The following is a 559,386-nucleotide window of genomic DNA, read 5'->3' as shown; positions in this document are numbered from 1 at the left end:
GTTTGAGAGAAAGAAATTTCTTGATGTCAGAAATGAAAAGGACCTAAAAGGCACAGATTTTAGGCCCGTGGGATATCTAGTATCAATATAAGCCCTAGGAACTCGGGTTTTGGAATGCATATAGGAATAGAAGACATAGCTTTGGACCTTCTGGGTGTGAGTTCTAAGTAAGACCTCTTTATGAAGTGACAGTCTCAAGGAACTCTGCTCCATGAAATGATGAGACATAACTTCCCACCAAATCAGGGAAGCTACAGAGAAGATTGTCATTGGGCTGGTTATTCTCGATGAAGAAAGAAAAATCTATTATAGACAGATGGAGTTGTTCAGTGGAAAGTCTGCGGTAAGTTCCTGATTTAGAACAGGCTTTAGTGCACTTTAAAAGGAAAACAATGAACTATATAAAACTTTTAGAGGACACAGTGGTGCCAGATATTTGTTCGATTCCTGTGCTTTCCTTCTCCAAATAGTTACCAAAAGATACTCCTTTGGGAATTAGTATCGAAAGGATTGCATAGCATCTCAAAAGAATCTTACTCACTTTGGGAGGCCGAGGTGGGCAGATCATGATATCAGGAAATCGAGACCATCCTGGCTAACACTGTGAAAACCCATCTCTACTAAAAATACAAAAAATTAGCCAGGTGTGGTGGTGGGTGCCTGTAGTCCCAGCTACTCGGGAGGCTGAGGCATGAACCCGGGAGGCGGAGCTTGCAGTGAGCCGAGATCGCGCCACTGCACTCGAGCCTGGGTGACAGAGCGAGACTCCGTCTCAAAAAATAAATAAATAAATAAATAAAATAAAAATCTTACTCAGTAGTCTAATAAAATCCACTACAAGGAGAGAAGACTGTTGACTTGATTAGATAGACAGGATTAACAGATATTTCATTCTATCAGTTGTAACCAGTAATCCCATTGTTATACATGCTGGCCCTAAATATAGCTATTATTAACCAAATAATACATTTTTCTTGCTAAATGTTGATTAAATCAGAGTAGAAGCAAAATGTGATATTTATGATCGATTTTAGTTTGGATGTTCAATGTCAAGACCAAATACTCTTCACAGCTTCCAACTTCAATTTTGTGTGGAAAACAAATGGTGAAGAGTTTCAAACTTAAACCGACACTTGACATTTAACAGGATATGTAATTGCTCACACACAACCTTTAGGTTTTGTAATCCAGTTTTGTCTCATACAATATTAGAAACAGTACACATTGTAAATAGCTATTTTAAAAGTTAGCCATATTTTATAAAGTCACGTGTATTTATATCTTTTCTGAGTAATTGTTAATGCCTTATGATAGGTGCTTGTAACATGGAAACTAAACTTGGATCTTGGCATATTCAGTGTTCTATAGATAGACTGTGATATGCATAGCTTCTACTGTGACTTTCAGGCCTAATGTCTCCTCTTAGGTTGTTATTCTTTAACATCCTTTCTCATTCCTTTCAGAGGGCATTCCTTTTAGTTTGCATTGTCTACAGCATTTCGATAATACTGTTCTATTCTAATAATACTGATCTGTTCTAATAAACAGTTCTAAATACTGTTCTGTTCTAATTGGTACCAAAGTACTGTCTTGCCAACATTTCTAGATACTAATCCCTTGGGTGGTGGAGGTTAAAACATTGTTCTATCTTGGCCTACGACTAATCTTGGAGCTATAAAAAATACATTTAAAGCATTAGATCAGATTCTAAATATTGCTTCCTGCCGTGCTAAAAGATTCAATTTTTACTCTCATTATATATGGATGTGACTTAAGAAACAGTACATGGCCTACCATTTTTTAACTAATGTGATCACTAGCATTAAAACCTAAGATAATCCTTGCAAAAGAGACTTAATTTTCTCATTAACCTGGAAACCTATTCTTATTCTGTTATTAATTTTTTCTCAATTATATTAGCATATTTTCAGTCCTATAGAGTAGAATGATTTAGTATTCTCAGTCCTGCATTGCTCTGGAACTGGCTCCAGTAGCTTGAAAGAGCTGAATGTTCTCATCTCTTCTCAACTCCGTGGTCAGTGATCTCAGATTAGTAGCTTATAATCAACCACGTAAAGGGTATTTACACCATAGAAATAGGCAAATATTCCAAATCAGGCTCCTTTTAAAAAATTTTATTTATTTTTGAGAGTCAGTCAATAACATTTACTAGTGCATCATTGATTTAATCATCCTAGGGTCATTATATTTTCTGTAGATTATAAATTATGAAAGTAAAGGGAATGTTAAAGATTATTCAAATGTCATTGTTCAAAACAATAAGAAAAGTGAAAAGATTTTGCAAAGATCACATAGCTAGTAAAAGGCAGATTCAAAATTGCAATTCTGCTTTTCTGATTCCTTGCCTATTTTTCTGCTCATCATATACAGATAGAGAAAGTAAAGGACAACAATTTCAGTTCATTACGTATTTATTGCAGACCAACTTTGGGTCAGTCACTGTATTATATGATATGTGGGGTACAAAAATGAAGCACTGAAAATGTCAATTAAACTGACTACTGACACTTACTTGGAAACGCCACTTAATATCAGCCCTTAGAGGATGGCACTCTCACCTCCTCACCCTCTTTACACTTTCAAAAAAATAATGCATTTGAGCATTCTGCTCTGAGGGGAGAATCACTATTTTCAGGAACTCTTACTATGTGATACCTTTCACCTTCAAGACAACCTTCCTCAGAAATACATCCCTAGTAGAGAAACACATTGTCTCTGTCTACAGTACAGTCCTTGATATACAGGATCAAAGATGGCTTTTAACATTTGTTTTCTATGTCTTAGCCAGGGACCAGGCTTGAAGAATAAGAAAGGTCCTCTTATCAGTGTCCTAGTCATGTGTGGAAAGTCAAGGTGGGGGAGTTGGGGATAGCTAGTTTCTGAATCCATTAATCACAAAAGAGAAGAAATAGAGGTCATTTAAGTCATTTGCTAACTTTAAAATATAGTTTTATGCTCTGAGGGAAACTATCCTGATAATTTATTATTTGCCAGATAGCATATATTTTCTAAAATTATCTTTAAGACCATTAATAATTCCATATACCATGCATTCATAGCCACAGACTCCATATAAGGTCATTAAGGATTTGAAAGGCATGTGAGAAATAGAGCTAGTGGATTGAGGCCAGATGGCACAGACGGTAGTTTACAAAGTGATGTGCAACCAAAAAGGGAATCATATTATTGTTGAATAAGTAGGATTTACATAAATGAGGATTTTTTTAAATCTCTGGGCATATTATATTGTCATTAATTACATATGGCAGTATAAGATGACAGGATAAAACATCTGTCTAAATGTAATGCCTAGTGTGACCATTTTAACTCCCTACTCTCAACTTGTTTCCTATTTTCAAAAATCTCGGAATCAGCTCCCATCCCACACTGCCCTAGTATGACTGTGCTCTGGAGAGGCCTTCCTGAGATGCCTTCTGATGAAGACCTACCCTGAGCAACTGGCACAAATAGGCAGAAGCCATTTCCAGGGATTTATCCATTTACCTCTGTAGCAAAAAATATATGTATATCACAAATATTGACTCAGAGGTAAAAGGTTAGTTTGAATTGTTTCTCAAATTACTCAGATAGAGGTAATAGGTATTAAAATTTTTTTAACCCTACTTTGGGTTACGCCAACTCAATGACTATACAATCCTCTAAATAATGGTTTATCTATGTTTAGTTTGTAATAGGATTTTTTTTTATATTAACTACTGTCAGGTAGTCATTTTGATTTCTGCCACGATTTGGTACCTAAAAAGAAGCATGGGAAGAGTGTTTTCCTGGTAATGAAGAAACTTTAAAATATACCCCCCTTTTTAAAAAATTAACTAACATGAATCCAAACAGATTAAGTCTAACAGCATCCCAGGTAATAGAGAAGGACTAGACTAGTTCATATTTCAAAAGTAAATATACCTACAGAGGTTTATAATTATTTTTAAAAAACAAAAATAGATTGAAGCCTCTGTCATGACTGATGCTTTACTAATATTTTACAAAACACACTGGACAGGAAATGCGCTGATGAGCCATTTAAGCCCATATCCCAAAATACGTTTACTTGTAAGTCACATGTGTATGTACATTTAAGTGAAGGAAATAATAAAAAGGAGATGATTTTAATAGATAAAATCTTAACACTCATTTAAGTGACATGTTATTTTAACATGAATCCTATGCAGCAATATAACTATTTCAAATGTCAGTCAGTGGTAACTTACATAACTTACATAAAGGAAGATGTTACGTATTTGTAAAGAAACCATCCTATAAAATGATAATAGCTCAGGCAGAGGCTGACTATATTAATTGCCCTATAAATCACTAACTTCATGGCATTCTAAAATGAATTTTAAATTGCCCTGTTTGATTAAGTGAAGTAATATCAAAATTAATATTAAAGTTAATTATTGTCTGCCAAATTGTTAGTGCAAATAATAATAATAAGGAAATTAATTGTTGCAATTAAGTAATTGCAACCCTTTTAATTAGCTTGTCCTGCCCAGGACATTAACTGAACCACTTTTAAAAAGCTGTTAAGCATTTATTATGAAACCTGATTGAAATTTTATGTGAGCATATTATTGGATGTATACTTTATTACTTACCAGCTAAAACTAAATGATTTTTAGGATCTGAAAAAAATACTGAATTAAATATCTGATACAAATTAGTTGTATAAAAATAACCAAATGAAAACAGTAAATTGTGAAAGGGACCTACTGACAACTCCAAAGGTTGTCATCCCACACATGTACCTCTACCAGACACTTCTTCGTCCAGGTCATGATAACTGTATTGCTCTTTGAGAGCACATGAGTGCTTCAGCCATTTCAAGGGCAGGTGAAACCTCAGCTCCTCCAATGACAGCTTTCCCCTCAAATGGCATGCGTATTTTTTGTTTACCCAGATCCTGGAAGGCTCCTGGAAGGCTGGAATGAGGAAGAGCTGTGAGCTGAGGTTTCAGGTTGGCTGGCATTTGTTTAGTGTTCATGGTTAAACTTTCTCAAAGATCTTTCATTTCACAACACTAAGTTCCCTTAAGCACCCCCAGAATTATGGTAAATCCTACTTTATGCAGCGCTATTCAGGAAGCTCAAACCTCCTCTGTGGTCAAAGTAATGACTGTCTTCAAAGCAGGGTCTCCAAATTTTCAGTGTCAGCATTTAACCTCCAAACATCTTAAGAATAAGAAATATGTTCTAGGATCCCAACAGTATCATGTTAAGAGTACATTGAAAAAGACCACCCTGACAAAAACAACACATTTCAGGAAGAAGAGGGGGAAGGGAGGGTTCAAGTTTTCCTCTCCCCTAAACCTCAAATTACAGGGAGCCTGCAGGAAGAAAAGGAGACCAATTATCAGAGAACTTGGATTCTCTACTACTGGCCCCTCCACTGTTTTTTTCAGTGTCTCTCTGGGCAGTTCACATGGGTTCCCTCAGGCTCTGGTTCCTCATATATAAAAGAGGTAATAGTATTTATCCAGCCTGTCTCCTAGGTTTATGTTGAAGCTCATAGAAAAGTATTTTGTCAATGGAAAACATTATTCAAATATGTGTATAATTTTTTATAAAAGTCATAACTGTTCTGCAAAACCATCAAACCAAATCTTGATCTATTGTGTAGTTTTTAGAGAAAAAATATTGACACATCAAATAATTACTCTTACAATCCATATACCTTTCCTGTTATGCAACATAAACAAAATGGAAGACTTCACAAGCAGTATTAAAATTATACACTGCACACCTAATACTGTTTAATTCCATTTAAAGCAATTATTTCTGCTAAGTTTATAAATTTTATGCAAGACCCTTTCAGACTTCTCCTTGTTTTGTATACCACCCTTTCCAAACCCAGTTTTACCAGTTTAAAACACACTTTTTACAATAATCTAAATTCTCTCAATACAACCTGGCAGGTTCAGTTTTACCAATAACTATCTACACCTAGGTGGCAGAGATTAACTTTGTTTCAAATCCACCCTTCCCCTCAGTTTTATCTCCCTCTTCCCTTGCAGCTCTCTCCTGGACTTCAAAGCAGTTTTGTGGTTTGACTTGCAGAAAATCAATGGTTGGGAGATGAAAAGCAGCTCTTGTTTATCTCTGCCTGCTGAAGGTCATTCTACTCAGTAGCAACTGTGTGAGATCCACAGCCATTTCTCCTCATAGAGGGAAGAAGCAAATTGATTACATACACAAAAATCATTATAAAGAGAGAGTGGGATTCATTTTAAAGGGGTAGGATCACTTCAAAACACAAATATAGTAATAAGAATCAGGGTAGTAGCGAAGTACTTGTGTTTGGAGTATAAGTTTAAAGTGTTATTGAATGTGACCCTGATTTTTTAAAAAGCTATTATATGTCTGGACTTGTTACAGGGTACAAAACCACCTAGTTTATCACATTCTCTAACAGGTGCCCAAGAAGTTATTTGAATTTAATAGGCCTTGAGGACTATGACTATTAGGACATTAATAAATGAGTGCCATGGATGTTGAATTCTACATAGATAAGTCTTCCCATGGCAGATATGGCCAGAGTTATTGGCCTTGCTTAGCCAGATTGTCTATCAGTCTCTTTCTGAATGCTGACGACATGCGGTCACTCAACCCTATTACATGAATTGCTTAGCTCTCAGTGTTCTTTACATAACAAGTCCATTGTTTGAACCAGTATTGAGAAAAGAAACCTAAAAAGTACATATATTCACCCAATGCCCTCAAGTCAATAGTGAGCTTTCCTGGAGTCCTATAGCATGTGGATTGAGCCTTGATAACACTTTGTTCTGTCTCTGCGACGTAGCTACTGGGTTAGGTCAGGTAGTAAAGTTTTAGTGGTATTTTATGGCATTAAGGCCAGGGACCTCAAAATCCTTGCCAGTCATCCTCTTCTCCAAATTCCCAAGTGAAATTTACACATCAGGGATAATAGCAAGTGGAAAACAAAGTACCACTGGCTGGGCTAGTGACCACTTCTCCCCAGTTTAGAGCTTCCATAACCCTGGATTAAAACCCACAGATTATACTCAGGGCCTCCATAGCATTGTGTCTGCACCAAGCCAGATCTAAATATTAGATCTCATTTTCTAGTTTATCACATAGTATGAGAACTAAAACAAAAGCCCAGTAAGCTTTAAGTATGTGGATAAAAAGATAAGAACATCACAAAAAGATGACCAGGTAACTAAAGAGACCTTAGTTCAATTTACAAATTGTACCACATGCACTGGAAAAGAAGAAAGACAGAACCTCTTAAAAGTTAAGTAATAACCCTGCCCATCAGTAAGTGTGGCCAAACAAGTGTTCCGGAACCAGACCAATCAGATTATAGTTGCCTCTTTTTGTGGGGAGATGCAAGGAAGGGGAAGAGGAAAAGTGTGAGCAAGGTTCCTCTTCCCCATATACATGATGTTCCCCACTTTCTAGATTTCTTTGAGGGCAAGATGGGTAGAATCTTCATTTTACTATTTCCCATAGAAAGTACTACACTGTCAGCACAAAAGTGGGCTTTAATCAATGTTTATTGGATGAAGGAAGAGAAACACTGTTTACAATATAAAAAGCATCAATCAACAATGATTAAGTACCAGACATATGTCTGCACCCTAGGATATGCAATGGATGCTTAAAGAAATAGCACATTGTCCCTGTTATAAGGGTTAGCACATACAGGGAATTAGAAAACAGAACAATAACATAACTGTGTGACACAGGCTACAAATGTACTGTGTGCTTAGCAAAAGCTAAACCTGGAACCTCCTTGTGAACAAAGGCTGTCCTTAATGGAATATCCCTTCACAAGATATGGAACTTTCATGCTTTGGACCCAGACACTTTGCCGCTTACTGAATGTGTGACCTTGGGCAAGTTGTTGTCTCCTTCAGCCTGTTTTTGTTTTGTTTTATCTCTTTAATCTGTTAAATGAGCTCGATTAAAGCCTGCTTTGCAGACTTGGTATGAGGAGTAAAGAAGGAAATGGTTATAAGGCAAACAGTATGTAGCAACTAGAGCACATAAAAATGGAGGTAGCTATTTTTGTGCTTTTTATTATTAACCTACCAAAGGAGAACTTTTCACCTTAGTATTGGTTCACCCTACAAACACCGTTAATCTTGTAACTTTTCCATGCTTCAGGTCTTTTTCCACCCATTACATGGGAATTAACCAGTCAAACCACAAAAAGTGCTAAGGATTGCAGTAATCATGAGGAAGAACCAGAGAGGAAGGAAAGAGGGCCTTTCCTTTCAGAAGCTAATCCAAAAATGAGGGCTGGGAGTGCTAATGGCAATGAGCTGGGCACTGTGGAATTTAGTACAATTCTTTGCTGAATTTGGGGGAAATGGCACCTTTTTGCCAGGGTTATTTGCCAGACATCCTGAGAGCCATCAGGCATTTGCCTGATGGAAGAAAGACACTGCAGTAACCAGCTGCTACTGCTACCCCACTAAACCTTTACAAAAATAGTTTAAACTGTGAGGAGCTATGCAATTCTGTCGGGATAAGCTGCCAACTAGTCCTGACTTCTTTATGTTCAAATATCCTATTTGAGTCAATTGTATGGAGCCACAAGCTGAAATTCCCTTTTAGCTTCTGCCTGTTGCCAAATGTTCTCTTGCTCTGTCTAAAAATGACTTTTGTCCTTAACATGCGTCAATTTCCTAAAAGCACAGTGAGTTAATGCTGTTGCAGGTGGTGACGGCATGTCTTCCTAGGCATCTCAGCGGGGAATTTTATCTTGACACAGGATTAGTACATAATTCTGGCATCGCTGAGCACAAAAGTACCATGATAAATCTTTCCTCTGCTACTTAATTATTGATGTTAGCAATAAGTTAGGCATTTTAACTAACAATTCGTGGGCTCAAGTAAAAAAGATTTTTTACTTCACAACAGCATAGCACTGCTTGTGTTCTAGAAGTAACCTAATTGAATAATCTAAAAAAAGAAAAAGAAACAGTTTCTTGGAATAAGGTTTTTATTGGGACTTTTAATTTTTAAAACTACCTTAAGCATGTCTCTATTACACTCAGTCTAAATAAAATTTGAGTTCAAATTCAGTGGGTTAATTGTGTTTCCTTACCATATTCATTTTTTAAGAAAAAGCACTGACAACTTTTTGATCATATAGGAACATTGCTTCCCTAAGTATACTTTTTGATATATTTAAATCCATTTGTTATGGTTGGAAGAGGAGAGACTGCATATTTTGCCCCAATAAATTGTTCTAATCCCGTGCGCAGTAGAAGAGTGTGTGCTCTGGAGTAATTAGATGGGAACTTTGGCTTTTCCGTTCCTGCTTGTGTGACCTGGAGCATTTAATTTAACCTTGCTGAGCCTCAGTTTCCATATCTGTAAACTGGGTTTAATAATTATGTCTGCTTTACATAGTTATAATGAAGATAAATGTGATAATATTTGTAAAGCACTTAGCAAAGTGCCTGGCACAGAGGAAAGACTCAGTAAAAGGGGCAGCTAATATTTTTAATAAGACACCACATTCCTATGCTGAAGTGCTTCTAAATTCTCCTGCCATTGAAATGCAAGCCATGGTGAAACTGGCAAATGAGATGCATTTCTTGGCTAGTAGAGGTAACTTTCTTTATTCATGGTATCTACATGCCAGGAATGAGCTAGGAAAGGAAAATGGAGAAGATGCCAGCAATGTCTTTGAAGAACTCAAGAACAGCCACAGAAGGTGAGTCAAAGTGCAGCAAGAATGCAGAAAGCATGCCTGGGTCTGCTGGGGGTGGTTGGGGAGACCCTTTTGCTGAAACCTAATACGGAGTAGGAATTGGATTAAGATGGTGGGTAAGAGGCAGAACTAGCTTGCAGCTCCTGCTCAGATGGACAGAGCAGCATGTGGAGACTCACATCTTGAACTTTTGCTCCAGGAAGTACCACAGAACATACCAAGAAAGCTAAGAAAATTCACAGATCTTTTGAAGGAACTGGATCACTACTGCAGGCTCCCTGAAATGTCCAAAAACTGTGAGTCTGCTTGCTTTTTCAATGGGGAGACTCATGGTCTGGGGCAAGTTCTCAGCCCTGGTCACCAGCTGCCTGGAAATAGACTCAGTGCCGTTGCAGGGGCACTGTGGGAGTGAGTCTGGACTTTAGGACTGCGGGCTGCATAGGAGAGGGATAAGGCCTGGGACTGCTGGCTTTTCCCCTTCCCTGGTGACCTGGATGACTCAGCAGAGGCAGCCATAATCCCCCTGGGAATATAATTCCATTGGCCTTGGAACCACATCCCCATCCACCACAGCAGCTGCAGCAAGTTCTGCCCAAAGAGAACTCAGACACACCTATACCTGCCCCCACCTGGTGGTCTTTCTCTACCCACCCTAGTATCCAAAAACAATAGCCATAATCCATTGGGAGTTCTATGGCCCTGACCAATGTCTGAGAAACCTGAATACTTGACCAGGTATCTCTAGGGCAAGTTTGCATCCTCCCCATAGGACTGCAGCTGATGCGCTCTTGAAAGTGCCAACTCCTGACTGGAGGCCAATGAACACAAAACCAGTGCACTAAACAAAAACACAACTAAGGAACCTCACAGAGTCCACTCCCCTAAGACCTCCACCAGAGCAGGTGCTGGTATCCAAAGCTGCAAGACCTGAAGACGGATCACATCACAGGGCTCTTTGCAGACACTCTTCAAATACCAGCCCAGTGTCCGGTAGCTCCCCTGGGTGGCTAGATAGAAGAGTGAAACAATCACTACAGTTCAGCTCTCGGGAAGCCCCATTTTTAGGGGAAAGGGGAAAACATCACATCAAGAGAACACCTTGTGGGACAAAAGAATCTGAACAGCAGCCCTTGAATCCCAGATTTTCCCTCTGACATAGTCTACACAGATGAGAAGGAACCAGAAAAACAATTCCGGTAATATGACAAAACAAGTTTCTTTAACACCCTCAAATGATCATACCAGCTCAACAGCAATGGATCCACACCAAGATGAAATATCTGAATTGCCAGAAAAAGAATTCAGAAGGTCAATTATTAACCTAATCAAGGATCCACCAGAGAAAGGTGAAGTCCAACTTACAGAAATCAAAAACATACAGGATATAAGAAAGAAAATTCTTCAGTGAAATGGGTAGCGTAAATAATAAGCAATCACAACTTCTGGAAATCAAGGGCACACTTAGAGAAATTCAAAATGTACTGGAAAGTTTCAGCAATAGAATCAAACAAGCAGAAGAAAGAACTTCAGAGCTCAAAGACAAGGCTTTCTAATTAACTCAATCCATCAAAGACAAAGAAAAAAGAATTTTTAAAAATGAACAAAGCCTCCAAGAAGTTTGGGACTATGTTAAACATCCAAGCCTAAGAATAATTGGTGGTTTAAGAGGAAGAAGAGAAATCTAAAAGTTTGGAAAACATATTTAAGGGAAAAATTAAGGAAAGCTTCCCCAGCCTTGCTAGAGGTCTAGACATCCAAATACAAGACGCTCAAAGAAAACCTGGGAAATTCATCACAAAGAGATCATTGCCTAGGCACATAGTCAACAGGGTACCTAAGTCAAGATAAAGAAAAGAATCTTAAGATCTGTGAAGCAAAAGCATCAGGTAAAAAGGAAAACCTATCAGATTAACGGCAGATTTCTCAGCAGAAACCCTACAAGCTAGAAGAGATTGAGGTTTTATTTTTAGCCCCCTTAAACAAAACAATTATCAGCCAAGAATTTTGTATTCAGCGAAACTACGCTTCATAAATGAAGGAAAGATACATTTTTTTCCAGACCAAAACAATGCTGGGAGAATTTGCCACTACCAAGCCAGCATTATAAGAACTGCTAAAAGGAGCTGTAAATCTTGAAGTGAAACCTCAAAATACACCAAAATAAGGTAAAGGCATAGAAAAAGATATTCCATGCAAATGGACCCCAAAAATGAGAAGTAGCTATTCTCTTATCAGACAAAACAGACTTTAAAGGAACACAACAGTTTAAAAAGACAAAGAGGGACATTATATAATAATAAAAGGACTGATCTAACAAGAAAATATCACAATCCTAAATATATATGTACCTAACACTCGAGCTCCCAAATTTATAAAACTATTACTACTAGACTTAAGAAATGAGATAGATGGCAATGCAGTTATGGGGGGGAATTTAATACTCCATTGACAGGACTAGACACATCATAAAAAGAGAAAGTCAACAAAGAAGCAATGGACTTAAAGTATACCCTACAACAAATGGATTTAGCAGATATTTACAGAACATTCTACCCAACAACTGCAGAATATACATTCTTTTCATTAGCACATGGAACATTCTCAAAGATAGACCATACAATAAGTCACAAGACTCAATAAATTTAAGAAAATAGAAATTATATCAAGTACTATCTCAGACCATGATGGAATAAAATTCAAAATCAACTATAAAGTGAACCCTCAAAACCATTCAAATACATGGAAATTAAATAACCTGCTCTTGAATGATCATTGGGTCAACAATAAAATCAAGATGGAAATTAAAACATTATTTGAACTGAATAATAATGACACAACCTATCAAAACCTCTGGGATACGGCAAAAGTGGCACTAAGAGGAAAGTTCATAGCATTAAATGCCTACATTTGAGAAGTCTAAAAAAGCGTAGACCGACAATCTAACTGTCAGGCCTCTGAGCCCAAGCTAAGCCATCATAACCCCAGTGACCTGCACTTATACATCCAGATGGCCTGAAGCAACTGAAGACTCACAGAAGTGAAAATAGCTTAACTGATGACATTCCACCCTTGTGATTTGTTTCTACCCCACCCTAACTGATCAATGTTCCTTATAATCTCCACCACCCTTAAGAAGTTTCTTTGTAATTCTCCCCACCCTTGAGAATGTACTTTCTGAGATCCACCCCCTACCCCGAAAACATTGCTCTTAACTTCACCACCTATCCCAAAACCTGTAAGAACCAATGATAATCCCACCACCCTTGCTGACTCCTTTTTTGGACTCAGCCCACCTGCACTCAGGTGAAATAAACAGCCATGTTGCTCACACAAAGCCTGTTTGGGGGTCTCTTCACACGAACACGCGTGAAACATTTGGTGCCGAAGACCCAGGTCAATGGGACTCCTTCGGGAGACCAGTCCGCTGTCCTCATCCTCACTCCGTGAAGAGATCCACCTACAACCTTGGGTCCTCAGACCAACCAGCCCAAGGAATATCTCACCGATTTTAAATTGGGTAAGCGGCCTCTTTTTACCCTCTTCTTCAACCTCTCTCACTATTCCTCAACCACTTTCTCCTTTCGATCTTGGCGCCACCCTTCAATCTCTCCCTTCTCTTAATTTCAATTCCTTTCATTTTCCGGTAGAGACAAAGGAGGCACGTTTTATCCATAGACCCAAAACTCCAGCGCCGGTCATGGACTTGGGAAGGCAGCCTTCCCTTGGTGTTTAATCATTGCAGGGATGCCTCTCTGATTATTCACCCACGTTCCATTGGTGTCTGATCTCCACAGGGACACCTGCCTTGATCATTCACCCACATTCCCTTGGTGGCAATTCAACTGGGGGGATGCCTGCTTTGGCTGCTCACCCACGTTGCAGCCCAGGGCTGCTCCCTACCCCCTTCTCCGTGTCTCTACCCTTCTCTTTGAACTTGCCTCCTTCACTGTGGGCAACTTTCCACCCTCCATTCCTCCTTCTTCTCCCTTAGCCTGTGTTCTTAAGAACTTAAAACCTCTTCAACTTTCGCCTGACCTAAAATCTAAGCATCTTATTTTCTTCTGCCATACCGCTTGGCCCCAATACAAACTCGACAGTAGTTCCAAGTGGTCAGAAAATGGCACTTTCAATTTGTCTATCCTAGATCTAGATATTTTTTGTCAAAAAATGGGCAAATGGTCTGAGGTGCCTGACATCCAGGCATTCTTTTACACATTGGTCCCTCCCTAGTCTCTGCTCCCAGTGGGACTTGTCCCAAATCTTTCTTGTTTCTCTTCTATCTGTTCCTTCAGTTTCCATCCCAAGTTCTTAGTCCTTTGAATCCCTCTTTTCTACAAACTCATCTGACCTCTCCCCTTCTCCCCAGGCTGCTCCTTGCCAGGCCGAGCCAGGTCTCAATTCTTCCTCAGCCTCTGCTCCCCCACCCTAGAATCCTTCTATCACCTCCCCTCCTCACACCTGGTCTGGCTTACAGTTTTGTTCCACGACTAGCCTTCCCCAACCTTCCCAACAATTTCCTCTTAAAGAGGTGGCTGGAGCTAAAGGCATAGTCAAGGTTAATGCTCCTTTTTCTTTATTCGACCTCTCCCAAATGAGCTAGCATTTAGGCTCTTTTTCATCAAATGTAAAAACCCAGCCCAGTTCATGGCCTGTTTGGCAGCAACCCTTAGACACTTTACCGCCCCAGACCCAGAGGGGCCAGAAGGCTGTCTTATTCAGTATGCATTTTACTACCTAATCCCTTCCTGGCATTAGAGAAAGCTCCAAAAATTAGATTCCAGCCCTCAAACCCCACAACAGGAGTTAATTAACCTCACCTTCAAGGTGTACAATAATAGAGAAGAGTTGCAATTACTTGCCTCCGCTGTGAGAGAAACCCCAGCCATCTAACTACAGCACACAAAAACTTCAAAACGCCTAAGCCACAGTGGCCAGGCATTCCTTCAGGACCTCCTCCCCCAGAATCTTGCTTCAAGTGCTGGAAATCTGGCCACTGGGCCAAGGAATGCCCACAGTTCGGGATTCCTCCTAAGCCGTGTCCCATCTGTGTGGGAACCCACTGGAATTGGACTGTCCAACTGGTCCAAGGCTCTGACTGACTCCTTCCCAGATCTCGGCTTAGCAGCTGTAGACTGACACTGCCCAATCGCCTCAGAAGACTACAGGACCATCACAGACACTTTCGGTAACTCTTACAGTGGAGGGTAAGTCAGTCCCCTTCTTAATTAATACGGAGGCTACCAACTCCACATTACCTTCTTTCCAAGGTCCTGTTTCCCTTGCCTCCATAACTGTTGTGGGTATTGACGGCCAGGCTTCTAAACCTCTTAAAACTCCCCCACTCTGGTGCCAACTTAGACAACATTCTTTTGTGCCCTCTTTTTTAGTTATCCCCACTTGCCCAGTTCCCTTATTAGGTTGAGACATTTTAACTAAATTATCTGCTTCCCTGGCTATTCCTGGGCTACAGCCACACCTCATTGCTGCCATTTCCCCAGTTCAAAGCCTCCTTCACATCCTCCCCTTATATCTCCCCACCTTAAACCACAAGTACAGGACACCTCTACTCCCTCCTTGGCAACCGATCATGCACCCCTTACCATTCCATTAAAACCTAATCACCCTTACCCCACTCAATGCCAATATCCCATCCTGTAGCACGCTTTAAAAGGATTAAAGCCTGTTATCACTTGCCTGTTACAGCATGGCCTTTTAAAGTCTATAAACTCTCCTTACAATTCCCTCATTTTACCTGTCCAAAAACCAGACAAGCCTTACAGGTTAGTTCAGGATCTGCGCCTTATCAACCAAATTGTCTTGCCTATCCACCCCATGGTGCCAAAGCCATATACTCTCCTATCCTCAATACCTCCCTCCACAACCCCTCCATAACCCATTATTCTGTTCTGGATCTCAAACTTGCTTTCTTTACTATTCCTTGTACCCTTCATCCCAGCCTCTCTTCGCTTTCACTTGGACTGACCCTGATACCCATCAACCTCAGCAAATTACCTGGGCCGTACAGCTGCAAGGCTTCACAGACAGCCCCCATTACTTCAGTCAAGCCCAAATTTGTTCTTCATCTGTTACCTATCTCAGCGTAATTCTTCATGAAAACACACGTGCTCTGCCTACTGGTCATGTCCAGCTAATCTCCCAAACCCTAATCCCTTCTACAAAACAACTCCTTTCCTTCCTAGGCATGGTTAGGTACTTCCGCCTTTTGTTACCTGGTTTTGCCATCCTAACAAAACCATTATATAAACTCACAAAAGGAAATCTAGCTGACCCCATAGATTCTAAATCCGTTTGCCACTCCTTTCCATTCCTTAAAAAAACAGCCCTAGAAGCTGCCCCCATACTAGCTCTCCCTAACTCATCCCAACCCTTTTTCATTATATACAGCCAAAGTGCAGGGCTGTGTGGTCGTAGTTCTTACGCAAAAGTCAAGACCACGCCCTGTAGACTTTCTGTCCAAACAACTTGACCTTACTGTTTTAGGCTGGCCATCATGTCTCTGTGCAGCAGCTGCCACTGCCCTAATACTTTTAGAGGCCCTCAAAATCACAGAACTATGCTCAACTCACTCTCTACAACTCTCATAACTTCCAAAATCTATTTCCTTCCTCACACCTGGTGCATATACTTTCTGCTCCCCAGCTCCTTCAGCTATACTCACCGTTTGTTGAGTCTCCCACGATTACCATTGTTCCTGGCCCAGACTTCAATCCGGCCTCCCACATTATTCCTGATACCACACCTGACCCCCATAACTGTATCTCTCTGATCCACCTGACATTCACTCTATTTTCCCCGTATTTCCTTCTTTACTGTCCCTCACCCTGATCACATTTGGTTTATTGTTGGCAGTTCCACCAGGCCTAATCACCACACATCAGCAAAGGCAGGCTATGCAATAGTATCTTCCACATCTATCATTGAGGCTACTGCTCTGCTACCCTCCACTACCTCTCAGCAAGCCAAACTCATTGCCTGAATTCAGGCCTTCACTCTTGTAAAAGGACTATGCGTCAATATTTATACTGACTCTAAATATGCCTTCCATGTCCTGCACCACCATGCTGTTTTATGGACTGAAAGGTTTCCTCACTACACAAGGGTCCTCCATCATTAATGCCTCTTAATAAAAACTCTTCTCCAGGCCGCTTTACTTCCAAAGGAAGCTGGAGTCATACACTGCAAGGGCCATCAAAAGGCATCAGATCCCATTGCTCAGGGCAACACTTATGCTGATAAGGTAGATAAAAAAGCAGCTAGCTTCCAACTTCTATCCCTCATGGCAGTTTTTCTCCTTCTCATCTGGCCACTCCCAGCTACTCCCCTGCTGAAACTTCCACCTATCTCCTCCCACACAAGGCAAATGGTTCTTGGACCAAGGAAAATATCTCCTTCCAGCCTGACAGGCCCATTCTATTCTATTGTCATTTCATAACCTCTTCCATGTAGGTTACAAGCCGCTAGCCTGCCTCTTAGAACCTCTCATTTCCTTTCCATCGTGGAAATCTCAAGGAAATCACTTCTCAGTTTTCCATCTGCTATTCTACTACTCTTCAGGGATTATTCAGGCCTCCTCCCTTCCCTACACATCAAGCTCAGGGATTTGGCCCCACCCAGGACTGGCAAATTGACTTTACTCACATGCCTTGAGTCAGGAAACTAAAATACCTCTTGGTCTGGGTAGACATTTTCACTGGATGGGTAGAGGCCTTTCACACAGGGTCTGAGAAGGCCACCACGGTCATTTCTTCCCTTTTTGTCAGGCATATTTCCTTGGTTTAGCCTTCCCACCTCTATACAGTCCAATAATGGACCAGCCTTTATTAGTCAAATCACCCAAGCAATTTCTCAGGCCCTTGGTATTTAGTGGCTCCTTGTTTTGCCTCAAGTTGCCACCCTTAAGTCTCTCTAGAAGTGGATAGAAGATCTTCAGTGGCAAGGTACCCTCCAATACTTTCACCCTGATGAAGTCCTATTCTTTACTTTTATTCTTGTTCCTGTTCTTATGCCACCCTCTACCTCTCCCCAGCTATCTCCACCACACTATCAATCTCAGTCACTCTCTCCTAGCCATTTCTAATCCTTCTTTAACGAACAACTGCTGGCTTTACATTTCTCTTTCCTCCAAAATCATTGAGGCTTAGACTTACTGCTAATAAAAGAGGACTCTGTATATTTTTAAATGAAGAGTGTTGTTTTTACCTAAATCAGTCTGTCCTGGTATATGACAACATACCAAAAAAACCCTGAAGGATAGAGCCAAAAACTCACCAATCAATAAACAATAACATTGAACCCCCTTGGACACTCTCTAATTGGACATCCTGGGTACTCCCAATTCTTAGTCCTTTAATACCTATTTTTCTCCTTCTTTTATTCGGACCTTGTGTCTTTTGTTCAGTTTCTCAATTCATACAAAACTGCATCCAGGCCATCACCAATAATTCTATACGATAGATGCTCCTTCTAACAACCCCACAATATCACCCCTTACCCCAAAATCTTTCTTCAGTTGAATCTCTCCCACTCTAAGTTCCCACGCCACCCCTAATCCCACTCAAAGCAGCCCTGAGAAACATCGCCCATTATCTCTACATACCACCCCCAGAAATTTTCGCTGCCCCAACACTTTACCACTATTTTGTTTTATTTTTCTTATTAATATAAGAAGACAAGAATGTCAGGCCTCTGAGCCCAAGCTAAGCCATCATATCCCCAGTGACCTGCACATATACAACCAGATGGCCTGAAGCAACTGAAGATCCACAGAAGTGAAAATAGCTTAACTGATGACATTCCACCATTGTGATTTGTTTTTACCCCACCCTAACTGATCAATGTTCTTTATAATCTCCACCACCCTTAAGTTTCTTTGTAATTCTTCCCACCCTTGAGAATGTACTTTGTGAGATCCACCCCCTGCCCCCAAAACGTTGCTCTTAACTTCACCACCTATCCCAAAACCTATAAGAACCAATGATAATCCCACCACCCTTGCTGACTCCTTTTTCAGACTCAGCCCACCTGCACCCAGGTGAAATAAACAGCCATGTTGCTCACACAAAGCCTGTTTGGGGGTCTCTTCACATGGACACATGCAAAACACTAACATCACACCTCACAAAACTGGAGAAACAAGAACAATCCAAACCAAACCCAGCAGAAGAAAAAAAGTAACAAAGATAACAGCAGAACCAAATGAAATTGAAAGAAACGAAAATACAAAAGATAAATGAAACCAAAAACTGGTTCTTTGAAAAGATAAATAAAATTGATAGAACATTAGTGAGATTAACCAAGAAAAGAAGACAGAAGATCCAAATAAGCTCAATTAGAAACAAAATGAGAGATATTACAACCAATACCACAGAAATACAAAAGAGTATTCAAGGCAACTGTATTTGTTCTTTTTCATGCTGCTGATAAAGACATCCCAAAACAGGGCAATTTGCAAAAGAAAGAGGTTTAATGGACTTACACTTCCATGTGGCTGGGGAAGCCTCACAATCATGGTGGAAGACTAAAAGGAACAAGTCACATCTTACACGGAAGGCAGTAGGATAAGAGAGCGCTTGTGCTGGGAAGCTCTGTTTTAAAAAGCCATCAGATCACATGAGACTTATTCACTAACACGAGAACAGCAAGGGAAAGAACTGCCCTCATGATTCAATTACTTCCCACCAGGTCCCTCCTATAACATGAGAATTCAAGATGAGATTTGGGTGGGGATGCAGACAAACCATATTATTCCACCTCTGGCCCCTCCCAAATCTCATGTCTTCACATTTCAAAACCAACATGGCTTCCCAACAGTCCCCCAAAGTCTTAACTCATTTCAGCATTAACTCAAAAGTTCACAGTCCAAAGTCTCATCTGAGACAAGGCAAGCCTCTTCTGCCTATGAGTCTGTAAAACCAAAAGCAAGTTAGTTCCTAGATACAATGAGGGTACAGGAATTGGATAAATACACCCATTCCAACTGGGAGAAATTGGCCCAAACAAAGGGGATTTAGACCCCATGCAATTCCAAAATCCAGTAGGGCAGCCAAATCTTAAAGCTCCAAAATGATCACCTTTGACTTCATGTCTCACATCCAGGTCATGCTGATGCAAAAGGTGGGTTCCCATGGTCCTGGGCAGCTCCAGCCCTGTGGCTTTTCAGAGTATACCTTCCCTCCTGGCTGCTTTCACAGGTTGGCATTGGGTGCACGTGGCTTTTACAGGTGCACAGTGCAAGCTATTGGTGGACATACAATTCTGGGGTCTGGAGGACAGTGGCCCTCTTCTCATAGCTCTAGTAGGGGGTGCCCCTGTAGGGATTCTGTGTCAGGGCTCTGACACCACATTTGCCTTCTGCACTGCCCTAGCAGAGTTTCTCCATGAGGGCCCCACCCCTGCAGCAAACTTTTGCCTGGTCATATCGGCGTTTCCATACATCCTCTGAAATCTAGGCAGAGGTTCCCAAACCTCAATTCTTGACTTCTGTTCACCTGCAGGCTCAACACCACATAGAAGTTGCCAAGGCTTGGGGCTTTCACCTTCTGAAGCAAGAGGCTGAGCTGCACCTTGATCGCTTTTAGTCACAACTTGAGTAGCTGGGATTCAGGGCACCAAGTCCCTAGACTTCACACAGCAGAGGGACCCTGGGCCTGGGCCATGAAACCATTTTTTCCTCCTAAACCTCTGGGTCTGTGATTAGAGGGGATACTGCAAAGGTCTCTGACATGCCCTGGAGACATTTTCCCCATTGTCTTGGTGATTAACATTCAGCTCCTTGTTACTTATGCAAATTTCTGCAGCTGACTTGAATTTCTCCCAGAAAATGGGATTTTCATTTCTATCACACCTTTAGGCTGCAATTTTTCCAAACTTTTATGCTGTTTTCCTTTTAAAACTGAATCCCTTGAACAGCACCCAAGTCACCCCTTGAATGCTTTCCTGCTTAGAAATTTCTTCTACCAGATACCCTAAGTCGTCTCTCTCAAGTTCAAAGTTCCAGATCTCTAGGGCAGGAGCAAAATGCTGCTAGTCTCTTCACTAAAACATAACAAGAGTCACCTTTGCTCCAGTTCCCAAGTTCTCCATCTTTATCTGAGACCAACTCAGCCTGGATTTCACTGTCTGTATCTTTATCAGCATTTTGGTCAAAGCCATTCAACAAGTCTCTAGGGAGTTCCAAACTTTCCCACAGTTTTCTGTCTTTTTCTGAGCTCTCCAAACTGTTCCGATCTCTGCCTGTTACCCACTTTCAAAGTCATTTCTACATTTTCAGGTACCTTTTCAGCAGCACCCCACTCTACTGATAACAATTTACTGTATTCATTCATTTTAGCACTGCTGATAAAGACATACCCAAGGCTGGGTGAGGTGGCTCATGCCTGTAATCCCAGCACTTTGGTAGGCCAAGGCAGGTGGATCACCTGAGGTCAGGAGTTGGAGACCAGCCTGGCCAACATGGCAAAACCCCATCTCTATTAAAAATACAAAAATTAGCCAGACATGGTGGCGCACACCTGTAGCCCTGGCTACTTGGGAGGCTGAGGCTGGAGAATCACTTGAATCTGGGAGGCCAAGGTTGCAGTGAGCCAAATTCATGCCACTGCACTCCAGCCTGGGCGACAGAGTGAGACTCCATCTCAAAAAAGACATACCAAGACTGGGCAATTTACAAAAGAAAAAAGGTTTAATGGACTTATGGTTTCATGTGGCTGGAGAAGCCTCACAATCATGGTAGAAGGCAAGGAGGAGCAAGTCACATCTTACGTGGATGGCAACAGGAAAAGAGAGTGCCTGTGAAGGGAGACTCTGCCTCATAAAGCCTTCAGATCTCATGAGATTTATTCACTATCACTCGAACAGCACAGGAAAGACCTGCCCCCATGATTCAATTGCCTCCCACCAGGTACCTCTCACAACATGTGGGAATTCAAGAGATATTTGAGTGGGAACACAGTCAAACCATATCAACTACTATGAAAATCTTTACACACATACACAAGAAAACCTAGAGGAGATGGATAAATTCCTAGCAATATACAACCCTCCTAAATTAAACCAGGAAAATAAAGAATCTGAACAGACCAATAACAAGCAGGAAGATTGAAATGGTAATTTAAAATTTGCCAACAGAAAAAAAAAAAAAATACCAGGAACAGATGGTTTCACAGCTGTATTCTATTAAGAATGTAAAGAATTGGTACCAATCCTATTGAAACTATTCTAAAAGACAGAGAAAGAGGGAATCCTGCCTAAATCATCCTATGAAACCAGTCACACCCTAATAATACCAAAACCAGGAAAGGACATAACAAAAAAAAGAAAACTATGGACCAATATCCCTGATGAACATAGATGCAAAAATCCCGTACAAAACACTAGCAAACCAAATCCAATAGCATATCAAAAAGATAATCCACCATGATCAAGTGGGTTACATACCAGGATGCAGAGATGGTTTAACATACATAAGTCAATAAACGCGATACATCACATTAACAGAATTAAAAACAAAAATTAAATTATCATCTCAATAGATGCAGAAAAAAGCATTTTATAAAATCCAGCATCCCTTTATGATTAAAACTCTCAGCAAAAACAAATTTGAAGGGACATACCTTAAGGTAATGAAAGCCATCTACAACAAACCCACAGCCAATATTATACTGAACAGGGAAAAGTTGAAAGCACTTCCCCTGAGAATTGGAACAAGACAAGGATGGCCACTTTCACCAGTTCTATTCAACATGGTACTGAAAGTCCTAGCCAGAGCAGTCAGACAAGAGAAAGAAATAAAGGGCATTCAAATTGGTAAAGAGGAAGTCAAACTGTCACTGTTTGCTGATGACATGATCATATACCTAGAAAACCCTAAAGTCTCATCCAGAAAGTCCCTAGTACTGTTAAATGAATTCAGCAAAGTTTCTGGATACAAAATTATTGTACTCAAATCAGTCACTTTGCTATACACCAACAGCAACCAAGCTGAGAATAGAGTCAAGAACTCAACCCCTTTTACAATAGCTGCAATAACAACAACAACAATAACAACAACATACTTAGGACTATACCTAACAAAGGAGGTGGAAAACCTCTAAAAGGAACACTACAATACACTGCTGAAAGAAATCACAGATGACACAAACAAATGGAAAGGCATCCCGTGCTCATGGATGGGTAGAATGAATATTGTGAAAATGATCATAATGCCAAAACAATCTACAAATTCAATGCAATTTCTATCAAAGTACTGCCATAATTCTTCACAGAACTAGAAAAAACAATCCTAAAATTCATATAGAACCAAAAAATTAAGCTCACATACCCAAAGCTAGGCTAAGCAAAAAGAACAAATCTGGAGGCATCACATTACCTGACTTCACACTATACTATAAGGCCATAGTCACTAAAACAGCTTGGTACTGGTATAAAAATAGGCACATAGACCTATGAAACAGAATACTGAACTCAGATATAAAGCCAAATATTTACAGTCAACTAATCTTTGACAAAGCAAACAAAAAACATAAAGTGGGGATAGGACACCCTATTCAACAGATGGTACTGGGATAATTGTCTGGCCACATGTAGAAGAATGAAACTGGATCCTCATCTCTTACCTTATACAAAAATCTCCCAAGATGGATCAAAGACTTAAATCTAAGACCTGAACCATAAAGATTCTAGAAAATAACATCAGAAAAACCCTTCTAGACATTGGCTTAGGCAAAGACTTCATGACCAAGAATCCAAAAGCAAATGCAAGAGAAAGATAAATAGATGGGACCTAATTAAACTAAAAAGTTTCTGCACAGCAAAAGAAATAATCAGCAGAGTTAACAGACACCCCACAGAGTGGGAGAAAATCTTCACAATCTATATATCTGGCAAAAGACTAATATCCAGAATCTACAATGAACTCAAGAAAAAAACAATTCCATCAAAAAGTGGGCTAAGGACAAAACAGACAATTCTCAAAAGAAGATATACAAATAGGCAACAAGCATGTAGAAAAATGTTCAACATCACTAATGATTAGGGAAATGCAAATCAAAACCACAGTGCGATACCACTTTACTCCTTCAAGAATGGCCATAATAAAAAAAAAAAAAAAAAAAAAAGATGTTGGCAAGGATGAGGTAAAAAGGAACACTTTTACACTGTTGGTGGGGATGTAAGCTAGTACAACCACTATGGAAAACAGTGTGGAGATTCCTTAAAGAGTTAAAAGTAAATCTACCATTTGATCCAGCAATCCCACTACTGGGTATCTACCCAGAGGAAAATAAGTCATTACATGAAAAAGATACTTGCACATGCGTATGTATAGCAGCACAATTTGCAATGCAAAAATACAGAACCAGCCCAAAAGCCCATCAATCAAATGTGTATATATATATACAGCAACCTGAATGGAAGTAGCGACCATTATTCTAAGTGAAGCAACTCAGGAATGGAAAACCAAACATCGTATGTTCTCACTCATATGTAGGAGATAAGCTGTGAGGACACAAAGGCACAAGAGTGATACATTGGACTTTGGGGACTTGGGGAAAGAGTAGGGGATGGCAAGGGATAGACTACACATTGGGTACAGTGTATACTGCTTGGGTGATGAGGGCACCAAAATCTCAGAAACCACCACCAAAGAACTTATTCATGTAACCAAACTTTATCTGTTTTCCAAAAACTTATTGGATTTTTTTTTTTTTTTAAAGGAGTAGAAATTTTACTCTGATGGGTAAAAGAGGAGATCATTGCAGGTAGAGAGAAAAGAATGCGCAGAAGTAAGGAAATGAGGGAAAGTAAGCAAACTCACAGGAGGCAGAAATAGTGGGGAATGGATGAGGCAGCAAATTTCCTGTTCCTAATACTTCAGGGGGCTGTGCAAGAACACAGAGGCCTTTTCATACCATGCACACAGGGAGTCCTTAGGTTCAGGATACCTGAATTGGGGAGTGGTGGTGCAGGTTCAAGTTGTACACATCCCTCTGGTCCCAAGACGTGGCCAGGGGAGGACTAAAGGTGGATGGGGAAGGGAGGAACTAAAGCACCAAGCAGGACCCAGAGCAGAAGCCATTGGAGAATTCTGAACAGCAGCTTAATCTGATCAGTTTTAAATGTTTGACATGTTGCTCTGATAGTAGAAAAGAGGACTAATTGAAGGAGGAAGTACTTTGGGGGAAGGAGTGCAGTAAGGCTTTCATAAGTAGAGGAGGGAACAGTTCTGAACAGTGGGGATGGAAATGGAAGAATGGAGACAGGAAATCATAAGGATATAGAATCAAGAGGATCTTGTGATTTTAAAAAATTCCTATGTATGTGGGTGATGGTACAAAAAAAAAAAAGAGAAATCTAGGTTGGCTCCCTGGTTTTAGGCTTCATAAAGAAGCGTTGCTGACTGAGACTTGGATTAGTGGAAAGAGGTGGAGAGATTGGATTCAGCTCTGAACTTGTACTGCCTGGTGGAAACTCAACTGGAGTTGCTTGGAAGGAAGCTGGGCAAATGAACCAAGGGCTTGGGGTAGCAGTCTGGAGTGGACATACTGGTTTTGGGGGCATTAGCACTATGGATGTGGATGAATTTGACTTGGAAGAAGGAGAGTGAGACAAGAAGGCCAAAGGTGGAACCCTGAACAATACCTGATGGAGGATGGCCAGAAAGATAAGGGAAAGAGATAGATGGGTTGGAGACGTAGGAAGAGGACCAAGAGATTACCTTAGAATTTAGTTGAGGAAGGAAAGAATGGTTAGAAATGCAAATGCTGCTGAAAGTTCCAGCAATATGAAGAATCAAATAGTTATTGTATCAGCTTAAATGTCACTTCCATGACCATTATATACTAGTGAACTGGAATGAGAAAACAGAGAAAGAATGAGAAGACTGCAATCTGTAGAAACTTGACTGTGAAGGCTAAAAGAGAAAGAGCAAAAGGTATAGTGTGAAGATAAGGTAAAAGAGGACGTTTTTATTTTGCTAGTTTTTGGGACTGTAGAGATGAATCTGCTTATATTATGAAAGAGTGGGTCTCCTGGAGCAGAAGTTAAAGGCACATGAGAGGAAGGATAGGATCCAGAGTCTGGTAGCTGGATAGCAGAAAAGAGGGGATGGGCTGGTTCTGACCCTTGCTGTGAGCTGCAGTGGAGAAGAGGAGACAGTGTAGATCCACAGGAAAGAGGGGATGGGCTGGTTCTGGCCCTGCCATGAGCTGTGGTGGAGGAGAGGAGACGGTGTAGATCCAGGGAAGGGTGGGTATGGGAGAAAGAAGTTGGAAAATTTCACATCTAATGGCCTCCAACCTCCCCATAAAACAAGAAGTAGGCGTGGTGGCTTGAAGGGAAAAATGATTTGTAGCCTCTAGAGGAATAAAAGAAGGAGCTAGCTAGATGGTAAACTTCTTGAGCGCAGGGATTTTTTTCTGTCTTTTCACTCCTGAATCTTCAGCATCTGGAATAGTGCTTAGCAAATGGGTTCACGTGAATGAATAAACGAATGTTGTTTGGGTTATCAATTGCTGCAGAACAATTCCCCCCTACCTGTGGGGTGGTAGTGGAAGGGGAAGGGGGAACTTAGCGGCTTAAAAGAACAATGACCTATCATTTTTCACATTTCTGTGTATCCACCAGTCAGTTCTCTGGTGTCACACAGTGACAGCTTGGGTGCTGGAAGGTGCTGACCGAAATAGCCTCACTTGCCAGGCTGACTTGGGATGCAGCCACTGGCTGGGAGCTCAGCTGAGGCTATTGGCTGGGGCCCTTGGTTCCCTTCTTGTGGCCCTCTTCATGTGGCTGCTTTGCCTCCTCAGAATGGAGGCTGGCTTCCAAAAATGAGTGTCCAACATGGCCAAGACGTCCTAACAGCCATCTTGAGGATGGCAGAACAGAGACCTGGAAGGATGCAACCTCCCAACACAGGACAGCCTACCTCTTAACCTCTCATACATGCAACAGAAATAACCTGCTGTATTGTTGAAGTCACTCCTTTTTCTTGTCAACTGAAGAATTATTAGGTTACAAATTTGGAAAGGAGAGCTTTATTTCTCATAAAGCATTGCAGCCTGCAGGCAGCCATTCTGATAAGCTGGCAAATGTGTAACTTCCAGTCGGAAGCCAGAAATAGGCACTTTGAGAGTGGGAAGAATAAGACAGAGATATATGCTGAGCAGGGTAGCCAAATATATATATTTGACAATTATAGGAGGAGCTATGAATATTCACAAAGGGGAGGCATGGGCATGTGTAGAGGACTAACGTGAATACATGTGTCCCATGTTCACTTTGGAGACCTAACATTTAAATGTGTTACAATTAGGCCTTATACATCCAAGGGTGAAACAGAGCACACAAAGGCCCTCTGCACAGCATCCATAGATGGCCAGAACCACTTTATGGTTGGCAGTCTCTTATCAGGAAAGAATGCTGATCATTTGTTGTCTCAAAACCACGAAAGGGAGGTTGGTTGAATTTAGCAGTGGAACAAGTCTTTCCAAAGGGCTGGCTTTTGTTTAACGCTCAGGAAAGAAAGCCTAATAGTGGTTAGTGAGGGAGGGGGTATAACAAGGCATGTCCAACCTTCTGTATCATCATGGCCAGTTTTTAATATTTTTCTGGAGTCCCCTTGGCCAAGTGGGGAGGGATCCATTCAGTTGGTGTGGCATTTAGGATTTTAGTTTTATTTATCAATCTCATTTTGTTTTTCCATTAAATGTAGCCAAACCTAATTTGAATTAATATACTTAACGAAAAAGAAGAGAGCAGAACTCAGGATTTTACTATAGCCAAGAAAAACAATGTGGCTCAGCCAATACTTCTTATTTCTACCTAACAAGGGTTCATTTTTATTGTGAACATTTTGTAACACCTATTTTACTCTCCTTAAATGAAAATCACAGATGATATTGCCTACCGGTATAAATAATTGTAAATAATTGAACACACACAAACACATTGCCTTAACGATAGGAAAGAGGATAAATAAAAGGAAGGTCAGCATAAAATGACATATAAGTTAGCATGTAAATACTGGAGCATGAGCACCCCAGGAGATTTGAAGAAGCTGTCAGGCACTAGCACTTTCCTATAGTGAACAGACTTGTGTTTAAGAGAAGAAACTACATATAAGAATGTCAGGTAGGACACTCACAAAGCATGTGGGGTGGGAAACTGGACTGTCTCACACATTACAGGGCATATGGCATTTCTGTCCATTAAGCACCAGTAGAACCTCCCAATCATTGTCACAACAAAAATTGCCCCACAGATTTCCAGACTGAAGCTAGTAGCCAGTCCCACCTGAAGCCTCTCGTGTAAGTGGGCGAGAAACACCTGGGCTCTCTCCTTGGAACAGAGCCTTGAGGGTTGGCGCCTTCCTTCCTGAGGCCAAGGCCCACCTGTCTTAACAGCTCTTAGTTTTCTCTCTTTCTGTTCTAATCTCCACTTAGGAATGCCAGATTTAGCGACAAAATTCGAGGATTCCTGGTTAAATCTGAATTTCAGATAAACTATGAATAATTGTTTTAGTTTAAGTATGTCCCAAATCTTGCATGAGACCTATACTTAAAAAAAAAAAAGTGGGTTTAACTGAAATTTGAATTTAGCTGGAGCACCCTATATTTTACTTGACAACCTTACTCCCAGTACACACTGTTCCCCTCAGGACTTCAAGCAAACCTATCTTAAGGGGCCTCAATTCAGCCAGGAGACTTTAAGACCTATGGGAATAATGCAGCATTTCCCAAAATGGGTTCCATGGAGGACTTCCATGAAGTGCTCAGTAGGAAAAAAGAGGCTGCCTACCTTAACTCCTCTTAGAGATTCAAAATACTATACATATCTCCCAGTAAAGCTTAAGCGGGTCCTACCCTTACATTTAATACTTAACCCGGTATTTCCCAAACTCATTTCATCCAGCACCTGCTAACTGTCCCAAACACTGGTGGTCCAGGGAACATACTGTAGGAGTCAGTTTGCGGAAACTATTTCTAGAGCCTGAAACGAATCCCACGTGGCCATACTCCTGCTGTGGTTACTGTGACTTTCTGGGCCTCAGTTTCTCACCAGCAGAAGGATGGAGTCGAATGCAATTAGCCTGAAGGTTCCTGGAGTGTATGAAATCTTGAGATTCCACTTTCATACACTGCCTTTCCTCAGAGCTTTGCTCTATCCCATTATTGCCAAGAGCCACCTCAAGCCACACTCAAAAGTTGGAGCAAACCAAAGGTTCAAAGCTCACACAGTGCATGAACTGTCTCCAGGAGCCTGAATTCTCCATCCTATTTTTAGCTCTGATCCACCTCAGGCTCATCAGATGCCATAGTGATGATCACTGTAATTTCATGGGAAAGATACAGGAGACCCAACAATAACAGCAATAATTCAGCAGCCTAGCAGATGCCAGATCTCATTTGTGCTTCTCCCATAGCATGACTGATGATACACACTATCAGGGCAAAAGAATGTTCATCTGTGGCAAAAGACCTTTGGCACATTTCCTGTAACCTCCAATTTGCAGCAAGTTGTGTTCCGGTTGGTAAGTTAGCTTGTGTCTTCTCATAACACATTTCCTGCAGAAATGTTCGACATAGTCTAGACTTCCTGGAAGGCCCCTTCCTCAAGGCCCGTTTAATCCATGATGAAACTATAGTTCAAGGACTACTCCTCAAAGGCTCAACATGGGAAGGCATCCATTTTGTCCCCTTCTCTCCCGTTTTTTTCTCCATTGCTTTACAGAACCTCTTATCCTCCAGGCCTCCTACCCATCAGTTGCTTTACTAGTCCACCAAATATAATAATTTCTGCAGTAAGAGGGAGAAGACTGCACAAATGATCATTCTTCAGCATTTAAGGGACCCCCCACCTCTACACCCAGAATAGTGTTGGTCAGTAATTCATACATAAGCAACATGCAAGTGTGAAGTTCCAGAGTCAAAACCTACATTGCCTGAATGCAAGCGAGCAAACCTCTGCTTTAAATGCATAATGTGGGAGGGTCAATGTGTTTTCATCTATGATGGCAATGGAGGCACCAGCTTGAACATAAATGGGGCCCTCTGTGAAGATGCACGTGTCTGGGTGTGTCTCTGTTGAGGGGCAGGACCTCCCAGACAACTGGTGGATCAGAGGCCCTGGGGCAGCATAGTGCTTGTCCAGAACAGTGGTTCTCAAAACGTGGTCCCTAGAGCAGTAGTATCAGAATCATCTGAGAATTATTTTGAAATGTAAAATCTTAAACCCCACTCCAGAGTTACTAAACCAAAAAGCCTGGATAACACCCAGAAATCAGTGTTTTAATGAAACCTTCAGGTGACTCTAATGCATGCTGAAGTTTGAGAACCACTGGTGTAGAATGTGGATCCTCCTACCTGAATCTTTGTATCTGTACTGCATAGGAAGAAGGAGCTACAGGCAGAAGGTGGAGGATATGTTCTCACAGGGTTTTGCATGACCTGGCAGCATGATCATGGCTACCCAGGAGGCAAAGGTGACGGAGTGGGGAGACAGTGTTGCTTCAGCCTGGTGAGAACTCCAGAAAGTACAGCCGTTCCTTGGTACCCTGCAGGTTGCTGATGTGGCCACTAGAAGAAGGTGACCCCTCCATTCCTTGGCATGAACATTTAGACTCTCAAGAATACCACTGAAGCCATGCAGAGGTATGGTGAGGCACAGCCACCCTCAGATGGCATCTTGATCCCCAGCTATGAAACCCTGAACAGGAGAGCATAAAAGAACTGTTCCTGAGGGCACGTGAGATCCCACTAGTGAGTATCCAACACTGGGTGAGACTTTGATGGAGCTGGAGCTTCTGGGCCATGCATTGGTGGTAAGGGGTGGGGGCTGTGATATTTCGGCTATTCGCATTAATATAATCCTGTTAGATTGGGGAAGCTTGAGTTACAGGTGAAATAGAAATTCATCCTTAGTGTAGGGTTTAGCACACCAAAAACTTCACCTCTCTCTGCTGACTCTGGTTTATACACCAAGCAGATAAAAATTGGATTTAAAAGCAAAGAGAGATAGCCCATCTTCCTCCTCAGCTCGCTTGCGCGCTCTCTCTCTCTCTCTCTGTCACACACACACACACACCACGTATGCACACTCACATGCACGGGTCTGCATGGCACATTGCAGTAAGCAATTCCTAAGTGCTTCCTGGCTGACAATGAAAGCCTACTTGCCCAAACAGCAATCAGATCCACAGCCTACCCTGATAATTACCCCATCAACTTTAGCCCCAGTAAAATAAATGAGCCATTCAAAGATTTCTGGAAACTTCAGTCCCAGCAAGCCCTCTTCAGATACAGTGGTTTGGCAGTTTGGGGTCTCCTTGTGCTCTCACAGAAAGGATATCAAATTTCTGACCACTTTCCCTGTGGTTGAACTGTTTCTCCTCCTTTGAAGATCATAATTTCTGAAACACTGGCATCTCCCATTTCTTTCCTACTTGTTTATCCTCTTGTAACTTGAAGGCTCTGAAAGCCAAGTCATAGAAATTGTTAATTGCACTCTTGGATTTTGTTAAACAAAAGAACCGGTGATGGCTCTCGCTGGGGCTGCCAGAAAATACTGCTTATTTGGCTGGGCATGGCTGGAGCCCACACTAAATGTCAGCTCCTCTATGGAGCTATATCCTTCTCATGATGTCAGCTTAACCCTCATTACTTTTTAGGCTACTGAGTATCTGGACATTTCATTCTTCTGAAAGTTTTTCTGGAAAATTAACTTTTGTGGGGGAAATCATGTGCTATATTAATTCATCCCAGACACTATCAGTTTCAAAGTGAAAGCTCCAGGCATTAGTCAATACTGGCTCTTTGTAAGTGTTTCACATCTCCCAGGGCATCAAGAGATCAGACTCAGAGAGATAAGGTTGTAAAATTCTTGTCAGTGTTTCAGTGCCCACTGTTTCTTGTCTCCTGTGGCCTTGTGCCACTGGATCCTGTAATACATCCTTGTCTTGCCTGCTATCTTTCTTCACTGAATTTCCTATACCAGGTATCAGGTAAGTCAAAGAACACAAATATTTTCTAATGCTAGCACCTGCTTAGAGCCCTGTTCACAAGACCTGTTAGAGAACCCAAAGCAAAAAAAAATCTCCTTCCCATCATCTGCCTTTCAGTCATTTGATGAGGAGTCCTTAATGCTGGAAAAGTAACTCAATGAAATGGAGCCAGAGGGAGAGAGCAAGTGAGCCATGTTCACTGTAGAGCTCACAAACTTCAGGCGTGAACCTGAAGACCCCAGAGTTGTAGTAAGCAGCAAAGACCCCCTGAAGATGCAACCTGCACCATCTCTCAACTATGGGACTGGTAGGACATGTGTGCATTCCAGGTCCATTTACGTCAGGTCAGACTGCTTTAGTCCTGCCATAGCAATAAAGCCCTAAACTAGGATCAGGTGTATCCTGTCAAGACCAAAATACAAACTTAGTAACAATGGCTCCTTTGGTGTTCTGGAAAGGAAAGGCTGTTGGCACAGCTCACCCATCTCCTTTTGTGAGGGAAATTGCTCCATCTTTCCTGTTTCGCCTTCTTTCCTCCCCTTGTACTGCATGATACACAAACCAAGTGATACCTTCCATTTCACCTTGAATGAGCTCTCTTATCCCCACATATTGATATCACTGACATTTGATTCTGCAATAGGTGATAAACAGCTCTACCTTTTATAGAGGATCTAAAAAGAAAGGACAGTAAGAATAAGTAGACTCATTGTTGACAAGGTCTGCAGGCGCCTTCCGGCAAGGTGGCCTGTTCACCAGGATACTTTGCTTCCCTTACAAATGGCCTTGCCAATCTGGCATGGCACAGTGACAGAGGTGGGGGAGGTGGGGTTTTGATGTTTGAGAGACCGTAATTTAAACTTGGCTAACGTGGTGTTCCTGAATTGAAAGTTTTCTGGCCTGGTATCAATAGCAGTAAAGTTAAGTAATGACCTGGGTTCTCTTTCCAGGTTTCTCTTTATAATCAATATTAATTATATTTTGTTTATTCATGATCTTGTGTAACCAGATGGTAAGATATACAACATCCTTTGCTTTCAGCCCAATAATGGAAATAGTTCTCAAATAATGAATATTTACAATTATGACTTTCCTGGCCCCATTTTGTATAAAAAAAAAAAAAAAAAAAAAAAAAAAGTCTAGATCATTTCCTGTGACAGAAAGCTTAACTTCATAAGTAAAGAAGTGAGCCCTGAGCCCCAAATATGCCATGATTTCTACCCTTAAACTGTTTGGCAGGAAGGCCTTGTAGAGTCATAGGAAGGACCTGGAATTCAGAATTAGACAGATCTGTTGGATTCGAATCCCAGCTCTACAACTCACTGACTTTGTGAGTTGGGTGTATTGTTTGACCTCTTTAAAAGTCAGTTTCCCCATCCATAAAATGGGGGAAATAATACTCATCTTGTGGGAATTTAATTATCTAGTTTATGTTAAATTCCAGACATTCTCTCATCAACTATTGCACTTTCTGTACCTCAATTCTATTCTTTTCTCTGTTCTATATTTTAATTTGTTTTGTCAATAAACATTGAACAGGTAGGATGCCATATGCTTAGAAACATTTTCCATATAACCCCTTAGGTTAAAAAAGAAGAGGCTTGCAGATACCCAACCCTTCCTAAATTTAATAGGTTCCTAAACATAATAATTCTGTTCCCTTCCATTTGCTTTCAGCTGACTCTTGAATATATATGCCCAAACCAGACCTCTCCTCTACATGCCAGACTCAGTATATCCAATGATCTCTTTAACATCTCAATTGGATGTATAATTGGCACCTCACACTTAAATATTCAAAAAGAAATTTCTGCTCTTCCTTTTTAGACCTACTCCTCTCACAGTCTTCCCCATCTCAACTAATAGCATCTTCACCCCTCCACTGCTTAGGCCTAAAACATTAGATTTCTTCTGAATGCCTCTCTTTCTCTCATACCCCACGTGTATTCTACCAACAAGTCCTGTTGGCTCAACCTTCGGCAGAATCTAAAGCCATCTCACACTTTCACTGCCATCCTAATTTAAGCCACCATTATTCTGTCACTGAATTATTCTGTCCTAACAGATCTTGCTGCTTCCATACTCTGTTCCCAATCTCTTCCTAACACTACAGTCAAAGAAATCCTTTTAAAGCCTAAATCATATCATGGCTTTCCAAATGGCTTTCCATCTCACTCAAGTGAAAGCCAAAGTCATTACATATAGTTCTCAATGTCCTATTTGATCTGCACCCCCTGACATGCCCCCAGTGTGGCTCATTCTGCTCTAGCTGATGCTGGATTTCTAGCCAGTTTCTCCAAACTCACCAGATACATTCCCACCTCAGGGTTCTTGTACATACTGTTCCATCGACCTGAAACATCTTCATCAGATATATGCATGCCTCACTTTCTCACTTCATTTTAGATCTTTACCCAAATACTCTATTTCCAATTAGACCTTCCCTGCCCACTCTATTTAAAATTATAATCTGTTCACCATCCCTGGAGTCCATTTCATATCCCTTCCTTGCTTTATTTTTTTCCCATGGCCCTCACCACTATATGAAGATTATGTGTTCAACTTGTTTTATTATTAGTCTCCTCTCATTGGAATGTTAGCTCCATGAGGACAAGGGCATTTTTTTCCATATGTCCCCATCACATATTAGGGGTCCAGAAAACATTTTTAACAAATTGAACTGGTGAATGAAATCCTCAGGGTTTCTTCCTGGTTCACTTCATACAATTTTGCTTGATCCTTTATACTTCCCCCCAGACTTTTGCTTCTGGCCAAATAAGAATAACAGAGGACTTATTTATCCTTATATCTTATAATCATGATCAGCAAAGGTATCAAGTTATAATCCCTGAACTTGTAAATGAGAATTTGTTTGGGCAAGGGGTATTTGTAGATGTAATTAAGTTGAGGATTTTGAGATGAAGAGATTATCCTGGATTATCTGGGTGGACCCTTAATGGCATTATAAGTGTCCTTCCAGAATAGAGGCAAAGGGAGATCACACAAACACTCAGAGGAAAAGATGATGTGAAAACAGAGGCAGAGATTGAAGTGCTGTGGCCTCAAGTCCAAGAGTGCCAAAAAAGCCACCAGAAGCTGGAAGAGGGAAGTACTAGATTATCTGCCACTTCCTTTCGAGGAAATGTGGCTCTGCTAACATCTTGATATTAGATTTTTGGCCTCGATGACTGTGAAAAAAACATAGTTCTGTTGTTTTAAGCCACTCAGTTTGTATTAATCTGTTATAGCAGCACTAGAAAAGTTAGACTCTTTTTTTTTTTTAAAGGATAAGGAGTCTTACTCTGTCGCCCAGGCTGGAGTGCAGAGGCTCGATCTCGACTCACTGCAAGCTCCGCCTCCCAGGTTCACGCCATTCTCCTGCCTCAGCCTCCTGAGTAGCTGGGACTACAGGCACCTGCCACTACACCCGGCTAATTTTTGTATTTTTAGTAGAGGTGTGGTTTCACTATGTTAGCCAGGATGGTCTTGATCTCCTGACCTCATGATCCACCTACCTCGGACTCCCAAAGTGCTAGGATTACAGGCATGAGCCACCGCACCTGGCTGACTTAGACTCTTTTTAAGTAACTTAACAAGGCCCTAGAACAAAGTTCAAAAACATATAAAGAAATATGAAATATCCAGAACTCATAAAAAGGTAAAATCCACACTGCTTGACATCCAATCAAAAATTACAAGGCATTCAAAAAATCAGAATTAAGATGCATAATGAGGAGAAAAATCAGTGACTTGAAACTGGCCCAGAAGTTATATAGATGATAGAATTAGCACATGAGGAAATTAATTAAAATAGTTAATACTATATTTTATGTGTTCACAAAGTAAGGGAAAGCATGAGCACATGTAGGAGAGATATGAAAGATATTTAACTTTGGAAATGATGAATACAATATCCAATATGAAACATGTACCTTATAAAAGCAGACTAGACACTGTAGAGTAAAAGATTAATACACTTGAAAACAACAATAGAAACTATGTAAAACAAAACAAGGTAAGAAAAAAGACCAAACAAAATGAACAATAACAACAACCTCAAGAAACTTAATATACATGCAACTGGAGATGGCTCAAAAGGGTGCAAGGTTGGGGGGCAAGGGTGACAGAAAAAAATATTTGAGAAAAGAAACAAATTTAACAAAAAGCATAAACCCATAGATCCAAGACACTCAACAAACTGAAAACACAAAGAACATAAATAAAACTGCACTAAGGCACATTAGAATCAAATTGATTAATACTATTGGGAAAGAGAAAACTTTGGAAGCTGCCAAAGAAAAAAGACACATTATGTACAGATAGCCAGACAGAGGGATGACAGCAGATTTCTCTTTAAAAACAATGGAAGCTCAAAGGCACTGAAATATTTTCTTTAAAGACTGAAAGGAAAAAAAAAAATCCTTTCAAGTAGAATACTATATCCATTGACTAGATCTTCCAGAAACAGAGGGAAAATAAAGACTTTTTAAATTTATAAATCCTAAAAGAATTCATTAGCAGCAGATCTGCTCTACAGTAAATATCAGAGAGAGTCTTGCAGGCAAAAGGAAAATAATGCCATATGGAAATGTGGATCTATGTAACAGAATTAAGAGTACTAGATAATAAACTCATGGGTAAAATATAAAATACTTTTTCCTTATTTTAAAAATCTCTTGGCTGGGTGCAGTGGCTGACACCTTTAATCCCAGCACTTTGGGAGGCCAAAGTGGGCAGATCATGAGGTCAGGAGATGGAGACCATCCTGGCCAATATGGTGAAACTCTGTCTCTACTAAAAATACAAAAATTAGCTGGGTGTGGTGGCACATGCCTATAATCCCAGCTACTCAGGAGACTGAGGCAGGATAATTGCTTGAACCAGGGAATGGGAGGTCACAGTGAGCCAAGATCATGTCACAGCACTCCAGCCTGGCAACAGAGAGAGAGACTCTGTCTCAAAAAACAAACAAACAAGCAAACAAAAAATACACAAAAAAACACCTCTCTGAAAAGTTGGTTGACTATTTGACAGCATTTGAGAAAATCAGTGCACTAAACACAACTACGACCAAGGACCCTCACTGAGTCCACTTTACTGTGGACTGTAAAGCTGTCTCCATCAGAGCAAGTGCTGGTATCCATGACTGCAAGATTTGAAGATGGATTACATCCCAAGACTCTTTGCAGACACTCCCCAGTACCATCCTGGAGCACAGTAGCTCTGATGGGTGGCTAGATCCAGAAGAGCAATAACAATCACTGTAGTCTGGCTCTCAGGAAGCCCTATCCCTAGAGAAAGGGAAAGAGCAACACACCAACGGAGCACCCTGTGTGACAAAAGAATCTAAACAGCAGCCCTTGAGCCCTAATCTTTCCACTGACATAGTCTATCCAAATGAAAAGGAACCAGAAAAACAATTCTGGTAATATGACAAAACGAGGTTATTTAACACCCCCAAAGGATCACACTAAGAAATCTCTGAATTGCCAGAAAAAGAATTCAGAGGTCAATTATTAAGCTACTCAAAGAGGCAACAGAGAAAAGTAGAAACCAACTTAAAGATACTTTGTAAGAAGTACAGGATATGGACAAAAAATTCTCTAGAAAAATAGCATAAACAAAAAACAATCATAACTTCTGGAAATAAAAGACACACTTAGAGAAATGCAAAATACACTGGAAAGTTTCAACAACAGAATCAAACAAGTAGAAGGAAGAACTTCAGAATTCAAAGACAAGGCTTTCAAATTAACTGGACAAAGACAAAGAAAAAAGATTTTTTGAAAAAATGAACAAAACCTCCAAGAAGTATGGGATTATGTTAAACAACCAAACCTGAGAATAACTTATGTTCCCAAGGAAGAAGAGAAATTGAAAAGTTTAGAAAACATATTTAAGGGAATAATCAAGAAAAACTTCCCTGGGTTTGTTAAAGAGCTAATCATCCAAATACAAGAAGCTCAAAGAACACCTGGGAAATGCATCGCAAAAAGATTATCACCTAGGTACATAGTCATCAGGTTATCTAAAGTCAAGATGAAGGAAAGAATCCTAAGAGCTGTGAGGCAAAAGCATCAGGTAACCTATAAAGGAAAACCTATCAGATTAACAGTAGATTTCTCAGCGGAAACCCCACAGGCTAGAAGGGATTGGGGTTTTATTTTTACCCTCCTTAAACAAAACAATTATCAGTCAAGAATTTTGTATCCAGTGAAACTAAGCTTTATAAATGAAAAAAAGAAAGTCTTTTTCAGACAAAAAAAAAAAAAAAAAATGCTGAGAGAATTTGCCACTACCATGCCAGCACTACAGAAACTGCTAAAAGGAGTTGTAAAACTTGAAACAAAACCTTGAAATACACCAAAATAGGACCCCCTGAAAAGCATAAATCTAACAGGGCCTATAAGACAATAACACAATGAAAAAAAAAAAAAAGCACAAGATATTCAGGCAACAACTAGCTTGATGACTAGAATAGAACCGCACATCTCAATACTAATGTTGAATGTAAATGGCCTCAATGCAGGGTCAACAATGGAAGCAAGAGGCAAATTAGAAAATTATTTGAACTAAATGATAGTAGTGACACAACCTATCAAAACTTCTGGGATACAGCAAAAGCAGTGCTAAGAGGAAAGTCCATAGCATCAAACGCCTACATCAAAAAAGCCAAAGAGCACAAATAAACAATCTAAGGTCACACCTCAAGGAACTAGAGAAAGAAGAACAAACAAAACCCAAACTTAGCAGAAGAAAAGAAATAACAGCAATCAGAGTAGAACTAAATGAAATGGAAACAACAACAACAACAACAAATACAAAAGATAAGTGAAACAAAAAGCTGGTTTTTTGAAAAGATAAATAAAACGGATCCACCATTAGCGAGATTAACCAAGAAAAGAAGAGAGATCTAAATAAGCTCAATTAGAAATGAAACAGAAAATATTACAAACAATACCACAGAAATACAAAAGACCATTCAAGACTACTGTGAACACCTTTATACACACAAAATAGAAAACCTAGAGGAGATGGGTAAATTCTTGGAAATATACAACCCTCCTAGATTAAATCAGGAAGAAATAGAAACTCTGAACAGACCAATAACAATCAGCAAGATTGAAATGGTAATTCAAAAATTGCCAACAAAAGTCTCCAGGAACAGATGGATTCACACATGAAGTCTATCAGACATTCAAAGAAGGACTGGTACCAATTATATTGACACTATTGCAAAAGACAGAGAAGGAGGAAATCCTCCTTAAATCATTCTGTGAAGCCCTAATACCAAACCCAGGAAAGGACATAACAAAAAAGAAAACTACAGACCAATATCTCTGATGAACATAGATGCAAAAATTCTCAACACAATAGTAGCTAACTGAATCCAACAGCATATCAAAAAGATAATCCACCATGATCAAGTGGATTTCATACCAGGGAAGCAGGGATGGGTTAACATATGCAAGTCAATAAATGTGATACATTACATAAACAGAATTAAAAATAAGTACAATGTGATCATCTCGATAGATGCAGAAAAACCATTTTATAAAATCCAGCATCCCTTTGTGATTAAAACCCTCAGCAAAAACAAATTCGAAGAGACATACCTTAAGGTAATAAAAGTTATCTATAACAAACCCACAGCCAACATTATATGGAACAGAGGCAAGTTGAAAGCATTCCCCCTGACAGCTGGAACAAGACAAGGATACCCACTTTCACCACTTCTATTCAACATTGTACTGGAAGTCCTAGCCAGAGCAATCAGACAAGAGAAAGAAATAAAGGATATCCAAATCAGTAAAGAGAAAGTCAAACTGTCTCTATTTGCTGATGATATGATCATATACCTAGAAAACCCTAAAGACTTCTCTAAAAAGATCCTAGAACAGGTAAATGAATTCGGTAAAGTTTCAAGATACAAAATTAATGTACACAAATCAGTAGCCCTGCTATACACCAACCACAACCAAGCTGAGAATCAAATCAATAACTCAACGTCTCCTACAATAGCTACAAAAACCTTAAAATATTTAGGAATATACTTAACCAAGGAGGTAAAAGACATCTACAAGGAAAACTACAAAACACTGCTGAAAGAAATAATAGATGACACAAACAAATGAAAATATACCCTATGCTCATGGATGGATAGAATCAATATTGTGATAATAACCATAATGCCAAAAGCAATATACAAATTCAATGCAATTCCATCAAAATACCACCATAATTCTTCATAGAACTAAAAAAAAATCCTAAAATTGTATGAAACAAAAAGGAGCCTACATATCCAAAGCAAGACTAAACAAAAAGAACAAATCTGGAGGCATCACATTACCTGACTTCAAACTATATTGTAAGGCCATAGTCACCAAAACAGTATGGTACTGGTATAAAAATAGGCACATAGGCCAATGGAACAGAATACAGAACCTAGAAATAAAGCCAAATACTTACGGTCATCTGATCTTTGACAAAACAAACAAAATGTAAAGTGGGAAAAGGACACTTATTCAACCAATGGTGCTGGAATAATTGGCAAGCCACATGTAGAAGAATGAAACTGGATCCTCACGCCTTACCTTATACAAAAATCAACTCAAGATGGATCTAAGACCTGAAATCATAAAAGTTCTAGAAGATAACATCAGAACAATCCTTCTAGATATTGGCTTAAGCAGAGACTTCATGACTAATAACCCAAAAGCAAATGCAAGAAAAACAAAGATAAAGAGATGGGACTTAATTACACTAAAAATCTTCTGCACAGCAAAATAAATAATCAGCAGAGTTAACAGATACCCCATAGAGGGGGAGAAAATCTTCACAATCTGTATATCTGACAAAGGACAAATATCCAGAATCAACAAGGATCTCAAATTAATCAGCAAGAGAAAAGCAAACAATCCCATCAAAAAGTGGGCTAAGGGCATGAATAGATAATTCTCAAAAGAAGATATACAAATGGACAACAAACAAATGAAGAAATGCTCAACATCACTAATGATCAGAGAAATGCAAATCAAAACCACAGCTTGATACCACCTTACTCCTACAAGAATGGCCATAATAAAAAAAATTAAAAAATAATAGATGTTGGGATGGAACAGGGAACACTATTACACTGCTGGTGGGAATGTAAACTAGTACAACCATTATGGAAGAGTATGGACATTCCTTAAAGAACTAAAAGTAGATGTACCATTTGATTCAGCAATCCCACTACTGGCTATCGACGCTAAGGAAAAGAAATCATACAAAAAAAGACACTTGCACATCCATTTTTATAGCAGCACAATGTGCTACTGCAAAAATATGGAACCAGTCCAAATGCCCATCAATCAATGAGTGGATAAAGCAAATGTGGTGTGTATATACACATTCACACCATGGAATACTACTCAGCCATAAAAGGGAACAAAATAGTGGCCTTTGCAGCCACCTGAATGAAGCTGGAGACCATTATTCTAAGTGAAGTAACTCGGGAATGGAAAACCAAATGTCTTATGTTCTCACTTACAAGTGGGAGCTAAGCTATGAGGATGCAAAGGCATAAGAATGATACTAGGGACTTTGGGGACTCAGAGGGAATGGTGGGAGGGAGGTGAGGAGTAAAGTACTACTCATTGGATACAGTGTACACTGCTCCAGTGATGGGTGCACCAAAATCTCAAAAATCACCACTAGAGAACTTATCCATGTAAGAAAACACCACCTGTTCCCCCAAAACTCATTGAAATTAATTAAAAATAAATAAATATGCTGAATGCAGTGGCTCATGCCTGTAATCCCAGCACTTTGGGAGACCAAGGTGGGTAGATCACTTGAGACCAGGAGTTTGAGATCAGCCTGGCCCACATTGTGAAACCCCATCTCTATAAAAAATTAAAAAAAAAAAAAATGAACCAGGAGTGGTGGTGCTCACCTATAATCCCAGCTACCTGGGAGGCCGAGGCAGGAGAACAGAGTGAACCCAGGAGGCAGAGGTTGCAGTGAACCAAGACTGTGCCACTGCACTCCAACCTGAGCAACAGAGCAAGACTCCATCTCAAAAATAAATAAATAAATAAACAAATAAATAAATAAATATTGGTTGACTGTTTAAATGAAAGATAATAACAATGTATTGAGGGGTATATAACATGTAAACATTAAATTATAACAATAGCACAAAGGCAGAGAAAGGTAAATTATACATGAAGGAATATGTTACTTGAAGCTAGGTTATGATAAATTAAAGTTATATGGTATAAAACCTAAAACAAACATTAAAACAAAACCAACAACCAAAACCTATATGACAACAAAAACCAGAGAGCTAAGAAGCCACCAAATTAGATAAAATGGAATAATAAAAAAATGCAATCAATCTAAAAGAAGGGAGATAAGATAAGAGAAAGGGAAGCAAAGAACAAATGAGAAAAATAGAAAATAAATATAACAAAATGATAGATAGAAGTTCTACTATGTCAACAATCTCAATAAATTTAAATTGCCTGCACACCTTCATTAAGGCCTGAGGACATGTAAGTCATGTGCATTTGTAGCATTTGTGTCTTTAGAGCAGTTTCCAGATTTACCACCTTGACTTCTTTCATTCAGGTTTGGTAATAGGCTCTTTCAGGTTATGGGGAGCTGGGACACATTTGAGTATATTCTAAAGATATGAAGAGAAGTAAACGAGGCAGGAAATGCTCATAACTCCCACACTGGCTGCTTTAGGAAAACCTCAATACCTTTTAGAACAAAGTGGAAATTGTAAAATTGAAAGTCACAGAGAACACAATTACCATTCAGGAGAAAATACAGATCTGAACCTCTGGGGATCTTCTAATGCTATGCTATTCTCTGCCTCAGCATTTACTGCAATGCTAATTTTCTATCTCAGGTTCAGACTCAGGAGAGAGGTCCCAGCTGTACAACACAAGTGACTGTCTTCTGTGAGGTGGTATATCAGTTAGGCTTAGCGGGAACCACACAACCCATACCACATGGTGCAATATAGTATATCGAATGTGGGCAATTAATTATGGACCTGTGGGAAGACCCAAAAAAGCAAACAGCAAGGGACAATGAGGCAATCCAGAGAGCCAGTATCTCCCCTAGGGCTGAAGAGACTCAAAGGAAAAAGAGTTGCTACTAGAGCACAGAAGCCCAGGCTGTCTAGGAAGCTCAGAATACGTAGTTTGCAAAGGTCAGTCCCATGTTACTGAGAACAGAGAAAGAGAAAAGACACTAGATCTGAGAGTAAACACAAATAGGCAAATGACTAGCCTAGCTGCCTTACTAGGCAGAGTCTTAACACTAACCAGTTAAATGATTGTGGATACATGCCTATCACTGGCCTCTTGGTTTGGAAGGCTTTGAAAATCATGACTTTGACAACTGGAAATTTCCATATTCAAACTAATCTCAGATATGAAAATGGGTCTACATTTGGTTTAAAATCCTACCTTCTCTCTTTATGTAAGGAATTCTATTGGGATTTCTGGAAAGCAGTTTTTTGTTTTTGTTTTTGTTTTTGTTTTTTGTTTTTTAACAATTCTCAGCAATGCTCACTGCTAAATTTTATTTTCCATCCTATCCTGCCATGAGGCATATTATCAATTGCCCAATTACAGCTCAATAGCTTTCTCTTGGTTCTATACCTAAGGCAATACTTGTGGGTTTTGTTTTTGTGCCTCAGTATTTCAAAGACTGGGAGACTGATAGAATTCTGACTGTGACACTCTGCAGGATGTTACTATGGATCATGTAATATCTGACACACTCAGCTCCTTTTGTAGAGTGATTTTATGGTATGAAGGTCATGACTCTGAGTGCTTTGCCATGTAGCTAGGCATTTGTGTGCAAGGGCTAGATTGCTTCCCAATGTTGGTCTAACAAAACATTTTACATAATCACACTGAAAGAGCACCTTTTGTTTGTTTGTTTTTGCTTGGACAGTTCTTGGTTAAAAAGAAACCAACCCTTGATTTAGCCTTTTCATAGATTGTGAATCTCATTTAACTTAGATTTGTGTTTAATTTTGGCAATTTTTAAAAGGGAACACAAGGAATTTCCTTCTGTAGAATATGTTCCTGATTAACATGTTCATAAAGACTTTCATTGATTTGTTCCTTTAACTGAATGGAAAGAAGTTTAAAATCTCTAGTGTGAAATACTGCGGGCTTAGGGGTCACTAAAGTTTTCTCATCTGTGCTTTATTCTTCTCCACTAGAATATAAATTTCCTAAGAGCAGAAATACCATAGGCTGTGTGGCTTAAACAATAAAAATTAATTTTTTCACAGCTCGGGAAGCAGGAAGTCCAAAATCAAGGTGCTGGAAAATCAAAGTGCTGGGTGTCTAGGGAGGCCTTTCTTTCTGGCTGGCAACTGCAACCTTCTCACTCTGTCCTCTCATGGCCTTCCTTCTGTGGGGCAAAGCAGTGGGATGGGGAAGCTCTGGTTAGAGCTCCTCTTCTTATAAGGACACTAATCCTGTCAGATTAGGATCCCACTCTTATGACCTCATTTAACCTTAATTATCTCCATTCAGGCCCTATCTCCAAACACAGTCACATTTGGGGTTAGGGCTTCAATGTATACATTTTAAGGGGGCCCGAGTATAACATACAGATTTGTTTGTTTGTTTTCTTCCTAGAAAATGTCTAAACCAGTGTGAATCAAATCTATAGCACTTTGGAAAAAAGGAACATTTAACTGCTAAAATTATTTTCTCTAATTGCATGTTCTCTTTATTTAAGCATTGTAGAGAGTGAGGTTCAAGGGTTCTTCTCCCAAAGTTACAGCAGCCTCTGAGGTGGTGGAGGGTGGCAGCACGACAACGAGATGAGCGTCAGCCCCTGTCTCCCAGGGTGCTGCATGCTGCTCAGCTCCATGTGCACTAGGGGAACAGCCATTGTCTGTAGGCTGATTTGATCTAGAACCACAATTGAGTCTAGTTCTGGAATCTCGGACACGTGCAGAACTACACCTTGTCTCCAGCTGCTACAAGTCAAGTCTACCTGTGTGCAGACATCTACAACTGTCTTGTAAAATTAGAAAATGGAGATACAGGGACAACAGTATTATCTATATTTACTATAGATTAATTATTCATTTGCATTGATTCTTTGTCTTTTGGAATTATAAATATGAATTTTGTATATAAACCTGAGTGTGTTTTATAATATAAGATACAGATATATATATGTATATCTTTGAAAGATTATTCTCTCTGCTCTTTGGCGTAAATTTCTAAATGGAATCATCCTGTGTTACAGTAACCTGTGTCTGAAAATTTCTATCCACTTAGAGTAATGAAGGCACGGGGTCATAATGAGAGCAACAAAAAAGTTGCACTTTACACTGGGAAAGACACTCACCTTATTGTTCATTTACTTAAGTTTTTCAGAGTTTTTTTTTTTTTAAATATATTTTGAAATATTGAAGAGAATAAAAAACTCAAGGCACAGCTCATTTTATGTCTAATCTGTACAACTAAGAAGCAAAAACAGTCTGTCAGGAAGCCTTTCCCTGGGGATCTGGTTAATGTTTCCATGTTTCTCTAGAAATAAGTACCCTGATTTCAGAAACACACTGGCTTTCTAGTCTACACCAGATCGCACCAGTTAGCTCATTCTCAGGCAACAGGTTATCAAAGAGGAAAAATCTTCCCTCTAGCATTTCAACATTCTTTTTCAGGGAGTTAGAGCCAGATATCTGATGTATCTGGAAAGAAGCCTTTCCTGGTGATAGCAAAACCAATTGTGTCCAAAGGTCTTGAATTTAGAGATAAATTAGGCACCTAACAGAGACTCATGGGGAAAAGTTTTCTCACTGGAAGTCCATTAGAGAATAATCTTATTAATGATTGCTCTCCAGGCTACTGTTTGTTCAAAGGATCGCAGCATTTTTTTTTTATTTTGGTGAAATATAACGTGCAGAAGTGAATTAAATATAAATGTACAATTAACAAATAATTATAAAACAAACACCCATGTAACATCTCCCAGGTCAAGCAATAGAACATTGCCAAACCCCAGAAGTTTCCAGTATGTCTCTTACCAATTATAACATCCTCCCTTCCCACTATCCTGATTTTTATTATAAATACTTCCTTGCTTTTCATTACAGTTTTACCACCTATGCATGCATCCCTAAAAATCATAATTTAGTTTGAGTAAGTTTTGAACTCACATAAATGCAATCATACTTTATGTATTATTTTGAACTTGCTTCATATGTACATTATAGTTGTAAAATTCACATGTTTCCTATAATATGATGTATTTTTTCTCATTGCTATCCAGCGTTCTGTCGTATGAACATAGCACAATTTATTTATTCATTCTACTTTTGGTGGACAGTGGTTTGGTTCAGACATCGTGCAATTATGAACCATGCTGCTATAAACTTTCTTGTACATATTTTTCTGGGCACATGTGTGTTGGTTTACCTAGGGCATGAAATTCTCTAGAAGGGGAATTGCAGGGATGCACAGAGGGCATATATCATCACATATACCAGACAATTTACTTTCCAAAGTGGTGGTACCAGTTTACAATTCCACCAGCAATGCATGAAAATGCCATTGCTCTACATTCTCACCTATAGAGTTTTCTAAGACTTCTACATTTCAGATTTGATTTTTGTAAAAGTTTCCACCTTAACTTTTAATGAAATACAATTATGAAGCTTAGTATGATATCTTTACCATATGCCCTCTCCTCACAACCTAGCAGAGCAGACAACTCTGGTAACACTAGTGCCCACTTCTGCACAAGTGACCAAGTGGCCAGTAGGTTGGTTTCATTTAGCATGGATCCAAGCCTCTTCACAATCTGAGACCTTCTCCTGTGCACATACTTCACTTTTTCCACATCTCTCTTAACATGTGGTTTCCAAAACTGAATACTATCCTCCCCAAATGAGCTGGTGAGTGTGGAGAATAAGACTCACTGAGAAACTATTCTGAAGCACCATAAAGATTTGTAGGCTACTTGCCAAGAAAACAGAAGCAAGACAGGGCACCACAAGTCTTTGCAAGATGAAGGTGGTCTAAGTGCTTAACTATTAAGATATTTTAGGTTTTTCCTTCCTTACAGCTGAACTAAAAAGTAATGGGACTGCTGGAAAGGATCTATGAGTGTGTTTTGCAGGCTCAGTAAACAGCCAACCTTCGCTGACTCCACTTAGTAAAGCAGTGCCCTGCCCGCCATTTACCATTTGTAGAGAATGCAAGAATAGCATCCTCTGCTGCTCACAAATATAAGTTAGAACACAACTGTGGTTCTTTAGATGATCATATGTTAAATAATGCTGGTGAGACTCAGAAAACCACTTGGTAGTTAATGGAGAACATTCATTCTGAAGCTGGACGAGCAAATAGAAAAACACATGTATTTCAAATGTTCTAAAATAAGGGAATTACTGCTATTTATGGAGCACATATAAATTGTTGGACACTATATTAAGCAATTCCATACATTGTCGCATTTAACCTTCCCAACAGCCTGAGACCTGAAATGCTCTTCCCCTCCCCGTTTTTCCATGCCCATTGTAACCTAGCTCACTCCTGCTCAGGGCCTAGCACTCACCTTGAGGGTTTCTTCCTCCAGGGAGCCTCCTGTGACACAACCCAGGTTGAATTTAACTCCCAAGCATTCCCATGAAAGTCTGTGCCTCCTCTGTCTTAGAACATAACACACCACATTGTAATCTCCTTTTTCATCTCTGTTTCCCTATTAGATTGTAATTTTCAAGATAATAGAGACTTATCTGTTTATAGTTTTAACTCAGCATTATTTCAGCATATGGGCTAGAATGGAGGCAAAAAAATGTTGAATAAATGAATGATTGTCCTGATTTTAGAGACAAAGTAGGAAATTAAGGCAAGATTGGAATCCTGGTCAGCCTGAACTCCCAAGCCTGTGTTCCTAATTAGCACAGTAGCATGTTTCCCAGTAGCTGCCTTCTTTTAGTATCTGTAATAGGCGAGTCACCACTCTCATGCTTTATACACTGCATCTCTCTCAATCCACACACTAGGTCTGTGAGAAACGTCTCTCCTGCTACCCCTTTACAGATGAGGAAACCGAGGCTCAGGGGATTTAATACCTTGCCTTAGAGCTCCTATTAAGTCCAGAGCAAGGAGCTGAACCTCTTAGGCTGCTCCCCACTCATCTCCTGCTACCTGCGCCACCCCACAGCATTCCTCTTTGGACGAATTAGTTGCACAGAGTTTGGCTTTTGCAAAGGAAACCAGTGTCAATGGAGCAGAGAACATTCTTTGGAATTGTGGATAGAACTACCCTCAAATTCTTTCTTTTCATCTGCTAATAACTCATGGATAAAAAACATCAACTGAGCAATGGCACGTCTTGCCTAATATTAAATTAGGAAACAAATGGAATCACTGTGAGTATTAGATTGGGGCCCTGGAGTCAGATGGTCTATGTTCTGCATACACCATCCGGTATGGAGGAACAAATGCATACCTGTTCCTCCGGGGTTGTGTAACCTGGGCAAGTTTCTAAACCTCTGTAAGCTTTCGCTTCTTGTTTTCCTACCAGTATGATAATGATGTATGTCCTGGGGTTGGATGAGGATTGAATGAAGCAATACACATAAAGCCTTAACACAATGTCTGGCACACATGTGTGCTTATTAAATGCGGGTGGATCCCTTAGGATGCTTTTGTTGCCAGTAACAAAAAAAACCTTGACTAGTTTAAGCAACAGAAAGTACTACATCAAATAATAAGACCCAAACTTAGGTGACTCCATAGTTCAGGTTGATTCCCCAAGGGCTCAGTGGCTCCTACACACTCCAGCCTCCAACTTGACACTGTCCACTTCCTCACAGAGTTTAATTTCCCCCAGTATACTCTGAATACTTCCAGACCTGGATCGAGGATTTGAGTTCACCAGAAGACTAGAGAGATGTTTTCATGTACTCCAAACTTCATGAACACTGCAACTCTGAGCTCGGACCAATTGCTGAGCTTTCTGCAAGTCCCTGTGGATGTGTACTGCTTTTTACTCACTTTCCTAGAGCAGGCACTAAGTAACACCAGATTGTTATTCCTGCTTCCCTTTCCCATCTCCTTTTGCTTCCTCCTAAGATCCAGCACTTCTCAGACCCCACCTAGGAAGTTCTATTCTCCCTGGAGGGCAGCTCCTGCTTCGTGGTGCGAACCCGAATTTCCAGCAAGGCCCTGCTCTAGGCTCTTCTAGATCGGAGGCAGCTAGTCTGAGTTTCCAAGCCATGGGATGTAAGGGTAGCAATTCGTGGCACTCTCCCAGGAACTCTTGTCTGTTGAAATAGTTTTCATACATAAAGTGATAATGGTGGAAATTCCAGACGCTGAGACAAATAAGTGGAATGAGCATTTTAGCACAGGTAAACTCTTAACTTTTTCTGTAAGGTTTGTCTTTTTCTTGCTTGCTTTTTAATTTTTATTTGTAGTTCTTATTTCAAAAGCAAAATCTCAAACCAGAAAAATTTGAAGATCCAGAAAACAAAAATGTGTAAGCATAAAAACATTCACAATTCCACATTACTAGTAGTCCTTTCGTGTGTGTATGTATGTGTATACATGTGTATGTATATGCATATATTAATATACCTATTAGTGGTTTTTTGCTATGCAAATACTTTTTATTTTCAAACAGAGATTCATACCCTATATTCGGTTTGGTAACTGCTTTTCTAACTAAGCAATGTAACATGAATATCTTTTTATGTTAATAGATACGGTTCCTCAAAATAGATCTTAAGAGCTGCAGATTATTCCATTGTTTGAATGTACCATAATGTATTTCAGGAAGCCTCAGGGTGGGACAAAATGTTGTCATTACAAACAGCATCTTTGTACACAGTTAGGCTGGTGCATTCTTGGGTTTGTTCTTAAATCATTTTCTAAGTTGGTACTTACACTTCCAGCTGTGCAACTTTGAATAAGAAATTTCTTTTCTGACATCTGTTTTGTTCATGTTAAAATGGAAATGAGGTCTACCCCTCAGGGTCATAGAATTGATATCAGTGAAAGAATATAAAAAGCTATAAAGCTTTAGAAAGCTGGAATGGTTACTCCTGGGTACAGTTATCTTAAAATACAAATTGAAATGATGAGTCCTTGAGGACCTCTCTGTTTGCTTGTGTTAACTCTGAAAATGATTGTGGATGGCGTTTCATCCGCCTTATCAGCATGAGCGGGTTTGCTGTGTTTTGAAGGCATCGTATTCATGTGGTTTCTCCTCAGTCTTTCTAGTGCTTCAGGTCCAGGATAACTTATTTAAGTTATGTTCACAGACCAGGCTCATGGCAGACGCCCTTTTCCTCCAGAAATCCCAGGGTATGAGCTGACTTTGATAGGCACTCTTGACTAATTTTTAACCTTGCAGTACAAGCCATAAGTCATTGTCAGAGGCTGGATGGATTGATCTGGAATGTAAAGGTTTATTTATTTACCAGCTCCCTGATGTGCAGGGTTATGTTACCAGTGGTGATGGTGTTCTCTTGCCATGAAGGAAATGTGCACTCTCTTTGAAACCAAGGCTTAACAGGGGCATAATATTCTGACCCCAGTGAGTGGCGATTTTCCACAGCAGCAAAAACCTTTAAAGATACAGTAGTGGCAGGCAGGCTTACTGACCAGAAGCTAAAGCAGAACACAGCTTTGAACACTAGATTTTGCCTTCACTTCCTGAGCCTCTTTCCTCCCCACCACACACACACACACACACACACGTTCAGTTTCCAAATCCTTCTTTTAAGAACCATCTCAAGTCCTTTATCTTTCATACATCGTCAGTGATCTCTTTCCACCCTCTTAGATTATCTCTGTCCTCTAAATTCTTTCAGCACTGAACAGTCTATGCTACATACAATTGGCACTTAATTGCGAACTGCCATCTGTTCAAATACATTTGGTTTATCTCCCCAAGTCCACATCCACTTCTGTCTCCAGAAGCTTTAGTCAGGGGCCAGCACAGGGTTAGTGCTCAGCCACTTCTTTGGAAAGACTGATTCAAAACAGGACTGGCTCTTTTTCTTCTTGCTTAAATTTCATTCAACCAACATGTATCAAGGGCCCATGTGTTTCCAGGTCCAGACACAACACTTCACAGATGAGGGCAATTTCAGTCACTTCTGAGACCATCAAATAATGGAGAAAACACCACTGAATATACGACTTGCTAACTGTACAGTGCACATCTAAGTAATATTAAAACTGAGCTTTTTTTTTTTTCTTATCATTTGTCCCTCCCTCTGCTATATGCAGTGCTCTTCCACACAGAGGGAATCTGAGATAGCGATAGACGCATAATCTCCAAGGAATGCTGCTGGAGGACTCTAGCATGGATAGCCACAGTATTAATCCCAAGTGCAGGGAGTCAAAAAAGGAAACCAAGGGTCATTATCACGCTACAGGGCGATGGGAAATGGCTGACTTATCAGGTTACTCACGCATGCTTGTTAGGTGACCATCATGCACAGGCGCTGCCTGGCTGCTGACCCAGTGGCAGCCGAGACAGAAGGATCTACCTCCTTGGTGCTCAAAGGTGCTGTCACCCCATACACATTTCAAGTACTTATAAAATTGATGTCAATATTTCACAGCAGAGTTGGGTCTATATTTTATCACTTAGCCACTCCGTGTATAGGAAATGCATTTGTATAGCAAACCTAAATCTTTCCTGCCATGTCCTGCTCAGATATGAAGCCAGTGCCACAGAATTCTGGGCACATCGTAGGCACCTCAGTGAATATTTACCGAATGAATAAACAAAGAATAAAACCTTTTTAAAAAAACTTTCACTCTAGAGAACAAAAAGGTTGTTGAAGTCATAATCATTGTCTTCTTAATTCTAGAATCCTTTACTATAAATGCTACATAATAGGATTATCTAATTTTTAAATGAATAAATGAAGGAGTATACTTGCATCTTGAATCTCTGTAGTATTAGTGATTTATAATAATAACAACTAAGAGATTACTGAGACCAACTCTTCTCTTACCGAGGACGTTCCAGCCCAGAAGAGTTAAATGTCCTGTTCAAGGTGACACAGATATTTTTAAGGCATCAAAATTACAGCCCTTTGTGCGAAAAGCTATAAAAATCTTTTGTATTCCTCAGTGACAGACACTACAAAAAATGCATTGTTCAGTAAAATAGTTATATGTCAAGATCCCATCTTAGTAACAGACTCTAAGCACTTAATTCCTTTAGTTGTATGGAAAACTTTAAGAGTTTCTCGAGGAATTCTTTTTAGTAAGATAACTCCACATAAAGAATCTACCAAATAAATGAAAATTCACCTAAAGCTTTCTTGAGTTGGTCCCAAAGTGCTTGCTGTGAGAAACAATTCCCTGTTAGTGCAATACAATACAGCTCACAAATCTTACTTTAATTATGTGGTCTGTACCTGGAGCATTCAGTTGTGTATAGGAAAATGGTAAAAATTCTCAACTTCGTCCTGGCATGTTAGTATCACAAATCTAACCATGAAAAACATTTTGTGCATCAAGGAAAATTTTAAGAGTAATATCAACATAGCTGTTTTAACAGCTGTTGTTAGTTATGAATAATTAAATACTTTTTTTATTTTGCAAAGTCTGTTTGAGTTATTTATTTAGAACACATTAGCAGACATGGAGGAAGCACAGAGCAGTAAGACACAGAAGCTGTCCTCAAGGAAAAGGCTCTGGGTTACAGGGACAGAGCGCTGGCTTAGGCCTCCAGTACACTTTACTGCTCCATGTAACTAAAGTGCCAAGAAATTCCAGCTTCCACTGAAGCTTGATCCAGTGACTCACCCATATCTCTAAGGACTGAGGTTCTCTCTATAGCTCTCTGTTTTCCATGGGGTCAAATCTATCCTCAGGCTCCAAACTTCTCGTAAGAGCATCAGATGCTCTCCTGGTGGGGGCAGGTGCTGCCACCCTCACCTCACACCGTCAAGGAAAGGAAAGCCTCTGATAATTTTCCTAGCAGAAATTGGGGTCTACTTGGTTTTGACCAGCTCAGGAGGAGGGCCAACATTTGGACCAGTCACCAGAGCAAGGGGAGTGCTCCAAGGGGCTTGGGTCTGTGTCACCTGCTTGTGCCTCAACCACTAACTACAAATTAATCAGCATAAGCCAAGCAGGGCAGGCCCTAGGATGGAGACAGCTTCAGCTAAATCACTCTCAGGGAGTGGAGAGAGTTCCACTTAATTAACCACAGGCTTCTGTTGTCTACAGTAAGGTAAATGGAAAGTAGGGAAACAATCTATAAATGTCTGCCAACAAATGCCCAAAGGTAACCTCAGGGTAAGATAGAAGTGAAGATTCCCTCAACCAAGAGCTGCTTGTGCCCCTCAGGTGACACTTCACTGCTGCAGACAACCAGCCGTGCTGCAGGAGCCACCGTGCAGTATTCACGTGTGAGTGGGTGGCTTCAACTTTCACCTGGAGGACTCATTCTGCAGGAAGGCTGTTGTGCTACAAAATATGTGTTTCACTCTTACTGAAGTGACAGAGGCTAGGAACTCAAAAGCAAGCTGCAGTCAGAGCCATCTGAAAAAAGTCAGATCTGGGGGCTCCTGCTAGGACCAGAGCCCAATGAATCTATGTCCTACCGCACACACCTTGGCAGCAACTTCTTCAATACATAATAATCATATGAGTGTAATGTTGTCAGAGGTATATTAGAAAAAGGAGAGAGAACATCTCAGAGAGAGAAGCAGTATAATCACAGCGAAGAGCTTGGAAATGGAAAATGAAAGGCTCAGGTTCTAGTCCAGTCTATGGCAGTAATTCACTAGAGGCCGTGTTTGCACTGGGCTCTGGAGTCAGTCGGTTTCACAGGTCACTAACTGTGTAACCTTGGGCAACTTACTTAACCTCTCTGGCCTCAAACTTTCTCCTCTTATTATAAAATAATAATAAGAGGAATCCTTATTCTTAGTGCATCTTGCTACACTTCAGCTTGCTCGCATGTAAACAAGTGAGTGAATGTTTTAAATAGCAGTTATTAATTGCCTGGTGGATGGATATGAGAGGTAGTGTTATACCTGTGACATGGAAAAACATTGGGAGGTGAACAAAGTTGGCTGTAATCTGCACAACATAACAATTTGGAGATGAATCCAAACCTGCTCACTCCCCATGCACATGATCTGGTTGCTGTGCTGTTCCTGGGAGGACGGGCTCTATCCTGAGGACGTACGCTGGTTGGACGTGACCCAGGGCTGGCAGGAGTAAACCGATGGTATCTCTTTATAATCATTTCACCATTTCATGCTTCATTAATAACCACGTTTTCTACTCTGAGAGTGTGGAAGTCAGAAGAATCAGTCCCTGTTGAAGCAAAACCTTTCCTTAGGAAATTTTTCAGTTATCAGGAGAAATGCTCCCAGACTCTGGATCTTTCCATTACAGGAGGGTCTTGTCTTCACCTATGAAGACAACTACACATTCTAGACAAAGCCCTGCAATGTGGCCAGTCTTGTAGAACACATAGTTTGGGTTTGATTTCTGGTTACACCCTCCCTATGTGACTTTGGACAAGTTATTCAAACTCTCTGAGCATTAGTTCATTTCCTCATCTATAGAAGAGGTGTGGACAATAATACCTTGCAGGATGGTTGTGGAGATAAATTTGATGAAAAGTATTTCACTTGATTCCTGGCACATAGGATTCGTGAGTGGTGGCTTTATTTGTTGAAACCATCTTTTTTACTGGAATTTTGGAATTTGGGCAAAGAAAACTATATTTTAAATATAACAAGTAAATAAATTAATTGATAGTAAATAGTCTGTCAATTAAATTTGTATTTAAATGGAAAAGTATTTAGTGTTGTTGTTGCTTTAAAAGTGTCAGCTTGTCAGGGTGCCCAGGTATTGTTTTGAAATATAGATGATGGGTTGCTGGTCAACAAGACATAAATGCTCATAGAAAACATGGTTCAAGGAACGAATCACAGGATTTCTAAGAGGAGAGAATCCTAAGGAGTGCATTTGAATGTTCTGTCCATGTGACCCCACCTCCCGCCAGCCATTCTGATTACTGTGCTTTAAAATGGCACTGTCTGTATGCAGGCGCAGCTGCCTTTTGCAGTAATGGTGCTGATGTGACAATCGGCAAAGCAGCATGTGGGTTATATCAAGAAGAGTGTGAACTTCCGAGCCCACCTGCTGCTTATATAACTAGTATGTTAGTGACTCTGACCAAGCTGTTTAAACTCTCTAGGTCTGAGTTTTCTCATCTATAGAATGAGCATAATGATATTTCTCCATAAAATTGCTGTGAAACTTATATAAAACAATGTGTCCACTGCTTGGCCCATAGGGAGCAGTCAGTAAGCAGTTATTTGTGTTCTCGTGTGGTTTTCTAATTTTCCCTAGTTCTTGGCACGTATTGGATTCATTGGCTTTGTCCCTATATTACATTTTCTATATTCAAAGAATATGAAAAATGTCTAGCTTATTCCTAAAACTTTGTCTTGTCCTATTGGTTAATGAAAAATTTTAGTTTGGATGCCAGAGTTTTATGCTCTTCAGGCATCTGAGTCCTGTTGTCCCAGATGGGGTTTGAATTCCCCATGCCTTCTGACTCACAGGTATTCTAAGATTCTCTTGCTTCAAGGGTGAATGTTCATGGTCTTGTAACCACTAACCAGTGAGTTTCTTTGTCCTAGACCTGTTGCTTGAAGTGGATTCAAGAATGTGCCTCATGAGGCCATTTCCACTTACATGGCTTCTTTCATCCTGGAGAATCCCCAGTTCTTTCCTGGGCTGATCTGTGTATATCTAGTGAGATGACTGGACGTGCCCATTTGTTTTGTTCAAAATGACTACACTGTGAAAATCGAGTATAAAAACCCAAACACTGCTCTTTTCTCTCCAAACTAGCTGTAGGAATGAATTTTCATTGTATGTTGATCTTGTTGCTCTGAAAATAACAGGTATATTTTATACATAATATAGGTATGCTATGTGTCATAAAATAAGTGCTAGACATTCAAAGAGTTAGGTGTTTAGAGTCAGAAACTGGAGTGTATGTGTTGGAATATATACACATATGTGTGTATTACAAATATATGAACATTAGCCAACCTAAATAAGCCACAAGTAATAATAATAGTTATTACTATTAATAGTACATTATTACTATTTTTATTACAAATATTCCATTTATTATTAATCTTAATAATACTGCTAATAAGAATAATGGCTTCCTGTTTATTGAATGCCTCTCATGGCTCGGTACTATGTTAAGTGCTATACAAATGTTACACTCCTCAAATTGATCTGCACATAAATCCTGAGAGGAAGTATTGTATCTCTTATTTTAAGAAAAAGAAACTGAGAGTCAGAGAGGCTGACTAATTTGCCCAAGGTTACAGCTGGCAATTGGCAGAGCTGACCATTAATGGGTTGTGGGGACAAGCCTGTGATAATGTGGATAATGAGAGGCCTCTTGGGCCCATGAGCCAGGAGGACATGAAGAAGGATGGGGATGAGGTGCCATCAGGCAGAGTCGGTGCCAGTAGGGGCAGTGTCAGTCCCTGCAGCCGCTTCTCCCTCACTCTACCGAATGCACCCCAAGGCAAACACAGTTCTACAGAAGAATGAACTGGACCACAGAGACAGAGTTCAAACTGTAGGTTCTGCAGGAGTGCAGCTGCTGCTCGAGATGACACTGTCATGGCAACAGGGCCCAGCAATTCTACCGATGCTCTGGGAGCTTATAGTGGCCTCACAGAAGCCCTTAGACAGATATATATTTCCTTTGGGCCTGGGGCATCCTGTTCAATAAGCTTGCTCCCATCACCAAAAGGAAAATAACAGACTCACCTTTCCTTCTCTGCCTGCACATGAATATTACCTTTGCTGAGCTAAAACCAAGGCAAATGCTAACAGGAGTTTGGAGGGGAGTTCTCTTTTTGATGTGCACTTTGGGTGAAGGAGGATGTTTTAGATTCTGTGTAGATAATCAGTTCTCCACATCAGGCCACTGGCCATACCATTTTCCTAGTCATCTAGGTTCCTTTTCTGTCTTTTTAATGGAATCTTAGAGTTCCAATATACAAAATGGTCACCTTGGCCAGGTGTGGTGGCTCACGCCTGTAATTCGAGCACTTTGGGAGGCCGAGGCGGGCGGATCACGAGGTCAGGAGATTGAGAACATCTGGTTAACATGGTGAAACCCCATCTCTACTTAAAAAAAAAAAAAATACAAAAAATTAGCCAGGCATGGTGACGGGTACCTGTAGCTACTCAGGAGGCTGAGGCAGGAGAATGGCATGAACCCAGGAGGCGGAGGTTGCAGTAAACCGAGATTGTGCCACTGCTCTCCAGCCACAGAGCGAGACTCCATCTCAGAAAAGAAAAAAAAAAAAAAAAAAGAAAGAAAGAAAAAAGAAAATGATCACCTTACTGAAGTCTGAGTTGGTCAAAGTCATGACTCTTAATTTAGAGTATATGACAAGTTAGGGACACAGTTTTGCTCCTACCTCAAATACACTGGAGACCACAGCACTGAAGCTGAGTCAGCTCTGGCTCCCTCAAGGATCATGACCAGCTGTCCTTTTCTGTCAGCATGACTCACTGAGGATGTCCACCTTTTGATTCTCTCATGCTGTGCCCTGGACACTGACCAGGCCTGTTTTAGCAGGTTTCACAGGCCTGGCTTCCTGCCCAGAGTCTCCACCAGAGCTTTGGTCTACCTCCTGTGCTTGGCTGAAAGCAGGAAGAACTAAACTTGGCCTGGTGGCCCACATCCCAAGTGCCCTCATTTCACAGGACATCCGGCTCTTTGTCTGCCTTCCTGATCAGGCCCTATGAAGTTGCTCACAAGTTGTGCAGCCCACAAAAATCCCACTTGCTTCCCTCAGGTCTGCTTCCCTGTGAGGGAAAGGGGAGAACAGAACCAGGTTGACGCTCGTTATTGGCATTTGAGGACATTAATTCATAATACCCATCTCTCCTCTGGATAATGGATAAACTGAAAAAGACCCAGTCAGAGACCAAAATGCCAGTTGTATCACTGCTAAAGCAAGATTGTGAAGGGCTGGATCTTTACTCAAGATGGGTAAAGGCATCATATCATTTCCTTTGACCCTGGGGCATCCTGTTCAATGAGCTTGCTCTCATCCCACCCTTGACCCAAGATACGTTCTTAGCCAGAATAGCTGGATGATTACAGAACTTCACCACCCTCCCCCTTCCAGGGGCAAAGTCTTTTCTGAGGGTTTACAAGATGGAGGAAAACATGAGACTGGATGGGACTGAGAGAGCTGAAAGGAAGGCTCCATTAGCCTCACTCAGTTGGGACTCATAGACCAAGAGTGTGGCCTGACATCTGGACATCTCACCCAAGAGAGAAGAGCGAATGCAGCAACTTCCCTGATCCTTCAGGGAAGGTAGAAGTTCTGAAATTCATGAGCTGGTGGGAATCCAGGGAAAGGGGAAACAGCACTTACCACCCTACCCCATTCTGAACACCCATCACTATAAACATATAAGAGTTGTAAGAACAAGTAACCAATGGGAAAACTCTAGAGGCAAATGAGAATGGCAAGGAAGAGAAAACGGGCAGGTAGCTGAGGTGTAAGGTTAGAAGGAAACATTAGAATTATAAAATATATTGACAGGTAAGTTAGGGACCGAAGTATCCATTATCTTGTTGACATTTTTTTAAATGACTAAATATTATGCACTCTGACCAAAACACACGTAGGTTATAGAAGCAGTAAAAGAGAGGAATGGCTGGCATTCTCAAATCACAACTACTCACTCAGAAATATATGTTTTATGAGGTTTGTTGAGACTAGAATTTTTTAAAATGACTAATACTTGTTTATTGGAACAGTTAAGGGCTTCATTGGATGTAAACTAAGATCACATCTTCATTATTTGATTTTTTCAAGTTTTAAATTAACCAAAACAACTACATTAACCCAGATTTCAATAAGGCATTTTTTCATCTCCTTTGAAAATGCTGGGAGTTTAGAGGTGGCATTACCAGGTCAAAGGGAAATCTTACGCTTGGGACAAAATAGCCCGTGACCTCATATCAGGAGTTGCCAACCACTCCCTCTAATGGGAGGATTTCCTTCATGCCCGAGGAAATGACAGGTTTTCTATAGCAGAACAGGAGGGTGGGAATCAAGCCAGTATTTAACAGTGAGTCTTAAAAGGCCTTTCCAGGGGTGTTTTAATAAGGCCACACAAACTTCGGAGCAAAAAAGAACTTGTTTAGGACAGCTGGCTAATCTTCTTGGATTAATCAAGTTGGAACCAACTTGACAAGATACAGACTTGTTAAGAATACCAGTGCACACTTGATCAACCCCCCATTAATGCTATTTTTAAAAATACCTTGAGGCTTAACATTTTAATAAAAATAACTTAACATTTTAATAAAAATAACTTGGTATTCTTTGCATACAAGTGTGACTCATTTAAGGAGAAAATTTATGGCAGCCAGTTCTTCAGTGACATCATAAACATATGAATAGAGGGACATTTGCTTTTGAATATAGGGTAAAAGCTAGCACATCAAAGTGGAAACAGTATCTTGCAAAGTATTCCTCCCAGGATTATCATAGCCCTGTGAAAATGTGTCATATAAAGAGAAAGTTTCTCATGATCTTGAAGGACTTAGATGAAGGATTCTAAGTTCTTGACTCCCATTCAGATACTTCAAACACAGAACATATTTAAGAATATTTTAGGGTAGAACTGAAGATACGTTTTAATATGACAAATCAGATGTATTTAAATGGACCGTTGTATGACATGTACATGACTATATGCGTATGCCATGTATGATTTTAGAACCCATCTTGCCGGGGTCGTTTCTTTGCTAGCCCTGAGGAAGCAAGTGGTCCTATTGGGGAATCCCATGTGGCAAGGAACTGTGGGAGGCTTCAGGGAGTTGAGGGCAGCCTCCAGCCAGCAAGAAAATGAGTCACATGCAAAGAATTGAATTATGCCTACAATTGCCTGAACTTGGAAGTGGATCCTTCCACAGTTGAGTCTCGGATGAGACCACAGCCTTCCCTGATACCTTGATTACAGCCTTAGAAGACCCTGAAGCAGAGAATCTAGTGACACCATGCCCACCCAGACTCTTAACTCACAGAAACTATGAGATAATAAATGTGTGTTATTTTAAACTGCTATTTGTGGAAATATTGTTAGGTAGCAATAGAAAACTAATGTAATCCATCTCCTATAGTGGATTTCAAATATAGGGTATTCAGTCACTCATCTCAGAGGCTATCTATAAGGAAATCCATGAAGGAGTCAAATAAGTAGATGATGGTGTAAATATCTAAAGTTACAGTTAGAATAATGATCATGTAAAACTCAAACAAGTACCTATTCACCACATAGACTGTAGCAAGGTTGGGCATTTAGAAGGTCTTCATGGTCTTATAGAAAAGCGTACCTTGGAGATACAGAACTCTCTATTCCTTTAAAGGCCAGAACAATAGAGTCTCTACAGTATGTTCTCATCAAGCTATCAAATGATATTGGAAAAAGTCAATTTCCTACATACTTCTTATTAGACCAGAAAGATACCTTTAAAAATTAGCCATAATGCAAATGCAGAAACAGTAGGTACATCTTTCTTATTCCTTAAAATAAAGAACAGCCTTCTTAAAACCCAAGACTCAGAAATAAACCAGGGACAGAAAGATAAATATCACATTTTCTCGCTCATATGTGGGAGCTAAAAAACAAAACTGAGGCCATGAATAGTGAGAGTAGAATTGTGAGTATTAGAAGCTGGGCACTTTGGGAGGCTGAGGTGGGCAGGTCACAAGGTCAGGAGTTTGAGACCAGCCTGACCAACATGGTGAAACCCTGTCTCCACTAAAAATATAAAAAAATTAGCCAGGCATGGTGGTGCATGCCTCTAATCCCAACTACTCAGGAAGCTGAGGCAAGAGAATCACTTGAACCTGGGAGGTGGAGGTTGCAGTGAGCTGAGATTGCACCACTGCACTCCAGCCTGGGTGACAGAGCAAGACTCCATCTAAAAAAAAAAAAAAAAGAAGAAGCTGGGAAGTGTATGGAGGTAGAGGAAGGGAGGATAGCAGAGTTTGGTTAATACAAAATTACAGTTAGGTAGAAGGAGTGAGTCTGGTGTTCTGCAGTACTGGAGGGTAAATATGGTGAACTATAATTTGTTATATAGTCTCAAAAAGCTAGGAGAGAGAATTTTTGAATGCTCACAAGACAAAGTAATGATAAACGTTTCAGGTGATGGCTATGCTAATTACCCTGATTTGATCATTACACATTGTATATATGTATTGAAATACCATTCTGTATTTTATAAATATGTACAAGTGTCAACTAAAAAGAAAAAGAAAAAAATTATTTAAAAAACTCCAGAAGTTCAAAGGTTATTTTTTTCTTATTATTTGTTAGCAACTAAAGTGATGGGGGTGAAGAAGTTCAACAGAGAAGAAAAAACTGCTTAAGGTGCAAATGTTCTTTACCCTATTTTGTGTCTGCCTCTCAAGCATGACTTCTCTAGGTTAGTGTGCTGCCAGAGCAGGAGGTCCTTTGGAACAATCCAGTACAGCTGAGAACAGCTGTGAACAGTGCGGCCCATGGCAATGACAAAGAGATACAAGAGACCTGAATCCCTCATTCCTTTGTGGGAGAACAAATAGTCATATTATTTTCCTAACCTGAGAGTAGATATATTACAGAACTTGGTTGCATTCAATTTCCAAATGAAAACCAGGACCAGGTAGTTCCAAGATGGCCAAATAGGAACAGCTCCACAGCGATGCCAAAGACAGGTGATTTCTGCATTTCCAACTGAGGTACCAGGTTCATCCCACTGCGGCTTGTTGGACTGTGGGTGCAGCCCATGGAGTGTGAGCCAAAGCGGGGCAGGGCGTTGCCTCACCCAGGAAGTGCAAGGGGTCAGGGAATTCCCTTTCCCAGCGAAGGGAAGCTGTGACAGACGGTACCTGGAAAATCAGGACACTCCCAATCTAATACTGCACTTTCCCAACGGTCTTAGCAAATGGCACACCAGGAGATTATATTCTGCACCTGGCTCGGAGGGTCCCATGCCCAAGGAGTCTAGCTCGCTGCTAGCACAGCAGTCTGAGATCCAACTTCAAGGTGGCAGCAACGCTGGGGGAGGGGTGTCCACCATTGCTGAGACTTGAGTAGGTAAACAAAGCGGCCTGGAAGCTTGAACTGGGTGGAGCCCACCTCAGCTCAAGGAGACCTGCTTGCCTCTGTAGACTCCACCTCTAGGGGCAGGGTATAGCTGAACAAAAGACAACGGAAACTTCTGCAGACTTAAATGTCCCTGTCTGACAGTTCTGAAGAGAGTAGTGGTTCTCCCAGCACAGAGTTCGACATCTGAGAATGGACCGACTGCCCCCTCCAGTGGGTCCCTGACCCTTGAGTAGCCTAACTGGGAGACCTCCAAATAGGGGTCAGCTGACACCTCATATGACTGGGTGTCCCTCTGAGGTAAAGCTTCTAGAGGAAGGATCAGGCAGCAACATTTGATGTTCTGCAATATTTGCTGTTCTGCAGCCTCCACTGGTGATATCCAGGCAAACAGGGTCTGGGGTGGACCTCCAGCAAACTCCAACAGACCTGCAGCTGAGGCTCTTGACTGTTAGAAGGAAAACTAACAAACAGAAAGGAAATCCACACAAAAACCCCATCTGTACGTCACCATCATCAAAGATCAAAGGTAGATAAAACCACAAAGATGGGGAGAAACCAGAACAGAAAAGCTAAAAATTCTAAAAATCAGAGCACCTCTTCTCCTCCAAAGGAATACAGCTCCTCACCAGCAATGGAACAAAGCTGGATGGAGAATGACTTTGACGAGTTGACAGAAGTAGGCTTCAGATGATCGGTAATAACAAACTTCTCTGAACTAAAGAAGGATTTTCGAATCTGTCGCCAAGAAGCTAAAAACCTTGAAAAAAGATTAGACAAATGGCTACCCAGAATAAACAGCATAGAGAAGAACTGAAAACCATGGCACGAGAACTATGTGATGCATGCACAAGCTTCAGTAGCCAATTCAATCAGGTGGAAGAAAGGGTATCAGTAATTGAAGATCAAATGCATGAAATGAAGTGAGAAGAGAAGTTTAGAGAAAAAAGAGTAAAAATAAATGAACAAAGCCTCCAAGAAATATGGGACTATGTGAAAATACCAAATCTACATCTGATTGGTGTACCTGAAAGTGACAGGGAGAATGGAAACAAGTTGGAAAACACTCTTCAGGATATTATCCAGGAGAACTTCCCCAACCTAGCAAGGCAGGCCAACATTCAAATACAGGAAATAAAGAAAATGCCAGCAAGATACTCCTTGAGAAGAACAACTGCAAGACACATAATTATCAGAGTCAACAAGGTTGAAATGAAGGAAAAAATGTTAATGGCAGCCAGAGAGAAAGGTCGTGTTACCCACAAAGGTAAGCCCATCAGACTAACAGCAGATCTCTCAGCAGAAACTCTACAAGCCAGAGGAGTGGGGGGGGCCAATAGTCAACATTCTTAAAGAAAAGAATTTTTAACCCAGAATTTCATATCCAGCCAAACTAAACTTCATAAGTTAAGGAGAAATAAAATCCTTTACAGATAAGTAAATGCTGAGAGATTTTGTCACCACTAGGCCTGCCTTACAAGAGCTCCTGACGGAAGCACTAAACATGGAAAGGAACAACCAATACCAGCCACTGCAAAAACATGCCAAATTGTAAAGACCATCAATGCTAGCAAGAAATGGCATCAACTAACTAGCATAATAACCAGCTAACATCATAATGACAGGATCAAATTCACACATAACAATATTAACCTTAAATGTAAATGGACTAAATGTCTCAATTAAAAGACACAGACTGACAAATTAGATAAAGAGTCAAGACCCATCAGTGTGCTGTATTCAGGAGACCCATCTCACATGCAGAGACACACACAGACTCAAAATAAAGGGGTGGAGGAAGATCTACCAAGTAAATGCGGGGGGAAAAAAAAAGCAGGGGTTGCAATCCTAGTCTCTGATAAAACAGACTTTAAACCAACAAAGATCAGAAGAGACAAAGAAGGTCATTACATAATGGTGAAAGGATCAATTCAACAAGAGGAGCTAACTATCCTAAATATATGTGCACCCAATACAGGAGCACCCAGATTCATAAAACAAGTCCTTAGAGACCTACAAATTGACTTAGACTCCAACACAACAATAATGGGAGACTTTAACATCTCACTGTCAACATTAGACAGATCAATGAGACAGAAAGTTAACAAGGATATCCAGAAATTGAACTCAGCTCTGCATCAAGCCAATCTAATAGACATCTACAGAATTCTCCAGCTGAAATCAACAGAATATATATTCTTCTCAGCACCACATCACACTTAGTCCAAAATTGACCACATAGTTGGAAGTAAAGTACTCCTCAGCAAATGTAAAAGAGCAGAAATGATAACAAACTGTCAGACCACAGTGCAATCAAACTAAAACTCAGGATTAAGAAACTCACTGAAAACCACTCCACTACATGGAAACTGAACAACCTGCTCCTGAATGACTACTGGGTAAATAACGAAATGAAGGCAGAAATAAAGATGTTCTTTAAAAGCAATGAGAACAAAGACACAACATACTAGAATCTCTAGGACACATTTAAAGCAGTGTGGAGAGGGAAATTTATAGCACTAAATGCTCACAAGAGAAAGCAGGAAAGATCTAAAATTGACACCCTAACATCACAATTAAAACAACTAGAGAAGCAAGAACAAACACATTCAAAAGCTAGCAGAAGGCAAGAAATAACTAAGATCAGAGCAGAACTGAAGGAGACAGAGACACAAAAAACCCTTCAAAAAATCAATAAATCCAGGAGTTGGTTTTTTTGAAAAGATAAAAAAAAAATTGATAGATGCTAGCAAGACTAATAAAGAAGAAAAGAGAGAAGAATCAAATACATGCAATGAAAAATGATAAAGGGGATATCACCACCAACCCCACAGAAATACAAACTACCATCACAGAATACCATAAACACTTCTACACAAATAAACTAGAAAATCTAGAAGAAATGGATAAGTTCCTGGACACATACACCCTCCCAAGACTAAAGCAGGAAGAAGTTGAATTCCTGAATAGACCAATAACAGGCTCTGAAATTGAGGCAATAATTAATAGCCTACCAACCAAAAAAAGTCCAGGACCAGACAGATTTACAGCCAAATTCTACCAGAGGTACCAAGAGGAGCTGGCAAGATTCCTTCTGAAACTATTCCAATCAATAGAAAAAAAGGGAATCCTCCCTAACTCATTGTATAAGGCCAACATCATCCCAATATCAAAGCCTGGCAGAGACACAACAAAAAAAGGGAATTTTAGACCAATATCCCTGATGAACATCGATGCAAAAATTCTCAATAAAATATTGGCAAACCGAATCCAGCAACATATCAAAAAGCTTATCCACTACAATCAAGTTGGCTTCATCCCTGGGATGCAAGGTTGGTTCAACATATACAAATCAATAAACATAATCCATCATAAACAGAACCAAAGACAAAAACCTCATGATTATTTCAATAGTTGCAGAAAAGGCCTTCGCCAAAATTCAACAGCCATTCATGCTTAAAACTCTCAGTAAACTAGGTATTGATGGGACATATCTCAAAATAATAAGAGCTATTTATGACAAACCCACAGCCAATATCATACTGAATGGGCAAAAACTGGAAGCATTCCCTTTGAAAATTGGCACAAGACAGGGATGCCCTCTCTTGCCACTCCTGTTCAACATAGTGTTGGAAGTTCTGGTCAGGGCAATCAGGCAGGAGAAAGAAATAAAGGTATTCAATTAGGAAAAGAGGAAGTCAAACTGTCCCTGTTTGCGGAAGACATGATTGTATATTTAGAAAACCCCATCATCTCAGCCCAAAATCTCCTTAAGCTGATAAGCAACTTCAGCAAAGTCTCAGGATACAAAATCAGTCTACAAAAATCACAATCATTCCTATACACCAATAACAGACAAACAGAGACCCAAATCATGAGTGATCTCCCATTCACAATTGCTACAAAGAGAAAAAATACCTAAGAATCCAACTTACAAGGAATGTGAAGGACCTTTTCAAGGAGAACTACAAACCACTGCTCAACGAAATAAAAGAGGATACAAACAAATGGAAGAACATTCCATGCTCAGGGATAGGAAGAATCAATATTGTGAAAATGGCCATACTGCCCAAGGTAATTTATAGATTCAATGCCACCCACATTAAGCTACCAATGACTTTCTTCACAGAATTGGACAAAACTACTTTAGAGTTCATTTGGAACCAAAAAAGAGTCCACATTGCCAAACCAATCCTAAGCCAAAAGAACAAAGCTGGAGGCATCACACTATCTGACTTCAAAGTATACTACAAGACTACAGTAACCAAAACAGCATGGTACAACATGGCACATGTATACATATGTGTATACAAACCTGTATGTTGTGCACATGTACCCTAGAACTTAAAAAGTATAATAAAAAAAAATAAAAAGAAAACCAGGACCTTGGATTTGTAAAGAGGCATCTAATCTGCTTGAGGAAAATCAAACTATATAATATGAGGGAGAATGGAGTGAACTGACCAGGATCAGTTCTCTAAATCAAAATGAGTGCTAGAGGTTCGGACAAGAGGTTGGGATCCTTTAAAAGAGCCATATGACTATGTAGAGTGTTGTTGTGTATATCAAAGTATCAACTCCAGCTCTAGGATGGCTAATGGGTCTCAGTGTTCAATGCTAGCTCCAACTGATTAGGAAGGACTGCTTGGCAGGGTGGTGCAGTGCTCACACCCATAATCCCAACACTTTTGGGAGGCCGAGGTGGGCTGACCTCAGGAGTTTGAGACCAGCCTGGGCAACATGGCAAAACCCCATCTCTACAAGAAATACAAAAATTAGTTAGAATGTGGTGGCACACGCCTATAATCCTAAATAGTTGGGAGGCTGAGGTGGGAGGATTGCTTGAGCCCAGGAGGGTGAAGCTGCAGTGAGTCATAATCTACACTCCAGCCTGGGTGACAGCAGAAGACCCTGTCAAAAAAAGGAAAAAAAAAAAAAAAAGGAAGGCCTGCCTGCTAGGTATTGTCTAGGAGCACTTAAAACTGAATCAGTGGGAAAGAATCCTCACTGATGGAAGAGTTAGATCTCTAAGCTGAGTTCTCCACACAGGCCTGTAAACTTTGACACCAGCCAGCCATGTGTGCTGAGGAGAGCTGAAGGACACAAAGCCAGGAGGTGATATATGTCATGGACCGAGAATGTACAAGCAAAGCTCGCTATAGGAACCCCACAGGAAGGGGACAAATCCCCCTTCCGAACCACTTGAAACTGTTGAAAAATCCTTCTTTTGTCAGCTGAATACTGTCAAGGCTAAAACTCTACACATTTCCAAGCAGATTAAAGCAAGGGTTTTAGTTTTTGTTTTTTCTTATTTTGTTTTCACATATTACCCCAAAGCTCCTGGATCTAGTGACATTTTAATAAAGAATTCTTTTTCTTAGAAATTTCGAAAATCTCCAAATTGGAAGTTTTCTATCTCCAATTTGGCTAACAAGTATTCTGCCTTCTATGGTAAGCTTTCAGAATGAAGCTGAGTTATCCACAAAGGCATCTAAACTTTAAATTTAGCTTCAATGTTATAATGCTTTAATTACCAAAAACTTAGAAGAATGGCACAATGAGCTCAACTATGCTGCAAACTCAGCAACTTCCATGACTGCGCTTTGCCTCTTCCCCTTCATTGAGCAGCTGGGAGGAAGCAGGAAATTTTGTTGCCCTTTTTCTTTTGTTGTTTAAAAATGAAATGTTTTTGAATCTAGAAAGATTCCTATTGGAATGTTTCTTCCCTATTTCTATTTCTAAAGGCTGACCAAGTACTCAGGTCTGGCTTTTCTGGGAAGCTAACATCAGGCCCCCAGGGAATGCTTCCATGGTTCACTGGAGCGGGTGAGGAAAGGAAAGAGCCAGCTATTACAAATAGATTGTGAATCATTTCCTGCAGCATAATTAGGCTTCTGGAATCCCCTGGTTACAGAGGCAGTCTAAAGTCCCAGAGAAACAGTTTAATGTTTATGGTTAATCCTTTCAATAGAATACTATGCAGTCATTAAAATGAAGTAGTAGAAACAAGTTTGTATTAGTCTGCTCTCACGCTGCTAATAAAGGCATACCTGAGACTGGGTAATTTATAAAGAAAAAGAGGTTTAATGGACTCAGTTCCACATGGCTGAGGAGGCCTCACAATCATGGTGGAAGGCAAAGGAGGAACAAAGGCATGTCTTACATGGTGGCAGGCAAAAGGATGTGTGCGGGGGAACTGCCCTTTATAAAACCATCAGATCTCATGAGACATATTCACTATCACAAGCTATTCATGAAGCCTTGTTGGTTAGAAACCTTTACATGTAGGTTTGGATAGGTTTAAATAAAGGGAAAAAATCTGAGAGTATATATACCAAAGTGTCAGCAATGACTATTTCCAGATTGAGATATAACGGATTTTCTGTCCTCCCTTCCTCCGTCCTTTCTTCCTTCTTTAAAATTTTTCTCAATATTCTACAGTAAGTATTTATGACTTTTGTGCATTTGCAAAGATGTTCACTGAGTTCCCTGGGTGCAACCAGGTGATTGTTCAGACTTTGAAGGCTTTTTCTGTTCCTGACCTTACCCCACACTCCTGCAGAGCTCTTATGACTTGCCACTCTTATTCTGCATAGATTAGAAAAACTTTGAAATCACAACCCAGGTTGAATCCCAGCACTGGTACCTACTACCAAGTGACCTTTGGAAATTTGGTTAACTCAATGACTCATATGCCATACTCTATAAAATTAGGGACTTACTACCTACATGAAAGCACTACAGTCAAATGAGGAAATCATTTTCATCAAATGAGGTTAAATGAGATATTAAATGGTATTTAGAGGTATTAAATACTTTTTAATTTCTCCTTTATGTTAGTATTTGTCAACTGTAAAACAATCTGCATTTGGTAACTCTTATCACAATTTCTTTGCTGTTCACACAGGAATAGAAAAAAGTCAAAAGGACTCAAGCACAGTGTGGCAGGATCACTTCTTACAAGTGGGTTGGGGGCATGTAATCATTCATAATGCCCCAACACACTTTTAAATGGATTCATAATCATTCATTTTTGACAGAAATGCTATTATCTAAATTGAATTTCCCTAGTTGTTTCAATAATGGTCTTTCTACTTATTTTTTCCCAATCTGGCATTTAATCGAAAAGGCTTTAAGAAAACATGAGCTGTAGGCCGGGCGCGGTGGCTCAAGCCTGTAATTCCCAGCACTTTGGGAGGCCGAGACGGGCGGATCACGAGGTCAGGAGACCGAGACCATCCTGGCTAACACGGTGAAACCCCGTCTCTACTAAAAAATACAAAAAACTAGCTGGGCGAGGTGGCGTGCGCCTGTAGTCCCAGCTACTCGGGAGGCTGAGGCAGGAGAATGGCGTGAACCCGGGAGGCGGAACTTGCAGTGAGCTGAGATCCCACCACTGCACTCCAGCCTGGGGGACAGAGCGAGACTCCGTCTCAAAAAAAAAAAAGAAAAGAAAAGAAAAAAGAAAACAGGAGCTGTGAAACCTGAGGAAAGTGATGTATAAGTAGAAGGAACAGTTTACTGAGATGTAGCCCAGTGTGGCTACTGGTGACAGTGAGAATTACAGCACAAGGGTCAAAGCAACACATTAAAAGCCAGATTCTCAAAAAATCCCTAGAACTTCTCTGTGTGAGATTGGGCTTATGCCTGGGTTAAATAGAACACAATCATATTAATAAACATAGCAACAAAAAATTGCCCTTTTGACAGTGATTTACCCCAATGAAGAATATTAGCATCAACGGTAAGCTTCACTGCAAAAAGAAAGAAGTTGTAATTGCACTTTGCTTGTTACTCATTTGTCTGTCCACTGCTTTCTTTCAGTGCAGGCATAGATAAGTTCTTTCGTACTTAGAAGCTGTCTCACAGAAGGCCTGAAGACATACACAATAATAAGGAAGAAGTATACAGTCTAATCTAGTTGGGCAGATAAATGTTGAAAGCTTTGTGGATTTTACTTTTCAAAGAAAAGTTGCAGATATTGAGCAATGAAAACTCATAAATCTTGTACCTAGATTCACCATGTTAACATTTTGCCTCATTTGCTTTATCTCTTTCTCTCTATATGTACATATATTATTTTTGTTGTTACTGTTGAACCTTTAAAGAGAAAGTTGTGAATTTTCTTTTTCATGGGTTTTTCTTCATTAATCTGAATGTCTGAAATGTATTTTCCAAAAGGTAGAAAACATTTTGGAGTTTTCAGCTACATTTGAAACTTCTCTATTTAACTTTCAAACTGCTGTTAGATCTCTTAAAAATTGTGCTCTGTGGGTTCCAAAACTCGCCCTGGCCCTTAATAATACTATGGGCTTTCGTGAGTAACTTAATCCTTCTCAAATTCAGTTTCCTCATCTGCTGCAGGAGGTAATTATATCTATACCCTTGGATAGCAGTGAGGGTTAAATGAAATATTGTGGAAAGCACTTTGAAAGCCATATATTTTCTGTGCATATAAAAAACGTTATTCAGACTACCAATGAAATAACATCGACTCAAGTTTTCCTAATTATGCATTGGCCCTACAATCATGTTGAACCTCATACCTGCAGGTGCTGATGGTGGCTCCAGCAGTGCTGGTGTTGGTAGGTACTCAATAAACCATATGGAGGCAGGAGGCAGGGAGCTTCCGTACCTGTCTATGATCCAGCACTGCCGTCTCTAAGGCAGTGGTTCTTAGGCTTCAGTGTGCATCAGATTCACTGAATGGTGGTGAAAACCCAAACTGCTGGGCCTTACCTGCAGAGTTTGATTCCGTAGGTCTAAGATGGGCTTGAGAATCTGCATTTCTAACAAGTCCCCTAGTGGTGTTGAAGCTGCTGATTCTAGCATCAGACTTTGAGAACCCACCACTCTAAAGCATGGCTTACCATCTGCCTATCTACCTTGGTTGGGTAAATTTGTTTCATGGATGTTCCTATGTGGGAGAAAGCTAAGGTTAATAGAAAAAGTGTTACACAGTACTCTAAAGTGGTACTTTGCAAAACATAATGGGCCTACAACTTACCTAAGAATGTTGTTATAAGTGGATTTTACTTCATTAGGCCTAAGGTGGGCCCCTGATTCCCAGGTGGTGCTTGGACTACTGGTTCACTGACTACGCTCTGACTGATAAGGCTGAACAGTGCAGCTCATGGCTGTGCCTTCGCTTTCTTTAAAAAAGAAAATGGATATTTTTGAATTTATGACTAAATATGTCAAGTTTTCTGCTCTCTGCTACTTGTCTGCTCCTCAAAGTTGACAGTGAGTTCAACCCTATAATAACCAAATTTCTTTTAAAAATTATATTATTTAATAACAGATTTGAAGAAGTTTACAAAAATATATATGAAAATACATACATAACTTCTGCTCTACATCTATGGCAGGGCTGTCCAAGGCCACAGACATTTGGCTTCCCTGGGCCACATTGGAAGAAACTGTTTTAGGCCACACATAAAATACACTAACACTAATGATAGCTGATGAGCTAAAAAAAAAAAAAATCACAAAAAGACTCAATGTTTTAAGAAAGTTTATGAATTAGTATTGGCTGCATTCAAAGCCATCCTGGGCCACAGGCAGATTGACAAGCTTGCTCTATGACTTCTGGATGCAAAAGAAGACTACTTCATGAGAGGGAACGCAGCAGTACTATTTTTCCCCTGTTAATTTTAGGTGACACATAATAATTATACATATTATGCAGTAGAGGAGTGATATTCCGATACATGTATGCAGTGTGTAATGATCAAATCAGGATATTTAGGCTATCCATCATATCAAACATTTCTTATTTCTTTGTGTTGGGAACCTCTCCTCTAGCTGTTTGAACGTATACAATAAATTATTAACTATGGTCACCCTGCAGTGCTATAGGATGCTAGAACCCATTCTTCCTGTCTAGCTATAATTTTGTGTCTGTTAACCAACGTCTTCCTATTTTCCAGCTTCTAATATGAACAATTCTACTCTCTTTCCATGAGCTCATTTTTCTCATTAGTGAGAACATGTGGTATTTATCTTTCTGTACCTGTTTTAACATAAGTCCACCATGCTTATCCATGTTGCCATGAATGACAACATTTCATTCTTTTAAATAACTGAATAGTACTCTATTATGTGTGTGTGTACAGCAGTTTCCTTATCCATTCATCTGTTGATAATTTAGGTTGATTCCATATCTTGGCTGTGGTGAATAATACTGCAAGAAACATGCAGGAGAGCAGAGCTATTGACCAATCATTTAAAACACCTGGTGAATTAAATCATCAGGGAAAAATCCATTCTCTTTAAGATTTAAAAAATGTTCTCCTATATTTTTGCATTTTTGGTTGGGGGGCTGGGGGAAAACTATTTCAGAGGCAGAACTGTTAGAATTTGTCAACGATTTGAAGAAATAAAAATAAAACAGAAAACCAGTGACAAATTTCAAAGATTAATGAAATTGATGTTAGTGCATTTATTCAAAGGAAGGAAGGAATTAGTAAGGGCAAGCAGGCTTCGGGGAGAAAGAGGGGTAGATTAATAAGCTGTAATTAATATTGTTTGCAGCTCCTTTATGGCATCTCCTTGGACCTTTCCAGTAAACAGTTGGAAATGTGGGAACGTGGCTCAAGGAAGCCAAGGGTGAAGAGGATATCAAGGAATATCAGATGTGCTCATCACTGCCAAATGCTGCTTATGTAATGATACATGTGGATTAAACACTGGAACTTATACACAATTATACAAGTTAATAAGCAGCCCTCAAAACAGCAATTTTGGTAGAATAGTGATGTTAAAGTTCAGAGTTAGGGAATGAGATAGCAGTGGTAGCAAGGCACTGGAAAATTGGTCTCACTCTTTCTAGATAGATGATGAAAAACAGAAAACATTAATAAGGAAAGAATCTTAAACTAAAGCACATCAAAGTCACCTGGAGAACTTGTTATACACAGATTGTGGGGGCTCCACCTCAAGTTTCTGATGCTGTTGGATGGACATGGAGGCCAAGAATTTGCATTTGTAACATGTTTCCAGTACTGAGGCAGCTAGTTTGGGGACTACTCTTTGGAAATCATTGATTTCAATCACTGTATTTTCATTCAAGGCCAGATTATTCTTAATTGTGTGGAGTTTTCCTGTGCTTTATGAGATGTTTGAAAACGTATTTAAACACTAGATACCAATAGCACCCCTGTGTTGTGACAACCAAAAATGTTTCTATGCATTACCAAATGTCCCCTGAGGGTGAAAACTGCCTGCAGGTGAGAAAACTGCTTTGGATGACCCCAAAAATCACGAGTGTCTGCAAGCAGATCCCGAACACCAGAGTGGGGCTTGGTCTAGAAAATGAAGATACATGTGAAACAACAGAACAGAGCCTCCAGGGTCGGTCATCTATACTCCTCGAAATTACATGATCAGGTTATGAGTGAGGGCTCAGTTTTTAGCTTTTAATGAATTAATCCCAGAAAAATCAAATTAGAACTCACCTCTACTGGAATTTCAGATTGCTTTCAAGTTTCTGAGTCCTGGAGCCCTGAAAAGCAATGCTCTTCAATTCATGAATGTCCCTTTGTCTTTTAAAAGACATGCTTCCTGGATCACTGCCTCACTTATATTTAAGTGTCCTCAATTATAACTTCCTTATTCCGAAGGCCCTGCCATTTGTTTAACAAGCAATGTTCTGCACCAGGTGGGCAAGTTTAAATATTCCATGCTCAGAAAAGAAGTTTTTTGAAAGAAGAAAAATACACTGGGACTTTGTAAATTTTTACGAATCCAGATCTTGCAACTATGGGCCTTCAGACCTTTCAGCCGTGAATGTTAATGAAGATGAAGGCCCTAATCCCCCTCAGTACACTTACTATTAAGGCCTTGTCACTCAAATTGTGGAACCAGGACAAGCAGCATAGGCATCACCTGGGAACTGGTTAGAAATGCAGCATCTCAAGCCCCACTCCAGATCCATTAAATCAAAAGCTGCATTTTAACAAGATTCCAGGTGCTTCCCATGCACATTAAAATGAAAAGCAGTGGGTAAGAGTCTTGAAATCCAGCACGCTTCCAGAACCTTCAAAACACCACCTATTTATTCAGAACAGCAATTTTGTGTTTATATGACTTTGATAAATGTCCACCTCCCTCTTGAGATTGAAACACTAAAGGGAAAATCTCCCACTGTCGGACCCTAGAGGCCCCCTCTCCTCCCTTACACGTCAGTATTTGAAAATCTGCTGACTAAATCCATGAACTACACCCTGGAATCTCATCGTTACCTGCTCCTCCTAACCCACAACCTCAAATAGGTTTCAGAAGAGGTTTAACTTCTTAATTAACATACTAAGAAAACCTGAACTTTCTCAGATCTCTGAGGGATGATTATGAAGGATCTCCGAGATAAGTTATTCCTTACTTTTTGCTTGAATTATGTATTTATCCAAGATTTTGTCCCCAGCTAAGAGTTCTCTGCATATTGGAAAGAGAGAAACTATTGAGTATATTCTCTATAATTCTGCATGAGGACTAATTTTTATTCTTGTATAATTTTAAAAATTCTCTTTGTTGTAGTTGTTTTCTCAATCAGGAAAGGTTATTGGAGTACGAGTAAAGTGTTATAAATTAACAAAATTACTAGTAAAAAAAAGACTTCAAATTCACATATTTGTATATTTACTTATAGCTTAATCTGTCTTTCCATAATAGAATTGAAAGCACCTGGGCACAGTAGCGCACACCTGTAATCCCAAGCACCTTGGGAAGGTGAGGTGGGAGGATAGCTTGAAGCTGGGAGTTGAACACCAGCCTGGGCAACAGAACAAGACCCTGTCTCTACAAAAAAAAAAAATAAAAAAATTAAATATAAAAAATTAGCCAGGTGTGGTGGCATGTGCCTGTAGTCCCAGTTACTTGAGAGGCTGAGGTCAGAGGATTGCTTGAGCCCAGGAATTTGAGGCTGCAGTGAGCTATGTTCGCACCACTGCACTGCAACCTGGGAGACAGAATGAGACCTTGTTGCAAACAAACAAACAAAAAAGAATTTAAAGCAAACGTTTACAATGAAATGATAATGAAACATGACTAAAGCAATTCACTAAGGCATGGCATGGCATGGGTTTTAGTGATCTTCTGATATCTTTTCCTGTTCATACTGATTTAAAAAAGAAAAAAAAAGTGTCTCATGTTTTATAACCTAGAAAGTGTAATACCACAGGCAATGTCTTTGTTCCCACCATCCAAACAGTAAAACGGATTCTACTATGACTTTTGTGAAACATCATTTAACTACCTCAATGCTTTATTCCAAGTCAGTAAAAACAAAACTCAAAAAACAAGAATAGACAACTGGTATTACTAACAGTGTTTTTATTTACAAAGAATTGTTTTTATTTGGCCATTTGGAAAACCACTAACATTTTTTACTTTAGAAAACATTAAATAATAAACAAGATGTTATACAGTACTTTGGATAACTTCTTCCATCAGTTTAGTGCAATGCATCATTGGCACCAAAAAGTAAAATTTTCATTTATTTTCCCCTTTCACCTTCAGTTGTGCAGTTATATGACCATAAAGGAAATGAATCATTAAAAATGGATCTACAGCCATATATTCTGCCGTTACTCAAAGGCTTAATGATTTATTTTCCCCCCTCCAGCCCTGCCTTTACCAGGTTAAATGACAAAAGACCTTTTATTGTACCTATTGTTCAAAAAATATTACTGTTCTGTGGAACCTGGGAGAGTCCAATTAGTAAGGGAAACTGAATCATACTGATAAGGTGAAGGAAAGGTCTGCCGGTGTGGGGCAGGGCACTCTTTCTCAGCAGCCAAGTAACTTGTCACACATGAAGCAGAGAGAATGCACCAGATGAAAATCTCTCTGAACTGTGTTCCTTGAAGGATCTCTTAAAAAAAAAAAATCGGAAACATCATCCATTGAACAAATGAAAGGTTTACACCTTTACCATGAAGAAACATTTAAAACTACCACCACACTAGGACATTACTGAGATACTAAAATATCTGTCCATCATACTCTCATTTGGAATAAATAGTTTCCTTTTTTCTTCAATACTGCTAGGATTGCCATAAGGGAGAGACATTTCAGTGAGCTCAGCATTTGGTGGGCTCTTTGCCTTTCAATCCCTCTCCATCAGGAGGTCAAGGGGAAATGCCCAAATTAAGCCTTGTCCAGATTACTTAGTTCTAAAGATTTTCATTGTATACTACTAGTAGGATCAAAACATCTTTTGGGAAATTCTATAATTTGTTACTTTACCTTGGTGTAAGAACATCTTTAACCATCTTAAATAGATAAATTTTTATCTAATTTTTTAAAAGGAGAAAGAGAGATACTGAGATTTTCATGCTTCTTTTTTTTATGAAGTATTCTAATTTAACAATGGCCCCCAAGAAATGCTCCCTTATACTCTAGTCTAAGCCCGTTTCCTTTTGTTCTATTCTTAGTGCACATGGAGAACAGCTGGTCACCATCCTCTCTGTGCCAACCCTTCATATACTTGAAAACCATCAATGGTTTGCCCCTCAGTCTTCTCTTCTCCAGGCTGAATCATCCCAGTTCCTTTAATTTTTCATCATAGATCTTTTTTTCCAACCCTTTAATCATCTTTGTGATTCCTGGCAAAAACAGCAGAAAATATTTTGATTACTTAATAGGAAATTAAGAAAAACCTCAGGAATAATGCCTTTAAAAGGTACATTGTTTTTTAATATATAGGTAAAAATATGCAGGGAGGAAATACAGTTGGGGGTTCATGGATCTTAGAATTCCAACTTGCCCTGCTCCTCCAGTGTGTGTTAATCCCATTCCAACACATCCCATGCCTCTGAGCATGAGACTTGCTTCCTATCCTATCCTGACATAGCTACAAGCAACAGAAGTTATGAACTACAACTGCCTAAACTTTCATCTATTTCAAATGTTGTGTGAAAATCTGTTCCAATGGAGTTTTCCCAATGCTTCCTCTCACCCTGCTTTAATAAACAGGATCCTTTTTCTGAATCAACCAAAACTTTTATAAAGCTTCCTACATATTACCAGAGAGAGCCATGTTATGATGGTAAAAGCTGTAGTTTTAAAGTGTAACTTGGAACAGTGAGAGTTTTATGTATTAACTGCAGTTTCTTGTCTTCCTAAAGGTTTCCTATCCTTTGCAGAGATCAAACTCAAGGCCATTAAAAAAAAAAAATTTCATCACTCTGCTACCACAACCCAACACTTCTGCCAATTTCCTACTGCTGCCAATATAAGGTCATGGAACTGGATGACATTTCACCATGTATTTTTTAACTTGAGATCACAAGCTGCCCTTTACCTTGCAACTGGAGTCTGTAAATATTTGGAACACGTAAATACTTAATATCAATGGCACATTTACACAAAACACAATACTACTAATGAGGGATTATGTGTCCACTCTACATAATTGTCTTTAACAGAAAAAAAAAACAGATAAAAATAAATGTATCTTGATATATTACACACCCTTATTTTATAAAGTGAGTGGCAGTAAAAGTCAGAGTTCAGGTCAGGCCAGAACTAACTTAAGTGAAGAGGGTAAGTCAATTTCACAAGCACATTATACATCATATCTCAAGGGAAGTCAATACTACTCATGGTACAACACCGAACAGATAACATCATAGCCATTTGCAAAGATTTTGTTTAAAAACTGCTCCCATAACTCACTCCCATAATTTGCTACTAGGAGCACCTTGTAATCAGGATGGAGGATGGTATGGGTCACGCATGCTGAAGGCCTTCCTGAAAGAGACACAGGATGGAAGGCAACACCCACAGATGGCTTTGATGTGTCTATGATGCCCCTGTATTTCAAGGGGGGTGTCACTGTTCATTGGGATTGCACAAAAGCAGGCCAGCAAAACCTGGGTCACCAAATAGACTTCCTCCTGACCCACTGACCCACTCTTCTCCTAGGCCTGACAAAAGGGAGAAGAGGAGAGAAGATAGGAATTGGAAAAAGAGGATGGAGCAACATAGGAGTTCATTGCTGGTTCTGGAGTTGTTAGCGTTCTTCAGAGCAGGGGCCTTTTTTCAAGCTCACATCATCCAATCCAATCTCCCCAGTGTGACCACGCCTTTTTTCACCTTTGAAGATGACCTAGGGAGAGAACGCACACACCAGTCAAGCCTCCTCTGCCCCTTTCTAATGCCTCCTTATTAAGCAAAAATAAAGGCAAACCTTCCCCCAAACCAATTTTAAACTTATTTTACAGGAGGAAAAAAACAGAATATAGTTGCCAGTATCACTGAAGTTTTCAGTAGAAACGGAAATCATCAAACTGTTCATCAGACCACATTACTCAGAATCAATTACTCTTTAAAAAGCCATTCTAAGCCCTGTAATCCCAGCACTTTGGGAGGCCGAGGCGGGTGGATCACGAGGTCAGGAGATCGAGACCATCCTGGCTAACATGGTGAAACCCCGTCTCTACTAAAAATACAAAAAACTAGCCGGGCGTGGTGGCGGGCGCCTGTGGTCCCAGCTCCTCGGGAGGCTGAGGCAGGAGAATGGCGTGAACCCGGGAGGCGGAGCTTGCAGTGAGCTGAGATGGCGCCACTGCACTCCAGCCTGGGCGACAGAGCGAGACTCCGTCTCAAAAAAAAAAAAAAAAAAGCCATTCTAAGCTACACACCAATTTGATTTAGGATTGTTTATAAAGTGGACACTTGTCAAGGATTACCAAAGTTAGAAGAAGAGTGTGATGGAATATAAAGGAACAGATATTAGGAGCCAAAGATCTGAAAGATCATAATCACACAGCCTATCTTAGATGTTTCTTAGTTCTTTTTTGGTTAACATAGCTTTCTTGCTGAAAATGGAATAGAATCAAACACCATGATCCAATCACACTGTTGTTTTACCTATGTAAAACCTAAAAACTTTTATTGTTCTTACATTATATTTTCTATAGAGCATCCTTGCTCCTTATAAAACAAGAGAAAACCTGAGTGCTATGATTTAAAATGATTTATTATCTTGTTTTAGTTCTCTAAACAATAAAAATACTGAGAAAAGTTTTAAGAAAAAATATATAAGAATTAAACAAAATCCAAGTACTCTGGTAAAAACTGTATTAATGGAATCTATCTTTTCTTTCTAAAATAGTTTCTTATAAACTATACCTATATATAGGCATAGGTATCTCCCAACAGCAAGTTTCATAAGCACCAGCATAAAGATGACATTTTCCCAAATGCATTCATGATTTTGCTGGGATGCCGTAGACCATTTTCTTGCTACCTATGTCTTGATTACTTAAGATCAAATTTATATATTCCATCAAAGCACTTCCCACATCCTGTCCCGAATAGAGTAGTGCTTTCCAATTGTAGTTCTGAGTTCCCACCCTATGCTGCTTAACTGTGATCTCTGAAAAAAAGAAAAAAAGTTGAACTCGAAAGAAACATTTGAAAAACGAAAAAAGAACCATCTCCTGGGTAATTTATGGTAGTAAAAGTTTGAAATATAAGGAATTAAAAGGAAAGGGAAAACAGGAACAATTAAGCTCACCACGCCACTCTTGGAAGTTTCTGTTGATCAACTTAAAAAAACAAAAACAAAAACAGAAAAAAACATTTCTATTCCTAGATTTTTCTTTTCCATTCAAAAAAAAAAAAAAAAAAAAAAAATGGATCTTTACCAGGGTTATGGAGAGGTGGTGATCACAGGTTGCAATGAAGAAGGATGAAACAGCAGAAAGGGGTTTCAGAAAGAGACGCTGAATGGAGTCATCAGGCCCAGAAAAAAACCCAAACCTTTGTCTGAGCCTGAATTTACAGAGCAAGGCTTCTTCCAGTTCAGATTCCAGAGTTCTCCTATGAAAGGAAAACATCCCAGGTCCCGCCTCCTTTGTGGATCTACTTACGCTCTTGATGTCAGCCCCTCGCAAGGTGATCTGTGTCTGCCTCCAGCCATGGCCACCATTTCTTCCCCACAGGGCTGCTCCGTGGGCACTGTGTTTTCTCACAAACACCTGGAGTGTGCCAGAGTGCAACCCCGTCACCTTGTGCCTGAACGATAGGCACAGGTCCCCTGAATGCATGAGGCGGCCGAGAGGTAGCACCAAGCGTGCAGCTTTTCCCCCTGGGGCTTTGGCTGCCGACACTGTCAGATACTGTCCACCTGGAATGGGAAAAGCAGGGCTGTGTGTATGTGCCAATATCCCTTTCTAGAACAAGCAGCATGGACAGGAATTTTAGTTTTTTTGTTTTCTTTGCAAAGAATTCCAGATTTTTGAAGAAGAAAAATATGACTTATTTGTATGCCTGAAGTTCTATGGTATGTGTTTACAGAAAACATTCACTTACTTTGCTCATGGAAAGCAGAAGTAATGCCAGAGACACACAATAATTAGTAATCCAAACACTATGAATATTTCCAATTGAATATGATCAGACATATAGGCATACAACAACATATACACATTCACCACCTTCTGACCCTCACCAATTTATGATTATGTTGTCCAACACCCCTGCCTATCTGGCTTGGTGGTTTGGTAAAACTGACCCTAAATTTCCAGGGAGAATTTTCTGGTGGATGATTAACTCCAGACAGTAAAGCAGATGGTGATTTAAAGGGCCCTATATCTGCTTATTCTCTCCTCCTCCAACTTAAAAAAATTTCTAAATGTAAAAGTTCTTTAAAAAAAAAAAATCAGAGTTGGCAGTGCTTCTTACACTGGTGTAAACCTAACAGCAGGAAGATACAGAAGTATTCAGGAAACCCTCCATGTCTTCCTGGAGCATCAATTTTATTTGGAGGTAAGCCATTTAAAACATTTTTATAATAAAACAAATCTATATCGTATCTATTCTATAAATATGTCCTATTATATATACATGAACACAAATATTAGTAAAAACTTTCACTTTAGATAGACCACTTTGATGATGTTCTCAGATCCCTAGGACTACAGAGTTTTCTTCCCTCTGCTGTTAAGGAAACTGCATTTTAAAAAATGGTTAAGCAGCAGTGAAGTGGGGGGTGCTGCTTCTCCAGAGAGAGGAAGTTGCAAGTAGTATTTTGAAGCTTGATCCATGTACAAATGACATTCCCTCAGGCTGTTTTATCTCACTTAACTGAAAACACACTGTATGTTTCAACACTGGTTTTTCCATAGAAAAATGGTTGGAATGTTGAACACGTGTATCTATTTTGGTAGAAATCCCATTTAGTTTTCAGTTAACAGATAAACTATTATCTCTTTCTTATGCTTAATTTATACAAGACCTGATAAAATTTGGTATATCTTTTTATTCCAGTGTCTTCTTCTCTAACAAGTACCATCTGAGCTCTACAGGTCATAGGTGATTTCTCTGCACTGACTATGTGCCAGCCTCTGTGCTAACGGCTCCCCAGCAGGTTGTGAACAACAAGTCTGAACCAAAGTTTCCCCCAAACCTCTGTGTTACCCTGCTAGCAGGAAGCAGGTGTTTAAGGATGTTTGAATCAACGAATGATGTTCCAAGGATACAGCAAAAACTGCAAGGAAACAGATCCTTGACTGACATACTTGAATCACTAAAAATACATAATGTCTTAAGAATCCTTCTCCCACTTCCCTTGTCCCCTTCCTCCACAAACTAATCCAAACATACTTTGGGCCAAAATATTTACATGGATTTTAAAAGTCTCACTATAAGTCAGCTTTTGAATCATCACAGGTACTTTAGTTAAAACTAAGATATAAGGTTATTACAGTTAACCTGCAAGTTTTGAGAAAACAAGGATTAAGTCCCTGTGGAATGTACACTGATACTATTCTGCCAGATGCTACCTGCAAACAAGACAACCTAACACACCAAGGTATTCTTTGCATATGTATTTAAAACTCTAAAATTTACAACATGATAAGTGAGGTTACGATTGTTCTTCCTCTGTAGAGCTACTCTATGGGCACCAGGTTTTGCTTTTGCTTTTTTTTGCCATGAAGAATTCATTCCCTTTGTAACAAAGGAAATGATACAAGTTGGAACATTAACTAAGGGAAAAACTGATTCAGTGTCAAGCAAGTTACCTATTAAAATTTTCACTTCTGATTTCATAATTCTGGTGATAAATATATGATTATATTAAACATTCATTCAGTTTACAGTATCACAACATCTAAAGCATTTTGGGGAGGGAGGGTAAATAATAGATGCTGCAAAACTTGACCAGAAAGTTGGGTTATAAAATGGTAGTTTGTTTATTTTTAATTCTGTAGTGGTTGGTGCCTTTAAATTTTCAATTTACTAAATCTAGAGGTATTTGTGAAGGTTTTGACTTCTGAACTTTTCTTATGTAATACATTCACACAAATGCACATGAATATGAACTTTTTTTAAAAAAAGGAATACTATATTTGCAGTGTTGTAAGTTGCTTCTTGTATAACCATTTTTCTATGGTAGCAAATACACTTTGCATTGCTGCAAGTATGCCAATAACCATTTAGCCAATTTCTTACTGAAGAACATTTAAGTTTCCAAATTTGTATGTTAAGATAAAAAATACCATAAAATAGACAAACAAAAATGTTTTTAAATATTTGCAATACATTAAAAAAGGATAATTTTTGTATAGAAAATTTTCATATATCAATAAAAATATTAAAAATAAAGAACATCACAGAAAAAATGACAAATATATGAAAAAGTGATCAACTTTTCACAATAAAAGAAATGTAAAGTAAAATTAAAAGAGATCCCTTTTAACCTATAAGATTGGCAAAGATTTTGAAAATACTTTTATAATATATGTTGGGGATGGTTTTCAAATATTGTAGGCAGAAGTGTAAATTGCTGCAACCTTTATAAAGGGCAATTTAATAAAATCTATCAAAATTCAAAATACAAATTCTCTTTTGACATAGCAATTCCACATTTAGGAATTTATAGATACAGTCTAGCATGTATTAAATAATGAATGTACAGGGTTTTTCACTGCACTATTGTCTGAACTACCTAAAGTCTTGAAACAACTTATGTTCCTTTGTGGAGGGCTGGCTAAATACATTGTGGTACATCTGATGAGTAATGGAATAGCAGCCAGCCATAAATAAGAATGTCCTCTATGTGCTGATAGAGGACATGCTTCAACCACAATGGCTAATACTATTTTAGCGGTAACTCTGGACGAGGCACTGCTTGAAATGCCTTATATATGTTTAGTGGATAGTACTGATTATCCCTGTTTAAGTAACTTGCTCAAGGCCAAAGCTAGTATGTGGTGGTGCTGGGTTCCAGACCAGGTATTCTGGCTTCAAAGTCCATGTTGTTCCTGTTGACTCTTGAGATAATATCAGTAAGTGACAAAGGCAAGGCACGAAGAGAATGCCATTGCATCCAAAAATATCTCTCTGGGAACATAATCAAGAAACTGGCTCCATCTTGACAGGTGGTGAATGGGAGTCAAGGATGGTAGAAAGCTTTCACTGATATTGTTGATTTATTTTACATTTACGTATATTTTAAAATAATGTTTTAATGCTGAAACAGACATACTTGTATGTACATGCTGGCATACTTGATACATATGTAAGCAAATTCCTTGTAGCTATCAGTGGCAGACAGAGTGCTGAGTCAGTTGCCCTTAATCCTTGTTCTCCAGAGATCAAGGTTCCAGGAAAAGGGGCTTAGTTCTGGCTTTGACACACACAGGAGAAGGGTGTGTCCCCAGGGCCACAGCTACATACCTGCAGCATATCACCATGTCTGTCAACAGCACAATTTTCCATTTCTTAGAGGCATTGTTAATTTCACATCTCACTGTGACTGAATGTAATAAAACCTAATAGCACCATGAAAGGCAGCTAGCAAATTGCACTTATTTTGCAGCTGTTTCTAAAGGGTGTGAGTTTTGAGAGTTTTCTTGGAAATATTAACATATAAGAATATTTACAAATCTGGATCTTGGATTAGAACTGCACAGCATTAAAATCATCCATAATTGGATATCCAAACATATATTCTTTTATAAATGGTATAATCTAGATAGACACAGGTAAACAATTAGCTTGGTAATTAGAATAATACACAGAAATTATTTATTTATTTATTTATTTATTTATTTATTTATTTATTTATTTTGACGGAGTCTTGCTCTGTCGCCCAGGCTGGAGTACGGTGGTGTGATCTTGGCTCACTGCAACCTCTGCCTCCCAGGCTCAAGAGATTCTCCTGCCTCAGCCTACCGAGTAGCTGGGACTACAGGTACCCGCCACCACGCCTGGCTAATTTTTGTATTTTTAGTAGAGACGGGGTGTCACTATGTTGGTCAGGCTGGTCTCGAACTCCTGACCTCAGGTGATCCGCCCGCTTCAGCCTCCCAAAGTGCTGGGATTACAGGGGTGAGCCACCATGTCTAGCTGATTTTTTTATATTCTTCTCTGGCCTTCACATGTGATACACACACACGCGCACACACACACACTCCATCTGCCTGAATTTCCTAGAAGAAAAAGCCATTAAAAGGTGAGCTTTATTAGTATTTTCCCATCAGTGCTGGGTTATAATTCTCTCAACATATTCTAAAAGTATATTCTGCAATTCCATCTTCATATATGCAGTCCTATCTTCCAACTCTCTGCCATCTTTTGGTCTTCCCATCCTTCTTTCCAAGCTAGAACCCTGCTCACTGAATTTCTTGGGACTATTTCCACATTCCATATTGAATTAGGCTCTCAGAGATGGTTTAGAGGTTTTCTAATCCAACTCTTATTTGATGCTCAAACCTTTTAACAATATCTTGCCATATGTCACCCAGTCAAATGCTTCCACCAACAGATAACTCATTCCTTCCATGTCAGCCTGTTCTCTTTTTAGATGAGAGTGAGCCAAAATGAATCTTCCTGTATTTTTAACCCATCAATCCTATTCTCATCCCCTTTTGGTCACAGAGAACAACTCTAACCCTAGTCAATTATCCGAAACAGAACCCTGCTGCATCATTTCTTCTCTAGGCTAAACATCATGGTTCCTTTGTTTGTTTTTCACAAGCTTGGAGATACCTTTCCATGCGGGTCATCCTCTTCTAAGTGACCAACTCTATTCTTCTCATATTAGAAAAAAAAAATTCTCAAAAGTAGATTCACCACTTAACCAAAGTGGATTTTTCATTCTTGAAACATACCATATTTCTATAGAGATGGTCCATATTTCTGGCAGCAACATCACAAGGTTCGCTTAGATTGATTTCATTACACACTAAAACTCTAAAATCTTCTCCACTTAGTGATATGTCAGGTCTTTTCCCTCACTCAAGTGTGTGACTGGTTTCTAGACTATAAGCCATAACTTAGACTCAACCCCATTACATTTTACCTTCTTAATTGTGACCCATTAATCTAATCTTTCTAATGCTGGCTGTGTCAGCACACGTAGTCACTTTCCTCTCCAGATTTGAGTCAACTGTAGTTTGGTCAGTTTATCTTCAATATTTAAGTTCAATGTCCTATTTATCTAAGTTCTTGGTAAAAACTTGGACCAATTCTAGAAAAGCATCCTCCAGGGACCATAGCCAATCATCACGAGTTAGCCAATCACTCAAGCAGCCATCTCTTCCTTTCAATTTGTTCTGTACTAACACAGTCCAATAACCATTTCAAATTTCTTTGTCTACCATTCTAATTTCTAACCCACTTCTCATTTTTCCATCAGAGGAAAAGGGAGATTGGGTCACAACAAATTTAAACATTTACAAATATGATGAATAATTTAAAAATGTTGAAAAGGACTAAATTGGTTCTAAAATACAGTGTTTAAATTCTAAAAATCAAGATTTTACATAGATTGTTTACATAAAAGTGCAGTGAATTCTCCTGAGTTTAGCATGAATTACTCTCCCCAATGTATCTTACCTGAAGGAATCATTCATTATGACCATAAATATTATTCACCATTCTATCATACATGACTGCCAAAGATCCCTTCTTCTGTAGCAAACTACTCCAGGTCAGTGGTCAGTCAGTTTAAGGTCAATGGTCAGTCAGTCTAATCTACAGGTCTGTGATCTGCTAATCAGATTGTGCACACTACCACATGCACACCTACTGAGGCCAGCCTGTGGTACAGTCAAAAACACAATAATGCTGCAGATGTTCTGAGTATTGAACTGTCTAGGAGCCTGCATGAGTAGTACACAGTGGTTTGGACTTAATTCCACCACTCTCTAGCTCTGTGGCCTTAGGAAACATAACTTCTCTGGGTGTCAATATTTCCTTTGTGAAATAAAGACAATATTACTTGTTTACACACACACACACACACATGTAGATATGTTGGTTTCTCTCTTATTCACAGCATCTGTGACATTAATGATAATGCTGTCCTACTCAGAGTTAACTTTAAATGAGTAAGACAGTAATGCAAGGATGACTGAGAGTACTGTGTGTGAGGCACTAAATGATATTGTCTTTTACAACTAAAAGAAATGTATGAACCAATTTGAATTTATTGAATATTCCTATATTTAGGAAATTACTTCACATTTTAATTTTTAAGTATATCTCTATTTCAACCTTAGGGGATATAATGAATATATTTTTGGACTAATTTTTTAATACCTTGTTACTCAAAATGTACATTGAGGACCACCATAGAGATCTTCAGGGAGCCTGCTAGAAATGCATGAAAATCTGCATTTAATGAGGCCCTCAGCTGCTCTGCATTCACAGTGAAGTTTGAGAAGAGCTGGTTTAAGATATCATGAGTTCTCTGAAGTTAACTTTTGTGTGTTTGGTGCTCTTACCCGGTATGGTACTGAACAACTAGGCTTTTATTTGTTTATTTTGTGGGGGGAAATTGCTTAGAAAATACTGTGATTTTATTCATAGTATATACACCACAAAACAGACACTTTCCATTATTTTAATTAGTTCAAAATTTAAAATCTGCTTGTTTTTCAATTGATTTTTTCTTATTTATTTATTTATTTATTTATTTATTTTTATTTATTATACTTTAAGTTCTGGGGTACATGTGCACAATGTGCAGGTTTGTTACATATGTATACATGTACCATGTTGGTGTGCTGCACCCATTAACTCATCATTTACATTAGGTATATCTCCTAATGCTATCCCTCCCCCCTCCCCCAATCCCACGACAGGCCCCAGTGTGTGATGTTCCCCTTCCTGTGTCCAAGTGTTCTCATTGTTCAATTCCCACCTGGGAGTGAGAACATGCGGTGTGTGGTTTTCTGAAGAACTAGGCTTTTAAATAAATGAAATAACATGTTTTTCCTTCACATTTTGTATCTTTCTTCTTAAAATCTAGAATCAGGAGTATAAAAAGGAAAAAAAATGAAACCAAACTCCTCACCCTTCCATTAAGTAGGCCTTATCCATAAAAAATTTAACTACTGGCCGGACGTGTTGGCTCACACCTGTAATCCCAGCACTTTAGGAGGCCGAGGCGGGCGGATCACAAGGTGAGGAGATCGAGACCATCCTGGCTAACACGGTGAAACCCTGTCTCTACTAAAAATTACAAAAAATTAGCTGGGCATGGTGGCACATGCCTGTAGTCCCAGCTACTTGGGAGACTGAGGCAGAAGAATAGATTGAACCCAGGAGGCAGAGGTTGCAGTGAGTCGAGCTGAGATCGCACCACTGCACTCCAGCCTGGGCAACAGAGCAAGACTCCATCTCAAAAAAAAAAAAAAAAAAAAAAAAAAGATTTAACTACTGAGGGAGAAAAGCTATCTTGAATCCAGAAGAAAAGATGTCTTATGAGTACTAAAACTTTAGATTAATAGGAATCGTGTAATTTAAAACTCTGTTGATTTTGAAGGAAGTATGTCTAAATCTACCTTTTGTTATAAAATGAGTGGTGGTGATTTGTAACCATCTCCTTCAGCATCCAAGTTAGAGTGAAATTTTTTCAGAGGGATAATCGCAACTTTATAGAAATTTCCACTGTGTCCTTCTACTACCACTCAAATCTTAAAAAAAAAAAAAAAAAAAAAAAAAAAGAAAAGAAAAGAAAAAACAACTGGGGACTACCTATCACCATGGCTTATATACCACTATATTATTTTTATTCCTGGGAATGGGTGCTATAAATAACTTGAGAATTATTTTCAAGAATTAATCTAAATATTTTATTTATCAAGCTTTTTGAGAGAAATTAGCTGACCTTTTAATTAACTACTTGTCTCCCATAATATAGTGCTAGTTGATAGCTAACAAATTTAACTCTCTCAAAGAAATGGAGTATAAATGCTGGGCGTGGTCCATTTTGACCATCTTTATTAAATAAACACAGAGATGCATTACAGTAGACTTGATTAGCAGCAGTGGAGTCTTAAGATAGTATCACATTGAAATGTGTACCAGAAAATGTTAAATGAAATGGTTTTACCTGCTGGGTCCCTGATTGGTTCCCAGTGCAAATCATTGTCTTTCTCCCTGATCCATCCACAAAGTCCATGGTCAAAATTACAACTGTGTACCAGAACACCTACAAGAAAATGAAAAACGACAAATGAATCTATGAACTAGGGGTATCTAGACAACACATGTTCTCTCCTATCTATATAACCAGAGCTTCTTTCCACGAGACCAAAAGGAAAGTACATTAATCCCTTCTCAGCACAATAGTGCATCATCTGTAAAAATAGAACACACAAATGTTGCCAAATTATAACCATGTTACATCATCACTTATAAAATATGATTTCCTTTTTTACAATTTAAGTATTACTTTAATATATTTTTTAAAAAGAAAATGATGATTTAACTACAAAGGAAATCCGAGTTGTTAAAGAAAACAGGTATAATTTTCCCAAATGGTCCAAACAATCTACATTTAAAAGTTATTTTCATGGAGAGAAACAATAAAATGTCATTATGATGGCACTAAGAGTGTAAGTGTCACCTGGATCATCCTTTGCTTCATCGTCCGCACTGACTCCTCTTTCTATTTCAAATATTTCAAACAAGTCATTTGAAGGTTGCCGTGGAACTGCAAGAGAAAAGTTTTGAGTTTTTTTTTGTGTGTGCGTGTGTTTGAGGTATTGATAAAGAGGCATTACCTTTAACAAGGGCGGGAGGAAAAGACCTAGTCATTTTATTCATCTGGATGAATCCAAAATATTCAATTTTATCTCACATGAAGATTCACGAATTTTGTTCTGCAGCGATTTATACTGCAACATTGATCCGGGTATATTTTTTAAAAATGATTTTCAAAAGTTTCTAAAATTCAACAAAAATAACTTAAAAAGTCTTTATTTGGAAAATACATTTTAATAGAGCAACCAATTTCCGGCCAACTATTCATCTCTATGAAATTCTAAAGTTCATCTCTACGAAAGATACATTATTATGATCTTTAAATTAAGGTTGTTTTAACTGCAAATACCTATGATGGAAGTGAATGGTTTGGTTTCTAATCACAGCATCTACTCCCCACCCCCAATGAACTCTGCACATTGTTGCACTCTAATATACATTTCCTACCATGGCCTCCCTTCTTTAAACAGTTTCCCTGGCTCCTTTAAGATCAAATTCAAACTTCTTGGGGCAGAGTTTACAATCTACCCCACCAAAATACACAATGCTGTCCAAACATGCCATTCATTTTCACGTCTCAGACTCCATGCTCTCTTTCCTGCTAATTAACCTGCCAAAAATCTCTTCCTTCAAGGCCCAGCATAAATATCACTGCCTCTGCAGAAATTTTCATGCCCCAGGCAGAATCAAATTCTTCCCTCATGTACCTCAAGAGTTCATGCTTATAAGCCCCTATTACACACTTTCATAAAGAATTGCAGCTATTTACACATATGTGTCTGTCCCTCTGCTAGTCTCTGAGGTCCTGGAGGGCATCAATCATGTCTTATTTGGGTGGCATTTCCAGGGCTTGACCTGGTGGCAGGCACTCAATAACTGTTTACTAAATGAATACAAATATCCTGTTAGAAAGTCATGTAGTATTTCAACACTTTTACTCAAAGGACACAAGTGGGACAAAGCATAAGAATCTACTTTTAAAAAAAAATTGATTTCTTTAAATCATTATTTATTCAATCAGTGTATATTTGATGGCAAAGCAGATGCCAACCACTGTGGCGGGCACTAAGGAGACAGGGTGAATGGGATAGACAAGACTGAGGGTCTGGGTCTTATGTGGTTTGAATTCTAATGGGAGAAGCAGATTTTAAATATGGAGATAAATGAGTGCTGTAATTTGAGATTTTGATAAGGGTTAGGTAGGAAGACATCATGGAGAGTAACTGGTGGGGAAATGCGTGGGAATGTTCATGGTGGTGAGGGGAATTCTTGGTCAAAGGCCAAGGAATACTCCCTTCTCTTTGCCAGAACTTCAATTAATTAGCTTTATTTTTATAAGGCAGGGAGTAGGAGATGTAGAACACTATGAAGCCATCATCACTCAAAGGGGTTCTTTTTTTCAATGACGTTCCTATTGTTTTTAGCAAAAATTCTTAAAATTAAGTAATAATCCCATAATATTTGCACAAGTTGTTTTTAGCTTACTACTTCTGAGTTTTTTCTTTTTGTTTCAAACGTTAAAACAGTGAAGTCCCTTCCCTTCTTACAATCCATACTCGCAATATACCCAGCTGGGCAGCAAAGAAAGAAGAGAAGCTCTGGGGACACAGCTGACTGTGGGTGCCCAGGGGATGAGGCAACCCCACTCTCTCTTTTATAGCCCAGATAACTGACAGCAATGACATCCAATTACACTTTCCTTATTTGGTGCTCTGAGAGGGGGAGTGCCTCTTTTATTTACTAGAAATATTACAAAATTGTAGGCAAGCATGCTTTCTTTCTTGTGACAGAAAGTTGTAAAAACTCAATAGAACAATCATGTTTTTGTCTCCTTCTATTGTTGTAACTTATATAAATCATCTCCAAAATGGAATGGGCTCAACTCTTAAAGTATCATATTCCAGGGACGTTATGACAGTTTTTCAAGCTCCACCCCCCCTTTTTTTCCTTCCAGATGAAGGACTATCAAATGGCAAATCAAGTCTTGATGTAAAGGTTTCCTGGCTCCTGGAGCCTGTTTTATAAAAAGGGAGATCAAGAGATCCTCTCTGAGGAAGCACAATTTAAACTGAAAGGGAAGAATGAAACTTTCCAAGCAAAAAGCATAGCATTGGGGTTGGGGAAGAGGGAGGACAAAGTACAAAGTACAAAGAAAGTGCTTGGAAAATTTAGAGAAAGGAGTTCACAATGGCTGGAGGATGCTGAGAAATGAAGAAAGCAGCATGGGATGAGGTTGAAGAGAAAGGAAGATATTAGATCATATAGTTAGAAGATGGCAACACAAAGAATTAGTCATGTAACAACTTGTAAAATGTCAGATGGTTTATTAATATTATATGTACTTGGTTTCCAAGAACCATTTAATTTAGCAGCAGATAATCATGTATACCTTCGTTACAATCCACTGGGAAACATTCCAAGGAATTTAGAGACCAGAAGTGCTCAGAAGCTATTGGTTCTTACAATTTTGTGTGCTCTACTCTATAACCATACCAAATTATTTAACTAATTTTCCTTCCTTACACATACCAGTATGGGATTACTAAGAGCATCCCACTGAAGTGTCAAGAGAAGAAACACTACCCACTCCCTGATACACTTTAGAGTTTATGTGAAAAGATTAAGTGAAATAAGTAGCAGAACAAATCATTCAAGCAGTATTATGTTATTATCACAATCATGTACAAGAAAAACAAACCAAAAGAAAAGGACTAGAAGAAAGAGGGATAAATACACCAATATGCCAATATGCTAATAGTAGTAATCTAAGAATTAGAAATGAATTTTTTTTCATTTGTGTTGGTTCACCTTTTTTTGTAATTCTATGTTTTTAGGATTGTTTGTAAAAAGAAAAAATATAAATATGAATAAAAAACTTAAAAGAGAGTGCTGTTAAACAGCACCTTAAAAGAGGATGCTGTTAGATCACATATAAACAGCAATTATATGTCTGTTATTTGTATTTTGGCAATTCTAAGTATTCAAAGAGAACTCAGACTTAATAGTTGCTGAATGCAAGGCTATGAAATTGAAATATGTTTGTGAAATTCAAACATTTTCTTTGATTCAAGGGAGCTATTTTGATCAATGCAGAAAATGTTAATTAAAATGAATGACTAGCCTTGCCCAAAAATGAACTATAACCAGGATGGACACTGGTACGTGATTTTTCTAATTATTATTTCCCTGCTTCATACTTTGGCTAATATTCAACTTAAATACACAATATATGTGTTTTATAAAAACAAATGCATACCTACTATTCTCTGTAGTTGTACCATTAATTCTTAGAATGGTATAAATTTAGAAACTAAAAAAGAATCAGAGAAGTGCTAGCAATACAATTCCTCCACCATCTGTCCATGCATCCTGCCTCCTTCTATTCCATCCACTCAAGTATGCAAGCAACCAAGAAACTGAGCATCAGCTTTACAATGCATGGGCTAAGAGCGTGTTATAAAGCATTGGGCACACTCTTGCCTTCATGGGATATACATTCTAGAAGTGAAGGCAGATTTTTAACAATTTCCCCAGGTAATGTGTGTCTTAAAGAAGTAGAGAATGCTACGTGAGTATGGGCGTGGGGTGTGAGGGACTGGCTAAGCTAGGCTGGGGAGGATACACGTCGTGAAAATCTCTGAGAAGTGATGCTTTCTCTATGACATAAGAAGTACTATGAGCTATGGCTCTGGAGAATGAAAAGAGCAGGGATTGAAACACCAGAATCACTGTAGACCTTAGAGGGGGAGGGAGGCAGCGTGCAGGAAGAAGGGCATCAAATGGAATTGGAGATAGAGGCAGAGTGTGCAGGAGCTTTTACAGCCTTGTAAATATTTTTGACATTATCCTGGTGGAAACTGGCAGCCTCTGAAGGATTTTAACAGAGGAGTGCCAAGAACAAGTTTGCATGCTAAAATGACCATTCTGGTAGTAGTTTGGAGAATGAACAGGAAGAAGGTGAGAGTGGGTGTCATAGGGAAATTATGACTAAAATTAACATCAACTATGAATGTTCATATATTTTTAGAAAATGTCCCCAGAATCTTTCTACCATTGGTCCATGTTTTACCCACAAAAACATATGTCTTGCCTGTTGCTTCTTACAGCCTTCTGCATAAACTAAAAGAAAGGGAATGTACAGGTACTGAAGCAAGTGACAGCTGGATAAAGGCATGGTTGGACTGGGCTGAGGAGCAGAGTACTTTCTAATGGCTACTGGGCCCTGGAGTCAGCGATAAAATCAGCCACAAAAAGGAACAGGAAAGTTCTTGTAAGAAATGCTTGCGAGGCACTTTCTACTAAATATGTGTTTTCCCCAGGGATGTGATCATATATAACCTGTGTTCACAAATGAAGTTTCCCAAATAGTCAATTGTATATTTTTACACAGAAAACATTAAGAGTAAGCACAGAGAAGTAAATGTAAATATTATCATATACACCTCCCACTGCTCAACTTCTTGCCAAGAGTAACTATAGTGAAATGTAAGCATTATTCAGTAAAGGTAGGTTTGCAAATTCTCTTTCTGTTTCATAGGAAACAAGGTGGTTCCTATGGCATTACCCAGGCCAGTTCTGGCATTTGTTGCTGGACTAAATGATTAAAGATAACACTGTCTTAAATTACTTCTATGCTTAGGAGTTTAGTTCATTGAAGAGAATAGTACATATGTAATTATTCTAATATTCTGAAGGCTGTTTCCGGTGGCAAAACCTAGAGACTTTTGGAGACACAGATTGGAGGGTGGGGATGAATGACAAGGGTTTTATAAGATGGTCTCTCCTCCTCTCCCTGTCTCTCTTTCCCTCTATTCTCTCTCCAGATGCAGGACATATGCATCATAATTTAAGTGATCAGAGAGAAAAGCAAATAAAAGGGCTGGAAATCAGTTTCTGAAATTTCTTTAACCATGTTAGAGAAAAGTTTTAGCCATCTATTCATTATAAGCCAAAAGAAAAGGGTTGTTGGACTCACAGAAATAAGACCTTGTCAAAGCTTTCATCCCACAGGAAGAATCTACAAAGTTCCACAGACACCCTTGGGCTGAGAGTAAAGAGCAAAATTGGCAAAAAAAAAAATTAAATCTCTGGTAAAAGGTGGAACATAGACATAGCTAATCAACAAAAAATAAATCTCTGGTAAAAGGTGGAACATAGACATAGCTAATCAACAATGAGCCCAATTTTTGTGACACACCTATTTCTCCTTTATTTATTGTACAAACCTTTAATAAAGTTTTAGAAAGACACGGAGGCACTGCCTGGAGACAGGATAATTTTTTTTCTTTTGAGAGAGAGTCTTGCTCTGTCGTCCAGGCTGGAGTGCAGAGGGCACAATCTCGGCTCACTACAATCTCTCCCTCCCGGGTTCAAGCAATTCTCCTGTCTCAGCCTCCTGAGTAGCTGGGATTCTAGGTGTGCACCACCACGCCTGGCTAATTTTTGTATTTTTAGTAGAGACAGGGTTTCACCATGTTGGCCAGGCTGGTCTTGGACTCCTGACCTAGTGATCCACCTGCCTCGGCCTCCCCTTCTCCTCTCTTCTAAGCCAAAGGTTACCATGAAGGTTAGGCTCTGCCAGGAATGAGTCCTTTGCACCAGAATGCAAGTGGTAAGTAGACTCTTGGGTAAGGGCTGCTTGGACTGAGTGCAGCATGAACACCGTCTAGGGTGAGCAGAAGCCCACCAGCTGTTGGGGACAGGTGTAAATGCACTCAAGCCAAAAGAATCTATTTAAAGAAAAAATGGAAGTTTTTATCCCATAGAAAGTCTGAACTAAAAAAGGGTCTGAACTAAAATAACATAGAATGTTTATTTATGATGTAGATTTCTAAATCCTTATGGCACATTTACTAAATCGGACTTTCTGGGGAAGGAAACTACATTTTATTTTATTTTATTATTTTATTTATTTATTTATTTTTATTTTTATTTTTTGGAGACAGAGTCTCACTCTGCTACCCAGGCTGGATGCACTCATCAGATCCACCATGTAAATTTCCCATCTAGACAGATTCATCTCTGAAAAGGCTATTGTTATTATTTTCACAGTAAAGAAGTTGAGATGATGCAGTCTCTATTTTAAAATCACAACTGTCTAATGATACTATAAACACCTGAATAAAACACAGTATTCTAAGTATTTGGTAATAAGCCTAGAATAAAATAGCGAGTTTCTATTTTCATTTTCTCTGTGCACCTAACAGCTTACACTTGCAAACCAGTTTGTTTCAAAAGGATCTAGTTAGTTAAAAATAACATTAAAATTGTAATGAACCATAATAAAAAGCATGAGAAACGTATAAACTCCGAACTAGAAAACAGCATAGGCTGTCTTTTTATGAATTAAGTAGGAAATGTTATCATTACTATATAAATGAATTCAACATCAATAGTAGCAGTAATAGCTAATATGTATTAAGTTATTATTATGTGCCAAACGCTACAGTAAAAGATTTATAGGTACCCTTGCATCTAACTCTCACAACAGCCCAGTGAGGTAGATACTATTACTATCCCTGACTTGCAGATGAGAAAACAAATGCACAGGAAAATTTAGTGATATGCCCCAAATTGCAGACTGGCAATGAGCATAATACTTGTAATTATAACTCTATTGACAGATGTGCATGTAACTTAAAAAAAAAGGCCGGGCGCGGTGGCTCAAGCCTGTAATCCCAGCACTTTGGGAGGCCGAGACGGGCGGATCACGAGGTCAAGAGATCGAGACCATCCTGGTTAACACGGTGAAACCCCGTCTCTACTAAAAAATACAAAAAACTAGCCGGGCGAGGTGGCGGGCACCTGTAGTCCCAGCTACTCGGGAGGCTGAGGCCGGAGAATGGCGTGAACCCGGGAGGCGGAGCTTGCAGTGAGCTGAGATCCGGCCACTGCACTCCAGCCTGGGCGACAGAGCTACACTCCGCCTCAAAAAAAAAAAAAAAAAAAAAAAAAAAAAAAAAAAAAAAAATCTGATTTCTGACTTTGATCACAATCACTGCGGGCTCAATTTATACTTTTTGTAGAGAATGATATTTTCTTTACTAGCTACTATAGGATCTAATCAAAATATAAATAAAAAATCTTGCAAACTTTCAGAATTCACAGCACCAGATCCTAACCTGTGAGAAGTAACAATTCGCTCCTTCAAAACACTAGCAGAAATTTAATTTTCAAGGAGATATCAGGCATCCTCTCAGGGTCTCTGCAGGTCCTACTGTTTAGAAGAAAGCAAACTAGTTTGAAGACCTTTTCACCCCTCAGCAGAAACAATCTTTTTACTTATCACTATACAGAATCAGAAAGACCATAATATTTCCATGACCAAGAACAATGTGATTGAACTAGCCACAGACTCTGTAAAATCTGTAGAAGAGAGATGAAGGGAAAAACCTCAGGACAACATGCAGCAATCAGTAAAAGAAAACAATTTTCTTCTTACTGCTCGGTACTTGGAATTGCAGCACATTCTCATGTTGTGTAATAACCGCAACAATGAGGCTGGTTCTCTGATATGGCCACTCATAAGAGCACTTGATACATATTAATAACATTATGTTCTATAATCTGGCTTCTATTAACGCCTTTTCTCTTTATTTTACATGAGTCAGGTGGACACATACCTAGGCACAAATACTATATTTTAAACATCCTACATTTGGCTAGTTCTGATTCCATCCAGAATATGGTTCTGCTGGGTTGGAGCTGCCGTTATGCTTTAGGAAGAGCCCTGCTATCCAAAGTGGGGACTGCAGATCAGAAACATTACCTCTGTTTGTTAGAAATGCAGAGTCTCAGGTCCTGCTCCAGACACATTGGGTCAGTCTTCATTTTAACGAGATCCCCTTGTAATTTGTGTACACATTAAAGACTGAGAACAGCCAGGCGCAGTGCTTCATGCCGTAATCCCAGCACTTTGGGTGGCTGAGGCAGGCGGATCGCTTGAGGCCAGAAGTTCAAGACCAGCCTGGGCAACATGGTGAAACCCTGTCTCTATTAAAATAACCATGTGTTGCAGGGGGAGCAGGAAAGGAGGGGGCTCTTCCTGACAGGTGCAGGTTGTCAGGTGTTGGAACCCTGCTGGTTCTGTCATGTTCACACCCAGGTCATGGCTGGTTGAATTAAAAGTTGAGTGTTGGGGACCAAGTGTGTCTACTCAGATGTGAATCCCTGTCTCTATTAAAATTACTATATATATAGCTGGGTGTGGTGGCGCATGCCTGTAATCCCAGCTACTCAGGAGGCTGAGGCGAAATAATCACTTAGGTTGCAGTGAGCCAAGATCATGCCACTGCACTCCAGCCTGGGAGACAGAGCAAGCCTGTGTCTCAGAAAAATAAATAAATAAGTAATAAATAAATAAAGATAAAGACTGAGAGATACTTTCCTTAGTAAGTCTGATTTAGTAAATGTGTCATAAGGATTAGAAATCTACATCTTAAGATAAGCATCCTATGTTATTTAGTTATTTAGTTAATAAACATCCTATGTTATTTTAGTTAAAATGGGCTTCTGACAACACTGGGGAAAAAAAAAATCTGTTTCCTTGTCCAAGTTATGTTATATTCCCTCTAGTAATACAAATTTCCTAGCTAAAATTGGACATATCTATCACAATCAATTGTAAAGGAAAATCTGAAAGGTTAAAAATAGAAGTTAATAAAACATTCAATGAATTTTTAAAAATCAGTATGTCCAAAATAAAATAAACATGATTAAGAATCAGAATCCTCACTTTCCTGCTGAGAAGAGCAGGGTTCTATTCCTCTGCCCCCTCTCTGAAGGAATTATTGCTATAATGAATTACTGTCATCAATGATAATGCAGTTGGACAGTTTAAAAATTACTGCATAAAGTCAACAAAAAGACAATGAAAATCACCTGAAATATCATAAACTGGATATATTCATGGTTACTATTTTGGTCTTTTTTCTTCCAGACTTTTATATACATCCAGACATAGGCAGACATATATTTTATATCTAATTGGAGTCAAATGGCAAGTACAGTTTTGTACTTTTCAGGTAACATTTTTGTAACATGGGTGTTTTACAAAATTATTAAATGTTTTCCAAAAAATCATTATGGTTAATAGTTATAAAAGATTTCATTATATATTGCTAGACCAGAAAGCATGTCCCCCTAACTTCCTTTAGTTTGGGTTCTGCAGAAAATTTTTTCAAATTTCTTTGCTCTGGGATAGCTCCTACCCCTCTGAAACCAGAGTTTTGTCTTTGCAAAGTGGCTTTTTAACAATCCCCTGCAGCAAACCTATGGTGTCCATACAGGCATACCACCACTTACGGCTGCTTTCCAGGCTAAGTTTGTGCAGCACCTTTCCGCTCTCCCCAACCCTCATTCCTAAATCCAAGGTCAATCCATTAGTCTCAAAAAACAGGCAATGAGAGCCATAATTGGTGAGGGATACTGGGTTTTGTGGAGTGTGGTCTCCATACTTCCTAGTTTAGCCCAGACTGACCTAAAGTTGATTCCAGTAAACTCTAATCCCAAGACTCAAATAATCCCATGGTTAAAACAACTTGGGAAAAGATACATTATATGCCTCTCTCAGAGATTTACAATACTGTTAGCACATTAGAGTATTGAGAAGTCTTACAGTTAACAAACCTATTTAACTTAGCTAAACCTAGGATTTCTTAAATGTATTTGACCTTAGAAGTTTTTAATGCATACAATTGTGTAATATTTTAGAGAAATAATGCTCTATAAAACATACTTTGAGAAGCACAATTCTGTCTCATTAATTAAAGAACAAGAATTTTATGCTACATCAAATAACTTTGGTGTTGCTCAAATCATGCCTACCAGATTAGCCCTGTAAATATATCTTATTATATTTCTAGTCATATAACCCAAAAAAACCTAGGGTCCCTCAAGCTAAAATTGTTTTTAGGCTGGGTGCAGTGGTTCATGCTTAGAATCCTAGCACTTGGGGAGGCCAAGGTGTGAGGATTCTTTGAGCTCAGGAGTTGGAGACCAGCCTGGGCAACATAGTAAGACCTCATATCCACAAAAAATAAAAATAAATAGCCACCCAGCTACTTGAGAGGCTGAGGCAGGAGGATCCCTTGAGCCTGAGAGACTGAAGCTGCAGCAGCCTGGGTGACAGAGTGAGACCCTGTCTCAAAAAGAATTATTTTAAAAATGTGTTTAATATTTCATATCACACATAAAAAGTTGCAACCTTAATCACATATTAAGTTCTCCCCATCAAGGTTATTTACAGTGATAAACAAAACACAGTAATCTTTTACATTTCATATTAACTCAGATTTCACAAACACTAGATCCCTTATCTCTGATCTTTGAAGCTACTCTATGAGAAAGGGAAAGCTAGAAATATTCCCTCCATTTTACAGAGAAAAAATTGAGGTGGAAAGCACAGTAAGTCTTCCAAAGACACGTACCTCATAAATACTCATACTAGTCCAAAGTCACGTACCTCATAAATAGAGGTGAAAATCAAGACTAGGTTTTCTGATTCAGTATATTCTATCTTTAGTAGTAGTTAAAACCCCTCAATTCCAAATGTTTCAATGCTATTTTCATATTCCTTTTCTATGCTTTTTCACTATTTCTCAGTGTCATGCTTAAAATTTAGAAGTATATTAGACTTAGAATTTTCTAGAGATTGTTTATTTTCAATGGCTATATTAAGCTATAACAACATAAGAAAAAAACCATAATCTGAATTAACTTTGATTATTTGGGGAAGGAATATCAGAACCAACGAGTAAAATTTAGCTAGTTAAGCATATGAAGGATTACTTAGAATTAAAAAGATTAAATCCAATATAAAATTCCATTCCATTCCATTCAACAAATATTTTTGCGTGCCCACTATGTGACCATTTGAGGAAAAAAACATCTGGAGATTAAATAGCTGCCCATAAATCTCTACTTTGCAACAAAGAGAAATGATTTAGATTACAAACCATGTTAAAAGACACCCACCCTGTGATCAGTATTGGGTCAGATTTGACTATCATGTATCTTTGATGCCATCATTTGTGACAGATTTGGAAAATAATGTTCAAAGGACCAGCCAAAAAGATTGTTAGGTGGGTTGAAAAACAGCATTTCTAAGAAAAGATTAATAAAATATAAATTATTGGGCCCAGTGAAGAAAGAGTGAGTCATTTCCTGAAAGTGTCTTTGAGTACATGTAGTCTGGGAGCTGGGGACAGTGAACAACTGTGTCCATTAATCTTGAATATCTGACAATATTAAAAAGGCATAAACTGTAGTTTCATAAATTTAGGTTAAATATAAGGAAGACTGCTCCAATGGTGGGATGAGTTATTAGAAGGGACCTCAGTCACCTTTGGAGATGCTGGATATAATTGGGAGGATTTAACAAAGACCTCATAAGGATATCACACTTAGATAATTAATGTTGGTTTAGATGGAAATTTTTAGGCCCCATATTAAAATACCAAAAGTCCATTATAACTACCACATCTAACCAACTGCTTAAAGTTTAAATAACTTTTCTGTTTTGTACCCCTTTCTTCTGGAAGTAGCAAATGGACAAAACCTCCAGTGTCAATGGTACTTTGTTTATACTTACAGGAAACATTGTTTTAAGGTATAGGAAGATATAATAATATGCCACAGATCACAGACTGGCTATGAGCACAATACTTTTAATTGTAACTCTAGACAAATGTATACGTAACTTTATTTAAAAATCTGATTTCTGATTTTGGTCACATTTGCCAAGAGCTCAATTTATACTTTCTAGAGATAGCTACTTTTTTTCTTTAATAATCATCATAGAATCCAATTAAAATATAAATAAAAAATTTGCCTTAAATCTTGCTAACATTAAAAAATTTGTGCAAGCTAGTAAATATATGCTGTGAGACATCACCTCTGAGTTAATATCATTTTCCTTTCTTTAACATTGGTATGTTCACAGTAAAAACACTAGAGAAAAATCAGTATGTTTCACTACTTCAGTGTGTACTATATAGTATATGTACCTTATTGATTTTCTGAAATCTAAAAAATGCTGTATTCCACAAGTCATTTGGATAAAGGATTTTGGACCTGTACCCCAGGGGACAGATGACTTGGGCCAGGGTAGTAGCATTGGAGGTGGTGAGAAATGGTCATACTTAAATATAATTTGAAGGTAGAGCTAAAAGGATTTCCTTACATATTGGATGTATGTATGAAAAGAGTAATTAAGGATGAATCCACATTATCAGACCTTAGCAACAGGTGATGGAGGTCCCATTACCTGGGATAAGAAAGGCTGAGAGTAGAGCACGTTTAAGGGAAGAAGAGGAACAATTCTATACATGTTGAGTTTGAGATGTCTATTTTCATCCAACTGGATAAGTTAAGCAGTCAGCTGATATACAGGTCTAGAGTTTGGGGGAGAGGTCTGGGCTGAAGATGTGTTCTTCTTGTAATGTTTTTCTTCCTTGATTTTCTTTTAGAATATCTTTACAGTCTTTTATCAGGGCGACAACGCACATACATTATAAGGAAAAGCTCTCTTTCACAACCTCTTCCATTAAAAGGAATCTTTCATACCCCATAAATATATTATTATGTCAATTAAAAATTAGAATTTAAAAATATCTTTCAATGTAAAGAAAAACACAATTAAAGTAGAGGGTTATTTGAAGGAGACTGTCAAATAGTGGCCATAATTCACATCACCTAAAAATTTATGAGATGAAGTGAGCTAAATTCTGTTCCCAGACCTGTGGAGAATAAGGATGGTTTAAGAATTTATGCCAGAAGTGAAGAAAATGTTCAGTAAAGAAATGGTGTTGAACTGCAATAGTGCTAAGGTTCCTTTCTGTTTTCACAGTGAATAGACACTGGTTATTTGTCCTGAATTAAAAACTTAGTGCCCTTGCCTTTTTTAGAATATACGCTATAACCACGAGACAGCAAGTCAAAAAGCATCTAAAGCATTCTCACACATGCTAGACTTAATAAGCAGCTATTGCTGAAGATGAAATAAGAGTGGAATTTAATTTTTGGCAGGAGTTTCTAAAGGCAGCAATGCTATCTGTGGCATGCAACAGCCTTGGCATTTGATCAAGGCAATCCTTTCCCAGAGCATGTCTTTAAGATCACACTCTCTTATAATGAATGCTCCCAAACATCATTGGAACTCTGTATTTCCCCAATTTTATTGAACTAAATTTTACTGGTGAACTTCAACGTCATTTTTATATATTGGCATAGAGAGGAATACTGGAAATAAAGAGAAACATTTTAAAAAGAGAAAGCATTTTTTTAAATTCTCAGAAAGACGTATTCTTTCATCATAATGAAAAAAATATTTAGCAAATCATCTTACATTAAATAGTCAAGTTTCCCTGTTATCCTAAGGCAGCAAAATAATATAAATACCGTAATTACTTAAGCACTCATAAATAAAAATCCCATTGTATGATCACAATGAGATGAGAATTTAAAAAGAGAGTAATAGGGAGAAAAAGACAATATCTGAGATGCAGAGAGGGGGCGAGAAGAAAATTACAAAAATATAAATTTCAGAAAATAGTTATGCACATATAAAATGTATATTTTGAGAACTACCATCTAATTCCCCTAAAAATTATATTGATTATCCAAAACATACACGACTATATCAGAATTAGAGAATCTTGATCTTTCTTTAAATGGACAATTACCCAGAGGAGTAATTTAATTGAGATCACATACAAGCAAAATTCAGCTCTAATATCCCCTTATTTAGTATTTATTTATTCATTTTCTTGAGACGGCATCCCACTCTGTCACCCAAGCTGCAGTGCAGTGGCACGGTCACAGCTTACTGCAGCCTCAACCTCCCAGGCTTAAACAATCGGTCCGCCTCAGTCTCCCAAAGTGCCGGGATTATAGGTGTGCGCTGCCACGCCAGCTTAATTTTCCCCTTTAAATAATAATAAATGTCAGTATTTTATCACCTGATAAAAAGTTATAAAGGTATTAACATAAAAGGCACAAACTTTAGCTTCATCATGGAGGAATGAGAAAAGGAACAAAATAAACTGGTAATGTATAAAGGAGGAGACAGGCAGAGTGAATGCAAAGGTAACTAAGAATAAGCGAACTGACACAGGACAAACAGATAAATATGAGGAACAGATGAAAGTTATAAAATGCAAATTTTGGTCTGGTAATAAATTAACTTTTTTCCTCCTTCAAAACTCGCTTCTCTTCCTGAATCCTCTATCTCCATTGGTGGTGCTACCCTTTACCTAGTCACCTGCTAAGAATCTGGGAGTCTTTGATCTAATCCAGCCCCAGTGTAGGTCTAACCACTAGTTTACAGCAATCCAAGGGGTAGCTGTCCAGCTTCTCTCATCTGTCCCTGACATGACCCACCAATTTACTGGCAGTCTACTGCCTGTTACACTGCTTTCTACTTCTTTGCATTTGTTGGGCTGTCCCCGTTAACTATACTATCTCCCTTTCCTCATCCACTTCACCCCATTTCACTCGGGACGCCCTCCCTGAATATTGCCTACCCAAAGACTGATGAGGTATCCCTTCATTCTCCTCCCATAGTGTCCTACACAGATCTCTTTCACTAACATACTACCACTGGTATCTTCTGAGTAACCATCTTTCCCACCAGACTGTGACCTTTTCTGTTTTATCTTTACATAAACCCAATGGCTAATACAAGGCCTCCTTGACACTCTAAAGACATTCAAAAATGTTCACTGACTGAATGAATGAAGGGTTAGATTAAAAGTAACACAGCATGGAATACAGTTAAGTTCCCCACCTCTGAGAGTTTTCAAGTAAATCCAACTATGTCAGAATTCCCATACTGGCTAAGAGCTGTCATCTACTGTATGACTTTGTGATATTCTTTCCGTTGCTACATACATTTTTACTTGCCCAATTAGACTGACTCTTTTTGCAGCTCTTTATAATATTTGTCAATAGGGACATATGACTTTACATAGCTAGTTCTTCTTACAAGTTTCATTCTTATTCAAGGCATGGCCTGTGGTTGAAAAGTCATTATAAATGAGCCTATTGAAAATGTGCTAACATATTAGACTTACTGAACACATCTCCTCTGGGTTTCTGAGGATCTATCTGTACCCTGTTGTCAACTGTAATCCCTCCTGGAGGTGTACTGGCAGCTGGCGCTATAGTTGTCAGTCTGGTGGTTGGCCTTTCTGGGGTTGTAGCTGGTAGAGGTGTTCTGAGCTCTGTTGGCTGGGGTGGTGGTGGTGTAGGAAGTGGTGTTGGCTTTGGTGTAGGTCTTGTTGTCGGCTTAGAAGTAGGCCTGTTGGTAATGATAGGAGGAATATATGCTGTCTTCGGAGGCCACCAAGTACTTCCAACATCAGGAATCCTATTATTATGTCCTCCGTCACCTTTTAAAATGGTACCATTTCCCTTTGGTACATGAATTGGACCCGAAGGTTCAATCATAACTTTTGGGATATCTGAAAGAGTCAAAGACTTAAATTAGTATGTAACCATTCCTCCCTAAAAAGTGAAGCATTATACTGACAGACACATAAAAACATCTCATGACAACTAGTATCATTTTTGAAATTTAGAATATTACCTACCGTAAGTCATACTAGTTTCCAAATAACAAATGTGTGTGTGTGTGTGTGTGTGTATAAAACACATACATACGTATTCATATATATACATATATTCATCCTTTGCATGTACGTAACAAATATATTGGTGTGTTTCCATAAAGAATATGTATTATTTGCAACATAAAAACGTTTTAAATATTTGTGCAGTGGAAACAGACAACAACTAATGAAAATTTTTAAAATGCAGAGACATTCTAAGTTTTTTTAACATAAGAAATGCATAGTTAGAATCTATGCTGTATCCCTATGCTACATGTATATTATAAAAGTGTGTTTAGAATTGTCTAAAGACAAATACTTTTCTTATCCACACTTTATATAAATTCAATTTGCATAAATATAGTTTGAGTAAATGTTCTACATATTGTTTTATGGTTGGTTTTTCTTCCCCTTTACTGATAGATACAACTGCTTTTAAAAAGACATTTTCAGAGGTTGCAAAGATCATCTGTGGCATCTTTTTCCTGGATAATCTTCACCAAAAAGAATCAATATTTAATCTGCCTGGAATGATATACTCCAGACTGGGAATGACTACATGACTCTTTAAAAACCCTTTAATCCCCATGATTTTATGCACCATGGTTTTCAGTAAATATTTTACTCAGGAAATTTAAAAAATTATCTTCTGTCACATGAAATGTGTGTTAAATTATGACTTTTGGGCTTTTTCATGTTTATCTACTACATAACCACTACTCCAAATAAAACTTTTAAAACATTTAAAAGCAAAACAGTTCTGAATGTAGAGGAAATAAATAAGGGAATGACTTTTTTTTTTCTTTTGAGACAGGGTCTCGCTCTCTTGCCCAAGCTGGAGTGCAGTGGCACGGTCACAGCTCACTGGGCTCATGGCAGTCTTAAGATCCCAGGCTCAAGTGAGCCTATTACCTCAGCCTCCTGAGAAGCTGGGACTATAGGTACGTGCACTGCACCTGGCTAATTTTTAAATTTTTTTTTGTAGAGACGGGTCTCATTATGTTGCCTAGGCTGGTCTTGAACTCCTAGTCTCGAACAATCCTGCCACTATGGCCTCCGAAAGTGCTAGAATTATAGGCATGAGCCACCGTGCCTGGCTGGGAATGATTTTTTTAATAGTAGAGTTAGGAGGCATAAAACAGAGGGAAAAATGTAGAATATATCCAGATTATCCCACCATCAAAATCTAATGCTAATGGCAAACATATATTTCTGATTTTAACAAAAGCAAATTCTCAGGGAGGACTCTATAATTTCTTTTTAGCTTAAAAAAAATATTGAGAGATTTCAGTGAAGAGATTCAAATACTCTTAAGATTATGGTGTATTACTGAGTCCTTAGTTTTTACAAGTACCTGAGCAAGTGATTTTATTGTTTGTGGAAATCACAGACAAATATAACCAATTATGGCGATTATACTTCTTTGATAATCTTATTCCTTATCTTCCCTAGCAATGGCCTTTGTGTAATCCTGTATTTCCTGCTAGAATTTAAAGCTGAGAGATAAGTGCTACTCACACACACAAGTCAGTCCATCGCCCTGGTATCCTTCTTTACATTTGCACTTGTAGGACCCATGTATGTTATAACATCGAGCAAAGCTGCTGCACTGATACTGACCAAGTGAGCATTCATCTATGTCTGCATCAGAAAGTAGGAAAAGAAGAGGCTTATTTAGGAGATAAATATGATGACATGAAAAATACATACAGTTTCAAAAATGATTTTTTTGGGCAATGTGATGATCTACATAAAATTGGCAGATAAACATAAGAAATAAAGTATATGTAGACTGGGAACTACCAGCGGTTGAATTGGATGTCTGTTGATTTGTTCAACTTAATGCCAGTACTCTCCCCTGCCCCTGACATTCCAGCCATCACCACAATTACAAGATCTTTCAGCGCTCTAGGAAGAAACAACACAAAGCAATGGTTGGGTTTCATTACCATGACATTGGTATTTGCCTCCAATATACATGAGATCGAAGCCTTTATGACACTTGCAGATGTAGCTCCCAAAAGTGTTGACACATTGCCTAAACCTAGGGCAGGAGGATCTTCCTGTAGCACATTCATCAACATCTAGAAACATAAGTCAATAGCATTTTAGGAAGAGCAAGGGCATGTTAAGACAGAGTGGGTTTCAAAATAAATAACTGACTACAAACGGTTGCCTGGCATCTAGTAGCTCGTCATAAATGGTATCCAGCTGGTTGCCCCTATAGGCAACATAAATTCCACATATCCAGATTTCAACTCATCCTTCTAAGCCAAGTTATTATTTTCTTGCATCCCATATATTAGCACATACTGCACCTATATCTACCAACTTGCTTAAACTAGAAACTTGAGTCATTCTTGAACTAGAAACAACCCTCTTTCCTTTAACTCCCAAATCATTAAGTCCAGTTAATTCTACCTCTAAAAAAATTATTTGATTCTGTCTACTTTTCTCTTAATCCACCATCACTACCCTATTTGAAGCCACCATCTCCTGGGTTAGACCGTTACAAAAGCCTCAAAACTGCTTCTTTTGAGGGGGTAAGCCTCAAAACTTAACCCCTCCAAAGCATTTCCAACCCAACTGTCAAAATGATTCCATTAAAACATACAATCAGATCATTACTATGCTCAAAACCTTTTAACTATTTCTACTTGCACTTTGAATTAAATCCACATTCCTCCTCCATGTCCTTGAAGGCCCTGCAACAAATCACCCTCACCTACTTCACCCATTATATCTCAAGCCACCACTCCTCATACTCACACCCCGTAATTGAGCTACATGGGCCTTCTTTGAAAAACCTCACATAGGCCAACCTCTCTCTCACCGCAGTGCCCTGCAATCTCTTCAGCTGCTTGGCTGTTTCTTCACATGGCTAATGATACAGGTCTTACCTTAAGGCTAATAGACATGTTCTGTTTTTCTCTCAATACCTCATGTTAACACTTGGCATTGTCTGTAATTTTATGGGGTATTTATTTCTCTTCTGTCTCCCCTGTTAGCATGTCAGCTTTGTGGGGATCAAAATCTTGTCTGTTTAGTCCACTGCTATACATCCTAGCACTCAGCACAGTGTCTGGAGTATAGAAAGTACTCAGTAAATATCTCTAATCACCAAACACTTCCATTCATTCAAGGATTATTACACGCTAGGTATTGTGCTAAATTCTTTGCATCCACGATCTCATTCAATCTTCCTACCAGTTCCATGTGGTGTTATTTCCATTTTAAAGATAAGAAGACCCAAGCTCAAAGAAACAAAGTCTCTTGCCTAAGGTTACATATCTAGTATATGGAAGAGTCCAGACTCTCAATCCTACACTGTCTTCCTAATTCACCAGAAAAAAATCTGAGGCTGGAAGTACAACACATACAATCTAGCCCTGTCTACCTGTTCAGCTTCATCACTCATTGCTCACACTTGCCGCTTACATTCTAGGAATACTGTTTCCCTAACTATTGTGCTTCTCTGAACTGCAGTGCCTTTGCACATAGGGTTCCCTCTGCCTGAGGCCTCCTCCTATTTCTCATTTTAAAAACAATAAGGCTCCCATTATCCATTCACAGAGATGTCCTCTTCTGAGACATCTGACATCTTCTGAAAGATAGTTAATTACCTGACATAAGCAATTGCCTTTTTTTCCTTACTCCCATCACTTTTCACTTTCTCCCTTTATCCTATAGAGGCTGCTGACAGAGATGCTTGATTTTACAACTCACCTACACAGGTCCTCCCATCAGGAGCCAGCTGCAGGCCAGGGGAGGGGCACTGGCACCGTATTTGTCCTTTAACAACATCACAGCCATACTGACAGTTTGCCATGGAGCAGGTCAGGGCACCTGGAAAGAGAGTGACTGGCTGACTCAGACAGGTAGAAAACAAAATCTGTAAAGGAAATAGCTATATTTTTTCACTTGTCCTGAAATCAGTGACACTGAACAACAAGGAATACAAAGAGGCCTTAACTATCAAACATCCAAAGAAAGTAAAAGAGGAAAGGAAAGAAAGCATTAAAAGACAAATATAAAACTATTGTGCATAGATTATCTGGAAATTTTTCCAGTGGCCAAGGAAAGTGAAGAATTGAGGTATTTCTCCAGAGTACTCAAGCTAAGTGCTATTCTTAACTAAACATCCAAGTAACTGTCTCAACTGCCCATGAAATTTCTCTAGGGGAACAGCAGATTTCCCACTGAGTTGCACAATGTTAAACATGTATTCACCTCATTCCAAAAAGTTCCGTGCTACACTTACGCAATGTTAAATAAAATTAGCTAACTATTTTTATTCTATGCAACTCAGTTAAATGATAATTCAGTAAAAATAAAAATCAAGTCATTAATTGTTGGATATCATATGAATACCTCAATTCAATGATCATCCTGTAGAGAATTTTAGAGCATATTAGACATATTATGTATATTTCTTATTCAATGACATGGATTAATAGATAATTAAATTATGCTAATTGGGTACTTATGCTGGTGGTTCCACACAATAATATGTCTAGTTACAAAATTGTTTTCAAATCTAATGTATCCATCTTATACATCCAAATGGTAGAAAACACACATTTCTTCCTTACAAAGATATACATGAATTCTACTTTTCTGGTATCATATTCATTTATTTTTTATTTGAAATTGTTTTCTAGAAGTCTTAGACTATTATTAAAGTCTAAAATTCTATAAAAGCCTAAAGGCCTTTATAATGAAATATAAAAATTAAGTAAGAAAGTATTTATGAATGATTTAAAATCACAAAACAGACCTGATGGATTCTGTCTGAGCAGTCCCTAAATAGTCAGTAGTGTTCTTTTTTTTTTCTTTTTCTTTTTTTAACCTGGAATCATTCTTCTATGCCCAGATAGAAGACAGGGGTAAACATGTTTAAAAAAAAAAAATTAGAAAACATACTTAGTTTTGTAATTCTTGATCTAAATACCATTTCCTAACCAATTTAATATTGGCACCCATGATAGAAGAATATTATACATCAAAAATAGTGCCACTAATTTTGATTTTCAGTTCCTTAGGCACATATATAAACACATGCACACATCTTGTTTAGCAGAACCCTGGAGGCCACTTTCACAAAAGCAAGCTCCCAGAGCACAACAGAAACAAGCCCAAAGCACTTTTAAAACAGTTAAGATTCTTGACATACTTGAGCAGGAACCATCCGGCATGAGCATATATCCGTTGAGACAGTAGCACTTGTAGCTGCCATAAGTGTTCATGCACCTGTGCTTACAGGGCCGAGGCTTCAGGCCACACTCATTTAGATCTGAAAACAATGTGGGTCGAAGCAGAAAAATTACAAAACCTCAGCACTAATGTAAACCATTTAAAATTCTTTTCTATATTAAAAAATGAAAGAGAAAAATAGGTCAAGCTACAGTAACTATCATTTACATAAGAGATAGAGAATGTTCATACAATATTAATTTGAAGGTTGGTTACACTAGGGGCAACCAGGAGTCGCCATGACCTTTATGGATTTCTGTTTATAAAGGCCAGTTAGGAAAATTCTCAACAACAGGTGCCTACCTTATCATCCCTAGAAACAGCAGCATACTAACCTCCTCATGGGCAGAGGTGCTCTATCAGCTACCATCTGTTTGCCAACATTCTTAAAATATCTGGGTTCTATTGCTAGATTTAATCCTGACAATGTAACCCTATTCGTTCAATGTCTTCCTTTCTCTGTTTAAAGAACATATTACATGAGAATGTTTTACTTTATAGGAAGTATACAGATTTGAAAACATTTGACTGCTTTGACTTCCCAAGGGAAGGCTACATAGGCTATATTTTCAGAGGATAAGAAAGAAATAAATTAAGAGTGATCACTATTGTAGTTTTTCTTGTGCAATCTGGTAGATTTTATATGATTTCAGATTAAAGAAGAAACTTCAGTTTCCTGCTTTAGTAATGCATTCAAGTCACAAAATGAACTTTAAAACACCCACCAACATATTTTCACTTATTCCACAGTTAAGAAAGGCATATGGAAATACTAATGGACAAAACGTAATAGACTATCATGTATTTTAGGTTTATTGGTTTAAGTACCAATATGAAATGAATTAATAAATTTCACATTATAAAAAGGTTTTAACCTAAATTAAACACTGCCTCAAGTGAACATAAAACTCATAATGACAAATAAACATTGAAATAGTAATGCCTGAAATATGTTTCATTAAAAAGAAATGTGACCACATGTTTGTCTGGAACCACCAGCATAAGTACCCAATTAGCATAATTTAATTATCTATTAATCCATGTCATTGAATAAGAAATATAATTTATCTAGTTGCAAAATTGTTTTCAAATCTAATCTATTTCAATCTGATCTGCTCATTTATTTGAAATCTGTATATTTCACTTAACTAAATCACCAAGTTCCATTATGTTTTAAAACCACCAAATAATTATCACAGCTAAAAAAATTTTCATATCTTACTGATCTTCCAAGTAGGTCTTTTTTCTGCCCTGAATGCAACTGTAAGCAGACCCCCAGCTGGGCAAATCCTGGAAAGGTTAAATAAACCAAAAACTTTTGTCATCTCCTATGCTTTCTTCAAATTTCTACTTTATGTAGTCTCTTGACTAGTTAAGGGTTTTTAAAACAAAATCACATTCTAAAATATTTCAAAAAAATTTTCCTCATAGAAAGTGCCATGCAGATTACAGTATCAAAAATGTTTTCTCCCTCTGTTAATTGAAGCAAGAATCAAGGAAGAATGACTGAGAAATAAATTTTCTACCCTTCCCATATTCTTCTACTTTGCATTTCAGTATTTACTAAAAATGAGAGGGAATCTTTTCTCATCTTTTAAGAGGAATTAACGACTATTCCTAATATGTTCCTGCAGAGTCACACCTGTCTTTGATAAATCTTTTTGATATTATAGTAAATAGCATTTAAAATCAAATATGGCATTAGAGAAAGGCTTTGTGTTTCAAATATTTTTTCTGCACTAAACAAAAATAGAACAAAACTACAAAATAACACAGTAAAATCAAAACCTATATCTCAAGAAAAGGATATTGATGGATTTTTGTTTATGTGTCAGTTAAGAATCCCTATGTTTATTTTCAGAGCGTGACAGAAACTGTTGTGAGTTCCTGATGGGAATGGATTAGGTGTTTACAGTTCCAGGCAGCTCATAAACAAGGAATAATTACGCTGATGGAAATTTCTTCAGACACTATGTCCATGAACTAAACCTGAAGCCCAGTTGGGGCAGCTCTTCTACAATTTGGCTCCAGTCTGGGCCAATAAAGGGCCCCTTAGGATTGCTATGGTAGTATTCATAATCTGGACTGGAGCTGCTGGTGGTTTTAGAGAATGGCTTCAACCCTACTCTATCCTTCTGTTCCCATAGCAAAAGCACTTTGGGGTTAAGAATCACGAAACTGAAAGGAAAGCAAAGCCAATATGCTGTCATGAGTCTAAAAAAATCTGGACTGTATGAAATAATACGAGAAAGGAAGAATACATGTAACATTCAATGGTACATGTGGACATATATTGGCTATTTTACCTGTTATTAACGGGCATATGAGTATCCAAAACACGGAAAGCAATTGAGAAAGCTGTACTCCACCAGCTGTTGATGGTCTGGATGACATGCCCTGACAGCTGACTGTTGTGAATATCCCTAGTGACTGCCATCACTGCCCCATCTGCCACAGGCAGGTGTCTCCTAAAACTTCACAATGACCCTTATGAAAACCACTTCAGATACTGTAAGATTCCACAGTCATCCATGTTTATCAAAATTTGCCAAATATCAGACTTTTCCTAAAGTACAGAGCTTCAAAAGATTAAATGCATCTGGTGTCCTGGTAAGAAGCCTTTTTGTCCTCAGTTTTCTTAAGAGTTTATTGTCTTTAATTATGTTACCTTCTTTTCTCATTGAACTAGTGTCATATTAAGTAAGTTAATATGTGTTGCTTTCTATAAATGCTGTATTCATTATCACAATCTATTGGATATTCTTCAATTAAGCAAGAAATTAAAAAATACATTACTTCCAAATTATAGTAAATACTCCTACAATAATAAGCAGAACAAAATGAAGTCATTGATCATACTATCTCAAATAAATCTTAAAAGTTGATAAGAGAACCTGGAAATAAAACTTTGGTGTTTTTATTGTAAATTTACTTATGTTCCTTTTTCTCTAGAGGTTTACAATATATATAAGGAAAATCTATCAAATAGGAAAATTAAAAAATGTAATGAATTCTTTCATGTGCTTATCTTATACTAAAGGATAGAACTTTACAATAAGCCACTTACATTCATAGTGCTTCAATTATTATGTATACAAGTCTTAAAGTGCATCTATTATTGTCAGGAATACATTTCAGTAGGTTGGTGGATTCAGGAGTTTGGATGGGAGAAGGAGAAGGAGAAGGGAACTGGTCCAGAATGGAAATGCAAGCTGCATAGCATTATTATTAAACTTCAGGAAAAAAATCAGAAATTTTATTAGCATGCAGACACTGAAAAGTAGCTTGAAAACTTCGGAAGAGATCATTGAGTAAGATAACTAGCTCAATGGATTTTTTTTTTTTTACATAAACTTTCATTTAACACATTTGGACTTTCTCTCCACCTTGGTGCTAAAATCAGGCAGTCATAGGCAAACATGTCAATATGTCAACTACCATAACTTTATTTTTTTAATTACTAAGGACTGAAATTAATTCTTTTGCCCTAATTCCTTATGCAGAAAATACACAAGAGCATCAAATTTCCTCTCAGCAGAGACAATGATTAATAATTTCAACTATTTTATTCTAAGTTCTTAAACCTATGAATGGGTTACAGATAAAATATCCTAGAAGAGGAACTGTAAAATTATGCTACACATTATTTTCCTACAAGCTTTCCAGCATGATGAAGACATTAATATTTTCGGTGTTTCTATTCTTACACCAACTCCACAGGCAAATAGGGCAGGAATTACTGTCTCCCTGTTACTGATTTGTTAATGACTTGCTTATAATCAAATAGCAACTAAATGCCATCTTGGAATCAGAACTTAGGCTATCTGATGTTACACAATGTATACCAAAAGAAGGTCACTAATGTATACTTTGATTTTCAGGTAACCTAAAACTCTATACCTCGAGAATGGGGAAGAGGACTTGATTTCTAAAATCTACTTGGCAAAGGGCATCAAATCCCCAATTTCAGTTGCTTTGGAACTCCTCAGTTTGCCTTCATATGAAAAAAGTTGTTTTGCTATCTGATTTTTACAAAATATTTCAAAATTCAGAAAAGAAAAAGAAAAGCAATGATACTCGATGCATTAAAAGGACAGTAGAGCTCCATGCTTTTCAGAGCACAGAGAATCAGCACCAGATGGCAATTCCTGCTGCTTGCTGTACATGCTCAGGGCTGAAGGCTGGACACTCCTGGGCTAGTCTTCAGAACATTTGCAAGAAGTGACATAACTGCAGGAAGCCATGCAGGTGGGAAAAGCAGACCACCTGGGACAATACACGCTCACCCCTTGAAGGCAAACTTGTAGCTTGGTGATCCAGGGGTTGGAAAAGAGGCTGTTCACTGCCTTGGTCAAGAGGCGTTGGGATGTGCTCGTCTTCATACCAGGAAGAAGGTAATAAGAGTCAACTTTGAACTGATGTCAATTTTAGCCCTAAAAATCTTTACAAGTATATATTAAACAATTACATACAGTTGGTAGAGTTTAAAAAGAATGCATTAGATACTTTATAAACAATAGTTTGTTTTATGGTTCTTCTGGTTTCTCTTTTCCTTTATTTTAATTTTCTTAAAAATGCATCACTGTCATCTTGTTTCCCAAGGACAACACACACATTATAAATGAGCAATCCATTGTCATACAATTTTTTTAAGAACTCCAAACAAGAGATCATCATTTAAAAAAGTATTATTTAGTCATAAACGGAAGGAAGAAAACAAAGAACAAATAAAAATATTGATTATAATCCACCTACTCTATTTAAGGTCACTGAAGTCTTAAACGACCAACTTAAGATTTTTTTCCCTACATTATCACGTTGTACAATAGTAGTTTAAAATACTCCAAAATTATGAACAAATGTATGATTTGCATAAGGATTTTATTTACATAAGAGCATAATTGATCGTCAATATTATCATTTAAATGTAGGAAATTATGTTTCTAGAACATACATAAGAAGCTTTATGCAAAAAATAAAAAAAAAAGTTACCTGTTGCCATTATTCGTTTACCAAAGTATAAGATGGGTGAGACTCAAAGTAGAGAGTTGAGACTTAACAATCACGTCTCTTTCAACACCATTACGTTATTAACCGCCAGTTAAATGTCCAGATCAAATGAACATTGGTTTTGGGAGTTGAAACTATACATCTTCCATTTTTTTTGAGACGGAGTCTCACTCTGTCGCCCAGGCTGGAGTGCAGCGGCGAGATCTCAGCTCACTGCAAGCTCCGCCTCCCGGGTTCACGCCATTCTCCTGACTCAGCCTCTGGAGTAGCTGGGACTACAGGCGCCTGCCACACGCCTGGCTTTTTTTTTTTTTTTTTTTTTTTTTTTTTTGTATTTTTAGTAGAGATGGGGCTTCACCGTGTTAGCCAGGATGGTCTCAATCCCCTGACCTCGTGGTCCGCCCGCCTAGGCCTCCCAAAGTGCTGGCATTACAGGCATGAGCCACCGCGCCCGGCAGGAACCATACATCTTTCAAAAACTAAGGCTGTAGGTAACCACCTTAATATTAGGGTTAAAGCCCTTAGATTTTTGTGCTTAGCAAAGCAATCAACTTTCAGATGTAACTAGTCCACAAAATAAGTATCTGGTTCTGACCTACAAGACTCTAATTCTTTCCTTATGATAAAGAATTCAACATATGAAACATAAACCATACTAAAACATTAGGAATTGACATTTGTAAATATTTTCTTCTGAAATTATTACAAAGTAGACTGTAAATTCCTAAGAATGTCTTTCATTTCTGAGAATATGCAATGATATATTTACATACTAAAAATCACTCCCCAATGGAAAAGTTATAAAAAGATTATTACCTATAATAATATTTTTTTTTTCTGGCTGGGGGAAAAAGAGGTTTGTATTGGTACAGAAACTCAAGGAGGAGGGAAATATGCATAAATAAAAGTAAAAGTAAAGGAAGCAAATGATCGAAGAGAATCTTGCCAGAATTCGGGTTAGAACTTCATCTGCTTTGAAAAGTAACATGTGCCTTACAGAATATGTTAATGATCAGTCCAAGCCTGTAATTTCATAACAGTTCTAGGTGTAACAATTCCAGAAAATGACTTAGTGGGGAAGAGCAAGCCACCAAAAGCAGATCACATTAAGCCAGTGGCAAGGCTGCTAAATTAAACCCGTTCCAAAATGCACCTTGCCCTGGTATTCTGGCTATTTCCCAGGCAGCTCTAAAGGCACTGGTTAAGCACTTGTTTGTTCAAGCTGTTTATGCCATGATGCAAGTTTCCAGGGGGTTATTTCTTAAAGCACATAACTCGCTACAAAATTCTCAGTGAAAACTTGTCATATACCAAATGCTACTTTTAAACAAAAGCTAATTTTCAGTTCTGTCAAGTTATTTCAAATTTACTTCCTTTTGACATTTCTCTCCTCGAGAAAAAAGGAGCCTCTTTGATTTCCCTTATCTGTGAAGCATATTTTCTACTTTATTAAAATGCGTGGGCCTGAATGAAAACAGTCTAAGTTAATCTGCTATGTAGGCACTATCAACCACTTTCTCTAACAACTTTTATGGGAGTCTCTAGGCAGCTCTCACACTCAACCAGGCCACACACGGCAGCTTCCCTTATCCTGACAGGGACCTCAGTGTATGGATGCAGAGACTCTGTAAGATGCTGTACCAAGAACCTGTGGAACTCTTTCAAGTTTCCACGGTGTTCAGGACTAAGAACCATTAGATGAAACTGTCATTCATTTAACATATTTAGCATGCATTTACCATGTGCAAGTCACTTTAATAATAGTTTTCAGGAACCTAGAAATCAGAGAGACAACAAAAAGGGCTTCTACTCTCAAGGAGCATAAACCTCGCCATCAGGAACCTGTCACACTGCTTTTTTTGTGAGGAGGGCAAAATAAGAGATGATTACAACACCTAAGTTTATTTTAAGCTGTAGTTTTATTTTCAAAACTGGACTTGAAATTACATTTTCAGTGCCAGCACTATTTTTGCAGGTGTAAAATCCCATTTTGCTACTAATCAAATCCTCTTCTCTTTAAGGAATATGGTTTTGGAGAACAAGATTTTAACTTGATATATTTGATTTTTTCTTTAGAGAAATAGGTATGCGTTACAGAAAAAAAAGTACATGTTAAACTGGTTTTCTGAAAATAAGAGCTATCCAGTGATGAACCCTTGTTTCAATAATAGTTTTAGCATGTCTTTGAAGCATGTTAAAGTTGATGCAGCTCCTGCAAAGAAATGTAAATGAATTTCTCTGCAATCTCAAAAGTGACTTCTTTTAATCGTCTTCTTTATATTTTATATCCTCACGTTTGGACAACAACATTTTACAGTGCTGACATTAATGAAACATCTGAGGGCTTATGTTCACCACTTTAAAAAAAAGAAGTATACTGAGATTCTAAGATGAACATTGGCATTCAATAACCAGAACCTAACACACTGCTACCTGTAAACTTACGCTGGGGAAGAAAAATCAAGTGGAGTTTTTAAAAGAGCAAACTGAGATAATAAGAGCACCATTTATTTAAAAAGATTATGCAGGTATGTTTGGTAAATTTCAAGTTAAAAAGAGTATTATAAGAGAGAAAACAAGCATTGGGAAAATCAGTTCTAAATCAAATAGCAGATAATACAAGAACACACGTTAGAATAGCAGCTTCTACCATTGGGACATGTCATTTCTGCTAGTGTGGATTTCATCTGATGGTTCATGAATAATTCCATCTGATGGTTCATGAACCACCATTTTGAGTATGTTTTCAAAAATCAACGTTCTGGATGATTGCAAAAACTGTGTCTTAACACAGGAACAGAAAACCAAACACCACATGTTCTCACTCATAAGTGAGAGTTGAACAATGAGAACACATGGACACAGGGAGGGGAACTTCACAACTGTCTGTCGGGGCGGAGGGCAAAGGGAGGGACAGCATTAGGACAAATAAATGCATACAGGGCTCAAAACCTAGATGACAGGTTGATAGGTGCAGCAAATCACCATGGCACATGTATTCCTTTGTAACAAAGCTGCATGTTCTCTACATGTATCCCAGAACTTAAAGTAAAATTTAAAAAATAAAAATAAATAGTGAAAAAAAACTGTGTCTATAAATCACTAGTTTACATGACATACCTCAAGGAATATCTTGAAATAAGTATCAGACACTGAAGAACAGTAGTATTTCAGCAATATCATTTCTATATCAGATGAGGTCAAGTAAGTATGTAAGGGATAGTTAGACACCATATCATTATTTCACCTGACATTTGAGATGATAGGGAGTATAATTTAAGAAATAAGTAAAAACTGACTCATCTTTTTTATTTTTGACCCTTATCTGTTTAGTGAAATCTAACCATAATCTTTATTTCTAGTTTAATTCCTAATAATGAAATTTTTCTTTCCTTTTTTTGAGACAGAGTTTCGCTCTTGTTGCCCAGGCTGGAGTGCAATGGTACAATCTCAGTTCACCACAACCACCGCCCCCCGGGTTCAAGTGGTTCTCCTGCCTCAGCTTCTTGAGCAGCTGAGATTACAAGTGTGTGCCACCACACACAGCTAATTTTGTATTTTTAGTAGAGACAGGGTTTCTCCATGTTGGTCAGGCTGGTCTTGAACTCACAACCTCAGGTGATCTGCCTGTCTCGGCCTCCCAAAGTTCTGGGATTACAGACGTGAGCCACCACACCCGGCCAATAATGGAAATCTTTTACTGAATTTAATTAACATGACAAGCCTTGTCTGACTTGTTAGCATGAGTTTGAGGATCACATTTCCAAATATATTTTTTTTCATCCAAAACTAATATAGTAGAAAAAATATGGATTATATAGGCCATAGCTCTAAGTTGACATGCTAGCTCTTTTACTAACTCTGTGAACCTAAGCAAGACACTTAATATTTCTATCCTTCAGTCTCTCCAAATAAAAAATGGATTAACAATTAATAGATTATACCTTAATTATAATAAATAATGCTCTACTTCCTAATGTTGTTGTAACGATAAAAATGGATAATATATATAAAATACCTGCGGCACTATGAGTGTTGAATAAATATTTGCTTTTATAAACAACTGATGCTGAGTTTTTAAAAAAGTGCTTGCTAAATTAATCGTTTTTATTTATCATGGAAACATTCCAAACTGGTCAGTAGTTGAAGGGAGATTTAATCACAGAATCAAAGGGCTCAGAGTTAGGAGGAAACTCCAAATTTCAAATCAAACCCCCTACCTGACTTTGGCATTAAAGGGAAGCAGTACCTGGGGTCTGAGGTGGTTAATTATTTGGCCAAGGATTTCCAACTAGTTAGTGGAAGAACAAGGAGTACCAGAAGGCTTCTAAATTACTGATGCAGTGATTCTTTTCTTCAAAATACATTTGAATTAGTATCAGAGAATAAGAGGATACAATTTGTTTAATTGTCCTTTGATAAAAAAAATTTTACAACATTTATCATTAACACATTTTTATTTATCAGCAAAATGGCAGCTCACATATTTGTGGAAAAATAGCTAGGGAAAGTAGTTTGAGATAAGAATATTTTAAATTTGGGAGTAATAGAGGTGTATTTGATTGTGTATTTATGTCAGCCTGTTTTCCTACCTTGATTGCAGGTTTTTCCAGCATATCCAGGATGACACTTGCACTTGTTTGGCCCAATACAGTCACCATGTTTGCATCGTGGTTGGCACACAGCTGTGAAAAGAAGATGGCATGCGTTATTTATAGGTCAGCGAAACACCAATCATATAGCACTGATGTCGTGTATTAGTTTAATAATAAAAGAAAAAAAAGAGAATTTACAACAAAGTAGCCAAAATATACAAAATCAGTTTCCTATAAACATTCTGTAAGCTACACACACACACGTGTTATGTGTGTATATGTGTGGATGTGTGTATCAGTTGAGGCTGAATTTTAAATTCAAGGACAATACTCAAATAGTCAAATAAAAGAAAAACTAGGTAAAACTATGCATAAGCATAACTGATATTTGTTCATAGTTACAACTTTACAATGTCCTGCACCCACAATTTCAAACTCAATCTCTCAAATATACGTCAAATAGCAGTTCTTAGTCCACAAGTACTAAGTATGTATGAAATACAGATAAATTTCTAACTAAACATAAAATATTTATTTTACTAGAAATAGTATTCCTAAGTATGAAATGATTCAAAATGAAACAAAAACTAAAACAACACTGTTTTGGGACTTCAATTCAAGGATATTTCTGTATCTTGATCTTTCTTAATCCTAACATTCATTACAACTGCTTTTCAATCTATAATGGCCTTTCTATGCCCTAACATAGCAAATAGGATGTTCTCAGTTTGACATTTACTCTTTTCCATCAACTGAGTTCCACTTTCTCAAGACTTCAAAATACTGTAAACCATCACTCAAATATTTTCACTGCTTAATTGGAATTTATTCTGCTTATTCTCTATCAATAATTCTCAGTTGGGGGGTACTTTTTACCTCTGTGGAAATTTGGAAATGTCTGGAGACATTTTTGGTTCTCACACTAGGGAGAGGATACTACTGGTATCTAGTGGATAGGCACCAAGGATGCTGCTAAACATCCTAAAATGTTCAGACAACCCGCCACAACAACAAATTATCCAGCCCAAAATGTCATCGTGCCAGACTCGGAAACCCTATTCCGTACCAAATATGTGCATGTCCCTATGCCAGACACTATAATAGATGAAAAATAATTGTATAGCATGGGACTGGTCTCAAGGAGTCTACAATCTAGATAAAAAGACGAAACCACGTTTCTTATTCAAAACAATATTTATTCATCAGCAATATGAAATCTGTGAAGAAATCATCTCACAAGCAAATCCATATACATTCGTGCAGAAAGCCTCATAGAGGTGGCTTATGTTGAATCTTGAAGCATGAGTAGACAGAGAAGGGAGCAGACTACCCAAGGAGAAGAATATTTCACAGCCAAGTAAGCCACTGTTTAGTTAGGAGACACATAGGGGGCTCATTAAGCTAAAGACATAGGTAAATGGTGGAGGAAGAGTGAGAAACAAGCAGGTGAGTGGTATCAGGTGATTATGTTCCCTACATCTGAGAATGAGAAACATGCACTTTATCTCTAGGAAATGGGAAGTTTCCATACATTTATCATCATCAGGAGAACTGCCTGATAAAAATCAAAGCTCTGGGAATCTTATCAAAGCATTGGTGATGATATGTAGGAGGGACTGGAGAGAGTTTAGAGGCAGAGAGGACAGTTGCAAGGCCAGTGAAATAGTTTAGGTCTGACATGAAGAAGGTATGATTTGTGCTGGTGACAGGAAGAAATGAGCTTCAATAATCATTGAGTGAAGAGCAGATAGTCCTTGAAGACCAAGGGCAATGGACTCAACAATGACCCCGAATTCTGAAGCCCCTGACACGTGTTCCTACCCATTTTAACCCATGCTGTTCTCCATTCTGGGATATGCTCCCAGTTTCCTCTCTGATAATTATCAAACATTGTTTCCTTTAAGACTCTATACTGCTGCGAAACTGACGTGCATGTTATTTTTGTTTTCTGCATTTCCTTGCCCAACTCTCACTAACCCTTCCCTCACCTTCCATTCCACAGGGCTTCTTTGCTAATTTTAGTTTCAGGTCTTCCTTGCCTGTTTGTCATCCCAACTGGACCCTGTACCACCACAAATCCTTAGACAGTGCTGTGTAGGAGGTATTTAATATAAAAGACTGCAGAAAGAAAAGACGAGGAGAGTGTAAACGATAGGGAAATGCCCTTGGAAAATTCTTAAAATCTGATTTTAAACATGGCATTAAATTCAAAGGGAAACAATTGTGTTCATATCTGTGAAATGAAATAAACTGTCCAGGAGGGCCTTTCTAATATTACTCTTTAGCCAACTGTACACTTGGCGGATGGTTTATGTACAGTTTAAAACAAGTCCCAGAAGTAAGCCACTCTACGTAATTTCTAGGCTCTATCACCAAGAAATATCAGCTTAAAAAATTATTGTTAATCTAAAAAGATAATGTTCCATAAATCTACATATATATGTATATTCATGCAACCTGAATAACCATGTATCACTGAGGCACACAGAATGCCATATTGAAAAAAATGTAAATGTCTCAAAATCATTAAGTGCAAGTCCAGGAAATAACCCCTTAAAATAATTGGAATTTGGAAAACTCTCTCAAAGCATGAAAAAGTAGTTTTAAAAACACCACTTAAAAATACAAAAAAATTTATTTACTACACTTTATAAAACAATTAAATTTGAGGCTCCCAGGCTGTAGCCTTTGGACCCCCAACCAGCTTGATAACCATCAATTTGTAGTACTTTCAGGTGCTTTATAGGAACAAAGTTTTTATTGTTTCCTCTCCCCTTTTTGTTATTTGTTCTCAAGCAGAGTGCCCTAATCTTGGGCACATCAAATGCACACATTCCAACAGGCCAAGACTGTTAATGTTTCTTCCATGTTTAGGGAATCCTATTTCAAAACAAACTGTTGTTTGCAGTTCCATCTGATAGGCTATTCAGTGAAGTAACCAAGAACCCTTAGATTAGCCAATGGCTATTAAATGCGGTAGGATACTTCTAAAGTTGATATAGTCAATTTCTTTATTCTTAGAAAAAGAAAACCCTTTGGAAACTGTTGCACAAAAAGATTTTCTCCTTTATAGCACAAAGTTATCTTGCTGGCATTAGGTCTGGAATGGAATTCAATAAATATGCATCAATCATTTGTTATATATAATGTATTATAGTAGGCAAGTGTGGTGGGGGATTAGAGAGTCACAGAGGGTATGAAAAATTAGCTGTAGAACTAAAATATCTCAGCTAAACCACAACAAGGGCTTTGACAGAGAGGTGAAAGAACCAAGGAGGGTGTGTAATAACTACAACGGCAGGTCAGTGCGTTAGAGGCAGTGTGTTAGAGGTAAGAGCAGTAGAATAGGAGACAAAAGACTTTCAGAATATAAGCAAAGTGGGGGGGGGGCAGTAAAGGGGACTGCTTCTTAGTGAGTGCAAAGTGTTCTCGTGGGGCTACAGTGTAAAGTGCTTAAAACAGCAGATGAGATCAAAAGAAAGGCCGGGACAGATCATAAAAGGCCAGCTGCATTCTTACCAATATCTCTTTCCCTTCTGCTTTAATATAGAATGGCTTTTAACATTTTTATTTTTTTGAGTGGGGGATGAGTTAGTAATGGAAAACTATATTCTCTATTCTCCTTGGCAGATATGGACAGCCAAATGACTAAATTCTGGCTAAATGGGATGAAAGCAGAAGTGATGGGGTGGGGCTTTGGAATGCTGTGTAAAAAGAGGGCTGAAAAACATGGCTTGTTCTGTGCTCTCGCCTAGAATGTGCATGTCATGACTGAACCACAGTGGCCTCTTTATGACCATGAGACAATCTTGAGAATGGAAAGAGGGTAGAGCAAGAAGTCATAATATTAACCCTAAATCACCATCCTAGCAATTTAGGGTACTGTTCTTTGTGTCACATTACTCGTAGCTAAATATGATTCCTGACTTTTCCTTGATCACTAGGCTGTGGAATCTGGACTTCGTCTGTGTTTATTATCAAGCCAGCAAAGGCTTCCTTTTGATACAAATTTAGGATAGAAATGTTATGAGTAGATCCTAGTACAGAAATAAAACTTGTCAAATTTATTGTATACCTACAATACCATATACTCAGGGGAATGTAAAAAAAGAAACTTTATTTCTACATCTAAGTAAATAGTAAGTAAATTTCTATATCTAGATTAGAAAGTGCATAACCATTTCAAAACTAGAGAAAAGTAATTCCCAACCTCTGTATAAACTGGCCCACCTTCCAATAACACACTCCACTGTAATGTGAGCTCTCAGGGGTCAGCAAAAACCAACCTTTTCAGCAAACTGCATTACTCTGTGAATAGCAGGTCATCCCTTCCTTCTCAAAAAAATAAAAAAGGATAAATGATCCATTTTCAGTGGTCTTCAAAAGTATTTAAAAAAGAGTATATTCTTGCTTGGAGTACACAACGTGCCTGCTGGTGCTACCAGCTATCAGAAAAAGCAGCATTGCTTCTCTGACCTTCGTGTGGATCAGGAACAAGAAGTTTGGGCTGTATTTGATGGTCTACTATCACTAGCATCCAAATAGGGTTTAGCAACTTAATAAAGCTTAAATAAAGTCCAGGTAAAAATAACAGATAATCAACGAATGATAGACATTTTCCCGCAAAATCAGTTGCCAGAATTAAGTCCAAATGGGCAATCACACTCAAAATTTGCTCTCTTAACATTCCTGTAGCATAATCTCCAAAGTGTCCTCAAAATAACCTCTAAGTCATTGTTTTAACTAGAAAAAGAAACAAGTTTCAACTGGCAAAACAAACATAGCTATTTAATGTCACATGTCCAGGCCTCTTCTGTTTGATCGCAATCTAAAATTTTAGTCTTAAAAATCCATCCTAGGAGTTCGTGACCAGCCTGGCTAACATGGTGAAACCCTATCTCTACCAAAAAACTAGCTGGGTGTGGTGGTGGGCGCCTGTAATCCCAGCTACTCGGGAGGCTGAGGCAGGAGAATAATTTGAACCTGGGAGGTAGAGGTTGCAGTGAGCCGAGACTGTACCACTGCACTCCAGCTTGGGCAACAGAGTGAGACTTGGTCTCAAAAATAAAAAATAAAAATAAAAATAAATCCATCCTAACTGATGTAACTGGGTCTCTGAGAGTTGGACAGTAGTTTCTAACTCTAACATAAGCAGTGAATTATCAAATAAGTTATGAGAAAATTAAACTCCCACAACAATCCTATAATGTTTCTTAAGTAAAGTAATCGTGCCGGGAGTAAAGTGCCAACATTTGAAAACTAAGGATATGTTGAGATCCCCAAGGAGATGGGGGCTCTGAAAAGTAACAAGGGAAAAGCCAATCCAATCTCAGTGGTAGTTAGTAACTTGAGAAGGATTTTCTCAATATAAATAAGATTATCTTTAGAATTCCAAGTCATTCGTAATTTTTTCAATCTACATCATGTTATTATGCAGACATGGCACCACTAAAAGCAGAACGAAAAACCTTGTCCTCCAGTTATGTTCACAGAAAAAAAGGGGGCAGAGAAACATGCAAGGGCAGGGCAGAAGAATAAATAGATATGAAACTGGAAGACTTCACAAAGCTGTTATTACACCCAACAAGCTTCAGAGAATTCAGATATGGACAAATTCATTTGAGGAGAACAAGAAAATATGATAAGGAATTACTTTTTCAAATGGTAATTGGACTTGGAAGAGGGGAAGTTGCTGAAAGCAATATGAAACAACTCACTACTATACTAATAGGACCTGGGTGGAATGGAGGGAAATTTTACAGTGGTCCACTGAAAAGTGCCCTGAGCCATCACATAACATATATATAACAAAACTTAGATGAAAGAATCCTACTGTCCAAGATCCCCAGGGGAAAACATCTTTCCAGCTTTCCTAATACCCTGTACTATAGTGTCAATTATCTGATGGTCAAATCTAAATTCCTGCTGCAGTAAAAGCTGAATAACAATGCCTCTGATTGTTATCACTATAAGACATAGTAAATGCCCTCATGAATACAGAACTCTAAACCATTTTATATGCCTGACTGAATTTATCCTCATGATATCCATATAAGACAGGAGAGAGGAACACTATCTTCATTTTACAAGTAAACAAGTAAAAATGCAAAAGATTAAGTGACTTGACCAATTTCAGGAAAAAAATGTCTTATCCCAGTTCCATGCTCAATCCACTACGTCTTCTGGTGGTCAGAAAAAGACCAAAAAGTCCAGCATTTTCAGTGCATTTGATTATAACAAAATACTAAGCAGGAAAGGATGAGGGGGTAGAGAATGTTAATAATGATTAAAAACATAAAAGTAAGTAACATTTACATAACTTAAATACTTCTTAAAAGGAGGGGAAAGTTGCAGTTGAGACCACAATCTATAACTTAAGAAAACTAAAGTAATTCTGCCAGAATATTTGAAAAGAAAATAATTTCATTACCCTGTTGCTTGTTTTATGTAGATGCTGGATTCTGAACCATTGAGGCAGCATATTATTGTTATCTCTGTTGAAGTATTGCTATAATTTTTGTTGCTGTTTGCTCTGGGCTTCACATTTTATTCAACATCATTGCAATTAAGAACTTAACCACAAACCATAGTCAAATACCAATGTCAATTACTCAATGATAATTTAGAACATACAGTTAAATGAAGTGTCCAGTCTTTATAATGTTGTCTCCCAAGATCTGCCAATAACTCATTTTATTTTTGTGTCTGGGAACATCCAATTCAGACACATTTATCAAGTATCTATTTGATCTTTCACTATTTAAATTCCTGAAGTGTCCCTCCGAAAATAAGTGGCAGCATCTGCATATGTGCATCTCAAGCTAAGTTTTATTTGTCATAATTAAGCACTTTCTCTTTTCATTTAAAGAAATTCTCTGAGCACTATTGTTGTTTTCAGTTTACTAGAAATTTTAACTTTCTCTTTCTGTTTTCATTGTGCTAGAGTGGAATTTAGATTAATGCCAAATAAGACTTTAAGAACACATAAGAAAGTGTTACTATTTATTTGGAAATTTTTTTTTTTTTTAGTAGAGTAACAGTAGCAATGCCCACAGCTAGCACCTGGATCTTTGCTTCTAAATATTGCATTCCCTAATAATGAGGAATGAGGGCTAGGGGAGGGAGGCTAGAATACGTTTTCTGTTGCAAAAAGCAATTAAGTACTCAAAGAATGGTAGAGACATGTGAAAAGAATAGAAAATGGCTTGGAGGAGTTCCACTGACTAGATTTGGGATTGTTTGAGCATCAAGAAGAATAATAGTAGTTACTGATAACAATTGAATAAAAAAAGAATCTATGGTTCTGAAGTGATTCTAAAAAGGAAGACAACTGAGCTCCTCTTCAAAGAAGAATACCTACAAACATGTAGAAGGAATGGCAAAATTTAAAAAACAGAACTTTACAATCACCATTGAAATAATTAATTTGAGGAAAGATTATCCATAGATGTTAAAACTTTCACTAAGTGAAAGTTTGTTGGGGAACAGGATATCAAAACAGTGTGAATGTATTACCCCAAGGTTACTTACTAATTATGAAGAAAAAAAGGTGTCTTTCAGTAGAGAAATCTGATGGATACCACTTCATCAAGTGATCAAACTTAATATCACCAACAGTAGGAAAAACTGACATATGTGCAAAAGGAATATCGTAACATACCATCATCTATATAATATTCTTACACATAAATTTAGTTCTGATCTAATGATGCAGAAACAACAGACAAATTTAGATGATGGTGGATTCTACCAAGCAATTGATATGGACTCTTCAAAAATATCATTGTCAAGAAGCAAACAAACAAAAGCGGTAGAATTGTTTTAAAGAAATTAAAGGGGCATGTCAACTAAATGCAGTGTTTGATTCGTAATTGGATCTGGACCAAAAAGAAAAAATCCATAAAAACCATTATTGCGACAATTAGGGAAATCTAAATATGGATTGTTTATTACATAGTATTATATCAATACTAAATGTTTCAAGTGTGAAATGATATTGTGGTTTGTAAGTAAATGTCCTTGCTCTCTGGAGATGAACATTGAAGTGTTTAGGCATGAAGTGTCATTATGTCTGTAGGTTACTTAAAAATGGCTGAGGGAGAAAGAGAGAAGAGTCGGGTGGGGAAGGAAGAGAGAGAAAGAAAATGTGTAAAACATTAACAATAAGGATATATGGGTATTTACTGTTCCTATTGCTTCAACTCTTCTGTGGATTTAAAAATTTTTTAATACAAAACATGGAAGAAATGTATAAAAAGGAGTATAATAACATGAATGCACTGACAACTGTTATTTAACTTGTAAGTAGTTGTTGACTTTTCAATGTAATTTAGAGAAAGGTTTACAAGTATAGATGCTGGAGTTAGACTGCTGGGATCCCAGCTCTACCACTCGGGAAATGTGCGACCTCTACAGATTACCCAGCTTCTCTCTGCTCTCATTGTCATTTTTAATTTAAAAAACAGTAAATTCACAAGATTCATAGAGAGCTTACTCACAGGTTTATTGGGAGGATTAAATGAGAAAACCCAAATAAAGTACTTAGAACAGTACCCATCTCATTAATAAGAGCTCAATAAAATGCTAATTATGATAAGGATTATAAGTATGACAAGGAGGAAATGCCCCAGTATCTAAGACACTATATTAAAAATTGGGGATATAAAAATTAATAGGAGAGCAAGTTCTCAACCTTAAGCACATAAGTCCAGTAAGGAGAAACAGAAGTAAGCAAAGATGTCCTGATAACAGATGCATGTTAAGGACACAGAAGAGGCAGTGATTAATTACATAGGTTTAGGAAAGTCAAAAAGGTTTGAAAAAGACGTAGTGCTAAAAAAAATTCTTTCAAAAAGGAAATTTAATAGATATCTGAAAGATATATAAAAGGTATCTTTCATAATGTAAGAATTTACAGAATATAATGAAACACATTACAGTATTTCTTTTATTTGAAAATTATCATATTTTAAAGATCTGATACTGTAATTTTGAGCAGGTTTGCTAAGGAATCATCACAAAAGGCCAGAAAATTTTAATGTAACTATCATCACCTCTTTAAGCAACCAAAGTCTCTGTGTTTAAAAGAGTCACTGATACATGAGTTGAAGTATACATTAATTATTTTTAAAATTAAATCAATTTTGTTACTGGGTCTTGACTAATATGATGTCAGATTTGTCAGTTTGACCTTCAGTGTTTTTAATTTGCTTATTTGTTTTCTAAAGAAAATGATAATTATTCCAAATTTATCTGATGCAGAACCTTAAACAGAAATTTGAAAACAACTTAAATGTCCGTCAATAAGGGAGTGGTCATGGAAGTGATGGCACAACAGTCTTTCTGTGTCAAACATTGTGGACTTCAATTCAGGCCTGAACTGTTGTTAGAGGGACCTCCCTAACCCATGATTTTGGCATGCCATTCTGCTCCTTATACTCATTCACTGGCTCCTCGTCATGTTCATTTAGCTCTTTATACTATTTCAAACACTCAGCATGGCATTCAGTACCACATTTCATGATGTGACCCTTGCCTATCCCACTGGCCTAATTTCCAATCACATTCACAAATATAGCAGCTAACTGCAGTTCTTAGAATACACGAGAGTCCAGGAAATGGCATATTTGGGGACTTGCCAAAATTTATATTATTTGTAGGTGAAATCTAGTGGAGATAATCTCTTGGGCTTGTCTTCCTAGCTTCAGGACAGCAACAGAGGAATAAAAAAGTCCAATCTGAGACTCCTTATGAAAACATCCAGGGAGGCAACTTAAGAAGGCCTGTATAGAAATTTACACTCTTTCCGCGCTTATGTAAATAATCAGGTCAAAACTACTAAGACTGGTAGCCTTATTTTGTGACCAAATAAAAACATCGTTCTATGAAAAGAAAGAAAGAAAGAAAGAAATACACTCGAGTGCCTCCACACTTTCACATGGAATGCCATTTTCCCCCTTGTCTGCTACACTAATATCTAGACAGGCTTCATCTGTTAGTTTGACCATTATCACCCCCAAGATTTTCACCCCTCATGCTGAGTTCGTACCCTCTTCAGTGCTTTCATAAGCCTTTGTGCATGCTTCTATCATAAATTATATGTATATACAGGTTTACTTTTAAATATATATATCTTACACCATATTTTCAGAGTTGTTTTTCTTATCTAGCTCCCTCACTAGACTTTGAGCTCTTTAAAAGCACAGCACCTGCTCTGAAGTAGTGTACAGTCTCCTGACAAAGACAGACATGACAGGTGTACGAGGTGTTAAAAGAATAAAGAAGAAGAAATTTCTCTGCAGGGAGGCAGGAATAGGAAAGATACCAGGAAAAACTTTCAAGAGGAAATGTGAGCTGAATTTTAAAGGATAAGTAGAAATTCGCCACGGGAATGGATGAAGGACCTTTGACTCAGACTGAGCAGCATGAGAAAAGCCAACAGGCATGAAGCAGCAGAAGTCTGGAAATGCAAGGGCAGTCCACTGCGACTGGGCCCACAACAAGAAATAGTCCTCCACAGATAAGGCAATGTCAGTGTGAAAAGGCTTCTACTCAAATAATCAAGACTCTACCCATAGTTGTGAACAGCCGATGGTCTGTAAGCAGTAGATGGCACAATCAGATTACCTTTATATGTTTTCAAGCACATCAATTGATTTCTTTTTAGAACCTTAAGCAAGAGAGAAGATCTATGATATGTAATAAGGTCATAAGGTAGGGAGACAAATACATTCATTTTCTCATTAAACTGTTTCCTGAAAACCACAATATGTTTATTAAGATTACACCTTGTCCATCTTTTTTTAAAAATCCCTTTTATTAATAAATAGAAATGTCTAGTTCTTACACCTTCAAAAGTGTACTGAACTGAACTGGACGAGGCATTGCAGAAGCTGGTGTAAAGATGTATAAGACACAGTCCCCACCTTCATAAAACTAATAGTCTAGCAGAACAAATAATATAGATCCATAAATAACCACAATATAGGGCAATGTGAGATATGCTTCATGCAGGTGTTATATGTAGAGGAAGTACAGAAGATTTGCTGCTGTGAAAATCTGGAAAGCAGACTGGAGAAAAGTGGCATTTAGGCTAGGACTTGAGGCAGGGCTTATTTTTAATACATTGTATTAGGACAGAATAAAAACTTAAAAAATAAATGTGCTTGGCTGGGTACAGTGGCCCACGCCTATAATCTCAGTACTTCGGAAGGCCGAGGTGGGTGGATTGCTTGAGCTCAGGAGTTCAAGACCAGCCTGGGCAATATGGCAAAACCCTGTCTCTACTGAAAAAAAAAAAAAGCCCAAAAATTATATGGGCATGGTGGTGCATGCCTATAATCCCAGCCACTTGGGTGGCTGAGGCAGGAGAGTCCACTGAACCCGGCAGGCAGAGGCTGCAGTGAGCTGAGATCGCACCACTGCACTCCAGCCTAGGTGACAGAATGAGACTATGTCTCAAAAAAAAAAAAAAAAAAAAAAAAAAAAAGTACTCATTCACTATTAACAATGACTCACTTTTAGTCAAACATTTTCTTAGAGTTAGGAGTGGTGGTGAGGTAAACCAAAAAAAGGCAACCAAAAGAGGGGAAAAAAAGAAAATATGTTTGTAGAGGATGACTTTTTTTCAGCCCTTCATATAAACAAATGTTGAATTATTAGTTGCTTACAACTGCAGGCCAAAACGGTAAACTGGAAAGATTTTTTTCAAGAACTTAAAACTATTAGATAACATTTCAGCAGATGTGGATTTTTACCTATCCCACATTCTTCTTCTACGGTTTAAAACTGTTCCTCCATGGAGATACTTGTGGCAATAATCAATGTTGACTGAAGTTGATGAAGGAAAAGGAAGGAAGGTTTGAGTAGGAGAATAGTGGAAAGAAATAAAATCATAGCCTGTGTTCTGTTCAGATCTCACCCTGCAATCTATGCACATATCAAATCTCTCTACTTCAAAGTCTCACAAGCACTTCAAACTGAACACATCCAAAATTGAAATCATTATCTGCACCTTCTCCTGTGTTCTCTAGCTCACCAAATGATGTCCCAGAGATTTGGGAGTCATCTTGATAACATCTTCTTCACCTTTCACGACCAGCATTGCAGATACTGCAGCCACCATGTGACTGAATGTGAATGTGAATATAAGCCAGTTGCTGAATCAAATGCTTTGGGTTTCCTCATTTGATCCTCATAAAAAATCCTGAACTGTTATCTATATTTTATCAAAAAAGAAGCTGTAGCTCAGACTGTTAAGTTTCTCAAAATCACAATTTGTGGTGGCAGCAAGTCTGTCTGCCAAGCCCGTGTGCCCCACCGCTGCCCTAACACTGTGTGCCTGTCCATCCTTTTTTTTTTTTAAGTATCTTTCAATCCCTCTCCTTCTCTTTGTTCCCACCACCACTATTTAAAATGCAGCCTAATTTCTCACCAGGTTGACTTCCTACAGGTCCCAGGCATTTGCACTAAAGGAAGTGAGCCCCACAGGGAAATGAAGCACATGCTTCTTCCAAATGGGCCAGCTACTGAAGAGGCCCCAGCTGATAGACTCCTCACAGCAATGCAGACCTACTGATTTTTCAACCAACTCTTATATACACATGTCTCCTGTGAAACACTGACAACTACATGAATTTCAAAAAATGTTAAAACACTCCAAGCAAAATTAAATTCACCTGAGTGCTAGATCTGCTCCATTAGCACCAGGTATCCTCTGAAATATTATGTAATTTATCTGCTTAAAATCATTACAGTGTTCCTCTACAATTTTGTGATTAAGGCAAATGTGTTTAATATGATATCAAAAGCCTTCCAGGAGTCAGCCCTTTCCCACTTCTCCCACTGCATCTCTCATCAGATGCCCTTCATACATATATCCCACATATGCTGGGTTGAGATTCTTATAGTTCTCGGCATGTGCTCCTCCCTCTGGCTCCTGAGTTTTAAATGCATTTTTCTGTGTGCCCAGGATACTCTTCACTTGACTGATTTATCCCTTGGGATTCAGCTGGGCCATCACCACTCCATCACTGCTGGTCTGGGCTACTGCCCCCTAAGACATGTTCTCACAAAATCCTATACTAAAACATGGCTTTCCCAAAACATGCCTCTTATTCAGTATTGACTTCCTCTGTGGGCTTTCAATACTGATAGTGAGTGACGTGAATGCCTAGAGCTTCATTTTACTGGGATGATATCTGCAGTAGTTGGTCCTGGATCATGCAGGTAATAGCTGGCTCTCTCTCTCCATACTCTCTCTCTCTCTCTCTATAAGATATTATAATAATATATAATATATAAATAATATATTTATATATTTTTAAATACATTATATACTTACATTATATATTATATTAAATATTATATTTATTATAAATATAAATATAGTAATACATAATATATAAATATATATTATATATTACAATCTGTATTATATATACATAAGATAATTTATATATATATATATATAGAGAGAGAGAGAGAGAGAATGGAGAGAGCCAGCTATTACCTGCATGATCCAGGACCAACTACTGCAGAAATCATCCCAGTAAAATGACGCTCTAGGCATTCACATCACTCACTATCAGTATATACTGATACTATATATATAGATAGATACTGTATATAATATACAGATACTATATATATGGTATCAACTGAATACCATTGAGTTCATGAAGTCTTCCTTGATCCTCCTCAGCAGAAAATGATTCTTTCCCTGAACTCCCTCAAATCTTTATCCCTAACTTATTCCTATTTAAGAATCATAGAAGGAGTAAGAGCCAATCATCTTACTAAATTGAACTGCTTGAAAGTAAGGGTCCCTGTCGTATTCACCTTTGTATCTTCCCAGCACCTAACTTAGCTCTTTACCTCTAGTAATCTCTCGAATAATTACCAGATAAATCATAGGAACTCTAAATGCTAACGTTCCACAATTCAATTCCATCTCCCTTCAATTCATTTCCCAAGTGCAAACACTGTTAGATAACCACAACTGTTCCACTCGGAGGTTTATGGATGGATATTATTAGAGAAATGGGAAAAAACGGTTCAGAAGCACAGACAGCTATCCCATGAAAGTTTTTATTTTAGAAATGAATAACTGAATAATTTTTCTACTTCCAATTGATTATTTCCAAAACATGATTATGGTAAACAAAACCATTTGATAACATGCTATACTATCTGTCCTAAGATGGATCCTAGAAAAACTCGGCTCAGAATTCTCCATTTGTATTGTATATATTGAGCACACACTAATAATAGCAAATATCTGTCAAGAACTGTGGAAGGCACCCTCCTTATAACCAGTAAGAATCTTGCAAAGTTAGATTTAAAGATTACAACATTGCAGCTCAGAAAAGTTAAAATGTCTAGTTTCTCACAGGTGGTAAGTCATAGGAACAGTTCCTGAACCCAGATGTTGGTGACCAAGCATACATTCTACTGTTTCCTTGGCATTGCCTCCCTAACATCCATAGCTCTACTAGTCAATCTTATAATTGCTAGTAACTTTAGGATACATACGCTTTAAGTCTCCCTGAACAAAGAAATTTCTGAACTTTTATTTCTAGTACTATCAATTTTGTTCCCAAATACTTTCTTATTAAAATTCTGCCTTAAAAACATTTTTCATGACATGTGATAGTTTGTTCAATCAGTTTAAAGAACATTGTCAGGCCGGGTGCAGTGGTTCATGCCTGTAACCCCAGCACTTTGGGAGGCCAAGGCAGGCGGATCACCTGAGGTCAGGAGTTCAAGACCAGCCTGGCCAACATGGCAAAACCCCATCTCCACTAAAAATAAAAAATTAGCCAGGCATTGTGGTGGGCACCTGTAATCCCAGCTACTCAGGAGCCTGAGGCAGGAGAATCGCTTGAACCTAAGAGGCAGAGTTTGCAGTGAGCCAAGATGATGCCAGTGCACTCCAGCTTGGGCAACAGAGCAAGACGCTGTCTCAAACAAACAAACAAACAAACAAAAAGAACATTGTCTTCTTAGAACCAATTCCATTAAACATTACAATTCCACATATTTCACCAAAGTTTTTCACTAAAGTGTCATAGGGTGATAAGTGACATTATTTACTGCCAAAAATATCTTAAACAAGGAACCCTTTATGTACCTAAAACAAGAGCATAAATGTCCATAGGTGCTATTATAACTGTTTACATATGTCATACAATAAAAATATTTCTTACCTGAATTGTTCCATGGAGAATTAATGAATATGAAATGTAATTCCCTCAGGTTAATGATAGGCTGGTGTTAGTAATTTCATTTGGTGGACTTTGTTTTTATATTTGCTTCTTTAAGTATTAAAAACATAAACTGTCCTTTAGCTTAGAGTGGAGGTCAATTTATTAGATTCATAAAACAGAAGAAAGGAATTATCAACTGAAAGGGAAAAGTTTAATGTAATAATTGAATTAAAATTAACTTACTATAATTGTGTATGGAATAAACACATCTCTAAGAAATACAGTTCTCCTAAAGAGAAGCAACTCAAAAACACAACTAATGTTCTGTTTATAGTTTTGTAAAATTATTTAGAAGGTATGCCTTTCAAGACATAGGTTAGCCAAAATTATTTCAAGAAATATGTTCATCTAACCTTTGAGCTGGCACCTTATCCTGGCTATTCTCTGCCTTAAGACGTAGAAAGCTGCAAAACAAATGTCCAAAAAAAGAAATTCCAGATCTTTTCTCTGTAAGGAGGCTGGACTTGGGTATTTATCAACTTGTTACATTCCCGGAGACTTACACATATTCAACTTTCAGTGCTTTTCTGAAACAAAAAAAAAATCTAGGACATGTTTAAAATAGTAATATTTTAGTCACCATTTTGTTATTAAAAAAACATTTCATAACAAAAATATTAACCAATAATTGAAGTTATGCTATTCTTCTATAGTCTAAATTCTAAATTAAAATATTTCAGACCTTTTATGATGCTGTACTTTCAAATCCAATTTTTCATTTCCAGAATATTAATTTCTGATTCCTAGAGACAGTATCCTTTTATTTAAATGGGAGTTGGAAAACACATCTGAAAAAATTTAAACTTTTGATCAATTAGTAAGAAAGGCTAATAGTTTTAAAATTGATACATTTTTACTTACCTGTTTTTTATATACTGTATGTTCCCTTCTCTCTCCAACTTTGGGGAGGAAATATAAATTTTTTTCTTCCCTTCCACAGCATTTTCTTCTTGCATGGCTGCTTTGGTTGTCAATAGCAACAAGAATTACCATGAAAGCACAGCCATTTCATTTGAACATACATAAATAACCCAGTTTGATGAAAGTAAAGGGAAGAAACTTGAAATGGTACTAATAATGGTCAGTGTTTGATCAACCTAGAGATTTTAGAGGTAAAAAAGGGATAATTTTATTTTTCTCTTCTAATTAATGCCTTTAAAGGATTAAATAACCACTGTAATTTACAATTATATATTTATGTGTATAATTTGTATCATTTAAAATTAGGTGAGTGGGGCCTTCTTTTGGGTAATACAAGAAGAAAAAAATTCTAAGTCTAATTTGACTTAATTGAAGCAATAATTTAACTATTGATCCAGAATGCTTGCTATGTATTTTTAAAGACACATATTACATTTGCTTGCTAGACATTTTTTTTTTTTTCATATTGGTCAGGTTTCTAGTGTTAATTTGAAAAGAACTCACCATATCTTGATGTTGACATATTCCTTACATAGAATAATAAAATACATCAGGTACAATCTAAGCAAACAGCTGAAATCAAAGTGTAAATAGCAAATTACATTCTGGATCACACATGTTATGACTATGGTTATATATGAGAAAGAAAAAACATAAAAGGATACCGTTTCTTTAATATTATTTAATTGCCAATTTTGAATCCTCAAATTTATAAGGAAAAATACTTTATTGTAAGCAAAGGTAAAACAACTTAATAAAGAATAGCAAACATCATTATGTTCTAACTAGTTGTATTAGTACCAAATAGCCAAACAGTTTTGTATAGTTTATTTTATCCTTGTAGTATCTTAAGGTTGGGTCATATTTTTCCTACTTACCATAAGTTAGTCTTGAAACATCTAGATTTAGTAAGTTTTATGGTATCAATATATAACTGACTTCAAGATAAAATTTTAGCCAATATGCTATATTTTTTAATTTGCATTTTAAAACTACACAAAACTGCATTTTATGTCAAAGCAATGTTAAATCTGGAATAGATTACTTCTAGGAAGTTTCTGGGATCTATTCTCTACTGAAGGATAAGGAAATTTTTATACGCAACCATCACAACAATTTTTATGAAAGTTGCCAGAAATAAATGCCCTACATACCTTTTTTTTGCAGTATAAACCCCACTAAAAGATTCACTAAAATAGGATTCATTCATAGCACATAATCTTGAAAAATCTGTCTCATTTTCTCTTGATAATCTGTTGCTCTATAGCCATCATAAAATGGCCACAGTAGCAAATACAAGCAACATTTCAGCAAAGCTACTCAGCTAGCTTAGAACTCTAGAACTCTCTCTCTGGCAACTTGCCTAAGAACCCTTGCTTCAGTTCATCTGAAGGTTCTTCACTTTACTATATGTGGTTGAAATTAATAAGCACTCTGATGATTTTATGAAATTGTGACTCATAAACCAGAGAAACTAAACTATTTGGGGATTATGTTTCTTGCTTGCTAAACACAGGTTTATGGGTTTGGAGCCAGTCCTGAACTTTGGACAGTGTTAGGAAAATCCAGGATAAGAAACCTTAAAGAACTGAGACTTTTTTTTTTTTTTAAAAATCCAAAGGTATGCCTATCTTCTGATGTATAGTTTCATTTACTGTAAAGAATTATAAAATGTCTAAATATTAGGCCAAGTATAAACTTTGGAAAAGAAATAATAAAATGCTACAGGCTAAGACTGCTGATGCAGTTACAGCATGACTCACACTGGAGGCATACACCCCCTTAAGCAAGCAGCACAGCATGACACATGCACTTTGTTAAAGGTGATAAATGCCAGGTGCATGCATAAAAGGGAAAGGTCCTCCTTGACACAATGTACTTCTGCCTCCCAACCTTAATCATCACCTAGAAAAAGTAATAGCTCTAAAAAGGTCTCTATACCCCAACCTTAATTTTCATGCTGTATTTTTCATCGTCAAAAACATTGATATTAGCCTGCAAACTCTTCACAGACAACTGCCTAACTCTGTACATTTATAACACCAACATCCAAGACAACAGACCCTATGGACAACAAATTAAGTAGCAATGTGGATGATCCCAACTTTCAGTACACTAGTTTAGAATTATTAAAGATATAAAAAAATTATTCACACCTCAACACAAGATTTAAGAACACAACATTTAGCAAACCTACACATTATTTCTTCATAATTTTATACTTTTCTCCTAAAAAGTAATTGTTTCAAAAACCACTTCTGCCTTAGTTAGGAAATGAAACTGTACATCAGAATGTCTTAATTCTTGGCCATACATAGACACCAAGACACAATCTTTTAATTCTTCAGGGATGTAAAAACTCAACCAAGAGACAAGGGACCCTGAAACCACCAGTATCTATGTCAAACATCATAAAATATTTCTATAATCATGTAAACTTGAAATAATCTATTACCATAGTTAGTATACACAATGTAAAATCAACTCTAAACACCCAAATACACTAAAAAATATAAATAAACATAAACTGTGATTTGTGTTTTCCTATTAATTATCAATGGCTTTGCTATTTGTCGGTATGTAAATATTTTGCAGATAATTACCAAGTACCTAAAAAATCTTAACACTAAAATAAAACAGAGGCACTAAACACTTTGGAACATTATTTTGGTGGGAAGTTTATGTTTGGAAAGTCCATCCATAGAGTTTCTGAAATTCAGCAACACAAACCTTTGACCATTTAGGGGCTTTCCTTAGAAACTGAATTTAAGAACTTTGATTTATGAAAATAAAGCTAGTCCAGGCACAGTGGTTCAAGCCTGTAATGCCAGCACTTTGGGAGGCTGAGGCGGGCAGATCACAAGGTCAGGAGATCGAGACCATCCTGTGTAACATGGTAAAACCCCATCTCTGCTAAAAATGCAAAAAAATTAGTCAGGTGTGGTGGCGGGTGCCTGTAGTCCCAGCTACTCGGGAGGCTGAGGCAGAAGAATCACTTGAACCCAGGAGGCAGAGGTTGCAGTGAGCTGAGATTGCACCACTGCACTCCAGCATGGGTGACAGAGGGAGACACCACCTCAAAAAAAAAAAAAAAAAAAGGCTAAAGGTTTTCGAAAATCAACATGGTTTTTGGCAAAGTAAGCATAAATCCAAAATTCCTAGCTGTGTTTTCCTTCTGTATATATTATCACAAATTTAAACTGTGATGACATATTTCCTAACATTTCAGAGTAAATGAATAACATTTACAAAAGGCAACCCTAACCTTGTGATCTGATGATGTTATAGCAAAGTAATGTCAGTTCTGGAGAATTTATATTATTAATCTACAGAATGGTTAAAAAGATATTGATCAAATGAAGTGTTTGGTTTTAAAATTTAGTTAAATCTTGACTCTCAACATGCAAATAACCCATGCCAAATCCTTATTCTCAAATTTGCACTCCCTTGGCATCTAGTAACTACCAAAGCTAATGTATGGCAGAAAATGAAGGCTTCTAATAAAACATAATCAGAATAAAACTGTTTGTTCTCCAAAACAACAACTATATTCTAAAGCTAAGAAATCACTTTGATTATTCATATCTCTTTCCTCCCTCAGAGTTAAGAATAACAGGTTGATTTAACAGTATTTCAGCAGGCTAAGTTTAAACTAAAATTCTTCAGAAAATCTGTAAAATAATAAAGAATGAAAAAATAGATGTCACTATTTTACCACACATCATAATGCTTTCTCATGTCTGGCCTGTAATATACTCCTTCATTCTGGCTTTATCAGAAATTTTATTAGGAATTCTATTATGGCCATAATTGTGTCTTTAATTATGTACCAGTAGCAATAAAATCAGAAAACTTAAAAAGAAGTCTTAGTGAATTAAAATAAAAAGTTTATTTGTATTTGATATTAATTGAATTATTTACCTTATAACATACCAATTTTTAAATAACTGGTGTATTCTGCACCCCAATTTGCCCTGGCATGTTCCCAGGGATGTACCGTCAATATGCTACTAGTATCTTCAATGGTTGTAGTTGGTGATTTATATCACTTCGAATTTTTTTCAAGCCAAATTATCTTGGCTACATTTTACTATCTTTGAGGACTGATCATTTGTTTGTTCCCATGAAGACAGAAAACCCTGGCCCTGGCAATGCTAACTTTGTCACCTCGCCACCACGTTGATACAGGGTGACAATTCAGACAGGCAGATTCTTGGTTCACACTAGTCTCTGCAGAAAAGGCGTTTGAAGACCTTCTTTTTGTTACTCCCAAGGAGATACGAACCTTACTGGATTGCTGCCCTCTCAGAATATCATTGAGTCATCTTTTTAAAAATCACTATTTGCTTTTTTTGAGAGAGAAATTATCCTAGGGTATATGTGCGTCAGGATTTCAGGTTCTATTGCCTAGGGCTTCAAGAGTACATGAGAATCAGACCTTCCACACACCCCAGTGAAAAGATGACTTAGGTTTGGGTACGGGATGTTGATATGCAGAGTATTGCCTACAGACTCTGCGTTGAGTCTGTTCAGGTCTAAGCAACTTATATAAATAAACCCTTATAAATCCAGGTGAATTAAGAAAACAGTTGAGGTTACTTTGATTCCCTGAAACACCTATAGCAATCAGGAACTTTGGGGAAATAAGCACTGGTCAGGGATTCTGTTGTTCCTGGGCTCACTGGCCCATATCCATGTATCAGCATCAGTAGGGTAAATGACGCCTGGGAACCATGTTCATGCCTTTCCTCTTTATTCCAAGCCATAATTGGCATGGAAATGAATAAGAATATAGCAAAATGGTAATGAATTTATATATTGCTATCCAATGGATACAACATTGTTTTTAAAAAATCTCCCACTACTTTCTTTGCAGATCCTCCTTATACTGGAGCCTAGGCGGGGCCCTATCCATGCTCTATTCACAATGTCTCTGGATATCAACTCCATCAGTTGATTACTATTCTTCAAAGTATATAGACTTAAAAAAGAAAGAAAAAATGAACTGGCCTTTAATCTGTTAAATAACACAGCGAACTTCAGAACACTGTTAGTGATTCTAACCTGAAACGATCTTGTCTATTCTGGAGCTTTCCATCCAAAGCCCTATACACTTCACCCATCACAGCTAGATATTCTGGGCTGGATCCAGCTGAGCTGTCAGAAAGCTATGTACATAATGCTTCTTAAACTATGTATAGAACAGCTTTCCGTGAACTGTACTTTTAGAGTAAGGGCCTCATCTTATGTTGACGGATATTCTATGAAACAGCTTTTCAAAAACCACCACTGGCTTCATGATAGGAATGTTGCTGTGGCCCCTTCCATTCCATCATTCACTCCCACTCTGTAAAGGGTCACGTGAAAGTCTTCCTTCAGAACTACATGAAGGAAAAATGTAATTCCTGCCAAATAACTTTTTCCCTAACAAACGACACAAATTAAATCAGCAACAACATCTTTTACCTTTGGCTACCAGAAGCTAATAACCAAATTGTAGTACGTATATAGGATCCTATGGCTTACATATCTGCATTTGAAAAACCCTCCACCTAATATTTCTATTTTACTCCCATTTCCCTCCATGTAGCCCCTATTTCCTTATTTTAATTGTATGAATTCCTGGAAGCCACTTTATATACTTTCCCAAACAAGACAGGGCATAAACAAATAGAAATAAAGAAATCAGTTTATCTTTTAAGGTATCTTCTAAGGAACCAAAAATAGAAGGTGACTGAACAGAAAGTTTCTACTCTGTAATATTAGCCATGATTTACTCTCCTTTACATTACATATTTAACAAAAGAAAATTTGTAACAATAAAATGAAAGCTCTTCAATTATTATACTAATACAAAAATCAAATGTCTTTAGATATGTCCTCCATATCTAAAGGTACACAATAGTGATGATGATATATGCAGATATTGATTGCAGCATGTTATATAAAAACAAAATATTGAAAACCACTCAAAGGTACATAAATAGGGGATTTTTAAGTTAATTACGGTACATTCATTCATGTAATGGCATACTGTATAGCCATTTAAAAGAATGAGTCAGGTTTAAATAACTGATGAGGACTGCTTTCCAAAATGTAGTGTTACATGAAAAAAAAATCAAGATACAGAATCGTTTGTACTTCATGCCATCATTTATGAAAAAGGGAAATTTTGAAAATGTTAAGAAATTTCTACAAGGATCAATAGGAAACAGTGGTAGCCTGTTGGAAGGTGGAACTAGGTGTCAGGAAAACAGCAAAGTTAGAAATACTTACCTTCACTGCCGTCTTGCTCTTAGTTTGTGTCTTTTAATTTTTCACCTAACCATGCATTTCTTGCTTTTTTAAAAGGAGACAATTTAAGTATATAATTGGAATAAGGATTAGAATAACTAATAGAAAATATATGCCCCTATGGTTTTTAAGGACACTATAAAAAGTATTTTGGTACAAAAATGTCTTAATATTTCCTGAAAATATTTTTATCATAAAAGGTATTCAGATATTTTACCTTTTATCATAAAGGTATTCAGATAAGGTAATTCAGATAAAGGTAAAATATCAGATATTTATAATTCAGATAAATATAAAATATCAGATATGAATCATAAAGGTATTCAGATAAAGGTAAAATATCATTTTACCTTTTATCATAAAAGGTAGTCAGATAATATATTTTACCAAATATTTTACCAAAATGGTATTCAGATCTCAGAATTCTACATATTCCTCCTTAATAGGTCATGGGTCTAGAAAAAAAAAAAATAGCCCATACTATATACATAGGTATAAACATTATGGCTAACGGCTGGGTCCGGTGTCTCACGCCTGTAATCCCAGCACTTTGGGAGGCCAAGGTGGGTGGATTACCTGAAGTCAGGAGTTCAAGACCAGCCGGACCAACATGATGAAACCCTGTCTCTACTAAAAATGCAAAAATTAGCTAGGTGTGGTGGTGCACACCTGTAATCCCAGCTACTTGAGAGAGAGTGAGGCAGAATTGCTTGAACCCAGGAGGCACAGGTTGCAGTGAGCCGAGATCCTGCCACTGCACTCCAGCCTGGGTGACAGAGTGAGACCCTACCTCAAAGGAAAAAAAAAATTATGGCTAAACTACAAAGATAATAAAATATCAATGAATTAAGTAATTCCTAAAGGAATGTGTGGATCTTTCTTACAAGTATATGATAGGCAGGAAGCCATTGGGAGACCCTGGCAAATGAACACATTTCACTCCATTCTCCTATCTTCAGCCCATTGCCTCTGGTCTGACGGGAAACAGATGATAAATGGGAGCAGATGGACATTCACTGAGTTGTCAGAGGGATTTCTTGGGAAAGAAAAGGGATCAGAGAATCCTAAAATCAAGGAAAGATCAGACTCTGGATATGGGATTGTTGGAGCCTTTGGGTCAGCATTGCCATTCAGTCTTTCCCTTTAAACTATCTTCTCTACTGAGTAAGAAGCCATTGGGCAATTGATAAAAATTACAAATGTATCTGCCATTTGACCACACATAAAAATTTATTCTGCAGAAACACTGAGAACACGCAAAACAACATTTTTAACATATGTTCAGTTTTTTTTTATAATTGCTTGTGTTAGCAAAATATCAGAATCAACACAAATGTTCATCAGTAAGAGACTTGCTAATAAATTACAGTATACTCATACAATGGAATGCTAAGTCCATAAAAAAATAAGGAGGCAGCCGGGCAAGATGGCTCACACTTATAATGCCAGCACTTTGGGAGGCTGAGGTGGGCAGATCAGTTGAGCTCAGAGCTTGAGACCAGCCTGAGCAACATGGCAAAACTCAGTCTCTACAAAAAATATAAAAATTATCCAGGTGTGGTGGCTCATGCCTGTGGTCCCAGCTACTTGGGAGGCTGAGGTGGGAGGATGGCTTGATCCCAGGAGGTAACGGCTCCAGTGAGCCAAGATTGTGCCACTGCACTCCAACCTGGGAGACAGAGCAAGACCCTGTCTCAAAAAAAAAAAAAAAAAGCAAGGATGTCTATGAAGAAAACCTTTCAACAGGTATAGTTACGAAAAAGCAGCAGCATACAAAGCAGTGTATATAGTATGCTTTCATTTGCACAAAACAAGTAGGTGGTAGGGGAGAGATCTATTGCAATTTACCCATAAGTAGGTAAAATATTTTTAAAAGTATACCAAAAACTGATCATGCTTGTCTCTGTGAGGAGGGATATTTGAGGAAATGAATACATTTTCTCCTACAAAATAAATTAATATTTTCCAAAGATTGGTGGAAATTTAAAACACTGCAGAAAATCAATGGGAAAGGGGCAAGAGTGTCTGCATGTCACAGTGGGAGGCAATAATGAGGGGTAGGCCATCAGAATCCCTCTCCCTTGCCCTTCCATTTCCCCCGTGATGAAGGCCCATCCCTGTGATGAATATCTTCCCTCAGCCACTGAAAGACACCCATAGAATCACTGAGCATCACTAATTGTCATCTGGAAAGCACGCAGTGGATTCAACTAACTCAAAATGCAAAGAACATGAATTCTATAGATAAAAAGCAACAAAAAGAAATGCTGGAAGTTACACTTGTTACAGGAGGTGAGGGAGAAGCCACTTACATTTTTGAAAGCTTATCAAAAATTTACACAAAGCAAACACAGTATTGTTTCTGGCACCAGAAGTGCCTTCTTGGTCCCAGTGTGTATATGCGTGGGCAACTTCAAGCAGCATATCCCTGTGGCAGGTATTTGAGGACAGATCTAGTTGCTGAACTGGCAGAGAGGAGAGTGCTTCCCTTTAGTTGGCCTGGCCTTCTAGCTTAAAAAGTACTAAAATTTCTAACCCAGAAAGGTTAAGACCTGGCCAGATTAAGCTTACGAAGGCATCTCAGGAAATTAGTAGATCTTAATAGTATTACATAAGATCAGTTGTAATTGGGGAAAAGAATAAAAGAGCAAAGCACTTTCTTTGAAACTTAACTTTGAAGACTACACATACTAACAAATTACCTGTTTGAAAAGGTCAAGACTCTTCAACGCTGATCTTACTTTGGAATCTGCATTCCAAGATCACTTGAAGTTACCCAAAGGTACATGATGTTCTTAAACAACCTTTCAAGGAAAGTAGCAGTTAAATATTCTTAATCAAAATCTTCACTTCCTAAGGATTTGTGGATTCAAGTTTAGTGTTGCAAGTAATCATAAAATTACCCATTGCCTTGCTTTTATTCCTACCCAAAAAAAAAAAAAAAAACAAAAAACCCACCAGATTCTGCATTCTCACCTCAAAATTAGAGGAGGAAACTAATACACTAAGGACAATGAAGTGTACTTTGCTCCATTAGGCTGACCCCAGAATTCTGCTAGCAATCTTCAATATAGATATAAACAGTACAATCCCCACCCCTTTTGAGAGCCCCTGTTACTTCTTGGGTACATACAGGTATAAAAATTGCCTTTTTTTTTTTTTTTTTTTGAGACGGAGTCTTGCTCTGTCGCCCAAGCTGGAGTGCAGTGGTGTGATCTTGGCTCACTGCAAGCTCTACCTCCCAGGTTCACGCCATTCTCCTGCCTCAGCCTCCCCAGTAGCTGGGACTACAGGTGCCTGCCACCACGCCCGGCTAATTTTTTGTATTTTTAGTAGAGATGGGGTTTCACTGTGTAAGCCAGCATGGTCTCGATCTCCTGACCTTGTGATCCACCTGCCTCGGCCTCCCAAAGTGCTGGGATTACAGGCGTGAGCCACCGCGCCCGGCCTAAAAATTGCTTTACATTTTAAGTACTAATTCATGTTCAATGGAAATTGTCATAGTTGTTGACCTCAAATAGAAAGGCATTTACTAGTATAACCTCTCTGTGGAGGGAACACTATGTGTGGTCTTCAAAACAAATTCTAATGTTCTAACAGCTCTAATTTTCTCTTAATTATTTTAAAGAGAGTATTCAAAATCCAAATAATCAAAGAAGTATTCAAAATCCAAATAATCAAAGAAATATATAATCTGTATAGTTTTGTGATTATGGACAGGAAGTTAATGACCAGTATAGGGAGCAAAAATAAATCATGTTCCATTTATAAGACTGAGTATCTGAACCCAGATAGGAGTAAGAAATGAAAATTTAAATATTTTATTTACTAAATCAAAATTCTCTCCTCAAAACTAATAGCCATTTCATTTGAAATGCAGAAAGAAATAATTCAATAATTTTTCATCATTTCCAATATCCATAATCATTAGTCAGTAATATGTTATACAACTAAAATTACTTGACCACTCCAAAATAGCTTCAGAATGAATTACTGTATCTCAGTCCCTATGTTTCACTAACCTGTAAGTTTATCTGAAGCCAATAAGAATCCAAAATTTTCACTTTACATGGAAGAGGCAGCAGGAAATGAGGTTCAGAGCTAACTAAGCAATGTCAAGCTGTAGGTGTAGGTTTCACATCTTTCCAAAATCTCCAGTAGAAACATAAGAAAACATCTCAATTTTCCTTGTTCTTAAGGATAAATGATATAAAACCATCCTAGTTCACATCATTTCCTTCAGAAACCACAAGTTGCTCAATGACAGCCAAAGAACTCAGAAATGGAATAGTTTTGTTAAAACTTGGAACTGGTTGTATTTTGAGTTTTTCTTCACACTTCTATAAAATGCTTTCAACAAAAATGCTATTGTCATAAGCCACATATACAGTCAAATCTCCGAGTAAACAGAAGGACAACTATACAAAAATACAATATTTACACCCTGTATAGTTTTTCTACATTAAGGAAGTTTTCAGATGCAGTTTAGAGCTTCAACATACCTTAGGAACATGCTTGTGTAATAAGAAAACTGTAGCTGAGAAATGTTAAACAGCTATTCAGGTACAAAAGTCAGAACTTGAACTCAGTTATCCTAAATTATCTAGTGCTTTTGGTTAACAATTGTTTCCACAGTATACACAGCTTTTAAAGATGAAATATACAACCCTGAAAAATCTTTATTACAGAGGTCTCCACTTGGTAGAAGGAGAGAAATAACATAATTAAAACATGCCATCAAGATGACAAAAAGTTACAGAGCAAGAAACACACATTTTGTGACAAACCTCTGAGTGATTTAAGATGCTGTGTGCTGTAAATATGCAATCATCGGTGTGTGAACATATTAAAAATTTTTCACCTGACAATAAACAGCCACATCAATAGTCAATAAAAGCAAAGCCCATGACAGTGAGAAAATCAAATGTTGAATTTTCAATATGCTAGAGATCAGTTTAAGAGTCAAGAACACAAAACAAATAATCAAAAAAAAAAAAAAAAAAAAAAAAAAAAAAAAAAAAAAGAAGCCAAGGGTATGACCTACAAAAGAACTATGAATACACAACCCACAACCTGCCTATTTCTGGAACGGGTCATGCTTTCCCCAGCAGGCAGGAATACTTGGATAGAACGTTGGGTGGTACAGGCAGGAAGCAGCAGGACAGTTTCTATGCCCATTTGAGTAGCATCACTGATCCTTCCTTCTTCAGTATTAGACGGAAGAATGTAAAGTTTCCCAGCTATATCTGGCTCTGGTTAGACATAGTGAGCCAGAAGGAGAGGTTTACCAGCTTTAGCATCCTGCAACATTAGTCGGTTTCTCCAAACAAGTCCATAAATAGGAAGATAGCAAGTAAAAATGAAGGGCAGCATGTTTTGTACAGATATGTGTATTTGACTCACAAGAAAATTAAGTTAAACATCTCACAAATGGTCAACCAAATGGAATAAACACTCACCAAAGGATCACTGCACTAAGGCATAAGATCTGCTAAATAATATAATGAGGGTACGACCACCTTTCCCTACCTACAAACACAGCTTCTGTGGGATAAGTTGGGAAGATCTATGCAGTAATGGGAATAGTTTCTTTTTGTTTTGCTATGCTGTTTTGAAGGAAAATTCCAAAGTGAATCATTCAGAAAAGAAGAGAACCAGAGCATCTCTGATGAGGAAGGGAGAATATCCCTTCCTTATGGGAAAGAACGACATGATTATCTAAAGGTCAAAAGGGCAAAAACATTTTTCACATTAAATTCTCTAGAAGTTATTTGGAATCTTTACAAGGAATCATAATAGATTGAATTGTTATACAATAGCAAGGCATTTTCTTGAACAAACATAGTGACAAAACTTTTAATTTCATAAAGCCTTTCTTTAAAAAAAAATCACAAGTTTTCAGAGATATTTCATTCCCTCTGAGCAGCCTCTTTTTGATTTGTTCTGCCCCTTTGAGCTGACTTCTCAGCCCACATTCCTCTACCTGTTTATATCAAAACAAAGACAGGCAGAACTCTGAACTGACAAGAGACATTTGGGCCATCTAAGATGCTAGAAAAATAAAATACACAGAAGAAAACATTCACCTTTGAGCTAATTTTTACAACCTTGCCAACTTCAATGTTAATGGTAAAGAACCATTTGTGCCTTTTTAATTGAAAGGAATTTTATTTCATTGTAACACAGAGAACCTTGGAACTACTTTGATTTTGGAAGTATAAACGTAAAAGGTGAAGCAAATGTTTGCCTATCTGCTATGTGTGAGCTGCTGGGCTAGACCCTTTGTACAGTGGGTCAATTGCATTCTGTTAAAGGGAGATGGTGGTAACTCCAGTTTCCAGTAAACGAAAGAAGTAGGCAAGGCTGCTGTGCAATCACTGGTTAGTCTATTCAATATTGTTTTAAGGGAAGATGATCCAAAAAGAAGAATGGTGCCTGGTGGAATTTAGTCTTCTACAGTGTCAGAAGTATTTGCACAGCTGGAGATTGCAGGTATAGAACTACTCATTTTTCATTCAGGAGGGTTATGTGTGGGTGTGTTGGGCCAACAGAAGGGTCCTTTCTTCACATTTTGGTTATTAGAGTCTGTTGGTTCTCAAATTCCGACCAGGTAGGCAAATATTCATTTGCTTCACCTTTCTATCCCCAACCAGAGATTGTGGTCTTTATGTGCAATTAGAGTAAATCTGTGACTGTCACTATTCCTCTTTCACAAAATTAAGGAAGACATTGCGAGTATCCTCAAAAATTAAAATAGCAGAGGGAACTCCTAATTTTCCTGAACTTAAATTTGCCTGACTCTTCACACTAGCAACCCTTCTCTAAGGCAGGCTTCTCCATTGCCAGCTCTAGCCTTTGTAACTACCCTTCTCTCTTCCTCTAAGCCCCTTCCTCACTAGCAATAAAATACATATCCCAATGTAGAACCCAACTTAGTTCCCATCATCTTACTAGAAATGCCCCCCCTCCACCCCCAGTACTCTAAGGGTGCTCTGGAAATGTACTTAATAATTTGAAGACTATTTTTTTGCAGTAGGAGTGAGATACAATTTTAAGATCACAATAAAATGCTGGGGACAAATTTCCTAAATTTCTCAAACTCTTTTGATGTAGCTCTAAACTTTACCATTAAAATATCCATTTGTGGTCAAAGAAAAGGTGAAAATCACTTTCCTGATTTGGTACTTATTACATAGTTTGGTTACTTAAAGAACTTACAAATAATGTTGTTTCAGAAGCTTTGTTTCATTATATTGGGTGGTCCATTTAAAACACTGTCAATACAACCCCACTTCAAAAAAGGATTTACAAATGGGTCACTTTACACAACAGCTATGGCGAGGATTATATAAGTACTCTAAGGTTCAGAGTTTATTTTGTGTAAATATGGTCTAGACTCATTATCTTACCCCCATCTCCAAGCCTGGAGAGAGAGGGAAAAAAAAAGAAAAAGAAAAAAAAAAAAAAAAAAAGGAATAAACCTGGTGAGAAAACAGGAAGGAGCTGCAGATTTTGAGGGAAAATGCTAAAATAAACATTTAAGGTGGCTCTCTGTGAATGGGCCGTAATACAGGTGGCTTAAGTTGAAAAGCAGCAGAATAAGGATCGGACTTTATCTGAAAATCCCCAAGTCAGCCCTACAAGGCCAAGCCTTGCTCAGTAATGAGCCCTCTGATATGTGGGGTGAAGCCATGAACAAGGTGGAAAGCCCCACCTCCCAGGGAACTGAAGTCTCCAGGCTTGATACTCACGCTGACACTGTCCCCAGGACTGGCGAGCCCAGCCCCAGCAGCAGTCAATCCTCCCACCATAACGACATAGGCCAATGGACGACACTATTTGCCTGGGCCACCTACCAAACAAAAAGATTCAAAATAAATAAGGCCACTTTTGAGAAGAAAGGTAATTTCCTCTTTATTATTACTTTAGAAAAAATGTCAACCGCACCCAACAATTTTCTACAAACTCTTTTATGCCTGCAGAAATTTAAGGTTAAAACACCTTCACAGAAATAGCTCTGCTATGATCTAATGTCAAATCGCAGACAGTTAAATACTCTATCCCCCAACACACAAGGGTAGGAGAAAAAAGGGGAGGGAAAGATGCTTTCTTAACTAGAAATAGCACCAGCTAACACCAACAATTCTCAGGGCTGCCACTCACAGGATAGTTTCTGAAGCTTGAAATAAAACAGAGTCCTCAAAGACCCACACCTGTTACTGGGGGGAAAGCCAGGTTTGACTGATTCACCATAAACTGAAAAGTATTAAATAGGACATGTCAAAGCAGAAAAAAATTTCTGCCTTATATAAAAGGTGGATGGGGGGAGGAGCAGAAAGAAGGTTTCTCAAAAATCAATTGTAACAGAGCTCTTTTTGAGACATAACTGTGGCAGAAACAAACAAACAAAAAAGTACTAGAAAAAAAGTCTAAATAAAACCAAGGAGAGTTTAAAGTGTAGCTGATAACTCAAGTGTCCTTGTGGTTTGAAATTTGCTTAGATCAACAATTCATAGTATTTTCCTCTCTAATGTAAATAATGCCTAAAGAAAGTAAGTAATTTCAGGATACAGATTTCAGGATACCTGATTACACGTTGACACATTATTTGCTAAATTGTTTCCTTGTTTAGAGTCACACCTAAATGACTTTTTTCCTCTGGGTATCAACATTTTAATTGGCTGTTTTAGACTTCTTTTTAAAGTTACAAAAAGCTACATGCATTCACATCATATGCATATCTTGTGATGGGTTTATTGTTGCAAATATGTGTGCAAGAAATGCATAACATACCCAAATGTGAGCACAGAATTGCTTTTAAAAATAAAATGAAAAGGTCTAGACTCTGGCTGCTCTCATGTTTTCTTAAAGTCTCTTTATCTTTTCATTTCCCCTTTTCTTTTACCTGCCTTTTCTACCCCCAGCTCCAAAGTACAAAATTACCCCGAACTTTCTATTTCCTCCGACCAGGTAGTAAACAAGCAGCTGTGCTTTTTCTTGGCGCTCCACTGGTTCCCCTCCGTTCGCCTCCGGGTACAAGAAAGCGAATCAATTGTGGAACTGATTCGTTCCAAGATTGCAGGTAAAACAGGTGCTACATCTTTCTTTAGGACTAGGCAGGGACCTACACGGAGAGGTGGGGGCAGGGGTCGCTGAAGGAAGGCGACCGGGCGGCAGTGTGCGCCAGAGTAAAACCTCTTCCCGCAGCAGCCATCTGCACTTGGGGCGAGCCTGGTCTGTAATTGCGCGGAGATGAGGGGGACCGAGCACACCCTCCCGACAGACCCAGTGTCTCTCACACACCGGAGCGGCCCCGGAGCGCGGGAGGACCGGCTGAGTGACAGCGGAGACGCGGCCCGAGATTGTTGGAACCTGTCACGGCACGCCGCCGTCAGGCTCGCCCGGGTCTGAGGAGCAGCGCAGTGTGGGCGCTCTCTCACACACATCCACACACACTCATGCTCACACTCACGGAGCGCCTACCCTCCGGTCCTCATTTTGAGCCTCCTTCCCTCAAGAAAACCAAATGGGGAGGCCCACAAATCTCCCCCGTAGCCCAGTCGCTGACTCGCGCCCACCCTCTGTGTGAGCCGCCCCGAGAGCCCCGAGCCGAGCCCGGACCTCCCCCCGGGCGCCTGGAAGCTTCCCCAGTGAAGAGCCGTCTAGTTCAGGCGCGGGAGTTTCCCGGGTAAGGGATGTTCCGCGCGTCACCTCGGCGTAGGTGGTTCAACCGCGCCCTCCGAGCTGAGATCCCGGGCTCTAGCCGCTCCTCTCCCCCATTCCTAATTCCCGAGCCAGGGCGAGTCGCCCTCGGGGGTCCGCGGCTGGGGTCCCAGACTCGCAGGGGCGCGCCCGCCCCGCGTCGGGCGGGCACTTGGAGCCGCTGGACCGCTCTTCTCGCGCCACGCTGTGCGATGGCCCAACTTCTGGATGGGGAGACGCCTCTCTGTCCGCGTAACCCCGCGGGGAAAAGTGACCCAAGACAGTGAGTGTGAAACTAGCGCGGGAAGGAGGGGAGGGATCATCGGGGCCCAGCTCACCTCCCGTCGAACTCGGCGGCCGCCTGCAGGTAGAGCGAGGACACCAGCACCAGCGCCAGGAGAAAATCCATGTTGAGCAGGGGGTCCTGGGGCGCGGCGCAGTGGCGCGCGAGGAACAGGTTGGGGTGGTGGGCGCCGATGGGAGGCGACCCTCTGAGAGTCTCGGGGAACCCCCAGCCCACGCCGCCCGGGCTACTGCTGCCACTCCCGGAGGGCAGCGGCGAGGCGTGCGGCCGGAGCAGGTCTGCTGCGCGGCGCTGGGAGCCCCCTCCCGCTCCCTCCTAGCTAGGGGAGGCGCTGCAGGGGGAGCTGCGCCGCCCGCAGGGAGGGGCGCCAGGGGCGGGCAGGGGGTGCGCGTGCGCCCGACTCGCCGCCCCCCCAGCCCGGGGCGAAGGGTGAGCGCGCTCGGCTCCTCCCCGGGGGCCCAGCGGGGCAGGCAACTCCGGGACAGGGGCGCTGCGGGAAGGCAGTGGCTCTTGGGGGTTAGCCAAGCAGGGCGAGCCCCAGCCTGGGAGAAAAGTTGCAAACCCTCTCTGGGAGAGGGAAAGCAGGGTGCCCAGCAGGAAAGAAGGAGCCCGAGGCGTAGGTGCAAGCTCCGCAGGTTCCGCCCGAACAGGTGGTGACTGCAGGGGTGAGCAGTAGCTTTCACCAGAGGGCGGAGAAGACCTAGAGCAGAGAGGTTTATGGGGCTGGAGCTGAACAGTGTCTGCATTTACTGAAACCACAGCACGACTTGGACAAATTAGCAAAGGCAAACTCTGGGAGTTTGCTTTTCCCACAGAGTTGGCAAAGGCATATTTTTTATTTTTTTAACTAACCAAAAGAAATATTTGGCTCTCCAGTCGGGTTTTGAAGAAGAAATGAGCAGAGTGTTTCTATCTCTACCAGCTCAATTCCCGAGCACATTAGGATAGGACTGCCCCTCTAGGGACCAGTGCCCGCCAGAGAGGAAGGGCTGCTACTGTCTAGTAGTGTTGTGCTGCCTGATCTTGAGGGGATCACTTAGAAACCATTTTAAGTAATCATTGTTCAGTTGTTGCAGAGTAAAAAGTATTGTGCTAAATAAAGGACTGTGTTCAAATGAAAACATGATTATCCTAAGATGTACATGAGTCCAGTCAAGTTACCCCTCTTCCCAACCTTACCTCGAGTGACAGCCTTGTGCAGTGATCATCTGTCATCTCCCATACCTCTCAATGTCCTCATTTCTCTTCCTCTAGTCCATGGCCTCCTTGCCTTTCTTGCACGTTCCAGGCATGCCCCTGCCTTGCGGCCAGTGACTGGCTGTTTTCTCTGTCTGGACCCAAATACCTACATGGCTCACACCCTCACTTCCTTCAGTCTTTGCTCAAATGTCACCTCTTCGAGGAGGCCAATCATGACCATCCTATTTAAAACTGCAACTTGCCCTCTGCAAATATCTACATGGCATACAACCTCACTTCCTTTAGTCTTTGCTCAAATGTCACACCTCTTTGAGGAGGCCAGTCATGACCATCCTATTTAAACCTCTAACTTGCCCTCCTTCTGATGCTTCTTGGCCTGCCCTACTTTGTCTTTTCTCCATACCACTCATCTTTTGTATTACTGTATAACTTGCATAATTTTTGTTGGTATGTTTTCTTTCTGCTAGAATGCAAGCTGTACAAAGGCGGGTATCTTTATCACCTAGAACACTGTGTGGCACATAGTAGGTACTCATAAATGTTTGTTCAATTCATTTGCTACATTACAAACGTTTTCCCCCCATCTTCATTTTCTTTTTGAGGTTTCTACAACTTCACATTTTTAATGGAAAGTTCTGTGGCGCGTGATCTCACTATCCCGATCATTCAGTGTGTGTAAAAACAGGAATTTTCTTCACGGAAAGGAAAAATAATGGTTTCAACTTAAATGACTCTTTGATTTCTAAGTTGTTTTCAGTTAGCAAAACAAGTTTCTATTTTAATCTCGAGGAAGATCCATGCCAATTCAGGCTTGGGACATTATTTTAGGCAAACAGCTTGGTGTCATCCATTTCAGGTCCTTCTAATGAAGTCCAAAAATGTAGGAGTCCAAATATTTTTTCTGCAGAAAATCAAATTTTTGTAAGTGTAGGCATGGTTCCAGGTTCCAGTGGCTACTCCTTAGCTGTTTTTGTTTGTTGGTTGGTTAGTTGGTGCCTGGGTTAGATTTACAAATAAACCTCACTGGAGCAATGGATGATTAGGGAGAAAGGGGGTAATATACAGCTAAAAACACTGGAGATCTAAGGAAAAGAGCAAGAGTGGTGGGTGAAAACAGGATAAATAACTGGAGGAAAAAGTGTAATGCCCCATCTGCATGTGTCTTTCTTTTGTCTTCCATATATTTGCTTTGGCCTAGAAAACACTCCATTCCTCTTCCTTCTTCATTTGGACAGTCTCCGCTTACCCTTTGAGTTTAAATTTAGCTGACACTCCCCCAGGAAGCCTTTTCTGACTTTTTGCTTGACTCAGATTAGTATTTTATATACTTCTATTACACTTTGCATCTTCTAAGGTAGCTCTTAATGTATTGTGTTGTAATTCCCTCCCTACCACTCTGGGTCCTGTGAGACATTAGTCTAACCAATCGAAGGGCCAGGGCAGTGCCTGTCTTGTCACTATATCCCCAGCACAATGCCTGGCACAAGGCTTAAGTTCAACAAAGATTAAATAGATGGATTGGATTAAATTGAATTCTGCCTGGTGAACTTTAGCTTCTCCCTTGAGTAAAATGTAGCTAATTATACCAGTCTTTGTTGAATCATGAAATAAGGAGACTCTAAAGGACTTCCAAGGTCTAACTGGTTATTATGCTGCAACTATGACCACCAATGATCATTCCAAAAAAGAGGCGGAGTTGCCATGGGAGTGACATTTCATTATCTCAGTCTTAAAAACGAACAAGAACGAGATCAAAACAGCTAGCTTTTAGCAGTAACTCTACTGTTTTAGGAGGAAAAACTTTTGATTAGGCTTCTTACCAAGTAATGAAACCTTGCAGGTAGTAATCCCAATTTTCTCTTGCACAAATAATTTTCTATGACCAGCCACAATGTGATACAGATAAATAGCAAAATAGAACCACACAAACACAACTTCAAACCTTTAACATTTAGAAGTTCATAGTCCTTTCTCTTTTCAGTAAATCTTTATTAAGGACCTATAATGTATTGGCAATTTCTAGCTAGGTGCTAGGATTTCTGCTAAGAACAAGACAAAGTCCTGCCCTGAAAGGGTTTACATTTCAGTGGGGGAGCAATACAAAAGGACTATGTAGAGAGGAAAAAGGAGTAACGAGAGGATGAAGGGAGGTTAGGGTTGTAGAAAATGATGGAGGTGTGATTGTAGATGGAGTGCTTTGGTCACCTTTGGGGAAGTAACATTTGAGCAGAGACTGAATGAAGTGAGGGAGAGAGCCACATGAGGGTGTGGGATGGAGCCCGTGTCCACGCAGAGGGAAGAGCGGTGTGTTTTCTCCATCAAGCTCTGAAATGACTTCTCATAATTGGTGTCATACAAACCATTAAACAAGATATTTCTCCCCCTCTTCCCACACCCCGTACACAGTAGTGGCACAGGCATAGGATGACTGCTTTTAAAAGCTCCTATTAAGAGAAAGATACACATAGCTGCTTGTTCACAGCAATTTTGACTCCCAGCTGAGCAAGAATTATGCAGACTCTGTTCTGGCAGTGCAGAAAGTGCCTTTGTTGGACAATTGGGATACTCTGCTTCTCTTAGAGGAACTACCTTGTCCATAATCTTCCATAGCCATATCAGAAGTGACTGTTAGAGAAAATGCCTTCCTAGGGGGCTGTATATCATTTACAACACCTTTTCTGCTGGTAAAAATTTGAAGACTTGAGTATTGCTTTAAGGAGCTAACAGATTCATGTTTCTGTGGCAACTAGATTTCCTTAAAACTAATAAGCTTCTGATCTAATTGCTTCTAGTCAGTTGCTTGTGGAAATAACAGCAAAGTCTTTTCTAGTCCTAGTTTTGAAGCCTGCTTTATTTCTTTGCTTCCTTGTATCCATACTTTACTTTCTCATCTTAATGGAGGCCACCTTGAGGCTAGTTGAAATAATAGTGTTGTTTAGGAGGGCGATACCTTATTCTGATCCTTGCCACAAGGCTTGGATCCCCTCATTTTTGTTAATGTTTGAGTCACAAAAACAGCTGTCTTCTTCAGCCCTGAGAGGCCCTAAATTTCTGGACATTCTCACTTCCTTCCATTTCTGCTTGCAAAGCAACCAGTTCTTACCTGAGTTCATCTTTCTTATAATACCTTACTTAAATCAACAATGAACGGTGAAGTACGCTAACATTCTCATTTTTTACAACTATGTTCCTTTGACTTGGATATGTGATGTGCCTTCCAAGTTATTATAGATAACAGTTTTGTGAAATAGCATAAGCATCACCAGCCTTCTAGCCTACACAGAGCAGCTATAGTTATGCCTAGTAAAACCACAATCCAACTGTATAATCCCTTCAATGACTTCCCATCATAAGTGGAGTAAAAAAAAACTCTTTGCTCTGTCCTCCTACCTGTATCTCTAATTGCAAATTTGCCTGACCATTAAGAAAATGCAGGGTTTTAAATTAAGGCATCATCTTTTCTGGTACCAATTTCTATGTCAGTTAAGGTGAAAGGTTAAAATGCTCTAACAAAGAGACCCAAAATATAATGACTTTCAAAAGATAGAAATTATTTCTTCATCATGTAACAGTCTGAAGTGAGTGTATCAGGTTGGTGGACAGCTCTGTTCCATGAGGTCTTTCAGGTCCCAGCCTGACAGTGACTCTCTCACGTTCACAGTCACTCTAATAGTTACCATTCTAGCTAGTGAGATGGAAGAAAAGAAAGTATGGAGGAGGCACACTTGTTCTCATAAGGACTAGAGCCAGGAAATAGCACCTATTAATGCTGTTCAGTTTCACTGGGACGAACTAGATCAGATGGTCACATACAATTGCAAGGGAGACTGGAAAACATAGCCTAGTCATTAACTCAACCTTCTATCGCTATGGAAGAAGGAAGAGCAGAATTTAGAGAGCAACTAATAGTCGCCACTACAGACTATTATGTGAAGTTACACTTCAGACAAGTGAAGTGTGAGATGTCTTATAGACATTCAAGTGGAGAAGTCAAATAGGCAGTATGCTGCACAACTCTGCAACTCAGAGAGCCTAGGGCTCAAGATGTAAATTTTTAGTCACAGTAGTATTTAAGTCCCTGGGACTGGATGAGAGAAAGTAAATGTAGATGTAGAATGAAGAGAGTGGAGGGAGAGAGAAGAAATCTAATTAAGAGAACTAAGGACTAAGAACTAAGGATGTTCCAAAATTTAAGTAGGGAAGAAATCCAGGAAAATGAAAAGGAGGAGATAGGGGTGTAATGGGAAACTCAAGCAAGTATATTGTCTTGTAAGCCAAAGATAGAAAGGTTAAATAAGATCAGGACTAAGAAGTGATCATCAGACTTGACAAGGAGATCGCTGATGATCTTGATAAGGCTAATTTTAGTGGAATGGTGAGGATGAGTGCCTGATTCTACTGTCTTGAAAAGAGAAAATAACTTCAAAAGCAAAGTACTTTAGAGGTGAGATGAGATTAGATTCAGTCTTCAAGTCAAAATAAAAAATTATAAATAACAACTGAAAGTACAGAATATCTAGAATGTATTGATAAAAACTATATTTAGTTATCTATGCATGACTACATCTGTTGCTATATTGCTGGTTAAAATGGCCCCCTGATTGGTAAACCACATTTAAACCAGAAGAACCAAATACAACTGTTAGCAAATGACTGGATCTCCTGTGTACAGTGACTATTAAGGGGCATATCCCTCGAAGGGACTCTGGGCACTATGCCTAAGGGGTTGTCACAAGAGACGCTCCAGAGAGGCATGAGTCTATCAAGCCAGGACAGTTTCCCACCCGTGTAAAGTGGGTCACATCTTACACCTGAGCTGTGCTGCTGTGTAAAGTGTTCCACCAAAGAGACACACTTGATGCTACACTGGCCAACTGTGGTCACTGTCCTGTATCCTTCTGTATAAATAGATGCCAAATGTAGCCATGATAGTCTCGTGAGCCTAAAAGTTTACTTAAACTCAAGAAGACCTCTTAAGGGTGCTACAGACCCTATGATCAGCACTATAGAATCCATATTAAAACAAAACAAAACAAAAACCCTATTCATAGAAGAGAGATGGATCTATTGAGATATATTTCTATCTGAAACAAAAAGCCAGAATACTATATAATGGTGAAATCTCGGGAGAATTCTTATTAATGTCAGGAACAAGAAGAGGGTGCTGATATCACTATTTTTTATTTTGGAATATCCTGGAAATATTATTTGATGTAATTAGACAAGGAAAATATATATAAATACTTGAAAGCAAGAGGCCAAGTTCTCATTATCTGAAGATGATATGATTATATAACTAGACCATATAGTCGTTTAAACCCTATAGAAAAAAATAAGAATATTCAATAAGCTACATAGTTATAAAAATTGGTAATTTAAATATGGGCAAATACACATATATATATGAACAATTTAAAAATATGAAAAAATTACCAACTTAAAAGACTGATCTTCAAAATTTTGTGCTGGCTTTCTCTTACAAACTGAAAGCATTTGATATGGTTTGGCTGTGTCCCCATCCAAAACTCATCTTGAATTGTAACTCCCACAATTCCCACATGCCATGGGAGGAACCTGGTGGGAGGTGATTGAATTATGGGGGCAGGTCTTTCCTGCACTGTTATCATGATAGTTAATGAGTCTCATGAGATCTGATGGTTTTAAAAACAGGAATTTATCTGCACAAGCTCCCTTTTTGCATGTGCCATCCATGTAAGACATGACTTGCTCCTCCTTGCCTTCCGCCATTATTGTAAGGCTTCCCCAGCCATGTGGAACTGTAAATCCAATTAAACCACTTTCTTTTGGAAATTGCCAAGTCTCGGGTATGTCTTTATCAGCAGTGTGAAAATGGACCAATACAGCATTGATCTTTTGGTCTAATATAGCACATATGAGAAATGAACACCTTCAGGCACAGCTATTACAGTGGATGTTTCTCACCTATCTTCAAATAATTTTGCCAAAGAAAATAGAAGACCGTATTTAATGTACCTTTACTTCCATTTTAATATCACAAGAAGAACTGAAATAGGCAGAAATGGCTGACCAACAAATAAGAAAGCAGTTTCAAGTGTTACAAAGTAGCTATATTTTAACCTTTCAGCCTTTAAAAAATTGTGTCAATGATCTGATACATTTTTAAATTGTTGTTTTATGTTTTTATTTATAAAATTGGAAGATTATTCTATGTTGACAATAAATTTTTAGTATCACAAAACCAGGAGTGGTAAAGCTACTTATATCCTGTAACAGACTACTCCCAACATCTTTGGCTTAACACAATAAAAATTCCTTTCAATAGTGCAAAGTTTAATGCAGGTTGGACGGCTCTCTTAAATAACTCTCTGTAAGTGGCTACTCAAGAATCTGAGCTCCTTCCATCATTCTCTCTTTTAGGAGTTCTTTTGTAGACACATGGACAAGGGAGAGAGAGAACATGGGCAATCAGACCTGGGGATTTGTGGTCTGCCATTTGCCACTGCCTAGTCACAGGGCCCCCAACTTAACTGCAAGGGAAACTGGAATATGTATTTTTCTAGTGTGCCGAGGAGGAAAATGAAAACCTTTAATTGAATGCATAGCCTTCTTTTTTCCATGTTCTTCAAGAGGCCAGTGAACTTAGTATTTAATTACTGTCAGAAAATAGCTAAACATTATGACATTACTGAAAAAAATATTTTCTTTGAAAATCATTCTTCAAATTCCATTTAGTCAAGGATTCTCCTCATACAGCAAGTCAATATATTCACTGAGGAATTCTTAACATGTAACTCACCCAGTTTAACTAGGTAAATTGCATAAAGTATGTAGCCCCGCACACATGTAGTAAGTACTCAACAAATATTAGTTGCCTCCTTAACTCAAGTGGAGACTTTCCTGCTGGAAATTTAATGGTTCTCTACTCAAGTTTTTCTATTTCCAAGGCAGACCATTGCAAACACTTACATTAACATTTCCTGTGCCTAAACCAGATCTTGCATGTTGTGTTGTGAATCACTAATCACAATTGAGTTTTTAATCAAAGTATTTGTGCTAATGTAAAGTTGCCTAAAATACCCTTGCATCCCACTGCTACATTGAGAAAGTACTAGTTTAGCTTTTCACCTTTCATAATAAATTGTCATTCTACCCTTCTGGACTCCAAAACATGCATCTGTTCTCAAACAACACAGAAGACCTATTTTTCTTACAAAACTTTAGTGCTTGTAAAAATCCTTGTTAAAATAAATATTTATGGAAGTGAGTCTAGATGGGAGATACATTGTCAACTCCTCTGGGTTTCATAAGTATTAACCTTTGATCAAGCTAGTCTCTTATAACTAAATTTAGAACTTGGAAGGCTCCTCTCTTACTGACTTGGACTTTTAGCTTTTATGACCTTTTTTTTTTTTTTTTTTTTAACAAGAGATAGTCAAATGAGATCTGCCTATGCCTTCTGAAAGACTGTTGTGGATGTTATCTGATGTATCTATCTTGATCCCATCAGGTAACTCATTTCTTATAGAATTTAGGGCTACAAAAAATTTTGTCTCTTTGAGAAAATGTTATGTCTTCTCTTTTCTCATTAAACATACTGTATCAAACTTTCCTTTTAAAAGTGAATTCCAGAAAACTATGGCAATGGTAAAACCATCAGTGGTTTCCAGTGTTGGAGGGAAGGATGACTAGGCAGAAAACAGAGAATTTTTAGGGAAATGGAACTATTCTGTATGACACTATAATGGTAGATACATGTCATTCTATATTTGTCAAAACCCAATATATATTTGTAGAATGTACAAAACCAAGAGTGAACCTAATGTAAACTATGCACTTCAGGTGATAATCATGTGGCAATGTAGGTTCATCATTTATAACAAATGTACCTGTTGATAACGGGGAAGTTGTGCACCAAGGGACAGAAGGTATATGGGAAGATTCTGTCCTTTCTGCTCAATTTTGTTGTGACCCTAAAATCTCTCTAAAAGAGAAAGTCTTTTTTTTTTTTTTTTTTTTTTTTTTTTTTTTTTGTGACTGCCAGGAATCTCAGAGTTAAATTCTGTCACTAGAATTATTTTAACTCTTAGGGTAGGTTAGCATGTGTGTTCTTTCCGTGCTTGCCCTGGTCTTGATTTTCTCTCTGTTTTATTAGCCTTATTTTATATGGTGATTTCTTGAGGATTTTCTCCAAGTCCATTTTGGAAAGAAGCAGGACTAAGATAAACTTAATATGCAGAAGATAAAAACATAGTCCCTCAACTGTTAACATTTGAGTTTGATTTCAAGGTTCCAGCTTAGTTGTTTATTTGTTGTTTTGGTATTTCCTATCAGTTTTTCTTTTTTCCTGTTTCTTTTTTTAATTATTATTATACTTTAAGTTCTAGGGTACACGTGCACAATTTGCAGGTTTGTTACATATGTGTACATATGCCATGTTGGTGTGCTGTACCCATTAACTCGTCATTTACATTAGGTCTATCTCCTAATGCTATCCCTCCCCTCTCGCCCCACCCCACGACAGTCCCTGGTGTGTGATGTTTCGCTTCCTGGGTCCAAGTGTTCTCATTGTTCAGTTCCCACCTATGAGTGAGAACATGCGGTGTTTGGTTTTCTGTTCTTCAATAGTTTGCTGAGAATGATGGTTTCCAGCTGCATCCATGTCCCTACAAAGGACATGAACTCATCCCTTTTTATGACTGCATAGTATTCCATGGTGTACATGTGCCACATTTTCTTAATCCAGTCTGTCATTGATGGACATTTGGATTGGTTCCAAGTCTTTGCTATTGTGAATAGTGCCACAATAAACATATGTGTGCATGTGTCTTTATAGCAGCATGATTTATAATCCTTTGGATATATACCCAGTAATGGGATGGCTGGGTCAAATGGTATTTCTAGTTCTAGATCCTTGAGGAATCGCCGCACTGTCTTCCATAATGGTTGAACTAGTTTACAGTCCCACCAATAGTGTAAAAGTGTTCCTGTTTCTCCACATCCTCTCCAGCGCCTGTTGTTTCCTGACTTTTTAATGATTGCCATTCTAACTGGTATGAGACAGTATCTCATTGTGGTTTTGATTTGCATTTCTCTGATGACGAGTGATGATGAGCATTTTTTCATGTGTCTGTGGTCTTCTTTTGAGGAGTGTCTGTTCATATCCTTTGCCCACTTTTTGATGGGGTTGTTTGTTTTTTTCTCATAAATTTGTTTGAGTTCTTTGAGGGTTCTGGATATTAGCCCTTTGTCAGATGAGTAGATTGCAAAAATATTCTCCCATTCTGTAGGTTGCCTATTCACTCTGATGGTAGTTTCTTTTACTGTGCAGAAGCTCTTTAGTTTAATTAGATCCCATTTGTCAATTTTGGCTTTTGTTGCCATTGCTTTTGGTGTTTTAGTCATGAAGTCCTTGCCCATGCCTATGTCCTGAATGGTATTGCCTAGGTTTTCTTCTAGGGTTTTTATGGTATTAGGTCTAACATTTAAGTCTCTAATCCATCTTGAATTAATTTTTGTATAAGGTGTAAGGAAGGGATCCAGTTTTGGCTTTCTACATATGGCTAGCCAGTTTTCCCAGCACCATTTATTAAATAGGGAATCCTTTTCCCATTTCTTGTTTTTGTCAGGTTTGTCAAAGATCTGATGATTTTCGATGTGTGGTACTATTTCTGAGGGCTCTGTTCTGTTCCATTGGTCTATATCTCTGTTTTGGTACCAGTACCATGCTGTTTGGTTACTGTAGCCTTGTAGTATAGTTTGAAATCAGGTAGCATGATGCCTCCAGCTTTGCTCTTTTGGCTTAGGATTGTCTTGGCAATGCAGGCTCTTTTTGGTTCCATATGAACTTTAAAGTAGCTAGAAAGTCATTGGTAGCTTAATGGGGATGGCATTGAATCTATAAATTACCTTGAACAGTATGGCCATTTTCACGATATTGATTCTTCCTATCCATGAGCATGGAATGTTCTTCCATTTGTTTGTGTCCTCTTTTATTTCATTGAGCAGTTGTTTGTAATTCTCCTTGAAGAAGTCCTTCACATCCCTTGTAAGTTGGATTCCTAGGTATTTTATTCTATTTGAAGCAATTGTAAATGGGAGTTCACTCACAATTTGGCTCTCTGTTTGTTATTGGTATACAAGAATGCTTGTGATTTTTGCAGATTGATTTTGTATCCTGAGACTTTCCTGAAGTTGCATATCAGCTTAAGGAGATTTTGGATTGAGACGATGGGGTTTTCTAAATACACAATCATGTCATCTGCAAACAGAGACAATTTGACTCCCTCTTTTCCTAATTGAATACCCTTTATTTCTTTCTTCTGCCTGATTGCCCAGGCCAGAACTTCCAACACTATGTTGAATAGGAGTGGTGAGAGGGCATTCCTGTCTTGTGCCAGTTTTCAAAGAGAATGCTTCCAGTTTTGGCCCATTCAGTATGATATTGGCTGTGGGTTTGTCATAAATAGCTCTTATTATTTTGAGAAACATCCCATCAATACCTAGTTTATTGAGAGTTTTTAGCATGAGGGGCTGTTGAATTTTGTCAAAAGCCTTTTCTGCATCTATTGAGATAATCATGTGGTTTTTGCCTTTGGTTCTCTTTATATGATGGATTATATTTATTGATTTGCATATGTTGAACCAGCCTTGCATCCCAGGGAAGAAGCCGAGTTGGTGATGGTGGATAAGCTTTGTGATGTGCTGCTGGATTCGGTTTGCCAGTATTTTATAGAGGATTTTTGCATCGATGTTCATCAGGGATATTGGTCTAAAATTCCATTTTTTTGTTGTATCTCTGCCAGGCTTTGGTATCAGGATGATGCTAGCCTCATACAATGAGTTAGGGAGGATTCCCTCTTTTTCTATTCATTGGAATAGTTTCAGAAGGAATGGTACCAGCTCCTCTTTGTACCTCTAGTAGAATTTGGCTGTGAATCTGTCTGGTCCTGGACTTTTTTTGGGTGATAGGCTAATAATTATTGCCTCAATTTCAGAGCCTGTTATTGGTCTATTCAGGGATTCAACTTCTTCCTGGTTTAGTCTTGGGATGGTGTATGTGTCCAGGAACTTATCCATTTCTTCTAGATTTTCTAGTTTATTTGCATAGAGGTGTTTATAGTATTCTCTGATGGTAGTTTGTATTTCTGTGGGGATGGTGGTGATATCCCCTTTATCATTTTTCATTGCATGTATTAGATTCTTCTCTCTTTTCTTCTTTATTAGTCTTGCTAGCGTTTATCAATTTTTTTTTTGATCTTTAAAAAAAAAACAGCTCCTGGATTTATTGATTTTTTGAAGAGTTTTTTGTGTCTCTGTCTCCTTCGGTTCTGCTCTGATCTTAGTTATTTCTTGCCTTCTGCTAGCTTTTGAATGTGTTTGTTCTTGCTTCTCTTGTTGTTTTAATTGTGATGTTAGGGTGTCAATTTTAGATCTTTCCTGCTTTCTCTTGTGGGCATTTAGTACTATAAATTTCCCTCTACACACTGCTTTAAATGTGTTCCAGAGATTCTGGTATGTTGTGTCTTTGTTCTCATTGGTTTCAAAGAACATCTTTATTTCTGCCTTCATTTCATTATTTACCCAGTAGTCATTCAGGAGCAGGTTGTTCATTTTCCATGTAGTTGAGCAATTTTGAGTGAGTTTCTTAATCCTGAGTTCTAGCTTTATTGCACTGTGGTCTGACAGACAGTTTGTTGTCATTTCGGTTCTTTTACTTTTGCTGAGAAGTGCTTTACTTCCAATTATGTGGTCAATTTTGGACTAAGTGTGATGTGGTGCTGAGAAGAATGTATATTCTGTTGATTTGGGTTGGAACGTTCTGTAAATGTCTGTTAGGTCTGCTTGGTGCAGAGTTGAGTTCAATTTCTGGATATCCTTGTTAACTTTCTCTCTCATTGATCTGTCTAATGTTGACAGTGGGGTGTTAAAATCTTCCATTATTATTGTATGGGAGTCTAAGTCTTTTTGTAAGTCTCTAAGAACTTGCTTTATGAATCTGGGTGCTCCTGTATTTGGTGCATATATATTTAGGATGGTTAGCTCTTCTTGTTGAATTGATCCCTTTACCATTATGTAATGGCCTTCTTTATCTCTTTTGATCTTTATTGGTTTAAAGGCTGTTTTATCAGAGACTAGGATTGCAACCCCTGCTTTTTTTTTGTTCTCCATTTGCTTGGTAGATCTTCCTCCATCCCCTTATTTTGAGTCTATATGTGTCTCTTTGCACATGTGATGGGTTTCCTGAATACAGCACACTGATGGGTCTTCACTCTTTATCCAGTTTGCCAGTCTGTGTGTTCTAATTGGGGAATTTAGGCCATTTACATTTAATGCTGATATTGTTATGTGTGAATTTGCTCCTGTCATTATGATGTTAGCTGGTTATTTTGCTCGTTAGTTGATGCAGTTTCTTCCTATCATTGATGGTCTTTACAATTTGGCATGTTTTTGCAGTGGCTGGTACCGGTTATTCCTTTCCGTGTTTAGTGTTTTCTTCAGGAGCTCTTGTAAGGCAGGCCTGCTGGTGACAAAATCTCTCAGGATTTGCTTGTCTATAAAGGATTTTATTTCTCCTTCATTTATGAAGCTTAGTTTGGCTGGATATGAAATTCTGGGTTGAAAATTCTTTAAGAATGTTGAATAGTGGCCCCCATTCTCTTCTCCTTATAGAATTTCTGCAGGAAAATTCTCAGGATTTGCTTGTCTATAAAGGATTTTATTTCTCCTTCATTTATGAAGCTTAGTTTGGCTGGATATGAAATTCTGGGTTGAAAATTCTTTAAGAATGTTGAATAGTGGCCCCCATTCTCTTCTCCTTATAGAATTTCTGCCAAGAGATCTGTTGTTTGTCTCATGGGCTTCCCTTTGTGGTTAACCCAACCTTTCTCTCTGGCTGCCCTTAACAATTTTTCCTTCATTTCAACTTTGATGAATCTGACAATTATGTGTCTTGGAGTTGCTCTTCTTGAGGAGTATCTTTGTGGCATTCTCTGTATTTCCTGAATTTGAATGTTGGCTTGCCTTGCTAGGTTGGGGAAGTTCTCCTGGATAATATCCTGCAGAGTGTTTTCCAACTTGATTCCATTCTCCCCATCACTTTCAGGTACACCAATCAGACGTAGAGTTGGTCTTTTCACATAGACCCATATTTCTTGGAAGCTTTGTTCATTTCTTTTTTTTCTTTTTTCTCTAAACTCTTCTCACTTCATTTCACTCATTTGATCTTCAATCACTGATACCTTTTCTTCCACCTGATTGAATTGGCTGCTGATGCTTGTGCATGTATCACGTAGTTCTCATGCCATGGTTTTCAGCTCCATCAGGTCTTTTTTGGTCTTCTCTATGCTGTTTATTCTAGTTAGCCATTTGTCTAATCTTTTTTCAAGGTTTTTATTTTCTCTGTGATAGGTTTGAACATCCTCCTTTAGCCCGGATAAGTTTGTTATTACCGATCGTCTGAAGCCTTCTTCTCTCAACTCGTCAAAGTCATTCTCCATCCAGCTTTTTTCTGTTGCTGGTGAAGAGCTGCATTCCTTTGGAGGAGAAGAGGAGCTCTGAGTTTTAGAATTTTCAGCTTTTCTTTTCTGGTTTCTCCCCATCTTGTCTTTGGTGATGGTTATGTACAGATGGGGTTTTGATGTGGATGTCCTTTCTGTTTGTTAGTTTTCCTTCTAACAGTCAGGACCCTCAGCTGCAGGTCTGTAGGAGTTTGCTGGAGGTCCACTCCAGACTCTGTTTGCCTAGGTATCACCAGCAGGGGCTGCAGAACAACAAATATTGCAGAACAGCAGGTGTTGCTGCCTGATCCTTCCTCTGGAAGCTTTGTCTCAGAGGGACACCTGGCCGTATGAGGTGTCAGTGAGCCCCCTACTGGGAGGTGTCTCCCAGTTAGGCTACTCGAGGGTCAGGGACCCACTTGAGGAGGCAGTCCATTCTCAAATCTCAAACTCCATGCTGGGACAACCACTACTCTCTTCAAAGTCATCAGACAGGGACGTTTACGTCTGTGGAAGTTTCTGCTGCCTTTCATTCAGCTATGCCCTGCCCCCAGAGGTGGAGTCTAGAGAGGCAGGTAGGCCTCCTTGAGCTGCGGTGGGCTCCACCCAGTTCGAGCTTCCTGGCTGCTTTGTGTACCTACTCAAGCCTCAGTAATGGCAGATGCCCCTCCCACAGCCTCGCCGCCACCTTGCAGTTGGATCTCATTCTGCTGTGCTAGCAGTGAGTGAGGCTCCATGGGCATGGGACCCTCTGAGCCAGGCGCAGGATATAATCTCCTGGTGTGCCATTTGCTAAGACTGTTGGACAAGTGCAGTATTAGGGTGGGAGTCCCGATTTTCCAGGTACCATCTGTCATGGCTTCCCTTGGCTAGGAAAAGGAATTTCCCAACCCCTTGAGCTTCCGGGGTGATGTGATGCCCTGCCCTGCTTTGGCCCATGCTCCATGGGCTGCACCCACTGTCTGACAGGCCCCAGTGAGATGTACCCGGTTCCTCAGTTGGAAATGCAGAAATCACCATTCTTCTGCGTTGCTTATGCTGGGAGCTGTAGACTGGAGCTGTTCCTATTTGACCATCTTGGAACCTCCTCCTTTTTTTTCCTGTTTCTTAATACAACTTCTGTTCTTATGAAAAAATTTAAAATTTCTGATTGTACCAGCTTTACTACATACAGGTACTACACATTTATAACAGTTCACCCTTGCCCCTTGTTTAAAAGGTAAAATCTGTCTCTCATAGAATAGATTGCCTTTCCCTAGACAGAAATTGCAAGCAAAATTCCAAGATCTCACACCTCTTTAATGGAAAGATATTTGTGCATAATCTACATCAGTTAAGACTACTTTTACTTGTTCCGTTGAAGGTGGAAAAAACTAAACACCATTCTACACACAGCTTGAGCTATCTGATCTATTGTATGAGCAAGACCTTAGTCTCCAGTGCAAATAATCTGAAGTGTAAAATTCATTGAAATTGAGAAGTTGGAGGATATTGGTAGATTAATGTTTTTCATTATAGTATCTTTAATTCTGGTAAATGTGCCTGTTAATTGCAAAATAATTTCATCGAAGAAATCAAATCATCTTAGAAGTATTATCTCATCTTCCAAAATGTATGTCTAGGGGTACAGTGTGATTCTGAACAATTTTACTTACTAAAAAATTAATGCAGGACAGTACTTTAGGGTCTGTCAAGTTGCAGATTTAACCCCACTCATAAATACCAGCTGAACTCTGACTAATCATTTACCCTCTCTGAAGCTCAGTTTCCTCTTCTATTATATAGAAATACTATAATAATATGTGTCTTGCAGAGTTACTGTGAAAATTTAATGAGTAAATATGTAATGCCATCACTACAGTGTCTGTTACATAGATGGCATTCAATTAATGGTAGCTGTAAAGTTTAACATAGGAAGTGCAACTGCAGCATTTATTATCCAGATCACGGTCTATGTTGTGGCATATGCGAATATAAAGTGATGGAGCGTCTATACTTCTATTTCTTTCCACAGCATCTGGATAGGGAGGAATGCTGGACTGTTCCTGCATTCTCATAAGTCTCTCTCTCTCTCTCTCTCAGCACAGGGTTTTTGTTTTTGCTTTGTCTCTTACTTTGATATTAGTAGAAGCTGGAAGCAGAGGTTCCTGTCTTTCAACAACAGGTATGAATATTGCTTGCAGAATAGCCAGTGTAAGCCTTAGGAAGCTTCCAGAGAAGGAGGGATTCACCTGAACTAGAGACATAAAGAGTTTATTATTTTTAATGAAATAGGGATGAAATTGGCACATACCAATTCAGAAGAAGGAAAAGAAAGGCCTGGCTGGACTTGCTCTCCAGGTTTAGCTTCTAGGAGCAGGGCCAAATGCTGCTTGCCAGGCAGGAGATTTCTCTCAACTCATGTCAATCCTTGGTACAATCAGCTCAAATGTCTTTATAGTCTTGAAGACAGATTTACTTTTTTTCAGTAAATAATTTGACAGATATCTATTGCATAACACATGTGTGTTGTACTGAAACAGGACAATTTCACCAGGACAAAGTTGAAAACATCCTAATTTGTGACTGTTAAAACAGCATGCACCTTGGCTGTGAAAAATCATACTTCTAGAGATGCCAAGAAAAAGCAAATGATCACAGAAATTTTCGGCTATTCCATTTGGCTATAGGGATATTCTTCAGAACCTGTGCAGTCATGTGTATTTTCTCCATGAAGTGAATTCCCAATTTATCTATTTGCCACAATTATTTTTAACACTTGTTTTTTCTATTTTTTGAAAGAAACTTGGTTGTATCCTCCCAAATTCATTTACTCTTACCTTAGATTGAAAGATAAATGATTCCTTATCCCTCAAACTGAAAGGTAAATGAAAATAGTCCTTTGTCAGGTACCAAATTAGTTGAGGCTTGACAACAACACTAAAGCTTATTTAGCAATGCTTGGAAGAAGAAGTTCAGCATGAAAAGAATAGGCCTACTGCTTGGAAAAGACAGTAAATGTTAACAGATGCTATGAAGAAGGCATAGTTACTCAACTCCTACCATTCTTCTTCATCAAGTAAAAGGAAGCATCTTCACATTGAAAAGAGTAGGGCAAATGTAAAGTGAGTCATAAATTTTACAACTCACTCTCTATAAAGGAATTGAATTACAAAATATGATGGTCTGACTTTCTCTAAGGCCGTATATATCTAATCCAATATTGTAATTAACATTAAGTTTAAATGTCGGTAGTCTTAAAAGAATGAACACAAATCTTGGATGGAAGCATTTCAAAGATGTCATTATCAAATACTCCCTTGCTGTGGATAGAGTTAGACATGTAGAATTTTTAACAGAATATTGCTTCACTCTGCCTTAGAGCTCATTTGGTTGCAAGAAACAAAGTCATTCTGGCCACTTAAAATACAGGAGGATTTACTATACAGATGCTCCTCATGAAATTCAGGAGATGAAGGACCGTTGAGTGCCATGGGGAATCAGATTTTCAAGAGAAAAATAATCAGACTGACTTGGCTCATGGGTCAGATGTTCACCCCCCCCCCCTTTTTAAATCAGAGAGTGTTGGGTTTATCTGGTATAAATGTAGGAAGAAGGGCTCACTGCTAATGTTATAATTGAGGGAGGAAGAGAGGATGTTCTTGAACAAAACTGGGAAGAAATCTGAAAATGTCTCTGTAATCACTACGATCTGGACTTAGTGTTTCAGGATCCTGGAATCCTTACAAAATCTTAAATAACTATTAAGGACAAGTTCACATATTGGAACAGGTTTTGGCAAAAGCTTCTTAAGGGAAAAGTGGATATTTTAAATATATGTAAACTATTCCCCACCAAATGAGGTTTAAACTCACACATTTCTCTCTACCAATGAAATGAAATTCTAAAATTGAAATAAAACTTTTAGTGACACATTTGAACATTAACCAAAGATTTTTAGAATAAACACCATGAAGTTATATATTTAAGATCAATAGAATGTGACAGATTAGGAAGAGAATATTCAATTCATGTACATGCAGTGAACAATTATCAATAAACGATTTTCTGATTTTTGTTTATGTTTTAGAGACAGGGTCTCTCTATGTTGCCTAGGCTGGCCTTGAACTCCTAGGCTCAAGTGATCTTCCAGCTCAGACTCCTGAGTAGCTGGGACTACAAGAATGCTACTGTGTCGTGTCTCAACATATGATTTTAAAGCAAAATGGCTGTTGTGATGTAGCTTACCTGAGACAATGTGAAATCTTCCAGAGGAGTCAGCAGAGAGTACTGACACCTTTCTTCTGACACCTTCATCTACCTGGGTTAGAGTAAGCTTATAATCAGTACAGGCCCTGGATCAATAATTTCCTAGAGAAGCAGCCTCTGCTGCTGCCATCTGCCTGAAACAGATTCAAAGCTCAAAGCTAAATACCAGCCTGCCTAGATTTGATGGCCAGAGTGGGCATCAAAGGATGTGGTCAGCTAGCTTGACTTCAACTGTCCTGGGCTGTCGTGTCAGGATCAGAATTTATCTGTGTCAGCAAAATAGTTTAATAGCAAAATAACATTATCAAATTTTAATAAAATTTGAATCACTTTAAAATATAAGATATGTAGTCTCTTAAATAGTAAATTATTTACTTCTGTTTATTAAATTAATGATTCCTTCTATTCAAGCAAAAAAACCATTTGTTTGATTACATAGTTGAAAATATTTTTTGAAACTTTTGAAACTTGGAATGTTTTCTCTAAGATTTTCAGATATAATTAAAAAGAAAATTTTAATTTTCACCTATTATTTTGATTTTGTATTCTGTGTTTGAAGCATATGTGATTGATTGTTTTTCTTTTGAAATCCAGTTTCAATGTCAGTGTATCACTGGATTAGTGTTTTATGTTTGAATCCTTTAATATCAAACATTTGTGTATAATTTAGTAGCTGTCATATTCACCTAAAAGCTAAAGAAAATTAGGTATTTTTTATATTGCCCTAATACTTGAGGATATCTTATTTTAAATCCAACTATAGTTTTTAATGAATGACAATATTTTTCCAAAGAGGGAAGAAAATGTATCTGTAATATCTGATTGGACATTCATACTTGGCATACAGTTATTTCTTGACCTTTATTTGTAGAGAGAATGAAAGCTGGATAACTAAGCTAAATTTTTAAGTTCCTTTTCTAGGAAAAACAATTTCTAGGTAAGTGTTATCCTTGGTTTTTCCAATGAAGAACCAGAGACTGAGAGAGGTTAAGTAACTCACCCAAGGTCACACAGCTAGTAAACAGCAAAGTCTGGTTTCTAATTCAGGTCTGTCTGATTCCAAAGACTGGGCTCGGTCTACCACGCCCTGTGGCCTGATGGTTTCACAGACTGTAGATTCACAGCACATATTGCTAGGACGGAAGAAAATGTAGGCTTGAATTAGTTATAGCACAATTCAATATAAAAGCTCCATTTTGAGTGTGTGTGTATGTATGAGCATGCTGGGGTGACAGGGAAGTGATTTTCTCACTCTATCATTATAAAATAACACTTTCTATAACTGGACAACCCACTTTCTCCTATAAAATAGGAGAAAATAGATATTGGCAACAGAGCTTTGTGTAGTAAACTCACATTCAGTTTGAATTATCATAGCTAAAGTAAACTCACAGACATTGTAGTATGATTATCCAAAAACAACAACATACAAACAATTCTATTTCTGAGTATTCTAAGGTTGACAGTATTGAAAATAGGGTAAAAAGGAACATTGTTTTACATTTTGGGTTTCTGGAGACTTTCTTACTGGGGAAAGGCCTCAAGGTCATTTATACTCAGCCAACTGGGTAAAAAGTGAGGGCTAAAAATAGGTATGCTACAGCATCATCTATACATTAAGGTGGAGAGTCAGAGGTGGAACTATGTAAAACCAACACATTCATATGGCCTCTCTACCAAAGTGTAACACATATATAGTAACTAAAGTAGTGTATAAAGAGCTAGTCCTTTCTCAAAAGACTACACACAGAAGCATTTGAGCTAGATGGTCACATTCTTCCCCCTGTTATTTTCTTAGAGCCTAGCTCCAGGTCCTAGCAGTTTTCTTCTTCTTAAGTGAATTGCCCTAGAGAGAGACCAGGCACATGTCTGCTTTTTTGTGTTTTTGTTTTTTGAGACAGGATCTTGCTGTGTCGTTCAGGCTGGAGTACAGTGGCACAATCTCGGGTCACTGCAACCTCCACCTCATACCTCAGCCTTCCGAGTAGCTGGGACTACAGGCAGGCGCCACCATTCCTAGCTAATTTTTGTATTTTTTGTAGAGACGGGGTTTTGCCATATTGGCCAGGCTGGTCTTGAACTCAGGCCTCAAGTGAAATGAAAATTTTCTAAGCAGGAAGGATACTCACGCACATCTGTATTTTATGAGGTGGGAAATCCTTTCCAGAAGCTGTAAGCAGACTTCTCCTTATCTCTCATCTCCAGGCAAGAACCTAGACTCACCGTTGGTAAAACAGAACAAAATTGCCATGACTGGTTTAGGTCAATCATAACTCATCCTCTGTTATGTTGGCAAAAAAGAAGGAGAATGACTATTGGGTGAGCAAACACCAGTGATTGCTACAATATTAATTGTGTCTTAACATCTGCCCAGAAATTTTCTCTCTATACTTAAGTAAATAAGCTATAAATACTATATAATGTAATATATGTCATTATGTAACTATTGACATAGTATTATACTTTTGTAATATGTTAATGTAATTTATGCTCATATATGTGTGTATATATATGTGCAAATATTCATAAATGATAATTGCCTAAGTATCTTGCATTTTTTTGTATAAATGCAGTACTCTGCATAATGCTCAGCATATAATCACATGTAGTGTTTTATCAATGCAAATTACTATTTTAATGCTATTAATACTTAGAGTCTTTAAGACAATTTAAAAAAGAATGATGATCATTTTCTTGCAGATACTAAATTTTACTTTATTGGTACTTTAAAAACTATGTGAACACATTTATTTGGAGCTATTGAATATTTTTGAAGATAGTAGCCACAGAGCTCCTTTTAAAACATAGAAGAATTACTATAATCAGCAGCAAATTCCATTTGAACAGAGTAAAATAATTTTGTGAATATCAGCTAGGTGACTAAATGTCTACTTTCTGATGACTATCGAGGCACAGATATTTTCTAATCATGTTAATATGCAGGCAGAAGTAAGAGGGGTAGGTATTAAACATTTTTGGCATATTTTCACAAAATATTATGTTAGCAAATGAATTTTAAATTACTGTCAGATTTCTGGAGGAAAAAATAACTTCACTACTATTTGCCTAATTCATGCTGCATGGAGATAAGAGTTGTTTAAGAAATTCTTATGGAAGAGAAGATCATTATAGATACTTCTTTTCAAGTATTGGGCATAATTGGATGAATGCCTGTAGAAAATAAAGGACATGAAGGAAGAAACTCTCAGTTACCTTGTGACAGGATCCTGATCAAGGGTCTAAGAGTGGGCATGAGCTCTGGTGAGCCCACCCTTAGAATGCCCTGCAGCCTTCACAGAGCTGAACTCTCATAGTCCTTCAGGCCAAGCTGTAGATTAGTTTTTGCCTTTTTTGGTAAAAACTTTTTCTTTTAGTTCCATTTCTCATTTCTTGTCTTTTATCCCCAAACGTATTGCTAAGTATGAAAATATTACCATTATATATGACAAGTTATTTAATCTCTCAGACTTAAAGTTGGTCAATTTCTAAATACATTAGGAGAACTAGATGATGGCTAAAATCTACTCCAGATCTAACATTGTACGTAAAAGATTAGACTTTGTGGAAGTAACTGGTCATCAGAATCGTCTGAAGGAATTTCTAAAAATACAAATTCTTAGACTCTACCTTTAGACATTCTAATTCATTTAGATTTCTGGAAGAAAAAATAACTTCATTACTATTTGCCTAATATATACTGTATAGAGAAGATGAGAATTGTTTGAGAAATTCTCAGTTTTGAATATTGTGATCACCACAATATTAATCATGTTTTACTATCAGCCCAGAATGATTTATTTAAGTAAATACAAATACTATTAAATTTATTTTATATGTCATAGAATTATTGGTGTTATATTATTATAATTATATAATTATAATATATATTATAATTATATATAATGTATGAAATATTATAATTATAATTATATATTTATAGAAAAATATATTATAATTGTATATTTATATATTATATTGTTATAATATATAAATATATAATTACATATAATTATAATTTTATATAATTATAATTATATGAATATATACATTCATTCTGTATAGAATCTTACTTTCAATTATGAACCTCATTGTGCTACTTTAATTTGTTTTACTATGTATAAACAACGCTTTAAAAATGATTATTGAAGGTCTTGGGTTAAATGCTGGGTACACAATGTAGGGTCTTAGGTTAAATGCTGGGTACACAGTAATGAATGAATGTATTAATCTGTTCTTGCACTGCTATAAAGAAATACCTGAGACTGGATAATATATAAAGAAAAGAGGTTTAATTGTCTCACGGTTCTGCAGGTTGTACAGGCTTCTGCTTCTGGGGGGGCCTCAGGAAACTTACAATTATGGTAGAAGGCAAAGGGGAAGCAGACTCATCTTACATGGCTGGAGCAGGAGGAAGAGAGAGATGGGGGAGGTGCTGCACACTTTTAAAACAACCAGATCTCGTGATAACTATACAGTACCAAGTAGGGGATAGTGCTAAACTATGAGAACTTCACCCTCATCAATCCATCACCTCCCACCGGGCACCACCTTCAACACTGGGGATTACAAGTTGACATGAGCTTTGGGCAAGGACACAGACCCAAACCATATCAATGAACCAGACTTAGTCCTATCTGCTCCATCCTTTACAGAAGGACTGAGATTGAACCCAGTAACCTGTGTTTAAAAAATATTCTCTAGGCAATTCTGATAACTAGAGAGTTAAAAAGATAAAATCAAAGCAGTTTATGTCTATATATTTTTAGTTTCTCTGCAGGAATCAGGGTTCCAACAGGTAATAAGTAACATCAGGTGGCTTGTCTTAGTCTGTTCACTGCTGTAACAAGATATGAAGACTGGGACATTTATTAAGAACAAAAATTTATCTTGTCACAGTTCTGGAGGCAGGGGAGTCCAAAATCAAGGCACTGGTAGGTTTGGTGTCTAGTAAGGGGTGCTCTCTTCTTCCAAGATAGCACCTCTTCTGCATTGCTACATAACAAAAGGTGGAAAAGCAAAAGGGGCAAATGCTATGCAAAGCTTTTTTAAATAAGGCTTTAAACCTATACATGAGGGTGGAGCCCTCATGACTTAATCACCACCTAAAGGCCCCACCTCTTAATACTGTTGCATTGGCAATTGTTTCAACATATAAATTTTGGGCAGCATATTCAGACCATAGCATGGTTCAAATGCAAACACTTTAATGCAGGGACAATGGATGGATGTGTAGGCTGAATGAAGGGAATAAGGGGTGGTGAGATGCAAAGACACTAGCAAAAATGGGAAGCACATAAACATCTTTGGGTGTAAAGGGACAAAGGTGGAAACCACAGCCTCTGACAACTGCAACCCTAGAGGAAGACCCCTCAGATAGGAGCTATAGTTCTTAAGACATACAGAGTGCCAACAACATCTTCATGGACACAGGGAGCAGGGAGTAGTACCCTTATATCTCTATTTCTTCTGTCTTCTGATTTTCTACTGATGTTTCCCAGTGTCAGCTTCTTGGGGACACTAGCCGGGCAGAAAATGGATAAGGGATGTGTGGACAATTTAAGGAACACCCACTGACTCTCTAATCCAGCAAACTCTCTAGCAAAAAAAACAATTTAGAGGGGATGTTTAAAAATATACTCCATTCTTTATACATAGACTGCTTTGTGGATCCATGGCTGTCTTTAAATCTAAACCAAGTTTTTTTGGTTGCAAACAAGTTTTTATGTTTTTACTAAATCCCAGCTACTAGAATTACATGCTTTTTTACGTTGCCACCTCTCAGGTATCGTATTACTTGTAGTAAATTGCAAGCAAAGAGCCAAGTCTAATACAAAAAGATATTTTGGATTACCTATAAATTGTTCCCCTAATTTAGTATGGATAATTGAGAATTTGACTTTAATGATTAAAATAATAGGATTAATAAATTTTTCAATTTATGTGTACATTCCCTCTTATTATGGGGAGTTGGCTATATAGTTACAGCACCTCCATCATTAGCATGGGTGTGAGCCTGAGTCAACATTCACCCAAAGCTTGTCTTTTTGAATACATGGCTAATTGAGGGTGCCAAAATACATTTTAAAAACTCAGCAAGAGAGAGAAGGAATCATTGCTAATGCTGCTGAAAGCCTGGATGAATAATTGGCTTTGAGATGCTGCAAGATGAAGATCACAGCAGCTCAAATGTCATCGCCTAAAGGAGGACAACCAGTATTAGGCTAGCTGCCATTCAGTGATTTCATAAAAGGTTACCCAGAAGGATTGGTCCCCACTTCAAGCCGCACAAATGTCATTGCAAGGACCTTATGTTCTTCAAGAGCAGTGATATAAAAAGACTAAAGGCAATTTGATCCAGAATGATAGATTGAGCATCATATAAATGATTTGTACATTCGGAAAGCAGTATACCTTTCCCAAGAAAACAGCTGAAAAAACACTTGTGCTGTGAACACTAGTACCACAAAGCAATATGCTAGTTACTAGTTATTAAAGAGTGAGGTAAAAAAATTAGTAATTTTATAGTAGGAAAGCTACATTTTTCTATTTTCATTTCTTTTTCTCATGTGGAAAAGACACCAAAGGTGTAAGGCATGAGGCAGAAAGTAAGAAAACCCATTCAATTGCATTTCATTTGCAAGTTACAATTTAAGGTAAATGTTGACCATTTGTGTCTTTGCAATTATTTTCAAGTAACCTAAGTAAACTTTATTTCTTAATAACTTCAGCTTTCACCATATGTGTAATGTTTAGGTAACCTGAAGATTAGGAAGAGATTGTTGATTAGAATTGAGTAGAAAATATGCTGTCTCCATTAGGTTACTCCTTTGCTTTTATAATCCCTGATGCCTAATAAAATCCCCAACAGGTTAAAGTTTTGCTATTCATTACTTAGATTTTTTTAACCTGCTTTAATTTGCATCAGCCCATTTATTTCAGCCACAGGTAGCAAGATATCCTGAAGCACTAGTTCCTGCCCCTCCTGAGATAGTCCACATCTATTTTGTTGTGAGATGGTCAAGTCTTTGAGTTTTCAAATACATTGGATTTTCCCATTTCTTAAAATAATCTGATCCATTACTCCCCTCCTCAAAGAAATGAATGGCTTCTTATTGAAAATAAGACTGTCACAGGATAATGTATTTAGAAATTCAAATTTAGCAACTTAAAGATGACCTTTTCCTTTTTTTCTATCTTTTCCAAAAGTCTGAGCTTGGTGATAAGACAAAGCTATGTATACAGGACAAGGAGAAGAGGTAAAAGGGTGACTTTGAGGAAAACACAGATGAGAGGAAGATTTTCTCTAGACTACAAAAATCAGTGAATTCATTGTGAAGGCCATACAAATACATTGTAAAAGAGCAGCTGCTGCTATATCTTCTTCATTCTGGAATCCTTAGGATGGGACAAAAAAAAAAGACACTGAAATGCTTCTCTTCTCCCATGACATTTGATAATAATCTTTTAATTTGCATCTGATGGCAACTGGCAATCTTTCAATTGCTTTGGCACATCATCAGAGACATCCATAAGTGCTTCTTACTAGTGACATAAATTTATAGTACATTTTAATATATGACTGGGAGATAGGAAAACACATGATTGAGTATAAATTACTATGGACTTGCATTCCAACATATCTTCTTAAGGACCATGTGCCTCTTCAAGAAAACTGTTCAAGGTTTCATTCTGTTGTACATTTTCTATTACTGTTTCTAAAATTTGGTCTTGAAAAACACTTTTGATGATATTCATAGCAAAGCCTCCAAGAACTATAGCAAGGTGAGTATAAATTCTATACAGTGAATGTCTGTACCTTTAAAAATCATTGAAGAAAAAACCTTGCAAGCACTTTGCTGATAGCTGCCAGCAACTCTTCATGAAGAATAAACACTGTCAGACTCACCTGATCTATTAGGATAAAAGTCCCAGGTAGATCAGAAAGAAGAGATAGTTCTAATTTATCTTGGCTCTAGGAAGGTTAGGTGATTCACTTGTACAAGGCAATAAATTTAGAAAATATGGTCTAGACAGCGTAACTATTAGGTGAGAACACAAATTGCTAGAGGGTCAAAAAATAATACAAGGTGTTTTTCAAAATCAGTTAGAAGCCTAGATTTTTTTTAAAGTTTTCATCACCAGCCTAGATAAAGAAATAAAGTCATGTCTTAGAAAAATATACCTTAGAAAAGTGATTCAAGAAGAAATAGAAAATCTGAATATACCAATAATCATTAAAGAAATTTAATAAATAGCTTAAAATCTAACTCGTTTTCTCCCATCCCCAAATATGCTAGATGGTTTTATAGGCCAGTGAACCAAGCATTTGGGAAAAATTATCCCTGTTTTATAAAAACAGTTCCAGGGAATAGAAAAAAATGTTCTTCAGATCAGTTAATGGTGCTGGAATAATCTTGATCCAAAACAGATCAGGATAATATCAGAAAGTCCAATCACACTTAAGAGCAAAGATAATAAAATTAAAAATAAAATGTTAGTAACTGGAGAAAATCTTTTCTTGAGCAAGTTAAGTTTTTCCCAGGAATATAAGAACAATTTAACATTATAAAATATATTAATGGAATTACCCTCACTAAGGTACCAAAAGGAGAAAACCTAGATGATCACCTCAGTAGATATATAAAAAACACTTGCTAAAATTTGCAATCTGTTCATGATAAAGTAGGAATTGAAGGGAACTATCTTGTTCATATATACCATGTTCAGGAATAAGAAGACTTAAGAAGATGTCAGTTCTTCCCTGTTAATCTCTAAATTGAGTGCAGCTCCAATAAAAATCCCTAAAGGCTTTTTCATGGTACATGGAGAGCAGATCTTAATTTCAGATCACAAAGCATAAGGACAAGAATAGCCAAGACTATTATAAGGAAGAACAAGGCAGGGCTTCTCTGTCAGACAACAGGAATTACAGAGCTTTAAGTAATTAAGAGAATGAATAATTGACCTTAATTATTCTGTTCAGATCACTTACTAGTTCTGTAGGATTTATAGCCAAGGAGAAATTGAAAATTGGGCTAGACTTGGTAGACAGCCTTAGAAATATTGAAAGACGTAGGAAATAAGACTCAAAAAGTAAAATTAGAACCGCTCAGTCTGATAATTCTAACACTACTATACAAACAATAATAAAGAAAACACAGGTTAAAAATAGTACTTTTGAAGTACATTCTTATTTAAAGCAAGGGAAGTTAGTCGATAGTTGTTGTTCCTTTCTATTGACATAAGCACCTGAGAGATGCATTTTGTTTTTTTCAATATCTATCTATCTATCTATCTATCTATCTATCTATCTATCTATCTATATCTATCTATCTATCATCTATTTATGCAGGTTCTCGCTCTGTCACTCAGGCTGGAGTTCAATGGCATGATTATAGTACACTGTAGCCTCGAATTCCTGGGCTTAAGCAATCCTCTAACTTCAGCTTCCCAAGTAGTTGACTCTACAGGTGTGTGCCACCATAACTGGCTAATTTACTTTTTGTAGAAATAAGGTCTTGCTATGTTGCCCAGGTTGGTCTTAAACTCCTGGGCTGAAGCGATCCTCCTGCCTTAGCCTCCCCAAATGTTGGGATTACAGGTGTGAGCCACTGCACCTAGTTTCTGAGATGTATTTTAAATGTATTAATGGCATGAAGAGTTTGTCTAAAATAGAATTTCCTTGAGGTGAGCTATGGAAAATACGCTAAAGATTTACTGAGAGAGAGAGGATAAAATTTTTTGCTCTGGATACCTTTAGAAATCAGATTGACTTTATTCTGTCAGGAAATTTGGATGTTTAATGAAGATGCTGAAATTCATTATTTGGTTACATGAACTATTTCCAGTTGTGCAGTTCTAGAAATAGTCCAAAGATGCTCTCTTATGGCAAGACTGGGGGAAAAAATCAAGCTTTAGTAATTCGTGTGCATTGTTTCCTCTCTCCCTTTCATTTCTCAAAATATATACACACTTTCCGAAAGCAACTGGCTGCTCTTAATTCAGTAACAAACATGCCTCCACGTAGTCAGCTGAAAGCCGACTCAGAGTATCAGTGACATCACTCTGCATTGTGGCAGTACTAAACTCAAAATATAGTAAGAAAAGAGCAGTCACTCTATATTCAGGAATGTACTTACGTTTTTTTAGTCTCATTCAACTTTAAAGTAAGTTGTGGGATGATTTGTGAGGGATCTAATATGAAAAATAGTTTTGAATCAAATAAATAACTGACAAGATCATTTATAAATTTGCAGTGACAAAATGTATGTATCGAGTTCACTTATTATTATATATAATTAACTCCAAGTTGCTTATATATATAAACCATGGTTTTAATTATCCATGTTAAATTTTAATCCTACACTGGGTGTCCTTGCCCACCCAAGAAGTTCTAGCTTACTTTTTCTAATTACTGAGAAGATTTTAAGGGATAAAGTTGTTGTTCTCAACAAAATACGTGCTACATTCCAAAACTGTACTGAGTTATCAATTATTCTCAGATAATTGAGCTAGCTGTTCTATGTAAAGTAGAAAACATCCAGCAGGAAAATTAGTCTGTAGGCACCGCATATGTTTTCCCTCTGACTGAAACACAAGCAGATGGTGAGAAATGATCTGTGACTGAAGCTAGTTATCAGACATGTGGAAGAGCAAGCTTCCCTTTTCTTATTAAAGACGTACTAGTGAAAGAGAAGTGGCATGCCCTACAGATTGCACATTTCACTGTCTTATTCCCTTGATGGTCATTCAGTATCACTCATTCAACAGATATTTATTAAGCACCTAGTTTGAGCCATGCTCTATGCTGGGCCAGATTTATGGTGGTAAATATCAAACTAACATTTTTTGAGAAACTTCTCTCTTCACTTTGGCATCTCTTCACTCAAAAAAGCTCTTTTGCCTTTTCCTTCATGGACAGGGAATATAATTGACCAGCATCCTCTTTATAAAAACTATTTGCATGATATAAGGCAGTAACTGTTACTCCTTTATGTTCTTTAGCATTTGATTTGATCAGTCTATTTTAAGGACATTAAACAAAATAAAACAATACAAACCAAAGCAACACAATTCCCCACATGAAAGAGATTAAATTATATTACTCATTCTATATTTATTGAATTCCTACTATGTACCTGACACCAAATTAAGTACTGAGAGTATAATGGTGGATAAAACGGACTGCTTGGAGCTTACATTCTAGTGAGGAAGACAAAATAAACATATATACAAATGTATTGTGGGGAAAGAGAGAGTAACTGGGAGAGAACACTTTGTTGAACAGAAAGGCATACAGAAAGTATGTGATAGCAACTAACACAATATCTGACTCACTGGAAATTTTCGAGACTTTTTAGATGAGTCATCCACTAAATATACTCTTCTGTTTGCTGCTGAATTTTGTTTTCTTGCTTGATTTTATATTGTTGTTATTCAGATCAGATAAACTATGTCTAAAAGCAAGCAAACAAACAAAAAACCAAAAACAAATGAACAAAACCTGGCTTTCCTATATTGCTATGAAAAAGGAGTCTTACAAAAGCAAACAACCCTTTTTGTGTAAATATTGGAAGAAAAGATTTTAATATTCGGCTAATTTCTTAGTGCAGAACATTGGATTATTTTACAATGTTTTTGATTCCTTGAGGTTAGTGATATTTAATGTTTTGGGTCATGGATCCTTTTAAGAATCTAATTAAAATTATGTCCATGTCTTAAGGAAAATCCATATACCTGTATTTTTGAAAAACTGGGTACAATTTCAGGAGAGCTCATACATTCTATGTATCTCAGGTAAAAAACCCTTAACATGATTACCAAACATAAAACAGCTTGTCAGATGTAAAAAATTAATAGATAGCTGCAATAATTGAGTGAGTGTGGTTCTGTTATAAGAACAGACTGTGGGAAACACCAGCAAGATGGCTGAGTACAAACAGCTCCGGTCTGCAGCTCCCAGTGAGATCAATGCAGAAGGCAGGTGATTTCTGCATTTCCAACTGAGATACCCAGTTCATCTCACTGGGACTGGTTAGACAGTGGGTTCAGCCCATGGAGGGTGAGCAAAAGCAGGGTGGGGTGTCGCCTCACCCAGGAAGTGCACGGGGTTGGGGAACTCCCCTTGCTAAGGGAAGCCCTGAGGGACTGTGCCATGAGGGATGGTGCATTCCAGCCCAGATACGATGCTTTTCCCACAGTTTTTGCAACCCACAGACAAGGAGATTCCCTTGGGTGCCTACACCAACAATGCCCTGGGTTTCAAGCACAAAACTGGGCAGCCATTTGGGCAGACACCGAGCTAGCTGCAGGAGTATTTTTTTCATACCCCAGTGGCATAGAACCCCAGCAAGACAGAACCATTCACTCCCCTGGAAAGGGGACAGAAGCCAGGGAGCTAAGTGGTCTTGCTCAGTGGGTCCCACACCCATGGAGCCAAGCAAACTAAGATCCACTGGCTGGAAATTCTCACTGGCAGCACAGCAGTCTGAAGTCAACTTGGGATACTCAAGCTTGGATGGGGGAGGGGTGTCTGCCATTACTGAGGCCTGAGTGTGTGGTTTTCCCCTCACAATGTAAACAAAGCTGCAGGGAAGGTTGGACTGAGCAGAGCACACCACAGTGCAGCAAAGCCACTGTAGCCAGACTGCTTTTCTAGATTCCTCCTCTCTGGGGAGGGCATCTCTGAAAGAGAGAAGCCCCAGTCAGGGGCTTATAGATAAAACTCCCATCTCCCTGGGACAGAGCACCTGGGGGAAGGGACAGCTGTGGGCATAACTTCATCAGACTTAAGTGTTCCTGCCTGCCAGCTCTGAAGAGAGAAGCAGATCTTCCAGCACAGTGCTCAAGCTCTGCTAAGGGACAGACTGACTCCTCAAGTGGGTCCCTGACCCTCATGCCCCCTCACTGGGAGACACCTCCTAGCAGGGGTCGACAGACACCTTATACAGGAGAGCTTCAGCTGGTATCTGGCAGGTGCCCCTCTGGGATGAAGCTTCCAGAGGAAGGAGCAGGGAGCAATCTTTGCTGTTCTGCAGCCTCTGCTGGTGATACCCAGGCAAGTAGGGTCTGGAGAGGACCTCCAGCAAACTCCAGCAGACTGTTAGAAGGAAAACTAACAAACAGAAAGCAGTAAAATCAACATCAACAAAAAGGACACCCACGTAAAAACCCCATCCAAAGGTCCTCAGCGTCAAAGAACAAAGGTAGATAAATCCATGAAGATGAGGAAAAACCAGCATGCTGCCTCTTCTCCTCCAAAGGATCACAACTCCTTGCCAGCAAGGGAACAAAACTGGATAGAGGATGAGTTGGATGAATTAACAGAAGTAGGCTTCAGAAGGTGGGTAATAATGATCTCCTCTGAGCTAAAGAAGCATGTTCTAATCAGATGCAAGGAAGCTAAGAACCTTGAAAAAATGTTAGAGGAATTGCTAACTAGAATGAACAGTTTAGAGAAGAACATAAATGACCTGATGGAGCTGAAAAACACAGCACAAGAACTTCGTGAAGCATACACAAGTATCAATAGCTGAATCGATCAAGAAGAAGAAAGGATATCAGAGATTGAAGATCAACTTAATGAAATAAAATGTGAAGACAAGATTAGAGAAAAAAAGAATGAAAGGAATGAACAAATCCTCTAAGACACATGGGACTATGTGAAAAGACCAAACCTATAATTGATTGGTGTACCTGAAAGTAAGGGGGAGAATGGAACCAAGTTGGAAAACACAATTCAGGATATTATCCCGGAGAACTTCCCCAACTTAGCAAGACAGGCCAACATTCAAACTCAAGAAATACAGAGAACACCAGTAAGATACTCCTCGAGAAGAGCAATCCCAAGATACATAATCGTCAGATTCATGAAGGTTGAAACGAAGGGAAAAATGTTAAGGGCAGCCAGAGATAAAGGTTGGGTTACCCACAAAGGGAAGCTCATCAGACTAACAGCTGATCTCTCTACAGAAGCCCTACAAGCCAGAAGAGAGTGGAGGCCAACATTCAACATTCTTAAATAAAAGAGTTTTCAATCCAGAATTTCATATCCAGCCAAATGAAGCCAAGCTTCATAAGCGAAGGAGAAATAAAATCCTTTACAGACAAGCAAATGCTGAAGAATGTTATCATCACCGGGCCTACCTTAAAAGAGTGCCTAAGGAAGCACTAAATATGGAAAGGAAAAACGGGTACTAGCAACTGCAAAAACATACCAAAATATAAAGACCAACGACAATGAAGAAACTGCATCAATTAATATGAAAAATAACTAGCTAATATCATGATGACAGGATCAAATTCACACATAACAATATTAACCTTTGGCCAGGAGTGGTGGCTCACGCCTGTAATCCCAGCAGTTTGGGAGGCTGAGGCAAGTGGATCATGAGGTCAAGAAACTGAGACCATCCTGGCCAACGTGGTGAAACCCCATCTTTACTAAAAGTACAAAAAAATTAGCTGGGCATGGTGGCGCGTGCCTATAGTCCCAGTTACCCAGGAGGCTGAGGCAGGAGAATTGCTTGAACCTGGAAGGCAGAGGGAGCTGAGATTGCACCACTGCACTCCAGCCTGATGACAGAGTGAGAATCTGTCTCAAAAAACAAAACAAAACAAACAGACAAAAAAACCAATATTAACCTTAAATATAAATGGGCTAAATGCCCCAATTAAAAGTCACAGACTAGCAAACTGGATAAAGAATCAAGATCCATTGGTGTGCTGTATTCAGGAGATCCATCTCATGTGCAAAGACACACATAGGCTCAAAATAAAGGGATGGAGGAATATTTACCAAGGAAATGGAAAGAAAAAAACAAAAAAACAAAAGCCTGGGTTGCAATCCTTGTCTCTGATAAAACAGACTTTAAACCAATAAAAATTTAAAAAGACAAAGAAGGGTATTACATAATGGTAAAGGAATCAATGCAACAAGAAGAGCTAACTATCCTAAACATATATGCACCCAATACAGGAGCATCCAGATTCATAAAGCAAGTTCTTAGAGACTTAGACTCCCATAATAATAGTGGGAGACACACTATATTAGACTTCCACAATAGTAGTGGGAGACTTTAACACTCTACTATCAATATTAGCCAGATCAATGAGACAGAAAATTAACAAGGATATTCAGGATTTGAACTCAGCTCTGGACCAAGTGGACCTAATAGACATCTACAGAACTCTCCACCCCAAATCAACAGAATATACAATCTTCTCAATACCACATAGCACTTATTATAAAATCGACCACATAACTGGAAGGAAAATGCTTCTCAGCAAATGTAAAGGAATGGAAATCATAACAGTCTCTCAGACCACAGTGCAATCAAATTAGAACTCAGGATTAAGAAACTCACTCAAAATTGCACAACTACATGGAAACTGAACAACCTGCTCCTGAATGACTACTGGGTAAATAACAAAATTAAGGCTGAAATAAATAAGTTCTTTGAAACCAGTGAGAACAAAGATACAGTGTACTAGAATCTCTGAGACACAGCTAAAGCAGTGTTTAGAGGAAAATTTATAGCACTAAATATCCACAGGAGAAAGTGGGAAAGATCTAAAATTGACACGCTAACATCACAATTAAAAGAATTAGAGATGCAAGAGCAAACAAATTCAAAAGCTAGCAGAAGACAAGAAATAACTAAGATCAGAGCAGAACTGAAGGAGACAGAGACACAAAAAACCCCTCAAAAAAAAAAAAATCAGTGAATCCAAGAGCTAGTTTTTTTGAAAAGATTAACAAAATAGATAGACTGCTAGCCAGACTAATAAAGAAGAAAAGAGAGAAGAATCAAATAGACACAATAACAAATGATAAAGGGGATATCACCACTGATCCTACAGAAATATAAACTACCATGAGAGAATACTATAGACATCTCTATGCAAATATACTAGAAAATCTAGAAGAAATAGATAAATTCCTGAACACATACACACTTCCCAGACTAAACCAGGAAGAAGTTGAATCCTTGAATAGAACAATAACAAGTTCTGAAATTGAGGCAGTAATTAATAACCTACCAACCAAAAAAAGCCCAGGTCCAGATGGATTCACAGCCGAATTCTACCAGAGGTACAAAGAAGAGCTGGTACCATTCCTTCTGAAACTATTCCAAACAATAGAAAAAGAGGGACTCCTCCCTAACTTATTTTATGAGGCCATCATCATCCTGATACCAAAACCTTGCAGAGACACAACAAAAAAAGAAAATTTCAGGCCAATATCCTCGATGAACATTGATGTGAAAATCCTCAATAAAATACTGGCACACCAAATCCAGCAGCACATTAAAAAGCTTATCTATCACGATTAGGTTGGCTTCATCCCTGGGATGCAAGGTTGGTTCAACATACACAAATCAATATATGTAATCTATCACATAAACAGAACCAATGACAAAAACCACATGATTATCTCAATAGATGCAGAAAAGGCCTTCAATAAAAAAACACCCCTTCAGGCTAACGACACTCAATAAACTAGGTATTGATGGAACATATATCAAAACAGTAAGAGCTATTTATGACACACCCAAAGCCAATATAATACTGAATAGGCAAAAGCTGGAAGCATTCCCTTTGAAAACCGGAACAAGACAAGGATGTCCTCTCTCACCACTCCTATTCAACATATTGGAAGTTCTGGCCAGGGCAATCAGGCAGGAGAAAGAAATAAAGGTATTCAAATAGGAAGAGAGGAAGTCAAATTGTCTGTTTGCACTGACGTGATTGTGTATTTAGAAAAACCCCATTGTCTCAGCCCCCAAACTCCGTAAGCGGATAAGCAACTTCATTAAAGTAGTAGGATACAAAATCAATGTTCAAAACCCACAAGCATTCCTATACACCAATAATGGACAAACAGAGAGCCAAATCATGAGTGAACAGCCACTCACAATTGCTACTAAGAGAATAAAATACCTAGGAATACAACTTACAAGGGATGTGAAGGACCTCTTCAAGGAGAACTACAAACCACTGCTCAAAGAAATAAGAGAAGACACAAACAAATGGAAAAACATTCCATGCTCATGGACAAGAAGAATCAATATCATGAAAATGGCCATACTGTCCATAGTAATTTATAGATTCAATGCTATCCTCATCAAACTACCATTGACTTTCTTCACCGAATTAGAAAAAAAACACTTTAAATTTCACATGGAACCAAAAAAGAGCCTGTATAACCAAGACAATCCTAAGCAAAAAGAACAAAGCTGGAGGCATCAGGCTACCTGACTTCAAAGTATACTACAAGGCTACAGTAGCCAAAATAGCATGGTACTGGTATCAGAACAGATGTATAGACCAATGGAACAGAACAGAGGCCTCAGAAATAACATCATACATCTACAACCATCTTTGTCAAACCTAACAAAAGCAAGCAATGGGAAAAGGATTGCCTATTTAATAAATGTTGGGAAAACTGACTAGCCATATGCAGAAAACTGAAACTGGACCCCTTCCTTATACCTTATACAAAAATTAACTCAAGATGGATTAAAGATTTAAATGTAAGACCTAAAACCATAAAAACCCTAGAAGAAAACTTAGGCAATACCATTTATGACATAGGCATGGGCAAGGACTTCATGACTAAAAGAACAAAACCAATGGCAACAATACACAAAAGCCAAAATTGACAAATGGGATCTAATTAAATTAAAGAGCTTCTGCACAGCAAAAGATACTATCACTATCATCAGAATGAACAGGCAACCTATAGAATGGGAGAAAATTTTTGCAATCTATCCATCTGACAAAGGGCTAATAGCCAGAATCTACAAGGAACTTAAACAAATTTACAAGAAAAAAATAAACAACCTCATCAAAAAGTGGGCAAATGATATGAACAGACACTTCTCAAAAGAAGACATTTATGCGGCCAACACACATATGAAAAAAAACCTCATCACTGGTCATTAGAGAAATGCAAATCAAAACCACAGCGAGATACCATCTCTTGCCAGTTAGAATGGCGATCATTAAAAAGTCAAGAAACAACAGAAGCTGGAGAGGATGTGGAGAAACAGGAAAGCTTTTACACTGTTGGTGGGATTGTAAATTAGTTCAACCATTGTGGAAGACAGTGTGGCAATTCCTCAAGGATCTAGAACCAGAAATACCATTTGACCCAGCAATCCCATTACTGGGTATATACCCAAAGGATTAGAAATCGTTCTGCTATAAAGACACATGCACATGTATGTTTACTGCAGCACTATTCACAATAGCAAAGACTTGAAACCAACCCAAAAGCTCACCAATGATAGACTGGATAAAAAAATTGGGACATATATACACCATGGAATACTATGCAGCCATAAAAAAGAGTGAGTTCATGTCCTTTGCAGGGACATGGATGAAGCTGGAGACCATCATTCTCAGCAAACTAACATAGCAACAGAAAACCAAACACTGCATGTTCTCACTCATAAGTGGGAGTTGAACAATGAGAACACATGGACATGGGAGGGGAATGTCACATACCAAGGCCTGTTAAGGGGTTGGGGGCAAGGGGAGGGATAGCATTAGGAAAAATACCTAATGTAGATGACAGGTTGATAGGTGCAGCAAACCATCACAGCACATATATATCTATGTAACAAACCTGCACGTTCTGCACATGTATCCTAGAGCTTGAAGTATTAAAATAATAATAACAAAAGAACAGAATGCAAGTGAAGAAAGTCCCAGGTGTACTTAGTACATAATAAAGGCACTTCGAATCAATCGGATACAAATCTGGCTTTTTTACAATGGTATTTTGAAAAGTAACTAATATCAAAAAGAATATTACATTTCCACCTCAAACTACCAACCAGAAGAAATTATTGGTAGTTTAAAGATTTAAATGTAACAACTAAAACTATTAAAGAATTAGAATTTCAAAAATATAGATGAATTTTTTTAATTGGGGAATTTTTTCTGAGAAACCACAAGAAAGAGTGACATATACTTTACAACAGCAAACTAAAACAAAACAACACCTTCCCCCATAAAGGCCAACTTAAAAAAAGATAGTGTAATAAAAAAGTCTTTAATCCACACATAAACTTTTACTAATTTATGTGAGAGATGAAAGTACCAGGTAAAAAATGAGTAAGAGACATAAATGCAGTGCCTAGGCTCAAAGGTCAATACATGTGTTGATTATATAAATAAATTAAGAATTGCCTAGAAAACTCAAAGATTATAAATTGCCCAAAACATATGAAAAAGTATGCAATCACATACTTTTATACAAGATAGCATTCTTTGCCCACTAAATTGGCCAATACTTAAAGAGATATCTGATAATGCCTGTATCGATGAAGGGTTTAGGGAAATACTTATATATTCCTCATAGGCGTGTAAATTTGTATCTTATTAATGGAGTATTTGGTAGCATAGATCAAATACTTTAATTAATATATGAGTCAGAAATGGACTTTGCAAATTTGAAACTGCACTTATGTTTCTCCAACCTTCTAAATTCCTTTTCAAAGGTAAGTGTGAAAGTTCACAAAACAATATATTTAATTCCCTTTCAATCATGGTTTCACTTTCCACCATTTCAGTTACCTGTGGTCGGAAAATATTAATTGGAAAATTCCAGAAATAAATAATTCATAAGTTTTAAATTTCATGCTTCTGAGTGATGAAATCTTGTGCTGTCCCATTCCATCCAGCCCAGGACCTGAATCACCCCTTTGTCCAGTGTATTCACACTATATAAGCTAAACACGCCACTTAGTAGCCATCTTGGTTATCAGACTGAAACACAGTATATATAGGGTTCAGTACCATTCAAGGATTCAGGCATCTATTAGAGGTCTTGGAACGTATCTTCTGCTGATAAGGTGGGGACAACCATAGCTGGAAATGCCTGTAGCACATGCCTTCCTTCTCTTTGATGGATTAGAGAGAATGCCCTACACCAAGTCAATGGCATGTAAGAACTCTATTTCCAAACTGGAATATGTGATGGTCTTTTACTTTTATCTTTCCCCTCATTCTCTCCTTCCCTTTCTTCCTTCAACTACATTGTGAGTGGCATGTCACATTATTATATAAAGCTATATATTCCCACCCCATTAATATCAGGAGGCACTGTATAACTCACTTTAGCCAACAAAATAAGGAAAGTAATGTGTATCACATCTGAGCTGAATCTCCAATAACTAGCTGGTGGTTTGCCATGCCAATTTTTCCCTTGCCAGGAGACCAGCTATGTTCCTAGCAGAGGGTAACTAGTCAGGCTAAGTCATGGTATGATGATAATGTAAAATAGTCATAGCAATTTGGACAGATATGTGGTATGAGTGAAAAATACATCCTTCTTGGGTAAAGACATAGAGATTTTGTTATCATAGTTTATCCCAGCCAATACTGATCAGATGGCTAAATAGCCTGAATTTGAATATTAGTTCTACCAATTACTGGCTGAGTTCAAATTCAGGTCTGCATTTATTGTGTAAACTTAGCCTCAGTTCCTGCAAAATAGGATTTTTAATGATGTCTAGCTCATAGGGTCATTACGGGGAAAAAGTGACTTAAAAGACTAAATGAGTTATTTGTAAAGGGTTTAGAATAGTGCCTAGCAAATATTAAGTACTGTGTGAATGTCGGTTAAATAAATCTGAGTGGGCCAGGTGAGGTGGCTAATGCTTGTAATCCCAGCACTTTGGGAGGCCAAGGTGGGAGGATTGCCTGAGCCCAGGAGTTCAAGACCAGTGTGGGCAACATGGTGAGACTCCTATCTCTATAAAATGAAAAATGAATAAAAACAAATGTGTGTGTATATGTATGTGTGTTGTCTATTAAAAAAAGTCTAGGAGGCATACAACAAAGTATTAACATCGTGAATTTAAGAATTTTCTTCTTTTTGTTTAGCCACATCTTTTCTACAACAAATATGTATTTCTTTGTAATTAAAAATGTGTATTTGGCCAGTTATAGTGGCTCACACCTGTAATCCCAGCACATTGAGAGGCTGAGGTGGGAGGATTGCTTGAGCCCAGGTGTTTGAAACCAGCCTGGGCAACATGATGAAACATCATCTCTACAAAAAAATACAAAAATTAGCTGGACATGGTGGCATGTGCCTGTAGTCCCTGCTACTCTGGAGGCTGAGGTGGGAGGATTGCTTGAGCTCAGGGAGGTGGAGGCTGCAGTGAGCCATGTTCACCTGGGTGACAGAGTGAGACCCTGTCTCAAAAAGAAAAAAAGTGTATTAAAAAATTCCAAACTACTTTTGTATTCTTTTAAAAAATTGTAATTTAAAAATTATCACTTTATTATAATTTCATTATATCACTTTACAGAAACATCTCTTTACAGAAACATTTTTTCATGATGAAAAAACATTTTCATCATGAAAGTCAGTAGAAAAACAGGTTTCAGTATGTGAAAGCTCTATTAATAGCAATTTTCTTGAAGCATGGAATGGGAAAATCCTGTAGCCAAAATCTGTGGAATGAAACTAAATGTTTAATTAGTGTTATTTACATATTATCTTGCATATGTGCCCTGAAAATGTTTTGATATCTAATATGACTGAAATGTGTCTCCCAAGATAAGATAAAGTAGTTTAGCCATTAATAATTATACCCCTGTTTCTGAGTCAGGCTCAAAAGTCAATGAAAGATGAGCTGTGGTTTCTAATATTATTACAGCCTTGGGAGAGAGAGATCAGTGAGCAGTAGCCTGACTTTTGATGGAAAAAGGCGAGGGTAAGATCAGGTCACTTGTTGGGCTTTTATCATTGCAACAATCTTCCTGCTCCCTGCATCCAACTCTTTTAATTCTGGCTGGGAAGAAACATTGGCAAGGATTTACATAGAAAAGCAATGCCTGAAGAGCAATCACAATATCCATATCTCTTACTAGCCACAGCCATCACAACTGGAGAATGCCACGCCAAGAACAAGGGTGGGAGAGCAATGGGGTCCCCTTTCTATTTTTCTGAGACAGGGTCTCACTCTGTCACCCAGACTGAAGTGCAGTGGCATGATCTCAGCTCACCACAACTTCCACCTCCCAGGTTCAAGCGATTCTCCTGCCTTAGCCTCCCTAGTATCTGGGATTACAGGCATATGCTACCACCACCAGGCTTATTTTTGTATTTTTAGTAGAGACAGGGTTTCACCATGTTGGTCAGGCTAGTCTCAAACTCTTGACCTCAAGTGATCCACTTGCCTCAGCATCCCAAATTGATGAGATTATAGGCATGAGCTACCACGCCCGACTCCCCTTTCATTTTTCTTCTCCATACTTACTAGATAGGCTTTTTGTTTTTGGTGGTGGGGGTGGGGTGTACCTTGAGTCACCTTGGGAGGACTGAGAAGACTAGTCTGGATGGTAGACATTTTATAACAGATACCTAATTCCAGGGAGGTCAAGTCTCAGAGCGGAAGGATGAATGACATTAAGCTAGTGGGAGGGGTAAAAGGAGGTTATTCTAAGTACAGGGAACACCATATAAAAAGCTCAGGGTAATAACATCAAAAAAATAAAATCATAATAAATGAAATAAATCCTCTACACAGAAAATTACAAAATATTTTTGAGTAATTAAAGGAGAACTAAACACATGCAAAGATATCTTCATAGATTTTAAGATTCAGTCTCGTTAAGACATTAATTTTCCTCAAGTTAATCTGAAGAGAACAGGCAATACCAAAAATCCCAACAAGCTTTTTTGGTAAAACTTAAAAAAGAAATTGATAAGCCAATTCTATGATTTATCTGTGGATATAGTGGATCCAGAACAGCCAAAATAATCTAGAGAATGAAAAATAAAATTGGGAGACAAACTACCTGATTTCCAGATTTACTATAAAGCTACAGCAATCGAAACAAACAGATGAATGGAAGATAAGAGAATTCAGAAATAGAACCATACATACAGATCAACTGAATTTCAACTGAGGTGCCAAGGCGGTTCAATGAAGAGAGGAAGGGATTTTTATTTAATGATGTTGAAACAACTATATATTCCTCAAAACCCACCTACCTTTATATGTGAGTTTGATTTGAGATCGATCGTAGACCTAAATATAATAAGCTAGGACCATAAAGTTTCTACAAAGAAAATCTTAGGAGAAATCTTTATAACGTCAGAGATGGTAAAATTTATTAGAAAAGACACAGAAAATATTAATCATTAAAGTAAAAGGGTAAATTAAATCTTCATCACAATTAAAACATTCATTACGAAAATAAGTAGGTAAGCCACAGACTTGAAAAAACATTCTCAATGTGTTTACCTGACAATATTTAATGGGAATATTCTGTATCTGATTTCAGTGATGGTTGCATGTGTATATACAGTTGTCAAAACATCTCAAATGAATACTTAAAAATCTGTTATTGTATTGTATATAAATTAAACCTCAATTAAAAGAAGAAAGTCCAGAATAAAAGAGCATGTTGTTATCTGTAGGCACAAATAACTAAAATACTCAGGGCTAATGGTTAATTCTTTTTAAAAATTTTATTCCAGAAAACACAATTCCAATATGTCTCCCACCCCAACCCATACTGCCCTGTAAAATATTCCTACATTTTAATCCATAGTAATGATCAATGAAAGTGCTTTCTCCTCATGATACATGTTTTACAGTGGTTGAAAACATTAAAATAAATCTCATATAGAATAAACTGAGACATGTAAAAGTTAAAGAATTAGCAGCATTGAGAGAGGATGCATCATTTGTCTTTTAAAATGTTGGCTGGCAGAAAAAGAATTTAGTTAAAGAGAACTATTCAAATAAGCTTCCATATTCTGCACTCCTCACACCACTAATAAGTTTTACCCAGAAATATACCAATAAAAATGATTGATATCTGAGTAACAAATTCTGTGACAACACATTGTAGTATTACATAAATAACTTGGCCAGCTGCGGGGGCTCACGCCTGTAATCCCAGCACTTTGGGAGGTCGAGGCGGGTAGATCACATGAGGTTGGGAGTTTGAGACCAGTCTGGCCAACATGGAGAAACCCGATCTCTACTAAAATTACAAAAAAAATTAGCCGGGCATGGTGGCGGGTGCCTATAATCTCAGCTACTGGGGAGCCTGAGGCAGGAGAATGCAGAGGTTGTAGTAGTGAGCCAAGATCGTGCCATTGCACTCCAGCCTGTGCAACAAGAGCGAAACTTTGTCTCAAAAAAAAAAAAAAAAAAAAAAAATTCTTTAATCTTTTTCTTCTAGATGATTTACTTCCATAGGCAAAACATTATGTCTTTTGCAACTCATCTTTGAATTCTAAAGAATCTAGGCCAAGGTCCTGAAAATACTGGACCCTCAAATTCCACATTCCCATAATAGGAAATTTATTGCAATTATTAATAATTTGAACCAGTGATGGTCTCATTTGGTAATTTATGGGAAATTCATTCATTCATTCATTCATTCATTCATTCATTGGGAGTCTGGGTCTCGCTTTGTCACCCAGGCAGGAGTGCCGTGGTGCTATCATGGCTCATTGCAGCCGTGATCTCCTGGGTTCAAGTGATCCTCCCACCTCATTTTTTTAATTTTTTTGTAGCACAGGCTGGTCTTGATATCCTGGGCTCAAATGATCCTCCTACCTTGGCCTCTCAAAGTGCTGGGATTATAGGCATGAGCCACCATGTCTGGCAGAAATATATTTAAAAGGAGTATATTAAATGCTATACAAGTTCAACTAACCCCAGCTTAAAAATAACTATAATTACCTGACTAGATTTTTTTAAAGTGATAGAAAAAGTACAATTGTTAAAAATATATTTAAAAAAACTCTACTGAGTCTACTTTCAGTCCCCATGTGAATATTTAAGTAAGTATAAAATAAAGGCTGTAAGTGCACTGTTTTGAATTAAACATCACATTGGCAAGATCAGAAGAGCTTGTGAAGTGAGAAGGAAATTGTTATTCCTGTGATGGAACCTCCACTGGTATTATTCTTTTGGCAGCCGAGACTTCAGGGGATTCTCACTATGAAAACCAGCAGTCCTTTAATCATACATTGTAAGAGCATTTGTGATGCTTTGCAGGGAGCCTTTCTTCCAAGATTTTCCTATTGCTTTCCTTCCTGAGCACAATAGGTTCAAGATGGCTAATGCTGTTTCCTAGTTACGCCAAGAACCTCCTGAATGCCACTGGGCATCCAACGTGAAGACGGATGGCAAAATATCAAATGTGAATGTCTCATTTTAAATGGGGACTCCCACAATCATGTTATTTTTGGGAGAGCAGCTCTCTGGCTCCATGGATATCACTTGAACGGAGTAGCCACATTCTTCTGCAGCTCTTGCTCGATCCAGATCCACCAAGCACATGCACTGTTTTCCTGAAATACAGTCAAATGGTATTATGAGACACCCTTTCACTAGCAGGACAATTTCAGCTTGTTTAAGGGAATTTATACAGTGACAAAATCTGCAGGTACTATGGAGCATGCTTTGTACCCTTAAGTCTTGTTTAGTTTCTTTCAATTTAATTCTTGATCAGTGTGGAAAGACGATGGTGACAAAAACATGGCACTTCATATATTTGCCTCTGCTAATAATTTAAAGAATGTTAACCTTTTCAAATGTATTTATAAGCAAATCTCAAATTAGAGCCTCAGACTGTATTTCCTACTTTGGTTAAAAATACAATTAAAGACCTTTTCTCTGCTTTCCCTGTAAAACTACATTATCTGTAAAGTTGTGGGGAAAAAATTTGCCTTTAAGAATATTTAAGGCCGGGCGCGGTGGCTCAAGCCTGTAATCCCAGCACTTTGGGAGGCCGAGACGGGCGGATCACGAGGTCAGGAGATCGAGACCATCCTGGCTAACCCGGTGAAACCCTGTCTCTACTAAAAAAATACAAAAAAACTAGCCGGGCGAGATGGCAGGCGCCTGTAGTCCCAGCTACTCGGGAGGCTGAGGCGGGAGAATGGCGTGGACCCGAGAGGCGGAGCTTGCAGTGAGCTGAGATCAGGCCACTGCACTCCTGCCCGGGCGACAGAGCTAGACTCCGTCTCAAAAAAAAAAAAAAGAATATTTAAGACAACATGCTGATTAAGGGGTGTTAGCTTTTCCAGCTGAAGTTTTTTAGGGCTGTAAAGAAGTGAGAAATGAAAAATACTTGAGAAAATTCTCAATTACATGCCTTTTATTTCAGGTGGAAATGTAATGTTGAATGTAGTATACTCTTAATTTTCCGAGCTCCTGTACCTCTATAAAATAGTGGTATTGTATTTCCTTTACAATCTTTGGAAGACAAAAGAGGAAACCTGACTGGCAAGAAAAGCAGTTAATTTGTTTTCCTTTGGCAAACACAAACTTTAAAAGTAGCTTGGGAAAAATGATTTGGGGCTGAATATATTCAAAGCCATGCTTTACTTTTATATTTTCAATTGCTCTAAATTCAATATATAAGCTTCTTCATCCTCCTGGAAAAAGATCAATGACTATGCAGAACTTCATTCGATTTTTCCTAAACAATTATAATAATGCGTCAACACTGAATGATAGTGGAAACTGATAAATTAAACAACTTCAGAAATGAAGACAGATCACCAAAATAGGAAAGTTCTGTGAACAACAGAATCCTCACAGAAAAAAACAGTGAAAGGTGAAATCAGTAGGTAAGAATTAGCAATGAGAGACTCACATTTAAAATGTTTATTTTGTACATTTTCCTTAAAAGGGCCCATCCCACAAAGAATAAACTGTGTTAGAAATGATATAAAAAGGGATGTCTAGAATTCCATTTAGGCAAAATCATCGCTGCTTCATTAACAGCCTTATGGCTGACATTCCTTTTTTTCCCTTAAAATATTGTCTTTCCTTTAAGACATCTGTAAATGTTTCTCCCATCTACTTTTTAGTTTAAAATGAAACACTCTCTGTCAGAATGGGATGCTCTACATTCCTTAAGTACCCACCCGGGGTTTACATTGCAGCTCATTTACCCTTGGCTTTGATCCCAGTCCAGTTAATTTTTCCTTTTCCATTATGTAGAAGAATTTCATGTTTTCACATGTTGAAGTGTCTCTACAACTGAAATTTAGCTGCTGGTAGTCTACCTTTGTGGGCCTGGGGAGTTTCCTAAAAATGTTCGCAGAACACAGGAATGGCCTGTGTAAAGCAGAGATGTAGACGTGACAGCTTTCTCTCAATGTGATTCCCCCTGTTCTTCCCATTGCCAAAAGCCCCTGCCCCCTGCCACTCTAGCAACTTCCCTGCCAGCTACTCCCCTTTAGTTTGATACCTAAGACACACATCTACCACGTACCCATCCATCCACCACACTAATTATGTCTTCATTGGATTGCTATCATTTGAATGTATTCTCTGGAAAGCATGTGTTGGAAATTGAATCCCCAATGCAAGTGTTAGGAAGTGGGGCCTAATGTGAGGTGATTAGGCCAAGAGGGTGGAGTGAATGAATTAATACCATTATCATGGTAGTGGGTTCATTATCTAGAGTGTGAGCTCCTTATAAAAGGACAAGTTCAGCCTTCTCTTGCTCTCTCTCTCTCGCCATGTGATGCCTTTCATCATGTTATGATGCAGGAAGAAGACCCTCACCAGATGCCAACCCCTTGATCTTGGATTTCCTAGCCTCCAGAAACGTGAGTCAAATAAAAATCTGTTCATTCTAAATTACCCAGTCTATGGTACTGTGCTATAGCAGTGCGAAACAGACCAAGACATGGGTCTAGTGAATGGAGTCTCCTCAAATGTATGTTCGATTAATTCAAAGTGTTGGAGATGGGAAAAGGAGGAGCAAGAAGGAAAGGCATTGAAAGACAGAGGTTGCAGGCAGGAGAGAATGAGTTATTTCCAAATGTTTATGCTGCAGACAGTGAGAAAGAGAAGGAATCACTTACTCCTTCAGTCTCAGGTCTCAGGCCACCAAGTGTGAGCATCTTGCTATGCTGCCTTTGATTTTAGAGTTTAAAGATAACTATTTCTCATACAACTCGGTCTCTGAATGTAAGCTAACAGCTTCATCTGGTGCTCAGCCAAAGAAACAACAATCTGTCTTCTAGTATATCATGGAGGAAAAGGGGCTACATTGGAAATTTAGAGAAAAAATATAATGGTGGCCAATGTTGGGCTTCTCTGAATAATTTTAAGATGAGTTTTGGCTGAACCCACTTATCTTAAACCCTGATGTGACACCAGTATGCTGGGAAGTAGTAACTAAAGTGGACAAGAACTTCATGTCCAGAATCAAATAATTTGGGTTCATAGTATAGCTCCATCATCTACCAGAGGAAGGAACCCAGGCAAGCTTTTGTCTCAGTTTTCTTATCATTAAAATGTAAATAATAGTACTACCCCATATGTATATTTGTAAGAATTTACCGAGATAACAGGCGAGAACATTTAGCTCAGTGCTTAAATGTATAACTATTAACTGCTATTATTCTTTTAAATGTGATTTCTTTTTCTAAAGTGAAGTCTTCAATAAATCAATTACTTATTAAACTTGAAATGTTTCTGTGGTCTTCCAATTTAGGTAATGTTTAATATTGTCAAACAAATTGGTCTATGATAAATGATACACAAGTATCCTTTTTCCTGAGAAAGAAAACATTATCATCCCTGTGTATACATTTTATAATGCATCAATTTTGGTGTATATAGTTGACTTTTTAATCTTTATTATTTTCTTTCATGGCTTTTGATAGATCTTGCAGTTTGATCATAACAGTAAGAGATTTAATGTAAGAATTCTACTCAATGTACAAACATTCAAAATACATTTAAAAGTATTAAAGTTAACCAAAATAGGATAAAATGTTATAGTTACAATACCCTTTTCAATATGAATTAAGTTTTTGGGAGAAGAACATATTTAGTTTCTCATTGAAAAATAGACTTCATGTTGCTAAATTTTTCCCATATAGACTTGGTCCAATCATTCCCAGTCATATTGTGCATAATACACTCAACAGCTGCTCTGTGAAAACACATACCTATGAGCCTTCGTTGGGGTGGGAGCTGGACAGCTGTCTGGTCTGCAAATCTGCACAGAATCATGTGTTCCTAAAAGAAAAAGCAATAGAATGTGGGTTTATTTTTATCTTCTGCTTCAAAGTTATAAAAACAACCACCAAAAAAACTAACTCATTTTTCTGGAGTTCAACATTGTTTAATTGAATAAAGTACTGCACAAATAGTATTTTTGAAAAAAGTAAACTTTCAGAAGATGCTACTTAATAATTTCTTCCCTTCAAGTACACTGTATTTTTTTGTTTTGTTTTGAGACAGTCTCACCGTCGCCCAGGCTGGAGTGCAGTGGTGTGATCTCAGCTCACTGCAACCTTTGCCTACCAGACTCCCAGTGGTTCTCATGCCTCAGCCTCCGTGTAGTTGGGACTACAGGCACATGGCACTACATCTGGCTAATTTTTTGTATTATTATTATTTTTCTTTTTTAGTAGAGACGGAGTTTCACCATGTTGGCCAGGCTGGTCTCGAACTCCTGGCCTCAGGTGATCCGCCCGCCTTGGCCTTCCAAAGTCCTGTAATTAACAGGCGTGAGCCACCATGCCCAGCCGGCCCGGATTTAGTTCTTAAGAATAGAGGCACAGAAAATTCTCAGGGTTATTTTGCCCAGTTGCTTTTAGCTGAAATATAAAAATATAGTTACATTTTGCTATTATAATGTGCTAAATTAAAAGACCAAAAATTCACTTATATTTTTCTTTTATAAAATTTATTTGCAACTCTGGAATGTGGTTCCAGGCAGTGGCTTTTCTTTTCTGTTTTTTTTTTTTTTTTTTTTTTTTGAGATGGAGTTTTGCTCTGTTGCCCAGGCTTAAGTGCAGTGCTGCAATCTTGGCTCACTGCAACCTCCATCTCCTGGATTCAAGCAATTCTCCTGCCCCAACCTCCTGAGTAGCTGGCACTATAGGTGCACGCCACCATGCTGGCTAATTTTTGTATTTACTTTTTTTTTTTTTAGTAGAGACAGGGTTTCACCATGTTGGCCAGGCTGGTTTCGAACTCCTGACCTTGTGATCTGCCCACCTTGGCCTCCCAAAATGCTGGGATTACAGGCATGAGGCACTGCGCCTGGCCTGCTAAGTGGCTTTTCATTCTATCAGAGGAAAAGGAAGCAATGCAGATCTCTGTGTGGTTTCTGTAGTTTTCTGGGATATCCAGCAGGGTGGTAGCGAGTTCTTGACTTGTCCTCAGTCCTTTTAGAGGAGAGAAGCCTGAATCTCTTTCTCTCACTCCAAAAGGCTGCAGAAGTGTATCCCTTTCTGCTTTAAGACAAACTGTAAAGACAGCCTGAGGTAAGCACCTGATTATTACTTCTGCTTAACAATCTTAGGAAAGAGTGCATTAATGAAAAAGAAAAGAAGGCTTTAAAATCAGTTGATGATTTTGCACAGTACTCTTAAATCTGCATGTAGCCAAAAGTGAGTGATTAGGCAGAGTCAAAATGAAACAATGATCCCACGACAACTGTTCATTCAGAACAGCTGTTGTTTCTAAGTGTGTACATAATCTCACCTGTCAGCTTAGCAAACAGGTTAAACTCAGATTCATCATTTGTTCCTTTAGTATTCTGTACATTAAATTTGAACCCTCCATTTTAAATAAGTGAAATGACTGTGGCAATGTTGGTTTTTTAAAAGGGGTATCTTTGTCTCAACTTGTATGCTTTAAAAAAAAATTAATGCTAACTATAAAATTTCATGACAATGGGTGAGAAACTAATAAAATGGTTTCAATTAATAACTTTAACTCCCCACAAACTAACAGGCATCAATGAAGGGAGAGAAGGATAATTCAGAATTACATGACTTGAAGAAACAGTGTGCACTTTGTCCTCATGGTGTTTGTAAATTAAGATTCATTTTATATAACGGTAATGTCAAGGCAATCGCAATCTCAGATAAGATTCAGTTCTCTTGTACTGATAAGTCTCACCATATTTTATTGGAATTATTTGTGTGTATGTTCTCTTTGGTCAAAATCAAGTTCTGAAAGGGCAAGGCACATGGTAGGTACTCAGTAAAGGTTGCTGTCTAAATTGAACTATAGAGAAAAACACTTCCTAAGTGAGTCTCAAGGTACTTTGGCACAAAGTTCTGAGGCCTTCAAAAGGCCAAGCAGCTTTTGGGGGTGTTGGAGAAAGAGTAGATAAAGGTTATGACTGGTGTACTGGGGAGTTTCTGCTTTCTGAAAGACGGTGTGTGCCCCGTCCCTACTGTAGAAATTTTATATTCTTTTCTAGTCAGGAGACCATTAGCAGCCTATCTCTTCACCACCCTTGATTTTTTCCATACATCCTCTCATTGTTTAGTTTAACTAGTATCACTCAAGGAGGAGTGATATTAGATTAGAAACAGGGGTCTAGTTTTTGTTTTCCCAAGTTCTTTTTTCTTTTCCTTCCTTTTCCTTTCTTTTCCTCTCCTCTTCCCTCTCCTCTCCTCTCCTCTTCCCTCTCCTCTCCTCTCCCTTCTCCTCTCCCCTCTCCTCTCCTCTCCTCTCCTCTCCTCTTCCCTCTCCTCTCCACTCCTCTCCCCTCGCCTCCCCTCTCCTCTCCTTTCCACTCCTCTCTCTTTATTGAGACAGAGTGTCACTCTGTCACCCGGGCTGGAGTGGGAGTACAATGGCACAATCTCAGCTCACTGCAACCTCTGCCTCCTGGTCTCAAGCAATTCTCGTGCCTCAGCTTCCTGAGTAGTTGAGATTACAGGTGTGTGTCACCATGCCCAGCTAATTTTTGTATTTTTAGTAGAGACGGGGTTTCACCATGTTGGTCAGGCTGGTCTTGAATTCTGTTCTCAAGTGATCTGCCTGCCTTGGCCTCCCAAAGTGCTGGGATTACAGGTGTGAGCCACCGCACCTGGCCTGTTTTCCTAATTTATTTTCTACTTTATTGGCATAGCCTTGTGAGAGAAAGGTGAGATGTTCCAAATGCTATGCAGACAAAGTTTCTTGGGTCCTAATGTTTCCTCCAAAATCATATATTTCCTAAAATATGTAAAGTTTTAATCTAGTAGGCGAAGGCCAGCAATGTTGTGGTTTTGGCTGAAAGCATGAACGCTAAAGGTTCTCCCCCTCCATATCTGTGCATATTTGTACAGTGTGCGGGGTTGGTAGGAAGGGAGGAAGGTGTGAGTAGCACATGAGGTGGTAAGAGACAGAGTTGGAAATGGGCATTTGAGTTATAAAGCAGGAATGAAGGAGATACAGCTGCTGAGGTGGTAACAATGCACATTTTTAGGTCACTATACCTCATTATATTTCAACTATTTGATGGAAGAGAAAGTTAAAGTCCTAAAATATAGGGGCTGGTATGTAAAATGAGTCTATGTTTTTAGTGAGTCCGTGCAAAAAGTGGCATTAACTAAGAATCCAAATGAATTTATCAACTTCTAATGGAATTATTTATATATTTTTCTCAAATATTATCATTTCTTAAATTGTATTATATCATGCTATTGACCAGTTAATTGGATAGTGGTGATGTTTAGGAAGCTAGAAACTGTTTTGATCAGATTGGTGACTAAAAACTATATGTGTTCTGACTACTTCTGGAAGACAATTCTCTGTGGGTCTCTTGTGTTTCTTCATGTTTTACAAGCAGAGACACTGACTGTCGTTGTTCCAGATCAGTAGTCAGCAAGGTTTGGCCCACAGGCCAAGTCTAGCCTATGACCAGTTTTTGTGTGGCTTGTGAGTTAAGAAAGTTTTTATATTTTTAACGAGTTGTAAACCAAGAACAACAAAAACAATAAGAATGTCAAGGACAGTGAAGAGGAATACTTGGAGATTTGTTGTGGCCAGCATAGTCTAAAATATTTACCATCTGACCTTTTATAAAAGAATTTTCCTCTGTTATAGATTATCTTTTCAAGCACATTTGCAGAGTAAACAGCCTTGGAAAATATATAGTATCTCCCCTTGGAATAAAAGGGCAGGTGTTACCTGGCCCATTTGCTTCTGCCCTGTGGGAATTGGGTGGCAGAGAGTCAGTGTGAAAACAATGGTATTGTGGCTACCACTACTGCCATGAGCAACAAACTGTCCTTTGCCTCTGACTTAGGGGTCTCATATCTTCTGCCAGCATCCACTGGCAGGCTAACTTGTTAGACTGCGAGTAGAGTTAAAATGTCAGACCCTTCACAAATCTTGTTACCTACTTGAAGAGTTAATCTGGATTTGCAAAAGAGAAAAAGAAACCCATAGTAGACATTCATGAGTTATTCAATTATAACTATAGATTATTTACTCCACTAGAAATATGAGAGGGAAAAATATAAAGGATAAAAAGTGTATTAGGATGACATCTAGATCTTTTTAAGGTTACCTTGTATGATAAAGTTTTCTTGAATTGCTCACTGAAACAGAAAAAAAAAAGAATTAGTCATCATTCTAAATATTAAGAGTAAAATAATCTTGAAAAAACTAAATTATATAGTCTTTGTATGTAAAAAGTATAAAATGCTATGGTAAAGTAAAAACTATGCCAGTTTGAAATGCTTTTATAAAAAGATAGAAAAGCGTATCATCAATATGTTATTAATTTTAAGAAATCTATTCCACAGATTGTTTACAATGTTAGAGAAGCACTTTTTTTGTCTCTACACCTCATGGGAACACTAAGATCCAGGTGTTTTAACATGTGGCACAGCCAACTGATCAGGAGAGGACTGCCATTGAAAAGATACTTTATTACTCACAGTTCCCCAAGAAGAGGGGGCACGCCATGTGATGAAGGGCCACATGGGGAAACACCAGTATAGGTCAGGAGGCAGAGGTTTTCATGGGAAGAAAAAGGTGAGGTAAGCAGGTTTGAGAGTGCCTAGTTTGAACAGTATCAGTGAAGTCAGGCATAGCGCTGTTCCTACTTGTTTGATATCTGGCCCTAGGGTAGTAGGGCGGGGGGATAGTGGTCTGGAAGTAGTAAGAGTTTGATAAAGGAGGTAGTTGTGGGGTAAGGGCTCTGGGTTGGTTGGTTTACTTATGCAAGGTATGCTTGTTCATAAGACCTTTACTATCTCTAGGAATTGGCTAGCCCTGGGAGGAACAGTCTCTCCAGGATCCGCAAATAATAAAACATCAGAAAATTTAAAAAGGTGTGATTAATACATCAGGAAATCACTGTTGTCATAGCTAATAAAGATAAACATATATTCCATAAACATTGTCTTTTATTAATGCTATAGCCTTCACTCTTAAGTCATTCAAAAACATTAACTTATACATTTGATACTAAATTTATTAGTGTCAATTAGTTTGTTTGAAACGAGTACTTCTTTCCACATACTGTAGAAACAGTTTGCTATTTATAAATTCTCAACTCTATTTTTGGTGATTGAGATAGGTCTTATTCACAAAGAAACTTCCTAAAGAGATCAGTTCAAAGGACAAGGGAGGACAAATGTCAGTAAATCTATATAGGTGTGAAAAAGACAGGAAGTGGTAGTAACATACTGTAAAGGTCACCAAACGTTGAGGCCAAGCCCAGGCACTGTGGTGACCTGGCCAGATGTGCGTGCACTCAAGGTGGTGCTGACATGCCAGTCCCCACCCCCGCCTCAGCCGCCTCTGGACTTTGGACGCTGATAAGCATGAGAGGGAGGCCAAGGGGGGACTGAGGGCAGCTTGACATGGGCCTGTAGGCACCCGTTGGCACAAACAGCCTGGGTGCCATGGGCACCATGGATGGTAGGTTGACGGCAACAGGAGGCAGACAGGCTCCTAGGTAGAAAGGGGCAGATCCCTGGTGAAGCCCCACCATCAACTGAGGAATGGCCCGAAGCCTGGGGCCCAGGCTGCCAGCTCTGTGGACCAAAGTGAGAACTTATAGTGCTTTTTCCAGGCCCACCCATGGCCACCCATGGACCAATCAGCATGCACTTCCTTCCCTCTGGAGTCCATAAAAACCCCAGACTCTGCCAGACTTGGGCAGACAATGGATGACCTGCCTGCAGAAAGAAGCTACCCACTCTGGATCTCTTCTCTGCTGAGGGTTGCAGAGATGATGGGATGGGATGGGATGGGACGGGACGGGATGGGATGCCTGCAGAGAGCAGCTACCCACTGTGGGTCTCCTTCCATCTGAGAGCTGAGTAGACATTGGGATCATTTGCCTATGGAGAGAAGCTACCCTCTGTGGGTCTCCTCTCGGCTGAGAGCTGAGCAGACATTGGGATGACTGTCTGTGGAGAGGATCTACCCACTTTGTATCTCCTGAGAGCTGTACTGTTGCTCAATAAAGCACCTCTTTGCCTTGCCTATCCTCCAATTGTCTGTGTACCTCATTCTTCCTGGATTTGGGACAAGAACTCAGGAACTGCCAAATGGCAGGACTAAGAGATGTAACACAAACAGGGCTGACATGCCCCCTTGCCCCCAAATATACCCACTCGCCATGTTGCAAGCATGAGGAGAGAAGAGAGGAGAGAAGAGATGCGGCCCTTCAGGGAACCCAGACATAGGAGCTCCCTGAGCCAGGGCTGTGACACCCTCTGAGGGGCTCTGCGGCTCCTGGCATTTCCAAGCTTCTGGTTGCCACCGTGCTCCCTAGTGCTCACAGTGGAAGCTGCTTTCAGTACACCTGGTCCGGCTGCAGCCTCACAGGGAACCAGCACCTATACTGGTGCCCGGAGATGCCTGCCCCACAGCAGCCAGCATGCCTGGCTGTGTGAAGTGGCCGGACCCTGTGCTTGCTCATTCATGTACCCCTCACCACTCTGTACCTGACTCATCTTTGGCAGGTGTGGGATCTGGGCTGGTAGTGCAAGCCAAGAGCAGCCTTCTAGGCTGAGTGAGCGGAATGAGCCCAGTGGGCCCAAGCAAAACTCAGGCAAAGGTGCCACCAACCACAGAGGTTCCAGCTGGCAAAGCAATGCCCCAAGAATCCTGTGACATTACTACCATTATTAGCAACAGTTCATATTTATTGAGTACTTATTATTGCCACTTCTAAAGGCTTTACACATATCATTAAATTTTCACAAAAACCTTGAGGTAGTTATCATAACCCTCATTTTGTAGATGAGAAAACTAAGGCAAAAAGAGTTTAAGTAATTTGCCTTATAAAATGATAAGGAGCTAGTATTTTCCCCCAGGCACTATACTTCCAGGTCCTAAACACTTTACTGTACTTGACTGCCTCTTTTAAATTTATTCAGAAATACAGAGAGAAGTGCTAAAGCCGACAAACTTCTAGTTGCCTGACTCCTGGATAGCCTTGCTTCTAAATTTCAGCAAAAACTGGATCCAAGGGAAAAATAGGGACAAACATAAAGGAGTTCTTCTCTTCCTTATACAATTTATAAACAATATTTGGCATTGTGAAAAGAGAAAATGAGCTCCAAATGAAGTCATTGCAACTTTATATCAAACAAGTTTTGTGTCCTGGCTTATATCCATATTGGTGTCTTAGGTAGAACACTAAATTTCTCACCTTTTTGGAAAATTAAACTTTGAGGTGTTCTGAATGAAACCATAACAGCAAGGGCATGTGACGAAGGAAGCCCGTGTTTTGATACAGTGCTCAATCACCATGTCTGTTGCCACTCCACAAGCATGCAATGCTACCTAGAAAATAAAACCAGGCCTTAGCACTAAGTTCCCTCTTAACTCACAGTGCGATTTTCATGCCTTTTAAATAGTTCTCATTTGGCCATACCAAAGGACTACTTAGCTACACATATAAATTAATTATGAAAACTAAGCGAGTTTGAAAGGTTACACATGGAATATTGCAAATAAAGCACAGGATTCATTCAACGGAAAATCTGATGCAATTTTAGTGTGGAAAAATTAACACAAGTGGATATCTAAACTATAGCATCATTCCGGGAACACTGGATCTGAAACGAGAATTTTGAGTCTATTACTCTGGTTGGCTGTGTAACCCTGAGCCACTTAAAATTTAGCTTCTTTGGGCCTTAATCTCTTCAACTATAAATGATGGTTAACAATACTGACATATCACAATGCTGTTGTAAAAATTAAATAAAAATGTATTTGAAAACACTTCCTCAAATGCCACATTAATATAATCCAATCAGGGCTGTATTAAAACTAATTGAGTCATATCATGTCATGCCTTTTAAGATGTTTTCACATAATAACAATCCTTAACATTGAATGATGAGTTACAGGAACTATTTTCAATGAGTTTATTTTAAAAGGATTGAATGAAATTATGAATTAGAATAATGAGTGGGGCTTCTATAACTCATAAAAATAACTCAAAATGATTTTTAAGTGTTTTTAAAACACATATCCTTAAGTATATCTATACTTACTACAATACTACTACAAATGAGATAATTATGAAAATTCTTAGGCCAAATAAAGCCTAAATAGGACTCTGAATGAAAATCAGACGTAGGGATTCTAAAAGATGAATAACCTTTACTAGATTTTGGCAAAACAAACAAACAAAAAACACCAACACCAAAAAAACCCTCACATCTCCATTTCATTCTGAACAGACATAAATTGTAATAAATTATAATCTTCCCTCAACAACTTCAGGGTAGGGAGGGGCCCTTAGGGTAAAGAGGAGATTTTCTGTAAATTTTAGAAAGTAATTTTTTTTTTTTTTTGAGTCAGAGTTTTGCTCTTGTTGCCCAGGCTGGAGTGCGATGGCACAATCTCAGCTCACCGCAACCTCCGCCTCCCGGGTTCAAACGATTCTTCTGCCTCAGCCTCCCGAGTAGCTGGGATTGCAGCATGTGCCACCATGCCTGGCTAATTTTGTATTTTTAGTAGAGATGGGGTTCCACCATGTTGGTCAGGCTGGTCTTGAACTCCCGACCTCAGCCTCCCAAAGTATTGGGATTACAGCGTGAGCCACCCCACTCAGCGAACGTAAAATATTATAAGCCAGATGCCTCCTTTGAACTGGAAAGCTAAAAACAATACTCTATCAGGAAGAGGAAAGCAAGATCTCTGTTCTTTTTTATTTATTTATCTATTTATTTATTATTATACTCTAAGTTCTAGGGTACGTGTGCACAACATGCAGGTTTGTTACATATGTATACATGTGCCATGTTGGTGTGCTGCACCCATTGATCTCTGTTCTTAATTGTCCTCCTGAATTCCTCCTCCTCCTTCTAGACTTACATGAGCCACATAGAAGTCAACAATCTCCATGTTGCTGTCATCCCACCTTTCCTGTTTCACTCTGAAAACAGCCTAGGAAGGCTGGTATCCAGTAAAGGCAGCAACAACAACAGGGAATTGGGAAAGTAAATAATCTTTATTTCTCATATGCTCCTGTTAGTCAGCTTTTTAGAGTAAAAAACAGGCTAATCCTTATTTTCATGACTAGTTGGAGAAAAATTTCATAGTAAAAATTATAGACACATCTTCCCCTGGAAGGAAAGCAAACTGACATTTACTGAGTGTTTATGTGCTGGCATTATGCTATGTGGGGTGATGGCACTCAGAACTATGCTCACAACATCCCTGAAAGACTTTATTATCTCCAATTTAGATGTGAGGAAATGAAGTCTTGGGAAATTAAGAACTTGCCCACAACAAAACAGCTACTGAAGGGCAGGAGACTGACCTCAAAGCCTGACCCCATGCATCAGACAGCTTCTCTACAAAACCCTGTTCAGGCTCTAAGCAGAAAGGAGTTTAGAAAATTTACTTTTATAAGTCTCTCTTTACTTAGGTTCACATTCCTTTCACTACATGCAAAAAAGTGAGTTTATTTCCTTCATTTAAAGAAAATAAGTAACTTGAATAAGTATTTACACAATAGTTTATAGATAATGTAGTAATTGTCTACTAATAAAAGGTTTTACTGCATCACATACTCCTAGTTTTCACTGTTATCAAATGAAACTCAGAAATAACAGGCAAATAATGAAGAGAGATATAGACCAAAAAAACCATTTGCTATGGAAATTTATCATACAATAAAGGTGGTATTTCAAACCAGAGAGAAAAGGTGGACTTTTTTTTAATAAGTAATGTTTGGTTAACCAGATAGCCATATAAAAAATTAAAAATTAGATCTTTTCCTCTCATCACACATGGGAAATAAATTTTGAATGCATTAGAGATTTAAAATGCAATAAATATGAGTAAATTCCTGCACAACCAAGGGGAATGGGATGTAATTCCTAACTAAGCTAAAAATCTACGTGCAATAAGGGGTAAGGTTAATAAATCTGACAAAATAAAATTTATTTTTATTTATTTATTTTTGAGGATGCAGTTTTGCTCTTGTCACCCAGGCTGGAGTGCAATGGTGTGATCTCGACTCCCTGCAACCTCTGCCTCCCGAGTTCAAGCAATTCTCCTGCCTCAGCCTCCCAAGTAGCTGGGATTACAGGTGCCTGCCACCACACCCAGCTAATTTTTGTATTTTTAGTAGAGACTGGCAGAAAACCAAACCATAAGTAAAAAGACAAATGACCAAGTAGGGAAAAGACTGACAACTTAAAACACAAACAAAAGATTTATATCCTTAATATATAACACACTTCCAAAAAGAAAGAAAAAGCCCAATAAAGTGAGAGTAAAATGAGCAAGAGATGTGAACACACATACAAAAACAAGCAAATAGTCCTTAAACAAAAACTGGTCAATATTGCTCCAAGTAAGAGAAATAACTGTTAATTTTTTTTTAACAAAGAGCCAAAATTTAAACTCAATCTGTCTCACTTCAAACCAAACTTCTTTTTTTAGTTCTCTATGCTCTGTTTACTCTTTTCTTTAGATATGGGAAGTAAACAGGAAGTCACTGACTGGACTTCTGACCCCGCTCCCACATTAACTTGCTAGGTGACTCTTGTTTTCTGGTAGCCTCAAATTCTCCATCTGTAAAAGCAGAAGGTTGAACTGAACGATCTCTGAACTTGCCCCAGCCCAATCATTCTCTCTGGCGTTGCTTTTCGAAGAAGTAACTATAGATACCTTAGACAGAGAAGCAGGCTAGTCCCACCTGTGTACTCTTGTTCCCCTCTTTTAAAACTTTCATACAACAATATTATAGGTAATCAGCTTTAAAATTCAAATAATGCTAAAAGGTAGGCAATTATATTAAAAGCCCCCTTTTGTACACACTGCCACACCCCTGAAAGAAAATCTGTGTACCAAAGTCAATGCTGTTCAATTCATTGGTTTACTTCCTGAAAATCTGTTTTTCTATATGATGAATGTATATTGATATCTCTTGATTTGTAAATATTAGACATTATTTATTATCTTTCTACTAGGAGAAAAGAGCTTTTGGCTATTTATGCACATTTATACACTATCTTCCCTTTTCCCATCTTTTCTCATGGCTTTGTATATACTGTTCACGGCCGAGGGAAGAGTGCTGGATATCTGCTTGTTTTTTTAACATTCAAGTCGTTCCCTGCCCAATAGCTCTGTAAAATGCTCTACAATATAATTTTCCACTGTTTGAAAACTTTCAAATAATTGGTCAGCTCCATTTTTCTTTCCTAGAGACATCTTTCCTGGGCTTTGACGTTTTACTAAAATATGGACTCAATGCTTTCTAGGCCTGTTGCCCAGCTCTTGCCCTAAGACTTCCGTCTCCCGTGATGCTAAAAAATTTTCTCTTGTATTGGATACCACTTAATCCTTTTTCTCATTTACTTTCTATTTTAATGAAGCACATTATCTAGTAGCTTGCTGAAAAGGGGTACGTACAATTTCCATTTTATTGAGACCTTGACTGTCGAATTTTTCTTTATTTTACTTTTTTACTAGATTGATGGATTAGCTAGGTATAGAATTTGAGATTAGAAATTTTCTATTGGAATTTTCGAGGTGCTGTTTCACTGTCATCGAGCCTTCCACACTACTATTAAGAAGTGTGATAGCATTTTGATTATAAATTATTGTATATCACTATTTTTTTTCCCTCTGTGGAAACAGTTGGGGAAATCTGTTCACCCTTGGTGTTCTGAAATTTCACAATGTGCCTTGGCTTAGGCTATTTTGTAAGTTAACTTTATCAAGAGAAACGCATTCTTAATTATTAACACATTTTCCTATATTTTCTTTGATGTTTTCCTCCCCACCATTTACCAGTTTTCTTTTTCTGGTCCTGCTATTACTGAGGTATTTGATTCCTGGACTAAATCTCTAATTAAAAAATTTGGTTCTTTCCAGTTTCATTTTTTCTTCTTCATTTTTTTTCAAGTGGTATGCTATATTTCTTTTAAAAAACACATTATCTCTTAATTTTTTATTTGTTTTCAATTTTGGCTAACATACTTTTATTTTTCAAGACATCCTTTCTGATCATTCACTCTTTTTCTATTATATTCTTATTTCACTAATGTATTATCTTCTCTTGTCTCTCCTTGACTAAGACCCTTTATCATGTTTGTTGCTTTGGTCTTGATATGGTTTGACTATGTCCCCCCCCAAATCTCATCTTGAATCGTAGCTCCCATATTTCCCACGTGTCATGGAAGGGACCCAGTGGGAGGTAACTGAATGATGGGGGTGGATCTTTCCCATGCTGTTCTCATGATAGTGAATAAATCTCATGAAATCTGATGGTTTTATAAAGGGGAGCTCCCCCGCACATGCACTTGTCTGCCGCCATGTAAGAAATGACTTTGCTCTTCATTCGCCTTCCTCTATGATTGTGAGGCCTCCCTAGCCATGTAGAACTGTGAATCAATTAAACCTCTTTCCTTTATAAATTACTCAGTCTTGGGTATGTCTTTATTAGCAGTGTGTGGACAGACTAATACAGGTCTCTATCTTCCATTTTGGAAATATTCCATGTTTGGTATTCCTTTAGCTGTTCATATTAAAGAATAAACCACTAAAAAGTTGATTGGAAGTTCTGAATGAAAGCGTAAGGCTTTGAAAACTAGTGGGTTTCACTAGTGACTGGGTGATCAAAAAGCCTGGACAGGTGCCCTTTTTTTTTTTTAATTATAGCTGCAGTATCTGTAGTTCTTTTCTCTGGGGACAGTTCTGCTTCTACAGGGGGAATCTTTTAATCCTGATAATTGTGGAAATGATCCTGTTTCTGTGGTTCTGGAATTAGAAGGCAGATGGGTAGGGAAGAGATCTATCCGTCAGTATGCAGATTCTCATTTAATTCTTATTCTTGGTATGGCACATCACCGTTGCCCTTCTCTATGCCTGATATCTCTATACTTGGTGCCTCTCTGGTTCAGTTTCTTCATAGAATAAACTTCCTGTCTCTCTTAGTAGCTGGGGAGAGGTAGTTTCTTGTTTACACAAGATGAGAGCAGGAATCTTGTCTCTAAATAATATTTTTAATTAAACATGATTTCAATCCCTCCCTATTCATTTCCTCTGAGGTTTCACATGTCCTGAATTCCTAAACTTTTCTGGGATTCTGTGGGAGCAAAGTGGTTTGCGTCCTGACAGCCTTCTTGCCACTCCATCTGGCATGCATTTCAACTTTATCTTCCTTCTCCTCTACTCAATAGCTTACCATTTTTCTTCAATCTGCTTTTCACCTTCTTACTTCATATTGTAATTCAAGTTATAGAATGTTGAATATAGCTACATCATAGATAAAGTTTGATTTTTCTGATTCTTGTTCTTATTTAGGGATCTGAAAGTTTTCGGGGAGAAGTGGGGTTGAAATACCTCTATCTGCTATTTTCATCTCAGAAGTCCCCTATTTTGCCTTAATGATTTTTAGAAAGCATGCCTGTAGGATATATAATTTCTCAAGGTCCTTATCTTTTAAAACAAGGATTATATAATTACTCATCAAAAATGTTACGAAGTGCAGTCTATAATTGCATGCTTCTTTTAATTGTACACTAACATACCTACATGAATAGAAATGAGCTTATAATTAAGTAGTCAGCACTTATGAGTCATAAACAATAATTAAAAATTATGTTGTGGGCAAAACAGCAAAAAGCAAATACCAATAACTAGAAAATAAAACTGTTTTTTGAGATTTTCATATACATGTTGATGAATAGAAAGGATTCACCAATACTGTTAGAAATCAGTACCTTATCATCTGGTTGAAATGACTGTTTGTTATTGTTGAAATTTTCCAACTAAACATGTTGGTGGCAGGCTGTTTAGCCTTCATACAGTTTTTGTTTTTAATGGAAAATGAGCATTTTTCCATAGTCATGGCCCTTTATGTAATACTATTTGCAAATAAGTATTTGTAATATTGTTTGAGAGCATGGGTATTAATACACATATTATAAAACTTAATAACTTAAAAAGACTTAGTTGTTTCTAAGTCTTAAAATTCTTTCATTAAAATCTTGTTTATACTATTAATTTTTATATCTAAAGAAAAATCGTAAATGAAAAAAATAAAGCATTTACTAAGCAAAGATAAATGCTAACTAAGCCCTTACTGAAATATCACAAAACCATGAATTTATGCAGTTTTAATGCATATCTAATATCTGGTTATTCTGCTTTCTTCTCTAGCCACACTATTTTTTAAATTTGTGTGTGTGTATTTTACTGAACAGCCACACTATTTTTACTGGAATGCATTTAACACAGGAGTTAGAACCTCTGATGCATTTAGTCTGATTTACCTAGTGACAATACCTCAATTACTCTCCTAGGCAAATTATTTTCTTCAGAGTGAATCTACTTTTAATTTAACCTTCTAAGCAATTTTAATCCATTTTCTACACACCTTGACAAGGGTAATTATGAAAGGAAAAAAGTCATTATAGATGTATTATGAAATGTAGAGAAAAATTTCACTTCCAAAGAGATAGATATATTTTTAGTTGGTGTTAGTAAATTATACACTTGGAAGTTACAAGAATATACTAGAGTGATTTCGTATCTGTAAGTCATGAAGGGCCAAGAGACAGATGGACCAGACATAGGCTGGAAATTCCATGCTTTGTGAGGTAAATAAATGTGTAGCAGTCCACATTTACTTGCTACCATTCTGTCTGGTGTACTAGTAATACCTGGACTGGTTTAATGGCTTGTTTCATGGGAGAAGCTCTAAACTTTACCTCAACATTTATGTAAAGTTAAAGCTGCACAGGTATATTTTTAATTTGAATTTTCTAGATTACATGTCTACATTTTCCTGAATTTCCTTATTAATAGCCAGGCTTATACAAATAGAAGTAAACTGTAGATCGTGTCTACAAAGGAAACAAATAGCATACTTTTTAGGTTAAAAAAAAATTACAATAAACCCCCAAATTTGCAGTAGTCAATATTTAAGAAGTAAACTTCACTGGGTAAAAATCAGAAATACTATAAAAGGTCTGAATTACTTAAGTTGATAAAAGTTCTACCTAGACAACCCCATGTTTATATGAACATATGTAATTAGAAAGGATGTCAGTAAGAACCTTCCTGGAAAGTGGTTTGGCAAATGCATCAAAATTCTTAAAAGATGCACAAAATATCCATCATAGTAATAATTGCATTATAACAATGAGAAAATAAAAGTATGATTAAAAAGGTAAAAGACTGTATTCAGTCAATGCAGGATCTATGTAGTATGGTCTTAACAATGTTCATATATGTGTAAAATATGCATTTATATGTATGCATAAATATATAAACACTAAAGATTTTTGATAGTATTTATCACTTGATAATAGGCATATAGGTTATTTCTTCTTTATATTATTATATATTTTTCTGTATTGCTATCAAAATGTATATTCCTATCAAAATCAGAAAAAAAATTATTTAAAGCAAATAGAAATAGCAGCAACACTAACATGTTCATAAAACTCAAATTCTACAGGAAAGAATAAAACCCTGGGGTTTAATGCTCAGGCAGAAATACATATCTTAGGGATTTTTCATAATATCAGATAATAACAATTGGATCCAAAGGTTTAGAAACATGATAATATACTTTCTCTCTTGGAATCTGAAAATACATGTAAATATAAAATCTTAGCTAAAAAACATCACAAGGCAATGCTTGTATTTAGAGATTACTAACAAGTTATTTTTCTTTTCTTCTTTTTTCTTTTCCTTCATTGTCTTCTAGAAATGCAGAATAAACCAAGGCAAGTCATGTTCATCAGAATCAATTACTCAATTATTAACCAGTTTTAAGCACTTGCTACTGGGGATTCTGTAGTGAAGAAAATAAAGTTCTGGTCTGATAGAGGAGCCAATGTTATCTCTATTATGTAATGACGAAGTGCTATGAATAAAATAATATTCATTAGTATGCTATATTTCATAGATAATATAAGTATACAAAATTATAGATTTATTTGTTTAGAAAAGAACACAAAATTATCTTTATTATTTACTCTAAGGCATGTAATTTTTCTTATTTAGCTAATTAAAGAAATTGAAATTACTTGATTACTTACTCCAATATTAAACATCCCAGTAAAATATTCCATATTTGCTTGAATGAACCAAATGTTGCTTAAACCCAGTTCATCACTTCTCTTCTTAGCACGAATTAATGATAATTCCTTGTTTTCTATTAATGTAACCTAGATTTTACCCAGAAAACAATAGTATATTTAGTAACATAACTCAAACATTAGGCAAAGCATTATTACTATATTTCATATTTTTAATAATTTAGAACATATTATATTGAGCCTCTATTCTGTGGCAGGAAGTATGTCACATAATCTGGTACAGAAAGGAAAATTAAAGGTCCCTGAATTATTCTTACAGCATAGTGATATAAGTGAAACAAGCAATAATAATACAGTGTAGGCCAGGTGTGGTGGCTCACACTGTAATCCCAACACTGTGGGAGGCCGAGGCAGGCAGATCACTTGAGGTCAGGAATTCTAGACTAGCCTGGCCAATATGGTGAAACTCTGTCTCTACTAAAAATACAAAAATTAGCTGGGTGCAGTAGTGTGCGCCTGTAGTCCCAGTTATTCGGGAGGCAGAGGCAGGATAATCGCTTGAACTCGGGAAACAGAGGTTACAGTGAGCTGAGATCGCACCACTGTACTCCAGCCTGGGCGTCGCAGGGAGAATCTGTCTCAAAAAAAACCAGCAAAAAAACAAAAACAAAAACAAACAAACAAACAAAAACCAACCAATGGGATCTCATTAAACTAAAGAGCTTCTGCACAGCAAAAGAAACTACCATCAGAGTGAACAGGCAACCTACAGAATGGGAGAAAATTTTTGCAATCTACTCATCTGACAAAGGGCTAATATCCAGAACCTACAAAGAACTCAAACAAATTTACAAGAAAAAAACAAACAACCCCATCAAAAAGTGGGCAAAGGATATGAACAGACAGTTCTCAAAAGAAGACATTCATACAGCCAACAGACACATGAAAAAATGCTCATCATCACTGGCCATCAGAGAAATGCAAATCAAAACCACAATGAGATACCATCTCACACCAGTTAGAATGGCGATCATTCAAAAGTCAGGAAACAACAGGTGCTGGAGAGGATGTGGAGAAATAGGAACACTTTTACACTGTTGGTGGGATTGTAAACTAGTTCAACCATTATGGAAAACAGTATGGCGATTCCTCAAGGATCTAGAACTAGATGTACCATATGACCCAGCCATCCCATTACTGGGTATATACCCAAAGGATTATAAATTATGCTGCTATAAAGACACATGCACACGTATGTTTATTGCGGCACTATTCACAATAGCAAAGACTTGGAATCAACCCAAATGTCCATCAGTGACAGATTGGATTAAGAAAATGTGGCACATATACACCATGGAATACTATGCAGCCATAAAAAAGGATGAGTTTGTGTCCTTTGTAGGGACATGGATGCAGCTGGAAACCATCATTCTTAGCAAACTATCACAAGAACAGAAAACCAAACACCGCATGTTCTCACTCATAGGTGGGAACTGAACAATGAGATCACTTGGACTCGGGAAGGGGAACATCACACACCGGGGCCTATCATGGGGACGGGGGAGGGGGGAGGGATTGCATTGGGAGTTATACCTGATGTAAATGACGAGTTGATGGGTGCAGCACACCAACATGGCACAAGTATACATATGTAACAAACCTGCACGTTATGCACATGTACCCTACAACTTAAAGTATAATAATAATAAATTAAAAAAAAAAAAACCAACCAAACAAAAAAAACAAAAACAAAACATCAAAAAATAATAATAATACAGTGTGATAAGCGTTAAATGAAAGACAAACAATGTCGACGGGAGCACTCAAACTTGATGACTATTTTCATGGGGAAGTAACATACTAACTGAGGCCTAAACAATGAATACAAATCAGTTGGGGGAATGGAAAAGTATTTTAGGGAGAGAAACACACATGAAGGCCCAAGATGACAAAGAATATGGCGTGTTTGAAGAACTGAGAAAATTGGTACCCAATTTCCAGGGCACAGTCTGTAATGTATGGTATGGATTGGTGGGAGCAAGGCCAGAGGGCAGAGAAACCAGTTAGGAGCCTCCAGTGATAATCTAGGCAGAGAAGATGGTTTGAATGGAGAAAAATGAAAAGAATTAAGTCACTTTCATCACTATTATTCCTAGTTCTTATTTTGTTCTTATGCTTGTCTGTAAGAAAAAATCTGTTTAAAAAACCTGATACTTGATATGAAAGGCTTTCCTGACTCTATTCTAGACAAGATTACTCATTTTTGGTTCCAACCTTTCTAAGCTTCCAGAAATATTAATAAGGGAAGAAAAGATATTACATCCCTGACTCGGCTTCTCAGAATTTTACTCTGTGAGCTCTCTTCCTCCTACTCAATCACAAAATTGTTGCTTTACTTAATAATAAAACAAACACCTGCCTCTTCTCCCAGGATTCCTTATTTATTTTCCTGTTTATTCTCTAAGCAAAGAAAAATAAAAGAATGCTGTTCCCTGTCCCCTTGTCATCATTCTGTTACATGTTATTCTGGCCAGTCTATTAATTCTTCCACATTTTTTTCCTCCCAGAAGTATTCACTGTAATTAGTTCACACCTTCCAGAGGGTTCACAGCAAAGACTCTGTTGCAGTTGAGTTTGTATTAAAAACAAAACAAAACAAAAACAAAAATAAACAGACTTTTATGCTAAAAAGTGGTCACAGTGAGGAACTGATTTAACATGGCAGAGGACTAAAATCAGCAAAAAATTCTAAGACATTGTGGCAATGATTGAATACATTATGATATATTTACTTGAAAATATATTTGGTACTCTCTGAAATATGATGATATGTAAAACTATTAGCAATAGGGAAAAACATTTATGATACAATATTGAGTGAAAGCAAGGGACAAATTTTGTTTGCATCTTTAAAATTTGCAACAATAAGCATCCATATGGACAATGACTTAATGAGAATAAGAAAAGCAAAGCATTTTGATGGATCAGGTATTGTAGGTTTGGGTTTTTTTTTTTTTTCCTTAAAAAATTTTGCTATTGTTATAATTTCGATGCAATGCATCTAAATCAAGATACCAAAAGAACATGCTCAGCAAGTTTCAGAGGTCAGTATTTCCATTTAAAATTATGTTGAAAATTAAACTAGTTGAATCATAATTATTTTATTTAGCAATAAAATAGCTATTTCTTTGAAAAATTACTTAAACCTATAAACCTCTTAAAAATTGATAACTGTTTTATGATCTTACTTTACTTTTTTTTCCTTAAGATTCTGAGTCTTGGAAGTTTATTTGAAAGAAAAGACAATGCCTGTGCCACATATTTGACTTGGGTGATTAGAAACCCCAGGGATAAACCAAATGTGGCCAGCTGAACTGTATAGTTTTTAAATATTTCCTTTTATCTCTTATTCTAGCTTTACCTGACATGATGGCAGCATGTGAGCAAGGACAATTCCAACATGGCCCTGAAAAAGTCAGTGAGACAAACAAGTTAGCTTTGGTCCCCACAGCTTTTCCTCATTCTGAAACCACAATCTTGCCAAATAAAAATGTGACCTTGAATATAATATAGAAAAGTCTCATAATCTTAGAAAGACTAAAAAGGATGAAAGGAGAGATATAATACCCCACCGCTGCAGAAATCCACAATTCTGTCACCAGGTTTGGCCTGATTTGTTACCACATAGACAAGGTTGTTCAACTGTTGCTGCTTCCTCAAAGCTCGATCACTGGACATTTTACCTGAGAAAGAGAAGACATAAAGAACACAAAACATTATATATTTTGAGGGAACAAGAAGACACACTTAAAATAGGCTACCAGCATAGAGGAGGAGGAAGGGGGGGAGCATACACACACATACATACATATAAAAGAATAAATGATGAATTCCATATAACAGACTATGAGGACTAGAGGACTAGAACCTGAGATGAACTTTATTTTTGCTTGTTTTACTTTTATGTCTATTCAACATTTCTTTCAATAGCCATTGAAAGAAAATCTATGGGGAAAAATATGTCTTTTAAAGCGTGGAAACAATAACTGAAACACTAAATTTAGGGTCATAAACCAAGTATCCAATAAATGTTGGCAGAATGGAAAAAATAACAGTAATTGTCTTCTCCCTTCATCTTTTTTCAGAGACATATTTTAAAGAGTACCTAATTTCAACACATTGCTTAATCTCCTTATAGAGAGATCCATAATCAGTAAAAATATTTTTATTGCTTAATTGACACATGCTTGAACTCTTGATTCTTCTGTGTAGGACACTGGGAAACCTTGAGACATAGGTGTTGCATTGTCTGAAATAAACAAATGGTTATTGTATTTAGAGAGAAATTAGATTTTCTGTTTTCTGCTTTGAAGCTTCTTTTCCTCGTGAGTCTGACATAGAAATATAATGCAATTAGAGATTCAAGATAGGGCATTTCCAAGTATGAAATGCCTGGGGCCCCACAACGTAAAAACATCTTAACTTTCCTTTCAAAACTGCTAGTCAAGTCCATGAAAATATCTTCAGAAGAATGAATGAAATTATTTGTTTTTACATATTTCAAGTGCATTCTTTACAAGAGCAAAATTTAGAAAATGTAAGACACCAGATTGCCATGATATAGATAAAAGGGAAAATCCAGATAATCTTTCTGGTTTGATAAAAAATTAAACATACTAAGGTTTCCTTGCTCTTTTTTCCCAGAAAAATGGCATGATCTTTTTCTTTTCTTCTCTTTTCTGTTTTCCTTCTCTCTTATGTTACTAAGTTAAAAAGCACAGGAAAATATTATTTTAGGAAAGATTTTTGAATGTAAATAAATTTATATAAGAAAAATTTATGGCATCATAATTCAGAGATAACATTTCATGTATATGTATGGTTACTTTCAGTTATATTCATAAATTTTATGTGTTCTAGCATATAAGAAATATTTATAGCATCATAATTCAGAGGACATTTTATGTATATATATGGTTACTTTCAGTTACATTCATAAATTTTATGTGTTCTAGCTAGGTATAAAATATAAAATGTTATATTACAAAATATGAAATATTATATTTTTATTAATATATATTATATTATATTATTATATTATATTATCTTTCCATGTCAATGCATTTGTTTCTATCTATATATTTTAATGGCTGCATAGTATTCCATTGACTATACTATAATTGAAGTACCCAATTTCCTACTGTATGATGTGAGCATCATACACAGCTGATTCTTTTGTCACATCCTTATTTAGCATGGATGAAGATAAACTTCAAATATGAAGAATATTTAAGTCAACAGTCTGATGACTTCATTTGTGAAAACAGATTTGTGTAGCTTTTAAAAGAATTATCTTCATTTTTCTCTAATAAGTGTACAATATTTAAACACAGAATAAGTAAAAGCTGTAATCCCACCCTTCATGGGTAACCACTCCTAAGAGATTTTTGTTATGACAACTTTCAAGCATCTAGCAAAACTGAAAGAATCTTAGAATGAATGCCTTTATACCCTCCACTTATATTCTACCATTAACAACCTACTATACTTGATTTATCATACTTCTATCCATCCTTCTATTCATCCAAATATGCCTTATATTTTTATGGCAATGCAGTTTTAATTTGCAAGAGAAAGAAAGAAGGGGGGAGGAAAGGAGGTGTCAGAAGGCAAAAAGAAACGTACTTTGAGGCTCTTCGGAGACCTAGAGTCAAAAATACCGCTATTAAATGGAGTCACCATGAAGTAAGGATTGAGCACGAGTATTTCTGTCTTTACTCTGTTTGTAGATTTCTTAACAGTTCCTAGCCAAATAATTTTCATAAAAGAAAGTTAAAAGGAATGTTTTTGTTAAGGGTAAGGAGATAGGAAGACAATTATTAAATCGAATATCTAATATCAAGTTCTATACCACATTTTTATTAGAAATTTAGAATTACCTAACTTCCTTAGGTCTGTTTCAAAAGCAAATGCTGATGGAGATCTGTTTTTCTTGCTAATACTGCATCTTTGCACATAAAATACATGTTGAAATGAAGGTTGAAGGAAAAGAGGTAGTTTTCAGCATTGTGTTTAAGTTGAGAGACCATACGCTGCATATAATATTCACAGAGATTGAGCTAAAAATACAGCAGCAAGATGCTCAGATGCTTTATGGAAAAGCTGCCTCTAATAAAGCATTCTCTTTGCCCATTCTAGTTTTATAAATATTATGAAGCTCCAGGAAATATGAGCAGGATCTCAAATATATTCAATAAGGTAAAGAAGTGGTATTTTGGGATACAGTATTAATTTAAAAATCAAATCCTACTTTCTATTTTTATCTAGTATCCTTGTGCATGAGACATTATTTACAAGCATAAAATTACAATCTATTTTTAGCTTGACTAAAAATGATGGATCTCTAGTGTCATGGAAAAAGAAATCTAAGCATAGAATGTTTTAATACAAATGATGTCATTTGTTCTGCAATGCAATTCTTCCGCAAATGAGTTTTTTCTTTGTGTAATTCCAGTTAGGAGGTACTTGATTAGACACTTCAGTGTGGTTTGCATTGCCGGAAAAGAAAGTACAGGGGTAAAGGAGCCAATTTTTAAGCAAGGGGGAAGCCATGTTAAAACACCAGCATTTTTGGTTCATCCAAAGCATCAAATAATGAAAAAAAAAAATCACTGGAAAATGTGCACAGGTACCACCAGCACATGTGTTAAGTGTAGTAATTTATGTCCCAAATCAGGCAGCTCTAAATTTTTTGTTTCTTAGCTTGAAATAACAAGTATCTTACAAGTTATAACTTACTTATAAAAGAGTGTATGGATACACATTAGATGTCTTTACTAAATATTCTTTTGCTGTTTTGTTTTCAAAACATTTGTTTGAGATATAGCACACCAACAATATTCTGTGTGTGTGTGTGTTTTTTTTTAAGTAAGGAGACAAAGAAGAAGGCTAAAACTATGTTTAGAGCTTTTAAAAACACACCCAAAAGGTAAAAAAATTGAGAGCAAAACCAAATTTTTTCAACAGAGGTCAATGTTGTATACACCACTCTTTTAGAGAAGGTGTAAGACAACTGAATAGACAAGGTGGCACTAATAGAACCTTGAACAGGTGAGAGGGAAGGCGACAACCACAAATGTTAATGTTTTCAAAAGAGGTCTGATTAACACCATTAAGAAAGACAAGCTGATGAATGGTCATTTATCATGCTTTATAGAGCAATCAACAGCAAAGCCAAGGTTCTATACCCACAGTTGCTATGGTTTTCATGCTTGGAACAATAAGCAAGTACCTACTTACATGCCCAATACGTATCTATATGCAGAGGACACATCTCAACAGAAATGAATAAGAAGACATAGTTTCTGTCCTTAAGAAGTTAACAGCGTATTTAAGAAGAAAGTGTGTGTTAATTATGTGCAAAAGTATGTGCATTGAAGATAAAGTAGAAATGTCTTGAGACATTAGAATGGCCTTTACAGAGACTTGGGCATTTAAGGAGGATCAGAAACTTACCAGATAGAATGAGGATGGGGAAGGCATGCCAAGAACAATATGACATATTTAGGAGAAAACTACAATTAACTCACTTGCACCTAAAAATGAGAGATCAATGGGGGAAGGAGGAGAATATCAGATTGATGTGAAAATACAGGCAGACAGAGCCAGATAGGAAATGACATTGCTTGTTGTTTGCCTCTCTGTGTCTTACCAAAAACATGGCCTTGTTTTCATATTTAATGTGCTTAGAGCTGCTTAGGGACAAGTTAAATCTGAATAGATAGCACTGTTAATTTTACATTATTACAAACTAAGGTGTTCTTTTATAATATTAGTCTGCATCATTTTTATTCTGGATATAGTATATCCGCAAATTAGATAGGATTATCCACAAAATTATCTGGAGCATTGAACCCCAATTGATGCTCTCTGCCATTAAGTGATTTAATTAAAAAATAAAATTTAATCAATTGAACTCATTGAATCATTTTGAACCCCAGTGTTCTAGATCAAGAAATCTTTTGAACCCCTGTTGAATTCTCCTCACTCTTCTTCTCAGGCTCCTCTTCCCTTGTTATACCCCTGATGCACTATGCTCACCACATTCTGTCTTGTTGTTCCATAGCTAATCATTGAGCATGCTTTTCCTCAGTATATTACTAAAGTCCCTTCCAAACCTACCCATTAAAGTATCTCTCCTTTGCTTAAATACCTTTACAGGCTCCTCTCTGCCTTAAGAAAAAAATATTGATGTCTTGGCAAGAAAGCAAGGCCTTTAATGATCTGCACCCTGATTAATTTGCTAACCTCATCTGCTACTTTTAGTATTTGCCCATTGTTCCAGCCTCTCTACACAAGTGACATTTCTTTGAATGTGTCACACCTTATGAGTTAGTTCCTTTATATAATTTGTTCCCTTTGCTTAAAACCTATCTCCTTGCTTTAAAACTTTAGGAACCCCATCACCTTTCCTTATTCCAGGATGAATTTAAAACATGTCTTTTGTCATAACAACAATTTTTTTAAAGACAAAAGAGAAAAAAGTTACTTTTCAAACTCTTTGTTACTACCCAAAATAACAAATCTTTTATACTATAGTCTATTAATGTTAACCAATGAAACAATTTATTATAAAATGATACCTAAGTATAATTCATTAAAATAACTCCCCAAAAAACCATTAGCTGAAATTGCTTTTGTCTCCCTGAAATAGATATGAATATTTTTTACTGGAACTGCATAAACTTGGGCCCAATTAAATGAAAAGATTACCAGGAGACTGATAAGCACATAAAAGGTTCTCAATAAAAGTTTAATGAATGAATTTTCTCTGCAATTATGACAAACTGCATTTCAAGGCATTATGCTAATTTTTGCAGGTACTAACTGTGAAAATAAGTTAGATATCAATGCTATGCATGCATTTGTCAAAACAGTAAAAGAAGTCAACTATAAAACAGTATTTTAAGTAGGGATAGAAAAGTTTCTGAAAACTTTTGTGAGAGAATAAGAAAACAGCGATTTAAAGCTGTATGAGTAGACTTCAAAAGCTAGAATGGAAGTACAGAATTCCTAAAGAAACTCCTGAGAAAATACATGAAATTAGGCAGCAACATAAAGTTTACACTGTAGGTTAGGGCAACTTTGTTTAAATTTTCAAGATAACTTGTTGAAAATACTAAAAATCTAGAATAGTTATTTTAATTTTACATTTTTAAAGTCAATTGGAGGCTACTATCACTAATCCTCTTAGCTGCACTGACCTCAGTGTGACAGTGTAACAGTGGATACTAATAATCTGATACAATCCCCCATTCACAAACCCCATAGTTCAGTCTATGAAATCATCAACAGCTTAACAGTGTGATGGCATTTTTACTCTTATAATTTTGCTATATATACTATTAGAGTAGTCAATAATTAAAAAGACAGCAGAATTCACTGGAATTCATAATGTTAAAAACGGCTAATTTATACTTCCAAATTGAGGAATAATGACCTCAAAAGTATCTTTCTCAGTCATGCATTCAACACATCAAACAACCAACTTGGCCTATATAGAACTGTTCTCTAAAATGTTAGGGACATAAAGATATATAACTCGTAGTTTCTATCCTTAATGAGCATATACTTTGTTTAATTAGTACAAAACATTATATTTATGCTTAGAAAATGTATTTTATTAATCACATTGTACAATGTTCTTAAAAGAAATTTTAACAGCCACAACTTACAAAAATCCATATATGTTTCATTAAAGTTCCTAAAATGGATACTTTCTGCTTATATGATGCTTTGCAATATATTAAGTACTTGCATATTTGATACACCATCTAACCTCAAAACTCTGTCAGGTTGTTAGAGTAGATGACATTTTTCTTATTTGACAAATGAGGACACTGCTAACTAAATAGGTTGCTCAAACTTCACACTTCTTCAAAGACATGCAACTGGTCAGTGGTGAAGCTGGTACTCTAAGGTAGGTTTCTAATGTCAAGTTCAGTCTTCTTTTCAATATGATCTGTTATGTCTGTCTTAGACAGATGCTTTTAATTAATTGTGATGTCAGAATTTCAATGCTGGTGTCTTATTCATGTGTAAGAGTTCAAGGAAATGAGGTGCTTTCCAGCAGGAAAATGAGGGATTCCGTAGTAATTATATCTTAGGGAAAAATTTAATTATTCAGAGTCAGTTATAACATGCATTTTACTTCAGCTTTTCCTCTAAATAAAATTTTCAAGAGTAGGCTTATCAGTGAAAAGGATCACTTTAAGTTTCGAATGTCAGGATTTTAGAATATATTGCTAAGGCATTAGAGGTCTCCTAAGTCACTCTGTTTAATGAACTGACTTTGGGTCTCACCCTTTCCAGAAAGGGACCATTTCCCCACCTTGGGACTGTAGCAACCTTTTTGATTTTATTGAAAAGTGACACAGAGAGGTTGAGCAATCAATTTGTTGCAAAATCGGATTATCCAGAAGGAAAGAAATGAAAATAGATTGGAAAGATCTTTCATGTTATAGTACTGCAGATGCTGACTAAAAACAGCATGCATCTTTCACCCTTCCATATCTAATTCTAAAGCATCTTTTAAAAAGTCAATAACTAAAAACTGTTTAGGCAAGATGTTGGGTTGAGGGACAAAAGTTGAAGAAAGTATAATCACATTTCTTACCAGGTCAAAGCTTCTGCTTTGTTTATAGAAGAGCTTAGATACAGTGAATAATGGAAATTGTAAAACCTTCTTATTCCTGCTATTTTTTTTCTCTAAAATGAAGGAAATATTTTAACTTCAGAATACCAGAATCCACAGTTAAATGAACACATATATTTTCATTTTATCCAAATACCATGTATACCACACAAAGTAAACATTACTTTGCTCTGGCATTTTGGTTTTTTGTTGTTGTTATTTTAACTCCATAATATTGTTTAAGTTGCCCACAAGACCAAACTGAAATTTTTTAAAACAAAAAAGCTAACTGTAGAAAATAGTTAGGCATTTACTTCTTTTCCCTGTTTTTCAGAGACTTAAGTTAACAACAGTAAGTTTTCTTAATAGTTTTGTTAACTTTTTGAGGCCATTCAAGTAATCCTCAGTTGGCTTCCAATTTGATGTTTCACAGTAATTAGGTTAAATGCCACTGTAGTGGTCTGAAATGTTGCCAGCTTTTCCAGAGTCAAGTGATTTTTTTAAAAAAAATACTTCTTTTGTGCACATGGTGTTCTAATTTCCACTATGATCTGACCTTATAGGTTTTCTTCTTTGATTTTTTTGTCATATATTTTATTTTGTTTAACAAATGAAATGCTGAATATCTAAGGTGACATGGCCCTAAATTCTTGGCAATATTAATACTATATTAAAATATGGTATTCCCATCTAGAGGTGGCATCTATGTCTGTTCTTGACTCTCAGCTTCATGACTGTTTGACCTATATAATACAGAAACAACACTGCCTTCTTTTCTGGAAGCTTCCAATTTTTGTCTTTTGAGATGGTTGCTCTTGGAACACAGAACCATGCTTTAAGATGTCAAGCCTCCTCTGCTCTTGCTGTATGGAGAACAGACAAGCTTTCCCATCAAGCCCTAACCAAACTGCAGAACTGTGAATAAAATAATTGTTATGAAAAGGCACTAAGCTTTGCAGAGGTTATTTATGTGGCAATGGAGCATCAGACAGATACCATAATATTGGCTTTGTATCAGCATCATTGAATAATATCTATCAGGGCACCTACCTAGACATGAAATATTGCTCAATACCATGACAATAACCAAAAGAGAGAATGGTTATTAAACTTAAAAGTTAACACTCAAAGGCAGGGCTATTCATACAAGTTACATAGGGTCTGTATAAACCTCAGAGGCAGTTTTGCATTCCAGTTCTACCATTCCTTTTCCCTTTCTAAGGAGCCTAACTTTATTGGCCTAACTGTAAAGAATGTTAGGATCTCAGCAGCAAGGGATGGTGGAAAGGAAAAGACTCTGGGAATGAACCCAGCTATAGGCATGGGTAGGGGTGGGAACAGTGGTTCAAATTAGTATTCAAAAAGGACTCAAACTGGGGAAGTATTGATATCCGCACAGCCCTAATTTGATGGGTGGTACCTAGCAGTGGTAGTGTTTGTTTTTTTAAAATTTATTTTTATTTTTGTTTTTTGAGACAGAGTCTCACTCTGTCACTCAGGCTGGAGTGTAATGGCATGATCTCAGCTCACTGCAACCTCTGCCTCCAGGGTTCAAGCAATTCTCCTGCCTCAGCCTCCCAAGTAGCTGGGATTACAGGCGCATGCCATCACGCCTGGCTAATTTTTGTATTTTTAGTAGAGATGAGTTTTTGCCATGTTGGCCAGGCTGGTCTTGAACTTCTCACCTCAGGTGATCCAACCGCCTCGGCCTCCCAAAGTGCTGGGATTACAGGTGTGAGCCACTATCCCTGGCCAGCAGTAGTGTTTAGCAGTGCTCCAGCCAGCAGGGTTTAGGAAAAGGGAAAGATACAAAGGGCTAGGCAGAGAAAGCTTGCACTATAGGAGACATGTGGGTGACCATATCTTATCCTAAGTAATAATGGATGTCAGATCTAAAATAGCAGGACCATACTCAAACTATACCAGTTGGGAGGTCTGAGTCTACTGAAATAGGTATACTGGTTTAGGGCCTAGGTAGTGCAGGTGAAGACATTTTTTCCAAAACTGAAATTTCGATTTCCTCTTTTTCTCCGGTTCTTTCATTACAACCTGAACAGACTAGTTCATTAATTTAGCAAATGTTTTTTAAAGCACTTATTATATGCCTGGCCCTGATCAAGGTGCTGGAAACAATGGAGAACAAGGGTGATGTTTACATTCCAGTGATGGGAGTTTTACAATAAAAAATTAAGTGATGATATGGAGAAAATTAAAATAGAATAATATGGTTGAAATTGACTAGGTGAATATTTTATATTAGGTAATCTTGAAGCCATCATTGAGCAGGTAACTCAATTGAAATTTGAATAAAAACAAGAAGCCAGCCATGGGAAACAAGAGAAAAAGCACTCCATATAAACAGAACTGCTGATGCAAAAGCCTTTAGGTAGAAAAGAGCTAGGGATGTTTGAAGCAGATCATTACAATTGTGTATACTTAGACTCATCATGAATGTTGATTGAGTGCCTGAAATGCTTGGGACCAGAAGTATTTTGGGTTTCAGAAATTTTTTGTCTGGATTTTGGAAAATTTGGAAGTACATAATGAGATATCATGGGGATGGGTCTCAAGTGTAAATACATAATTTATCTGTGTTTCACATATATGTTTCACATATACCTTATACAAATAGCCTGAAGGTAATTTTATGCAACATTTTAAATAATTTTGTGCTCAAAACAAAATTTGTGATAAGTACTTATGCGTGGAATTTTCCACTTGTTGCATCATGTCAGCACTCAAAAAGTTCCAGGTTTTGGAGCATTTTAGATTTTGGATTTTTGGATTAGTGATGCTCAACCTGTATATATGAAGTCAACTGAATGGATATTCTTATTTGCTGGTATTAGCACTACTGAATGATTACAACGTGCTAAGCGTGCTTTATTTATTATATCAATCCTTTTCCATAACAGCTCAATGAGGTTGGGTACTGTTATTGCATTGTCAGATGAATAAATGTAAACAAAAACAATGAAGTAGCTTGCTTTGGTCACATAGTTACTCCATGATGGAGTCACGATTTGAATCCTGCTGGTCTCAATTCAAGGTGTGTGCTCTTATCTACTACCCCAGAAACCATAAATCCTTTATTAGTAAAATATTTTGAATAGGACCCAAATATACATAGTACTAACAATTTCTCTGTTAATAGTAGTAAAGTTTACTGTCTTTTTAAGAAAAATAAATAAATAGAACTTTTTTCTACTTTAGAATGCACTATGCTGCCTCCCCTCTGTATTTATTTCATCTGTTTTTCTGACACCAGAGAAATTTTCATCATTATTAAACATTATCCTTTTGATAATATATTTGATTTCCATCTAAAATCAGCATGAGAGACATGCTAAAGTATATTTTTCAAGGAAATGTCACGTGGTGGGAGTGCTGGAGTTAAAACATGTATATAAATGGCTTGGATTTAGTAAAAAAAAACTATATTCAAGACTTACCCTAATGGTTATTGTATACCCAGAGTAGGTGCTTCTTTTGGCCACAACCTAATTCAATAAATACAAATTCTCCTATGTCTTCACTGTTTAGACTTTTACATGCAAAATAATGGACAATAGCTATTTAAAATATAGTGTACAGCCAGGTGTGGTGGCTCACATCAGTAATGCTGGCACTTTGGAGGCAGAGGCAGGAAGATTGCTTGAGGCCAGGAGTTTGAGACCAGCCTGGTCAACATAGTGAGACCCTATCTCTACATGAAAATAAAAATAAAAATAAATAAAAAACTATAGTGTGTAAGCATGCACAAGCATGCATACACAAAACTAACTGACCAAATAACCAAAGTAATCACAGAACTCCTGATGTTTACTTGCTAAAGGTATACTTTCTAGATTTAGATAACATTTAAAAAAATTTTCAGAAACTCAGAACCAAAGATTCTGGATTTGAAGTAAATTAACCACAGAAAAACTCAGGTGGGATGCATAAACATTTCTCAGTGGAAAGATGTCTATTATATCTCTCTCTCTCGTCCTCCTAGGGTTGGAAACATCATACTGATACTCAAATCTATACATAGTTCAGTTCACACTGCTCTCTAGAACTGTAGATCAGATTTTCCAATTGCATTCTTAATATATGCCTGTGCCATCCAGAGACTTCAAGCCAAACATGTCCAAAAACTGAACTCTTTTACCATGAAACTTGTTTTCTTTCTGATATTCTATTTGTTAATAATATCATCATCCACTCATTATCCTTCAACCAAAGCCACATCTTCAGTTCACAATTATTTATCACTTGTAATAGTCTTCTAATTAAACACTCTGCCCTAAAGTCTCACCTTTTCATGCCCATTCCTTCTAAAATGCAAATGTGTTCATGCTACTTCCCTTCTTAAAAGTCTTCACTGGTTCCCCCGCTGCTGATAGGACAGATTTTTAACATTGAGACTTCATCATCTGGTTGAGCTCACTTCCTGCCACTCTTTTACTCCCATAATCTCATCATACTCTGGTCAGATGAAACTACCAGTTATTCTCCAAATACACCATGCTGTACCATCTTTATAAGGTTTTAAACATGCAGTTTCACACTTGTGGAACAGTAGTCTCTCAAGATATTAAAAGGAAAGAGATATAAAAAGATATTTAGAGAGAAAAATAGTGAGTTCTACCATCAGGTAGCTTTAGAAAATTAATACATTTTCTATTTTTTTGGAGAATCACAGTGCCCACCAGCACCGTAAAAGTGCTAAGGAGTCTTGCAGTACAGAAACTGGTTAATCCAGAATAACACAGTATTTCCCCAAATTACTTGACAACTGAATGTTTTTACTATCTAATTATTTTTAGGGACTATTTTAGGAAATCTACTTCAGGAAATATTGCTTTATCTACCTCTTTGCCTAAAAATGCCTACTTGCTCTTTAAAATCCAGTTCCAATGAATGCAGTGAGTCAACAAAGACACAGATCAGACTCTTTAGATTACAGACCCTTCCATCTCAGGATAACTGTGTTTCTCAGGGACCTCCAGAAATTACTTAAAATGCAAAATTCAGTTATATGCTACTTGGGCTCCTGTCACTGAGAAGGTAATATTAATATAAAGGAATAAAAGGCACCAAAATCATTTTTATTCCTTGAAATTGAGAGCTATAAAAACTATGTTTAAAAGTTCAAAGTTCAAATATATTAGTTACTATAATATTTCTTCTTGAAAATTAACTAGGAAAACAACATGACATATACAATGTAAACTTTAAAAATATCCTGAGAACATAAAGTCATAAGTAGTGTTCACCAGTTAAAATCAATCATTTAATTTTATACTGAAATAGCTAATTGTGTATAAGAACTCTTGAAGACAATGCTTAAAATTTAACATTTCTGGATACCCAATACAAAAATAGAATATAAACACCTCATTATCTTCTCTGAAATCCATCCCCTGATGTTAGAGACACAGACATGGTAGCATGAGGGCATTCATAAGTAACATTCGTGTATCTGCATACCCACAGAACAAGCATGATAATTTCCTCACTCGTTCAAACAAACCAAGAACTGCTAAAATCAGACTTGAGGTCTTACATATTTCTCCTATTATTTAAAAACCACATATATATGATACACAGAGAAACCAAATAGAAGAAAAAAAATACCAGGGAGGTGTTGGTGAGTCAAACTTTTGCCTTAGTTTAATCTTATAAACATGTGGCTAGTTTTAATTTTAATTCAATAAAGAGAAGTTAGAACTTTCTCCCTTCATTAGCCAATATAAGACAGGTAGACTTCCTAGAGAATTATGTAGGGCAGTAAAATAAACACTTTGTATTGATGGCCTCTAAAATTCACAAATGAATGATTTAATAAAAGACTTTGTGCTATTATTTATAATAAAAAAAAAACTAGGTTAGCATCTAAGAAATTTGTTACCTTTTAAGGAATCATATCCAAATACTGAGAAAAACATACTGGGATTAGTAGCAGAAGCAGCAACACTATAAATAACCCATTAATTTATACAACCCAGAAAAACACAATTTCTCACTGAAGTATACTTTGAGACAATGTAAACAGTGTCTTAGAAGGAAAAAAGACCAGATATAAAATTAAGACTTACATTGAAAGTGGAAAACAAAAACCTGTCTTTACTTTTCATCATTAATAGAATACTAAGAAGAATTTCAATAGTTAATTCAACAAATATTTATTAGGTGCTTACGATGTGCTAGGCACCGTTTTAAGGGTTGGGTATATCGCAGTCCTTGCTGCCATGGAGTACACATTCCAGTGGGGGTAGATAGGTGATACACACAAAACAAATAAATATACTATATTAGGGGTTAAAAAGAAAAATTAGAAAGGGGAGAAAGAGCAAGGAAGATGAAACTTACTACAGATAGGCTGATCTGAAAGGGCCTCTCTAATAAGGTGACATTGACATCTGAATAAAGTGAGAGAGTAAAGTACATGGATTATGTAGGGGAAGAGTTTTCCAAACAAAGAGAATAACAAGTATGCAGTCGTCTCCCCTGATCCTTGGGGACACATTCTAAGACATTCAGTGAATGCCTGAAACCTTAGATAGTATTGAACCCGATTGCCATCAATCAGACCACATTTCTGCTCATGTCTTCTGTCTATGAATTTAAGGACTTTTCCATCTTAACCAAACACTTATCAGACACTGAAGTTGCCATAATTTTTGCAGCTTGAGGTACAGCAGCAAAACTAGAATGGATTCTTTTCCCTTCTTCATAATTTCATGGATAGATGTATTCTTCCCACAGATCTTAGCAATCTCAGCATATGAGTTTTTTCTGTCCTTATTAAGTCAATAACTTTTACTTTTTCACTTAATGCTTGCATTTTATAGCTTCTCTTCGGTATATCCAAACTGTCAGCATCATTACTTTTGTGCTCTGGAGCCATTATTAAGTAAAATTTGAAGTCAAGCACTGCAATATTGCAACCGTCGATCTGATCATCAAGATAGCTACTGAGTGACCATCAGGCTAGTATTGTACACAGTGTGGATTTGCTGGACAAAGGGACGATTCATGTCCCAGGCAGAACGCAGTGGGATTGTGCCAGACTTCATCATGCTACTTAGAATGATGTGCAATTTAAAAGTTATAAATTATTTATTTCTGGAATTTTTCATTTAATATTTTTGGGTCACAGTTGACTGTGGGTAACTAAACCACAGAAAGCGAAACTGCAAATAAGGGAGGACTGCTGCAGTTAGTGAATTCCAGACCACAGAAGAGAAGATCAAAGAAGTAGCCAGGGGCTAGAGTATGCAAAGCTTTTTAATCTATGTGGAAACTTTGGATTTTATTTTGAATTAGATGGATTTGGGGACATTATTTGACTTAAGTAGGAAGTCTAACTAGGTCACTACTGAAATAGTCAAGGCTAGACATGATAGTTGCTTAGATTAAGATACAGCAGTGGAGGTAGTGAGAAGTGATTTGGCTTGACATATATTTAAATACAGAGCTGATAGAATTTGCTGATGGACTGATGTAGAGGGTAAAATAAAGAGACAGGGATAACTCTACAGTTTTGAGCCTGAGCAATTAGAAAGAATCAAACTGCCATATATTGTTTTGCAGTGGAGGTATAAGGACTAAGCCCTGAGTTTTTCAATGTTTAGAGATTTGGAAGCTGAACAACTGAAAAGGAGACTGATAAGGGGTTATTCTGTTGGTTTCTCAGAGGCAAACCAAGGGGTATTTCAAGAGAAAAATGATCAACTTTGTCAAATGCAACTGATACATCAAATAAGATAAGGACTGAGACTAGTCTATTAGATTTAGTAAATAGAAGTCATTAGTAACCTTGACAACAGCAGTTTTATTATAATGATAGGACAGAAGTCTGATTATCATAGGATCAAGAGAGAAGAAGGAAAACTGATACATGCACAAGGCATAATAGAAATATAAAAATCACCATTTAAATAACTGATTTGCATAGAAATCATCAACGGCTGCTAAAACCATTGAGGAAAACTTACTGGAGGACGCAATGGTTTCAAAGTACCTTCTCAGAGACTATTATTACAAAGGGAAACCAGTATTCTTACAACGAAGAAATCTGACAGACACCATATTAACCAAGTGATCAAAGCTAATACCACAAACAATGTGTCAAACTAGTATCATGTGCTCCCTGCTGTGGTACACTCAAGGCATACGCCATTAGCTCTATAGTATGCTGGCCAAAATGTTTGAGTCGTTCTGTTGTAGTATTGCCAATAGTTTAATTTTCACCTAATAGAGAAAATAGATAAATTCAAATTGAGAACATTCTGTAAAATACCTGGAATAGATTCTTTTTCAAAATTTTAAAGTTAAGAAAGACAAAATAAATTTTATAGGACAGGATCCTATATTAAAGGATACTTAAGATATACGACAATTAAAAACAATGCCTATCTTTGATTGGTTATTGCACATTCAAAGAGAGAGTTAGAGCGCTATTGAACAATTGGGAGAATTTCAATATGGGCAGTATATTCCGTAATATTATTAGATTGATGTCAAATTTCCTGTAGGTGATAATTGGATTGTGATTACATACGAGAATGCCCTTTTTCTTAGGAGACATATGTTGAAGTATTTTGGGATGAAATGTTACGATGTCTGCAGGGAACTCTCAAATGGTTGAAGAAAAATGTATATGTCAGATAAAGACAGAAGGTAAGACAAAATAGTAAAAACTAGTGATTCTATATGAAGGCTACATGGATACTCATTGTACTACTTTTACAACTTTAAAAAATGGGTTTATAATTTCAAACAAAAGATTGGAAGAAGAAAGTGGAGGAAGAGAAGATGAAATCATGAATATCTAAGGAGTTTTGTTAAAGGGGAACACATAAATGGCGTGGTTGGTGTAGGGTTAAGTGAGGTAACGGAAGATTTTAAAAAGTGAAAGGTACCTTAGAATTTTTGCTATCTGATTGACATAACTGATGAGAAAAACTGTTGAGGACACAATGGGATGAAATAAGTGCACAGTGAGACACGGGCTAATAGGAATAAGATTGAAGGGCCTGTAGTGTATGGACATAGAAACAGGTATGTTGGTGTGTTTATTGATAAAATAGGTAGAGCTCTTTTTAATTTTTCTATTTTCTCTCTGAATTAAGAGAGAAAGGCAGGAAGTACTGAACATTTGAAGAGAGGAAGAGATGATATGAAATACTTACGTATACTAAGTTGACTTGGAAAATCTGTATACGGATTGATGGTACCCACTTCCTTAAACAAAGTCCTGTATAATTATAAAGATGAAAGAAACCCTAAAACTTACCAAGTCTAATCCAGTTATTTCATAGGTAAAAACATAGAGACTTGGATATTCTTTTTAATTGATAGGTTCAGAGTAGGGAAACACATAATGTGGAGAAAATAAGCATGGTTTAGCGGCCAAACATAAAAACAGTACCAAGAATATAAACCATTTATTGGAATTCTCCTCCATGGCAGTACTATGGTAAGAACTTTGTATACTTTATCTCCTGTACTGAAAACAAGCTATAGAAAACTATATGAAGGTCTGCATTTGTCCTCCATTTTCCATATGAATAAAAGAAGCTCAAAAAGTGTAAATACCCTCTCCATAGTCAGATAACTGTTTTCATTTGTACTGGAGATATCTAAGTTAGTCTTATTTTGAGGGATTCTCAATGAGACTGCAAACTCTTATATTTACTCAACTCTATACCAACTGTTATAAGTCCTTGTACCTAGTAGATTTTCAGATATGTTTATTGAATCAAACACTTCAGTAAACTTGACGCCTATTAAAGACACAGTGTTGATCATCAGGCACTAAGGAAAAGCAGATGAATGAAGAAGGAACACAGGCAGAAACCGAAGTAGTAAATATAATGCAAAATCAGCCTAAGTTTTTTCACTGATTAAATATACAGATGAAGCAAACTGGATTCAATGCTGATTGACATTCTAAATTTCTAACAGATGAAATGGGAAAATTTATTTAAAAAACAATGTTTCATACATGTATCAACAATAACGGCTTACACGGGGGGGAGGGAAAGAAGATGAGGCAGAAGAATGGAGCCTAAATTAACTGGTAATTTATAAATTCTCACATAACAAAGGGAGCTTAAAAAGTAAAACTTGCATTGCCTCACTTTAGAGCAATGCCAGTTTTTTAATCCCTTCCTGACCCATTTTTATTCAGCACTGAAAAGGGTACATTGTTTGATTTGGGTATTAGCTTTTAAGAAGATTAGTTTCCAGGAAAAGTAAAGCATTTTGCATAAAAGAGCGATCCTGATACAAGGCATGAGAGTATACTCTGTTCCCAAACCACCTGTTAAAAAACAATAAAAACCAAAGCGAATCATACATTCTATTCCCTCCCAAAATTACAGATGAAATTAAAAATAATTGTATATTAAAAAATTCTCAGTGAAAAATATATTAGAAAATCTTCGAAAATAGACATGTTTTCTAGAGTTTTAATAAAAGGGAAGCTGAATCCTTTTATTCATAAACAAGAAATAAAAAGTAGATTTTTTCTTATTCATGGATGTCAATCTGCATTAGATTATTAATTATGGGTTATAATGCAATTAAAATAAAAACAGTGGAGAAACACATAAAGCTTCTAAATCTTCATGTAATTTTTTTTAAAGAGATTTCTGGCTTGGTCTTAACCCTTCAGAAAAATTAGTCCATATAATCCATATGGGTTTCAGATTATTTTTTTCTTAGTCCTATCAGTTTTAACACCCTTTTACAATAAATATTTTATAATATCCCTTTTGAATTATTGAATTTAAATAAAAATAAATATAACAGGTGTAATATAAAGAAGAAATAAAATCAGTATTTTACTATGCATCCATAAAAAAGGAACGAGATCATGTCCTTTGCAGAGACATGGATAGAACTGCAAGCCATCATCATCAGAAACTAACACAGGAACAGAAAACCAAACAATGCATGTTCTCACTTATAAGCGGGAGCTGAATGATAACAACACATGGACACATGGCAGGGGAGCAACACACACACAGGGCCTGTTGGAGGGGAGGGTGGAGAGCATCAGGAAGAATAGCTAATGGATGCTTGGCTTAATTCCTAGGTGACGGGATGATCTGGGCAGCAAATCAACATGGCACACGTTCCCCTACGTAGCAAACCTGCATATTCTGCACATGTACCCTTGAACTTAAAATAAAGATTGAGGAAAAAAGAATCATTATTTTAGAATAGAATAAGTATTGCAATGTGTAGATGCTCAGTCATGATTACTAGAGGACAAAAAAATGTCCTCCATGAATTTCTACAGCACCCTCAGGTATTTAACAGAAATTTCTACAATACCCTCAGGTAACTGACGTTAAATAATCATGACATATAAATCCTCTGAATTAGGGGACGCTTTCTCTAAAATTTAACGCAATGTTTTGTTACTGAAATTTACTCTTCACTAACCCAAAGCACCAGAATTTTTAGAAGACATACCATAATTTAGGGGATTATTTTATTTTGAATAATTCCCTTTCATAAAAACCATCTAATATATACTATTATCCAATACTCTATTTAATAGAAAAGTTTCTTTAAGTAAATGAATATTATTTTAAAAGCAAGCTTCCTGATATAGGCATCTGTTTATGTTTTACATTGTAATAATAACAATAATGAATCACCGATCTGATATTTTTGGAAAATTTCTGATAACGAAATACTACCAGATAACTAAAATATACTCTTAAGAACCAATTTTTTTGTTCATACATAGAAATACATTTTAAACATACATGAGTTATAAATAATAATGGTAATGATAAAAATTACTGAAGTGTCCATTATCCAGCTTTACAAAAACAAAAAATTAGTAGTATTTTTGAAGTTCTATGTACATGTCCCTAACCAACTGTATCTCCCTCACCTTTCCCAGCCCTGAAATAACCACTATACTCAACTTTGTGTTTACCATTCTATTGGTTTTCTTTTGAGTTTTACCACATAGATATGTATTTGTAATAATATATCATTCAGATTTGAAGTTTCCTAAACTTCATATAATTGGAATTATATGTATACTTCTTGAACTTTTTATACAACATCATGTTTTCAAGTTGCATCCATGTCGACATATGGAGCTACGTTTCATTTTCACTACTCTTAGTATTACATTGTAGAGCTATAATATAATTTGTCCATTCTCCTGTGGATAGTCATTTGGGATATTTCAATTTTTTCTGCTATTACAAATAACCCAAAACATTTTTTACAACTTTGAAATTTCTTGCCAGTTACATGTTTCTTAGCCTTCTTTAAAAAACTTGAACATAATTTCATCTTTTCTTAATGACTGTGTCATATTTATGAGTATCAATTATAAATAATATAGCATTATAATAATGTCCTCAGGTTACAGAGATATACATTCTAATTTTTATGAGAATCAGTAAATTTAGTCTGCTTTTTATACTTTTTCGATCTCCTCTCTCACTCTGAGGCTTTTGGCAAGAAGCTTCTTGATGCTATCAATGTTTATTTTAACATTCTCTATATTCACTATTTCCCCTGTAGAACTGGAGGCCAGCCATTTGAGAATAGTACCAACAAGAAGGAAAAATAGATTTTGAATGAAAAACCAAATGGGAGCTTTTCTTGGGGAAATGTGTGTTGCCATATGAGATAAAAAACATTGTGGAAGGAACAAAGGTTTTGATATTTCATATTTGGCCCATTCATTAGCTGTCTGACCTTGTCAAATACTTCTGAGTATTTGCCTTTTCATCTGTAAAATGTAAATAACAATAGTATTTGTAGGACTATTGTGAGAAATAAATAGTACTGCAGCAGAGTCCCAGCAAACCAGTGGCCTTCAGTAAATGTCCACATCTACTCACCTCACACTAAAGTACGGTGTTTGCCCAACTACTTCAAGAAATCAGAGACTTCTTGGCTTACATTCTATGTGATCCCAGATATATAACAATCTTTATGGCAATGTGGTGTTATTATAGCTTTACAAACATAGCAAACACCTCATTATAAATGTTAAGAAGCAGATTGCTACTGCAGGAAAACTGTATTATGGCTTAAGAGAACCTCCTGAATACAAAGAAGAGGACAGACAGAAAAAAAGAGTTAAAGAGAAGAGAAATATGAGGAGTATAGTGAATAGATGATGAAATGTAAACTTATGGATAACCAGTGTTCCCGAAGAGAAGACCAGAATACGTGGAAGGAAAATTTTATTCAAAACATAAATTGTCTTGAAGGAAGGAAATATTACTAGAGAGAAAACAGATATAAATTATATTTCAAAGAACTCACCTGGTATGGTAAAAATAACAAAAAGATTCTACTGCCTTTAAGTATCCTAAGAAAAAAAATGAATAAACAGGCAGAGGTTTTGATCAGACAGAACACTTAAAGTATTAAGGCATGAAGGCTGGAAAACAGGTTATGCACAAGTATAGAAAAGACAGGTTGGCCTCAGATCGCTCTATAGTATTATATGCCACATAATGGAGCAACATTTGAAGAGACAATTGTGACTTAAGAATACTTTACACAGCTACATTTATATATGAAGGCACTAGAACCATATTCAAGTATTTAGAGAGATACCGTCTCTGACAAAACAAGCAAACCAAACAAACATCATGATGTGCCAAGCTTTAGTCTAAGTAGTTTTTATATACTGTACTATCCCATTTCATCCTCATAAACATTATCTTCATTTTACAATAAGAATAAATTATATCCTTCATTATATTCATTTTACAATTAGGGATATCCTTCATTATCTATATTTTACAATGAATTTAAGAGTGTGCTTACAAAAGTTAATAAATTTCCCAAGTAACATAGCTAGTAAATAGAAAAGTAGAAGTCTAACCAGGTATGTCAGGACTCATAGGTTTGGCTTCATAAGCACCCACTGAATGGCTCTTGGAAAAGAAAATTTTTAAAAGAGAAGTTATAAAATGATGCTAACTATCACCAGAAAATAACAGTGGATTTTATGTAATCTTGGTGCAGATAATTTTTCTAAATCTGTCATCAAAAGTTTGACTTTAATTTTATTTACTTTAAATTTTTGTTCCCAATACTACCCATTTTTCTTTTCATTAAAAAAAATCAGAGAATACTGTATGCTCATTACAGCAGAAAAATGAATCAAACAATATATTGATGAACTTTATACAGGAGTCATGTTACCCATAATAGATACTTATTTACTTCTTAATTCGATTTCATCAAATTAAATCAGAATTTTAATGTCATTTTAAATCATTTTATTACTTTAAAAAAACTTGTAAGAAGAAAACTTCCCTTTATTCTTTAACACTACCACCCTAATACAATTCATTTAACAAGGTTTGCACTCATTCTGTCTTGATATCTCCAAGGCCTAGAGTAGAATGGATAAATGAGACACAGTCAATTCTCATTATTTGCAGATTCTATATTTGTGCATTTGCTTACTTGCTAGAATTTATTTGTAACTCAAAACTCCATTCTTGAGTTGCATTTGTAGTCATTTGTGAATATGCACAGACAGTGAAATATTTGAGACACCTGATTACATGTTCCTAGCCGAGGTTGCACTTGATCTTAGCCAAAAGGTCGAGAAGCAGTCCCAGCTGAAGTGGAACAAGATGACTATCTTTCTTGTTTCAGCTCTCATATTATAAACAAGTATACTTCTCATGGTCTATTTAGTTCTTCATTTTTCAAATTTTTGTGCTTTTTTGGGGTATTTTGCTATTAAAATGGCTTCCAGTGCTGAAATGCTGTCTAGTGTTCCTAAGTACAAGAAGGCTGTGATGCGCCTCATAGAGAAAATTTATGTTAGATAAGCTTTGTTCAGGCATGCATTATGGTGCTGCTGGCTGTGAACTCAGTGTAAGTGAATCAACTATATATATTAAATAAGATGTCTTTAAATAGAAACACATATAAAATAAGGCTATGTATTGATCAGTTGATAAAAATGGGACCAGAGGCTTACAAGAACTTAACCCTGTATTTCCCCTATACAAAAACCTAATCCAGAGCAAGGCCCTAATTCTCTTCAATTCTATAAATGCTGACAGAGGTGAGGAAGCTACACAAGAAAAATTGGAACCTAGCAGAGATTGGTTCATCAGGCTTAATAAAGAAGGCATCTCCATGACATAAAAGTGCAAGATGAAACAGCAAGTGCTGAAGTAGATGTAGCAAGTTATCCAGAAGATCCAGATAACTGATGAGGTGGCTACACTAAAGAACAGATTTTCAATGTACATAAACTAGCCCTTGATCAGAAGAAGATGTCATCTAGGACTTTCATATCTAGAGAAGAAAGTCAATGCCTAGCTTCAAAGGACAGGCTGATCACTCTTGTTAGGGACTCATGCAGCTGGTGACTTTATGTTGAAGCCAATGCTCATTTACCATTTTGAAAATCCTAGGGCCCTTATAAATGATGATCAATTTATTCTGCCTGTATTCTACAAATGCAATAACAAAGTCTGGGTGATTGCACACCTTCTTAGAGAAAAGTTTAATAAATATTTCAAGACCATTATTGAGACTTACTGCTCAGAAAAAAAGATTCCCTTTAAAATATGATGACTCATTGACAATGCATTTGGTCACTCAAGAGCTCTGATGGAGATCTACAAGGAAATTAATGTTGTTTTTATGTCTGCTAACACAATATCCATTTTGCAGCCCATGGTTCAAGTAGTAATTTTGACTTTCAGGTCGTATTACTTAAGAACTTTATTTCATAACACTATAGCTGCTATTGGTAGAAACATCTCTGGAGAGATCTTGGCAAAGTAAATTGAAAACCTGGAAAGGATTTGCCATTCTAGATGCCATTCAGAGCATTCATAATTCACGAGAGGAGGTCACAATATGAATATGAACAGGAGTGTTGAAGAAGTTAATTCTAACCATCATGAATGACACTTTGAGGGGTTTAAGACTTCAGAAGAGGAAGCAACTGCGGATGTAATGGAAATAGCAAGAGAACTAGGATTAGAAGTGGATCTTGAAGATGGAACTGAATTGTAGCAATCTCCTGATAAACCTGTACAGATGAGAGGTGGCTCCCTATGGATGAGCGAAAAAGGTGGTTTCTTGAGATCGAATCTACTCCTGATGAAGATGCTGTGAAAACATTGTTGAAATGACAACAAAGGACTTAGAACACTATATAAACATGGTTGATAAAGTAGTAGCAGGGTTTGAGAGGACTGACTCCAATTTTAAAAGTTCTATTGTGACCAGCCTGGCCAACATGGTGAAACCCTGTCTCTACTAAAATACAGAAAATCATCCAGGTATGGTGGTGCGCGTCTGTAATTCCAGTTACTTGGGAGACGGGAGAATTGCTTGAGCCCACCAGGTGGAGGATGCAGTGAGCCATGATCACACCATTGCATTCCAGCCTGGGTGACAGAGCAAGACTCTGTCTCAAAAAAAAACCAAAAAAAGCCAAAAATTTCTATTGGGTATAAAATGCTATCAAACAGCATCAAATGCTACAGAGAAATAGTCTGTGAAAGGAGGAGTCAATCCATGCAGCAAACTTCATTGCTGTCTTATTTTAATAATTTGCCACAAACCCCAACCTTGAGCAACCACCACCCTGGTCAGTCAGCAGCTATCAACATCAAGGCAAGACTCTCCACCAGCAAAAATATTACGACTTGCTGAAGGTTCCAATGATGCTTAGCATTTTTTTTTTTTAAGCAATAAAGTATTTTTAAACAAAATTATGTATGCTTTTTAAAGACATAATGCTATTGTACAATGGACTACAGTATAGTGTAAGCATAACTTTCATGTGCACTGAGAAATCAAAAAATTCATGTGATTCACTTTATTGCAATATTTACTTCATTGCAGTAGTATGGAACTGAACCTGCAATATCTCCAAGGTATGCTGGTATATGAACACAACTATCCATGTGTGATATTTACTCCAGTTATTTATTTACACGTTCCAACAGGAAATAAAATAGGACAGGAGAAAAAAATGGCAAGAAAAAAAGTTGAGGTAGTGGGAAAGAAATTAACTACCTACCTAATGTGATAGGTATGAATATTAAATCCTGGTGTCTGTGAGCCTATACTGACAAACTTGGCCTCCTCTGCTGAACCCAGACACACACACACACACACACACACACACACATATCTCTGTCTCTTATCATTTCCTCTTCAACCTTTCTCCATACCCAAGTCAATCTTTTTGAGGCACTGGAGCTTTTCTTGCCTCAGAAGAAATAGAGTCAGCCTGGTGACTGTAGGAACTTCTTGGAAGCCGATCCTCTATACACAGAAGTGACTGTATGTCATATAAATATAGCCCCCAATCCAAACTAAATGCACATCCAATTCAATTTCCTCTTACCCATTTCCAAAAATTACTGATGTAAAAATCTGTAGCTTTTTGAAATTTGGCAAATAATTTAAAAAGATGTTTTAGAAGTATATGGCCTAATCAATACATATCTGTTGTTTTCTGGCGCAAGCACCATCAGTTTGGGACCTTTATACCAGAAGCCAAAAGTAAGGGGGTCGGAGAGCAAAAAAATGTGATCAATTTGGCAAAATTCAGGAAAACAGAAACTAAACACAGTAAGAAAACATGATGAATAAAGGAAAAAGATACATTGCCTAAATAAAACCAGACATGGCAAATGTTGTATTTGGCTACCAAAAGATATGAAGGCTCAGATTTAATAATAATAAAAACATAAAAATCAGTTAAAATAAAAATGATACGACAAAAAATGGAAATAAGAGTGAATATCAACATTCCAGGTCAATATGGTTTGGCTGGGTCCCTACCCAAATCTCATCTTGAATTGTAACTCCCACAATTTCCACATGTCATGGGAGGAACCCAGGGGAAGGTAACTGAATCATGGGGTCAGTTCTTTTCTGTGCCTTTCTCATGATGGTGAATAAATCTCACGAGATCTGATAGTTTTAAAAACAGGAGTTTCCCTGCACAAGCTCACTTTCTCTCTCTTTGCCTGCTGCTATCCATGTAAGATGTGACTTGTTCCCCCTTGCCTTTCGCCATTATTGTGAGGCCTCCCCAGCCACATGGAACTATAAGTCCATTAAACCTCTTTCCTGTATAAATTATCCAGTCTCGGGTATGTCTTTATCAGCAGTATGAAAACGGACTAATACACAGGTAAAATTAACAAAAGGAAACAAAATTCGCAATATTAATATCAGAAAAAAGAACTCAAGGCTAAAATATTACATAGCTAATGAAAGCTAGATTCTACAGGGATGCAGCAGATGTGAATTTTTATGGAGAGAGCAGCAAAGTATCAAAATATGTAAAACAAATAGTGTTAGAAGAAAAGACTCTGAAAAGCCATCGTCAGCATGGGAAGCTAAAATACACATTTTGCAATTAAATTAACCATCTATAGGTCAGAGGACTGAATGTTTAAATAATTAACAAGGTGATCTATAAATGTTTACATGTATGTGTACAACTGGCTGGAGTTGAGAAGGGATCAACCTCCCTAAATGTATGTGAAGGCAGGTTTCCTACTTGGATCTAGTCAACTGTTGCCAGAGGGATTACAGGCCTAATGTTTCTAGATGCTTCAGAAGAATCTAAAGATGTTTTCTTTATGAATAGATAACACACATGCACACAGGTATGAACTTTGTGTCCAGTTTAGGCAGAATATACATTTTAAATGCCCATGAACACTTATAAAATTGATCATACATTGGATTAGAGATTGTGATCACAGTGCAACACAAACTGTCCTTAAACTCATCCCAACAATAAACACTAAACACCTAAAAATAAAAAATACTTCATAAATACTCTAAAATATTAATCAGAACAAAACCACTACTGTTAAGAAATGAAGAACAAGGAGAACATGATATAGCAATACTTATGAGATACAACCAAAGCAGGTCTCAGAAAAATGTCTACAGCTTTTATAAGATACATTCATTGGAAAACAAGAAGCATAGAAAAATAAACAACAAGCATTCGATCCAATATATCAAGTAAAATCCACAATATACAAGGAAGGGTTGCTCATGCCTGTAATCCCAGCACTTTGGGGAGTCAAGCGGGTGGATCACCTGAGGTCAGGAGTTTGAGACCAGCCTGGCCAACATGGTGAAACCCCGACTCTACTAAAAATACAAAAAATTAGCTGGGTGTAGTGGCGGGTGCCTGTAATCCCAGCTACTCAGGAGGCTGAGGCAGGAGAATTGCTTGAACCCAGGAGGTGGAGGTTGCAGTGAGCTGAGCCCGCCACTGCACTCCAGCCTGGGTGACAGAGTGAGACTGTCTCATAAATAAATAAATAGATAAAAAAGCAGAAAAAGTAAAAAGTAAAAACAAACACAGTAGAAATAAAAAGAAAAATCCAGCTCAAATTTTGGAAATGCGAAACACTCCAGTAAGTTTATTTCATATATGAATATACTTTCTTGGTGAGGACATGTTGAATAGAAGACATTTTATAGGCCACAGAGTTGTTAAAGCCTTGGGTACTTCAGGAAAAAAACACACCAAAAATATTAAAACATGTGAGTGTGTTATAGACTTTATTTTTTAGAGCAGTTTTAGGTTCATAATAAACCTGTAGATATTTGCTATATACCCATCTAACTCTTGCTCCCCTATCCTTGACAGCCTTTCTCATTGTCAGCATCATGAACCACGGTGGTACCTTTGTTAATACTGATGAACCTGCATTGACACATCATAACTCAAAGTCCAGAGTTTATATTAGGGTTCATTCTTAGTGGTATACATTCTATGGGTTTGGACAAATACATAATTACATATATCTACCATTGTAGTATTGTACAGGGGATGTTCATTGCCCTAAATATCCTCTGTGCTCCACCTGTTCATCTCTCCCTCCTCCCAGTAGTCTGGAAACCACTGATCTGTTCACTGTCTCCATAGTTTTGCCTTTTTCAGACTGCTACACAGTTAAGATGTGTTTTTACTGTTATATTTCAAGTACATGAATAAGAAAACATTATTATGTAAGATTAATAAGGATCAGAATGCTTCATGAGATGCACATTTTCTGTATATGTCTCATAATCTCCAAAGTATTAAAAAGAAATAGTTTCTGGACATAGAGAGAAAAGCAGCTCATCTCTTTTCATACCAGATCAACTCAGAGTTTCACAGGAATATAACATATGTTCTCAAATTATTTCATAGTAGGGATAATCCTATTAAAAACTAAAATACCAGCAATATGTGTTCCAGAATTCAAGCTTTACAACATTATAATTTAATGGGCACGCCCTGCTTAGTGAGCCCTTAATCTAACTTGAAAAGATCACAGCATAGCTCTGTCAGGGTGGGCTTCATGCTATACTCACATCATTTATGCAGATAACAAGTAACCAGAAATTCATTAATCTTTTTTACTGGCTTGTGGAAAAGGGACTTAGATCTTGGCTGGGGTGGGTGGGGGCAGGGAGTGAGAAGCAAGATTATGTCATATGTGGAGATTTCAGGTAGAAACTGTACACTATAAAGAGCATTCCCTTAATAATGCATGTAAAAATATAGGTAGGGTGGTAGGGTCAATATGAAATAAAACTGGTAAGGCATTTTTCAATTCAATTCAATTCAATTCAGTTAACACCAAAATAGGCATTTTTTAGAATGAACTCTGTTGTAATCTTAAATTAAATTCCAGACAACCATATTATTTCACCTTGAAATATGTCAGTGTGTATCTCTTATAAAGACATTTAAAAAAAAAATCATGACATCACATCCCCCAAAATTAGCAATAATTTCTTATTTGTAAGCTTGAAAACACATCGATCAGAGACAGGGCTTAGTAAATAAGGTAACAGAATAAAAGAAAACCTTACAAAGGTCTTGACAAAATTGCTGAAGTCTGGTGTCAGTATATATTAAATATACTAGTGAACATCTTGCTATAGGTTGTTATAGGTCAGAGATGTTTCAATTCTATTTAATTGGTAGTGGCTGATTAGAGAGTTAAGATTTAGATAACAGTTATAAAGGCCAGCATATGGTCAAATGTAATGCAATTCAGTTAGTATTACTCTCATACTTTTATATGAGACTTTTATAAGCTTGACTATTTTTACAAATTCTAATTTAGATTTATATAAATATTAAGATTACAGATTTTATTACACAATTGAAATCAACACTAAAAAGCTTTAAGTCATAGAAACTGTAGGCTTTCCTTGTTCATTAAAAATAAGCTGTTTGAATTTCAGAATGATTGTTTCATATTTGCACATAAAAGCAATTGCTAGACTAAGCTTCATTATAACTAGAATGATGTAGAAGGAATTTAAACAGAAAATTTCTAAGTTTCCTTCTGGCAGTAAAGATTCACAATTCTAAAAAATACTGCTCTTTTATGTAGATCATTTTACAAGAGATTTACCAGGGATCTTATAGGTCATCTTGCCCAATCTCATTTTCAATGCAGGGAAACCCTACTCAACATGACATTAATACTTTATAATTAACACTAAGTTTTGATACCAAAATCAACTCATGCTAGCCTTGTCTGTTCTAATTTAAAGGTTCTTGATTTGTTTAGCAGTCTAATTCTGCTCTAGTATTTTTTAATATGCCCAGATTCTGATTTCTTAAGTATTAACTATGACTGTTTTCTCCAGGTCAGTGTTTCTGACCCTGATCTGCTAATAGTGCCCTAATCCTAGGTTGCTTCTTGTAGCTCACAGCTTGTTTTTCTTCCTCCCAGCTTAAAAACAAAGGTCTGAGCCTCTTCCCTGAACATTCAGGCTTTCAATGTACCATATAAAAAAATGAGGTAAACTTAAGCCATTTAAACTATGGTTCCCAGGGTGCTGTGGGATAGTTTAAATTATCAAAGAAAATACAGCTTTGTTGAATATCTGTTGTATATCACACAGACTACTAGATGAGACAGTTCACAGTTTCAACAGTAGATCACACTACATTAATTTTATTGACATCATATTTTTTGCAAAGTTGGATTTTTGGTAGTAGATGTAATAATAAGCATAAGAATCACTGTGGAACAGGACATGAAGAGCAGTGTCCAATCTGATCCTATTGTTTGAGAAGTTATGACGTCCACAACAGAAGTATATATTACACTTGTAAGTAACTGGTTAAGAATGACATAAAACATTATTTTCCTTAAATTAATGTGTATTTTTCCCTAAGGACTACTAAGTTTTTTAGATATAAATGCTTATTAAGTTGTTTGGACATAATTATCTAATAAATGAAAAAGTTATATATTTCCTTTGGGTCTAGTACTGCTATGAAAAAATTACCAAAGTGCTAAAAGTGAAAGTTCGGAAAGCTCTGACATATAGATTCTTTTATGTATTTGGAATACTGTATTTAATCATTCAACAAAAGTGTTAAATACCTAGTGTGTTTCAGGAACTGTTTTAGGTTCTGGGAATCCAGTAGTGAATGAGATAGACAAAGCGTCTGTTCTCATGGTGTATATGTTCTCAAGGAGAGAAAACAGACAATTTTTAAAATGTGTAATTGCTATGAAATATTACACAGAATAACCTGATAATGACAGGAATGTGGAAGGACAAAGTTTAGTTAGGATGCTGGAGGCGCATTTCTCTGAAAAGGTAACTTTTGCGCTGAGACACATCAATGACATTCAAAGTCATTAAAAAAAAACACACACAAACGTATTTTACTCATCAACCACCAAATAGTTCTACATCTTATCATTCCTTGTTCCCTCCTTTTTCTTAATAGACTTCTCAATTATATCAGAGGAATGGTTGTCTTCTATTTCTGTTCTGGATTGTTTTTTTGGCCATGAGAAAAATCAGTGCACTTTACCTAAATGAGAAAGTGGTTCTTAAGTCAAGGCATAACAACTCATTGTTTGCTAGCTATATATTAGCTGTCCATGCTTTAGTACAGTGATAAGACAATAAAACAATAAGGATGAGTGGATGTTTGTTATCACTTCCTTTTCAGCTAACAAGTGCTCTGAAAACATAAAATTTTTAAAAAAGGTGCTGAGGGCAATTTGTGTTGCTTATATCCTTAATATCTTTCCACAAATCACAAACTGGGTGTGTTCCCTTTTCTACTTTACCTCCATCACTCTGTAAAGTTTATTCCCAAACATTTGATGGCAATAAGCACTCCTAGATCCAAGCACAGTGCTACTGCTGCTGTTCACTTTTTCTTTTTTGCGGGAAGACAAGGTCTTCCTCTGTTGTCCAGACTGGAGTGCAACAGTGCAGTCATAGCTTACTGGAGCCTCAAACTCCCGGTCTAAAGTGATCCTCCTGCCTCAGCCTCCTGAGTAGCTGGGGCTACAGGCATGACCACTACACCTGGCTAATTGTTTCAAAATTTTTTTACAGACAAAAATCTTACTGTGTTGCCTAAGGTGGTCTCAAACTCCTGCCCTCAAGCGATCCCCCCTGGGAATACAGGCATAAACCACCGTGCCCAATCTTGCCTTTCACATTTTTAAATCATACTAATGCTCTTCCTTGGTTTCAACCTATTATTTGAACCATAATGTAAATTATATAAGGATTTGTAAAGTATACTAATGTCCATATCTATCATTTTCTTAAAAATATGAGTTTATTGTAGAAGCACCCAACTAACAAATCCAGATCAAGGTGTGTAGTTTGAAGTTTTAACTGGGAGATCTCTAAGTTAGTCACTGTCAACATTCCTAGTTCTCCTTTGCAACCTTGCTTCTATGAGACTTGGTACGGATTTCCACTGAGTAGAAAAGCAAAACTAGTAAAGATATCAAACTATTCTTTTTTCTCTGCATCTTTCCCCTATTGCAATATTAAGAGTAATCTGGTGAGCTGTAGTGAATTAAAAGTAATTTATCCTCTCAAAAAGTAAGGGTTATTATGTCATTAACTTTTTTTTTTTTTAATGACTAGAGAAAATTCAAAAGAACCATGGACTGACTGTGAATTGAAAGATCAGGAACCAGGCCCTGCTTTGCCACTAACAAAATGTATGTATGACTGGGCATTTCACTTATCTGGGTCTCTGTGGTAGGCAGCATCCAAGGTATTTCCCAGTGGTCCTCCCTCCTGTATTCACACCTTTGTGTAATCCTCTCCCCTTCATTATAGGCTGAACCTAGTGACTCACTTCAAATGAGCAGAATATAGTAAAGGGGATGGGATGTCACTTCCAAGTCTGTTTAAGTTATAAACAGACTGTGAATTCCCTCTCTGGCTTGCTTTCTCCATGGCATACTCTGAGGAAAGCCAACTGCGATGCTCTCAGCTGCCCTACAGAGAGGCCTGTAGCAACTAATGCTCCCAGTGAACAGCCAGTGAGGATCTGAGACCCTCATTCCAACAGTACTTGAACAGGATCCTGCTAACAGACATGTAAATAGACTTGGAAGTGGGTCCTCTCCAAGTTGAGCCTTGTGATGAGGCCACAGCCCAGCCTACACACTGATTGTGTAGCCTTATAAGAGGCTCTGAGCCAGAGGGTCCATCTAAGCCATCCCAGGATTGCTGGACCACAGAAACTGTGAGATAATAAATGCTAGCTGTATAAACCACTAAGTTTTAGAGTAATTTATTATGCAGCAATAGATAATTAGTACAGCCTGTGTTTCCTTTTCTGTTACACAAAGAGTTTGGTTTAAATGAGCTTTTGAGTCCCTTTCTAACTCCAAGATTCAATGAGTACACTTACATTGGTTGCAAAGGCAAAAAAGAGAAAACACACATAGACACACAAACTACAATTTCATGTCTTAAAAATAAAATTCACAGTTCAAAAATCTATGGTAGTTTTAAATAAGGTTCAAGATTTGGTCACTTCCCATTGAATATAAGTCATCTCTATTAGCAGCACTGCAATTAAAAAGAAAACCTAGGAAAACAGTCTTCTTATAAATGTCTTGTTAATGGGGAGATACAAAATTCACATTTGTCCACTATAAGAACTTGACATATTTGGGTTAAGGAATATAACATGTTTGGCAGTCTTTGCATTAAAAAGAAGTAGGGATAATATAAGAAATTTAGTTATTATAAATGTCAATAATATACACAAATCTTAATATTTGCTTTATTCTAAAGCTCTTTCTGAAAACAGTGTTTTCAGGTAGACTGTGATAAAGATGTATATCTTAAATCCTAAGGAAACTACTACTTTTTTTAAAGTGAGATATACTCAATAAGTCAATAGTGGAGATAAGACAGAATCATAAAAAATACTCAAACTACCTCAAAGCAGGCAGAGAAAGAGGAAAAAAGAACAAAGAATAAATGGGTTAAGTAGGAAACAAAGTGGCACAGATCTAATGTTCTTTCCAGTAAATTTTAAATTATTAGAGAAAACAGCACAACATAGTGGAATAACCAGTACAACAAGAGTGAGAAAACGGGCTTTAGCTCTAACTTTGCCATTTTTTAATTTTATGATTTTGTGAAAACTGGTTTAACTATCTGTAAAATGGACAAGTAGAAATCATCTTTGGTAACTCCAACTATAAAACTCTATGAATCTAATGGAAAATGTATGAAATATAACTTCTAAATATTTAAAAATGTAAAATAAATGACGGTACACTATAATTCAATGGGCCATCCTTATAAAATATTTATGAAACCAAAGGAAAAATACTTATGACACAATTCAGGAGGAAAAAAGGAAACAAAACATCATATACACTATCATCACTAATACGAAGAAATCATGAAACCAAATAACAACAATAACACAACTCTGTACTAAAAGCAAAAACAAAAACCTGTAAAGAAATTTGCAAGTCTTACAATGATTGTAAGACCAGGGGTGATTATTTTTCTTTATCAATTTTGTAGTCAGTAAATGTATGTGAAGGTTATGATGTCTTAATGGAATAAAAGTTTTAAATGTTCAGTTTTAAAATAGTAATAATGATACCCAAAAAATCGTGCTTTACATATTTTCTATATTCTTGAAAATTTATTTGCAAACAGAGGTATAAATCTAATTCCCAAGGAGGGGAAAAAGCTTTCAACATTTCTATTTTATTGAATGCTTCTCATTAGCTCATGTCTTTTTTTTTCCATCAGTAGCTTTTAAGAGAGAATCCAAGGAGAATTTTCCTGACTCTGAATTTATTCTCAGACTCTGAGAATATCTGAAGAACAGTTTCCCAATTTTCAAAAGGGACAATGCTGCTTCTTCCTGACTGACACCACCATTTCGTAACTCCACTCTCTAAGCTCCTAAGTAGCATTACTCAGAAAGTGATGATCCTTAGGCCTACTGAGTCAGAATCACCTGTGATCACCGTTAATGCAAATTCTGAAGCCAATTCTTGGCCTATTCATACATAATTTCTAGAGGTGGGGCCTTAAAATATGTATTTTAACAGGCATCCTCAGTAAGCTTTAGCATAACAGGGACAACAATCTAAGTACCCAAAGCATGTCCCCTGGACCAACGCACTGGCATCATCTAGAGACTGCTTAGAAAAGCAAACTTTTAGGTTCTACCTTAGACCTACTGAACTAGAAACTCCGGGGTTAGGGCCCGGAAATCTTTAACAAACACCCTGTTGAATCTCATTCATGGAAAGTATGAGAACTATTGCTCTAAGGCAGTGGTCTCCAAACTTTTTTGAACACTTATCAGTAAAAAAAAAAAAATATTTTGAGTATGTTCCCCATTCTCAGCATATGTAAATTACATAAATATATTACTGTTGATTGATATATCACATATAGCACACACATGACCATTCATTGTACAAGTTTTTGTTTGGGTGTATGTTTTCAATTCTCTTGGGTGTAAACATGAGAGTAGACTTGCTGAGTTATATTATAATGTTTAACCTTTAAGGGACTGTCAAAATGTTCTCCAAAGTTGCTGCAACATTTTACATTCCTAGCAGCAATATATGAGGATGCTAATTTATCCACATTCTAGCCAACATTTGTTATTATCTGGCTATTTTATTTGTAGCAATACTATTAGGTGTGGAGTGGTATCTCATTATGGTTTTGATTTGCATTTCCCTAACAGCTAATGATGTTGAGCATATATTTATGTGCTTAGTATTTATCCATATCTCTTATTTGAAGAAATGCCTACTCAATTTTAAAATGCCCATTTTAAAATTAGGTTGTTTGTCTTTTGTTATGGAAATAATATTGCTTTCTATTTTTCAGATACAAGTTTCTTATCAGGCATATAATTTGCCATAATAGTCTCATATTATATGGATTGTGGTGTTTTTTTTTGGATGGTGTTCTTTGAAGTACAGAAGTTATTTGTTTTTGTTTTGAGACCGAGTCTTGATCTGTTGCCCAGGGCAGAGTGCAGTGGCGCACAGTCTCCTGCTCACTGCAACCTTCGCCTCTGGCGTTCAAGCGATTCTCCTGCCTCAGCCTCCTGAGTAGCTGGGACTACAAGTGTGAGCCACCACGCCCGGCTAATTTTTTGTACTTTTAGTAGAGATAGGGTTTCTCCATGTTGACCAAGGTTGTCTTGAACTCCTGTCCTCAAGTGATCTGCCTGCCTCAGCCTCTGAAAGTGCTAGGATTACAGGCATGAGCCACCATGCCCGGCCTTAAAAGTTTTAAAATGTTGATCATGTCCAATTTATATTTTTTATTTTATGCTTACATTTTTAGTGTCGTTCTTAGAAGGCTTTGTATAATCCAGTATCACAAATAATTGTCCGTTTTCTTCCAAGAGTTTTATAGTTTTACATCTTACTTTACATCTTCCATCCATTTAGAGTTAATTTATGAGTATGACGTAATATAAGGGTTATTGTAATCTTTATGATAGGGTTGTAAATGAGATTATTTTCTTCCTTTCATTTTCAGATTGTTCATTGCAGGTGCAAGTTCAACTAACTTGTATATTGCTTTTATATTCTGCAATATTGGTAAACTTGTTTAGTAACTGTAATAGTTTTTCAGTGGCTGTCTTAGGATTTTCTGTACAGAAGATCATGTCATCTGCAAATAGAGATAGTTTTCTACCTTCTCTTTTTCCAAAGTAGAAGTCTTTTTTTTTTTTCTTTTTATTCCTAGTTGTCCTGGTAAGAGAAGACGTCCTCGTCATTCCTGATTTTAGGGAGAATACATTTAGCCTTTACAATTAAGTATGATGTTAATTGTCGTTTTTGGTAGATGTCTTTTAACTGGTTGAGGATGTTCCCTTCTTTTCCTAGTTTGTTAAGTGTTTTAAGCATGAAAATGTGTTGAATTTTATCAAATGTCTTTTTTATGTAGGCATTAGGGAAACTGAGTGTCAAAATATTTTACAACTCATTGAACAAAATAAAAATCCATGAATCGGTATTGATACAAATAAATGTGGTTGTTGCCCTGTATACTATTGATATGATGTATTATTTTAATTGACTTTTAGATGCTATATCAACCTTGCCTTTCTGGGGTAAATTGATTTGGTTATGGTGTATGATTTTTTTTTTTAGTCTCTTGCTGGATTTGGTTAACTAATACTTTGCTGAGAGTTTTCACATCTATATTCATAAGAGATGCTACTCTGTTTTCTTTTCCTGTGATGACTTTATATTAGTTTGTTTTAAAAATGTTATAAGTCAACAATTTTGAAAATGCTTTCTGTGTATTCTACAAATGAGCAAATTTCTCAGGATTCTTACTGTTCAACATGAGAAGACTAAAACAAACCCTCTGCTTCTGGATTAGAATTAGAAGTATCTGAGTATCTGTTTGATCTGATTACACACAAACATATATACAAACTGACACACATATATCCTAGTTGTGTCCAAGAGAAGGCCTAAAAGCAGTAGCATACTAGTAGCTATTATTACAGTGTACATCCAGATCTTGGAATAAAGGCTACTTTCAGCACTAGGTCAGACAAATGACAAGATAATCTTGGAACATTTTGTGATGTCAGAAATTAACGAAGTGCTCCAGGAGTGATGAGAACATGTCAAAACGATGTAGAAGTTACTTTGAAGGGGCTCTTACTGACCAAATGTGGGAAAATTTGAGTATCAAAATAAATACTGATAATAACAGAATGTAATCCATTGAAAAAATAAGAATCCATGAATTTATCCTGATACAAATAAAGAAAACAAATGATAAGTGGGGAAGAGAAGGGAAAGCTTTTCCTTAGTCTGCCAATTAATGAATGTAGAATAAATTATGGATGCTAGAAAGTCACAATTTTGCAAACATAATAGTAGTCAATGATAATTAATTCAGGCAACAATCATCAATGGATGCTATTTTGGGTTGTATGTGTTCTCGAAAAGTTCATGTGTTGTAAGTTTAATCCAATGCAACTTTGTTGGAAGGTGAGGCCTAATAAGAGGTAATTGGGTCATGAGGGCTCCGCCCTTATGAATGGATTAATGCTATTATTGAGGGAACTGGTTATTTATTGGGAGGGTGAATTGTTATAAAGCTAGTCTGGTCCCTGGTGTCTCTCTCTGTCTCATGTGCTCTCTTCTGCCTTCCACCTTCTGCCATGGGATGACCCTCACCAGATGCTAGTGCTATGCTCTTGGACTTCTCCACCTCAAAAACCATGAGCCAAATAAATTTCTATTTTTATAATTTACCTAGTCTATCATATTCTGTTACAGCAACAAAAAACAAACTAAGACAGATGCTAAATGAAAAGCAGGTGAGGAATAAGATATGTACATAGTCTCAAACTATCACAAATTACCTAATTGCAAAGTAAAAAATAGTAACATTACAGAAGAGAAACCTGGCAGGTGCCATATTAACTAGGCTTAGCATCATCATTAACAAAAACAGGATAAACGAACATCCCATGCCTTTTCTGTGGTGCATCACTTCTGTAGTATTCTTGCCCCAAATCCATAATATGAATCTAGTCAGACAAATTCAAATTGATGGACATTCTTCAAACTAATTTGCTTGTACTCTCCAAAAATATGAAGATCATAAATGACAAAAGAGAAGCTAATTCCGTATTAAAGGAAACTAAGGAAACTTGAAAACTACATACAATATAATCTTGAACTGAATCATGAATAAGATATAAGATAAATATAAAAGACATTGGGACAATTGATGACATTTGAATATAGGCTATGAAGATGATAATACTGTATCCACATTAAAATTCCTGATTTTGATTATTCTATTTTGGTTATATAAAAGAATGTAAGGGTTAAACGGGTACAATGCCTACAACTCACTTTCAACTGGTTCAAGAAAAATATAGACATACACATACACCCATATAGAGAGGGAGAGAGAAAGAAAAAGAACTGGAGCATGAATGATTTAAAAAAATTGGGGCAAAATAAAAATGTAAACAGTGAATCTGGATTTTTTTGGTACTATTTTTGTAATTTTCTGTAAATTTAGATTACATTAATATAAAAAAGTTTTAAGGCATATAGGTCAACACCAACTGCAAACCACCCTGAATTTTACCAAGAATGTATCAGGAAATTTAGTTTCACAAAGTATAATATACCAACTTGCTAAAGCAACAGAAAGCTACTTGTATTGTAAAATGAAAAGATCCTATGTAGCAGAATGGAAACAAAAAAAGAAGCTAACACTGTCTCCAACATATTCATTTCAGAAAGCTGTTTGTTCTAAAGGGTAAACAGAAAAAGTTCAATTTCCTGAAGATGTAATCTAGTATTATCCACACCAGGTGCAATATCCAATCTTATCCAAATAAATCAGCCCAAACTTATGCCTCAAGGAGGAATAAAGGTCAAATTCGAACAAATTGTCCATCTCAGACAGAGGGAAAGAATGTGAGATGTGCTTTGTACAAATAAAATGAACTTGTGTTCCAGAATAGTTATTATCAATGAGATGACTTTGACATTACCGAAAAAAATCACTTGAGGTTAGCCCAAATTGGTAGTTATTTTAAAAAATATATTATATATACGCAAACACGATAATTCTTTTCATAAAACTTAAAGTGAAAGTTCTGAAATAAACTATCTACATATTTATTAAGACAAAAAATCAGAAGTGATTATTAAGAATTCTCAAATAAGCCCATGTAACATGGTGAAACCCTGTCTCTATTATAAATACAAAAGTTAGCTGGGCATGATGGTGTGCGCCTATAATCCCAGCTTGAGAATCCCAGGATTCTCAAGTAATCATAATTTCTATATATTATGAAGCCATGAATGATGTTTTTATCTTTCTCCTGTTTTTTTTTTTTTTTTGTGGGTTTGTTTTGTTTTGTTTTTAGAGATAGGGTCTTACTCTGTTTCCCAGGCTGGAGTGCAGTGGCATGAACATGGCTCTCTGCAGCCACAACCTCTTGGGCTCAACAGATCCTCCTGCCTCAGCCTCCCACATAGCTGGGAGGTGCGCACACCATACTTGGCTAATTTTTAAATTTTTTGTAGAGATGAGATCTTGCTATGTTGCCCAGGCTGGTCTTGAACTCCTGAGCTCAAGTGATCCCCCTACCTTGGCCTTCCAAAGCACTGGGATTATAGGCATGAGTCACCACACCCGGCCGTCTTTCTCCTTTTTTCTTTTCTTTCTCTTCCCCTGTTTCTCATATTCTCTTCATTTATGTTTCTCCCAACTACCCTGCTTGTGAAGGTTAACCAGAACATTGCTTAGTTTTGCCAGTGGCACTCAGAGTTTACAGAGGTTGTAGACCTTATACAAGGTATGCGCAAGAAGTGGCACATTTATTCTGACAGGGCATATAAGTGAAGCAAAATATCTTTCAAAGCATCTCACAGAAAAATTATTCCCGCTGGGAAAAGAGTCCCTGGGCTTCAGAATATGAACTACCCCACACAGACATGCTATGCACCTTAGAAAACAGCACTATGGCAATTCCTGACCACTGTGGGAAAAGTTCATTTTGACTTAGAAGTACTTCACCCAAACCCACATTATCTTTGTCAAAAAAAAAAAAAAAAAAAAAGATAAGTAGTTAAACAAACTAAGAGACAGAATTATAAATGCAAAAAAATCCAAAAATTTACATTTTATTTTAAAAAATCTTAACAAAAATATATTTGTGTTTTAATTCTTCCTTCCCTTAGCAATAGATGTATTTTCACTTTTCCTTGCTTGTTCTACTTCTGTTCTGCTGTAGAATACTTCTTAAGAATGCTAATAGATTCATGAGTCCAATTTTGTTTCTAAAGAAAGGAAGATTAGGCCAAGAAAGATGACTCATGCCTGTGATTGGGCACTTTGCGAGGCTAAGGCCAGAGGATTGCTTGAGGCCAGGAGTTCGAGACCAGCCTGGGCAATAAAGCAAAAGGCTCCATCTCTACAAAAACTTAACAAAAGAAAAAAAGGCTGAGCATGGTGGCACATGCTTGTATTTCTAACTACTTGGGAGGCTGAGGGGGAGGATCCCTTTAGCTCAGGAGTTTGAGGCTGCAATGAGCTATAATTGTGCCACTGCATTCCAGCCTGGAAACAGAGCAAGACCCTGTCTCAAAAATTAAAAAGAAAATGAAAATTAAATTTAGTAAGTTCAAAAGTTTCTTACTAAAGTTTTTTATGCAAACATTTAGTAAGTTCAAAGTTCAAAGTTCAAAAAATTTAGTAAGTTCATGATGAAATAAAATATCAAATAATGTTAACATTTATATTCTACTGTTTATGCCTCAACAAGAATATCAAAGTACTGGGTGAGAGGAGAAAGTAAAGCTAGGCACTGTGCAAGTTATTTTATACATTATTTTACTTAAGAATGTGAAGTAAATATTATGATTCTCCAAGCTAAGAAATTTAAGGCTTGGAAATATTAGGTAATTTTCTTGAGATTAAGTAGCTAGGGTACAGCTTTAAATTCAGGCCTGCTTGAAAACTTGAGTTTTGCTTATATGACTGCTTCCCTGGAATTTTTCTACTAATGCTATAGCAACATAATATCTTGACTATTCAAATAAAGCAGGAGGAAAATAATTCCAGAAGTAAATGAAAATTTCTGAAATAAATTATAAGGATATAGTATGTACTATACTTTCAGACTCTGCTAAATTAATCGATACTTGACTATTCAAGCAATTTCATAAATCAAATATAAATTATAAATTAATACTTCTATTATAAAAGAATCATCCGACATGAGTTAAATGTGGGAATCACTAGCAAACTAATCTCTAAAAGTTAATTAAAAAAAGATGGGAGGTGATAACAGCACATTTTCCCCTTTAGTGTCTATAATATCTTCTGCAGTGAAAGATATTCTCACAATGACACGCTCAAATATTTCATCCATTCATTCTGTTCAGTCAGTTCTTATATGGCTCAGACTTCTTGCTATCAGCTGGGGAACAGGATATAGTAAAATTTCCTGTAAGTTTTATTCTATCAATCTGGTTGCTAGCCAGATACAGTAGCACATACATTAACTTAGCCAGGAAACATTTTCCAGAGCATTATAAAAAGAGGCCTTAGGGGAAACCAGTGAGTCAATGAACAAGGCAGTCGAATATTGTGAGACAGCTCTTCCCTAGCCTGAAATCTCAGCTCGAATTCCCTATAGTGCCCATCAATTTCACACTTCATCATCTAGAGCAGGTTGCTGGTAATAAGTCATAGGCAACTGATGTGGTGAGGATACCATCTTTGACGTACTCCTGGGTCTATTCATCATGAGAAATGGCAGAAACACATTTTGTGTTCCTCTTGTTAAGGGAGGTTGATTATTCATCATTATTAACATGTATTTGTTGGCAAGGAGCAATATGAAACATGTAATTAGATTCAACATATGCACTGCAGGGTTTGTAATCAGGCAGTAGTTTTTTTCTCTCTTGAGGGGAAAATAAGTAAGAAAGAAAGATCAGGCTTAAAATCTGAGTATCATATATCTTTCTGTATAAAGGAGCACTGTTGACTTAAAATTAATTCTGACTTAAAAGAAAATTCCTTCTCTCAAATATCTGAAAAAACTAACCAATACTAAGTGAGCATTAATAGGCAACGCCTGAATCTTTTCCCTGTTAGTGGCCTCAGAGTTGGGTGGCAAAATTTGGCAAAAGTAAATCTGTCAAACCAATTACTTAGTTCAAGCTTTTTATTTGTAACTCTCAAAAACATTCTTGCTACAATGTTCTATTTCATATCAAACCCATGTTACTATTTAATACCATAGATAACTAAATTTCTTACTAAAGAGTATCTTTCTATATATACCTTCATTTAACAATAAATATACTTGACAAACTGCAATAATTTGACAGAGAACCTTGCAGGGAAAGTGTTATTCCATACTTAATATTTTACTGATTGGCTAAAAAATGAAAAATGTTAAATAAAAATAAAAGAATTGAGAAATATAAGTTTTCAAACATTCTAAAAAATTATAAAAGAATTTCTTTCCAAATTTCCAAAATTTATGTTTTACAATTTTTGTCGTCCTCCAGACATGATGCACTGAGAAGAAAATATCACTTCTATGCTATTCCTGCTCCAAGTGCATCACCTGATTCTAATTATCAGAAAACAGCAGACAAATCCAAATTGAGAGGCATTCTGCAAAATAACTGGTCTGTGTTCTTCAAGAATGTTAAGGTCAAGAAAGACAAAGAAAGACTGAGGAAGTGTTCCAGATTAAAAGAGAAGCAGAGAGATGCGACAACTACATGCAAAACATAAATATGGGATTTTTCTGTTGTTATAAAGGACATTATTGGGACAAATAGCAAAATCTAAGTAAGGTCTGTGGAATAGATAATAATATTGCATCAATCTTAATTTGATAATTGTTTTTCAGTTATTTAAGAAAATATCCTATTTTTTCTTATTTTTAAGAACCTCACACTGACGTATTCAGGAGCAAATGATGGTTGTCATGTCTGCAACTATCTCACATAGTTCAGAGAGAGAATGAGTATGTGTGGGTGACACAGAAAGGGAGAGAAATAAAGTAAAGGTGTTAAAATGTTAACATTGAGGAATCTGGATAAAAGGTATATTAGAATTATTGTACTATTCTTGTAACTCTCATATGTCTGGAAAGTATATTAAAATAAAAAATTTAAAAAGAGTATGACAGAAAAAAATCTTAGTTACATTATTATGGAACATACTATAATTCAATACATGTTTAATTAAAATAAAATGACCTTGAACTTCACATAATATATATCCCTTGATTGTTTTCGCATATCAAGCAATTGCAGCTGTTGTAAGCTGTCACTTATATAGATTTCTCTCAAATTTAGCTATACCAGTGGGGAAAAAATGGCATGATAATCCTTAACAGCTGACAACTTAAAGCCATTTGCAAAGTATTGTTTCACTAATTCAAACAAACAGGAAGAATAATATATAGCTGAAATAAACAATATTTTAAAATAAACATTTTTCTTTGTACTTCTAAATGGATATTGCAAACAAAAATATTAAGGAAATGTTGCTCTACAGAGATCCTTCAAGCTAGTGTCAAAGATGAAGTGTGCATGTGTATATATATACACATATATACTATAAGTATAAATGAGTTTTTGTTATTTAACATGTAGTCTATATATGGGCTGTTAAAACACAGGCTAATATTTACTGTATTCTTACTATGCCAATGCTTTAGATGCATTTATTAAACAAACCAACCCATCGAGTAGGTTTTATTATTAATGTAAAGCTTAGCTCACACTTCTCCCTGAAATTGCATGTCATTGGCTTCCAATGTTTTTCTGTTGTTCATTTCTGTCAAATCATAACTCAGATGTGAAAGTTCAAATGCCAACTCCAGCCAAGTCTTCCTTAATCCAACAATCAGAACTAATCATTCTTGCTTCTGAATTCCTACAAGCCTTTATTCAACAACATTTGTTAAAGTTTTCCTAAATATATGTATCAAACACTTGCTACATCCAAAATACTGAGTTATTTGTAAGAGTTCACAGGGTAAAAGGGATTGTTAATATATAAAATAATTAAAATTATATAATAAAACAATTAAAAATGCCTTGAATTTATTGGACACTTGCCAATGAACCAAGCATGGTACTAACTATGTTACAAACATTGTCTTCTTTAACTCTTACTGCTACCCTATACAAAAGTCATTATTAACATCCCTATTTTGCAGATGAGAAAACCAACACTTAGAGAAATCAAGTAACTTGCCTAGGTAGGCATAACTGGTAAATGACAGAGTCTGGTCTACCTGACTCAAAAGCTTATGCTTTTAAGCTACTTCCTGCCTGCAAAAGGTAGCAGTCTCATGGAGGAGAAAATGTGAACCTACGTCAATTATAGTTCAAGGTTAAACAGTAATGTTCCATAGAAAAAGAAGGAAGACGGTGAGAAAGGAAGGAAGACTTGCTATCTAATATCTAAGCTGCATATTGAAAGATAAATAGAAATGTGATAAAGGGAGGAAAGTCATTCCAGATTGGCAATAACAAAGAGGTTTCAGGAATTCTGAGGACGTACATGTGAAATAGAAACTAGTTATGCCTGGAGGATCCATATTCTATGTAAGGAAATTAATATCAGAAAGATAAACATATATATTTTATATATATACACACACACATCGGCTATGATTAAATACAAAATTATAGAATTTTAATTTCCCTACTAGTGTGATATGCATAAATTCTGAATCAATTCGCTATCCTTAGTGCCAAAACTTACCAGACACAAAAATGTATCAATACATTTTTGTTTAGTAAGTAGAATTTATTTAGTCAGCTTTTAATAAATGGTAACTCACAAAACTCCCATTGCATGAAGAAAGTTATTAACATTTATTCTTTTCCATTCCAGAACAGATGCTCAGTGTGATTAGGGTTCTATATTATGAAGATTAATCCAACAGCCATCATAGATTGAGTTGGAGGAATACAGAATGGAGAATGGCGGGTAGTTATAAAGTAATAGGACTCCCCAAAAGCACACTGCAGCATAGTAGAGATGGATGGCCCCACATTCAACACAGCTGCCTTATCCTAGAGATGAGGAAATCAAGACAAGATAAACTTAGAATCTTTAAGAATGTAAGGAGCATTGGGCTGGCAAGCTGGCTGAATAGGAACAGCTCCAGTCTGCAGCTCCCAGCAAGATCAACGCAGAAGGCGGGTGATTTCTGCATTTCCAACTGAGGTACCTGGTTCATCTCACTGGGACTGGTTAGACAGTGGGTACAGCCCATGGAGGGTGAGCCAAAGCAGGGTGGGGCGTTGCCTCACCCAGGAACTGCAAGGTATCAGGGAATTCCCCCCACCCCTAGCCAAGGGAAGCCCTGAGGAACTGTGCCATGAGGAAAGGTGCACTTCAGCCCAGATACTCTGCTTTTCCCACAGTATTTGCAACCCATAGACCAGGAGATTCCCTTGGGTGCCTATACCACCAGGGCCCTGGGTTTCAAGCACAAAACTGGGCAGGTGTTTGGGTAGACACAGAGCTAGCTGCAGGAGTTTTTTTCATACCCCAGTGGCACCTGGGATGCCAGCGAGACAGAACCATTTACTCCCCTGGAATGGGGGCTGAAGCCAGGGAGCCAAGTGGTCTAGCTCAGAGGATCCCACCCCCACAGAGCCCAGCAAGCTAAGATTCACTGGCTTGAAATTCTCGCTGCCAGCACAGCAGTCTGAAGGCAACCTGAGACACTGGAGCTTGGTGTGGGGGGAGGGGTGTCTGCCATTACAGAGGCTTGAGTAGGTGGTTTTCCCCTCACAGCATAAACAAAGCCACGAGGAAGTTTGAACTGGGCGTCACCCACCAAAGTGCAGCAAAGCAGCTGTAGCCAGACTGCCTCTAGATTCTTCTTCTCTGGACAGGGCATCTCTGAAAGAAAGGCAGCTGCCCCCGTCAGGGCCTTCTGGATAAAACTCCCATCTGCCTGGGACAGAGCACCTGGTGGAAGGGGCGGCTGTGGGTGCACCTTCAGCAGACTTCAACGTTCCTGCCTGTTGGCTCTGAAGAGAGCAACAGATCTCCCAGCATAGCGCTCAAGCTATGCTGAGGGACAGACTGCCTTCTCAGGTGGGTTCCTGACCCCCATGCCTCCTGACTGGGAGACACCTCTCAGCAGGGGTCGACAGACACCTCATACAAAAGAGCTCTGGCTGGCATCTGGCAGTTGCCCCTCTGGAACAAAGCTTCCAGAGGAAGGAACAGGCAGCAATCTTTGCTGTTCTGCAGCCTCCACTGGTGATACCCAGGAAAACAGGGTATATTGCAGTGGACCTCCAGCAATATACTCCAGACCTGCAGCAGACGGGACTGAGTATTAGAAAGAAAACTGATAAACAGAAAGGAATAGCATCAATATCAACAAAAAGGACGTCCACACAGAAACCCCATCCAAAGATCACCAACATCAAAGACCAAAGGTAGATAAATCCACGAAGATGAGGAAAAACCAGTGCAAAAAGGTTGTAAATTCCAAAATCCAGAATGCCTCTTCTCCTCCAAAGGATCACAACTCCTCGCCAGCCAGGGAACAAAACTGGACGGAGAATGAGTTTGACGAATTGACAGAAGTAGGCTTCAGAAGGTAATAACAAAGTCCCCCGAGCTAAAAGAGCATGTTCTAACCCAATGCAAAGAAGCTAAGAAACTTGAAAAAAGGTTAGAGGAATTACTAATAGAATAACCAGTTTAGAGAAGAACATAAATGACCTGATGGAGCTGAAAAACACAGCACAAGAACTTCGTGATGCATAAAAAAGTATCAATAGCCTAATCGATCAAGAAGAAAGGATATCAGAGATTGAAGATCAACGTCACAAAAAAAAGCATGAAGACAAGATTAGAGAAAAAAGAATGAAAAGGAACAAGCAAAGTCTCCAAGAAATCTGGGACTATGTAAAAAGACCAAACCTACATTTGATTGGTGTACCTGAAAGTGACAGGGAGACCGGAAACTAGTTGGAAAACACTCTTCGGGATATTATCCAGGAGAACTTCCCCAGCCAATCTAGAAACACAAACCCAATTTCAAATTCAGGAAATACGGAGAACACCACAAAGGTACTCCTCAAGAAGAGCAGCTCCAAGACAAACAATCACCAGATTCACCAAGGTTGAAATGAAGGAAAAAATGTTATGGGCAGCCAGAGAGAAAGGTCGGGTTACCCACAAAGGGAAGCCCATCAGACTAACAGCAGATCTCTCGGCAGAAACTCTACAAGCCAGAAGAGAGTGGGAGCCAATATTCAACATTCTTAAAGAAAAGGATTTTCAACCCAGAATTTCATATCTAGCCAAACTAAGCTTCATAACCGAAGGAGAAATAAAATCCTTTACAGACAAGCAAATGCTGAGGTATTTTGTCACCACTAGGCCTGCCTTACAAGAGCTCCTAAAGGAAGTACTAAATACAGAAAGGAAAAACCGGTACCAGCAACGGTAAAAACATACGAAATTATGAAGATTATCGACACTATGAAGAAATTCCATCAACTAATGGGCAAAATAACCAGCCTGTATCATAATGACAGTTTCAAATTCACACACAACAATATTACACTTAATGTAAATGGGCTACATGCCCCAATTAAAAGATACAGACTGGCAAATTTGAATAGTCAAGACCCATCAATGTGCTGTATTCAGGAGACCCACCTCATGTGCAAAGATACACATAGGCTCAAAATAAAGGGATGGAGGAATATTTACCAAGGAAATGGAAAGCAAAAAAAAGCAGGGGTTGCAATCCTAGTCTCTGATAAAACAGACTTTAAACTAACAATGATCAAAAGAGACAAAGAAGGGCATTACATAATGGTAAATGGATCAATGCAATAAGAAGAGCTAACTATCCTAAATATATATGCAACCAATACAGGAGCACCCCGATTCATAAAGCAAGTTCTTAGAGACCTACAAAGAGACTTAGACTCCCACACAATAACAGTGGGAGACTTTAACACCCCACTGTCAATATTAGCCAGATCAACGAGACAGAAAATTAACAAGGATATTCAGAATTAGAACTCAACTCTGGACCAAGCGAACCTAATAAACATCTACAGAACTCTCCACCCCAAATCAACAGAATATATATTCTTCTCAGCACCACATCATACTTATTCTAAAACTGACCACATAATTGGAAGTAAAACACTCCACAGCAAATGCAAAAGAATGGAAATCATAACAGTCTCTCAGACCACAGTGCAATCAAATTAGAACTCAGGATTAAGAAACTCACTCAAAACTGCACAACTACATGGAAACTGAATAACCTGCTCCTGAATGACTAGTGGGTAAGTAATGAAAATAAGTCTGAAATAAATAAGTTATTGGAAAACAATGAGAAAAAAGACACAATGTACCAGAATCTCTGGGACACAGCTAAACAGTGTTAACAGAGAAATTTATACCACTAAATGCCCACAGGAGAAAGCGGGAACACCCTAACATCACAATTAAAAGAACTAGAGAAGCAAGAGCAAACAAATTCAGAAGCTGGCAGAAGACAAGAAATAACTAATATCAGAGCAGAACCGAAGGAGATAGAGACATGAAAAACCCTTCCAAAAAAAAATCAATGAATCCAGGAGCTGGATTTTTGAAAAGATCAACAAAATAGATAGAATGCTAGCCAGACTAATAAAGAAGAAAAGAGAGAAGAATCAAATAGACACAATAAAAAATGATAAACGGGATATCACCACTGATTCCACAGAAATACAAACTACCATAAAAGAATACTATAAACACCTCTATGCAAATAAACTAGAAAATCTACAAGAAATGGATAAACTCCTAGACACATACACCTTCCCAGGACTAAACCAGGAAGAAGTCCAATCCCTGAATAGACTAATAAGTTCTGAAACTGAGGCATTAATAGCCTACCAACCAAAAAAAGTCCAGGACCAGATGGATTCACAGTCGAATTCTACCAAAGGTACAAAGAGAAGATGGTACCATTCCTTCTGAAACTATTGCAAACAACAGAAAAAGAGGGACTCCTCCCAAACTCATTTTACGAAGCTAACATCATCCTGATACTAAAACCTGGCAGAGACACAATAAAAAAAGAAAATATCAGGCCAATATCCTTGATGAACTTCAATACGAAAATCCTCAATAAAATACTGGCAAACCGAATCCAGCAGCACATCAAAAAGCTTATCCACCACGATCAAATTGGCTTCATCCCTGGGATGCAAGGCTGGTTCAACACAGGCAAATCAATAAATGTAATCCACCACATAAACAGAACCAATGACAAAAACAACATGATTATCTCAATAGATGCAGAAAAGGCCTTCGATAAAATTCCATACCCCTTCATGCTAAAAACACTCAATAAACTAGGTATTGATGGAATATATATCAAAACAGTAAGAGCTATTTATGACAAACCCACAGCCAATATAATACTGAATAGGCAAAAGCTGGCAGCATTCTTTTGAAAACTGGAACAAGACAAGGATCCCCTCTCTCACCACTCATATTCAACATATATTGGAAGTTCTGGCCAGGGCAATCAAGCAAGAAGAAGAAATAAAGGGTATTTAAATAGGAAGAGAGGAAGTCAAATTGTCTTTGTTTGCAAATGATATGACTGTATTTTAGAAAACCCCATTGTCTTACCCCCAAAACTCCTTAAGCTGATAAGCAACTTCCGCAAAGTCTCAGGATACAAAATCAATGTGCAAAAATCACAAGCATTCCTATACACCAACAACAGACAGAGAGCCAAATCATGAGTGAACTCCCATTCACAATTGCTACCAAGAGAATAAAATACCTAGGAATACAACTTACGATGGATGTGAAGGATCTCTTCAAGAACTACAAACCACTGCTCAAGGAAATCAAAGAGGACACAAATAAATGGAAAAACATTCCATGCTCATGGACAGGAAGAATCAATATCATGAAAATGGCCATACTGTCCAAAGTAATTTATAGATTCAATGCTATCAACATCAAGCTACCACTGACTTTCTTCACATAATTAGAAAAAACTACTTTAAAGTTCATATGGAACCAAAAAAGAGCCTGTATAGCCAAGACAATCCTAAGCAAAACAAACAAAGCTGGAGGCATCACGCTATCTGACTTCAAACTATACAACAAGGCTACAGTAACCAAAACAGCATGGTACTGGTACCAAAACAGATATATAGATGAATGGAACAGAACAGAGGCCTCAGAAATAATGCCACACATCTACAACCATCTGATCTTTGACAAACCTGACAAAAACAAGCAATGGGAAAAGGATTCCCTATTTAATAAATAGTGTTGGGAAAACTGACTAGCCATATACAGAAAACTGAAACTGGACCCCTTCCTTACACCTTATACAATAAGTAACTTAAGATGGATTAAAGACTTAAACATAAGACCTAAAACCATAAAAACCCTAGAAGAAAACCTAGGCAGTACCATTCAGGACATAGGAATGGGCAAAGACTTCATGACTAAAACACCAAAAGCAATGGTAATCAAAGCCAAAACTGACAAACGGGATTTAATTAAACTAAAGAGCTTCTGCACAGCAAAAGAAACTATCATCAGAGTGAACAGGCAACCTACAGAATGGGAGGAAATTTTTGCAATATATCCATCTGATAAAGGGCTAATATCCAGAATCTACAAGAAACTTAAACAAATTTGCAAGGAAAAAAAGAAACCTCATCAAAAAGTTGGTGAAGTATATGCACAGACACTTCTAAAAAGAAGATATTTATGTGGCCAACAAACATACGGAAAAAAACTCATCACCACTGTTCGTCAGAGAAATTCAAATCAAAACCACAATGAGATACCATCTCATGCCAGTTAGAATGGCGATCATTAAAAAGTAGGAAACAACAGGTGCTGGAGAGGATGTGGAGAAATAGGAACGCTTTTACACTGCTGGTGGGAGTGTAAATAAGTTCAACCATTGTGGAAGACAGTGTGGCGATTCCTCAAGGATACAGAATCAGAAATACCATTTGACCCAGCAATCCCATTACTGGGTATATACCCAAAGGATTATAAATCATTCTACTGTAAAGACACATACACACATGTGTATTGCAGCACTGTTCACAATAGCACAGACTTGGAACCAACCCAAATGGCCATCAATGATAAACTGGATAAAGAAAATGTGGCACATATACACCATGGAATACTATGCAGCCATAAAAAAGGATGAGTTCATGTCCTTTACAAGGACATGGATGAAGCTGGAAACCATCATTCTCAGCAAACTAACAGGAACAGAAAACCAAACACTGCATATTCTTACTCATAAGTGGGAGTTGAATAATGAGAACACATGGCACAGGGAAGGGAATATCATACTCCAGGGCCTGTTGTAGTTTGGGGGACTAGAGGAGGGATAGCATTAGGAGAAATACCTAATGTAGATGATGAATTGACAGATGCAGCAAACCACTGTGGCACATGTATACCTATGTAACAAATCTCCATGTTCTGCACATGTATCCCAGAACTTAAAGTATAATAATAAAAAAAAAAAGGAAAGAAAAAAAAGAGTATAAGGAACAGACAGTTAATTTTTGTTAAGCAAGTAACTCTCAGAAAGGTGCTATGTGGGGAAATGCTAAAATAGAGGACACTCAGTCTAAACGCTAAGTAAAAGAAAAACATAAGAAATAAAACAGAATGAACAGCTATAAACATGCTGAACTTTTAAGATCTGAGTTTCATATTTAATTCAGTTTGCTACTATGTGGTTAAGTCAAAATGGACTTTCAAAGCAAGCTTTTTCTTCTGCCAGTTTGTCAAACCATGCTAAAATACAGATGATGTGTATAAACAAACAAAAAAAATCTGGGCCGGGTGTGGTGGTTCACACCTGTAATCCTAGCTTTTTGAGAGGCTGATGTGGAAGGAATGCTTAAACTCAGGAGTTGGGAGACCAGCCAGCAAAACATAACAATATGGTATCTCTATTCAAATTTTTATTTAAATTAGGTAGGCATGGTGGTGGGCCTGTAGTCCCACCTACTCAGGAGGCTGAGGTGAGAGGATCACTTCAGCCCAGGAGATTGAGGCTGCAGTGAGCTATAAATGTGCCATTGCATTACAGCCTGGGTGACAGAGTGAGGCCTTGTCTCAAAAATAAATAAAATAAGATCTGTATTCTGATTGTAAAGGTAACATATACACAAAAAATCAGGGGTAAAAAATGTGGAATACCAAAAAACAAATAAATAAACAAATTAAATAATCTATTATAAACTATACCAGCCAGAGAAAGCTATTATTACAAATTTTGCTTGCAAAATTGATACCAATTCTGGGGATTCTAGGAAGAGAAAACAGCAATTGCAAAGGTGCAGAGGAAAGAAATCATGAGACTTTCAAGAATCTGAAAATAGAAACTTGGAATAAAAACCTGGGAGGACAGGGAAATAGAAGAAGATGAAGCTTCAGTTGATCATAAACCACATCTTCCAGTTGTAGATCCATAAAATGTGGTTACCATGGGTAGGTTAATTTTATCCATGCTTTACTAACTGCTTCCTTTATCAGTAAACCGTCATTGGTTCATGAAGACTGCCCCTCTGCAGACCTAGCCTTATGATGGCCGTCTCCTCTTGGCAGGAAAGGAAAAGTGACGTGTGTGTTTGCATGTATAGTATAGTATATTTTTAAAAATAACTTCCTAGTTTCTCTAATTAAATAGAAATGATTGAAAATAAAATATTGTTTAATAAAATTTGTAAGTGGATTATTAGTTGGTATAAATTTTTGTATGTTTTTACTAAATGTAAAATAATTTTCTCATTTGAATTAAAACATTTTAGAAAACAAATGTAGTCTCATACTTTGATTCTTTGTTCTGTACTTGTTTTATAGAATGGTTTATATGAGAATAATATATTCTATATTCTATAAAATAATGAATAGCTTATATCAATTGTTGAATAGCTTATATCTCTTATTCTTGTATTATTTTCATATAATCTCTTCTATAAAAATCATACTTTTATTTTTTGTTCCATACTTGTTTTATAAGATAGATTATATGAGAATAATATAAATCCTTAATAATTTTCTCGAAGGAAGAATAAATCATAAATAACACCTTATGACAGCTAGAAGTAGGAAATAAATCTTAAATTAACCATGTTAACATTTAAGTAAAAATCAGCATATCTTAGCCAACTATAATATATATATTTTGAATGCTAATTAATTATTGTGAGTCTAACTTAAAGTATGCAGTCTAATACTTTCAAAGGAAGGAAATTAAAGCATTTAAGGAAGCTAAATTAAGCTTTTTATTGTTGCAAACCTCATATATATATAATACATGTTTTATTTTTCTTACAAAACAAAGATAATCTCCTGTGCTAGTGAATATGTAAGAAAATAAAACAATAGGTCTGATTATCTCTAAGGTCCTTTCAAATTCTAAAGGAAAATTTTTAAACCTATAGACTGCTAAGAACTAATTTCAGAACAATAAAGCCGTAATTCATACTATGTATAAAAACACATAGACACAGATTTAAGAATATAAAAATTATTATACTATTTCTTCTCGAAACATTTTTATTTGTGAAACAAAATGTTTTTAAGTTAAAAAGGCAAAAAACTAGAATTCTTTCATGAAAAAAAATACATCATTTTCTCAAGATGACACTTCGAGAAACTAAGTGCTTGTTTTTTGAAAGACTGACCCTCCCTAACCCCAAACCCCAGTTCTAAGGGCACAGAGAAGAAAAAGACAAAGGAAGCTATTATTGTGAATTGTAAGGGAACCAGTCAGGCTGGTTTAGGAAATGGACTTTAGGGATCTTTCAATATAGTTCATTCTAGTCCACCACCCAGGCTACAGGGCTGAAGGAGAGATACAGATTTATAGTTTTTTTTTTTTTCAATATGAGAGTCCATGTTAAACTGTTTTCTGTCTTCTTAGATCCACAGTCTTAGCAAATTTGTTAGAAGAATGTGCAAAAATGTAAATAAGTAATTTACAAAAGAAAAAATGCCACTAGTCAACAAATTTGTGAAAAATATGCTCAATCTCCTAATTATCAAAGAACCAACCATTGAAAACCTGTTACCATAACTCACCAACTAAATGAAGCAACAAAATTTTTTTAATGAAACAATTCTAATGTAGATAAAAGTCAGTAAAATTGGTTCTATCTGTTTAAATTAAATTTAACCTTAAGCTGACTCCTTACATATTTTATGTTTGACCTAAAGGTTTCTCCATACATAGTGAACTGTAACCTAACTGGATGAATAAATAGACTGTAACTTACTCCTATAACAAGTAGCCAAGTCTCAGCCAATCACTGCATCTGAGTTTCAGCCAATCACAGGCGGTCAACTCTTCAAGCCCTATTCAAATTCAAACACCCAGCTGTAACCAATCCAGCTGTTTCTGTTTCTCACTTCCATTTTCTGCATATCACCTTCTTTTTTCTGTCCATCCATAAGCTTAACTGACCATGTGACATCCAGGAATCGCTCTCAACATATTCTGTTTTGGGGGCTACCCAATTCATGATTCATTATTTGCTCAGTTAAACTCTGGTACTTCAATTTGTCCAAAGCTTTTCTTATAACTTATCATACTTATATACTGGAACACTGGAAAAATGCTATGGAAAAGCAATCTGGTTCAAAAAAAAAAAAAAAAGAGTCAAAAACCTATTCATGCTTTTGGGACACTAATCCATCTTCTGAGTATAACTTTTAAAATAATAAAACAGTATAGGAGAAAGTATCTTTCCATGAATATAGTCACGTCAGAGTAATTTATAACAGCAAAACGTCAAATGCAACCTCAATGTTCCATTAGAAGGAAATAGATAAATTAAGGCACATATATTCAATGAAAACATGAGAGAGAAAGGCATATTCTAAAAGCCTAAAACTCATATCCTATGAATCTGTAAACATGAGCATAATTTACAAGGGTGAATTTTTACGTGGGTATTATGACAAAAATAAAATTAATTAAATAAGAAAAAAAAACCAGATTACTCTAAGTATCTATGCCAATCATTTGCTTAGATTAGCTGATCTTAGATCCAATCCCTGCCTCTCCTTGGTTCTATTCTATACAGCAGGGAACTACATTTTTCTGTTTCCCCTGGTCTCTGGGCTTCCAGTAGTTTTGACCAATGAATGCTATTAGTAAAAGGATGGAGGGTAGGAGGAGGGGAGAAGTCAGATTATTTCTTCTCTCTTGTCTTTGTTTCCCATAGTGTCTCCAGCAGCAGCTCCATCTCATTTGTGACTAAAGCTTATCCAGACAGTCCTCTCCGTGGTTCCAGCTTTTGCCACATGACCTCAGCTCCCCGGTTTCAGTAACATTGCCTCCTGCCAGCAGCTTCCTGCTGTTGCCATTCCCTGGGATGAGTCACCATTCCTAGTTTGGCTTCTAGAGCTTTCATCATCTATATAATTTAATATCCTGTATTAAATTATCCCTGCTTGAAGTATTTAGAATGGTTCCTATTTTCTGAAAGGACCCTGAATGCTAGAGTATCTCCAATTAATGTAAAAGGGACTGTATTAATCTGTTCTCACGCTGCTATAAAGAACTGTCCAAGGCTGGATAATTTATAAAGCAAAGAGGTTTAATTGACTCACAGTTCCGCATGGCTGGGAAGGCCTCAGGGAACTTACAATCCTAGTGGAAGGGGAAGCAAACATGTCCTTCTTCACATGGTGGCAGGAGAGACAAGTGCAGAGCGAAGCAGGGAAAGTCCCTTATAAAACCATCAGATCTCATGAGAACTCATTCACTATCACGAGAACAGCATGGGGGAACCGGCCCCATGATCTAATCACCTCCCACAAGGTCCGTCCCGCAACCGCAACATGTGGGGATTACAGTTTGGATTACAATTCAAGATGAGATTTGGGTGGGGACACAGAGCCAGACCATATCAGGGACAAAGATCATTGATGACAAATACATTGAGATACTTGTTGAATAGCTTATATCACTGTGCATATGCACCTGATTTTCATGGGAACTTGGCTTTCAAGGAGCCCAACCTCAACAATGTAGCAGTCTCCTAGATCTCTTATTTGTGCTGTTTCAAGATTTGAAAGAAACTAGTGCACCCTCTAAATGAAGGGTTACACTTTCTAGAGAGTTTTCTTCCAGTCATTGAGTACTTGAGAGTGGTCAACAACAAACAGCAAAACTCTGCGCTAAAAATACGTTTAAATATTAAATTCTAGGGGAATTACTAGGAATGCACATACAGTAACATTGCTACCTTGAGACAATACTGATCAAATGAGTTTTACCTTGCAAGCAGTTTTTCAAATTTTAAATGAGTGTTAACTCATGAGTCAATTTAGTGGGTCATGACCATTATTAATTAAATTAATGGGATTAAATTTATTAAATTTAAAAATAAATTATAATGGAATGTAAGAAAAATACCAAGGTGTAATGCTTTTAAGAGGGTAAGATTCATAACATAAACTCTTGTTTCTGTTATACAGTACATGTCTATGTGTGATTGTGGGTGCATGTGAATTGAGTTGTAATGAAAAATCTATATCTATATGCAGATCAAGGTAAAAAAAATTTTTGAAAGCCATCATACTAGTACTTTGCCTAAACTTAAAGATATAAAGTGAATACAAAACACATCAAGGTTTTCTCTAAGTGAGGTAAGTTAAATAAAAATGTCTTCATTTGTTGCACAATGCTAGTTTGTTGAATATAAAAATAAGAGAATATGATCAGCAGAACCTGGCAGATTACCCATAATCACTGATGCTAATTGTTAGGAACTGAATGTGTGCCCCCAAAATTATGTTGAAGGCCTAACCTCCTACATGACTATATTTGAAGACAGGACCTTTAGGGAGGTAGTTAGGGTTACATGAGGTCATAAGTGTGGGGCCTTAATTTGACAGGACTGGTGTCCTCATAAGAGAAAGAGACATAAGGAGTGTGTGCACACAGAGGAAAAGCTGTGTGAGGACACAGCAATATGGTGGCCATCTGCAAGCCAAGAGAAGCCTTGCCAGAAAGCATCCCTGCTGGCACTCTGATCATGGACTTCTAGCTTCCAGAAATGTGAAAAACTTAATTTCTATTGTTAAAACCACCAGTCTGTGGTCTTTTGTTATGGCAGCCTGAGCAGAGTAATTATCCCACATCTTTCTCTAAATCTGTTGCAGCCACTCATAAACGAACAAATTCTTACGAAGTTTAAAATAAGTATGGGCAACTGGAGAGATATAGTATAAATTAGCATTTATATAAGACTACACTTAGTATATCTGAGTTGGATATATAATGGTAACATAAAATACATAAAAAATCATTTAATTTCTGATAGATTAATATTTTTTCTATAAAACTTGTTCACTTTTTTGCTAATATAAAGCATATATAACTAAATACATTATTAGGTGATCGGCTGATATTAAACATGTAATTTAGAGGTACACTGTTAAACTTTTGATGTGACTTTCTGTCCTTTTTATAAATTATAGCCGCCCCTCTTTAATTTTTATCACTGCTAAAGAAAAAGATTAACTGCTGAAATGTTAGGAAATATGTATAAGAAAGAATACAAACAAATCCAAACAACGATTCTGAAACTAAACTTTTTTGTGTGTGTGTGACCAATAATAATTCTAAGATGACTTTAGAAGTGACCCTTGAAATTGATGGGCTACAACTACCTCTGGGGAAAAATTAAATTATTACTAAACATGTATTTTTTGATTCAATGTAAAAGCAACATAAAAACCTTGGAATGGCTTGACAAGAGAAATGTGTTCAGAAAACTCAAAAGAGTACAAATTTGATTCCAAATTTTAATGTAACATATAACTCTGTATACCTCAGACATAATAGTTTAGATTTCTAAAAATACCAGAGTAACTGTGTTATGTTTATAATTACTCCTCTGGTACCAAAATAAGATACATGATATAGTAAAACATTGAAAAATGGTATGTAAACTGTTGCTTGTGGACACATAAGGGCAACATAGTGTAAATGGTGGTTAAGACAGTCTGGCTCCAGAGGCCATGCTTTTAAATCAACTCTGCATTTTACTAGTTGTGGGACCTTGTGAAAATAACCTAATTTCTCTATACTTCAGTTCTTTACCTGTACAATGGGATGACAACAGTTCACACATCATTGGGTTGTTAATGTGTGCTCTAGGAGTTGATATTATGATAATGTTTCCCACACACTAAGCACTTTATAAATGTTAAAGACAGACATACATAAAGACTGAGAAGAAAAATGCTTAACTCTTATCTCCTTAAGTATAGTTATTTCCTTTGCCTTTTTACTTACTTCTGCTGTGCTTCATCCTTATAGAGATATCTTTCATGGTGGAAAGATGAAATAATAAAAGGCTTCATAACAGACAAATTTCTAGGATACTAATATCCTCTGCACTCTTAAATTCTGATCTGCTTATGTGAAATTTCCAAGTTGATGAGCCATTTATAGTAAAAAGAGAAACTGTGACAGCTCTCATATGGTACAAAAACATTTTGATGTTGGTTCCTAATGTTTGTCTTGTTTATTAGGTAAATGAGGGAGATATCATGCTAGGTATTCAATAGGTACAGTTATTCTTAAGCTACTTATCTCTAAAATATATTTTTAAAGTGAGGTACATTGTGCTTGTCTGGGGAGAATTAAGTCTCTTCCGATTGAAAGCAGCTGGACTAACTGACCTTTCAAAATCTAAATTTGTTTTATTCAGAAACATATAGGAAAGAGTGAAATGAACACCATCCCCCAAAAGGTATTATACTCAAGAATAAAACTATTCAGGGAAATTCAAACTACCTTATCTGAAAGAAAAGCATGAATCAATTTAAAACTGAGAATCAATTTTTAAAAGTTTATGTGGGTCTGTAAGTAAAAGAAGCAAAAAGTTCATCAATAGAAACCAGTCACTGTAAATAGCAACCTGGAGCTCTGAAATGTCAATTTCACACTGCACTAAGCATATCCCACCAAACATGACCAATCTGCTGTTAGGAAAAATATCAACACCTGCTACTACATTCCTTGAAGTAGTAATAGGTCAGACACATGAACCAGGTCAGGTACAAAACTGCATCCACTTAGACCTATGTACCCAGGAATCATTTTCCATTTATTTTAAGTGCTTATCACTTTTAAATCAGATGTGTTAATGAACCCAGAACAAACAACTAACTCCAAATAAACTGTAGTTTGGTTTGGTATAATTAAATGCTAAGCTTTGGGGAGAAACTAAATGAGTCAGAATATATTCATTTAGAATTTCAGGCTGATGGCCAAAATATATAACCTATTGTTATAATCTGCCACTCATATGCCTCCTTCAGTTGGGTACCCAATCTGAATCATTTATTAGGTAATAAAAATTATGCAAGGGAAGACTGACTATTTTCCATATGAGAAGTTCCTTTGGAACTTCTTGAAATCTGGCCTGAGGGACTGAGGATTCACACACTTCCAATCTGACAACAAAGCCAAAAAATGTGTTGCTGTGTCACTCAAAACCTCTAAGGAATTTTCTCCCTTTGGGAGAGTTGGGGTGGGAAGACCCACCAATATCCAATCCCTCCCTCAGAAGAGAAAATGAGGGATGTCAGTAATGAGCAAATAAAAAGCAGCTCTAGAAATATAATTTTCAAATTCAAGCAGATTTTATTGAGGATGACAAGCTACACAGACACAAAAATGTGGCTTCGATTTGAGGCACAGAAAGGTTAATGAGCCCTTGACAACTACAGATAATTTTCTCTTTCTGTTTTTTGTTAAGTTTCTTTCCATAATATACCCCTACATTACTACATCCCAGAAGTAAATAGCAATATAAGCCAGTAAGTCAACTTCATGGAAATGCCAGGTTTTTATTATATTAAGAAAAAAAATGATGGTCAAGGAGGAGTCAGTAAAAAATGCTGTAGTCCTTATGTGAAAGACAACAGGCAGAGTCAAATAAAGGTTTGCAGAATCAAGAAGCCAAACACTATAATAAATATAGTAAATTTAGTAAACGGAGTCACAGCCTTCTCAAGAATTGTCAAGTAAGATAATTCTACTATTTTAATAGACAAACCACTGGTCTCTGATACTCATACTCTAGAATGTCACTTACTAATGTCCATAGGGCCAGATAATTAATAGATTGTAACAGTATTGATGCCTCTGTTCTCTCCAAAAGCTGTTTTTAGAAAATTACATTTACAAGTATATTGAGTCCAAGTGGTGGAAGCCTGTAATCCTGGCACTTTGGGAGGTCAAGGCAGTTGGATCACTTGAGGTTAGGAGTTCGAGACCAGTCTGGCCAATATGGTGAAACTTCATCTTTACTAAAAATACAAAAATTAGTTAGACATGGTGGCAAGTGTCTACAATCCCAGCTACTTTGGAGGCTGAGGTAGCAGAATTACTTGAACCGAGGAGGCTGGGGTTCCAGTGAGCCAAGACTACACCACTGCATTCCAGCCTGAGTGACAGAGTAAGACTCCATCTCAGGGAAAAAAAAAAAAAAATTAAAAAGTATAATGAGATATACAAAATTATTAGAGGTTCTTTGTCCAGGAGTTCTGAGATCATGGAAAATGGTTTTGATATCAAAAGAAAACAATGCCCCATAACACCTCCCACTTAAAAAACACTGTAAAGTTTGGCTTTAATTATTTAAAAAATAGATTATAACATTAAAGCTTCTCAGTGAGCTGTTCTCAACTGTACCAATCCATCAATAGCTGGCATTACTTTGTAAACTATTTTTCTGACATTCACTTGAAATTCCCTTTCCACATTCATTCTCTCTAGTCCATTTTCATTTATGCTGTTCCCTCTCACTAAGATACTTTACATTCTTCTTTCTTTTTAATCTAAGGTTTACTTTGATTCAAGGCCAAATTCAAGACCTGGTTGACCTGCTTGGACCCTTTCCCAACCAAGAATCAATCCCCCTCCTTTCTGGCCTTTCACAGCATCTACCGCCTCTGTCTTTCCAACTTAGCAATCCCTTAACAAACAGATAAATTATGTTTTTAAAATGCAATGCAGTTGGTAAAATCTAGCTGGTAAGATCAAAGTCTCATAGAAAAGAGATGATTAAGAGAAAAAATTATGCTTTTAAGCATGTTTTCTTAAAAAGAAAAGTTTTAAAAGGCATCTATTCCAAAACAATATAGATTTATTGAAGTTACCTGCTCCCACAGACTTCCAAATAGAAAACCCTGCAGCTGAAGCAGATTCTCCCACAGTTCAATATTAGGGGGCTTTATCTCTTGTCCTTGAGGTAGTCCTTATGGACTTGGAATTCACTGTATTTTATACTTGAATTCTCTCTTTTTTTTTTTGCCTATTTTTTTTTTTCCTCAAATCTTAGCCAAATGTTCATGTCATTAACTGATCAAATTCCTAGGCTGCATAAGGCACAGTTTTTTGGACTGGTCTTCTAAACACTGCAAAGGTAGAGAACACATAGGTTTCCTGTCTGTGCACTGCTTCTCAGATCCAATGAGCAAGCCTACTAAAGAGGACTGGAAAATAACTACCAATTTTGTATCGCTTTAGGTCACAATTATATAAGACTGAATTATCTTGCAACACTGGCTTTGAGGAACTAATGTCCTGTATTGTATTTCACTAGCTATTCCATTAAAAAAATGAGTGTCATTGTATTCTATTAATCAAAAAAGTCCATTTTTTGTTTAAGTCCACATGGATATTTACAGATATTCTAATTTTGGTAAACATTTTTAAAAATCAGATCTTAGAGATAATTAAAAATTTTAAATTTATTTTCCTCCTTTGATGACTCATGGTGGTCACATTCAATATTATAGTTTATAACTCCAATTGCCTCCCATACTATTTTCCCCTACAATTCATTCATTATTTCATTTCAGTATTCATTAAATCTCTGCCTTCTTTGTGCTGGTGACTCAGCTAGGCATAAAAGTTACAAACATGAACAGTTGATGCCCTCAAGGAGCTCAGTTTGTTCAAGGAGGATCCAGTTGGTAAGGGCATCTCCTTTATTGAAACTAAACACAACAACTAACATCCTCCAGGAGTAAGAGACAACTGGACCAACAGCCTCCACTTAGTCCCTTGAGCTTCATCTCTCAAACTGGGTTCACTTGAACTATCATCACCACCTACATGCTGCCCCCTAGAGGTTGGTTATTCTTTTAATAATAATAATAATAATAAATATTCCTGGGAATTCTGTCAGCACAATGTAGAAAGGCTGACATTTTAAAAAGGGCTTTTCTAAATATTTAAGGTAGAATAAATAGGAAATTAATAAAGATATAACAAATAGCATGTAGCCTAAATAAATTCTGAGATTTCTGATTTTACCATTACCAGCTGACTTATAGAGCTTAGGCTCTATGTTGTTTAACCTGAGACTGTCATACTCTTAAGAACTAACAGAAGCTGCCTACTTCTGCTATAGTTGTCTGTATACAAAGTGGAACTAAAACACAAAACCTGTAGAATGTCTCAGCTTTAAGAAGAACATGCTGCTAACTGAAATTTAAGAAGCAAATTATATTCTGCAGAAATATCTTTAGCAAATAAAGATTAATATATTTATTTTGTTAAAGAATTCAAGTTGACAAGAAAAATGATAAGTCAGATATTAAACAAAACACCTGCAAATATCCAACCTTGTGATGATAAAATAATACAAAATAAAACAATGAGTTTTCTCTATCAGCCTGTAAAACTTACAAAAAGTTGAATGAATTAATGTCACTGAAGGTGGAATGAAGTAGAGGTTATTTAACATTGCTGATGGTAAAATAAACTAGTTAAGCCCTACTGGAAATCAGTTTAGCAATATGTAATATTAGTAGCAAAAATTTCACATCCTTTAACCCTATTACCGCCCTTCCAGAGTGTATGAGGTCATTCTTGCACTACTATAAAGAAATACCTGAGAATGGGTAATTTATAAGAAAAGAGATTTAATTGGCTTGCAGCTCTGCAGGCTGTACAGGAAGCATAGCGGCATCTGCCTCTGGGGAGGCCTCAGGAAGTTTCCATTTATGGCAGAAGGCAAAGGGGAGGCAGGCACATTACATGATGAGAATGGGAGCAAGAGAGAGTGAGTGACGGGAGGCACATTACATGACGAGAACGGGAGCAAGACAGAGTGAGTGACGGGAGAGGTACTACACACTTTTAAACCACCATATCTCGTGAGAACTCACTAATGTGAAGACAGCACCAAGACATGAGGGATCTGCCCCTATGACCCAAACACCTCCTACCAGGCCCCACCTCCAGCATTGGGGATTACAATTCAACATGAGATCTGGACAGGGACAAATATTCAAAAAACTATATCACAGGGAATAACTGAAAGTATAGAAAAAGCTATGTGTAGGATGTTTTCACTGTAGTGTTATCTGTGGTAATGATAAGTTGAGGGCAACTTTATATTCAGCTGCAGTTAATTCAGCAAAATATATCAAATCTGTTTGGTGAGATATTATGGAACCATTAAAAATCAGCATTTATATTAGGGGTACTTGTATTATGTTTCAAATTTTTTAAATTCATTGTTTTAAAAGCAAACACTATAAACATGTGAAGTAGCTGAATTCTTTGATACTTTGACATTAAATGGCAAGTTCTATCTCACTGTATAATAAAAAGAAAGTAAAGTAGGAACATGTCTAAAGGCCTAGTAAAAGCATTTGTAAAGCTACAATATATTTTGGCTAATTAGTTTACTGCTTTTTAAAAAGGAGGAAATGGTTCATTTATATTGAAATAGTCTTTTTTTGACTATAACCTTTATATTCTATAGGCACTCAAACCTAACAATGGCTTCCTTGTAATACACAATCAAGGGAATGTATCTCCTTGTGAAATAGGTTGGGTACAATGCAGCATTTACAATTAAATATAATAATCACAATTGTAGCAGAAAAGCTCAGCTGACATTGATGATTTCTACTTTTTGACACAGAGATATAAAAGATCTTAGCAAGAACCTATATAACACAAGCTATATGAGAAAGGATGAAGAGACCCCAGAATGCAAAAAGAACATTTGTGTGAGAAATACACAAAATTTGCTGTTCACAAGTAAAATCTTTGATTTCAGAGTGAGTGTTTTGGCCAATGATTTCCAGAATGTGAGCAGAGTTTGAAGAGATGCTTCATAGTCTCCACACATACGAACATTCAATAAATGTAAAATTACTTGATATAATTGGCCAGATGGTATTAACAGATTAGTGAAAACAATAAGGTAGGAAAATGTTAAAAGGAAACATATTTCAACAACAATGGGTAGAATTCATTTTGAGAATGGGAAATGCTTAATACATTAAAGAGTTTTATATGCTGCTTTTAATCAAATGAATTAATCAAATTTTAAGCCTCTTAAGCAATGACTCCAATAAAGGGTTATTGTAATTCTTCCCCGTCTAAGATAATCACCTTAAACAGCAATTTTCTATAACAGGTATGGTCACTGAAAGTAATTTTCAGAGAATTATAGTACAAACTGAAATAAGTTATGCGGGACAAACTACTCTTCCAAAATGCTTCCTCTAATATGGCCAAACTCCAGCCCCTTAGGTTAATACATTTCAAATTTTATTAATTTTATAGGCAATATCAATGCTGATTGGTGTAACTTCACACACAACAAGCGATTTGCATAGATGCTATAAGTGGTGACTGTGACATAATTATGAACTATAATGCATGTAGAGCTAGAGTTCTCAACTCCGCTGATTGACGAACAGTGTGTCTTAATTGTAAATTACACAATGCATGTTACTTACTCTCATGAGGTACCTCAAATTTTCTGATTTTAGGTGATTTCTAATGTCTCTCCTGGCTCTGAATTCCCACAACTACTCTGTCAGATATCTGCAAGAGTATTTGCCCTTTCAATTTAACCTGCTCTCTGCTTTGAAGGTTGGTCTGCATGGGCTACTCAAGTGGCTTCCTTGCCCTCTCGCATACCGATGGTTTTGGTCAGTGAAAATCTGTGAAATAATAAGATATATAATATATATATACACACACACATACATACGCATATATGTATGTGTATATATGTATATACGTGTGTGTGTGTGTAGGTCTCTGCTACCAGTCCCTGACACAAATTTCCTAAATTCCTTGGGGTTTTCAAGGTGATAGGAGTGTCTTGCGTTCTAATGAGACAACTCTTCGGTGGACTTCTGAACAAGAGGTAGTCACCAGAAAGACCAAGACATGATTATAATATGAGAACTTCAGATATAATCTGAGAACTTCAGACCCAGCTCCCATTCTCTGGAGAGGGGAGAGGGGATGGAAATTGAATTAATAATCAATCATGTTTATGTGGTTAAACCCTCCATAAAAATCCCTGAAGCAGGGGGTTCTGAGAACTTCTACACTGGTGCCATGTGCCAGAAGGGTGGCACACCTCAACTCCACAGGGACAGAAACTCCTGTACTCAGGACCTTTCCAGACCTTGCCCTGTGTATTTCTTCATCTGTTGTTCATCTGTATCCTTTATTACATCTTTTATTAATAAACCAGTAAATGTAATTCAAGTGTTTCCCTGAATTATGTGAGCTATTCTTGAAAATTAGTTGAATCTTAGGAGAGTGTCATGGGAACCATGGCCAGTGGTGGGAACCATGTGATATGGGTACATGTCACAACCTAGACCTTGTGATTGGCATCTGAAATGAGGCGCAGTTTTGTGGAACTGAGCCTTTAACATGTGAGATCTAACACTATCTCCAGGTAGATGATGTCAGAATTGAATTGGAGGATACCCTGCTCATTTCTGCTGGAGAATTTCTTGATGTGTGCGGAAATCCCTTCATGCATTCAGTATCAGAAGTAATGTGTTACGTTAGAGTATGAAAAACACTTTGGTTTTTCCTCTGTCTCAAAGAAGTCACAGCAGGAGATCAGATAGTAAAGGAGATATAGGTCAGGGAATTTATTCCTCTGGCTCTTATGCCTGAGAATCACCTAGAGCTCCCTCCTTCCCTCCCTCCCTGTCTCCTTCCCTTCCTTCTTTCCTTCCTAGACAGGGTGTCACTCTGTTGCCCTCGTTCTCTCATTGCCTCCCTCCCTTTCTCCCGTCTTTCTTTCCTTCCTTCCCTCCTTCCCTCCTTCCTTCCTTCCTTCCTTCCTTCCTTCCTTCCTCCCTCCCTCCCCCCTTCCCCCCTTCCCCCCTTCCCCCCTTCCCCCCTTCCCCCCTTCCCCCCTTCCCCCCTTCCCCCCTTCCCCCCTTCCCTCCTTCCCTCCTTCCCTCCTTCCCTCCTTCCCTCCTTCCCTCCTTCCTTCCTTCCTTCCTTCCTTCCTTCCTTCCTTCCCAGGATCTCACTCTGTTACCCAGGCTGTGTGCAGTGGTGTGATCCCTAGTAGCAGGAACTATAGGTGCACACTACCACACCAGTTAGTGGGTTTTTTTGTTTTTTTTTGTTTTTGTTTTTGTTTTTGTTTGGAGAAATGAGGTCTCACTATGTTGCTCAGGCTGGTCTTGAACTCCTGGACACAAGTGATCCTCCTGCCTCAGCCTCCCAAAGTGCTGGGATTACAGGAATGAACCACTGCACCCAGTCAGAAAGCAACTTTCTAAGTCATTTTCTGTAATATTGCCTTTTACAGTTAAGTTTTCTCTCCTTTTCTTGTTTTGCTGAAAAATATCAAAATGTGAATTATTTCCCTAGGACATGGAAGTATTGGGTCAATAAAGTTATTAAAAAGGGGCGGGGCATGACCCTATTTCTAGCCCCTCCAAACATTTTAATGTCTTGTTTATTAGAGTGCACACTGCCACAAAAATACTTTTGCTTTCTCATTTCAACAGACAAGTCAGAGTAAAACCTTCATATAAAATAATTTGTTTTTAAGATAAAGAGTTGTCCTGGGAATTAAGACTTTGCCCTAGTTTTAGAAAATACTTGCTGTGTAATCATATGCAAAATTTCTATTTTTTCCTAGGAAGCATATGTTTGCATTTTTGTATACAGAATACAGTCAACTTTCAAATGTGACTACAAATTTCAACATAAAAGTACATTTAACAATGTTCCCCAAATAAGCATACAAAATTCACATCTATAAACATTATACTATGGATTACTAATATTGTATATTTATGCCATTTAAATAATGATGGTTGTCTATTTATGACTACATTTTTGCCCTATGGTTAAGGATAACTTTTTTCCCCTTCTTCTGATGATTCAATCTTAGACAACTGTATTGTTTAAGTGCCTGTGAGCTATTGTTATTACATAGCTATTAAGGAAATTTCCTTGCTTCAGGTATCTCTCCAATGTGAGTTGGCCTAATTAAATAAAAATAATGAATGGGCTTGGGTGCTAAGAGGAGCTGGATCAAAGCATGGAATAAAATAGTTCCTTGTATAGTTGAGCTGATTTTTATCATAACTATCTGGAATAGCACAGAGAATGCCAATTTCAATTGTAATGAACAGTACTAATTAGTTCCCATTAGCAGAAAAACAGGGATCCACATTATTAGTTTTCCCTCCAACTCCTATAAGCATTAGGATTTAAAAAAAAATTCTGGAAAGTTTAGCAATGTCAAAAATTTTTAAGCTTAAAAACAATATTACTGTGAGATATTTAAAAGAATTCTGGAAAGGTAATACAAGAGATAAATTATTCAAGAAAATGCCTTTTTGCAAATGTACAAAATGGAATTAATAAAGAGCCAGTTTCACATTAATTATAAACAGAAATAAACTTCAGGGTTTTCAGAGCAGGTATGTATAGTTTATGTATAAATTATAGTCATCCATCAATATCAGTGAAGGATTGATTCTATGACCTCCCACACATACTAAAATCTATGAATGCTCAAGTCCCTGATACAAACAGCATAATATCTGCACATAACCTATGCACATCCTCCCATATACTGTCATCTCTAGATTACTTGTAATACCTAATACAATGTAAATGCTATGTAAATAGTTCTACTGTATTATTTAGGGCATCATGACAAGAAAAAAGTCTGTACATGTTCAGTACAGATGCAGATTTTTTTCAAATATTTTTAATCCCAGGTTGGTTCATGAATACATCCAACTGCATGTATAATTTATATATAACTACAAATAACTCTGTGAATGTTTGCCATTGTTCATTCTTTTATCTTTATTAGAAATCATGCTGAAAGCTGGAACTAAATGCTTTATTGCAACCATCTTTGTTTTAGAGAAAACGTTCTTTCCTGTCCCCCATTGCTTCTGGATGACTCTCAACAGTAAGTTTTGTTCTACTTAACGTGATTTCTTGCTAAAAGTTTACCCATTAATAATTTATGTCAAATATTTACAAATTTTCATCTAAAGCTGCCTCATTCTAAAACACCACAGCCTTTTATTATGGTATCCAGGATTTGTGATCAATGGAAAAACTCATAAAGAAAAAAATATAAAGTGCTTAGGAAAAGTCTTATCTTGAAGTGAGTACATATTTCTACCCTAAGATAATGCAGATGCTGCTATAAACATAGGAGAACTGGGAATTGCTCCAGATAAATTCACCAGGAAGTCTTGTCTTGCTAAATTAAAATGGCCCCACACAACTACATTTCAATACTAACTGAAGAGAGAATTGAACCCTTGGCTGGTAAAGGTTTTCAGAAACAAGCATTTCATTATTCACATAAATCCTGTTTTAACCTTTGAAGCAAAATGATCTCTGAAACATATTAATACTTAAAAATAGTAAGTACTATTAATACTTAAGTATACCTTTGAATGGATAATTTGAAGTTTCTTACTAGTAAACTCATAATATCTCTAAAATAAACCATAGTAATTTTCAAACTTAAGTAGTGCTATGACAAACAACTTAGTGAAGTCAAAACCAGACCCAAATCTCCTTGATTATTCAATAAACATTCAATTTGTTCATTTCTCATAGACAAAAAAAATCCCAATTTTTATACCCTACATATGACCTAAATAAAATAAACCTCAGATAAATTTGTATGATCACATAGATGTTTCCTCACATCAAATAACTGTATTTTGTTTTAAAAAGCAATACTTCTAGAAGATTGTATGTAATATACCCTTGATATTGGCCATTAAAACCTTTACTGATGATCAGTCATTATGGTCTCTGTAAAGTACTTAAAAACATGGTCTATAAATAGGGTTCTTGAAGTCTAACCCTACAGAAGAGAACAAAGCATAACATAATACTGAGAAGAATTACAGCAAATCTAACTCCAAGAAGAAAAAAGACTTTTAACCTTTCTCTTTTAATCACATGCTACAGTTAGTATACTTAAAACAAACAAACAAACAAACAAACAAACAAAAAAGCATTGTATTTTCCTAAGAAGACAATCTGGCTTCATGGCTCAAAAAAGAAAAAGAGAGAGAGAAACCCAGTGAGCCATACAATATGTGGCAATGAGGCACTAAAGCCGTGAGCCCATTTTACCAATGCTGTCCTAGCTAAAGAATTGCTGTCTCTATGTTAGATACAGGGCATGTGCCTATTTTTGTTGAGGACTCTAAAGTATAAAACTTGAATTTAATCTTGCTACTTTTTCAGGCCTTGCTTACAGCAAAGTAGTTCCATGGGATTTAGGTAACAGTATAATGTTATACAACTGTGCCCTCTACATATCTAAGCTAAACTTAAAGTTCAAAACGATCTCATTCACTCAGTCATTTTTACAGTCAAAATAAGATACTTAGTTTCAGTTTTCAGTTTTTTGAATGGAAATGTATAATTGAAATTGGATACTATTAAGCTTTCAGTATGAAAGAATTTCCCCTACTTCTCCTTCTCCATGAACATAACATCTATAACACCATAACATCCTTGAAGTTTTCAGGGAGCCTAGGGTAAACTATCAGCCAGGCTTAATTATTGAACTACTCCTAGACTATATTAATCACTGTTCTGAAAAAATGTTGATAAAGAAACTCAAATTATGCTACGTCAATTTGATTTTATCCATTTCTCTGTGAGTTTAGGAATAGTAACTTGTTAAGTCTGACTGTCTGTCAAAGGTGAAAGTCAAAGCTTACCTGTGTACACTAGTACTGCATTGCTATTAATTATAAAGAAAATATATTCAGATGTCTTTGCAGCTCTTGTCTTGTATTAAACTATCATTTGATTTACACCATCTCCCCAATTTTTCTGTTTGAAAAAAGGTGAGCTGAGAGGTATTTCAATATTCTTAATTTTCCTGATTTTTCCAAAATATTTCTGCTTAAATTATTTTTAATTTTTTTATTTTGAAACGTTTATAGACTCACAGGGAGTTGCAATAATAGTATAAGACTCCCATGAACTCCTTACCCAGCTTCTCCAATGGTGACACCTTAAATAATTTTAGTACAATAACAAAACTAGGAAATCATTATTAGTACAATACTGTTAACTACAGACCTTAGTTCTCACAAGTTTTTACACGCACGCACTTGTCAGTATACGTATCCTTTTATGCAACTTGATTCCATGTATAAAGTTGTGTAACAAACCCCTCTCCACAAGGGGGCACCTTGCTACTGCCATTCTTGATCCCTGTCAAATATTAATCTATTCTCCATCTTTTTAGTTTTATCATTTTGATAATGTTATATAAAGGCAAACATACAGTATAGGTAACCTTTTCAGACTTTTTTTTTCATTAAGCACAATGCCCTTGAGATCCATCCAACTTGCTGCAAGTATTAATAGTCCATTCTTTTTTATTGCTGAATAGTATTCCATTGCACAGATATACTAGAATCATTCACCTATTGAACGATATTTGGGTTATTTCCAGTTAGGGGGCCACGAAGAATAATATTGCTATAAACATTCTTGTGCAGATTTTCATGTTAATATAAGTTGTTATTTCTCTGGAATGAATCCCCAAAAGTGCAATTACTGAGTCTTATGGTAGTTGCATGTTCAGTTTTGTAAGAAACTGACAAACTATTTTCTAGAGTGGCTGTACCATTTTACATTCCTACCAGCAATGTATGCGTGATCCAGTTTCTCTGCATCCTTGTCAGCATTCACTGTTGTTACTTTTCAATTCTAGACATTCTGATAGGTATGTAGTAATATCTCATTATAGTTTAAATTTACATTTTCCTCATATTAATTGCGAAAAGAGAAGAAATTTTCATATATGCATGTGCCATCTTATATGCTCTTTGGTGAAATGTCTGTTCATGTCTTTTGCCCATTTTATAATTGGACTTTTATTTATTTAACTGTTGAGATTTGAGAACTCTTTATATATTCTTGATCCAAGTTCTTTGTCGAATTTGTGAATATTTGTGGTTTGCAAATATTTTCTTCCAGTCTATAGCTTGTTTTATCATTCTTTTAATAGTCTTTGGCAGGGCAAAGGTTTTTAATTTTGATGAAGTCCCATTTATCAATTTTTATAAAATAGATCATGCTCTTGGTGTCACATATAAGAACATATTGCTTACTCTTTGCTTAGGTCCCAAAGCATTTTGTGTATATTTTCTTTTAAACCTTTATAGTTTAAAATTTTATATTTAATTCCATGATTTATTTTGGGTTAACTTTTATATAAGGTGTGCAATTTAGGTAGAGTCTTTTTTTTTTTTTTTTGCCTATGGATGTCCAATTGATAGAGCAATGGTTATTGAAAAGACTATCCTTCTTCCATTGAGTTGCTTTTATACCTTTTATGCTTCTCTATTCTGTTTTATTGTTTTATTGTTCTATATGTCTATCTCTCTAATTACTATAGCTACGTAGTAAGTCTTAACACTGACTAGAGTGATTCTGTTGTTCTTTTTCAAATTGTTTTTTCCATATAAAATTTAGAATAAGCTTGTCTACAGCCACAAAAAGTCTTCAGATTTTGATAAAAATTATGTTGTACCTACAGATACATTTCAGGAGAATTTAATTAAATTATTTTTTGTGTCACTTCATGTGAAATTTTTAAGAACCTTTTAAAATTTAAATAATAAAATATATTATTATCAAACAATTATAAAATTGTGTGTTTTACATGGTTCTTTTTTTCTTATTAAACCTTTTAATGTTTCATAAGAAGACAATAACACTGAAAAATAACAGTACCTTTCTACTAGCTCTCTACTTCCTTGTTATGTTCCTCACCAAGAAAGATTATGTGGTACATTACTTTTTTATTTTTAGAAGTTCACCAAATGAGTTATGGTTTTCATTCAAACCTATTGTAAAATATTCCTATCAACAGTAACACCTCTTAATTGCCAAGAATAATTATTCTATTTAAAAAAAAAACATGTTAATATAAGGAATGCTTAATGTCATAACTGGGATAATTTTGCCCAATAAAATTTTATCCATCGCTTTGCCAGTTTAAATTCTTTTTCCTATTACTCTGGCTGACTTCTCTAACTTTCTACCAGAAAAATAATGAATTTAACACATGGCTATATATATCACTCATATATATAATACATATCATATGTAATATATATCTATTTCAATTTCTATAATTGATACACATTAATGTTTTTGCACTAAATCCAAAGAGTATTATTATTATTATTTTTTCCAAAGAGTATTATTAAGCAGATAAAAACCATGTTCTTGCCAATCTTGTTATATTTTGAACCATTTAATATAAATTGTGCCCATATTTATATATAGAATTATTTAGAAGCATTTAATTTCAGATTAAAAATAAGTTTAAATACTTCAAAAAATATTTTGACAAAGCAACAAAATGCGCATTGAGAATTTCACTCTTAATAGAAGAGAAAATACTCAAAAATTGGTAGAGTTCTGAGTCAAATATGGGCAGGTTTTGAATTTCACAGCTAACTATAACTTAGAGAAATGAAAAACATTTACGTTAGGAACATTTTTCCCAGAAAGTGAAAAAACAAAACAAAACAAAACAAAAATCACCTCTTTGATCTCATACTATTGATATGCTTTTAGTATTTTTTTTTTCTTCTTCTTGAGATGGAGTCTCACTCTGTCGCCCAGGCTGGAATACAGTGGCATGATCTTGACTCACCCCAACCTCCACCTCCCAGGTTCAAGAAATTCTCTCACCTCAGCCTCCCAAGTAGCTGGGACCACAGGCACGTACCACCACACACAGCTAATTTTTGTATTTTAGGTTGAGACAGCATTTTATCTTATTGGACAGGCTGGTCTTGAACTCCTGACCTCAAGTGATCCACCTGCCTCAGCTTCCCAAAGTGCTGGGATTACACGCGTGAGCTACCATGCCTGGCCACTTTTAGTATTTTAAATGCCAAAAAGTTCAAAATGTAATAGCCTTAAAATCTAAAGTTATATAATATAAACAACAACAACAACAACAAAAAAAAACAGTTTATACTGTCTAACTGGATAATTTTTTAAGAGTAAGAAAACAAATGTGCTAGTTTTGAGTCTCATCTAGTGTGGTAAAGTAGAAATAATAAGAACGCAAGATGAGTATTTCAGAAATAAAATTTTCTTAAAATAGACCATTATTTTTATTTACAGTATTAGGATACTTTTACTTCCACTTATATTTGTCAGTACAATTGGTCTAAAATAGATATTCTTGTAGTTAGCAAATGGCACAGAGATATGCACAAGTCCTTATACATGACTTACTCTTTGCTAAAAACAGAATAAGTTGTAAAGAAATATTTGGACAGGTTTGATACTATTCATGTTATTTGGGTGGCAAAGAGTGAAATCAAGCAGCCAGTGCATGCATTATATTGGTTCCCTAGGGTAATACTTCACATGGTGTGGTTTCCAAAGCAGCAGAAGCAATATCACAGAGATATTTCTTAGAAATGCAATTCTAGGGCTCTACCCTAGACCTGTAAGAGAAACTGTGGGGTACAGCCCTGTAATCTGTTTTAACAAGACTTTCAAATGATTCTGATAGATATCCTAGTTTGAAAAGTAATGATTTAGGACAAAGCAACATCTGCATGTCCTGCCTACCGGCCTTAGAAAAAGCTTTTGCGTTTCGGATTCCCCGCAAAGGATGGCATTACTGACACTGTGAATGAGACCATTCTTTGGTGAACTTTTAGCATCCCTTGCATTCTGGCAAGAATAGCAATAAATAATGTGCCTACATATTTACCATACACTCAAGGGTTGGTAAGAACCTAGTTAAGAATCAATAATAGGGGAAAAGGCTGCCTTTAGCCCTTTCATTCTTCACCTTGTATCCACCTCTTTCCAAAGACCTTGACCACACTCTTCCCTTGCTTCCCCAAATCACTTCTGCTGGGAGAAGAAAGAAGGGGTGCTGCTGTTGGTTTACAGAAACACACAACAAAGGAGTAGGGACTATGGCACACAGACTTTTTATTGAAGCCAATTTTTATTAGTTATACATCACTATCTTGTTTTATATTTTTTCCTAATGTTAAGTGTCAGTTCATTCTTTTCAACCCCAAATATTTTACAGAAAATAAATGGGAAAAAACCAGAGTATTTATATAAATGATCCTCATAAGGATAAGTCTTTACATTTAAAACTTTAGTCAACAATAATAACTATACATAAAAGTTGATAAGAATATCTCACTACTACGAGGAAAATCTGCCACTAGAATTAAAAAATTTCATTTTTCCTAGAAACATCAATTCAATCAGTGATCTACATAAAGACTTAGAATATACCGGTTCATAATTCTTGTTCTAAGATTTCATAAATTATTATCCCAAGCAATGTCATCTGCTAGCTTTAAAGCCCTCTAGAAAGAAGACACTATAATATCTCCTTCTGATAAAACTCTGGCATTAAATTTTTTCCCTTTATCTCAGCTGAGAAGTACATACACTTGACCGACAGTTGAACTGCTCGGCTATCCCCGAGACTGCAAGACCAACCCCTCCACTTCCTTTCCTCCTCATCCTTAACTTACCTAAAATGAAGATGATGAGAATGTACACTTTGATGATGATTCATTTCCACCTAATAAATAGTAAATATATTTTCTCTTCCTTATGATTTTTATCACCTTTTCTCAAGCTTACTTTATTATAATACATATAACATATAAAATATGTGTTAATCAACTGTTTAGGTTATTGGTGAGGCTTCCAGTCAACAATAGGCTATTAAGTTTTGGGGGAGTCAAAAGTTATATGCACATTTTTAACTGCATGGGGATTCAGCGACCCTAACCCCTATGTTGTTCAAGGGTCAGTTGTACTCTAAAGTATGGGACAAGGGATGAGGGTGAATGGGTGGTAATGTTTAAGGTTTTTATGCACTCTCCCCATATTACTCTCCCTAGAAAATGGTACTTTCATGTAGCTTAAAAGCAAAATTAAGTTCTCAGGTACATTTAATGGGGCCATATTTCTAAGACATCGAATGTGTGAATAAAAGAGATTATAACTGGAACAACACCTAAGCACCTTCTTGTCTTCTTTATCTTATGTAAGGTCATGCTTCTGACTATCCTCCCTCCTACATGATTGATATAGTTATTATGAGCTAGTAGCAACCTCTAATATAGGAACCACCTACCTAAGAACTACTGGAGAACAGAGAGGGCCACAGTGAAATAGTACATGGATTAAGTGGCTTAGGCCAGCTCTGTTCTAGGTTTTAAGGCAAAAGACCATAACCCTCTTTTATACTCAGAGGACAAAAATTCACAAGGCAAAAACAGAGGGTGACTCTGGACTTAACAAAGGAGTCCTCAGGCTCAAACAGTATTTACCCTCATTCATCACACAGACAAGGAAATCACACAGGTATCTGAGGCCAAATAGTAAAAGAGTATGCAGTAGCCTGGATGTTCTCAGTGAAGTAGAAGACTATTAGTTGAATATTGATGATCACAGCCAAATCTCTCTGTGTTAGGGAACATGATTAATACTAACTAAAACCTTTCATTCTTTACTTTATAAAATTCATTTTGTATAGAATAGCACAAGAATCTGCATGAGAACTTTCACTATATATCTCACTTCAAAGATGAAAATAAAGGTAAACCATCTGGAATTCAGCTCAGTAGGTATATTTTTCACACAGATGTGGGTATAGTAATTCTGAAACTACTGTTCATATATTGAGAGACTGACAAAATGAGCAAATGCAATAATGATGTTAAGGGCTATTATTTTTACTGTTGGAAAAGGCAGATACAGATACTGAATTTGGAAAAAGCAGGAAGAATCCTATATTATTAGATTTGAATCAGATGTATCTGTATAAACTCATGATTTTTAGTATACATATATATAGATGGATAAAAAATATAGATATATCAGTAGACATTGATGTGTATAGTTGTATATGTATGTGTACTTGAATGTATGCATACATCTATTTCCTAATAGATCTATACATACAGGTCCCTACTGAGATGACCTAGAAGCTATAACAGTTCATTAACAATGAGCACACCTAGTGCTCTAATCTTAATTTCTAAATGCCCTTCGCCAGTAAAGGGATCCAGGACTCCTCCGAGAAACAGCTGACTCTAGGGCTGGGGCAGGTAAATGACAAGATAAACCTGTACTATGTCGTTATGCCAGAAATTAAGGAAGTCGCCATAGAATGATTGGGGGCATTTCCAAGGGATCAAAAGTCAGGTTGCCACTCACAACCTGGGACAACTTGAGCATTAAAACTAATAATAATAGTGTTGAATTATAAGTCACTTAATAAAATAAAAATTTATGAGTTGATACTGACGGTAAATAAGGAAATAAAAAGTGGAGAAAAAAACTTTCTTACAGAAGAGTGGCAACTAATAAATATAGAAGGATGACAGTTGAAAATCACCATTTTGTAACTATCATAGGCAAGAAGCATCCAATGAATATAAACTAGTGAGTGCAAGGTTGGAAAAAAAACAAGTTATTACATAGTCTCAAAGTATCTCTCTACAAATTACTTATTAATTCAATAAAGCTTAACCAAATAGCACTGTGTGCAAACTGACATAATGTGCCTCCTGATAGGCTGCACTGAGAAGAATAAAACATTGCATCTATGATATTCCTGCCCAAAATGCATAACTTGAATCTACTCATGAGGAAAATCAGACAAATCCAAATTGAGAGACATTCTATAAAAATATGGCCTGAACTATTCCAAAAATGACCATGTTATTAAAGACACAGGCTGTAAACTGTTTCACCTTAATGCAACTAAACGTGCCAAAATCTGCCAGACTATAGGTTACATAATAATGTGTACTAAATTAAAGATCCTGTTTGATAACTATACTATAAAGATGTAAAATAATGTTCTGTTTCGGCTGGGCGCGGTGGCTCACACCTATAATCCCAACACGTTGGAGCCCGACGCGGGCGGATCACGAAGTCAGGAGATCGAGACCATCCTGGTTAACATGGTGAAACCCCATCTCTACTAAAAATGCAAAAAAAAAAAAAAAAAAAAAAAAAAAAATTAGCCACGCATAGTGGTGGGGGCCTACAGTCCCAGCTACTCCGGAGGCTGAGTTAAGAGAACGGCGTGAACATGGGAGGCAGAGCTTGCAGTGAGCCAAGATCGTGCCACTGCACTCCAGCCTGGGCGACAGACCCAGACTCCATCTCAAAAACAAAACAAAAAAATAAATGTCCTGTTTTTAGGAAATATTTAAGCATTTAGGAGTCAAAGTGAACAGTGTCTGCAACTTACTCCCAGTCTATTAAAAATACAATATGAGTGGATTGCAAAAATTTTCTCCCATTCTGTAAGTTGCCTGTTCACTCTGATGGTAGTTTCTTTTGCTGTGCAGAAGTTCTTTAGTTTAATGAGATCCCATTTGTCAATTTTGGCTTTTGCTGCTGTTGCTTTTGGTGTTTTAGACATGAAGTCTTTGCCCATGCCTATGTCCTGAATGGTACTACCTAGGTTTTCCTCTAGGATTTTTATGGTATTAGGTCTAACATTTAAGTCTCTAATCCATCTTGAATTAATTTTTGTATAAGGAGTAAGGAAAGGATCCAGTTTCAGCTTTCTACTTATGGCTAGCCAATTTCCCCAGCACCATTTATTAAATAGGGAGTCCTTTCCCCATTTCTTGTTTCTCTCAGGTTTGTCAAAGATCAGATGGCTGGATCTACTCATCTGACAAAGGGCTAATATCCAGAACCTACAAAGAACTCAAACAAATTTACAAGAAAAAAACAAACAACCCCATCAAAAAGTGGGCAAAGGATATGAACAGACAGTTCTCAAAAGAAGACATTCATACAGCCAACAGACACATGAAAAAATGCTCATCATCACTGGCCATCAGAGAAATGCAAATCAAAACCACAATGAGATACCATCTCACACCAGTTAGAATGGCGATCGTTAAAAAGTCAGGAAACAACAGGTGCTGGAGAGCATGTGGAGAAATAGGAACACTTTTACACTGTTGGTGGGATTGTAAACTAGTTCAACCATTATGGAAAACAGTATGGCGATTCCTCAAGGATCTAGAACTAGATGTACCATATGACCCAGCCATCCCATTACTGGGTATATACCCAAAGGATTATAAATTATGCTGCTATAAAGACACATGCACACGTATGTTTATTGTGGCACTATTCACAATAGCAAAGACTTGGAATCAACCCAAATGTCCATCAGTGACAGATTGGATTAAGAAAATGTGGCACATATACACCATGGAATACTACGCAGCCATAAAAAAGGATGAGCTTGTGTCCTTTGTAGGGACATGGATGCAGCTGGAAACCATCATTCTTAGCAAACTATCACAAGAACAGAAAACCAAACACCGCATGTTCTCACTCATAGGTGGGAACTGAACAATGAGATCACTTGGACTCGGGAAGGGGAACATCACACACCAGGGCCTATCATGGGGAGGGGGGAGGGGGGAGGGATTGCATTGGGAGTTATACCTGATGTAAATGACGAGTTGATGGGTGCAGCACACCAACATGGCACAAGTATACATATGTAACAAACCTGCACGTTATGCACATGTACCCTACAACTTAAAGTATAATAATAATAAATAAATTATAAAAAAAAAAAAAATACAATAATAGGCTGGGCGCGGTGGCTCACGCCTGTAATCCCAGCATTTTGGGAGGCCGAGGTGGGCGGATCACGAGGTCAGGACAACGAGACCATCCTGGCTAACACGGTGAAACCCCGTCTCAACTAAAAATACAAAAAATTAGTCGGGCGTGGTGGTGGGCGCCTGTAGTCCCAGCTACTCGGGAGGCTGAGGCAGGAGAACGGCGTGAACCCAGGAGGTGGAACTTGCAGTGAGCCGAGATCGCGCCACTGCACTCCGGCCCAGGCGACACAGTGAGACTCCATCTCAACAACAACAACAACAACAACAAATATATATATATATATATATATATATATATATATATAATGTACATTAAATTCTCAGTTCTCTTTTCTTGAAACTAAAAAATCTTAATTATTTCAGCCTTTGAAATCTACATGAGATAAAAGAAGTTAAAGACTTTCCTAGATAAAGCAGAAATTTGGGACGTTTAAAAAAAGAATCTGTAGTTTCAAGTCATTCAGTTTAATAAAAAATAATTGAGTATCTAGCTCAAGGAGTCCTACATTCAAAGAGTTCACAGTCTATTGAAGAAGAAAAACATGTACATAAATAATTACAGTGTAACAGAAGCATAATATAAATACAAAATACGAAGTATAAGAAATTACAGGCCGGGCACGGTGGCTCACGCCTGTAATCCCAGCACTTTGGGAGGCCAAGGCGGGTGGATCACAAGGTCAGGAGATCAAGACCATCCTGGCTAACATGGTGAAACCCCATCTCTACTAAAAATACAAAAAAATTAGCGGGCGCGGTGGTGGGTGCCTATAGTCCCAGCTACTCTGGAGGCTGAGGCAGGACAATGGTGTGAAACCGGGAGGCAGAGCTTGCAGTGAGCCGAGATTGCCCACTGCACTCTAGCCTGGGCGACAGAGCAAGACTCTGTCAAAAAAAAAAAAAAGAAAAAAGAAAGAAATTACAAAAGGTCCAGCCTAGGCAACACAGTGAGACCTCTGTCTCTACACAAAACTGAAAAATTAGCCAGGTATGGTGGCATGCACCTGTAGTCCTAGCTAATCGGGAAGGTAAGGTGGGAGGATTGCTTGCACTCAATAGTTAGAGGCTGCAATGAGCTATCATTGAGCCACCGCACTTCAGTCTGGGTGACAGAGTGAGACCACGTCTCTAAGAAGTAAAAAAAAAGTAAAAACAACAAAAAAGAGAAAGCACTAACAGGATATCAAGAGGTAGTGATTAATGTGACTTCCATATGAGCAAATATTTAACATTCACAATTTTCCTAGGCACTGTGCTAATTGCTTTCCATATTAATGCATTGACTGTACCAACAACTCCATAAGGTATACACTATTATCTCCATTCCACAGATGAGGCAACCAAGGCACAGAGAAGATGAGTATCTGGCCATGGGTTATCTAGCTAGGTAGTTAACTAAATTTCAGGCAGGTTGACTCCATAAAGAAGACTTAATGAAGGAAACAGCATTTGAATTGATCCTTAAAAGGCAAGTATAATTTCAACCAGCAAGGGGAGTGGGAAGAATAATATTCAAGGCTGGAAGAAAAAAGGAAAGACATGTAAATAGTAAATATAGGTTGTATAAAAGAAACAGTAAAAAGTTCAAGGGATGGTAGATAAGATATGGGGAGAGAAATGTGTAAGAGCAGAGGATGGCAGATTGGATAGGCCTAAAAAAAATAGCTTCTATCATGAGGATTAATACAGCATTTATTAGTAAAAAGAATGGTTATTATAATATGCATCCAAATCTTGATGTAATTCAATGAATTCAGTATGAGGAGTCAGTCGTTGGGACATCCAAATGAACCAAGTACCAATAAAATCTTACTATAATACAGGTTGTATTAGAGATTTCTCCTGACAGTACAGAAACATACATCTTAAGAGTGTTTTCATAGTGATCCTTCACACCCCTACATAGTTTTATTTCACAAAGATCCTATTATCATGCAATGTTTGAAATTACCAGAACTGAAAACAACAAACTTAAAATGCCACAATTCTGCCTTACTTTAACAGACTATAAACCTTTTAAGAAACAGTGAATGTAATGTGAGTAAACCCTATAGCCCTGCTGTTAGAGTTGCTTCTTTGTCATAATATTATGAAAACAAGATGATCCAATTATAGGGATGCAATGAGTAATATATTCCATGAACTCTGTTAGATATTAACTTCTAACCAGAAAAACGACCAGTCATGAATGTTTAATGTGAGACCTCCTTCAGTTCGTAGCTGATGTAATTGTTTGCTCATACTAATAAGTGAAAATATTATTTTGGCTCCAAGTAAATAAATTATGGATAAAGCAAAACATGTGGCATTTAGAAAACTCTGTTTTCATTTCTTGATAAACATAAATATTAATGAAAATTGGATTTTTAAGCTTAGTAAATTCTAAGTTTAGCTTGTTCAAAATCAATATTATAACTTAAGTGTGTACAGTCAAAAATCAATTGTAAGTACCATAAAAACATTTAAATTTTTGAAATGTCAGAAAATATATAAAATTAAAACACTAACAAATTATTTACTATCTTTGTATACAATTAATAAAAGACCAAAAATTCAATTTTATTTGTCACAGTATTATGACAAATTCATGTATAACCACAGAAGAGTCTGAATAGCCAAAGCAATCCTGAGCAAAAGGAACAAAGCTGAAGGCCTCATACAACCTAATTTTCAAATATACATATATATAATTTTCAAATATATTTATTTAAAAACAGTAAAAACAATTTTGTTTTTATAAAATATCTTTGGGGCAGAAATATTAATTCTCCAACATGATCTTCTTCCATACTGAGAGAATTCTAAATTATTTCCTTGATTAGCAGAATAGAATTGACCCGTGAGATACAGGCAATATTAGGTAGTATCACAGAAAAAAAGAATATGAAAAGGGAAGGCAACTACTTCAAAGAGGATTAAAAATTAAAAGTTATATATGGCTAAATATAAAACTAAAGAATAAGTGAATAATTGAAGAAATTGAGCTATTCTAAAGAATTCTCTATCTAAAAAACACTTAAAATGGTATTTAAAATTAAACAAGCATCCTTTAGATGCCTAGGTGGGTTTCTCAGAATAAGGAAAATTTATAGGGCTTTAAGAACGTGAAGGGGTAAAAAGTTGGGGGGATCGCTGAAAATCTGTATAATAAGTCTTGAACTGACACTATGGCTGCTCTGAGGGTATTTGCTAATAATAGGGACCCAGACTTTAACAGTAGGACAAAAAGAGGCCAGTCCTTCATCCCAGCATGATGGAGAGTTGGAACAAATATCACTACCTGAAAGCAGAAACCTTCAAAAGCTATATTCCCTCTGAAAAGACATGAAAAAAGTTCCACCCAACAACAAAGGAAGATGATAAAAGGTAACTTGTCTGTTTAAGTCTCAGTTTTAGATGAAAAAATGTTTAAAGAATCTGTGCTTAAGAAGCCCCTAACACTCCATATGCCCGAGCCTCCCATACCCCCACCACAAAAACAGCCTAAACAACTAATAAATAACTACATCACAATGAAAATGACTAAAGGAGAGTGCTGGAGTACATCAAAGAAGTAACAGAAACGCAGGCGAACACAGGAACTCAGGATAGCCATACAGAGAACTGAAGGAAACACCTGGTCTCCACCACCCCATTCCCCAGCAGGGATCAGATGGGAATTAGGAGGAACTTCTCCCCATGGGGAAAGGCTAGCAAAAGGCAAGCAAAACTATAGTCCTCACTCCAGTAGTGAGGACTATAGTTGTTCAAAGTGTTGATCGGTGTACTGAAGCCCAGCTGAGGGAGCTGCCTATAGTCCACATAGCCGTCTTCCCACAGAGAAGGAGCTGACACTATGCCTTGCACCCTGGGGCCTATGTGGCTACTGCACAATGCCATCTTCAAACTGGAACTACTGTTGGAGTGTTGCTCGGAGGCGAGTACCCACAATATCCCTTCATCTCTGAGGCTAAGCTGCTGCCAAACCACTCTTGCCCAGTGCCCTGACATCCCCGAGCCTAGCTGTGACCAGCTCTTATACCACTCCCTGTGGGCTCAAGCAGTAGTGGAGCTGCTTCATGCACTCCTCCTAGTCCCCACTCACAGCTAGAGCTGAAGCTGCGCACTCATTCCTGGAGAAATGGTGTTCTGGCAGAATCGTTCCATCCCTCAGTCATGTCTGCACCTGCTCTTAGGGGACTGAGCCGAAGCTGCACACTGCCTCTAAGGAAAATGATGGCCTGAAAGAGCTGTTCTAAAAATCTCTCCCAGTCTTTGCTACACCGTGCCTCTCTGGACCAGAACTGAAGCAACACAAGACATTCCAGGTAAATGGGGCTTTGACCAACAAGAGCAGTCATGCCCCTCTGTGTGTGAGCTGAAAAAGTACACAGTCTCTTGGAAAAACAGTACCTTGACCACCAACTGCAGTCATGTCTTCCCAGTGCCTATGCTGAAGCAGTGTCCTACCTCCTAGAAATAGACCAATTATGAGTAACAAAGTGGAATTAGTAATAAAAAGTCTCTCATCAAAGAAAAGCTTAGGACTTGATGACTTCACAGCTGAATTATACCAAACATTCAAAGAAGATCTAATACCAGTTCTTCTCAAACTCTTCCAGAAAATTGAAGAGGAGGGAATTACTCAAAACTCATTCTATGAGGCTAGTGCTACCATGATACAAAAACTAGACAAGAATACAACAGAAAAAGAGAAAATTATACAACAGAAAAAGAAAACTATAGGCCAATATCCCTGATAAAGAGTGATGCAAAAATCCTCAACAAAATGCTACCAAACAGAAAATTCAACAGCACATTACAACACTCATTACCATGATCAAGTGGAATTTATCCCAGGAATACAAGGATAATTCAACATATGCAAATCAATAAATCAGATACATTATATCAACAGAATAAGGGACAAAACTTATGTGATTATCTCAATAGATACACCAAATGCAGTTGATAAAATTCAACATCCTTTGTAATAAAAACTCTCAACGAACTGGGTATAAAAGGAACATGCCTCAACATAATAAAGGTCATATGTCAAACCCATAGCTAACATCATACTGAATGGGGAAAACTGAAAGCTTTTCTTCTAAGAATTGGAACAAGACAAGGATGCCCATTCTCACCACTCTTATTCACCATACTGAATCCTAGTAAGTCCTAGCCAGAACAATTAGGCATGAGAAATAAAGGGCATCCAAATTGGCAAGGAAGAAGTCAAATTGTCCCTATTTGCAGATGACACAATCTTATATATAGAAAAACCTACCAAAAAGCTCTACCAAGAAACACTTAGAACTGATAAAGAATCTCAGCCAAACTGCAGGATACAAAATCAACATATAAAATTCTGTAGCATCTGCATACAGGAACAACAAACAAGACAAATGAGAAAAAAAATAAAACAATGAATTTAAAGAAGTGAAAGACTTTTAGAGAAAAACTATAAAACACTGATAAAAGAAATTGAAGAGGATACACAAAAAAAAGACATCCATGTTCATGCATTATAAAAATGATCATAGTACCAAAAGTGATCTACAGATTCAGTACAATCTCTATGAAAATATTAATGACAATCCTCACAAAAATAGAAAAAAAATCCTAAAATTCATATATAACCACAGAAGAGTCTGAATAGCCAAAGCAATCCTGAGCAAAAGGAACAAAGCTGAAGGCCTCATACAACCTAATTTTCAAATATACTGCAAAGTTATAATAACCAAAATACTGTGGTACTGGCATTAAAAACAGACACATAGACCATGGGAACAGAATAGAGAACCAGAAATGAATCCACCTGTCTTTGTCCATTTGTATATTGCTATAAAGGAATATCTGGGGCTGAGTAATTTATAAAGAAAAGAGGTTTATTTGGTTCACAGTTCTGCAGGCTGTACAAGAAGCATAGGGTCAGCATCTGTTTCTGATGAGGGTCTTAGGAAGCTTCCACTCATGGCAGAAGGCAAAGGGGAGCAGGCATCACATAGCAAAGGGGAGCGAGAGAGAGAGAGTAGAGGAGATACTAGGCTTTTTTCAACAACCAGATATCATGGGAACTAAGAATGAGAACTCACACATTACCATGAGGATGTCACAAAGCCAATCATAAGGAATCTGCTCCCATGAACCAAACACCTGCCTTGAGATCCCACTTTAAACATTTGGGTTCAAATTTCAACTTGAGATTTACAGAGGACAAATATCCAAAGTGTATCTCTACTCATTTATAGTCAACTCATGTTTTACAGAGGTGTCAAGGACATTCACTGGGGAAAGGACAGTCTTTTCAATAAATGGTACTAGAAAAACTGGATATCCATATGTAGAAGAATAAAAGTAGACCTTATCTTTCATCATATACCAAAATCCACTCAAAATGGATTAAAGACTTAAATATAAGACCCAAAACTATAAAACTACTAGAAGAAAATATAAGGAGAATGCTTCTAGACATTGGACTGGGCAAGTTTTTATGAATAAGACCATAAAAGCATAGACAACAAAAGCAAAAATAGACAAATAGAATTATATTGAACTAAAAACCTATATAAGCAAAGGAAACAACAAAGTGAAGAGACAACCAGCAGAAAGAGAAAAAATATTTGCAAACTATTCATCCAACAAAAGATTAATATCCTGAATACACAGGGAATTCAAACAACTAAATAGTAAAAATAAATAAGTAGTCATCAGGAAAATGCAAATCAAACCCACAATATCTTCTCATCCCAGTTAGAGTGTCTATTATTAAAAAGTCAAAAAATAACATGGTGAGGATGCAAAGAAAGGAAAACTCTTATATACTGTTGGTAGGAATATAAACTAGTACAGCCATTATGAAACACAGTATGGACTTTTCTCAAAAATGAAATTAGAACTATTATAGGATCTAGCAATTCCACTGCTGGATATATATCCAAAAGAAAAGAAATCAGTATAGTGAAGAGATATCTACATTTACATGTTTATTGCAGCACTATTCACAATAGCCAAGATATGGAATCAACCTAAGTGTCCATCAACAGAAGAAGAGATAAAGAAAATGTGGTACATATATATGATGGAGTACTATCCAGTCATAAAAATGAAATAAATCTTGTCATTCACAGCAACACGGATGAGCTTAGAGGACATTATGCTAAATAAAATAAACCAGGCACAGAAAGACAAATATCACATGTTCGCACTTATATTTGGAAGGTAAAAAAAGTTGGTCTTAAAGAATTAGAGAGTAGAATAGTGGTTACTAGAGGCTGGAAAGGACAGAAGTTCATTAATGGATATAAAATTACAGCTAGATAAGAAAAATAAGTTCCTGGGTTCTACAGCACTGTTTGGTGACTATAATTAATAACAGTTCAAATAGCTGGAAGAGCAGATTTCAACTGTTCCTAACACAAAGAAATGATAAATGTCTGAGATGATGAATATGCTAATTATACTAATTTGATCATTACGCATTGCATACATGTATTAAAATATCACATTGTTCCCCATAAATATGCACAATCATATGTCAATGAAAAAATAATAAATTTAAACATTTTTTAAAGAAATTTGAAGCTGAAAAACCAATGCTAAGTAGTTTTAAGTCGCAGTACGTATAAGCAAATATAATCCCTTTCTGTGGGAATTTACCCTTAATGCAAGTCCCACAAGACACCACAGATTGAGGTAACCCCAAATGAATTCACAGTCTAAAATTACAAAACTCACAGGAAAATAAGGTACCAGAAATAAAGTCAACAGAAAAAACAAACAGCAGAATTATACCTCTATGAACATTAAGTATTAGAAATAACAAGTACAAAATATAAAATAACGATTATCTATTAGAAATAACAAATATAAAATATAAAATAACTGTTTGAAAAATTATAAAGAAGAAACAAAAACAAACCAAATATAATCTCCAGCAAAGAAAAATATAATCACTCAACTTAAAACCAAACAATAAAACAATATTTCTCAACAATATTTTAAACAATTGGAGAAAATGGATTATAAATTGGGCATTAGATGATCATTAAAGTTTGTTAATTTTTATTAGGTATGATAATGGCATTGTGATTATTTAAGATATTAATATTTTTAAAATATGAGTCCTAAAGTATGACATGTTACCTGGAATTTTTTTTTTCAAAATATGTCAGCAAAGAAAAAACAGTAACAAATAAAACAAATGTAGAAAAATGTGAGAAATATTAAATTTAAGTGGTGTGTGTGTATATATGATTTTCATAATAAAAATAAAATGAAAACTCAACTGAGAGTGTAATCAAATGTTAGATAAAGCCAAAGGGAGATTTACAGAATTATTAGACAGATCTGAAGACAGTATCCAAATTATGAATAAAACTTAAAGAGAAAAGAAAACTCACCTTCCTTTGGGCTGACTGCTGCAGGGAGAACATTCCAATCAACAGTCCAAGTAGGGCAAGGGTGGGGAGAAAACATCACTTCAATGCCCTTTTCCTAGAAAAGGAAACAGCCTTTTTCTCAATTAAGGAATTAATATAGTCTTATTATATTCTTGAAGGCTAAAAATTATATTTCTATATTGGTAAGGAGGAGGATAAATAGTAATAATCATCGGCTATTCCCTAAAATACATGTTTTAATTAAATAAAAATACAGTGTGTTGAGTATTTTGACATCACACTATCCTATTTTTTTATATTGAGATAATAAAAAGTAATGCTATTTTAAAATTATTACTAGAAGATCCATAGAAGTAATAAGTTACCTAGAAATATATTGGATATCAAAGAGAAAGTTCAGCTGAAGATGAAAATGTTATCAAAAACAATCCACATAGAAATAATAAAGAACTCTGCATATGTCCATCAAGGTCTCCGTTTACATATATGAAAACCACCACAGCCTAAAAGCTACCACTTTAACACATACCCCAAAACACCACTCATACTAGTCTTTTATAAGCGTCTTTAATGTCACTAGAGAAAAATTTCTCTGGTTTAACCAAATAGTTCCCAATATTTTCAAGAATTAGAACCACTTTTCAATATATTAAAAAAATTGCAGGATCCTTCTCTGTCTTAGAAGCTGTACATTTGTTTATTTGATCTATGTACAGTGGCATGGCATACACATGGATTCACAGATCCCTTCCAATCACATTCCAGGTCCATAGTCCACAGTGTATATCTATATCTATATCTATATCTATATCTATATCTATATCTATATCTACATCTACATCTATATCTATGTTTAGCTCTCTCCATGGCTCAGTTACTTTTATCTTTAGGAATAACCTATTCAAATAAAAAATCTCTGAGATTCCAGCATTAAATGCTTTGTATCAGTTTATGAGATTATTTTCCATTACAAAAACTAGCTGAATTTGCATCCCAAAGGAAATAGTACAAAGAATCTTTCATTAGGGCTAGAGATATGGCTATTGGTCTACAAGCCCTGTGTACTCATTTGCCTCCAGAAAGATAAACACATCTCTCTGACATCATCTACCTCTCTTCTATCTTCTTCAGTCTAGCCACACTGACTTTCTTGCTATTTCTCATTTCACTAAACTCATTCTTACCTTAGGGTCTTTTAAAAAACACAACTATATTGAGATATAATTTATATATAATACCACACAATTTCTCCTTTTAACGCATCCAATTCAGTGGTTTTTAGAATATTCACAATTCAACCATTGCCACTATCTATTTTAAGATATTTTCATCATTTCATCATTTCCAAAAGAAGTTGCATATCCACTCAAGAGGTGAACCAGAGGTCCCTTGGCAGTGTAGTCATATAATCAAGACACATCAAAATCTAGACATGCCTCAATAACTTCTAAAATCAACTATATAATCATGTTTCATTACTTAATCAATAGGCCACAGAGCTTAGCTGAAGAGTTAAGGAATTGGTATCCTTACCAAAGTCTTCCTGTCCATTTCTAAATCAGTAAACTCTGTTAACTACAGAACTCAATTACTTCCTAACCCAAATAGGGAAATAAAATGAATATTTTTCCAGTGCAACTCGATGGATAACTTAAATTACTTCATGAATTTTCTATTCAAATAAATCTTCACATCACCTATTAAAAGCAAAAATATTTTTGCAGATCATTTCAAATGTTAGGGAAAGGAAAGCCCATTGTTGAAAACTTTACAATTAGTACTACTGAAAACAAACTATGCCCCAGTGAGAAAAAAATAAAGCATATGCTTTTTCTGTTTTTGAAACAGGGTCTAACTCTGTTGCCCAGGCTTGTTATATAACAAAAACATTAAAATCAAAGATTAAAGTAAAAATAAAATTAGAAGAATTCCAAAATTACAAATTTAAACAAAACCTTGGAAAGTAAATTGAGATATTAATCTTTATATTTCTTTTCTTTTTTTTTTTTTTTCCCCGAGGTAAGAGTCTCACTTTGTCGCCCAGGCTGGAGTACAGTGGCACAATCTCGGCTCACTGTAACCTCCACCCTCCGAAGTTCAAGCTATTCTGGTGCCTCAGCCTCCTGAATAGCTGGGACGACAGGCACATGCCACCACACCCAGCTAATTTTTGTAATTTTAGTAGAGACAGGGTTTTGCCATGTTGCCCAGACTGGTCTCGAACTCCTGACCTCAAGTGATAGGCCTGCCTCAGCCTCTCAAAGTGCTGGCATCACAGGTGTAAGCTACTATGTCCAGCCTCATCTTTATATTTCTTTAACTTGAAATCATTATCCAAACTAAAAAAGGCTGAGACCAAAACTTTACAACAGAAAAAGATTATGTTAAAATAGTACACTTGACCAGGTATGATGCTACTTTGGTCAATATCCTGAATATTAAAAGAAAAAAAAAAAGTTTTGAGAAAAATGCTTTTTAAAAGTATATATTGTGACTTACTTGGCTCCAAAAATACATAATACTAAAAGTTTTAAATTTAGTATACTTCACATAAATGAAAAAAGTAGCAGAAATATTAACTGGCAAAGAGTGAAGTAAGAAAGCTACAAATAAAATTTATAAAAAAAAAAGGCAACAAATGATTACAAGTTTGAGCAGAATGCTCAGCAACATTATCATATAGAATTTTTGAAAGAAAATGTTAATAACACAATTAAGTACCATTAACTTGGCCATGGTTGGTCTTGGTCCTCCTATAAATAAAGGATCGCTGTGCTCTTCTACACCCGGGACTTCACTTAAGTTTGGATGCTGCTCAGTTGAGACTGTCAACAACTTTGGTAAATGGAGAAACTGGATCCCACACTTAGAAGCTGCTGTTTTTACTCTTGGCACTTCCTGGATCCTCTGGTACCAAGAGGCTAGCAATGGAAATTCTACCAGCTTCTCAGAAAATTTCTTGCAGATAATTACCTAGGTAGGAAAATAATGAAACACATTATTATGTATCTTTTGTTTGTTTGTAACAGCTGCGTTGAGGTAACTTTACAAACCACAGCATTCACACATCTAAATGTATAGTTCAATGAGTTGTAGTAAATGTATGCAGTAATGCAACCACCTAGTTTTAGTACACTTACGTCACCCCTGAAATTTCCCTTGTGACCATTTGCACTCTATCTGTGCTTCCACAGTCAGTTGCAGACAACCACTGATCAGCTTTCTATGTTTATAGTTTTGCCTTTTCCAGATTTTCATACAAATGGAATCATAAAATGTGGTTTTCCTTTATCACTTAGTATTATGCTTTTGAAGTTAATCCATATAGTTACATTGACCAATTGTTTGTTTTTTATTAAGAGTAGTAGTCATTGTGTGGATATACTGTATTTTCCTTACTCATTCACTTGTTGATAGATATTTGCATTTTCCCGGTTGTTGGCTATTATAAATAATGTTGCTATACATTATAATGTAGCAGTGTTTATGTGGAACTGTTTTTCATTTCTTTGGAAATCTAAGAGTCAAACTGCTAGGTTTTATGGTAACTGTATATTTAACTTTTAAAGAAATTAAAATCTTCTCCACGGTTGCCATTCCATTTTACAATTCCCACTAGCAATCCATGGAGGTTCCAGTATCTCCACAACTTGTCAACACTTGGTATTATCAGTCTGTTTGATTTTAGTCATTCTTGTGGGTATATAGCAGTGTCTCATTGTGATTTTAATTTGCATTTCCCTATGACTAATGATGTTGAGCAACTTTTCATGTGATTATTTGCCATTTGTATATCTTCTTTAGTGATGTCTTATATGTTTTTGTGATTAATTTCACAGCATAAAAATTGGAGCAACTCAGCAATGAGAAAACGAACAACACAATTAAAATGAGCAAAAGATCTGAGTAGACAACCAAAAAAGATACACAGATGGCAACTAAGTATATTAAAAAATGCTCATCATCATATATCATTAGAGAATTACAAGTTAAAACAAGGAAATGCAACCACACACCTATCAGAATGGCAAAAATCCAAAACACTGACAACTCCAAATGATGGTGAGCATGTGGAACAACAGGAACTCTCATTCATTGCTGGTGGGAATGAAAAATAGTACAGCCACTTTGAAAGACAGTTTGGCAGTTCCTTACAAAGGTAAATATACTCTTACCATACAATCCAATAATTGTGCTTCAAATGAGTTGAAAATTTATGCCCACACAAAAACCTGAACACAGATGTTAACAGCATCTTTATTCATAATTGCCAAAACTTGGAAGTAACCAAGATGCCCTTCAGTAGATGAATGGATAAACTGTCGTACATCTATACAATGGAAAACAACCATCAATAGAAAAAGAAGAATATAATAATTCCAAAAAGAATCAAAATAAATAACAATGGCATTTGCAAATGTCTATGAATAGTACAATTGAAAATCATTTTGGAAAATTTTACACCTTATATTCAACTGTCTATCATCTTTCATTGGTAGTATGTTTTTAACTCTCTCTAAGAACTCCTCTGTAATCAACTGCATTCCAATCTGGAAACCCTTTCATCTATAATTCATGGCCATGAACACATTCCTCTGTTTCTGACCCTCAGTATACTTGATAAGTTATTAACACACTGCATATAGAGTTAATTGGACAACACTATATCAAAAACCTAAAATCCTTAATATATACTTATGCAAATTAGTTTAAGTGGTTAATGGGGAAAGAATTAAAATCAGTATTAACTTCCTCAACACAAATAATTAACACTTTTAAATTATCACAATTTAATATCTGTAGTCTATAATCATTGGTGTGTTTTGAGGGGTCTCAAAAGAAATTTTTCAGCTTACTGCAGAAGTGTAAAAATGGAGAGCTTGTACTATTAATAGTGATCTAAAGTTCCATTTTTTTGTGTGTGTGAAGCTATCTTCTCTGTATGTGAACTATTAGGCAAAATCTAAATGATATTCCTTACCAATAATGTAAGAAGTATCTTTGAGAACCGTATTTTTAAAAATTACACAATGAGGTAAGGAGAACATTTTACCAAAGAAAATAGTAAAAAGATAAAAGAGAAAATTGTAAATATTTAAAACTAAAAAAGATAACTAGCACTATTTGGAAGACTTTTTTTCAAAAGCAGCACTTAAAGTAATACTTTTATTTTTTCAAATTAGAAAAATTTGAAATTGTTCCTCCTGACACAAACTCATATATTTGTGTTTTCCCTTGGTCAGATGCTTTCTCCCTAGCACTACCACCAAATTCTATTTTCTTTAAAATTTAGAGTGTTCTTGCTTCTTTGAGAGGCAACAAATGTTGTTTCCATAGAGACCACTATGTCACAAACACATTATGACTTATGATTATGAACAGATAGATAAATAAAAAGGTCAAGTCACAGGAAATCTCTACAAATATATCTAGCAGTAATACCAGAGCATGAGACAGAAAGGACAGAAAATTAATAAAAAATTCATACATATATATTATACTGTATTTTATGTGGACTTTAAGATTAAATGAGCACAAGTAATTGATTATAAGAACAAGGACTGTATCTAACTCTCTTTGAATACTGAAGCACTTAAAACACTGCCTTGCAAATAATACCCTGTTGAGTGAATAAACAAATGATAAAGAATCCATTTATTCAGAGAATAATCCCCTCAATATTTTTCAAGCTGCTATTTATCACTCATTTAGGGGTTGTGAAATCAACATAGCAGGTTTTTAAAAAATGAAATAGAAAACATCAGAGTACACATCCCATAAGTTTTTTTGTAATTATTTATATATTTTTTAACATATTATTTAAAGATACACATTTATTTCTACACTTATTCAACTTGTAAAATGTATTACAGTTGTCCCTCAGTATCCATGAAGGATTGGTTTCAGGACCTGTATCAGACACCCAAATCCACGGATACTCATACTCACGTCCTTGATATAAAATGGTGTAGTATTTGCATATAACCTATACACATCCTCTCCTATACTTTAAATCCTAGATTACTTCTAATACCTACTACAATATAAACACTATGCAAATAGTTATTCTGTATTGTTTAGGGGATCATGACAAGAAAAAAGTCGGTACATGTTCAGTAGAGATGCAATTTTTTCCAAATATTTTAAATCTGCGCTTGGTTGAATACGTGAATGCAGAACACATGGATATGGAGGGCCATCGGTATTTACTGAGTTAAAGTAAAAAAAAGTTTGAAAAATACTCTCTAAGGCACCCTGAGAGCCAAAAAGTTTATTAATTCTCTCAAGAATTCTGAATTGCTTGGAAATAGATTAGGTGCTACGGGAACGTATCTTTAGACATGATAATCACACTATAAATGTTCTCTTTTCTTCATCTTTCCTGTACTCGTCTTTTTAGTGACTTATTCTTATTTGTTAGATGTACGCGGCATCTTTCCTTTCTTTTGAAATGAAGTTGCAATTAAATAACAATAATTCATATTTAAAAGAAAGTGAGGAGGTTTACTCTGTGTGACAGGCCACTCCATTTAATCAACATGCCAGGCCACTCTACTAAGATCTAGACAGCTCAGAAGGTACTGAACCAATTCATTACACTCATGAAGATATATTTAAGGAAGTTGCTAATGAAAACTCTGTGAAATGAAAATTAAATTTCTTCATAAGAAATGATTACCAAATAGTTACCTGGCTCATAAGATCAAAACCATTATAAATATCACAGAGTTCTTTAAGGACCAGAAAAAAAAAAGATAATTTATTTTTAAAACAATGGTTTTTTTTAAAAAAGTACAGCTACCAAAGCAAAAATAGTATTTTAGTAACTCTGTAGTTAATTGTCATTAAAGGGCAAAAAAAATTGTCTGAATAAAAAGAGAAGCAAGATGTTGCATCTATTCAAAATATTTCCTCCTTTGCATTCCTTTACAATCACTTATTATATAAAATATTTTGTTATTTTATATCATTTCCTTAGTCATACCTCTTTTTTTGAAAATATACTCACAGATGTTTAGGTGAGCAGTGTAAGCAGAGAAAAAACAGTAAACAACCTATCTAAATGGAAATATAATCCCAGTTCTCCGTTTTTTACTTATAAATTAGAAGTGGTGAGTTAAAGCTAAAAGCTCTTGAGGACCTAATGCATAGGAGAAGACACAGAAAATACAAATTTACCACTAAATAAGTAGCATCTACCATTTTTGCAATATGCCAGCAAAAAGTGAGGTTCCCAATTTTATGCCAATGGGAACACAGGAAGAGGTATTTAGTTTTGCTAAAAAATCAATTTCTAAAAGAGGAATGATTTTACCTAAGCTAATAAAGGGGTGTGTGTGTGTGTGTGTGTGTGTGTGTGTGTATTTAAACTCAATTCAAAGCATTAGAAGTTAAAATGTAGAAAATCAAATCATAAGTGTTCAAATTACAAGAAGATTTTATAAAATTATAAAATGCAACCTTTCTGTCTTATAGGAGTACAATAATGTTTTAAATACTTCTACCAAAGTGTATTTGCTTACTAGTACCACTTGAAAAATAACATACAATCTTCTAGTATTGGAACAGTAGGATTTTGCCCTAGTATAGCTATTCATTGCTACTTCTCCCATATGCTTGATATGCTATCTACCAGAAAATTCTAGTAAATGGATTAAAGAGGGGGAAACATGAGTGTACATATTAATTTATTCCTTTTAAATCTATTTCTAAGACTTTTCAGAGGAGAGGGTATCGTCAGGCCCCTTTCTTTAAGAGGTGCTGAGCCATCACGGGTTAACTTTGTAAAGTAATAAAGTATTTTCTGAAAAAAAAGAGCTTGCAGCAGCTTTATACATAATACCTTAGCCCTTCCATGTTTGTCTCTGACTAATTAAAAAAAACAAAACAAAAAAAACACCTCATCCATTCTACTTGTTATTGTTTTCCATCTTTGGTTTTATTCTGTTTATCAGAACTGGGTATTTTCCCTAGTTCTTCTCATTTTGACTCTTAGGAATTCAAACCTTGACTTAGCAAAACTGACTCCTTACTTTTATGTCCTTGACTTTATTCCTGTGACTAAATATTCTGTCCCTAGATTCAGTTTTATGCTTCTGGTAACTTGACCTTGATTACTGATGATGAACTTGATCCTGATTCTGATCATTCGGATGGTCACTCCATTCACCTCAATGTATGTTAATTCAAGCAAAAAGGTTTGCCAACATAACCACTCTATGAATTAAAATGACTTCTTTACTACCCAAGATGATTTAAAGGAGAAAAATATAACAAGTATCAAGGCTTTATCAAAGAAAGATGAATTCCTGAAAATATGAGGTGGGCGGATCACAAGGTCAGGAGTTCAAGACCAGCCTGGCCAACATGGTGAAACCCTGTCTCTAGTTAAAAAACAGAAAAATTAGCTGGGCATGGTGGTGTGCACCTGTAATCCCAGCTACTTGGGAGGCTGAGGCAGGAGAATTGCTTCAACTCAGGAAGCAGAGGTTGCAGTGAGCCAAGTTTATACCACTGCACTCCAGCCTAAGTGACAGAGCAAGACTCCATCTCAAAAAAAAAAAAAAAAAAAAATCCAGTAAAAATACAAAGGAACGAAGGAAAATATTTCAAGAATTAGTTTACATATTCATATCATTTTAATAAATTTCTTCAATAAAGGAATGGATATGCTACTTTCATTCAATTCTGATGAAACTGGAAACACAGTTATCCAAAGAAGTCAAGAAGACAGAAGACCAAGTATTTCATAATGTATCAAATGACTGCTCTAATGACTGAACTTGGTAATAGAGGAGAGGGATCATAGAGAAGAGAATCTAGAAATCATTTGACTAGGAAAAAATTTAAAAATCAATGTCTTCTTCCCACTCAACTCTGTGGACTCTATTAAATTATGACATTTGGCATTTAAAATACCAATCAACATCTAAACAATTCCTGGATCTCCCTATTTTTACATTGTTTTGGTTGCCAAGTTTGGTTCAATTTTGAGGAGAAGAGAAATGTTCTTTAAGAAAATAACAATTGATCAATACTGCCTAATTTACTTGTGAAGCAAAGCCTTCAAATACATAGATTTTCAATAGAAGTCTCTTCTGTCAAAAGATACCTGAATTGTTGGTGATATATAATGAGAATGAAATCTAATATCTGATTCCTTAGTAGGGAAAAGGGGGAAATGCTTCCAAGAAAAAAAACAAAACAAAAGCAAAAAGCAATGCAACTCTTGAAAACCAATTAGAAGGCTGCAGAGAGCTATGCTTCCTATGTTCACTCTGGTATTATTTTCACCCTGTTCTTTTTTCCTGCACAGAGGGAATGTGTGTGTGCATGTCCGTGTGTGTGTGTGTGTGTGTGTGTAAGACAGAGAGAAAGAGAGAGAGACAGAGATCTTCCTACTCAGAAAACTTTCTATCCTCCCCCAGCACATAATAACAGAGCCAGCTACTTTAATCTCAGAGAGAACGGAGAAGCATACAGGTCAGAATAAAATATTTTCAATTTGATAATACCTAATATAAGATTAATTTAAGTGACTAATAATTATAAAATTTAGCTGACAAGATTTTTAGTTTTTGTTTTTTTTTAACTGGATCCTCTAATAGTAGAAGTCCAACGGACTATCCATGGTACCACAGAGCCGACTTGGACCTTCTAATATTAGAAAGTAATCACAATAGAAACTTGAAGTTAATAATAACAACTGTTAACATTTTAGCAATTTCACATTAAAAGTCATAATAATTACTAACATTGACTGACAGCTTACTATGTGCCAAGCACTGTTCTCCATACTTCACACAAACTTTAATTTGTTCCTTACATTTTTCCTCTTAGATAGGTACATTATCTCCATTTTACAGATAAGAAAATGGAGAAAGATGTTAATAACTTGTCCAGCAGCATACTGGCAATAAGAATTAGAATAAAAATTCAAACCTAGGCAATTTCATAGACCGAAACTCATAGTAATGTGTACAGTCCAGATGAAACCTTACCAAGAAATGGTGGATACAGGGCAAGAGCACGATATCTGCCAGAGTGAAGTAAAGCCCTTCTGCAAACACATGCTCCAGAGGTGGAAGGTCGGAGGCTTTTGCTTTTCTGATGTGAGAAGGCTCTCTGTTGGTAGTAGCTGGTTCTTCTTGCACTGTGAGCTTTGAGAATGCCACTTTCAGTTCCAGACTCTCAGATGCAGAGTCCAACTCTTCAGATGTTTCCTGCGTGTGGACCTCGCTCTTTGCCTTTCCCTTAGTAAGGGGAGGCCCAACTCCATCAGCTTTCTGTTGCTTGAGTTTCTGCCTGCGGAGTTTATCATCATTATGCACTCTAACAGGCTCACTAAGCTTTTTCTCTAGCTGTAGTATTTCTACAGGTATAGTTGGGGGCTGGTCAGAAGACTCTCTGAGAAAATTCTCAATAGCCAAAGGGATGGTGAGTTCACATAGCCTGGTCCACTGACTAACCTACAAAACAAAAACAAAACAAGAAATGAAAGGATTTTTTAATTTCAACATAACTTGAGAAAAAATAACCATCCTATTGGGAAATAAGTTTTGGGCTAAATCATCCCTGGGTTAGGCTTTTATGTTACATCAGGAGACACATCACGGTGTTTTAAAAGTAAAAACATTAAGCAAAAGAGGTTTAGCATTCCTGTATTCCCCTTACTAAATAAATCATTACTTCTTAAAGCCTTAAAAATATACCTCCCCTGTCCTGTCATTCTCCTAGATCCTACAATAAGCAGGACTTCCAAAGCATTACTATTTGAGTTCCTATTTATATGTAAACATTCTGTTTAAAAATCAACATAACTAAAATAAAGAAAAAAAAGTTATTTTCTAAAAATGTCTCCAAACTTTATAAATTAAGTCTTAATTCTTATTTTTCAATACTGCACTGAAATATTGGCACACGTAAAGGGTGTATTAGCCCATTTTGCATTGCTGTAAAGGAATAGGTGAGGCTGAGTAATTTATAAAGTGAAGAGGTTTATTTGGCTCATGGTTCTGCAGACTATACAAGAAGCATCTGCTTCTGGTCAGGACCTCAAGAAGCTTTTAGTCATGGTAGAAGGCAAAGAGAAAGCAGGTGTGTCGCATGGGGAGAGAGGGTGCAAGAGAGAGCAAGGAGGAGGTACCAGACGCTTTTCAACAGCTAGATCTCTAGTGAACTAACAGAGCAAGAACTCACTCATTACCCCAGTGAGCACCAAGTCATTTATAAGGCATCTGCCCCCATGACGCAAACACCTCCTACCAAGTCCCACCCCCAACAATATTGGGGATCACATTTCAACATGAAATTTGGAGGGGATAAATATTCAAACTATATCAAAGGGCTACCTTATTTCATTGGTTACTGTGGTTTTTTAAAATAAACTTTTATTTCTAATAGGAAGTTAAAATATTAAATGGTCAAGTAATTATGTTATCACTCTATAGCTTCAAATAACAGAAAAGAGACATTATACTTACTTCAGCACAGGCTTTCAAGCAAGTCTTTTTAAAGCCCAGAAGTTCCAAAAGTTCCTTCTTTAAGGGGTCTGCTTCATAGGATTTCTGGATTATGTGTCTCAATACAACGGCAAGTCCTGCTCTACAAAAATTGTCTGATCGTTCTACTACTGCAGGCAAACAGCAATTCTGGACTATTGGTGGGAGCTCTTGCCTTGAAATAATCTGTATTTCAACATCCTGGATCAGATCATCTCTTAGTAGTGAACTATCTGTACTCACTTCTTTGGTGACGACTAAGCAAATTTTAAAGATTTTACAGTCACAGTAAGATAACAGAAATAAAGTTACAGATGTATGAAGAGGAAAGATGCATCCTTTTGTTTGGTGAGAAAAGTCCAGATATAGGTATTCTTCTTCTGTAAGACTTTTCTTTATGGCTTTCATTTTCTTCTTTCATTGAGTCACCTAAAGTATAAATTGTAATGATTATGGTCTTAGAATATAATAATTTAGAAGCTAAAAGTGAATGTTTCAAAAGCCTGTTCTAGAAATCAGCAAAAATTTGCAGTAGATAATAATGCTATAAGGTTTGTTTCTGAAGACTGACTAAATGACTTCCAAAAGAAAAAACTCCACCCTTTGCAATTGACTAGCATTAGAAGAAATTTTACAACAGCTCCTTTAAAATGAGCAAACCCCAGTGCTTCCCAATAGAGCCCTCCCAATCAAGTACTTTGGGGTCTCACTATAGGTGAGAACAGGAGATAAACAGAAGGGGAAATAAATTAACCAAGAATACTGAGAGCTGTCTGGGGATAATATCCTTGAGAAGTTTTGCCAGTGCTGGTCCTTCCATACTGCTTCTTTTTTATGACCCTACAAAATAATAGGGAGGGGACATTCATTCTTTTAGGAGAAGTAGATTCTACTCAAGTGATAGCTGCTGAGTGCTAAATCATAATATAAAAATATTTAAATTTCCCCATAACATGGATAGTGAGAGCTGAGATATCTTAAAGTTAACATGTCCAAAATCTAGTTCCTTATTCTCTCCCACCCTCAAACCTGCTCCTTATGTGTCTTCCCCATCTCAGTTTACACCGTTCTTTTCCTTTACACCCCCATAACGAAACCCTCCAAGGTCTTCCCATTCTCCTTAGAGAAAAGCCAAAGTTTCTACAACAGCCTACAAAAATCTCTTTGATCTAGTCCTCTTTTATGTCTCTGAGTTTGTCTCATTAACTCTCTTCATTGCTCACTGTTCCAGCCAAAGTAGACTGTTATTCCTCTAAAACAGCCATCTCCAACATTATTGGCACCACGGACCACTTTCATGAAAGACAATTTTTCCATGAGGGGTTGGTAGGGGGATGGGGATGGTTTCCGGATGAAACCTCAGATCATCAGGCATTAGATTCTCATAAGGAATGTGCAACCTAGATTCCTCCTGCGTGCAGTTAATAGGGTTGGAGCACCTATAAGAATCTAACGTCATTGCTGATCTGACAGGAGATGACATTTAGGCAGTAACGCTGGCTTACTGCAGCTCACCTCCCACTTTGAGGTGGGGTTCCTAACAGGCCCCAGACGGGTACTAGTCCTGGGCCCTGGGTTGGGGGACCCCTGCTAAAACACTAGGTACATTCCCACATCAGGGCCTTTGCACTTGGTGTTTCCAGTACCTAGAACACTTCCTCACTTCCTTCAGGTATTTATTTATTCAATGGCAACTTCTTACTGAGATCCTCCCTGACTACTCAATTTAAATCACAAACCCCAGTCCCCACGCTTCCTGAAAAAAACCTTTGTATTTCCATCTATGCTTTTTCTCCATAGCGCTTATTGCTATGGTGATATACCATATTTCATTATTTGTCTCCCACAACTAGAATGTTCCATGAGTAAAAATTTTTTGTTCACTGCTTTATATGCTTATTATATATATAAGCAAGCAGTATTTGACAAATGAAAGCAGAGATAAATATACACATTGGTTAAAGGTGCAAACACACACAGTCTTGAGATCAGATTCTTCATGGCTATTTTCAAGTCATATTCCTTAAGTTTTTATCAATTGTCCTGTCTTTTTATGTTTACACATTTCCTGGGTCAAAAATTCCCAATGTTCTAATCCATAAATTACAATTATTCCAAAACTGACACTAGATGGCACTCTTTAAAAGCATTCATCATGGATATATGTACCAGAAACATGACATATTAGAAGGAAAATTACTTTAAAAGCTTTTAAAAAGTACACGTGCACCTCTCGTCTTTTAAGTGTATTCAAAATGTTAGTGTACACTTAATTTTAGAAAACCATCATACTAAATTTTCTTTAATATTTTAAATTCCTTTTTTAAAAAAATCTGAAACAAAACCTGAACACTTCAAGCCTCTTAGTTCTTCATTCTTTAAAAGCGAATAACTTATAATCCATTATAAAAAAGAAATATAGTTAGTAAAGTATTATAAAGTTTCTTAATAATACAAATAATCACTACTGCTTTATTTTATATTTATTCTATTAAAATGTAACAGATACATACCATGATTTGTTACTTCTTAAAAGATTATCTGGGGCAAAATTATTTTACGTACTGTAAAAGGAACAACTTTTTAACTTACAGATGCCATTTTCTCCCTGAGCTTATTTTTTAAAATTTTTGTCACCGAGAGATAATTTTTAAACAAAAAGGTATTTATTAAAGATCAAAGGTATTTATTAAAGATCAAAGGTTTGTTTTGTTTTGTTTTTTAAATAAAGCTGAATAGAGCTCTGGAAACATTTTCATTATTAATATAACACCTTTATGCTATGAGTCCTTAAAAACAGTCAAACAAAGTGAGATCTGTAACAACACTAGGGCAAAAAGAACCAACCACACTTTCCAGGAATTAACAGTCTTTATGAGGAATTTGCTCTGGACTCACTCTCCTGCCAGTAGGATAATAAAAAGAAGAATGACTGATCCGTAAGTGTTTCAAGAAAGCAGATTTGAAAGAAAACATGACTGATTTCATCATTTGCCCAGCAGTCTAAAAAACAGTAATTATAAGCCTCATCATAACACTTTTTAAAAACTGGAAACAAAGCCATGCTATTTAATAGCTTTTAAGATGTGTAGAAATATATTTTTTAAAAAGTACAAATTTGCCACGTTGCAAGGCACATAAGAATATGACAATAGGGTTTTAGACATATTCTATAAACTCTTCTCATTGTTAGCACTTAAAATGCTAAATGTCAGCAAAACAGAATAGCAGTAACTTGCCCATGGTGATATCTAAAAATTAATGAGATGCCTGAGAGACAATGCAACAAAGTACTGTTGATTCTTAACGTATTTTCTTAAAAATATAGATGTTGGTTTTCCCCCTGGGAGATTAAAAATGTTACTTAATGATCTTAGAGTAAAAAAATAAAAAATTACTCTCCTTGAATAATGTTTCCCTATTATGTACTAATATAATTTTTAAAATAAATATTATTTAGTAAACCTGTACAAATGTGATGTTTTTGGCTTGCACTGTGCCTTTTTAGAGAGAAGAACCACTATTTGCTCCAAGTATGCAAATATCACAGACAAAAAAAAAAAAAAAAAAAATCCCTCTTCTTTTTTCTTTCCTAGCTTGAGAATGCCTTAGTTCATTCATTTTACGTCATGATCTTTAAGAAGGTAGGTACTATAGACTCAACTTCTGTCTCTAGGGCTTCTGGGGCATAGCTCTTGTTACTCCATATTACATTCTTGCCAAGCACAGAAATAGAGTAATTTGCTCTTTCTCAGCTTTGACAGGTGCCACTCTCCAGAGAGGGAGTGAGAAAGTAGCAGACAAAACCACAAACTTCAGGATATTAAATAGAGTGTGCATCTCTTTCCCGGACATGCCAGTTTGCTTGGGAATCTTGGTGAATTAATAAGTAGGTAAAAAGAAAAGATTATGGCTTTGATTTCATTACTCAGGAAAGTTCTAATATATTTTTAAATGGTGGAATTAGTCATAGGTTTAATATTTAGGCATTCAGAATTTTTTTTTTTTTGCACTTTCATTCTAATGAATATATCTTAGCCTTGATAAAACACAGAGAATGAGAGAGACAAACAGTAAACTATTAAAAATAAGCATACTTCTCCACAGTCCAGAAAAAACAAAGCTTGAAAATTTTGTGATCAAAATTCAAGTCAAGATCTATGGCATTATGTACAACATTATATATTAGATAAATTATATATTATATAATGAAGACCAAAAAGTGCATAATCGCTGCAAATTATCAACCTGTGTTTTGTTTTTTGTTTTTTCAAATAAGTTATCTTTGTGACAATTTGATAGGAGCTCAATAAATGTTAGGTAAATAAAGTTTTAAATAGTACATACATTTTATCATCTACCTACTATGTGCTGAGCACACAGAACATGTGCATTACTTCCAAAGCTCACAATCCTTAAAAGTATTTTATTTCCATTATAGAGATGAGAATTGTACATCAGTCCAAAAGTATTAATTAAATTTATAAAAGATCTTATTTAGAGACATTTAAGAATAGGTATTGTTCTAATATAATAGTACTATTTATAAATAAAATTTCATAAATTGAAGCAATTTTACCAAAGTGAAAATCGTCAGATATTATGTTATTCTAAGCAAGTATGCTGGTCTCAGTAATCCTTGATATAAACTTCCATCCCTGGGTTATTTGACAAGTTTCTGCACTGGATTAAATCCTTTGGCAATTCTTTCCTGATTCCTTTTATTGGCTACTCTGCAGATGGCTCAGTGACCCACAGCTCAGTGTTTTGCCCTCTTCTCAATCCACACTCCATCCTTTGAATACTGGTTTTCACACTTGTGATCATGCCACACAATTAGTTACACATTTTATAATGTAACACACAATACACTGAATAAAATGGAAACAAAAATGTCATGAAGCAATACTTATCCTACTGTATGGGATAAATCTGATATTTTTTCCTCTGTGCTTGTTTTTTTAAATGCTGGTTGTTACTCATTACATTGATTTCCTGACTCATTAATGGGGCACAACTCACAATATGACAGCACTGTTCTGGGTGATCTCCAGTGCCATAGCTTTAAATATTATCTGACTCTTACATGTATATCCCAGCCATATCTTCTCCCCTAATTTCAGACTCCTGTATTCTACCTGACATCTCCATGTAGATTTCTAAATCTGCTCCTCTTCCCTTAGTGTTCTACTTCCTGGTAAAATGGGAACACCAATCAACCAGATGCTCAGGCCAAAAACTCAAAAGTCCCACTCAACTTCTTTTCTTCTCTCTCTCAGACCCTGCCATCTCTACCTTTGAAGTATACGCTAAATCCAACTCCTTAGCACCTCTACCACTACCACCTTAATCTAAGTCATCACCAGTGCTTACAAGGACTACTGCAAAAGCCTATTAACTGTTTTCCTCCACTTGCCATAAAACAGTCCATTCTCCAACAACAGGATGATCCTTAAAAACATAAATCAGATGTCTCCTGCTCAAAACCATCCAGTGGCTCTTCAGCACACTCAGAATAAAATCCAAATTTCCTATTATGGCCTATAGGCCTACTGTGACCCTAGCTATCCCTTTCTGACCTCATCTCTTATCCTTCTTCACTCCCTTCCAGCCACAGTTGTCCTTGCTGTTTTTGGAAGGTGCCAGAAATGCTCCCACTTGAGAATTTTTGTACTTGCTATTTCTTTGCCTAGAATGCTTTTCTCCAAGAGATTCACATGGCTTGCTCCCTCATTTCATTGATTTATCTGCATAAATATTAACTCAGAACAGCCTCTCCTGACTGCCTGAATTGAAAAAGCACTCCCTAGCCTCTCACCTAGCGTCCCTTTTTCTTCATAGCTCTTATCACCTAACACTATAATATCTCCAGTGTTTAATGAACTCAAACTTTAGTTCAAGGAATGAATGTGCATACATGAATGTTAGAAATCACTGTCTGAGAGTATTGTTAATAACTTTATTCTTGGTACAACATGAATTTCGTTCTTCATGACACCATTCTTTCTTTTCCAAATTAATAAATCTATTTTAAGGATCAACTAAGTATAAATTAAAATGAAGAAATAAGATCACCTTTATGAGGTGAATTGGGAAAAATATAAATGGAATCTAACCAAACTCATAAATAAAGCAAGCACAGAAGTTTTTATGTATACTTAAATCCAGGGCAAAGGAACTAAGAATCTTAACTAGACTTCATACATGTGCCTAGCGAGAATATTTATAAAACAACAATTATAAAGTAATAGATTAGAGCCAAGACTGTTGAGCCAGACTACCTGGGTGCAAATATCCTGGTTCTGATTCTTAGTAGCTATAAAAAACTTTTCTGCATATCTGTTTCTTCACTTATAAAATGGAGACAATAACTGTACCTACCATGTAGTGTGCTGTACAGAACAAAGCTTGTCACATATTAAGTCCTTAAATAAATACTAGCTACTATTATTTCTTTATAATTTATAAGCAAATTCCTTACCAATTGGCACTATTAAAATATGCAAACTTTGGGCCAGGTGCGGTCGCTCACACCTGTAATCCCAGCACTTTGGGAGGCCGGGGCTGATCACCTGAGGTCAGGAGTTCGAGACCAGACTGACTAACATGGAGAAACCCCGTCTCTACTAAAAATACAAAAAAAAATCAGCCAGGCGTGGTGGGGCATGCCTGTATTCCCAGCTACTCGGGAGGCTGAGGCAGGAGAATTGCTTGAACCTGGGAGGGAGAGGTTGCGGCGAGCCGAGATGGTGCCATTGCGCTCCAGCCTGGGCAACATGGGGAAAACTCCATCTCAAAAACAAAACAAAACAAAACAAACAAACAAACAAAAAAAAAAAAAACAAAAAAAAATGCAAACTTTGATGGGCAAAACCCAAATTATGCTTTATATTTTCAAGCGTCTTTCCATGAAAGGTAAGGGATTTATATTGATTGAAAAGTTTTTCCCACCCAAACACTGAAAAAACATAGTTATTACTGAGACTGAAAGCCAGGGAATCATGAAAGGTAAAATATAAATGTGAAACCCGTAATCCATGTGCATACTAACCCATTGTACAAAATAAGAAGTTCAACACAGTTTATAAGTATGAAAAATCACAAACTGTTTTCTTAAAGATTAAAATTTAAACCTGCTAAAAATTCTCTCCTACATCATATGTTCAATATTTTGAATTTTATAACTTAGCTTTGGTTTTATGTTTTTCATAAAACAACACTATTTGGTTGAATATTGCACCCTATTTTATTACAATAGCATAGATTTAACCAAAAAAAACCAACAACAACAAAAAAAAGCTTGCCCCTCAACAGATAGCAGCCAATTACCTTAAATATTTAAAGTCAAAAAAGATAAGAAAAAAACTGAGATTTTTTCAAGCTCATTAAATATGTAATATGGGATGCAGTTAAGTCCTAGAGAACAAAAGCCAATGATTAAAATTAGCTGTTTTCTTATCTGGTAAAGAAGTAGGAAAAAAGTTTTTAAGTGAAAAGCTTACTGTAACCTTAGCCATAAACAAAGGGTGTAATCTTCTCTCTGGAGAATCAGGGAATCATCTGTTGCCATGGAGCCATAATGCCTGCAGCTAAACCAGACCTCATAATTAACAGTGATCCACAGCGCAAATGGCTAACATCAAGTACGAAATAAAATTACTTAATTTTCACAGCAAACAATACCTGTGCTTGTTTTAATGTACATGGTTTAAATATCTGCATTCCAAGTGTTCCAATATTCTGCATAACAGAATTCCATAAACTACATTAAATACCTTAGAATAAACACACATACACCAGGGAACCGTGTATACTACAGATGTATTAGTTAGCTGGCTCCAGAATTTGTTAATTTTGAGGGCTGCTAAATTGTTGCTATTAGAAAGGCTAATTGGATATTCAGTATTTATTCTTTGTTAGAAAAGCTAATTGGATACTCAGTATCTATTTTTGTTTAAAAATCACAGATGATACAAAAGCTACAAGTAAAACAAATTTAAAAAAGCAAAAACAGGCCGGGCGCGGTGGCCCACGCCCGTAATCCCAGCACTTTGGGAGGCCCAGGCGGGCGGATCATTTGAGGTCAGGAGTTTGAGACCAGCCTGGCCAACATGGTGAAACTCCGCCTCTACTAAAAATACAAAAATAAGCCGGGTGTGATGGTGGGCGCCTGTAATCCCAGCTACTCAGGAGGCTGAGGCAGAAGAATTGCTTGAGCCCGGGAGGCGGATGTTGCAGTGAGGAGAGATCAGGCCATTGCACTCCATCCCCAGGTGACTGAGAGAGACTCCGTCTCAAAACAAAACAAAACAAAACAAAAACTTGATGGGCCCACTACTAGAGACGCTCAAGTTTGAGCTCTGTTTAAATTAAAGCAAAAAAAAAAAAAAAAAAAAAAAGTGCAAAATATATAAAATAAAAAGAACTGATAAGATGACTCTCAAATCTCATTGACCTTTTCAGTCTTATTTTTGAAGTGAGGCCTCACAAAATGATACCTACAGGTGTAATACACGATTTTTAGTAATGAGTATGCTTAAAGCAATCCTCTCAGTGGTGTGTGCCGCCAATCAGGCAGTTTTTTTTTTAAACCCACATAGCTTAATGTTTGATTTATTAAATATGACAGCGAATCATTTAGTTGTGTTATAACAGTTTATTATCATGGATTTAAATAACCATGTTTACATGTTGAAAATTGTCACATCACTAGTTCTTGCTAGCTTTTGCCTTTTCTCCTGTAAACACTGCTTTTACCGATAAGCTTAGATAAAACAGAAATACACCACCTTCTTTAACAATAATGTAGCACACGATATATTACTAAGGCTGGCATTTTCTTGATATTCAAGACTTTATGACAAGGAATGGGATCCTGGCATTAAGAATAAAGAGGAAAAAAACAAGTCATCTAATCCCAAAACCAGGTGGAAAGTTGGGATGGAAGTACGTGTATTAGCAAACGTTTTTGAAGCCAAAGCAATTTTCATGCAAGTTAAACTTTCCACAGAAGTTAAAAACCGAAGAGATACCGCTGTGATGACAAAACATAAGCAAATGGCCCAAAATGAGGCAAGTCCTTTGGAGTAAATGTTAGGTAGTATTCACATAGAACTGCTTTCTGCAATTAGGAAGGGCTGGAATGGAAAACTCAATGCCAAAGAGAGAAGAGAAGTTAAAAGTGTGACCCAAGAGGTCTGAAATTACACTTAACAGCAAACATCAAACCACTCCCACCAACGCCTCCAACTGGAAGCTGTCCCATTTCTCCAGCAGAGGAAGACACGAGGGATTGGCTAGGGGGAAACTGGGAAACGCGTACTACTGAGGAGCCCAGAGCCCTCAACCCGCACCTTCAGCAGGAGTGGCCAAAAAGGAGTTTGAGGCGGCCCCAGGGCTTGAGGAAAATCAGGACGATGATACCACGCCCTTATCCTTCCCACCCTTCCCCCACATCCTCAGCCCTATAGACCTCCGAAGAAAAGAGCGGTCCTTAGGGGGTCGCGGAGGCTGAGAAGCCGGCGGCCCGAGCGCCCTCTTTACCTGGTCGCAGAGGCGCGGCCAGGCAGGTAGGGTGCGTGAGCGTGTCGGCGACCTGGGCCGCCTGCGCCTTCCCGCCCAGCCCGAGCTGGAATTCCCAGGCTGCCTCTGGGAGCTGCTGCCCGCAGACCACTCGCTTCCACAGAGGCCAGGAGAAAAACGACAGACAGCTAGTTTATCTGGAAAATACTCCCGCCGGCCGTCATTCATAATCCGGCGGACCGGAAAAAGGGAAGTAACGTCACTTCCTACTGTCGCACTGCCAAACGTTTCCCCCGCCCCTACTGTGGGAACCTTTGTTTTTCTGCTTTCGGAGCCGACCAGTGTGGGGACCGTTTCCGAAGGGACCACCGGGAACAGACGGATCGGCAGGGCGGGGCGGAACGGTGAGTTGTGCTGAGCGACTTTGCTCCCGGCCGCCTCCTGGAGGCTCGAGACCCCCCGCTAGGAGCGAGGTGGGAGAGTAGCTACGTGGGGTATTAGTTTCCTCGCTCCTCAAGCGGAATCATAACCTACGGGCGGTTGCGTTCCCTAGACTGACTGCTGTCCCCTTTCAGTGAGGACTGTGCTTCCTCCGAGGGAGTTGCGGGCCGGGGCATGCGGACCGAGGATATTTCTAGGTCTAGGGACAAGGGACTTGGAATCCTGCCTCGGACTTTGTCGGAGGGTTTTAGTCACTTCTCTACGTAGCTCCCTCATTGTCTCTCATCTTTTAGCTCCCCTGTCAAGGACCATCCCCCATTCTAGGCCTTCGATGTGTGATGCTTTGATCAAAGGATTGACATTCTTTTTCTAAGTGTTTGCTGTCAGCTTTCAGTCACTTGATTGGTTTGGAATCGGAGCCTTTTCTCCTGCGATTCCAGGTGTCCCTAAGGTATGATTGTTACCCAGAACCAAGAACTCTGGAGGAATGAAAAAGGCAGCATCTTTAAAAGAATGTTTATTGGAAGGTGTTGCAAGAGTTTGCGAAGTCATGAAGAACAAAGTTTTTTAGAGCCATTATGAAATGGCAACGGTAGTACTGCACTCTGTGTGCATAAAGTCGGTTTCCTTCATCTGGGGCACATGCATATGATCAACTTTGGACTTCTTTTGAGATTGCCAGGTAGGGTGAAAAATGGATCTGGGAGAAAGCACATACTTACATTTATATATGAATGCCCAATTCAGGTTGGAGAAATCACAGAAGCCTTATAAGGTGACATTTACCCAAAAAACCTAGTTCATTCATTGGGTAAATATTTTTGAGCCCTTATTAAGTTTCAAGCACTAAGGAAATACAGTGAACAAAACAAGTTCCTGCTCTCATCAAGTTTACAGGCCAGTAGGATTAATGAATTTAAGCAAGCTAGGTGAAAGAGTATGAGAGTTTTACAAATAGGAACATTGTACTACAAGTCTCCAGTCATGAAAGAGGTGATTGCTTTGCTTTTGCTTTTTTGATGTTTGGAGTTTTTTTGTGGGGGCAGGGGTGAGTTATTTTTGTGATTTCTGCTGAAGGGACCTTGGAAATGGCTACAGTTGTATAGAAGGAGAGATAAGACCACTATATTTTGATCACTTAATTCCAGTAATTCTATAGCCATTATTTTGTGGTACTTTGCAAAGTAGCAAAGGGATAGGCAAAAGCATAAATATAGACTCTGCCCTTAAAGTACTCAGAGTTTTGTAGGGCACATAACACTTGTGCCAAAAAAAAAAAAAAAAATACTTCAAGGGAGAAAGTTGCACTACCATGAAAAAGCACTATGAGATATCCTTTAAGGGAGAGACTATTAATAGAGTTTGGAATGGAGAGGGGCACAGCAACTGTCAGTCAAGTCTTCATGAGAAGTATTTGAACAGGGTCTTGATAGGATGTAGATATATAAAAATAGGTAAAGAGCTTCCCAGACAAAAAATTTTAAAAAAAGAGAGGTAGGGCCAGCTAGCTATAAGGCAGATCTGGGGATGATGAATGATAATTTTTGTGCCAATTACTGAATCGTCTTAAATGCTAGGCCAAGAAATGTGGACTTTATTTTGAAGGGGGTGGAAAGCCCTAACTTCTCAGCAAGAATTTTTTTTTATTTGAATGAAAAGGAAGAAAACTGGATTTCAGGAAAATTTGTATGGCAACAAAATTGAAGTCAAGGAAAATAACGAGGTTATTGTCATAGTTCAAGTAAGCTAATAAAACCTGAATTTCATTAGTAGCAGTGAAAGTGAAAAGTAGGGCAAGTGTGAAAAATATCGCAGAATCCACAGAAAAGGCCTGCTGATTATTTGAATATAAGGAGTAGGGAAAGACTCAGTGAAGGAAAGACTTTGGTCTCAAACCTGACTAAAAGTAAGTTATGTCATTTATTGAAAGAGCAGGACAAGGAACTTTTCGGGAGGATAATCAGAATCTCAATTTTAGTTGTAACTGAATTGGAGACGCCTTTAAGGAACCAGATAGACACATACACTAAGCATTTGGAAACACGAGATTCAAATTTAAGAGATTTGGCTTGTACTTGTAATCCTAGCAATTTGGGAAGCCACAACAGGAGGATTGTTTTAGCCCAGGAGTTTGAGACCAGATGAGAGCAACATAGCAAGACCCTGTCGCTACCTAAAAAACAACAAAATTAACTGGGCATGGGTATGGTGGTACATGCCTGTAGTCCTAGCTGGTTGGTAGGCTGAGGCAGAAGGATCGCTTGAGCCCCAGAGTTTGAGGCTGCAGTGAGCCATGATCTCGGTGCACTCTAACCTGGGCAAGACCATGTCTCAAAAAAAAAACAAAAAAAAAAAGCGAGAGAGAGAGATTGGAGTTGGGGTAAAACATATTAAATCATCTACCCAGAGATGATAGTTGAAAAACTGATGTGTATAAGATTACCAAGAAGAAACTGCTAGTAGAACTAAGAAGATAGCCAAGGACAAACACTTGAACAATACCAAAAGCAACAAGCATCAGAAGACAAACCAGAGAAAGAGTAGTCAGAGATAGAAGAGGAAAAACAGAAAAGTTGAGTGTAACAGAACTCAAGGGAGGAGAAAGTTTTATGAAATTGGAAGTAGATAACAAGTATTTACTTGGCCAACATTTACTGTTATTTACTGTTTTCCAGGAACTCTGCCAGACAGGGGTTACAGCAGTAGGCAAGACCAATCCACTGCCTGCCTTCATGGAACTTACATTCTGATGAGAAAGAAAGATTATATACATAATTAACAGTGTGATTAAAATTATAAATAAGTACAGAATGTTTTTGGACTATGTAACAGTAAACGAAACTTCAACAGTTTTGTTGAAGGAATGTGCAGAAAAAACAGAAACTTGAGAGGTGACCTAAGATGGAGGTGGGGGTGGCACACTTTCTAATGAAGTACTAAGGTAAGAAAGAGTATATTGGAGGGCTTGAAATAAGTCATATAGCTGTAAAAGAGAGTGAGAATGGCCTGAGATACTAGGTAACATTTAATGAGTGTGAACTATGTGCCAGGTACTGTTGTAACCGCTTTATATGTATTATCAGATCATGTAGAGCAATGGTCCCCAACCTTTTTGGCACCAGGGACCAGTTTCATTGAAGACATGGTTTCAGGATGATTCAAGTGCATTACATTTACTATGCACTTTATTTCTCTTATTAGTACATTGTAAGATATAATAAAATAATTAGACAACTCACCATAATGTAGAATCAGTGGGAACCTTGAGCTTGCTTTGCTGCAGCTAGACGGTTTCATCTGGGGATGATGGGGGATACAGTGACAGATCATCAGGCATTAGATTCTCATAAGGAGCACACAACCTAGAGCACTCACATGCACAGTTCACATAGGATTCACACTCCTGTGAGAATCTAATTCCACCACTGATCTGACAGGAGGCAGAGCTCAGGTAGAAATGCAAGTGATGGGAGTGGCTGTAAATACAAATGAAGCTTCACTTGCTTGCCTACTGCTCACCTCCTGCTGCATGGCCTGAAGGTTAGGGACCCCTGATGTAGAGAATTAGAGACCTTGTTAAGAATCTTATTCTTGAACCTTTGGATTGTGAGAAGTAAATAAAAGGATTTTAAGCAAGTGAGTGATATGAAAAGGTTTAGAGGATGACAAGAGTGGTTGTGGGAGACTGATTAAGCTATTGCAGTGGGCCAAATAATAGATGATGATAGGTTGGTCTAGAGTGGTAGTAGTAAGAATTGAAAAGGGTGGATAGATTTGAGATATGTTTAAGAGGTTTGGTTATTGAATTGGGGGTGGGAATTAAGGAAGTGGGAAGAGGTAAAGCTGCTTCTGGGTTACTGGCTTGGGCAATAGGGTAAATATCATTTGAAAAAGGGTTTACTAGAGGAAGAACTGGTTAGGAGAAAAGGGAAGAGTGTATGAGTGGCTCTGTTGGAGACACGTTCAATAGGAGGCACCAATGAGATATCCATGTCAAGCTGGCAGTTGGATCCTGGGAGAGAGACACATGGACTGCAGAGATGTATTAGTAAACACTGGCAAAGGACTGTATAGATCAAATTGTCTAGGGTAATAATTCCCAAAATTTAGAGTAGATGGAATTGCCTGGAAGGCTTAACACAGATTTCTAGACCCTACTCCCAGAGTTTTTTCTTCAGTGGGCCTAGGAATGGAGACCAAGAGTTTGCATTTCTAAGTTCTGACGTGATGCCTATGCTGCTGACTCAGAGACACATTTTTGGAAGAAGATGTAGAACAAGGAGAGACCCAGAACCTAGCATTGAGGATCTCATTTTTAATTGGAATAGGAGGAACCTACAAAGATGACTGACAAAGAAGTAGGAGGGAAAATCATATGTATTAGGTTTACTGATTGAGGCCACGAATGACTCATGAGAGCATTTTCATGGAATAGTGAGACAAAGGCCAAATTGCAAGAATTGCTGTATAAGGAGAAGGAATGAAGAAAAAGAGTACAAAAGTAGATGATTTCTGAGAAAGTTTTCCTATAAAAGAGAAAAGATAGATGTTTGAATATATTTAAATGTCAATGAGAAGATGCCAGTAGAAAGAAAAGGCTGGAAAAAAAAAAAAAAAAGATATGGGCAATAATCCATAGGCCAAGGTTCAAGAGGGGACAAGAAAAGATAGGATCCAGATCCAGGTGACATTGCATGGAGAGCCACCTTCTCCTTTTTTATCGGATGTGAAAGAGTTTGAAAGGATGAGTGCAAGTAAGTTTGTAGATGTGCTGGAAGGAAGTTGACTTAATTCCTCTCTGACAGCCTTTATTCTTTGTGAAGTAGGTGAGGCCATCTACTGAAACAGAAGCAATTTTAAAAGAAAATGGAGAAAGCATAACTGATCTTTGCAGAAAGTGGGGAAGTGAGTTGACCAGAGAAGGATGAGAGAATTGCCAAGTTGTATTGAATGCCAACCTGAGAATGGTGATTCTGAAGATAGGGTGTATATGTATTCCTCTCAGTTGCACTTAGAGTTTGGGTGCAGGCAGAGAGAGAATGACTAGCAGGGTGGATGTCTATAAAGTAGGGAAACTACAGGGCTTTCGGGTGCCTAGAGTACTGAAAGAGTTATTGAAAGGTTGGACCACAGAATGTGAGCTGGATAGGAAGTAAACGGCATACTGCAATAAATCAAGGATAATATGAGAAAGAGAAAAAAGATCATTGTTTAGTAGTGGGGTTTTTGTGCTGTATGCATTTGACACAGCTAATTCCCAGCATCACCTAAGAATTCACTCATCAATACTACTACTACCACTTCCCTAGGTCAGTGAAAGCTTTAAAGTGGTAAATATTAATTTTCTCACATTCCTTTTTTAAAGCAACATCTACTTTTTAAATGAAAGCTACATTTCATATACTAAATTTCTTTTGTATATACATTTTTCTTTCATACACACACATAGGACTTTGTTTTCTAGAACTCTAATCCATAGTAAGAATGATATGGCTCTTTTACAGTCTGTTTTGGCCATGGGTTTAGGAATGAATATACAGGAAAGGAATTGTATGGAAGTAACATGATTTGGTGTAACTCCAGGAAAAATATTTTTGTATATATAGATCAATACAGTTACACCAAGTTGCTGACCTCTTTATGACTGCTGTAGAAAGTAAAGTTCTTTCACTATATGGATATTTGCCAGTAAGGAAGGAAAAGTAACCGAAATTAGAGAAGGCAACAGAAAAGTGGGAGTAAAAGTAACATAGAAAACTAAAATATAAAATATAAACCACATAACCATGAGTGTTTTATTTTAGGCTCAACTACTGTTTTCTGTTTTGTGAGGAAGCAAAAGTCAGGGCAAGAGGGTGCCAATAAGGAGAAAGCAGAAGGGACAAGAAATTGGAGGCTTCTGTAACAAAGAGCAAGTGGAATGGGAACAGAGAAATGAATAAATAAATACAGAAGAAAGATTGACTTGGCACTTTGAAGAGGTCCCTGGGTTAAGGCAGTGGAAGAGATAGAGTAATGGAAGATTGTAGTCAGAAAGGAGAATTGATTGTAATAAAAGAGGTGTATAGTTTTTTTTGTGGCAAGTTTCAGATTTCACTGGCTGAAGATAAAGCTCCTTGAGGTTAAAGATCAATTATGTAATACACTATTATAACTCTGTATATGAATAGATTTTTTTAAAAAATAGAAATAGAAATAAATTTAAAAATTAATATTTTTTTCTCTGTATTTCACCGTGGGGACCACTGGGCCAGAGGGCCATGTTAGTAATTTAGGGGAGGGGTACAAAGCGTGTTAAGTTTTATAATGGTAAGATTACATAAAAAGAACTGACTCCAAGGTTCCACCTGGAATGTTGGTGTTGATGACTTCTGTCGTCTTGTAATCTAGGTGCTGACTCTTGTCACCTAATCTGTAATGTAAACCTCTTACCTGTGATTGTAGAAATACATAGCAATAAATACTTGGCTTTCATTTTTCAGCATACAAATTTCAAGAAATGTTTTTTCTAATATATTACGAGGGTTATTTTAGGTGTCAACCCTTTGGTCAGTACCCAATAAAATAAACTGTTTCATAACAATTGGATAAGTAAACTGCTATTCCCTTTACCTATATGAAATTAGATCAGTAGAAAGATTAGTAAACTGTCATAGGAGTGGAATTTAAAGAAAAAAGACATTAGGTGGCTGTTACCCTTGTATATGCTGGAGGAATGGCATGTTTACCTTTTCAGTCATGGACATTTTATTAAGGAGCTATTTTTTCCTGAGAACATACATGGTGACCAGCCCCTTGAGTAAATTTTAAAATAACTTTCCTATACCTATCATTATGTAGAGGTGATGTATGTAATAATATAATTTTAAGAAGTGACAGAGGCTGCTTTTCAATTTTGTTAAATTCTTACAAATACAACAGTTTGAGATAAGGTAACTTTTTCATTGTAGTACTGACCTTTGGATTCCTTTCCATGTGTGATTCAGATAATATTTTAGTACAGTACAGAATTCGACAATAATTTTGTAGTTATCAGGTAGATAACTAATACCTTCCTGGGAACTTAAAAAAAAAAAAAAAAAAAAAACCTAGTGACGTGTATATGTGTTTCTTGTCAGATGCGGAGAGGGGTGAAGAGTGAAGTTGGATGGGAGGGAACAACAAAATCCATTTTCAGATGTGCTTTCATATGCTAGGATTCAACCTACAGCAAGTTTTAATGGTGTTATAAACCCCTGAAAATGGGAGATAACTGGAATTGCTGACAGTTCTCTAACTATAGCAGTGCAAGTGCGTTGCATTAATATAATACTAACCTCGAGGATAGAAGATTTCAAGCCATTGATCAAAGAATTGAACACAAAGAATACATTTTTATTTTGATCATTTCTTGCCTGGAGAGGTTTTTGAAAAAGTGACAACCAGAAGCAGAACCACATGATAGTATTGGTATTAACTAAAAACAAAACTTTTTAGTACTGTAGAATTTCATAAGCCTTTGATGTGTATCTTTATCCATCTTGGCTATTTTTTAAGCTCTTTAGGACACAAAGCGTCATAGACTCTGTGTGTGTGTGTGTGTATGTGTGTGTGTGTGTGTTTGTGTGTGTGTGTGTTTTAAGTAGTTATGATATTATCCCTCAGAGACCTTACTTTTAAAAATAGGTTAATGCATAAGATACCACAATCTAAATGTGATCAAATAAGGTTATCATTAATATGTTTTCTGAGACATTCATGGTTGGGGCAGAGAACTAAAGAGGTGAGTTAAAAAAAAAAAAAAAAAAAAAAAAAGAGTTGAGGTAAAAGCGGCAGCAGTGACCGTGACAGCTAATCACTTAACGCACCCTTTCACCGCTGCCCTTTTGTGATACCCCTTACACACACAAACACATGCACACTAAGACTTCCTTTGTGTTATGGAAATAAGGTTTTAGAGAAGAAATTTTGATACAGAGTAAACTTGACCTAAACCCATCAAGTTCTATGTACTGAAACTGCAAAGTGTATCTTTTAAAACACAGCTAGGAAGGAGTTCTGTGGCAGGGAGAAGCCTACCTGGATTTAAAACGTTACCATCAATATGGATACACAGAAAACTGATACTGCTAGTTGTTTCAGGGGGCAGGAACTAGATAATGCCTGTCAGGAATAAGAAGGAAATTTACTTTTATTTGTAATAACTTTTTGATAATTTTACATTTTATATCATGTACACAGTATTATCTGTTATAAACTTAAAAACAGAAAAGTAAAACTTTGACATAGATAATTGTGCATTGTCTTCTAAATTACGTCCTCTTTTTTTTCCTTCAGGTGTTTGCAATGGCTGCTACTGTGAACTTGGAACTTGATCCCATTTTTTTGAAAGCACTAGGTTTCTTACATTCAAAGAGTAAAGATTCTGCTGAAAAGCTAAAAGCACTGCTTGATGAATCTTTGGCTCGGGGCATTGATTCCAGTTACCGTCCATCTCAAAAGGTACCTGCATGGATAAAAAGCTTGAAGAGAGTTTTATAAGACCTGTAGTAGTACATTGATAACATATAGACCATCTCAATACAATCTCTGCGGAAATAATCTTTCCTCGTGGCACGGAGAAATTATATTCTTTCTTTTTTTCCTTCAAGTTTTCAGAGAACTGTTACACCACATAGAAAAATCAGCTGGGGGTGTGGGATATTCTGTTCTACTGCTTTATGTGTATATGAATTCACTTGTTTACGACTTACTTTAATTTCCGATTCTTTATGATCAGAATTTTTTTTTAAGCTGCTGAATGTAACCACAGATTACTTCTAATTATTCTCTGTTGTTTTAAGGATTAAAAAAATCAAGTAAAAGCACAGATTTTTCAACAATATAAATTGAATATGGGTAGGATAATTTAAGAGAAAAGGAGGTGTGGATGAACTCTGAGAAGTGTGTAGCTCCTGTCTTGATAATAACAAAACAGGCAATGGCAACTTTATGTGAAAAGAATATATGTTTTGATACCAAACATACCTGTTTTAAATCCCACTTACATCTTATAATTGTGTGATGATAATAGACAATGTATCTTGATGTCCCAAGTACTTTTCTGAGTAGTTTATGTGAATAATTAATTTTAATTATAATAATGATCCTTTAAGATAGATACTGTTTTCTTCATTTTATGTAAGGAAACTGAGGCACACAGTAACTTCATTTCACTTAGTCTGTTAATTGGTAAAATGGGGATGATAAGAACTACTTTGCAGAGTTGTAAAAATTGAAGAAGATACAGTAAATGAGTCACCTAGTGTAGTATCTGCCTGGTACATAATAGGCTGTCAGTGAATGATAACTCTTACTATATTCCCTAATACCTACTAAGACATTCTTTCAAATTCTTCTAAGCTCTTGTCCTGAAACTCCAAATCACTTGGGTCTGTGGACCTAGATCCCAAACCGAGAAGGAAAAGATAGAACATGACTAGCTCAAGTCTAACCAGAATCTGAAGCTCAAGTAAACACTGGCATTTTGTCCCCAGCCTTCTTTCAATACTAGGTCTAGTACTCTGAAGCCTTTTTATTGTACTTTGAATAACAGAACCATTGTGACTTCATTTCTTCTATCTATTCTGATTCCAGTAGGTTCAGTGAGTTCAGATCAAGCAAATCAATATGGCTCTACAAAGCATACTACCAAATTCATTCCACTGTGGGTGTTGGTATTGTCCAGTTAGGGAAACCTGTTATTACTAAAGAAAAAAAAATGTTTTAATGGAGTTCTAAAATGGAAGTTTATCTCTTAAAGAACGTGAAAAATTTGTTGTGATTAAAAAGCATGCTGTCCTTAGGTTTCTAGCTAGAGTTTACTTCTCTTGGTCAGTTTTCAGAAACTCTTTTGTTACAGGTTTTTAAAGCCCAGGTCCATTTAATTTTAGCCTTCAGCTGAATATTTTCATCACTAGATTTATGTGAGAAGAGTGATTTATGCCAGTGTTTCTCAAACTTTAGCATGGATAATAATCACCTGGAGGCAGTGGTATGCTTATAAACATTACCAGGTCTCCAATTGTATTCTAACATGAATATTGGTTGATATTCATTTACATTAATGAGGAAGGCAAATGTGAAATAATGCAGTTAAAACTTAACTCATCTGTCAACAACTAGAACAACTTTTTTGCTGAATAGGTAGTAGTTTAATACTGCATGACTTTGTCCTCAATTTTTTAGTTACACACAATACATGTTTTTTGTTTTTTTGTTGAGACAGGATCTCACTCTGTTACCGAGGCTGGAGTGCAATGGCACAGTCTTGGCTCACAGCACTCTCTCCCTCCCAGGTTCAAGCAGTCCTCCCACTTCAGCCTCTTGAGTAGCTAAGACTACATGTGCATGCCACCATGCTCGGCTAATTTTTTTATATTTTGTGGAGACAGAGTTTTGCCATGTTGCCCAGGCTGTTCTCAAACTCCTGGACTCAAGCAGTCTGCCCACCTTGGCTTCCCAAAGTGCTGGGATTACAGGCATGAGTCACCACACCTGGCCCACCATACACTTTTAAGTTTAATCTGCATTATTAACATTTTCTTCAACACTTGACTAAGTCTACACCAGTGGTCAACAGACTTTATAAAGAGCCAAACAGTAAGAATTCTAGATTTTGTGTGCCAGATGGTCTCCATTGCAACTATTTAATTCTGCCATGGTAATGTGAAAGCAGCCATACATTATACATAAATGAATGAGTGTGGCTGCGTTCTAATATAAACTGTTTATAAAAAACTATTTATAGGCCTCAGTTTTAAGCAGTCAGCATAATAATATATCAAGCCCTTCCACCACTAGATCTGAGGAGCCATTCCTCCTTCCTTTTTCTTCTCTTCCTACTCAGAGGTAGACACTCTTCTGAAATTGATGTGTATTATCCCCATTTATACTTTTGTACTTTTACATATTATCACAGTAAAATAGACTGCACTCAGCTGCTTTAGTTTTATTTAGAATGGTGGGGGAGTGCCCTCCTTTCTGGGGAGGGGAAATTCCAAGGAGCTGTTACTATTAGTAACAATAAATAAGTTACCTATATCAGCAAAGCTATAATACATGAATAAGGGATCAAAGTTTTAAACAGAATGGAAAGACAAGCCACAGACTGAGAGAAAATATTTGCATATCGTATCTCTGATAAAGGCCTTGTGCCCAAAATCTATGATGAATTCTTTAAACTCAATAATGAAACAAACATTCATTTTTTTTAAATGGGCAAAATATTTTATCAAATAGTTTACCAAAGAAGATATATGTATGCCAAATGAGCACTTGAAAAACTGGTCAGCATCATTAGTTATTAGGAAAATGTAAATTAAATCTAAATGAGATACCACTGCATAGCTATTAGAATGTCTACAATTTAAAAAGACTAGCCATACAAATTATTGGTGAGGATGGAAAGGAGCTGGAACTCTCATATATGCTTGGTGGAAATATAAAATGGTCTTGCCACAGAGTTTGGCAGTTTCTTAAGAAATTAAGCATATATTTAATACTTACCATATAACCCACTCCTATTTATTCTAGAAAAGTAAAAACATAGGTATGTACAAATACTTGTACATGAATATTCATAATGGCTTTATTTGTAGTAGTCCCAAGCTGCAGACAACCCAAATATCCATCAATAGGTAAATTGATAAATAAATTGTGGTATATTCATTCAATGGAGTATTATTCAGCAATAAAAAGGAATGAACTATTTTTTGTTGTTGTTGTTGCTATTGTTGTTGTTGAGACGGAGTCTCGCTCTGTCGCCCAGGCTGGAGTGCAGTGGCCAGATCTCAGCTCACTGCAAGCTCCGCCTCCCGGGTTTACGCCATTGTCCTGCCTCAGCCTCCCAAGTAGCTGGGACTACAGGCACCCACCACCTCGCCCAGCAAGTTTTTTGTATTTTTTTTTGGTAGTGACGGGGTTTCACTGTGTTAGCCAGGATGGTCTCGATCTCCTGACCTCGTGATCTGCCCGTCTTGGCCTCCCAAAGTGCTGGGATTACAGGCTTGAGCCACCGCGCCCGGCCAGGAATGAACTATTGATACACTTAACAACATGGATGAATCTCAAAATAAATATTCTGAGTAAAAGAAGCCAGACAAAAAAAGAATACATACTCTATGATTCCATTTATATAAATTTCTAGGAAATGCAAACTAATGTAATGTCACAGAAAACAGATAAATGATTGCTTGAGGATGGGAGACATATTTTCTCTAGGGTGTATACCTGTAAGAGGGTAATTACAAAGGGCCACAAGGAGATTTGGGGGGATGATGGACCTGTTCATTATGTTGATTGTAGTGATGGTGTCATAGATGTATACATATGTCAAAATTTATCAAATGTTACACTTTAAGTAGGTGTAGTTTGGGCCGGGTGTGGTGGTTCATGTCTGTAATCCCAGCACTTTGGGAGGCCGAGGTGGGTGGATCATTTGAGGTGAGGAGTTTGAGACCAGCGTGGCCAACATGGTGAAACGCCATCTTCACTAAAACTACAAAAACTAGCTGGGTGTGGTGGTGCACCTGTAGTCCCAGATACTCGGGAGGCTGAGGCAGGAGAATCACTTGAACCCAGGAGGCAGAGGTTGCTGTGAGCCAAGACTGTCCCACAGCACTCCACTCCAGCCTGGACAACAGAGTGAGACTCCATCCCCCCCAAAAAAAATAAATAAATAAAGGTACAGTTTGTATATCAATTATTTCTCAATAAAGCTATTTATCTATTTAAGGAAGGAATATTACATTGGTTATAATGAGTATTAGTATTACTCATTATAGTATTAGTTTTTAACTGAAAATTGTTTAGGTTAATGATCTATTTTTTATGATGATCAGTCTGAATATTTAATTACTGGTACCTTTTTTCATCTTTTAGGATGTGGAGCCACCCAAAATTTCAAGCACAAAAAATATTTCCATTAAGCAAGAGCCCAAAATATCATCCAGTCTTCCTTCTGGTAATAATAATGGCAAGGTGCTCACAACTGAAAAGGTAAAGAAAGAAGCCGAAAAGAGACCTGCTGATAAAGTAAGATTTTATTTTAATCTTGTTAAAAGAAAAAAGGTAAATTAGTTGTTCCATAAGCAGAAAGGAACAATGGTTTATGTCTATTTCTTTTATATAATAATGAGTATAGGTATATAATAATCATCACTCAGTGAATATGTATTGATAGCTATAGATTTTGACTTTGAAAAATGAGTAAAATTTACAAATTTTAAAGTTAAATGGTTAAAAGCTATTGTCAATAAATATTTGAGCCCTAGGGAGTATAGTAATTTTGAGTATAAACTTTTATCTATGCCTCAGAGGTCCTAGATGGTACAGTTGTTAAGAAGAAAAGATAGATACACTTTGGGAGGCCAAGGCAGATAGATTGCTTGAGCTCAGGAGTTCAAGATCAGCCTGAGCAACATGGTGAAACCCCATCTCTACAAAAAATACAAAAATCATCTGGGCGTGGTGGCAATTACCTCTAGTCCCAACTATTTGTGGGCGGGTAGGGGGTGGAAGGATTGCTTGAGCCCAGAAGGCAAAGATTGCAGTGAGCGGAGATCATGCTACTGCACTCCAGCCTGGGTGATAGAGTGAGGCGCTGTCTCAAGTAGAAAAGAAAGCAAGCAAGAAAGAAAAGATAGGAGAGTATAGATGTAAATGACTAAACATAAACTTTATAGAATGGTATGCACCTGAGCAGGGCCGCGGATGATTCTTGGATTGTCTGTTTTTAGATGATTTCTACATATAGTAATTAAGATTTTAGTTAGAAAAAAATACATTTGAACGATATCTTCAGTAACCTTTGCCCTCAAGATGGCGTATATTATCCTGTATGTTTTCATACTTTTGCTAAATAGTGGCTATTCATAAACTGCGTTAGATTATTTCTCTGCTTTTAGATCTACATAAATGAGGCTGGGCGTGGTGACTCATGCCTGTAATCCCAGCACTTTGGGAGTTTGAGGCAGGAGGATCACTTGAGGTCAGCAGGTCGGGAGTTGGCCAGCCTGGCCAACATGGCAAAACACCATCTCTACTTAAAATACAAAAATTAGCCAGGTGTAGTGGCGCACACCTGTAGTTCCAGCAAATCGGGAGACTGAGACATGAGAATCACTTGAACCCAGGAGGCGGAGGTTACAGTGAACAGAGTTTGTGCCCCTGCACTCCAGCCTGGGCAACACAACAAGACTCTGTCTCAAAAAAAAAAAAAAATTATGTAAATGATATCATACTGTGTGTGTGTATATCCTTTGGTAACTTTTTGTCCACTCAACTATGTGCTTTTGAAATGTATCTATGTTGATGCATGTAGATCTAGATTTCTTTTAACTACTACATAATACTTACTCTGTGAATTAACCAGCTTATCATTCCCCTACTGATGCACAATTAGATATTTCTCCTTTGTTTCTATTACAATGGAGTTGAAGTGAGCTACTTTATACAAATGTCATGTTAATAGTTTCTATAGGATGTATACCTATAAGTGAATGTAATAGGATATGACATCTTCAGCATTACTAGGCATTGCCAAATTGTTATCAAAAGTAGATGTACTAAATTTACACTGTCATCAACAAAGTACAAGAATTCCAAATTCCATGTCTTATCAGACTTTTTGATTTTTGCCAAATCTAATGGGTATATTGATAATATTTATATCTTAAAGAAGGGAATCCGAATTTGCTTTGAAGCAAATATATGTTAAGTCTGTACAGTAGATACTAGTCTAAGTAAATCCATCGAACTTCCAGAATTCTTTAATAGATAGAAGAGTACAAAGAGAAATACAAATCTTTGTTAAACTGTTCTGATTTATTTATTTCTGTCTTGCTGGCTTCATTTAATGTACCAATAAATTCGTTATAATTCTTCTACAGATCTTTAATGTGCACATCTGTCCCTAACTATGTGAATATATCTGTAAAATGGACCTGATCATTGCCTATTGTCCTTTTTATTCATCTTTCAGTGGCTTAAAGTTTCTTCTACCACATCACTTTATCATTTTCTGATGCCTGCTTTTTATAGATGAAATCAGACATCACTGAAGGAGTTGATATTCCAAAGAAACCTAGATTGGAGAAACCGGAAACACAGTCCTCTCCCATTACTGTCCAAACTAGCAAGGATTTAGCTATGGCTGACCTTTCCAGTTTTGAGGAGACCAGTGCTGATGATTTTGCCATGGAGATGGGATTAGCCTGCGTTGTTTGTAGGTAAGTTGTCCCTTGTCACAGATTATTTTGTTACTTTATGAAGAACACAGGACCCCTTTCCACTCCTCAACCCCCAAAATCAGAACAATTGTTGTGCATTTTCTGTTTTGTTTTTACAATTTGGAACTGGGGTGGAGATAAGTAGATGTCTTATGAACTGCCCATATAACAATTTAACATATTGAAAATTGTCAAATATTTTGTCTTTCCCAACTATGGCTTTTAAATCTGTTATGGTGTAACATTTTCTGCATTTTTGGGTTCCAGAGGGAAAGTGATTATTATATTATGATATATATGCCTATGATAATCTAAGGCTATGGTGACTGCTTTTTGTGCTGTTGGAATTTATACTTTTTTATACATATATGGCTTCATTCTATTAATCTGATCAGACATTCATTGAGCACCCTTTGTGTGTGCGGTAACGTGCTAAGGACTGTGAATACTTAGGTCCAGTTCTCACCTTTAGGTAACTCATATTAATGAAGAACAACAACAACATATAGCTAACTAATATAAGGGAATTTAATAGAGATACAAAATGTTATGAGACTGTTGGAAGACTAATCAGAGTCTACTACCTTCTGAGAGAAAGACAAAAATTATGATGAGAAATGACAAGGAGAAAATAGCCAAATTTAATCAAGGCATTCCATGTATTTATTAATGGTTGACCATAAGCTTTAAAAACTTATGCTTTTGTGCATGCTATGTGTTGGAGTTTGTTATTTTGATCTTTGGGTTTCTGGGATTTTTTTTCTTTTTAATATACCAAACTTTACCAGAACAACCCTGAAATAACTTTTTTTTTTTTTTTTTTTTTTTTTTTTTTTTGAGACAGAGTCTTACTCTGTCACCAAGGCTGGAGTGCAGTGGTGTGATCTTGGCTCACTGCAGCTTCCACCTCCGGGGTTCAAGCCATTCTCCTGCCTCAGCCTCCTGAGTAGTGGGGATTATAGGTGTGCACCACCACGCGCATCTAATTTTTGTATTTTTAGTAGAGGCAGGATTTCGCCATGTCTGCCAGGCTGGTCTTGAACTCCTGACCTCAAATGATCCGCCTACCTTGGCCTCCCAAAGTACTGGGATTACAGGCATGAGCCAGTACACCCGGCCCCTGAAATAACTTTAAATTATTGCATTAAAAAAAGTAGTGAAATGTTTAATGGTGTGTTTTCTTAGGCAAATGATGGTGGCATCTGGCAATCAATTAGTAGAATGTCAGGAGTGCCATAATCTCTACCACCGAGATTGCCATAAACCCCAGGTGACAGACAAGGAAGCGAATGACCCTCGCCTGGTGTGGTACTGTGCCCGATGTACCAGACAAATGAAAAGAATGGTAGGAATCGTATTTTTCTTTATTTTAAACAGTCTGTCAATGTTTCTGTTGGTATGTGCTTTCAAAACAAAGATTTGAATATTTAAGATATTGAAAAAATAAATAATATAAGCTGATTATTTAAATGTTTATATGTATAGTATATATATGTGATTAATATTTCTATAGCTAAAAACCAGACCACATTATGTGCATTTTTCTCTGTTTAGTTTTATCTACTTCTAATATAGATAAACAAACAAGATTGGTGACACACAAATTATGAATATTCCTTACTAGTCTGTCAATGTGTTTATAAACATTTTAATATACCATGCAGCACTGAGAATTGGTGAGATACAAAGTGCCACTCTTTGTTGAGGTCTGGTAAGGAAATTAAAAAAACTAGCCGGGCGAGGTGGCGGGCGCCTCAAGTCCCAGCTACTCGGGAGGCTGAGGCAGGAGAATGGCGTAAACCCGGGAGGCGGAGCTTGCAGTGAGCTGAGATCCGGCCACTGCACTCCAGCCTGGGCGACAGAGCGAGACTCCGTCTCAAAAAAAAAAAAAAATTCCTGAGAGCTTAAACCACCAAATGAATAAGATGTGTACAGAGGCGATGTTTATATGTGCATATCCATCTTTCCAGCTGCATTTCTCTATTGCTTAGTCTTTCCTTCTCATTGTCCTCAAGTGACTATTACCTCATTCTTCAAACGTACTTTCTCTTTTTACTGTTCACTAACATACCTGCCTTTAATATCATAGTGAAATACATTTTCATTTGTTATATTGGATAGTTTTCTAACTTTTATTCACTTATAAAATAGATAAATGATAAATGAATTTCGTAATTTTTCTTTTAAAGAAAACAAGAAATTGCCATAATGTCTTACTCGCCACCTCTCCCTCACACTTCCATCTCTCTTCCCCTGCCTTGAATTAGTGATTCTCAATTGCAGAGTTCTCATGTCTGTTAATCAAATGAATTTCTACATAAATTTGTCTAACCAATATGTCTTTAAAGGTCAGAAGTACTCAGTTAAAAGTAAAAATTCGAGATACCCATTTTACTTTTTAATCAGTTAAATCAGGAACAGGAAGTGTTTTTATTCCTATGAAATAAAAAGTAGTAAATGAAAAGTGTGGATATCAATAGTGTGTATATTTCTTACTTGTAACAGGAAATTTCTGTGACAAGTTACAATCTGTTCTACTCAGTTTGATTTTTATTTAATTTATTATTTAAACTAGCCCTCCAGGATCTAAAGTGAAATTATTATAGATGAGCAGTGCATTCCAGAGCATTGATAAGAAACCACTAAGAATTGGAAATTGTCAAAAGAACAAATCGTGACAATAATCTGTCTTTCTTTAGTATGTACTCAACTGTTTCATTATTATTATCACTTTAGCTCCCTTAATATCTAAAGTAAGCACTATTCTTCCCCCAAGTTTTTTCTCCTCCATTTTTTTGGGATTTATTTTATGTCAAATCTATTTTTATGGTTCTAACCCTCTTCCTGGGTAAGCTTCTATAGCTAACTAGATAGTCTATAGATACTTTAAGTTCAATATATTTAAAAATAAAAGTTGTTCTATTATCCATTTTTTTTCTGCAATTGCCTGAATTAGAAAACATCTTTGATGCCTCTCTTAATTCATATCCCTTTGTTTACCAGATTTGTTAATTCTCCCTTTTATATGTCTCTGAAATCTATTCATTTCTCTTTTATTACCCTGTTCCACAAATGCATTACTTGTCTATTGCAATAACCACTTAAGAAATCTCCTTGCTTCCCATCAATCCACTTTGATTACTGTCATTAGAATTCTTCTAAAATATTTATCTGCTTATATATGCCCAGTGGCTCTCAATTACTTATATAATGAGGTTATACTCATTAGGATGCATATATGGACCTTCTCTTTTTGACCCGACTCTACCTTACAGCCCCCTCTCTCACTGCTTCACCATACACATTCACACACTCTGGCCACTCTGACACAGACTAAGTGTGTAATTACCTGAATATGTGGAGAACTTTCATGTTCTGCTTCTCAGCTTCTTCTCTTCATCTGGGATACTGTTTATTCTTTTATCTGCTTTGCAAATAATATCTAATTTATCAGTAAGATCATGTAATTCATTGGCATAGCACTTAAATGGAGCTCAAGACTGACACATTCTACATTCTGTTGTTCTTAAGTTAAATACAATGAAGCAAATACAATTTTTTTCTTTTTTTTGAGACAGGGTCTCACTCTGTTGTCTAGGCTGGAGTACAGTAGCGTGACCATGGCTCGCTGCAGCCTCGACCTCCCAGGCTCAAGCAATCCTCCCACCTCAGTCTCCCAAGTAGCTGGGACTACAGGCATGTTCCACCAGGCCTAGCTAATTTTCTTTATTTTTTGTAGAGATGGAGTCTCGCTATGTTGCCAGGGGTGGTCTGGAACTCCTGACCTCAAGTGATCCTTCTGCCTCAGCCTCCCAAAGTTCTGGGATTATAGGCATGAGCCACCATGCCAGGCTAAATGCAGATTAGTACCAGAAATCAACAGTGAATCTGGTCTGTGTGTCCAAAAGTCAAAGTACTAAATGGGGAGTCATGGCTAATATTAAAACATGACTAGAATACACCAAGAGTAAATGTGGGGAAATACCAAAAGACATGATCTGAAGTGAGCCTAAAGATCAGAATCCAGGAAATGTAAGGTTTGATGAGATAATTTTGGAACAGTGGGGATTCTAAATTCAGTCATTCTAACTAAAATTGCTTTGAGTGAGATTCTCACATGTGCATTGGTTGGTGTTCCAAAGTATCTCAAAGATATTATAAATAGCACCTGATATCCCCTTTCTCCTCACACAGATTCCTCAAACTGGGGCAAGTTCTGCAGTACACATTGTTGTAGGAAGACCTAGTTAAGAATGTTATGATCATGTATGGCAGGGTCCAAGGTTATTCTTCAGTTCTATAATTTTCTCTCTACCCAGTAGTGGGTTTTTCCCCAGCTTCAGGTGAGAGACTCATATCATTTATTGCAGTGGTTGTCAATCTAAGGTAGTAATACACTCCTGTTTCATAGCATTTAGAAATATGTGGGGTTTTTAGTGCTGCCATTTTGGCAGTTAGTGCCTTAGTGGAGAATTTTATACATTTTGCAGTGTTTGAAGCAGTCACTCAATGAAACTTTTAGTTCCTTTGTTGAACAAAACTGAATCAGTAATTATATCCTAGTTCCCTAAACTGGTATTACCAGTGAAGGACAAAGGATTTTTTACTCAGTTTCTAAGATGGCTGGATAAAACAGGGAAGGCAGAAGATCCAAACATGATCTCAGGCAGAAGTACTTCCTGGGGCTTCATCATAATTAGTCTTTATCTGTTAAAACATACAAGTTAGGTGGGTCCTCAGAGTCTAACCTCAGGAGTGCTAGATGTGGGTGGAATGCAGTATTAAGATCAAAAGCCATGGTTTTGGAGCCGTATGTTTCTGTTTTACTGTGAGGGATGCATTCTCGTAACATGGTTTTGCAATAAAGGATAAGATGGCTGTCCTTTCCTGCTAGTACCAGTAATCAACAGTGAATTACTTTGAACATTCTTAATATTCTTGATCTGATTTTTGGTTTATAAGTGGTGTTGAAGGTAGGTGTACTTTGATGTGGAAGGTATGTGTATAAAAAGTGATACGAATTGAGATTTAAGGACCAAAACTATATAGTGTGGCAAACGGTAGCACAGGATTACACAAGAAGACCCAAACAAGAGCAAAATAGGCCAAGTTCTGGCTTCCAGAAATGGTGACAAATTGTTAATAAATTGTGTAGTACAGTACTGTATACGCTTATGAAGATTAGCAAAGACTATGGAATGGCTGGTGGGAAGCATCTTTCCCCGTTCAGTATGCATGGATTTTTCTGGATTCAGTTTGATTATCCTTTTTAAATAATAGTGATGAATAAACAGTAACTTTTTGTTAGCACTCAGCATATTCCAGATACTATGCTAAACTCTTACATAATCATAATTTATCCTCATAACCCACCTTTGAAACAAATGCTATTACCATTTTACAGATGAAGAGAATGAGGCTTTTACAGATTCACATATTTTGCCTGAGGTAATGTACCTAGAAAAATAGTTGCTGGGTTTTTTTCTGTTTTTTGAGAGGGAATTTCGCTCTTGTTTGCAGGCTAGAGTGCAATGGTGCGATCTCAACTCACTGCAACCTCCACCTAATGGGTTCAAGCAATTCTCCTGCCTCAGCCTCCCAAGTAGCTGGGATTACAGGCGCTCACCACCATGCCTGGCTAATTTTTATGTTTTTAGTAGAGACAGGGTTTCACCATGTGGGCCAGGCTGGTGTCAAACTCCTGACCTCAAATGAACCACCCGCCTCAGCCTCCCGAAGTGCTGGGATTACAGGCTTGAGCCACTGCACCCGGCCAGTTGCTGGGTTTTAATCCTAGCTCTGTTTGACTCCGAAAATTACTCTTAATATTACTGCACATAACCATTTATAAACAGTTACAATTATCTACCTAGAAAACACTAAAAAATAAACTCAAAAATGATTAGAGTTTATAGGAAAATTTAGTAAAGAGCCTAGTTATAAAATAAAGGAAAAAATCAATTATTGGTCAAAATATAACTGAAGATGCTTATAAAGTAATAGTGGGTGAAAATTCTTTGATAACGTAGAAATTTGTATTTATGAACTTTCTCAAAAGATTTAGTGTGCCTGGTTTTGCAATGTGGAAAAACCTCAAAAAGTTTCATCATTTATCAATAGTTTTTTTTCTCCCTATTCTGCATTTAAAACCTTATAAATGATCTGAGCTGTGTTTTAATTTGCCCTCAGCAAATAAGGGACTTATGCCTAGACCCCAAGAAGAAAACTCCTACGTATTTGACCAACCCCAATGAGAAATAAATGTACTTCATCATGAGTAAAGCTAATGCTTACATACAGTTTGTGATTTTTCTTTTTAAAAAGCAATTTTATCTTGTTAAAATGTTATTTAACCCTATTCTATATTATTTCTAAAGCTTAATATTATCTTTACTGTTTAGAAACTAATACAATCTGTAAAACCATTAATATGATGATAAAAATAATTTGTCAAAGAGCATATATATTCATTATCATCACAGTACTTTTTTAAATGTTCACCTGTATTTAATTTCAATGATGAGTCCTGTGAGAGATTATTATCTTTTTGTATATTCAGTTAAGAGTTTGTATCTGATTTAATCCACTGATTTTTCCAGGCTCAAAAAACTCAGAAACCACCACAGAAACCAGCCCCTGCAGTTGTTTCTGTAACTCCAGCTGTCAAAGATCCATTGGTTAAGAAACCAGAAACTAAACTGAAACAAGAGACAACTTTTCTAGCATTTAAGAGAACAGAAGTCAAGGTATAGTAGATTCTATTTTTATCTAAGATTATATCTTAAAGTTTAGTTAACTAAACAATAGTTGCTTGATAAAAAATTTAATGAGAAACTTTATATACTAAATGGCTATATTTTAGAAATTAAGACTTTACTACTTTTATATTAGGTAGAAAGGGAACATTTATATCATTAATTAATCTCTAACTCTGCTGTTTTTCTTTTTATCACAAATAGGAGCAGTCTGTGATCATTCCAAAATGATATTCTTTACCATTCTCATCTGGTTCGATACTTATCTCCAATTAGAAATCTGGTTTAAATTCAGGCTAGGTGTCATGACTCACGCCTGTAGTCCCAGCACTTTGGGAGGCCAAGGCGGGTGGATCACCTGAGGTCAGGAGTTCGAGACCAGCCTGGCCAACATGGTGAAACCTTGTGTCTACTAAAAATACAAAAATTAGCAAGGCGTGATGGTGGGCACCTGTGATTCCCAGGCATGGTGGCAGGTGCATGTAATCAGCTACTTGGGAGGCTGAGGCAGAAGAATTGCTTGAACCCCTGAGGCAGGGGTTGCAGTGAGCTGAGATAGTGCCATTGCACTCCAGCCTGGGTGACAAGAGCGAAACTCTTGACTCAAAAAAAAAAAAAAAAAAAAAAGCTGGTTTAAATTCAAAATACCTCTGCCCTCAGTAGCAACAGTTTTGCCCCCCCACACTACTTGAGCAGATTGGCCTTGTAATTTTTTTTTCTCTCTTCTTATTGGCTATTGAAGGATTTTTCTTGCTTTGTCTTGTTTTGTTTCTTTATAATAAACTTTCAGTCCCTTATACCAAGGGACCACATTGTCTAGAGAGAGTATCACCTTTCTCATTCCTAAGGTTGCATCCTTGAAATCATACTGCATTATTCTTATTATCTTGGCATTTTTGTATCATGGAAAAAATAATTTTCTAATCTAATTTTATAACAAAAAGAATACTTCTACTGAGGTACACATTCCAATGTTAAGCATAGCACTAAATATGTAAGAAAAAAATATCAGCCTCAAATTCTCAAAGATTGACCTGAGAAAACTCTAAAGTTATTACCTTATCTAAGTGACTGTAAATAGTAAGCTTAATACCCTTGATATGATGAAAAAGATTATGAATATAAAGTACTTTTAAAAACTTACTGATAATTATATTTGGAGGTTATTTTTCATTTTAATTTGCCAGGTAAGATTTGCTATCCAAGGCATATCCATTATTGATTTGTCATATAGGAACTTGGTGAATTGGAATAGAAGTAAGAATGACCAGTTTATTGAAAGTAATTAGAGTTGCTGTATTCTGCACATAATCACTTTTTAGGAGATTTTTAGACTAATCTGTTACTACTAAAGTTTATTTTTAGAAAATTCAACATGAAATCATTTTATGACAAACAAAGCCTTTGCTGTTATATTTGTTTTGATAAAGAGGTTTTGTGTTTTTTTAATAAAAAATTCACTTTTTATAAAAGTGAATAAATTTATACTATAAAAAAATTGTTCCCATTCACATATAAAAAGCAAATGTCTTTTCTAACTTGCCCATCTAGCAAATAGGCAAAAAAATATAGTTAAAAACTTGAGAAATTTGTTTTCTGTGCTGAAATAGTAAGAAATCACTTGGTCTCCATTGTTTGTGTTATATTACTCTTATGTGTCCTGATAGTATTATAAACCATCTGTCATCCTGTTGAAAAGCAATACTAAGCAACAGCAAGCCATTAAAATGAAATGCCGGACACATAGAACTTGCTTTCTTGCTTGTACTTCCTAAGTGTTGGTCTTGTAATTACTAAAGATGGGTTTTCTTTTGTGAAGTTTGTTGACCATATGACAGACAGTTTTATGTTTAATAGCAAGAAAAGGAAAAAAAAAAAGTTAGGTGTTTCATAACTGAAAAGTAAATGTTTACTTCTTGACTAACTTTTTCTCTCATTGCTGGTATATATTCCTCTAGGAATGTATGGTTTATGTAGTTTTTCTTCTCTGGATAACTTCGTAAGATAATTAATATATTACTATAAGAAAACATCCTATCGATTTTCAGAGTATGTGGACAAATATCTGGATTCCTTCTCTTATAAAACAAAGATCTCAGAACTCTATTTTTGTTACTTTTCACATTGATTAAAAATGTATGCATGCAGACAATATTGAAGGCTACCTTGATTTCAAGAACTAAAAATGTTTTATCAACTATTTCAGGGCAAAGTTCTAAATTATAATTGGATATATTTTAGGTATAACTACCATTTTTTAGGTAGGATATTATTTTGTAAAATTTTATCTCTTACCTATACATGAACTTAACACTTTTGTGAATCTTCTTAAGAGTATAAAGGTAGAAAAGGTGTCAATAAGAAGTTCAATTCAAAATTAATTTGAACTACGTACATTTGTGCCTAATGTGAAAGTGAAAAAATATATTCTTGTGTGAACAAGAGCAATATGTGTTTATATAGTGGCATTGGTATCATTGTGAGCTTCTGATTAGCCAGGGAAGTTAATCAGAAAAGTTGAAGGGTTATACCCTTATGAAATATATCAGAGAGTGAGATCAGTCCTACCGAAAATGTCACTGTGCAGCCTAATGAGGCAATTGATAAAATCCTTATTAAAGGAGCAGGAGACTTTTGTATGATAGTTTAACTGGAATCATGGGCAAATTGTGAAACTAAAATCATGAGACCTTTTTAATACATCGTGCAAGTTGTACACTTCCAAGTAATTAACTTTGCATATATTTTGTACTCCTGTAACTGTTGCTCAAAATTTAGAAGAACATTTTTTTAAATGGGTTTAGAATCTATACAGCTGTCTTCTTTCTCTCACACAGTCACTCAGTAAATAAACATTGACTGAATCTCTTCATCTTGGATATGTTCTCCTGAATATTCTGGGTATGGGCATTTTTGTCCCTTAAGGGTGAATTAAATTTTTGAAATGATCCCTAGTTATTTGGAGCAAAGTCTAAAATAATTAATGTTTAATTAAGCTAGATAATACTTTGTTGGGTAAAAAGTATATTAAAGCGCTAAATCTGGTTTTCAGATATAGCTTAGAATTGAATCTAAAAGCAATTCTCAAGAGGGAATTTCATATATTTTCTTTTGGAATCATTAGAACAAGAATATGGTATCAAAACTTTTCTGTTTTGGAAATGATAATATCCGCTAGATACAGATAACTTTTGTTCTGTGTGGTTTTTCAGATCTGCTTCATAAGAACCTAATTTGGTGTTGTGATTTAAATTTCCCAATTCATAACTTAGATATAAAAAGTCTAATGAGTTTTTATATATTCAAGGATGTTTATATAGGTATTGATTATACTTGGCTCTAATGTAATATTTACCTTACTTTTTTAGACATCCACAGTTATTTCAGGAAATTCTTCTAGTGCCAGCGTTTCCTCGTCAGTAACTAGTGGCTTAACTGGATGGGCAGCTTTTGCAGCCAAAACTTCCTCTGCTGGTCCCTCAACAGCAAAATTGAGTTCAACAACACAAAACAGTACTGGGAAACCTGCTACCTCATCAGCTAACCAGAAACCTGTGGGTTTGACTGGTCTGGCAACATCATCCAAAGGTGGAATAGGTTCCAAAATAGGTTCCAATAACAGCACTACGCCCACTGTACCATTAAAACCACCTCCACCTCTAACCTTGGGTAAAACTGGCCTTAGTCGCTCAGTTAGTTGTGACAATGTCAGCAAAGTAGGTCTTCCTAGTCCAAGTAGTTTAGTTCCAGGAAACAGCAGCCAACTAAGTGGGAATGGAAATACGGGAACATCAGGACCTAGTGGAAGTACTACTAGCAAAACTACTTCAGAATCCAGCAGCTCTCCCTCAGCATCCCTTAAAGGTCCAACTTCACAAGAATCACAGCTCAATGCTATGAAGCGATTACAGATGGTCAAGAAGAAAGCCGCCCAAAAGAAACTCAAGAAGTAATGTGGCCAAGTAGGTTTTTATATCATATTAGCCTAAAGATGAAAGGCTTATTATTAAGATATAATCTGTAATATACTGTAATTTAATAAAAGTCTTCATAATCAAATTTCTATTGTTTCTTGCCTTAAAATGCTAAATATTATATAACAAAACTTGGAAACGTTTATTTTAAATCAGTCTTCAACATTTTTATTTTAATGATTTCCATAGTGTGTGAAAACAATGATTAGAATGACTGGTTCTCGATGAGAACCTCAGAAGATTGATAGCATCTGTGAATTTAAGGAAAAAGAATTAGTTCGTCTTCTAGCAAAGCCCCAGGAGTTGATCCTGATGAATGAGGTGCCTTATGTGGTGGCAGGGATGACCCAATATAGTTTTTCTGTTTTCCTCCCAGTATTCTGGGTGTTCATTTTCTGTGCTAGCCCCATTTCAACTGACTCTCCCTTTCCCTCCCAATTATTTCATCTTTTTTAAAATTATTTTTTCATTATTGATTTCTCATATCAATGGATTTTCCTAATTGATTTATCATACTTCATATTGTATCTTTACCTTTTTTTATCACCTCATTTCAGTTATTTAAGTATACATCTTTTTCCAATAAATTGTGAACTCTCTTGGTGTTTAATACAATATTTTTTCTCAAGTTGCTCACTTTACCTACATTGCCAATGTAATACATGCACATAGTACGTAATAAATGTTGAACTTTGATTCATCCTGGTTATGCATATTCCTGATAAGTTTTGGAGAAAAATATCATTTCCCAAGGGTCTTTGCAGATGAAAATGTATGACTTGTTCACACACTGATGGCTTCTTCCTATACCATAAAAGAAAAGGCTATCTGAGTGCTCAAAATGTTATAGTATTTTACCTAATTTTAGCTAACTTTGTATACAATAAGCTCCTACATAATGATTAATTCTTGAGATTGTTTTGTACATTGTTAACCCATTTATGCCAGGGGTTGCAAATTTTTTTGGTGAAAAATCAGACCTTGGAGATGACCTTGAACAGTAGGATATAAATAACTCCCACAAGCTGAAGATTGCAATAATGGAACACTAGGCATAAATGGGTTAAGTCAGAAAATGTGGAAAGTCTGAGTTGTTGTCTTACTTGCAAGCTAACAAATTAACCAGCAATTGTTGCACATGTATATTCTGAGAGAAGATAGGAAGCCCTCTGCATCAGAGAAACAGTTTATTATTCACAGCAAAAAAACTGGATATACAACAAATTCCCACATTCACAAGGACTGTGAACAGCCTGTTCCATCAACCTTAATGTGTGCTACTAAATCTTCACTCTACAGATCTCTAATCTCAAACTGTCTTCCTTAATCCCTAGGTTTTTCTAACAGCATTATTCTAAAGTATATTGATAGGTGATCTCTATAAACACAAAGCTTTTAAAATTAAGCTTGGTCTTTTTTTTTTTTAAAGGAAAGATTATTATTTTAAACTGCTCTGTTAAATAATGGTGCTAAATTATTTGTAGTAAATTAGAATCCAGGATTGAGAATCCATTATCTCAATCATTATCTCAATAGGCAGTAAATGTCTGTTTACCCCATATGTAAATAATGAATTATCTCAATCCTACAGAGACTTTTGCTTTGAGAAACAGATTTATTGTGATAAAACATCAATTTGACATAAACCCCAATTTCCCTTCGGGGTCAAAGAAACCAAAAAATACATATCCATAATTGTTTATAGTTCCAGTTTGGACTAAACAAAATTACCTGACAAAAACTCAGTTCAGCAACTATAACAGTTAACGTAACCTCTGTACCTACAAAAAAATGAAAGCAGTAATGTTTATTACAGTTCACACACTGGCACTTGAAATGAAAACATTTATCCCATCACAGAAAACACGTGCTAGATAGAGTTGAGAAGAGAAGCAATTATTTTAATTTCTATTGTACTTCAGAGGGAACTTTAGGAGGTAACTTATCTTTCACTGAGTATGGCTCTTATCTTTCACTGAGTATGGCTCTTTGTATAGATAATATGTGCATACATATATTTAGGTTATGTACATATGTATAAGTACACATATACAGTATTAGCTCAGTTTGGTATTTTATAGAGGTATATTTGGTATTAGAGTTTAAATTGTCTCAAGGAGCTTTTAGACCTTGATTTTTTTCATATCGTAAAATGAGCTACAAGACCCTTTGAGCAGTAAAGAAAGTAGCCAGTTTATATAAATAACATTTATTATTTTATGATCATTTTATTTAGTTTGTTATGTGCAGATGTTTTCCCCACTAGAATTTAAGTGGTGTGAAGGGAGGGATCTTGTCTTTCACAGCATTGTATTCCCTCTGTAACTCTCAATAAATACTGGTTCAATGAATGAATGGACAGATAAGCAAGTGTGCTAACAAACTTTTAGGATTGTACATTTTAATGCCATTAGTAGATATGTGGTCACTATCATTTTTCTATTTTGCATATCATGATTTTTGTAAGGTTATATAACTATAGATTTTAGTGACTTAAGGAAAAGAAAAGGGAAAACACTAAAAGGCCTTAAATTCAGAAGACCTGGTTTTAAATCCCAGTCCCTCCGTGTGAGTTCCTCAATTTCCTCCTTTATAAAACATAGATGATAATGAGATGTCCTTCAAGTCCACAGTGGATCTGAAGGGGGGCTATTATTTTCTGTGAGACCAAGAAGAATGTAACTGACATGGCCATGAATCCACACAAAACAGAATGCACTGTGTTTACATGGGACATTGCACAGTCACAAAGATAAATTACACTACAAGGCTTCAGAGAGGTAATTATAAAGTTTTGGTGGCAACCAACATGGCTCCTTGTGGTTTGGACATTCCTGTAATTGACCTGGTGATTCAAAGTTCTCCTCCTCAGGATATTGAGCCCTATATCCATATCCATCTCTCTGGATGCACAGGTAGAGCTGGACAGACAGGGGTTTGTATATGTTTTTTTGTTTGTTTGTTTGTTTGTTTCTTCAGACGGAGTCTTGCTCTGTTGCCTGGACTGGAATGCAGTGGCGCGATTTCGGCTCACTGCAGGCTCTGCCCCCGGGTTCACGCTATTCTCTTGCCTCGGCCTCCCGAGTAGCTGGGACTACAGGCACCCGCCACAACGCCCGACTAATTTTTTGTATTTTTAGTAGAGACGGGGTTTCACCATATTAGCCAGGATGGTCTCGATCTCCTGACCTTGTGATCCGCCCACCTCGGCCTCCCAAAGTGCTGGGATTACAGGCGTGAGGCACGGCGCTCGGCTTGTATGTTTTTATCAACCAAGAGAAAGAGGTCAACTAAGATACGTGGAACAAAAAACAGGAATTACTTTTACACATGTAGGTGTTCCTTCTACAATGGATTTAGTTAAATTTAAAAGTATGGATGCCGTAAGGTCTCTGGCTTCCATTTCTTATGCTGCTGTTGATTTTTTCCAACCATCAGCTCAGATACTGATAGAAGAGAAAGGGGCGATGGATGCATTGGCTTCAGCTTTAGCCCACATTTCTGACGTATCAAGCTTTGAACCATGATCTTTAATCAACTCTGATAAGGGTTTTGTGATCATGACTCTGGAAAGTCTAGAGGAAATACAGGATGTCAGCTGTGCTTGGAAAGAACTTAACAGAAAGCTGAGTAGTAATGCAGTGTCTCAGATTACCAGTGTGCCTCCTGAAAGGAAATATGGGTGTTTGCTTTGATATTCCTCCAACTGAGTCAGAAAGGTTACAGGCAGAGTGGCATGATTCCGGCTGGATACTCCGAGTGCCAGCTAAATTACCTGAAGTTGAAGAACATTACGATGGAAACATCCTCTAATTCCGGACAGAGGAGTGGCTGGTCAGGTGGGTCAGGTGATCAGTCTGAGGGCGTCACTCAGGAAGTTGACAAGGTGGTAGAAGACGAAGTGGAGTAGAAATCGATCAAGAAGTGGGGGCCACAAACGGAGTTTTAACTGAGTATTTGATAGTTAATCTACCAGTGTGAGCTTGCCTATTTCTACCTAATCATGTACGTTATCCACCAAAAATTAGGTCATCATAGTTGAGGTATGTGTCTGCTATTAGCAAAGAAGTTGATCGTATTTTTATAAAAATGTATTTCACAAGAATGGTTGTAAACACATCTACTTACTACTTACCCAGTTATACTTTTGAATATAAAAAAAAAAAAAAGAGCCCTGGCTGAGGGGAAGTCTATTTAGACGGTTGGAAGCCTTAGATTTTATTTTTGGTTTATACTACCTAGGTTTAAGTCCAGGCCCACCACTTACTAGCAATGTGATTTGGATTAAATTACTTTACCCTTTTGGACCATGGTTTCTTCATAATGTTTTGCGTATTAAACAAGTTACTACATATAAAGCACTTAGAACAATGTCTGGCATATAGTATGCTTTTAGTAATGTTATATGTTAATATCAAGTTATTCAGTTTTTTTTTAGTTCAAAACATATAAACAAAACATTAACAAAATATATTATCAAGACTTCTAGTTGGTGATATATTCCTATTATGTATATTTGATGTACACTCTGATTTATACATATAGGTGTGTAATTCATATTATCCACATATGTGTATAAAGCTGCATAATATATATGGTTTATATATATGTATATGAACATGTATGCATTTGCAAGAGAGCAATTTGAAAAACAAAAACATTTGAACAAAATACATCATACAGTAAAAAAAAAAAAAAGTAAATTGAAAAACCTTTGGATCCAACCTTTCTTGATGATAGAAGGATATAATTACTCTTTCAAAAGATCTTCACTTTTAAGTAGTTGATAGTTGAAGCTTGGGTCATTTGCTTTGCTATTTCTGTTGGCTTAGTATTTCTTTCAACATGTATCCTTTATAATACATTCTTGCAAGAACCCTGTTAGGAAGTACAGTATTCCTGAAAACCCAGTAGAGTATCAGTTTCTGTGGTTTGGAGGTTTCTTGCTTTCTGGTCCAAAGTTTTGTAATGTCAGTTTTATGAGGTAGTCAATCAATAACTTGCTGGAAAATAAAAGTCGAAGTCTTATTTTCTTAAGCATAAGTCATCTTTCCAAGGTAGTTAGCAGGCACATATCCTTTCTGCCCTTGAGCTTCAGCTAACCACCACTCTTTATTGCCACTTAGGTCACAAAACCTAAGTATATGAACTCTCTGATATTCCTGAAGGCTGAGTTCATGGTCACTCCGTGCTTGAAAAGCATGAACTGCATAGAAAATCTAGATAAAGAAACAAATGACATTATTGGAATTGGAACCTGAATATTAAGAGAAACATCATAAGAGTTTCCAAGCTTTTAGAAGCAATGCTAAAGTTTTCTTATTTTTCCAAAGTCACATTGTCCAACTCCTTCTATTGGATGTATTTTGCTAAAATATGACCCAGGTGAGAATGGAACGAAATAGGTATTGTCATTATTCTGTCAGGAGGAGTATAAATTGTCCATGCTTGAAGGCAACTTGGCAGTTTCTATTAAAAGATTTTTAATAATGTTAAAATGTTAATTCCTTATGAATCAAAATAGCTTGAAGAATCTCTTCTACAGAAACATCGGCAGAAATTTTTGCATACCAGTGTTACTGGATTACCCATACAAATGGCAAAAGTGGGAGAGTAGTAGGAATATCACTAGAAGTTCAGCAAGAGCAAAATAGTTAAATTCCAGACCCTCATACTAAGGAAATGTGTAGTCATTAAAAACAGTGCAGGCTGGGCATGGTAGTTCCCACCTGTAATCCCAGAACTTTGGGAGGCCGAGGTGGGCAGATCATGAGGTCAGAAGTACAAGAAGTATAAGACCAGCATGACCAACATGGTGAAACCCTGTCTCTACTAAAAAATACAAAAATTAGCTGGGCATGGTGGTGTGCACCTGTAATCCCAGCTACTCAGGGGGCTGAGGCAGGAGAATTGCTTGAACCTGGGAGGCAGTGGTTCAAGTGAGCCAAGATCGTGCCATTGCACTCCAGCCTGCTGGGCGACAGAGTGAGACCCTGTCTCCAAAAAAAAAAAAAAAAAAAAAAAAACAAGAAAAATGATGCTGTTTGAGACTAATAATATGGGAAACACTTATGATAAAATTGTAAACCTTAAAAAGAACAAAAAATTTTATGTACATTATAAGTGTAATATTGTTATTGTTTCTTTGAATAGTACAATTATAGCTGATTTTCATTTTTACTTCCTTGTTCCCTTGTTTTTTTCCCAAACCTTTATAATGACAATGTATTAAATTTATAACTTTAAAAATTATTTTGTGACCTAGAATAATAAAATATTTCAGTCAAAAGAATTTTTTCTGACCTCAAAGGAATCCTTTATAATTATTAAGTGTGTAAGAAGCCCCAAAATAAGTGTTTAGTTATTCTTCCAATAAAATCATAAGATTGATAGTAAAAATGTTTAGTTATGGCATAAAATTAAGCAATTGGCTTAATTTATTCCCATTCATTTATTTAAGCAACATATATTCCCATTCATTTATTTAATGAAAATTTTTCTAGTACCTACTAAGTGCCAGGTATTATTTTATTGGAGAACTTACAACTTAGCCAGGAAAAGAAAATGCCAGTGAACAAAACAAAACACACCAAAACAGCAACAACTCTACACACAGGTGATACATCAGCCAATGGTGAGCTGGATTTTGGAAGAAGTTATCTTTCATAAATGACAAAGCTGACAAAAGGTGTGAATATGTCATATTTGAAAGTACAGAGGTGAATACATGAAAACAACATGTAGGAAAAGACAAGCAGATTAAACCTCAAACTTGAGGTTCAATAGATAAGGGAAACTATGAGAAATAAGATGACCTCATTACTTCATTAAGCAGGAAAAGAGAATAGGTACTGTGGAGAGGAGACTATAGCTGTAGCTGAAGTTGTTATTTAAATATTAAACTTATTTAACTTTTGATGAAACTTTGATTCCATTGATTGGTATATTGATTTATCAACTAATATGACCTGCTCCCCAAGGAAAGAATCACATTGCCATGGTCTGAATGTTTGTTTCCCCTCAAAGTTTATGTGTTGAAAGCCTAATCCACAAGGTAATGCTATTAAGAGGTGGGACCTTTGGGAGATGATTAGCCTTCAGCTTCCTGAATGGGATTGTTTTCTCTTTAAAAGAAACCCGAAAGAGACCCTTCACCCCTTCCACCATGTGAGGGCCCAACAAGAAGGTACCACTCTATGAACCAGAAAGTTGCCCCTCAGAAAACACATAAACTGTTGCCTCGATCTTGGACTTCCAGCCTCCACAACTGTGAGAAATAAATTTCTGTTGTTTATAAGCCAACCAGTTTATGGTATTTTGTTACAGCAGCCCAAATGGACTAAGACACACATTTAATTAAACTTTTCTCCATTGACCACATTATGGTACAAAGTAGGAACTCAAATACTGATTGATTTGACCTGAAAATTAGTAGGAATATTCAAATATTTATTGAAAGGCATGGCTATCATAAAAGAGATCATCTTGTATCATAAAAGATACATACAAGAGATTGATGAACACAGTCAAATTATTACATAATTTTTTAAGTAAACAAGAAAATTAAAAGTACTATAAATTCTTTAGCAATGGAGTGGTAGCAATAATAAACACCTTTTATGGAGTGCATGGCAGTTATATGTTAAATGTGCTTTGTTCTCAACAACCCTATGAGTTGTGCTTACAGAAGAAACATATTTTTAATTATAGAGCTAATTGGTGCTGCTATGAACAATATCTTCTAACTTCAAATCCTGTGCTTGGCCTATTTCTCATAATGGTTTAGAGACCAAACTCTTGTTCTAGCAAGTATGTACAGAGTGTATTCTTGCAGAAAGGCACTGGAGTTTCTAGTATATTGTAGATGGTGTTGTTTTGTTGTTTAGAAAGTGAAAACATTGAATAAATCCACAGGAACAGAATGGAAGATTTGGTTTGCAAAAGTATTTGGGAATGTAATGTACTATAATACATCTGAAACATCTGTAAGAGCGTGCATTCGTAATTGGTAATCATCTTTTATAATTTTTATACATAATAGGTAACGCTTTACCAATGCAACTATAGATGTTTTAGCAGGTTAAGTAGCCTACTAATAGAACATTTCTAAATATTTGTGGTAGTCTTTCACTTTAGCAGAATTCTCTCAAGTGAAATATAAACTCTTCCACCTAGATCTGTTTGGTATGAAATTATACTTTATATTCTAAATATTAAATATATATTCTCATGCAATTGTAAATTTAAAGTACAAAATTACATACTTTCAATGCTTTAGATAACCATGACCCAAAATTTATTTAGGATGAGCACTTTTTAGTTTTTATATAATTTATGTTAAATGGGGGCATATATTATATACTCAAAATGGAAGTAAGCTGCTTTTAAAGAGGCAGCAGTCTATCTTCATTATCTTTTTTAAGTCTCCTTTTTAGTATTTTTAGTCTCCTTAATGATAGACTACAAGTTATAAATTTTTAGCATGTCATGCATTTAAGAACTGTAAGATTTCCCATTATCGTCAATATTTTAATTGTTTTAGTCTGTATCTTTCTAATCTTAAATGCTACGTTTTGGTCCAGGCACATTAATTACAATGTTGTTAATTTGAGCCATTATCACCTAATTTTCTTCTGTTTTTCCTTGGCACTTTTAAAAATGTATTTATTGATTGCTTCTTTGTACTCTATAAAGCTCTAACTCATTTTATGTGCAGTATTCTGTGAATACAACTCCGTTTTCTACCACACTTACTTATTTTTTTATAACACTGTATTATTGACTCATACCTAATTTATTACCCACTGCTTATAACCACCAGATCTTTCTCTGTGGTAACATTCCCAGTTCCGCATTCCCTTATTCTATATTTGTGCATTTAATTTTCCTTCTTCAGCGAGCCACATTACCTGTCTTCACTGAATATCATTTTATTTTTATCCCAATTCTCCAATTAACAGCAACAAAAGTCATAATATATGTTAATCTTCTTTTCTAAAACTAAAAGGTAGAGAATCAGCATTTATGGTATATCATATGTATCTCTGGAAACTAAGATGGTTATATTGCATGAAAAATGCTCATTATTCTCTCACCCTTCAGGAGCAAGCTTTCATGTTCTTCGCTTAACAATTATATGTTTTAATTACACAAGCAATTTTGATGAAGAAAAAAATTTTTAATAAAGTTAAGCAAAACAAAATCCACCCAACTGCTATTAGTATCTTCTTTCCCTTCCTCCCATCTTCCTCTCTTCCCTTCTTCCTTCTTTCCTTCCTTCCATTTTTGTGTTCTACCTACCTACCTGAAGTGGTAATAAAAATGGACTTATAGTATACACAACTTTGCAGGCGGTTTTTCACCTCATACTATTTTTGAAAATCTCTTCATGTTAATAAGCCAACTTTTTGAAGCACTTTCTAAACAATGACACAGTAGGCATGTAGCATCGTCATCATGGGTAGTTGGAAAATGAAAAGATGAACGTGGGATTGGTAACAAAATGACTACTTTTTTTAGAAGTCAAAAATTATACTTTCAATATTACTTATATGGAAAAAGAAAACAGCACTGATTCTCGGACACTGAACTGCCCCCCAAAGCTGGGTTTTAGCCATTATTAAACCAAGTCCTTTTTGAGAAGTGCCAAGGACAAGATTCTGCTTGCCAAACAAGGCATCTTAGACACTCTGGAAAGCAGAATTCTAGGATGGACCCCGAGAATCTCACCCCCTACTATACATGGTCTACATAATCTCCTACCCTTGATTGTGACTGGAACTTCTTAATAGATGTGCTATTACTCCTGTGATTAGGCTACACTCTCTAGCAAAGGTAAAGAGATTCTGCAGAGGTGCTTGTTAAAGTCCCTAGGAAATTGACTCTGAGTTAGTCAAAAGAGGGATTATCCTGGATGGGCCTGACCTCAGATGTGACCTTTAAAGTGCATTGAGGCCTCCTCTGAAGGGAGAGATTTGAAGCCAGAGAGATTCTCACCCACTGACTTTGAAGAAGCAAACAGCCATGTTGCAAACTGCCTATAGAGATAGCCACATGGCAAGGATTTGAGAGCAGCCTCAGGTTGTTGAAAGTAGTCTTTGGCTAATTGCCAACAAGAAAAAGGAGTCGTTAGTTCAACCGGAACAAGAAGCTTAATTCTGCCAATGTCCATGAGCTGGGAAGAGAACCACCAGTTTCAGAAGCAATAAAACCAGCAAACACCTATATTGCAGCTACGTGAGATCTTAAGCAGGGCACCCAGCTAAACCGTGCTTGGACTCCTGACAACAGCCCCTAAGAAATATGTTTGTATTGTTTTAAGGCACCAGGTTTGTGGTAATCTGTTATGCAGCATGGAAAACTAATGCAGAGCATGCCATTACTATTTGATGGACAAAAGGAGAGAATACATTAGAATGGGAAGGCATATTTACTTGAATGCTTTTGTTATATTCTTTGATATAGCAAAAAAACAGAATGAAGAACTTAAAAATTAAGATCCTTGGTATAAATCGGTACTGCCAGGTTGTGAATATCCAGTCCCTCATCCCCATTATTCAACAAAGGCTCCAGAACATAATTTTGGGGGAACTTTTTTATAGCAGTCTCTCTTCTTACTTGAGGTGGAGAATGGATAAGCAAGTTAAACCTCTACAGCTGTGATTTCTAACATTTTAGATAAAAATTTCTTTTAAAAGTCTGTTTAAGAAGGTAGACTTCTTCTATCATAGATGTGTATATATGCAAATAAGCACAATATTTCCAACGTATTTGAGGAGATTCATGAAATCCTCCCAAAACTCATTCATAGACCACTTCAGGTCCTTGCATCCAAGTTAAAAATTCAGCTCTGGTATAAAAATCATGGAGCCACTAGAATCTAAATTAGTTTGAAATTGCCTATATTTGAATGATCTTTAGGGCCCTGAAGATACCCCCTGAGTATGAGGTAGAGACCACCTGTCCTTTGTGTCAGGGTCCACTAGAACCATCAATAAAACCAGACTACATCCTACAACACCCCTTGGCAACATGCTATAGCAATTCTGGAGGAAATCCAATTGCTATAGGAAGGGAAAGGGAAATAAATGATAACCAAAAGTGGCATCCAATTAAGCCAGTACAAGTTTCCGCTGATGTTCCTGATAATAAAATAAAATCAAGAACAAAAGTCTAAATAGCCACACAGAAAACTGCTTTGTAGGATACCGCAAATGTGAAATGTTACAACATGTACTGTATTCTCACTGTTGGTAAAGAAGATATAATTTTCTTCCACTTTCGATCACATTACAGGGATCTCTATACTGTATTGACTTATACTATCACACCACAAATACAGAGGTTAATCATTTTCTTCTCCCCACAATTTCTAAAAGCCAACAGAATGGAAACATCAGCCCTGGGGCAAGAATTAGGGACATAATATAATCCTTTCTCTCTGTTTTCAATGAAGTATTATTCATTATGCATTACAGGGGGAGTCTGGAAAACACTGGCCCATGTGCATCTATTGACTGGAGTTAAGACATTAAGGGAGGTATCTCTATGCAGCCTTTTCTTCTTTTCTCCCTTGTACTGAAGTTTCCAACAGGTGCATCCTCTTCCTAATCTTGCAGTAAGTTTATTGGGACAGACTTTGTCCACGCACCGGGTTCACCTTCAATTTGAGTTGGGTAATTTCTACCCGGAGGGAAAGTATCAGGGATTCCATGTGCTACAGATCCAAGATGCATCTTCAATCCAGTTTTACTAGTAATAATGCTTATACATGCTTATATTTATATTCCTGATGCTATGCCTATTTTGAATTGGTGCCAAACTCAGAGGAAAAAGAAAGCAAATAACAATTTATGAAGAGATGCCATTAATATATTTTTTGTTTTGAAATACTATCTCATTTTTTTCTTCTCTTGGTAATGGAAATCTCTAATGGACCTAATTCACATTATATATATTGATAGGATTGCTTGCAGAAAATTGCTTTTAAGTACCAGCTAGTAGGAACTAAATGCAGTCTTATACTACAAACACCAGGCAGAAAGAGCCTATGTGAAGTGCTTAGTCCAAAGTCCCTGTAGAGCCAAGTAAGAACTAGAACTCAACATCAAGCCAGCTTTAGAGTGTGTTGATAAATTTGGCTCTCAGATTTCTGTCCATCTACGTTATTGAGACAAGGCAAAATCTGACAGGACATTTAATCAGGTACATAGATTTCACTGATAAAAATGCATTAGTTAGCATTGTAATATGTCTTTTCGAAACTGAATAAACAACAGAGTGAACAAGTAATAGAGAAAGAGTGTTTTGAAACTTCAAGACAGAAGGGCAGTAAGAACACATTGTAATGTCCAGACAAGTTAAGAGTCAGTTATAACCAGGAGAAAATATTTGCAAATTATATATCTGATTTAAAAAAATAAAACTTGCACTCAGGTTTATAAAGAACTCTTACAATGGGAAAATAAGAAGGAAAACGACCCAGTTTTTTTTTTTAATAGGCAAATATTTGAATAGACGTTCACCAAAGGAAACAAAAGAATGGCAAATGAGCACATGAAAAAATGTTCAATAGCATTAATCATTAGCGAAATGTACATTAAAACCCCAAAGAGATACCACTTCATACCTACAAGATGGCTCTCATTGAAAAGACAAATAATAACTAGTGTTGGCAAGCATGTGAAGAAACTGTGACCCGTAACCCTCATACTTTGCTGGTAGAAAAGTAAAGTGGTGAGGCCACTTTGGATAACAGTTTGGCAGTTTCTTAAAAATTTAAATAAAATCAATAGGAAATTACACTTCTGAGTGTCTACTCAAGGGAAATTAAATCCACACAAAGACTTGCACACAAATATTCATAGCAGCATAATTCATAATAGCGCCAAACTAGAAGTTACCCAAATGACCATCAACTGGTGAGAGGATTAACAAAATATATCCACAGAATGGAATAATAGTAGGCAATAGAAAGCAACAAAGTACATATACATATACGACAACATGGAAGACTCTCAATAAATTTTGCTAAATGAAAAAAAGCAGCTGTAAAACACCACATATTGTACAATTTTGTTTATACAAAAGATACAGAAAAGGCAAATCTATGGAGACAGAAAATAGGTTAGTGTTTCTTTGGGGTTAGGGATGGGAAAGAGGAGGGACTACAAATGGGTGCAAATGATTTTTTGGAATGAAAGAAATGTTTTAAAATTGGATTAAAGTGATGGTTGCACAATTTTGTAAATATACTAAACTTGCACAACTTTGTAATATATACTAAAAGTCACGAATTGTACACTTAAAAATGGATGAATTATGTGATATGAATATAAGATATTGATAAGCTGCTTTTGGGGGAAAAAAAAAACCAAACCAAAAAAAAAAAAAAAAAAGTCATGAATTGGACAGCAATCAGTAACTGTTAATGAAAGAAACTGAATAGATACCATACTTTTGGAGGTCAGCATGGCAATGTCTATAAAGACTTTAAATGTATATACCTTTGACCCTCTAATATTTTAGGAATTTGTTTTACACTTATATACTCATATAAATGTACAAAAATAGATGGATAAGGCCTTTCCTTGAAATATTGTTTGAATTTTTTAAAAGCCCAAAACATTCTACATATCTATTATTAGGGTGATAGTTACATAAGTTATAATATATCCACAAAATTAAATGCTGTGTTGAACGTTTTAAGGAATAAGATAGCTATTTAGGTTTAATTGTGTCTAAGATATATTGTTAAATAAAAAAAAACCCTATATACCATATATGATATGTTTCTCACTGGTATAAATGTGTTTGTATATGCACAGAATATACAAAGGATATATCCAAGCATTGTCTCTGAAGAGTAGGACAAGGGGAGGAAGGACTAAAAACTTTACTTTTTAAAATTATTGTTATTTTTAAAGACAGGATCTCCCTCTGTTGCCCAGGCTGGAGTGCAGTGGCATGATCACGGCTCACTGCAGCCTCGACCTCCCTGGCTTGTGCAATTTTCCTACCTCAGCCTCTCCAGTAGCTGGGACTACAGATGTGGGCAATCATCCTTGGCTAATTTTTTTGATTTTTAGTAGAGATGAGGTCTCACTATGTTACCTAGGCTGGTCTCAAACTCAGCTCAAGCAAACCTCCCACCTCAGCCTCACAAAATGCTGGGATTACAGGCATGAACCTCCAAGCTCAGCTTACTTTTAAGTTATGTATGCTTTTCTACATTTTAACTTCTTTATCTATCTACACATATACATATACATAACCTCTACAAAAATAAATTTAAATAAATTATTAATACAACACTAAAGAAAAAGCAAGGTAAATAAATAAAGGAATTAGTTAGATGGTCACCACTGGGGAATGAACAGTTAAGTATACTGAAACTTTCTGATATAGCAAAAACAAACCCTACACTATGACTAACGTACCATTTTGCAAAAAGATTGTACCGGTAGCCTTTACATTAGTGCAGTAAGGGAAATATAGCTCTTAAAAGTTTCACTATAGACCAGCCTGACCTGGCGAAACCCCGTCTCTACTAAAAGTACGAAAATTAGCCGGGTGTGGTGACATGCGCCCGTAGTCCCAGCTACTCAGGAGGCTGAGACAGGAGAATTGCTTGAACCCGGGAGGTGGAGGTTGCAGCGAGCTGAGATGGTGCCACTGCACTCCAGCCTGGGCGACAGAGCAAGACTCCATCTCAAAAAAAAAAAAAAAAAAAAAAAAAAGTAAGAAAGAAAGAAAAAGTTTCAGCATATAGTGTGTGGCATTATACATGAGATTAAAAATGGCCAATTACTAGATAGCTCAACGAAGATATTGCTCTTAGAGGAATCATGGACAATTTCCCACATGGTATTGATGGCAGCAATCTGTTCAGTATTGAACTGTTTTTTTTGATGGGGGAGTATAAAAAGACACTTTCCTCTAAGTATGTAACAGCAGGGTAGTAATAGTAATAGCTCCTATTTATTGTGTATCTACTTTGTGCTGGCTACTTTACATACACACTTTATCTCCAATCCTTTGCTTTATTTAAGGAAACAGGCTCAGGGAATTAAACTCCTTGCAAAAAGATCCACTGGAAGTATGTGCTAATAGAGCCAGGTCTCCTTGATGTCAAAGCTGACCCTTTTCCACCAAGTATTACAGTAACATAGTAGAGAGAGACTCTTTCATGATTTGAACAACCACATATTTTTACATCAAATTTTTACCTGTTCATCTACTTCTTGAAAACTGTCAACATCAGTACCATTTGTTTCAAACCTTCCACATGTGCCACTAAGAGATGAGCTGCTATCACCAATGCTGCTTTCTGAGGTGCCTGTGACACTGTCACTAGCTGGCCGAGAAGACACAAAGAGGCTGATGTTCTCAAAATCATCATCACAGAACCTGTTCTCGGTATCCACTTTCTGCATTTTTGCTGGATTGTAGGGTTTTAGGAAGGAGGAATAAACATATCCTTTCACATCTGGATGGGAAATAAAAAGAAAGAACCAAGTTCATGGGTATACTTTTCCCAAACATGTGCTCAGAGAAGCACATGGAGGTCCCTTAGAAAATCTCAGTTTAAAGAAGAGTGGTAGGTCTAGGGAAAAACTTACTTCCCGTGTCCACAAGCCATCTGCTTGTACTCCCCAGTGGATCTTTCTGTTCTAGCACAGCCACCAACTCTCCTTCCAGAAGATTGATGTCATATTCTTGTGTAGCATTGCACTTGCGCTTAGCTTGATAGAGTTCCTCTGCACTATATGTGGATAGAAGTTTGGAGCGATGAATGTCAGTTTGACGTGGCATTTCTGGCTGGGAGAAATAAGGAGAAGTTTTGGTTTAGATAGATACATAATAAAATCTTCATGGAGTTGGTAAATATTTTTTCCCTGGAGATTTTTAAAATGTAGAAGTCATATTTTTAGAGGATTATTTCAAGGTGCAGGCATAGAGCAGGTTATTATTGTGAAGTACCCAGCTCAGTTATTCAGTGAAAAATGTCTCCAGTCAGCACAGGAGGGCAGTGTTGTAGAGAAGAAATAACAAGAATAAGAAGGCAGAGGTTCTAATCTCTCTTGGATGTTACATAACCATTTTTAACTCTTTGCCATTCTGTAGACAACCCCTTGCATATTAAGCACTTGATAAATAATATTCAATTAAGTACATTGTACATGTAAATGTCTTTATCTGGGAAATATCATCAACAAATTAGACAAGAATCAAGTGGCTTATACTCTCCCATCAGCTCGGGCCCTAAGAGACTTTGAGAAAGCCACTTATCTCTGGGGCCTGGTATACCTTATGCAGAAAAGGAAAGGGCTGGACTATATGATTTATCTTTATAAAATATTATTCAATAAATATTTATTGAGTGCCTCCTACCTTGTGACAAGCACCATTTTAGTCATCTAGGCATTTTAGGGACATATTATGTACAAAGCAGAAAAAAATATCCATGATCTTATGGAGCTTATGATATACAGGATAGAAATGTACAAGAAATTCTACACATACATAAATTACAGGATATTAGAATGAGATAAGCGATCTGGGAAATAGTATGATAATACGACTTAGACAAGGCAAAGAGGTGAAAGTTACCACTGTCGTGAATGCTGCCAAACTCACCAGAATCTGCGCAGGCTTCTTCTTTTCAAAACTGAGTTTCCTCTCAATAAAGGTGGCACTGTTTTCTTTCACACAATTCAAATTTTGGACCTCTTCTAGTACTTGATTCTGAATCTCAGAAATGCTTGAAACCAACAGTGGCACCTATAGGTAGAAATAATATGGCATTGTTTCCAGACAACGAGGTAATCATATCAGGTGTTAAATGTATTGAGTTGTGATGAACAGTTGAGGAGGTGTATGATAGTTCCATTGTGAAAAGTTAGGGCAACGTTAGAACTTCTAGATAAATATGGTCTAATTTATTGTCTCTAGAAACCCCACAAACATGATAGGGATTTTTTTTTAAGTTTCAAGCCTAAATAAAAGAACAGAAGAGAAAAAATAACAATGAAGTCTTGGAAGAAAAGCTCAGGAGCTCATGACAGTAGATGCCACCCTTGTGGTTGGGTAGGATGGCGGCAAGGGAAAGCAGCTAAAAGAAGGAACACTGATTAAGAGCCTGTGCTGGTTTTAAAACAAATTCTTCAACAATGCTCCCTACAAAGAAATGGAGTTTACATCCTTACCCCTCAAAAACTGGGTAAGCCTGGCATAGTGGCTCATGGTGTAATCACAGCCAACAGCGAGGCTGAGGTAAGAGGACTGCTTGTGTCCAAGAGTTTGAGACTAGCCTGGGCAATGTAGCAAGACCCTGTCCCTAAAAAGTTTTTAAATCTTAGCCAGGCATGGTAGTGCATGCCTGAAGTCCAGCTAATCAGGAAGCTGAGGCCAGAAGATCACTTGAGCCCAGGAGTTCAAGATCAGCCTGGGCAACTAGTCACTACTAAAACAATTTTTTTTTTTTCAGGCTGGACTGCAGTGGCGTGATTTTGACTCATTGCAACCTCCGACTCCCTGGTTCAAGTGATTCTCCTGCCTCAGCCTCCCAAGTGGCTGGGATTACAGCCATGTGCCACCACACCCAGCTAATTTTTTTTTTTTTTTTTTTTTTTTTTTTTTTTTTTTTTTGTATTTTTAGTAAAGACGGGGTTTCACCATGTTGGCCAGGATGGTCTCGATCTCCTGACCTCATGATCCGCCCGCCTCGGCCTCCCAAAGTGCTGGGATTACAGGCGTAAGCCACCGCACTTGGCCTGCTGCTAAAAATTACAAAAAAAAAGAAAAGAAAGAAAGAAAGAAAGAAAGAAAGAAAGAAAGAAAGAAAGAAAGAAAGAAAGAAAGAAAGAAAGAAAGAAAGAAAGAAATTAGCTGGGTGAGGTGAGTGAAACTCCATCTCAAAAAAAAAAAAAAAAAAAAAAAAACAAAGAATGAGGAAGCTCTCCATGTATTATCGTAGATGCATTCTCAGAATATATTGTTAAAAAGCAAGTTGCAGAATGGTATATATAATATGCTGTTTTTTACTTTTAAGAAATAAAAATATATATTTGTATTTATTTTTACTGGCATGAGAAAGCACTAAATGCATAAAAATAAACTAATAAAAATGGGATGAGAGTGGGAAATGGGATGCTAGAGGAACAGGTATGGTGAGACTGATTATACATTTACGTAATTTTGACTTTTGAATCCTGTAAACATAGCCCTTGTTTATTCAATTTAATTTAATTCAAAGTATAAGTTAAAAGTTAATTAATGCACAATAGAAAATAAAGTAGGGACAATTAATTCTGCTCCAGGTGTTACCCATTGAATAGCTATCCATCTCATTCAGTTAAGAACTAGTATACTGGAAATGTAGGGCCAAGAAACCAAACTAATTTTTAAGAAGTTGATATAAATTGTAAATATCTTTCTTCCTCATCAGGAAAATAATTATAAAATTATATCGTAATAGAAGCCGAAGCTACACACACACACACACACACACACACTTGCACACACACACACACAACCAGGCTTCTCTTTCTTGGGGAAAAATGAAATCAAAACAAAGCATGGTTTGAAAGTTATCCTGCGTCTTTCATTATGCTGAGATGGCCTTCTATTTAGAGCCACATCTTAAACGGTCATAGTTAACATCTAAGAACGATTGATTAGAAAGAAATACAAAATATAAATTGTTGATAAACTTCATGTTGTATCAGTCAGGTAGAGCAAGGCTGAAAGGTGTTTGGTATTTGCAAAGGAATCTCCAAAAAAGAATTACAAATGTGTAAGTCACAGTAAACCTGAAGTAGGAAACCCTCTGAGCTTCCCATGGAGAAGACAGATAAGGAGCAGGAGACTATCTGACTGGTTTTAGTTAAAATAAACACGCACACACCACACTGAATACAAGTCCACACTCTGAACAGGGCTTTCGTACGGGTGTGGTTTCTAGCAGATCCACTAGGCCAAAGTAGCTGCGTGTTGGTGCTGTGCTTACCGGCACAAGTGTGGAGTAAGCCTGCTGTGCCACGAGCATCAGGTCCCTAAGGAGGGTGATAAAGCTGCACAGACAGTTCAACAGAATCTTCCGAGCAGCCTGGTTGAACGCCTGGAGCTCCTCCACAAGCTGGGCATTGAGGGCCTCATACTCCTTTTTGGCCAAGTCTGACTCCTCTCCTGCTGATCGCTGCAGGTAGCTGTTGCAATCCAGCAGTTTGTCATAGCGTTTCTGGATGAGCTTGTGAGGCCCTGGGAATAACGATAGCAGGGCTGACAAGGGCATCAGGATGAGTCTCTGTAAGTGAGATGCCTGCCAAAAGAAAAAAAGAGCCCATTTCGGAGAGAAGATCAGCCTATAGCTTGTCCAGTGCTGCTATCGATAGGCTTACCTTTTCCCCCACAAGAAGCACAAAAGAAAACAGGAAAGCCCTAGACAGGTTAAAAGAGGATCTGATCACTTTTGTGTCTGGCTAAACCTATTCAAAGACTTAAAACAGGCGCTCTAGGTTGTAACATTGAGCCTAAAAAGTGAGCAGGAAGAGGAATTCAGAAGTTAAAGCCTGCTCACCCAAAATATAACTCCACCTTTTTCTCTACCGTCTTTGGTTTTGTCATTGTCATCTCCTTCAACACTTTTTCATTCCCCTTCTTTCTCATCCCAGAGCCAGCACTTGAGGGTAGGGGGAATATCTAGCCTTTGACTACCAAAACTGTGTAAAAGATTCACCACATCGCTCCCACCTTTTGCTGGCAGCGAAAGGAATATAGTTAATCCCATAGGAGACTGTACCCTATTCTTCCCATTTCAGCCCCAGATCCCTGGCTACCCTGGAGGCTTATTTTTGGTAGTGGAATTATATCCCCTATAAAGATAGCAACCCCTTAATAAAGGTATTTTAACCTTGAGACAGAAAAGACCACAGAGTTTTAACTTGTTTTATTTTTAATTAATTAATTAACTTTGAGACAAGGTCTCACTCTGTCACCCAGGATGGATTGCAGTGGCACTTTCTCAGCTCACTGCAGCCTCTTCTCAAGCCATCCTCCCACCTCAGCCTCCCAAATAGCTAGGACTACAGGAATGTGTCACCATGCTTGGCTAATTTTTAAAATTTTTTTGTAGAGATACGGTCTCATTCTATTGCCCAAGATGGTCTTGAACACCTAGGCTCAGGCAATTCTCTCACCTTGGCCTATAAGTTGAGTTTTAAATACATTAAAGGATTAAACTGATGCTATTTCTGTGTCTTAAATTGTTTACACTTTTTGGCCTGAATCATTGAAAATGAACTTCATAGAACTGCCCATCTTCATGACATAACCTGATCATCCTAGATTTGATTTCTTCTATTTCTCTTCTGTTTTACATTTGCTGACTGCCCTACTTTACCCTTTATCATGTATGCTTATATGATATTTTATGATAATTTGGAAGTAGGTTTCTCTTTTGTAACCCAAACGATATCCTAGAGAATCAGTATCTGAGCAGCAGATTGTATTAATTAACTTAAATGGCCCCTGGTAACTTGGTCTGAACTCATGGGAAATCTAGAAGAGAGAGAAACCAATCTCTTATTGGCACCAGCAATAGCCAGCACAAATTAAATTTGATGTCCAGCTTATGAGATAATCAATATACACCCACAGACTGTTTAATGAGTCCCTTGGTAAACAAAGAATCTATTTACTGTATTTACTATATCTGGGATAAATTACTATGTTTGTGACTTGACTGGATTCTACAGGTAATCTAATTACGGTATTGCAATATAATTATATATATATAAAATCCAGTGACTCATAGACACAAAATGATTCACCTTTATGTAGGAATTGTGGTTAGAACAAATAAGAACTAGATTTTAATATTTTGTCCTAACAAAATGTGTAGATATGTATCACTCATGGTCAGATAAGAATAACTGCTCTGCCTTTAGATAGATTTTGAGTTCTTAATATTTGATTTTTAAAAAGAGTTCTATATATGTTATCCATAAAAGTTACTTTTATATTGAGCCTTCTCACAATTTTTTTTAACTTAGCCTAATTAATCATCTTGTGTTTTAGGCAAGGTATGCAAGACACCTTCTGTCTTCTTTCTATCAAAGTCTGCAGCATGCTTGCTGAGAGAGAAGCCACATACCACACTTTCAGGTGCTACTCAATAAATACATGTTAACTTAATGTATTGGAATTAAGCTAAAGAGCAAACTTTAAAGACTTTTCTAGAATGTGTGCTCTCTGTAATTAAATGCAGAAAATACATAAAGAACTAGCCACACCATTAAACATATACTGTAAAAACAACTATCTATCTATCTATCTATCTATCTATCTATCTATCTATCTATCTGTCTCATCATCACTATCATCTATCTGTCTGTATCCATCCATCCATCCATCCATCCATCCATCCATCCATCCATCCATCCATCTGTCAATGACCTGTTTCTCTATCATATTAGCTCAGATGTAAGCCTGACTTTTCATTCCCCAGTGCCAGAAAAGCAAAATGCTTCTGTGTGGTTTTTCTACTAGACTGGGGGCTGTATGACTTCCTAGGGTTTGGAAGTATGTGAGATTCTTCACAGGTTCTCACAACGTCTTGATGTGGGGGGATGTTACTGAGATTTTGAGCCTGGGGTGCCAAAAATGCTAAACATCCTCCAACAAAAGGGCCACTCCATGAAGATTTGTCTTACCCAAAATGCCTATAATGCCAACACAGAAATGCCCCTTTCAAGATGATCTATCTTCTATATAATTCTTGAAATGCTGCTATGCAATAATAATACCTACAGAAATTAAAATTAATATTACCCAGAGTAACTTACTACTAAAATGTGTTATTGACTCAAGCATGTTTCTATGATTCCCAAGATATATTTTATAGAACTCTTAGAAAACAAATATTTTACCATGGAACGAAATAAATAACATATGACTCTCAAATAAAAGTCTTTCTCAATAGGAAGGCTTTGCCTTCCAATATATAGTGTGTTAATAAGTGTCATATCCTCAGAGAGTACCTTTGCCCTTTCTGTAAGGACTCAAGGCATTTTCAGAGACTTGTTTAAGAAAAGCATAGCCCGCTTGAGCCCAGGAGTTTGAGACCAGCCTGGGCAACATGGTGAAACTCTGCCTCTACAAAAAATGCAAAAAATCTTCTAGATGTAGTGGTGTGCCCCTATAGTTGCAGCTGCTCGAGAGGCTGAGAAGCAAGGATTGCTTAAGCCCGAGAGGCAGAGGTTGCAGTGAGCTGAGATTGTTCCACTGCACTCCAGCCTGGGCAACAGAGTCAGATCCTGTCCCAGAAAAAAGAAAAAGAAAAGCATAGCTTTCTAACTTAATAAATTATTAATATTTCACATGCAGACATAAACTAAATATTGATTTTAAAAACAACATTGCCACTGGTTACCCCTAGAAACACAATCTGTGGTCCTCTTAAATTTCCATCATAGTAAAATCCTCACTAATCCACTTAAAAAATATTAAATGATTTTAAAAATCGCGTTTAAATCTACTAATTTTGACATTAGTATTTGCTTGAGCGCATGTTTTATTTCTGACTCCAGAAAAATAAACGAAAAGTAGCTTTCCTTTCAACCTCACTATTTAATTTGCATTTATCTGTGAATATAAATAACTTACAAAGTCATGACACGAATTTAAGGCATTACTTAGGGTCTCAGAATAGCCCATCTCATCGTCTTTGTTGTATGAAATCTCCTGAAGGTCCATTACACTCTGCAGAGCCAGGGGCATGGCATCCTGAAACCCAAGAACAAAGTTACAAAAATGGCAAGTTTTGAGGTCAGTATAATTAACGTATCCCAAATGTGGACTTCGTCAGCATAACCCTTAATTATCACTGAGAGGTTATTAAAATAGGAACAACAAACATTTTATAAATGCTCTGTGCAATCAGGTTGCTTGGAAGAATATATTTCCTTACATTTTCCTTATGCCACTTTCTCGTAGTACTCAGTATATGACCCTCTTTGATTAAACAGTCCATCTTAAATTCCCTCATTAGCTATTTTTTAGCTTGCAATTCTTACAAATTCCTTATTTTAAAAATCACTCCTCTTTGATTTAAATTCATCAATTTTCCTTAGAAAATTTAATGCTCTCTTTAAGAGAAGATGGTCACATTTTTTTGTTGAATCAATTAGTGGAAATAGAAGACTTTCCTGTAGATGTTCCCAAGAGCCATTTACTCCTTGAAAGATATGTAAAGGACAGGGTTCTCACTGCTCTCTGGCTGTTATAACTGTTTTTGGTTTTCTTTTCACAGAAGGCAGCACTTTAGGAAGCAAATAGCAAACCTGATTGTAAGGCAGGCTTTGTATCAGATCATAAATAAGAACAGAATAGTACATGTTCTTATATAACATGGAAACTTGTCTCCAAATCATTCTGATATTTTATCGAAGAGTGCAAACAACTTCTTCCAGAAACAGATATCCAAGATATACAAGAGAAAAACTTCTGGAATATAGAAGGGGACTGTTTAGTAACTAATTTACATGTAACACTACTAACTTTCTATGTCTCATGGTTGTAGTCATTGTCAAGGTGGCATGAAGGACACTGTTTCCTCTTTATGAGATCCATTAGAAGAAACCTGACTGGTTTTTCTACTGAGCATAATCATACTGTACTCCAATTAGCTGGTTGAAATCAGTGATTCTCAAAGGGTCAGGACAACTTCTTATGGGACTGGAAATTTCTGGGAGTATTTCTGTTTTCTAACATAATCTCATGGGAGCATTTGCATATTATAGTTAATAGGATTTTGTAGTTCAATTTATTTTCCTTTATATTGATGTTTATACTTATTTTAGGTACTACAAAGAGATGTGTTAGTACAAACAAACACATTTTCTGTCTCTTGCAATTTTGTGTTAATGAACTCATCTCTGTTATAAAGAAAGCATGCTGATGGTCCATAAGGCAATCATCTGAGCAAAACAGTCCCACAATATGACTATTTGGACTGGGGAGGGAGTGGAGCAGGTAAGAGATCAAACAGCAAAACACCTCTTTATATTGGCTTCCTTTACCAGCAGTTTGCATCCTTCCAATTTTGATCCAGTGTCATAATATAAAGGAAGGAACAGTCACATTTACTCTTCAAAATAACCATGGAAATCAATGCTTTGTATCAGATGTTCCTGTAGAACACTGAAAACAGTTGTGTCTCACCTACCTGTATGTGTTGAAGACAGAGTGAAATGTTCTTCACACAAAGCCTCACAGTCTTTTCTAAAGCTCTAAACAGCTTTTCTTCTCTGTTAAAGGTATTGTCTTTAACCTAAAATACATATGAAATTATTTTCATAACTCAAATGAAATAAATATTTTTTAAAATAGCACAGACCATATTGGTCCAGCACATTACAAAAGAAAATTCTTTGATGATATGAAAACATTTGATGATATGCTGTCTGTCTTAACACATACTGTCTCTGTTGGTACATAGCACAACTGATGCTCAGTTAGTGTAGCAAAGCCAAGTCTTGTAGTTCAAATTGCTGTTGTTAATTTCCACATAGCTTCACCCATGCCATGGTAGATGTGGGATTGTAAAACTTTCTCTGTAGTTTTTAATGGCATATATTATGTATGGACTCAAACCATATCACATTTTTTGGGTTTATAAAATAGCCACATTTGATCTATTGACTAGAACTTATTGTTTTGTTCGTATGATTCATTCCAATTTATTTCACAGTGCTTATTTAGAAAATATTCTTAGATTCATGGTTAAATAAATGTGGCCTGTAATCCCAGCATTTTGGGAGGCCAAGGTGTGCGGATTACAAGGTCAGGAGTTCGAGTCTGGCCGAGCCAATATGGTGAAACCCCCCCATCTACTAAAAATAAAAAAAGTAGCTGGGTGTGGTGGTGTGCACCTGTAGTCCTAGCTACTCGGGAGGCTGAGGCGGAAGAATCTCTTGAACCCAGAAGGCAGAGGTTGCAGTAAGCCAAGATCATGCCACTGCACTCCAACCTGGGTGACAGAGCTAGACTCTGTCTCAGAAAAAAAAAAGGAAAGAAATGTGAAAATTATTTATCAACTCAAATTTGAAGGATAATAAATAATCTTAGCAAAAAGAGTCCTTCTGTTAAGATAACTCAGCAGAGTTGAGATAGGGTCACATGTATTCAGTTATTTTTTGTCATCTTACATGTACATCCATTAGAATTCAGAAAGATATGCTTTTTATGCTGTGGCAATTTCTAGGAGCACACATTTATTACTGCTATTAATAGCAAGCAGTATTTCTTGGCAATTAAAATGGCTACAAAACAAAATCTGAACCAGCCTCATCCTGGCAAAATCTGTGTGAACATGCAAATGCTTTATGGAATAGGGTATATATTATTAAGTTTGGCACTGGGTGGTAAACATAGCAGTTCTTGGTTAATATGTTTTTAAATTTAACATGGTTGATATTAGAACTAAATGGTTCAAAAATGGTGACATTTTATTTTATTTTTAAATTTCTTAATATTGTTTATTTAGAAAGCTTTTGATTAAATAGGCAGCAGAGTTCTTTGTAATTCCCACAAAATCCAACATCCTCTGCCTTAGGGTTGCTATGCTCCGATTCAGTCTAGTGTGTATAACAATATGCTAGGGCAGATATTTTAAAATGCAGTTTCCGAAGAGTCATCACCAGATATTTGATTTTGTACATCATCTGGCTAGGATCCAGATGATTGCAAAGTAGAAGGTTCAAGAATCACACTGAGAGAAATATTGCCCAATTCTACTTTCCTATAAGCAAGCCTTTTCCATGTTGTTTTCTTTTGCTGGAATATGCTGCTGTTCATTTCCTGCCTTGCAAAATCCTGTTTATTTTTAAGGACTAATTCAAATGTCACCCATTCTGTAAATCTTCCCTTTTCTCCTATTCTTTGCACTGTAGAAAATTAATTACTCTCTCCTATTTGCTCTCATAACCCTGGTTAATGGTTTAAGTGATTCTCTCCACTGATGGATTTTGGTTGTTTAGGATTAACTATTGTTGTTTTAATGAAAATAATAGCGAACATTTGTTAAACACTGACTATGTTCCAGACACTGCTAAAACCTTTCTTCCATTTTCTCATTGTAATCCTTACACATATATAATGGAATTATGACTAATCCCATTTTAGAGATAAAGAAACAGAAGCTTCAGGAGGTATGGCAGAGATTGTTAGCATTCCTCCTGCTGTCCCTTTACTGATAGAATGCACACCTCTAGTTCAAGTTGGACACTTGGCTGCCCTGCTAGAGACTACATTTCCCAGACTCCCTTGCAGCTGTCTCTGCCCTGGTAACCAGGTTTGCACAAATAGGATGTGGATGAAGCCTTGTTTTTCATGTCTGAATCTTGGCCTTATAACATTTCTCTGGGACTTGAAAGAAGACATGGCAGGAATCCAGCTTCAACCAGGCAGATGAAGACAATATGTTTAGAAAAATCACTGAGGGAACTGGGTTCCTGAAGGATCTTATGAAGCAGAGGTCATCTGGATTCACATCTCAGGACTCTTAAAAGAGAGAGAGTGGCCAGGAGCAGTGGCACATGCTTGTAGTCTGAGCTACTCAAGAGGCTGAGAGAGGATCCCTAGAGCCCAGGAGTTTGAGGCTGCAGTGAGCTATGATAATGGCACTGCACTCTTGTGCTGCTTGGGCAACAGAACAAGACCCTGTCTCTAAAAAAATAAAAAAGAAAGAGAAAGAGAGAAATAAACAGCTACCTGATTCAGCCTACTATGCCTTTGGAATCTCTTCGTGAACAGATATGTGGTCTTTACCCTGGTTAATATGGGGAGTTAAAGAAACTTACCCATGGTGTAGTAGGATCAGGATTCAACCCCAAGCAGTCTGAATTCAGAACCTACACCTGTTCATCTTTGTATTCCCAATCTTTAACATGGTGCTGGGTGCGAGAGTTCAATATATGTACGATGAATTGAAGAGAATCTTCCTCTTGGGTAATAGCTTTATACCCTAACTCTACCAATATTTCACCTGAGCTGCTGACAAGTGCAAAATTGATTGATTTGAGATTTATCTCTTTTCCCGTCAAGCCTATGCAGCTGATTTTCTGATTAACAGTAAAATGCTTCATTGCTGACAGGACATCCTCTCAAAAGATTAAGGGGAAAAATCTAATTAATATCCCTTCAGGCTACTTTAACTACGATTCACTTTTAGTTCACATTGAGAAATATAAGAAGCTGATGATAAATATGTTAAAGAATATAACAGCTTATTCAAAAGCCTGCCCAGAATTAGAGGCTGCCTATTATTCCTTAATATAATTGTCTTGCGTCAGAAGCAAAATCCCAAAGACTGGGGGAGAATTGTTTGCACCACATTTACACGTGCCTATCTCTATTATGGCTACAATCTCTTCTTAAATAAATTTCCAATTTGATTTTAATATAGTTGTCTTTAGTTGAAATGTCTTCATTGTCCTTTCTCTGATATGTGAGCATGTCCCATAAATGTCCCAAACTTCTTACATTATAGTTCCACATTGAGAAGAAGAACCTCTTACATGCAATGGACTCAGTTAGCCCCTAGAAGGATATAAAGAAGTAAATACAAAAATAATTCAAGCCTTATGTTCTAAGAATTTACATGTTGGTAAATTCAGTACAGTCACAAGAGGAAACAAGAACATGACTTGGAAGGAAGAAGTTTATTATACTCACAGGTCCCAGAGAGAGGAGTCACCACATGCCACACAGGGCCAGAGGCAAAGCACCAGGTTTTGGTACAGTAGCAGAAGATAGGAGTAAAGAGAAAGTCTAGACCAGAACCTATGTTGGGATTTCCTTGGGAAAGGTGAGGCAGGAGCAGAGTAAAGAGTTTAGGACTGGCTATTTTAAATTACTCCATGGGGTAATCTCTAGTTGCTGGTACTGGGCCCTGAAATGATTTAGGGCAAGGGAGATATTGGCTTGGTATGTAAGAATTAGATAAGGATGTGGTTAGAGCTATAGACTCAAGATTGATTGGTTTACATATGGAAGTTGTGTTCCAGTCATTTACTATCCCTAAGAATTGGCTAACCCTAGGAGGGCAGTCTGCTCAGCCAGAAAGATATTTAAAAATGTCAAAACATTATAAAATACAGGAAGTAAAAAATACGATTAATACACCACATATGAAGGACTTTACATCACATAAGAAGAAAAGTCTGCACATTCAAAGGCAAATAACCACACCAGGCGATGATATAAAATAATAATGATGATATTTATGATAATAATGACAGCCAAAGTATATTGAGTGTTTACACACTGTGTTAGGTGCTTTCTTTATATATGCATCATCTCATTTAATCCTCACAACCATCCCATTTGTTAAGTACCAGGAGAATCCAAATTTACAGATGATTACATTGAATTTGTTATATGCCCCAAACAAATATTTACTAAGTGGCAGAGGCAGGGTTCAAACCCAGGTTAGGATAACTTCAAAGACGTTGTTCTTAATTTCTTCCCTGTGCTGGCTCCTGCAAATATGAATAGTGTCAAGATTGAAATAGAGTCAATATATTAGCCCTTGCCAGAGGTTGAAGGGGCTGCTTCTACCTAAGTGGTCAGAAAGCTGCGAAGACTTACTGGAAGGAGAAAAGACCACAACAGCTCCCAAAGCTGTCTGAAACCAACATGAACCACCAAGGGTTGCCTCTTGTTCAAACTAAAAATCTTAGCGATATTAATATGTGAGTGATAAAAATAGGCAAAGGAGAAGGAAAAAATAAGGACTATATAGTATACTAAGAACTATCTTCCCCAATTTTGGTTAGAAGCTCACTGTATTACTATCTCAGGACCATGAACTTTGCATCTTGTGATTCTCAAAGAATTGCAAGTGTGTTCCATTGATAATTTACTTTAAAATCATTGGCTTCAAAATACCTAGAGTGTTTGCAAAAATACAGACTTCTAGATTGCACCCTTGAGGCAGGTGGAACCCTAGAATCTGTCTTTCAGCAAGCTTTTTAGGTAATTCTTAACGCACCTTAAAGTTTAAGAGTCTTTGCTAATCCATCTATTATTTATTAGGGATTGGGTGTAAGTGGCTCAAGCTAGGCTAAACAGCTGACACAGGACTGTTACTCACTAATATAATGTGCATCTGGGGAGTGAGGGAAGAGGAAGGGGATAAAGAGTAGAAAAAAAAATCGCACTAAGTTATGCCTCTAAACACTTTGTTTATATAGATTAAATAAAGATAAAATGAATATCAAGGGAACCCTGAAGAAAAGTATGACTTTTAAGAGCAGAAGTAAAACAGGATGGAAGAAGGGCATTGCCTTGAGGGAGAATATGTGCTGGTTGATGACGATCATCAGGACTCCTGGGGCAATCTTATGTCCCATGTCCTATGTCCATGTCTCTCTTTTATCTGTTTCTTGAGTAGAAGTACCACAGCTAAGACAGTGTCAATCCTATTCCCACTCCCACCCCTATTTTCCAGAGAGAGAGAGAGAGAGAGAGAGAGAGAGAGAGAGAGAGAGAAGAGAACAGCATTGGGCAATTACCTTGATTCTCAGTATTCTAGAAATAGTCCTCACAAAACAAAACCTCACAAAAATATCAGCATTCATGTTCCCTGGGAAAAGGTAGGTGGTCCAAGAAGAAAAATTACCTGTGATTCTCCTCTGGTCAGAATCTTCAAATGATTTGTCACTCTTTTTGATTTCTTGCTAATTGAATGAATATTTAGTTTAGACAATTTGTCTTTAAGTGATTCATCCTCATCATTCTTCTTGTATTTTAGAACTGAAAAGGAAGAATGTAATAACATAGCTGAACACATGCAGCATAGAAAGTGTGCACTTCACCCAAAGTTTTCAAGATGAGTATTTACATTCAAGATAAAGATGTATATGATTTTGAGCCTCTGCTGCAGAGGCCCTATGCTCCAGCCCTACTGCCCAGCCATGTCCCAGTCAGACACCCACCCCAATGACCTCCAGAAACAAGGACAAAAGCCCCTCAAGGTTCAAGTTTTATTTATTAATATTAAAGTAATCCCTGATACTAGAAAAAGTTCTCCCTCTCATCTCAGATAATACATTTATTATCTGAGGCCTCTGGAATGGGGAATCAAGATCTAACTAAAGAAAAGACAACTCAGCCTGGCGCGGTGGCTCACGCCTGTAATCTCAGCACTTTCAGAGGCCGAGGTGGGAGGATCACGAGGTCAGGAGTTTGAGACCAGACGGGCCAATGTGGTGAAACCTCGTCTCTACTAAAAATACAAAAATTAGCCTGGCACGGTGGTGCGCGCCTGCAGTCCCAGGTACTTAGGGGGCTGAGGTAGGATAATCTCTTGAACCCAGGAGGCGGAGGTTGCAGTGAGCTGAGATCGTGGCACTGCACTCCAGCATGGATGACAGAGCAAGACTCTGTAAAAAAAAAAAGAAAAGAAAAGAAAAGAAAAGAAAAGAAAAGAAAAGAAAAGAAAAGAAAAGAAAGACAACTGTACCCAATGTAAGGAGACCTCAGATCCTAGAGCTGCTCTTCACTGGCTGAGAGATTTGGGGCAAGCTGAATAACCTCTCTGAGCTTCACTTATTTATCTTTGCAATCATTTTCACCTTTCATATTGTTGAAAAGATTAAAAGTCTCTAACATTCAGTGTTGGTAAAGGTATAGGGAGATGGACAATCTTACAGACTGCTGATCAGGATTAAACCAACACATTTTTGTAGAAAACAATTTGGCAGAAACTAACAAAAAGGAAAATATTCATAGTCTATTACCAGGAAGTTCATGCAGATAAATCTGCTTTCTATAATCAAGTATACAAAGTTTTATTTGCTAGAGCATTTTTTCTAACAGCAAGGTATTAGGAACATCTAAATGTTTATCCCTAGAGAAACAGTTTAATAAATAATGATATACTCATAAATAAAATGCTATGGAAACATTAAAAAGAAGGCAATATTAATTGAAAGAATGTTCATGATATATGATTAAGTTTTTAAAAAAGCGAACTGTAGTACCATTTATGTTGCAAGAAGTATGGAAAGAAGGAAAAGGGAGAGAGGGAGGGAAAGAGAGAAAGAGAGAGGAAAAGAGAAAAGAAGACACAGTACGTCTGAAGAAAACAATAAAATGTTAGCTATGCAAACTGGAATCATTGTGGGAAGGGAAGAATTTTACTCTTCATAACTTTGAAATAGTTTAAACAAACAGAAAAATATAAAGAATAATATAACAGCCATTATCCAAATCCTTGTCAAGTCTTAACATGTTCCTTTGTTTCCAGTCTTTTTATTTTTAAAATAACTCACCTAACAGTTGGGGCACCCCGATCTCCATGGATGATCCCTAAAGGGAACTGTTATCCTAAATAACTGGGCTTATTATATCTGTATCTATTTGTATGCCTTTACTGTGGATGTTTGGAATCATACAATACATTTTGGATGTTTTAAAACTTTATAAAATAGTATCATACTGCACATATTATTCTACCACTTACAAATTTACTTTAAGAAAACCCCTCCGGATTGTGTTTTTGAGATTAACCCATTGATACATATACTTTTTTATTTAGTTAATTTTTATCTTCTTGTGGTATTGTAGTGTATAATATGCCATTTATCTATCCACTATCTGGATTAATGTGTCTTTTTAATGTGCATTTATGAACAATGCTAGTTATCAGTACATCTCTCTTTGAGCACATGGGCAAGAGTCTGTCTTGGGCAAATACCTAGAAACTCATTTTCTGAGTCTCTGATGTGTGCATCTTCAACTTTACTAGGTATTGTCAAGTTGTTCTCTAAACTAGTGATTCCAAGTACATTCTCACCTGTACACTGAGATTAAACATTTAATGTATTCATTACCTTTTCCCCCCAGTCTCTTGGACTGGAAATGGTATGTTAGTGTGATTTCAATGATTACATTTCCCTGAGTATAAATGAAGCTTAGAATTTTAAAACTGTGAATTGCTTCTTTTTCTGATGAACATTTTTGTATTAAAATGTTTTTGTATTGATTTAATGTCAATGATTATATAGTCTGGATGGTGATCCTTTGTGTACTATCTCTTTGTTTTGTTCATGGAGTTTTCTTCCTCCACAGCATTTACTTTTTACTCTGCACCTTTCTTTTTAATTTACTAATACAAATATACGACTTTTGAAATAAATATCAGAAAATAAAATAAAAATAAATAAAGTGATTGGACCGTTTAGCTCTAAAGTACTGTTGTGGCTTTAATGTCAAACTGAGATTTAATATTAGGAGTAAAATGCCAACTAAGAACTTATATGAACACCAATCACACTGAGGGAAGACCCACAGCCTAGCTCAATGCATTACTACCTCTGGGATGTATAGAAACCATGTAATTATCCCTTCTGTTTTGAAATTTTACATTAAACACTAATTTTTTATTTTAGTTTCCAAATGTTTAACAATAATTTGTTAATTCTAGAAAGAAGTATACTTGCTCACATCAGTAGAGAAATTATTGCCCCCACAGCTCCATTCTCTGTGTGCTAGAACCAGATTAATCCAACATACTAGACGGCCCCCGTCACCTGGATCTACCCCTTTCCTGGATGCTTTCAGGATTCGCTTCCCACTGCTACTGCAACGTGGCCATTTCTCCTTCTTACAACACATATTTCCAGTGACAGGAGGACTATACGCAATGGGTATCCGCATCCCACAATATGTCACCAGAATTGCAGTGGTCCAATGAAGTTGAGTATACGGCGGCTTGATTTATTTTTTAATTTCATTTTTTGTGCCTCTTAATCTTCTCCTTAACCCAGCTGATAAGGCAAAACCACACCCTTCTCCCCAGCTTCTAATTCTAGATTTCAAATGATCAGTTCACTGCAGCTACTATAACTACTTAAACATTCTGATTCTCAGAAACATAAAGTGAACACTCCAATAATGGAAAACAACCAATTCATCATGTCTCTTCCTACCTAAATCTTTCCTTCTTTTAAGTTCATTGATGTTAACATTAATGTCCTTCACAGCAGCAAAAGCATCATCCAGTGCTCTGTAATCTGGGTGAGAGGGAGGGGTGGAATTCCGAAGTTCACACAGTAATAGGGGGTATTTCATCACACGTTGAATTGGTTTGATCATTAAAGAGCCCATGTCCAGTAAGTTTGGTTTGCCTCTGCAATAGAGATAAATGATACCATTTCACAAACATAAGTTTTATTAACTCATTTTCATTTTTGTGTGTTTTTACGATTACTTCTAAAACTTTTTTCTTTTTTTACCATTTGTAAATCTAAAATTTCTAAATAAAAACAAGAACAAAAGATGACAGAAAAAAGCAAGTCTGAAAGACCCTACTATGAAACAAAAACCTAAAAGAAACAAGTATATCTTTCCACCAAATGGTCTGAAAGCATGATTTTCATCCATATGCCATGTACAGTTTACAAGGTTTTTTATAATTGGCTTTATAATATAATGGGAAACAATTTCAGAATGTATTTTACCATGACAACACAGAAAAATGCATTTTTTCTGATGGCATTTTTGTGATTATTATTGAGGAGAATAACTATTTAAAAATCTAAACAGAGACTTGCAAGGTATAGTCAAAAGGAAGTCTTGGCCTCTCTCTTCCACCAAATTGAGAAGTTGCATTTACAATGTTTTGGAGATTCTACCACAGTCCCCAAAAGGGACTTCTGATGAATGTGATAATTCTCTAGTTATTATTATTACTATCCCTGTCACTAATCATTGCTATCACACAGTGACATTCCATGTGGAATTCTTAGTCAACAGATCTTCAAATGACTATACAAAAGTGAGACTCGTGCCTGACTTTTCCTTTAGCAACTTCTGAGACGAGGTTGGAGCCATTCCAACCGGTTAGGCAGTTCACAGGAGGGGAAGAAGCTACAAGCGTGGTCATGCCATTGTCTGACCCACTCTCATTGATCATTCAGACACAAGGCAGTGATTTCTGAAAGCTTCTTTATGCAGAGACAAGTAAAGATACACTGTAGATAGGAAATACAGACACTGTTTTCAAATCCCAATAGGTGGATGTTTTATACTTCAATAATTTTTTAAAGTATTACTATGGATAAATGACTGACCATATTATTATAACAGTAAAACAGCTATACAAATGTTGAACAAAATTAGAAAAGTCGCATCATTAGAAAGGGTCGGGGGCCAGGCACAGTGGCTCAGGCCTGTAATCCCAGCACTTTGGGAGGCCAAGGAAGGCAGATTACTTGAGCCCAGGAGTTCAAGACCAGCCTGGGCAACATGGCAAAACCCCACTCTAGAAAAAAAATATGAAAGTCAGCCAGACACAGCAGCATGCACCTGTAGTCTCACATACATGGGAGGCTGAGGTAGGCAGATTGTTTAAGCTGAGGAAGTCGAGGCTGCAGTGAGCCACTGCACTCCAGCCTGGGCAATAGAGTGACAGCCTGTCGCAAAAAAAAAAAAAAAAGTAGGAAGGCATCTTAGAGACCATCTAATTAATTTCATTTGATAAATGAGAAACAAAAGAATGTATTATCACATGTACATGCACACATGTGCAGAAATAGACATGCACATACATTCACAAATGTAACCTAGTCACTATCACATCTCTCCATTTGATTTTATCATATCACCGATCACTATCTGGAATCATCTTGTTTCCCTGTTTGCCAGTTTATGATCAGTTTTGCTGTCACCACTATACCTCCCGCATGGCATACAGTATTCTCTCAATGCATATTTGTAGACTGAGAAATGATAGAGTTCTTAGATTTTCTGTAATGTGCTTTTATTTTATACTGAACATTTTTTCCAAAAATGTGAATAAATGACTGAGGAATTTTGTTCACATGCAGAGAAAATGATGATAGCGTAAGAGAGACAAAGACTAAAGCAAACCCAAAGGCAACATTTTTTAAAAAAGAAAACCAGAATAAATATTAAAGGTCTGCAAGGGAGTAAAGAGTTGCTTTAATAGGCTGTATCTTCTACTTCATACCTATTTGCACCAAATCTATTAAGGAAGAAAAAGAGGAAGGTAAGGAGAGAAGGCGACAGAAGGGGAAGGAGGCAGAAAGCGGGAAAAAGAGAGATTCAGAAAGAGGGAGGGAAGGAGAGACTGATTATTGGTTTCCAAGAGGACTGAGTGAAGTAGATTTTTAAAATAAATCTGTTATAAATATTGAAAACTGTTTTCAGGATTTATACTGAAAAAATAACTAAAAATAAAAAAACCCAAAAGGTATTTTCTAACTAATGGCATATCAGTAGCAAAACCTTTAAATATAAAGCACATTTTCTTATATATCGTAAGCAGAGATTCTTCAATAATACAACAGTTTAGTCATTTAAGTAGAAATAATTCCCTTAAATAAGAAACAAGTCAAGGATATGAAAGGTATTAACTTGATTAGAGGAAATCATATTATCTATATGAATATAATCAGAATTTCTTCTGAGTTTTTTATTATCAAATGTTAGCTTATTTAATTTTTTAAAATCACTAAAAGACTTTATATCAAAATATAAATATAATCAAACATTTAAATCAATATAAATTCAACTTTAATAAAATAGTTTATTAGTGTGGTCTTTTGTCACATATGTGCTTTTATTTTAATTATAAAAAACAAAAACCCAGATGTGCAGCCATCTTGCAGGAATTCCCCTCCTACCATCCTAGAGATTATCTTTGTTTCTTTCTTTTGTTGGTTCTTCCTCATTTTGGTGGAGTACATCCTTCAGTAGTTTCTTCTATTCCTCACAGAACGCATGGGAAGTGAAATGTTAAGAACTTTAACTTTAAATGTTAAGAACTGCCCTCATTTCTTTCTTATCCAGACCTATCAAAAAACCAACTTAGGCTCTTTAGTTTTGTCTAGATTGTATCATTACTTTTTTCATCACTCTTTGGGATCAAAGTTCTAGCTCTCCCTTTTATATTTCAAATGACAATAATATTAATTATAAATGATTGTTGTTTCTCCTAAAAAAGTCATAAATACAAATCCTAAGAAAGGCATTCTCAAAAATGAGAAATCTCCCAGACACTTTTGTGTCTGAAGATATATTTGAGACAGTTGCCCAAGTGATGAGCAATGATATTCAAATATCTGCATCACACAGAGAAGCAATATGGTAGAAAAGATAGAGGGAGTGTTATAAGATAATAATACTCCATGCTTTCAATGCCACAAAATTCACCCCAACTAATCTCCCACAGTAAGATTAAGTTCTGATAATCATGCGAGGCAGATGAGTCCTATGTGTGATATAACCCATCTCAGCCAGGAAGTCAATTATCCCATGACTCCTCACAGTAAGTAAACAAATGTGTAACAACTGCCCATACACGTTGGGCCAAAAACTAAACTACTTATTAATTTCTAATTCTATTTCATCTTCCTCTGTCTTATCATGAATATTTTGGCAAGTATTTAGTGCCAAAGTAGCTACACTAATCTCATTACAAATTATTTTTGGATCTTTACAAAGTCAAGTAAACACAGCAGGCTTTGTTTTAGCAGCATCCAGTTTTGCTGCAGAGTTTCACATCAAATACAAGAACAAAGTACAATGAAAATTAAAATGACATTTAAATAGTATAAACACTATGCTGGAAAACAAAAAAAATTAGATATTAAACATGCAATACATCTAATTTCTTAATGGGAAGGAGAAAATAAGTAAAAAAAGAATAATTATGTAACTATTAACTATATTACTTTGAATTTCCTTTATTTCATGATCACAAACATCCTAAATTTAATATTTATTTTACAGTAGCCACAAGCATCTATGCTGTCACTGAGTTTTTTTCAATTTATTCTCCTTCTAAAACACCTAAGTCAATTTTAAAGGAAACTACATATTGTTACACAAATAAACTAACAGCTTTTGTCATAAATAAAAGATAATAGTGAAAATAAATACATAATAATTTTAATTAAATTAGAAGATATAAAGGAGATAAATGAATAGCAATTGATATAACAGACCAGAGAGAACCAGTGAAATGGTAAGGCAATGTTTAATCATTTTGCAAATGTTAATCAATTAGAGGCACTGGTTACCCATGGAAACAGGGAATGAGGGGTCAGATACCAAAATAAGGAGGGTCCATTGAAAATCTGCTTAAGAAAGTGTCTAATTCTTACAAGTGTTGGAGATAATGTTTTGAAACTTTCCAAAGAGAAGAACAAACACACGAAAGAATAGAAAATAGAAAAAAAAAATGAGAAAATTAGAGGACTAGTCTAGGAAGCTCATCATCTACTAATAAGAATCACAGGAAGGTAAAACAAAGCAAATATGAAGAGTAAATAGTGAGTGAAATAATTCAAGAAAAAGACAGGAATTTGCAGGTTAAAAGAACTCACTAAGTGTCCAGCACAATGGAAGAATGGAGTCACACCTTGGAATTCATGAACTTCAGAGTACTAAGGACAAAGAGAAGACTCCATAATCCTTCAGAGAAAGAAATAAGCACATAGGCATAAATGCATGGTTAGGAATCAGAATGTTTCAGATTTCTAATAGCAACTCTGAAAGCTAGAAAATGATAAAGAATTACCTCTAAATTCTGAAGGGAATGGTTTCCAATTTAGAATTCAATACCAAATAAAACTACAAACCAAGTGTGAGAGTAAAAGAAAAGTATTTCAGATACAAAGTTCTCAACATTTTACTTCCCATGCATTCTGTGAGAAATAGAAGACACTATTGAAGGTTGTACTCCACCAAAATGAGGAAGAATCAACACAGGAAAGAGGCAAAGAGAATCTCCAGGATGATGAGAGGGGAATTCCTACAAGATGGCTGCACCCAGTGTCACCAGTCCAAGCTCAACTGGACTGAAGACTCTGGAAGGGGCTCTTTTGGGGAGATGAAATTGATAGCATACATAATGCATCTGGTTGTCTTGAAAGATGACTTAGTTAACTGGCTGTGAGTTTAAATGAAGAACAAGAAGATGCAGAGAAAGTAGATGAAGTGGAGGGGGAGGAGGGCACAATGAAAATGATAATCAACAATTGTTAACTCATAGAAAAATAAGTAATCACTTCGAGGTTTAGCTCTGAAAAGAAATTTACTTAGATATCATAATTCAGACATTGATTATTGCTCTAACAAAATTACAATGTAACCACTTAGGGGGAATGGAGAAATGGAAAAACATTTGTGTGTGTGCTTGTTGTGTAGAGGAGATAGGGAGAGTAAAGAGAAATAAATTCTTGTCTTCCACAGGAGAAAGTTAATAGATAATATCTAAAAAGAAAACAACCAAGCATGTTTTTAAAGTAATAAAGATAAATACCAAAATAGTCAGCTGAAGATGTGAAAATAATGTATTCTAATGAGAATTTAGGGGCTGGTAGGAGAAGAGGGGATTACTATTTTTCTTGACAAATCTTGCAGAATGATTTGGCTATTGAAACATGGCTATATACCATTTTTTTTCATAAAACTTTTTTTATAAAAAAGGAATATGCAAGAATACTCAAAAAATTGTAAAAGAAAACTACTGAGCTGAGACTAATGATACTGAATATTAAAATACATTATAAAGTTACAAAAATAAAAGCAGTTTGGTCTTGATACATATATGGACAAATGAGTAGCACAAAATAGAAAATCAAGAAATAGATACAAATATGTATAGAAATTGAGTACATGGTAAATTTGACAATCCTATTCAGTGGGAAAAAATGAATTATTCAATATCAGATGTTATGAGAATTAGCTAGCCATAAATAAAATAAGAAAAATGGATTTTGGCCTCATTCTTTACACTATAATAATGTCAAGATAGATCAAATATTTAATCTAAAAATTAAACCATATAGGAATTTGAAGAAATCATAGGATCATCCTTTATAAACTAACATTGGAATTTCTAAGGAAGACACAAAATCTGAAAGACATAGTAGAAAAAAAGTGATGTCTATTTAAAAATTTAGCTCTGTAAAATTTTATAGATTAAAAACAGAGCCCAAAACAGCCATAAACTATATTAAAAGTCAGATGATAAACTGGAAAAATTATATATAATACATAAGACAAAGTTTAATATGCACTAAGTAAGAGACATTATAAATGTATTAGAAAAAGATGAACATCTCAGTAAAAGTGAATAATCATGTAAAAACATCATGCATTAGAAATGAAATACAAATAGTTAAGTACATAGGAAAAATGCAAATTAAAATAACAGGATACCATTTGGGCCTATACATTACAAGTTATAAAGATACCAATATTATTTGTATCTAGTATTGGCAAGTAGTGGATAAATGAACAATTCACATAAGAGTAGTGGGAATGTAAATTAGCTCAGCTTTTTTTGAAATGTTCTGACAATAAGTATCAAAAGTCCTTTGATCTAGCAATTTCACTTTCAGAAATTGATCAAAAAATCAGATTATTGTACCAAGATCATATACAAAAATAAACTTATGACATCAATAAGACAGACACAATTCAACTGTCATAAGGGTTGGGTAAACTAAATTATGGCATATATATCAGACAGAATATTATGCAAGTATAAAACAATGTGGATTTATATTTACTGACATGGAAAGATATTCACAAGGTATTGATGATGAATGAGGTAGCAAGTCGACATACAGGAAGTATATAGTGTTCCTATTTTAGTCAATGTATGTGTGTAAAGAAAAAAATATGGTGAAGTGAGGGACTCACTGCAATGCTACAATAGTTAGCTTTGGAATGTGACTGCTGATTGTCTTTACTGTCCTCATTTTTATTTTCTTTTTTTTTGCAGTGTTTCTTCAATAATTTTTAAAGTACAAAGAAAAGACAAAATAATTTATAATATTTTGTGATTAATAGGAACCTTGAAATCCAAGGTGAGAATAGCTAGTCTGACAGGGAATACATACAGAAAAGAGTGAAAGCATAAAGATAACAAAACACTGCATTTCTGAAGATAGCTGTGTTTAGAATAGGCATTTTTTTTCTTGCTTTTAGTGGGAAGTTCTATGATTCCTGTCACTTTAATACTGTCTGATGTTTGCATGAGGTTATAATTCAAAGTAAACATGTTAGAAAATACAAATATCTTTCACTTTGCATTTTTTAAAAGGTAGATTAAAAAAACATTAAAAACAGATAATTTTTGATTGCCATAAGTTAGGGATTTTTGAATGCCATTTAAAAACCCACATCTTGTACTCTGAAATGCCCTTTTGGCTGCAACATTGCTGGCCTTTGCCACTAAAGAGCCCAATAATTACACAGCACTTGACATTGCCTTTTACCCTTTCCTGTAGCAGTGTGTGTGCTTCATGACCTGAATGAAAGGAACAGGAAGGAAAATAATTCATAGCAAACTTGGCTTTGATGTGCATCCAGCCACATGCTGGGATTGCTCTTCTTTTTTAGTTCTTGATGTATAGAATAGTCTAGAGGCAGCAGACACAACCTGGCTAACTCCTACACAGCAAGATTGTGGCAAGTGCTAGGGCCATTTTTAAGCAAGTGTTTCAATACAATGAACTGTTTAAGTATTCTGTATGCAGAAGTCTGTGCATGCTAACTGTACTAAGAAGAATATCTCCCTCTTCTCCTCTGAATCTCTCTCTCTTCTCTCCTTATTTTGTTTCTTGGTTCCAAAGACCTAATGTAAGCTTTAGAAAAAGAAACCTAAGCAGAATTTGTAGCACACGAAGTTCTTCTCTAACCACTCAGTAATGCAAAACGCCAGTCCTTGGCACAATGCCAGGGACACAGGCTGTATAATGAGGCAGTGCCATTTCCCACCCCACATCAACTCTCTTTGAAGAGAAGCCAGGAGGCCGAGGCACCTCTTCGAATTCAAATGAGCCTAGAATTGGAAACTCATTAGACAAATCTACTCATAACTGTTTATCCTGTAGGATAGTTTTTCCTTTTGAAAAAAAAAAAAAAAAGAAAGAAAAGACTGATAAAGTGAGAGAACTGGTTGCCTGTGTGGTGTCTCAAAAATCAGCTTCTCAACTTGACTGAGATATACTGCCTTGGTCTACAGATGTGTATGATGCCTGATTCCTTCACTTCAGTTCCAGAATTCCGTTCTCACTGTTGCTCTGCACCAAAATATGAATGACAGGTATTTGCTGCTTACATTAATATAATTTACATTTTGTTAACTTTTTATTTCTTGATATAAACTCTTAGGAGTTTAAAGTACATACACGCACAAGCAAACACACACTAGAAGCTTGGGACCTTAAAGAGTTGCTCATCATAAGCCAAATACGTGCCTGTTAAATAAATTTGAGTTTGTATTTAAGTCAATTTCACCCTTTCAGCTTTAATCAGCCTGGACACACTTTTCTTCTAGAATAATGGAACTCTTTCAGAGTGTTTGTATGTGCTGTTTTCCTAAAATAATTTCTATATTGTTCTAGTAACCAACTATTTCACCTTAGTATTTCATTTTCATGCTATAATGTGTATGACTTTTTTCTTCATAAATCATACAAGACCCCAAATTAGAAGAAATCTAATATTTTCATAAAATAATCTTTTCTTATGCATTCATCTATGGAAACTTCAAATACATTATGATATTGATCTGAGATTTTGAAAAGACTAATATGTTTCATAGAAAGAAGTGTTTTTGGACACATTAAGATTCCCAAACATATGTATGATGAACAGTTCCCAAAGACTTTCTGGCATGAGCTTATATATTGGGATTCTTCTAAAAGGTTTGGTAAAGTATATGTGATAATAATTTAATAAGTAAAATATGCACCAATAATGGAGTAAATGCCTTTTCAATCTTGGATTATTTATTAAAAGCAATACTCATGATTAGAAAAATCAGAAATTCTGATTTGGACAGGAATAGTCAGCTGCATTTTCTCATGATTTTTATATTTGATTTATATTATTTTAGAAAGTACTTACTCTTGCATGTATATTTTCCTGTAAGAGAAGAAAAAGAAAGTAAATTCATGTAAATCTGTATATTTAAGGTAATATACAAACATTATAAATCCTTTTAAATTTGTTTTATGTAAAATAAAAGTAATAAGTAATTTTCATGAATGCCTTATAGAAGTAGTCTCATTATTTTATAATCATGTCCCTAACAAATAAAGAAGATGAAAATTTTTATCTAAAAGCCTCAAGTGGCTATGGATAAATAAAATAATATCCTGTGTTTATTATCTGATCACTGTGGCCTTTGGTTTCCAATCATTTGGAGTACAATAAATGTTTTCAATATAAAAAAATTTTATGATCCATCCCATAATAATAGATGGTCTTTTTACATTCAGTGATTGAGGAAAAATTTAATAAGTGCCTAAGCTGCATTTTGTAAAATTTAACGGATTTAATAAGTTTTCTTCCATTAATCTCAGTACTTTGTTTATGTGGGAAATGGTGGGGGACATGTGTGAAGCAATTGTTTTCTCAATCTTCAGATATGCTATATGAATGAATTGCTAGACATCCTAATATAACTAGGTTTTGCTAAGTCTAAGACCTATTAGATGGGACTCAAGTACAGAAGTATATTTTTTAAAAAAATCAGCAGCTGCTATAATTTTAGGCAATTATTCACGACTGTTTAAAGAACTCTCCTATTGCGATGAAAGAACCACCACCACCACCTCCTGCCCAATATTTCCTTCCAATCATTTACTTTAGGCTCACACGCTTCCTTCTCTCTGCTAACGGGAAATTTTATTTGTCAAATATGCTTTGTGGATCATAGGTCAGAAAATCTGTGGAAGAAAATGAATCCAAATAAAAGTGTAATTTTTCATGCAAACAAATAAGTGAATAATGTGATCATAAAGGAACCAAAACACGTACATTGAATTTGAAAGCGAAGGTTATTTTTTAAACTTCTATAGAAAACATGATTTTTTTTTCTATTTCATTTATTTCAGCCAAGCAAAACCTAAATATCATAACATAAATTCAACATTGTGTTTATATTCAACATTGTGTTTATGTAGTATACACTTTATGAAAGGGAATCCGACAGATTTCCCAATAGGATAAAACCACAGTCTGTGGAGTGGGGGCACTATATTATAACATCTTTTTATTTGTTCGTCTTTTTAAAAAAAATCTCTTTTAGGCTGAAATTTTGCAGAAGCTAATCCCAAACAAAGGCAATTCAGGAAGGAAGAATTTAAATTGTGTCCATTTACCCTTTTATGGGATAAAGTAATTTAATATATCTATCACTATACCTCCTACCATCATGAGCACATTATAATTTGACTCACAATTAACAAGTTTTTATGTGACTATTCCTTAAGGATTATAGTCTTTGTTCAAACATGATGCCATATAACAAGGAACTGAAGGGCTTTCCAAAAGTGATTTTAATTTTTACTTGGAACACGCCATTAGAATAATGAGTATAAAATGTGGTGAACAAATTGAAATGTATTCCTTTGGATTTTGCATTGCATGAGCTGTTATCTTCCTCCCTGAATGGAGAAGCTCCAGGAGTAATGTGAGCAGCCAAAGTGCCCAGATGACTAGAAGTTAGAAGTTTTCCTCCTGGTGATGATGGCCTTGATTAGCAAGAAGAAAAATACAGATACATTTATAACAACTAGACATGAAGCTAGAAATGTGTCTTCCATCCATTGAAAAACTTAGAAAATCCCCTTCATTCTTCATTCTCTTTCTATTACAAAATAAACAGATCTCTGGGGCCTCTGAAATGCAGCAGGGACTTTAGTGGTATTTATAAATGGAAAAGCAGAAAAAGGAGGCAGCAGACAGGCTATTTCTAATTATAGCTACATTTGCATTTATAGCCACGCTATCTTTCACTTTCCTCATACAGATCAGAAACCTTAAATAACCCCAAGAAGGCTAAGTAATAAGATTTTTAGCAAATAACTTCCGTAACTTTGGAGACTATTTTAATACGGTATTTCACACAATCTTAGGGGTCACTAATTTGATCGTCAAAACTTCTTGTTGAATAAATAAAAACTTGCTAATTTCCAATTTGTAGGGTATAGATGCAGATGTGTATATGCTTTTGGATAGTCTTAGAATCTTTTCTTTTTGAAGGTCTCCAAACTCTGAAATTACTGCTTAGATTGTATCAATACTGATGAAAAAACCCAGCTGCTTCAGGGGAAGCAGCAAGTGAGTACTGTAGACACGATTTCTCCCTCTAATGTAGTTCTTAACTTGAGTGTGTACGGAAAATCACCGGAGGGGGCTTGTTAAAACAGCAGACCCTGAACTGGGCCACCAGAAATACTATTTTTTTTGGTCTGAGGCAGAGCATAGGAATCTACTTTTAATACACGATCTTGCTGGATCTGGCGCAAGGGAACTCACACACGGAAAAATATTGCCCTCACGTTATGAAAGGATTCAACATTATTCTCTCTTCTGAAAGATCATTGGCTTCAAAGAATAATTGAAAGTTAGAAACTTGGGTCTTTTACAGAACCAGGTAATATCTCTGCTACTCTTCTGGAATTAGTCTTGAACTGCAGCCACCGTGAAAGCTTCTGGTGTTATTTAAATTAATTCTTGTATTGTTATTAAACTTTCCACATGGTTTTGTTTATCTCCTCAACTAGAGTTTGTGTTTCTGGGAGGCAAGAACTATGCTTATATATTTTTAAAAAATATTTTCAACATTATTTAGCACTCTTATTAAATATTTATTAGGCCCCCAATAAACATATTGCAATTTTGGTTAAAAAAACAGCCTAAATTGCTTTAAAATCCACGTTAACTTCTGAGGCATGAAGCCACCTCTCTCATGGATATTGCTTCGAACAAAGATTTCCAATATCGCCTTGTACAGGATAAAATGGAGGCCACACCTAGTATTTATTAGAAATTGGAAACTGAACTTGGGCTGCGTTATCTAGCCACAAGGAAAAGGCAGAAAGACAGTAATAGCTTTGACTGATTACTTGGCAAGGGAAACCAAGCCCTTAGGGTGTTCCAGTCTCTCTTTGGCCTATAAACCTGTTTGAAAACCTGTTTCTCAGAATTTAAAGCTTAGCTCGATTGAGGTCAGTATTATAGTAATGTCAATAACTCTACTGCCCTCAGCCTTCAGGCAGACCAGTACGATCCATCATTAACTTTATTTTCATGGAAAGGCAACTTTTGGAAAAATAGCTCTAACTTCAGCTATTTTATTTGATTTTCTTTCCCTTAAGAAATAGTTGTGCCAATATTGCTTCTTTCAGATTTTTTGCTTTCTAAACTTTAACACCTTCCAGTGCCTGCAACTGTTACCTAAAATCAGAGTAGCTCTAAACACAAAATTCGGGGCATGGCCAGGGGAATTACCTGAAACTTGCAGAAAAAGACCGAATAAGCCATTGGGTCTGAAAATAATTTTCAGTAACTGAGACTTCATGAGGTTCTGAAATTGCCTCTGCCTTTAGTTGCTTTTTGGAGATATGATACTGGGCTATACTGCCTAGTGGAATCTTCTGGCAGTGTCTATTTCTTTCTCTTAAAAGTTAAAAGCTTAATGAATAATAAACTGATGTCCTTTCCTCTCTGAACAGACAGCTCCACTCCTGGTGAACAGTTAGAAGCACATGCTCAAAGTAGATGCACCACATTCTTTTCAGGCAAGGACCTCCATCCCCAGGGCTGGCTTTGGGGGGTGGTGATCAAAGGTGCTAAATGTTCACTTGTGACATTTCTCCTCTTGGTTCTAGAACCTGAAGAAGGACAATGGCTCCAGCTTTTATTGGATCAGATCTTGCCACTTGTTGAAGGTAGGAAAGGCGTTAGTTCAAACCCAGGATAGCACCATTTCCTTTCTTACCCAAAGGATAAAACACCTGAATATGTAGATGACTGTGCTTCTAATATGTGAATTTATTAAAATGAACACAACTTCAAACTTGAATGTTTCTCTGAATTGATATGCTAACACTGAACTAAACTGAAAATAGTGAGAAATAATTAACTGGAGCTACTTGTTCATTACATCTTATATTTAAGACTTACCTGATCATACTGAGTTCCTTTGGGCAGAGTCTAAGTCTTATTTACTTTTGTATTCTTAGCACCCAGAGCTACGCTTGGCACAGCACAAACACTAAATAAATGCTTAAGATTTGGTGACTTGAATTCTTTTCCATGGCATGAATGGTTTAAAACCGCAGTAATTAAAATTTAATGACCAGTAGAGTAATTAAAATTTAATGACCAGTAGAGGGCAATAAAGTTGAGATTTTATTTATTAAAAAAAAAATCCAATGGGCTCATTTTAAACTCACTTTCAGACCCAGTTCTAGCCTGAAACTCTTCCTCCAGAGTATTATCATGATTTCTCTTTAATGCAGCTAAAAACCTCTTGTACCACATTAGGATCCCCATCCCAGTCCCCATTAGGGATCCCTCTTTCCCCCACCACACAGAGTAAACTGGGGAGGTGTGCTACAGGATCGGACGGGTGTGCACTGACTTATACACCACAGCTCTCTGTGGTTAATTCCTGGTCTAATCAAAATTATTTGACAGTGGATTCTACTTAAAAATGAGAGTTTGTAAGAGAGCCACTGGGTAAGATGTGGAGTATGGCAGTGATTTTGGCTTTAAGTTTCATGTGGTAGGAAACTGCATATTCAGTAAGATACCGATTCCATTTAAAAGAATCAATCCAAGCACATACCCACACTTATGCATATAAATAATATCAGAAGAAAATTATTACTAAAAAAAAAATGGTTAATAGTGAAATAGCAAGGGGTTTTTATCTTACAAATACTTTCTTATATTTTTCAGATTTTCACAGTGAATAGATATTTTCTCTAGAAAAGAAAAAGTACATAGTGTAGCACCCCCAGCAATGTTTTAGAGATGAGAAAGGGGCCGGGCGCGATGGCTCAAGCCTGTAATCCCAGCACTTTGGGAGGCCGAGACGGGCGGATCACGAGGTCAGGAGATCGAGACCATCCTGGCTAACACGGTGAAACCCCGTCTCTACTAAAAAAATACAAAAAACTAGCCGGGCGAGGTGGCAGGCGCCTGTAGTCCCAGCTACTGGGGAGGCTGAGGCAGGAGAATGGCGTAAACCCGGGAGGCGGAGCTTGCAGTGAGCTGAGATCCGGCCACTGCACTCCAGCCCAGGTGACAGAGCGAGACTCTGTCTCAAAAAAAATAAAAATAAATACACAAATAAATAAATAAATAAATAGAGATGAGAAAGGAAGGCATGAGTAATTGTTATGAAACTCACTTTAGCAAGGCCTGACTTGTCTTCACCAGTCTCCCCACAGTAAGTTTGGGGAAAGAAGACAGCCATGCAGAGAGTCGTAGGCCATTCCACTAACTGCATTAACCCATGTGCTCCAGTGGTCACAGGGCCACATGTTATCTCATATACTCCTTGAACTACGTGGGGCCAGGCAAGCTACAATAGCTTTAAGAAGAGGCTTTTCTTCCACATTTTATATTTTGATATTGCATTTTTCAATCTCTGCAGAGCTCTAAATCTTCTCCCATGTTATTTTTAGTGATTCTCACAGGGGGAAAAAAAAAGTCAATCAGGGCTTCTGGCATGTCAGCTTTTTATAAAGGGAATGCAAAGCAGAGCTCCCAGCAAGCCTCATAAAACATAGGATTTATGGGAGATCTTTCATCTACACCCATTTAAAATGCTCCCTGCTGGGTGACTGAGAGGAGATGGGAATCATCATTTGAAGAGGCCTTACTTTAAGGACTGGATACGGTGGCTCAAATGTTCCTTCAGCTCTTCTTCCTTTTCATAGGACTCCAGTATACTATGTGCTTCATCATGTTGATAGCAGTAAATTTTATAAATATCTTCCAGTGGCCCTTTAATCTGCAAGAATACTTCTCCTGATAAATGCAAAACAAAGGCAAAATGACATCATCTGACAAAGCTGGCACTTCCCATGATTATTTTCAACAATGTCGACTCATGTCAAAAAGTTGGACGGGAACTACTTTATCCCCAGGTTATTCAGGAAGCGTGGAAAACATTGAGTGATTTTTTTTTTTCCTTTTCTTTCTTTTCCTTCCTTTTTCCTTCTCTCCCTGCTTTCCTTCTTTGCTCCCTCTCTTTTTCTGTCTTTTCTTTTTTTTTTTTCTTTTATAAAACAAAGGATGAACAAGTTATCAGAGATGCGCAACAAAAGAAAGGTGGTTTTCTCAAAGGTGACTTTACATACAAGGTCGATGTGCAGAATTGTGGTTAAGAGTTGCAGTGTGGCCAGGTGTGGTGGCTTACGCCTATAATCCCAGCACTTTGGGAGGCTGAGGTGGGCAGATCACGAGGCCAGGAGTGTGAGACCAACCTGGCCAATACAGTGAAACCCCGTCTCTACGAAAAATACAAAAATCAGCCAGGCGTGGTGGCAGGTGCCTGTAGCCCCAGCTACTCGGGAGGCTGAGGCTGGAGAATCGCTTGAACCTGGGAGGCAGAGGTTGCAGTGAGCCGAGATCGTGCCACTGCACTCCAGCCTGGGTGACAGAGCAAGATTCTATCTTCAAAAAAAAAATGTTGCATTTTAGAGTTGGTGTGTATGGATTTGAGTCAGGCTGTGCTACAGACTGGCATTGTGACTTGAGCAAGTTGTTTTAACTCTTTAAACCTGATGACACCAATATACTCAATTTCAGAAAGTCATTGTAAAAATTAAAAGAGGTGGTATTTGTAAAGTTCAGAGTATAGTAAATACATATGAAATGCTCAAAATGAAGCAGTTTTTTATTAATTTATAAGAGATACAGAAGGCAAAATTTCAGGTGTTGGGTAAGTTATTTTTCAATATTTACTGCACTAATATTTCCTGAGGCTCTCTCAAGGGCACGCAGTGGAGTTTAGAGAAATGAAATATTTCCTTCTATGTGATAATAAAAAAGGTCATATTTTAAAAATAAGTTTAATACTGTGAACCAAGGTTATGACTGTATATTCATAAAGCAACTTAGGCTAATTGTATCTAGGCATTTAATGAATCCTTTTTGATATTATGATAAAATAGGGTCTATAACTGGTGGCTAAAGTAGATATTGGGCAATAGTTTGATTTGATCTCACACTTCATTGCTTAAAGATGAGTACTATGCATCCACTACTCGATCCAGCACAATACATTAAATTATTTGGCAGATACCCAAGAAATATGTGACAGGGTCAGCTCTCAAAACATTGCAAATTTGAGATTGATAATGACTTGGTGGCTGAATTAATTGGGATGGCTGAATAGATTGACAGTGATCTGGACCTATTAATCTGGACCTATTATAGTTAACAGGAGTAACTCATTCTTTCCACAGAAATAAAAGTGCCCTTAATATTTTCAACATGTTTTTCACACATTAACTTCCTACTTGCATGAAGAGATAAGAGGTTACTTATCCATATTAATTAAGGATGAATAAATCTGAGTTTGAAAGAAATAAATGATTTCCCCAAAGTCCTGTCTAGAGGTGGAAAGGCAGAATTAGAGGCCATAGTCTTATTTTTCCCTTGGATTTTAGCACGTACCCCACTCCAGCTACCCAATTCAGAGCTTTGCTGAGCACTGTATGAGGTGATGCACTTGGAAAGAACACTAAACTTGAAATCAGAAACAATTTAGGGTTTGTGTGGGGAAATTGGAATGACTTTTCAAAATTTCAGTAGCTTTTAGGGTACAAGTGGTTTGGGGTTACATGGATGAATTATACAATCAGAGAATGATTTTTTAAATAAATTATTTGAGTTTTAGTGCCTTCATTTTATTTGTAAAATAAAAATAATAGTTAGCTATTGAGATTCATTTGAGAATGAAATGGGATGATAGATATAAAAAGTGCCCACCACTTACTAGTTGCTCAAGAATTGTCATTTGTCTCTTAAGGTTGCTTTGCTATCTCTAGAATTAAAAGACTAACACCTTTAAAGCATCACATTCTTTTCTAAGTTATTTACAGCCAATAAAAGATTTTTCCTTTTCATTATGTGGGATTTTCCTGTGATTATATGATTATGGTTAGACTCTGAGGTAACGTGAAATAATGTGCACACATGCGAGTGTGTGTGTGTGTTTATGTGTGTGTGTGTTTTAAGGGTTTTTGTTTGTTTGTTTTAGTAGTGCTTTTTGGGGGCCTATAAGAAAACTCAATAACTGTGATCATCTTTGGAGCTGAAGGATACAGGATTCTTGTTTTGTTTCTAATATTCTAGAGTTCATCCTTCAACTAGTGTAGGTCATATAGATTTGTTCTTCAAGACTGATAACAACACAAACAGTAAGAAATATCAAGTAGAGGAAAGAAAACAAAATAGGACTGTGACTGAATTTAGGGTTGGGCATAAGATGAAGGTAGTCTCCCAGTAGTAGAACTAGGTAGCAAATGAGAACTAGTGGCTTTGGCTGGGAGGGCTCAGAAGTGGGACTGGTGACAGGCTTAGATCACATACTTAGCTGGACACTCAGCAGCAAGTCGACAACAGTGGACCTTCATACACACAGACCAACACAAGATGAAGCTGTAAATAAGTGTGCTCACTATAAAGAAGCTAAAAGCAGAGACTAAAAGAAGGTAAGGACAATCTCACAAATCCACAAGGTGATCAAATCAGAAAGTCAAAAAACAAGAACTAAAACACTTGTCTTACTACACAACGAACCCACTAATTGCAAATTCTCTTGAATTTTCTTTAACAGGAGTGGTCTAGTTTGAAAGAATTTATAGCTCTTCCTTTAACAGAAGAATCTTTTTTTTCCCCCTCTTTTCCAAGTAAAATTCTGTTGAGGCTCTAATAATAATTATTAAAGTTAAAAGATATTTAAGTACTCTAATTGAAAGTCACTTATTCACCCAAAGGCCAACTACAACACTGCCAGGCAGAATATTTTATTTCCCTCCCAGCCCTACCAATGTATTCTGCTTCATAATAGTGCAGATGAAGCAGTGTGTCTTGCAGCAAAAAGTGATTCTGTTTCCACGGTAACATAACTCTCGGCTGCGTTTCTTTAGTGGTGAAGGACAACTGCTCTGTCTAATGTATGTGGGTTTGAGGGGATGATTAGGAGCAGAGAAGGGACTAAGCCAAGACCATTAAAGGTAATTTCACTTGTGGTTGCCTGTCACAAAGGCGCCAGAATCCTATAAAATAAATAAAACTAACGTGTTCTTCTTTTTAAAAATTCTACAACCCAAGAATTTCTGCACTGGCATCCCCAAAAAGCAATTGCCATGCAAAGGAGAAAAAGAAATGCACCCTTTTAAATCTCCTTAGTTACCTTCTTTAAAAATAACTTCCCAAAATATTGATATTATGTCTGAATATCATGACTCCTGTGTTTCAATTTGTTTCCTTTACTGATGTGAATAAACATACGCTCCTCTTTCTATTTCCATACCCTCACGTGCAGCCCTGACATGTGCCATACCAAACCAGGTGGCCTCTATAGTATTGTAATCCTGCTCCAAGATGAATTTCCCCTGCAGGTAAGTAAACAAGGGTAAAATCAGTGATTTTCAAGAGATCTCCTTATCCCAGGTTTTGTTTAGGAAACTGCCATGAAAGGGAAGAAGCAGTTGTGTTCCTCAGTTCATCCTTTTTTGAAAATTACTGGATGATCATCATGCACCAAACACTTTGGTAGGTACTGTAGATATAAAGAACCAACTCTTCCTTCAAGGAAATTATACAGGGTACCAAGGGAGAGAGAGAAGACTGAACTTTCATTTACCATACTATGTGAAAAGTAAATAAAGTACAGAGGGGCACCTATTCAGCCCTTGGGGAGCTTTGAGCAATGCTCATAACAGTGTACTCTTGAAATAGGACCTCTGAGTGAGTGCAAAAAGCAAGGAGATAGTTGTACAGAGTAAGGTCTGTTCAGAAAATTGGAATGATCTAGTGTGGCTGGATGGGACCATGTCTGCGAGGAAGTTCCAGAAGGGACTGCAGAGGTGGACTGGGGCCAGATCATGAAGAGCCTTGTGCCACATTAAGGAGGTGGAACTTTCACCTGAAAGTGATGGGGAAGCACCAATGGATTTTAGGCAAGTGACCAGATTGTGTTTTAGAAAAACTATTCTGGTAGTTATTAGTATGAAAGATGGAATTTCAGGGAAGAGTTGGTGAGATTGAAGAAGATAAACAAATTGAAAGGTTTCTATAATAATAAAATAAATAGACAATGAGGGACTAAAACAGAAAGTTATTGCAGTTAAGAGAGAGTGCACTAGAGTCGACTGCCTGGGTTCAAATCCTGGTTTTACCATTTACTCGACGTGTGACGGTTGGGAAAGTTACTTATCTGTTCCTTAATTTCCTCATCTGCAAAATGGAGATAATAATAATAGGGTTGTTTGCAGGTTAAATGAGTCAAAATATGTAATATATTTGCATCAGTAGCTGGCATATGCAAATGCTCAATAGATGTTAGCTATAACTACAGCAAAGCGAAAGCAAGGAGGATGCAGAAGAAAGGGAGAAAAATGGACATTGAACATGTGTGAGAGATGATTCCAGGCATATTCCAGAATTGTGGTTTAAGTGACCATGTGGGTAGACACTGATGGTGTAACAGAGTTTAATGGGAAAGATGATGAGTTTAACTTCAGATGTACTGAGTTTGAGTTTCTTATTGTATATTCAAGCAGAGAAACCCTTTAGGAAATTGGATATATGATCTAGGATTTAAGAAAATAGTATCTTGGACAGAGATGTAGGTTTGTAAAAATTGGGTAGTACAAGACGTGAATTTATGTGGTCATGCAAGAATGTTCACAGAGTGAGAAGAAAAGAGTACCTGAGGACCAGATGCTGGCAAACACCAACACTGCAGACAGTAGAGAAGGAAAAGAGACTGCAGAGAAGCCTGAGAAGGCATAGCCACAAAGAAGGATCAGCGTGAGGAAGGACAAGAACAAAACAGTGAGAAATACTGCCAAGATTGACTAAGTTGGTGGGGTTCTGGGTGACAGAGCTTTGCTAGTTGTCTCCTCATGGTCATAATCGGCTTCCAAAGAAATAGAAGTTTTGGCTGCCCCAAATCAAAATGACATTTCCCATCCTCCCATCCAATTGATGTGGTCATATAATTAAAGCCCACAATGGGATATAAATGAAAGTGTCCCATGACAATATCCAGGAATTTTCCTCAAGAGGCAGATGACTCAGTCTTTATGCTGCCTTCATCTTTGTCTCCATCTGCTTCCTAGGATTTGGATACTATTAATACCTTTACTTTGTCCATGAATATAACGGCCACTTCTTGGTGAGTGGAGCTGTGAGCTGGAAGGAGCTTGCATCCCAGAGCACCTCGTGGAGTAGAGCTGCCATACAGCTCCAGAACACATGCCTTCGAACTTCTACACATAGAGAAATCAACATCTGTCTTATTATGTTTGTAATGTTTTGTTTTTGTTTTCTCTTTCTCCCAGCTGAACTTAATTCTAATCAACTCACTGTGTTTTGTTTTGTTTTCTCTTTGACAGGAAAATATTTTGGGAGAAATCCTGATGAGTTAAGGCCCCCTCTATACTATCCATTTTTACATTTCGTTTAAAAATTCTATGAAAATATGACATGAACTGTTAGTTATGGAGGATTTAAAGTTGGATGTTGCTTGTATTAACAAGAAAAACTATGCAGTAAGTTCAACTCTAAAAACCAACTAAGATGATGTTTACAAAAATCATTTTAGTTAAAATCTCAAGTATAAATTATGGCCTGAGGTATATTCTGAAAGAAAGTTACCTGTGGTTCTAAACAAAACTTGTTGTCAAGGCAGAGTATTTAGAATACAGAGAAGGGGGTGGGATGGAGAGAGGGTAGAGATGGCCCACTCTCCGGAAAGAAGGTCTGAGATCTGGGTGCAACAATACAGGCCTCTGACTGTCATTTCCCTGAGTGACACACACAGTTGAGTGAAAGTGCCATGACATGCCATCTCCAGTGAAAGAGGTTTCCTGGCAGCTTTCACCTCGAGTTCAAGGGCTGTTCCCCGCAGTCTGCTTATCCTCCTTGGATGGGAGCCCAGCCGCCATGACTAAACAAGGCAGTAGATTCACCAGCCCAAATGCCAGATCATCTGAATACTTTCTCCCTTTCTTTCCCAGCCTCATTCTGTTCCCCAAGGAGCATAAAACGAGGAGAGGAAGTGAGAAGAGAGAAACTGAAAGAGTAAATGCTGCTTGAACAAGCCACACTCCCTTGCCTTCAGTCTCATTTAGCTTCTACCTAGGCTAGGGGATGAAATTGGCTGCTGAGGATACCCAAGAGACCCTGGCTAGGGTTATAATATTCAAACCAAATACAGGTGGCAGGTGAGACATGCAGCCATGGGATTAAAACAAGTATATCCCTTGAGTATCAATTTTATTAAGATATTTGAAGGAAAAAATGCTGGTTTCCTAGAAGAGTAGACTGGAAAAATGACATGAATTCTTACGACAAAATGAGATTTCCAAGTTATTTCATGCCTATGGCTCTAGCTTCAGGTCATAATTCCACATTTCCTGGTGCTTATGATATTTCTCTTTTGATATCAAGAATATTTTGGTAATTTTTTTTTCAAAAGCACAAGAGTAAGATAAGTTCAGAAAAAAAATGTGTCCATTCAATTTGACAATTCTGAGGTCCCTGGTGATATGGTAATAGCATTTTTAGAGGACTGGGTTTACGAGGGAATGAGAGATGAGGAAGTAGGACCAATGAAGGGAGCTGGACCCTAAAGAGAGAAACAGAGAAAGGAAAGAAGCAGAGTGGAGGATGGGGACCTGTCATGGTCATCTCTGTGTCCAGTGCCAGGGAGGACAATGTCTTAATTGTGGTGAGGCTCTCAAAGAAGGGGCCATTCTGAAGCTAAGGTGGCATCCACCCAGCACATCTGGCCATGGGAGGTGGCTAGCAGCTGAGCAGGACAAACTGGGGGATGCTAGTGGGCTGTGGAGAGGGTCAGTGTTGGAGAGGAAAGAGCTCTGGCCTGTATTTGGAACAGCTAGAGTCCCTTCTGACTGTGTCCAGAGTTACTAATAATGTAAATTGGGCAAATCAGCCCTTACTGTTTTTGTCTCAGTAATGGAATAGATGCCTTTAATTATTAGTCCAGCTCTAACATTCACGAATACAGCTGTATATTTTGATGATAGCTCACGGTCTCTTCCTGAACCTTGGTTGACTTCCTAGACACTAACTCCAGGTCGGGATTCTTTAACAACTGACATCTTGAGGCAATATTGGTTCTCTGAGAAAGTGAAGGTTTTAGCTGGCTGGATCAGGAAAAGGTACAGTAAGTTTTTTTAATGTAAGGTTGATAACACTGAGGAAGATCGTGTCTTAGACCAACTCATGATTTTCCATTTATCTTGTTTTAGTGAATACCTCTCTTGAGAAAGCTTGCCTCTTCTGCAGCTAGTTACTCTATATTACCTAGCAGCCTCTGGAAATGGTACTGACTGTTGACATTGACATTTGACAGTGACATTGACCACAGACAGACTTAGTGATGACAGTTACAACGATCATCTCCTGTTCCCTCTGTGTGCCAGCCAATGCACTGCACACTTACTATTATCTCTGATTTCATCCATTCATTAAATAGTTATTAAAGACACTGTTCTGGGTGCTGGTGACACAACAGTTACAAAACAGACTAGAATTCCTTCCCTCATGGAGCATACATTCTGGAGGGGTTATGCCCAATGTTTGATATTTTCCTGCCATGGAAGTGTTGTTATCCCCATTGAAAAGATGAACAAATGCATGTGGAATCCATTGCTATTTACTTATCTGTTCTTCCTTCTTCCAAATGCATAGAATTTGGACTGGTAACACACCCAGTTAAAAATATTGACCTTTCCCCAAATCTCTGGTATTTAGATGGCCAAGCATGTGTGGAAAGGTGTGTTTGTGTGTGTATGTATGTGAAATGAAATAACATGTGTGCAAAATAGAATGAGATATATGTAGAAGTCACTGGAGAAATGGTTATATTCCCCCAAAATGAAAAAAACCTTCTGAAGAGGTAGTTTTGCTTCATTGCCTTTAGGAAGTGATGCCTGGAACTGGAGTAGCCATCTAAGGGATGATGCCAAAAGCCACATGCTGAGCATTGTGAAGGCAAGAGCTTCAAGGAGCAGCAAGCAGTTGCACTAGTCCTGGACTCGTGAGTTATGGATTTCTTGTGACGTGAGAGAAATAAGCCCCTTTTTGGTCAAACCCTTTTGAACAGGTTTCTATTACAGGCAGGCAAACGCAATCCTCACTGGCTCAAGTGACTTTGCTCACAGCCATCAAACTAGTGATGACAGCCAGGATTAAGACACAGATCTGTTTCACTTCAAAGGCCATGCTCTTTCCAGGCTATTGGGCACCTTCAAGGTCTGTTACTCTTTCTATGTACTTCTCATTTTAGCTTCCAGGAGGCTGGGAAAGTGTTCAGAAACTTACAGACTCTCACATTCTTTCCTGGGATTTAGAAATGTATTTCTGTGTGTATCTTGTGCAATATTTGACTTTTCACAGGTCCATTCAAATCTGACCTCAACTCTCCAGTACTCCTGGCACAGCTAAGCCACTGACTTCCACGCTTTTTACTAAGCCACCTTTATTTTATTTTTATTGTAAGAAATAAGTCCTAGCAGCACTGGGACCCATATTCACCCTGCTCAGGAGACTGGAAGTCCAACTCCCATATCACAGCCTGGTACCTGCTAACTGCTGATTTTTCTCTTTCTTATGAGGATTGGTGTATCCCTGATCCTGAAAACCCCATTTCCCCATTGCCATTTTCTCTGAAGCGGACAGCTTTCCTGTTACTTCCAACATCTGCATTCCGATCTTTCAACGGTTGCATCTGGGTGTCCCCCAAATCTCTGTACACATAATTTTGTCAAATCTTCATAAAAACCATATGGGATAGGTATTATTGCCTCCAGTTTCCAGATGAGAAACTGAAGTTCAATTAGGTTTTGTAACTTGCATGAGATCACACATCTAGCAACAGGACAAGCCAAAATGTAACCCAAGTCAACCTGATATTAAAACCCATGTGTTCTTAAACTCTACACTGCCATCTAAGTGGAAACAAGAGCCACATCTCATACTCCTATCTATAAAGATTGAAAACCCATTTCCTATCTAGACACTGTGCTTAAGTCAAGATTTTAAAATCCACTTTGTATCTTGGCATGACAGTACAGACAACTTCCTCAGAGCTCTCAGATCTGCAAACGTATGCCTCTGTGTTTAAACTTAAACCTTATCCAAACCCCAATGTTATTATTGAGTAAAATTTTCCTCCTCGTTTATCTAGGTATCAGGAAAATTCCCCCTTTGGCACTACAGCTGTGAATCACAAACTCTCATTTGTGCCATCTAAGGACAAAGAAATGGGACGCCTGTGCTTTTCATTTGTGATAACATAATTTTGGAAACATCTCACCAACAATCAGTTTATCTTATGGAATATAAGTGCTTTGGTAAAAGGTTTAGTAATGGAAATTGCCAGCGAACTCGTATCGGTGTGTCTACAACGTTTGGCTCAGAGAGGCCTTCTGGGCACTATGCTCCAGTCACACAGGGCTGCTGCTGTCCTTTTTCAGAATTTCCTGTACTCTTGCTTTGAGGCCTTTACCCTATTTCTCATTTAGAAAACCTTTTGCACCCAATCTCCACCTTTCTAAATCTTTCAAGTCCAAGCTCAAAAAACACCTTCCAAATCTAGTTTTCCCTCACCATTTGAGTTGAAATAAATTAATCTCTCATCTGTTAATCTGTATTAGTTAGCAATTACCGCAGGAAAAAAAAAAAAAAGAATCACTCCAAAACTTAAAAGCTTAAGACAGTAACTGTTCATTTGCTCACAATTGTATGGGTCAACAATTGGGCAGCGTTTAACTGGCATTGATGGGGTTTACTTCTATGTTTCCCGTCAGTTGGTGGACTGGCTGTGGGCCAGCTGGCCAGTCAACAAGGACCTTACTCTTAAGCCTGTGGCCTTGGCTGTGTTGCTTGGAATGGCTGGGCAGTTTGGGCCTCTCCCTTCACAAGCAGAAAGCAAAAGTGATAATGCTATTGTAGAACATCATTTTGCCTCATTTCATTGATCAAAGCAAGTTGCAAGGCCAACCCAGATACAAAGGGTAAGGATATTAAAATGAGACTCCAATTGATGCTTTTTCAAATATGGCCTCATTGTCCTAATTTTTTAAATAAAATTTTCTGTAATTTTCCTCAAAGTTGAAATTTTATGATTAGTGAATCTGGAAGTATGAATATCTTCAATTGAGTTTTCTCTGTAAATCATGCTTTTCAATTTTTTATTTTGAACTAATTTTTGATTTACAGAAAAGTTGAAAAAAATAGTGCAGATACTTTTCAAATACTCTTTACCCCGCTTCACCAATATTAACATCTTACATATCAAAATACGATTGTCAGAGAAGCAAAACTAACTCTAGATCTCTAGATAAAGGTGGCCCCTGCTAAGTTTCTCTTAGCACTGGTAAGAGAACTTAGTAAAGTTACCATGTTTCCCTTTGAGGTTAATAATTACTTGGGGAGAAAGTTTGAGAATATGAAAAGCATATTTTTCCTCTAACTTTCACCCAGTAAACATGACATCAATCAGTAGGTTTTGTCTGTAAGAGTTGACTGTGGTGTTTATGTAATGTGAATGTGATTTTCCATTTCCTTAGTTTTTCTTTTTTTTTTTTTTTTTTTTTTGAGACGGAGTCTCGCTCTTTCTTCCAGGCTGGAGTGCAGTGGTACAATCTTGGCTCACTGCAAGCTCCACCTCCTGGGTTCAAGCGATTCTCCTGCCTTAGCCTCCCGAGTAGCTGGGACTACAGGTGCGTACCACTCTGCTAATTTTTATATTTTTAGTAGAGTAGGGTTTCACTATGTTGGTCAGGCTGGTCTCGAACTCCTGACTGCATGATCCACCCACCTCAGACTCCCAAAGTGTTGGGATTACAGGCATGAGCCACTGCGCCCAGCCGTTCTTCTTTCTCTCTATATTTATTAATTAAAATCTGTAAGGAACAGCTGTCCTTTCTCCACATTTATTTATATGAGCAAGAACTCATTGATATTTCTGAGGGTTATAATTCAATATCAGCATATTTATTTAATACTGAAATTTGTAAACCATAATATTTAAAATTGAGAAAATACTTTATAAACAAAGAAATATCTATTGAACTCAGACAAAATTATGGTAAACAGAAACTTTTAAAATTCTTATTATCTATACATACTAAAACAAGTAAATATTTGAGCTGAAATATTTTCATTGGCATTATCTTTTTGCTTCCATTTGAACTGTTTTCTTTCATTCTCTCTCTCTCTCTTTTTTTTTTTTTTTGCAAAATAAAACTCACCTAATAAGTTGTTTCTATTTGTAATTTTGGAATATCTTCCCAAATGTAGAGACTGTGAAATCTGGTATAGAATATTACTTTATCCTACTAAAGAGGAGCTCCATCAAAGGCTTCTCTTCATAAGTCAGATTTTCCAAAGTATGATTATGGACTTTCAAAATTAAATATTTTATACATGAGCTCAGCTCTCATTGCTTATTTTTTTTTAACTTATTCCTTGTTTTCATAGGGATACATTTCAATGTCTTCCTATTTGCAATTTTGTTTTTAATAATTATTATTTGTAAAGATTAAAAATTGAAGTTGTTTTCTCCATTTGTTGAACACCTTAACTAAAGACTTCCAACTGATTTTTAATAAAATGCAATTCAATTTCAGAGGCCTTGTTTACAAAAATAGTCCAATGCCATGTTAGGACACTTTGGTTGATTTGTAAAGTGGTGCTTCAAAGAATCAAACATTTCCAAAGACTGATTGATGACCAGCAGGAAAGAGAGTGTATAGTGTCATACATAAGATTATTTTTAATTCAATATCAACTTTATTCTTCAGATATTGTTATTCACTCTAATTTTGTATATATAAAAATAAATGCAAATTTTCACTATAGTTTTTACTTCAATTAATAAATTCCACAGCTTCATCATATATGCACCAATCATTTTCAAGTACACGTCTGCTCTATAGATTTTTATTTTAATAAAATCATTGTTTTACTGTGATGCTGTGCTCCACTAATATTTGTGTTCATGTTATCATTTGCCGTCACAATGCTTAATTTTTAAGTTAAAGTGACAGTTGCATTTATAATAAGGTTAGACAATTCACCATTGACATGATAAACTTCTAAAAGCTTTCTTCGGTTCTGTGAATTGGATTTTTAAAATTTTAACTGCTATTGGAACTATTATTCGATTCATCTGCTCACACTGATATAAAACTGTCATCATTTAACTGTTTGCAGTACTCCTTTGCTAATGGTGCCAACTCATTAGTAACCATTGTTTTATATTTCTCATAGGCCTAAGGAAGCTCAGAATTAAAAATGAATGATATTAATTTAGGAAAACTGTTGTCTGACCTAAATGAAAAGTCGTGCTGCATGGAGTGATATGTAAACACACCTTAAGCAGCTGCAAGCATTTCATTACTTGCTTAGAGCACAGTCTTTTAAAAATAATGACTAAACCTTGACATAGATATTGCTGCTGCTTCAGCAGATTTCTATCTTCTGATCATCTATGGTCAATGATAGCATTGAGGACCCTTTGGTGGATGGTATTTTGTGTGTTATAGGCTCAGCAACTCTTGAGAAAAAGAAAATCAAAATTTTTCTAAAACATTGGTATGGTTTGGCTCTGTGTTCCCCCCCAAATCTCATCTTGAATTGTAATCCCCATGTGAGCACAGACAGGCCTGGGGGGAGGTGATTGAATCATGGGGGTGGACTTTCCCCTTGCTGTTCTTGTGATAGTGAGTGAGTTCTCACGAGATCTGGTTGTTTGAAAGTGCATGGCACTTCCCACTTAGCGTGATCTCTCTCTCTCTCTCTCTCTCTCCCCCCCAGTGTGAAGAAGGTCCTTGCTTCCCCTTTGTCTTCTGCTATGATTGTAAGTTTCCTGAGGCCTCCCAGCCTTGCTTCCTGTTAGGCCAGAAGAACTGTGAGTGAATTAAACCTCTTCTCTTCATAAATTACCCAATCTCAGGTAGTTCTTTATAGCAGTGTGAAAACAGACTAACACAAACATGAATATATTAAATTCTTGCTTCTGAAAAGGTTTATTTCAGAATGAAACATAACCAAAAAATTTGTAAAAGAGCTGTCAATTTATAACATGCAATAGGTAACCAAATTACCATAGCAAAAGCCTCTAGACACTCTGTAGCATGATTGCTCAGTCCCTATTTTCCATACATATTTTATTTACATCTATTCTGTAATAACGTGTAACAACGTGTCCCATTAACTCCATTGTTTGGCATCCTGATGGCTTCATGCCTCTCATAGGTCATGACATGGGCCACCCAGCATGGGTCATGACACAACTAGCTGCCACACCCAGTAAATGGCAGGGTCTGCAGCATCCAACACATCCACCACCACCAGAACAGGAAGGAGTTAGCAGTTTCTAGCTGTTCATATCCAAATAGCATAATTTAATCAGCCAGTTCCTAGCATATGGTAATTCAAAGAAAGATATAACTTTCCTTGAGACTAGAAAAGGTTGGCATAGGAAAGATGGACTATGTTTCAGAGTTCATCATGTGTTACAGTGAGAAATGTTAACTGCACATGCCTTACACTCCACTAAAAGAGATTGTGTCAGAAGTTGACATATGATGTAAAGGTCTCATAAAACCTCTTCTGATGCAACTAATAACAATAATAATTTTTTGAAAAGGAAAAGTCCATGACAAATGCTAAACTGGACTGAATGCTTACATAATACACTAAAATCAGTATGCTCTAGACAAACCACAATACATGGTCACCTTAAATCTGGAATTGTTTTTGACTTCAGCACATGAATCAACCACTTGTTTATGCTTTCCTCTACATTTCTCTTGAAATGACCCCCTTTTTAAAATTTTTCACTGCATCTTCCTTAGTCTCAATGCTTATTACCACATGCCTACATTTCTTATAATAACCTATTTACTAGTCTAGGACTCAGTTCCTCCTCTGCATTCTCTTCAGACCCACCATATTTTTCTTTCTCCAGAAACTTTTGTGTCTCATCACACCCTTGCTAGAAATATTTTAATGGCTCTTTATTACCTGTAAATTCCAAACTTCATTTCCAAGTGCTGCCAGTCCCTACTCTGCACTTTCAGATTCATTTCTCACTTCTTGCTTACATCAGTCCTTCAGTCCAGCTTGATCACTCTTCATTTCCTAAACACGCTTGGCATTTGACATTTGTTTGGCACTTGTTTTTCATACTGTCATTTCCATTTAGAATCTTCTCCTCAACGTGGACCCTATTGTTGAAATAGAACCTGTACTTTAAGCCCAAGTAACGTCTTCAAGAATCCTTCGAGTCCCCATCTAGAAATGTTCTCTTTATCCTCTGAGGTTTGCAGTAGTGTAGAAACTGTTTTGATGGTGTATTATACTCATACCTTCAATTCAAGAAGCTGTTTGGTTGAATGTTTTTGAAGGACAAAAATGAACTCTTTCACCTTTTGATACCAAGCGATGTCATACAATACCAAACCCTGTGAATATGCTGCTACTTCGTAACTATTCATTCATTAAATTAATAAATGAATGTCCAAGGAATTCACACTAATGAATTAGTGTGGTAATGAGTAGAGCTCTTCCTTCAGGAAATATTTTTGCAATTTGTTGGGAACATTTCATCACAAAGAACAACTGAATTTAAACCTGTCTGTGGAAGAAATCTTTCTGAGTGGGCGGGCCTTATTGCCCAGTCATTTCTTTCACTATATTTCATATCTATGACCAGCTTTGCTCATTAAACTTTGGTTCTCTATAAATATTAAACAAGACCAGTTTCATGCCATTTTTATAACTCTAACAAATAAAAGGTAACAAAGACATAATCAGTAAAGACATAAGGTGTTTGTGTGTAGTCTCTGTGTATGTTATCTCAAAGAAAGGATCTACATTAAACAAGTGGTTACTTATGGGGAAGACAGTGGCATTGGAGGGATATACGAAAGGAAATTTTACCATTACTGTATGTGCTCCTGAATTGTTTTCGTATTTTTGTAATGAGGTGTTATTTTATATTAAGTGTGAAATAAAGAAACGATAATTTAAAAAAACTCTTAGTCTACATGGCACTCTTTGCATGATGTCTTGAAGTGCAAACTGCCTTTATGGAATTCATAGCACTTATTCCCTTGGAAATTCCCAAGAAATGGAGAGCATACAAATTTGGCTCAATACTTTTCAAATTATATTTTCTGTTGTTACTTCTGAAATCTTACCAGAGTAAGAAAATAAATATATCTGATTGAGAGTAAAAACATAGTTGGAAGGTAAATAATATAGAAAAAAGGAAAGCATCAAAAAAGTAGAACTTGTGTAAATTTTTAAGAACTTACATTCCTTTAATAGTTTTACATTCCTCATGTAAGAAATTTATAATCTAAAAAGAAATTGATTCATGGGCATAAGATCTAAAAAACAGTGTGACGAAAAATCTGTAAAGCTATTAGAATATTTAAATAATTAATTCTTTAAGGATCAAGTAAGTGTTAGCCATTAAAAAATTACAGAACATCTGGAAAGTAAAGAGATTGAAAGATTGGAAATTAAAAAGCAAATGGTATGTTTTGTGCTACTGAGGGACTTCACAAATGGATATAAACCCATTTGAAAATAAATACAGAGTCTGTATAATTACAATGAGCCCAAATATGGGTTTAGCATTTATGTATCTCCTGGGAAGCATGGTGAGTCAGGAACAAAAAACCAAAGCAAAGGGAGGTTATTAAAAAATTATTTCCTGTTGTATTGTAGAACTCGAGAAGAGAATAAACATACCAATTACTTGCATGGCCGGTTCCACGTCTGTTGTGGCCTCTTCCAACAATGACAGCAGCTTGGCTGATATCTGATGCACGGACTCAATGTTGCTAAACAAGCTATCCACATCCAGCCTATCAATCTGAAGAAACAAAAAACATTGAGCTGATAGAGAAGCACTGTATTTAGGATGTTTTCTCCTGCTAAACAGTAAGCATTTTAAATGCCAGCCCATGCTGTCTCCATTAACCATTTCTGTTAACATTCTTATTTAGGAATTCTAGAGTGCAGTTTGCTTCCCCCCCTCCCCCCAAGAAATTGGGATGATGCATCTGTTACTTCTGTCTTTTTAAAAAACGTTGAAAATGTTTTGTGTTGAACATACATCTATATATTCCTATAACAACCAGAATGGGAAGATTTCAGCCTAATTGGTGTTAACTGCTCTCTATGAGGGTATGTAGTAGTGTGTAAGGATTTAGAATATTTTACTGCTTATACAGCAGAAGTCAGACCTTACCCGAGGCAAGTAACTATTTTCAAAGCTGGTTTTTAAACCACAGATGTTTGAAAAGTGATGACAAGTAGATGTGCTGGGTTGCTTTTTCCTTTTTTTTTTTTTTGCTTGATACAAATGTAAATGGAAATCATTAAATATATTTTACTAATTAACCATTCATTATATTTTATTATTTCATGCACACCCTTAACAACCAGTGTAATTATTCTTAGATCTTATAGCAAGTGTTTATAATAATTTATTTATTCATTTATTCATCCTTTCACCAAATATTTTCTGAGAAGCTTCTATGTACCAAGAATTACAAAAGAAGCCAGACTGTGTCATAGGTAGTGATTGGTTAGTAGAGGAATGGACAACTATCCTCAGCTATCTGAGTATGGTAAGATATGTGCTCTGATTTTGATGAATCTTTTTTGACATCATTCCCCTGAGTTTAAGTTGGATCTCCTTTCATAATCAAATAGTGACTGGTCAGGCCACAGCCATATTGGTGCAGACTCTACTGGGCAACATCAGGGAACAGGAGTAGGTGCCTTTTACTCACGACTTATTGTGAATGAGGTCATAGGTGGATAATTAATTCATTAATAATCAACTCATGGAGGAGTAGCACAAGTGAAAACCAGAGTTGCTGGCTTAAAGTCAGCTCAGCAAAGTTAGGGGTATGAAAGAGACAGAGAATTCAATTAAAGAAAATGTACCAAGAAATTAGGGGAATTAGGAACAAGGGATGTATGAGGGAGATCTGGAGGAATTCTGCAGACGAAGGCCAACAACTACAGCTTTTTTTCCATTATTTCAGACTCAGTTTCTTTAGGTGTGTGTGGGGTCTATTTAAGGGGTAAGGAAGAAAACAACCTGCTCATCTTTTTATCCCATCCCTTTTTGACATTATCTAATTTACTGTTCTCCATTTTAGACACCAGTATTATTTTGGTAAGGATATTCTATCATTGAACATGGAAGTATGACTTCACATTGCACCTTTCCAAAATGTGGTGACTATGTCAGTTATTTCTTATGCAATATGGTTTTTCTGTATACAAGTCTTTCAACAATCTTGGGAAATTTTTCACTTTCCCATCATTCATCCTGTCCTCAAGATAACTCACAGCCTCATTTGTAATCAAATTCATATGATCAATGCAAATCAAAACCACAATGAGATACCATCTCACACCAGTTAGAATGACGATCATTAAAAAGTCAGGAAAAAACAGGTGCTGGAGAGGATGTGGAGAAATAGGAACACTTTTACACTGTTGGTGGGATTGTAAACTAGTTCAACCACTGTGGAAAACAGTATGGCGATTCCTCAAGGATCTAGGACTAGAAATACCATATGACCCAGCCATCCCATTACTGGGTATATACCCAAAGGATTATAAATCATGCTACTGTAAAGACACATGCACATGTATGTTTATTGCAGCACTATTCACAATAGCAAAGACTTGGAATCAACCCAAATGTCCATCAGTGACAGACTGGATTAAGAAAATGTGGCACATATACACCATGGAATACTATGCAGCCATAAAAAAACAGATGAGTTTGTGTCCTTTGTAGGGACATGGATGCAGCTGGAAACGATCATTCTCCACAAACTATCGCAAGAACAGAATGTTCTCACTCATAGGTGAGAATTGAACAATGAGATCACTTGGACTCGGGAAGGGAAACATCACACACCGGGGCCTATTATGGGGAAGGGGAGGGGGAAGGGATGCCATTGGGAGTTATAACTGATGTAAATGATGAGTTGATGGGTGCTGACGAGTTGATGGGTGCAGCACATCAACATGGCACAAGTATATGTATGTAACAAACCTGCACGTTGTGCACATGTACCCTAGAACTTAAAAGTATAATTTAAAAAAAAAAAAGAAACTAAGCAGATGCCAGCACCACGCTTCCTGTACAGCCTGCAAAACCAATTAAATCTCTTTTCTTATAAATTAAAAAAAAAATTCATATGATCATATGCAGTGGTTTATTTCAATATAGGATGACAACTTTTAAAAAACTAATTTTATGTATTCTGAAATTGTCTATGATTCCATACTAATTACTACATTGTAATCACTATTAGTTCTTAGGGCCTTTAATCCAGCATCACAAAATGTTCCTTAAATGACCATTCACTTTAATAGGAGATGGCACATATGGTTTTTTGCTTGTAATCTAGAGAGGTTCAAGACTTTCAATTTCTATATTAGAAGGTACATTTAATATTATAGAAAATATTTAAAAGACACATAACAGTTATATGGATTTGGTTAATTATTATTTAATAATAAATTATTAACTAGTTAACATGAAATTGTCATTTAATAATACTTTACTATTATCAATGGCTCAAATGTAATATATCTCTGAGTACCACTGATTTAACACATTACTTATCCTAAAGAATTGCCTCATGTGTTGGGTATTAATTAAATCCACAAAGGTATAACTTTGAATAATTCAAGATGTTTTCCAAAAGTTGTATGTGAATCAAAGTTTTATAGATTGGTTTATTTCAAATTTACTGATTGTATATTTCTTAAAATCGTTTTTGAAATAAATCCTTCTAATATGTAAAATTTCAGCCCCTAATTTACTTGCTTTATAAGATAAACTATCAGCAGTTAAATCATGCAGTGTATCCCTGTTATTATTTCATTTTGCTGTGGAAACTTTATTCTGAGAAACTTTGAGTGTTTCATATTTATTATTTCATACATGACTCCATCTTCTTTGTAAAGGTTGAACCATCTTGAAGATACAGAAAATAATGCAGGATGAAGAGAGGAGCCATGCTCAAACTTATGCAAAAACTTCAGGGGAGAACTGGATTCAGAAACTGACCTTTTCATTCTATGCCTTCGTTCATTACCAGCAAATATTAATAATAGAATACTTTACTATCTCCATTTAGATTCTTTGGTTTGTTCCTGAGTTTTTTCACCAAGTTGTCACTCCTACAATTTATTTCTCAAGGTCACTATCCTGTATATCTGTTTAATTTAGATTATGAATCCATTTAGCAAGGATCTAATTCTACATTTTATCTGTAATCTTAGCTTAGTGCAACAAATATTAAATAACAAAAACATAGATTTTAATTCCACTTCTTCCTGAAGGACAGAAAGGATTAAAACATCAATTGGCCTGATTTCAAACGCCCATATCACCATGAGCCCACAGGGATTCTGTGAATCATAAAATTAATTCATATCCAGTCACTGCTATGCCAAGGAACAAACAAGTGCCTGGTACAAATAGGCTTTTAAAACTGATAGACGATTTTATGATTACTGATATAAATTCAAGGAAGCATGTATTTATATTTATTAATCATTCACTGGAAACAGGTAACGCTCTAAAGCTTAAGTTGAATTACATTTTAAATGGATTAAAATTCATTTTTTTAAAAAAAGACAGTCTGAGTACATGCTATTCTAAGTCAATACATAATAATTCAGACTTACAAAACATAAAAAATAAAGGCCAATGTTTCTTTTTTAAAATTTTCTTCTAAAAAACATGGGATACATGTGCAGAACACGCAGGTTTGTTACATAGGTATACATGTGCCATGGTGGTTTGCTGCACCTATTAACCCATCCTCTATGTTCCCTCCTCTCCCCACCCACTCCCTAATAGACCCTAGTGTGTGTTGTTCCTCTCTCTGTGTCCATGTGTTCTCATTGTTCAGCTCCCACTTATGAGTGAGAACATGCCGTATTTGGTTTTCTGTTTCTTTGTTAGTTTGCAGAGGATGATAGCTTCCAGCTTTATCTATGTCCCTGCAAAGGATGTGATCCAATTCCTTTTTATGGTTGCATAGTATTCCATGGTGTATATGTACCACATTTTCTTTATCCAGTCTATCATGGGTGGGCATTTGGGTTGGTTCCATGTCTTTGCTATTGTAAATAGTGCTGCAGTAAACATACGTGTGCATGTGTCTTCACAGTAGAATGATTAATATTCCTTTTGGTATATACCCAGAATTGGATTGCTGTGTCAAATGATATTTCTGGTTCTAGATTAAAGGCCAGTGTTTCAATCGGCAATTTAATTTGTTGCTTTACAAAAGTGCTTATCGCAAGATATACTTCAAATAGCTAGTTCCCATTACATTTAAATAATTACTAGGTTTTAAAATCAGGTAATGTGATGCCTCCAGCTTTGTTCATTTTGCTCAAGGTTGCTTTGGCTCTTCAGGGTCTTGCATGGTTGCATATACATTTTAAGGTTGTTTTTTATTTATATGAAACACATCATTGGAATTTTAATAGAAATTGCATTTAGTCTATAGATTGCTTTAGGTAGAATGGATATTTTAACAGTATTAATTCTTCCAATTCATTAACACCAGATATCTTTCCATTTATCCATGTCTTCTTCAAATTATTTTATCAGTGTTACTTAGTTTTCAGTGACTTCAAAATCTACTACAAAGCTATAGCAATCAAAACAGCATGGTACCAGCATAATAACAGACACATACACCAATGGAACAGAATAGAGAGCCCAGAAATAAATCCACACTTTTACCGTTGATTGATTTTCAGCAAAGATATCAAGAACACACAATGGGAAAGGACAGTCTTTTCAATACATGGTTCTAGAAAAACTGGCTATCTACAGGCAGAAAAATGAAATTAGACCCTTACCTCACACTAAATCAACTCAAAATGAAGACTTAAACATAAGACCTGAAATTGTAAAATTACTGGAAGAAAATACAGGTGAAAAGCTTCATGACATTGGTCTGGGCAATTATTTTTTGAATAGAATCCCAAATCACAGGAAACAAAAGCAAACATAGACAAATGGTATTACATCAAACTTAAACGTTTCTGCATAGCAAAGGAAACAATAATCAGAGTTGAGAGACAACTTGTGAAATAAGAGAATACATTTACAAACCACACATCTGATAAGGGGTGTTAATATGCAAACTATATAAGGAACTCTACTCAGTAAGAAAGCAAATAATCCTATGAAAAAGTGGGCAAAACTAATGGATACTAGGTTTAATACATGAGAGATGAAATAATGTGTACAACAAACCCCCATGACACATATTTACCCACATAACAAACCTGCACATCCTGCAGATGTACCCATGAACTTAAAATAAAAGTTAAAAAAAAAGAAAGAAAGAAGATGCAGGGTGACTATAGTTAACAATAATTTATTGTTATGTTTCAAAATAGCTAGAAGAAAATATTTGGAATGTCCTAACACAAACAAAATTTAAATGTTCTGAAACCCATACTTGAAAATAAATTTTAAAAAGAAATTATAAATGTTGGTGGGGATGAATATCCCAATTACTAAGATTTGATCATTACACATTGTATACTTGTATCAAAATATTACATGTACCCTGCATATTTGTACAAGTTTTATGTATTTATAAAAATTAAAAATAAGTAAATAAAAATAAATTAAATTACAAAAATGGGCAAAAGATCTAAATAGACATTTCTCAAAAGAAGACACAAAAGTGGCTAATGGGTATTTAATGCTCAATATCACTATCATCAGAGAAATGCAAATTAAAATCACGATGAGATATGACCACACACTTGTTAGAATGACTACTATTTAAAAAGATGAAGGAAAACAAGTGTTAGTGAGGATGTGGAGAAAAGTGAACTCTTGCACACTGTTGGTAGGAATGTAAATTAGTACAGCCATTATGGAAAATAGTATGGAGGTTACTCAACAAATTAAAAAGGTTACAGCTAAAAGACGGCTGTCTAGAAAGTGGGCCCTCATCAGACACTGAATGTGCTGGCATCTTGATCTGGGACTTCCCAGCTTTGAGAGCTGTGAGAAATAAATTTCTGTTGCCTACGTTACCCAGTTTATGGCATTTTTTAAAAAATAGAAGCCTAACTGGACTAATATAGTATGTAAGTTTCTATCTTTGGCAGTCATCTTTGTGGAGAACTTGTCTGTGAAAAAGTCACAAAGAGGAAAGCTAAGCCTGGCAAAGTCTTGTTAACCCTTGGATCTAGCCTTGCCTAAAGCAAGAAATCCTATTCCATAAGCCGACAAAGTGTCTTTTTTTTTTTCTTTTTTTTGAGACGGAGTCTCGCTCTGTCGCCCAGGCTGGAGTGCAGTGGCCGGATCTCAGCTCACTGCAAGCTCCGCCTCCCGGGTCTACGCCATTCTCCTGCCTCAGCCTCCCGAGTAGCTGGGACTACAGACGCCCGCCACCACGCCTGGCTAATTTTTTGTATTTTTTTAGTGGAAATGGGGTTTCACCATGTTAGCCGGGGTGATCTCGATCTCCTGACCTCGTGATCTGCCCACCTCGGCCTCCCAAAGTGCTGGGATTACAGATGTGAGCCACCACACCCGGCCCAAAGTGTATTTTTTATTTAAGCTAGTTTGAACTTTATTTCTGTTACCTACGACCCAAAGAAGATTAATACACTTTTAATTGTAGCCAGCATGTTGCTTTCTCTAGGAAGTATTTCCTGTTCTTTGGTTAGAATTAACCTCTCTTTCTCCCACACTTCCATGACTCTTGTTTTATATTACTCACTGCTTATATGGAAGCCCATTCTATTTATCAGAAATATTTATTAATTTAATTTATCTGTCTCTATGACAAAACTGTGAGTTCCTCTAAGACATTTGCCTTTGTGAGTACTCTACTGTGTCTAACACAGTTCTGGGTATGTGCTTAGTTACTCAGTAAAAGTTTAAAAATATGAACTGAATTGAATCTGTACAATTTAAATGATCTATTTACTCTTGTAGGAGCCAAAAATGAATATTCTTTGTAATCACTTGGCTAGGCTCTGAATAACAAGCATGCAAAGATCAAAAGTGGTTTAAAGGCAAAAAAATTACCTAATTTAGTTGTTCACAACTATTACATGGATATTTTATAATTTTCTACTTAATTTTGTCTGCAAAGGCACACTAGTGTGCTTATTTTGGCCGTTGGTATAACTGGCTAATTTGCTGATGGAAGCCAGCCTTCTCCTACTTTACACCTGGGGACATGCCTGTTTACAGGTTTCTGTTTAATGAGCACTGGATGAATCCGCCTAAACCTCATCACAGGGAGGAAAAACCAAACATTCTTAGGTGTCCTGCAGACCCCCAACCACTACCATCTCTAAAAGTAACACTGTAAAGAAGTCTAGGAACAAATATTGTTTGAAAAAATAAATTAGGTTATTATTATAAAAGTAGTTCATGTCATTGTAGAAAATTAAGGATGAGTAGATAAAAGAAAGTAAAAGCAAGAAAATACAATCACCTATAATTCTACCACACAGAAGTAGCCACTGATACATTTTCTGGTATATTTTTCCAGATAATTTTTCTCTGTGTGTCTGTGTGTACATCCATACAAAAATTTATATACTTCAAATAGAGTTTACAGTTTTTGCCTTAACAACATAACATGAACATCTTTTCATGTCAGTAATTTTCTTCAGTTGCACCATTTTTAATGTCAACATTATGTGGAAATACTGTAATGTACTTAACCATTCATAAAATTTGAAATCTAGATAGATCACCCTTTTCATTATTATAATCAGCTCTCTTTGCTAAACTCTTGTTCACACTCATGTCTATCATTGAGCTAAAGTTATTAATTTTTTAAAGGATTTTAAAAAGTATTAACAAATAAACATTGTTTTTTCCTTCTGACAACCAATGGATTTAAAATTGTCAGTTGGATATTGCTGTCGTGACCTCAGTTGGAACTATATTTTTGGGCTCCCAATTTGATGATCAAAATCACACAATTTAAAAATTCTATATATATGTGCATGACATATATATTTAATACAACAATTGTAGAAGAAGGGAGAAAATAAACAGCCCTGCTTTCAAGGGCCACGGTGATTGCCACCAACCAAATCATCCTCTGGAAATTGTTTCTAGAAAAGTCTTCAGTGTTTGGATTCAGTGTAGTTTGGCAGTAAATCCAAGTTCAAATAGGGCCCCAATTCTGGGCTCTGAACTTATGTAGTAATTACATTAGAATTAACATAGGGCAAATTCTCCTTAGCCATCAACTGATTTGGTCTAATAGAACTTTGGTGCCATCTACTCCTTCTGTAGGGCAGTTCCACACACAACATTTTGGTGAGGCCTGAATGCATCCTCTAAGTTAGATTGATCCATTATTAATGCTGAAGCCATCAAAACCCAATGATATTGAGACTGTAGTAAGTAAGGTGGAAGTGGAAGAAAGCTGCCATGCGTTGCAAAATATTTGAGAAGTGGAGACCGAATGGGGACATTCTGAGAAGATAAAATAGGTTTTGTTTTATTTTTTAGTGAGGAAGTTGAGAAGAAGAATGCTTGTGCAACAGAAATTGCAGCAAGTGGAAAAAAAGGATGTTGGCAGAAAGCCCTAGCAACCACTGGCGTAGGATAATTAACTCATTACTATGGCATTTACTGAGGCAGTTGGCTTCTAGAATACAAAGATTTTCTGGGTAAACTAGCCATTATTTCATCAGATTTCTCAAAACTGCTGATTTGTATGTGTGAAATTTCCTGCTGTGAAACTGGGTTTGAAACTGGCTAATTGAGTCAAACTATAAGTTGAATCAGCTATACAGCAAGTCTTTTAACTAATCTTGCAGATAAATGCCTAAGTTACCTGATAACTGCCAGAAAACATTCCAGGCCAGAAGATATTGATGTGGACAGACCTACATTAGCAGAGAGATGTTAGTCCCTTTGCAGAAAGGAGAGTGGGGTCTCTGAAACAGAAATCTCAGCATGTGTGTGTGGAAGGGCAGAGGCAACAGTCAAAGCCAGACAAAGAGGCTGGGTTCAAACTTGAGAAGTCCCTGAGTTAAGAAGTTCAACATCCTTGGAACTTAAATTAAAATTAAAAACAAGTCCAACAGAAAATTTGTTTTGACTAGTAATAGAAAAGCAAAGTTCTTGTATTGATATCCTTGGGTAAAAGGTAGGTAGTTGACTAAAGGTCTCTGCCTTTGTGTCTCTTCTCTGCCTTGACACAGGGACAGGCAGAAAAGAAGTTACTTGGCAGAGGTTTGGGGTGGTCTTGCCTTCCCGTTCGTACTTTGAATTTTATATGAAATGTTCCAAAGACAAACAGTCATGCTAAAAATAGGTCTTTTGAGCTGGAGAGCTAGTATATTTTGTAATCTCTTCTGAAATTCTTCAGAAAGCATAGACTAAACACTATGATTTATATTGTTGAAATATAGAGAAAGTAATATGGAAACTCTTTGGAACAATCAATGAGATTATAAGAAAAATTCATAATTTTTTAATGTACCCATGTCAGCCAAAAAATTATATTTAAAGGCTTGTGGTTGGGCATGATGAATGGGGTAAACATTTTATGCTTTGATCACTTGAGTACTCACTGTGAGGGTGTGTGTGTGAATGTGTGTACATGTGTGTTTATTTCTTCTTCCTGTACATACTCAAACTGAGAGCTTATAGCAATTCTCATAACTTTTTCAACAAGCATTCATATCCTTTAGGCCTAATATCTAAAAGAAACTACTGACATCAGGGATGACTTAGCATACCACCTATTTTTTCCCAATTTAATGACACAATTGCAAAGTTCTAATCTTCGATGATACAACAAAAACTAGAACTCATTGAAAATAATTTGAAAAATGAGGAAATGCTTTTGCAAAAGAAAGGAAAAGAAAAATTTGCTAGCAATGATAAATGAGAGGAAAAAAGAAGCGTGAAATGGAAGGCACAAAAAGATGTGGTGGGCAGGTGTATGACAGTAGACTTGAGCAGTAACACAGGAATTAGGGACAAAATTGGTACAACATAGAACAAATATCCATGAAGTCCATCTGTGTTGTAAATTCTGGTGTTTCCAGGATTTAATCACTTGATCACTGTAATTCCCACACTTTTTCCCTTGAGGAATGTCACTTGTTTTAGTACTCTGATCATCACATCTAAGTTAAGCATTACTGTATGATTTCCCTTCCCCACACACATGAAATCAGTTCTTCTTGCATGGGGCTCTCCGTGGCCTTGCCTCTGCACCTCTTTTCTGCTTTGCCTCCTGCAGCATGGCACTCCAGGAGCTGTTCGATCTCATGGCACATACTATGCTAGTCCATATCATGTTTTCTTCCCCAGGATGTCTCCATGGAACCCCATGAAGATAGTAAACATACAAAAGGTTAAAAAACAAACACTTCCTGCCTGAATTTCAATTGAGGCATCAATTTCTTAGCTATCAGATACCAAAGTGAGCAGGAGACGGTTTGCCATAGATGAACTTCCTTTGCCAAGATGAACTTGCAAAGGAGGATTCAGCGAACTGTTTCAAAGTCACCTCTGTTGACCTCATGCCTGCGAAACCTAAAGGAGCTGTGGCAGCAGGAAAGTGATGGCTATGTTGGGATGAATCTGTACTCCCATAGGTCTTGGGGGTCAGGGATGCTTGAATGCTTCCTATAGACGAGTTGTGGACCCCGTGAGGTGGTGAAGCTTGTGTAAACATATCTATGACTCTGCCTGCACGGCTGAAGGGCAGAATATGGAGGTACACTCTGGATGCCTCGGGGCTCAGGAATGAGTTGCAAATCACCGACTGGGACAGATGCAACTGGATTGAGTGGTTTTCAAGAGAGAATCTCCCCAACACCACCATCATGAGAATAGCCTGAAAAAGGCCAGGAAGGTACCTGTAAGAGTGCCACATTATTATATCTAGAAACTCCAAAGTATGTAAAGCTAGTCTATGATGGTACCAGTTCAAGTATACCTTCCCCCTCCCTTACCTCTCCTCACCCATCCTCCCAAGGGTCAGGAGTTGGCTAGTGAGCTGGTGTCAAGGAGGAGTCACATTCCAGCTGTGTGACTTTGGATAAGTTACTTAGCCTCTTTGTTCCTTGGTTTCCTCATTAGTCAAGTAGGAACACTTAAACCTACTTCATAAGTTGATGTGAGTATTATATTAACTAATATAAACAAGTTGTTTGGAATAACGCTTGGCTCCTAATAAGTACTCAATAGATTGCAGTTATTATTATTATTTTTAGGAAAACTGTGGAATGAATTTTGACTAAACTGCTAGCTGCTAAAGGCAGTTCCCAAACTAGATGAGTGCTTCAGATGTTCATTGATCTGTGAAGTGATGGGCCTGCCAGAGTCCTCAGCTGGAGACAGGGCAGGATCTTTGCACTAAGTGGACCGATGCTCCCCACAGCATTATACTGCAGTACGAATCCCAAGAACCATAGAAAATAAGCATAAGGAAGGGAGCAGGAGTGAGTGCTGATTTTAGGAAGCAGAGCCAGTTCTGGAAACATTTTTAAATTGTTAATAATTTCTCACTTGTCTCTTTTTTTCTTTTTGAGGAACTGCCTTTGTCAAAAATCCAAGTTGCCCAAACCAATGTTAAGTGACCCGAGTTCCAGGAGATTCTCAAAACTCAGGGGAGTTTGGATTTTGCTGGGTATGCCCAGGATGATGGAAACAAGCGTGAGCCCTGGAGTGGGGACAGGTCTTTGGGGGCACCATCTATTAGCTGTACTACTAAGTTCCAGACTCCAGACCTCTCCCCTCCATCACCCCTAACTCTCATCTTGATAGCTTAGGCCACGATCTCCAACATTCAATTAGCCTTTTCTTAGTCACTTTGTAAAACTCTATCAGGTCCCAGTTTCTGCCTCTGAAAAAGCTTCTAAACTCATTTTTATTTCCTATTTCTCCAAATCAGCTTATTAATAATTTCAGATTAGTCTTCCTAAAACATGCTTAATTGGGTTTACAACACAGTTATCAATTCCTCTGTTTTAAAACATTTGTTTCTTCCCAGTTGCCTACAGAAAAGACCTCAAATTTCTCAATCTGATGGTTTGCCTGGACAAGACCTATCTTGTCTTACTCCAGTTATTTTTATTTTTATAAGAACCATCTGCTCCTATCGAAAGGAATTAACTCATTTTTAAACTGACCCTATTAGTTAACTCACCAACTCTTGCTCCTGTGGTTCTCCACTGCTGGGCTGCTCTCCTGACCCTGCCTCCACCTAACCAATGTTTACTCAGTGCAAATCCCATCCCTTCTCTAAGACTTCATGGATCACTTACCCATCCTGAAGTTGTTCATCCACTCATTTTTTTCCAATCTATAAATATTTACTGCTGCTCATGTAAAAAGCACTGTATTAGATGCTGGGGATATAGCAGTGAACAAATGAGACAAAATTCATGATTTATAAAGGAGAAAAGTAAACAGGATAAGAAAAGAAAATATATTCTGTTAAATATAGGGTTAACATTTTGTAGGGATAAAACAAAAACAGCAAAAGGAAGATAGGGAATTTTGGGGAGGCTGCAGCACTGGCAATGCCTTACTTATATCTCCTTGATTCTGAATATTCTTTGACATGTGGCAGGTCTTCTGGTGTAAGCATCTCTGATTTTCTACCTAAAGCCTTTCTCTGACCACTGATGCCTGCTCTGCCTACACACAGACAAGGCTAGAAGTACCAGGAATTAACACTCCCAGGAGCATCCCTTAGCCAGTGTCTAACAGGAATTGAGGAGGGTAAATACTCCTCCCCTGGGACAATGTGTTCTGTACAGCTCCTCAAGGTCCCACTGGGAAATGAGCCCCATTTGGCCACAGAGTTAACCCACTCATTAATGTACCCTCTATTGCCTTCTTTCTCTGTCTCATTTCCCCTTTCCCTTACTGCTATTTCAGGGTATCATCTCCCAAATCAATGCCATCTAAAAATCCTTTTATCAGGCTCTGCTTCTGAGGAATCCAGTCTAAGATCGAGGTGGTGAAGGAAGACTTTACTGAGTAAAGTCTTGAAGGACATGAAGGAGCAAGCTATGAAGTTATTGTGGGGAAGAGCATTCAAGGCAAAGTAAACAGCAAGAACAAAGAGCTTGACACAGTAGTGCTCCTGGTTTGTTCAAGAAAGAGTGAAGAGGCCAGAAGGTAGAAACAGATGACATCAGTGAGAATGAGGGCCAGCCCCTGTAGGACCTTGTAGGTCATCATGAGTATATTAGGTTTTAATCAGAGTGAGAGGGGAAGCACTGGAGGGTTTTGAGTAGAAGAGTGACATAATTTGACTCATATTTTAAAAGGATCACTTTGGCTGCTTGGTTGAAACAAGGTAGAGGAAGAGACATGGGTCACAAGACAGTTGTAAAAGTCCAGGGGGTTATTGACAGGTTCTTGAACCAGAGTGGCAGTAAGAGAGGAGATGAGACATGGTCTAATTCTAGATAAATTTTGAAGGCAGAACTAAATAATGTGCTGATCGATCTAATGTGGGAATTAAGAGAAAGAAAAAAGTTAAGGATGACTCCAGGGAATTTTGCCTGAGCAACTGGAAGGTAGAACTGCCATTTTCTGAGATGAGATAGAATACAATGGAGAAAGTTTTAAAGAGGAAATTAGGACCTCAGTTTTGAACATGCTAAATTTGACATCCCTTGTAGACAATCAAGTAGAGATTTGAGTGGAGAATTGGAGAAACAAAGGAGGACTTCAGGGAAAATGTCTAGGCTGGAGATAAAAATTTGCCAATCATCAGCATGTAGATGGAATTTAAAGCCATAAACCACATCAGATTTGCAATAGAGCTAATGTGGACAAAAGAGAGAAGAGGACCACAGGCAGAGCCCTCAATTACTTTAGTGTTTATAGATGAGTATTAACCAGCAAAGGAGACCGAGAAGCAGCAGCCAGAGGAGTATGGGGAAAACAAAGAGTGTGTAGAGTCCTGGAAGACAGAAGGCACTGTTTTTGTCAAATGCTGCCAACAGGTCAGGGAAGCGAGTGCCTCCCTCTGCTAATATCTAAAGCAATTAATTGGTGCATAACTAATTAGCACAACTAATCATGACTGCCTTCTGTCATGATCACTTCTAGTGTTGCCTTGAAATAGATCTTTGATTGTTATTTGTGTTTTATGTGTTTATGAGTCATTTTCTTGGCCACATTATAGACTTTACTAGGGCAAGACTGTGACATAAATTTCCTTGATACCCACGCAGAGCTCAGGAGCAGGCAGTGCATGCAATAGGCACTTGACAAATGTTTAATCTTTTAATTTGCATATTCAACGAAAATATCGCATTCTTCATGAAATATAGCTCAGTTAATCTGTCTGGAAGTGATCTGTCCTTTCTCTGAACCCCAATTGCACTTATTGTCTATACTCATCAATTATCACTTTGCATTACAAGTTATCTTCTCATAGTTATAAGAGGCCTCTCACTAGGGATTCTTAGTTTTTTGATGACACAAAAATGTGTTTCATATGTCCTTACATACTCTAAATGACCTAAAATTAATTAATCAATTAACTCATGTAATCATCTACCTTGCCTGTGTCTAAAGTGCCTTATGTAAGTGCATATTAATAAAATAATTATTTTCTTAATATCTGCTTCCTTTCTGGCCCAGTGTTATTGTTTGGAGTCCAGAATTTATGGCCGTGTAGTGATATGCATGGCTATTTTGATCTATGCCTGAATAAAGCTGCCTCAACATTGCTGGCATTTCATTAGAGAAGTTTATGGCAATATTATGATATTCACAGCCACTGAAATTTTGTTACTTATTCTACACACACACAGACACACACACACAGACACACACACACACACACAAAGTAAATGAAAATTGTGGTTTATGCATCATCTCCATTCTGGGAAGTAAAGTAATGAGCACAAGATCATCTTGCCTAGGCTGAGGGATGACTTTCCTGGATATTGAAACAGATCTGCTTAATACGTCTATGTTTTTCAATTCTGGGCATCCCAAATCCTGCACTGAATTGGGAAATACATTCATTTTTCTCCTCACTTGGTCCAGCAGATTCTGATCTGGACTATAGATTATAAAAATTAGAGAACACTGAAGCTGTCCTGAAATGGAGCTTAGGAGCTGTTTATAAATGTAACAACAAGGAGGACAGTTTCCATCATAAAACTGTAGTACAAGGATAAAAATGAATGCCTCATTTTTTTGAGTTGAGACTTTCTGAACAAGCAAAGATAAGAGATTTCCTTCCCATAAAAAGAAAATTCATGTACTAGAATATTGATGCATCACTTTCATACCCAACTAAATCTGAATCCAATATGACAGCAAACTCTATGTTTTCCAGGTTGACAAAACAGAAATGTCCCTCCAGGGGAAAACGGGAAAGTAAGTGAAGTGTGATGGCTGGGTTTCAGTACTTGAGAAAGAGGCCAGTTAGATATTATGTATCAACAGAGTCACACTGTGGTTGGCAACACTGTACCTTTTATTTTTAAATTTAATGTTTCACATCTATAACCTCCTGTTGGAGGTTAGGAACTGCCCTTATTAACACACAGAAAATCAAGAAAAAAAGTATTGAGTTTTTTTTTTTTCCTGACTTTATGAGACTTCAAGTATCTGGCCTTATTATGGAGGAACAATGGCCCAGACTATATAATAAATGCTAGGATTCCACAGAAGGGGTGAAAATCAAGTCTTTGATAAAATAAAGAAATGGAGTTCTAACCTGGACATACAGATTACAGGATTCTTTGTTGTGATGTATCTTACTCTTCATGAAAATCGGTAGTTGTAAAGGATTGAAGAATATTTGTATCGATAGTTAAAGCAGACTTCCAGCAGCAGTATAACATTTTCAAGTCAGCACCTTAGTTTAGAAAAGCCAGTACAAAGTAGAATGAGAAAGGCAGGTATATTTCTTTTGAGTCATTTCTCCCAGCATCTCAGTTATACTTGGCAGGAATTGCTCTGTTTTTCTCAGATTTTTATTTAATGTAGTGAACAAAATCCCTGTTTTTCTCTGGCTTTTAGGGCATCTTTTACTTTGGGATTATCAACCTGGTTTGGATATCTGTACTCACTAAAGTCTGTGAGGTCTTGTGACTAAGGAGTTTGATCTCAGGAACTGCCTTACTCTACAGTAGGTGGGACTGGATCGAATAGGAGATGGAAGTGGAGAAAGGGACTTAGCTTTTTCATCAGTTTGTTTTACAGTTTACATGGATTTCTGGTATTTCAAGCATAGCATGAGAAATAGCCAAGATACACAGGAGATTGTTATACATTTTATACATTATAAAATTTCTTCCAAACAACCTAATGTGTACCCTTATTCTTAAAGTGTAGTCTCTACCTCTTTGAAAACACAATATTTAAAAATCAATTGGAAAGTATGGGAGAGTAAACAAGGTAAAGGATCAGAGGAAAAACTTTATCCTTATATGTAAAATTTTACATGTGTATTTAAAAGGGTAATTTAAAGAGAGAAAGAGAGGAAGATGGAAAAATAAAGGCATTATGTTTTTAATTAAAGTTCTTATTTTGAATTAATTGTAGATTCACATACAGTTGTAAAAAAATGAAACAGAGAGATCCATGTACCCTTTACCAAGTTTCCCCCAAGGGTAACATCTTGCAAAACAATAGAATGTGTGCATTGGATTTTGATGTTGTGGGGTAGAATGTATTATAAATGGCATAAGGCAATTGTTTGCATAAAGAAGACATGTCTGTGAGAAATCAATACCTTAACTCCACTTAGTTCAGGGCACTTTCATGAAAGAGACAGAGTTTTAGAGAGTAGCCAACTTTAAGAAAGTTGTGGTCAGTGAGCCAAGATGAAATGTGTTTTCAGGCCCAGACTACAATCAGAAAATTCTGGAAGTGAGCAGAGATGGGAAGAGTAGCTGGGTGATTTAAAAAGAAAGAGAGAATGTCTTCTTTTGAGAAATGTCTGTTCATACCCTTTGCCCACTTTTTGATGGGGTTGTTTGTTTTTTTCTTGTAAATTTGTTTGAGTTCTTTGTAGGTTCTGGATATTAGCCCTTTGTCAGATGAGTAGATTGCAAAAATTTTCTCCCATTCTGTAGGTTGCCTGTTCACTCTGATGGTAGTTTCTTTTGCTGTGCAGGAGCTCTTTAGTTTAATGAGATCCCATTTGTCAATTTTGGCTTTTGCTGCCGTTGCTTTTGGTGTTTTAGACATGAAGTCCTTGCCCATGCCTATGTCCTGAATGGTACTACCTAGGTTTTCCTCTAGGGTTTTTATGGTATTAGGTCTAACATTTAAGTCTCTAATCCATCTTGAATTAATTTTCGTATAAGGAGTAAGGAAAGGATCCAGTTTCAGCTTTCTACTTATGGCTAGCCAATTTTCCTAGCACCATTTATTAAATAGGGAATCCTTTCCCCATTTCTTGTTTCTCTCAGGTTTGTCAAAGATCAGATGGCTGTAGAAGACATTCATACAGCCAACAGACACATGAAAAAATGCTCATCATCACTGGCCATCAGAGAAATGCAAATCAAAACCACAATGAGATACCATCTCACACCAGTTAGAATGGCGATCATTCAAAAGTCAGGAAACAACAGGTGCTGGAGAGGATGTGGAGAAATAGGAACACTTTTACACTGTTGGTGGGATTGTAAACTAGTTCAACCATTATGGAAAACAGTATGGCGATTCCTCAAGGATCTAGAACTAGATGTACCATATGACCCAGCCATCCCATTACTGGGTATATACCCAAAGGATTATAAATCATGCTGCTCTAAAGACACATGCACACGTATGTTTATTGTGGCACTATTCACAATAGCAAAGACTTGGAACCAACCCAAATGTCCATCAGTGACAGACTGGATTAAGAAAATGTGGCACATATACACCATGGAACACTATGCAGCCATAAAAAAGGATGAGTTTGTGTCCTTTGTAGGGACATGGATGCAGCTGGAAACCATCATTCTTAGCAAACTATCACAAGAACAGAAAACCAAACACCGCATGTTCTCACTCATAGGTGGGAACTGAACAATGAGATCGCTTGGACTCGGGAAGGGGAACATCACACACTGGGGCCTATCATGGAGAGGGGGAAGGGGGGAGGGATTGCATTGGGAGTTATACCTGATGTAAATGACGAGTTGATGGGTGCTGACGAGTTGATGGGTGCAGCACAGCAACATGGCACAAGTATACATATGTAACAAACCTGCACGTTATGCACATGTACCCTAGAACTTAAAGTATAATAATAATAATAAATAAATTTAAAAAAAGAAAATTGATGACCATTAACTAGACTGACTAAGAAGAAAAGAGAGAAGATTAAAATTACTAAAATCACAAAAAAAAAAAAAAAGAGAGAGAGAGAATTCCACGGTTGCCTATTAAGCAAAAATGAAAGACCATTCTTTCTAGAAATAGTAAATGTCTCTTAGTGAAGGTGACAGCTGGAGAAAACAATTTTGACAAGAGTCCTCTGTGAACATTGAAAATTCATGCTCAAAGATATTTGCTTACATCTGGTTTCTTCTATCTGTTATGTGGGCAAAATTTTAGCAAATAACTTTGAGAAGCTTCATTTATCTATCTATCCACCTATCTGTCTAGGAAAACTGGCTATATTTTGATAATTACTAGATAAAATATTTTTGCCTTGGTCCTTTTATCTTGTATTTCAGTGAGCTACTATAACAGTAATTCTGTCCTTTGCTCAATGAAAGTAGCAAAATTTCATTACATTTCATTGTCTGAATTCCTGTTATGGACAAGTGTGGGTCTGAGGAGCTGGGTTGGGAGAGAAGGGTGGTGAGAGTATTCAGATAGAACTGAGGGTCATCTCAAAGAGTGCATCTAGGAAGTAACACTAAAATTTAGAACCAAGTAAGCAGTGCACCAGGGCTGCTGCAGAGCCGCTAGGCATTGTATAATTTCTGGGAGTACTGCTCCATAGCAAGACAGCCAGGGGCTGGATATAGAGGTACAACCTAGCTTTGAGGTGTCATGACAGACACCAGGGATGCCCAACCGGCTGTAAAGGATCAGAAGAGAGGGCAAGATATGGAACCCTGGAAGATTCCCATGACATGTGCTGAAGCTGTAGTTCCTGTTGTATAGGACAGCAATGGGCTCACACTGGTGAAGGAGCAGCCATGAAAAACACAGCAAAGGGATATACAAGTTTCACTGAGTACTTTGGCAGTAAATACAGCTTAAAATGCATAGGAAGTCAATGGGACTTTCACTATCTCTTTATTATATACCAATGTTCATTGTATTACGGTCTTTGAACAGTATTTTTATTATTATAGTACATCTATATCCCCCTCCTCCCTGTCTCCTTTCAGGGATACTTGAATCTATACTGCGTTCTCTGGGAGTTGGTGAGCTCTCTTCACATGCAGCCTTCTCTCTCAGGGTTGACATGATGGCTGACGCCATAGCAACTTGGTTTGGGGTGGGGGATACGAGCAGGAAGCTGAATGCCTGAGCCCTGCAGTGCCTTCCCTCCCTTGCTCCTTTGAAGAAGGGGTCAGTTGAGAATTTTCCCTCCCTAACTCCCTCTCTTTTGTGTTTCCCTATCCCAGGGCTTTCTTCACCCAGTTTGGACCCTGAGGGAGAGATTTTGTAGGATGTCACACGGAACAATTGCTCAATACGGTCCCCACCATCCTGACATTGAAACAGCCCACTAACCAAAGTATGACTGATAACACCAGTAATGGGCACCATTTTACATTCAAGAACTCTGAATTCAGAGAGAGCATGAACATCAAATTTATGGTCCTTTATTTTAATAAATTTTTAAACATTTCTATTTAAATTAATATTTGTTATTTATGGCTGAAAATAAAATGTGTAAATATATTGTTGTCTTCAGGGGAAAATATTTCATAATGGCATACAGTCAGCCCTCTGAATCCTTGAGTTCCATGTCTATAGAATCAGTCCTCTGTGGATCAAGAATATTCTAAAAAATACATCTGTATTGAGCAGACTCTCTTTCTTATCATTATTCCCTAAACAGTATAGTATAACAACTATTTACATGGCATTTACATTGTATTAGGTATCATAAATAATCTAGAGATGATTTAAAATACACAGGAGGATGTGTGTAGGTTATATGCAAATGTAACCATTGCATTTTATATCAGACACTTAAGCTTCCATGTATTTTGGTATCCTTGGTTGGTCCTGGAATCAATGCCCCATGGATACTGAGGGACAACTGTGTATGGTATAATTACAATTCCAGAAAATATTTCAGTATGTTTGTATAAACAATAAGCAAAAATAATTATTGTGCTTATTTCTAAGTGGCAAGACTACTGGTGATTATTTGCCTCTATATATTGTTTCTAGTGAAAATTATTTATATAATGTTGTCATATAGTGTATCAAAATTTTAACAGAAAATTCCAATTGGATTTCTGCCAATACAAAATTATATTTTTTAAACCATTTTTTAGAAAACAGAAATTTTTGAGCATAAGGCACATTATTAAACCAAATATGAGCAAATTGAAAATAAATACACATAACTTTCTTGTTATAGAAATAAAATCTACCAAGTGTGCATTCAAACACATACACTTAAAATATCGTTGGAAGGGTAAAAAGATGCTGGTACTGGAATTTGCCTCTAGGGGAGGAAACCGAGTAGTTGAGGGGTTCTATAGCCCCCTTGGGATCTTTGGTAGATTTGCACTATGTGAATTTTAGCAACTGAAAATAATTAAAAAACAAAGAAAAATAAAAATAAGTATAGTACTCAAATTCCTCCAGCTATTCCTTTCAATCACTTTTTGTCCTTTCCATTGTTAGATTAGTCTACTCTAGTTTGATTTATTTTGACTTATAGCCAAAAACATAGAGTATCTCTCATTACCCTGTTTGGATAATAAATAACTAGAACCTGTTTCCCCATTAAATGTTTCAACACTAACTGTTGTGAATAACATTTGCCTTCTTTGTAAAACCTCTCACAATGCTGCTATTAAAGAAGAAGTAACTGTGGAGTGTGATATATTATCGGTTCAGTAAAGGTCTGACACAGAAAGCCTTGAAGTTAAGATTAAAATTTACAGCACGATTGTCACAGAACAGTTGTCAGTCAAGGGTTGAATCTAATCATTTGTTTGTACACTGATTCATTCACAAAAAGTTCACTCAGGTAAGCCAGGTACGTCTGGTACTTTCCTCAGTTTTCAACTTCCTTCATCCAATTTTCACTTACATAAAAGACTTGTTTTGTTCTGTTTTTACTGGGAGTGGTCTGAGTTTGATTTTTTATAGAGAAAAGATGATGAATCCTATGATACCCAAATTCTCTCCTAGGTTAACCTGTAGTTGTAAAATATTTATTGATGTTGCCCCAGGTTTAGGTAAGCATAGTTTGCAGATTGTTGCTATAGTTATCTGAAAATTGTGTGTGTTAATTTACAAATTTTGTCAGTGATGACAGGTGGTTTGTGCTCAAAGACACTGGTGGTTAAATGTCCAGAAGGGAAGTGAGAACAGGAAAGAACTAATGAACATTGAAAAGGTGGGGAACTGAATGAACTGGTTGTGTCAACTAAGTACCTCAGCACTCATTTAAACACTTATAAGAGTCATGAGTACCCGAACATTTATTTATTTAATCGAAGGTTAAAAGTTTTGAGAAGTGGGAAAAAGGCAGATCTGACATGAGAAATCTGAGAACCTTAAGACAATTGCTACTACCTTAGTGGAGAGAACTATTAGAATGAAATTAAAGTCCACAATGAGGAAGGCAGAGAGCAGACAGGCATTGAAAGACACCTAAACAACAAGGTACCAAGGGTGAAAAATCAACAACCTATAAACAATTCAAATAAAACAACCTAGAGAATGTGAGTTAGAACTGTGAGAATTGTAATTCACAGCATTGAGAGCAAACGCCAAACGTGCCAAATCAACGACCATAAATGTTACTATAATGGAAAAGTTTTACTTGACAGTCTAAGACACCAATCTGAGAACTGCTTGTAAGAGTTTCGTAGGAAGCCAAAAACAAGTAAAGAAAAATAACAAAAAGTAAAAACACAAACAAAAATTGGAGAGCATATAGAAGAATACAGCTCAGCAATGACATTCATTTTAGGGGGTTTGACTAAAACCCACTAAACCCAATGACATTCATTTTAGCTAGTTTGACTCACCAATGTAGCAGATTATTTAAACTGGCAACACTTTCATACTGAATAAATTCATTCCATTTGATACAAATGTGGACTAATAATTCAAAGGAAGACTTTTCTTGTATGTTTGGTGTTTTTGTCTGGTTGGTTGTTTGTTTCTTCTGGAGACAAGGTTTTGCTCTGTTTCCCAGTCTGCAGTACAGTGGTGTAATTTTGGCTCACTGCAGCCTCAACCTCCTGGGCTCAAGTGATCCTCCCATCTCAGCCTCCCAAGTTGCTTGGACTACAGAAGCAAGCCACCACACTTGGCTATTTTTTCTTTTTAAATAGGGATGAGATCTCCCTATGCTGCCCAGGCTAGTCTCAAACTCTTGGCCTCAAGCAATCCTCCTGGTTGTGCTGATCTTCCCAAAGTGCTGGGATTACAGGTGTGAGCCACTGCAACTGGGCATGTTTTTTACTGTGTTTTATATTGATCATTAGCCAATCACAAGGACAGATTTTTGATAAATTGTGCTTATTTTGAAGCATGCTTTAGTCACAAATGCTCTTATACCTAGTAAATATTTTATATTTAATTTTAAAATAGACAGTGAATATAGATGATTCCTTAAGGATTTGAGGAAAAGGATTTTTTTGGTTTGTTTGTGTTTGATTTTGGTTTTTAAGATAGTAGATAATAGTGCTGTGAATGATTCAATAAGGAGGGTGAACTAATTATTCAGGAGACAGAAAAGACACAGGCCAGAGTAAAACCCTTAAGTCTGAGGGGATAGAATCCACTGCACTAGCAGAGAGGTCATCCTTCAGTAGAAGCAGGAATCATTGCTTCTGGTATTAAGAGGAAGCCACCTTACACAGGTAGAGATGCAGTTGGTTGGTAGATTTGGTGTTGGGAGTGTGCACATCTTATTGTTCTTAGTTTTTCTATGAAATGATGGGAAAGGGCATAACTTGAGAGAAGAAAAGGGGGTGTTTGACATGTGAGGAAAAGGATGTGAGAGAATCTCCTCAGAAACATTACTGGGGGCCCCAGTAGCAAGTGCTCATGAATTTTATAAGAGATTAATTCTGCTGCACAGGTAAAGATGTGAAGTAGATGAAAAATTGAACTTCACCCGAGTAAGTTGCTGCAGGGGAGTAAATGGAAAGAAAGAGAGAAAAAGGAATTGAGGTCATATGCAAGGAGCGATTATAATGAAGGACTCATAGAAATTAAAGCATCTTTGGGCCGGATGAAGAGTGAAATGGTAGTAAGGTCCATAGCTTGGAGGTCTCGGCGCCATCAGAAGGTTGTCAGAAATGGTACCAGTGGGAGTAGGCTTAGGCATCAGAGAATAGTAAGCTTGAAATTCTGATTTTGAGGGGGACGAAGTTGCTGGTAATGACAAGTTCTAGGTTATGACCCTGGCATGAGTGGCTGAATGGGATTGAGGAAAGATTGTTGGATATGAAAAAGTGAAAGAACTGAGAGGCCCGAATGTTGCATGGGTTATTTGCATGAATATTGAAATCACCTAAAAAAGATGTCAGAATTAGGGAGGGGAGAGAGAGACAGAGAGAGAGAGAGAATACAAAGACACAGTGGGCTAGGTTCCAAATTTTTCAAAGAATAAGAGTTAACAGGTAGGATTGTACCATGAGGAAAGGTAGATAGTGACAGAGTCTGATGCCATGTGCATTTAAAATCAACATTTTAATAAGTATGTAAATGAACATGTTAGTAACCATTGATATCTGTCAGAATAGCAGTTATATCAAATACATCTGGTTTATATGTTAATAAAATGAAATAAAACACACCAGAAAACATTTATATACTTAGCAATGACACTAAAGAGTAAATTTTTATCAAGACCATCAATATTACTTCTACTCTACATCACAAATAAGAAATTTCCAGGTTTTCAGAAAGTGCCTGGTAATTCTGGCACTGCGGGAGGGAACTGTGGAGGATTAAACGAGAATGCTAATGAAGTGTTTGGAGCAGGATCTGACATATAGTCAGTACTAAATAAAAGTCATGAGGCAGTCAAACTGAAGACGACTTCCTGTGTAAGAAAAGGCTTCCACGCCTTCTTTGCTACTCCTCTTTAAACATTGTCTTAGATCAAAAAACAATTTTTGTATCAGAAATGCCTTGACCTATACTGGTTTTCCCTAATTTGTAGTCCAGATGGTTTTTTAAAAAATATTTCTGAGAAGAGTACTGTATTAAGAAATATAAAATCTGCTCCTGAATGTTGTAAGTAGTTGGGGGCACAACAGGCTAGAAATGCTTTTATAATCATGGGTAACATATTAAAATACCAGTCTCAGAATCAGTAAAGTTGGATATATTTGACTAAACATGGCAAAAACAAAATAAACATACATCTTAAACAAGGTTAGAAACCAAAAGACTTACCAGAAAAATTATTTGCAACATGTAGGATGGAAAAAGAATATCTCTAATATACAGAAAGTTCTCATAAAATAATAAGAAAAATGTTAAACCATCATTTTTTAAAAGAGCAAAAAACATGGATATGAATAACAGAAAAAGCCAATGAATATATGAGAAGATATTTGTCAGAAGAAGTCAAAAGAACATTTATGAAATCAATAATTCTCAGCATTAAAGAGGATGCAGAGAAAATGCTCTCTGAATCATTATTAATAGGAATGCATATTAAAATCATATTGACTTTCTGTTTGGCAGTTGTCCGTTTTATTCAAAATCTTAAATATGCATACTCTTTGACCTAGCAATTCAATTTCTAGGAATTTATTCTGAGGATATAAGGAAACAAACACCCAAAACATCTCAGCCACTGTAATAGTAGACAGATATTGAAAAATATTAGTACTCATGAAAAGATACATGTAACAGATTTCTGGATGAAACAAGTATGTTACAAGATATTATTTGTAGTTTTGATCACATTTATGTAAAAATATATGTGCTTGTGTATGTATGTGTATATGTATATGTATATGTAAGTGTTCAAATAGATGTCTGAAGGGATATGTCTGATCGTGTTAATGGTAATTTTCTTTGACCGTGGAATTTCTGATCATTTTCACTTTCTAGCTTCTGTTTTTCTATATTGTTTGAATTGTGTATTTACAACCCTAATGATAAGTTATCACTACGTAGAGTCTTTGCCCTTGTAGTCCACTTTGCCTGGACCATTCTGTTACCTACTTCAGTTCTCTGCTCAATGTCCTCCACTGGAAAAGCTTCATTTGACACTCTATTTGAAATAGAATGACCACCCCTTTGTCCTCGTATTTCTTTTTTTCTTTTTCTTTTTTCTTTCTTTCTTTTTTTTTTTTTTTGAGACTGAGTCTCGCTCTGTTGCTCAGGCTGCAGTGCAATGGTGTGATCTCAGCTCATTGCAACCTCCGTCTCCTGGGTTCAAGCAATTCTCCTGCCTCGGCCTCCCAAGTAGCTGGGATTACAGGCATGTGCCATCATATCCAGCTAATTTTTTGGTATTTTGTAGTTTTGTAGAGATGGGGTTTCACCATGTTGGCCAGACTGGTCTTGAACTCCTGACCTCAGATGATCCACCCGCCTCGGCCTCCCAAAGTGCTGGGATTCCTTCCAGGTGTGAGCCACCGTGCCTGGCCTTGTCCCCATATTTCATCCCTTTTCCCTGCTTTAGTTTTCTCAGCTATACTTCACACCATAAAACATATCTTAACTGTGTTTGCTTATTTATTTATTTATTGTGTATTGTCTGACTCCTCCTTTTCTGCACTAGAAAGTGAACTCCACAAGGGCAGGACTTCGTTTTGTACTAAACTGTAACCCCAGAGCTGAGAACAGTGCTGTTTTGGGGAGAAAGACACATCATCCCGCTGATATACCTGAGTGCTTCAATTTCATGGTGCTAGTGATCCTATTTAGGATGTAGGAGAGAAAAAATTGAAAAAAATAAAAATCTCAAATATGCATTTACCTTTTTATTTCTCAGGGGCTGAACCACTTCCCTAACACACAGCTCTAGATCATTGAGATAATCCTTTTCCGTCTGTATCAGCTCCTTGATGATCTTTTCCCGCTTTGCCATCATCCTTTTCATTTGATGCTCTTCCTCTGGGGTTAAGGTCTCAGCTACAGAACACTCACCCTGTGGAGTCATCTTTTCTGTTAAATGAAAACATATACAGGTGAGGCATTCTGCTGAGGTTTCTTTTTCCTTCATTACAAACAAACAACGCCTTCGCAGGACTTTGTTAACAAGGAAAAAGGCTGAAGGTATCTTCATGATGTGTTCTTAGGAAGTGATATATGGACATTCCCTTACAAAACTATGAGCAAGAGGAAAAATAGGAGTGAACTTCTTCTAACAAGTGAGTTAAATGACACTCAATTATCGTGGCTTCTTTAAAATATCCCATTGCTAGTAGCTTAGCCTATAAAGCCAGTATTCAGCCTGGAGGTCAAATACATAGAAAAAACAGTTCAGAACTTCCGTTCACATTTGCTTTTAAATCAAGGGAAGAATTTTAATTAGTAAATGAAGTGCCTCTAATTTTGTTTGTCACTGTTATTAAAAATAATTACCTCTCATTCTCAGTGGGTAATATCCAAATCTCAATGAAATGGAAAACAATTGCATGATTGGAGTTTTTCTTTTCAATTCACTATCAGACTCCATGAGGAGTGAAACAGTGGTGGATTAAATAAATTTCAACTGAAATTTTTCATGGTTCATCTTTTATACCAAGCATATCTTGTTATTTCAAAATTCTTGAACTGTCAAACAGAAAGTTTTAATTTAAAAAGTCACAGTACTGGGGAGATAATGAGATAAATGGTAAGCCTCACACATAGCAAAAGTTTATATGAAGTATTCAAGTAAGAGAGCTAAATATCTTCAAGGACGAACTCCCCACAACACTGTAAAATTTTGGAAGCCACAAACCAGACCACAGACTATGAAATCAAAGGGGCGATAAACATTAGGGCAGTGTGTGAGTCTGTGTATGTAAGAGTGTGTGTAAATAGATTTGCTTCAAGCTTGAAGCTTAATTTTCATCTTAGTCTCTGCAGTTGCAGAAGTAATTATATTTCATTTAAAGTTAATATGATTCTAGTAACTGGTATATGAGACATCTTCAATGTTGACACCACTCCCTGAGAACGTGGAGCTTTACAAAAGGGCCTATAAAGAGTCTGCACAGTAAAAAATAAATGTACAGGTCACAATATATGCAAGTGGAAATAAAGAGTGTTTTCTTGGTTGACTCCAGGAACAAAGCTAAGACAACTAGAGAAACAATATAGTAGAGGAGTTAATGGTGTGATGTCAAGAGACTGCCTCAGGAATGTGAACAGACACTTTAAAAAGTAATGAGCTCTCTCTCTGGCCCACTGACTTCAGCATTTCAGGCAGAGGCTCAATATTCAAACATCTGTGGAGAGTAATTCCAACATCAGTTTGGAAGCTATACTAGGTTGATCTTTGGACAATCCAGACCTGCAGGTAAGTATGTTTCGGAATCATTTGCTTCCTACCAATCCTTCCTTCATTAGGAAAGCAGGAAGTTTTGGCAAATAGCATCCAAAAGCACATGGTTTTATGAGGTTTGGGCTATTTAGTGCTAAAGAAATAATCCACATGAGGCCGGGTGCCATGGTTCATGCCTGTAATCCCAGCACTTTGGGAGGCCGAGGCGGGCAGATCACGAGGTCAGGAGATCGAGACCACCCTGGCTAACACGGTGAAACCCTGTCTCTACTAAAAATACAAAAAATTAGCCGGGCGTGTTGGCGGGTGCCTGTAGTCCCAGCTACTTGGGTGACTGAGGCTGGAGAATGGCGTGAACCCAGGAGGCGGATCTTGCAGTGAGCTGAGATCGTGCCACTGCACGCCAGCCTGGGTGACAGAGCCAGACTCCGTCTCAAAAAGAAAAGAAAAGAAAAAGAAAAAAGAGAAAAGAAATAATCCATATGAGCTATATAAGAACAGATAATCTATTCAAGGAGAGAGAACGAATGCATGAGATGTCCTGGAGCCCTCCAATCTTGATCTACATTATGAGAATTTGGGGGTGCTTGCTAATTTGTGTTTTGTTTTTTGTTTTTTTCAGAAACAGGTTCTCACTCTGTCACCCAGGCTGGAATACAGTGGTGCAATTGCAACTCACTGCATCCTCAAACTCCTGGGCTCGAGCAATCCGCCCGCCTGAGCTTCCCGAAGCACCGGGATTACAAGTGTGAGCCACTGCACCAGCCTAATTTGTAATATTTTTATTGGAAAGTAGAAACAGCCTGCCTCTCAGTGCCCCAAATTTGAAAAAGCAAGTTACAATCAGGTGTCATTACAATGAATTATTTTGGATATGAAAGAGGAAGACAGGACACCTTATGAGGGGAGCTACAGTGAGGAGGCTGCGTCTACCACCATTGTGGCCCTTTCTTTTTAAAAATGTGTATATTCAAGATGTACAACATAATATCTTGATGTATGTATACATAGTGAAATGATTGGGTAGGGGGTGGGAGACTGAGGGCAGAAAGGTGTGCGGGAGGTCCTTTACTCCTGGGGTATGTGAAATACAGCACAGGAGGAAATCTCACAAGTAAGAGACATGACAAACCAGTATGGACACTGCCCAATTATCACTTAAAGTTTCCTTGAAAATAAAAATGATGCTGATGAAAAACTGCTCTGACGGACATTTGCTTTTCCAGGTTCTAAACTTTTTATGCCTTATAAGATTAATCTATCAATTATCTGGGATCCTAACAAGGTGAAGGAAGTTTTTCCTGATCGTCGGCAAAGGAATATCCCTAAAACGTGCATTTGGGTTACTTTTAGTTCTTAATTCCAGGACTCAATCACTATGTTAAGTTAACCTGCTTCACAGACATTTCAGTTGCTGCACTTTAAAATGTACCGCGTCAGATTGTGTCAATTAAAATCTGCTTAGATTTTCCAATACTGCTCAACAACTTGTTGAGAACAAATTTGTGGGGGCAAGGTGGTTGAAGTGTCAGTGAAAATTCTCAACTTCTCCCTCAGGTATAAAAATCTCTCAGGGAATTTAGAGTTGAGCAACCTTATGAGATATCTTTGCTTGCTCTTTTGACTCAAGTTTATGGTAGGAACAAAGACTTCACCTGCATCATTTTATGGTCAGGTTTCTAAACACTTCCTATGTTTGCATTTCTTAAACCTACAAACTCTGCAATGCATTGTGGACACATTTTGTTTTTATAAGATCTTTCTCTGCATTTAAACATTTTATCTTTTAAAAGTTAGTTATACCTAACTTTTATACATAAAAGTATTTGTAACTCAACAATATTACCAACATATATAACCCAAATCAGCAGTCAGCTATAGCCTGTCTTTTATTTCTGGATGAAGCAACAGAGGGGGCCTGGCACGGTGGCTCATGCCTTTAATGCCAACACTTTGGGAGGCGAAGGTGGGCGGATCACCTGAGGTCGGGAGTTTCAGACCAGCCTGACCAACATGGAGAAATGCTGTCTCTACTAAAAATATAAAACTAGCCGGGTGTGGTGGTGCATGACTGTAATCCCAGCTACTTGGGAGGCTGAGGCAGGGGAATCACTTGAACTCATGCGGCTGAGATTACAGTGAGCCAAGATTGCACATTGCACTTCAGCCTGGGTGACAGAGTGAGACTCCGTTTCCAAAAAAAAGAAAAAAAAAAAAAAAAAAAAAGAAAGAAAAAGAAAAAAGAAAAAGCAGCAGAGAGGCTATTTAGGAAAGAAGGAAAAATAGTTATAAGAATAAATGTTTTCCAATAATATGCATATAATAAAACACAATGTCAAAGCCAAAGTGAAACTAAGGTTAAAAAGATATTCAGATTGCTATAACAGAAATATGCAGCTGTATATTAAAGCAGTACCATGTAATTGACTTCACTCTGTATTTCTTTCACACTCAAGCTTTATTTTTCCAGTGGTGGTGTGAATTTTTAATATTCTAGCCACAAAATTCATTAATAATATATGTGGAGAATCCTGGCCAAGGAAGTTTATCTAAAAAGAGGTTGTTGCAGTTTGAGAAAAGGATAATCTGACTTGAGATCAGCTCTACCACTCAACTGTGAGAACACAGTAGAGTAATAACTATTAGTTATCCTCACAGAGCCTTGGTTTCCTTACCTGTAAACTATGCATGAAAACCATCACAGTGTGATCATGAAGATTGAATTAAATGAGCAGCTGCATGTGGAAGTTCCTTGAGATCTTTAAAACAGTACAAATGTTAACTATTTCTGTGGGAATGGGAATAATAGGGTTACTTTCTCTACAGTCTCAAACTTTCCCACTGTCTAGAGCAAACAATTATCCCATTATTTTGTGGTTATCAACTTGTCAAGAAAAAATGCATGACTCTAAAGTGGGTGGACAGCTAGTTCAGTTGGAAGAGGAAGAGCAAAAAAAAAAAAAAAAAAAAAAAAAAAAAAAAAAAAAAAAAAAAAATAGGGATGCTGCTTTCAGAGGAAAGTCAGAACAAAGGTGGGGTTTAGAATTCTGAGCATTTTATCTGGGTTGGGTATGTGCATCGGGAGAACCTTGATCTCTTAGAGAAGTGCAACAGCACCCAAAGGCAAAGGGGTGTTGGGGGAGGACTGAAGACAATCTTCATTGATAGCCAGGTTTTGCTTAGAATTTGTACTATCCTCTTTTTCCTTTCATCTTGCTTTTGCTACTACTACTGCCATTTGGGAGTGGATTTAAGGAGAGGTAATTTCTTTCTTTCTTTGTAAATTATAAAATAATATACACTTGTGATATCTATCTAGATAGGTTATATATAGAGATAGAAATAGCTATAGCTATAGATAGATATGGATACAGATCAAGAAAGAGAGATGTAGATACAGTAGGGGTTTAAGTGCACAGCTTTGGGAGCCAGATTGCCTGGGTTCAAACTCCACCACTACCATTTATTAGATCTATTACCTCAGACAAGTTACTTAGCTCTTCCTATATCAATTTTCTCATATGTAAGTTAAGGATAACGTTATGTTAGTAAAGCCTTATAAAGTGATTTTGAAGATTAAATTAGTTAATGTCTGTAAAACACTTGTAACAGTGCCTGGCATTATAGTGGATATCTTGTAAATGTTTTATTATTATTAGATGCAATCCCTATTTATTAATTACAATGTGATAATTACTGTATTATTGATTGTATTCTAGTTTAGTGTATAGCCTTCTCAAAATATCTCCATGCACATACAAATACATGTATTTACAGAAGTTTAGTTTTTTGTTTGTTTTATTTTTTAACAACAACAAGCTCATATACATATTTTTCTGCAACTTGCTTTTGCAACTATAACAGTATATAGTAGCGATCTTTTTTTGTAACATCAGCATAATTGTGTCAGACACTGCTGTTGCCTGCTCAATATCTATTCTCCCATTTGTTTTTCATGAACTGAACCATAAATAGATAAAAATATTTAATTATTGGACAATTTTTAAATCAAGAGTGGGAAAAGGGAACATACTTAGGAAATATATCCAGATAAAGGATCCGAAAAGGAAACACACTAAGTAAAAATAATGCTCCAAATAAAGAGACATCAATAAAATGATTTGTCTCAGCCTTGGTGGTGATCAATAGAAAAAAAAATAGCATCCCTCAACAATTCAAGGACACTAACTGGCTCTCATATGGATATGAGATCTGAAATTATGGAATGCTTAACAAATAAATACTAAGGGCTTACTATGAGCCCAAAATCATCTTAGGCTCTGGGGATACGGCAATTAAAAAAAATCATAAAACAAATTCCTTTCCTCATGGAACTTAACTTCTAGTTGGGGAAGAAGAACACAAATAATTTAAACAAGTTATTTAGTATACTAAAAGGTGACAAGTGGTATAGACAAAAATAATGCTATGAAAGCTGCTAGGAAGAGCTTAAAAAACGTGCAATTTTAAGTAAGATGGCAGGAAAAGCCTGAAATTGAGTTGACAGGTGAGAGAGTCGTGCAGCTACCTGGGGGAGGTGGTTTTTAGCAGATGAATTGGTCAGTGGAAAACCTTAAGGTGAGGATGTGCATGGCCTGTTTAAGGATCAGGAAGCAGACCAATGCGTGGCCAGGTAGGAGAACATTGGGGACTGGATAAGCAATTCGGTGGACAGGACAGCTTGGGAGAGATTGTGGAGAATTGTAAGTATTTTAAACATTTAAACATTTTTGTGATACTGCAGAAAAGCTAAAGACATTAATGAACTTTAGATGTTTTAAAATTAAGGATATATGTTAAAATTTCAAGGCCAACCATTAAAATAATAAAATAGCATGTAAATTTCAAAACCAGTAGAGGAAAGAAAGCAATTCAACAGAAGAAAGGCGAAAACCGAAAGAGAAAAACAAGTACAAGACAGTCAATCCAAATCTATACGTAATCATAATAACTCAAATGACCATATTATCAAACTGTATTCAAAAAACAACTATATGCCATTTACAGTAGAGAACGTAAGCACACAGGAAGATGAAAGTAAAAAATATATATACTGAGCAAATACTAATTAAAGGAAGTGTGGGATATAGCTATTTTATACAGATAAAATAGACTTTAAGGCCAAAATAAAAGCAGGCACTATCTAGTGATAACGTGTTCCATTCATTAGGAAGATATGAAAATTCTAATTCTGTATGTACTGAATAACATGCTTTCAAAACGAGAAGCAAAAAGTGAAAAAGCTGAAGGTAGAATTTGACAAATCAGCCTTAATAGTGATATTTTAAACGTAACTCTCAGTAACTAATAGACTGTTAGGATAGAAAATATTTACTCAGGCCGGGCGCGGTGGCTCAAGCCTGTAATCCCAGCACTTTCTGAGGCCGAGACGGGCAGATCACGAGGTCAGGAGATCAAGACAATCCTGGCTAACTCGGTGAAACCCCGTCTCTACTAAAAAAAATACAAAAAACTAGCTGGGCGTGTTGGCGGGCGCCTGTAGTCCCAGCTACTCAGGAGGCTGAGGCAAGAGAATGGCGTAAACCCGGGAGGCGGAGCTTGCAGTGAGCTGAGATTCGACCACTGCACTCCAGCCTGGGCGACAGAGCGAGACTCCGTCTCAAAAAAAAAAAAAAAAGAAAATCTTTACTCCTACAATATAACTGATGGGTCACAGAAGAAATGACTAAAGTAAATAGAAGATATCTGTTATAAGGATAAGAAAAATATTACAAATTAAAACGTGGAATTTAGGTAAAGCACTGCTTACAGAAAATTTATAGACTTAAAAGAAAAGCAGCAAGAGTGAAAATGATTTGACTCTTAACTAAATAAGTAAAAAAAAAAAAAAATACAAATACAATAAGCCAAAAGAAAATAGAATAAAGGAAATTAAGAACAAAGCTTAATGAAATTGAATAGAAATTCAAGTCAGGCTTCAACTGTTCCTCGCAGCTACATTGCAAGGAATACGATTTTTTTTTTTTTTTTTTTGAGACGGTGTCTAGCTCTGTCACCCAGGCTGGAGTGCAGTGGTATGATTTTGGCTCACTGTAACCTCCGCCTCCTGGGTTCAAGTGATTCTCCCGCCTCAGCCTCCTGAGTAGCTGGGATTACAGGTGCCCGCTACCACATCCAGCTAATTTTTTGTATTTTTAGTAGAGACAGGGTTTCACTGGGTTGGCCAGGCTGGTCTCGAACTCCTGACCTCATGATCTACCCACCTCGGCCTCAAGCGTGAGCCACCACGGCCAGCCATAGGAATACAAGATTTTAAAAAATCATAAAACACACCATAATTATATCCACAAAGTCTTGAGATACTGAAATTATTAGAGATATAAAAAGGGTATTCAATAGGTCTAAAAAACAAGTAACGGTTTGAAATTGTGAGCAAGAAACAAGAGACTATAAAAATGATCAAGTGGATTTTAAAAGATAATACAGAATCTTAAAATAAAAGCTCATAATAATTAAAACTTAATTATTTTGTTGAATCAATAAATGACTAAGTTGAATAAAGAGTTGAGTTGTATAATGAACTAAATAGTAAATTATACAAAGTTAAAGGGATTAATGAACAAGCCAAGAACATTTTACAGAGTGCAATAGACACGTAAAATATGTGAGAGAGGTTAGGAGATGTTGAGGATTGAATAAGAAGGTACAACTAATGTTTACTTGGAGATCTAGAGGGTATAATAGAGAATGTAAGGAAGAGCATTATTTGAAGTGCTAAAAGCTGGGAGCTTTTCAGAATTTTTGAAAAATGCTAATCCTGAGTTCATTCCAAGATGGCCAACTACATGCAAGCAGGAGGAACATATCCCACCAAGTGACCAAAACACTGGGAAGACTGGTGCGCTCCTAGTAAATCTTCAAAGAAAAGGCATTGAGAGGGGACAGAAGGAAGCCACAGATGCTGGTTCAAGGCACAGAAAGCTGGGAATCCTGCATGGGGCTACAGTGCACCGGGACTTTTCTTGGCCCCCAACTACTCCTGCAGGAGGGGTGAGTTAAACAGGCAAGGAGTACTTCAAATAATGCTTCTTCCTTACAGTCTCTATTATACCCTCTAGACCTCTACAGAACTCTCCACCAAAAAACAACAGAATAGGTCAGACTTGGTGGCTCATGCCTGTAATCTCAGCAGTTTGGGATGCCAAGGTTGGTGGATCATTTGAGGTCAGGAGTTTGAGACCAGCCTGACCAACATGGTGAAACCCCACCTCTACTAAAAACACAAAAACTAGCCGGGCGTGGTGGTGGTCAACTGTAGTCCCAGCTACTCGGGAGGCTGAGGCAGGAGAATTGCTTGAACCAGCGAAGTGGAGGTTGTAGTGAACTGAAATAATGCCACTGCACTCCAGCCTGGGCAACAGAGTAAGACTCTGTCTCAAAAGACAAAGAAACAAACAGAAAAAACAGAATATACATTCTTCTCATTGCCACATGGCACATACTCTGAAATCAACCACACAATCAGACATATAATTATGCTCAGCACATGCACAAAAACCCCTGAAAATTATACCAACCACTCCCTCAGACCATAGTACAATATAATTAGAATTAAAGAGTAAGAAAATTGCCCAGAATCACACAATTACATGGAAATGAAACAACCTGTTCATTAATTACTTTTGGGTAAATAATGAAATTAAGGGAGAAATCAAGGAGTTCATTGAAACCTATGGAAACAAAGACACAACATACCAGAATCTCTGGGACACAGCTAAGGCAGTGTTAAGAGGGAAATATATAGCACTAAATGCCCACATCGAAAAGTTAGAAATATCTCAGTTTAACAACTTAACATCACAAATAAAAGAACTAAAGAAGGAAGAGCAAACCAATCTCAAAGCTAGCAGATGACACAAACTAATCAAAATCAAAGCTGAATAGAAGAAGATCAAGACATGAAAACCATTCAAAAGATCACTGAATCCAAGATCTGGTTTTTTTGAAAAAATTATTAAGATATATTGCTAGCTAGACTAATAAAGAAGAAAAGAGAAAAGATCCAAATGAACACAACTGGCAATGACAAAAGAAGTAATACCACTGACCTCACAGAAATACAATCATCAGAAACTATTCTGAACACACTATGCACACAAACTAGAAAATCTAGAAGAAATGGATAAATTCCTGGACATATACACCCTCCCAAAACTGAACCAGGAAAAATTCAATTTCTGAACAGACCAATAATGAGCTCCAAAACTGAATAAGTAGTAAATAGCTTACCAACAAAAAGAAGCTCAGTACCAGAGGGATTCACAGCCAAATTCAACCACAGGTATGAATAAAAGTTGATATCATTCCTACTGAAGCTGTTCCAAAAAATTGAGGAGGAGGAACTCCTCCCTAACTCCTTCTATGAGGCCAGCATCATCCTGATACCAAAGACTGGCAGAGACACAACAAATAAAGAAAACTTCAGGCCAATATCGTTGGCAAACATCGATGCAAAAATCCTCAACAGAATATTGGCAAACCACATCTAGCAGCATATCGAAAAGCTAATTCATCACAATCAAGTAAGCTTCATCCCTGGGATGCAAGGTTGGTTCAACATATGCAAATCAGTAATTATGATTCATCTCATAAACAGAACTAAAGACAAAAACTACATGATCATCTCAACAGATGCAGAAAAGGCTTTTGATACAGTTCAATATCCTTTGATGTTAAAAACTCTCAATGAACTAGGTATTGACGGAACATATCTTAAACTAATAAGAGCCATCTATGACAAACTCACAGCCAACAACATGCTAAATAGGCAAAAGCTGAAAGCATTCCCCTTAAAAACTGGTACAAGACAAGAATGCCCGCTCTCACCACTCTTACTCAACATAGTATTGGAAATACTGGCCAGAACAATCAGGCAACAGAAAGAAAGAAAGAGGACCAAAATAGTCAAAGTATTCCTGTTTGCAGATGACATGACTCTGTATCTAGGAAACCCCATAATCTTGGCCCAAATACTCCTTCAGCTGATGAACAAATTCAGCAAAGTTTCAGGATACAAAATCAACAAACCAAAAAACCCCACTAACATTCCTATACACCAAGAACAGCCAGGCTTGATATGCACCAAAATAGAACTTCTTGACAGCATGAAATCCACAGGGCCTATAAAACAGTAACACAATGAGAAAAACTGAAAGTATCTAGGTAACAATGACATGATAAATGAAACTGCACCTCACATCTCAATATTAATGTTAAATGTAAATGGCTAAATGCTCCACTTAAAATATACAGACTGGCATAATGGATACAAAAATCACAAACCAAATATAAACTGTCTTCAAGAGACTTACCTAAAATGTAAAGATCAACATAAATTCATGGTAAAAAAGTGGAAAAAGATATTCTATACAAATGGAAACCAAAGCGAACAGGAATTGTTATTCTTAGATCACGCAGTCTTTAAAGCAACAACAGAAAAAGACAAAAAGGTCATTTTATAATGATAAAAGGATAATTTCAACAGGAAGATATAATTCTAAATTCACATTCTTATAGAAGATAAAATTCTAAATTCAAATTATATCATAGATATAATTCTAAAATCATAAGATATAATCATAAATTCATATGAAAATGCGAGCTCCTCACATTTTCATAAAACAATTACTACTAGACCTAAGACAGCAACACAATAATAGTGGGAAAATTCAATACTCCACTGACAGTACTACACAGATCATCAAGACAGAAAGTCAACAAAGAAAAAACAGACTTAACTTATATTCTAGAACAAATGGACATAACAGGTATTATAGAACATTCTACCCAAGAACTGCAGAATATACATTCTTCTCATCAGCACATGGAACAGCCTCCAAGACAGACCGTACGATAGGTCACAAAACAAGTCTCAATAAATTTTGAGAAATCAAAATAATATCAATTATCTTTCAGACCACAGTGGAATAAAACTAGAAATTAACTCCACAAGGAACCCTCATAGCTATACAAATACACGGAAATTAAATGATCTGCTCCTGAATGATTTTGAGGTTAATGATGAAATCAAGATAGAAATTTAAATAGTCTTTGAAATAAATGATAATAATGGCACAAGTTATCAAAACCCTGGGATACTGCAAATGGAATGCTAAAAGGAAAGTTTATAGTGCTGAATGCCCACATTAAAAAGTCTAAAAGATCACAAATTGGCATTCTAATGTTACAGTCTAAGGAACTAGGGAAAAAAATAACAAATTAAATCCAAAGCTAGCAGAAGAAGAGGAATAACAAAGATCGGAGCAGAACCAAAAGAAATTAAAAAAACAAACAAACAAAAAATACAAAAGATCAATGAAACAAAAAGCCAGTTCTTTGAAAAGATAAACAAAATTGATAGACCATTAGCAAGATTAACCAAGAAGAGAGGAGATTCAAATAAGCTCAATTAGAAATGAAATTGAGACATTACAACTGACACCACAGGGGAAAAAAAAAAAAAATCATTTGAGATTACTATGAACATTTCTAGGCACACAAACTAGAAAACCTATAGGAAATGGATAAATTCCTAGAAACATACAACCCTCTTAGATAAAGTCAGGAAGAAAAAGAAACCCTGATTAGACCAATAATAAGCAGCGAGATGGGAGAAGTAACAAGAAATTTGCCAACAACAACAGCAACAACAACAAAAAACCAGGACCAGATGGATTCACAGCTGAATTCTATCAGACGTTCAAAGAAAAATTGGCATCAATCCTACTGAAACCATTACAAAAGATAGAGGAAGAGGGAATCTTACCTAAATCATTCTATGAAGCCAGCATCACACTGATACAAAAACCAGGAAAGGATACAACAAAAAAAGAAAACTACAGACCAATGTTTCTTTTGAACATAGATGCAAAATTCTCAATAAAATACTAGCTAGCTGAATCTCATAGATGCAAAATTCTCAATAAAATACTAGCTAGCTGAATCTAACAGCAAATCAAAAAGATAATACACCACGATCAAGTATGTTTCATCCCCAGGTTACCGAGATGGTTAAACATACACGAGTCAATATATGTGATACATCACATAAACAGAATTAAAAACACAAATCATATGATCATCTCAATAGATGCAGAAAAAAAGTGCTCAGTAAAATTCAGATCCCTTTATGATAAAAACCCTCAACAAACCCAACATCATATTGAAGGAAGAAAAGTTGAAAGAATTCCTCCTGTGAACTGGAAAAAGACAAGGATGCCCACTTTCACCATTCCTATTCAACATAGCACTGGAAGTCCTAGCCAGAGCAAACAGGTAAGAGAAGGAAATAAGGGGATCCATTTTGGAAAAGAGAAAGTCAAACTTCACTGCTCTCTGGTGACATGACTCTATACCTAGGAACCCAAAATTTTCCTTCAAAAGACTCTTAGATTTGATAAGCAAATTCAGTTAAGTACACACATCAGCAGTGCTGCTTGCCATACACCAACAATGAGCAAGCCGAGAATCAAATAAAGAACTCAATTCCTTTTACAACAGCTGCAAAAAAAAAAAAAAAAGAAAAAGAAAAAAAAAAAAAAAGAAAAAAAAGAAAGAAAGAAAAAAGAAAAAAAAAAAAAGAAAATTGAATAACTAGGAATATACTTAACCAAGGAGGTGAAAAATCTCTACAAGGAGAATTATAAAACACTGCTGAAATAAATAATGATGACACAAACAAATGGAAACACATTCCATGCTAATGGATTGGAAGAATCAATTCCGTGAAAATGATCATACTGCCCAAAGCAATCTACAGATTCAATGCAATTCCCATCAAAATACCAACATCATTTTTCACAGAAATAGCAAAAACAATCCTAAAATTCATATGGAACCAAAAAAACCCCCAAATAGCTCAAGCGATCTTAAACAAAAAGAAAAAATCTGGAGACATCATATTACTGGACTTTAAGTTACACTACAAGGCTGTAGTTACCAAAACAACATGGCACTCACAAAAGGAGGCAGATAGACTAAGGGAACAGAATAGAGAACCCAGAAATAAAGTCAAATGCTTATAAACAGTTGATTTTCAACAAAGCATACAAAAACGTCAATTGGGAAAAAGAAACCCTATTTAATAAATGATGCTGGGAAAACTAGATATCCACATGTAGAAGAATGAAACTAGATCCCTATCTCTCACCTTATACAAAAATAAACTCAAGATGGATCAAAGACTTAACCTAGGACTGAAAGCATACAAATTCTAGAAGATAACTTTGAAAAAACTCTTCTGGACATTGGCCTAGGCGAAGTATTTATGACTAAAACCCTAAAAACAATGGAAAAAAAGCAAAAATAAATAAATGAGACCTGATTAAACTTAAAAGATTCTGCACAGCAAAAGAAATAATCATCAGAATAAACAGACAATCCAGAGTGGAGAAAATATTTTTAAACTACGCCTCTGACAAAGGACTAATATCCAGAATCTACATGGAACTCAAACAAATTAAGGAAAAAACAACCCCATCAAAAAGTGGGCAAAGGACATAAATAGACGTTTCTCAAAACAAAATATGCAAATGGCCCACAAACATGAAAAAATGCTCAATATCGCTAATTGTTAGGAAATGCAAATTAAAACCACAATGGGATACCACCTTACTCCAGTAAGAATGGCTATTATCAAAAAGTCAAAAAATGATAGATGTTGATGTAGTTGCGATGAAAGGAGAATGCTTCTACTCTGCTGGTGGGAATGTAAATGAATACAACCTCTGTGAAAAATAGTATGGATATTCCTTAAAGAACTACAAGTAGATCTACCATTCGATCCAGCCATCCCACTACTGGATATCTACCCAAAGGAAAGAAGTCATTATATGAAAAAGATACACCTACATGTATGTTTTTTGCAGCACAATTCACAATTGCAAGGATATGAAGCCAATTTAAGTGCCCACTGACCAATGGGTGGATACAGAAAATAAGTTATATATATGCATGCTGTGGAATATAGCCATAAAAAGAATGAAATAATGTCTTTGCAGCAACCTGGATGCAGCTGGAGGTCATTATTCTATATGGAATACAAAACTACATATTGGGTACAACATACATTACTCAGGTGATAGGTGCACTAAAGTGTCAGAATTCACTACTACATAATCAATCTATGTAACCAAAAACGACTTGTACCCCAAAAGCTATTGAAATAAAAAAATTGTTTAAGCCAACAAACAAGGGATAGAAAGAAACTGCCTTAACATAATAAAAGCCGTATATAAAAAATTCACAGCAAACATAATACTCAATGGTGAAAGACTGAAGGCTTCTCTTCTAAGATCAGAAACAAGACAAGGATGCCTGCTCTTGCCACTACTTTTTCTTTATTTTTTTTTTGAGACGGAGTTTTGCCCTGTCACCCAGGTGGGAGTGCAATGGCACCATCTCAGCTCACTACAATCTCTGCCACATGGGATCAAGTGATTTTCCTGCCTCAGCCTCCAAGTAGCTGGGATTACAGGTGCCTACCACCATGCATGGCTAATTTTATTTTATTTTTTTTGTATCTTTAGTAGAAATGGGGTTTCACTATGTTGGTCAGGCTGGTCTTGAACTCCTGACCCTGGGATCCACCCACCTCGGCCTCCCAAAGTGCTAGGATTACAGGTGTGAGCCACTGCGCCCAGCCTTTGCCACTTCTTTTCAACATAGTACTGAAAATTCTAGCTGGAGCAATTAGGCAAGAAAAAGAGATAAAGGCATCCAAAGTGGAAAAAAAGAAGTAAAATTCTCTCTGTTCTAAAACTGTATGATCTCATGTGTGGAAAACTAAATGTTCACCCCAAAAATTGTTGGAACTAATAAATTCAGTAAAATAGCAAAATATAAAGTCAACACACAAAAATCAGTTGCATTTCTTCTATACAGTAGCAATGCACAATCTGAAAAAATATTAAGAAAGTGTATCCATTTCACAATAGCATCAAAAAGAATGAAATACTTATGAATTAACCTAATCAAAGAGGAGAAAGACTTGTACAATGAAAACTACAAAATATTATTAAAAGAAATTAAAGATATAAATAAATGAGAAGATATGTTCATGGATGGAAAGACTTAATATTGTTAAGATGTCAATACAACCCAAAGCGATTTACAGATTCAATGCAATCTTTATCAAAATTCCAAATATTTTTGCAGAAATTAAAAAAAAAAACCCATCCTAAACCTTATATGGCATCTCAAGGGACAACAAGAGGCCAAAACAATCTTGAAGAAGAAGAATAAAGCTGGAGGAACTCATACTTCCTGATTTCAAAACTTACTACAAAGTTACAGTAAATCAACACATTGTGGTACTGGCATAAATACAGACTAATGAAACAGAATAAAGAACCAGACATAAATCCTTGCATATATGGTCAAATGATATTTTACAAGGGTGACAAGACTATTTTATGGGGAAAAGACAATCTTTTCAACAAATGGTGCTGGGAAAATTGGATATTTGAATGCAAAAGAATAAAGTTAGACCCTTATCTAACACCATATACAAAATTAACTCAGAATGGATCAGAAATCTAAAAATATAAAACTCGTAAAGGAAAACATAGGGCAAAAATTTCATGATATTGAATTTGGCAGTAATTTCTTGGGTATGACAAAGGCTCAGGCAACAAAAGAAGAAACAGAAAAGTTGAACTTTCATTTCATTTAAAGTGAAAATTTTAAAGTTTGTGCATCAGAAGACACTATCAACAAAACAAAAGAGCAATTTACAGCATAGGAGAAAATAGTTGTATATCTGATAAGAGATTAATATCCAGAATGTAGAAAGTGCTCCAAAACTCAACAACAACAACAACAAAATAAACAACCTGAATAAAAAATGAGCAAAGCACTTGAACAGACTTTTCTCCAAAGAAAATATACAAAGGGCCCATCAGCATATGAAAAGATGCTCAGCATCACTAATCATAAGGGAAAAGCAGATCATAACTACAGTGAGATACCACTTTGCACCCATTAGGATGGCTAATATATTTTAGAAAATAAGCCAGAAGTGTTGCAAGGATGTGGAGAAACTAGAATTGGAATTCTCGAGCATTGTTGGTAGGATTGCATTATTCACAGTAGCTAAAACACAGAAGCAACCCAAGTATCCCTTAATGGATAAATAGATGTGCAAAATGTGGAATATTCAGAAAATGGAATATTATTCAATGTTAAAAAGAAAGGGAATTATGACATATGTTATAACCTGGATGAACCTTGAGGACATTATGGCAAGCAAAATAAGCCAGGCACAAAGGGCAAATACATAAGATCCCACCTGTATAAGGTACTTAGAATAATCGAAATCATAGAAATGGAAAGTGGAGATGGTTGCCCAGGGCTGAGGATGGGAGAGAAGAGACAGTTATTGTTTAATAGTTAGAGAGTTTCACTTTTACGAGATGAAAAGAGTGCTGGAGGTGGTGGTGAGGGCTGCAGAACACTATGAATGCATTTAATGCCACGGAACTGTACACTTTAAAGTGGCTAAAATGGTAAATGTTGTTATGTGCATTTTACGACAAATGAAAAATTAGGGGGAAAATGAACCTAATGAGACTATGAAACAAATGCAAATAGAATAAACATAGCAAGGCTTCCTGGGCATACTAAAATATTTTTCCAAAATTTTAACAGTTATAGTAGTAATTGGAAAAAAAGAAAAGTTTCAATGTCAGAAGAAGTCATGTTTTAAAATTCATAATGGTTTTGATTTCAATTTGGAGTGCAAGGCAGTTTAAACAAGACAGATCTTCTCTTCTTAAAAAAAAAGTATTCTGGGAGTTTTAAAAATCACATAGAAAGGTAGGTTTATAAAGAAGAGGAGTTGAAGTATAAATAGAGTAAACAGCATAACTGAATACATCTTTGTTCCAAACATTATACTGGTGATGGAATGACCTTCATAGTTAATGATATCCTTCTATCTCACAGGCTGTTTGACTATATATCATGTGCAGCACACAGGACTAATGTACTTTCACCTGGCTTCTTTCTATCAGGCACCATATGTATGCTGCATAAAAATTTCCTGGCAAAAATGTTATTTCAAGGTAATGTGTACAATAAAAATGTTCCCTTGGTGTCACAACAATATTATTTCTCCTCTGACAGTATTGTTAGAATAGTATCTACATTGATGAATACTCATCTGCCAATTCGAATAGGAACATGTGTGGGTAAGAATAGTCATGCACTCCTTCTCACTATTATGAAATATAAAGACTGAAGTCACTTATTGGAGGAATTCAACGCAAAAGATCAAAAATCTTCCTAAAGAGGCATGAGCAGGCAGGGCACGGTGACTCATGCCTGTAATCCCAGCACTTTGGGAGGCCAAGGCAGGTGGATCACCTGAGGTCAGGAGTTTGAGACCAGTCTGGCCAACACAGTGAAATCCTGTCTCTACTAAAAATACAAAAAATTAACTGGGCATGGTGGTGGGTGCCTGTAATCCCAACTACTTGGGAGGCTGAGGCAGGAGAATCACTTGAACCCACAAGGCAGAGATTACAGTGAAACAAGATTGTGCCATTGCACTCCAGTCTGGGTGACAGAGCGAGACTCCATCTCAGAAAAAAAAAAAAAAAGGCATTAGTTCATTTTAGGACTGCAATTCTCATTTCAATAATTTTAATAACAAAATGTTCCTCCTATAGATGGATATATTATTTTTTCTCTGACTTTTTCATTGTAGTAAAATATACATGACATATAATGTACCATGTTAACTATATTTAAGTGTGCAGTTCAGAGGCGTTAAATGCATTCACATTGTTGGCCAACCCATTACCACCAAACATCTCCAGAATGTTTTCATCTTTCTAAACAAATTTTATACCTATTAAACAATACTCATGCATTTCTTCCTCCCTCCAGACCCTGGCAACCATCATTCTGTTTTTGTCTCTATGAATTTGACTACTATGTACCTCATATAAGTAGAGTCATACAGTATTTGTTATTTTGTGTCTGGCTTATTTCAGTTAGCAGAATGTACTCAAGGTTCATCTATGTTGTATCATTTTCCTCATGGTTCATTGATGTTGTATCAAGTTATCAGAATTTCCTTTCCTTTTAAGGCTGATGATACTCCATTGTGTATATATACCACAATATGGTTTGGCTGTGTCCCCACCCAAATCTCACGTTGAAAGGTAGATCCCATAATCCCTACGTATCATGGGAGGGACCTGGTGGGAGGTAATTGAACCATAAGGATGGTTACCCCTAGGCTGCTGTTCTTGGACAGTGAGTGAGTTCTCACAAGATCTGATGGTTTTACAAGGGACTTTGACCCCCTTTTCACTCATAGTTCCCCTTCCTGTCGCCATGAGAAGGATGTGTTTTCTTTCTCTTCTGCCATGACTGTAAGTTTCCTGAGGCCTCCCCAGCCCTGTGGAACTCTGAGTCAATTAAACCTCTTTCCTTTATAAATTACCCAGTCTCAGGTATGTCTTTATCAGCAGCATGAGAACAGACTAATACGTACTGTATTTTGTTTATAAATGTGTATATTCCCCCAAATTATTTTTGATATTAAAGCATTATACAGAATTACTGCAATTATATTTGATTATAATGTATTGTGAAAGCCTATAATAAGAGCAACCAGTTTCAAGAACTTTTTATTTACCAGTTTTTAAAATATGCATTATTTATTATCTTTCTCACAACTCTAAAAATGGGATATTACGCTAATTTTAGAGATGAAACTGAATACAGTGAGTGTATGTAAATATATCCAGTGATTCATAGAATATGCAGAAGAGCTGGGATTCAAATTTTATGTGCTTAGCTCCGAAGTCTGGGCTCTCTCTCTTCATTCCCTGCCTGGAACTGTTGTGATCATGGTACATTATGTTCTATGTAGTGGAATTTTGCTGAACAGAGAGGCACAGAGTTCAGTTCTGAGCAATGACACCCACTTCCTGTGTGACCTGGACCAAGTCATCTGGCTTCACGAAATTGCTTCACTGTAGAAGGAGAATAACAATAATAATTATATTAATGATAATAAAAGCTAACATTTTTGAGTGCAAACACTGAGTTTGTTTTGCATTTGCTCTTCAATCTTCACAAAAACACGGTAAGATGTATATATATTCCCTTCCTTTTACACATGCAGAAGCTGACACACACAGAGGTTAAGTAGTTTGCCCAAGGTCACACTACTGAAAGTAGCGGGCCAGGATTCAAACCTGAGCCAGTCTGGCTCCTGAACCTGGATGTTAACCACTGCTCACTGCTAGGAGGTTGTGAGAAGTGAGATAAAGCATGAAAATTGCTTAACTCAATGTCTGACACACCAGAAACCTCTCAAAAAATGTCAGTCATTGTTTTTATGACCATGATTTACTTGCCATTATTCTATATCTGGTTCTGAATGGCTGCACCTGCTTTCCCTCCTTTACTTTTCCTTGGAAATGTTCCAAGGGCAAGAGGGGAAATTGAGCATCTATCAGGAAATTGCCCTCCTTGGCTGGGAAAAGCAAAAACAGCAAAGACTGCTACGAAGTCGGTTCAACACCAGGCCTAATGTGCACTGCTATTATTCAGGCTGAATTCAAATGAGCTAGGGATATAGCCCAAGCATGTTGTTTGGCATAATGTAATAACATCTGAATTTTAAAAATCTGAATCTCTCCCATTTACCCCAAAGCTAAATCATCAATGCAAATAAGTTGCTGAGAATTCACTGAAAATGTGCTTTTCAAACAAGTTTAATGGGCAAGGAGATGATTAAATAGCTGTGTCCTGCTAAAGTACACAACTTATTATTACTTTTAAAATTCTAAGTCATTGTTTACTTAGATTAAGTTTCCCCTCTGATATTATTTTTCAATAACTACCAATAAATAATCCTGAATTTAGATTTTCTTAATTGTTTTGAAATCTTACTGATTTCTTAGTAAAGAAGAGTTGTAGTGAATAATTTCATATACCAAGCTTAAGGTTTTGTTTAATGCCTTACTTAACGACACTTGCCCTCACCCTAAAAATAATTTTCAGAAATATACACTTTTGTAAACAAAATGCAGTATGTATTAGTCTGTTCTCATGCTGCTAATAAAGACATACCTCGAGAATGTTGGAACATTCTCATACTCCCAACAACCGACCAGGCAGGCACACATACACCATTTGATACATACTTATTGAGGAACTTTCACAGTCATTTGACTGTGGAGAACACAAAGATAATATAACATAAGAACCTGGCCATTAACTAATACATAATTTCATCACAACACAAATATGTTTATGATTACATACAAATCAAAGAATATTAGAATTTGAAGCTAACGATTTTACAAATTCCATAGTCTTTGGAGTTAAAAAATCTTATATCTAATTTAATATTAATTTTTTAAATAATATATTGGTTATTGAGTTGATATTGTGCTTTGTGTTGTGTATACTATAATGAATAAATAACAGCTCTTATCATCAAGATATGTATAATCTAGAAGTAAAGACAGGGTATTAAAGTCATAAGATAAACCAACATTTTTCCATTCTCTCCCTAAAATACACAAACTGATGTCTATGTACTTCTCCACTTAACAATCAAGGGGTATATTTTTCAAGATTTAATTGTGTTCAACAACTGACCTCATTATGTCAGTTGTACTTCTTTGTAATTATATTACTTTAACTAAACTTACATAAATTAATGAAATATGAGAGTAAAACAGCATGTGTATGTTTCTGTGAAAACTGCTTTAATGTTTTGAAATAATTTTATAAAGTCAAGTTGCCAAAGCACTGCTGTTATATTAAGAGTTGAGTGAGACAAATCTAAAAGATTAAGAATTATTCCAGAAAGATTCTGCAAACAAATCACCTTGCATTTTAAAATATTGGTCAGTATTTAAAAACTGGTATAAATGGAGTACTTACTATTCAGCCATAAAAAAGAATAATATCCCATCATTTGCAACAACATGGATGGAACTGGAGGCCATTATGTTAAGTGAAATAAGTCAGACACAGAAAGACAAACCTTACATGTTCTCACTTACCTGTGGATGCTAAAAATTAAAACAATTGAACTCATGAAGATAGATCATAAAAGGATGGCAGGCCAGGTGCCTAATATCAGCACTTTCAGAGGCCAGCGCAGGAGGATCCCCTAAGGACCAATCTGACCAACATGGAGAAATCCTGTCTCTACTAAAAATACAAAATTAGCCGGGTGTCGTGGTGCATGCCTGTAATCCCAGCTACTCAGGAGGCTGAGGCAGGAGAATCGCTTGAACCCAGGAGGTGGAGGTTGCAGTGAGCCGAGATCCCGCCATTTGCACTCCAGCCTGGGGAACAAGAACGAAATTCCATCTCAAAAAAAAAAAGAAGAATGCTGCCGGAGGCTGGGAAGGGTAGTTTGGGGGAGATAGTGGAGGAAAGGGGGATGATTAATGGGTACAAAAAAATAGCAAAAATAAGTAAGGCCCAGTATTTGATAGCACAATAGGGTGACTATAATAAAAAATAATTTAATTGTACATTTCAAAATATCTAGAGAGTTTAATTAGATTATTTGTAACACAAAGGATAAATGCTTGAGGTGATTTATCCTGATGGAATTACTATGCCTTGCATGCCTGTATCAAAATATCTCATGTAACCCATAAATATATGCACCTACTTTGTACCCACAAAAATTTTAAAAAATTAAAACCGTAGTACACATATAATTATAATCACCTGTGACTCATGCAAGCATAGCACAGCCTGGATGTCAGTCCTACTGGAGAAGTGACAGAGTTGAAATCTGAAAGAGGCAGCACAAGGTGAAGAGAGATGCAAAAGTGTCATGAGCAAAAGAAATAGTGTATTTAAAGGCTTGGTGGCAAAAAAAAAAAAGATGTGAAAACAGCTCAGGGCAGCTGAAGTACAAGTGATAGAGGTTGTGAAAAGGGGATGAGTCTAGAGAAATTCTCAGGAGACAGATCTCGACAATGAGGAATTTTTTAATAAATGATGGGCATGATTAGATTATCTTAGCAAGATCACTTTGGCCTCCACAGAACTAGATTTGGGAAGACAGGGTGAGGAGCAAGCCTGTGAGTATTGAAGTGGCTCTTCGCCTGGACAGTCTAGTCACTAGGGGAAAGAAGGAGGGAGTTAAGTTTAGTCTAATTGCCAAGAAGATAGAAAGAACTGAACAGATCAAGAGAAATTGAAGAGGTGAAATTAGCATGAACTGGTGAGCAATCAATGCGGAGGGTAAAGGAGAAGTCAAAGCTGACTCTCAGATTTCTGACTTGTTAACTGGGTCACGGTGCCATTTAAAGAAATAGGGAACAATGGGAAAAGAGCAGGCAGAGGAGATAAGGTGATAAGTTCTGCTCAGCTCTATCTCATTATATTAAAAAAGGAAGCTAATTTCTAGAGAGAGTAAGTCTTCTACCTCAAGTAACAAAGCCAGAAATTGAGTTCAGAACTTCTGACCAACACTCCCTCCCTGCCTCTATCAATCCAATTCCCTTTCTACCCATATAGTGCAAACACCCACCCGTAATTCAATCTACGGTTTTATTCCAGACAGATCATTACGAACCCCCCAGATATGCCTATAAATGTTCTTTCATCCCTCTCCCTGCTGCCAATTTCATATCTGCCCCCATAAACCCAAAAAAACCTTGGCTTAGCATTGTGTTGAACCCTACCGACATAAGTTTCACACAGTAAAATCTTTTATCTTTTAAAATCAGTTTCAATGGAAATATGACCCACAGAAAGATGAATGGAGCAGCCTTCTGTGAAATAGGTTGAAAATAATTGCATGTCAGACAGGGTTTGGAGAGGAGCCAGTGAGGTATTAAGTGAAAATGTGGAGGAACAGACCCTCCACGACTCTGAATTTGAAAGCTCAAACACTGGGGCTGGGAATATTTTATCCTCATTGGAAGGGCATGTGATTTATTTCCTCTGACTGCTAATTGGCACAGAAAGTAGATTAGTGGATTTCAAGAAGGAATTAAACAAAGTTTACGTGTCTTGAAAAATACTTAAGTGGCATTGGTTTGAATTTACAGGCTCCAACAGTGACCAGCATAGCACAGACAGAGCAATTAGTAGTTAAATAAATGAGTGCTTCCAAAAATGTTTTTATTTAAAGTCTTTAGCAGAAGATGAGTGAAAAGGGGAAGATTCTGAGCCCTGAATAGAAGGGAAACTTGACTTGATAAAGGCCTCCCTGTATTCAATTATTCTCTTGTGATTGTTCTATTATTGAGAATGCAAAATTTTGGCTGGATAAGAAATACTGCTTTTATCCATTTGTTCTTTCATTCAGCTAATATTTATTGAGTGTTCATTGTGACGTGCATTGTTCTAGACCTGTGGTTCTTAATCTGGCAGTTGTACATCTCCCCCACCCCAGAGGATGTTTGGCAAGGTTTGGAGTCATTTTTTGGTTCTCACAGCTGGGGTCAGGGGTGGCTACCAGCACCTGGTAGTCATGCTTCTGCTAATATCGTACAATGCACAGGACCACTCCCCACAACAAAGAATTAGTAGCATAAATATTGAGAAATCCTGTTCTAGATGCTAGCAATAGAGCAATGAAAAAAAAAAAGAAAAAAGAGAGAAAAACCTCAGCCCTTATGAAACTTAAATTTTAATGATAGAAGAGAAACAATAAACCAGTTAATAAGGAAACATATAGCTACCAGATAGTGACAAGGCACTATGAAGAAAAATAAAGCAGGTGCTGCTGGTGGTTACTATTGTATAGAAAGGTCAAGAAGACCTCATTACTAAGGTGATTTTTGAGCAGAAGCTTAAAGAGAAGCAAGTCATGGTACAGTAGTGAAGGCTGATCCTATCATTGTTTTGTTTTGTGTTGTTTTTCTTCCAATACTGCATGAATTCAAGGTAAAGGTAAGTTTGAAATAATTTCTGGGAAAATTATCAGAGCATTCTTGCTTCCACACACCACTTTTTATCACTAAAACTTTTATATAGGTTTAGATGTAGAGGAATACAATTCTCCATTTTTTACCCATTTTAGAAAAATGAGAAACAGAGTTAGTTTTCCTTTCAATCAATTGAAACAGACTCTTTTAGTTCAACTTAGTTAATTATTGCAGGTCACAGGTTCCAAACACCATATACAAAACAATGATTGATGCATCAGTGTATGTATATACACACATATATTTTTCATAAGTGTGCATTATATATGCATATAGTATACACAGTGAATATATTAACATACTCTTTACTACACATGAGGTAATATGAGGGCAGAAAAGGTCATCAGGGTTTGAACATAAACATATAAATGTGGAAAAGGATATTTTGAAAATAAGATCAAATTATGATTTGAATTTTTTTTTGTTTTTCGTTTGCACACACTTATAAGAACGCATAGCAAAAAAGATATAGAATTTGAGCTTTTCTTATAGATTTAACTCATTCCAAAATCTTATTTGATTTATGATTCACTGAAAGAAAAATCTAACTACAATTGTATGATTCTTATGTTCTATATATAAAAAAACAAACACTTAAAAATGTTTGCTCACAACTGCAATTTAATGAAGCTTCATGTTTCTCAGAGTTGTTCTGCCTTTTTTCCAAGGATTCGTTTATTAAAAGCAATGTAATTTTACATCTTAAGTTAATATTTTACTTCTATGCAGAAATGCTCATAATAAAGAAGCAAAAGCATACTATGAGATTATAATTGCAGTATTTTAAAAATATTTAGTAAAGTTTTCAATAGTTTAAAAACAGTAGCACCATTGTAACACAATGACAATCCTAAATGTCTGATTGGAGTGGCATTAACAAGCTCTTCAAATGCTGAGTATTTCAAATATGTTATTTATAGTTTTAGATGTATAGATCTGGTTAACAGAAAGAAGGAAATGAGAAAATCACTCTACTTAGAATGTTTGATTATCTCAGAACAAAAATAATTTAATTTCTATATCTATATCTGGTTATGAAAATGTGATATTATGTTCAGAGGAATAACTTATCAGTTCTCCAGTACATGGGTAGATGTGATTTTTTTTTTATGCCCTTGCTAATGATGGCAGAATTTTAAAGGATGATTCAACAGAACATAGTATAGAGAAGAGAAATGTGAGACATGAGAAAAATGGATAAATAATTCCTTCAGCTGAGTTAGATTCATAACCAGGTGCTGTGACCCTGAAGCCAGAGAAGAGGTAATCAAGAGCTGGCTGAGATGGAATGAGCCACGGAGAAGGGCCTCCTTTATTCACCAGGACTTTCACCGCACAACTGCCACACCATCCATTGATTGTTTATTCATGTATTCATTTACTCACTCATTAACTCAACAAACATAGTAATTGAGTACATACCAACTTTTCTAGGCACTGTAGATATAAATATGCCTGTCTTCAAGAAGTTCAACTGAGAGAGACATTGTCATGTAAAAACCGACTATATGACATATAGAGAGGGCGTGAGACATGAATATCCTTTAGGGGTAATGACTGAGAAGGTTAGACATAGAAAGATGAGTCAGGGTTTATAAAACAACTGGGATGGGGGTGAGCCCTCCTAATCAAGTCATACCAGTCCAAAGTAGAACTGTCCTGCATGATGGAAACCAAAATAAAATTCTAAGCTCCCCAACCATCTGAATAAACCCCTCCTCTTGGTCAAGGGCATTGCAAAGTTAAACTGGAAAACTAGTTCAGGCCATGATGAGAAAGGGGAGTTGGAGATGCCTCATTATTCCCTCATCCCTGTTCGAATTCAGACACAGCTGACCAGCATTAACATTAAAACTGATCTGATGACCCACAGAACAGATTGTTTAAGTCTGGTAAGAAACATTTACAGTCTATTCTCTCTGAAGCCTGCTACCTGGGATCTTCATTTGTACGATAAAACCTTGGTCTCCACAACCCCTTATCTTAACTCTGACATTCTTTTCTATTGATTCCAGGTCTTTAGATAATAACTTAACCAATTGCCAACCAGAAAATCTTTGAATCTGCCTATGACCTGGAAGCCCCCAGTTGTCCCACCTTTCCTGACCCAAGCTTAAAATGTATAAAACCAAGTTGTAGGCTGACCACCTTGGGCACATGTTCTCGGGATCTCCTGAGGGCTGTGTCACAGGTCACTGGCCACTCATATTTGGCTCAGAATAAATATCTTCAAATATTTCACAGAGTTTGACTCTTTTCATTGACAAAAGTAACACTGTCCTCCAGGCCAGAGAAGAGACAGCGTCAAATTGGGAAAAGCCTTACCTTCCATTTTAATGCTGCAAACCAGGGGCCACCAAACTTTTTAATTATTTTTTATTGTGGCAAAATATTCATGACATAAAATTTACCATGTTAACTACTTTTAAGTAAACAGTTCAGTAGCATTAAATACATTCACATTATTGTGCAATCATTAGAACTTTTTCATCTTCCCAAATTGAAATTCTACCCATTAAACAATAACTCCCCATTTCCTGCTTCCCCCAACCCCTGGAAACCACCATTCTACTTTTTGTCCCTATGAATTTGACTACTCTATGTACCACATATAAGGAGAATCACATAGTGTTTGTCCTTTTGTGCCTAGCTTATTTTAGTTAGCACAATGTCTTTGATGATCATCCATGTAGTAGCGTGTCAGAATTTCATTGCAAATGTTTTTATTGTGTCAGTTAAACTGTTCTGTGTATATACCTCTAATATATGTATAGTATTAATGTATCGTACACACTATGAAGCATACAAACAATAAATATTTTCAAAGAGCAATACTGAAAAACAAACTTATTTTTTTCTTTGCACAATAGATTGTCTGTAAAATCTCCTGGGGTTTATATATTCCCCTCTTTGGGTACTGCTGCTAGCTATAGAAAAATGAAAAGCAATGAAGAGTGTTAAGCAAAGGAGCCATATCGTCTGACACTCTGACCCAGTCTTTCACCAAGCACCCTAATCCAAGTAAGTACTCTGTAGTTAGTGATGACAAGGAGTTTTCGAAGACTAGATAATTCCGATAATCAGTTTTGTTTTTTAGAGTAGAATATTTTAGTGATTCTGTGAAGTATAGACCTTATTCAATGCAAGTGTATATCTTTCTAATTTCCAAGCATATAGAACATTTTGTTGAGAAGCATAAAATAACACAGCTACTGAAAAATACTTGTTGGTCACTGTTCACTTCAAGATTGCAGATGAATGTATTGGCAGAACTTACGGTTCTCCTGATGCTTGTGAGTATTGTTCAAAGGTTTATTAAAATCAGTTGATTTCTTAAGAGCAAACCACAAAACAGGTACTACTACTAAAAACTAAGGTTAGAACAGGAAAATTGCATGATAGTTGAAAAAGCACTGACTTTGGAGCCAAGCAGACCTCAGGAAAACTCTCACTTCACCAGTTACTATTAATAGCTATGTGACCACTGGGAAAATGCCTATACCTCTCTTAACCTCTGTTTTATCATCTATAAATATATGGCAATAACTTATTTGCAAAGTTGCTAAGAGCGTGAAATGACGTACTGCACCCAAGTGCCTACTACAGATGTTCAGTTGGTGTTTGTACCTGCTCTTCCATTTAGAAATCCCCAAACACAAAAACTAGTATTATTACCTTGTCCTATGTATGAGGACCAGCATAATCCCTCTGCTGGAATGCCTTCTGCCCTAAAAGTCCTAACTGGATTTCAAGAGTCAGATTTCAATGTATTTTCTTTTGGCATTTCAGAGGTACAATTAAGTTCTTTCTTATCATAGCTCCTGTATTGCTTTATTTATGTCTCTAATAGTAATAACCACTTAATATGTGATGGATGCCATGTTAGCACCAGTTCCCCTTAAAGGAAGGGATAAATTATTATTTCAGCTGCCAGGAGTACAACCAGCAGATGAGTTATCCCAGATGAGAGCACCTCTCAGGTCATGCCCTTTCCCAAGATAGCCACATCCCCAAACATAAAGTGTGATACAAGGGCCCAGGTCCTTCACAACACTGGGGACAACTCCAAAAAATCATCCGTCTTTAGAACTCCCTTCAGAGTTGGTTAAAGCTTCCAATGAGACCACATCACAGCTTGGCCTCTCCCTCTGCCCAGGCTTATGTCCTTCCCGTTTCTTCCCCAGGTGGTGGTCCAAGAATGTTTCCTAGTAACTCCCCTCCACCGTAATCTCTAGTTCAGAATTTGCAACTCGGAAACCCAATTTGCAGTATACTTCAGGCATTTATTATGTTACTACAATAATTTGTTCACAGCCTGTCTCACTCAATGGGCTGGGTGTGCTTCTGATATTTAAAAAAATATTCTTAGGATCTAGTCATACCTGGCACATGTGAATACCTAGCAAATATTTGTTGAATAAATTCATTTAAAAAGAGATCCTATTTTTCTTGGTCAGGAAACTCTATCCTCTTCTTTAATTAAATGTATTTATTTATAATCTTTCTTTACAGGAAAAGAATGTAAAGATAGTTAACTGAAAGTTAACTATCATTACACAGTGGGAAAGTGAGAATGACAGAATTGTAAAAGCAAGTATGTCATAAAGATCAATATAGTTGTAATTATTCATTGGATATTATAAAGTCATTCAATAAAAAGTCATTGAGCAGAATAACTGTATACCAGGCATTGCTTAAATGCTAAGTCTTTTTCTCCAAGGAGAGTTATATTCAATTGACAGCAAAAGCCAAAAATAGAATAAAGCAGTATAATTTAATAGAGTAATAGGTAGTATGAAAGCCACTGAGGGGGATCAGAACACGCCATCCCTAAATATGCCACTTTGGGATATTGATTATTTTGAGCTGGAGATGATCAATAGCAGATGCAGGAAGGGCTCTCTGCCTTTTCCTTTTTTACTTAAAAGCAGAGTGTAAGTTTACCATGAGAAAAGTGCCCTCCCTGTATCACCAAGAAGGGAATATTCTTATCATCACAGACAGGGAGTTGACACAGAGATGAGCCTACACAAACAAATCTTACAAAAATAACCCTTATCTTCCATTAGTTTCTCCCATGTATTTCCTAGTCACTTTTCCACAATTTCTTTCCCCAACCCTAAACTCTTTTACTTTGGCTTTATCATATCTCCACAATTTATGACTCTGTTAAAATGTTATATAAACCCCTAGGTCTAACTGCTTCTTTGAGGTTTTTACCTCTTTCTTTCTACAAAGCCCACAATGACACATAAAAATATTAACCTCAAGTAAAATTTGTATGCTTTTTCTTTTGTTAGCATGTCTTTTGTCTGTACAATTCACAGGTCCTAGTCACAGAATTTAAGAGGATAGAGGAAAAGTATTTCCTCACCTACATCACTTTAGGTCGGATGGTCAGGGAGGGACTCCCAAAAAGGGTGAACAGATACTTCAGTGATAAAAATCCACACTTGCAGAGATATGGGGAAAGAAACTTCTATTTTATTTTATTATGTCATTTATTTATTTATTTATTTGTTTATTTGTTTATTTATTTATTTTATTTTTTGAGACTCCAGGCTGGAGTGCAGTGGCACGATCTCAGCTCACTGCAACTTCTGCCTCCCAGGTTCAAGTGATTCTTGTGCCTCAGCCTCCTGAGTAGCTGGGATTATAGGCATGCACCACCACCCAGCCAATTTTTTTTTTTTTTCTTAGTAGAGACAGGGTCTCACCATGTTGCCCAGGCTGGTCTCAAACTCCTGGGCTCAAGCAATAGACCCACCTTGGCCACTCAAAGTGCTGGGATTATAGGCACGAGCCACCAGACCCTGCCTATATGGGAAAGAAACTTTTTGACAGACAAAATAGCTAATATAAAGGTCAGGGAACAAAACCAAATTTGACCCTAAGTTCCCAGCAGCTAAATATAGTAAATGGCTTGTTTTTATCTGGGAGGGTATATGTTTTTATTCTTAAGAAGAGTCAACTTTCCATTGAATAAAGTCTGAATGGCACTGAGAGAGGTAAACAATGTCTTCATCAACCATTTCACAACACACACAGAAGGAGAAATCTGTGATGGCTTTTTGTAGGGACATTGGAGACCTAACATTAAGAAGCATTCAGGAAAGACAGTTTCTGTGAGGTGCTATAATGACTCACAATACTTAGAGTAGTAGCTAGATGACACGACCTTTAAGTTTTCTTCTTTAAGTAAGAATTGTATGTCAGTCTAAGATTGAATTCTCTATCGGGGGCTTCAATGCAGGTATCTTAGAGTATTCATTTGTACTCTGATTCATTAATCAAGAAAAACATTGTTCAGAAAACCTTGGACAAAGGCTTTTAATCATAGCACTCTACGTTCCTGCTGCATTTAAGTTATGACTCACAATTTAAGATGACTTTATAGAATTCTACTGAAATATCACCTACCCAGATAAAAAGTTGCTTGTTTCCCCCATACAACTCCATTCTTTTCATTTGCAAATGTATTCCCTCCTCTCATTGCTGCAGAATAGGACTCTCAGTTATTCTGATAGATATTAAGTTTTATTGAGATGCAAATAAATGACAACAGGCATAAAATTAAAGAAAGATGAGTTTCAGTGTCAAGATACTCAATGAAGCAGGAAATGGAGATCATTAAGCTATTACTATAAGACAGGTTTGCTTAACCTACCTTTGTAATTTTGTTCCCTGACAACTAAACAAAAAATGTATTTATTAAACAGTGACACTCTGGCAGGGACATGCCACTATAAGTCAAAAGAAAGAATATATATTCCAAAGTGAAAAACAGCAAGGTAAGTTTTATTATGGTAGCGGAGAAATGTCATCACATTACAAAACATGTGCTGCAACCATCAAATGGCTTTGACTTCTTAGTAAATCATACGTATAAAATACCTACTGAGTCAACTAATTAAATTCATTCTATTTTGCAAATATTTCAAGCATGTGACATCTCAAACCCAAGGCCTACCACCTGTTTTTCTCAATGATAAAATCAGAACTGAAGAGATGAGATGTTGGGATTCAGTAACAGTGTGTGTGACAGTGTCTGGCTAGCATAGTTCCTAGCAGATGACATAACATTAATACTCAATCTCTCCCTTCCCTTGCCTTCCCTTTTACTTTCACAACCTAGTGTAGAAGGGTTATATCCTGAAATAAATTATAGTCAAAAACCACACATAGCTGCCTCCTTTGTGGGACCTGCAGCAAGGATACAGATAGAGGCCAACATACCAAATCTACATATTCAAAAGTTATAAATCAAGCTGGCAAACTATTAAATAAAATGTGATATATCCTTCTGTCTTGATAAATATATTTTATAACAACCTGAAAGGCCAATTTCTAATTTAGATTTCTCATATCCCTCAGAGTTTTATGCCAAAATTTGGCAGGGGGCCATGGGACACATGCATTCCTACCCAGCCTTGAGGCTTGAACCCCCTACTCTTCTCTCTACCAGCTTTCCCACCCAGAGGAACCTGGTAGGCATGGTCTGAACACTCCAGCATGATTCAGCTCCAGAAACACCTCCATAATCATTGTCCCTTAGGCCTAAGAGCATGAACACCAGCAACCACAGTCTGCCCTTGAAAACATGGGATAAGAAGAGGTCCAAGCAAATGTTGGAGCCAGTACTGAGACCTGTTGAACAGAAAATTCCACAGTCTCAGATACAGTCTAGAAGTGAAGGTAGGACTCCCAAATAAGTCATAACTTTGAGTCTTGACTGTTTCTAAGAATGATATTGTTTATAAATTTAGCAACTCTTGCAATAATTTTACTTTTATCAAGAAATCAATATTCACAAAGGTACTGATGCTAACATGATTATGGCATCAAGAAAAAGTAATTATATAAACAGAGATTTTTTTTTTCTTTTCCTGTGTCAACAGAAACAAAGATGAATGTAGCTTGGGTGCTTTTCTCCCATCTTTTCTCCAACTATATTACTATTTTAAGGTATATTTCTATTCATGCTTGCTGCTTGCTTGGTTTCTATCTATCTCTCCCCTTCTCTCTCTCCTTCCTTTCTTTCATTCCTTCTTCCACTTGGTGTCTCATTTTGATAAACCCGTAATTTTTATAAACAAACAAACAAAGCACAACTAGAAATTGTGTTTGCTACTTTTAAGAAAATTACGCCTAAAGTCATATCAGTCAAACATAGGAAGAAATTTGCCCATCACAATGTGGTAGTAGTAGAATAGCTCAATTTCTATGACTCAATTTCTGTGACTCACACATTATTTGACACAAATGGTCCTTCTAAAAACTGCAAGATGCCTCTACTGAAACAAAAAGGAAAGTAAAATACCATGCTTTACACTGGTTTCTATGCCTGAAGTAAGACAAAAGTTACTGAGTTTTTAAAGCGTCTTGCCTTTTAGAAAGATTCGCCCTTCAAACTATGACACACATCTATTTGTACTGGTGTCACATTACTGATTCAAATACTTCCCATTTCACTATAGAGTGTATGAAGGCAGATACAGGGGAAGGAGCTACTCACTAATCAAAGAACAGACACGAACAAAAAGGGTTTATAGCACTGGGATAGAAACAAGCACAGGAAGCTGGACAATTTGTTTTACTCCATTCTTCATTTGGCCTTGAACAAAACTCAGCAAGTCTTCCCGTGTTAATTTCTGCTTCCTGACAGACTGTCTATATTCTTAAAAAACATTTTAAATTAAATGGCCTCATAATCTTACCGAGTCTAATTTATTATTTGAGCCCCTTGTCCCCACATGGCACAATACGTTATTTCGTATAAAGTTCACACAGTAGGGTGGTTCATCTTTAGCACCATAGTAAGACAACTTTGGGCATCATAAAGATAATCGTTCTTAATGAGAATGATACAATAGCCTTTGCAAAAATAGAAGGTACCACAGACCCACCATGAAATGGAGAAGTAATTTTTGCCTTGTGTTACCAGCAGTGGTAATGGGTAATAGCATTTTACCCATATATTCTCACCTTTTCATCTGGTGTTGGATAAACAAAAATATGCATTGGTCAGAAAATTAAAAAGAAGTTTAGTGTGGCCAAAGAGGATAAAGGTGATCGACCCATCTTGGTTGGTTTGGGCTGCTGTAACAAATATTATTGGAGACCGGGTGGCTTAAGCTTACCAAACATTTATTTTTCACAGTTCTGGAGGCTGGAAAATCCAGAATCAAGTTGATCTTGTTCCTAATGCAGCAGATCTTATTCCTGCTGAGAGCCCACTTCCTGGTTTGCACATTGCCACCTTCTTATATCCTGACATGGCTGAGAGCAGAGAGAAGCAAGCTCTCCCTTGTCTTTTTTTTTTTTTTTTTAAGGGACACTAATCCCATTCACAAAAGCTTTACCCTTAATACCTAATTACCTCCCAAGACCCCACCTCCTAATACTGTCACATTGGGGATTAGGTTTCACATAGGAATTTTAGAGGAACACAAACATTCAGTCCATAGTAGCCATACTGAGAGGACACCTATAATGTCAGTGACATAATTCATATATGGTTTTCAGAAAAGACTCCTGAATGTTAGTAAACTTTTGTTCTTTTTGTTCTTTAAATTTTATAGTAACTTTCAATAAAAAGTCTAATCATTGCAAAAAAAAGTGTCTCAAGTACACACATGAACACACACACGTACAAACACGTATATCTATATCTACATACTAGATATATATACACACACACACACATCTGCATATGCACATATACACTTCTGTATAACTATTTAAATTGGGCATATTTCAAATGTAGAGGTCATGTATATAAGTATTTATGAAACCTTTTCTGAGTTTTTACAACTCAACCACTAAATTTCTTGTATTTAGGTAATTTCTATGGCTCCCAGTAGAATGGAAATGAGAAATTGAGCTAGTGGAAGCTAAGTTGGCTCTGGTTACAAATAGAAGAGGAATACTTGAAATATGGTTGTTGTGTGCTCTGAAAGGTCGAGTTGGGAATGAAACAGGCTTCCACTGGGAATTACTTATTATACAAATTCTGTACATTTTAATCTCTGATGTTCATTTAACTGAAGAATCATCTTTCTGATAGAAACATGTGTCCCCACATATTTAGATACATACAGTGGCTCTTATTTCAGGCCTTGGTGCCTTTCTTCACAGCAGTTTCCTGCTTGGGCCTGATCATTCAAGTCATTCATTCTATTTAACAGTTACTGAGCGTTTACTGTATTCTGGGCTGCTGAGATGAAACAGTTAACAAGACAGATAGGGTTTCTTTCATGGTGTATGGGAGAGGAGGGAGAGAAAAGGGAGGGGAACGACAGTCAATAACAGGTGATAAACAAGGAAACAAAACAATTTCAGACAGAGCTAAATCCAGTGAAGAGGTTAAAATGTCCTTCTCCTTTCTGTACCTTCCCTCATCCCTATCCTTATCATCCCTTAGAAACACCATTTTCTGACAACCTCCTTCATGCAGTCCTGAATAGACCATTTCCTCCTTTTGTGGACGCACTGATCCCACCTCCACTTCTATCGTGCCACTTTATTGCATTTATTTGTTTACCTGTCTTATCTTTCCCAACCAGACTTTGAGCCTCTTTGGAGTAAAGGTCAGACATGTTTTCTTAATGATTTTGTAGTTGTAATTCCTGGCACATATTCTGTTTTTCCTCTTCATTTTAACCCTCAAGACACAGCATATAAAACATTCAATAAATGTCAATTTACCAAACATGTATGATTTTATAATTTGTATTTTTTCCAATGTATCAAGGGCCTGGAGAAAAATTAATTTCAAAGAACAAGTTATAACATATTCAATAAATGCTAGTCAACTGAATTAATCTGTTCAAGGAGTAAAGGAGCCTAAGGGTAGCCTTTCTATTATTGTACAACTCGAGGCTTAGTAGGAATGACTATGTTGATGTGATCACAATCTTCTGCAAAGGTTTTAGTATGTCCTCATTGGAGCCATGTTCTATCGTTTTAATTCAGCCAGTGTACCATTTTAAAAATTGTTATTACAACTTAAGTTTCATGCTATTAAAGTGATATGGGAAATTGAATTGAGCAGATAGACTATGTATTATGAGTTAAAAGACAAGCTCAAGAACACCAGAGAAAGATCTTACGTTTTCCAGAACCCCGATAACTTGCTTCCCCAGAGAGTTAGGACAGTGAATTTTACTCAAGTAATACAGCATTGAAGGACAACCAATTAAATAACTAATTAAATAACCAGCTAAATAATTTGAGGAATGTGGTGTTGCCAGAAATTCCAGTATTTGAAAGCACTCTTTGACCTCACAAGGGCTTTAGGCCATCTATCCGAGGGCTCTAACCATTCCAGGTGTTTATTCAGTGCCTCCCAGGGACTACCGGTTCCAAGAAAGGGAAAGGAAAAGCCCTTGCATTTGAATAATAAAGAGTTTCTTAAGGTGATTTAGGACTTATCTGCATAATAATGGGTATTATACAGGCCACAGAACAAACACACAGAACTGATTGCTTTGAACATTAATGAGAAAATGCCTTCCCTTGTTGCCAAAGCTGTTCTAGTTGAACCATGCTAAAAGCTCTATTAGGCATTCAATAATCAGACTTGGGTTTTTTTAAGGGTTACATTTTTAAAATGTTACTTATCAGGAGGCCAGTCTATCTTTACGGCTTATGTGCTCCTCTATACTTCTTGGTGATTTTTCTCAAGCACAGACTAGAAGTATGTGTTAACTCCTGAGTTTTGCCTTCCACCTTCAAAGACTCCAACAGAGCACAGGAAAGCCACAAATCAAATGAGGTGCGTAAGAAGCCTGAGGTCTTCCGCAAAGTAACCAACCCATGTCTGCTCTATTGTGTGGTCATAGACTTATTGTTTTAGGTAAATTTAGTAAGCAAAAATTTGTCAGTAGCAAAAATTATTTTCTATTTTTGTTTTGCTAATAGAGACTCTGATAGTTGCTGAATTAGTGAAACTCAGACAGAAAAAAACATGTCATTAGGGATAAAGCAATGGGCTTTTCCTGAATTTTAGATGTGGTCTCTTTATCAAAGGACAAGAAAGAATTGAAAAAGAGAAATAAGTTATACAAACTTCGATTAATATTGGGCAAGTTCTGTTTTATCATTATGGTAGCCATTATTCCTAAAATTTGTCTGCCAGTATACTAGATGTTTTATGTAATTATCTAATTTCAATCTCCCGACAACACTATGTGGCAAGTATCATTAGTCCCACCTTCACAGACAGGAAAATTGAGGCTCAGATATTTAAAGTAATTTGCTGAAGTTCTATTTGGTAGTAAGTTGAAGAACCAGGATTAGAAACTAAATGTGTACGATTTTAAATTCTCATGGTACCTATTCATCATGAAATACTACATAGCCATAAGAAAGAACAAAATCATGTCCTTTGCAGCAACATGGATACAACTGGAGGTCATTATCCTAAGCAAATTAATGCCGGAACAGAAAACCAAATACTGCATGTTCTCACTTATGAGTGAGAGCTAACCATTAGACATACATGGACATAAAGGTGGCAACAATAGATACTGGGGACTACTGGAGTGGGGAGAAAGGCAAAGGCTGAAAAACTACCTACTGGGTTCTATGCTCAGTACCCAGGTGATGAGATCATTTGTACCACAAATCGCAGCATCACACAAAATACCCATGTAACAAACACATACATATACCCCCTGAATCTAAAATAAAAGTTGAAATTTTAAGACATCCATTCTCTCCAATGTATCCGTTGCCTTGAGAAAAATTAATTTCAAAGATTAAACAACACCCTCCCTCATTAAAAAAAAAAAAAGTGTTTGAGGATAAGTTTGATGCTGTGCTTTAGTCCTGAACTACCAGTACTTTCTAAAATTTTTAAACATTAACTTATAGTAATAATTTTTAGATTTAGTTTAAATGCATTTAATGTAACTTATTTAACTTAATTAATTTGCATAACTAAATCTAAGCTCATATTTGTGGAAAGAGATTTGTAAATATAAGCATATCCTATCGGTCTTTCTGACCTCATCATAAATTTTAAATACAAAATGACAGCTCATGGTGGGATGATGAGAGTTCAAACACACCTTGTGCTAAAAGCAGGAGAGGCAAGTTCTGGAGGACCACATAACAGGTACTGAAGAGAAGACATAAAATGCTGTCCAATATCAACATCAAAATGAAGTTTTACTAGAAAAAAATGACCTTCAGGAAACAGAGGAGAGAAAGAAAGGATAGATAGGACAGGATATAGATTAAGGCCCTGAAACAAATGATGTGCTATTATAACTGTGCCAAATTATCTTAGTACCATCACAAAATAAACTGAAGTTATTTCCTCAAATATCATTCAGAAATAAACCTCCTAAACATTTCTTACCTTTTGAGTATTATTCAATTTACTCAAAGGAAATGATCACCTAAGTGAATTTCAGCAAATCTTGTTATACCATCTCTCTGATTATAATATTCCTTCTTTTTCATAGACATGATTATAGTTTCATGCCCCTATTTAAGACAACCACAATCACAGTTCAGTATAATTACCTAGATAGAGCTCATGGTGTAATATCACATATCTACTCATTGAGATAAACAATCTTTTGTAGGTTTCTAAATTATTTGCTTTCTAGTGTTTCCCACTTCTTAAGTTGGGTAGAGAAGGGAGAAGAAAAGAAGAAGGTAGAAGAAAAATGATTACCCTCACCAGGAAAAAAAAAGAACACCCCAGCAATATTAAGAGTAATTGAGAATTGACTCTTTAACATTGAATCACATAATAAAAAATTTTTCCTATAATTTACAGGTCACATTTACTTTCATCTTCTTATTTTGTGGGAAGGAGAGGTGGTATTTGATTTTCTCCTCTGCCTTGTGTGTTTTCTTTGCAAATGGAAACGTAGCAGAAATGGAGCAGGGAGTGCAGTAACTGGGACAATTGATTTCTGTTTGGTTACCTTGTAATTTCTGGTTGTATTCGGTCCTGTCAGATTGGCTCCTCCTCAAGGTGCCAGAGTGGTCCCCAGAAACACTGCTCTCAACCACAGTGTCAGTCTTCCTTCTCTCCAACATATAGAGTCTGGACCTCAGGAAGGCCAGATTCTTTTTCTTGGTGACCATATTTTCTTTCCCAGTGGCTTCTTTGGGCTCCATATGAGGCAAAGACAAGCTTTAGAGGCTTGCAGGCAATGACTGGTTGCTAAGGCGCCTCAGGGTGAGGGTTAAAGCCACTAGAATGACGAGTTTATCTGCCCCCTTCTAACTAAACTGCTTCACTCCAGGGTTACCTGGCTGTGACTGCCACCACCTCTACGAAGTCCCAGAGCTCCACCCACATGAGGTCATTCTTTTTTAAACCTAGAATCCAACAGGGGAAGCTGCCACCTGTTACCTGAGAGACTTGCAGCACAGAGCTAGGCAAAGCAGGGACTGCGCTGTCACATGCTACTGAAGCAAACAAAAATCCTATTGTGTGGGGTGAGGGGTGGGGAAAAAGGAAAGTGAACAAGGTGAGGCAGTGAGGAAGGAAGTACACGTTAGCATAACCCGCCGTTTATGGGTTTAATGTGTGCCCATGGGTGTGTGCAGGTGCACTCAGGACACTGTGTTGTGGTCTGCTGCCTGGAAGCAGACTGGGGCTTGTGCGTGGTTTTTGGCTAGAGTTACTCACAGGTGACCCACGGAGTCAGTGCAAGGGCTATACGAATTTGCATTTGCATCATAACAGTGAGTACAGAATCATTTTCAGTGATTACTGTGCACACTCAAAATTATGCTTCTTCCTGTGAATGTTGAACATTCAACAATTATTTATTAAAAACATACTTGCCAAACCCTGATCCGCATTCCTGAGGAAATGAGGATTCACACGTGAGAGTCATCTGGCAGCAGGCAAAAGAAGTGGAGGGGAATGCCCATAGAGGCCTAGAGCCTTTTCAGATTTCTCACTCTCCACAGGCTGCCCTTGCCTGAAATTAATCCTTCCATGGTCCCACTCTATCCTTCTATGTTCTGGTCCTTGGGAAAATAAGCCCCGTGTCAGGGTTCAATTTCTATAAGATCTTTTCCCTGTCCCTTTCATAGGTGTAGTCCCAGAAAAGGGCATCTCACCTTGGGAATATAAGAAGAGGAAAAATGTTTGAAACTGAAGAGGCACTACACTTCTAGAAAGTAGAAAGGATAGGGCAGCTGTTGAAAGAGAGAATGACGAACAGTGATAGGCCTTTCATTAATTTTTTTTTTTTTTTGAAGTTGTTTTTCTTCATATTTCCTGAGATCTCTCAAGGGAGGAATTCTAAGAAGCTCTGGGAATGTGCTGAGTGCTCTGTATGCCTTCATTAAGGAAAAGAAAGGCCCTAAGGAGGAACATGGATTCTCTCCTATTGTAAAGGGACCACCAAAATCCAGCTCTGTGCTGACCAGCCTGAATCTTACATAACTTTTGTTAGAAAAGATTTATAAATGAGGAGAAAGATATAAAAGTCATTTCCCAGCTCAGGATGTGTGGGCTGAATATAATTTACATAATTATTTTAAAAGATAAATGACAAATCTTCACCCATTAAGGAGACATCTATATATAGCTTGGCGTATTGAATGGCTTTTATTTAATATAATTGATAGTCTTTTTTGAATAAATCCTCCCAAGTACATTTAATAAATACTTTTAAAGGCATATTTACCTCTAAAATATAAAAGAATTTTTTTGGATTTATGTCAAAATGCCTCAGTTGTGTTCTAATATTATATATGCTTGAATGTATGTATGCATATACACACTTATTTATATTTGCCTGGTAGCTACCAGGGATTTATTTAGATATAGTACCACTGAAAAAATGTGCAATGAAAACTACAAGGCTTCATGCGTAACATGAGGTTTAGGACACAGCACTCAGAAACTTTTGTCAATGGACCATAAAAAGCAGATCAAGACCTAATAAAAAAGGTAGCATAAATTTACACATGATAAATACTTAAGAAATGCATAAATACTACAGCAAATATAACCCTTTATCTTGAAAAAGACATGGCATTACTTGTGGAAATGGGCCTCAGAAAGGTCAGAGCTTATGGGTTGTGAAATGGCAAAAGAGGCATTATTTGAAATCAGAGGGAAATTTGTTACACCAGATGTGGATGGGTGTGGCTCATAACTCAGGCAGTGAACTGAGGTCACTGGTAATGTTTGAGGAGTGTACCTGTGTGAGTTTTGTGCATTCTTATGTGGCTCAGGTCATCTGGGTAGTTTTCTGCATTCGACTAGTGTTTCAAGTAGACAAAATCACACACAAACAAATGCGACATTATGTTATATTCAAACACTTCCCTAACATTTCAATATTGTTGGAATAAATTTGTATTTTCAAAACAAGTGTTATAGCAGTACTTATTGTAGTAGCTTCATTATACAACTCTGTATTGTTTAACAACAAGGATACATTCTGAGAAAAGCATTATTAGGCTATTTTGTCATTGTGTGAACATTATGGAATATATTTTCTTTAAAAGTAGCTTCATTATACCATCCTGTATTGCTTAACAACAAGGATACATTCTGAGGAAAGTATTATTAGGCAATGTTGTCATTGTGTGAACATCATGGAATGTATTTACGCACACCTAAATGGTATAGCCTACTACACATCTAGGCTATATGGTACTGCCTATTGCTCCTGGGCTATAAACCTGTTACTGTACTGAGTACCGTAGGCTATTGTAATGCAGTGGTAAATATTTGTATCTCTAAACATATTTAAACATAGAAAAGTACAATAAAAGTATGGTATTATAATATTACGAGACCACCATTGTATATACAGTCCATCACTGGCTGAAACATCATTGTGCAGCACCTGATTATGTTTTTTAATTTCAGCAATTATGAAGATACATAACATAGCTACTATGAGTTCAGTGGTAAATATATATTTTATTTATTCACATTATTTTGAATGTAAAATTTAAGAACGGCAGATAAATTCTCTCAAAACAATCTTCTATTGAATCAGGGAATCAGGCAGACACTGTTGGTTGCTTACTTAGTCTTCATTTTTACTGCCTCCTACCCCCATGCTATTCTTTGTCAACAGAACCCTTCTCTTGTTCAAGGCAGCATTAGGCTTGGCCAATCAATGATAATCTTTTCTCCTATTTTTTTCAATCTCCCTTTCTGTTAGGGTTGGCCATGTAACCCCGGTCCTGGCAAATAGGACCTTTAGAATCAGGGGTGGATTATTGATCTTGGGAAAGTTTTTGGTTCTCCAATAAAAGGGGCAATCTCATCTGGTTTCAACCTTCCCGAGTCTTCTAGACTGATCATAGGTGTAATGCATGGAGCAGTCACAGCCCTCCTGTGTCCATGGGAAAAGACCAAGAGATCCATGGGCTCTGATACCTTTGACCTATGGAACCAACATCAGTAGCCATTCACCTTTAGACTTGTTATGAGGGTCAAATAGATCTTCCCTCCCTAAGCTATTGTTAATTGGAGTTCTTGTTGCAAATACATTTCTAGTGGATTTAACAGATGGTGCTTAATTTACATACAGATTCACAGTTCTCTTGCTTATCTCCTTGACATTTCTTAAGCCAGTGTGTTTAGAATCCCTAGCGTAAATCATGGCTTAGTTTTTCTAGAAATGAGAACAGCCAGGTTAGAGAGATTTTGAGTGCTTTGACACTGGGGCATCTTGCTAGAACATCATTGAGACTGGAGGAGCAAGGCCTCTAAGCTTCATATTTTTTAGCAAAGGTATAAAAATGTTTTAATACAGAAGGTTGATATTAAATAAATAAATAAAATATTGATATTAAGACATTTAAACATATTTTGTTTGGATAAGGAACAAACAATTCCCAGTTCATTATTGGGAAGAGCACTGGACAGTGAGTACAAGACTCAGTTTTAGTCTTGACTATGACATAAATCAGCTTCATGATCTTACAGTTGACATAGTCTCTCTAGGTCCTAATTTATTCATTTGTAAAATGTAAGAGAGAACTCATCATTAGTGCTATTCACTGCATATTTTTAGTTCTCCATTTAGGCACATGGAAGTATTTCACTTCCCTACACCCTTTTGATTTAGACATGGTCAAGCAACTTGCCTTGGCCAAAGAAATTGATTGAACATGATGTACGTCACTTGTAGGGAATGTTTTAATAACACAGTGGGTGTTTTTGCTATAGCTTTCTTTCTGTCGTTATTGGTACTGGCAAGATTCCAGGCAGTGGGGGCTCCATCAGGATGAGTCCTGGAATGTAGATGGCTCAGAACAAAACCCCCAGACACCCCATGATGATAGTATAGTTTGATCATGAAAGAATCCTTTGTTGCTTTAGTCTACTGAGATTTGGGACGTTTTTATTACCTAGACTTAGCATAACCTCAACTATTCTTATTAATGTTGGATGTAGTTTACTTGATACATAAATCTTTTTATGTCTAGCATTATGTGATCTCAGGATTCCAAAATAATCCAAGGTGATTCTAGATTGTAAAACTTATCATTCCCAAACAGAAATCACATCTCTTGAACAATGTTGTAAATAAACTAAATCGGAAGAAGGAAAGCGCAAAAGTTAGGAGCTTATTGTAGCAGTCCAGGCAAGAAATGCTTGGACTACAATAGTAGCGGTAGGAATAGAGAAAAGTTGATGAATTCAAAATACCTTTTAAGAGCTGAACTGACACAACCTGTAGATGATTTGATTGAAGTGGATGAGTAAAAAATGAAAGAAAGATGAATTCTAGGTTTTAAGATTGAATAACTGGGAAGATATTTTGTGCCGTGCACTAATATAGGAGGGAAGAAGCACAGAGGAAGAGTAAATTTGGTGAGATTATCAAGAATTCTATTTAGGATATATTAGTGTTAAGATGCCTATAAGAGATAAAAGAGAAATGTCAGGTATGCTTCAGATTTATGAATTTAGACTCACTATTTAGATTTTAGATAAAAACTGGAGTCATCAAAATATATATATTATTTTACATCATAGATTGATGAGGTCATTTAAGAAGAAAATATGTCAAGAGGAGAAGGATCAAAATCAAACCCTGAAAGACTCTGAGTTTAGAGATGGTTTTGGAGGAAAATGCATCAAAGAAAGTAGGAAAGCAACCATTGAGGTAGGAGAAGAACAGTGGAATGTGGCACATAGAAGTCTAGATGCAAGTTTTTCCCAAATGAAAGGATAGCCTGCTGGGAAACCAAATAAAATGAAAATAATTCTTTGTAATTTGGCACATGTTGATCATTTATAAGTTTTTCCAAAGGAGTTTTAGTAATGTGTAGAGGAGAAAGCAGGAATAGAAGGAATTTTGCTAAAGGAGATAAGAACATTGAAATGTGGGAATGACACTGCTGAGAACATTTGCAATCATTTATTATTATTTTTTCTTTTATTTTAGTTTCAGGGGGTACATGAGCAGGTTTGTTTTATAGGTAAATTGCATGTTGTGTGGGTTTGATGTACAGATGATTTCATCACCCAGGTAATGAGCATAGTACCCTAGAGGTAGATTTTCAATCCTCACCCTCTTCCCATCCAAAACACTCAACTAGGCCCCAGTGCCTGTTGTTCCCTTCTTTGCATCCATGTGTACTCAATGTTTAGCTCTCACTTATAAGTAAGAACATGCAGTATTTGATTTTCTGTTTCTGTGTCAGTTCACTTAGGATTATGGCCTCCAGCCCCATCCATATTACTGCAAAGGACATAATCTCATACTTTTTTGTGACTGCCTAGTATTCCATGGTGCATATGTACCACATTCACTTTCTCCAATCTACCATTGATGGGCGTCTGGGTTGATTCCACATCTTTGCTATTGTGAATACTGCTACAATGAACATATGTGTGCATGTGTTTTTATGCAGTCATTTATTATTATTGGGCAATTACTATATGTAAGGATTATACCTAAGTAAAATAGTGAGAAAGGTAGGATAATATCTATATTTTAAAATATGGGAACAGGTTCAGGGAAGTTAAGTAATTTTCCCAAGATCAAATAGCTAGTAAATGATGGAGTAACTCAAATTCAGCCCCCTTTTACAGGAAAGCCTGTGATCTTAGCCACTCTGCTGTATACCAAGTGCCTAAAAACTGCCCGACATACAGCAAGTGTACAACAAATGTACTTTTCTCCACTAAAGGTATCTAGAAACAATTCCTCATTACCTTTCCTTTATTTTTTGGGATGAGTTCAAGGGATGTGAAATTTTATCAGACACTTCAAGTGATTTTTATGCACAGTTCAACTTTGAGAATTCCTGCAAGCATTCTCCTTGTCTTCAGTGCCTCTCTACTCCTGTTCATCTTGCCTAATGTTGCTTGAGGGTCCTTTTAAACTATAAATTGGATCATGTCATTCTTCAGATTAAAAAAGCTTGTTGGATTGTTTCCCATTCATGTAGGAGAAAATTCAAATATTATGTAGGCCTCAATTAGACTGTCTAGTTTCATTTCCAGTTGCCTACTGTTCTAGTTTTAACTGCTGAATAACAAATCACTTCCAGCACTTAGTTGCTTAAAACAATACTTATCATTGCATCAGCTCTCACAGTTTCTGTGGGCCAGAAATTTGGGAAAGCCTCAGCTAAGTAGTCCTAACTCAGATCTTTCATGTGGTTGTTGGCAGATATTGGCTGAAGCTAAAATGGCAAGTAGCTAGGACAGCTATGGGTTGATCAGGCATCCTCCTCTCTTGATAGTTTCAGGGCCTTTCGTTTTGATCTCTCCATGGGATCTAGTTTGGGTTTTTTTCCCAGTATAGCAGCTTTAGGGAAGTCAGACATTTATATGGTAGCTCAAGGTTTGAAAGGGTTCTCCTATGAGAGCCTGGCAGAAAATGTACCATCTTTATGACCTATTCTATGAAGTCACATAGCATTACTTCCACTGTTGTCACAAAGCCTACTTTCTCAATGAGCACAGAGTCTCTCTTCTCAATGAAAGGAGTATCAAAGTCACATTATAAGAAGAGCATATGGAATGGGAGAAGTTGCTCTGGCTATTGGAAAAATGCAATCTGACTCACTATGTTGGTTAATACTGAATGTCAACTTGATTGGATTGAGGATACAAAGGTATTAATCGTGGGTGTGTCTGTGAGGGTGTGGCCAAAGGAGATTAACATTTTAGTCAGGGTTCTGGGAAAAGTAGACCCACACTTAATCTGAGTGGGCACCACCTGATCAGCTGCTAGTGCAGCTAGAATATAAAGCAGGCAGAAAAATGTGAAAAGGCAAGACTGGCCTATCCTCCCAGCCTACATCTTTCTCCCGTTCTGGGTACTTCCTTCCCTTGAAAATCAACTCCAAGATCTTCAGTTTTGGGATTCAGACTGGCTCTCCTTTCTCCTCAGACTACAGATGGCCTATCTGCTAACAGAACTAACAGGAGATATATATATATATATAGGAGATATATGTGTGTGTATATATATATAGGAGATATATGTATATATAAAATAGGAGATATATGTATATATATACACATATATCTGTGTATATATATACATATATCTCCTATTAGTTCTGTCCCTCTAGAAAACCCTGATTAATACACTCACATACTCATTACATACCATGTATTCTGTTTTTTTGGGGGGATTGATTTTGTTTAAGCTGTTTATTATACATGAAATTGCCTTCTCTATCCTCATGAAATATGACACATCTTTCATGATACAACTTAATGTCCTCTCCTCTGTGACATTTCCCTCCTGCTGCTTGAGCACAATCACTCGCTCCCTCCTCTGAAATCACAAAACAGCATACCTCCATCATAGTAGAGGGAGCTCTGTACATTCTGTGACTCTAGTTATATTATGAGCTCTTCAAGATATTTGCCTTTGAAACTCTCATCATGACTAGCAATATGAGATCAATAAATGTTTGCCATTGTTGGGAGTCAGGCATAGCAGCTTAAGATCATGCACAGCCTACCAGTGTATGGGGAGAGGCTTATATGCAAGCTGCTAATTTATTTTTCCCTCTCTATGATCAGTACCCTCTCTCCTGGAAAGAAAACAATATAGATTTGGAAACAAAGGAAATTCAGGAAATATTATTTCCTCAAAGATGAGATCATTAATGTATTTGTGAGATGACCATAAAGCCAGCTTTGAGAGCTCTCTATTCAACTATAAATTGTTCGTTGTGGCCCTGCTATCTTGTAGCTGTGTTTTTATATTCACCGCTGTGCTTCCTGAAAGCAACAATTTCTGCTAATGCACTGACCAAGCAGCAGCATAATAATCCTGTCAGCCAACAATGGATGGGAGCTGAGGATTGAAAGGAGGTAAACCTTCTAATGTTTTCATCCTCTTGACTGAAGTAATTTTAGCAATGACATATGACAGTACTTGGGCCATTGTCTCAGCTGTAATGAATCATCCATTACAAGATTTTCAAGGTTATTGGGGGGAAATTTATCTTGGGAAGGGGAAGAGTCTTTGCAAGTGCATGAGGTGGCCTGGCTATTATCAAAACCAGCTACGTAAGCAAGAAAAGATACCATTGGGATCTTTGAAAACTGCTTATATAATGTTGCCAGGGTCTAAGTCAGATCACTGGATTCAATTTCCAATAGTATATGATCTTAGAGAATCCATTTAAGAGTTACTCAGCAGAACAGCAACTTGTATCAAAGCAACCAATACAGGAGATGAACTATTTTTATTTTCCAGGGAGAATTCAGAATTAATTTTTTTGCTCCTTCTGTATAATTTCTCTCATCTTTATGTCCTAAAATTTGCACCTGCTTGATTTTAGGTCACTTCTGAGATAGAACTACAGGTATTTTTTATTTCAATTATAAGCAGCCAGCTTCCTGTTTCTTTTACTCTAAGTATTTGAATTCAGGAAGATTTACTTAAAAGAAAATCTTAATATTATGGTTGAATATTTAAATGTATATGTTATAGTAGTATCATGTTTTATATGCAGAATTATATGTTGCAGACTCATAAAATATCGCCATCAAATGATCCTAGAAGCTCAAGTTAAAACAAATGATCCTTTATTCTTCCACTTCCCAGGCATTTTCATTTTTATTTCACTTGGTTTTCATTTGTGCAGAAACCTGTTTGTCGTGACAGTTTGGTATATTGACTCCAAATATATATTTGTTCTTTCTTTTGCTTCAAGTTGAAAAACAGTAGTTATAGATGACTAGGAGAAAAAGAGTATTTTTAATAAGTGCAGTAAAGTCTCATGTAAATCACTTAAGCTAAGAAGCATTTTTTATGACTTGAATGACTTTGAAAACTACATTATCTCGGTATAGGATAAACCACTTACCCTCCCTGACTCAGTTTCTTCACCTTTTAAGGCTGAGCTTCAGATTGATCTCAGTGTTTCACAGAGCTGTATTGCTACTCCTGTTCAGAATGTGATTAAATTCAAAATTATAGTATCCATGGTAACCATAACTAGGTCAGTTTGCACTTGGAGTAACAAATAACAGCGGAGAATCTGTATCCTTTTTCCAACCATCCTCTGTGTTTGCAAAACCTTGTTAGGCTGCTGCAAGTAAGTAGCTTTGCAGAAAAAGACCTAGTAGCATCCAGGAGAGAGTGATTTTCTTATTCATTTGTGATCTACACACCCATCAAACTTCATGAAAATTAGGCAATGTATATGTGATTTTACTTCACCCAACCAACATGAATATTTAAGTAATGATTTTACTAGTAAAGTTTTAATTGTTTATTTTAAAATATTGTGGTTAATGTCTAATAAAATTAAGACCTAGGGAATTTCTGTAAAAAGAATTGCAGTGGTATGCAGATGACTCTTCCACTTTGGTCACAGCTAATTTTTTTCCTTCAGACCTGATATTTTCTTACTGAACCAAGAAATATTTATTGTTCCTTTCCACTTGCCACCCAAATATTTTTATCTAACAGCATATATAGCATGAACTGTTTTTTAATATAAAATCAATTCTATTTACGTACTTCTATTTCAGATATAGAAAAAATTGAACAGATGTGTACATGGACACTGGAACTGGAAGGAAGTTGAGGGGAATTTTCCCTTTTCCCCTTAAACACTCTGTGTTTGACATTTTTAAACAATCTAGCAGGTACTAAATTTTTTATAGCACTGGATTCTCCTTCAAGTCACCAAGTCAAAATACTGTCCCCTCTTTAAATCAATAAGTAGAACAACAGCTTTAAGAATAACTACCATGTATTTGAGCACCTCCTGTGTCATGCCATTTGCAGATTCTTAGGATTGTTCAGGCAATCCTCAGAACAATTCTGTGAGGCAAATATTATTATTACTGTCTTACAGATGCAGAATCAAGACTGAAAGAAGTTGAGTAACTTCACTCTAGATCATCTGGTAGAGGGTTTAAAGGAGATCTAGCCCTGAGAAGTTAGGCTCTAAAACCTATGCCCTTCCCATGAAAGCACATTTTCTTCATAAAAAGGGTAACTTACATCTTATCTTCTGTAGTCTCTAAGTGGTTGATTCCATAAGAAAGTAGTAAAGGCCAGTGACTGTTGAACTCGGTTTTAGCATTTTTGGAAATTGAGATCCAAAAAGTGTAAATGATTGTGAAAGGGGCTTCAGTGGCTTCCTTGAAAATCTAGAACTAAACATCTTTTTCTTTTACTACAAAATCGTGTAAATATTGAAAACAATTTCTCATCTAATTCCCTGTTGCAAGCTGTCACATAATTTGGCTATACTCTTAAAGGCAAATAGCTCATTTTACAGGCCTTATTTGCACAGCCTTCTCCTTTCTTTTTTGTGGCAATATATGTGTGGATTAGGAGTAACCCACAGCAACCAAAAGTAAACTAAAAACAAATAAGTCATTTGGTTTTAAATGTGCTAAATTTTGTCCTGATGTTAGTATAAATAATGTATAAACAAGATGTGCACACTATTTGGGGTGGGATTATAACATTATGAATCCTTAACTGTAAAAAAAAAACCCGAAATGTTTTTAGAAAAGCAGCAGGTGGAGAAAACAGAAGATTATTGAACAAGCAATAATAAGAGAGATTTAGTGAGAGACTGTAAAAGGCAAAAAAAGAGAAACAGCTCAGAGATTCTGAACTGAGACTATGTCCACCCCAAAAGAAGACTTTATGCAGGGGAATTCTAGAAGCAGACTTTTAAATAGGCTAATATATAATCAAGTCTTGGGTAGACTGTAGGGTAGCAACTTTAACCTATTACTGGGAAAAGGAGCTGGATATAAAAAAAAGAAATCTTGACCCCTCTGTGACCAAAGTTTAAGAAAGAAACATTTAGCATATAATTATGGTGAGATATATGACTATGTGTATCTTGAGGACAGAGAAAGGAGGTGGGGATACTCAAGGGTTGACAGAAAAATGGGTGTAGCAACATGTGTGATGGGCTAGAAAGTCACAGGAAAGTCATATGCAATTGTAACCTTTAGATAAGGTGAGTAAACCCACATGTGTCTGTACTTATATCTTACAGCTTTTACTGATACTCATTTTCATTTCAGTTTCAAGAAATTATTTATGTCATTTAAATCATTTTTTCTGAAAGTAAATCAAAGTGAAAGGAGAAGTCACTAAGTCAGGTAACAAATAGTTACCAAGTGTCTGTTATTTGCTGGACATAGCAGGACTGCTCCCAGGCAAGGAATAGATACCTGTTTTTCAGAATTCTGATCTCTTTCGGGATTGCCAAAATGACCTCAAGTAGTGATGATATAGTGGAATAATCTTTACTTCTGCTGACCTTGATGACATTTGGTGAGTGTTGTGACCTTGGTGGCATTGGTCGCATTTTTTCCAAAGATGTATAATCTGTCAAAAGCAAATTGGATCAGGACCATAACAAAGCTTTGCTGTTCACCATTTTCCATAAATTAAGCCTTGTATGGGGGCAAAAAGTATGCATGGGAAACATTCAATTTACTAGTATTATTGCCTTACCTAGTCTCTTACCTCATTGTTTCCTACTGTTCTTCATGCATCAGGAAGCAAAGATGACTGAAGTGCCTCTTGGTAGCTGATTAATTCCGTGTTTCCTCCATCGATAAGCACCAATTTCCCATAAAAATATAACAAAGTGCTAATACAGAAGAGAAGGGCAATCTCCCTCAAATTATAATATTTAAGGCCTACTGTATAGTTTCCCCCAGACTTATTCAGTTACAGTCCAAGGTGATTTAAAATACTCATGCTAAATTATCTCTTTCTAGGTCCCTCTGGTATACTTCCACGATAGGTCTGAAGGTTTCCTGAAATGCCATTCTCTCTGTAATCTTTTCTATATGTGATTTTATTAATAGTATTTTACATTTGTCTAGTGCTTCTTGCTAAAGTTTATGTCTTGATTTGAATTTTAGTGTTTCTCAATTAATAAACCACCCATTTATTTAGTATCACTTAGGGTGAATTTACTTATATAGCTATCAGATTTCATCCATTGCATGTTGAATTTCCACAGTTTTATTTTTAAACAATAACTAATCTCTGTGTTTTAAGTGGACTTTGTACATTCTTCATAGACTAACCATAGCTTTAGAAATGCAAGGTGTAGTTTAAGCAGAGAAGTTACATGTTTTAAAAATCATTACTACAAGTGGTCCTCAAAAATTTTATGGAAAAATGCATATTATAAAAAAACTATGCATGAATTTCAAAAATGTTTCTGGGACAAAATTACACTTGTGCTAACTTTTGGTAACATGTCTGATTAGGATCTCATTTGAGGTACTAAGAAGAATAAGCCATTGGTTTGAAAAAAGCCCTTTTAAGTGCAAAATGAATTCTGCTAAAATTGAAGTAGGAACAAATATCAACTTTATGGTGAAGCTCTGGTGGAAGAATGATGAAATCACTGATGCTTTACAAGAAGTTTATGGTGACAATGCCTTAAAGAAATCAGCAGTTTACACATGGATAGCTTGTTTTAGGAAGGGATGAGATGCTGATGATAAATCCTGTGCTGGCAAATATATCCACAGCAATTTGCAAGGAAAAATTTATCTTGTTCATGCCTTAACTGAAGAGGACCAACATTTAACAGCTTGGACAATAGCCAGCACCATAGACATCGCAATTGGTTCAGCTTACACAATCCTGAGTAAAAATTCAAAGTCGAGCACCTTCCACTCAATTGGTGTCAAAACCATTGGACCCAGATCAACTGCAGACAATAGTGGAGCTTTCCATGAATATTTTAAACAACTGGGACCAAGATCCTGTAGCATTTTTCCAAGAATAGTAACAGGAGATGAAACATAGCTTTACCAGTATGATCCTGAAGACAAAGCATAATCAAAGCAATGGCTACCAAGACGTGGAGTGTGGTCCAGTCAAAGCAAAAGCAGATCAGTCAAAAGCAAAGGTCATGGCAATGGTGTTTTGGGATGCTCAAGGCACTTTGTTTGTTGACTTGCTGGAGGGCCAGAAAACGATAACATCTGCTTATGATGAGAGTGTTCTGAGAAAGTTAGCCAGAGCTTTAGCAGACAAATGCCTGGGAAAGCTTCACCAAAGAGTCCTTCTCTACCATGACAATGCTCCTCCTCATTCCTCTCATCAAACAAGGGGAAATTTGTGAAAGTTTCAATGGGAAATCATTAGGCATCCACCTTATAGTCCTGATTTGGCTCCTTTTAACCTATTTTTGTTTGTTAATCTTAAAAAAAAAAATCTTTAAAGGGCAATCATTTTTCTTCAGTAAATAATGTAGAGTGCATTGACACGGTTAAAAAGACTGCATTTACATGGTTAAATTACCAGAACTCTCAGTACATTAGGTATGGATTAAATGGTTGATATCATCACTTTCTCATCAATTTCTAGACATTTTTGTTTTCTCATATGATGCATCATGAAGCAAAGATGACTGAAGTGCCTCTTTGTACCTGATAGCTTCCTGATGTATTTTTATAATTTTAGGTTCTAAGCTTATTTTTAATGTGTGTTTTGTCTCCTATAGAAAATCTTGGTTGATAATTTGTCCTTTTGCTAGGCTTCCCAGGATATCCCAATTTCAGAGCACTTTTTATGTTAATTTCTTACTTAGAGATTGGCAAACCTCACATATATTACCTATTTCAATTATAAGCCCCCAAATTTATGTGAGGGGAGGTATGGTTACAAACTCACAGGGAAGACATTTTCCTCTTTACTTAGAGCCCAAGCCAAGATGTTCATTTATTCAATAAAAGTTTACTATGTTACTGTCCTAAAGACTAGGAATATCATAAGAAACAGGCAAAGTCCCTGCTCTCATGAAAGTTATATTTTGGAATAATATCCTTGTGCTGATGAGGAAATTTTCTAGTCCTCCAGCAGGAATCTCAGTTTTCACTCCCTGACTCCATTAGGCTCATGGCCTCATTTCATATTCCATTATGGTTATTATAACCCATTTCCACGATTACCAAGGCTGGGAATATTCTTTCCTCCACAACCTTCAAATTGACCTTACCATTGTATTTTGCCTTCTTCATTTTTAGCAAGTAGGAGCTTGGCTTACTTTATTGTAAGCTCAGCTATACATTTAAAAGTAAATATACAATTTTTTCCATCATTTCTATGGGTTTGGTGGCAGAGGGAGTTACAATATCTGGTCTACCACATTGCAGAAACTAGATTTCCCCAGATGACTAATGCTTCAGTCACAAGTCTCCTTTTTCCCCCATTCAAACACATCAGACTTACTTATGCCATTGTGGAAAGTTATTTCCATTGTCTTTGAAGTCCCTTTTCCCAGGTTTTCTCTCTGCTGTTTTTTTCTAATCTTTCAGGGTGTGCTCAAATGTTACCTCCTCAAAGAGACTTTCCTGTAAAACCTCACCTTGAACACTCTATCTCACTCACTTTGTTTTTTCTTATTTATAACTTTATCAGTATTTTGAATTATTATACTTATTTACTTGTTGATCATGCCTCTATCCCACTGTAATGCAACTTCCATGACAGCATAATCTTTTCTGTCTTGTTTACCATTATTTATCTAGGGTCAGTCTATCACTACTTTTATTTTCTTAGCAGAATTGGGTGTCTCCTGATGTGATGCAAAAACAAAACACATGATCGATGATGGCTTCTAACCAAGGATTCAAGGCATCTGATTTGAATTCTAGATTATAGACATCACAGGGATGAAGGCACAAAGTAAATAACACCAGAAAGAGGATTTAACACAAAATATGGAAGTTGGGATATTTCACAGGATAAATTGTTGAGCCTTTTCAGAAATAAGTACCTAGCAAATCCTGTATTAGTATCTTTAGTGATCATGCCTGAGTTTGCTCTCCAAAGGCACCATATCTATACATTCTTAGTATCCTATCTGTTTTAAGCAGATAATAAAGTCAACTGAACCTTCCCTTACTGTTACACACTAAGTAAGTGCAATTTGGATGATTTGAAGATATTAAATATTTCAATCCAGATTTAAGAAGACCTGTTTGAGAGAAACTACTAGAGCTTTTAATGCTTGCTACAGAAAGGTAATGTCTTATCTTTTCTATTTAGTATTTTGCATTCCAAAGAATGAGAAAAGTTATTCCATAAGTAGATAATTGAATAAGAGAATCAAAACATACATGGAGGTGTTTAAATGTTTCATTTTAAATTTGATGCCAAAGATGCTATGAAACTGTATTAACAGCTAGTATTTATTGAACAGAAGGCACTCTAAATGGTGATCATAGATTATGGCACTTAATCCTCACAAGAACTTTATGAGATAGGTATTGTATTAGCCTGCTCTTGCATTGCTATAAAGGAATACCTGAGACTGAGTAATTAATAAAGAGGTTTAATTGTCTCATGGTTCTGTAGGTTGTCCAGGAAGCATGGTGCTGGCATCTGCTCAGCTTCTGGGGAGGCCTCAGGAAACTTACAATCATAGTGGAAGGCAAAGGGAAGCTGGCACTTCACATGGCCAGAGCAGGAGGAAGAGAGTGGTGAGACGTTGCTACTTTTAAACAACCACATCTCATGAGAACAAACTCACTGTCATGAGAACAGCACTGAGTGGAATGGTGTTAAACCATTCATGAGAAACCACCCCCATGATCCAATCACCACCCACCAGGCTCCACCTCCAACACTGGGGATTAATTCGACATGAGATTTGGATGGGGACACAGATCCAAACTATATCAGGTACATTGCTTATTTTGTTTTATAGATGGGGATGACTAAATTAGGGTGTTTCAATAATTTGTCCAACATCATAAATACTGGCTGGTGATGTCACAATTCGTACACAGGTATAAAAGTTCCTAATTATTATGCCACATATATCATTGATAAAACACTTACCTTTTTAAAGGAACTACTTTCTAATTGTTTTGGACTAATTATCTTTTCATTATTAGGGCACCTCTTTCAGGACCAGTGTGAGACTGACACATGGTAAACAATGAGTAAATATAGTTATTATTCCTATGATTTTCAACAGATAAATAAGTCACATCCTCACTGACCACATATTTCTCACCGTGAAAAAAGAGAATAACTTTTTAAATTGCTAGAATTTTATTTTATAAGTCAGAACAGGCACTGGCACCAACAATGACAAATTTTAATAGCCTATCTCTAAGCAATATTATTGACAGAACAAAACTCATCTTTATTGATAAATGCTAATCTGTATCTGGCTGCTAAGCTATAGTAGAAAAAAATCATCCTTAGACCAATAATAACTCAGTCTCAATTATCCAACAGATAAGTCTCCTAAAGTTCATCCAAAGATGAATATAACTCACAATATGTGTTATTTTTCTAAAGTTGTTCACTCAAGGTCAAGGGCAGAAAAACATTTGAAATTTTTAGTGCAAGCACAAGTATTCAAATCGGTATTACAGGTCTCACTTTTTTTCCCCAAACATTTATCTAATTGATTAAAATACAAAGACATGGTTCTCCTTTAAGAAACAAACAGGCAGCATTTCTTATATTTACATTTGACCTATAATTTACAAACCAAAGACTAAAGTTAAAATATTGTAAGTTCATTAAACTCCTAATGAATATGTTTATTCCCCAACCCCTGCCACTGAAATTTATTGCGATTTGTCCTATGATTATAAAGCGAGATGTGTTCAGTATAGACGATATTGAAAACATGTAAGAAGTAATTCCAAAACCTAAAAAGAATACTGTTTTCTCATATATAGGACATCCTTTCAGTGTTTTCTCTATATGTCTCTCTATGTACATTTCTATGCAAATATAAAATTATACTTTGTATATTTTATCACTATTTTAAATGAAGAATATGTAGTGATCATACGCCTATGTCATATATTAGTAGGCGTACTTTATGTAACTACTTGTCTTGAGTTAGAATTAGGTATTCTCATTTTTTCTTTATTACAGATAATATGACATTGAACATCCTTGCACATAAATCTTTGTGTACAAGATCTTTTCTCACCTTTCCACAGACAAGAGCGATGTCTTTTAGAAAACTAAAATATGATTCCAGAAACATTAATTTGTTAGCTCAGTGATATTTTATAAATTACTTGTTCATATTTACAGTTACAGAACATTCTTCCTCTGAACATTTTGAGTGGTTTTATATACATTAAAACTTGCTATTGTTTAATGGAACAATTTCTTTTAGTGACAGGAATAAAGAATGTAGCAGGAAAGGATCTGGAGTGAGAGGACAGAGAAAGAAAATTGGAAAACTCTTTTTGTGCCTCATTCTTTTACTCTTACTATTCCCTTCTTCCAGAATACTTGTCCCTGCCTTGTCTACCTAAATAGCTTTTTTCCAGTCTCCTGTATTTACATTCAGCTATAACGTCATTTCTCCATGTGTATGAAGTGGTTCTAAATGGGTACTTTCTTAGTCTTTTTTTTTTTAAGAAAAAGAACTTTGTTTATGTATAGTAGAATACATATGATATCACTGTAATAATATTTTGTAGCTCCAACTTGCCCTCTAGAAGGTTCTCAAAAGCAAGGACTACATTCTATTCACTTGTATATCAGCCGTGACTAAAAAGAAGATAGTATATAAAACGTATAGAATGAATAAGTGATTGGAAATGGCAACGTCTGCCATTTCCAAAAAGAAGTTATAATTGCTGTTCTGATAGGGACAAGGGTAAGAAGCTATTGCACGAGATTTATTACCTGATTCTTGGACTTTTTTGCCAGAAGGGACAGAACTAGGAAAAAAAAAAAAAAAAAAAAAAAAGGACTTCTTCACAGATAATCAAAATGCAACCGGTCTCATTGTTTGTGTTCAGGAACTCATATGCAACCTGCTCAATTAAACAGACACAATACAAATTTCAACAATAGAAACAAAAATTCATCATCCTGGCAAATTTATGAAGGTTTTAAACATGGGTAAAAAGTTGTTTACCTGGGTCCTTTGGACAAATTTCCCTTTTTCTTTTATCCTTTTGCAAAGAGAACAAAGATCAGCAAATACTAGCAGCCTAAAGCTACACTATATGTGGCTTTGCATGCCTGCCAAGCTTTAATGTTCCCTTGACTCCTGAATGCAATGGATTCTATCGTATTGTGGGTATTAAGAAGTACATTAACCTTTCTTGTGGAAACAGATGTTTGGTGGGCTTGTGTTTGTAGATGAGGCATATTAAATACATCTATGTTAATACAGCCTTCCCTTATACTGTCTTATTATTTTGCTATTTGTTTTTTGCTGTTGTCGTTGTTTGTTTGTTTTTTGAGACGGAGTCTCGCTCTGTCGCCCAGACTGGAGTGCAGTGGCACGATCTCCGCTCACTGCAAGCTCCGCCTCCCGGATTCACGCCATTCTCCTGACTCAGCCTCCGGAGTAGCTGGGACCTACCTCGCCCGGCTAATTTTTTGTATATTTTTTTAGTAGAGACAGGGTTTCACCGTGTTAGCCAGGATGGTCTCGATCTCCTGACCTCGTGATCCGCCCGCCTCGGCCTGCCAAAGTGCTGGGATTACAAGTGTGAGTCACCGCGCCCGGCCCTGCTATTTGTTTTTATAGATGACCTAACAAGCCATGTTCGAAACTAAGAGTTTGTTCAAATTGTTTCTTCAGTTGCTAAAGGTTCCAGAAAAATGACTTATGATCAGTAAGATTTCCTCTCAGAACGTTGGGTAGAAGGGAATACTAGGAATTCAACTGAGGCAACAATCCTCCTTCGTCTTTTTTAAATCTAAAACACCATGCCATCCTAGAGAAATGAAAATCTCCAATGAAAACACACGGGCATATACAGAATCTTAAACAACGCTACACAAAACTGAGAAGGCATAAAAAAGTAGGATAGTTTACATACACAATGATTTTTATACTGTGTTATCCTACCCTTTGCTTTGCTTTTTACTTTATGAATGTCTGTATTGTTTGTTATAAGCAATGTGTATTACATTCATCATGAAGACATACAAAGGAAAAAAGGCCCAAAGATATAAAAATAAAACCATAAGACAAATATTAAACTGGGAGAAAAATTCATCACACATATGAAAAAGAATTATTATCTTTAATAATACCTTGATGGAAAGAGTTCAGGGAAACTGATAAGAAATATATCAATACCTCAATAAGAAAATATGGGCAAAGATCAAAAAGATTTCACAGGAGGGGAAATGGCAAATGGTCATTCTGCTACCACTATGCTTTTTTTTTTTTCTAAAACAGAATTATATTTATTCTTCTGTTGAAAACATTTGTGTTTCTTTCTTCATTTTCTATGAGGTTAAGAAGAAGGAAGTTGGTATTACATGCTGAAAGAATGTTAGAAAACTGTAGAATAATTGAGTCAAAATAGTATTATATATAAGTATTAATAATACTGTTTGATACTTTTATTAAAAGTTAGTAATAAAAGTATCAAAGAGTATTATTAATCCTCTTTGACTTAGTTATTCTACTTCTAAAAAACTATCCTAAAGAAAAAGTCTAATAGTTCCAAGTTTGAGTTGTTTAACATGTGGTTTAACAAAAGTTAAAAATTACTATCCCAAGGTATACATCTGGAAAATGGTTAGATAAATAACAGCATATAGTATGTCATTCCAAAATTTTTTGTAAAATAATTGATGATATTATCCTCAGCAAACTAGTGTATGAACAAAAAACCAAACACCTCATGTTTTCATTTATAAGTGGGAGCTGAACAATGAGAACTCACGGACACAGGGAGGGGAACAACACATGCTGGGGCCTGTCAAGGGGTGGGGTAAGGGGACAGGAAGAGCATTAGGCAAAATAGTTAATGTATGCTGGGCTTAATATCTAGGTGATAGGTTGATAGGTGCATCACCACGGCACATGTTTACCTATGTAACAAACTTGCACATCCTGCACATGTACCCTGAAACTTAAAATAAACATAAGAGTATTAATAGTTTAATTGCTTACTACATATTGTAAAGATACTTCCCAGAGAGGTCAAGTAATTTTTTACCTTTGTGTTCTTTTTTACTTCAAGTTTATTACTTATCTCATCTTCTTTTATTCTTCTCAATATCTTCCTACTTTCGGAACCCCTCTCTGGTTCTGCATGCTCTGTGTATTCTTTTTCCAACTAAAAGGTCAGTCACCAGTTTCTTTGTCCCAATCGATATGTATCATGAGGGAGCTGATATCATGCCTTTATCTCTTCTATTTCTTCCAATGTAGGAAATAATTATGTACTTTTAAAAAATCACACTTAATTTAGACCTTTTATTTTTCATGACATGAGAACGTTTCAAACTACCATACTATATATTCACAGATCTCCACCTTAAAAGTGTAACATTTCAAGCTTTAGTCAGTATACAATTACTCCTTTTTTACATTCATCATTTTTGTGCTGCTACCAGGAGCTTTTTCAGCATTTGCTTTGACTTCAGTCATCAGTGTATTTCTTACTACTTTTGCACAGATCTGGGAGTTTTTGACATAGCTGAGCCCAGTCTGTTACCAGTACATCCACATGATGTCATGACAGTAGATCAAGATTTGTTATTGGTTCAAATCTTCAAGCTATATTGAATGGTGGACTGGGTGCAGTGGTTCATACCTGTAATCTCAGCACTTTGGGAGGCCAAGGCAGGAGGATCACTTGAGGCCAGGAGTTAAAGACCAGCATGGGCAACATAGGGAGACTCCTCTCTACAAAAAAATTAAAAATTAAAAAAAAATGTTAAATGGCAGTTCAGCTATCTCTGCAGCTAACATGTTGGAAGATCACAGGCTGGTCAAAACAACAATAACAACAGCAATTCTTTTGTTGAAGATAATAGAATGATAAATTATAAATGCTTCAGTGAAATGTGATAAAATGATCTGTATTTATGTCCTTAGTATGTAAAAATTTGATAGTAAGAAAACATTAAAAATTTACACATTGCACATCAATGTCTGCTAACATCACAAAAAGAATGATGAACAGGAACTATGTCTTCCTGATGGAAAAGAAACAATTTGCCACACATAAAAAAATGTAACATAAAGCTGGTTTAATTTATTGGAAACATAGGTGACAGAGAAACATGTTAAATTATATCAGCAACCAGGAAAAAAAGAACCTGATTTACAAGAATTATAAGAAAACACAAGTTGGAGGAAAAATCTAATGACTTAAAGAAATATAGAAGATATATTAACTAATGCAATGTTATAATCTTATTTGGATCTTGATTCAAAAAAATTGTTAAAATAATGATATATATGAGATCATTGAAAACTTTAACATTGATTAAGAAATTAATGATGGTTTGTACTTGTTTTTGTTTTTTCTGTGATAATATTATGGTTGTGCTAAATAAATAGTACTAAGTTTGTCCTAAAATCTCTAAAATAATTTTTAGAGATACATACTAACATATTTATTGGTAAAACATATGATGTTAAGACTCTGAGTTAGATTTTTCAAAGTCTTTTTTTGAGAAATTGAAGTCTCAGTGTGCCTTGGGATTAAAATTTACTCCCAAACTGAGAAATTAACATGAAAAGTAGACTTGAGTGACAAAACACTTGAATCACCAACAGGAGCAAATATAAGACCACTTTGAAATTTCTAATTTGTTTGTTTGTTTGTTTGAGATGAGTTTTGCTCTTATCACCCAGGCTGGAGTGCGATGGCGCAATCTCTGCTCACTGCAACCTCTGCCTCTCGGGTTCAATTGATTCTCCTGCCTCAGCCTCCTGAGTAGCTGGGATTACAGGCATGTGCCACCACATCTGGCTAATTTTGTATTTTTAGCAGAGATGGGGTTTCACCATGTTGGCCAGGCTGGTCTCAATCTTCTGACCTGAGGTGATCCATTCACCTCGGCCTCCCAAAGTGCTGAGATTACAAATGGGAGCCACCACGCCTGGCCAGGAATTTCTTAAGAGCAGCTGTCTCCACATGGATTGCCAGAGAATGACCTATTTAAAATCAACTCTATCTTTTCACTTATCTTTCCAGTTTAACTCTCTCTAGAGCCCAAACACAACAATCCTTCAGCTCCACCAGAATCTCTAATTTATTGATCCTATCACCTTTTCATGATCCTGCACTTTTTAGATATTCTTACTCTTCTCCTTATCCTGCTTAAAATCCATGATCTGGCTTTACAATTAGTATACACTGTCAACTCCATTGCATCTGTCTGCCTTTATGGTATTCACTTGGTAGAACGGTAACCTTGGTTAAATCCCCCTGTCCTCACTGCCCTGGCATGCTGCAGCTGAATATGGCTGGGAAAAACACTGAAACACTGACTGGTCCCACTTTAAATTCATGACCTTAAACCTCAAATGGCCCCTTAGTGCTGCCAAGGAATTTAACTACACATTCCGAGTCCATTTCCTTTTCTCCTCTCCTACATCAGCGTTCTCTGCGTTCTCTGTTGTCAAATCCTGGGCACCTTCCCTCCCATCCTCTCAGATGACAAGTTTGCTTCCTACTTCTCTGAGAGAGGAGTAGAAGTCAGAAAAAAAAAAAATTCTACAAACTTGCATTCTACGAACTTGCATTACCATATCTGCTCACACTAGTCAGACTGCCAGCCTTTATTTTCTAACTATAGTTGAAAGATTCGTGCTTTGACTCCAGACTAGCCTTTCAAATTGTGTACAGGATACCCTCCCCTCCTGATTATTTGATGACTTCAGCAATTCTCTTTTCCCTCTCCTACATCATCAACTTATCCTCTCTTCTGGGGCACTTTAAGTAGTAAATATGCTCCTATAATTCCGTCTTAAAATATGTGTGCATGCATGCACACCCAAACACACGCATACCCAGGAGAAAAATGTCTCTCGATTCCACTTCCCCCTCCAGATTCTCCCTCATTTTCTGAACTTTATTGTAATTAAACTCTTAGAAAAAGTTGTCTATATTCATTGACTACAATTTCCATCTTGCCATCAGGCTTTTGATCCAACCACTTCATCCTAACTGATCTCCCTATACAAATCCAAGGGTCAATTTTCAGTCCTCATGCCACTTTACCTAACAACATCATTTGACACAACTGGTCATTCCCACCTCCTGGAAACACTGTCCCCTTGACTTCAGAATTCCAGTCTCTCTTGTTTCTTCTCTTCTATCTCTGCATACTTCTCTTAGCCTCTCTTGCTAATTCATCCTCTTTACAGTGAATCTTTTAACGTTAGAGTGCCCCAGGGCTTAGTCTCTGGACTATTTATACATACACCTATGGTGATGACATCCAATCTATGACTTTATATCATCTCTATGTCATGATTGCCAATTTTAATTCTCTAGCTTGAACCTCTCCTGTGAATTCCATATTTATGTAGCAAATTGCCTATTTGAAATCTCCACTCAGATGTCTAATAGATATCTCAAATTTAAGATGTCCAATACTGAACGCCTTTATTTTCCCACCCTCAAATCATGCTCTATGTAGTTACTTAATGGAAATTACTTTTTTTTAAGTTGCTAGGCCCCAAACTTAAAGGTATTGTTGATACATTTTCTTCTATCACTGCCCCCATCCATATCCAGTCGGGAAACTTATTGGCTCTACCTTCAATATAACATTGGTTTGATCAATTATTATCATTTCTACTGTTTCCACTTTGGTTTAAGCCACCAACATCCCTCACCTAGATAACTATAGTAGTTTCCTAAGTGTTTTCCATGCTTCTACCCTTGACTCCTTTAATCTATATTCAAATAATATGAAAATTCAATTGCTACTTATTATGACTTACAAGACTGTATGCAATCTCCCTATCCACTAAATGCGCTACATCTCTTGCTACTTTCCCCAAATTCTATTTTCTACAGCCATACTGATCTACTTGCTGTTCCTTGAAGATGCCAGTCACTCTCCCTCATTAGGAATTGAAAAGATCTTCTCCAGGAGAGCTCACTTTCTCACCTGTTTCAAGTCTTTGCTCATATAGTATTTTCCAATGAAGCCAAACATGGCTATTTCATTTATTCTGCAATCACTCCCACTGTCACTGTAAAACTGCCATACACTTGACCTGCTCTATATTTTTGCCCTATGACCTATCATCTTATAATATATAATAAAATATGCTTATTTGTTATGCTACTTGTGCATCTCCTATCACTACAATGTGGAATCCATTGAGAAGAGATAATTTAATCTGTTTTCCATTTATACATTCTCAGCACTGAGAAAATGATCTGGCATTTATAAGAACTCAATTAATATTTGTCAATAGAATAAACAAATCTAAAATCACAAAACATTTGCAGATTTTTTTGTTATAAAATAACTGGGTAAAGACTAAAATTATGCATGTTTAAACTGATTAAAGACAAAATAAGGGAAAAACAAATGCGAAGAATAAGAAAAGTGACATAGGCTTATCAATATCAAAATGCCAAAAATAGCATTTTAACATGTAAAATATAAATAGAGGGAAAGTGCTACACAAAAATAAAAGAAATAGTCCAATAAGAAAATGATACTACATGAACTGTATACACTGGATGGCATAGTTTTGAACTATTAAAAGCAAAAATGTACAGAATTACAGAAAGAAATTAACAGATGATCACAGAAAGATTTTAATAAATTTTTACCAAAAGAAGATTGGTGAAGGAGAGGAGAAAGGTCAGTTAAGATATAGAAGAATCAAGCAATAAAATTATCAGATTTTATCTAATGTTTATGTATTCAATATGTATTATTTAGTATTTATATTATATAGTACTCTCATTTATTTATACTATTTAAATATTAAGTATATCAATATATTTACCCCTATAAAGAAAACCACATGGTTCATTTTTCTATTTTTTAATTTGTTTATTTTTACCAGCTCAAGTTTTCATCATGTTTTAAAATAACCACATAAAAGGCCATAAAAATTTCTTGAAAAATTAATGAGATGCATACCATATTCTCTAATTTTGATTCAATTAAATATTTTTAAAGTAACAAACCCTCCATAAATTTTGGAAACTGATATTTTAAAAACTTAATAAATATGCGCAAATTTTTGTATGGGTTAACGGCATAAAAACAAAACTACAAAGTAGAATGAATATCTGTCAAGTCTTATGGGGTGTAGCTAAACTATAACTAAGGATGAAATTCATAGCCTTAAGTATATTTCTTTAAAAAATGAGAAACACGATGTGTTCGGGCTCGGGTGGGCGTTGGAGGTGTCAGGGTGTAGTGGGCGGAGAAGACTCTTGGCCAGGCAGATGGCTTCCTGGTGGCAGGGCATGGGGGCCTCTGTGCGCCGGAAATCTCTACAGCACCAGGAACAGCTGGAGGACAGCAAGGAACTGCAGCCTTTGGTCAGCCATCAGGAGACCTCCGCCGGGGCCCTGAGTTTCCTAAGCAGACAGTTCCAAAGGAGGCTGCACCTGAGAGCTGTTAACCTCAGCCTCCAGGCAGGACCCTTCTGGGAAGGCCTGGAAACAACAGAGCCAGGGCAGCAGGGCCTCCAGGCTGCGGCTCCCTCAGCTGAGAGTGCCTTGGGTGCCAAGTCCCAGACAATCCAGGAGTCCTGCCAAAGTGGCACCAAATGGCTGGTGGAGACCCAGGTGAAGGCCAGTAGGAGGAAGAGAGGGGCACAGAAAGGCAGTGGATCACCAACTCACAGCCTGAGCCACGAGAGCACCCGGCTGTCTGGAGCCGCCCCTGCCCCAGCCGCAGACCCCTGGGAGAAGGAGCATCACCGCCTCTCTGCCCCATAGGCTCACGTGCCCACCCAGTAAGTCTGTCAAGGCGAGAGACTGCCTTCCGGAGCCCCTACTCCTCAAGAGAGCCCCTCTGCTCTCCCAGTGAGTCTGACAGTGACCGAGGGCCTGCGGGGGCAGGAACTCAGCACCTCCAGAAGCTCTCCTAAGAACTGGACGAAGCTATTATGGCGGAAGAGAGTGGTGACATGACCGTCTCTCTCATTCATGACGGAGGAAGTGCTCTGCAGCTCTGCCTTGCAGGAAACAAAACCTGTCTGACCACCCAGGCTTCATACCCAAGGATGTCTGTGCTTCCAGTGAGCTTCCTGGAGGAAAACCCCAGGAGTCATCAGTACCCCTGGGCCATGCTAACAAAGATCTGACTAACAAGGAGCCCAGTGCCCTCCTGCTCCAGCCGCATCTGGACCCATCAGTGACTGCCTGCCACAGCCTGGGAGTGTCTTGTGGAGATCTTGCAGAGGTAGGGACAATTGTTCCTTCTACTTTTCCAGGGACTCTTGGGCTTAGAAACTCACCGTACACTTGACCTTGAGTCTTGTATTTGCTTCATCTGTAATGTGAAGTGCTAGCATCAGATGTTTGAGAGCTCTGAGCTGTGTACCTGGGTGCCTGGTTTTTGGGGAGTCATCTGCAGAATCACTCACCCACTGTGTTTCCGATGCCAAGGCTCTTGGAGGGTCCCACTCTCATCCCTGCTTTTCCTACCAGGGACTCCAAGGAAGGCATAGGAGATATTTCCAGGCTTAAGACCATGGGCTCACGGGTACCTATTTAAATGCCCAAAGCAGAGTACTGTGGGTGTGCTGGGAGGGGTAGCCCTGTTCAAGAGCAATTTCTGCCCTTTGTAAATTATTTAAGAAACCTCGTTTGTCATTTTATTAGAAAGAAACCAGCGTGTGACTTTCCTAGATAACATTGCATTCTCCTAATATTGTTTGCATTTTTTTAAAGAGAAAAACACTTAAATTATTTAAGCATTCAAATCAAGAAGCTGCACAAATAATAGTGAGAAAACTTGGAAAGAAATTATTTTTCAAGAGATATGAACAGAAATTAATGACTAGTAGACCAACTTAAAAACAGGTGATTAATAAAATCAATTGATTCATTAAAAGATAAATAAAAATACATTATCAAAACTAATCAAAATAATAAAGAAGTCACGAATAAACAATTTTAGGAAAAATGAAAAGAATGAATGTTTTAAAAGTCACAAGACAGCACCTTGAACAACTTTGTGTCAATAAATTTGAAAATGTTTAAATTTCATTTTTTCTGGAAAATGTAAATTATCAAAATTGTTTCAAGAAAAAAATATAAGATATAAATAAGCCAATAACCATTAAAAATTACATCAGTAGTCAAAAATTTCTCCCTTAAAAATGAAACCACACAAAATTAGTTTTATAAGTGATTTTTCAACCAAGTCTATGAGTAAAAAGATATTCTATATTGTATTTTAAAAACTTTCCAAAGAGTAGACAAAGAAAGAAAATTATCTGTTTACAAAATCTAAGGACAGAACCAGAAAAGTACTGAGCAATTTCACTTATGAACATAAATGTAAAATTCTCAAATAAAATATTAGAAAATAAATGTCACCAGTATATAACATAACACATCATGACCAAGTCGTGTTTTCTGAGGAATAAAGTGATATTTCAACATAAAGAAATTATTAATATATTCCACCTCATTAACACAAGAAAAGGAGAAAAAGCAAAAAATCATTTTAATAAATGCAGAAAAAGTATTTATTGCACTAGATACTCATTTATGCTAAATTGTTGTTTTAGAAACCAAAATTGGAAGAGAACTTCTTTAACTTACTTGAAAAGGTATTTACCAAAAACTCCACAAACACCATAATTAATGATGAAATTTTGTAAGCATTTTCTTTAATGTAAAGAACATCAGAAAAATTATCCAAAACTTAGAATTCGGCAAAAAAGAATACCAAGTGTTCTTTCAGCACATTTCTGGGTTTGCACCTTTAGCTGATTTTTCTATTGATGGTGCTGTTTTACAGCTCTGTAAATACAGAGATTAACTTGCAGATATTTGTCTAGTACAAATGAAAATAATTTCTCTTCAGTGAAAGATATAACCTCCAAGTAAGGTTTATTGCTCTGTAGGATACTAACCAGTTTTGTATTTAACCCAGCAATTTTATCCTAAAGTTTCTTTATTAAACTGCCTATTAACACTTTAGCTGTGAAGGGTTTTTTTTTTTTTTAGACAGGGTCTGGCTGTGTCGCCCAGGCTGGAGTGCAGTGGCACACTCATGGCTCACTGCAGCCTCAACCTGCCAGGCTCAAGTGGTCCTCCCACCTCAGCTGTCCTAGTAGCTGGGACTACAGGTGCACACTACCACACAGGGCTAATTCTTGTATTTTTTGTGGAGATGAGGTTTTACCATGTTGCCCAGGTTGGTCTCAAATTTCCGGCCTCAATTCAGGATCTGCCTGCCTCGGCTTCCAAAAGTGCTGGGATTACAGACGTGAGCCACTGCGAACTCATTTTTGAACTCATTTTAACATCTTCTTGGTTCTCCCATTAATTAATCAATTGAACAAAATCCTTGACACATACCCATTTTATATTTGCGTGAGTCATGATTTTACCTTTTGACAAGTACACTTAAACAGGAACAAGTGAGAGATATCTGTTAACACTACTTCAATTCATCATATAATAAAAGACCTAAATAAAGTAAAATAAATAAGATGTGTGTGTAAGGATTAGAACAGAAGAGAAATAAAGTTGTGACCGTCAGATGATATGGTTGTCTGTACAGAAAATCTAAGAATTTAAAGGACAACTGTTAAAGCAATTAAGATAATTCAGCTAACTTGTTGAATACAAGGCGAATATAAAATAATTAATAGTTTGCCTAAGGACTTAGAAACGAAGGTCATAAAAAGTAACTTGAAAAGATAAAATTTACAAAACCAACAACAACCAAAAATGTACCTAGGAATAACTCTAATAGAAGGTGTTCACAATCTTTTTGGAAAAAAGTACAAAATTTTATTGAAAGATATGATAGAAGACCTAACTAAATTATAAGACATATTATACCCATAAATAGGAATACTTAATATCAGAAAATATTTTCTGAACTTCTGTAAATTAAATGGAATTTCATTAAAATCCGAGCAATATATTTTTATGGAAACTGTTTTTAAAAATGTATATGGGAGAGTAAAGTATCATGAATAGTTAAGACCATTTTAAAGACTTGTCTTACCATATAGAAACAGGAAACCATAATATTTACAGGACGATGTGATATTGGTTCATAGACAAATAGATTAGTGGAATAGAATAGGAAGCCCAGAAATAGATGGAAGTGTACAAGAAATTTGGTTTATCATAGAGAAAGCTTTACAAATTAACAGAGGAAAGGGTGGGTGCGGTGTCTGCTGCACTACAGCCTGGGCAACAGAACAAGACCCTGTCTCAAAACAAACAAACAAACAAACAAACAAAAAACAAATTAACAGAGAAAAGTGTTGGTGTGATTGATTTATTATATGAAAAAAATTTCCTTGACTTATGCCTTAAGCAAAAATAAATTTCATACAGATTAAAGATTTAAATGTGAAAAACAAAACTTGAAATTTTTAGATTAAAAAATGAGAATATGTTTATTATATTGGAGTAGGGAAGGATGTTTTAACTAAGCCCCCCAAAAAAGAAAAGACTACTTTATAATGAACTTCTAGTAGTAAAAGTTTAAGTCATCATGAACGTAACTGAAAGATAATTGTCAGGCAGGGAAAAGTAATTCACAACACAGAAAAGAGATTTATATCAAATATATGATGAATTATTACAGACAAAGTAGAAAAATGATTTAAAAAGTTAACCACACCCCCTCCACCCCAAATAGGCAATGGATATGAGCAGACAAATCACAAAAACAGAAAGCATAATGATGAGTAAACAGGATAGTAATGTCACTAGTAATCTGGGCAAAAAAAAAAAAAAAAAACAAAAAACGAAGAATCATTTCATACCTATCAGATTAGTGAGATGTAAACATTAATAATACCAAATATTAAGCAGTTATGTTGACCAATGATTACTTTTTTAGATTGCAGTGGAAGTATAAATTGGTACCACTTTGGAAAGCAATTTTGTAATACACAAACATTTCAAAATTTGCAGCTATTTTTGAAACAAGAGAGTTTGACAATATCCAGTATATCTGATAATGTGCATATCCTATGACCATCAATTTCTTGTTTAGTCCTATTATCATGGAAAAGCTCTCATCAGAGACATAAAGATGTCCATTTGACTCATTGTTTGTAATAGTGAAAACTAGAACCAAACAAATCTCCACTAACAGGTGACCAAAAGCGTAAGATGTGGTGTCTTCCTATGATGCAAAACAACACAGCATTTAAAATGAATAAGCAAGAGTCGTATAAATTTACATTGATAAATGTCAGGAATATATAGGTTGAGTGTATAAAATAGGTTTCCAAGTATTAAGTAGAGTATAATTCCTTTTGCACGTATTTTGGAAACCAGACAAAACAATATTATTTTAAAAATCTAGCCAGCCTACATGGCAGATAATGATAATATTTGGTTTTAGATTCAAAAAGAGGGAACTAGGATTTGGGCGTTCAACTTGATATGCAGTGTAAACATTTATTCATTGTTGGTGTTTCGTGCATGCCTCTATGTGCTTTTCTGTATTTATAGTTTAAAAAGAAAATAAATGAATTAAGGAAAATAGTGCATAATAAACAGAAGTTAAGAAATCAAATATACAACCATAAAAAAAGAACAAAATCATATCCTTTAAGGCAGCAACATGAATGCAGCTTGAGGCCATTATTCTAAGCAAATTTATTCAGAAACAGAAAATTAAATACTACATGTACTCACTTATAAGTGAGAGCTAAACATTGGGTATACATGGACACAAATATGAAAACAATAGATACTTGGGACTCCAAAAGTCGGGAGGGGGTGAGGTTGAAAAACCTTGGATACTATGTTCCATACTTGTGTGATGGGATCATGAAAGCCCAAACCTCAAAGCATTGTGCAATACACCCATGTAACAAACTTGCACACGTACCTCCTAAATCTAAAAAAAAAAAAAAAAAAAAAAAAAAAACAAACCGTAACAATTCTATCATATAGTAACATTACAAAAAAGAAATCAAATAACATAAGGCTCCTTGATGGCATAGTTTCTTCTCACACTTTTGGCAAATACAATTCCATTGGGCATTGTATTGGGTGTATGGATTGTCTACAAGATAGATACAATTCTGGCTGAAACTCCGAAGAGAACACAGGCAAGTTAAATGATAATCACAATAGCATAAAAAGAAAAACTGTCAACATGTGGAAGTATGCAGCATTAATGCAGTTATATAAGAGAACCACTGTATTGAGTAGAATGCCTCTGGATGTAACGGAAACTAGCTTAACCAATTATAGGAATTTATTGGTTTGAATAACTGGCACGTTTAAAGGTAGATCAGGATAGGTTTGATTCAACAGCTAAAAAACATCCACTAGCAAATTTCTTACCCCTTCTAAATTCTTCAATCCACGGGGGTCAGCTCAGTATGGATCTACTGTTGGCTCCCCCTTGTGGTGTTGTGTGATTACCAAATTATCACAGTTTTATGTTTTTCCTGTGCATGACCAGGGAGAGAGACAAGAGAGGCTGTTTTGGAAGAAATAAGTACAATTCTTTCTTTAGCAGCTTCCAGCAGATTTTTTTCCCAAAGCCTTGATACTGCTGTATTCCCAACACTGGGCAAAATGAAGACTCTTAATTAAGATCTGTTCAACTGACCTGCATCTCCACCGATAACTGGCTCATAAAACACTCAGCGTAATATCAAAAAGCCCAGTGTTTGTAAGGAACAAAATACTTTTGTCTTTATAAATATTACCAAATATTTATTAGTATTTAATTCATCTGTTTAAAAAATTTTCAGCATTTTTCTCCTGAAAGTATTGTCTTGAGTTGTCAGATGTCGTTTTTTAACAGTCAGCCCTTTGTATCTGTGTGTTCCACGTCCACGAATTCAACTAACCATGAATAAAAAGTATTGGAAAAAAAATACAACAAAAAGTTAAAGATTTTCAAAACCAATTTAGAATAACAACTATTTACATAATATTTACATTGCACTATGTATTATAAGTAATCTGGAGATGATTTAATGTATACAGACAGATACGTTCAGATTATTTGCAAATACTACAAGGACTTGAGCATGCATGGATTTTGGCATCTACACTGTTTCTGGAAGGAATCCTCTGTGGATCTTGAGTGACAACTGTTTGTCTCTATTCTGAAAGTTATACTCACAAATTATAGAATACGCAACTATGTTACTTAGAAATGTGCAATGATGTACCGGGCGTGGTGGCTCACGCCTGTAATCCCAACACTTTGGGAAGCCGAGGCCGGCGGATCTCCTGAGGTCGGGAGTTTGAGACCAGCCTGACCAATATGGAGAAACCCCGTCTCTACTAATAATACAAACATTAGCCGGGCGTGGTGGCGTTCACGCCTGTAATCCCAGCTACTTGGGAGGCTGAAGCAGGAGAATCGCTTGAACCCGGGAGGCGGAGGTTGCGATGAGCCCAGATCGCGCCATTGCACTCCAGCCTGGGCAACAAGAGCCAAACTCCGTCCTGCCCCCCTCCAAAAAAAGAAAAAAAGAAATGTGTAATGATGTAATAGAAAATAAGTGTGTAAGGATGATTATTTTTATCTTGAATATAAAATCATAACTAAGGAACAATAAAAGCAGTAGGGGTAAATATGGATAAATAATTCATGTTGGTAAAATTCTACATAGCCTTGATATAAAAACCAGAAACTATAAAAAAAGATAAATTCAACTACCTCGAAATTAAAATAGAGTACATAAAACTATAAAGAACGGTGGATATAGAAACAATGAACTAGGAATTAATATTTATAATACACATGATTTATGGGTTAATTGCTGTAAATTTTAAGAAATATTACAATATAAAATTACTTTATTGTAATAACTACAGGAAATAAAAAATGGCAAGAGTAATAAAACATAATCCACAGAAAAATGCAAATAACTAACAAATATATGAAAAGATGCTACATCTGACTACCAATGAAAGAAATATAAATTCAAACAGTGAGATATTTTTCTTAGAAAATATTAAAACGATGAGCTTAGTGATGAAAACATTCCATTCTAGTATCAACATTACATTCTACAATGCAAGTCAGTATAACTTTATGCAAAGCAGTTTGAAAATATCTATTTAAAATAAAATTACATTCAAAATTAAAATATTGATGATTTTCAAGTCAAAAATTCTACTTCTAAGAAGTTTTCCTGAGAAAAAGTTGCACAAATGCAGAAAGATTTATCTATGTAGGTATTCATTGCAACTCTGTTTTCATAGTAAAAATTAGAAACCACTTAATTGTTCATCAATTGCGAGCCAATTAAAAAACATACATATCTATGGAAATTATGCAATTCTTAAAATATTAAGTTATATCTATACATGCTGACAAAGATAACTACTGAAGTGATAAAAATTGCCAAACTGTATACAACCTGATCACATTTTTGTAAAATACATGATCTAGGTGTTTGAATGTGTATTTTAAAAATCCAGAAGAGTGTACATCATAGGAAAATTTGTAATTATCTCTTGGGGGTGGGATTATGAAAAAGTTACATTTTTTATGTAAACATTCTACATTGTTTAAATATTTTACAATGGGCATTTGACATATTTAAATACATAATTTTTACATTATGTTTTTATTACATTATAAATATAATTTTTACAACCTCTAAATGAAGGGATAAAAGCAATAAAAATGGAATATTGAAGTATGCTGATTATTTTGAGATGGTGAATGGCAGGAGACTGTGACATTCTAGGGAGGTTATAACATCAGCACTTGGTACAGCACATTTTGCTTTGTAGGTACAAAAATGCTTACTGATGATTCTCAAAATGTGTAAAAGATCATCGCCAATCAGCTTCTGAGGTTTTCTCTGATTATTAATGGTGATCCATTTTGCTTTAATAAAGTAAAATGTTCTATCTAATGACAGTTATAGCAGACAACCAAAACTATCTGACTATGAAAAAAAAAAATCTCCCTTCTCTTTGTCCTATTTTATCATTTATTTACTAAGTATTTAGGGCTAAGGATCTAAAGATAAAAATAATAGTGAATATGCCTTTAAGTAACTTGAATTCTGATGAGAAGCCAAACAAATAATAAAGAAACAGAAGATAGGTATTAATACATTGAAACAAAGTGATAGTTGAGTCAGAGTTGAAGGAAGTTTCTGTGCTTAGAAATTAAGCTGGTCTCCCCTGTATTTAATGGTAGATATTACATTTTACTTTTAGGCAGATTTTTACTCTGTGATAAAATACCTAATTATAATTGTCTCTTAGTTATATAAGTTAGGGTGAATGTAGTTTGGGAAATTGGCATTCGGGACTTTTTCATGGAGAGCCCAGAAAGATAATATTGTACAGCAACAGTCCCCAAACATTTTACAGTCCCCAGTCTTTTTGGTACCAAGGACTGGTTTCACCGAAGACAGTTTTTCCATGCACCAGGACAGAGAGAGGGTTTTGAGACTAATCAAGTGCATTATATTTATAGTGCACTTTATTTCTACTATTATTACATTGTAATATATAATGAAGTAATTATACACCTCACTATCTTGTGGAATTGGTGGGATCCCTGAGCTGGTTTTCTTGCAACTAGATGGTTAAATCTAGGGGTGGTGGGAGATAGTGACAGATCATCAGGCATTAGATTATCATAAAGAACATGCAACCTGGATCCTTTGCATGCACAGCTCATAATAGGGTCTATGCTCCTATGAGAGGCTAATGCCACCACTGATCTTATAGATGGTGGAGCTCAGGGCCTAATGTGAGCAATGAGGAGTGGTTGCAAATACAGATGAAGTTACTCACCCACCACTCACCTCCTGCTGTGTGGCCTGGTTCTAATTAGGCTACAGAACAGTAGCAAGGGATGGGGCCAGTACTGTTGCCTGGGGGTTGGGGACCCCTGTTGTACAGAGTGCAACAATTAGGAGACCCAATTACAGGATTAGCAGAGGGAATCACCCTGAGTGGCAAATATCCAAATCACAATGAGGTGGCCCAGTACATAACATGGCCACAGAGTATGGTTGATGCTGTAACCACATCAACCATGGACCCAGCTATTCTGACACAGCAGTATTTTTAAGGAAAAAATATCTGAGCCTAGATATAAGCTAAAAAGTGGTAAGCTGGGTGCCCAACATTGACCCCATGAGGCCTTGCCATCAGTGTATGTCAAATTGGCAGAACAAGTCTTCAAATGATGGCATCATGAGCTAATAAGAAGAAACAGCATGAGTGCATGAGATGTAGATTAAATAAATCTCTAGAGTATCTGGACAATGAGGGATAAGGGAGGATAATAGACATATTCTCAAATAGGTTAGGTGGCTCATGTTGTAATCCCAGTACTTTTTGAGACGCTGAGGTGTGATGATCACTTGAAGCCAGGAGTTTGAAACCAGCCTGGGCAACATAGCAAGACCCTGTATCTACCAAAAAGGTTTTTAAAAAATTAGCTGGGTGCCCAGGCACGGTGGCTCTTGCCTGTAATCCCAGCACTTTGGGTGGCTGAGGCGGGTGGATCACTTGAGGTCAGAAGTTCAAGATCAGCCTGGCCAACATGGTGAAACCTCGTCTCTACTAAAAATATAAAAATTAGCCAGGTGTGGTGGTGCTCACCTGTAATCCCAGCTAGTCAGGAGGCTGAGACACAAGAATTGCTTGAACCTAAGAGGTAGAGGTTGCAGTGAGCCAAGATTGTGCCACTACACTCCAGCCTGAGTGACAAAGCAAGACTCTGCCACACACACACACACACACACACACACACACACACACACACTAGCTGGACATGGTAGTGTGTACCTGTAGTCCCAGCTACTCAGGAGGGTGAGGCAGGAGGATTGCTTAAGTCCAGTCATTCAAGGATGCAGTGGGCTATGACCCCACCACTTCATTCCAGCCTGGGTGACAGAGTAAGACCCTGCCTCTAAAAAATTTGAAAGAAAATAAAAAAAATAAAATAAAAGGCAGCAAATGGATACCTGGGGAATAAGAAGATAGCAGTGGAGTGAAATAGTTTTGATTTAGACTTGGGAAATTTGAGACTCTAAATATTGCTTTCTTCATTATAATTATGCCAATTTTAAAAGACAAGAGAATAAAGCAGAAGAAAGAACTTCAGGGCTTGAAGACAAAGTTTTCAAATTAACCCAATCCAACAAAGACCAAGAAAAAAGAATAAGAAAAAAATGAACAAAGCCTCCAAGAAGTTTGGGATTATGTTAAATGACCAAACCTAAGAATAATCAGAGTTTCTGAGAAGGAAGAGAAATCTACAAGTTTGGAAAATATATTTGGGGGAATAATCGAGGAAAACTTCCCCAGCCTTGTTGGAGACTAGACATTGAAATACCAGAAACTCAAAGAACACCTGGGAAATTCATTGCAAAAAGATCATCACCTAGGCACATTGTCAACAGGTTATCTGAAGTCAAAATGAAGAAAAGAATCTTAAGAGCTGCAAGGCAAAAGCATCAGGCAACCTATAAAGGAAAACCTATCAGATTAACAACAGATTTCTCAGCAGAAACCCACCAAGCTAGAAGAGATTGGGGCCCTATCTTCAGCCTCCTTAAACAAAACACTTATCAGCCAAGAATTTTGTATCCAGTCAAACTAAGCTTCATAAATGAAGGAAAGATACAATCTTCTTCAGACAAAAAAATACTGAGAGAATTCACCACTACCAAGCCACTACTACAAGAACTGCTAAAAGGAGCTCTAAATCTTGAAACAAGTCACGGAAACACATCAAAAGCATAAATCTCACAGGACCTATAAAACAAAAATACACTTAAGAAAAAGGTTACACAGGCAACAAATAGCATGATGAATGGAATGGTACCTCACATCTCAATACTAATGTTGAATGTAAATGGCCTAAATGCTCCACTTAAAAGATACAGAATTGCAGAATGGGTAAGAATTTGCCAACCCAAGTATCTGCTGCGTTCAAGAGACTCACCTAATACAAAGGACTCACATAAACTTAAAATGTGGAAAAACAACATTCCATGAAAATGGACACCAAAAGTGAGCAGAAGTAGCTATTCTTATATCAGACAAAACAAACTTTAAAGAAACACCAATTAAAAAAGACAAAGAGGGACATTATACAATGATAAAAGACTTGTCCAACAGAAAAATGTTAGAATCCTAAATATATATGCACCTAACACTGGAGCTCCCAAGTTTATAAAACAATTACTACTGTACCTAAGTAATGGACCTAAGAATTACTTATAAGTAATTCCCTATAATAATTACTTATAACAATTACTATTCGACCTAAGGCAATAACATAATAATAGTGGGGGATTATAATACTCCACTAACAGCACTAGACAGGTCATCAAGAAAGAAAGTCAACAAGCAAACAATGGATTTAAACTATGCCCTGGAATAAATTGACTTAACAGATATTTAACATTCTACCCAACAAACACAGAATATACATTCTGTTCTTGAGTGCATGGAACTTTCTCTAAGATAGACCATATGATAGGCCACAAAACAAGTCTCAGTAAATTTAAGAAAATTGAAATTATACCAAGTACTCTCTCAGACAACAGCGAACTAAAACTGGATATCAACTCCAAAAGGAACCCTCAAAACCATGCAAAGACATGGAAATTAAATAACCTACTCCTGAATGATCATTGGGTAAAAAATGAAATCAAGATGGAAATTAAAAAATTCTTTGAAGTGAACAATAATACTGACATAACCTATCAAAACTTCTGGGATACAGCAAAAATCATGCTAAGAGGAAAGTTCATAGCCTTAAATGCCTACATCGAAAAGTCTGAAAGAGTACAAATACACAATCTAAGGTCATACTTCAATAAACTAGAGAAACAAGAACAAACCCAAACCCAGCAGAAGAAAGGAAATAACAAAAATCAAAGTAAAACTAAATGAAATTGACACACAAAAAAATACAAAAGACATGAAACAAAAAGCTGGTTCTTTGAAAAGATTTTAAAAAATGATACGTCATTAGCAAGAATAACCAAGAAAAGAAGAGAGAAAATCTAGATAAGCTCAATTAGAAATGAAACAGGAGATATTACAACCAACACCACAGAAATACAAAAGATCATTCAAGACTACTATGGATATCTTTACACACATAAACTAGAAAACCTAGAGGAGGTGGATAAATTGCTGGAAAGATACAACACTCCTAGCTTAAATCAGGAAGAATCAGATACCCTGAACAGACCAATAAACAAGCAGCAAGATTTAAATGGTAATTAAAAAAAATTACCAACAAAAAAAAATTCAGGACCAGACAGATTCACAGCTGAATTCTACCAGACATTCAAAGAAGAATTAGTACCAATCCTATTGGCACTATTCCACAAGATAGAGAAAGAGGGAATCCTCCCTAAATCATTCTATGAAGCCAGTATCACCGTAATACCAAAATCAGGAAAGGACATAACCAAAAAAGAAAACTACAGACCAATATCCCTGATGAATATAGATGCAAAAATCCTTAACAAAATACTAGCTAACCGAATCCAACAACATATCAAAAAGATAATCCACCATGATCAAGTGGGTTTCATATCAGGGATACAGGGATTGCTTAACATATGCAAGTCAATAAATGTGGTACACCACATAAACAGAATTAAAAGCAAAAATCACATGATCATCTCAATAGATGCAGAAAAAGCATTTGACAAAATCCAGCATCCCTTTATGATTAAAACTCTCAACAAAATTGACATAGAAGGGACATACCTTAATATAATAAAAGCCATCTATGACAAACCCACAGCCAACATAATATTTAAAGGGGAAAAGTTGAAAACATTCCCTCTGAGAACAGGAACAAGAGAAGGATGCCCACTTTCACCACTTCTCTTCAACATAGTACTGGAAGTCCTAGCCAGAGCAATCAGACAAGAAAAACAAATAAAGGGCATCCAAATAGGTGAAGAGGAAGTCAAATTGTTGTTGTTTGCTGAAAATGCTAGAGAATCCCCAAAAAGCTACTAGAACTGATAAATGAATGCAGCAAAGTTTCAGGATATAAAATTAATGTACACAAATCCATAGCTCTGCTATACGCCAGCAGTGACTAAGCTGAGAATCAAATCAAGAACTCAACCGCTTTTACAATAACTGCAAAAAAAAAAAAAAAGAATACTTAGGAACATACCTAACCAAGGAGGTGAAAGACCTCAACAAGGAAAATTACAAAACACTGCTGAAAGAAATCACAGACGACACAAACAAATGGAAGCATATCCCATACTCGTAGAAGGGTAGAATCAATATTGTGAAAATGACCATACTACCAAAAGCAATCTACAAATTGAATGCAATTCCTATCGAAATACCACCATCATTCTTCATAGAACTAGAAAAAACAATCCTAAAATCCACACAGAACCAAAAAAGAGCCCCCATAGCCAATGCAAGACTAAGCAAAAAGAACAAATCTGGAGCCATCACATTATCTGACTTCAACCTATACTCTAAGGCCATAGTCACAGAACGGGCATGGCACTGGTATAAAAATACACACATAGGTCAATGGAACAGAACAGAGCACCCATAAATAAACCCAAATACTCACAGCCAACTGATCCTTGACAAAACAAACAAAAACATAAAGTGGGGAAAGGACCCTATTCTACAAATGGTGCTGGAATAATTGGCTAGCCACATGTAGGAGAATGAAACTGGATCCCCATTTCTCATCTTATACAAAAATCAACTCAAGATGGATCAAGGACTTAAATCTAAGGCCTGAAACTGTAAAAATTCTAGAAGATATCCTCAGAAAAACACTCCTAGACCCTGGCTTAGGCAAGGATTTCATGACCAAGAACCCAAAAGCAAATGCAATAAAAACAAAGATAATTATCTGGGACTTTAATTAAACTAAAGAACTTTTGCATGGCAAAAGGACCAGCCAGCAGAGTAAACATACCTCACAGAGTGGGAGAAAATCTTTACAACTTATCCATCTGACAAAGGACTAATATCCAGAATTGACAACAAACTCAACTAAATCAACAAGAAAAAAACAAACAATCCCATCAAAAAGTGGGCTAAGGACATGAATAGACAATTCTCAAAAGAAGATATATAAATGGCCAACAAACATACAAAAAAATGCTCAACGTTGCTAATGATCAGGGAAATGCAAATCAAAACCACAATGCGATACCACCTTACTCCTACAAAAATGGCCATATTAAAAAACTCAAAAAATAATAGATGTTGGCGTGGATGCGATGAAAAGGGAATACTTCTTTTTATTATTATTATTATACTTTAAGTTCTAGGGTACATGTGCACAACGTGCAGGTTTGTTACATATGTATACATGTGCCATGTTGGTGTGCTGCACCCATCAACTCGTCAGCACCCATCAACTCATCATTTACATCAGGTATAACTCCCAATGCCATCCCTCTCCCCTCCCCTCTCCCCACAGTAGGCCCCAGTGTGTGATGTTCCCCTTCCTCTGTCCAAGTGATCTCATTGTTCAATTCCCACCTATGAGTGAGAACATGCCGTGTTTGGTTTTCTGTTCTTGTGATAGTTTGCTGAGAATGATGGTTTCCAGCTGCATCCATGTCCCTACAAAGGACACAAACTCATCTGAAAAGGGAATACTTCTACACTATGGAAAACAATGTAGAAACTCCTTAAAAACCTAAAAGTAGAACTACCATTTGACCCAGCAATCCCACTACTGGGTATTTACCCAGAGGAAAAGAAGTCATTATATGAAAAAGATACTTGCACTGCATGTTTATAGCAGCACAATTTGCAATTGCAAAAATGTAGAACCAACCTAAATGCCCATAAATCAACAAGTGGATAAAGAAACTGTGGTGTATATATACAATGGAATATTACTCAGCCATAAAAAGGAAAGAATTAATAGCATCAGCAGCAACTTGGATGGGATTGGAGACTATTATTCTAAGTGTAGTAACTCAGGAATGGAAAGCCAAACATCGTATGTTCTCACTCATAAGTGGGAGCTAAGCTATGAGGATTCAAAGGCATAAGAATGGCACAATGGACTTTGGGGACTCAGGGGGAAAGGGTGGGAAGTGGGTGAGGGATAAAAGCCTACAAATTGGGTTCAGTGTATGCTGCTTGGGTGATGTTCAAAATCTCACAAATCACCACTAAAAAACTTACTCATGTACCCAAATACCACCATATTTTATACTATGAAAATAAAGAAGTTTAAATAAATGAATAAATAAAAGATAAGGGAATAGAAGCTCAGGAAGTTAACAAAATCAACCAAAGGTACCCACCTTTTAAGCAGCAGGAATGGGAATGAAACCCAGAGTGCCGAGTAACACAGCTGATGTGTCTCATCATGTTTACCTGACTACCTTCTCGGTGTATCCCTTTGAAGTCTAATAGGCACCTCAAACGAGACTGGACAAAATAGGACTCTTGATTTTTCCGTCTGCTCTCCAAATTCACTTCCCCACAGGTTTTCCCAACTTCAGTTATGACCTTATCCATCCGGCTGCTGAGGCTCCCAACTTAAGAGACTCCTTAATTTATCTCTGCCATACAACTCCCTCCAGTTAATCAGTAGATCCCACAGGCCCTCTCTCTAAAATATACTGCCATTAATACTGCTCATCTATCATTTTTTGTTCTGATGATGGCAATACCTCTAAGTTGGTCATCTAGTAGAATAAGCCTTAAAATAGTTACATCATATGCTGCTGAGAACTCATGTCTTCTTAATAATTTATCCTCCACACAGAAGTCAAAGTGAGCCTCCCCTTTAGACATTTGTTGGAATTGAGTAAGGTGTCAGCCTCCATGGCCTTTGGCTGTAGCTTATGGGGGAGCACCCTGTTCTCTTCCCCAAGCAGAGGAGAGGAGAAATGTCATAACACTCTATCAACTGTGGAAATAAATGAAGGACACCCAAATGAGAAGTGAGGTTATTTACTTAGAGCTTTGCTATAGCAGATGTGTCAGCCACCATCAGTTACATTTGGCAGAGACTCAAGGCAGACAGGCAGGAGAGTGGGAAGCCTTTCAGGTATGTTCTGATTGAAACTGTTGGCCCAAGGAAACTAGAGGAAGGCAAACTAGAAGTGCAGCATTTTATGTGATTGGTTTGAGGAGTATACTTGGCTTTCTCTGGCTGGTCCTGAGTTGAAAAAGGGGGCAAGAAATAGAGACGTGGCTGGGCGCTATGACTCACACCTGTAATCCCAGGAACGTGGCAAACCGAGGTGGGCAGATCACCTCAGTGCAGTTCTGGACCAGTCTGGGCAACATGGCAAAACCCCATCTCTACTGAAAAATAAAAAAATAAAAAAATAAAAATTAACCAGGTTTCACGGGGCTAAACATTAGTCTCCAGATACTCAGGAGTCTGGGGTGGGAGGATCACTTGAGCCTGGGAGATTGAGGCTGCAGTGAGCCAATATCATGCCACCACCCTCACAGCCTGGGCAACAGAGTGAGACCCTGTCTCAACATCAACAAATAGAGAAGCTGGCAGTCACTGATCAAGTCTTGACTGTTCTGACCAATTGCTACAGAGGTTGTGGTTTGGCTTCTCTGGCTGATTGTTGCAGCTGTGGGTTAGAGTTCTTTTGACATATATACATATATAGTCCAGCCATTATTTGTTTGCATATTCAGCCTTTATGATTCTTCCTGTGAAAAAGTCCTTTTTCATCGTTTTGAAACTTTAAGTCTCTCCTCATCAAGGTAGGCCAGAACAAATCACCTGATTAATTTTTAGGCTGCCTCTTTTGAGTTACTCTTCAGTTATGGAGAGTATGATATGTCTTTTTATAATTTGTGGATAACAAAACATTTTGTTCTCAAGTTTAGAGCCTCACTCAGAAACTGATAAAACAGTAAAAGTCCTATGACATCCTATTACATAAGTATCAGTAAAGAGGACTCATTTGAGAAGTTTGGCAGCAAAAAGTGGAAGATATATTAAATAGTTATTAGAATGAGCAATCAGGCAAACAAGAGTCCCTCCCCTCCCCTCCCCTCTCTTCCTCTCCTTTTCCTTCCCCTCCTTTTCCTTCCCCTCCCTTTCCTTCCCGTCCCTTTTCTTCCCCTTCCTTTCCTTTCCCTCCCTCTCCTTCCCCTCCCTCTCCTTCCCCTCCCTTTCCTTCCCCTCCCTTCCCCTTCCTTCCCCTTCTTTTCTTCTTTTTTTTTTCCCTAAGGCATAAGCCTTCACTATAAAATCCACACTCCTTAGCATGGCTAGATCCCTCAGGACTAGGTCCAACTTGGTCCTGCTCATCTCATTTGCTATGACTCCCAGACACAATTATGTATTTCCACTACTAGTAGCTGCTGTGAAAAGTAGTGTAATATAGATGACAGAGAGACCAACATGTATCCAGATTAAAAGACTGCCTCAAAAATCTAGGATTGGTGGCCGGGCATGGTGGCTCACACCTATAATCCTAGCTCTTTGGGAAGCCAAGGTGGGCAGATCACTTGGGGTCAGGAGTTCAAAAGCAGCCTGGCCAACATGGTGAAACCCCATCTCTACTAAAAATACACAAATTAGCCAGGTGTGGTGGTAGGTGCCTGTAATCCCAGCTACTTGGGAGGCTGAGGCGGGAGAACTGCTTGAACCTGGGAGGCAGAGGTTGCAGTGAGCTGAGATCATGCCACTGCACTCCAGCCGGGGCGACAGAGCAAGACTCTGTCTCAAAAAAATCGATCAATTAATCAATCAATCTAAGGTGGGCTGTTAAGAATATGAGCTAGCTTTATTCACAACAGCAGCAATTGCAACAATTTCCATTTTTTTCTATACAATAAAATAATAAAAGTGTCCATTTCTTGCTCAGCCTAACCTCTTATAAGAATGAAGTGAGAGAAAAAAAATAACATCTTTAGTAAATTGTTGTAAATACAATACAGAAACAGAGCACTTCACTTGGAATTTCAAATAACAATTTCAGGAATTGTCAGTGTTAGTGTTCTGAGTTCTGACTTTGAAATGAAAGGGGAGGCTGAATAAGAGGACCTATGATGGCTGAGGAAAAAAGACAAGGCTATAATGAGACAATCTGGTAGGGCAAGGATGTATGCATGTATCACATAGGCCAAGTATGGACCACTTTGGCTGTCTTGCAAGGAACTGCTCAAGAAGACTTTCTGGAAATGTGAGATGACACAGACGGTCTCCTAAGAACTCACAAAACTATCCAATGAGAAAAAGTATCAGGTTTTTTTTTTGTTTTTTTTTGTTTGTTTGTTTGTTTTTTTGGGGGGGGTGCCAAATGGCAAAACTATACAAGCTAAACAGCAATATTTCTACTTTCTATTTCTGTTCACTTCTACCATACCATCACTGCAAAAGCCACAAGTAGCATAGTGACTAGGAGAGAAAGGAACTAAATTTTCTTTTCCCCTCAAATTCAGATGTTTTATTTCTTTGTGTCAACCTTTATTTTTTGCCAAGACTTCTGAAATAATTGCTAAGAAAATTACTCTGCCTCTCCTCTGCCATAGATGATGACATGCTTGGTTAAATTATGAGTAAAGAAGCCATCTATAAAATATTAAAGGATTAATATTTTAGATAAATTAGACAAGTACTGCACCCTCCCATTGAATTGTAGTTCTAATGAAGCACATTTCTTAAACTGTTTCTCCACTTTGAGAAAACCACGAATTAACTTGAAATTTTGAAGGAAGCCCTCTGATTGCTCACTGGACCATGGCTATCCCAGCAATTGGCCTCTACTGATATTAGAAAGGAAAAAAACAAAACAAACAAACAAACACAAAGGAACACTCTTCCAGAGTTCCATATGGAACCTTGGATCAGGTAGCCCACCAGTCTTCTCATCTGTCTTACCTTCCACCATTTCCTCTCTGCTGCACTTCCTTCTGAATTCATTACCCATTCTTGTCTTTGCGAATCACTCTTCCCATACTGTCCTTGGAACTTCTATCTCCATGTAAACACATCCTCTTACAACTTCAGATGTTCTAAAAAACAATCTATCGGCTTGCCTTAACTGATCCTGGACATTTCTCATAGTTTCCATCTTCCTTCTGGTTTTTTCATATTGAAAACTCTTCATTCCCTCACTTGCCACATGTCCCAGAGCTTGCTGGAATATTAGAACTTTTCCTTTCCTCTCTTGCAATTTTTCACCATTATAGCTATTCTGTGCACTGACCAATACAGTAGCCACTTGATACATGTGACCATTAAGCACTAGGAGTGTGACTAATCCAAATTGAGATCTGTTCCATGTGTAAAACACACCCCAAAGTTTGAAGACCTAGTATGAGAAACAGAATGTAAAATATTTAACAAATAATTTTACATTGATTATATGTTGATAACGATTTGAATATACTGAGTTAAATCAAATAGAAAATCAATTTCTTGTTTATTTTTACTTTTTGAAGATGTAGGAAATAGAAAAGTTTAAATTATATATGTAGCTCACGTTATATTTCTATTATAAAGTGATAGAGATTACATAATTTTATAAAATGAATAAAAACTTATATGATTAGTTTTTTCATGTGCTCTGTGCCTATTGTGTACAGGCATTAATGTTGAGGCAACAAATAACATGCTTGTGGTTTATGGAGCTTACATTATAGTGAGGGAAGAGATCATATATAAACTACCAGCACATACAAAGTAAGTAGGATGTTGATACATGCTATGGAAAAAATAAAGTAGGGTAAAGAGAATAGGAAATGTTGGAGATGAAGACATGGGCTTCTGTAATTAGGGATGGCCTCACTGGAAAGGTGGTAATTGAACAGAGAACTTCAAGAATTCAAAGAATAAGCCATGTGGGAGCTGCGGAAGAAATGTTTAGGTCAGAGCAAGTGCAAAGGACTTGAGAAGGACATAGGTGTGATGAGTGTAGCAACGGCAATGGGACAAACATCACTGGAATGGAGTAAGTGAGACAGGAATTATGAAGTAAGAGAGGTGGTATGTGAGACAGTGGGGACATGGAGGATAGTATTATATTAGGGAGGGCCTGGAGGGTATTGAAAGGCCTCTAGCTTTTATTTTGGATGAGATGAGAAGCCAGTGGAGGATGTTGAGCAGAGGTGTGACATGCTCTCGCTTAGATTTTAAAAGAATGGCTCTTGCTGTCATGTTGATAAGATTAGTAGTAGGTAAGGACTGATGAGAAAGCAACTGTTGCAATAACACAGCAAGAACTGGATGGTGGTTGGCTAGGACAGGTAGTAATGGGGTTGAATTCAGGATATATGTTGAAGATACAGGAACTTGGATTTGCTGGATATGGGAAGTGGGAATAAAAAAGGAGCCAAGGATGACTCCAAAGTGGTAGCTCGGGAGACTGGCACGATGAAGGGGCCATTTATTGAGAAGGAGCATGTTGTGGGAAGTAGAGGAGGGAATCTGTATTTGGCCATCAATTTGAGGGGTAGAAACAAAGTGCTAAATTCAAAAAAAGGATAGGGAAAACCTATCTCAGGGTGTCAAGAAGTTTTCTTAGAGTTCATGACACTTTGAGCTATGCCTTAAAATATAGGTGAGGTTTTTCAAGGCAAGAAAGTAAGAAAGCGAAAGCAGTGTCTTGCCCCTTGAGCTAAGAAGAACACAGGCAAAGGAAATGGGAAAGCCCAGACTGTGTTTGGAATGGTGATTCTTATGATCTGGTTGCAGCACATGATACATGTAGGAAACTGCAGAGAAATCAGTTTGGAAAAGCAGACTGGAACAAGATGGTGATAGCCTTATGTACTCAGTTAAAGGGTTTGGACTTGATTTGTTAGACAAGTAGTATACCCTGAAGAATTTTTGGCAAAGGAGGAAAATGATAATATTGGTTTCTACTTCAAGAAGATAATAGTAAAATGTGGGTGGATATTTGAGGGGCGGTGCGGAGGGGGACGGATAGTTTGAAAGCAGGACGGCAATTAGGCAATTGTGCTGGACATTTTCTATTTGTTTCTCTAGATTTGCTTTCTATCCTTCTCTACCCTGCCTTGTGCTTCTAATGGCTAACTTTTATGGACTATTTAAACAGGCTAATTTCACCCGGTAATTTATTATTGATTTTGGCCATAGGAAACACAGCAGGAGAAATGAGAGCAGGTAGAGAAACAGGCCAGAGTGGTTATTATCCTGAGTCCTTCCCTGCCAGGAGTGTTACCTTGAAGGCCATAAGGAACTCCTATCAGGAACCTGGGGTCTGCTCTCTCTCCTCTCTTTTGGTCCAGGGGCAAACAGTCTTCCTTGCTGTAACTAAAAGAGGATACTTCACGGTCCCTTGTTAATTTGACTTAACCCTGCTCACACCCCTGCAGAGTCCCTTCATTAAACTGTCCTCAGTGACCCTGTTTGAGCCTGCCATCCATTTGCCACTATAACTCCATAGTTTACTTTTATTTCAAGTAAAAGAAATCAGAGAAGTCAGCAGTGGGACTAGCCAGTATGATAGATTCATGGCCATCTGGTGTCTAGAATTCTTTCGTCACACTAGTGCTGGCTTCCAAGATGGCTATTGGCACACTGACCATTACTACCAATCTATATACAGCAGGAAGGAGGATGGAGGAGGGCAAAATGGGCTCAATTCCCAGCAGATTTCAAGAAGTCTTCCAGAAAGTCTTCTGTAACACTTTTGTTTCCATCTTCACTGGAGTTCATGAGAGTTAAGTTCATTGGCAAAAACTTCATCACATGGATATGCCTAGCTACAAGTGAGGCTAGGGAATGATTTTACTAGCTGGGTACCTTGCCACTCAAGATAAATTTGGGGTTCTATTATTAAGGAAGAACTGTAAAATAATAGGTAGTTACAAGCCTCTGCAACAGGAAGCTGGTTAAAATATCCAGAAAAAATAGTACAGGTAACAAGTGCCTGAGAATGGGGGAAGGAGGAAAAATGGATGATAGATATTGTGAGGTATGGACAAGACTAGATCTTAATGATGAAATGGGCCTTCTTAGCATTTGACAATATTTCACTTAAGCCTCTTCTAATCTATTAAAATATTTATTTTACTGAATATACAAGTGCCTAAAAGCTACCTGTTGAGGAAAAAGAAGTGTATTTAAGCAAGTCTGAAGAGAAGTGGCCAGGAAACACAAAGATACTAGAAATTTTAATTTTAACAGCTTTGGTAATGTTGAGTAAGTATGGAGCCAAAGCAAAGGACAAAACTTGAGAGTTTTTCATTGACCTAAATAAGCTCACCAAAATGGAATGGTCACTATTCTTACAGCTATTGAATTGATTTTATGGATCCCTTTCAGCAAAACTCACCAGCTCCAAAAAAGGCAAAGTTCAGTGATACTGATAAGAATTAACAATTCCTGATGTGTCAAAGGTCTGAACCTATGAGAAACAAGTTTCGTTGGTGAGCTGAGTATTAGGAAAAATAAAACCTTAAGTTAGTCTCTTAAATTTTAATTGATACATAGCATTTTTCAAGGTTTTTATGTTTGCTGATTATACAAAATATGGAAATACTATGTCTTCTCTATGTAAGATTTTATATTATTCCAGATACAAAACTGTATCTCTGAGAGCTAAGTTTGATATACAATACGTACAATATGTTTGTACATATTTGAAACGTATTTTCTTTTCAAAGTCTTTTCAAAGTGGTTGAGTTAGTAATTAACAGAACACTGCTCTAGAGGTCATTATATAGGAAAAAAGAATCCAAACCTTTAAATACATTGTGATCTATATTTGTTCCTGGTTTCTAAAATAAGAAACAAATTTAGAAGTGTATGAAAAAATGTAGCCAGTTCACTTTTTCATTGCAATATATATTTTAACACAGTCATGGTGACTGGCTTTTTTAATGTAATGGTAAATGTATATTCTAATCTAGTTTACCAAGTACTAGATTTGGCATTAGGATTCTTTTCTTTCCAAAGAAAACTACTGTCCTAATTTTTTTATTACATTTGGCTTGTAATTTACCAAATATAAATTAGTCAAATTGTGCTTTATTCTTTTTTAAAAGAGAACATTCTAGGTTAGCTTCTCTTTGCTACCCATCATGCTTCAGTGTCACTATTAGAAAATACATATTTATCCAGTGCTAGGGTAAAGATTACTGAAAAAGAAAACAGAAAAAAAATACACACATCGCAAGAACAGAAAACCAAACACCGCATGTTCTCACTCATAAGAGGGAACTGAACAATGAGAACACTTGGGCACAGGAAGGGGAACATCACACACTGGGGCCTGTTGTGGAGTGGGGGGAGGGAGGAGGGATAGCATTAGGAGATATACCTAATGTAAATGACGAGTTAATGGGTGGAGCACACCAACACGGCACATGTATACATATGTAACAAACCTGCACGTTGTGCACATGTACCCTAGAACTTAAAGTATAATAATAATAATAATAAATACACACTTGTAAGACCCATCATGGCTTGTATACCCAGAACTCTGTAATTCATTTCCTTTGCCACAGTTTAACTTGTAATATTCATTTAACAAATGTATATCAAATTCTTACTAACCTCAGGCTCTGTACTAGGAGCTAGGTGCTTAACTTTGAGCTGAATGTATTGGCTAGCTCTATATATTTGTAGTTGATTATATACGTCTTTTTTGTGTAAGAGTTTTTTGATGTATGGAGAGGAACAATCAAAAGTATTTGTACTTTGTTTAATTTTTAGCTTATTAAATTCATGTATTAGTGTACTTACTAAACTCACATATTTACATCAGTGGTAAATTGGGTTAACCAAACACTACATGTTCTCACTCATAAGTGGGAGCTGAACAATGGGAACACAAGGACACAGGGAGGGGAACCATATATACTGGGGCCTGTTGGGGGCTGGGAGAAGGGAGAGCATCAGGATAAATAGCTAATGCATGTGGGGCTTAATACCTAGGTGATGAGTTAATCTGTGCAGCAAACCACCATGGTACATGTTTACCTATATAAGAAACCTGCACATCCTGCACGTGTATCCGGGAACTTAAAATAAAATATAATATTTGAAAAAGGAAAAAAAAAAAAGATAAACAGTAATTCCACATTTAGTATGACTAAACATAAATAGCAGAGAAAATACACACGAATACAAGGACTACAAAACATTTTTCTGCATACCTTTAAATTTGTTCTAAAATAATAACATTATGAGTTTGATTAATAGTCTCAATAGTTCTTTTGTTGTTGCATAATGTTTTTACTATAGTTAATTTTGTATCTTTCTAAAGTTTTACTAACACTATGTTGACATAATATTTCTAGAAGCGATAATCTTTCTTGCTAAAAAACGAAAAAACAAACACAAAAACAAACTAACAGAAATGACTTTTTTCAAACCAAGGTCATAGGACCTGGGTTAGTAATCAATTGATGATGGGATGGAGACTAGAACTTAATTGTTTCTCCCAAGTAGATTCAAAATCAAAATAATGACTATTTTTTGTGGTTAAATTTTGCAACCAGTTGTCTCTCCTAAAATGATGCATTTCTCAAGTATTCATTGGTTAGTAGTGTCATGTATGTCTTCTTGTCATAACGTATTGACCTGGTCCATTAGCATTATTACAACTTACAAAATTTTTTTATTCGTATTATAATTTGTAAAGCCTCATGACAGTTTAATTTCTTGAGGTGCAAGAATGAGACTACACATTTTTCTTTAAGACATTTGGCTAACTCAAAAATCTTTTTTTTTTTTTAAGACAGAGTCTCGCTCTGTCGCCCAGGCTGGAGTGCTGTGGTGCAATCTTGGCTCACTGCAACCTCCGCCTCCAGGATTCAAGCAATTCTCCTGCCTCAGTCTCCTGAGTAGCTGGGATTACAGGCATGTGCCACCACGCCTGGCTAATTTTTGCATTTTTAGTAGAGATGGGGTTTTACCATGTTGAGACCACCAGGTGGTCTCAAACTCCTGACCTCGTGATCCACCCGCCTCGGCCTCCCAAAGTGCTGGGATTACAGGCATGCACCCGGCCCACTCAAATACTTTTGAGCATGTCTTCTTCTTGGTTATTGTGTGCTCATCTTCTGTTATAGCTACTTTCCACTTGATATTATATGTGACTACAAGACTAATTAGTTCTCTTTGTTATTAATACAATTTGTACCTTTTATAGACTATATAAACATTTGACAAACTATTACAGTGACTATACCATTTTTCATTTCTTCCAGCAATGTATGAGAATTTTAATTACTTGTGTCTTTTCAATAATTAATATTGTTAGATTTAAAAATTTTAACCAGCTTATTGGATATGTAGTGATACCTCACTGTGGTTATAATTTGTATTTTCCTGATGACTAATAATATTAAACATCTTTTCATGTGCTCATTTGTATCTTCTCTGGTAAAGTATCTATTTGTATTGGTTTGTTCATATTATTAAATTATAAAAGTTATTTTATAAATTATAAAAGTAACTTGTAATTATAAAATTTATAAAATTGTAAACTTAATTATCAAATTATACAATATAATAAAATAATTATTTGTAATTAAATATTAATATAATAATAATAACATTATTAAACAAATATAAATTTAATTATAAAATTATAAATAATTATAAAATAAATTATAAAATTATAAGTTATAAAAGCTATCTATTTCAGATTCAAATCTTTTGTCAAATGTATGTAATGTGAATATATTCTCCATTCTGTGGCTTGCCTGTTCATTTTTCTTCACAATGTCTGTTAAAGAGTCAATTTTTTTTTTATTTCAATAAACACTGATTTATCATTTCTTTTCATGGCTCCTGCTTTTTGTTTCTCTCACCCATCCTGAATTCAAAAACATTTATTTCTATGTTTTCTTAAAACATTTTTCGAGTTGTATTTCTTTCATTTTATATCCATGATTAAGTTCTAATTAATTTTGATATGCGGTATGAAGTAAAGGTGCAGGTTAATTTTTTTTTCCTATGTGTGTCCAATTGTTCTGGCACTAGTTTTTAAGAGACTGTCCTCCCCATTGGATTACCTTCTATCATTCTTGAAAATCAACTAACCATAGATATGTAGGGCTATTTCTGAACTCTCCATTATGTTCCATATATTTACTTATTTATTTATTCTTTCATCAACAGCTCACTCTTGATTGATCTTATCTTTATAATCTTAGAGTCGAGTGGTATATGTTCTCTAACGTGGTTCTTCTTCAGAATTGCTTTGTCCTTTGCATTTCCATATAAATTTTATAATCAGCTTGTAAATCGCTCACAGAAAACATTTTGGGATTTGATATGGATTAGTTTCAATCCATAGATCAATTTGGGGAGAACTGTCAGCAGCATTGGCTCTTCAAATTCATGAATATGGCATATTTCTCTATTTATTCAGGTCTTTAAAAATTTGTCTCTGTGATGTTTGTTGGTTTTCAGAAGCAGATGTTGCACATACTTTGTTATATTTATCTCTTAAAATGTCATGTGTTGATACTATTGTAATTGGAATGTTTTATAACATATTCCAATTGTTTGTTGCCAATATATAGAAATGCAGTTGATTTTTGTATGCTAGCTTTCATTTGGGAACCTTACTAAAGCCACTCATTAGCGAGTAATATTTTGTATATATTTGAGGATTTTTCTATGTACCTGATCATTTTGTCTGCAAATAGCATTTTTTTATTTCTTTCTTTGCAATCTCTATGGCTTTTATTTCTTTTTCATCCTTAATGCACTGGCTAGTAACTCCAGTAAATGTTGACTAGAAATGGAGAAAGCAGACATTCTTGTCATGTTCCTGATCTTAGGAATGAGGATCCCAGTTCCTGACCATGAGGAAATTTTCTCAGCTCCAAGAGACCGCTGTGCTTACTTGGGTCCCCCAACCAGTACCATCATGTGGAATGTGTCTTTAGGCAGAAAGCCTAAATTGTAGGGCTCATTTCATTTGTTTCCCTTCTCTCATTATTTCACTGTAACCTTACATTCAGAGTAGATAGATAAGTATCTATACATCAGTATTTTCTATTTAAATCAATAAAATTTAACTCATTATATTCACAATATTTTGTATTATGACTGCTTTTTATACATTTCAATTAATTTTTAACCTTTGATTATTATAAAGTCAAGGCTTTTCAGAAACTCAATCTCTTCCGTAACCACAATAATGCTACTAATTGTATTTTGGTTTTCAAATTATAAAAACTTGACTAGTAGAATTCCCTTAAAATTCTCAACTGGCAGCAATTTTGCCCCACTCAATGGGGAGAAATTTAACAAAGTGTAGAGACATTTCCATTTGTCACAACTGGGGGTACTACTGACATCTACTGGGTAGAGGCCAAGGTCGCTGCTAAACATCCTATAGTGCACAGGATGCTCCCCATAGCCCTCCTCCAAAACAACCAAATCCCAGAAAGTTTTGGATCTCTTCTACTAGTGAACTGGATAAGCCTCAGAGACACTGGAAAAAGCATTCAGAAAAAAATTAAAAGGTCAATAGACCAGATGCTTGAGGTAGAAAGCTGTCAGCTTGTAAGAAAAATGTCCAGTACAGTTGGTAAACTCAATAGTTCTGCTAAATTTCATGAAGTTTAGCACTGTGTCTTATTCATATATGGACTCTAAGAGTTCCAAACACAATGCTTTTCATATTGTTGTGCTCAGTACTATTTACTGCATGGAACTGCAAACATTTATAATGTATAACAAAACATCATATTGACAAGAAAACAAATTTCAAATAAATGGCATAATCAAATCGATGATTATCACTCATCCCTTCTGATGATTTATTTCACTAAAGTTTGCTAATGTTTTTATTGTCATCTATCTGAGTTGGATACTTCAGATATTGTCTACTTCCTATAGGAGAACAACTATTTGTTCATTACAGTAGAAACTGCCAGTTGCTTCGAAGTATATATTCTCCCCCTTCTTTTTGGTAATAGAACCCCATAATTTTTGCTTAGTGCTTTACTACCCAGCTAAAGACCATATTTCACAGCCTCTTTGAATCTTGGTATAGTACTTAGACTAAGTTCTGGCCAATAAAATTCAGTGGGGACTCTGTGGAATGTTCAAGAAGCCTCCTTAAAAGGAAGAGCATGAATCATTGCTTGCTTGCTTTCTCCTTTATTCTTACTGAATCTTGGATAGGATGGCAGAAGCTCTACTAGCAATGGGCCATTAAGGGAAGGCCATATCCTAGGGATGGTAGAACCATGCACTGGAAAGTGCATAATCTCCTCCTAGTATCACTAAACTATATCTGAATTGCCTAATCCTAGACTTTTTTCTAAGACAGTGAAAAAATCCTAGACTTTTTTCTAATTTTGACTAGCCATTATTGTTTGAGTTTTTCTGTTATATGCAAGTAAACCAAATTGCAGTCAAGCCAACCATTTGAAAAAAGTGTTAGAATATTTTATCATTGTTAATTTTATGAGATACTATTAGTCAGATTTTTCACTGTGTTACTATTGCATAGCAATAGCTCCTGAAATCTCAGGAGATTAAAACAGCAAATTCTTTTCTTCTTTGGATCTGCATGTTGCCTGTTACTCATCTGATCTTGGACATGATAATGCTTTTGGCTGGGCTTGCCTGGACTCCAAACTCCAGGTTCAGATTAGGTCTGCTCCACATGTTCTTATCATTACTTTTTGAGTACATATGAGTTATCATCAACTTTTCAGTACAGCGGCTACATGAAATATCTTCTTCTCAAGGTTGAATAACAAAAGTGCAAGACGCTAAACTAAATCATACAAGCACACTTAAAGTCTCTACTAATATTTTACTGGCCAGAGCAGGTCACATGGCCAAGTCCAACAATAATATGATGGGGAAATATACAAACTCTATTGAGAGGAATTGCAATGACACTTGGTGAAGAGTGTGAATGAATAATTTTTGAATGGAGAAAGAGTAAAGAATCTCTTATGGAGATCTTGGACAAGTTATAGAGATCTTAGAAAGGTTACATTTACCTTTGTGACTCTGTTTTTTAAATTTGTGGAAACTATAGTGTCAGGATAGATTACTATACCTTTAGCTTTAAACTTATGTTCCTATTATTCCATATCATTTTGTGTTTCCTTCTTGGTTCTCAGAAAACAGAGTTATCGAAGCGTAATGCTAGAGAAGTTTTTTTTTTAAATGCTGATTAGGGTAATTGAATTTTAATTTAAATGAGAAAGGGTAAAACCAATGCCAGTAGGCTTATAAGAGATTTTCCTCTGCAAAATATTTTATCTTACCTTTAAAAAAACAAATAAAAAAGAGTCATAGTGTCACAGATCATGCAAATGTTTGGATTCAGATGGTAAAATCTTGTTAAAAGGGAGTCGTTAATGTCACCTATCTTGACAGTCATATCCAGCCTGAGGGTATGGATATGGTAAGAATCTTCTCTCTTTTTTAATTTGTTTTATGTTATTTTATTTTATTTTTTATTTTTGAGACACAGTCTCACCCTGTGGCCCAGTCTGGAGTGCAATGGCTTGATCGCAGCTCACTACAACCTCCACCTCCCGGGTTCAAGCAGTTCGCCTGCCTCAGCCTCCTGAGTAGCTGGGATTACAGGCACATGCCACCATGCCCTGCTAATTTTTTGTATCTTTAGTAGAGATGGGGTTTCACCATATTGGCCAGCTTGGTCTCGAACTCCTGACCTTGTGATCCGCCCACCTCAGCCTCCCAACGTGCTGGAATTACAGATGTGAGCCACCATGCCTGGCCAGATATGGTAAGAATCTTCTAACTTGGGATAAAGAGTGGAACTTTGTAGGAGGAGGAATTAATATTCTTTTCCATGTTTCCTGTTTTGTTTTGTTTTGCTGACCACTCAATACATGGGGTCCTTTTCCTTTTTTTAATTGACTGTTTTGAAGAATGCTTAATTCATTTAAATCATGACAGTAGGCTAGGGAGAATTGATGAGGTGTGTGAACAGAAATTAGCCCCAAAAGTCATTTCCAAATACTTATGAATATTTTTCTATATTACTTAATATTCTGCTTCAGTAGAAATTTGTAACCTAAAATTCGACATCCCCTCATATTAAAAACTCTCAATACACTAGATATTGAAGGAACATGCCTCAAAATAATAAGAGCTACATATGACAAACCCACAGTCAATATCATACCAAATGAGCAAAATCTGGACACATTGCCCTTGAAAACTCACACAAGACAAGGATGCCCTCTTTCACCACTCCCATTCAACATAGTATTGGAAGTTCTGGCCGGGGCAATCACCCAGGAAAAAGAAATAAAGGTATTCAAATATGAAGAAAGGAAGTCAAATTATCTTTCTTTGCAGATGACATGATCCCATATCTGGAAAATCCCATCATCTCAGGCCAAAAGCTTCTTAAGCTGATAAGTCACTTCATCAAAGTCTCAGGATACAAAATAAACGTGAAAAGTCCCTCGGATTCCTATATACCAACAACAGTCAAGCAGAGAGCCAAACCATCAATGAACTTCCATTCACAAGTGCCACAAAGAAGATAATACCTAGGAATACAGATAAAAAAGTAAGTGAATGAGTTCTTCAAGGAGAACTACAAATGACTCCTGAAAGAAATCAGAGATGACACAAACAAATGGAAAAACATTCCATGCTCATAGATAGGAAGAATCAACATTGTGAAAATGGCGATATCACCCAAAGCAATTTATAGATTCAATGCTATTCCTACTAAACTACCATTGACATTTTCACAGAATTAGAAAAAAATTATTTTAAAATTCATATGGAACCAAAAAAGAGCTTGAATACCTAAGACAATTCTAAGCAAAAAGAACAAAGCTGGAGGCATCATGCTACCCAACTTCAAACTGTACTACAAGGCTATAAAAACCAAAACAGCATGGTACTGGTACAAGAACAGACACATAGAGCAATGGAACAGAATAGAGAGCCCATAAATAAGACTGCACACCTACAACAATCTGATCATCAACAAAACTAACCACAACAAGCAATGGGGAAAGATTCCTTATATAGTAAATGGTGCTGGGAGAACTGGCTAGTCATATGCAGAAAATTGAAACCAGACCCCTTCCTCACACCATATAAAAGAATCAACTGAAGATGGATTAAGGACTTAAATGTAAAACTCTAAACTATAAAAATAAGCCTAGAAGACAACCTAGGCATACCATTCAGGACATAGGCATGGGCAATGATTGCATGACAAAGATGCCAAAAGCAGTTGCAACAAAAGCAAACATTTTCAAATGGGATCTAATTAAACTAAAGAGCTCTGCACAGCATAATAAACTATCATCAGAATAAATGGACAACATATGGAATGGTAGGAAATTTTTGCAATCTATCCATCTGACAAAGGTCTAACATCCAGCATCTATAAGGTACTTAAACAAATTTACAAGTAAAAAACAAATAACTCATTAAAAAGTAGGCAAAGGACATGAACAGACACTTCTCAAAAGAAGACATACATGTTGCCAACAAACATATGAGGAAAAAAAGCTAAACATCACTGATCATTAGAGAAATACAAATCAAAACCACATTGAAATACCATCTCACACCAGTCAGAATGGCTATGATTAAAAAATCAAAGAACAGAAGATGCTGGCAAGGTTGCAGAGAAAAAGACACACATTTACACTGTTGGTAAGAGTGTAAATTAGTTCAACCATTGTGGAAGACAGCATGGCAATTCCTCAAAGACCTAGGGGCAGAAATGCCATTTGACCCAGCAATCCCATTACTGGGTATATACCCAAAGGAATATAAATCATTCTATTAAAAAGACACATGCACATGTATGTTCATTGCAGCACTATTCACAATAGCAAAGACATAGAATTAACCTAAAAACCCATCAATTATAGACTAGATAAAGAAAATGTGGTACATATACACCATGGATTACTACGCAGCCATAAAAAGGAACAAGATCATGTCCTTTGTAGGGACATGGATGGAAATGGAAGCCATTATCCTCAGCAAACTAACACAGGAACAGAAAACCAAACACCACATGTTCTCACTTATAAGTGGGAGCTGAAAGATGAGAACACATGGACACATGGGGGAAACAACACACACTGGGGTCTGTCAGAGGGTGGAGTTGAGAGGAGGGAGAGCATCAGGAAGGAACAGCTGATAAATGCTGGGCATAATACCTAGGTGATGGGATGATCTGTGCAGCAAACTACCATGGTACACGTTTACCTATGTAACTAACCTGTACATCCTGCACATGTACCCATAAACTTAAAATAAATGTTGGAGAGAAAAAAATGAAATTTATAACCTAAAATCTACAGATTCTTAGGCCAATAGACCTCCTAAAATTATAAGCAAACTTTGTATATATTGTGCACTTTCTGGGAGAAAATGTCTGCCCCTTTCCTCAGATTCTGAAATGGGTCTGTGGCCCCAAAAATACTAAGTCCCACTCACTTCAAAATAAGCCTTGGCTGAGTGCAATGACTAACATCTGTAATCCCAGCATTTTGCAAGTCTGAGGCAAAAGAATTTCTTGAGCCTAGGAGTTTAAGAACAGCCTGGGAAACATGGCAAAAATCCCATATCTACAAAACATACAAAAAGTTAGCCAGGCATGTTGGCATGTGCCTAAATTCCCAGCTACCTGGGAGGCTGAGGTGGGAAGAACACCTGAGCCCAGGAGGTTGAAGCTGCAATGAGCCATGATCATGCCACTGTACTCTAGCCTGGGTGACAGAGTGAGACCATGTCTCAAAAAAAATAAAAATAATAATAAAATAAAATATGCCTGAAGTAGCTGTACTTCCTTTCTGTGGGTCTCTTTCTGGCATTCATTATGGTCTCAAAACATTAAATTCATTCCTTGCTAAATTTTTATTGAGTCTCTTCCGTGTCCAGTACCATTGAGACACTGAGAACCTGGTGCCTAAATGCCTCCATCTCTGTGGATAGAACACCTTACAGCATTCAGAGGGGGTGGTTTTTAATAATATGGGGAGATGCTGGAAGTTGCCTGAAAAGGATTCAATTACATGTCAACAGAAAAAGGAAAAAACAAGCCTGAGAGTTGAGGGCCCTCTGCAGTGAAACATAAGACAAGATTCTATGAGGCGTGGTTTGGGAAAATCAGGCTCCTTAGCAGTAAGTCACTAATCACGCCTAATGAGAATTAGCCCAAAGTAGCCAGAATGAACAGACCTAATTTTCATAAATATTGGTATATTTTTGTGCCCCCCTCTCTCTTCTCACCTTTAAACCTTAGAGGTCACCTTAACCTATGAGGTTAATTCTATAGACATTGACAAGTGAGATTACATTAGTGGATTCCAGATTACAAGACCAAACAGCAGGGTTGTAATAGAAGGCACCAGTTCATATTTGGGAAACTACAGTTCATGAAGATATAAAACTATCCTATCTCTATCTACTCCCTGGTACCAACTAAGTCAAAACCCCAGGCCAGGTGCGGTGGCTCATGACTGTAATCCCAGCACTTTGGGAGGCCGAGGCGGGCGGATCATGAGGTCAGGAGATGGAGACCACGGTGAAACCCCGTCTCTACTAAAAATACAGAAACTTAGCCGGGCATGGTGGCGGGCACCTGTAGTCCCAGCTACTCGGGAGGCTGAGGCCGGAGAATGGCGTGAACCTGGGAGGTGGAGCTTGCAGTGAGCCGAGATTGTGCCACTGCACTCCAGCCTGGGAGACAGAGGGAGATTCCATCTCAAAAAACAAACAAACAAACAAACAAACAAAAAACCCAACAAGCAGAGTTCTCTTACCCTGGTTAGTGGGTTCCTCAGATAGGTTTCAGGCTTTGGAAAGAGAATGTAACTATTTATTTTCTTCCCACAGATACTCTTGATAGAAAAAAACAAAATCAAAAGATTGCTCAGGTATCCATTAGTTTTGGTTTTGGTAATGATTGTTAACTTGTGGAAGAACACATGCCATACTGAGAACTCCTCTAAAAACCTAAAGTCACTAAAAGAGAAAACAACGAAAGAACTGAAAATTAGGAATGATTTCAGTGCTACAAGGGGAGAAAAACGGTAAACAATCATTCTCCTCTTGTGAAATAAGGAGCTCTTTATAGACAGGAGCCTTAGGATTCTTGTTAGTTTTCACTGTGCAAAATGGGGAGCAATTTCTGGCACTAAATGTAGCAGGGACAAAGGCTGGGGCTCTCACACTGCTTGTTTGAATCCAAGATGGCTATTCGTTTCATAAGAAGTTAGAATTCTTTGTTGTGAGTGAAAGAAATCCAACCAAAATTGTGCAATAAAAAGAGTGTCTTGGAAGGGTGCTGGTGAAGGCCCCAGAGTCAATGCAAGATTAAACAACTCCCTCTTGGAATGGCAGGGCTTAGGATAGTTCCAGAAATTTCAATAACTAGAACCAAGGACTTGAATGCTGTTAGGACGTGCTCTATGCCTCTTGCTGTTTCTGCTTTTCTTTGTTGCACAGGTTTCTCACATTGTGGAGGGCAGGGAATGGCTGCTGGTACTTCTAGACTTACGTCTTTATTACTTACTGCTCCAGTTTTAACAATCCCAGGAAGGACTCTGATTGGCGTAGTATCTTAGTCTACTTGGACTGCTATAACAAAGTACTATAAACTGGGTGGCTTATGAACAGTAGAATTGTGTTTCTCACAGTTCTGGCGTCTGGGAAGTCCAAGATCAAGGTGCCAGCATATTCGGTGTCTGGTGAGGTCTTGCTTCCTGCTCACAGTTGGTATCTTCTGGCTGTGTCCTCACATGGTAAAAGGAACAAACAAGCTCACTTGGCTCTATTTTATAAGGGCATTAATCCCATTCATGAAGACTCTGCCCTCATGGCCTAATCACCTCTCAAAAGGCCTTAACTCCTAATACCATCACCTTGGGAGATAGGATTTCAATATAGGAATTGTGGGAAGACACAAATACTCAGACCATAGTACCTAGCTTGAGTTATGAGCCCATGTTCAGCCTCCCCCTGCCCTGGAGACAAGAGCATACAGTTCCCATTGGACCATATGCTAGAATGGAAATGGGGATAGAAGAATTAGCAACCCCTTTCAAAAATAAGGAGCATCAGAGACTGATGACTGGGGAATCACTGAGAGCCAGGCAATCACAGCAATTAATGTCTACTGTATCAATTTCCCTAAAAATCTCCACAAGCTTTTTTCAACTGGAGAATCTTTCCCTGATCAGGCTGAGGTCATTCTAATACTCAGGAGGGAAGGACAGAAAACTGTTTCCGGGTTCTAAATAGGCAGAGCTGAATCTATGACTCTCCTGAGATGGGTGCTCACAGGAAACTCCTGCCTAAGTCATAGTGAAGGAGGAAGGGCAGAAAGTTGAGTCCTGTCACTGGAGGCCTGACTACCACATTATCCTCTCTCCAATTACCTCTTACAGAGAACTAGCCAGAGTGACAAAAATATTTTCTCAGGAGATGGTGATATTTAAAAACTGCTTGCTATTTATAACATCTGCTTTTTAAAGAGGGAAGTTGGGGTGAGAGTGGGGTCTGATAGCTTGGGGGCCTTTTGTTTACTTGTTATTTTGATGATTGAGAGTATAGAAGTTTATCACTTGGGAATTTCCCCTGCAACTTTTAAGTAAAAAAAAAAGGTAAGTTTCTTTTATTTTTTTTTAAGTATATGTACATAGAAAGATAGATCTTACATTACATTGTCCATTCTATTGCAATATGTATAATTTACCCTCTGAGGTAGATGTTCAGGGATCTTAGTGTGATTTATTTAAGTACGATAGTTAAAAGGTATCATTTGCTAATTTCATTTGTTTCCATGATAAAAGGGGCTTTAGGCCAACAAAGGGGATTTTGACCAAAGGTATCTCAGAAAACTAGGAAAAATCCCAAGGTTTCACTGACTTGTCCAAATCATGTGTCAACAAGAACAGTTTGTTAGTGTGCTGTGTAACACTTGCGCTTAAGGTGGTAGAAACTAATATTGGATTGCTTTGCAATAATGGGTTATGAATTAGTCATGTGGGTGTTAGATAATGTACTCGGTGATGATTGCCAACAATTTTGAATCAGCCAATAGATGTCAATAGTCAAAGGGCTATCAAGAATACTATGAGGAACTACAAAGACACATTGGAAAGGGCAGAAATACAGGGAGGAATAAAAAATTAGGGTAATTAATACACTCTACCACATGGACAGTTATCACAAATATTTTGGAATTTTCTTAGTGATAGTGTTCTGTTAACTGTTGCTGTGGATTTCCACCTGGAAAGTTCAGGCTCAGGGTTTTTCATGCAGTTGCCATCAGATGAGGGTGGGGTTTGGAACAGAGGAGACATTGACATAGATGGTGACTGGCTGTATATCTTGCTCTCATGGTGTTACCATGTGGTATCTCCCCACGGGTTAGTGTGGACTTCTTCGCAGCATGGCAGCCTCAAGGCACAAAACCTGCTTACTTTGAGAGCAAGGCTTTAAGGTTTTAAGAGCAGGGATTCTAGTTCATAAGGCAGACCTCAGAAGTTATATTGCATCACTCTATCACTGCATTCTCTTAATTACAAGCAAGTCACAGCCTATTTAGGTTAAAAAGGAGAAGAATGTAAGCTTCACCTCTTTTTTTTTTTTTTTTTTTTTTTTTTTACTCTGTCACTCAGGCTGGAGTTCAAGGGTACAATCTCAGCTCACTGCAACCTTCGCTTCCTGGGTTCAAGTGATTCTCCTGCCTTGGCCTCCTGAGTAGCTGGGACCACAGGCATGTGCCATCATGACTGGCTAAATTTTGTATTTTTAGTGGAGATGGGGTTTCAACATGTTGGCCAAGCTTGTCTCAAACTCCTGACCTCAGGTGATCTGCCCGCCTCAGCCTCCTAAAGTGCTGGGATTACTGGTGTGAGCCACCACACCTGGCCTACCTCTTGAGAGAGGAGTGGCAAACTTCTAGAGTATGTATTTCTCTAGAGTAGAGTATTTCTAGAATAAGAAATATTGGTGGCTGCTTTTACCTTTTGGAATATATAATCTGCTATAGGCAGTATGGTAGAGCAAAAAATTGGACCTGCGTTCTAGTCTTGGTTTACCAGTTGCTAGCTATGTAACTTTGGACATACCTGATCTGCCAGTGTTGGCCCCCAGCAGGCATTACATAAGTATTCATCAAATGAATGAATAAGTGAATAACTCCAGGCCTCAGTTTCTTCCCCTGTATGAGACTAATAATACCTAAGAAAGGTCTTGAAGAATAAATGAGATGAGAGAATTGAAGATATTTTGAACATTTGAAAGGGCAAACATCTATGGGTACTTGTATTTTTTTCCAGAGCCTAAGGTATTCTTTTTGGAATATGCTCAATGATGACAAATTTTTGTCTTCTAAACAATTTGGTTTTTGAAAAAAGCTGAAAGTCATTTAGAGATATGAGCAGGGAAAAGATATATGATTACGTTGGGTATTAACATTTTTGGGCCTAAAATGAAATAGCATTATGAGATGATAAGACTGACATTTTTAAAGTGGCTGATAACCTAGTCTGGAAGACATTTCCAAGAAAAGACTACCTAAAATGTTTTAAGCAAAGGCAAAGTAATTGATATAAATGTACGATTGCTGCAAATGAAGAGATAAATGCTCATTTAATTATCTGTTTAAAAATGGAATTGAAAGTATTATCATAAGCTCTCTTATCTAGCGTCTGAGGAAAGAGTTAAACTTCATTTCTAGGATGGAGAAATTTAAATATTACTAGTGATCAGTTAATAGTAGTAATTTTAAAAGCGAGGAATTAGATAAAATAATTATAATTACAGCTAAGGACTAGCTATAGTTTTCCAGAAGTTACAAGAAAAGCATCTTAGTTTAGTCACCTCTATATCCTTTTTCTTTAGATTAAGTTTTTTTCATATTATTTTTTACTTATACATATACAAATACATATTTTTTAAATCTTGGAGATAGTGAATGGGAAGCTATTTTAAAGTTATTTGAACTTTTACTTAAAAAAATAACTTATTTCTTAGTCACTAAAACAAAAAATAAGAAACAACAAAGTGCCTCTGACAAAGAACATGCTGATAACTGAAAAATTAGTTCTAAGAGATTAGTCGGTTAAAGGCATATGCTAGTATAGTCACGCACCATATAAGGACTTTTGTGTCCATGACAGAACGCATATACAATGGTGATCTCATAAGATAATATGGTATTTTTATTGTAAATTTTTGTATATTTAGATGTGTTTAGATACACAAATACTTACCATTGTGTTACATTAGCCTACAGTATTCAGTACAGTAGTAATAACATGCTATAAAGCTTTGTAGCCTAGGAACAACAGGCTACACCATATAGCCTAGGTGTGTAGTATGCTATACCATCTATGTTTGTGTGAGTACATTCGCACAATGACAAAACCATCTACTGATGCATTTCTCAGAATGTATCCCCATTGTTAAGCCGTGCATGACTGCAGCTTGTTTTCTCTAGGGAAGTCTCATCTATCTGTTTGTAGATGACACTGTGATATCAAAGCCAGCCAAAAAGAGTCTGAGCAGACTGGTTAGGTAATTTTGATATTATTTACACTTGGAGTAAAGTTTAGATTAAAAACTAAAGAGAAAATGTAAAAATAAAATAATGCACAATAAATAATATTCTACATACATTGTAAATGGCGTAACAGGATAGATATATTTTATAAGTATACATACTAGAATTAGGTCAGAGCTTTTATAAGTGTATATACTAGGATTATGCATTGGATTAACATTCTAGCTGATTTCCTACTGTCCTAAAAGGATCACTAAAGACCATTGGATACCCACCCCTTTCTTCTAAAACTGAAAGGTAGTGACAGCTACTAGAGATCCTTGAGTGACTTCCCTTTGTGAGCAAGGCCTCCGTTTAATTTCAGTTACCTACTCTCCTGTGCCCCCTTCAGATGGAGCCAAACTGTCCTAGGCAGTGCAAGACCACAGCTATTGCTAACTGAGCTGCTGGCTTCTCTGGCAGATAAGGAGAATCTATTCATGGCATTCACCTCACAGCTGCTTAGGGCTGGCTAAAGCAAGAGCCAGAAACCTCCCAGATAAAGGAAGCTAACTTCTATAGCATGAATAAAACATACCGAGAAGTGCAGATCCCATGCTCTGGGAGACCTCTTCTTGGGCAGTTTCTAACCTAAGACCAGGAATGGGGCTAAGGGAAGTCATTTTTTTCATAAAATTTAAACTCCAATATGGTTACTGCCATGAAAGGCCTTTAATTCAAGGTATGTTAATTAAGGCACACTTCTTTGTGTTAGAAGTATTGCTATTTATCTCATGTGCGTAGAGAACACAATATTATGTGTCTCCAGGAAAAAATTATATTTTATAATTAAGTAGCTTAGAAACTAAGTCAATAGGGACACAACAGACTGGTTGCAGAAGTGTCTTTCTCAACTATAAAATCTGCTGCATCTCACCAGACATCATTGAGCAGATGAGTTATATGATTTTGATATTTTACAACAAAAGTGAAATTCTTCAAGAAGAGGGAAATAACCTGTTTAAATGAGAGACAAATATTGGTTTTTCTAATAAAAAGTTTTAAAAATATAAAACTTTATTTTTTTTAAAAAAAAGTACACAAACATTTCAGTTTTTTCGTACTTGGTGCTCAAAGATATAAACCACTACTGTTTTAAGGCCTCCAAATTACAGTTCTACCCATCTTTCTAACTTTATTTCCATTTTTCCCTTTAACTAATTCTTTCTCAGCTTCACAGTTCTTCTTAATTCCTTTCCTCATCTCCATGCCCAGTCCTCTTTGTCCTTCTTCGTATTAGAGTCTTCTAACTTCCTCTGTGCTGAATTTATTCTTTCTGTTCCACCCTGGGAATCTCAGCTTCTGTACCTTTCCCATTGACTCTATGACTGCAGAAGAGCAGTCTGTTTCTATCACATCTTCTGCCACCCCCAATATCCTTCTTGTGTCCTGTTTGGATTATTCTAATGGCCTCCTAAACAGACCCCTGGATTCCACACTTGCACCCTTTCAATTCATTGGCCACATTCCAACCAGGTAGGGATCCCTGGCTGAATCATGGTTCTACCTGCTTAAAACCCCTTACTGGATTACCATAACATATAGGATATCTTCCAACATGCTTAAATAAGTCCCATAAATCTCCATACTATTTGTCTACTACTTTCCTTCATTACTCACTAGGATCCATCCAACTGGACTGTTTTTCTTTTCATTTTCTTTCCTTCTTTTTTTTTTTTTTTTTGTCCTCTCCCTCCTCTCTCTTGCTTTCATTCTAAATGTTTTTGAGAGGAGGGGTGGTCAAGGTGGTGGTGATTCTTAAAGAATGTGTTAAGCTGATTAAAAAAAAAAAAAGAGATTGTTCACATGGGGCTATCGGAAAATAGTTATAATGGAAGACCATCACTTTTGCTGGAAGACCTACAGACCATCTAAAGGTTTTTTTTTTTTTTTTTTTTTTTTCCAGTTGCAAGATTTAATAGAGTGAAAACAGAGCTCCCATACAAAGGGAGGGGACCCAAAGCGGGTAGCCCTTGCCGGCTCGAATGCCTGGGTTTATATCCCGATCATTGTTCCTCCCCCTGTACTCTCAGGCAATAATGATTGGCTATTTCTTTATCTCCTGTTTTTGCCTAATTAGCATTTTAGTGAGCCCTCTTTACTACTTGATTGGTCGGGTGTGAGCTAAGTTGCAAGCCCCCGTGTTTAAAGGTGGATGCACTCACCTTCCCAGCTAGGCTTAGGGATTCTTAGTCGGCCTAGAAATTCAGCTAGTCCTGTGTCTCAGTCTTCCTTCTCAACAGGAAAACCCAAGTGCTGTTGGGGAGATTGGCCGACAACTGCTCTAACTGCTTCTGGCTGAACTGGGACATAGTAGGGGTCATGCAGGTGAGATTTCCTCCAGAGCGGTGCCTTTGATGTCATCAACATCGGAGCATGGGCTAGCAGGATGGTCTAGGGATCCATGGTAGATTTTAGTCATGGACTGCATCTGGGGCTCCATTTGAAGAACCATTTGTAGTTTTACAGTTTCGATTCTGGAAGAGACAAACTTAACAAGGAGGTTAAAGATACAGGGATTGAAATGTATGGCCTGTAGTGCAGGGGATTATTTATTTGGCATACTTCACAGGCCCTGAGTATCTTCTTGATAGTTTTGAAAAGGCTTGCTCCAGTAAATAATAATTTGGCCATCTGATACGTGCTATCACTGCCTAAGTGAAAGGTTTGGTGAAGGGTTTTAAGTAATTTCCATTGGTTAGCTGCAGGCAAAAGTATTTTTCCTTCTTCAGTGGCTAGCCATCCTGAGGGGAGGAAACTGTCCTCATGAGGTTCCCCATTCGATTTCTCCTGCTGAGTACTGGGGCTTGGTTTCCTGGAGGGGATTACCCCATATTAGGGGTCCTTCTGTAAACATTTCTAATGGAGGATCCTGCCTTGCAGCTCTTATGGCTTCAATATCCGCTTGGCGGTTCCCTTCTATTTCCCTTTCCTTTCCTTTCTGATAATCCCGGCAGTGTAAGACTGCCACCTCTTTAGGTTTCTGTAGAGCCAATAATAATCTCCTAATGGTTTCCTGATGTTTGATAGTGTTCCCTCGGAAGTTAGGAATTCCCTTTCTCTCCATATTGCTGCATGGGCATAGAGGACTGGTTAAGCCTACTTAGAGTCCGTATATATATTTACCCTTTTTTCTTCTCCCAATTTCAGTGCCCAAGTGAGGGCTATTAGTTCTGCCAGCTGAGCGCTAGTTCCTGGAGTCAGGGGATTACTTTCAAGTATTCCATTATCACTGACCACTGCATACCCCACCTTTTGAAGTCCTTTTTCTACAAAGGAACTTCCATCAGTACACAAGTTGAGGTTGGGATCAGTCAAGGGAACTTCTAGAAGGTCCCTTCACGCGGTGTAGGTTTGAGCAATCACCTGTTGACAGTTACGTTCTATCTTTACTTCATTGTCTGGAAGAAATGTGACTGGGTTAAGAGTTGCACAAGTGTGCAGTTGCAGCACTGGACCTTCAATTAATAGAGCCTGATATTTAAGCAAACGGTTGTCTGGCAGCCACAAGTCTCCTTTAGCAGTGAGTATGCCGTTTACATCATGAGATGTCCACAAAGTAAGATCTCTTCCCTGTATTATTTTAACTGCCCCCACATGACTGGTGCCTGCATATTTGCATATTGAACATATAGTTTTATTTCATACATACAGTTTTATTACAAATTTTTTATGCCTTCTTTAATAGGCGTTATGTTGATTTTTTGAAGATTTTGAGTGTAATAGGTTTTATTATCTATCAGTTTCTTTTTGGAAGAATAAAAAAAGTTACAAAATATTTTCTATTAAAATGGAGTTTTATTTATCCATTCATTTGTTGATAGGCACTTAGGTTGTTTCCTTCTTTTGGGTATTAGGAATAATGCTGCTATAACCATTGATATATACAAGTTTCTGTGTGGATATATGTTATATGTTTTCATTTCCCTGTAGTCTATACCTGGAAGAGGAATTGCTGGGTCATATGACAATTCTACGTTTAGCTTTTTCAGGAACCACCAAACCATTGTCCAGAGCAGCTGCAGCATTTATATCCCCACCAGCAATGCACAAGAGTTTCTGTTTCTCCATGCCTATTTTTTATTTGTTTTTAATTATTGTAGCCATCCTAGTGACCGTGCAGTGGTATCTCATTAGTTGTTGTTGCTGTTTTGTTTTGGTATTTTCTTTTGATTTGTATTTCCTTAATGACCAATGAAGTTAATATCTGTTTATGTGTTTGTTGACCATTTGTATATTTTTTTGGAGAAATGTCTATTTAAATCCATTGTTCATTTAAAAATTTATATTATCTTTTTTCTTTTTACTTTAAGTTCTGGGATACACGTGCAGAATGTGCAGGTTTGTTACATAGGTATACACGTTCCATGGTGGTTTGGTGCACGCATCAACCCATCATCTATATTAGGTATTTCTGCTAATGCTATCTCTCCCCTGGCGCCCCCATCCCTGACAGGACCCAGTGTGTGATGTTCCCCTCCCTGTGTCCATGTGTTCTCGTTGTTCAACTCCCACTTATGAGTGAGAACATGTGGTGTTTAGTTTTCTGTTCCTGTGTTAGTTTGCTGAGCATGATGATTTCCAGTTTCATCCATGTCCCTTCAAAGGACATGAACTCATCCTTTTTTATGGCTGCATGGTATTCCATGGTGTATATGTGCCACATTTTCAGTCCATCATTGATGGGCATTTGGGTTGGTTCCAAGTCTTTGCTATTGTGAACAGTGCTGCAATAAACATACATGTGCATGTGTCTTTATAGTAGAATGATTTATAATCCTTTGTGTGTATACCCAGTAATGGGATTGCTGGGTCAAATGGTATTTCTGGTTCTACATCCTTGAGAAACCACCACACTGTCTTCCACAATGGTTGAACTAATTTACAATCCCACCAACAGTGCAAAAGCATTCCTATTTCTCCATATCCTCTCCAGCATCTGTTGTTTCCTGACTTTTTAATGATCACCATTCTAACTGGCGTGAGATGGCATCTCACTGTGGTTTTGACTTGCATTTCTCTAATGACCAGTGATGATGAGCATTTTGAAATGTTTTTTGACTGCATAAATGTCTTCTTTTGAGAAGTGTCTGTTCTCATATGTTTGTTGGCTGCATAAGTGTCTTCTTTTGAGAAGTGTCTGTTCATATCCTTTGCCCACTTTTTGATGGGGTTGTTTTTTTCCTGTAAATTTAAGTTCTTTGTAGATTCTGGATATTAACCGTTTGTCAGATGACTAGATTGGAAAAATTTTCTCCTGTTCTGTAGGTTGCCTTTTTATTGTTGAGTACGATAAACAAATTGTAATGTACAATGATACACAATGAAATACTATTCAGCCATAAAAAGGAATGAAGGTTTGATATATTCTAGAATGTGGAGGGACATCAAAAGCATTATGCTAAGTGAAAGACACCAGACACAAAAAGCCACATATCATATGATTCCTCTCATGTGAAATATCCAAAATAGACAAATCCATAGAGATAGAAAGCTGATTAACGGATGTCAGCGGGTGGCAGGGGGGAACAGGAAGTGATTACTTAGAGGATATGAGGTATTCTTCTGTGATGATGAAAATGTTTTGAAACTAGAAGGAAGTGGCAGTTGTACAATATTGTGACTATGCTAAATGCCACTAAATAGTACACTCTAAAATAGTTGATTGTATGTGATGTGAATTTCACCTCAATTTTTTAAAGAGAAGAAAGTTAGGTCTAATAAGGTTGAAAATAACTGCTTTATAGTTCTTGATGGCTTTTGTTTCATGCATCCCATGGGCAGCCTTATTAGGCCTATGAAACCCTTCTCAAAATACCATTTGTAAATCCATTAAATATATAAAGAAGAAACTCATGATACTGAATTATATTTACAAAAATATTTTAGAAAATAATTTTGTGATCTAATAACATGCTTCTTCACTGAGGACCTAAATAACTAGATCTAGCAGCAGATATAACTACCATAATTTTGAAGTAGTGATGGGTGTAAATGATAGAGTCATCTGCAACATCCGGAAAGTGATATAACAATTATATGCCATTTCTGTTGGAGGCACAAATCATAGCACTATAATATTAACACTGCTACAGGGTTTGTTGCCTACATTCATAAATGCTATGTTTTAGTTAGAAGTTAATGAAAATAAAAATGTAGTCTTTTAAATAAAATCCAGGTTCACTGACCCCCTAAACTCTGCCTCAGAATTGCAAACACCTAGCAAACAGAAGCGGCATACAGTCTTTCTCCTTTGCCCTTTGGAATACCGTGGCAGAAGTGGTTAAGCAGAGCTAAATAGGAGAATAATGTAGGATAATGCAAACGAAACAAAACAAAAAGCAACTATGTTGGTGCATTGGGTTCCCCTTTAAGACTGTCATGATTAAAGAGAAGATAAGAGATCTATCCTTTACTTCTTTCCGGTTTTAGTATATGTGCTGCCCAACCGAGCACTATCCTTTACTTCTTAGCTAAATATGTTTTTCCTGCTTATTTTAAAATAAATTTTGATCCAAATTTCAATGAAACAAATGGTCCAAGAAACAGACTGACTTAGAGAATAGAAACTTAATTGGTTGAAAAATGAGAAATTAATTTTATTCCCCCTTGTCTAAAAAAAAAAGGAGTGGTTGGCATGTAGAATTTTCTTTTCTGATTGATTTTTTCTATGTGAAAATAAGCTCATGTCCTGAGGCCCATATATTCCTTGGAAATAGGAAAGAATACAATTAAGTTGATTTTAACTAAGTCCAAATGACATGAAAAATATATTTGGTCTTAAGCTTTTAGTCTTTCTAGATATTGATTAAATTAGACATAAAATTTATCTGTCATAGAAGAATCACATGTGATTTAGCGATACATTGTTAAATGGCATGAAAAAAACCAGAGTGTTTTACCTGATTAAGTAGTATTACTAATTCTAGTCTAAAATAATTATGAGAAATTTCAGCTCCAAATGATACCTTATAAATCCCTTGTAATATTATAAATATAATAATCATGATAATACTCTACTCCAATTCGAGGGCTGAGCTACTAAATTGGTAATAATAGGTCCTGAACAAAATCTAGTGATACAACCCATTTTCTCTGCCCACTTTCTAAATTTCCCCTTTAGGCCTTCAGCAGTGGGAATTAATTTTGTTTTTAAATGGTTTAACTGTAGAACTTCTATTTTTTTCTCTTTTATACATATTCTAATTACATGGAATAATAGATCTCAAATTGGATTCAAAAGAACCTTGGGTTCCAAAAGCAATTCCTTAAAATAAATCTTATGTAATTCATTGCAAGAAATTATGAAAAGGTTTTATTTATATTAGACCTCATGCCCACACCAAAAAAGAATTTCAGGCCCCCCAAAAATAATGTAGAATGGTTCATAATTTTGTGTGATGAGAAGGGTTAGGAGCTCAGCAGCTGAGAAGTTTTTGTTTTCCTTTTCCTTTTCTTTTCTTTTTTTGAGACAGGGTCTCACTCTGTCACCCAGGCTGGCATGCAATGGTAGGATCTCAGCTCACTGAAATCTCTGCCTGCTGGGGTCAAGTGATTCTCTCACCTCAGCCTCCTAGGTAGCTGGGACTACAGGCGCACACCACCAAGACAGGTAATCCCAAGGTGCTAGGATTACAGGCATGAGCCACTGCATCTGGCTGAGAAGTCTTTTTTGTTTGAAAATTATGTTTTTAGGGCTGGGCGCGGTGGCTCACGCCTGTAATCCCAGCACTTTGGGAGGCCGAGGCGGGTGGACCACGAAGTCAGGAGATTGAGACCATCCTGGTTAACACGGTGAAACCCTGTTTCTACTAAAAATACAAAAAAAAAAAAAAAGCTGGGCGTTGTGGCGGGCGCCTGTAGTCCCAGCTACTCCGGAGGCTGAGGCAGGAAAATGGCATGAAGCCGGGAGGCGGAGCTTGCAGTGAGCCGAGATCGTGCTACTGCACTCCATCCAGCCTGGGCGACAGAGGGAGACTCCATCTCAAAAAGAATAAAAAATTAAAAAAAAAAAAAAAAAAAAAGAGCGAGATTCCGTCTCAAAAAAATAAATAAATAAATAAATTATGTTTTTAGAAAGAAGATTCTTGTTTTCCCTCCCTCTTTTACTCAACCCTTTATTCATTTGACTAATCTTCACCAAGTATGTACCCTGTCAGGGGGAATGCTAGTGACTGATATAGAATGATTAAAAAAAAAAGGGAAACTTATCACCCTTCTGGTGATTAGAATCTAGTAAAGGATTCAGACATTAAATAATCACATAACTCTATTGATATGATTAAAAACTGAAATAGTACTGTTACAAAAAATGTAAGAAGGTATGATGGAGAATAATAGACGTATAAAGACATATAAAGCAATCTTATGTTTGCATCTCGATGTACAACCACCAGGAACTGACAGATATAAATGCAGATTGATAGTGTGTAGTATTAGTGACTCAAATAGCATGCACATATAAAAACAATGCAAAAAACAACTTGATGTTTATTTGCAAAATGACAGTTTTTAGGCTAAGATACATAATTTTAAAAAACAGGCTTCTTTCACCTACACAAATTTCTGATGTGACATCTGAGAGCAATGTGCACACACAACTCTTTCTTGTGTAGAGTTGTCTTTTGAGTGTTACAGGGTGTGCTGCATCCCTGGTCCCTACATACTAAATAGAAATAATGCTGCTCAATCATTGTGACATCAGAAACACCCTGACAATTTCCAAAAATGCCTTTTTGGGGGCAGTACTGCCCCCTTGAGAACCTCTGACCTAATGACACTCCTTGAATCTTAAATTTCTCTGCAGATTTATGCTTATTTCTTAAAATTAAATGCAAATTCTGTATTTGCCCATACAGTATATGGGTGATTGTTTAAATGTGCATGTAACCCTCATGTATCTGAACCACATGGAGGCCAGTCTCAGTATATTACATCTTCCTGAAAACACAAGACTAACTCCAAAAGCACTAATGAGTAATATTGAAGGCTCTGTAGACTTCAAAGGGAGTTAGAAAAGAGCTACATTTTGCCATATACAGTAAAACTTCCCTAGAATCCATTGTAAGCTTTTCTGTTCCTTTCTCAAAGTCTCACTCCCCAAATACCTATCATTCAGCTTCACCAGACAAGCTGGCATCAAATCAAAATAAAATGCCGTGACAAGGTTTTTTGTTCCCTCCCTCCAGATGGACACAAACTCTTCAAAGAATTATCTTGATATTTGTCCTCTTGTCACTTTTTGGTGAGCGAAATGGTAGAATAAGATATTTAGTCATCTGAGTCTTAGTTTTTAAGGCTTCTGGGTTTAGGCACAGACCTACAAGAACATACCAGCTCTCCAATTTGCTTTCTCCAGCCTTGTTCCTGGCCTCATCCTAGGTCCTGGCTTGTACTGACTTTTGAAAGAATTATAGAGTTGGCAGCTCACAGCATCTTCCTCTAAGCTGCTAATTAAGAATTGCTTTAAAACAAATGTATTTGTTCTCAGGGACTCTTCTAATAGTGGAAAGTCAGGAAAACAACTTGAAACAATGTCACTTCCAAAAATAAAACAAAATTCACTGTTTGCTGTTAGGCATTTTTAAGTCTGAACCATCAAAATTGAGTTTCAGACACCTATCCTTTGCTCTCTTTCAGGTGGTTAGAGGCATCAGGCCCATTATAAATCTCTTTTTCACTATGCCAAATATGTATTTTCTTCATTTAAGGTACCTAGAACTATGTTCCAATATTTGACTTTAGCAGCCTTTTAAAGAGCTTTCAACAAAGACATCCTTCTAAATTATCATACAGGTATGGATCTGTCAGAAATACATGAGATCTAAGAAACATAGGAAAATGATTACTAGTGAACCACTGCCTCATTCAGAAACTCAGCCTATTTATATTAAGCGGCCTTGAAATTGGGAGCTAAAATTAGTTGCAATTTTATAGTTGCCTATGTTGAAAAGAGAATTTTGATATTTCAAATTAGGTATTCAGAAACTTTTCATAAAAGGGCCTTTGAGATTTTAAGCTTTGTTCATTAAGTTAGTAGAGGTGGGAATGGTGAAAGAGACAGGTAAAAGTCTACAAAATGAAAATTAGAAAGGGCATTTGCTTAAAAATAAAATTATACAAAGTTTTCTCAATAATAATAAGGAACTGTACATTAGAATCTCTGAAAGAGTAAAACCATCCATAGAAGGCCCTCAGGGGAGCCTAGTTCCATTTAACATAAAATGATTAATGATTTTTCAGATGACTGCAGAAGAGGCAGTGTGTACTGATGCTCGAGCAATGGCAATTCAGGTTAAGAACAGATGCCTGTTATAAATGGGACATGTAAAGGTCCTAATGCCACTCTGACAGCCAGATAGGAAGTTAAAATAGAACAATAATTTTCATTAGATGAAAAGAAAATATGTTTATGGAAAATACAGTTAATGTGAGAGAAAAGAAATAGAAAACTTTTCTGTATCAAATTATCAATACTACATATTGGTTCATAGTTTCTGAATGCAAGCCATTTCCTATAATAGTTTGTTTTTATTATTGTTGTTTTTAAATAGGCTTTACTTTTTAGAGCAGTTTTAGGTTCACAAAAAAATTTCACAGAAGGTACAGAGATTTCCTTTATTCTCCCTACCCTACACATCTCCTCACCATCCCCTACTAACAACATCCTCCACCAGAGCACTACGTTTATTACAATCAAACCTACATTGACAACTCATTATTATTCAAATTCCTTAGTTTACATTAGGTTTCATTCTTGGTATTCTGCATTCTGTGGATTTGGACAAACGTATAACATATATCCACACGTAGAGTATCATACAGAGCAGTTTCACTGCGCTAAAAATTCCCTGGGTTCCATCTATCCATCCCTCACTCTTCTGTAACCCCTGGAAACCACCGATGCTTCTACAGTCTCCACACTTAAACCTTTTCCGGAATATCATACAGCTGGAATCATACAGTATGTAACCTTTTAGATTGGTTTTCTTCACTTAGTAATGTAAATTTAAGGCTTATTAAGGTCTTTTCATGGCTTAATACCTCACTTCTTTTTAGTGCTGAATAATATTTCATTGTCTGAATGTACCATAGTTTATCCATTCACCTACTGAAGGACATCCTGTTTGCACCAAATTTTGGCAGTCACTAAAACTGTGTGTGTGTGTGTGTGTGTGTGTGTGTATGTGATGGGGATTTGTGTACAGATTATTTAATCACCCAGGAAATAGTGCCTGATAGGTAGTTTATTGGCCTCACCCTCCCACCCACTCTCCACTCTCAAAGAGGCACTAATGTCTGTTATTCCCTTCTTTGTGTCCCATGTGTGCTCAATGTTTAGCTCTCACTTATGAGAACATGCAGTATTTTTTTTTCATTGTTCCTGCATTAATTCATTTAGGATAATGGCTTCCATCTGTGTTGCTGCAAAGGACACGATTTCCTTCTTTTTTATGGCTGCATAGTATTCCATAGTGTAGCTGTGCTACACTTTCTTTGTACAGTCCACTGTTGATGACTTTTTGCCCATTTTTTAAATTGGGTAGTTTTCTTTTTCTTGAATTTTAACAGTTCTTTGTATATTTTGATAACAGTCCCTTATCAGACACATATTTTGCAAACATTTTCTTTCAGTCTATGACATGTTTTCTCATCTTGAAGCATCATTGTTTTACTAAGAAAAATAAATTAACTACAGCAATAAGCGCACACACACACACACACCCCTATATACATTTTAAGGCCTAAAGTTAGTCAAGTTCTTGTAGTTTTGTTGTATTGTGAAAATAATTGTATCAGTAGATAATTGCCAGTATTTAAATGAGAAATGGCATAGAACTGTGACATGATTTATTAGAAAAAAAAATGTGGTTGATGAATGTCGGATGAACATGAACTTTAGGTAACATTCTGTAACATTCTGAAATATTTTTGAAATCTTGTAATTTGACAAATATTTTAAATGTTTGGTAACGTGAAAATTATTTTTAAAGTCTCCCTTGTGGTTAAAGTCTTCCAAAGGCTAGTGAAATATCAGTCTGTGTGTCTCTGAACTGACTAATTAGAAAATATTCAAAATTGTTTTAAAATTCTCATTACTTTTATTGTGTACTGCTCTATTTCTTTCCCCCCACAAGCCAGCTATTGCGAGCAAAGATAAGCAATTAGCAAATTTCTTAATTTGCTTA

The 559,386-nt window shown here is 36.9% G+C and overlaps 4 protein-coding genes, 1 long non-coding RNA gene and 2 pseudogenes across 17 annotated transcripts; 3 read left to right on the top strand and 4 right to left on the bottom strand.

Annotated features, from left to right (window-relative positions):
* Positions 1-75,250: 75,250 nt before the first annotated feature.
* Positions 75,251-152,658, bottom strand: NPNT (nephronectin). 6 transcript variants are annotated; one of them, XM_007999452.3, is made up of 14 exons: positions 151,932-152,115; positions 149,643-149,743; positions 135,030-135,080; positions 119,408-119,500; positions 114,092-114,181; positions 109,726-109,845; positions 108,279-108,398; positions 106,502-106,636; positions 106,071-106,193; positions 104,016-104,405; positions 88,808-88,894; positions 88,292-88,390; positions 79,815-80,071; positions 75,251-78,046 (listed from the first exon to the last, which is right to left on the bottom strand). In XM_007999452.3, exons 1-14 carry the CDS (start codon positions 152,000-152,002, stop codon positions 77,951-77,953), a joined length of 1,833 nt encoding a protein of 610 aa, XP_007997643.1. In that variant the 5' UTR covers positions 152,003-152,115; the 3' UTR covers positions 75,251-77,950. The 6 variants fall into 6 exon arrangements, with proteins under 6 accessions (XP_007997643.1, XP_007997645.1, XP_007997644.1 ...); XM_007999454.3 differs by lacking the exon at positions 114,092-114,181 and having other exon boundaries at positions 151,932-152,184; XM_007999453.3 differs by lacking the exon at positions 135,030-135,080 and having other exon boundaries at positions 151,932-152,184.
* A 41,276-nt stretch (positions 152,659-193,934) lies between these two features.
* GSTCD (glutathione S-transferase C-terminal domain containing) lies at positions 193,935-327,381 on the bottom strand. Of its 3 annotated transcripts, none has more exons than XM_007999443.3 (12): positions 327,175-327,279; positions 317,614-318,060; positions 316,132-316,599; positions 308,852-309,103; positions 306,131-306,224; positions 219,746-219,861; positions 219,540-219,584; positions 216,119-216,247; positions 207,250-207,383; positions 204,145-204,175; positions 199,790-199,859; positions 193,935-196,162 (listed from the first exon to the last, which is right to left on the bottom strand). In XM_007999443.3, exons 2-12 carry the CDS (start codon positions 318,037-318,039, stop codon positions 196,026-196,028), a joined length of 1,902 nt encoding a protein of 633 aa, XP_007997634.1. In that variant the 5' UTR covers positions 318,040-318,060; positions 327,175-327,279; the 3' UTR covers positions 193,935-196,025. The 3 variants fall into 3 exon arrangements, with proteins under 3 accessions (XP_007997634.1, XP_007997637.1, XP_007997639.1); XM_007999446.3 differs by lacking the exon at positions 327,175-327,279 and adding an exon at positions 326,985-327,090; XM_007999448.3 differs by lacking the exon at positions 317,614-318,060 and having other exon boundaries at positions 327,175-327,381.
* A 5-nt stretch (positions 327,382-327,386) lies between these two features.
* On the top strand, positions 327,387-353,656 carry INTS12 (integrator complex subunit 12). 4 transcript variants are annotated; one of them, XM_073017532.1, is made up of 7 exons: positions 327,387-327,557; positions 335,911-336,075; positions 340,495-340,611; positions 342,655-342,842; positions 344,028-344,187; positions 349,442-349,588; positions 352,966-353,656. In XM_073017532.1, the coding sequence occupies exons 2-7, from the start codon at positions 335,920-335,922 to the stop codon at positions 353,548-353,550; spliced, it is 1,353 nt and encodes a 450-aa protein (XP_072873633.1). In that variant the 5' UTR covers positions 327,387-327,557; positions 335,911-335,919; the 3' UTR covers positions 353,551-353,656. The 4 variants fall into 4 exon arrangements, with proteins under 4 accessions (XP_072873633.1, XP_007997640.1, XP_007997641.1 ...); XM_007999449.3 differs by having other exon boundaries at positions 327,425-327,557; positions 340,495-340,647; XM_007999450.3 differs by lacking the exon at positions 327,387-327,557 and adding an exon at positions 327,583-328,276 and having other exon boundaries at positions 340,495-340,647.
* A 3,106-nt stretch (positions 353,657-356,762) lies between these two features.
* Positions 356,763-358,295, top strand: LOC119620846 (ATP-dependent RNA helicase DDX50 pseudogene; annotated as a pseudogene).
* Positions 358,296-358,506: 211 nt separating this feature from the next.
* ARHGEF38 (Rho guanine nucleotide exchange factor 38) lies at positions 358,507-482,661 on the bottom strand. Of its 3 annotated transcripts, XM_073017530.1 has the most exons (15): positions 482,299-482,393; positions 465,458-465,745; positions 443,889-444,076; positions 417,466-417,589; positions 401,307-401,454; positions 395,530-395,547; positions 386,568-386,767; positions 383,255-383,388; positions 377,798-377,902; positions 376,237-376,356; positions 372,581-372,892; positions 370,210-370,353; positions 369,192-369,390; positions 368,799-369,058; positions 358,507-358,790 (listed from the first exon to the last, which is right to left on the bottom strand). In XM_073017530.1, the coding sequence occupies exons 3-15, from the start codon at positions 444,069-444,071 to the stop codon at positions 358,605-358,607; spliced, it is 2,133 nt and encodes a 710-aa protein (XP_072873631.1). In that variant the 5' UTR covers positions 444,072-444,076; positions 465,458-465,745; positions 482,299-482,393; the 3' UTR covers positions 358,507-358,604. The 3 variants fall into 3 exon arrangements, with proteins under 3 accessions (XP_072873631.1, XP_007997632.3, XP_072873630.1); XM_007999441.3 differs by lacking the exon at positions 465,458-465,745 and having other exon boundaries at positions 482,299-482,661; XM_073017529.1 differs by lacking the exons at positions 395,530-395,547; positions 465,458-465,745 and having other exon boundaries at positions 482,299-482,661.
* Positions 463,072-473,784, bottom strand: LOC119621386 (uncharacterized). Its single transcript, XR_005237940.1, has 3 exons — positions 473,730-473,784; positions 472,031-472,092; positions 463,072-463,408 (listed from the first exon to the last, which is right to left on the bottom strand). It is a non-coding gene; the product is annotated as an uncharacterized lncRNA (long non-coding RNA).
* A 25,122-nt stretch (positions 482,662-507,783) lies between the features above and the next one.
* On the top strand, positions 507,784-508,846 carry LOC103236069 (protein PIMREG pseudogene; annotated as a pseudogene).
* Positions 508,847-559,386: the final 50,540 nt, after the last annotated feature.

The sequence above is a fragment of the Chlorocebus sabaeus genome, chromosome 7 (assembly GCF_047675955.1).
Source record: "Chlorocebus sabaeus isolate Y175 chromosome 7, mChlSab1.0.hap1, whole genome shotgun sequence".
In the NCBI taxonomy this organism is placed as follows: domain Eukaryota; kingdom Metazoa; phylum Chordata; class Mammalia; order Primates; family Cercopithecidae; genus Chlorocebus; species Chlorocebus sabaeus.
The sequence above is the reverse complement of the archived record's forward strand: the minus strand, read 5'-3'. Positions and strand labels throughout refer to the sequence as shown.

Excerpts from the sequence above, each read along its gene's own strand:
- NPNT (XM_037990571.2), bottom strand. The coding sequence starts at position 152,643 with ATGCAGACACTGTTCAGCTCCAGCCCCATAAACCTCTCTGCTCTAGGT. Across the intron at positions 114,182-119,407 it reads TGGAAAAACCTGCAATCAAG|ACGAGCACATCCCAACGCCT; the intron begins GTAGGAAAACAG and ends CCTGGTATGAAG. Across the intron at positions 109,846-114,091 it reads TACAAGTTTGCCTTCAAGGG|ATCTAAATGAGTGTGGCCTG; the intron begins GTGAGCGTGTAT and ends CATTGTTTTCAG.
- GSTCD (XM_007999443.3), bottom strand. The coding sequence starts at position 318,039 with ATGAAAGCCATAAAGAAAAGTCTTACAGAAGAAGAATACCTATATCTG. Across the intron at positions 219,862-306,130 it reads AGCAGTCAGCCCAAAGGAAG|GTAAAATGTCCAGTGATCGA; the intron begins GTGAGTTTTCTT and ends TCTCTTTCTCAG. Across the intron at positions 219,585-219,745 it reads TGGATTTCTGCAGCGGTGGG|GGCCATGTTGGAATTGTCCT; the intron begins GTATTATATCTC and ends TGACTTTTTCAG.
- INTS12 (XM_007999449.3), top strand. The coding sequence starts at position 335,920 with ATGGCTGCTACTGTGAACTTGGAACTTGATCCCATTTTTTTGAAAGCA. Across the intron at positions 336,076-340,494 it reads GTTACCGTCCATCTCAAAAG|GATGTGGAGCCACCCAAAAT; the intron begins GTACCTGCATGG and ends TTCATCTTTTAG. Across the intron at positions 344,188-349,441 it reads CCAGACAAATGAAAAGAATG|GCTCAAAAAACTCAGAAACC; the intron begins GTAGGAATCGTA and ends TGATTTTTCCAG.
- ARHGEF38 (XM_007999441.3), bottom strand. The coding sequence starts at position 482,494 with ATGGAGCCCAAAGAAGCCACTGGGAAAGAAAATATGGTCACCAAGAAA. Across the intron at positions 369,391-370,209 it reads AGAAGCCTGCGCAGATTCTG|CCAGAAATGCCACGTCAAAC; the intron begins GTGAGTTTGGCA and ends TATTTCTCCCAG. Across the intron at positions 358,791-368,798 it reads TTCAAGAAGTAGATGAACAG|ATTTTCTATGCAGTTCATGC; the intron begins GTAAAAATTTGA and ends TTCTTTATCTAG.